The sequence below is a fragment of the Camelina sativa genome, chromosome 1 (assembly GCF_030686135.1).
Source record: "Camelina sativa cultivar CO46 ecotype springtype chromosome 1, ASM3068613v1".
NCBI classification, from domain to species: Eukaryota; Viridiplantae; Streptophyta; class Magnoliopsida; order Brassicales; family Brassicaceae; genus Camelina; species Camelina sativa.
The window spans coordinates 8657716-9156322 of NC_141880.1; the positions used below are offsets into that span (position 1 = coordinate 8657716).

A 498607-nucleotide genomic window follows, 5' to 3' on the forward strand; every position below is an offset into this window, starting at 1 on the left:
CAGCTTTTATGTTTTCTAACTTATCTATTACTACACGTAGTCGTAAGTTTGTGCAACCTGTGATTTCCACATCGCTTCGTCCTTCTCAAATGCGCATTTCAATGCGGACAAGCAACTAACTGTGAATTCTAAAGGCTCACTTAATCAAATGCTATGTATATGTTAATTATATACGACAAAGTACTCTTCATGTAAAGTGATTAATTATGTATAGAGGTAAACTTGTATAATTGCATGAAATCTTTTATATTTGAATATTATTATCACATTTGACACTTTTATAACTCACAAGATATTTGCGTATATGGAGTATGTCATTAGGTTTAAACACGTGTATTTTTTTACTTCGATTATTTGATGAAGATCTGTATCTATTAACAAGAGGCACGTACGTAGAGATAGTTTTCAAAAAAAAATCACATAAACTGACTGTATTAGATGTTAAAACAAAAGTAAGATTGCCCAAAAACTAAATCCAAAGTAACCTATATACCCAAGTAACGTGCGCATCTTCTTCCACAAAACGTCTGACTAGAAAACCCTAATTTCAATAGTTTTGCTATTGGTAGCTTTTCTTCTATATATTCAGCGACTCCACCGTCAAGATCAAGATGTTCCTTGACAGGTGCGCAAGGAAGCGTCTCTAGGTTAAGAAACAACTCTCTTGCTAAAAAAATGGTGTAGTTGAATCAACTAAGTTGATACTTGATAGGTTTTTTGGGACCGACGTACTATTTCCCCCTCGGAACTATCATATTGTGTCAGTTTCCCATCGATCTTTGCATTCTTACTAGTTCTCCTTCGGACTTATATCCTCCGCCTATTTCCCCCCGAATCTATACTTCTCCGCCTATTTCCCCATCGAACTTAAACTTCTCATTAAATTTCCCATCGTTTTGGTTATAACGGTTTACTGTTTTGATTAACCAACCACAAACTTTATTAACCAAATTAAACCCTATTAAACCGGATTACTAACCGATTACAACCCGATTACATAAGTGAACCTAACTTTAACCTAAAAATCAAAAAATCCCCAAATCAATTTTTCCCCTGTTCTCTCTCGACGAACCCTAAGATTTTTTTTGTGATTTCTTCTTCTCGATTCTTCTCTCTTGGCGCTTGCGATGGCGTTAATTCCCATTACTACTCCGCCTATTGGAGTAGATTTCGACGAAGAAGCTGCGGATCGAGATGAATTTCATATGGACAAGTTGGCAACAGATTTTACGGAGACGGAGGAATCGATTCGCCATAACGTGTACCCAAAAAGCGACGATGAGGCTGAGGAACGTGTTCGTAGTGATGCTGCGAGAAGGGGGTGTGGAATCGTTCGTGGTGATGGTTCGATGTACAAAGGGCAAAGCTTCTACAATGGAATCGCTTTTAAAGAGTGTGTTCTCGACTATGCACTGGCAAGCGGATGTAACCTGAAGCAATACAAGTACGATAGGGATAGAATCGGTTTTAAGTGTGTTGGTGCTAAGGGGAAATGCATGTGGAAAGTGTATGCCGCATCTCTTCACAATGACTCGATGTGGAGGATTACACTCTACACGAACAAGCATATTTGTGTACATGGGATATGACAAACACAGAGTCTGTTTGAATGAAAGAACTTGTACCTGCATGAAGTTTCAGATATGTGGAATCCCCTGCGAGCATGCTTATGGACTGATAATGAAGAAGACATTGGAAGCTGAAGACTACGTGTGTCAATGGTTCCGAACTTTCAAGTGGAGGGAGAATTACACGGATGGGGTTGTTCCACAAAGAGGTCCACGCTATTGGCCTTGCACTGGAGGAGAAACTGTCTACCCACCACCAAGGTCGGATGATGAAAAGGTAGACAAGAAGAGGAAGAAGGGTGCTCATGAGTCACCTACCAAGAAGCAACCAAAACAAAAGAAAAGAATCATGCATTGTGGGATATGTGGTGCAGCTGACCATAACTGTAGGTACCACCAGAAGAAGAAAAAGAAGAATACTACACATGTTAGTCTTCATTCATTAAAGTGATTCTAATGTGATGGCTGGTTCTTTGTTTCATTAAATTGATTCTAATATTTGTTCAAATTTGTAGGATGGAACTTAAGTGGAATCTTCTCAAGGTTGTATGACTCATGAGAAGTAATGTGGGATGGAGGAAGTAATGTGGGATGGAGAAGCTTGGATTAGCACAAGTAGGACTTTTTTTTTTTTTGGTATTGTGACCTGTTTCGGAACATATATTGTTCTGTCTTAGTGTGGTCTATGTCTCTTTTGAACCATTTTAACTCGGTTTCAGTTGTATGGTTTCGGATCTACTCCTTTGAACATGAATGTATGGTCTCTTTTCAACCATTTTAACATCTCTTTTTAAAAAAAAAACATTATGTCTCATAAAATCCAACATAGAAAACAACTTACAATGTCATCATATTAGCTTAACTAGACCACAGATGATCAAACAACTAACTACTAAAACAATTATCATCCTATTCATCCTGGTTTTGAATTCAGCTTTTACATCTTCAATCCTCTCAAATATCTCTTTCTCAAGCTCCATTTCCATCTTCTTCTCAAGCTCCATTTGCATCTTCTTCTCAACCTTCATTGTCTCTGATAAGAACTCTTTCATTGTCTCCACCTCATCCAACAAAGCCTCATCGATCCACTTGAAAAGGTGATTGTCATTCATAAGCTAGACCATATATAATTGATTTGGTTATCATTTACAACCTTTTCAAAGATTAATAACCAAATAATAATTTTAACTTCATATTACCTTGTTTCCAGCTGCATACACACAATGAAAGTACCGTCGATTTGGGTTATGGTCGGATTTGGAAGTTTTGGCCACAACTGCTTCTCCACACCAACATCTCTTAGTTACACCAACAACTCTACCTCTTTCGCGGACATTTGTCGAACAGCTAGAAGATCCAGAGACATTGCTCATGATTTTGAGAGAGGGATTTCCTTTTCAATTTTGATTTTTAGGGTTCATTGTAGCAAATTTGGGGGTTATCGAGTTTAAAATAGAAGAAGAAGAAGTCGGGTCGGGTTGAATCTATTACCCGGGTTCTAAATTGATTTTATACCGGTTTGACATGGATTTCTATCGGGTTTAGACCCAAAACCGTGTAAACCCAATTCGATGGGGAAATAGGCGGAAAAATATGGATTCGGGGGGAAATAGGCGGAGGATGCAAGTCCGAAGGAGAACTAATAAAAAGACAAAGATCGATGGGAAACTGGCACGATATGATAGTTTTGGGGGGGGAAATAGTACGTCGGTCCGGTTTTTTGCTTACTAGTAAGAATTTTAATAACCCGGCTGGATGAAGAAGTATTATTTTGGGGAAAACCAGACGGGTCTCCATAGTTATTTTGAGACCCCAATTAAATAAAATTTTGGGTTGTTGTAACACGTTTGTAAAATATTAGTAATTGGCTATATGTTTTTTTTTTGGATAAACATATGCTTCATTCCATTAACATAGAACACCACATACAATGTCGTGCTCACACTTATGGAGGCTTACACCAATTTTTTTGTTGACTTTTGTATATTTATTAATAAATTATTTTAATATTAAATAAAAACAAAATGTTAATAACAAAACCAATAATATGAAAATAAAAATTAAAATCATTTTTTTAAACTCACAATGTTCTATAGTATCCACATGTACTACGTTTAGTTATTCTTTGTTTAAATACTTTTTTTTTACTTATGTTGTTATATATTAGTAAGGAATTTATTTTCAAGATAATAAAATCTCAATAAAACTTAAAAGTATTTTTTTTAAATATACAATTTCTAATGAAAAGTTTCCATTATTAAAAACACATTATATTAAGTTAACTAAATATAATAAGCTTACTTTTTATATAAAATGTGACCTAAAATTTTAGTATTTTTTTTAGTGGCTTGGGGCATTTGCCCTTTTTGCCCAAGGGTAAGCATGGCTCTCACCACATACAACATAATGCTCATTTTTTAACCAAAAAAAAAACATAAGGCTCATTGTTTAAAATACAGCAAATAAAAGCAGTGATGAAAACCAGTACAACAAAGAGATAGAGGTAGATAAAGGTATCGAGATTGTAGATTTGAGATGAGCCAATTCCTTGCAAGAGATTTGGAACTTGTGAGGTCAATAAATAACGATACTTCTTCCATAAATACTTCAATGGAGGAAGAGATGACCACTATCTTGGATCGAAGACCAAGCGGCGTTAAGTAAAACTGAGGGCATCTTCACAAAGAAGATGTCTACCCAAGGAGGGCTTTGCCAAAGGTTTGAGTTGGGTTTAAAGTGCTCTGATTAAGGATAGGTAAAGGATTGGTAGCGGTTTTAGATTCAGGGGTGAAAAGCTTGAAGGTGTTGTGGTAACCTCCACTACAATGAATTGGGATCATAATGTAATTGGCTATATGTATTCTTCCCTTTTTTCCCCTTTTTGTATAGCTTTGGAATTGTTGAGTTGGCATAATAATTAACAGGAAAATTACGCTAATTCTTTTTCTTTTGTTTTCGTCCAAATTTTGTTGATTTGGCATAATTTTGTTGAACGTATTTGAAGAGTACTAACTACTAACGAGAAGGTGAATGCGAGTCACTATTGTCTTTTTGTACTTGTTGTTGAACTAACTAGAAATTATGATCCCATGTTCCATAGATTTGTCCCTTAATTATTGTCAAAAAAAAAAAAAAAAGAATTTGTACCTTAATTAGTGCGATATGAAAGTGTGAATAACCATGGTTTTAACAAATTTGCATGTCCTAAGATTTTTGCTACTCATATTTTCATTGTGTGTTTCATTTTTATAGTTTTAAAATTTATGGGACAATCATAATGAAAAAACAACATTGTTTGTCCTACATCGACTAAATCCGCCAAAGGAAGGGGACAGATAATTTAAGGTTTGGGGTATATCATTGATACCTACAATAACGATTCTCTAATTCCGAAGTTATTAATGATCTTAATCTTATATGTGAGGAAGAAGACGCTTTGACGTTCCAAGTTTCAATGTAATAGTGGCCATGCCCAATTGGTCGACAATGATAGATTCTCTTTTGTTCGGCGTCTTGACTCGGACATGAAATCTAAACATCGATCAAGATGGGACACGACGAAACGTAGAAAGTGGCAAACAAAGCTGATAATATCTAAAAGGAGATACATCTGATAAACAATCCCTTGCAATGTGTTTTTTATAATTTAAGTCCTTTTGGCCTTTTCATCATATGAAATTATGAATTCAACTTTATGTTTATTTTAATATTTTAAGGGGTGAGTGTGAGAAACTGAAAAATGGGTTTAGGATTTACACATAGTAGAAACTTTGCAATCACGATTTTCCACACCGCTGCTTTTTTAAGTGGCATTATAATGTGGTCGACATAAAAAAAACTTGATTTCGGAAGGCATACTTAATCACATGGCCGCAACATGCATATTTTCATATGCGAAAAAGCGACAATCCGTCGAGTTCAGTGTACTATGTGGATTATTTGTTCATAGGTTCATTTCTAGAAACAAAACTTGCGGTACTTACTAAAATACTCAGTAATACTAATAGTTTTTTTTTTTTTTTTTTTTGGACAAACAAGTAAACGAGCAAAGTTGGAAGTTGGAACATACTTATTTGGTAACCATTTTTTTGGTAACCATTTTTTTTAATACCAATACAATTCATTTAAAATCTAAATAAACATATTTTTATAGATTATATTTGTTAAGATCTCTCCAATATATTTACATAAATTGTGATAAAATCTCTCATATTAAAAATATTATTTTTTTAATAATCATGAATCATGGTGCTTTGTATCGACCACGTGAGGTTATTTTCCTATCGTTGTTTGCACTCGTCATGATGGTGGTCGCTTTCGTGGCCGGAGAAAGTTTAACGGTTGATTCTTTGGTAAAGACTAAAGTAATTTACAGCAACGGGAGATTTAAAAAAAGAAGTTAACTTCAAGTGGATTATGGTTTTGAAACAAACAAAATACATGATACTTTGAGTATATGATTTATCGCTGTCAATAATTCTAATCAATTAACCGTGCAAAGATAAACATCACAAGACATTTTGGCAGGTTGATCGGCACTTATTCTGTGCTCGTTTCGTCTCAGTGGCCGCTATTAATTAACTACGAGTATTGTGTTTGTTTGGTGGTGAATGGTGATGTCGTACGGGCAAACTATTACACTCACTCAAAATTTAAAACACTAATATATATATTTTTTTCTATCAATTTTTTGTCGTCTATAATCTATGAAATATGATAGGAATAGTTTGCTTAACTACTAGCGTTTTGGCATTCGCTAATGATATGAACATGACGATAATCAAATTGAATCAACAATATCTGATATGTATTTACTAATATTTCCCATCACATAGCTCTCTTAAGTGTGTGTGTGTGTGTGACCTTCGAAAGGATGTTTTGTAGTACCTTTTATTTTAAAACGAATCTAAAATTAAAATATTCCCATTTTGTTAATTAATATATGGTTGACTTAATTATAGAAAATGATCTTATAATTTATTTATTTGGCAGACCAATACGTTTTTTTTTTCTCTCAAAGAAAACATATGGACCGATTCTAATCTCTTACTTCTTGCACATTAATTAGCTTCTTGATATTTTCGATGGCTGAGATAGCAGCAACTTGTTAATGTTACAGTTGGAATTATTATCGATTTTAAATTTTCTCAACGAGAGAATCATCAATTCTATGTGTTATAAATGATAATATATGAAAATCTGATATTAATATTCATTCATGATATTATCTGCAAAAGAATAGTACACACTCGTTGACAAAAAAAAAAGAAAAGAAAAGAAAGAATAGTACACATTTTTCTATATATCGAAAACTAAACTCTAACAAAATTCGAAGTTAATTTTTTTTTGATCATGTTAATCAAAATTCCAAGTTAATCATTTGCAAATTACACAAATAAAAATGGAAAAAGATCCTAGCTAGTATAGATAAGTTACATAAACTACTTTTACTCAACACTCTCCCCAAGAGGCCAACTCCAAGACATATATTTGTAAGGATTTCAAAAAAAAAATGAAATTTAAATTCGAATTAAGAACATTAAAAGAGGAAAATATCAGCATTAAAATCTATGATCATATAATTTGAAAACTCAAAACTTAAAAAAAAAAAAAAAAAGAAAGAAACAAGAAGATCGGTTTAAGAAATAAATACACCAAAAACGAGGGTATAATTGTCAATTCAAAGCACGTGAGGTGCTGAAAATTCATCGTTTTCAAAATTCAGTTGGTGGCAAAAAAACGCAAAGACATTCAAAATTGTCGGATAATTTTATAATCTTTTTTTTTTTTTCTTTCTTTTCTAAAAAATAAAGAACTGTTTAAATTCTTCTGAAAGAGAAAAATAAAGGAAATTAAAAAAAAAATTTAGAAAACAGCGGTTTCCTTTTCTTTTTTTTTTTTTCTTCTTCTTGTGAAGCAGAGAAAAAGCTGCACTTTTAAAGATATTCTCTCCAAAATTTCTCAGTGAAATTGAAATCTCTCAAGCAGTCTCTCCACTGTTTTACTTTGGGGAAATTTTATACTCTTTCTTTTTGTATCTTCACTTCTTCTACCGCATTTGTATTATACTCTGTTGTTCTTTACCCATTTTGTTCTTTCATTTCCGGAGTGAGTCTGAAGTTTGTTCTGTGTGGTGGGTTTTCTCTGTCTGAGATCTATCTCCCAGAAAAACCAATTCTTTTAGAGAATCTGAAGTTTTTCTCCTCAAGGTGTTCCCGATTGGCTTTACATCTTTTCGCTGAGCAGAGCTCTGATTAAGGGTTTTTGGAGTTGTAATAACGGGTCTTTAAATCGCAAAAATTTGAGAAATTTCTGCTTTTGTTATGTTTCTATTTTTATGAATTCTAATTAAAAAAAAAAATGAGAAATTTCGTGTCGTCTTCTGTTTGGTTTGCGTGTAGTGAACATAGGAGGATAAGGAAGTTTTCTTTTGTATCTCAAGATTTGAGCTAAATTTGTTAGCTTTTTTTTTTGTCAATCTGTTCAATTTTTCGATTTGTTGAAAATTTCAGCAAAGAGATGTGTTAAAATGTCAACCAGGCAAAGCCATTTAGATATTTTAATCTCTTTTTTTTTTTTTTTTTTTTTTAAATCTCCTTCTCAAGATTTCGTCAACCTCTTCAATCAATGTCGTCGTTTCATGAGATCTTTTTTTATTGTTTACTCCATCAAGTTTATTCAGAGATTGGCCTAACATTTCCCATTCTGATAGAGAAACTTGAAAACACTGACTGAAGACTAAGGAAAAAAAGCATTTCAGTCTATGTCCTTAAAAGTATGGTCCCCGCCATTAGAAGCTAGATAGGTCTTTTGGAGTGGGGTTCTTCTTCAAAAGCTTTATGGAAACCAAATATAGATTGTCATCTATGACTAGATTCTTTACTTTTTTTGTTTCTTGAACACTTCCATTTAAGCTGATAAGTTTCTTTTCTTTCTTGCAGTACAATGTCCCAAAAGGTTACTCCATCTATGCAGTCGCTTAAATCTTTGCCGGCAGACTATAGATTCGATGGTTCACCGGTCTCTGATCGACTTGAAAAATCTTCTGGCGGGAGTGTTTCCTCGACCAATTCGAGTATTCCAAGAAAAGTTGGCTTAAGGAATGGTGTTAGTCGAACTGCTACTGCTGCTGGGGATACTGAGGATTCACCTTATAGCGGGAACGGTGTTTTTGTTGAAGAGCAGTCTTTGATCAATGGTGTGGATCCTGGTACTACTGCAATGCCCTTGCCTCAGAGTGATGGTGATGAACGCAGGTGGAGCGACACTAGTGCATATGCTCGAAAGAAGGTATTTCCTTAGATTTACATCTTCTGATTCTCGAGGCTTGAGGGTTCTGTGGCACAGTCACAGATTTCATGGATTTCTAGCTAAACTGAGAACAAACTTATTGCTTCTGAAGTTATAAGAGCTGGGATGAAATTTTGACAGTTTTTAACTTTAGATACTGCAATCTTGGATTCAACTTCCAAATGGTAACTGGGAGCTTGGGAAGATATTGTCAACTTCAGGAGACGAGTCTGTTATTTCTTTGCCCGAGGGAAAAGTAAGTGAATTTTTATATCCCAAAGTAGGCATGAGTTAATAGTTCAAGTGGATGATCAGCTATCACTTCTGCACTTGATTAAACAGGTTATAAAAGTTATATCAGAGACTCTAGTACCTGCAAATCCTGATATTCTTGATGGAGTAGACGATCTAATGCAACTAAGTTACTTAAACGAGCCATCAGTTTTGTACAACCTCAACTATCGATACAACCAAGACATGATATATGTAAGTTTTTTGTTCTGATAGTTTTTGTTCATCAGGTTTATAGTCTTTCCCCTGAATCTGTTGTCGTAGATGTTCAAGCATTTACTATTTTGCTTTTCTAACCTTTTCCTTTTATGGCACTAGACAAAAGCAGGGCCAGTTTTGGTGGCTGTGAATCCTTTCAAGGAGGTTCCTTTATACGGGAATCGCTACATCGAAGCATACAGGAAGCGATCAAATGAGAGTCCTCATGTGTATGCAATTGCAGATACAGCAATTCGCGAAATGATACGCGGTGAGATCATGCTTTATTGTTTGTTAATTATTGAAAGTTAACTTTGCAATTCTCATGAGTTACAAAACAATTCAGTTCTCACACCGTTTTATCTTTTCCAATCCAGATGAAGTTAACCAATCTATCATTATCAGGTTAGTAGAAATGTCCTCTTTTATGCTTAGTTTTTGTGAATTTTCACGCCTATTGGATTTCATATGGCAGTAGCATGAGTGTAAGTTTTTGGCTATACATTAGTCTTCATGACATGTAAAGATGCATTAGTTACCACACACTAGGACTAGTAAATTTGTTGGATGAAGAGGTGCTTCCAGTTTGTGTATTGTGGTGGAGTATTCTTATAACATGATTCTATTTCTCATCCAGCGGCGAGAGTGGAGCAGGGAAAACAGAGACAGCTAAGATAGCTATGCAATACTTGGCTGCCCTTGGAGGTGGAAGCGGAATCGAATATGAGATACTTAAGACTAATCCCATTTTGGAAGCATTTGGAAATGCAAAAACATTGAGGAATGATAATTCTAGTCGTTTTGTAAGCCCTTTCATCATAGTGCATATTATTGTTCCCTTATATGCTATGTTGTTGAATGTTTTGGGTCTTCGTATGTCTCACAATGTTGTTTTGATATTAAAATTCACAGGGGAAGCTAATAGAGATTCATTTTAGTGAAAGTGGAAAGATATCTGGTGCTCAAGTTCAAACATGTAAGTGCAAACCTTATTATTTTGCAACTTCATTTTGTTTAGTTATTTCTACAAAGCTAACTTAGCTTCTTTCTTTTTTTGGCATGTTCTTCAAATTTTGCAGTTTTACTTGAAAAGGTAGCTTCGTTAGATGATTTTCCCTGCTTAATTTCTTTCCTTTTTGAAGATGATTCATTAACATTGACATATTTTTCTTTGTACGTTGACCCATTTTAACAGTCTAGAGTGGTCCAATGTGCTGAAGGGGAAAGATCATATCATATATTTTATCAGCTTTGTGCTGGGGCGTCACCTGCACTTAGAGGTATGTTTAGAAAAAATGAATCCTAAAAGGTTTCTTATAAAGGTGACTTTAAACCTTCTGGCCTAATTGTTGGTGGCCGTTATCAAGTCTGTAAATTGTTTACTGTAGGTTTTCGGATTAACTTTGTGTGCTTAACATATTTTCGGTTGTATCTAATCTCAAATGAAGATAAATTATGTCAACCATCAGTCTTTGAGTCAATGTTGTGATTGTTAGGTGTACACATTTAGTAAATGGTGGAAAGTTATTTATGTGTGTTCTGTTTCCCCCCCATTCATTTTTAAATGCAGAGAAGCTAAATCTGACAAGCGCACATGAGTATAAATATTTGGGACAGAGTAATTGTTATTCAATCAATGGAGTTGATGATGCTGAACGTTTTCACACTGTTAAGGTAATTCCCTCTTTCAGAAGATACTTTCTTCTTCCTCCGCATTTCAGAACTTTATTTTTCTATCTATTGATTAATCCTTCGCTGTTGCAGGAAGCTCTAGACATTGTGCACGTTAGTAAAGAAGATCAAGAAAGTGTATTTGCAATGCTTGCTGCAGTATTATGGCTGGGGAATGTTTCCTTCACCGTTATTGACAATGAAAACCATGTTGAACCTGTAGCAGATGAAAGTAAGCCACTTTAGTCCCTAACTAGTGATGTTTCTCTTTGATTATAAATGTTTCTCTTTTGCGTCCATGCGTTATAACTGCATGCCCGCTACGCTTTTCTATGATGTTGCTTACTATATTCCAAACATTTCTGTCATCTCGGGTCTTGGAGTTGGAAACAAGAATTTTTTTGCTTCATGTGTTGCTTCATCTGGCAGATAGATTACCTATGTGATGTACTTGTTTTTTCCTTTTTCAGGTTTGTCAACTGTCGCTAAACTGATCGGGTGCAACATCAATGATCTTACGCTAACTTTATCGAAACGTAACATGAGAGTTAGGAATGATACCATTGTTCAGAAGCTAACATTACCGCAGGTATATGCCTTTTACAAGATTTGCTTACATTTTATATGTGTATTATTAGACTTGAAGACTTGAAGTAGAGTTTTGTAGAGTCAATATGGAGTAGCAATCTGGTAAAATGAGCAATAGGAATTTTTCTGCTCTGGTTGATGTCTACCTTCTTGCACTTGCATATTGTTCTTTGCATCCATGATTCCATGCTTCACATTTATATGAAATTAATGCGTTCAATTTCGTTTGGCATCAAGTCTCACAGTAGACATTTTATCCCTCCGAAGATTATGACAATATTTTCTATTCTTTGCTCATTTTTAATATCGTAATCATTCTTGTCCTTCTTTTACTTAACATTTTCCCTTTTGCTGATTTTTTTTCATTCTTTCTTTCAGGCCATTGATGCAAGAGATGCTTTAGCAAAATCAATCTACTCGTGCCTGTTTGACTGGCTAGTTGAACAAATCAACAAATCTCTTGCAGTGGGAAAGAGGCGGACTGGTAGATCTATCAGTATTCTTGATATCTACGGCTTCGAATCATTTGATGTATGTTTCTGCTCTGTCTCTCTGTGTTTTCTCCTGAACAAAATCACGATTGCTAGCAGCTATTATTTAGACCTTCAGTTGGCAATGGCATCCCTAAATAGTGACAAATACTAGAACTCTTTCGCCAATGAATTGTTGAAATAGCTATTAGGATCTAAGAGGACATATCTTAACACAAAAAGAGGCCTTTCAAGTTCATTTATGTATTTTATAGATTTGCTAAACAACTTTCATTCATCTGCAGAAAAATAGCTTTGAGCAGTTCTGTATAAATTATGCAAATGAGAGATTGCAGCAACACTTTAATCGTCATCTGTTCAAGCTGGAGCAAGAGGTAAAAAGTTGTCCCATTCTGTACGAACTATACCGGCTCATTCGGTCCTGCATTCACATAGAGCTACAATCTAAAAGCTCAACTTTCTCTGATCGAAGTTAGTAATGTTTCTTTCTACTTTTTTCAGGAATATATCCAGGATGGCATTGACTGGACTAGGGTTGATTTTGAGGACAACCAAGATTGTCTTAGTCTCTTTGAAAAGGTAGATAATAAGAAGACAGTAGACTAGGAAGCGAGATGGACACCCTAATAAGAAGATAATAGATTTCAACTTATACACACTATAAAACCGTAGTTTATTTGGTGAAATGCTTACTTTCAGTCTGAGACATATTTTTTATGGTAATTACGTCTGTTGTCTATGCAGAAACCGTTGGGGCTGCTCTCTCTTTTGGATGAGGAATCTACATTTCCGAATGGCACAGATGTGACACTTGCAAACAAGCTAAAAGAGCATCTACACTCTAATTCATGTTTCAGAGGAGATAAAGGGAAACTTTTCACAGTTGTGCATTATGCAGGAGAGGTAATAGCTTCTGAAACCTCAATGACACCAATATACATAGCATTCCAGAAAATACAAAAGGCATATTATAATGGGATCTATGAGCTCTTTCACAGTTGTTCATTATTCGAAAGAAAACAGGAACCTAGTCTCGAACATGGAATACTTCTTGACAGCTTGCTTTCTTAATTGCTTTTCCGAACCAGGTTACATATGAGACGACTGGATTTCTAGAGAAGAACAGAGACTTGTTGCATTTGGATTCTATTCATCTTTTGTCCTCTTGTTCTTGCCTCCTTCCTCAAGCATTTGCTTCTAGCATGCTGATCCAATCTGAAAAACCTGTTGCCGGCCCTTTATACAAAGCAGGTGGTGCTGATTCCCAGCGTTTGAGCGTAGCTACTAAATTTAAGGTAGGGTATTTTGACTGATGTTACTCCGTTTTGGCTACATGCTTTACTTTTAAACTCATTATCTGCATAGATGTGGTGACAACAATACCGCGTATAAATCTTTAAAACTTGTTGTGATTACCAATTTTTGCCTCTCTCACTACAATTATTTTATACCCCTTTCTTATTCTAAAGGCTTCTTCTTAGACTGTAGGAAGAGCAAGCATCTCATATTCGATGATATTTTGTTATTAATGATCTTGCCTGGATTTTTCAAGGGTCAACTCTTCCAATTGATGCAACGTTTAGGGAACACTACTCCACATTTCATTCGCTGCATCAAGCCAAATAATGTTCAGTCTCCTGGGTTGTATGAGCAAGGGCTTGTCTTACAGCAGCTAAGATGTTGCGGGGTCCTAGAAGTGGTTCGAATTTCACGGTCTGGATTTCCTACAAGAATGTCTCATCAGAAATTTTCCCGAAGGTGACAACGCCATTCATCATTTTTAGTAGTTATGCAAGGGACATTGTAGGAGTTTCTTCTTAAGTTGTAACCATATTGGTTTTTAAACGATCATACTGCAGGTATGGTTTCCTTCTGGTGGAGAACATTGCCGATGAAGATCCTTTAAGTGTTTCAGTTGCGATTCTCCATCAGTTTAATATCTTGCCGGAGATGTATCAAGTTGGCTACACAAAGTTGTTTTTCAGGACCGGCCAGGTATAATATCTACTCGCCTGATGTCAAAGACTTTCTTTTAAAAGTGCAGGGATAAGATTATCATGTGCATTGCAGATTGGGGTTCTTGAGGATACGAGGAACCGTACGCTCCATGGCATTTTACGTGTTCAAAGCTCTTTTAGAGGATACCAAGCACGCTGTCACCTGAAGGAGCTTAAAATGGGAATTTCTATTCTCCAGTCATGTATGACTCTTTTGTCTCGATTTAATTACCTTGGTTTTGCATCTTTGTCTCGATCATGATGGAGACATTTTGAGCTAACTGAGATATTGCTTCTTCCCACCTTTTTTTTCCTAGTTATTCGTGGAGAGAAGATAAGAAAAGAGTTTGCCGAGTTACTAAGGAGGCATAGGGCTGCTGCTACAATACAAAGCCAAGTTAAAAGCAAGATTGCTAGGCAGCAGTATAAGGGAATCACCGATGCATCGGTTTCGTTACAATCAGGTATAAGGGTTTATTGTATTTCTTAGATGTTACAGATCATATCATCTGGACTAGCTGATTTTCATTGTGGATACTTAATTATTGTAACTTTTTCGCAGCAATTCGTGGTTGGTTGGTTAGAAGATGCTCAGGGGATATTGGATGGTTAAAATCTGGAGGCACTAAGGTAAAGGGGTTATTATATTTCCACTCCTGTCTTCTCGCAGTATCTTTATGTTTTCTTTCATCTTACTGATGTGATCTATTTTTGACCAACTGCTTAGACAAATGAGTCAGGTGAGGTGCTAGTAAAGGCGTCAGTACTTTCTGAGCTTCAACGCAGGGTACTTAAAGCGGAAGCTGCCCTGCGTGAGAAGGAAGAGGAGAATGACATTCTCCAGCAGAGGCTTCAACAGTATGAGAACCGGTGGTCAGAATACGAGACAAAGATGAAATCAATGGAAGAGATCTGGCAAAAGCAAATGAGGTCATTGCAGTCCAGTCTTTCCATAGCAAAGAAAAGCCTAGCGGTTGAGGACTCGGCGAGAAACTCGGATGCATCGGTCAATGCAAGCGATGCAACGGATTGGGATTCAAGCAGTAATCAGTTCAGGAGCCAAACAAGCAACGGAGGAGGGTCAAGACTACAGCCTATGAGCGCGGGTCTAAGTGTGATTGGGCGGTTAGCAGAAGAGTTCGAACAGAGAGCTCAAGTGTTTGGTGATGACGTAAAGTTCTTGGTGGAAGTGAAATCTGGTCAGGTGGAAGCAAACTTGAATCCAGACAGAGAGCTGAGGAGGCTAAAACAGATGTTTGAGACATGGAAAAAGGATTATGGAGGGAGATTAAGGGAAACGAAACTGATACTGAGCAAGCTGGGGAGTGAAGAGAGCAGTGGTTCGATGGAGAAAGTGAAGAGGAAGTGGTGGGGAAGGAGAAGTAGCACTAGGTACTGATATTGATATTGATGGAGAGGAGGAGATTGTTCTTAGAGGCAAACTTTGGTCGTTTGCTAATTAAGATTTGGCGGGTTTTAATCTGGTAAAGTAGTTGATGATGTTCTTGAGACAACCTCGTTTTGCCTCTCATTGTGAAGGAAGGTTCTGTGATTATACAAAACAAAAACAAAAAAAACAAAAAAAACAAAAATCTTAATTTAAGTTTGTAAATTTCTTTTTCTTCTCCATCTTTTTAATATAACAAGTGTTGCGATTTGGGGAGTTATAATTCTGCAATGCTTACATATTTTAATCCAACATTTATATGATTAAAATAGGCAAAGGTATGTTTGTACTCTTTTTGCTTATTAAGTAAATGGGTAAAAGAGTTGCTTCCACGCTTCAAGTGTACATAGCAAAACATGAAGTGTACCTTTAAAGACCACAACTAATGATTATTACGGTATTTGTATACATATTTGTTTGAAGATGAAAAAAGAATAATAATAATTAGGTAGTTTGTCCTCGATGGAAAAATAGAATAGTAACTACAGAATTAGATTCTTTTTGTGTAAAATCAGCAATCTAGTGGGCTATTCGATGATACGAATTTTACTAGTTCAATAATCTACGTGATACCGCGTGCTATAGCACGGGATTATATATTTTATTAGTTAGTTTTTTTTGTAATTTGCATTTTTGTAATGTAGTTTTTTATTTTAACTTATTTTATTTATTTATATAGTGTTTATTAGTATATTTGGGATTATACAATAAATTGAAAATCCTAATAGAGTAAGTAGTTTGTAGAATGTAGTTTATAGAATGTACCTTTACACGAAAACAAACACACCACAATATTGGATAGTAGTTTTGTAAAAGGATAGACACACCGCAATATCGGATAGTAGTTTTGTAAGAGAATGAGTTTTTCTTTATTTTGGTTTGTCGTCAAAACAGGAGAAGTTGCTTGTTAAATTTTAGTCTGAGATATTTCAATGGTTAAGAAACCATTGTATTTATAGTGAGATTATGTATATTTAGGTTATTATTTAGAAGTTAATATTTGATATATCAAATCTCAGCAAAATTATAAAAAACTCAATTTAATTTATAGTTTGATAAAAATACCTGTTTCAACGGGTTTAACTCGAACTTTTTATATATCTTAAAATTTTTAAGAGTAAAAATATTAATATTACTTAAATATTTTATAGACTTTCAATATCTTATAATATTTAAAACTTTCGATGGAGTTCAAATATTTATAATAATTTAAACATTCTATAAAAATTTAAATATTTATAAATATCTTAAACTTTTTTAAAAAACGTAAATATATTATTTTATGTTTACTTTTAAAAGTTTAAATATGCTCAAATCTAGAACCAAATTAAACTGTTAAATTTGGATACCTGATAAATCAAGCTTCCTGCTCATTTGTACTCAAAACATATTAGTCATATATTTATAGTGATTATCAACCATATTCCAAAATATTTAGTCGATGTGGGATATACAATACACATTTTCTGTAAATTAATTTACAACTTTACATATATATAATTTCTGCGTTTTTTATTATTTCCATCTATACTAATCATAATTAATTACTATAATTTCGTTAAGGAAATATGAAAATCTAAACTAAATGATGATTTGTTTTTATTTAATTGTATTAAGTTGATTTGTTGTTTCCGTAAATATCTCACAATATAAAAGCAAATCAAATTAGTTTACATATATATACAATTTCGTATTTAATCTATTGATTATTTTGGAAGCAACAAAGTCACAATTGATAAGTATTAAAGATTTTTCATTATTATTAATATTCGTAATAATTATAGGGATTAAGTATGGTAGTAGTTAATATTTGATATTACTGAAGCCATTAAATACTCTGATACCAGTTTCCTTATTTATAGGGATTATACTTTTGTTTGGTTGTGTGTTTAACTATTCTTGAATCAAATAATATACATAATCCGAAAATTATTAATCTGGAGAACAAACAGATCCGCAAATTTTTTTTTTCTATTTTCGGGTCAGAGAGGATCCGCGTCCCGACCCGGTTAGTTTTTAGTGATCGACCCAAGGGTATACTGGTCATTTAGATAAATCAAAACTAATTTAATTAAATTAAGTGATTCTCTAATCATTTTTAATGAAAAACATATCAAAACAAAGTCATGGTCCAATTTGAGTCTTGTGAGTACTTCAGCTTTAATAGAATATATTCAAGAATCAAGAAAAGAAATGTCTTTATCGACCAAAATGTTTTACTTTGGAATCAATTAGACGTCATATATAATTCAAAGAAAAAAAGTTAACTAAGCTACAAAGAGGATTAAGACGAATCCAAACACTTTTTTTTTTGGCAATCCTCCGATTAAGAATAAATCATTTTTTAAAAAAAGATTTCCAAAAGTCATGGAGAAATGCATAAAAAGGGAAGTGGTGGTGGGGACAATATGGCTTAATGTAAAACCAAGATTCCTGCATACATTCATATTGGGAATACTAATCGAATTTTCTTTTTATTTTAATTGGATATCCAAATCGAATATTCTTCCATTATCAAAAGCTCCTTTGCACCACCCGTCCAGGCATGTGTTTTCTCTCAGCCACAAGATACATACATAACTCTCTCGTTCATAAAACCCCTCCTTTTCTTTTGGCGTCATTGAAATGTCGTATGTTCCCAGTTCCCACATCCAAGTCCCCAAGTGGTCTTGTAATTGTAATACTAATTTAGCGTTTTTTTTCTTGTTAAATTATCTTGAGACGTTTGATTCAAATGTACTCTCTTTAGCTACTTTAGCTTTTGGTAGGAATTAGTCAAATTCTGAATTTTATAATATAAATAATTCAGACACATCTTTTTGTTCGTGTCAGTTTTTATACTAATATTTAGATTTTTGATATAATCTTATAATAAATATATATATGTATATATTTTTAACAAATCCTTAAATCTAAAAACAAAAAACAAAAACTATTTCATAACGAACAGTCATTTTGTTGTTGTTGTAATAGTTACATCTATAAACAAACAAATTTACCTACAACACACACTAAAGATTGCCAATAAGTCTTCCATGCATAATCTGAAAAAAATGACATTGCCTAGAAATAGATTCTATTTTTATAAAAATAATATTAAACAATTTATTAACCTTCGGATCAACAAAGTTCTATATAAAAATATATTTAATATAAATAAAAGAACAAAATATCAAGACTGAATATATATTATAAATGGTCTTTTTTAAAAAAAAAAAAAAAACAGTTAATAAAAACATGTTCGGTTCTTTTATACGAAGACAGTACTGTACATATTTATTTAAGGGAACCCTTTATTTAATTCTAAGATTGAGTTTATTTACCTTCGTCTTCTTCTTCTTCTTCCTTCCCTTTGCCCTAAAAAAAAAACAAAACAAACACAAAATTTAATCTCTCTCTCTTTTTCCCTCTTTCTCGTCTCTCTGTGGTGAGTTTTTTTTTTTTCTTTTTTCTTGCTCCGATTCACAACATTTACTCTTTTCTTGTCTCCGCCCCATCTTTTCTGTTTTTGTTCTAAGTTTCTTCAATTTGCTCTTCTGGAATTCGATTTGATTTATTTTTGCGTACCCAATTCGTTAGCGGGTTTCGAAATCTTTTGGTTTTCCGTCTGGTTTAATCATTGTCTTTATTCGATGCCTCTCCTCCCATATAACGGGAAGATCGCCATTGTCACGTCGAGAGAGATCTATCTGCGAGATTGATCAAGCTCTTCTTTTCTTTTTTTTTTCGTTTTGGGTTTTCTATTTTCTCAAACTGTTTTCAATTTATGGTAAAATTCTCGTGGTGTTGTGTCTTTTGCAAAATTGGGGATTCAACCTCTCCACCATCTCAATTGGGTTGTTTATTTTGGGGGAATAAAAAGTTTTAAATTGTTCATCATCGTTTTTTTTCTCATCAGTTCTGGGGTAGGGGAAGACATAATCATCCAATTGAAAAATACTTTTTTTTTTGGTTAGAGGTGGGGATCATCATGATTTTAGAGAAGAACAAATAGTAGAGAAGATTAAAGTTATTTTTTTTTTTTTAATTTTCCCCTTTGTGTCAACATCATAAGCTTAAAAACTGTTTAAACTAAAATAGATAATTTTGACTTACAACATTTTCTTGCAGGGAAGTGTTATTGGGTGGGAGAGAAAGATTGATTTGACTTCTGACAATTCATCAGTCCATTAGAGGTCGGGCTGTCAAGTTTTGACAGCCCGAGTTTGAAGAAGAACCTTCCAGGTAATTTAACACCATGTCCCTACAATCTTGGAGTCTTACACGCGTTTTAAACATGTGTCTGTCTCCGTGTGTGTGTCTCTCGATACTTATTACAAATCTATCTCTTCTTATATATAACAGGGACTTGTTTTTCTATTATTGAGACTGGTCTGCTGCTAGATTTTTGGCCAATCATGGGTTCTTTGTCTGGGATCATCCAACGGCCACTTGTTGCTGCTGCTGCTGTTATTGCCGCTTCTGTCTCTGCTGATGTCTCTGAGAGGTTCTCATCTCTTAGATCACTAGTTCGAGGTTCTGATTCAGAGCAGATTGCTACTGCTTCAGTGTCTGGTTATGTTCAGGACGAAAGCTCCTTGTGGGTTTCTCAACTCTCAGCATCCAAGCTCGCGGATTTATCCTTTTTGTCGAGAATTCGTGTTCATGTACCAAATGTTGATCTCCTAGCACCTTATCCGTGCTGTGATCTCGCTCCTTCTCTTACTTCTCTGTCCGCTCTTCGTAATGTTTATCAGTCTGCAGAATTGGCTAAGGCATCGAAACCATCAGCATTCACAATCGGGGCTTCTCTGGTGGTTCCTGATGTTTCCTATAGATGGCATTTGCCTGAGACTAGTGCGGTCGATGTGTCTGGTTCCTCGAGCTGTGCGTTGGAGAAGAATAGAACTGTTGTGGTTTTGCTTGGATGGCTTGGATCAAAGCAGAAGCATCTTAAAAAATATGCGGAATGGTATACTTCAAGGGGTTACCATGTCATCACATTTACTCTTCCCATGAATGAGATTATGAGTTATCAAGTTGGAGGAAAAGCAGAGAAGAACATTGAGTCGCTGGTTAATCATTTGGCTGATTGGTTAGATGAAGAGCAGAAGAAAAATCTCGTCTTTCACACCTTCAGCAACACCGGGTGGTTAACGTGAGTTCTATCTATATCTCCGGGTTTCTTTCATGTGTTTACATTGCTGTTTCACATTTCACTGAGCGAATTTCCCATCAATTATTGCATATATGCAGATATGGAGCCATTTTGGAAAAGTTTCAGAAGCAAGATTCATCATTGATGGGAAAGGTTAAAGGCTGCATAGTGGATTCAGCTCCTGTTGCTGCTGCAGATCCTACGGTAAGCAATGGTTCTTGCATGCATAGCTATGTCTACACGGTTTTAGCCATCATTACGGAACTTGATTAATTCTTTTTATAGATTCCGATTTCTGGACACTAATTTGGCTTGTAAAAAACAGGTATGGGCGTCGGGTTTCTCAGCTGCGTTCTTGAAGAAGAACAGTGTAGCCACTAAAGGATCTGCAAGCTCATCATATGAGTCAAACGTAGGAACACAAACTAACGGTATAAACTTCACCCAGCCTAAACCTGCCGCGACAGAAACTGCTTTGCTTTTGGTCCTTGAAAAGTTCTTTGCGGTGATTCTAAATCTTCCTAAAGTAAACAGGTAGCAAACTCTAGCTTTTCATCAACACATTCTTTCATCCAGTTCCTATGATTTCACACTAACAAAGTCACGCAATCATATTATTCACAGGAGACTCGCGGATGTTCTAGACACTTTATCATCAGCACAACCAAGATGTCCACAGTTATACATTTACAGCTCTGCAGATAGAGTTATACCTGCTGAACAAGTTGAATCATTCATTGTAGAGCAGAGGAAAGCAGGACACGAGGTCCGAGCTTGCAACTTCATATCTTCACCTCATGTAGACCATTACCGGAGTAACCCAGAACTGTATACTGCTGAGCTCAACCATTTCATGGACAACTTTGTCCTTTCTTGCTGCCACCATTCTTCATAGCAACTTCCATAAGTGTTGTTGTTGCTAATTTTTTTTTGTTGTTCTTTTCAACTCTATACACACACAAAAAAAAGTTACTAATTGATGATTCTTTTGGTTTGGATTGGTATATAGATTTCACATCCATTCCTTTGTAAATTGTTGGATTATGTACATTTAGGAGATTGAAGATTCAACAAAGTGATGTCCTTTGTATCGGAATTTTTGTTAATTTGTTTCATGGAGGGTTTGTTGAGACGCAGATCATAAAGTTTTTGACACTTTTCTGTAATTTTCAAAATTAAGAGGGATCAACAATCGTAATTTTTACAATGAAACGCTGGTGCGTCAACGATTGCGTTTGATCGAAAAAAATACAAACGCAAAAGTGTGATTTGTGCGTTTGAAGCGGCGGAGATCGATCTGGGATTTGGGTCGAGATCTTTTTTCTTTTCTTTTTGCCGTATTGTGTCATTTTGTGGAACTCGAACCTCTCATTCTCTCATTTTTTTTTTTTTTTTTCATCTCTTCCTCTTACGTGAAAACCCTAACGAAGTCGAAGATTCTCTGGTAGATCTATCTTGATTCGATTCGATTCGATTCGATTCTTCCTTTTTCCCGTCGCTATTGAAATCGAAAGAAAGAGGTGAAGTTCTTACTAAGTCAAGAGGTATATAATAGAGAGAGGGAGCTATGGATTTGGATCAATGGATTTCCAAAGTTAAAGATGGTCAGCATCTTTCCGAGGACGAGCTTCAGCTTCTTTGCGAATACGTAAGTCATCTTCTCTTTGCTTGCTTTTCTCTTCTGAATGGATTAATGTATCTGCTGAGTCGATTGAGGAGGCTTAGAGCTTTCTTCGTTTGCTGCTGTTCTCTACTTTGATGGAACGTGAATTCGAATCCGGTCTTTAATTACCCTCTGTGTAGTGATTTTAGGGTTTTTCTTCTTTCTATTCAAGTATTCAACCATGGATGTATTCAGATATAATTTTTAAGTCCTTCTTTCTCAGCGATTGATTGTAGATTAGCAAGATTACATAACCAGAAGGTGATGTTTGTAATGTTACAGGTGAAAGAAATACTCATCGAGGAGTCAAACGTACAGCCTGTAAACAGTCCTGTCACCGTCTGTGGTGATATCCATGGTCAGTTTCATGATCTCATGAAGCTTTTTCAGACTGGAGGTCATGTTCCAGAGACAAATTACATATTTATGGTACAGAGTTTTATTATTGTTGTCTTCCTTATTGACATTATGTGATATGAATGCAATCGTGATTTGCTGTGGGAAATTCGTAGGGGGACTTTGTGGATAGAGGTTACAACAGCCTTGAAGTCTTCACTATTCTTTTACTTCTTAAAGCTAGGTAAGTTTTTGGGACTCATGTTATCATAGAATCTTGCCTTTGATATACCCTTGTTTGTGCTTTTCATTGTGCTTAATACGAAGTTATAGTGTAATAAGCAATTAATCTTGACAATTTTTTTATCTCTCCTTGAAAGAGATATGCCCATTGACTTATTGCATTCTAATAGTCCATACGAGAACGGTCATTGCTTCTCAAGCATCTCATGTCATGTCTGTTTCTACATTTTCGAAAGATACGTAAGATTTGAATGCTCTTTCACTATATACATGTTCTCTGGAGAATTCTATTTTAGGTGTAAAATCCATTGTTTTTCCTTGGAAGACTTTGCGGAATTTATATTTCTAGCTTTCTTTGCTGTGGGCATGGAGTTGCTTTTTAATTCCTTTGTATTTTAATATGTAGACATCCAGCCAATATTACACTTTTGCGTGGAAATCATGAAAGTAGACAGCTAACGCAGGTATGTGTTATTCTGTTCCTTTACTATCTATTCTTGTGCTTTTAAAGCAGTAATAGGAGGTAAGTAATTTTGATTATCTTCTGGTTGTATAGCAGGGTTTGAAAGTTCTGATTTTGTACATGTGGCAATGCCATGTCAAGTTAGCTAAGATACATTTTATGTGAATCGAGTATTGGAAAGCTAATTTCAAAAGGTGCTTCATATAGTGCCAGACTTTTTCTTTGCATGTGTGTTCTCCTTATAGCTATTGATGTAACTTCATCCTGGAACTGTTGAATCTCTTAAGTGATACATAGGCTGTTAAAGCAAAAAATTTAGTCATAATTTTTATTTTAACGCACTCCTGTAGAACCTTTACAAAGATTAGTTGTGCAATTTTACCTCTTAATGCAATTCGAATACGTCTTCCTTGAATCTGCGGATAAGATGATCAAAATATTTTTACATGGATTGTCGACATTGTATATTCCGTTGTAACACATAACTATTTATGCTATCTAGGTGTATGGATTCTATGATGAATGCCAAAGGAAGTATGGTAACGCTAACGCGTGGCGGTATTGCACAGATGTTTTTGACTATCTTACCCTGTCAGCTATTATAGATGGCACAGTGAGTTATTTTGTTCTGCAGCTTGGCATTATCGTTGATAACGCATAAGTAAGCTTTATACTATACTAATATAAAGTTTGCGTCGTCTAGGTTCTATGTGTTCATGGTGGCCTTTCCCCGGATGTTCGGACAATTGATCAGGTTAAACTCCAATTTTAATGTTTTTGGCTTTCACCTGTCAAGTATGCCTCTAGCTGCTCAGCAAGTTATTAAGGTCATCCACTCACTCTTCATCCTATTGTGGTCTCTAGATAAGACTGATCGAGCGAAATTGCGAAATTCCTCATGAAGGGCCCTTTTGCGATCTTATGTGGAGCGATCCTGAAGATATTGAAACATGGGCGGTTAGTCCACGTGGAGCTGGTTGGCTTTTTGGATCCAGGGTTACCACTGAGGTATGTTTTTTCCTCTCAAAATAGTAAATTGCTACTGTAACTAATAAATCAATTTCATATCTCTGATATTTGGGTTTGGCTTTTTGTGCAGTTTAACCATATCAACAAGCTTGATCTAGTATGCCGCGCCCACCAGCTTGTACAAGAAGGTCTCAAGTACATGTTCCAAGATAAAGGCCTTGTAACTGTGAGTGTCCTGCTTCTAATTAACTGACATCTTTTATACTGGGCGTTTTGAAACTCTGCCTAGTGACGTTCATTTTTGGTTATTTTGTGAAGGTGTGGTCTGCACCTAATTACTGTTACCGCTGTGGCAATGTCGCGTCTATATTGAGTTTCAATGACAACATGGTGAGCCAACTCTTTAATCTTATCTGATTGAATACTCTTATCATCTCTTTTCATGCCATGCCAGCATCTCTTTGTAAGTAGAGGGTATTTTAATGCTTCAGTTATAATAAACATGATGTACACACACTTGTTCATCTGCTATAAACTTCTTCAAGCAACGGTTTTAGGAGGATTATAGAAAGAAATATAGATCAAAGTATGTGCGCATAGTATTCGAATAGCTGCTTTTGTCATGGATCGTAGGTTTCTGCATTGTCAATGGGTAAAAATGATTAAATTTATTGAGATATTTTGTGTAAACCAGGAAAGGGAAGTGAAGTTCTTCACAGAGACAGAGGAGAACAACCAAATGAGGGGGCCAAGAAGTGGAGTTCCGTATTTCCTATGAAGAATCAACACACTATTATATTTGCTAATGATAAAGATGATGATGAAGCCATTGCTACCATTGGCAATATGTTCAGTGTTGAAAAGGTTAATATATAATTATATATATTATCTACTGATGGGTTTCACTTACTTCGATTATTTTTGTCCTCCTCTAGTTTACATTTTCCATGTGAAATTTATAAGTCCAACACTTTGGTAATACTAGTTTTTAGTCGTTTTGAGTCTTTTGCTCATGTTTCCCCAAATCTTTCTTCTGTATGTTTTTCTATTTGTTCTCATTTTTCACTTACACTGTTTCCTTACGTTGTTGTTGTTGTGAAGATGACATTAATTCTTAAAATAATTAAACATCGTTACAAACGGGACACTGTCGTAATATAAATCAATACCTGTTGGGCTCTACTCTAGCTATTTTATTCATTCCTTCCCTTTTGTTGTGATACGGCTTTCAGATCTCTTTAATCAAGGTTTGGTAAGCAATGTAGAGAATAGTAATAAATATTGACGTGTCCTCAGTTCTTCTTCCTTTTATTGTCCTTGTCGTGTTGGAGGATCACCGGAGCTGCCGGTATGCAACCACTCTCTCAACGGTTCTGTGCTACCTCTCCGTGTCCGCGAGTATCTTGTGAACAGCTCAGCAAACACCACCGAAAGCAAGTAGCGTCCCGAAACAAAAGCAAGAACTAAGTATGCGTCTTGAATGTTTGCACACGTATAACGCCGGAGACTGAACTGGAGAAGGTTTTCGTAACTCATTGCATTTGTCAAACTGAAAGCCGAACTATTAACTCTGAGCGAAAATAAATTCTACCATCTTTTTGTTTTTGTTATTTTTTTTTTTTGGTTTGTTTGTCAACTACTTCTTAGAAATTCCACCATCTTATTATTATTCTTTTTATGTTTGACATATTTTTTTTTTTTATTCAAATATGTCAACTGATAAATTGTATTAGCATTACAAACAGGATAATCATTACAAAATAAATTGTATTAGCATTTCAAAATGTAAGGTATTTAACTTCTAAATAAAAATAAATAAGGTATTTTAAAGCTTTTTTCAAATTAATATTGTCGTAATTTATTTTGATAGCTAGCATTTTTGTGGATCATTAGGTTCTCTCACATGTAGTATTCAATTTTGCGGAAAATCACATTTTAAACCTTCATAGTATCATTGAGTAGCAATTTAAACCTTAAGATATATTCAATAACACCAAAAACCTTTAAAATGATTTCACTAACACTTTAAACCTTAAAACTAACTATTCTCTTTGTACCGCCATGAAAGATGACTGAACAGTAATATATGTCAACGTAAAATAGTTAAACTATGCTGGTTTGATTTAAATACTTGTTTAATTAATTTTAATTTAATTTAATTATTTATGACAATTGATAAAGAAAATATTAAAAATACATCAAGGCAAAAAAATGAAGAATCAGAGGTAAGGATAAAACATTTGACAAATGTAAAATTGAAGACGACAATATATTTAGAAAATTTATTGGTTTCCAATGAGAAGTCAACTGATTTGAATCAAAATTCGGTGGAGATGCATTTATTAAAAGGATTAATAATGTGAAGAGTAACTTCGCAAAAGTTTTGTCTAAAATGAAAATGAACACAAATTTATTTTTAAATATTTTTATTTATTTTTAAAAACTGAAACTAATTAAAATTTAAATTAAACCAACATAGTTTAACTATTTCGTGTTGACGAATATTATTATTCCGTTATTTTTTATGGCGGTACAAAAATGAAAGTTACTTTTAAGGTTTCAAGTGTTAGTAAAATCATTTTAAAGGTTCAAAGTGTTAGTAAAATCATTTTAAAGGTTTATAGTGTTAGTGAAATTCTCTCGAGATTTAAAGTGTTACCCAATTACACTTTAAAGGTTTAAAACATGATTTTCCCTTCAATTTTGAGAACTTTTGTATTCAATGATTGACAAAATTTGCCATTCATGAAGGATGGCCATTTATTACAATATGATATTATTAAAATTTATTGATCATTTGTAATTAAGCAATACTCTTAAGTCTAAGCGAAAATAGATTCCACCATCTAATTATTACTATTATTTATTTATATTCAAATAGTCAACTGATAAATTGTATTAGTATTACAAATAGGATTATTCATTCTATGCATGAACAACTTTTGTACCAAATAAAAAGTCACATGTTTGTAAATATTTAGTTTTTACACATATCAAAACTTGTCGATTCACTAACAAATAAAATTTTATGAAAAAAGAAAAATAAACAATCTCTAAGAGATAATCTTACTCTTTTCAAGCAGAGAAAAATCAATCAGGGTGTGGCCGAATGTCTTAAGTAAAGAAATCTCATTCACGATGTTATCAATGTTGATCTTAAGAGCAGCGACAGTATCAAGAGAGATCGTGAAGAGATATTGAAAAGAAGAAGATGTGCATTTATATGCTCAGAGTTTTCTGGAAACCTAATTTAGAATGGGCTTGGTGCCGATCTATTAAATCATGGGCCAGTGTACTATACATAGTGGAAGGAAAATAAAAATATGTATATATCTACAAATAAATTTAGATTAATTTTAATTTGCTAATTTTTGGTTACATTCACAAATTTTGTATTATATAATGCTTTGAGTAAAGATTTGTATACATATTATTAGAAATTTTATTTTACCACAGCCAATTGCATCAAAATTTAAATACACATGATTATAAAAACTATTATGACATTATAATGGAAACTACAATAATGTTTCATAAAAATACTACTATAAAATTATGTTATTATTTTTTCCCACTGGAAATACAAGCCATACTGCAAATATAGAAGAAAATATTGAACTATTTGAAATAATGCAGAAAATTTTAAAATAAAATTCTTATATGTCAAATAAATTAAATAATACAGACCAATCATATGTTATAATTTAGAGTTAAATATATTTACCTAGTGTTTTAACATTTAGCATGTAAGTAAACTAAATATACTATTTAAAATTTTGAAATTATAAAAAATACATAAACCAAAACATTTTATGCATTCGAAATATACATAAAAAATTACAACATGTGTCATTCGGTGCTGTACAACACACTGGGTATTACCTAGTTAGTTTTTGTAACCAGTTTCATTGCATTTATTAAATTTTTTTAACTAACTTCTTTTAAATTAATTGATTGGACGATAGCTTTAGTGGTTGGAATTAAATTAAATCAGGTGGCGAGACCGGCGAAATCGAGCGGTTCTCAACACGGTTAATACCAAACCGGAGAAAACCAGAACTGGTATAATTACGAAACCCTTGCAAGACTCGCCTCCAAACTGAAGAAACCCCTTATACTTCTCTCTTCTTCTTCCTTTTTTTTTTTAATCAAGGTTTTGGTAAGCAATGGAGATATTTGTAATAATAGTACGAAGATGTTAATTTAGAAAAAAAAAAAAAAGATGTTAATTTTATGGAACCATGATGTGGTGAAAAGAATCTCAAATCCTTTGTAACTTTGTAACATTTGTATCGTCATTTAGTTTTAATTTGTACCAGTTAAATTAATCTTCACCTTTAAAAACTACTGCAATTAGTTACGACGAATAAAATGATAAAGTTGCATATGCTTGTATCAATCAATTTATCTTTCTACTACAAAACACTGTTGACTGAGAAGTGGGAAAGGTGTCGTTGATGAACAAATCAACGGCTCAGAATCAATGGTATTAGGTAATTGAATAAATCATAAAAATATTAACCTGGTCAATGTTTTAATAATCAGACAAACTTTGAGAGGTAATTTTTTTTTTTTTTTGACAATGAAGAAGCGATCATCAACAGAAGAGACGAGAGAGTGTGTGAGATAGAGACGAAATGGGTTCATCACCAAACGACGCCGTTCTAGAATCAGCCCGTCCCTTTCTCCGAGGAGAGCTAGAGAAGATCGATCCGAAACTCCCGTCTTTGATCGCCGTCCTCAAAAGCGTCGGTGCCGGCGAGTGTTGGCACAAACACGGAAGCTTCTTAGATCACCTGATCGACATCTACAAGATCCTCAAGCTTTGGAAAGCTCCTGAATCCGTCTGCCTCTGCGGTCTATTCCACTCTGCTTACTCCAATTCCTATGTCAATCTAGCCATTTTCGATCCTTCAACTGGCCGTGACGTAGTCCGTGACCATGTCGGCGAAGCTGCCGAGTCTTTGATCCATCTCTTCTGCGTTGTTCCGAGACAGACTATGATTCACGACGATCTTTTGTTTAAGTACTCTGATCGTGAGCTCGTTGAGCATCTTGGTTGTTCCGAGGTTTCGTTGAGGAACGCGAAGGAGAAAGGGGTTTTTGATGGGGATGAAGAGTGGAGGAAGAAGGTGAACGGTTTGGTTCCTGAGAACGGTGTTGCTGTGAAGCATATCAAGACAGGTGAAGAAATCGTTGTTTCGAGGAGGGTCGTTGGTGTTTTCTTGCTGATGACCATGGCGGATTTTAGTGGTCAGCTTTTTGGGTTTCAAGATGAGCTCTTCTGTAACCGTGATGGGAGGCTTGAGTTTAGAGGTAATAACGTGACTGCGTTATGGCCTGGGAATGGGAAGCCTGGGCTCTGGATGAATTCGAATTCCAGGATGGGAGCTATTTATAGTTTGATTGTGAGAGAAGAGGAGATTTTGATGGAGGAGAGGAGAAGGGCTTCAGGTTCTGGACTTGTGTTGAGAAAGGAGAGAGATGAGGATATTGAGCTCGTGGTGCCTCCAGTTTTCAGCTTCTGTACCAAGGTATGATCCAGATACTATTAGTGGTGTGTTCTTTATCTACTTTTCATGTCATGATCATCATGTTGCTGTGTCTAGGACTGTACCTTCTTTAATTTAGTAGCTTTCAGTGAAAGCCTTTCACAATTCATAAAGAAAGATGAAAGAGGACATAGACTGAGAGAGTTTTAGTTACTATCAGGATTTTAACTGAACCGAACCTTGAGTTGTATCTAGTTAGCTGATTGGTTTCATGTCTAGATCATTGTGTTGTCTTGGATTGCGTCTCCTATGGTTTAGGTGCTTTCATGATATGAATGTAGAAAAAGTGATTCTTGGTAGGAAACTTCATTACTAAAAAACAATGACTCAAGATTTTCAGTTATTATCAAGGGTATAAGTTAAGCTTGTTGTTGATAGCCACATACATGTAATGGACCTGCAGGTATTGGATGCAAAAGAGCAGATAGAAGCAAGGGAGATGTACTGGGAAGTTGTGAGCAGTGACACAAGCAAAGAAGGGTACTTGGAGAGAGCAGAGGAGATATTGTTGGGTTGTATTGAGAAGAACCCATTTGTGGGAGAGCCACATGTGTTGTTGAGTCAAGTGTATTTGGGAAAGAAGAGATTCAAAGAAGCAGAGAGAGAATCAGAGAAAGGGCTTCTTCTGCTCTTGCAATGGGGAAGTCCTTGGGACAAGAGGATGTCATGGGAAGGTTGGATTGCTTGGGTTAGAGTTCTTCTCATGAAGTCACAGGATCAATCTTGGCCTGATGTTTCTTGGGGTATCTTGAACTTGGGTCTTGTGCGCTAATAAGATTATTGGTTCACAACTTCCACACTCTTAATAATCAATCACGGATATAATAATGTTTAATAAGAAATGGGTAATAAAGGAATCGATGTATCATGTATGTAGATCAAGTCTTCTTGGCATTGGTATATGTGCAATACCATTAAACCTCTCGGTCACGTTTAAGAGTATCGTTTCATCCACAAAGTCATCAGCATCCCTTATTCATCGCAGCAAAGATTAATAATATTTCCTTTGGGATCAAGAAACTATCTAATGTGAGGAAGACATTTTGTCAAGGGTTCTTGGGTCTCTAGTGTCATCTCTCTTTATTTGCATTAATCGCAGCCTCTGAAACCAATCTGTACACCTGTGGAAGACTCAAGACTATCTTCTTAGTACACATAATTCAGTTCATATTACCAAGTCTCTTGTTAGAAGAATTTGTTTGCTAATTCAAGGCCACAAATAAAAAGCTTATTTTCACTTTTGTTGTGAGAGAAGATAAGCTTTTGTTGTGAGACAGACATAAAAGTGCGATAACCGAGAAAAAGATTACTTCACATTGGAAATGAACATAAGAGGAAACAAACATGAAGACTGTTTGTTCACTGGAAATGGGCATAAGAGGAAACAAAAATGAAGAATTTAATGTTATATATCCAGTATGAAAATATTTATTATTTTGTCACACATTACATCATCATACATTTAGTTATGATGACATGTTGCAGTAGACACAAGTCACGATGAATAGTTACTATATTTGTAACATACATAACTACGACAAATAATTCTACTTATCTACGTTATAGTCTCCCATTACTTTGTATTTTATTTTAAGAAATTGTATTTTTTTCTTAAGTCAAATAAGCATTAGACATTCCACAAACTATATTCTAAACCAAGTATTAATTTTTGTAACCAGTTTCATTGCATTTATTAATTTTTGTTAACTAACTTCTTTTAAATTAATTGATTGGATGATAGACGACGCTTATCCGCTTTAGAGGTTGGAAATTAAATTAAATCAGGTGGCGAGACCGGCTAACGAGTGGTTCTCGATACGGTTAATAACAAACCGGAGAAAACCAGAACTGGTATAATTACAAAACCCTTGCCAAAACTCGCCTCCAAACTGAAGAAAACCCTTATACTTCTCTCTTCTTCTTCCTTTCCTTATTTTTTTCTTCTTCCCATTTTGTTCTACTGTCGCCGTAAAGGATATTTCAAAGGCGGTAGCGGCGGCGATGGCGGATCTTCTACCACCTCTCACGGCGGCACAAGTCGATGATAAGACTAAAGTCGATGAGAAAGTTGATTACTCCAACCTCCCTTCCCCTGTTCCCTATGAGGAACTCCACCGTGAAGCTTTCAGTTCAGTACATCCTATATCCCATTTCCGATCTAGATTTTTTTCAGTCTTATTTCTTTTCTTTTGGTTCCGTTAGAACTTAATTTTGCATTTCTCGGATATCTCAATTCGTGGGTTTCTTTGATCTGTGAGATCAAATGAGTGTGGCTTTTGAGTGCATTGTATTGTTCTGTTAGAGATTTAGCTCTCTTCTTGTTTGTATTGGATAAAGTCGACCACTTTAGGGTATTATCTCGTTTCTAATGAATCATTTCAAGGTCTTTGGAGATTTATATACAGTAGAAACCGATATAATGTGTTTAAGACTTGCTCAATTGATCCGGATTAGAATCTGTTCACCGTGTTTACCTGCCTCGGAGTTGGTCCAAATCCATTTCTCAGATAGAACTAACTGACAACGGCTTATAGTCACATCAAGTTTGTGAATTCTTATTAGCTGCTTCTAATCTCTTTCAAACCATAGATTTGTGATCCATACTGCGTTCTTTTGATGTTTTTGTCATATGGAAATCTTGAGTGTCTCTCCTAATGGTTGCTTACTGTTTTGATGTCAGGTTTTAGCATTTTGATTTTGCTTTTCTTTGTTTTTTAACTGGTTTGATTTTGCTTTGCAGTGTCTTTAAAGGCGGACAATTTTGAGGGTTTACGCTTTGACTTTACCAAGGCGTTGAATCAAAAGTTTTCTCTCAGTCACAGGTAATAAGATTATGTTTATAGCTATTGGTAAGGACATGGTTCTATTTGTGTTCTTTCACTAAGCATGTATATTGATGTTTAAACAGTGTAATGATGGGGCCAACAGAAGTTCCTTCTCAGTCCGCTGAAACAATCAAAATTCCAACTGCCCATTATGAGTTTGGTGCCAATTATTTTGAGCCAAAGGTAATTTGTTTGGTAATCAGCTGTTTTAATATTCTTATTGTCATGAAAGAGATGAAAATGACAAAGTTAATATGCAGTTGATGCTTATTGGAAGGGTTATGACTGATGGTAGACTAAATGCGAGATTGAAAGCGGATTTAACTGATAAGTTAATTGTGAAGGCGAATGCTCAGGTGAATACCGCAACTTTAGACAATTTGTTTAATCTGTGGTGTAGCTGGATATTACATACATACTAATGTATATTGTGTTTGTCATCTTTGTTTACTTTCTTTGCCAGATAACAAATGAGCCACATCTGTCACATGCAATGTTCAACTTTGATTACATGGTAAGAAAAATCTCTATATTACATAACTTCCTATCCTTTTGATACACCTTGGTTATAGTATTTGGTTCATCGAATGTCTAAACTCTTTTATTTTTCTCACATTTATGTAGGGATCAGACTACAGAGCCCAGCTTCAGCTTGGAAACAGTGCTCTAATTGGAGCAACTTATATACAGGTAAGTTGGACTTGTCCCGTGCTATAGCTGAAACTTCGTAGATTCCTCAGTGTGTAGTCAAATAGATAGGGTGTACCCATCGCTGAATGTTTAACTTCGTACTGTTTTCCTTGAGTCATCTAGCTGTGACATAGATGATAGAAGAACCTCGAGTCGTTCTTTTGTCATGCTTAGGGTCTGTGGTTATAGTAAAATTTATCATTTAACCGTGGGCAGTCGTTGGTTTGATCAGTAAAATAGTAAAGCTTTTTAGTATGGTACATGTAAGCATATTTCTTATTACCTGTGTATTGGTTCTTTCTATTCACTACACTCTCATAATTTTTTGTACAGAGTGTTACAAACCGTCTATCCTTGGGTGGTGAAGTTTTCTGGGCTGGTGTGCCTCGAAAGTCGGGAATAGGCTATGCTGCTAGATACGAGTCAGATAAAATGGTAGTGCTTCTTCTCAGTTGATTTATAAGATAGCTCACTGTTTATCACTTCTCTTTTTATTTCAAGCTATTTATAAATTGAGAGGTTCAAAAACTCAGTTTGTAGAATGTAGATAAGATTTTTTATTGGTGAACACTCTCAGTTTATATACCCATCACATTAAGAACTTTTCTTTTACAGGTTGCCACTGCACAAGTTGCTAGCACCGGTGCTGTTGTTATGAACTATGTTCAGAAGATTTCAGAGAAGGTGATGTACCGTTGTCATTTGATTGCCATCATAAAACCTTGTAGAGTAGAGAGATAAATTATGACATATTCATTTCTTTTTTTCATGAATGATGACACATTATCTATCAGGTTTCACTTGCCACTGATTTCATGTTCAACTACTTTTCAAGAGATGTTACAGCTAGTGTTGGGTATGACTACATTCTTAGACAGGTAAGTAATGTTGCCATATTATTCTGGACTGTAAGTTAACAAGCAACAAAAGAACATTCAAAATCCGCGTAGTTATAATAATCTGGCTTTGTTTTAGGCCCGTGTGCGGGGAAAAATCGATTCCAACGGAGTTGCATCCGCACTCGTTGAAGAAAGATTGAGTATGGGACTCAATTTTCTTCTGTCTGCAGAGGTACACAATGATCAATACCATCTATTCTTGTATTAGCAGTAAGTAAATGGATTCGCCTTTAAAACTCTGGTTTCGTTTTGTTTTGTTTGTATCAGTTGGATCACAAGAAGAAGGACTATAAGTTTGGTTTCGGATTAACAGTTGGTTAAAGGACCGGATATAAAAAACCGCAGACAAATAAGCCTGGCGCACAAAGCAGACTGCAGCAGTAGTGGGTTTGAAGCTGCAGGATTTCGCTTAAATTAAATTCTATTTCCATCAGTTTAGGCTTTTTTGGCAAAGTTGAACAAAACCAGAGGGGTTAATGTTGTGTTGTTTATTCCGAGGTTTTAGAATCCGTTTCCAAGAACATTTTTATAAAAGAAAAAAAGAAGCAAATGAGGTTTTTGTTTTTACTTCCTTGCTTTATTAAGATCTCTTGTGAACTTCCGAGAGGTGTATCATTTTCCTTTCCACTAAACAAACAAAACAAAGAATTCTTTTTTTCCTCCTTGTTCACTATCTGAGTATTTTTTTTGGTTTTCCTGCTTATTTGCTGTAACATTGGCGTTATAAGATTTGTTGTTGAATCGAAGAAGTAGCAACAATTGAAGTGTTGGTGCAACTAAAATAGCAGTGAAGATTGGTCGAGAGATTGGAAGGAATCAAGCAGTGGACTTGGAAATATAATAAGATTTTGTCGAGAGATTTGTTGACGTGAAAATAGAAGATGGGCCGAGAGAGACGTCATGGTGGGCCGAGCAAAATGTGACTTTTTTTTTTTTTTTTTTTTTTTTTTTAACTTGAGAAAATTGAAAGTGTACACTGTACGATAGGGGTTAACTCATCAAGTCGAACCATCATCATCTTTCTTCGTCGCAAACCGCAACATTTGGGAAGAAGACAGATTCTGAGAGCAAACCAAAAAAAAGCCCTAAATGAACAGTGGCGTCTTTCATTTCTAACTCGCTTCTTCCTTGGTACTGTTTTCTTCCCTCCATTTTTTTGCCGATTTCGAGCTCTGTTTCTTCTTCTTCCTTTACTTTTTGTTTTTTGGTTTTTTTTTTTTTTTTTTTTACTTTTCTTACTTTTTACTTCATCGTGTAGGGTTTTACATATCCAAATCCCGCCATTGATTTTTAATATCCCGCCCATTGCTTGATTCCTTCCATCTATGGCTTTCTGGGTTGCTAAAATAGTTTCCGATTACACTGAATAGGGTTTTTGTTTCATGCGATTGTTTTCGTTTCGAGATTAGTGCCGCCAAGTCAGCAACCTTACACTGTTTCGAAAATCGAACTTGATTTTTTTTTACTTTTTGATTAGGATGATGCTTTGTTTTCGAATGCTAGTTCAAATGGTGGGTGTATTATATAGCTCCGGAGTAGTCTTATTTGATTCTACATAATGGCTTTGTAGTGGTTGGTTTGATTTGGAGAATTAACACCATTTCATTTGCTTCGCAGGCTGATTCGGTTTCTTAAGAGACCTAGTGCTGATCTTATGATGGATACTGCTATTGAAATTAGTTCAGGTAGTGATAGTGATGACGAGGTTATTAGGCCAGTTAGGTCACCGCCTCAAACCAGGGCAAGTCCCCCATGGCTAGCTGGTACAATTTTTTTTCGACATATCCTTTGTCAGTTTCTGTCGTTCTTTTTGAGATTGGTTTTGGTAGCTTTATGGAGTAAATCGACAAATGATGCTGTGTTCTTTTCCTTGCAGGCAGGAGAACGTTTACTCGGATGATTTTACCTACAGGGGATAGTCATCCTAGGGCTGAAATTACAAATCAGGCTTCTCGCAGTGGTGCCTCAAGTGATACCCCTCGGCTTGAAGTCTCTAAGCCTTTAACACTAACAGGGAATAGTCATGCTATAGCTGAAATTACAAGTCAGACTCCTCGCAATGGTGCCTCAAGTGATACCTCTCGGCCTGAAGTCTCTAAGCCTTTAAGACTAACAGGGAATAGTCATGCTATGGCTGAACATACAAATCAGGCTCCTCGCAATGAAGCCTTGAGTGAAACTTCTCGGCCTGGAGTCTCTAAGCCTTTAACACTAACAGGGAATAGTCATGCTTTGGCTGAACATACAAATCAGGCTTCTCGCAATGGTGCCTCAAGTGATACCTCTCGGCCTGAAGTCTCTAAGCCTTTAACACTAACAGGGAATATCCATGCTAACGCTGAACATACAAATCAGGCTTCTCGCAATGGTGCCTTGAGTGAAACTTCTCAGCCTGGAGTCTCTAAGCCTTTTTCAGGGAATGGGAACACTGCTAACTCGAGAATTTCGAATGCATCTGGTGCTGACTATGAGAGACTGCCGTCTCAGCAAGCTCTTAAAAGAACCCTTCCACCCTCTTTTAATCCTCCTCCCATTCCTTCCAGAAGCGGAAGTCGCTTTAGCTCGGATTATAGTCGTCCAGCTGTGTCACCTGTACGCAATAAGAGTACCTTTGGTGATCATTATAGTGGAGGCCATGGTGAGATAGGAATTCATCGTGGCACCAATGGGGTTAGGATCCTGCCTCCATCTCTGAATCATGGAACGTCTGCTTCTGTTTCTCATCTTGCTGGTTCAAGTGATCCAGTGCACAGGTTTGGCATTGATGAAGATAGGAATGCTGACAACGATGAGAGGCTGGTCTATCAGGCTGCACTACAGGTATTCATTTTCAACCCAACCTTTCTTATAAATGGACTTCAACATTTAGCTGTTCTTTTGTGCTTGCATGTCTAGTTATTGTTTCCCTGTGTACCAGCTTTACAGTTTGCTAGGTCTTTTGAATCTCTTGATATGATTGTAATAGTGAATACGGAGCAATACTGGACTCTAAATCTGGCTCATATCTTTTTGGTTAAATATTTGTCAGAGATTCGGGGTGCAAGTTATATAAGCGTCTGTATGTCTAATTGATGCTTGAGTCATACTACGATGCTGAATCTACTCAATTTATACTCAGTATCTTAAATTAATAATGCGATGAGCTGCATTCTTTTTCTCAATTTTGAGGAATAATGATAATTTGGATCATTGACTTTTCTATGTAGCATTTATATTTCGGTTTTAAGCTGGTGCATTATAAATGTGTTGAAAGCTCAGTTTTGTTCCATTATCAACCTGATATTAATTGGCGTGTTAATTGCACTTCTGATAATCAAGTACTTTAATCATGCAGGGTTTGAATCAACCCATGACCGAAATCGATCTACATCCTGGTACTCTTACAGTTCCTCTTATGAGGCACCAGGTATTAGCATGTTTAAAATTTCCATTTACTGGCCGTTGGTATTGGTTTATTTACTAATTACTACCGGTATCCAGAAAATTGCGTTAGCATGGATGTTTCAGAAGGAAACGAGAAGTTTGCATTGTTCAGGAGGGATACTAGCAGATGATCAGGTCACATTTGATCAAATTATCTTGACCAGTAAATATTTGTGATACTGTTAGTCTGCTACTTGGATATTTACCTCAAACTATGTAACGTCTATTCTGCAGGGACTTGGTAAGACGGTCTCCACGATTGCTCTTATTCTAAAGCAAAAGCTTGAGTCACAATTGAAGTCCAAAAAGTCAAGCAATCAAGAAATTGAGGCATTGGTCCTGGATCCTGATGATGAGTCAGACAATGCAAAGCATGAAAGTGGTACTCTTGTAAAACCAAAGTTCAAGGTTTCGAACAATTGTGAGATCAAGGTTCTGACAGCTGGTGGTGATGATGAGAATGGCGCTTTAGATATGGAGAAAGTCAAAGATGAAGAAGAGAATTCTTTAACGCGGGCATTTAAGTGGAAGAGACCAGCTGCTGGTACATTAATTGTTTGTCCAGCGAGTGTTGTAAGGCAGTGGGCAAGAGAACTTGAGGAGAAGGTTTCTGAAGAATCCAAACTTTCTGTGTTAGTCTACCATGGTGGAAATAGAACCAAAGATCCTAATGAATTAGCAGAATATGATGTGGTTGTGACAACTTACGCTATTGTTACTAATGAAGCTCCCGAAAAACCTTTGGTCGATGAGGATGAGAACGATGAGAAAAATATTGAAAATTATAGTATTTCCTTCTCCAAGTATAAGAAACGGAAAGCCACGGCGATTGCCAATAAGAAGAGTAAAAAAAGAGGTAGAAAAAACACTGACAGTTCTTCTTCTGAGCCTGATTGCGGGGCTCTAGCAAAAGTTGGGTGGTTCAGAATAGTACTGGATGAAGCTCAGACAATAAAGAATCATAGAACACAAGTGGCAAAAGCCTGTTGCACTCTTCGAGCCAAAATGAGGTGGTGTCTGTCTGGAACACCAATACAAAATACGATTGATGATTTGTTTAGCTATTTCAGGTTTCTTAGATATGATCCATATGCGGCGTACAAGTCATTTTATAATACAATCAAGGTTCCAATTTCCAGAAATTCTCCCCACGGTTACAAGAAGCTTCAAGCTGTTCTAAAGACTATAATGCTGCGCCGCACCAAAGGTACTCTGATCATAACTTTATTTTCTGTGATGGTTGGTTGAGCTGTTTATGATGGCCAGGACTTCACAGTCTGATTACTGTTATTATTATAATTATTCAATGTTATCTCGAGACTTGCTGATTTTATCAGCTCTATAATTTACTCTTTAACGAGAGTACCTGTTAGTTTATTGAAGCTGTCACCTGAGTTAGTCCACTGGTCAAGTGATTAATGAGACAGCAATTCGGTCATCGCATCTGTGTATTTTTTCTTGTTCATGTGTATTATGATATTTTTCTGTTCGATGGTAGATTTTTACTTTGCTCCTTTTATGTTCTTACGTAGTTGTGCTGTAGTTAATGGTTTCTGCTAAATATTTACTGTTCTGCTGTCTATAGGAACATTGTTTGATGGAAAACCAATAATTAATCTACCTCCAAAGAAAGTTAATTTGAGCAAGGTAGAGTTTTCAGTGGAGGAGCGGTCTTTCTACAGAAAGCTTGAAGCGGATTCTCGTTCACAATTCAAGGTTCTCCTTTTCTTCCTCCACAAAGTATCTGCTCATACTTGGTTTACAGTTGATGTGCACTTTTCGGAAAAGAAGATGCCAGCAACGTGTTTCATAAATGTGACCTTATTATGCAGCAGTTGTATTGGAGTTGATGCACATGTTTCTGAGTTTTTTTTTCTTGTCAATTATAGGTTTCTGCAAGAGAGCAGAAACTAGTGGTTGTACCCGATAAGATGATAATTCGTTTTCTCTGCAGGCCTATGCTGCTGCGGGAACTTTGAGTCAAAACTATGCAAATATTCTTCTGATGCTTTTGCGACTACGCCAAGCCTGCGACCACCCACAACTTGTTAAAGGATATAACTCGGAACCTGTTGGTAAAGTATCAGAAGAAGCAGCTAGAAGACTCCCTAGGGAGACTCGAATGAGACTGATCAATCGCTTATTAGAGTCATCATCTGCCATCTGCTATGTCTGCGATGTAAGTGCAGAGTAATTGAGATATAACATGTCCCAGGCTCACTATTCTCTAGTTCTTAGGTCTTGTCCTGACTATCTTGACTTATATTTTTCTGTTTCCTCTTTATTCGCAGGATCCACCCGAAAACCCTGTTGTTACGCTATGTGGCCATGTATTTTGCTATCAATGTGTTTTAGATTATATGAATGGCGATGAGGACATGTGCCCTGTTCCGAGATGCAGACAACAGCTTGGGCATGATGTTGTTTTCTCTGAATCTTCTCTTAGAAATTGCATTACTGAAGATTTAGGCTGTAGTTCTTCACATGATAAAGGTGTCGATAGATCAGTTTTTCTAAAAAGCGAGTTCAGTTCATCAAAAATCAAAGCTGTCCTCGATATCCTGCAGTCGCTTTCCAAACAAGACAGTCCAAACTCAGCACCGCGTGGTCAAATGCCTTCTTCCTCACAGCTACAGCCATATGATGACGACGATGTTACCATTGTAGAGCCAATGAGTCTTCACTCATCTTTACCTAGCCAGGGGGCTGTAAAGACGATAATATTTTCTCAGTGGACAAGTATGCTTGACTTGGTTGAGGTGTGTTTTCTTGAAAATGGTATAGTATTCAGAAGATTAGATGGCACAATGAGTCTAGCAGCAAGAGACACGGCCGTTAAAGAATTCAGCAAGAATCCAGATGTAAGTGATGTGAATATTTTAGATTATGTTTTCTCAAACAATTTACTAGTCGTTTCTCTGAAACATGGGATGTTCGTGGAGTATTGATATTGAAGCTCTCTAAAAGCGTGAAGTTTACTAACAGGTAAAGGTGATGCTGATGTCTCTAAAGGCTGGAAACCTTGGGTTGAATATGATAGCTGCATGTCATGTTATTCTCTTGGATCTTTGGTGGAATCCTACAACCGAAGATCAGGCTATTGATCGTGCACATCGTATTGGACAAACTCGGCCAGTTACTGTAACTCGAATTACTGTAAAAGATACCGTTGAGGATAGAATTTTGTCTCTTCAGGTAATCTCGAAACTCTATCAGCTCGTTGTGGCTGGGTTTTCGGTTCCCTTAGATTCCTTTTTGTATCTTTATGCTAGTTTTCAAGCTAAATATTTAATGGAGTTTTTATGTTGGAATATGAAGGCTTATGAATTTTGACAGAACGAGCATATCATGGTTGTATCTTTTTTATCAGGAAGAGAAAAGGAAAATGGTTGCATCTGCCTTTGGTGAAGATAATGGTGGAAGCTCTGCAACACGTCTAACAGTAGATGATCTCAAATATCTGTTTATGGTATAGACTACTCGTTGTATGCTTCACGCGTAGACTTCTTACCGCCGTTTTAACTAGTTTGCTTAGTACAATATATGGGAGATGAAGGCCAGAAGTTTGATCAGGAAGAAACCTCGAGCTGCACTTGTTATTGATTTGGCTCTCCTACTTAGTGTTATTGGTTTTGCGAGGGTTTGAACCCAGTCTAGGCATTTTTGTGTTTCCAAGTTGCATCGATTGGAAACAGGCCATATGTAAATAACTAAAATCTTTTCATGGTATATATCGCGTAGGAGTTTGACCTTAAATCTAAAGGATCTATTGCTGGATAATTTCAACCATTGGTACCCTTTTTGTTTCGTTTAGCACGAGAGTCTGTTGTGTATTTCGTGGCTCTCATGTACAATCTGGAAACATTAGTTTGTGAGGCCAGCCATATACCATGAAACGACTGATTGTATGTACATGGCTTGTTTCTTCCATGTTGCATGGTTTAAAGCTGATGATTGGAGAAATGCCTTTACGGTTTAGGAGAGATACACCTAGCTGCTATAGAGGAAGGTATATAAAATGAGAAATGCAGAAGATACACAATTACACACTCAAAGAACGATTTAGAACAAATGAAGGAGAAACTAAAGACGCATTGTAGGTGGAAGATTAGATTGGAACCAAAAGTGTGAGATGACTGATTAGTGAAAACCAAGGTTATAGGTATATATAGAGACAGTAGATACAGTGATACACAAATAAGAGAACATGAGTGGAAACTGCAAAGAAAGGGAAAGTTTGGTTGTGTGTAAGAAACAGAGCCAGCTTTGGGATTCAAGATGATGAATCATTATTAGTGTTAACACAGTGGTTGAACCTTTTTGTTGATTAAATGCCCTGTGAAGGGGACAACATAGAAGATAATGGGACCCTTTTTTTTTGTGTATGACTTTCTTCTTCCCTTTCTCTTTTGCCCTTTAGTCATTTCTTTCTTTTTTTCCATTTTTCACCATTGGGTTTTTTTTATTGTGTTAAAAATTTTCACTAGAGGTTGATAATGATTTATTGGTATCCAAATGCACGTGCTTCTCGTCGGTTAGTGCTCTGCTAATTTTGATCTCTTGTGTTTTTTTTTCCAAGTTACAGTGTGAACAGAATTGACTGTGTTTGTTTAAGTTTTCAAGGTATATACAACGGCTAAGTAAATATCATAGAAATAGTCAGATATTTTGTAGAAAGAGATAAAAAAATTCTGACAATGTTAGAGGTACAATTCTGGGCTTTTTCATCCATGAATCAACTAGATTGTGTCCTCAGTTTTGAAGTCTACTGTGGTTATCATGAAACCCACTTCAGGATATTTTGACACAAATAAAAGTTAAATTTGGGGGGGGGGGGGGACTTGGAAAAAAATAGGACAGGAAAAAGTATCACGGGGAAGTAATGAATTGAAGAGGTGCAGCAGCAGCAGCTTCAAGTGATTCACGATTGTGACTAGAGATTATTAAGTTGCTTTAAATGATTCATTCACATCACTTTTTTAAAAAAAAATTAGAAAATTTTCCAGCTTTTGTGGGTCTCTCTCGCTCAGGTACTCATATGCATAAAAAAGCTAAAGAGTAAGACTGGCACGAGATAATGTGCCCATAAGGCAGGCCTGCTTCTTCCATCCATATCACACACATTTTTTGTAAAACATAATAATCAGTTCATGTAAAAAATTTGAAAGCCGTATGGAACTTTTCCTATCAATTTAGGTGCGGAATTTTGTACTTGTAAATCTCCATTACCAATAAAAGCAATTCATAACTTCAGTCAAATGGCCGTGACTAACCTTGGAGCATGTGATGCTAATTGCTTAGTAAAACTTAATTACAGTTAATGTGAACAATTGGTTAAATAGAGAAAAGGTTCACTCCCCAATGTCCTCACGCTTCACCACAAAGATTTTACTAATTTTTAACCCTTTTTCTGTGTAATTTGCTTTTTGACTTGGTGGTGCTCTAAAAGTTGTTTCACTCCATTCATATCAAACAGTAACCCAAACATAATAGAGATTCCAAACCAATCACAAATCAAAAGACAAATTTGGTCAAAACATATACATTTTTTTTTGGTAATCTCTATACTAATCAGATTTATTACTAAAACTCAAACCAAACTAATAAGAAGAAAAAAAAAAAAGAAAGACAACAAATACATATATAGTTTTGTGACAAAAGCTTTTTAGTTTTTTACTTTACTAGCAAACAAAAATAGTAATTTCTTCTAATTTAACCGCTAGCAAACGTTGGGGCCAAAACCAACAAAGCCATTGGCTCCGTCGAAAGATACTTGAATCCCTTCTTGTTGTATGTTCCCTATTATCGACAAACCCGTCGGAGACGCCGCAAACGCAAAACAGTATGTCCCCGTATCGTCCACCGGCATCAGAAAATTCCTAGCCGGTAACGTCAAAACCGGACCTTCCGTAAAATAAAACGACACCGTCGGGACTCGTACCGAGACAAACCCGGACAAGTCATAACACGTGTCGAATATCGATACGCCCGAAGCCCGCGGCAAATTGGCGGTCTGAGACTTGAACCCATCTCGGAACGCAGCGTAAGCCACCGTGGGAAGCCTTGTGACGGCAGTTCCCGTGTCCATAACCACACCACCGTCACCTGTTTCAGTCAGGTCGAAAACACCATCCGGTAGAGGAACCCGTATGCCTCCGACCCCGAGGCCCTTGAGCCCAACGTAGTAGAAACTCGGAGCCTGCGGGTTACGGATCAGCGGTACCCACGAGGCTCCAACGGGTAAAGCTTCTCGCCCGAATACTAATGAACCGGTCGAGTCGGTGCCTCGGCTCACTAAACAATAACCGAACGCACCACCGGTTTGACCGGTTAATTGACCCACGAACGACATTGAACCGCCTCCAATACCCAATAGCCCAGCAGCTCCGATAAACATTCCTCTGTTCCGGTGGCCACATCCCATGGCAACGTTTCTAACCACCGTTTTAGCAAACGTCAGCGTTTCGAGAGCCAATGTCCCCTTCGTGTAAGAACCGTCCCCGTACATGACCTCGTAACGGCACCCGTCGGAGTGGCAGCCGGAGTTTCCGACGCGGTCACAGACGGAAGAGCCGCAAGAGACTCCTGTGTAAGACCCGGATTTAGCCGGGTCAAAAACCGGGTCGGATTGTTTGTAACAGAGCTTGCAAGGCTGACACTGAACCCAAACCATATCACTACCGGAATCAATGACCATGTACTGATCTCTCGGCGGGCTTCCGACGCCGATTCTGACGAAATACTCGCCGCTCCCTTGATCCATACCGGAAACCACATCGGACCCGAAATCGTCGACCTCGTACCTAGCATCGGAGGAGGAAGAGACGGCTTTGCCACAAATGCGGCGGAGAAGGGCGGCGACTCTGTCAGTGTCTCTTCGCATACGGGCGTGGAGACGGTGGTGGTGGCTACGGTAAGTGACGGAAGGGAATCTGTCGCGGTGGAGGAGGCGAAGGGTGTGTTTGGAGGTGGAGTCGTCGGAGAAATGGGTGTCGTTGAGAAGAGTTCCGGTGACGGAGAGAGGAGGTTGTAAAACGTCGATGATTTGAAAATCAGGGAAAGAGATTGAAGAAGAAGAAGAAAGATGGAGATGGGAGAGGAGGAAGAAGAAGAAGAAGAAGAGAGGGAGAAGCATTGTTTACAACGCCAAAGCCAAACCCGTGTGAGCAAGCGTGAAGAAGAAGAGCTCTCTCTCTCTCTCTCTCACACACACACTCTTCTTTTTGGATTTTGGGTTTTTAATGTCAGACTTTGAGTTTTTGGTTTTTTGGTGTCTTGTCTTCTTCTTCTTCTTCTCTCAAAATTTGGGATTTTTTAAGATTTATTTTAAGGGAATTGGAGAGAGTAGAGAGAGACCACTTGAGAGTTGAGAGTAGAGAGACTTGTGAAAATGGGGCAAGGGATGGGTCGATGATCTTCTTCTTATTGCTATGGTTTTTTTTTGCATACGTGGACTTTTGTGGGCACGTCGACATCCTTTGTTTTTTATTTTCTTCAGACACTACTACAGTACTCAGTACTCTCTCACTCACTAGTCTTGTTTGGTTGGTTGAGAGTTACATATAAGATTTTTCTTAATATCTTGTCTATTTCTCACGACTATACAACATACTAGGTTTTCTTTTATTTATCCACTTAACAAATAAACAAATATCAATCTTATGGTTAGTTATAATTTTGTGTTTTTTTTTCCTTTAATTTCATAATTATTAATTTATTGTCTTATGTTGGGAGCCTTAAAATAAACCTATCAACATATCTAAAACCCAAAACTATGTATCTATTAAGTTCTTAACTTGATAGTAGAAGTTTAGATATTTGGAAAAAGCAACCCCACTAATGTGTACTAATTATTTATACATGTTAGAAACCCAAAATAATTTCCTACTATGTTATTTTGTTTTCTTTCTAATTCTAATCACATATAGTATATTTTTAAAAAAAACCATCCAACCAATCTAGGGATACGTTGTCACCAGGGATCACAACCCGAGACGCCAACGAACCATCAATTCTCCAAAACAAATCTAGAATACGACCGGCAGGGCTCTCGATTTATAGCTAGCATCATATTCCTAAAACTTCACAAGATAGCTGAACTTCTACTCGAATGCCAAGAACCACGATTTTCAGACGGTCACACCCACTATATGCTTATTCATCACCTCCAACGCACAACAAAGTAAGACCGTCGTTAGATAATGCCAAACCACTTTCTAAAATTTACTAATATTTAATATGTTCGATTCACTAGAAAAAAAGACCCTCATTCCGGTTTCCGATTAACTTGTTCGACGGATTAATAAAATGCGTCCCAAATAGTAAGTATCATAAGTAATCCAAACAAATATGGATATTAAATGCAATTTCAATAAACATAATAAATGTATACTAGATTAGTTAAAATTAGGTTAATTATTAATTTAGATGATAAATTTAAAAGATATTATACTTACAAAATAACCAAAAAAAAGTGTTCTTATGAAATTGTCTAACATTTTTTTTTTTTTTGCGGTGTTGCCTTTTGAAAGTGAATATGTTGCAAGTCATGGGGGAAGCACTTGTATAGACCTTTCGGTGAAAATCATCATATTCGTTAATCTACAAGAAACTCGTATCGATGATCTTGTAAGTGCCAATGTTCTAACATGCTTGTGATTTTGGGAAAATCAATCAACGGTGCAGAGAATTAGACATAAATATCTCGTATGTTATTGTCTAAAAAGAAATATCAAACAATTTTTTTTTTTTTTTTTGTAATTTAGCTACAAAATTGTGTCTTTGGAATTGTATATCAAATAATCAATAGTGCCCGTAGATATGACAAACACCCGCATTATTTTACCAACGGGTATCTTACAATTAAACACATATACGACGTAGGAAAATATAAACCTACCGGAACAGACAATGTTTACGCATATATAAACCCCAAACCCTATGTATATCAAATTACCAAAAAGTATTGATTCCTTGCTATACAAAACACAAAGATGATGATCGATACTGGCTTCGTGGAAATATAGACGAAAGGTTACTAGTTCTGTGTTTTAAGTTCTGTTTTTAAGCTCAAACTATTTCCAATATAAGGTTGCAAAATTGTAATGGACAACGTTTTTTTTGGTAGAATAAATTTAACATTCATTCAAAAAAAAAATATATATATATATATATATAGACGAAAGGTGCATTCCATCTCCATTTGTAACATCAAAATTCTATATAGTGAATATAAGAACTACAGTTGTATTTCAAGAATGGCTACTCGTATACGATGAAAGCCACTACATATTTCATAATCAAGGACAAAGTTCGTCGTATGAGCCAAAAACATGATTTAATTGAAAATCTTATCTTTGATTTTCTTAGAATTAACGCCAATTAAAACATATTTAGATTGGACCTAGTGGAGGAGTAGGTTGAAAGCAAATGTTGGTTGCAACTATTGATTATATGGTTTCTTAGCTCATCAGTTTTGGCATATTTGTATCATCATCCAATCTTCTGCAACTATACCAAAACAATATCTTGCTCATACTTGGATTTGATTCACTTGATATATGACAGTATATTGAATAAAGAAGTACTTTTAGCCATCGTGGTTACATTGAAATATCGTATGACTTTACTTTGATTCCGCCAAAAAAAAAACCGACTTGGCATATAAACTGATATACACTCGTATCTATTTGACTCACAATGTAATCTAATATACAATCTAATTCAATAATAATATATATAGATCGTGGAAAGAAAAATAATTTACGAAAAGAAATGGTGCTATGTGATTCATACATTTGTGGGTGTGCCCAAAAGTTTTAAAGATGTGGAGAATATAGAATTATATAAATATTTTTCGATGGCTACTGTTGTTGCATGTAATACAAGTACGACAACACCAACTACAAATAATTTGGCATAAAAGAGAGAATATAACATATCTTATGCATCACACGGTCGAACGGATAATAATTTTTAATAAAAATGGACATGCATTCTAATGAAAAACAAAACAGAGTTGGGTATTACATAAGACATGCACCACTTATCAATAATTGAGCAATTATTACACCTAAAAGTTGCTCACAATTTTCTAATCCAACGATATGTATAATTCAATTACGCGTAGTAATCCATACACCGTGAATGGGGAAAGAGTTTCTAGAATATAATCATCCGATCCGGTTATGTACATACCATATACAGTATACAGTATACTGTATAGTGATATACATAACATAAGAAACTGGTTCAGCTCCTGTGTCATATCTTATAATAATGCATGAAAATGTGTATAATTTGTTTTTTATCAAATAGGAAAATGTGTATGAATTACAAGAACAAACCCTTAGAATTTTCGAAATTAATAACCGTTTTACTTTATATTGTTATTTGAGAGAGAGAATGTCCCAAATGATTAGTCAAATTCTAAATATACTACAAAATCTAGCTTCCTAAAAGTTTATGAAGAGCCCTAAATAATTTATTAGTAGCCTTTTTTAAGCTTTTTAATTCCTTCATAAATCCATATACTGTGGTAACTTTTCTAAATTAAATATATTTCCAACTTGGTTATAGTTAAGGTATTCCTCATAATTTCTCAAATCATAATAACACAAATAATATATCTTTATAAATTTATAACACAAAGATTTATAGAGGTTTTTTATTAAATTTATAACACAAATAATTATAGAGGTTTTTTAATTTATTTAATATATTTAATTTAGAAAAGTTACCACAGTATAGTTAAGGTATTCCTCATAATTTCATAAATAATAATAACACTTGCGAAGATATATTTTAAACTTCATATATAATCAAATAGCGAAACATATATTAAACACTAAATTGATCTTAATGTATTAGGTTATACAAATCTCCAATAAAATATGAATATGCATGACAAATTTAAGTATTTAAAGATAAGTGTCGTCTGCTGAGCGGTTGGCTAGTAACAGGCTAAAAATGGCCCCAAACAATGTCCTAAAATTGCTTCCATCATATCTAAAACCTAAATACTCTTACAAGAAATGGTGTTGCGCAGACTAATAATACAAGAACTGGTGTTTCACAGACTAAAAATAGCTTGTCTTTGTCAATGTCTTCAAGTGTTGGTTCTGCAATTTCTGGACTAATCAATGCTTTAGCAGAAGCGACTACAGCTTACAGGGCTTCTAAGGTAAGGAGAGATTGTCAAAGAATCGCCTCCTTAACGCATTACCGACTCTTTTACAAAGGAACGGCCAGCCGAGCTGCAAAAACCGCAAAATAAGCACTGGTGGAAATTAAGTAAGTTGAAAAGGGTGAAAGAGTGCGTTGGCTACTAACGAATATTCGAGATGGATGTTCATGAATCTCCGGTTCTCTTTGCTTTGAGAAAGTGTCACGGAACCTTCAATGACTTGGTCTTGCTCTACGTCTATAGGGTCATAGAAATATACAATCGTCTGTCCAAAAAAAGTGGTTCAACAACAAATTGTCAGAAAGTGTAAGCTACTTTCTCAGTAACATAAGTAGAGCCAGAATTCGAGGTTTTATTCATAATTATCATTGATCTTCTCAACAATACAACTCCCTCTGATCTTTATCAATTAATTAGATGATTCACTGATATAAAGTTGAAGAAATTGGGATGTATATGGTCTTACTTGCTGCCAATGCGTTGGAGGAGCTTCGGGAGAGGTGGACAACAAGAGTGAATCACTCCGATTAGTCCGCTTCTTCTGATTTCCTTCTCCAGAAGGACTTATCAATGAAGAAACACTAGCAGCACTACTTTCACTAGTATTCTTGGCAGGCGAAGAGGCCGGTGCGTTGAATTCAACATCAAACCAAAATGCAAAACCATGCATAGGGGCTACAACAAGATAAGGAAAAGCCTCAACACAGAAAGGAAACAAGGCTAACTTCTCTCTAAGATGCACACAATACACGAATAGTTGATAAAGAGAGTGATATACCTCTCATTATTGACTTGAATCTATATTTTGCAGTAACGGAGTCTAGCTCTTGGATTTGTATTGTTTGACAGTCTATACGTTTAACCTGCACTTCAAATGCTCTTACATAAATATTTACTTAGGGAAAAAAAAGATGAATCAGTATGCACATTTAACATAGCTGAGACTTCAAAGAGATTGGAGGAAATAAGTACTCAGAGAACGAGGTAATACCACTCCTGGCCATGTTAGAACATTCTCGCCTGATATGGACTCCACGCTGGGTTCTTCAAACGCACACTGTTTAGCTAATTGCATCATCGCAGACACTGCAGACAACATCAAATATCATTACTGAAACTTCTTGCCAGGGGATTATTTTTCACTTTATAAAAACTTGAATAATTATTGGATTCTTGAGTAAAAGATCCCCAACGTGAAGGTAACTGAGAAACGGACATTTCAATAGATCCTTATGACTAAGTAATGCCACATGTTTACTCCCTAAGTCAAGGACCAGGACTATCAAGGCAGTAAAAGCTCATTAACCTACTTTTGCTTATCTGATCTGTCTAGGAGATGACCAAACTCCCCACCTATCATTATGTGGGATATGGCAATCTAATATCTTGAAATTTTTAACAGCTTATTAGACACATCAAATCCACATAAAATTGCAGAAATCATAACTCAGTTTCAGTTCTACCAGTATACCAATCATATTTAATATAATCATTGTCCCAAATATCAAGTCGATATAATACTTACTATCGATTCCATAAACATTGCGCCAAAAATCAATGCTGTGGCTATATCTGTCAGAGTGTGAAACAGGTGCCATGTATAACTGTCAACAGAAGGTAAACAGCAACATATCAAATTTTGCCTTCCTCCCAAAGTCATTAGAGCATACTGTGATATTATATTTGAAGGGATCATAATCGTACTGTTGCATGTGATGGGAGAATTAAACCTCCAGGCTTCAACCAGCGATCTCTAGCTGTAATAACACTTCCCAACATACTCTACATCACATCAATAACAACACGGGAATGAGAGAACAGGGAGGATTAAGAAAATTAATTATTTGGAAGGTTATCATTTAGACATCAACATAAGATTATATGTATACAAGATAAGGCAATAACCTCATACAAGAGCATGTAACCCATCCACTCTGAAATTATAACATCAACCTCCTCGTCGATTTCAACATCCTGAAGAACATTACAAGAAAAGAAAAATTACTACAGAAGATGAGGGCTTGCATACGATGTTTCACACAACCAATCTATCTCAATAGCGGTACAGAAGTAAAGACTATCCGAGTTCTCCATTACATTCATGTTATATATATCGCACCTTTCTGCATAACGACACCAATTTATCTTTTTGCAAATGATATAAATATTAACTTCAACTATATATATAGGATATAATATGAAGGACCAACTTGGCATTTATCATAGACAACATAATACCTCCACTCTCCCATGCAAAACAATGACCTTGTCGGATAAACCGTTGGCTTTCACAACTTCCTTTGCCTGGTGGTGAATTAGGAAAAAAAAAAGGGTGAGTAGGATCCCTTGCCCAAACTAAGATTCACTAAACCACCCTAATTCTGAATTTCTGATAGGTAAAAAAACCAAATGAAAACCACATGCAGAGCTAAAGCACCAGATTCGTAAATTCTCTCTTAGTTGGATCAGCTTCACAGGACAATATCAGAAACATGTGCAAGAATTTCTTCCTTGATCCAAATGAAGGGTGATCAAACCATGAAGCAATGCAGAGACTTAGATTTTAGATTAAAACTAAAATATATAAACGACGCCTGGGTCAACTTAACTGAGAACATATCAAGCGTAGGGCCTCACGTCAAACAATAATACAAACAGTCATCATACCCTAAACATACTTCCACCGTAGGGAACATGCAACACATTATTGAACTCCATCTCTATTCCAAGTTTTAATTTTAACCAATGAAAACATGTGTTGGTGAAATTATAAAAACCCCCACGCCATTTAGATTATATGATTAAGAAAATGGCCAGTCTCATCAGTTCACGAAAATGCAGAAAATATAAGCTACGGGCAAGAAGATCAAGAGCAATCTTAATCTTCAAATTACTGGATTAACAAAAAAAAAACAACTGGAATAATACCTGGACAGCTATATCACTAGCATCAACAGCATATACCTGCAAGCATAATGAAGTTTTGTAAGAAACCATTTACAGTGTTGGTTTACCCCCGCGGTCTTTGGAATATATAGACAACAGACACAGAGAAAAAATCTTAATATCTATCGTACACAGGCTACATTCTTCACACTTTTTTCATATCTTTTGTAAACAAGAAATGTTGATTATTGCAAATCAAAATCAAATATTAACGTTGCGTCTAACACATAACTAACTCATACCCGTTTTGCACCTGCTTGAGCACAGAAGATCGAAAGGATGCCTGTTCCACAGCCAACGTCCACCACAACCTGTTAAAAGCAATCAATTTAGCGATAGGTCTTCAAACCAAATATTAAACTACCACCACGTCACAAACACAAGCTAAGCAAAGAGTCAAAAATGGTCCCAATCTGAATCTTCTTCGCTATCATTGTTTTGTAGCTTAACCTCAGAAATTACAGCAACGAGAGACTATACTTACCTTGCCTTGAATGAAGCTCTGATGATGCGTTATGGCGTCCCTATAAGCATCCGTCCTTGCTCGATCCTATATCAAACAATAACATTCCGCAAAAGAAGTGAGAAATCCCAGGAAACAGCAGAAAAACATCCTAAAACGGATATATCTGAACAAATATTTTGCCAAATTCTGCAGACATTGACGTTTTCTTATTGAGAAACAGAGAAATTTCGATCTGGAAACCCCAATTTAGTACCAGAAGAAGCAATTATAAACATCAAATTAACATACCCAGTAATGGTTTTTTCAAAAACAACACTTGTAGCAAGTTCGAAAAATGGACTAGACAATCCAAATAACTCCCCAAACCAAAGAGAAATATTCAACCCAAGATTTTCAATTGAAGCTCTCATACAAGAAAATAAGGGTTAAGCACAAAAGGGGAAGCGAAAGAGAGAACCTTGATCATCTCTTCGTGAATCCCAACATGAGCATAGGAATGGAAATAGGCAACGTCGAAGTCAGTACAAGGAGAAGGAGAAGATTCCGAAGTCTCCAGTGATTTCTTCTGCTCGTCAAGCTGGTCAGAAACCCTAGGCACATTGGCTCCGCCGTCACTAAGGTCACGAGGTCCGCCGCGAATACTACGTCTCTTGGCTCGGCCAAAAGAAGAGCTGAGACCACCACCAACGAGTTGCTTCTCTTCCCATCCAAGCTCACGGTGATGGTCGCCGTGGAAGCCGTTGCTGAAATCGCCGCCAGATTGCATATTTATTATTCAGTTATTATTAAACCCAAAGAGGAGAGAGAGAGAGAGAGAGAGCCTTTTTCTCTTCTCTCTGACGCTTTGACGACGACTGTTGAAAGTAGAAGAAACCAAACTATAGTGTTCCCAACTAAAGGAGCCTCCTTTTTATTTTCCCAACTTTTATTCAAATCCCTAATTTTTTTTTTTTTTTTTTTTGTTATTATTGGCATTTATTTTGGTTTTATAATTTTTTTTTTTCCTTCTTCTTGTAAGTTTGGTGATGAATGCAAATCATCACGGTGCCTTTAATACTTCTATAGAAAACAAAACGGAAACAATGTCAATTACTACTTCAAGTTCTCTTGACTAGCCATTTAAAACATTTGACCAAATAGAAATATACATGTCCTTAAAAGCCATGGAATGTAAAATATATTTAGAATACACAATTTGATGTGATGTAATGTTATTTTTAGAATTTTTTTAGAAATTAACTTTGTAAATAAGTATAAATAAAAAATGTATAATCTAAAATGTACTTTAAAAATGTATATATAGATGAAGATTTTCTACGCAGCACAACGGTTTAAGTGAGCAAGTATTAGTAAAGACATATTGCAAACATTGAAAATAAGTTGAAATTTTAAGCGTACAACTAGATTATAACCCGCGGTATACCGTAGGACAAGTTTTTACATAATTTTTTGTTAATGTACTATTTTAATACTAATTTTGCTAATGTACTATTTTGTTAATTTTAGTGATTTAGTATGTAATCAGCAGAATACCGCACAACCATTCTTATTTAATACAATCTTAATTAAATCACTTTGATTTGATATATTTTATATTATTATTGTTAAAATAGTAAAATGTGGATTTAACTTCTATTAAAGTATAGTATTATCAATTCAATCATATCATGTCATATAACTCGTCATGTAATATAACTCGTTTGTGTTATTTTGAAAATTTTATATGTTTAAATATTCATAATTTTAAACTTTTATTAAGTTTAGATCTATCCATTATAAATTATAAACTTCTTCAAATTTTATAATTTATTATATACATTAAATTTACTATATTTATTGAGTAATATATGTTTTTTAAAAAATCAAATCACAATATATGCAGAAAATATACACTTTTATTAACTTTATGTATTATTTGATGATTCACTACATTTAAAATTTAAAATCAAAAGGAGATGAAAGGAGACTTAAAAATTTAACATGGAATAAATCTTCTAAATATCTATATTAATTGTAGAACATTATTATATATGGATATTTATAATATTTTGATTTTGTTTGGTTATAAGGATAGTAGAGATTTAACTAAACCTTTTTGGATATGAATATAATCATTTAATGACATTCAATAATAAATGTTTCCAAAAACATAGTTTTGAGCAAAAAGTGCTGCAATTATATTATTGTAGATATTATTAACCAAGAAAAATCAGAAAGCTTAAAATAAAGGTTAGAAGTTTTAGGTGTTTTTCTCCCTTAATAGTATAGTGTAGATTTATTAATCACTAGATTAGGTCTGTGTATTTACGCGGTCACGCGGATATAAAAGAAATATGTAAAATTTGAAGTAGTATATTAAATGTTCATTTTAAATTTTATTTGATTTTTCATATAAAAAACAAATTGGATTTTAAAAACTAAGCTTTATATAATAAGATGTATTATTATATCAATACAATTTGTAAATGAAATTAAGAAAGATGATATGAGAATCATAATTTAAAATCTTAAAAAATTTCTGAATATAATTATTAAAAACAACTCATATGGTAAAAAAATCAAGTCTTAGTTTCTTAAGTTTGATTAGTTAACAATTTTTTAAAAAATTAATTACTAATCTTTGTTCAGATAAAGTGAATTGATCTAGTAAAAGTAGAGAAAGCTGAAACCATTTTTTTTTTTTGAAAACTAATAATTATTTAAAACAATTCTGTGTTAATTTAAGACTTAATTTATGTTTTTTAATCTTAAATGAGAAAAATTTAAAAATGGTCTTAAGACCAATGAAATTTGATAGAAATATTTAAAGGAAGTGTAAAATTATATGGATACTTTTCCCTTAATAAAATAGATACATACAATATTTATTTTATTAGTGGAACAAATAATAAAAATTAATTAAGTAGATTTATATAGAAAATGGAAAGAGCATTTATCTTTTCTTTTTTTTTTCTTTTTCTCATTCTGAAGCTTATAAAAAGATCGGGCCAAGCAAAGTTAGAGAACCATAGCCAATTTCTCTCATCTCGAAACAATGACGACGATGATCTCTGATCTCCCAAAGGATTTGGTAGAAGATATACTCTCTAGGGTTCCCATAACTTATCTCGGAGCAATGAGATCCACTTGCAAACGATGGAACACTTTAACTAAAGAAAGAATTCTATGGAAACCAGAAGGAAGACATCCATTTATGGGGTTCATGATGATGCAGTATAAGCTTTGTTCACTAAGGTTCGATCTCCATGGAACTTTCAACAAAATAGAACTCGTGGATACATTTATAAAGGAGATAGGTAATAGTCTAATTAATCAAGTCAAGATATCTAAATTTTTTCATTGCGACGGGTTATTGTTATGTGTGACCAAAGAGGACAACGCTAGGCTCGCGGTTTGGAACCCTTATTTGGGTCGAACCAGGTGGATCCAACCCTTGAACGCTTACCACAGAGCAGACAGCTATGCTATCGGATACGACAATAACCGTAAACACAAAATCTTGAGGTTTTTGAATTATTACGACCGTTCTGTTGGGAAACTAATTCTTGAGTACGAAATCTATGATTTGAGCTCTAATTCATGGAGGGTTCTTGATATCACTACTCCCACCTTGGAGATAGAGTTTTATCAAGGCTGCCCATCTTTGAAAGGAAACACTTACTTTTTTGCCAAGGAAAAAATAGTATACGATGAGGCTGGTGATAAGTACAATCCAGAGCCGCATGACTGTTTACTATGTTTTGACTTTAAATCGGAGAGCTTTGGACAGCTTCTTCCACTGCCGTTTGTGCACTATCTTTACGATGTTGGAGCTCTCTCTTCTGTTGGAGACGAAAAACTAGCGGCGTTATCTCAGCCTGAGAAAAGTTCAAAGGTGGAGATTTGGGTTACAACTATGATTGATCCCAATGCTGTGTCGTGGAACCCTTTCTTAAAACTTGATTTGGGTTTATTTCCTCACTTTAACTATCTCGGTGGCAGTTTCTTCATTGACGAGGAGAAGAAAGTCGCTGTGGTTATTGATTTTCACACATATGGAGCAAGGACCTGCTACGAGGGCGCAGCTTGCATTATTGGAGAGAATATGAAATACGTACGTAGAAAGAGGCTAGGCCTTGGAGAAGCTAAGAGTCACATACAAGGAGCTGTCAATTTCAGCGAGTTTGCTTGTTGTAGCTCTTATGTTCCAAGTTTGGCACAGATCAACTAAATTATGCACCATTTACAAAGGAAATTAAGAGAAGAAGAGAAAGCGAACCAACAACAAGCACAAAAAGACCAACTCATCTATTGATTAATTAATAGCTTATTTTATAATTAATGATAATGATTACCTATTTTCTTTCTTGCATCTCTTTTTCATTCGTTTCTATGATGTTTTTGTTTTGCAATATCCTATGGACAAGACCAATCCATTATATATGATTCTTGTTTCTATTTATTTACACTGTTTAAGCGGCTCAGAAAAGATACAAAATATATTCATCCTTCGCCCGACTCTACCAAATTCCATCTGACATTTGTAGTCATTCATCTCTCTCAAGTGTATAGACATATATATAGATACTGATATGGGGAGGGTTTCGGTGACGTTGAGGGCAGCAGCAGCGGTGGTGGCTTGTTTTGGTGAGGAGCATGAAATAGAGGAGGAAGTGGAGTAAGGTGTGAGATGCCATAGCAATGGAGATTGCAATTAGGTCACTTTCGTTGATGATCTAATTCCCAATGGGGTACGGTAAGATTTTTACATATCCCAATGTTTTGTTCATTAGGGGGTTTAAAGTATCTCCCTTTTAGTTAATTTGTGTAGGATTTGGTGACATGATGAGATACCAGCTGGATTTATTTAGTTCTGTTTGCTCGTTGGTTTCGTAAGGGATTTTTTTGTTGCTCGATTGTGTCACAAACTCACAAGTCACAATAATGTAAGAATGTTGCTGTAATATACGAACTGTTTTATATATTTAAGGAGTGAGTGAGAGGAACTTATTATTCGAGGCTATTAATTACTTTAAGATGATAAGGGGTTCATCTTGGCGGCCAAAGATCTCTCTTCAAGCTGACCACTTTAATTAGTACTAGCAAATAACACCCGCAGCATTATTCTATCAAAAGCCATGGGAAGAGTCCATGTCTTTTGATTTGTCTGAAGTTTTATCCATCAACTACATTTTCCAAGTGACTATCTCTAGCTCAAACGTTATTAAATCTCTAAGATAAGAGTCTTGCCAAAAAAAAATCTCTAAGACAAGAGTCAAGCTTTTTAATGCATATTTTCACAAGTTTACCTTTTCTTTTATGATAGAAAAGGGGAAAAAAATAAAATATTTTTCAAAAGTTTAGAAATAGGTATATATAAAAAGAAAAATTAGGCCAAGCAAAGTTAGAGAACCCTAGCCGATTAATTTACAATGACTACGATCTCTAATCTTCCAAAGGATTTGGTAGAGAGGAGATACTCTGCTAGAGTTCCGATAACTTGTCTCGGAGCACTGAGATCCACTTGCAAAAGAAAGTATTCCGTGTAAAGCAGAAGCAAAGCATCAGTTTATGGGGTTCATGGTGAAGAGGTATAAGCTTTGTTCACTGAGGTTCGATCTCTTTTACAACAAAGACGGAGAATTCGTGGATCCATCTCTAAAGGAGATAAGTGATAATCGACTTAATCAAGTTAAGATATCTAAAGTTTTTCACTGCCACCGGTTATTATTGATATGCGTGACCAAAAAGGACAACACTAGGCTCGTGGTTTGGAACCCTTATTTGGGTCAAACCAGGTGGATCCAACCCAAAAACAGGTACCAAATATTTGACAGGCTATCGGATACGACAATAAGTCAATAACCGTAAACACAAAGTCTTGAGGTTTTTGGATTATAACGAAATTTCTGTTGAGAAACGATATCTTGAGTACGAAATCTATGATTTGAGCTCTAATTCATGGAGGGTTTTTGATATCACTCCCACCTGGGAGATACAGTTCTTTTATCAACGCTACGCCTCTTTGAAAGGAAACACTTACTTTATTGCCAATGGAAAAGTAGTATACGAAGAGGATGGTGAGTATTCATATGAGCCAGACTGTTTACTATGTTTTGATTTTACAACGGAGAGATTTGGAAAGTGTCTTCCTCTGCCGTTTGTGAACTATCTTTTCGATGTTGGAGCTCTCTCTTCTCTTAGAGACGAGAAACTCGCGGCATTATCTCAGACTCAAGATAGTACAGTGGTGGAGATTTGGGTTACAACTATGATTGAGCCCAATGCAGTGTCGTGGAGATTTTTCTTAGTAGTTGATATGAAGCCATACTGTGGTTTTGATTTTCGCTTTTGCTACGACGGTGGCAGTTTCTTCATTGACGAGGAGAAGAAAGTCGCTGTGGTTATTGATTTTGACACATCTGAAAGGACAAACTACGAGGGCGCAGCTTACATCATTGGAGAGAAAGGGTACGTCAAAAAAGTGCGCCTTGGAGAAGATGTGCCTTACATAAAAGGATCTCACAGATACTATGGTTATTGTTGTCCACTTGTGTGTTGGAGCTCTTATGTTCCAAGTTTAGCACAGATCAACTAAATTATGCAGGATTTATTAAGGAAATTAAGAGAAGAAGAGAAAGCGAACCAACAACAAGCACAAATAACAAAGAAGAAGACCAACTGTATTACTTAATTAATATTTAGCTTATTTATTTTCAGATAAATATTATGATAGCCTATTTTCTTTCTTGAATCTCTTTTCATTCGTTTCTGTTTTGCAGTGTCCTATGTAACAAGACCCACCAATCAATTATTATTTTTCTTGTTCTTATTTAGTTACACATTTTTTTAGCTGATCATAAAAGATACAAAATGTATTCAGCCTTCTTCTGACTCTGTCAAATTCCATCTGACATATCATTTATCTCTCTAATTAAGTGTATAGACAATATGTGTAGATATCGGGATGGGGAGGGTAAGAGTTTTGGTGACGCTGACAGCAACCGGGAGGGTGCATGGTCTTATTCCGAGGCAACGATGCTGGTAAGAAAGAGGATGAAGGTGTGAAATGGTGGATACCATAGCACTGGAGGTATTGCGAGCAGGTTTGATCTCTGAAAGATTATCCAAACCTAAAATGCTGCTCACTTTCGTTGATGATCCCAATAGGTGAGAATTTTACATACCTCAATGCTTGTTGATTAGGTTTATACAAATTTATTCCTTTAGTTTAATTTGTATGGGATTTGGTGGTGACATGATGGAGCAATGCTTGGAACGTGGAAGATAAAAAAAAAAAGGCATACCAGGATTTATTTTGTTATTGCATTATAATTCTTGATTGTTCTGTTGCTTGATTGTCTCACAGACTCGCATTGTAATTAATCATGCATTATCTTGGAGCCTGTTACTTTTAAAGTAGATAATAAGGATTCATCTTGGTGGCTAAAATCGTTTCTTTAAAAAAACACATCTTGGTGGTTAAAATAATGTTGGACTTCAATGGGTGGTTACGAAATTGCATGTTTTTATCATTTTCTCGTGATTATTACCTAATTTGTTTCTAATACGTGTTTAATATGGACCAAAATGGATTAATAAAAGTTGGAGAAATGAAAAGTTGACCTTTTTATTTTTTTGGTGCTACAAAACTTTACGTTTAGTATAGAGATTTATGTCAAATTCAGAATTTTTTTTGAAAGAAAAGACGAGTATTATCTTTGTAAATACTAAATAGTATTAATTCTTAACATATTTTTAACTTTATTGATTGTATATTGAATTATTGGTCATCACATGTATAATCTGATTAGATTAAAAAAATATATTTATAATGTAATAAATGACAAGAATGATTATATGTAAAACTAATTTATTATATATTATTTATAAATTATAAATAATAAATTCATTGCATAATCATCCATGCACCTTATATACCTCCCATAAATAGTGATATATCGTCTAGCTAGCGCCTTATCTTATTTTATAAAATACTGCATATAACATTTATAAAGATATTAAAATATTTTGGAAGTCATAGTATTCGTTTTATTATTTTGTTAACAAATATTTAATTCTCTCTGAAATAAAATTGGGATATCACAGTTTTAGAGAATGTTTTTAAAACCGGACCAGTAACTGAACCGGGAAAGCTTCTGGGTCATGAGTCAATACGGTTTGATCGGGGTCAACCGGGTTCAATTGATTTTGATTATATTTTTATAAATAATAAGGAAGGATATGTTTTCTATTTTTTTTTCAATGATTACAACTATGATATAATTGGTTACACCAAATAAAATATTTCAATAATCATAATTTTTTTTAAATAATAAACTTAAAGTGTAACAAACTAACCATTGCCAATAAAATATTTTAGTAATCATTCTCTTCTATTACGTACACTAGAGAAAAAATGAACACCAAATTGATTACCAAAACATGCACTGATCAAACATCTTTTATTATAAAAATAATTGGTTTCAATAAAATTACCTTAATTTTTAAGATTTGTGGTGTGAGTTGCAGAGAACTCAAACTAAAAGAAAAAAAACTAATACGAAAAATAAAAAGTTCAATTACAGGAATTTTTATTTTAAGAAACCCTACTACTGCTAAATATAAAACTAGAAAGGTAATTAATTGCACTCATTTTTACAAAAAAAAGTTAGAACCCGGTTTTATCCGGTTCAATGGTTCACCGGTTTTTGGGTTTTTGGCGGGTTGATATGGTTTTTTTACCGGTTCAATTTTCTTTGGGTTTTGATATTAATCCAACCCGGGTATGCTGCCGGTTCGCGGGTTAACGTGGTTCGACCGCCGGTCCGGTCCGGTTTTGAAAACATTGGTTTTAGATTAAAAGAAAGAATTATGTAAGAGTGAATATATGGAATATAAGTGGTTGATTCAAATGATCTACTCGATTTAAAGTTTTGATAAAAGAATCATGTAAGAGTGACATCCATATTTCTATATTCAAATTAAGATTCCAAATCCGTTTCTATTTCTTTGGTGATAGTGATACATATGGTTTGGTTTTTAATCTAGCTTTATGTGTTGGTTTGGTAGATTCAACGTTTCTCTTTCTTTAATATATACGGCATGGTTTTTTAATTCGGAATTAATTAAATCTTGATTAAAATTTTCATTTTAGAATATAGATTTTTTAAAATTGTACAATTTTTGTTGGTTTAATTTTACATGAAAAATTATGGATCCCTTCATCGTGGCTTCTAGGCATATGTGACTTACAACTGAGAATGTTAGTCTGATACTAGCTTATTATTTTTCGCTAGCGATCTTCTATTCATTTGGAGAAATATGCAATGATTATACCTATATGACACATAATGGTAGTATGTACAAACTTGTCATTTTTAATTAACATGTTCAAATTCATGATTTTTTATGCCAACTTGGAGTCTCATGAACCATAAGGAGCCATAAGGGATATTGGCTGGACATGACTGAGTTGGTTGAACAGCCACTATATTATATCAGGTTTTAGTGACCCACATCTATTTACTTCATGGGAACTAAGTGGTCACTTCCTAGTACATTACCTGGCTCATCTGTAGAAATTCGAGAGCGCATCCACCTGGAATTGGCTGAGCCACACCATTGAAGTTGAAATTCACGTTCATCTCATCAACAAGTCAGATTGTGATTAGTCAAAAACAGTTGCCGGTGAATCTGAGTCGCATGAACAGTATTGTCGATGTTTTCCTCGTTTAGTTTATTAGTAGATTTTATCTGATAATGGGTCAATCGCTAGTCATGAGCCTTTCAAATCATACTATGAATTTGTTATTTCTCATTCCTTAGTTTTTAACAAATTAAGTAACCCACCTAAAAAATGGTAAAAAAAAAAGGAGACTCACCCATATCTCCAACCAATTTTTTTTTTTTTTTTTGTCGACCATATCTCCAACCAAATTATTATATAAGAAAATCATTAGCCAGCCAACTCAATTTTTTAAAAAAATGTATAAAGCTGAAATACAAGTCGCTTTTGACGCAGCTAATTGTGATTTTTATTTACTCAAAACAAGTAAACGGTGAGCATGCAGAATGAGTTAGTCGATTCATTGGTGCATAGCCAATTTCAGGTTAAGTTCAATTTACACAAGTAAAATAAATGAGCTGTCGTTTCTATCTCGATCGTGTATAGGCCTGGTTGGTTCAGCTGCAAGAAAAATAGAAAATGAAGAATAAATGGGTTTAAATGTTGTATTTACATCAAAAAAAAGTTATCGCTTTTGGCTGTAAAAGTTGGAATAGTTTGACATCTAAAATGCCAATGACATTTTAGTAAAAGTTGGAATAGAATTAAAGTTGGAATAGTTTGAATTTGTTAAATAATATAGGATGTATCCAAATGTTTAAATTGGTTATCAACTTCTTATAACTACGCCTATCAATATAGGCTATATAGCACTAGCTGAGTTCTCAAAGTGATTTATAGTTTTGTTACATGTCAAGCTCTATTGATATTCAAATTTTATATAAATAAATAAATTATTTCTTTTTAACACATAATTTAAATAGAATTAAAGTTAAGACTACAATATAATATATTAAGATGTTTTTATTAATATAACATGGTGAAACTTTTACTTCTTTTCTTGAATAGATTTAAAAATAATAATAATAATAATAATAATAATATTATTATTATTATTATTATTATTATTATTATTATTGTTATTGTTATTATTATTATTATTATTATTATTATTATTTTCTTTTTTTATAGGGTTATGAAGTATGAACTTTTGTTTTATATATTAACAAATTTAGACTTTACATATTTATTTTTTTAGTTAGTACAGTATATGAACATTTATTTCCAATTTTCCATATTATAATGACGTCTCTATAACCCTATAAAACTACTAACACTCTATACTTAGTATAGATTGTTGAACAAAAAAAAGAAAATACTTAGTATAGATTATGCATAAACTATGGTTTGATATTATATTTTGACATATGACCGCTTATACATTTTGGTTCAATCTTGCATTGATTCATTCTATGGTTTGCAGAATTTTGCGTGAGGTTTTTGTAGTTTATTTGATGGTTTATTGGACGGTCTGATAATCTAATTATCGTAATTGTTGATATTGTTGATGGTTGCATTTACATATACTAAATCATTAGTAGCCTGAATTTTACTCTTGTGTTATTAGTGTGTAAGGTTAAGGCTATACGTTTGTATAGCCGTTATACTGACATTTATTTTTGTTGATGATTAAGATATTTCTGAAAATAGTTTTAGTTTAATGAGCTTCTTGTAAGTTATTTATATACGTAAAAATAATCATAACGATTTCTTAGTTAGTAGTGATTTATAAAAAGACAACAAGTAGTTACGTTGTATCATCCACCAAGTAGAACTACGTACGTAATTATATGTATTGAATATACTTACTTTTCTTTATCAAAATATATATATATATATATATATATATATATATATATGTATTGAATAATGCGATGAGAAGATTTTTTTTTTTCTGCAAAAAAAGTCATGAACTTGAAAATGTATCGGATCATATAAGATAGCATGTGATAGATTTTATGGTATAACAATGGTTTGTTTTGTACATCATGACTCCATATGATGTGAGCAAAATAGAGTGGATGTTTATTGTAGAAAAAAAAAACATGTCTTTTATTTATATAATTAAGATCAGATGATGAAACAACCGGTTCTTTCAGCTAGTTGAATATTTTTGTTATCATTATTATACTCTGCCAGATTAGTCTGTCAAATCATCTTCGGCTCACAAAACGTCATTGCTCCTCGTATGCGTTCTTAATAAAAACGACCACAAGTGTTAGCTAGAGAAGCCTAATAATAGTGACAGGATTATTGATGTAAATACATAGTAGTATTGTCTTTAAACATTTAACGTCAATTTTAATAATAAAAATAACTACCACGAACCCATTAATTAATAAAGGGCGAGTCAAACCCAAAAAAACAAATGAAAAATGAGCGAATCGAAACCGTCCATATTCGTAAAGTACACGAGGGTACAACTGTCATTTAAATAACATTCATGTATTCATTCATTCATTCATTGAATCGTTTTCGCCTTTCCAGCGTTCCTTCTTCTTCTTTCTGACTCTCTTACCAAAATTTTATCAATCTCTCTCTGTCTCGCTGCGTCTTTTCGCCGGAAAAAGGTCATAACTTTCGCTTGAATTCGTCGGAACCTACGAGCGCGCTAGGCTGTTTGATCTGAAGAAATCACGGAGGAACGAAAAAAAAAAAAAGGGAGCTTTTTTGCTGAGGCGGTTTGATTTTGTATCTGTAGTTATAGAAAGGAACCGTTTGCGTTGAAATGGAGCCTTATAGGGTTATTCTGATCGGTGGTTGATGCTTTTTCATTCGCATTTTCGTGCCAATCTGATTGTAAATTGCTTTCTCGTCGGAAAGGCGCTTGCTTTTTGTTAGTAATTTTATCTCGATTTCTCTTAAAGAGACACAGAGAGAGGGAGAAGAGGTTGTGTATAGATATTTGGAATGGGTAGGTTTTTGGTGACGTTGGCAGCAGCTACGGCTGTGGTGGCTTGTTCGGTGGCCACAATGGTGGTGAGAAGGAGGATGAAAGGGAGGAGGAAGTGGAGGAAGGTGGTGGGGATACTTAAGGATTTGGAGGAAGCGTGTGAGACTCCCTTGGGAAGGTTGAGGCAGATGGTGGACGCTATAGCTGTGGAGATGCAAGCTGGTTTGGTTTCTGAAGGAGGGTCCAAGCTTAAAATGTTGCTCACTTTTGTTGATGATCTTCCCAATGGGTGAGATTTTTTACATATCCCCAATGCTTGTTGATTAGGGCTTTTAGAAGAGTTTCCTATTAGTTTTTATAGGATTTGGTGACATGATGGTGCAAATGTCTGTAAATTTGCTTGTTAGTTGTGTGAAATTGGATGTTCTTGGTTGTGTGATTGTCATAATGTAAGCCTCTTGTTGTAATGTACGAACCCTTTTATTGCAGGTGCGAGAGGGGAACTTATTATGCACTTCATCTTGGAGGCTCTTACTTTAGGATAATAAGGGTTCATCTGGGTGGCCAAAGATCTACTCTTGAAGTTCAAGATATTGAACGACATTCCATACCAACAACGTTGATGAATAGCACCAGCGAGGTGTTCTTCAACATTCTTCTAATCCAAACTCGGTTGCTATAATCCGACTGATTAAAACGCTCACATGGTTATTTCTTACTTGATTTGCAGGTTCTCTTCGACTTTCTCGCATCATCTTTGCAGATGTTTATTGAAAAAGAAGGAAACATGTTCAATTTAGCACAACCTGTGAAAAGGGAACTTGCATTTACTTTTTCTTTCCCAGTCAAGCAAACATCTCTCTCTTCAGGAGTTCTAATTAAGTGGACCAAAGGTTTTGCAATTAGTGAAATGGTTAGTTTAGTTTCTCTGCAACCTTTTTACCTGTCTGCCTGAGTTTTAGATTACATCTAAAGCTGCATTATATAATCTTAAAACCTATGATGAAACCACTCTTTTTCTGGGTTAATAGTTGGGATCAACTCAGATGTATAATCATCAGCTTGTATATGATTATCTTACATAACAATGTGATTCATCTTCTAGCATTTGGAGCTAAGTTTGGGAAATGTAATCAACATTGCTGCATCAAGTTCATGACACGTTTATCTTACTAATGTAGGCTGGGGAAGACATTGCTGAATGTCTACAAGGAGCGTTGAACAAGAGAGGGCTAGATATTCGTGTTGCAGCTCTTGTAAGTCCTTTACAAATGCAACCGAAAATGTACTTGGGAACCTGCTGTTGCAATTCCTTTGAAGCTTTACATACCGTCACAAAATTTTGAACAGTCATAGACTATCTTTCTCTTAAAAGCCTCATGATATCATGTGTGGTGTTGATATTAGTTTCATTGTTTGAGCAGGTGAATGATACTGTTGGGGCTCTATCATTTGGACATTTTCACGACCCAGATACAATTGCCGCTGTTGTCTTTGGAACAGGTAGTAATGCTTGTTACCTTGAACGAACTGATGCCATAATCAAGTGTCAAAACCCGCGCACAACTTCTGGAAGCATGGTAATAAGAATTGCTACATATTTCATCTTGAGAAACCTACCACTAATATTTAGATTCTTGAAGATTCAATACAAAAGAGGTGTACCCTATAAAGATTCGATCTTCCCTTTGTAATGCTTTGTTCTTCTGTGCTAGGTGGTCAATATGGAGTGGGGAAACTTTTGGTCATCTCGTCTGCCAAGAACTTCATATGATATTGAGTTGGATGCAGAGAGTATGAATTCAAATGACATGGTAATATTATGCTAAATTCCCATTCTTTTGTTTTGTTTTTTCCTGTTTTCAAGGTTTATTATCAGGTAATCAATTGGTTGGTATTGTTTATAGGGATTTGAGAAGATGATAGGAGGGATGTATCTTGGCGACATTGTCCGCAGAGTAATTCTCCGCATGTCACAAGAGTCCGATATCTTTGGACCTATCTCATCCATTTTATCGACACCTTTCATTCTAAGGTACATTTCCTTTGTGTCTTATGTCTGTATACCTTTCTAGATGAGATAACAACTGCCAAATTTTTACTTCGTTTCCTATTGTAGAAATTCTAAAAAACTCCACTAAAAGTAGCTATTAGTTGTATTTTGTGTTAAATCTAATCTTACTCCATTCACAGAACAAATTCTGTCTCAGCAATGCATGAAGATGACACACCCGAGTTACTAGAAGTAGCAAGAATCTTGAAAGATTTAGGGGTAAGCAAACAAGAATATTGTGATGCAAAGTATAGTTCTGTTTCACAATCGTTCAACATAATGATGGCTGATATCTTTGATCCCATGGCGCGTTCTCTTGTTCATAACAACAGGTATCAGAGGTACCATTGAAGGTGAGGAAACTTGTAGTAAAGATATGTGATGTGGTGACACGTAGAGCGGCCAGGCTAGCAGCAGCAGGAATTGCAGGAATCTTGAAGAAGGTAGGGAGAGATGGGAGCGGAGGAGGAAGGAGAAGCGATAAGCAGATAATGAGAAGAACAGTGGTGGCAGTAGAAGGAGGTCTGTATTTGAATTACAGGATGTTCAGAGAATACATGGACGAAGCTCTGAGAGATGTATTGGGAGAAGATGTAGCTCAACACGTAGTGGTTAAGGCCATGGAAGATGGTTCCAGCATTGGCTCTGCATTGCTATTGGCTTCGTCACAAAGTGTTCAAACCATACAGTCCGTATGAATTGTTTGTGTAGATTTAGATTGTATAGTCAATTTGACTTAGATGCATGTAGATTTGTGTAAATATTTGTAGAAATTTCTATTTATCTCTGCCTATAATTGTGTAAATAAGTTACGGTATCTCACTCTAGTAAATAAGTTAAAGTTACAAGTCGTGACGGAGGAAACAAATGAAACCATACTGTTTAGGTAACAAAACTACAAAAGCCCCAATTCATTACATGAATGATCCGAAGAAAAGCAAAAATTTCTTTTTAAGTAAAACGCGAGTAAGAAACGCGAGATGGAAAAAAAAAAAAAAACTACTGTTTCAGAGGCTAAACATTGTTACAGCGCAAAAAAGAAGCTAAGGAAAAGGTGGTGAGTGATGAAATGCGAACAACAACACACTAAAGATACGGCAAGACTGACAAAGAGGAGATGAACTTTGATTTACTCTTCGCCTTGGCTCTCATCCTTCACCAGTTTGATCATGTCGTCAATTCGCAGAATTGTTATGGCTGCCTCTGTTGCGAACTGGTCACAAAAACAAAAGGTCCTTTAATACTCTAAAAAGAGATCACTTGCTTTTATAAAATATCTAGTTTATGTGAAAAGTAAGCCGAGTGCTTCACCTGGATAATTTTCACTTTGCTCATAGCCGGTTCGATAACTCCTGCTTCCAAATTGTTACGGATGGTTCCGTTTACGAGGTCAAGACCCATGCTGCATTTGCGATTTACCAACATAAAACCAATAAGAACAAACATTTTCAAACGAAACCTCAAGGGGAAGAGACACAAACTGCTCAGCAATAATATGGCTTATTGCCTTGAATAGTGCTTCTTATCAGCCTTTGTTTGTGCGGTGTGGTGGTACGCTCTTAGTTTAGCTACCAACTCAGTTGCATCCTTAGCCGCATTTACTGCAAGAACCTTTGGACAGAACAGTAATAGTTAGATAATAAGTCAAGAACAAAGGACAGATTTTTTTATTGAAGGTTGTCGGTCGCACCTTTGGAATAATCAGTAGAGCATCAGCAAATTCAGCAATTGCTAATTGTTCGCGAGAGCCCAGGGTTGTAGCAAGGTGCTCCAAATACACAGACAGTGCTGATTCAACTGCGCCTCCACCCGCAACCACCTGTTTGAGAAGAAACAGTCTTGAGTAAAACAAGAAATGTAAAATTTATTGCTAAAAGCAAGGAATATTTCTAACAGGAAGCAAAACGATGTTACCGTGTTGGACTCAAGGGTCCTCTTGACAATACATAAAGAGTCGTGCAGTGCTCTCTCCATCTCATCAAGCATGTAGTCATTTGCACCTCTTAAGATCAACGAAACCTTACAGAAAAAAAGGTTATTAAGTCATGACAAAGCTAGACTAAACTCTGTAATAATGTCTATAACTTTAAATATAATATATTTAAGAAAGATTTTGTGTGATATAGAACTGTCAACAATTAAGCAATAATTTAAAGCAGAGAGCAAATGGCATACCGCACTGCTTGTTTTGGTTCCTTTTATCAATATAACATCATCATCTGCGATTCTCTCTTCCACAACCTCGTCAGCAGATCCAAGGTGTGCTGGATCAAATGTTTCTTCTCCCTCCATGTCAGCAAAAGTGGTGACCTAAAACAAATAAAAAATATATTAGTCAAATGTTTGGCAACTTGGTTCTAATTCTAATGCTTTTAGTATTCAAAAGGCATATCTAAAAAGTACCAGGGTTGCTCCTGTAGCCTTCGCAACATGGCGCATGTCTTCTTTGCGCACACGCCTAACAGCAATAGCTCCTGCCTCTACAAAATACTGAAATAAAAGCAGAAGAAATAGGAATCCATGTAAATAATTTCTAAGAATCAGACACAAAGGCATGTTATACTTGAAAACTGAGTTATGTGCAAGGTGAAAGAGAAAATTTGGACTTCAAACTCACTTTAAGTGCCATGTCGTCTATACCCTTCGTGGTCAGAATTACATTTGCTCCAGCTTTAAGAAGTTTCTCTATTCGCTCTTTCGTCATGTCAGCTTCTCTGTTAAAACAAATATTCAGCAACATGTTTAAAAAACTCTGTATGGAACATGGATCAAATCAGCAGTAGAAATTTACAATAGAGCCAATATATTAAGCTTTCTCTATCCCGTACACCCTGTTATCTGAGGAAATGGAAATACTTCTTCACGTAAGCACCAAGATATCAAACTACCTTTGACGGATTTTTTCAAGCTCTCGTGGGTCGTTAACAACAACTTGGACACCTAACTGCATTTTCGTCTTCTGAAGATTGAAGTCAAGGCAAGCAATCTTTGCTGGGGACACCCGTAATGGCATCCCTTGGGCAGCACGACCAGTATTGAGTGCATATCCATTCAACAAATAGCTGTCTCTTGCACTTTGTCCATGAGCTTTCAGAATATTAATTCCCTGAAACGTGGTAAGCAGAAGTGTCTGAGCATACAAGCACCATCTTCACCAAAGATATTATGTTTGAAATTTTTACAGAGGAGCAGATACAGACCTTGATAGGGTATTTTATCTCTCCCCGTTGATTTGTCATCTTTACTGACAGAACGGCTTCCACAACCTTAAGAAAAGTCATCATAACAGTTCAGCCACATGCAATGATCAGAGTAATATTTCAAGAAAATATCAAAAGACTCCAGACCTTAAAAGGATATCCTAGAACGGACTTAAGTAGAAAAAGTGTCCCCAGACGAAACAGAGACTGGACACATAAGAATAAATAACCAGCAAGGAGAACTAGAGGCATACCAAATTAGCAAAGAAGTCGCTGTCTCCAGAGATCAATTTGGAGGACATGCTGGTCTTAGCACAGTTTATCAATGGAACTTTTCCAAGCTTTTCAACCTATAGTAAAGCAGAAAATAAAAAATTAACTGAAGGAGGAGAGAGAGCCACATCAGAGAGAACTTAAATATGCCAACGAAAAAAAATGTATGAAGAGGGACCTTATAGATTTGAACACAAATTAAAGTTTCTTCAAATGCTATATACTCATTCAAAGACAAGATGCATGAGGAAAGAGGCCAAAATGTAGACCATCATAACAGGACTAACCTTCGTTACTAGCTTCTCTTCTATGTATTTGCAAGATTCTCTCATCGCTAGCTGTCAACAGTAACAGAGAATAAGAACACACAGGAAACAATTCTGAAATGCAGGTCACAACATAAGAAATACAGCATACCCTGTATCCACTGATAATTGATGTTGGATGTATTTTGTTCCTGACCAAATCATTTGCCCTCTGCAGATAAATGCATATGACCATTAATCATCAAGTGGAAAATCTTCAACACTCTAGGAAGACAAACAACATAACGAAAGAAAACAGTAATCAAACAAACCTTGAGCAACTCAGCAGCTACAATAACAACGGATGTAGTCCCATCACCAACTTCTCTGTCCTGGAGTTCAGCTAACTCAACAAGAACCTGTCACAACAAAAGAAGACAGCGTCGGAGTAACTAATAATTCACAATAACTCTTTTAAACACACACATAAATGCGGAACCGATGATATGAATATGCGCATAACCATCAAAAAATGCATCAATTACCTTAGCAGCAGGGTGTTCGACCTCTAACATCCTAAGAATAGTAGCACCATCATTTGTAATGGTCACATCACCAATATCATCCACCAACATCTGAAAAAAAACAAGATGAAACACGATTGAACAAACTAGGAAAGTAAAACAAACAAAGGCTAGCAGAGTACATATAACACAGATGCAAATCAGAAACCAATAAATTCAACAAAGAGTCACAAAGTAGTCGAATAGGGGAATGAGAGTACAAACCTTGTCGAGTCCGACGGGACCAAGTGAGGTCTTAACTATATTCGAAACAGCTTGACAAGCCATCACTGCAAATAGAGTCATCAAATCCGAGTTAAACACCACTCACAAAAAAAAAAAAAAAACATCCAAAATAAGAGATTCAAAACAAACCCTAGCTTAGAGATCGAACACGAACAAAAACAGAACAGATCAGGTGCGGGGAAATGAGAAATAGACGAAAGAGGGAGCGATAGAGAGAAAGCAGTACCGTTCTGAGTACGAACATCTTGGCCGGATTGTCTATCGCCGGAAATATCCGGATTTTGAGCGGAGATCGACATTATTAGGTTAGAAGATGAAAACTAGAGGAGACGCAAAAGGCCTCCAGATCGGAGATCTAAGCTCTAAAGGGAAGTGCAGTGAGAGATTTATTCGTCTTTACAAAACACTGAAGCAATGAAAAATGCTTCTCAAAAGTTAGATAGAGTGGGACTCTCCGGCGGGTTTTTAACCCTCAAGGTTTCTGGGATGTACTGCCAGGGCATGAATGAAACGTCGACGTTTTCAGAACTATAGTTGGGCCGGAAAGAAGATATTTTCTAAGGCCCATGTTATGATATTCCGTCAATCACGAATTATGGGCTTTATGATTTGAACAAGAGGAAGGTCATCGTCATCGTCTCCGCTCCCTCCTCATCCGCATGATTCAACTTCTCCGGACCCAACAATTTCATGATTTTAACGCGATTTATCTAACAGCTTTGTTTTGTTTGGTTGGTTGGTATTGTCGCGATATATCATCATGTTCCTATCTCTTGGGAACTTCGGTTTCTCGGTTTTCTTATAAAGTTGAGATGCTTATTTTTTTAATGAAAATTTCTGATACTTTTACAATATTTTCAGAGCTACTACAAACTTCTCAAATCTAAGTTACTTTAACTTCATTAAATAATAGAGTTTTTTTTTATCTGCTCTGAAAGGTTGATACTGGTGGTGATTGTGTAACTGTGTGATAAGAGGGTTTTGATTGCTAATCTTGGCTCACACTGAGAATATAAAAAGTTGAGAATGACATGATCCAGGACTGTTGTGATTTAAAACAGTTACAGAGTCTTTTTGAGAATTATGCGTTTAAAGGCTTGTAGAGCTTCTCCACCATCTTCCTATACCCTGTTACATTAGCATACAACCAAAAAGAAGAAAAAAAAAAAAAGACATAAGGAGAAGAACACCTTCATTGAATCAAAATGGTAAAACCAGAGATGCTGTAATCTGAATGCAAAGTTACCTTCTTGATTGCTCCAAAGCTGAGCTGCTTGACTGTTCAACGGTGAGCTGATGTTCGGTTCTGATCAAATTCCATTTCCAACAAAAAGACACGAAAACCAAGTATTGGATATCAAACCAACAGATAGATTCATAAGAAACCATAGACAGTTATAATATCAGCTATAGAGTTTATAGTTTACCTCCAAGAAGGCTCTGAATTGAGAGTAATATCGTCCTCACATCATAAGCAGAAGACCATTTATCCTGCAAACAAATTGAAACAGATACTGTTAAAGTACTGCTTCTCTGATGTGTTGTTATAGCTTTAGATCCATGCGATTAACAGTAACACAGAAATGGACAGGAGCGAATGATTGTTATGTACCTGAAGAATGTCCAAGCAAATATTGCCATAGAGATCCACATTGGGGTGGAAGCAACACGTCTCAAACTTCACTTTGGGAGCTTTAAAAGGATAATCGTTTGAGAAAGAGAGCGAAAGTCTGTACTCAGTTCCTTCAAACACAGTGTCTTTACTCCCTGTGATGGTTCCTTTCCAGCAGAATATGTTGTCTTCCTCTGGAAAAGCCGATATCCCAGGATCACCTCCCATCTGCAAAACATAAAACCCAAAAGCCATATATAAGCATCTAAACTATATCCACAGACAGGTTCAGTTCTGATTCTTTACATAGACGAAAGGAAAGGAGTGATAGCTTACCATCAAACCCATTAGTTCAGACTGCAGCCTGCATTTAAAGACGAACAAAGGATTAGTAAATCATTGAATTTGATTTGAGCGAGAAGAGATCTGAATCAGAACCAAAGAAGAGGAAAACCATAGTGAAATGTGATCAGCAGTACATATAAATCCCGATGCATCAAACTCTAAGAGGAATTATAGCAAACAGTTGGTGGGCAATAAAAGAACCCATATATTTCACAAGAGAACAAAGAGAAGTCACAATCAGTTTTTTTTTTTTTTGGATCCATCGTTTTGTCTAAAAATGATCTAGCAACATGTAGACCACAAGAAATAGATATGGGTAGAGTCAAATCCTAATCTAATCTAACTAATGAAATCAACAAAACAATCTAAGAAGCGATTCCAATCGTAAAGAGGCTATAAAGACTATTACAAATTCCACGATGCGAATAATTCCAAGATCGGGGGAACAAAGAAGTAGAAAAGAAAGAACCTTTTGAGAACGGATTGGCTATCGACGGTCTTAGTCGGAGGAGCAGGTTGCTTTGATCCGGTGGCTACCGGCGTAGTCGCCGCCGGAGTATTTCCTGTGTACCCATTTACCGTCGCCATCCTTTTTTTCGCCTCTGCTTGTTGAAAACCCAACAATCGAAGTCGAAATTTCTGAAATTAAAATGCTGTCGCTCGAGAAGGTACAGATTCACGAAGTATCTAAATTGAAGAAGAAGGAGAAGAGAGATAGAGAGATAGAGATAGAGTTCTTCTTCTCTTCTTTAACAGAGAGAGAGAGAGAGAGACGTGGGTCTGGGTTATAAAACGTGTACGACACAAGAAACGACGTCGTTGTTAAAAGCAATAAAAGGAAATTATCTTTCCGAACGTTGTAACTTGGATATAGCGAGCGGCTCTTTTGGTGCATTTGAATTGAAAAGTTCACCTAACTTATGTAACGGCTACTTCTTCTTTCTTTCCATTCATCAACTTTGTTATACGAAAACAAGTAAATAGGGTTTTGTTTGTTTCGATAAAGGACACTTTACCATGGCATTTTCCTTGGGATAAGAAAATTAGTTGATGTAATCATGTTTTGTAAGATCGATCATCCATCATAATTCACACATCACAAAAGTAATGAAGGTGATGTTGAGATAAAAGGCTCCACTTGTGTGGGTCTAGAAACCAATTGTGATGATGCCTCTATATATATGCCTAATTATTAATGTGTTTAAGTCATGTAAAATGCACAATAGATTCAGAGATTCATGAGATATACAAGAAAGAGGGTTTGTTGAGAGCAAAAGAAAAATCAAGATCTTGTCACAATTGGATTCATTAAAAGGGAACAGTATCTCTGAAATCAATCCCAAAGTTAACGAGAGACACATTTCTATAGATACATGATAACTTCCCTAACTTTTCAACTATTGAGAAACATCACACTACAAAGCCATCAGAGATGACTTACACAAGATAAGGGAGGGAGACGTACATACGGTACCGATCATTAATAGAGCTTAATCACTTTAGAGACTCTTTCAAAGAACACAGGACACATACTTGTGCTGAACATTATAACCTCTCTCATCCATTCTGGTACCACTCTTTGGAGTGTTCCGAGCGATGCAACCTTGTAAAGCCACTCAGGTTCTTCAGCAGATGAGATCTTCACAAAAGTTAGGCTGAAGGATAAACCTGTTATGGTCAAAAAATCAGGGAGAACAAAAATCAGCATCGGTGCTTTTACGGTGGTTGATGATCTCAAATAAGTTGGATGGTCCATCTTTTGAATCAAAGGTAAATAGGTCTTGCATGAAAACAACCCGGAGAAAGATACAGTGGATATAACTTTACGCAACAGATAAATTACCGGTTGTTGGGTGCAACAGATGAATTACGTCTTCGCCTCCATTATTACTAGTTGATAATTCCATTCCTAGCAAATGTTCACCAAGAGCTTGAAATATACAACGAGCAGAATTACTTGATCCATCATGGGTTGTTCTGCAGCATTGTGGCTGAGGAACCAAGAGAGATTCCTTGTAACAAAAACAAGAATAAATATTTAATACAGATAAACTTTATGATCCACGGGGTTAGTGAAACAAGATGTGCAACATTGAGCTCAGAACTGAAAAGATAAGAGGCGATTTGTTTTACCTTTGGTTTATGATGTTTGCTACTGTGAGGTGATATCATGTCCGTTTCCTCCACCACATCTTCTGACAGTCTGCTACGTTTTCTCATGCTTCTTGTTGTAACTCGAGCAGTTTCAGGTGTTACTGTCTCTTGTTTTTTTCCACTTTGATCTTCGAAGTTGCGAGGATGCCCCTCTTGAATCTGCTCTTTTAGCTTGACAACTTCTTCAGTAAGTGCTTTATCTGTAAAAAAAAAAAAAAAAAACTCGACTCTTTTTAAGTACAAGTTCAAAAATTACTCAACACCGAAAGAACAACAAAGATTATATCGTAGATGGTGTTATAAACAAATCTAAGCACTTCACATTATTCTCAGCCAAAATCCTTTAAAAAAAACTTCATATATCATGTCCTATGAAAATGCTACATTCAACTTAACATTGCTTCGTCTTACTCTTTTGTTCTTCTCTCTTGAGATTACGATTAAGATTTTGATTCTCCAGACACTTGTCGTCCCTGTCAGATCTGTGAAACAAGATTGCTATAATTACATTTGCAAGGCATCCTCCAACTTCTCTAAAGATAAAACCACATCAACTTAGGATAAAAATGAACACGGTAATATAATAATGATGTAGTACATGCCTGATTGAATCCAATTCAGTCCTCATGTTCTCAACTCTCTCCAGCAAATCCTTTTTTTCACTTTTCAAATGCTCCATCAAATCCTCCGAAGCTGCACACAAAAGGACAGAGACACTAAGAATTCAAGAAACCCCAATTATTGTAAATTCGAAATTGCGAATTCCGAAAATCTAACCTAACAAAGAGAGAAATGCTCAAATCTCAAAAATGAAAACAATTAGAGGAATTAAAATAAAATTAAAAGTAGAGACGAAAGTTGAGGAACTTCTCTTCAATTTCCTTATTAACTGCTTCGAATTCGGAAATTTCCTTCTTCTGAAAAAAAAAAAAAAAAAAAAAAAAGAGATTGGAATCAAAATTCGAACCCAGAAACGCAAAATTACATTGAAAATCGAAAGGAGAATAGTGATTGAAAAAAAAAACCTTGAGTTTGGTGTATTTGTCGTAGAGCTTGGCGTAGAGAGCTTCCATTGTTCTGCAACTGAAGAGTGAGTGATGAAGAACCTCTAATTAAAATTGATAATACGCGACGGTCCCGAAAAAAAAGAAGCAAAAAATCGAAGAGATTACAATTTCGATTCGAGAGAGGAGAGAGCAACGCAACACAATACGTTTTCGTTTCCAGATTTGAGTGAGGAAAACTGAATTCAAATACAAAAATCCCAAAACTGACTTGACGCCTATGAAACACTTTAGTGATAAAAAGAAAATTAAGAAAAAACCAATAATGCCTTCACGTCGTTCACGAGGATAAAAAAAAAACAAACGAACAAGGAAAAAAAAGGAAACAAAAGAAGCGCGGCGGATCCTGGGTGACCCGATTCAATCATATTCGGATCCTAATAGAGCCAATCAAAACCAGTTGTCCTGCAAAAAAAAGAGATTAAACCAAAAAAAAAACGCAATCTACATTAAATACGATATGTTGTCGCCTACAAAGACACCAGTCAACAAAATTACTAACCATATTTGAAATCTTATTAATTAGGAGGATCAATCATTTAAATGAAAATTTCAAATCTTAAAATCCCGAAATTATCTCCATAGAACATCTTAAATCTCAATAATAACCATATCTAAAAACATATTAAATCTCACACATTCAAAAGAGACGACCCGAAACTACTAGCTCCATCATATTGTCGCAAATCTCTCTCATTTCCATAACAAAAAGCATCGTCGAATGATAGGAAAAAAATAACTTTTATTTTTTGTCCGAAAAAAATAACTTTTCTTTTTTGTCCAAAAAAAAAAGGAAAAAATAACTTTTTTGTGCAACAGGAAAAAAATAACTAAAAGAAGAAGATAAGCTACATGAGGGACGTGTCTAACGATAAAATTAATCACATCAAACATTACCCTTTATTAAACAAAAAACATCATAAATTTAGAAAATACAAGGGAAATGACAGTCCAAACAATAGTGAAATTACTTTTATACTCGATTAACATATACTACATACTAATATTAATACTACAATATAACTAATTAAAAAACAAATAAATTAGGTTTAAATTTTTTTTTAGGACAGGCACCAACATAGGTCTTTCTACAAAAAAGTCTTAGAGAATGTTAAAAAAAAAAATTAACGCTTGCAACAATATATATGTAAGTTGTAACAATATTTCAATTTATCTAGCAGAAAAATGTTCGAAATAAAAATAAAATACAGAAAAGTATGTTCTATAAGAGTTAACAAAATAAAATAAAAAACATAATCCAATATAGCTGAACCAAACATAAAATAATTAAAATAAAGAAATTAGTAAACATGGATCCCAATGCAAGATGATTCCGAGCTTCTTAAACACGGATCCCAATACAATCTTCTTTCCCAAGGAAAGAGATTTGGTAGCCAAAGCCCTGAGTCTCTCTGCCTCACCGTTCTCCTCTGAACAACTTCTCCCCATGATCATCTTGCAAATGATGTTATTAAGAGTATCATTAGTGGTAAGTTCTCTATGGATTACTCATGAAATTGGGCCCCAAATTCTTTATAAAAAACTCATTAATAGTTCAAATAAGTTTGTAATTAGCCTCGAGTGGTTGTTATTTGGTAGGGATTCAGATTAATCTGATTGATTGTTAGAATGGTTAATTGTTTGTGTTGATTTGACTTATTAGATGTAGATTACGAGATTAGTTTGATGTTTGTGTCGATTTCCATAATATTGGAAAGTTGTTTACATGTTCTGGTTCTAATTCAAGAATATAATTATGCAACTGAGTTTTGCCCTCTTTTTTTACTGCTATGAAGGTACTAGGAGATTGATAGCATTTTTTACATGTAAATTTGTCTTTCTTATCGTAGATTCAAAAGCAAGCTTGTGACAAATTCGACCCTTCCTTCTATCCCCGTTTCAAGAAGTGGTGTGATGACTGCTTTTACATAAAGGTGTGTGTTGTGTTTTGTGTGACATCTTAAGCTTAAAATCCTAAGCTCTGAAGTTGTGTTTAGGGATGTTATTAAAAATTGGAAAGGGTAGGAACAGCTCAGGGATTGTGATAAGCCCCTATTCTTTTTGTGAGGCCTTTGAAAGATGTTATAGAACTCTTTGATCTTTGTTTGTCGCACCGTGATGAGAGACCAAGACTTGGAGGGATATTTTTTGATGATCTTAATGACTATGGTCAGGAAATGCTCCTGAAACACTCACTCACACAAAGAAGTAGTCGATAGGAGTTGTAGTTGCAGGTTTTAAATGTAGTTGCAGGTTTTAACTGTGGGAGTTGCAGGTTTTAACTATGGGAGTTGCAGGTTTTAAGTGTAGTTGCAGGTTTTAATTATGAGAGTTGCAGGTTTGTGTAGTTGCATGTTTTAAGGGTGGGAGTTGCAGGTTTTAAGTGTGGGAGTTGCAAGTTTTAAGTATGAGAGTTGTAGTTGCAGGTTTTAAGCAGCAAGACAATTAGATGTATTTTTTATTTTGGATTCAAATGACATTGTAACTTGTTACCTTGCAGTTAACTTGTTACCTTGTTCTGTAACCTTCTATCACAAAAAAAAAAAAAAAAAAATGGTATAAAACTGAAACTTTTACCAAAAAAAAAAGAGAGAATCCTCGATGGGAGCCGGACCACGAGAGGAGATGTTCTCGTCCTGAGTCTTAAATATCTCGTGAGCCATGGAGGCAGAGGAGATGAGGACAATGGGGATGTTGAAGATGCGGAGATGGAGGAGAGGTCCATACTTGGATGAGAGTTTCTGAAGAGACTTGTGGGTAAGAGTAGAGAGGAGAAGGTGAAGATGACCAATTATTGGGAGAGAAGGAGGGCTTGGGGGTAGATCAAAGCCACGTCTTGAGCCGTTTGGTTTCTTGAAGAAAAAATAGTAACAAAGGACTGTCAAGAGGCAGAGGAAGATGAAGGTGGAGCAGTTTTGAAAGCCAAGGATAATCATTGCTGCCATTCTTGCTCAAAGTCAGAAAGCAAATGACAAGTACTAGAATTATACAAGTACTAGTGCCTTGTATATATAGTACATGAAAATGTAATGATTCTTGAAAACCTGAGGTGACGTCGTCTGAGGTGCCATTTGGTTGTATGATCTTTCGTACATATTTGAAAATTTTCTTTAAAAAGTAGCATACAAAATCACCAAGTACTAGTGTTATTCATTTGCGTGTTCAAGCATCTAACCAAAGTTTTAAAGAGCAAAAACAATATATATGTACCTAATGTGAATGTGCGGTGACATAATTCATTATTTTTTCGGACGAACAAGGCCGACATATGTTTTGTTCATTATTCGTATTAATTCATTCATAGATATAAGTATTAGAACAAGTTATAATTCTCTTTTTATCCACACTCCCAATTACGCGTTGTGTTGCACATTGAAGAAAAGTCTTCCAAATTTGCTCAAGTGATAGAGACAAAAAGAAAAATGTTGTTTGTTGATTTTTTGCATATACAGTATATGTACCTAATGTAAATGTGAGGTGAAAATAAGTTGGACTATGAAAACGAAAGAGATAGAGAGGATCAAATAAAATCACAACAAGGGAAAAAAGGAAAGAAAGCTCTCTATATGTTGGTTGCCAAAACATTAATTCGATTCTTCTTAGTTTGTCCAAAAAAAAAGATAGTATATATTTTTCCAATACCTTTTTTAATTAGAAATTTTGAGATGACTCATGTCGGCTGTCGCTCTCGAGTTGTCAATTATATAATAAAATAATAATTAGAATGTGAATCTTATAATATCACAATTTTCTTAATCTATACTAGTATTTTTGCAGCAGTTTTTGCTCAAAAATACTTTTTAAATTTTTTTTGCATCTAATGCATTAATTTTAATATTAGTTACCAAAAATTTCAAATTAATTATAAGTAAGATTCAAAAAAAATAAAAAAATCTTTCTACCTCGTTCAAACATAAATATATGATTCTTTTTCATTTTTATTTGAATTTATATTTAAATTATCTTGAATTATTCTATAATAAATTTAGCTAATAAAAATTGTGATTTTTTTCCTGCATATGATGTAATGCAAATTTTTAAAAACGGACATATATTACTCAATTTACGGATACAATATCCCACATCGCTTAAATAAGTTGGGCAGAATCATACTATAAAAGATATCAAAATGATTCATAATACAAAAATCTTGATTTATCAGGCATTCAAACTTTAAAAAAAAACTTTTATTTGGTTTATTCCGGTTATTTATTAAAGATTTTTAAAAATTTAAAAATTATATATATTTATATTTTATAAAAAGTAGAATTATTATAAATATTTATATTTTTTAGAAAGTTAAACTTTATAAAATGTTAAAAATATTAATAATATTTAAACGTTCATGAAGTTTCAAATTTATAAAGTTTAAATATTATAAATATTTCAACTTTTTAAAAAGTTAAAAGACCTTTAAAATATCAATAATATATTTAAACTTTTTACGGAACTTCAAATATGAGAAATACTCAACCGTTTTAAGAATCCTAAATATTATAAATATTTAAACTTTATAAGAAGCGTCAATCTTATAAAATGTAAATGATTACAATCTTAATAAATAACATAGCAACTCGGGACAACAATACGTGACAATAAATATAAAAAATTAAGATGATATAGTGCGAGTTAAAATATCTCGGGACAGAGTTATATAGCGGGACGGGTTTGTCGATGTTTCTATAAATTTAAAATATCATTAATTTGGTGTTACATGGGCAAAACATCATTTTATTATTTTGTTAACACTATATGTATCAAATAATAGACATATCTAATTAAATTGATTAAATAAATATTACGTAAAAACAAATTATATTGCGGTATTATATGGTTTAAACTTTAAATCATTAAATTTAAAGGTATTATATAATTATAATATATTTAACGAACAAATAAAATTTATAATTTAAATGTTTTAGTTATAAATAATTTGTATCGCGGTGTACTGTGGGTCATAATCTAGTCTATACTTTATAACTGTACGTTAAAGTTTTTCTATTTCTCCTTGCAGTTAGCGGGTGAAGGAGAATGAGTGGAATAAAGAAGGGACAAGCAAATGTCACTCCCATAAACTGGTGAATACAATCATGTAGTTTCGTAAGTTTGGAGCTTAACATTAAAACCAAAAAAAAATTTGGACCTTAATGATTATTTTCCACGTCCTCTCTAAAAGATAAAGACAAAAGAAACAGTGTGGAATAAGAAAAATATGCAGTCTTTGCACAGAAACAAAAAAAAAAAAAAAAAAAAAAAAAAAAAAAAAAAAAAAAAAAAAAAACAGAAAAATATGCAGTCTACGGTTGAAAGAGTCTCCAGCGTGAACATTGGATTCATCTATCAAGTTTTGTATGTTTGCTCTTAAAACCATGCTAAACTACTTGAACACGCAAGTAAAATAACTCTATGATTAGCTTACTGTTAGTAAATATATTCATGTTTTGTAAAATATTAATTGGACGAAAACTAGTGGGCTTATGTAGAGAAAATGCAAATATATATTTTGGTAATTTTCTATGATATTTTAATTATAAAGAACAAAATATGATCTGAAAACCAAAGATATTTACAATCTAATTATAGTGGTTTAATAAACATATCAACTTACCAATTACAGAAGTAATCTTATAATTATTGTGGTCCTCAATATTACAAAAATTACCAAATTGCGTAAGGCAATTGCTATTTTGGTAACTACGGAGGCACGGCTCCTCAAGTTTCCATGAAATTTACATTTTCATGTGCTATAAATAGTATTCATTGATTCTTGATAAGATAAGAGTATTCTCATTGTCATCATTTGCTTTCTCACTTTGAGCAATAATGATCATCCTTGACTTCCAATGCTGCTTCATCTTTATCTCCCTCTGCTCTATCTTCTCATTCCTCTGTTACAGTCTCTTCTTCAAGAAACCAAGCGGCTCAATACGTGGCTGTGATTTGCCTCCGAGCCTTCCTTCTCTTCCTATCATCGGTCATCTTCACCTTCTACTCTCTACTCTTCCCCACAAGTCTCTTCAGAAACTCTCCTTCAAGTACGGATCTCTCATCAGTCTCCGCATCTTCAACATCCCCGTAGTCCTCGTCTCATCAGCCTCGGTAGCTTATGAGATCTTCAGGACGCACGATGTGAATATCTCGTTTCGTGGTTCACCTCCCATCGACGATTCTCTCTTTGTCGGATCTTGGAGCTTCATCTTCTCTCCTTATGGAGATCACTGGAAGTTCATGAAGAAGCTCATGGTCACAAAGCTTCTCGGATCACAAGCGCTCGAACGGTCAAGAGTCGTCCGTGCAGATGAGTTACATCGGTTTTATGTGAGCTTGCTTGATAAAGCGGGAAAGAAGGAGACTATTGACATTGTAAAGGAAACGATGAGGCTAAGTAACAACATCATCTGCAAGATGATTGTGGGGAGGAGTTGTTCAGAGGAGAACGGTGAGGCAGAGAAAGCTAGAAGTTTGGCTAGCGAATCGATTGCCTTGGTGAACAAGATTGTATTGGGAAGCATGTTGCGCCCACCGTTTAAGAAGCTTCTAACCTCATTGTTTAGAAAAGAAGTGATGGTTCTTTCCAGCAGATTCGACGAGCTGCTCGAAAGGATTCTTAGGGAATATGAGGAGAAGCTAGACGGGCATCAAGGCACGGAACTGATGGACGCGTTGTTGGAAGCTTATCAAGATGAAAACGCCGAGTATAAGATCACTAGGAACCATATCAAGTCTTTTGTTGCGGTAAATATATTGTTCCACTCATTATTGAATAAGGTTGAATCCAAAACTGTTGACGTACTAATTAAGAAACGTTTTTGCAACTGCAGGATCTTCTATTTGCAGGTACGGACACTACAGCACAGACAACACAGTGGACAATGGCGGAGATCATTAACAATCCTAACATTCTTGAGAGACTGAGAGAAGAAATCGATACGGTGGTAGGGAAAACAAGATTGATTCAAGAAAGGGATCTACCAAAACTGCCTTATTTGCAAGCGGTGGTTAAAGAAGTACTAAGACTGCACCCACCAGGTTCTTTCTTTGCAAGGGTACCCCAAGAAGGTTGTAGGATCGGAGAGTTTTACGTACCGGAGGAGACATCACTTATTGTTAATGTTTATGCTGTGATGAGAGATCCAGATTTCTGGGAAGATCCTAATGAGTTTAAGCCAGAGAGGTTTCTAACTTCTTCTAGGTCAGGGAAAGAAGATGAGAGAAGAGAGAAAGCACTAAAGTACATTCCTTTCGGCGGGGGACGGAGAGGTTGTCCCGGAGAAAATCTAGCTTATATCATTCTAGGAAGTGTTGTTGGGATGATGGTTCAAGGTTTTGAGTGGAGAATCAAAGGAGATAAAGTTGACTTGGAAGAATCAATCAAAGGATTGACCTTGACCATGGCTCATCCTCCTAAGTTCACTCCGATTGCTCGAACCCTGAACCCTTTAACTTCGAATCTGCCGAACCACAATTTGTGAATTTTCACGTACGAGTCTGTAGAATCGTTAATAAAGAAAGCTTGGACTTTTATGTTTCTGTGTCTAAGTTTTCCGGTTAAGTCGTTATTTTGGTTTTAAGTTTGGTCTATTATTATGGAAGGGATTTACAAAGTGGTTTTTGGTGGGAAAAAAGGTGGAGATTTTGGCTTTGAAGTTTGGTCAATAAAGTTCTAAGTGTCACCTAATCACTCTTGTAATGATCCCCATATAGTACTATTGTAATTAAAGATCATGTCTAATAAATTATTAAGCATTTAATCATATACCAAGTGTCATTTGTTAGTGAAGAAAGTTGATAAAGTTTAACTCTAATACATCAAAATCCGTATATGTTCTTGATCAAGTTTAACTTTTACATTAGGCCATCTCTATAAGTTATTTTATCGCAAGTGTCTTAAAAAAAATTAATTTTTAATTTTAATGTTGTTTTGTGATGAATGTCTTTAAACTATGTAAAACTGTCTTTAAATCATAAAATAACATTACAATTAATAATTAAAAAATCTTAATACATAAAAAAAAAAAAAAAGAGAGGAATATGGAGATGCTCTTATCAATTCCCATTATTACATTACTTTATAAAATCGAAAGAAAAGAAGAGATTTTCTTGATTTATAGTAAACAAATCATGGCCTCATATTAGTTTCCTGGATTCTTGATAAGAACATTTCTCTGTGTAATTTGCCTCTTCTCTACTTTGAGAAATACTGGCAGCAATGATCACCCCTAGAATTTCAAAATTGCTTCATCTTCATCCTCTTATTATGTCTCTTCCCACTTCTCTGTTACTATATCTTCTTCAAGAAGCCAAGCGGCTTTAATCTGCCTCCGAGTCCTCCTTCTCTTCCTATCATCGGTCATCTTCACCTTCTTCTCTCTGCTGTACTCCACAGATCTTTATTGAAACTCTCCTCCAAGTACGGACCTATTCTCTATCTCCACGTCTTCAGTTTCCATGTAGTCCTCGTCTCCTCATCTTCAGTTGCTTATGAGATCTTCAGAACGCACGACGTGAACAACTCGTATCGCGGCTTCACTCCTACCGATGATTCCCTTTTTGCCGGATTATTCAGCTTCATCTCTGCTCCCTATGGAGATTACTGGAAATTCATGAAAAAGGTCCTGGTAACAAACTTGCTTGGACCCCAAGCACACGAGCGGTCACGAGGTATCCGAGCAGATGAGCTAGAACGGTTTTATACGAACCTGTTTGAAAAGGCCATGAATAAGGAGAGCGTGGAGATCAGTAAGGAAACGTTGACGCTCACTAACTACAGCATCAACAAGATGATCATGGGGAGGAGTTGTCCAGAAGAGAGATTCAAGGCTTTGGCTACCGAGTTAGATGTTTTGACAAAGAAGCTTTTCTTTGCAAACATGTTACGTGCAGGGTTTAAGATGCTTGTTAGCTAGGGGTGGGCGTTCGGTTTTTCAGTTTGGTTTCGTTTCGGTTTTTTCGGTTTATGGTTTTTTTGGTTTTATAAAAATGGAACCATAAAGAAACCATATGTAATTCAGTTTGGTTATGATTCTGTTTTTTCGGTTTATGGGTTTTTCGGTTTCATCAGAAATGAAACCATATAAAAACCATATGTATCACAGTTTGGTTCGGTTTCGGTTCGGTTTCGGTTTTAACGGTTATTTCATGCTTTAAAAAAATAAATAGTTGATACATAACTTAAAATAAGCATAAAAGTAATTATGAATATATATATGTTAGGAATAGAGACTTAGGTTAAGGTTTTGTAATTGGATAGATTAATAGGAGATCAATAATTAAAGCCCAATAAAGAAAAAAATTATTGATATTTTTATACAATATAAATTTATAAGATTGAGAAACTAATTAGTAATTCTATCTAATTATCCTAAATTCTTATAAAAAACCAAAAAAACCATTCGGTTTTACGGTTTTTAACCAAACCAAACCTAAACCAAATGGTTAATTTAAATGAAAACCAAACGGATTTTTAGATTTAACCATAACCAAACCAAACCATTTATTTCGGTTTGGTTCGGTTCGGTTTTTCAGATTTCTGTTTTTTTGCCCACCCCTACTTGTTACCTCACTGTTTAGAAAAGAAACGATATGGTTGTTTCCGACAGATTCAATGAGCTTCTTGAAAAGATTCTTGTGGAACACGAAAAGAAACTAGTCGAGCATCATCAAGGTACAGATTTAATGGACGCGTTGCTGGTAGCTCACCGAAATAAAAATGCAGAGTATAAGATCACAAGGAACCATATCAAGTCTGTTATCGCGGTTAATTGTTCATCCCTTCCAAATAGTTTCATTGACAAATCAAAACTGTTCTGCCTATACGATTAACGTTTTGCAATACTGCAGGATCTTTTATTTGCAGGCACTGATAACTCGGTGAACACAACACATTGGGCAATGGGGGAGATCATTAACAACCCTAACGTTCTTGAGAGACTGAGAGGAGAAATAGATTGCGTGGTAGGGAAAACAAGGTTGATTCAAGAAACGGATCTACCAAACCTCCCTTATTTGCAAGCAGTGGTTAAGGAAACGATAAGACTACACCCGGCCCGCCGGGTCCTTTCTTTGTAAGGTTCCCAAAAGAAGGGTGTAATATCAGAGGGTTTTACGTACCGGAGGAGACATCACTTGTTGTTAACACTTATGCTGTGATGAGAGATCCTGAAACTTGGGAAGATCCACTTGTGTATAAGCCAGAGAGGTTTTTAGCTTCAAGAACAGAACAAGAGGAGGAGAGAAGAGAGATAGCAATTAAGTACATTCCTTTTGGAAGCGGAAGAAGAAGCTGTCCTGGAGAAAATCTAGCTTATGTCATTGTGGGAACTGCAATTGGAGTAATGGTGCAAGGGTTTGAGTGGAGAATCGAAGAAGAGAAGAAGATTAACATGGAAGAGGCTGTTGTAGGACTGAGCTTGACCATGGCTCATCCTCTTAAGATCACTCTTGTTTCTCGAACCTCTAAACCCTTTAACTTTGAATCTGTTTTTAAAAGTTGTTCCTGAGTAGACAAGGAAGCTCTGCTTTGTGTGCCCAAGCTTCCCGGTTTAATTGTTAATTGTTTGGTTTATTGTGAAACCGTAAATAATTATGTACAGTTCTTCGGTTTAAGTCACATATCGGTTCATTTTCACCGACTTCAATTTCAATCAACCTTCTGAATTTGTTCTTTCTTCGATTCAAAAACCGTATCAGGCGATAGATTTGAGAAAGCTTTTGCGTTATCTTCTTCAACAAATCATATGTGAGAGAGTCTGTGACGTTGATTGTGCCCAGAAAGGAATAAATATTCATATGTGAAATGGTTTTGTAATTTGGATGAAAGGGTTTTTTTTTCTTTAAGGAGAATTTTGGGTGAGTGTAGTGTTCTCTAGAACAGATCGTTACTGATTGTGATAGTTTATGTGTTTGTGCTTGTTGATTTTGTGAGATAGGAGATTGCAAAATTCTGGGCTTATTATTATTAATAAGCATAAGCATTGTGTACTGATTGTTCATAAATTTCCTTTCTTCTGAATATAAAGCAGAATATTGAGTAACTTTTTTGTTTGTCTCTCGGCTGAATCGTGTGAGCACTGACCATAAAGTGTTGTTCTTTGGTGATTTCTGATAGCATTTGAGATAGAGAGAGACAATGGTGATTCGGAAGATGGATTGGGATTTGTCTATCAAGAAGATGGATTGGGATTTAGACCACTTGAAACGCTGGTTCATAAAGCCGGGTAATGCTGATTAGCCTTGTGAACTTCTGTGTGCGGTAACATTTGCTTCTGCGGTGAGATTGGAGATGGTCAAGCTACCCTATATTGGTATGTCTTGCGATTACTCCATTATACTTGTTGGTTCCAATGTTTTTGGCTTCTTTCTCTCTTATGAACTTGTTGTGGCTGCTTTGGAGTCGACCACTATTCAAGTAATGCATGATTAGTTTTTTGGTTGGATCAAATCCAGTAACAATTTTCTATCTTAGTAGATAGTAAATACTGTATAAAAAAACAATGACTAAAGAAAATGCCTATTGACAGAATAGTGAACCATCTTGGTCCCACACTAGTAAACACTAAACACTAACCACGATGGATTTTATAGGATGGTTGATTAGCAAAAATACTCTTTCTCATCTTCCTCTTTCACTTTGGCAGAAATGATCATAGTTGACTTCCAAAACTGCTTCATTTTCATCCTCGTATGCTTCTTCTCACTACTCTGTTACTCTCTAATCTTCAGGAAGCCAAAGTACCCTCGACTTGACTTTGATTTACCTCCGAGCCCTCCGTCTCTTCCGGTCATCGGTCATCTTCACCTTCTTCTCTCTGTTCTAATCCACAGATCTTTACAGAAACTCTCCACCAAGTACGGATCTATTCTCTATCTCCGGGTCTTCAGTTTTCCTGTAGTCCTCGTCTCCTCAGCCTCCATTGCTTATGAGATCTTCAGGGCACACGACGTGAACATCTCGTCTCGTGGCTTCCCTCCGACAGATGATTCCTTTTTTGCCGGATCTTTCAGCTTCATCTCTGCTCCCTATGGAGATTACTGGAAGTTCATGAAGAAGCTCCTGGTCAAGCACTTGCTTGGACCCCATGCACTCGACCGGTCACGAGGAGTCCGTGCAGAGGAGCTAGATCGGTTTTACAAGAACCTGTTTGATAAGGCCATGAATAAGGAGAGCGTGGATATCTGTGCGGAAGCGTTGAAGCTCAGTAACAATAGCACCTGCAAGATGATTATGGGGAGGAGCTGTTCAGAGGAGAATGGTGAAGCTGAGAGCGTCAGGGCTTTGGCTACCGAGATAGATGCTTTGACAAAGAAGATTTTGTTGGCAAACATGTTGCGCTCGGGGTTTAGAAAGCTTGTTTTAACACTGTTAAGAAGGGAAATGATGGATGTTTCCTGCAGATTTGATGAGCTGCTCGAAAGGATCCTTGTGGAACACGAAGAGAAACTAGACATGCATCAACAAGGTACGGACTTGATGGACGTGTTATTGGCAGCTTATCGGGATGAAAATGCAGAGCATAAGATCTCTAAGAACCATATCAAGTCGTTTTTCGCGGTAAATGTTCCTCTCATCAGGTGGTTTCAGTGAGAATACATAACTTTTCTGCTTAAGAAAAAACATTTTGCAACTGCAGGATCTCTTATTTGCAAGCACTGACACCTTGGTGCAAACAACACAGTGGGCAATGGCGGAGCTCATTAACAATCCTAATGTTCTTGAGAGATTGAGAGGAGAAATTGATTCTGTGGTTGGAAAAATAAGGTTGGTTCAAGAAACTGATTTACCAAACCTCCCTTATTTGCAAGCGGTGGTCAAGGAAGTGCTAAGACTACACCCGCCGGGGCCTGTCTTTGGAAGATTCTCCCAAGAAGGGTGTAGAGTCGGAGGGTTCTATGTACCGGAGAAAACAACCTTTATGGTTAATGCTTATGCTGTGATGAGAGATCCTGATTCTTGGGAAGATCCTGATGAGTTTAAACCAGAGAGGTTTCTAGCTTCTCCAAGATCAGATCAGGAGAAGGAGAGAAGAGAGCAAGCAATTAAGTACATTTCTTTCGGAAGTGGAAGGAGAAGCTGTCCTGGAGAAAATCTAGCTTATTTCTTTATTGGAACTGCAATTGGAGTGATGGTGCAGGGATTTGAGTGGAAAATCAAAGAAGAGAAAGTTAACATGGATGAGGCTGTAGTAGGACTGAGCTTGACCATGGCTCATCCTCTTAAGATCACCCCTGTTTCTCGAACCCTAAGATCATTAACATAGAATCTACTGAATAGGAGTTAATGGAATATTTGCTAAGTAATAAGGTAACTCTGCTTTTTCATGTTTCAACACGGTGTCCGACTTTTTTTTGGTTTAGTTTGCCTTATGTGTGGAACCTTAAACAATTGTGTGTTGTTCTTCGGTTTATTCGTGAATTATTTCGTATTTGTGGGTTTTATCTTATCGAACTGCAATCAGTGTGTACTGTTTATCACTGAACTCAGTCGAGGCTGCAACTGGCAAGGACCCCTTAATAAGGTTTTTATTTATTTAAGCTTAGTAGCTTTGGTTAAAGGTTTTCTTAACTTATTAGCTAGTTGCAGCTAGTTTATTTGGTTTCTAGCTAGTATCCAAAGAAACATTTTGGATTCCCTTCATTTTAACGTTACATGTATGTCCGTATATACATAAAACAATAACTTAAGAAGATCATACCTTATATTCTTGAGATGATAAATTTTCCTGTTTCATCTACCTCTCTCACACTTTGAGCAAAAAAGTTGCAGCAGTGATGACCGTTGACTTTCAAAACTGCTTCAGTTTTGATACTAAGATTTTTTATGTCTCCTAGCAGGTTCAATTAACCTTAAGTGTTGTAGTATTTAAGGTGTCAATCCAAATGGGATGTTGCTAGCAATCAAGATGCAATCAAGGAATCACAAGTTAAGCCAATTCAAAGAGTGTTTTTATCTAAGAGTCCTAGAATGATCAAAATGCGAAATGGAAATGAGTCACAGAACAAGAAACAAGAATGCATGACAAGAAGCGAAAGTGAATAAAAACGCAAACGATTCTAAGCATGAACAAACGAAACAGTTCCAGGAATGTAATAAAAATCAGAAAGAAAGAAGTCCTAAGGATGGGGTAATTGATGTCGGTGGAGTATTCTAGTCTAAGGAGTGTTTAACATACCATAAGCAAAGTATCCCTAAACAATGAACATCACAACTTAGCTAATCCAATCTCTTGGCAAAAGCTACTCAGACGCAACCACTTCCATACCTAGCTCTCGCTAGAGAAACGTGGTCGAGCAGGCATGACAGACAAGTTCATTCGTGTCAACAAACATCCTAGACAACTAATCTCTTAGGCTAGGAACGTAAGTCTCTGGCACTAGTTGGTCAGACATTTCATCAAACACCTTTTGGGTGCGGAAATGTCTCGAACCTAGTTCCAATTGATCAGAGAGAAACAAGTAATTCTAACTCTAGTCCAGAAGGGAATCATACAATCAAAGCTTAAACACTCCACATCCTAAGATCCTCCACCTAATCTATCCCATCCTCAGGAACTAACACACTACTCAGATCCGAAAATCATAGTCAAGGATGCAAACACCGAAATCATTGAATCAAGCATAATAAGATAGATAAAAATAAGATTAACAACTTTGTAGAAGGAATCAAATGCAAAATCTCAATAAATCTCAACGATATCGGAATACAAGTCTGAGAACGTGTTTTGGATGCTAGGTTAAAAACCTTCTGGGAACGAAAACGAGATTAAAAGATAAGATGTCTCTGCAAAGACTTAACAAAATGTATATATAGTAGTCCAACATGGAAAGCCCTAAAACTTAAAACGACAAGGTAAAGCGTCGGTTCGGTAATCTCCTGAAGCGTGTGAAACCAAACGTCTTTCTTCCCCACATGTGCGATCGAGTCCGTGTGCATCAAATGGAATGCAATGTCATCATGGCTCGGACGGATGCTGGGGAGCATGGCTCGATCAAACAAGCTGGAATGCGTGGTTGAGGAGCATGGCTCGAGTGTGGTGTATACGCATCCACTAAAACGATGATAACTCTTGAATCCCACCTCCGATTGACTTGAAATAAACGTCGTTGGAAAGATAATTCAATTCCCTACAACTTTGATGAAGACGTCGAAAGCTAAATCCCACTCGAGTGGGACGGCTCGAACGGATGGCTCGGACGGAACGCAGATGGTGACAATGGCTCGGATGAAACGGAGATGGTGACAATGGCTCGGACAAAATGGAGATGGTGACCATGGCTCGGACGAAACGGAGATGGTGACCATGGCTCGGACGAAACGCAGATGGTGACCATGGCTCGGACGAAATGCAGATGGTGACCATGGCTCGGACAAAACGCAGATGGTGACCATGGCTCGGACGAAACGCAGATGGTGACCATGGCTCGGACGAAACGAAGATGGTGACCATGGCTCGGACGAGAATGGCTTCCAATGTTTCCTAAATACCTGAAATACTCCAAGATGCACAATGTATGCAAGGATGATGCAAGAGCTACCTAGACGTGCAAAGTGTATAGAAAGAACTAAAAAATGATGCAAACCAATGAGTTATCCTAGCTAAATGCATGATAAAAATAGGCTAAGGAGAGACAAAGTATAGACATATCAACTCCCCCAAACTTACTCTTTGCTTGCCCTCAAGCAAACAATCAAGAATAGAGTATGGAGAAGAGGTGTGAAGATGGGGTCTCAGAACCTAAAACATGCTAAATAAAATAGTTAGAATCAATGTCCTTGTTTTTAGTTCTATGATGCATGGTGAAGGAACTCTATATTTTTTCTACACATGCAATCCTATCAATCATTCCCTTTAACATTCATTGACAGAGAACCGTGAATCAAGCTAAGCAATGTCGTTGAACTCATTTGGCTAGGGTGAAGGGTTGGAGATTTAGATGGTCTCCTTCTCGAGCGGTTTCATCAATACATGACAAGGTTCTCTCACAAAAATGAGTTGAGCTTAAGAGAAGGCTAAAGGTTGAAACCAACTGATACATACAAGAGCAGCGTCCTGTCTACCCAAAGAACATTCCAAACGGAAGTTGGTCCTATCTCTACCCTTCATCAGAAACATCATCTCAAACCCATTCTTTCACTCTTTATACTTGGTCTTAGGAGAAGTTCACTTATTATCATTCTAGCAGATTGGGAGATCTTTATTATCACTATGGTTCTTTTTCTTTTCTTCTAAGGACTCTAGACATCATAAGCATTTTTACTTTCTTTTCTTTGTCTAATCTTTTCGTTTTATGCCCAGAACCAATAACTCATTGTTTTGCTCAACCCAAATCCTTTACTAGACTTGTAAACCTTGAAAACACATCCCCCTCCTAAAGACTTTCTCCCTTTTACTTTCTTTTTACACTTCACTCTTCTGCACAAATCTATACCCAATACCCAAAATCGAGTTCTCACCTAGTCCTACTAGTCCGGATAACGCGAACTAGAACTACACAGGATCCTACTCTTGTCGGTTAGAACCTAACACTTTCTAACAAGCTCAACTCGGAAAAAGACCTGACACTCAAAAATACAATTGGCTTGGAAGAACGGTTGGTTAAGGGTGCGGGGAACTGTTCCAAAGATGGGAATCAGCTACTTGGATTGACAAGGGTGGTAAAAATGTGAAAGACAATCCAAGTATGTATATGGTATCCATGAGTTCAACTTCAATGCATAACAGGATAATTGCAAGTCAGGATTAGGTTCAAGTAGATAGGGAATGATATCAATTCAAAACATGCTTCAATCTTAACTTTTCAGGTTCAATCAACAAGCATCAAAGAACTAAGAACAAGGGCCTTGATCCTATCCTATTGAATCCAGCATGCTAACAAGGTTACAATCATCATAAACCCCTATGCTAAATGCAACAACCCTATATGAATAAACATAGACTCAATCCTAGTATGCAAGTGCAAAACTACATGAACACTCTGTTTTTGTGGAAATTTTCATTTTTTTTTCTTTTTTTTTTTTAATGCAATAGATGGATGCAAACTCAAATATGATATGATGCAAAAATTAAAATAAGAATCACAGAACACAACATTAAATACATCATCTCAAACCCTCCCTCAAACTTAAATTACACAGTCTCCTGTGTAAGAAAAATTTGGAGGAGGATTTAAGAATCACAACAGAAACAATGCAGGAATGAAATGGTATGTACAAAGGGAAGGTCGAAGTACCTCAGTAGTAGAAAAAGGAGTCTGAACTCGCCCAAGGAGGAGCGTTATATTGACTTTGTCCTTCACCTTGTTCTGGATCCGCAGGGGTGTCCTCAGTGGTTTGGTCGACGTGCTGCTCAACCGCTTGCGTGTTCTGATACATGTTCGGCTGCTCGTCACACTGCATGTCGTCGACTCTGGACTCGCCATGATCTGATACTAGCACAACCACCTCTGCAGGCTGATAATCCCCTTGATGTTTGATCTGCTGCTCAACTCCGTGCATGCCCAGATGTGGGCTCGAGCGGGTGTCGTGAGTGGCTCGAGAGAGGAAGTCGGAATGTGGCTCGATTGAGGCTGTTGGGAATGTCGGCTCAATTTGTCGGTTCGGAACAGCGAGAACAGCAGCTCGAGTGAGGCAGTCGGGAAGGTCGAGTCGCGAGCGTGATGTGCCGGTGTCGGTCGAGTCGAGTTTTGTAGACCCCTCTAGAATGTCTTGTCTAACCATATACTCTTTAGCATTCTGCCCAGGTTCAAGAAGAAAAGATCTTCTCTTCTTCATTATCCCCAACCTCTGTCTTGCTTTTCTTGGAGAAGAGATTTTAACTTTATCTTGGAGCTGCATGATTTGCCCTCTCATCTCCTCCAACGTGGCTGTTAACTCCGCCACTGTATCCCTTAAAATCTTGGTTGTTTGGGGTTCAGATAAACTGTCAAGCGCGGGAGGACTTGTCTCTTTCGGTTGGTGATTAGGAAGTATGTCTCGACGCGTAGGGAGGGTAACGACTGCACTCGAGTTGGAGAATGTTCGAGTGACACTTTGAGTTTTCTCTTTGGTTACCAAAACCTCTGCTTCTGCCTCATTCACATCCTCAAAGATGCCAAACCCAGATTTCTGATCTTTCTCTTCAATCACGAAGGTCTGTCCATCAATAGTTGGTTTCTTCTTAGAATCCTTGATATCAAACTTCATCTTGAAGCTGTTACCCAGATTGAGATCAATCATCCCCTTCTTTACATCAATGACTGCTCCAGCTGTAGCTAAGAAAGGCCTTCCCAGGATTAGTGGATCTTTAGGCTCTTCATCCATTTCCAGCACAACAAAGTCAGTAGGAATCTCAGCTTGTCCAATTTTGATGGACAGGTTCTCTAATAGACCATGAGGCAATCTAGTAGTCCTATCAGCCAATATTAAGTGGAGGTTGCATGACTTGTATTCGTTGAATCCTAGCCTCTGAGCTACAGAGAGTGGCATGAGGCTTACTGAAGCACCAAGGTCACATAGGCACTTTTTGAAGGTCAATGGACCTAGAGAACAACGCAAGGTGAAAGAACCAGGGTCCTCTAGCTTCTTTGGGATAATCATCTTCTGAACGACAGCCTTGCATTCATGAATAACCCCACCTATGTCATGCCCTACCCTCTCATCTTCCAGAGCCTTAGCTTGAGCTCCTTTAGCTATCTCCTCCTTCTCTTTGGTCTTTTCGGTTACCAAGTCAGTTAAAAACTGTTGATATTGAGGCACAAGTGCAAATGCATCAAGCAAAGGCATCCTAAGTTCAATCTCCTTGACTTGGTTTTCGAACAGAGCTTTGTACTTCTCAGTAAGCTGCTTCTTAAACCTCACTGGAAATGGTAGAGGTGGCTTGTATGGTGGAGGAATGAATCTCACAGGTTTATCCTTGGGAGTAGTGGGTTCTTTAGTAGCTTCAGGATCAGATTGTTTGGCTGACTCAATTGGATCCTTGAGCACCTCGACAGGATCCTTTATCTCAACTTCATATTGAAGAAAATCCTCCCCATCTAAACTCTCAGTGTCCTCAGTGAGCCGTACATCTACAGCTTGGGTGGTGATGGCATGCATAGTAGCATAGTCCTTGGGGTTTTGAACTGCTTTTCCAGGTAGTTGGCCAGTTGTTGGGGTAGAAGTAGAAACAGTCTTGCCTTCCATATACTTCATCTTGGAGTTAAGAGCTTCAAACTTGACATTCAGATCATTGTAAGAGAATTCCATCCGCTGACTGAGTTCAGCAAACTTCTTAGCAGTATCCAGAGAACCACTAGCTTGACCTTGAAGAAGTTGTTGCAGCATGTGCTTCATTTCTTGATCTGGAGCTTGAGTAGGTTGAACTTGTTGTGGTGAAAATCCAGGTGGTGGTCCGGGAGGAGCGTGAGAACTTTGCTGGAACTGTTGCTTAGGCATGAATCCTTGATTGTAAGGAACAAAAGGCTTTTGCATACCTTGTTGTTGCTGCTGAGGAGGGTACACCTGATCTTGTGGATTTGCAACATTGGTGCTCCGGTAAGACAAATTGGGGTTCATCTTGTAGGGGTTATAACCCTTGTTGTATCCACCTTGATTCTGTACGTAGTTGATTGCTTCAGACTGCTCACCCTTCCCATCCTGAACTTGAAAAGGGTCATCCTCAGATACAAAATGGACAGTCTGCTGCTGACTTAGCAAGAGGCGGTCAAGCTTGTCATTGACATTCTTAAGGTCCCTCTTGTACTTCTCCTCAGACCCAGCGTCACCGCGAACTGTGCGGTCATAATCCTCATTGTAGTTGCCGTCAGACTGAGCGAGATTCTCAACCAGTTGCCATCCTTCCTCAACGTCTTTGTTCAAGAAATTACCGTTAGAAGCAGTGTCAAGCAGCATGCGGATTTTTGGAAGTACACCACGGTATAGAGTGCTCAGCAGTGACTCGTTGCTGAAACCATGGTGTGGACACTGGCTGTGGTAACCCTTGAAACGCTCCCAGGCTTCACAGAATGATTCTGAGCTCTTCTGAGTGAAGCTGGAAATCTCATTCCTGAGACGTGCTGTTCTGGAGTTAGAGAAAAACTTGGCCAAGAATGCCTTCTTGCAGCCATCCCAGGTGGTGATTGATCCCTTGGGAAGGTTTTTCTCCCATTGATGAGCCTTGTCTCCCAGGGAGAAAGGGAAGAGGCGCAACTTGTAACCATCCTCACTCACGCCGTTGATCTTGGTGAGACCACAAAGACGGTCGAACTCGTCCAAGTGGTCGAGTGGATCCTCCATAGGCAACCCGTGAAACTTGTTTCCTTGGATCATGGTAATCAGACCACTTTTGATCTCGAAGTTGTTGTTCGGCACGGCGGGAGGGACGATTCCAGCACGTTGAGTGTGAGTGTTCGGTGCATTCCCAGCACCAATGTTTCGTGGTCCCTGATGTGGTTCATGCTGTTGTTCCATAGGGACTGGTACGGGATGATCGGTGGAAATACGAGCTTGTCGTGGGCGTTGCAACCGATTGATTTCGTCGATAACAGGAAGGAGATTCTGATGCCCTCTTGATCTGGTGTGCATGCAAGGTTGCAATCAACAGGTACCTGAGGTGCAAGACAAACAAGCAAAAAACCAAAGCAAGTCAGTACTCAGAATGATAAGTGTAACAGAACTTAATCTTGCAAAACTTGAAATCTTAAATGTAGCAAAACGATTCCCAAATGGCAACGGCGCCAAATTGATACTAAGATTTTTTATGTCTCCTAGCAGGTTCAATTAACCTTAAGTGTTGTAGTATTTAAGGTGTCAATCCAAATGGGATGTTGCTAGCAATCAAGATGCAATCAAGGAATCACAAGTTAAGCCAATTCAAAGAGTGTTTTTATCTAAGAGTCCTAGAATGATCAAAATGCGAAATGGAAATGAGTCACAGAACAAGAAACAAGAATGCATGACAAGAAGCGAAAGTGAATAAAAACGCAAACGATTCTAAGCATGAACAAACGAAACAGTTCCAGGAATGTAATAAAAATCAGAAAGAAAGAAGTCCTAAGGATGGGGTAATTGATGTCGGTGGAGTATTCTAGTCTAAGGAGTGTTTAACATACCATAAGCAAAGTATCCCTAAACAATGAACATCACAACTTAGCTAATCCAATCTCTTGGCAAAAGCTACTCAGACGCAACCACTTCCATACCTAGCTCTCGCTAGAGAAACGTGGTCGAGCAGGCATGACAGACAAGTTCATTCGTGTCAACAAACATCCTAGACAACTAATCTCTTAGGCTAGGAACGTAAGTCTCTGGCACTAGTTGGTCAGACATTTCATCAAACACCTTTTGGGTGCGGAAATGTCTCGAACCTAGTTCCAATTGATCAGAGAGAAACAAGTAATTCTAACTCTAGTCCAGAAGGGAATCATACAATCAAAGCTTAAACACTCCACATCCTAAGATCCTCCACCTAATCTATCCCATCCTCAGGAACTAACACACTACTCAGATCCGAAAATCATAGTCAAGGATGCAAACACCGAAATCATTGAATCAAGCATAATAAGATAGATAAAAATAAGATTAACAACTTTGTAGAAGGAATCAAATGCAAAATCTCAATAAATCTCAACGATATCGGAATACAAGTCTGAGAACGTGTTTTGGATGCTAGGTTAAAAACCTTCTGGGAACGAAAACGAGATTAAAAGATAAGATGTCTCTGCAAAGACTTAACAAAATGTATATATAGTAGTCCAACATGGAAAGCCCTAAAACTTAAAACGACAAGGTAAAGCGTCGGTTCGGTAATCTCCTGAAGCGTGTGAAACCAAACGTCTTTCTTCCCCACATGTGCGATCGAGTCCGTGTGCATCAAATGGAATGCAATGTCATCATGGCTCGGACGGATGCTGGGGAGCATGGCTCGATCAAACAAGCTGGAATGCGTGGTTGAGGAGCATGGCTCGAGTGTGGTGTATACGCATCCACTAAAACGATGATAACTCTTGAATCCCACCTCCGATTGACTTGAAATAAACGTCGTTGGAAAGATAATTCAATTCCCTACAACTTTGATGAAGACGTCGAAAGCTAAATCCCACTCGAGTGGGACGGCTCGAACGGATGGCTCGGACGGAACGCAGATGGTGACAATGGCTCGGATGAAACGGAGATGGTGACAATGGCTCGGACAAAATGGAGATGGTGACCATGGCTCGGACGAAACGGAGATGGTGACCATGGCTCGGACGAAACGCAGATGGTGACCATGGCTCGGACGAAATGCAGATGGTGACCATGGCTCGGACAAAACGCAGATGGTGACCATGGCTCGGACGAAACGCAGATGGTGACCATGGCTCGGACGAAACGAAGATGGTGACCATGGCTCGGACGAGAATGGCTTCCAATGTTTCCTAAATACCTGAAATACTCCAAGATGCACAATGTATGCAAGGATGATGCAAGAGCTACCTAGACGTGCAAAGTGTATAGAAAGAACTAAAAAATGATGCAAACCAATGAGTTATCCTAGCTAAATGCATGATAAAAATAGGCTAAGGAGAGACAAAGTATAGACATATCAAGTTTCATACTCCTCCTCTGCTTCTTCTCCCTTCTCTGTCACTCTCTCTTTTCCAAGAAACTAAAGGATCAAAAGGTTGGCTATGCTTTGCCTCCGAGCCCGCCATCTCTTCCCATCATAGGCCATCTTCACCATCTCCTCTCTTCCCTAGCACACAAATCTTTACAGAAGCTCTCATCTAAGTATGGACCTCTCCTATATCTCCGCATCTTCAACTTCCCTCTAGTCCTCGTATCCTCGGCCTCTGCGGCTTACGAGATCTTCAAGGCCCATGACTTGAACATCTCATCTCGCGACAACCCTCCAATCGACGAGCCTCTCTTAATCGGGTCTTCAGTCTTTGTGGGTGCTCCTTATGGAGATTATTGGAAGTTCATGAAGAAGCTCTTGGTTACAAAGCTGCTGGGGCCACAGGCACTGGAGCGGTCAAGAGGCGTCCGTGCGGATGAGCTAGAGCGGTTTTACACAAGCCTGCTCGATAAGGCGATGAAGAAGCAGAGCGTTGAGATTTGTAAGGAAGCAACGAAGCTTATTATCAACAGCATCTGCCAGATGAGCATGGGAAGGAGTTTCTCAGAGGAGAGTGGTGAGGCTGAGAGAGTTAGAGGTTTGGTCACCGAGTTAGATGGCTTGACGAAGAAGGTTTTGTTGGTAAACATATTGCGTTGGCCGCTAGAGAAGCTTGGAATCTCACTGTTCAAAAAGGAGATAATGTATGTTTCCGACAACTTTGATGAAATACTTGAGAGAGTTCTTGTGGAACATGAAGAGAAACTAGACAAGCAAAAAGGTAACGACCTGATGGATGCGTTGTTGGAAGCTTATGCAGACGAAAACTCAGAGCATAAGATCACTAGGAACCACATCAAGTCGATGTTCGTGGTAATCAAATGTTCTTCTCATTAGTTGCGGATTCATTAAAACTCGAAAAAAAAAAACATTTCTGACTAACAAACGTTTGAAACTTGCAGGAGCTTTTCCTTGGAGGCACTGATACCTCAGCGCAAACTATACAATGGACAATGGCTGAAATCACTAACAACCCTAACATTCTTAAGAGATTGAGAGAAGAAATCGATTCCGTTGTAGGGAAGACAAGGTTGATTCAAGAAACGGATCTACCGAAGCTGCCTTATTTGGAATATGTAGTCAAAGAAGGACTAAGATTGCACCCGCCATTGCCTCTCGTGGTAAGGACGTTCCAAAGAAGTTGTGAGATCAAAGGGTTCTACGTACCAGAGAAGACAACACTTGTAGTAAATACTTATGCTGTGATGAGAGATCCTATTTCTTGGGAAGATCCTGAAGAGTTTAAGCCAGAGAGGTTTCTTTTAGGGAAAGAGGATGAGAGAAGAGCCCTGAAGCACATTGCTTTCGGAAGCGGAAGGAGAGGCTGTCCTGGATCAAATCTAGCTTCTATTTTCATAGGTACCGTAATTGGAACGATGGTGCAGTGCTTTGACTGGAGAATCAAAGGAGACAAGGTCGAAATGGATGAGGCTGGAGGACTTAACTTGACCATGGTTCATCCCCTGAAGTTGACTCCTATTCCTCGAACCAAACCTTTAATTTTCTAACCTGCAGTTTCCAAATTCATAACTTTACATGAAGCTGTTGGAAGAATCACACTATTCTCTGCATCGTATAAACAAACGTTTCCCGGTTCAAATCGGTTTATCTTTGGTTTGTTTTTATTTCAACGGTTTACAATATCGAAACCGCAAATATTGTCCTGTAATCAGAATCATTCATTGTGTCTTGTTGTCATCTCTTTGGGTCTCTTACAGTACTTTCCCTGAATCTTGTGAAGTTGTGAGAGATGAAATTGTATCGGAGAGTCTCGTTTGATTTTTTTTCTCTGGCACAGTGGTTATCGCTGGTGAATTTTAGGTGGTTGTCGTTGGCCATCTTGAAATTGGTGAGTATTAGGTCGATTTTGTTTTTTACTTTGTTGGGTTCAATTCCGTGTTTCAATTCTTATGTCTGCTTCAGGGTGGTTGTTATTTGTTAATGGGTTATCAGAAATTGAGAATCTTTATATATATATTTGGACATAGGAGTTTGTTAATAAGGGGCTTAGCTTTTGAAAGGTTATGATGTCTTGGGAAGCCGATTACTTATGGTTACTATCCCAAAATTCAATTTTTTTGTTTTGTTTTGTCCATTGCAATTGAAAAGTTTGATATATTCAGTAAAACTTGGTTTGATTTTGAGTAGTTTGGCTGCTGCAAAATGTTTTCATGAGGCAATCATTACTGGCTTTATCTCAGTGTCTCTACTCCTTTGTTTGACTGTGCCCTCTGAAAGAGAACGTGAAACATTTTCTTACCTATGTAAGGAGTTAATTTCGCATTGCATTCCCTAGTGCTTGCTCTCTGGTTCATGGACCCTAATGGTGTCAACTCAGTTATAGACTTCATCAATGGTTGGTTTTTGCAGTGAAATAATACTCTTAAATAACTCGTGAGTATCTTCTTTGAGTGAACTTTCAGTCGTGATATTTGCAGCTTTTTAGTTCTCTGCTAGATTATATTGTACAAGCTTCTAATCTTGATTTTCTTTCCTCTGTCATTGCTTTGAGGCAGCTTTGGATTCTGGTCAAGAATCTAGATATGACCACAACTTGTGGTCCACAAGTATCCAAAAGCATTCTGATATCAATCTATATTACTTAAAAGACTCAAGATTCCTTCATATCAGATACTTCCAAAAACTATGGTATATTTTAAGTAATGAGCATAAACACTATTATAGATCATACATATCTTCGTAGATTTCTTTGGGACAATAATACTCTGGTTTCATTTACCTTCTCACTTTGAGCAACAATGGCAGCACTCATCGTTGACTTTCAAAACTGCTTCTTCATAATCCTCTTATGCCTCTTCTCACTCCTCTGCTACTTTTTCATCTTCAAGAAACCTAAGTACTCACGTCTTGTCGCCTATGGCTGTGATTTGCCTCCAAGCCCTCCATCACTTCCGATCATAGGCCATTCTCACCTTCTCCTCTCTTCCCTAGCTCACAAATCTTTACAGAAACTCTCATCCAAGTATGGACCTCTCCTCCATCTCCGCGTCTTCAACTTCCCTGTAGTCCTTGTCTCCTCGTCCTCCATGGCCTACGAGATCTTTAAGGCTCATGACTTGAACATCTCGTCTCGCGACAACCCCTCAGTCGACGATTCCATCTTGATTGGAACTTCTGTCTTTGGTAGTGCTCCTTATGGAGATTATTTTAAGTACATGAAGAAGCTCCTGGTTACTAAGCTGCTCGGACCACAGGCACTTGAGCGGTCACGAGGCATCCGTGCGAGAGAGCTAGAGCGGTTTCATTCAAACCTTCTTGATAAGGCGATGAAGAAGGAGAGTGTTGAGATTGGTAAGGAAGCAACAAAGCTCATTAACAACAGCCTCTGGAGGATGAGCATGGGGAGAATTTTTTCAGAGGAGAATGATGAGGCTGAGAGAATCAGGGTATTGGTTACTGAGTTAGATGGCTTGACAAAAAAGGTTTTGTTTGCAACTTTGCTGCGCAAGCCCCTTGAGAAGCTTGGAATCTCTTTGTTTAAAAAGGAGATCCTGTATGTTTCCAACAGCTTTGACGAGGTACTGGAGAGGGTTCTTGCGGAACATGAACAGAAACTAGATGAGCATCAAGATAGGGACATGGTGGACGTGTTGTTGGCAGCTTATGGAGATGAGAACGCAGAGCATAAGATTTCCAGGAACCACATCAAGGCGTTTTTCGTGGTAAATGTTCATCTCATTAAGCTGATTTCATTTGAGGATATATCAAAATTGTTCTTACTCAGAAACGTTTTGTAACTGCAGGAGCTTTTATTTGCAGGTACTGACACCTCAGCACAATCAATTCAGTGGACAATGGCAGAGATCATTAACAACCCCAACATTCTTGGGAGATTGAGAGAAGAAATCGATTATGTGGTAGGGAAGACAAGGTTGATTCAAGAAATTGATCTACCAAAGCTCCCCTATTTGCAAGCGGTGGTTAAGGAAGGATTGAGATTGCACCCGCCATTGCCTCTCTTTGTAAGGACGTTCCAAGAAGGATGTAAGATTGGAGGTTTCTACGTACCAGAAAAGACAACACTTGTTGGTAATGCGTATGTTATGATGAGAGATCCGAATGTTTGGGAAGACCCTGAGGAGTGTAAACCAGGGAGGTTTCTACCTTCTTCAAGATTAGGGCAAGAAGATGAAAGACGAGAGCAAGCGCTTAAGTACATTCCTTTCGGTAGTGGAAGGAGAGGCTGTCCTGGCTCAAATCTGGGTTATATCTTTATTGAAACCGCAGTTGGATTGATGGTGCAATGCTTTGACTGGAGGATCAAAGGAGACAAGGTTAACATGGATGAGGCTGGAGGACTAAACTTGTCCATGGCTCATCCTCTGAAGTGCACTCCTGTTCCTCGAAACTAGCCTTTACTTGGTAAGCTGCAGATGTCAAGTTCGTAATTTAATCAGATGTCTCTGAACTCGCAGACTAATAAGGGCATGAGTTTTGGTAAGGAAAAGTTGCTCTAAGCTGTTATTGTTTCAGTTTAGTATCGGTTTGTTTAATTTCCTGTTTTATTTGATAATCATGCTTTAGTATATGGAACTATGAATTGTATGTACATGATTTTGTTTCCATTTTCTGAATATAAATCAATTTGAAACGTGTCTATTTTTGCCTCTTGTTCTTAAGAGTTTCTTGAATCCCTTGGACATAGAAATTTTTGCCTTCGGTTTGTATCGTTGATTGGTTCATATACTCTGGACTTTATCTTCCAACTTTTTTACCTTCTCGAATTCAATTGCGTTACATAGAGCACTTTGATTCTTCTATCTGCTTGAATTATGTGGTTTTATGTCTCGATCAGTTCAATCATCTGTTTCCTCTCACTCTTGAATTCATCTTAAGATCGGTGAGTTCTAGGTAGATGCTTCTTTTTTCTGTTTCGATTTGGTTTCATAGAGTAGTTCAATTGTATAATCTTCGTGATGCAGGTTGTTCTTCGTCTAGATTGGTAGAAATTTTCCAAATTCCAACGCAATTCTTATGCCTCAGGGATCTGTTTGATTAGCTTTTAAAATTTTAATTGAACCTGATTTTATTACTGTGTTACAAGGCATACTTGGTTGATCCCTAGGGAGATTAAATTATATAACCTCTGAATGGTTTTGTGACTTTTATTGGGTTTGCTAGACTACAAAAGAAGATAATTTCACTTGTGTAAGGTTCTGTTTGGGGTTTTAGATAAGAACGAGATTTACAAAAGGCAGTTTTTTACTAACTGGTAAAGTGACAAACTGCAATTTCAAAAATTGTGAGCTTTTATGTTTTGTTTTGATTCTTAATTGGTAGCAGTTGAGCTACTTATGAGTGTTACGGCACAGTGACAGTCTAATTCTATCTTGAGAATCTGGAATTGGCTTGTTCTAATAGCTAGTTCGTTGGTGTAAAGTAGTGTTCGTTCTCATGAGGTAGATTTTGCTGATGAAAGGGGAAAATAGAGATGTTAGTTAAGTGTAAATTAGCTATAAGTAATCCAAGACTTGAGTGCAATTTCCAATAGATACTTGTCTTGCTAATTGAGTGTTTCTTATGTCAGAGACTTGAAAAAAGTAACATATTTATTGCCATAAAATTTGCGTATTTCTTTATATACAAGACTGATAAGATACACGTATAACCTTATGTGTCAGTACGTGGGGTTTCTGAAAATTCCCTTTTCACTTATTTAATGATCATTATGGTCACGAGTGTCAAGGAACTTCTGATCCGAAACGTTTCTTGTTTTGAAAATAGATACTTTCATCTTTCCATTGTAGACATTCTTCAAGAATGAAACAGCATCATTCATAGATTATTGATAAGAGGATACTCTGTTTCATCTGCCTCATCGTTTTGAGAAACAATGGCAGCAGTATTTATTGTCGACTTTGAAAAGTGCTTCATCTTTATGTTCCTCTGCATCCTTTTTTTACTCATATGTTACCCTCTCTTCTTCAATAAACTAAAGAGCTCACAGGCTGGCTTTGATTTGCCTCCAAGCCCTCCTTCTCTGCCAATCATTGGTCATCTTCACTTGCTCCTCTCTACTCTAACCCACAAGTCCTTACAGAAACTCTCCTCCAAGTATGGACCTCTCCTCCATCTCTGCATCTTCAATGTCCCTGTAATATTTGTTTCCTCGGCTTCTGTGGCGTACGAGATCTTCAGGGCACATGATGTGAACATATCTTTTCGGGGAAACCCCCCAATCGGGGAGTCCCTCTTGGTTGGATCTTCTGGATTTTTCACCGCTCCTTATGGAGACTACTGGAAGTTCATGAAGAAGCTAATGGTCACGAAACTACTCGGACCTCAGGCACTAGAGCGGTCACAACGCATCCGTGCAGATGAGCTAGAACGGTTTTACTTGAGTCTGTTTGATAAGGCAATGAAGAACGAGAGCGTTGAGATTAGTAAGGAAGCAATGAAGCTCATTAACAATAGCATCTGCAAGATGATTATGGGGAGGAGTTGTTCTGAGGAGAATGGTGAGGCGGAGAGAGTTAGAGGCTTGGTGACGGAGTCAACTGCTTTGACAAAGAAGATTTTCATGGCAAACATGTTGCACAGGCCCCTTAAGAAGCTTGGAATCTCACTGTTCAAAAAGGAGATAATGAGTGTTTCCTGCAGATTCAGTGAAGTGCTGGATAGGATTCTTGAGGAACATGGAGAGAAACTTGACGAAGATCAAGAAATGGACATGATGGGCTTGTTGTTGGCAGCTTACCGGGACAAAAATGCAGAGTGTAAGATCACGAGGAACCAAATTAAGTCGTTGTTCGTGGTAAAAGGCAGATTCATCTATAATCCAATATAACACTTCTTGATTGTCTTTGTACCTAAGAAATCTTTTCAACTGCAGGATCTTGTTGTTGCAGGCACTGACACCTCGAGACATGCAACACAGTGGACAATGGCAGAGATTATAAACAACCCTAAGGTTCTTGAGATCTTAAGACAAGAGATCGATTCCGTTGTAGGGAGAACAAGGTTGGTTCAAGAAACAGACCTACCAAACCTCCCTTATTTGCAAGCGATTGTGAAGGAAGGACTGAGACTGCACCCACCAGGGCCTCTATTTGCAAGGACAGCCCGTGAAAGGTGTATGATCGGAGGGTTTCATGTACAGGAGAACACACCACTAGTTATTAATGCTTATGCTGTGATGAGAGATCCTGATTTTTGGGAAGAGCCTAATGAGTTTAAGCCAGAGAGGTTTCTAGGAACAGGAAAAGAAGACAAGAGAGAACAAGCACTCAAGTACATTCCTTTTGGTAGCGGAAGGAGAGGCTGCCCTGGAGTAAATCTAGCTTACATTCTTGTTGGAACAGCGATTGGGGTGATGGTGCAATGCTTTGACTGGAAAATCAAAGGAGGAGATAAGGTTAATATGGAAGAGTCTCGTGGAGCATTGGTCTTGACTATGGCTAACCCTCTTAACTGCATTCCTATTGTTCGAACCCCGAACCTGCAGATTCCCTGTTCCTCCTGACTGGGAAATATCACAAAACTGAATGCATCTACTTTAGATAGAGCCATTTGGTCTTTTATAAGTTTTATTCATGTAATAAACAAACATTGGAGATGAATGAATAACAAAGAGGAAATGAAAGTGAGGGTTCTTTTTTTCAAGTTTTAAACTCTTTACAAACCGCCAAACCAGTTGTCGTAAATACTGAGATTTTATTTTCTTCATCAGTTACTCTTGAGTAATTTAAAAAGGGGGCACAATGTGAATCTTAATCATAGGACCTAGTCCCATATGTCGAATGAGAGAAGTAGAGACATGTGTCGTGAAAGAGAGAAAGAAGCATGACTACTACTCTACTAGTCCCTCTTTAATCATGTCAATGCTCTGTCTATTTCGTCTATGCTTCTTGTTGATTAAATCGCCGAAGACAGTAAGAACCGAACCGTAGCTGGCTAGCTAGTCAGTCACTTGGCTAATGTAACACTCGTATTGTACTTTGGATATATCACATATTAACAAAAGCATGAATGAATGAATACATGAAATTTTATAGAAATTAATGTCGCGGCCATTCAAAATCTTTGTAACTGCAACAACTATTATCTCTCACCTAATAACCAATCATTTGTTTTTCTCTCTTTTTTTTTAAAAAAAAAAAATGATAAGAAAAGAAGAGAAAAAGAAGAATCCTCCTACAACGGTCGAGTAAAGTAGATCCGAGAATGAATAGATTAATATCAAAGTTTGAATCTTTAATTATCATTTACTCTCTTTTTTTCATTTCCCTCTCCTTCAAATTTTGAATCATTCAGTCGTCTCTCTCTCTCTCTCTCCCATTCTGTTTATCTCACGATCGCTGGATCTCGCAAGCTGTGTCAATGGCAGACAATCGCTTCACCGGAGGAGCCTTACCCACTTCTTCTAAATGGAGTTTCCTTCCCAAATCCGTATCAGCCCATTTGAAACCGAACTCAAACCCTAGATCCGACATCGAAAACTTCCCTCCTCACGACCCAAACATCCACACTCCGCGAAATCGATCCGTCTCTAAATCACTCAATCGCCGAGGTGAAGTTTCATCGTCTCGGGTAAGTGAAAGATCCTTTCTCATTCGATCGAATTGTGTGATTCTTTTCTATTGTTTCCCCTAATGGGTTTGGTGGAGATCTGAATACTAATATCAGAGAAAGGGAGTGTCGGCTGTGAAACTTCGGAATGAAGTGGAAGAAGAAGAAGAAGAAGCCTTGAATCCACATGTAAAGGTTGGTTCTTTCTATTTTTGGAGAATCCTTTTGCTCGGATTTTTAAGAGCCTTTTTGCTTTTCTTTCCTTATAAAAAATTGGGGGTTCTAACTCAATTTTGTTGTATATCAAAAGGTTGTGGTGAGGATTAAACCTACAAAGGAGTATTGCTGGAAAGTTAAAAAAGTTTCCAATGATTCCTATTCTGTTCAGGATCGCCAGTTTACATTTGATTCTGTTCTCGACTCTATTCTAAATCAGGTTCCACTCTCTTTCTCTCTCACATACACAAAATCAGCAGCTATGTTTTCTTGTATTGTGTTTGTGTGTAACTTGTTTATTATACTTGTTGATGATGCCAGGATGATGTATTTCAACAAGTAGGTGTTCCTTTGGTTCGGGATGCATTATCAGGTTACAACACTAGTGTGTTATCATATGGACAGGTATTGAAATGATTTTGGTTTTTTTTTAGTGCTACTGAAACCAATTGATCACTATACGAAGTTGAAAATATATTATTCTTTTGTTGGATCCTTTTAGAATGGAAGTGGGAAGACCTATACAATGTGGGGTCCTGCAGGTTCAATGCTTGAGGATCCATCTCCTAAAGGCGAGCAAGGACTCGCACCTCGAGTCTTTCAGATGCTGTTTTCTGAAATTCAGAGAGTAAGTTATGCTTTCTTACTATTTGCTATAAGGTTTTGTTTGATTATGAGAGCTAGGATTGGTTGGTTCATTAATGAGCGTCATCCTTTTGCCAATTATGCAGGAGAAGATGAAGTCCGCAGGAAAAGAAGTGAACTTTCAGTGCCGTTGTTCCTTTCTTGAGGTATTTTCCAAACCCATATGAAGGATTCTTTCTTTTGAATTTCCTGACTTAGATTCCTCAATCTTTTCATGCAGATATACAATGGACAAATCAGTGATTTGATTGATCAAACCCAGAGAAACCTTAAGGCTAGCTTCACTAGTATACAGTTTTCTTCCCAGTGTTAATCTTTGTTGAGCGTAAATTTTCTGATTATTTATTGTCTCATACGGCAGATAAAGGATGATACAAAGAATGGTATTCATGTCGAGAAGTTGACCGAGGAATATGTAGATAGCTACGAGGATGTTGCTCAAATACTGATGAAGGTATCATGCCAGCTTCATCTATTAAGTATTCTAAGTTATGAATATATTATGTATAGCGTTTCACTATATCTTGGAAACCGCTATTTGCTTCTGTTGATGAAGTAATCATTTCTCCACTGATTCCAACTCTATATCCCATGTTCCGGTGTGCACTTTACAGGGACTTTCAAGCAGAAAAGTTGGAGCAACTAGCACAAGTTTTCAAAGTTCTCGATCACACGTCATATTTTCTTTCATTGTCGAGTCTTGGAATAAGGTATACTCATATTTTGACTATCTTTGCCTATTCCAATCTGATGAGCGAATGATCAAATACTATCTGCGCACAGGGAGCCTCATCAAGATGTTTCAATACTACCAGAACAAGCAGGATCAACCTTGTTGATCTTGCTGGAGTGGGAACAAACGTACGTGACGCTACTAAGCATTGTGTGGAGGAAGAAAAGTTCTTGAAGAAGTCTCTGTCTGAGCTCGGGTATAACTTTATGAACTCCCTGTGTTAGCATCCAGAATAGGGAACATAAGATCAACAACTTCATTAGTGTTCTATTAAAATTTTCATTCTTAACTATTGGTGCAGCCATGTTGTAAACGCTCTGGCGAGAAACGTTCACCCTGGAATATCCGATCGCAGTCTTCATAAAACCTCATGCTTGACGCATTTATTGCAAGAATCTCTTGGTGGAAATTCAAAACTCACTATCCTGTGCAACATTTTTCCGAGCGACAAGTATTTTTCTTCACCTTGCTATTACTAATTAGTTAAATATAAGCATAATAGCCTGATGGTACCAAGTATTAAGATTCAGTCAATACAATGATCTTGTTAACATTCAAATTAATGCTAAATATGCTGAAAGAATAAAGCTCAAAACACTTAAGCATCTTAATGACAGGATGCACACTAGATGTACTAATAGAGCTCGTTTGTGTAACACAGAGACACAAAAAGAACAATGAGCACCCTTAGATTTGGTGAGCGGGCTAAAGCCATGGGAAACAAGCCAATGATTAATGAGATCTCGGAAGAAGATGTGAATGATTTGAGTGACCAGATTCGTCTGCTAAAGGTAATACCCTCTTCCACCAACACCATTCCCTTTTTTATCTTTCGGTTTTCAAAGTTGGATGTCATTCAAATATCATTTACAACCATTTTTGCAGGAAGAACTGACAAGAGCCAAAGCCGATATTTGTCATTCTGTTGGGAGTAAAAACGATTATTTTGGAGCTAAGAGTCCACGTGAAAGCTTGAATCAACTAAGAGTCAGTCTTAACCGCTCTTTGATGCTGCCAAAAATTGATAATGACGAGGAAGAGATAACGGTTGATGAAGATGATGTAAAGGAACTGCATCAGCAGATCAAGTCCTTGCGTGGTTCATTCAACCAGAAACTAAAGAAGCTCCCTGTCAGCAGAGAGTCAGTCAGCTCTTCGTTTGTAACAGCATTCGACGAATCAGAGCTTATGGACGATGATATGGACGATGATGTGATTTGTTCAGAAGCTGAAGATAAATATTTTGGTGAATCTTTGAAAGAACATGAAGAAGACAGTGCAGATGCAGTAAATAAATCAAGGACAAAGGAATTTGCATTGGAAAACAGCATATCAGTCATTCCCTGGCGTCAATCCTTAATCTTGCAAGAACCAATCCTGTCAGAGTCACCTAAAATCAGAGACTCTTTAAGGAAGAGCATAGCTCTCTCTTCATCATGTCTCAGGAATCAGAATAGCCTGGCGCAGAGCATAAAGTCCACCTGTTTTGCAGAGAGCCAACATATCAGATCATCTTTACGTGGAAGCACGATATTCGCAGGTTCTACAGAGTCTCTAGCTGCAAGTCTGCGGAGAGGCTTGGATATTATTGACAATCCGCAAAACCCTGCATTAAACCGATGCTCAGTTTCTTTGTCTTCTGATAACTTGACCATGCAACCTTCCACAGAGATACTACAAGATGATAAACCTTTAACAGATGATCGACTACCTCTGTCGCCATTCTGTTCTTCCTGCAGACTTTGCAGCTCCAAGTTATCAAGTGTAGTTGAGGGAGTAAGTATATCAAGTGATATAGCAGAGAAAGTATGTTTTATAGTTTTTAATTAAAATGACAGTTATCCTGAAGCTAACATTGTTGGATTCATTGTGAATCAGGATGGAAATCATGTGGAAGGGGTTATTGAGAAGCAGCAAAAGCTTGAAAAGTTGTGCATAGAGCAAGCAGCCAAGATTGAACAGCTAACGCGCCTGGTAACCCAACTTTTGTGTCTTATGTCTATTGAAAACTTGAATCACACATATGGTTTAGCAGTCTGGTTACTAAATTATATCTTCTTCAGGTAGAGCAACACAAGCTTCAAACTGAGGATGAAACAGAAGAACTTGTGGGAGCAAGTAAAGGAGAACGACTTCCTTCTGCAAATGAAAACCAGGTTGGTACTTACTTCAGCTTACTCTGACCATATCTATAGTGGAAAAATATGAGAAATTGTAACATATATCCCAATTAAATGGTTCTGCAGTATCTCAGCTGTACTGATGTTGTTGAGAGTGGCCAAGCAGAAGTCATAACTGAAAAATATGACGTAAAACAAATCCGGGATGACGACTCCAAAAAGACAGACTTTGATATTGGCGAGAAGGAGGCATTACTCAAAGAAATTGAAGATCTGAAAGCCAAGTTGCAGACGCCTGTAACCATGTCCACTGACGAACTGAGGTCATCTCTGTTGGCTCGTTCATTTCAACTCCGTAACAAGACTTCTGAAAAAGATATAGAAGAAGAAAGACTCAAGTGCACAGAAATGGAAAGCGAGTGGATATCATTGACCGATGAACTCAGAGTTGAGATTGAAACTCAACGTACGCGTGCAGAGAAAGCTGAAGCACAGCTTAAACAAGAGAAACTATCTTCTGAGGAGTTAGAGGATGCACTTCGAAGATCTGTTCTAGGTCATGCCAGGTTTGTTGAACACTACACAGAGCTACAAGAGAAGTACAACGAATTAGGATCAAAGCATAAAGCAACAGTGGAATGGATAACAGAGTTGAAGAAGGCAGTAGCAAAGGCTGGAAAAAAGGGTTGCGGTTCTCGTTTCGCTAAGTCACTTGCTACTGAGCTCTCAGCTCTTAGAGTAGAAAGAGAACGAGAAAGGGATTTGTTGAAGAGAGAAAACGTAAGCCTTAAGATTCAACTAAGGAATACTGCTGAAGCTGTTCATACTGCTGGAGAAGTTCTTGTTAGACTCAGAGAAGCCGAACAATCAGCATCAGCTGCTGAGGTAACAAAACAAAGTTGTCATATTCTAATTGATGAAAATCATGGTTTGTGAGTGTGACATTATTGTTTTCTGAGTTTTGGCCTCCCACTATGAACATATTTGGTTGCAGGAAAAGCTCAATGAAGCAGAAGAAGAAAACGAGAAGCTAAAGAAGAAAATGGAAAAGTTGAAGAGGAGACACAAGTTGGAAGTGGCAACAATCAAAAAGAATCTAAAGCAAAACACGCTACCAGAATCTGCATTGCAGCCACTAAATCAGAAGAACTCAGCTATCGAGGAAGAAGGAATGTAGAAACATATACCACAGCGCATAACTTGAAGACCCTTCTTGGATCTGATTGGTATATACACACACACCTTTGTTCTGCTTATTTTTCCCCTTGGTGCTAATAATAATATTCTGATGTCCTTTTTCCACAAGGCATTTTGGTTTTGGCTTTTTCCCCGTTGAATTATTTGTTCCACTGTATTTGATTTGAATAATCTTGGTTGTGGCGTGCAGACTTGGTAATTCATTTTTTTATTTGTTCATCTTGATTTTATGAATCTTATGAGAAAATCTTATGAGATATAATAAGACTTTGATTGATGAGAATCCTCTTTTGCCAAATCGACGGTGGCTTACTTTTTGTTAAAATAAAATCCGCTTGGCTCACCAAAAAAAAGAAAACTCACATTCTATGATATATGAGTGCCGTAGTGGTAAAGAAATTGGAAAGTTTTTGTGTATATGGAATATTTCTAGTTATGATTTTATATACGATTGCTAAGCTAAAAGCTAAAAGGCAATAAATCTCTACATTATGGAAACAAAAATATACGGACACATAAAAGAGGAAACTAGAAGCATAGAAGCTAATCAAGCTCATCTAATCTAAGTTGTTCCAATTATCATCTAAGAATTACACAGCTCTAGAAGAAACTCAGAACGATGCAGGCTACTCCATTGGTAAGTTATTCTCTGTTTTACTACATCTTTTTCCAATAAATAATCTATACTTTTCTTGATTCTCCTCTAATATTTCCAGCGTAACTTTATGAACAGACATGTGTTTTTGGTGTGAATATTGGACTCAAAGGTTACGAAAAGATGTTAAATAAAATCTACCAGGGCATTGGAGGTAATTAAAGAACTTTGAGTCTTGAAGATTTTCTTGTCAATTACCCAAGACTAATTAAAACTGTGTTGTCATCCTCTGAAACATTTAAAGGTTTAAAGCTCGATGTGTCAAACTGGTTGGTATATCTACGGGGAGAAGTTGATCCTATAGTATTCATTAAGAAATTGTATGTAGCGAGAAGGTACGTTGAGCTTTTCCGAATTGATTATGGATATGAAGAGAATCCACAAGGAACCCGGAGACCAAATTCCCACTTCATGGTTTGTTTATATTTCTCACAACTTCTTTCCTTTTTCACTACTTCCCGTACTTATCAATGGTTTTGAATTTAACATTGTGTGTTTTTGGCTTCTGTAGAGATGTTGCTTCGAGCTAAACACATTAGAAATAAGTTGGTATAAGAAAATCATAGGAGCTTTGAAGACCATCCAAGGTTCAGTATTTTTCTCTAGCTAGATCATCAATTTTTGGACAAAAATGTTTTAGGTTTTTGTTTAGTTTTGATTCATGTGGGTTTGGTTTCAGGTGTATCATTTACCTTAGACGCACAACCAGCTATGGGATATCCGATGGCATACTTATGTGGGAACATTGAAATTGGAGTGCTCATGAAGATGCTCGTGAAGACAGGGATTGAACTGTCGGCAATGGAATATGGTGTCGAGTATAAAGATGCAAACTTAAACCCACCTCCCAAGAAACTTGAGGCTCCTCCTGCAAATGGAACTGAGACACAGCCCACAAAAGACACGGTGCCTCCTACACCTAAGGTTGTTAGTACATCATTAACGGAGCACAAACAAGTCATATACAAGAAGCCTCGCGGTTTTAGACGGTTATTTTGTAAATAAAATCATGTCGTCATTAGAACCATAGCATCATTGTTTTGGAGACCAAAGAAAGGATCATTAAATAACACGTTTGAATGCAATTATTTTTTATTTGTAGATGACGTTTAAATACGTAAGAAGATAAATAATGTTTAATACGAAAGAAGAAATATATATAGAACAAAACGTTATCGTGCAAGCAGCCAGCTTTCTTAAGGGCTCCCCAACGTGACTCGACGCTGATATATATATAACATATTAACATATTCACTTTTTGCTCGGTTGGCAATGAAATGGGTTTGTTATTACTTATTAGTACTTTTTTTAGTGCCTCGTTTGAGTGCAATTGTATTCTTAATTATGTTTGTTGATAATCTTTGGTTCGAAAGAAAGAAATATAATGTTTTCATACATAACGATCACATGTTAAGTATGTTAAGTAGTAATGCATTTGTTTAGATTAGTTCTCAATTTCAGTCAGTCACATGGGAGTAATAAATGATAATTTTGATTATTTTTCTCATTGTGATTATAATAGTGCAATTATGATGTTTGAGATTTGACCAAAAGTGTATGTAGAACACATGTTATCGTGCAAGCAGCCAGCTTTCCGAAGGTGACTCGACGCTATTATAGATGAACTCATATTAATTACAACTTAAAACGACAGATAAGCATATATATATATATGGTCTCGCGTTGTAACATTTAACCCTAAGGAAATCAATACATACGCGTACGATTAATTTATTAATTAAACCCCAAACTCATTCACCATATAAATATGGTATCAGTATTCCAAGTTTTTTTCTAAAAATCAAACCAATATAGCCAATATGGATACTCTTGAAGCTCTTGTTTACGCTCTCATCTCCTTCTTCCTCTCTCTCCAACTCTTGTTCTGGAGATTCCGGCCACGTTACACTGAAGTTACGTCTACGTTGAGGCTGAACCGCCACCTTAACATCCGCGGCGGCCGTCTGACTTCCCGCAAGAGCTATAAGTTTGAGTTCATGTCTTATATGTCCAATAAAGCCAAGTCCGTCAATAAAGCACTAGAAGAGGCCGTTCCTCTCCGCCAGCCAGTTCTCAAGATCCATGAGGCTATGAGGTATACGCTTCTCTCGGATGGCAAACGTGTAAGACCAATGCTTTGCTTAGCTGCATGCGAGCTCGTGGGCGGACATGAGTCAACCGCAATGGCCGCTGCGTGTGGGGTTGAGATGCTCCACGCGTCGTCTCTCATTCTAGACGACCTCCCTTGCATGGACGACGACAGCCTCCGCCGTGGGAAACCCACTAACCATATAGTCTTTGGAGAAGGTATAGCCATATTAGCTTCTGATGCGCTCATAGCTTTGGCTGTTCAAAAGGCCGCCACATCAACTTTATCGGACGTTCCTTCAGAGAGGGTTCTCAGGAGCGTTCAGGAGATGGTGAAAGCAGTGGGGACGGAGGGGCTTGTTGCAGGTCAAGCGGCGGATTTGGCTGGAGAAGGTATGAGCTTTGATAATAACGAAGTGGGATTAGAGCATCTTGAGTTTACACATATTCATAAAACGGCTGCGTTGCTTGAAGCGGCAGCTGTCACGGGAGCTATAATGGGAGGTGGGTCGGATGAAGAAATAGAGAAGCTTAGGAGTTACGCAAGATGCATTGGTTTGATGTTTCAGGTGGTGGATGATGTGCTTGATGTGACGAAGTCATCGGAGGAGTTGGGGAAGACTGCAGGTAAAGATTTGATCGTCGGAAAGCTAACGTATCCGAGACTGATGGGAGTGGAGAAATCGAGGGAATATGCAGAGAGATTGAACAGAGAAGCTCGGGAACATCTTCAAGGGTTTAATTTAGACAAGGTGGCTCCTTTGTTGTCTCTCGCTGATTACATTCTCAACAGACAAAACTGACACTATTGCTCATCAAAAGCTTAACAACAAAAATTTGTGTCCAATGAAAAGTTTGATAACAAGAATTCAAAATTTGGATACGTAAAAAGAAAGCAATAAAACACACGAGACCCATATACAAACTTAGGCCTCATTCTACTTAATTGTTAACGGTCTTCACTTGTCCCTTTGGATGCAATCACTAAAGCAGGATAAATTGGGGTGTCCATCAATTTGTACTATATATTTCGCATACAATAATTCTGAAAGTTCTATATGCACATGCTAATTAACTAGTTGAAACTATATATAAACTAAAAATAAAGAGATAAATAATACAAATTAAAGATTTTTCTTATTCTTGATTGAGTTGTTGATGCTACTTTTTTTGTCAATGAACTTTCCAGTTTCGGAGATTGTTAACGAGAGATCTTGAGGGAACAACTTATTACAAACTAATTCTATATTGATTAGTACTTTATTATTTATTTTTTTGTCAACTATTGATTAGTACTTTAGTAGTAACACTAACAATTAATGGATTATGATTGGCTTAATTTTTTACTTAAATTCATGTTTGAATTATACTCCTTTATTGTTTTCCTCAATTATTCTATTAAAACGTAAATATCAAACGGAATTAAAAATATTTTTCTTTTGCGTTTTGCATACACTAATTGCTTTCGCAATTTCTGTATATATGATGTATTAATGTTTAAGAAACAGAGAGAAAATTAGTATTTTTTTTATTAAAGCTAGCTCACATGTTAAGTAGTAAATGCAACGGTAATTATATGCATTTGCATACTTGTAAAATATCCGACGTCGGAAAGGTATAAGGGATTTAAGTAATATATAAAGGGTTATGGTCTCTCAACTCATTGCCAATTAGTTTTGAGTTGAAAGCCCACGGTAAAGCCCGAATTTATATGGTATCAGAGCAGGTTGTTTCTTGGGCCACTCCATGGATGTTGTTCCCACATATGCTCACGTTTCAGATAGTCATGCCTGAGCCTGAGGAGGGGGGTTAGGACCTCTCCACTTATTGCTAATTGGTTTTGAGTTGGAAGCACACAGTAAAACCCGAATTTAATATTACGAATGAAACATGAGAGTAGTTAATGACAATTTTGTTTTTCCTTTATAATAAGGTTAGCGTGCAAGCCAACAGTTTTTGTAAACGCTCCCAACGTGCCCCGGCGCTATGAATCCATATACGATCCACATGATAATATTTCAACTTACAACGAGAGTAAGCTGTTTTTCATTGTGTGTTACGTAATTCAATTGCTTCAAAAATCAACAACTGTGATTTATTGACTAATTTAGTAAACTCGTCCACTATAAATATGGTATCAAGTATCAACAATGCGATTAAAAACGAACAAACCAAAGCCAAAGATGGAAAATCAAGAAGCTCTTGTTTACACTTTCATCTCCATCTTCATCTCTCTTCAGTTCTTGTTTTGGAGATTTCTAAGGCCGCGTTTCAATGCCCGCCAGACCCGCCACCTTGATCCGCCCAGCCACACCATGACTGCTGAAAGCTATGAATCAGAGTTCTTGTCTTATATGATCCGCAAATCTAAGCTTGTCAATAAGGCACTCGACGAGGCTGTTCCAGTATGCCAGACGCCAGTACTGAAGATCCGTGAGGCCATGAGGTACACGCTTCTCTTGGGCGGGAAACGAATACGGCCAATGCTTTGTCTGGCTGCATGCAACCTTGTGGGTGGGAAAGAGTCAACCGCAATGCCTGCCGCATGTGCGATTGAGATGATCCATGCGTCGTCACTCATTCAAGACGATCTACCTTGTATGGACGACGACAGCCTCCGACGCGGAAAACCCACAAATCATAAAGTCTTTGGCGAAAATATAGCCATCTTGGCAGTTGATGGGCTCATAGCTTTGGCCATCAAGCACATCGTGGAATCCACCTCATTGGACGTTCCTCCACCGAGAGTTCTCCGTGCCGTTCTAGAGATATCGAAAGCCGTGGGAACGGAAGGGCTAGTTGCGGGTCAAGCGGCGGATTTGGCTGGAGAAGGAATGAACTTTGATAATAATGAAGTGGGTTTAGAGCATCTTGAGTTTATACATATTCATAAAACGGCGGCGTTGCTTGAAGCGGCAGCTGTTATGGGAGGTATAGTGGGAGGTGGGTCAGATGAAGAAATAGAAAGTCTTAGAAGTTACGCGAGATGCGTTGGGTTGATGTTTCAGGTGGTGGATGATGTGACCAAGTCCTCGGAAGAGCTCGGTAAAACAGCCCGTAAAGATTTGATCTCGGAAAAGCTAACGTATCCCAAGTTGATGGGAGTGGAGAAGTCGGGAGTATATGCTGACAAGTTGAACAGAGAAGCTCGGGAACATCTTAAAACGTTTGATTCAGACAAGGCAGCTCCGTTGCTGTTTCTTGCTGATTACGTTGTCAACAGACAAAACTGACGTGTGTCTTAAAACTCCTTTATTTATTGTAACCTAATAAACCGAGTAAACCAAAAAAATCCAATTTTAGTTCATGTAATCCATTCAAATTTAACTTGGTTTAGTTTTTGCTTAATCCGGGTAACCGAAGTAAGTCGTCTTCTTCGTATGCAGTAGTAGTGTCAAACACTGACGTGGCAGATTTCAATCTTTTGCTCTGTTCTTGCTTGTAGATGTGAATCTCAATCTCTCCATTATCATGCTCTCTTGATATTCTTAGGTTTCTCGTAATCTCCAGAAATGGGTTCTTCTTCAGAAACGGAAAGCGAAAGCAGAGGTTTTCAAAACCCAGATTGGGAAACAGAGTTTAATCGATTCGAGGATTCGATTTCATCTGGTTCGGCTTCAATTCGAGTAAGATCTATTATAAAGTTATCAGATTTAGCGACTCGAGTACCCGAGAGTTATATACTCCGTGCAATTCCGATCCTCGCCGGTCTTCTTCGTGTCTCCGATGATCCCAATCGTTCCGTTCAAGCTGCCGCCGCGCATTGCTTAAAACGTATCGCCTGTCACGGCGGTGAAGATGGCGGGTTTGCGGTTACGATGGGGAGGTGTGGTGCGATTGCTAGCTTGCTAGGGTTGTTACTTGAGGCGAATACTAATAATAATGGTGATGTGTTCCGGGGGATTTGGGTGAAGTGTTTGTGGAGTTTAGTTACTTTTGGATCTTCGATTCGAGTTGGTTTGGCTAGGTTAGGTGGTTTAGAGATTGTGATTCGTGAGTTGAATAATTGGGAAGATGATGGGAGTAGATGGTATTTGTTAGAGATCCTTAGTGCTTTGACAACGATACGTGAGAGCAGACGTGTTCTTGTTCATTCAGGAGGGCTTAAGTTTCTTGTTGAAGCTGCTAAAGTTGGGAACTTGGCGTCCAGAGAGAGATCTTGTCATGCAATCGGATTGATAGGTGTTACTAGACGAGCTAGGCGAATGTTGGTTGAAGCAGGAGTGATTACAGCACTTGTGGATCTATATCGAGATGGGGATAATAAGGCAAAGCTTTTAGCTGGTAATGCCTTAGGGATCATATCTGCTCAGACCGAGTACATTAGGCCTGTTACTGAAGCTGGTTCCATTCCTTTGTACGTTGAGCTTCTCTCAGGACAAGATCCATTGGGGAAAGATATTGCAGAGGATGTGTTCTGTATATTAGCTGTAGCTGAGGGTAATGCTGTTTTGATAGCGGAACAACTTGTGAGGATCTTGAGAGAAGGTGATAACGAAGCCAAGTTGGCGGCTTCTGATGTGCTATGGGATCTTGCGGGTTATAGGCATTCTGTATCTGTTATTAGAGAGTCTGGCGCTATTCCTTTGCTGATCGAGCTTTTGAGAGATGGATCCCTTGAGTTTAGAGAGAGGATTTCTGGAGCTATCTCTCAGTTGAGTTATAATGAGAATGACCGTGAGGCCTTTTCTGATTCCGGTATGATACCAATTCTGATTGAATGGTTGGCTGATGAGTCGGAAGAGCTCAGGGATAACGCAGCTGAGGCACTTATTAATTTCTCTGAAGACCAAGAGCATTATGCTAGAGTGCATGAGGCAATAAGCCATCCTGTGTTTCAGAGTATGCAGAGCAGACTTGCTAGAATCAGAGCTTCCCATGAACTAATGGTACGGTCAATTAGAAGGGTCACACTCGAACATCTTGTCCGGGATCCAGATCGTCTCTGATCCAGCTTTCCATCTGTTTTGATGGATGTTTATAATCTGACTTGGAAAGAAGGACTCAAATGTTGTTGTTTGATTTGCAATTTTGTTTTTGATACGTTTGTATACACATGTACTAATAAAAGTCTAAAAGATATCAAATTTTGAATGGATTTGGAATCTTCATCTTCAGTCTTCTTTTATATGATTCTGCATCCAGTGGTTGGACCGTAAGAGTCGTACACAATTTTATAAATCTCAGGCCTAGGCTGCTCGTTGTGAACCACAGGACATTGAGCGATGCAGCAATTGTGTAACGGACTTTCCATCAACTTGTGGCTTCTTCTCCGGCTTTACTTCTTCAAGAGTCTCTAAAGTTGCGAAACATGCTTTCTTCCTCAACTCAATTACCAAATAGGCTGCATCAACATCTTCTCCAATCACCACAAGCTCATCCTGAAATTCCCCTTCCACAGCCACTGAGGTTACACCTGCGATTCCAAGATACAATTGTATAAAAGTTTCAACTTTTTAACCATTAGAAAACCAACCATTCTCGGTTTAAAACTTTGAATCTGTTAGACACTTACCATTTGCAACTACAGCTGCTTGCATTGCTTTCTTCCTGCATTTGTCACTGTTCAGCGACAATTTGATACGCATCTTTTGCTGCAGAAATGCTCCAACATAACCACAAAAACCCATGAGTCAAGAGAAGAGACAGATCAAGAACCATAACGTCCTTGATTATCGAAATAAAATGAAGAGACTTTAAGGAACAACAAAAAGTTAGCACCTTCATTGTCCTGACGAAGCTTTGTATCTCTCTAAAGGGATTGTTTTTAAAGAATCGAAGCCAAACTTCCTCAGATAGGAGTTAAAGAGTCCCAAACCCTAGGCACAATGGGTCTCCTTTTGCACGGATTCAAAAGCTAAAAAGCGTCTACACACTGAGTTTCAAGGACAGAGAGAGAGAGAGAGAGTAGACGTTAACGAATTCTACACACTGAGTTTTGAAGACAAAATCGCATGAGAGAGAGAGAGAGAGTACTACGCTTACGAAGCTTCTGGACCGAATCAGACACCAACTCTTCGAATTTGCTTCACAGAGATTCCAATTTCTCGTCTGTGTTGTACGATCCTTTGATTCAATCCAACAAGAAGAAGAAACAAATGGGAAGAGAAGAATAAAAATAGAAACAGGTAAGTAGTTCTCTCTTTTGTTCTCTGAATGAGTTGGGGAAAAAAACAACAACACTGATACATACATGCTTTTTAACTTGATCCACAAGGTCGCCATATCCCCTGACAGATTTACCAATGGTTCAGTGTTTAATTACCACAGTGCCATTGGGGTTTTGACTTCTTTGAAAATATGTCCCAATGCTGTCGCCTGTACAAGACTACTCTCAACCAATTACATAACACACGTTACGTCAATATCACTAGTAAAGTAGTAATAGTTGAATTTAGCTATATATATATTTTGTAATAGAATTATCTTAATACATATATATTTAGGATTATCATCATCTCAAGTATCATCATCATATAAAGTACCAATATTTAATGAAAAGAAATTGGAAGCAAATGAAATGACAAAGCACAACAACAACAACAAGGATAGTATAACTAAAAACAAAACAAAAAACGAATGGTCTCCCTAAGATCTCTCTAAAAATCTAAATAATCTTTAGACAACACACATAGGCAAACAAAATCAAGTCTTGCAAAATTGACAAACTTGGGTTTTGTCTATTCTTGGTGGGTTTTGTTCCCTCTCTTCTGTTCATACGTTTTTTCTTTTCTCTTGTTTGCAAGACAGGAGAGAGAGAGAAGGAAAAGTTCTTTTGGATCAACAAAAAAAAAAAAAAAAGAGTAGAATTCTTCTGAAGAATCGATCTATATAGCGTGTGTTGGCTGCAATGCTAACTTGGGAGAACCCGGTTAGGCTTGCAAGCAACACCGCCTCAACGAAAAAGCTAGCCTTCATTACCTTCCTCTTCATTTTGTTATGTCCGGTCACAATGGTCATGTCTCAGCAACAGGCGAAGGCTGTTCCTCTGCCAGGTTCAGACGCAGATTGCCTCTTGAGATTCAAAGACACTTTAGTAAATGCTTCGGTCATTAGCAGTTGGGATCCTTCTGCCGCCCCGTGTAAGCGAAACTCGGCGAATTGGTTCGGCGTTCTTTGTTTAGCCGGTACTGTTTGGGGCATACAACTCGAAGGAATGGGGTTAACCGGGAAGCTTTACCTTGAACCATTATCTCCTATCAAGAATCTACGAACCTTAAGCTTCATGAACAACGATTTCAACGGTACAATGCCATCTGTCAAGAAGTTTGGTGCGTTGAAGTCATTGTACTTGTCCAACAACCGGTTTACAGGGGAGATACCTGCGGATGCGTTTGATGGTATGCATCATTTGAAGAAGGTTATATTGGCAAACAACGCGTTTCGAGGGAAGATCCCTTCTTCTTTAGCTTCTTTGCCGGTGCTTTTAGAGGTGAGGCTAAATGGGAATCAGTTTCAAGGGCAAGTACCTGATTTTAAACAGAAGGACCTTAAGTTGGTTAGCTTCGAAAACAATGACCTCGAGGGACCTATACCCGAAAGCCTTCGCAGCATGGATCGTGGATCCTTTGCAGGTAACCAAACCAACAGTTCAATATATGTAAATAATGTTTGGTAAATATCAAAGTTCTTATACGTAAAAAACATATATAATCTTTCTTGCTTTGTTGAAAATTGCAGGGAACAAAAACTTGTGTGGTCCTCCACTAAGCTCATGCTCGGGGACTTCTCCGAATCTACCTTTTATTCCCACGGAGAAGAACAAATACCAATCTTTCTTCACGGCTGCAATTGTTTTGATTGTCATTGGGATAATACTAATGATCATTTCGCTTGTGGTCTGTGTCCTTCATACCAGAAGACGCAAGTGTTTGTCGGCTTATCCATCCGCAGGGCAGGACAGGACAGAGAAATACAATTACGATCAATTCGCGGACAAGGAGAATGCCGTGGAGTCTGTATCGAGTTACACTAGTAGGAGAGGAGCGGTACCGGATCAGAGCAAACTCTTGTTTCTGCAAGATGACATTAAAAGATTTGACCTTCAAGATCTTCTTAGAGCCTCTGCTGAAGTTCTTGGGAGCGGTAGCTTTGGTGCTTCTTATAAAACTGGGATACATAGCGGACAGACGATGGTCGTGAAGAGGTATAAGCATATGAACAATGTCGGAAAAGATGAGTTTCATGAGCATTTGAGACGGTTAGGGAGATTGAACCATCCAAATCTGTTGCCTATTGTGGCTTACTATTACCGTAGAGAAGAGAAGCTCTTGATAGCTGAGTTCATGCCAAATCGTAGCTTGGCAAGCCATCTTCACGGTATGTAACACTCAAAATTATTGTTGTCGATAAAAATTAGAACTTTATCAGCAGTTTTGACAGCGAAAAATGCTCTGTTTCAGCGAATCGTTCTTTGGATCAACCTGGATTGGATTGGCCAACAAGGAAAAAGATTGTACAAGGAGTGGCTAAGGGTTTAGGTTACTTGTTCAATGAGCTACCAACCCTAACAATCCCTCACGGTCATCTCAAGTCATCGAACGTTGTATTGGACGGATCATTTGAGCCTCGTTTAACAGATTACGCGCTAAGACCAGTGATGAACTCAGAGCAGTCTCACAATCTAATGATCGCTTATAAATCGCCAGAGTATACCATAAAAGGACATTTAACAAAGAAGACAGATGTTTGGTGCCTCGGGGTTTTGATCTTGGAGCTTTTAACAGGTAAGTTTCCAGAGAATTACCTAAGCCAAGGGTACGATGCGAACATGAGCCTGGTGACTTGGGTGAGTAACATGGTTAAGGAGAAGAAAACGTGTGACGTGTTTGACAAGGAAATGTTTGGGAAGAAGAACTGCAAAGCAGAGATGCTAAACCTTTTGAAGATAGGGTTGAGCTGTTGCGAAGAAGATGAAGAAAGGAGGATAGAGATGATGGATGCAGTGGAGAAGATAGAGAAGTTAAAGGAAGGAGGAGAGTTTGATAATGATTTCGCATCCAATAACGTCTTTGCTTCTCGGTTAGTAGACGACGATGACTTTGCTTTCGCCACGAATCGATGATGAGTTGATTGAAAAGTTAAAAACAATTTGTTGTAATCTTGATGCAAAAGAAAAGGACTGATTAATTTTTTTTTTTTTTTTTGTTCATTGTTATGTAACTTCTCCAGCTTTCTAAAGTCTGTGTAATTTGTAAATCCTTTTTGCTGAGTTTTGAAAGTTTACTCCTTTCCAATCGCAAAAGGTGGTAAACACATTCGTAATAGCCATCTCTTGAGATCGAACCTTATTTGTGTGAGAATTAAAAAAATTTGCAAACGCAACTTTTTTCTCGGGATTTTAGATTTAGGGCTAAAAAGATTGGATTTCCTATTTGAAATTATCTTACCTATTTCAACATTTCCTATTTGAAATTGAAAATATTACCTATTTCAACATTTCCTATTTGAAATTATCTTACCTATTTCAACATTTCCTATTTGAAATTGAAAATATTTGCAATGCTTCCGTTGCAGGAGGAACTGAGTGCATGCTCGGGTAGCTCTGATACACATTCAAGCACTTTATCTGACATATAGAAGAACTCAGGTGCATTAGAGAATCCTAAACTTCCCACAAAGGATTAGTTTTTAATCATCGATTGTATGTACATATTGTGGAACTCGTCAGTAGTAAAGAATTAAACAATAGAGGAAAAAAGATGAGTAGGTTTGGTTCTAATATCTCGCAAACTCATTTTGAAAATTATGGTAGACGAAGTCTGGACCGCATAATTCCCCCCACTATTGGTCATATTGGTGACCAAGTTTATAAGAGAAAAACTTATCAGCGGTTGTAACAGAAATCGGTTAAAAATAACAGATAAAAAAGATAGAATGGTAAAAGAAAGCGGTTGAATATTTAATTTGATTGATATGATTATAGGGGATTAGTACGAATTATCCCTAAATTATGAAAAATTAAAATTAATTTAATTAAATAATAAAATTATGGAAGATAAAATATTTTATAACATGAAAAAGTAATAAACCAATAAATTATAATGAAACCTGAAAAATATAGTTACTAAACGAAACTCATAGATATAAGTTTTAAGTGTAAATTATGAACGCATAGCATGCTAAGATTTGTTATATAACATATGATTAAATTAAAATGTATTATTGTAAAATAAGGAAAAACGATTTGTATCCCTCCAGAAACTTTCATATAGCACCACATCCACTCAGTTTTTAAACGTCGATCTCTGTCCCCCCAATTTGTAAGTTTCAGTCCAGTATCCCCCCAAATTTACAGTTCGAAACTTCTATCCACACATTATGCTAAAATCGTGGTTTATCATTGGTTTACGCGGTTTATGACACAAAACCAATGCGAAACCAAAAACCGAATACAGTAAACCGAATTGAGACCCGATTTCACAACCCGAAATATATACCCAGTGTGAAGAATCCCTAAATTAAAAAATTTAGAACCCTAGTTTTAATTTTGCTCTCTTCATCGATACTTTAGATTTCTATTTTCAAGAACTGAGCTTGGATATGAGCAATTCATCTGGAGCTACGAGTACAACATCCAATGTCCAACAGAGAAGAAGAGTTGTGGGTGTACCGAAGACGTGTTGGTGTGGAGCTAGTATCTTGGCTTTGATTTCAAAATCCGCTGCCAATCCATACCGCCGTTACTATCGGTGTGGTTATGCTGCATCACATAAGGTAATGTGTTTGATTTTTGGATTGTTTTGGACAAATTTCACTATAATTCTCTGTGTTGTGTAGCTCATTGATGATAACCACAATTTCAAGTGGGTTGACAAAGCATTGTTGGATGAGATTAAGAGATTGGCTGTCAGAACGGCTGTACTTGAACAAACAGTGTCCCAGATTACAACAGAGACTATGGATCACCAGAAGATTGTTTTTGAGAAGATGCAAATGAAGCTAGAGAAAGAGATTTTTGAGAGGGTAGAAGAAGAACTGTTGGAAACCAAATCAAGTCTGAAGAAAATAATGATTGTTGTAATTGTAGGTTGTATGATCATGATTGGTTTGAGCAAACTGATAGTTTGATTGGCTTGTGGTTGTTGGTTTTGTTATGTATTGGCTTGTAGTTGTTGGGTTTGTTATGTATTGTGTTGTTGTTGTTAGTGTTATGTTGTTCTTGTTGTGTCCTCTTTGTTGTCTAATGAGAAAGGAGATACCAAAATAACAAAAAACAGAGACATTGGCACAAATGGTTCAAAACCAATACATAAGCCGAATTAAACATCCTAAAAATGCATCCATGGTTCAAAACCAATACATAAGCCGAGTTAAACATCCTAAAACAGAAACCATTACATTAATTATCCTAATCAGATGGGAAAACAAAAACCCGACCATCTAACACTTCCTAATCCTTCATCCTTGCTAGATCATCCTTGAGACATCACAACTCCTTGAGACGGTTCCACTTGAGTGCCTTGAGCAAGTTCAAATGTCTAAGACACAAGATGAAGCAAAATAAAGGTCAATTTCACATACTATTTAACACAAGGTAGATTGAAAACTTCACTCACTAACCTGTTTAGAAGACTTCTTCCTCGAGTGAAACCTAGAATTGTGACCAGCTTCACCACACATACCACAATGCATTATCCTTTTCAACTTTTTAGGTGCTTTTTTCGAAGGAGACTCATTTGGTCCTTTTTCCTTTTTTTGTCCTTCTTACTCTCCTTTCCTTTCTTCCTCCCAGACTGCGGTGGTGATGGTGGTCTATGCACATTAGGGAGGTTAGTAGATGGCCAATAAGCAGGTCTTCTTTGTGGAACAAGACCTTCTGTGTAGTTCCTCCTCCACATAGGTGTCCGAAACCAGAAACACACATAGTCTTCAACCTCAAACTTCCTATCAATAATGACTCCATAAGCATGCTCACAAGGAATGCCACATATTTGACATTTTTGACAAGTGCAAGTCCTCTCAGTCAAGTTTACCCGATGAGAAATTCCACTAAGTGTAGCTTCGTAACTGTCGTTTGTGCTCCTTCTTATCTGACATTCGGAAGCTTTTTCAAATTCTTTGGCAAGGAACTTAGACACATATGGCGTGCATCTCCCATTGTGATCATGAGACTCGGCAGATCTCTTGGCAATCCTGACCATCGCAAGTCTCTTTATGGTCTCAAGTATTGGCACAAATGCTTTGTCCCTGGTTTTCAAAATGGAGTTGTTGAATGACTCGACTGAGTTATTCTCAACATCTTCACAGAAGTTTTCTTGCTTGTAGAACGCCATGCACCAAGTTCTTGGTTTCGACTTTACAACATCACGCCAGACAATCTCACTGTAGTTTTTAAGCTTGATCATGTTTGCTTCAAAATCCTTCTTATTGTAGCTCCATGCAATATCCCAGACATACTTCTTCATCTCTTTATCTTTCCCATGGTTTCTCTTCAAGTTGCCATAAATGTGTTGGACACACATTCTATGCTCAACTTTTGGTAGCTCTAACTCAACAGCTTGGATAAGTCCCTGAAAAAAAAGCAAGAGATTAATAACTGAATAAATACAACACATTACCAATGAACCCAAAATCAGAATGTTTATTACCTTTTGGCGATCAGAGACTATGATATAACCATCACCATCCATTAGTCCCAAATCAGCCTTAATCTTCCTCACAAAGCACAACCAATTTACTATGTTTTCTACTTGTACACACCCCCATGCTATTGGGTAGATAGCATTATCTGAATCTCTACCTAAAGCAACCAGCAACTGACCTTTAACTTTACTTTTTATAAAGGTTCCATCTAAACCTATTAGTGGCCTACAAGAATCTTTTCATGTTTTCTTGAGCACATCAAAGCAGACATAGAAACTGTTGAATACCTCTTCTCCTGCATCGTTAGTCACAATGTCAACTTCAACTATTCAAGTACCTATTGAAATAACAACAATTACAAGTATTTATCTATATTAAAAAAATTAATAGTTAAATATATTGTAATGCATATTTATATTTAAATTTTGTACACAAATTGAATATTTACTATTATAATAATCAAAAGATAAAGAATTAAATAATACAAAAGAGGTTACTGTACATCCACCCAAAACAAACATACTATGTAGAGGGGAGTTTGCAATCACTCTTCCAATGGGATCACCTGAAAGAGGCGAAACACAAAAGAAATTGTTTGATGTAATGAATCATAGGAAACAAATACATCATAGCATCATAGAGATTCTGCGACTCTCGCTTAAACAAACCAATGTCTTAAATCTCTTAACTTCCACAAGAACAACATGACAACCTCTTGTAGACGATTGGGATTGCTTCAAGACTTTGGTAACACAAACTACATTCCAAAATCTTGTTACTTGTGTTCTACACAACAACCATTACATCATTTATTAAACCAGTGTACATCGAATGAAAAATTGCAGGTTAATAGCTTCAAGACTCACTGCAGAGCAACAGTTGATTACGGACTGAAGTATACATGAGCTCTTGCCAATATCTGGAATGGCTTCATGAACACCGCTCATACCACCAAGAACCATTTGTATAAAAAACTCGGGGAATTCTGTTGCTCCAATATTCAAAGTTTTATTACTCGTTGGAGTAGAAGAATAAGGAGGTGTTTTAGATGAATATGACATCATCGATCTAAAATATGGATCATATTTTGGAACAGCTGATGTTATGAAAATTTTTGGTGAATAACCATAGTTTGGTAGATTTTGGAGTTGATTAGAAGATTGATTTTAAAATTGATAATTGTTGGGATCTATTCCCTAAAACGATTTAAAAAAAAAAGCGAAAAGCAAGAGTAAGTAGTTTTTTTCGATATCCAAATCAAATGAAACAAATGTTAAAAAAAAACTAGTTTATTTTAAAAGGTTTAAAGGTTATAGAATATGAAAAATGATGAATTTTATTGTTAATATATTATATATATATATATATATAATTTATGAGATAATTGATGATACATAATTGAGAAAAAACAAATCCAAAATTTGAACATCCAACAGTCATGAGCCATGACATTTTGACCAGAGAGTCCTTTACTGTAAGTTATTGGGGCGGGGGAGGAGAAACAACATCACTTGAAGCGAGGAGATGATAGAGTGAAGACTTTATTTGCGGACCCGAAGCTGTCGGAGAAGATGATGAATGGGTGGTCGAAAGTATCAATTTTTTTTTGTTGTTGTTGTTGTTCTTCACTTCACCACTGAATCGAAATTTTCTATTTTGGGAGAAGAGGAATTTTCAAAATCCCTAATTTTAGGAACACCGTAGATTTCTTTTGAATTGAGAATGAGATCCTCCAGGAAGATTTTAGTGAATCGAGAGATAGAGATTTCGTTGGAAACACTAGGGGGGTTCTCAATCGATGAAGGCTCAAAAGGGAAACAACTCGAAGAAGAAAAGTTCGAATTCTGGGTTAGTTGCAGTAGCAGTTGATAATAATAAAGGAAGCCAACATGCTCTCAAATGGGCTGCTGATCATCTTGTCTCCAAAGGACAAACCATTATCCTCCTCCATGTCATCCTCAGATCATCATCATCTGATTCAGGTCTGACTGAGCTTTGTCTTGATGTTATTTATGCTCTTTGTATTACAAAAACCCCCATCTTGGTCTTGTTGTTCAGGTTGTTGCAGATTTAAAGTTTTTGTTTTTTTTGGTGGGTTTTTGCAGGTGAGGTTTCTGCAGAGAAACATATGCAAGCCGAGAGTCTTTTTGTGACGTTCCATTGCTACTGCAGTCGAAAAGAGGTAAATAAAAACCCCATCTCTGTTCCGCGCTTACAAAGCTTTGTTTCTAATGCGAACCCATGAAATTGATATAGCAAAGCCTCTGGTAGTTAATAACTGTTTCCCCCTTTAGATACAATGCCTTGACGTGACGCTTGAGGATGACAACATAGTCAAGTCCCTTACGGAATATGTTTCCTCTGGCGTCATTGAGAATTTGGTTCTTGGTGCCCCATCGAGGCATGGATTCATGAGGTGATTTCATATAAAAATTCTCTTCCTTCCTATATCAAATTGAGATCTTCTTCTTTTCTATTTGTCTCCTTTTTTAAGTGTTTATTTTCTATCCAATCATACAGAAAATTTAAGATTTCTGATACACCGAGCAACGTAGCGAAAGCAGCACCTGATTTCTGTACAGTTTATGTCATTTCCAAGGGGAAGATATCATCAGTCCGCTATGCCTCACGAGATGCTCCATATCGCTCTCCTCTTATGGGTCAAATTGAAAACCACTCTGAAATCTGTAACTACGAAAAGTTCAGGAACACCATGAGCTTTAAAGGTACTATTATTAGTTTTAAATAGTTTTTTTTCGGGGCTTAACCATCCATGTGGAACTGCCACTCATCTTGATATTGTTCCTTCGTTGCTACAAACAGATAGGACTCCGGCAAGGTCTTCGACTGCTAGCTCCATTGAAGATTATGGAAAGTAATGTTTCATGATTATCTCTTTTCTCTTTGCCAAGAAACACTGATCCTACTTTTTAAGACGACAAAAAAACTTATCTTTCGTTCTTTCTTTTGCATTAATATCATCGACAGGTCACCTATGGCGAGAACATCAAATTACCCAAACTCATTCTATGATTTGATAGACTCGGAGAACGACATATCATTTGTTTTCTCAGGCAGGCCAAGTACTGCAAGCTCAGGCCGGCGAAGTACCACAAGCTCAGGCAGGCCAAGTACCACAAGCTCAGGCAGGCCAAGTACAAGTACTGGGAGGTCTGACATATCTTTCGTGAGCTCAGGCAGGCCGAGTTTAAGCACTACTGGAAGCCCTTCCTTCATCTATGACTTTCCTGATTCTGGTTTAACTCCAAGAATGTCAACAGGCTCTGGACACTCTATGCGTCTAGGAATCAGGTTTAATGACACTAATATCCAACATGATTTCTCCTTCGTCTCACAAGATAGCGGTCGGTCATCTTGTTCTTGTTCACCACAAAACTTGGTAAGTTGCGTTTGATGGGTTATATAGACAGCAGCCATTACATGTTTTCGTACGTGAATGGTTTACTATATATATGTTTTTTCCTGAAATGTACAGGAAGAAGTCGAAGCTGAGATGAGGAGATTAAAGCAGGAACTGAAACACACAATTGACATGTATGGATCAGCTTGCAGAGAAGCCCTAGCAGCAAAGCAAGAGGTAAAATAATATATTAAAGTAAACCCGTCCCTGTGACTGTGAATATGATAATATATAGCAGTGTTGACTGTTAATTTTGGATCAAAGGCAAAGGAGCTCCAACGTCAGAAATTGGAAGACGAAGGATGGGTGCAAGAAGGACAGATATCGGAGAAATCTATAAAGTCAATAGTGGAAAAAGAGAGAGCAAACAAAGCTGCCATGGATGCCTCTGAAACAGCAAGCAAGATAGCAGATCTCGAAACACAAAGACGAGCCATAGAAGCTGCAGGATCTTTCTCGGATTCCAATTTGAGATATCGGAGGTATGTTATCGGTGAGATTGAAGAAGCCACCAACTCATTTGACAAAGCTAATAAGATAGGCGAAGGCGGGTATGGTCCTGTTTATAAGGGTTATCTTGATCATACCCCTGTTGCTATTAAAGTTTTGAGACCAGATGCAGCTCAAGGAAGATCTCAATTTCAAAGAGAGGTACAGCTAACCTAAAATCATAAAATACTCTCAAAATCGATTAGATGTTTGTTCACCGACTATTGAGAATTGTTGCAGGTGGAAGTTCTTAGCTGCATAAGACATCCGCATATGGTGCTACTTATTGGAGCATGTCCAGAATATGGAGTGCTTGTTTATGAGTATATGGCCAAAGGCAGTTTATCTGATAGGCTCTATAAATATGAAAACACGCCACCACTCTCATGGGAGCTCAGGTTTCGAATTGCAGCCGAAGTTGCGACGGGTCTGCTCTTCCTTCACCAGACGAAACCAGAGCCTATAGTGCACCGTGATCTGAAACCTGGAAACATTTTGATTGACCAGAACTACGTAAGCAAAATCGGGGATGTTGGATTAGCTAAACTAGTGCCTGCAGTTGCTGAAAACGTAACGCAGTGCCACGTCACATCAACTGCTGGGACTTTCTGTTACATTGATCCGGAGTACCAACAAACTGGAATGCTCGGTGTGAAATCTGATGTCTACTCCTTTGGTATCTTGCTTCTCGAACTGCTCACTGCCAAAAGACCAACGGGTTTGTCTTATACCGTTGAGCAAGCGATGGAGCAAGGCACATTCAAGGACATGTTAGACCCAGTAGTGCCTAATTGGCCTGTGGAAGAAGCTACTTCTTTGGCAAAGATTGCACTTAAATGTGCACAGCTGAGAAGGAAAGACCGGCCAGACCTCGGTAAAGAGGTTTTACCAGAGCTCAACAGACTGAGAGCTCGTGCAGATGCGAATATGGAATGGATGATGTTCAACTTAAGCAGAGGCCTAACACCTAATCATAGCCAAGTCTCCTTGCCACCAGTTGTGAGTTTTGAAAATGATCTTAGTAATTTCCAACAATTTCTATCGAATCCTCATCTTAAATTGAAAATCTTTGAAATGCTTCCGTTGCAGGATGAACTGAGCGTATGCTCGGATAGCTCTAATACACATTCAAGCACTTTATCTGACACAGAGAAGAACTCAGGTACATTAGAGAATCCTAAACTTCCCACCACAAATGATTAGTTTCACTCATCTCCTGTAACATTAACATATGTTTGGTCCATCAAATCTCACATTTTCCATTTTTTATTTATATATCTCAGACCAAAACGACATGGAGTGAGGCCATTCTTGTCTTTGTAGTTTGTATAAAAGTGTGCCGTGTAATTATAAAAGCTGTATGTAAACAATGTATCAAGTCGTAAAGAATAAAACAACAGAGAGAAAAAGATGAGTAGGTTAGTTATAATATCTCTGCAAGACGCAACTCGTTTTATGTCTAGACCGCACAATTCCCCGCTACTAAGACCATGTCCACTCCAGCAACTCTCTTAAATTGCTCAAATATAAACAAATCATATTATTTATTCTAAACTAATTAAAGCAACACATTTAGAACTTAAACAAAACTATGCTTCCACTAGAGTAACTCAAATAGGTTGCTGAATCATTACAATAATAATTTTTAAACAATTATTTCTTAATTAACAAATTTTAATATTCTAAAATGACAAAACAATGATTTCAATTACTTATATTACATTAAAAAGAAAAAAAAATATTTTACATAATTTGGAAATGTTAAACATATATTACATAAACAAAAAAAAAACGCTTGAGAGGTGTGGCAATCAGCGTAACCGTTTCCAATCTGACCAGGGTGGTTCATGATGATAATTTGGTTACCTTGTTACAACAGCAGATCATCTGCTTGACACCAAGGTGAAAGCAAGGAGAGCGTGCTCACGGGTCTGACCATCCTTGGAGATACCAGCCTCAAAACCACCAGTGGTGGAGTCAATGACAAGGACAGCACAATCAGCCTGGGAAGTACCGGTAATCATGTTCTTGATGAAATCACGGTGACCAGGAGCATCAATGACTGTGCAATAGTACTTGGTGGTCTCGAACTTCCAAAGGGCAATGTCGATGGTGATACCACGCTCTCTTTCAGCATAACCTGCAACAAACCTGCAACAATACTTTAAACTCTATGTGTTGGTTCTTTCCCATAGAGCTTACCTTGTCCTGTTTCTGCCATTTTCTTGAGAAAAGCCTGCAACAAAAATAGGAAGAAAAAGAACACAATCGAAACACAAGCTATAAGTACCAAACCAATCTCAAATCCAGATTAAACATTCTTCTTCTTCATTCCGACACAGAACTCATGCTTGATTATTTATGAACTCAATCAATTCTTATATAAAAATGCACCAACAATCGATCAATGTCTCTGCTGGTAGGATCCTTTACAAACCTAAACCAACAAAACAGAAACCACAATCGTAGGATCCTTTACAACCTAAACCAACAAAACAGAAACCACACTTATACATATACTAACCAACTATGTATTGCTACATTATCCAAAGATCACTATCGAAGAACTCTCCTATGCAATTGATATGGAGCCAAATGGTTCTAGTTTTCAAAACTGGAGTCTTACAAACTTATGAGTGAAAGGAGAAGGCATCAAGATGATTACCTCCATAGCAAGAGCACTGAACAGAAGCAAAGTTGCCAAAAGCTGCAGAGAAATCAGGACACTATCATTCCAGTTGACTTTCTATACCCATTGTGATATAATAAGGACATCTGCAAAATACAAATATAACAAGCCAACAACGTCAGGTACTATCTGAAAAACAAGAAACAAATATGTTGAAAGAGCAAAGCAAAATGGTGATAAGGAAGCTACAAACAGAATGAAGTCTGACCAGATTAGTGCACAACGGTTTCGTTGTTATGTCTAAATAGTAATAATCATAAGGAAGAAAAAAAAACACAGACATTCAAATCCTAAACAATTCCATATAAAACAAGTTGAATGAATATGTAACAATAACAACACAACAAACACAATTAGCTTTTGTTACCTTTTAAATTTTGATCATTATCTCAGGAGAAGAGAGCCCTTACGTACACCTTCAAGAAGCACGATTGAAGTTAACAAGAGTTAGTACCCGTTCACCTTTTTCCAGGCTCCATACGTACACCTTCAAGAAGCTCCTGCGAAATACTTTAATCATTCGCAACAAAACAGCAAACAAACCTGTTGGATCGACATCTTTGGCGAGCTTAATTGCATCCGATGTGGCTATTATGTCTTGGTTAGCAGGGGATATAGCTAATATGATACAATTGGGCTGGAAACAAACAGAACTAAACAATTTAGAACCAGAAGATGCATCCAACGATTATAAACAGAAAGCATAATATAGCTGCAGAAACAATACATCTCCTTAAAACCAAAGCTCCTTGCTCAAAAATAAAGCTTCTTCCTCAAAACCAAAGCTTTTATTAACAAACACATAAGAAGAGAAGGTTTTAAAAATTCACAAACCAGATCCTCTAGGAAGAAAATCTCACACAACAAGAACCAACTTTAATTCAAAACCACCACTCGCTATGTTCCAAGCTCTAACCATGATTGAATCATGAAATTTCAGTGGTAAAAAAATCTGATCAGATCAAGCAAACACATTCTATTTCCTCCTTAATAAGATGCAAAAATCACGAAATCAGCATCATTCCAAGAGCATGGGAACGCAAAGCACGGAGTGATAGACTTGGATTGAACAAAACGCAGAAAGGATTGATCGAATTCGTCAGATTGAGAAGTTAATCAGAGAGAGAGTGAGGAAAAAAACCTTGAGGGACGAAGAGGAGTCATGCGAAAGGAGTAGTCGCCTGAGAATGCATGAAACCGCCGCCGGCAAACTCGCCTCCGTCGTCCATCGATTCGCCGTTTCGTCGAGAGAGATTCTGCAAAAGAAGAAAAGGAGAGAAAAAAAATACTGTCTTTTATATTTTATAAAATCCAATTAGAAATTGACACCTACCGTGTCTTCACAGTTCCTTCCGCTACTCCGCAGAGCAACGGTTCTACTAATTTGTGGGCCAGTTTTTTTAATTTTTATTTTCTTTTGGACTTAAAAATGGTCTGAGTACCCAAAAAAAACTCCACTGGACATGCTCTAAGTCTAGTAACTGATGTCAGTACCTGACGCTAAATTTCACGATCATTGGTTTATTCACTCAACAAAAAGTTAGTATTTTCTCTATTTCGGTGAAGTTCTCAATTCAAACGCATCTTCTTACTTTTGGATTTATACTAGAATGAAAAATTTCCGCAATGCTTAAACTTTCTCTACTTACTCATTATAATCACTAATTTGTATGCATTACTTAATTTAGCAGAGGTTGGTCACAAGAAAATGTAAGTAACTTGAAATTTCTTTTTTATTTTAGTTACATTAATCCGAAGAAAATATAAATAGAATATTAGAAATTTTAGGAAAAGCAAAATAGAAACTAATAACAAAATGGTAAGTTTTAATAGTTTGAACGTTATTGTCTTGGCTCATATATATCTTCTAAATGTGAATTTTTGTTACTGTATTATTTTGATATTATTGCTAATTATTTTTCAAAAATTTCCACAATCTGAAAAGATTGTTAACTTAAACCTTTATACTTTATATTAAATATATTACTTTATATATTTATGTAATATCTTCAAAAATCTGAAATGAAAAAAAAAACCCCCATTTAATATCAATTTGTATCAACTGGATTTTATATCCAAATGTGTGATAGTGTTTATGTGACTAGTAATATTAAGGAAAGAGTGAAATCCATGTACAATTTATTTATAGATTTTCTATATTGATTAATCACTAAATAATATGTATTAATTGAATTAGATTGGCCACAAGAAAATTAATAATAATGAGAATAAGATAACGGAAAAATGAGGAGCTAGCTAACAAAAACAAGTAAACATTTGAAGGCCGTTTAGTTCATCATCATGCAAGGGCTCATGTGTCATGTGTGACAACGTAATGCGTTACTTTTTAAGTCAACACTTCGAGGAGTGTTATTGGAAATTTATAAAGAATTTTAATCACTTCAATAAATTATTAAAAAAATGAATAAGTGAAAGATTTTGGAGAATTGCTTAATAGTTTTTTATAATTTTGTTGTTTAGTTTTTTTTTACAATCTTGTAAAGTCTCTCAAACAATCTATTTATTTTAATGTGCTTACCATAACTTTATTTTGTAAAGAAAAAGTGTATAAAGTCATAAATCAATAACATAATAATTGAATTTATTAACAATCCAAAATTTTATTTTGACCAATTTATTAATAGTTGATTCTTTTGAATAACATAAAAAATTTTTATTGACTTTCTACAACACAAACCAAGAACATTAAATTTTAAAGAGTTTAACAAAATCTTGATTGAATAACAACATATTTTATATAATAATTTAAAGTCACTAAAACTCTATTTAAATCACAAACTAATAACACCACATTCAACTGAAATGCAAACTTGTACTTTTGGTAAAAAGGTTTTGGCTATATAAACGAGCAATATTCTTATGTTATCATCATCATCTCAATCATCATCACAAAAAAAACAAACTTTTTCAGAAATAATGTCTCGTCTTGGTCAGTTTCAGATTCTTGTTTTCATCAATGTTTTGCTTATGTTATCAGCTGAATCCCGCAAAATCCAATTGGTGAACGATGATGATCTTGAATCTAGCAACGAGGGTGAAATTAAAGGCAAACAGTGGGCTGTTTTAGTTGCTGGATCAAATGATTACTCTAACTACAGGCATCAGGTATACAAATGTTTAGATTTTGTGTGAACATGTAACATCAAAATTTCCATATGGTCCAAGAGAGATTTTGTGTGTACTAAATCGATTCGATGTTTTATTTCACAGGCTGATATATGTCATGCATATCAGATACTCCGAAAAGGCGGTCTAAAAGACGAAAACATCATTGTGTTTATGTATGATGATATCGCGTTTTCCCCGGAGAATCCTAGACCTGGAGTTATCATTAATAAACCCTATGGAGAGGATGTTTATAATGGAGTTCCTAAGGTTCTTATTATAATTATTTGTTACTTCTTTTATGTCACAAATGGTTCCATATAATATATTTAGTTTTTGTTGGTTTTAATTGGTTAATATAGGACTACACTAAAGAAGCTGTTAATGCTACGAATTTCTATAGTGTGCTACTTGGAAATGAAAGTGGTGTCGCAGGAGGAAGTGGCAAAGTTTTGAAAAGTGGTCCTCTTGATACTATCTTCATCTACTATGCTGACCATGGATCTCCTGGATTACTAGGTTTTTTAAGCCAAACAAAAAAATTAATTAACTAATCCATATATATCTCTAATCAAGATGTATCCCTCTTGATCCATACTAATCGAAAGTTTGTTGATGTTTATTATCAGCGATGCCTAGGGGTGAGAATGTCCTTGCAAAAGATTTCAATGAAGTCTTGGAGAAGATGCATAAGCTAAAAAGCTATAACAAGATGGTAAATAACTCAACCCATTCGTTATTATATCTCTATCCTTTATATACATGTTCTGTTTTTTGAGGTGTGTTTTTTTGGATGTTAGGTGATCTATATTGAAGCATGTGAAGCTGGAAGCATGTTTGAAGGGATTTTAAAAGACAATCTCAACATATATGCACTGACTGCTTCTAATTCGCAAGAGAGCAGCTATGGAACTTACTGTCCTGATACATATCCTCCTTCTACTTCTGAATATGACACTTGTCTCGGCGATGTATTCAGCATCTCTTGGCTTGAGGACAGGTACTGCCAAACAAAAAATGATTCAATCTTTATGGACTACTATTTCGAATATTTATATTTGTTCTTGAAAACTTTGTGTTTGAGAATAACTTTTTTCTCTGTTTTGTGAATGCTTTTGGGGACAGTGAACTTCATGACATGAGCAAAGAGACATTGAAGCAGCAATACCAAGTTGTAAAGAGAAGAACAGGATCTGATGTAGAACAGACTTCTCATGTATGCCAATTCGGATCAGAGGAGATACTTAAAGATTATCTTGTCTCTTACATTGGAACCAATCCTGAAAACGGAAACTTCACTTTCACTGAATCCCCTTCCTCAACACCGATCTCTAGAGCTGGCTTGGTCAGTCCTCGCGATATCCCTCTGTTATATCTCCAGAGAAAAGTGAGTTTTTTTGCTTTCTTCTTCTGGTTTTCGATCATTTTAAAAGAAAGAGTGATTCATGTTTTAAGGTTCATTCATTTCTCAGATTCAAAAAGCTCCAATGGGATCACCTGAAAGAGGCGAAGCTCAGAAGAAATTATTTGATGTAATGAGTCATAGGAAACAAATCGATCAGAGCATCATAGAGATTCTGCGACTCTCGCTTAAACAAACCAATGTCTTAAATCTCTTAACTTCCACAAGAACAACAGGACAGCCTCTTGTAGACGATTGGGATTGCTTCAAGACTCTGGTAACACAAACCACATCCCAAAATCTTGTTGTTACTTGTGTTCTACGCAACAACCATTGCATCATTTATTAAAACAGTATACATCAAATGTAATATTGCAGGTTAATAGCTTCAAGACTCACTGCGGAGCAACGATTGATTACGGACTGAAGTATACAGGAGCTCTTGCCAATATCTGCAATGTGGGAGTGGATGTGAAGCAAACTGTTTCAGCCATTGAACAAGCTTGTACAATTAAATGATTTGCAAAATTATGTGACCGACTTTAAAAACTATCAAAGTTTGTTCAATAAAACTCGATGTAAGCAAATTGGCTGATGCCTATTTTTACATGGAAAGCTTTTTTAATCGATGGTAACGCGAAAGTAGTGGTCTTAACTTGCGAATTGGATTCACAGAACTGTAACCTCGTACCAACTGTACGGTACGGACAGCTGTACTTACCTAATAATAGTCTTCTTCCGTAACGTGTTGACCAAGAAAACAAAAGACATAAAAAGCAGACAGATCAATTGAATCGAATTACACAAGAAAAAAAAATAAGAAACAAGAACAACTGGGTTTCGCTAACCTAGCTTGTTTTTTATTTTTTCACTTTCTATGAAGATAACAGCTTTCATGATAAGATCTTTATCGTTATCTATGATCTACCAAGTGTAAAGGTCCTTTGACGTTGATAGATATATAAATGATTCCTTTAGAATTTTAACTTCTCAAGACACCATATTTCGTTTGATTATTGCTATCTTTCTTTTTTTGATTCAACAAAATGATTTCGCTAAGTTTCATCATACGTTTAGCAAACCAAGAGATCAGACGAAACAAAAGGTACGAAACTAACATAAAGGATCGTCTTATCTCGGGTGAATTATCAGACGGTAGCAGACGAGCCAGAGATCAAAACGATGTCCCGAGAGGACATCTTGCGGTCTACATGGGCGAAGAGATGCAAAGGTTTGTGATACCAACCAAGTATCTTCAATATCCTGAATTTAGGACTTTGATGGATGAAGTAGCAGATGAGTTTGGGTATGAACATGAAGGAGGGATTCATATTCCTTGTGAAGAAAGTGTTTTTGAAGAGATTTTGATTAGATACATGTCTTGTGACAAGAAGAAACAAGTGTACAGATAAATGTAATTATATAAACCATACTAACTTATTTTCCTCTTTTTCATATTCTTCCTCTAGTGATCAAACCTGTGTTCTTGAACCATTCACTACCAAAGAGATCAGGTTTCTCGTCTTTGCTGCATATGCATCAAAAACAAAACACAGACCTGCTACTAAGTCATCATCATCTATTAAAAGAGATAATCAAGGAACAAAAATAATGCCATGTTCCTTAATCGTATCGATCACAATCCCTAGCTTTCCTTCGATTCTTTCTCCCTTTCTTGGCTCATAAGAAACTGCGTAGACGTCAGCTTCCATTGAACGCTCAGCTATGAGCTTACCGATGAGTCTGCAGGCTTCGTTGTCCACAAGAGACGGTATATTAGTCCTTATATCTCTAGCATTTGTGGTAGCAACCGAAATGACTTTGCTTGTTGGCCTATGCATCACTTTGGCGTGTATGAACTTCCTGGAGAAGAACACATTGAGCAGGAAAGGCCTCATGTACATGTCTGTTCTCTGCTTCCATGACTTCTTGTTGGGTCTTTTCGCCGCTTCACCACGTGATCTTCGAGTCCAAGCAGCTTGCACAAACGAGTCCTAAAACAATCCATTAAACAAAACATTATAAGAACAATTTCAATAGCAAATCATAACTGCAAAGCTAAGACAAGAGGGTATTCTGAATCATTAGGTACCATTATAAGAAGAAAAAATTGAATCTTTTGAACACCCAAAAGATAAAGGTTTAAGCTTTGGAACCTAGATTCTTATTCACATTAAAGGGCCTCTAGTTCATGTTCATTACGATTCACTAGAACCCTAGATTTCTACTTCAAATCCACAAATTACAATTGACTAAATTGAACAATGAGTTCCAACACACAAGAGCAGAGACAAAGTTACAAAAATCAGAGAAGGAGCAAAAACTATACACTACCAAGAACAATTACGAAACTATCTCAGAGATTGTGCAGAGACAACGCGATTACAGAAAGGCTTCTTTACCTTTTTGACAATGGGAGATGAGATAACAGAGCCGATTCCGATAGAGAGTTTGGGAAAAGAAGACTGCCACGAAACTGAAGAGCCCAGTTTACTAGAACGACTTGACCGAGTCAGATTCGAGTCGCAGGGGAGGAGTGAGCAAGTTGAGGAGACCACGCAAGACATCGTCGTCGAGCTTGAGAGTGGGAGAAAGCGGTTGGAGAAGAGTGAGAAAAGGTAAAGACTGATCGGATAGGGCTCGGCGGCTAAACCCCTGACCGGGCTGGTTTGTCCGGTCAAAATCGGTTATCATGAGATAATAATGAAATTGGTGAACCGGATCGAATCATCAACCCCAAAACAGAGAAAGATATTTTTGAGAAAATAAAGGGATAAAAATGAGCGTTTTGATTCTACAAGTGGGGGTTGTACATAAAATGCTAAAAAAAATTAAAAATTAAAAAACATTGGGAGAAGCACATAAACCCTAAAAAAGCTTAAATCTTCATCTTCCCATAAATTACTAATAATATAGTATACACTTCTCTAACTAGGTCTGTTGTCACACAATCTAATAGAAAGTTTGTTTTTTTTTATTTTCTTCTTCTGATTATGTTTAATTGAATATTCTCTGTTGCCCTTTCTGTGAATCTCCTGTTCTCTGTCTCTGATAAAAATCTTTGATAGAAGAACAAAACTGAGACAGAGAGACCGGAAATGGCAATGGTTGTTCCAAAACAAGGGCTTGTGGTGGTTATGGAGAAGGACTCTGTTTCTTCAGCTTCATCTGATTCTCATCTTCGTCTCCAACCTCAGTTTCCTGACTTTACTATTCCTGTTAAAGTGAGTTCCTTTTGTTCCTTCTTCTTTCTGGTCCCAGTCTCTATGCTTCGTGTTTATGAGAGAATATTTGAATTTGTGTTGCCCTGAGTAGTTTTGATTATCTGTATTATGTTGTGGTAATTGGTTTTATGTGGTTTGGATTTGCAAATCTCTGTTTTGAACCATGATTGGATGATTTTATGGAACCATACCATTGTGTGTGTGTATTTTGTTGATTCAGGATTTCTTCAAGTCTAGGGAAGCCCGTGAGTTTCTTAGTGGGGCTTTAGCTGGAGCTATGACAAAAGCTGTTCTTGCTCCACTTGAGACTATAAGGTCTGTATAGTCCCTTCCCTTGTTATAATCTCCTTTAATGTTGTTATCAACTTTTTTATCTGACTGCACTTTTGTGCTGTGTGAAATCTGGCAGGACAAGAATGATTGTTGGTGTCGGATCAAGAAGCATTCCAGGCAGTTTTATTGAAGTCGTACAGAAGCAAGGGTGGCAAGGTCTTTGGGCTGGCAACGAAATTAATATGATACGAATCATTCCAACTCAAGCTATTGAGTTGGGGACGTTTGAGTGGGTAAAACGTGCAATGACATCAGCACAAGTGAAGCTGAAGAAGATTGAGGAAGCAAAGATTGAAATCGGTGATTTTAGTTGGAGTCCTTCCATATCGTGGATCTCTCCTGTTGCTGTGGCTGGTGCATCTGCTGGTATTGCCAGTACACTTGTTTGCCATCCTCTCGAAGTCCTCAAGGTAATTTTACTAGTCGATCACATTCTGTTGTATAACGCAGAATTGAAAGCCTTTTCTTTGTTGTTGTAGTCGAATGATACTGATTTTTCTCTGATCCTTACCAGGATAGATTGACTGTGAGCCCTGATATTTATCCAAGCCTAACCCTTGCAATTCCGAGGATCTTTAGAGACGATGGAATCCGTGGATTTTACGCTGGCTTAGGACCAACACTGGTCGGGATGCTTCCATACAGCACATGTTATTACTTCATGTATGACACAATGAAGACTTCTTACTGCAAATCCAAGAACAAAAAGGCTTTGAACCGTCCTGAGATGCTTCTTCTTGGAGCTTTAGCTGGTAACTAAATAATCAAAAACTTCTTTTTACAGTATCTTCTGTCACAAATCATGTTTTAAGACTCATCGAGTTGTGAATGGGGTCAGGTTTAACGGCGAGCACTTTAAGCTTCCCGTTGGAAGTGGCGCGGAAGCGGTTGATGGTGGGAGCGCTGAAGGGGGAATGTCCACCGAACATGGTCGCAGCAATTGCAGAAGTAGTGAAGAACGAAGGAGTGAGGGGACTCTACAGAGGATGGGGAGCAAGTTGTTTAAAAGTCATGCCGTCTTCAGGCATCACTTGGGTCTTCTATGAAGCCTGGAAAGACATTTTGCTTGCTGCCAACACCAAACCACTACTATAATGACGAAATTGGAACTTAAATTACCATTGTTACTTAAAGCTAAGCCTCTCATCGCATTTCAAAGTTATGATTTAGGGAATGTGGTGACTTGGCTTTTACCCCATGAGATGTTTTTTTTTGGCAGTTGAGAGTGTTTTAACTCCCATGAGAAGTAAGAAGCTGAGTTTTTTGTTGTTGTTGTTGAGGCCTTTTCTGTGTGTTCTACTCGGTCAAAAGAAAAGAATGAAGAAGAGAGCAAATCAATTTTAACCACAAATCATGTTCACATCATATACATAATTGTTATACCATCACACTTTCATTCATAGATACAAGCATATCCGTCTAAAGTTGAACATTGTCCAAATCGGCAACCCAAAAGAAAATCTCCTGCCTAACCTTCTGTTCCTTCTTCTGAGACTTCACTCTCTGTAACAAACATATCAGAAAGTTCAAAACTCTCTACCACATACTCCATAGTGACTGCTCAAGTTTTAGTTTTAGAGAAAGATACCTTCACCAAACAGTTGTTCGAAACGGGCTACTATGTGTTTCCCGTATGTGTATTTCCGCAAACTCTGGAGATGAATTTTCATTCTCTGCACCAAAATCTCCCTTTGCTGATCTTTACTGATCTCTAAGACTTTCTGGACCACGTAATTTGCAAACTGATCCTTCATCATCGCCTGCAGAAGACAAAAAGAGTGTAAAATAAGTTCAATGTATGGTTTCAGAGAGCTTTCTTTAGGATTGTGTTCTTACCAGCAAGTGATTGTCTTCCTCGGATTTGCCCATTATCTCTTCAATGAGTAACTCTCTCTCGTTACTATCAGCGTGTTCCAGACACTTCTCCACAACGTTAGATGCGTATTTGTGCTGACTCATCTGAACAACATTCCCTGTCAACTTCTCAATGATTTGGCTCCTTTCATCGGGCTTACCTCTCTCCAGGACATGCTACAAGCAAAAACATAAGCCAAAGCACAAGATAAGGACCAAACGAATTCAAGAAAATGCCAGGAGAGACATAGGATCTGAAATTAACCAACCAAACCTGAGTGACATAATTCCCATACTGATCATGAGCAAGAGCAAACGTAGATTCCAGTATTTCATCGATTATACAATGAGTCTCCTCATCATCTGAGCAATGCTCCAAGATTCTCTATAATAAAGCAGACAGAAAAAAAAGAAAAGAATATGAATATTTCAATTTCAAGTTCAAACCACAAGAGGAGACAAGGCTCGCCCTTTTTCATTTACCTGGATAACTCGGCATCCATAAGGATGAGTAGAAAGAGTAGCGACTTGACCACGGAAAGCAGCAATTACGAATCCAATCCTACCCGCAGGCATACTCTCAATACACTTTTGGATAACATGATTTCCGTTTTGATCTCTAACACACTTCATCACATTCCCATCGAGCTCACGAATTAGTTCTGTCTTTTGGTCAACATCTATCACTTCAAGGGCCTATATATATCACAAGGGGCAAACAAGCACTTAGAAAGTTACTACCATTTACTTTAATATACTGACATTGATATAAGGACACTAATATTAATAAAATTACCTTTTGTATCACACGACATCCATACATTTGCAAGCTTAGAGAAACCATCTGACCAGCAAGTTGCTTCACAAGTTCTTCTCTCTGTGCCGGAGTTCCATGTTCTATGAACTGATCCAAAAATTACTACTTAACAACAAACTTATGGACAAAAAAATCTTCTCAACTTGGAAAAAAGAAGAAGAAAAAGTTACTCACTTTTTGGATAACATAATTTCCAAAAACATCAGTCATCAATTTTGAAGCTTGTGGCAGAAGCTCACTATAAACAGATGCCTTTTCCTCATCGGAGCAGTGCTCCAGCTTCTGTTGAATAAAACGGCTGCCATGCTGATCGACGCTGAAGTAAACAAATGAGTAATAGTATAAGATTACGAAGACATATCTTGATGCTTTCAAAACACTGATTCATAATTAAAGAAAATGATAGATATCGGAGCAGAAACACTGCCTGAATTCAACAACACGCCCTGCAATATCAGACAGCTCGAGTTTTCGAGCATTTGGAGACTTGAGTTCATCAAGAAAAGAATGTCTTTTGTGATCATCAACGATGCTGTTGGCTCCTCCTCCTCTGTTCCCTTGCCATCCACCAGGGTAGATCCCAGTGTTTCTACTTGGCCCTTGTTGATGATACCTTGTTTCACTTCGTCTTCCAAAGTGGCTCATCATTCCACCAACTGGCGAGGACGGCATCACTGGACTAGCAAGAGGTGATCCTGGATACTGCGGCATGACTCTTACACCAGGCGGCACTGCAAAATAGTTTCCCATGTGCCGCGGACTTTGCAACCCATAACTCGGACTCAAAGGACTGTTGAGAGGTTCATGATTTGCCATATAACCAGCAGCTTGTAGGTCTTTCTGCCCAAAAGAATCATTGCTGGTCTGAAATGAAGGAGCATACGCATCCACTGGAGCCTGTTGAAAATATTGCAATTGATAAGGGTCCACGAGAGAGGGAACGTTTTGTCCAGTCGATGATACTCCAGGTAGAAGCCGAGCGTTGTTGTAGCCCGAAGAAGCCGATGAGATATCATATGGCATAGGAACTGTTGCTTCATGAGATGCGTATCCACTCATATACTGAGGGACAACACCAGAACCAGGAGGGTAACCGTTATAAATATATTGCGGGAGGTACATACCCGAGGACTGAAAGTTTTGATGGTAAAATGGGTTCAGAGATGTCATATATGCTGCTGTAGATGAATACATAGCAGGCGGTGCTAAACCATGAGGAGATTGGAAAGTTGAATGTACCTCGCCAGTTGCAATCTTCGGTAAGCTCTGCATCATGTCCTGTGTACCGCCCATCCTTGGATAGGTCATTTGTTGTGGCGAACTAGGTTGAACCTGGTACGAGGACTGTATGTATTGCAAAGGCATTCCCCTTCCCTGAGGTTGTTGATTGTCTTGAATCCTCATCATCATTCTAGAAGCAGCGGAGGATGGAGGAGAAGCACCAAAAACAGATGCATTTAATCTCTCTTTCTGTGCATTAGCAGAAGAACTCTGTGAGCCCAAATCAGCAGAAAAGGGATCTTCACTAGTGATAGCATCCATGGAGAGAGAATCTGTCTCCCTCAGCAGATTAACAGAACTTATATCAGACTCCAGTAATCTTCTTGTGGTTTCTGAAGATGTATCAGAGGAAATGGCGTGGATGTCTTGTGCAATTGGACGATTACCTGCCGAATGAGGCCGCTTGAACACAGAAGAAAGTGTAAGTGGGAAATCTTCCTTCATGTAAAATGGACTTAAGCACAGAGAAAAGATCAAAATGCTAATATTTTACTAGTAAGTGATAGAATAAAGAACCATGTACCTGAATCATATCAGCTAAGCTCTTACGATGACCAGCCAGAGAAGCATAAGCTTGTTGTTCAGCCGATGATGCCTCATCCTCAGGCTCCTCTCTATGGGTTGAAAGAGCAGTTCTAGAAGAATGCAAGGAGGATCTTAACCCCATATTATCCCAGGAGGTTGTTGGACTCTGACTATTATCACCAACCCCACCCAAATGACGCAACAAGTGCTGATTCTCCCGTGAGATCAACGGAGGAGGGAGTCTTGGATTCAAGTTGACGTTGGACAAATAGTAAGCTACATATGCAGGGTCGCTACGTATCTCTTCTTCTGAGTCATAATTCTCAATAGCCCTACTTAAAACTTCAGAGCTACTAGCTTCCTGTTGTTTCAAGAGATGCCTAAGAGCTGCAAAGGAACCTTCCATGCTAGGCGGCGCACTTCCGCTCCTATTAGGGAATTTCCCGGTATTATTATCACCACTATCCAACCTATTTCTTTTCATAAGGAATCCTAAATCTTCAACCGCCATATCAAGTGAACCAAAGATCCTACTATCCCTAGAAGCCTGCCAATTTTTCACATGATCACCCTCAACCATTCTCATAGCGCTCTGAGTCGTCATACTTGTCTATATAATCAAGTTACCATACATATATCATACAAGATAGTTTCACAACACCTGACACAAAGAAACCATAAAACAAAGAAGTAAGCCAACACTTCAAAAGTAAATTAAACAAAACCATAGTCCAAAAGAGAACAAAAGCTAAGAACTTTAACACATGGTCCCCAATTTCATTAATTACAACAACATCACAAACAAGTAATCAGTCACATATGAATGAAATCTACACATCAACGATCGATATTTCGGACAAGATTTTCCCATTTCCTGAACTAAAAAAAAATCAGTCAACCCACTCAATCAGTAAAACCAACAACAGAATCATCAAAAGATTCCATCTTTTTATAAAAAAAAAAACACACACGAAACCGTTGAACTCACTTATCAACCTCGTTACAAACAAAAAATCATATCCAGAAGCTAGAATCAGGGATCAAAATTAAACAAAAGACTTTAACTTTATCTCTTTTTTTTTTCTTTTTAATATTCATAAAACTAGTTCCTTGCATGACTTGTCGAAGAAAAAAAAGGTAGATACAGAGAAGAATAGGTGAAAGGAGGAAGAGTTAAGTACCTGATGGTGATATTCAAGCTTCCATGAAAGTGTTTTTTCTGGATCCGTTTTTCCTCAAAGAGCTCGAAATAAGAGAGAAGAGACCCAGAGAAAAAGAGAGATAGAGAGATTAAAAACTAAACCCTTTGAAAAGTTTGCTTCTCAAGGGGCTTCGTCGAGTCACCAAGTCAAGAAGACTAATCTACAAATGTCTTTTCTTTTTTTTTGTTTCTCGGCAATTATTGGGATGTTTTTAGTTTTTAATTTAATACCCAAAGTTTGATTTTTTTACGATATCGCCATATTTAACAAACAAAACATTACAATATTCAGAAATCACGAAGAGGTCGTCGTCTCTGTGCAAATGACTAAAATACACTTGGCTGCGGTGGTTGTGAAGGAAGCCCTATTTGGTCTATTTGGGTTTTGCGCTCCAAATTGGTGACTAGGTTTGCCACGTGTTGATACTTCTAGTTGAAAGAGATACGTTCACGTGGCTCTCTGTCTCTGTTGCCTGTTTTACTACCACCACCAAAAAAAACACACTTTTACACTTGAGATCTTTTTTTTTTGTTTTTAGTTTCTTCTTCTTTTTGGATGCGCTTACGCACACCTGCACAAATTATTTTGAAGATCATGTTAGATTGTATATTAGAAGATACAATTGTTTGTTTAAAACACCCAAAACACTATTCATCAGTTAATTTACATATATTAGTTCTTAGAATTTTTGATATATATGAAGTGTGGGAAAGAAAGAAAGAAAAAGTCCTTTAAATGACAAATCAAAGACTTTGTCCAAAAACAATGAAAGTGATTTGTGAAAGAATAAGACTTTTCCATCACCATCATCCTCTCATCATGGAATTAGCTTCCCATCACCAAGACAACATTGGATTCTTTCATATGTGCTAAATCCAAACTACAACAATGAAAATGGTCCCTTAATAGTGAATCTATTACTAAACCTAGTGTGTTCTTCTTAGATTGGACCCTTATTTGCAAATATAATGACGCAAATGTAACTAACACACAATTTTTTCTTTGATATTTTACTGCAATTAAAAAAAAAAAGAGAAAACCCCTTGAACCGGATCGTACTGATTGGATAAAAAGGGAACAGTTGAATTTGAAATCATTGTGTGTTCATCATTTATTATCAATAAGGGAAAAGAATTGGAGATGGGTGTCTTTGAAGCTTCCCAGCTGAAAAGTTGAGCTTCTTCATCTTTTCTTCACACCATAGAAGATGCTCTTTACTGATCTTCGACATCCTTAAAACCCGTGCTGCGAGTTTGATGTCAATGGCTGCAAACAAGAGTTGAACACCTTCCCATGTTTGAGGCCATGATTTCTTTTTCAACCCTTTTGTCTTCTTTGTAAGCTCCTTCGCTTTCACCCTCTTCTGCAAAAGTTTTTTTTCTTCTCTTATCAGACACCAAAGAAGCATTGCATAGTTTTCTTCTACATATACACATTTATGTATAGAGAAACTGTACCTTATCGATGGATGACTGAACCAGTTGTAATGGGGTTGTCGAATTCATATTGTTACCAAACAAGTGAATACCACCATTTGGTTTCTTCTTATCCATTTTCAAGAAAACGTTGAAAGTAAGGATCGAGCTCTCGATGATTTGGATGAGATCATCAGCAAGGACCATGAAGCCTGTATCTTTCTCCATCTCCTTTTTATCTGACCCTGAGATGTTTTGAACATAACCAACTTAAAGTGTTACTACTACTTCACATAAGGTTTTAAGACGCAATGTGGGAGCTGAGGAAGTCTCACCTTGAATCTTAGGAGCTTGAAGTAGCTTAGGCATTGCATTTCTGGCACGCGCATAAAGCTCAGATCTTGATCCTTGTTCAAATGGTTCATTCTCTATATACCTCTGCAACAAGACCAGGAATTGCTGAAACTGTTGAGCAGTATGGTTGTAGCAAGTCGGGGGCTCGGGTTGGCATGAGATTAAGTGGCTCAGCTGCGTGTATTGACAGTGAAGTGCCTCCCATGTGAGGCAGAGTTGAGCAACATAGGCCGTCTCTAGATCTTGGTAAGGGTCAATCTCTGTCTGCTGCAAATACTCGGTATCTTCCTCTGGCACATCCAACTTTTTGAGAGAAAGACATCGAAAAGGTGAAGACAGCTTCTTAGATGCAGATCTTGGCGATGGAGTTGAAGGACTTGGAGCAATTCCAATGCCTGAGGAGTAAGGAGAGTAAAGAAAGAGTAACCAACAAATCCATGGAGAGCAAAAAGCTATTAACTTCACAAAGTTATTCCACAATCCTTGCTTATATATCCACAAGATGATTCAAGTGTTAAGAGATCAGTCCAATCTTAGCTCAACCACAGAGATTTCACAGGAATGCAACCATTGACAAAGTCAGTAAAAAAAAACAGATCAAAGGCAAGAAGCTTTTACCAGTTTCCTTAAGCTGCTGAGAGCTAACACGATCAAAGAAGAGCATACGCTCACAATACTTATCATAGACAGCATCAAAACCTCCCCACCATTGAAGTCCTTCAGCGACCACATCTCTCCACTCACTTGAACACTTGTCTTCTCCCACATCATCTTCGTCTAGGTACGATTCCTCTTCTTCTTCTTCTTCCTCTTCAGGTATCAACACCATAAAACTGTTCCTCCTTAACTCCTTGATCCTTCTCTTAACCTCATTGGTAATGAAATCATCGTCGTCGTCTTCGATCTCATCAGCTTTAGCCGAATCTGTCACACCAGCAGCGTCAGTGTTGTCACTCCTTGCCTGCTCTTGCTGAGCCAAAATCTTCTCTTCTTTCTCCTTTTCAAGGTTTGGTTTCCGAGACTTTCGAAATTTTCGAACTTTCAAGAAATCCATCTCTTCAAACACACTAGGAGAGAGTGAGCGTCTCTTGCTAAAATCTTTAGATCTAACTTGAGATTTCTTTGTGCATGAAAAAAATGCGTTTCTCTAAGGCCAAAACGGACTCAATCAGAGAATCAACCAACCCACAAAATGAGGAAAATGCATGAATCTTTATTAGTAAGATCTCAGAGTATCATCATGACCAAACAAACCCTAGAGAGAAGCAAGAAGATGAACAATGCATAAAGAATCACACTTGAAATTCACACAAAGATCAGAGTAGTAGCACAAGCAACAAAAGTCTGAAACTTGAGATTCGATTTATCTCTCTAGCTAAGAACTAAAAACACTAGCAAGCATTCCCATTCCCATTCGCTGTTAATTAAAAAAATCAACACTCCACTGAACCACACTACACTGAGAAGAAGAAACCAAAACAAGATTCAAAATTGAAGTAAAGAAAGAGAGAGAAAAAAACCCAAAAAGCAAAAAAAAAAAAAATCGAAAGGTGAGAAATGAAAACGAAAGACAAAGACAGGTGGGAGATTAAAGAAAGAATGAGAGAAATGTTTGTAAGTGTAACCACCACTTGCAAGAAGAGAGATAGATGGAGAAAGCTATAATGTCTTTTACTACTCTACTCACGATATAAAGGCAGGACAGAGAGAGAGAGAGCACAATATAAATGTGAGAGGTACTAATTGATATCTCTCTCCCTAAACACAGATCTCATTAATAAATCCAATAATTTAAACTTGTGATTTCAAATTCCAAAAAAGAACTAGAAAAATTTCTTCCTTTGTTTTTAATTTAAAGAAAAAAAAAACACCTTTTTCCTCAAAATTTTCGTTTTCTAATTCCAGTCAAAACCCTCACAAAGGGGTTTAGAGTCAATTGACTTATTTGTTTCCGCTATAGGGTCGTCGAAACTGTCTTTTGCTTTTTGGGTTTTTTTTTACTTTACTTTATATATTACTGAACTGATTAGGGTGGAAAAAGGAAACAAAGACTTTGGTGTACTAGTAGATATGAGACTTGATATGAGAAGGAGGAGCTAGGTGAGGGAGAGAGAGAGATCTATGAAGAAGCAAAAACAAGAGAAAAAAAAAAAAAAAAGTCAGCAGTGGGAGGAAATGCATCGTACAGAGAATATTGTCAGAAAAGCCGCGCAATCTGTTCTCCTTCCATTTGCTCTTTTCCTAATTTACTTCTTTGTCCTCTTTCATTTCTTCTATTTACTACGATTCTTATCTTATTGGGCTTCTCTTAAACTGGGCTTTTCTTTTATTAATTTATGTATCCACTCAGACTCAGTCAGTGCTATATATAAAACGACGTCGCTGTTTGACTTTGGTTACATTGGTTTGGGTTTTCAAAATCTACTTTGGGTACAGAATTTGGTTTGAGTAGGATTAGATTAAACCGAATTAGAGAGTGGTCATATTTGGATGAATCTTATTATAGTAAGATATCAGAGAATCATCGTTACCAAACCCAAATTTTGGATTACTCAGATCTGAGCGTGTCTTTATCCTCTTTTGGTTCTTAATGGAAATTAAAAAAGAAAAAGATAATAATAACAATGAAAAAAAAAAGATAATAATAATAATTAAAAAAAATTGGTACATTTCCATAAAAAGAAAAATAAATTACAGTATATTTACGGTTTTACGAGATCTATTGTGTTTTTCTTTAGGATCAAAACTGATGTTTATGAAAGGTCCTTTGGCGCGGCTGTTTTATAATATCAGTCTGACGACCAGACCAAAAGAAAGAAGATTTGTCTGTAATATAGTTTTGTCCGGATCAATCTTCACAAAAAACAACACATGATCAATCCGCTAATCAAAGTGAAGATCTGGTTGTTGGATTGTAACGCTCCACCAAAACAATAAGAGGAGGAAGAAGACGAAGGAGTCTGGATCACGCTCGTTGCCAGACGCGCCGGATCAATCCTCACGAGAACACATAATCAACAATCAGGTAACCCATCAATCAATCAATGAAAGGAAGATCATGTTGTAGTGAATTGGAATCGACGATGATGTCCGATTGCAACCCTCTACCTAACAACAATAAGAGGAGGAGGAGGAAGACGAAGGAGTCTGGATTACAGTTGTTGCCAGACGCGGTGACTTTGAGCTGCCTGGCTCTGGTGTCAAGACTGGACCACGCTGCCTTATCTCTCGTCTCCAAGAGATACCGCTCTCTCGTGGCTTCCCCTGAGCTCTGCCGCACGAGATGGCTGACTGGTTGCACCGAGGCGTCTTTCTACGTCTGCTTACGCATTCTTCCTGACCCAAGCCCACGCTGGTTCATCCTCACTCCTAACCGTCGGCTCAGTCCGATCCCCTCAAACCCCTATTAGGCTCCCCATTCATCCTCTTTCGTGGTGGTGGATTCGGGGATCTATGTAATTGGTGGGATCATAAACGGCAAACGCACTCGGGATGTCTCTTTCCTTGATTGTTTCTCTCACACATGGCGTCGCGTCCCTGCCATGAAGATGGCTCGTGCTTCCGCATCGGCAAGCCTGGTACACGGGAAGATATATGTGTTTGGTGGGTACGACGATTACAGTAATAATAATTCAACTTGGGCAGAGGTATTTGATCCAAATACCCAAACTTGGGGTCCCGTAACTTGGGACCACCAAAAGAAATTAACAGTCTACCAAAAGTGTAGTGATACATGGGAAGAGGATTTACGCATTAGATGAGAATAATCAAAGCTTCACCCTTTTGCCAAGTGGATGTTCATTCTCCACGAGTCTGGGAAATATAGATAATAACAAGGTAGGATATAGAAAAGATTGGTGTGTCATTGGAAAACTGTTATTCTCTTGTGCTACTTACAGAATCATAGTGTGGTGTGAGCCAGATAGCGACTTTAATTGGAAGAAGGTGAAGGGTTTGGAAGAGCTGCACAATCTCCTCTTTTGTTCCAGACACATCATCGGTACAACCACCAAATTCCGGTTTAGATATGAAATCATCAAACTCTGTACTAACTCCGCTGGTAACATTGTCATCTTCTGGATCGCGCTGCTTGAAGATCCTGAGAGTTTGGAGCTTTGGTCTGCCGAGATTTGCCTGGAGACACGACACGATAGTCAACTTGAAGTTTGGGGGAAGATTGTGTGGTCTGGTGTTATCTTCAAACTTGATCCTCTCTCACACTCATATGGGTTTAACCTCTTATTTTCTGGCTCTGTCCTTGTGTAGAACTATCTATATTAATTATTACTTTTGAAGTATATTTTCTAAACAAAAATCTCGTATGTGTAAAATTATATATTATTTATCATTTTTGAATTATCTCTTCTTATTTCGTCGCCTCTGTTAAGTTGTTTATCCTCTGCGAATCTCTTTCACGACGATGTCACATCTCACTGATAAGTTTGCTTCACCGATTTCCCTCTTCTTTGAATCGTCATGCATCGAGTTTATTCTTCTTTCTTGATTTCTTTGTACGTGACGTTCTTCATCTCCCTCTGTTTCGATTCTCCTCAATCGAACTCTGCCTCTTCTCTCATTGTGAAGTCTTTGTCTCTTTTCTCTCTCTTGGTGTTTTTCTTCTTTATCACACAAAAGGTAATAACTTGTCTCTTCATATCGATGGTTGTCATTTCTCCTCTTAGTATGACTGCCACATAGGCTCAATTTCTTGGTTTCTCAGCTCATCTCCACAGACAAAACCACCATCAGATGTCTTAACTAATCTTAACCGCTGTAAGTTTGTAGCACATAGCATGTCTTTGTTAAATAGATATACAATATTCATTTTTTTGGTCACCTTAGGAAACTACAGCTTGACTTATATGTATGTATGTATATATATATATATATATACTAAGTTAACAATTGGAAGTTGCATTAAATTTACGTGTACCAACAATAAGTTAGCTTCTAGTAAAAAAAAAAAAAGAAGTTATCTTCTAGTATTTGTATATACACATACTTAAACGCACTCGGGATGTCTCTTTCCTCGATTGTTTCTCTCACACATAGCATCGTGTCCCTACCATGAAGATGTCTATTGCTTCTGCATCGGCAAGCCTGGTACACGACGATTACACTAATAATAATTCAACTTGGGCAGAGGTATTTGATCCTGTAACTTGGGGCCACCAAAATAAATTAACAGTCTACCAAAGTGTAGTGATAGATGGAAAGAAGATTTTCGCACTAGATGAGAATAATCAAAGCTTCACCCTTTTGCCAAGTGGATGTTCATTCTCCACGGGTCTCTGAAATATAGATAAAAGAAGGTATGATATAGAAGAGATTGGTGTGTCAGTGGAAAATTGTTATTCTCTTGTGCTACGTACAGAACAGAAGAATAGTGTGGTGTGAGCCAGATAGCGACTTTAATTGGAAGATGGTGAAGGGTTTGGAAGAGCTGCACCCTGTCCTCTTTTGTTCGAGACACATTTAGTTTGAAGTATATTTTGAAGTATATTTAGTTTCGCAAGCTGGCTCTGTCCTTGTGTAAAACATTTAGTTTGTAGATATTACAAAGAATGTCCATTATTATAAATTAAAGAGAAGCCCAATTTAATGCTACGTATATATATAAAAAAATATTAGAAAGACGTCCCTGTTTGACTTTGATTGTACACTGGTTTGGTTTTCAAAATCTACTTTGGTTACGGTTTTGGTTGGAGTGGGATTGGATTAAACCGAATTAGAGAGCATATGTGGTCGTGGGATCATTTGGAGGCATTGTTGTCTCTTCTTCTCTCACACACCAGTTTCTTCTCTCTCAGGTGACTCCTGTTGTACTTCTTCCTGTAAGTTCATTAGATTCTTTTTCTGCTTGATTTCTGCGTCAGCTGGTGAAACTGATAGTCTTTTTTATTCTTTACTCAGCTTTTTTTACCAAGTTATCATATTTAGCCGTATCGTTTTCCACTCTTACTTACATATGAGACAAGTTTGACTTTTACAAGAGATTATGTTTGGTTCGTTTGAGTTCCAAATCCAATCAATCAGATTACTATGATCCTTTGGATATCTTTGTCTTTTATGGGGGTTTTTGTGACATAGGGACATGTGATGTTGAGTTTAAGCCTATATAATTAAAGGGCTTTTGATCAATTTTAATCAAAGTTGATTGCTTTTTGCTTAGAACGTCAATACTATTAATGGGAAAGTTGGTTTCTTTGCCTTAGTCATTTGCTTTTTATGCAACTGACTTTTTCAGTTTGGTTGTTTCCAGATTGTGAACATCTCTGTGCCCTTGTATCATTTACGTTTATGTGAAAGAAGTTTCTGGAAATTGAGAATCTAAGAGTAACATGTTTTCGTCTAATACGCTATACGCTTATATATATATATATATATATACTAGGGTTATCCCGTGGGTTTTTTTTATGTATTCCTTCGATTAATATTATGAAATAATCACTCTATTACAAGTATTACTTTGTTTTATTGGCAATGATATTTCTGGGGAATAAATACAAACATTGACAATGTATGATCCATTTTTTCTAATGTTAATTGGGGGTTTCTTTTTAGTGAAAAACATAATGTTCTTAAAATATATAGTCAATTACCTATATAAGAAGTACAACCACCATTTACAAAGAATTTTGTTCCGAATTTGTTTTATCGAATTTATGAACTTAAAATTTAAAATCAATCTTACTTTAAGCGTTTGTTAATGGAGAAAAACATCAGTTACTCTGGTTGTCACATAGGCATCAATTATCCTTCTAGTGTTTATTACCACAAACTTACTTGCTTGCTTACTCTGATTTTAATCTTGATTCGTCCATCTACGTTCCTTACTCATCCATGACTAATTATTTAATATGAAAATGATTGATTTCTTGATCATTTGATTCTTCATCTTATATGTTACTTTTGTATATTTTTTGTTTACACTGTTTACTTTTACATTACATCTATGATCCTTCTGGTCCGACCAACTCTTCGGTCTCGTTTTATCCATTTTGGCAACCTCGTGCTCATATGGCAACAACACAACCTTACAATGCGGGTAACTGGATTATGGACAGTGGTGCGACACACCATCTTACGTCCGATTTGAACAACCTCGCATTGCACCAACCCTGTACAGGTGGTGAAGAGGTCACCATCGCCAATGGTACAAGTTTGAAGATCACGAACACTGGTTCTGGTTTACTCCCCACTCCATCTCGTTCTCTTTTTTTGAAAGATGTGTTATGTGTTCCTGATGTTCGCAAAAACCTGATCTCTGTTTATCGGTCGTGTAATAATAATGGTGTGACCGTTACTTTCTGTCCTGCCTCATTTCAGGTGAGGGATCTCAGCACGGGGGTCCGGTTGCTGCAAGGCAAGACTAGGAATGAGATGTATGAGTGGCCGGTCAAATTGCCATTTGCGACGTCTCTATTTGCTTCACCTTCTCCAAAAACGGACATCTCCTCTTGGCACTTGAGACTTGGCCATCCTTCTTTTTCTATTTTACAAACACTTATTCAGAAATTTTCATTACCTGTTTCCCAATCTTTACACAAACATTTGTCTTGTTCTGGCTGTTCCATTAATAAAAATCACAAACTTCCATTTTATTCAAACACAATCACCTCCCATCATCCTCTTGAGTATTTATACACAAATGTTTGGACCTCTCCTATTGTTTCTGTTGATAACTATAAGTATTACTTATTTATCGTTGACCACTATACTCGATACACCTGGTTATATCCTCTCAAACTCAAGTTTAAGGTCCGTGAGGTGTTTGTTGCGTTCACGGAATTGGTGGAAAACAAATTTAAATGCAAAATTGGCACCCTATATTCTGACAACGGTGGAGAGTTCATTACGCTCCGATCGTTTCTCACTACACGTGGTATTACTCACCTCACCACGCCGCCTCACACTCCGGAGCACAACGGTATCTCTGAACGGAAACACCGCCATGTCGTTGAGACTGGTCTCATCCTGCTAACCATTGCGTCTATGCCCTTAAGCTACTGGACTTATGCATTCGCGGCTGCGGTCTATCTTATCAATCGCATGGTGACACCAGTTTTGTCCAATGCGTCTCCGTATGTGACGTTGTTTGGCCAGCATTCGAAAATTATCACAAGCTCCGTGTCTTTGGTTATTTGTGTTACCCATGGGTACGTCCATACACAGCTCATAAACTTGATGCACGTTCATAGGCCTGTACAGTAAAACCTCTATAAATTAATACTCTATAAATTAATAAACACTATAAATTAATAAATTTTGTTGGTCCCAAGTTGGGCCAGTGTAAAAATTAACAATATTCGATAAGATAATAAGATAATAATTTTTTCGAAATCTCCTTATAAAATATGGTCCCAATAATATCATAAATTAATAATTATGTAAATTTATATATATATATATATATATATATATATATATATATACTGATATAATAGTGTATGTTTCTCCTAAATCTCAATTCTATAGAACAATTGTAATGTTGTATTTTCAACCTATAATGATATCTCTAAAATATTTTATTACATGTCATACAAATAATTAAATTTAAAGTTTTAATTTTTAGATATGCATCATTTACAATTTGATAATTTGACAGATTATTAAAATAGGAGAATTGATATTATTATTCATATATTTGAATTTATGTGTCTCATGTGTATAAGTCAATTTGTCTATAATATTTGTAATTTATTGTAAATAGTGCTTTCTAAATATTACAAGTTCAATTCCTAAACCATAAAATTTATAACATCCGAAAGTTTAATCTTATTTTGCTATAGTTGTTCCAATTCATAATTTTTTAAAAAATAAATAATTAAAAATATATCTATAAATTAATAATTATTAATTTACACTATAAAATAATAATTATTAATTTATAGGTAAATTAATATCACTATAAATTAATAAAATGTCTTAGTCCTAATATTATTAATTTATAGAGGTTTTACTGTAGTTAACTAATCAGGTCCAAACTACAAATGAATTTAGTTAATTAGGTCCAAACTAAAAAAATACAGGTATCAGAAATATAGTAAGCCAAGTGTCATCTCCTTAGCAAAAGTTGAAAAAAATCTTCTCCTATATTATATAAGATATGCTTCTCAGGTAGGGTTGTGTTTGACAGTTTGTTACTCTTGTAGACATACTTGGGCGTTATCAATAATGCTATGTTTGATTTCGACATCTTGCATGTTAGTGTCTTCTTTTTGTTTTGGTCTTTTATTTGCTCAAAAAAAAAAAAAAAGTTTAGCTCTCCCTAGTTTTCTGTATTCTTGAAGACTTATATGTAAACATATGCTGCAGGATAAGTATGAACCGGAACAAAATGACACTGAGCCGACAATTAAAGATGAGAGTCCATTCGGGAAGCTTTCAGATGATCTCTTGATAGAGATATTTATCAGAGTTCCAATAACAAAGTGGGATCAAATATCTTGTGTTAGAAAACAGTGGGCGAATTTACTCCGCGGAGAATGCTTATGGCAGGCTGCTCTTAATCGTGTGTATCCTCTTGCTAGCAAAACTAAGAGATGGACTGGACCAATCCCTCAAGGATTAAGCAAACACTGATTTCATGACCTATGAAAGAGCTAGCTGAATATTTTTTTTTATATATTACATTTTAAACGGTAAATGATTTATATATTACATTTTAAACGGTAATATTTTTAAATTAATTTTAAAAAAATGATGTGCTAAATGATTTATCTTCACCTTATCTACTGTATATATAAGGGTATTTATACGTTATATATATATCTCACATCTCTAAAAAAACTCTAATCTTTGAACCAATAAATCCAAAAATTCTCCAAAAAATCAGGAATTAATAAAATTCTTCGAGAAATCAGGAACTAACAAAATTCTCTCACTTCCTGACGTTTCAATTTTGGATATGGACGCATAAAAGTTGGAATGTGTAAATTACGCAAGATCTCATGCGAAACTTGCGGAAGACGTCAAAAGATAAATACGATGATGATCATGTTTCAGAGTCATTTAATTTTTGCAGTCAAATTTTAGGTTTCCGTTTTTTTTTTTTAAGATGGTATCTTTCATATTCTCTTACCTGAACAGAAAGAAATCCTCCAACTAAGCCATGAAGTCATACCAGATTATGAGCAGATTTGGAATGATTATAATGATCATATAGAAGGCTACATGTTAAATGTAATGTGTTACATGATGGAATGAATTATGATATTCAAACGATGTATTAAATATAGAATATCAAAATTATATGATGAGATGGTTAAAACTAATATAAGATATCAAAATTTTATAATATAAATTATTTAAATTTTCAATTTGATATGTGCTAAGTTTCATAAACAACACAACACTAAAACTTGTCATCCGAAAGCTGCTCATCTTTGTGGAGGTATTTAGGTATTTTCGTGAGGATTGGTGCAAGCGTTAATAAATTAAACATGTTAAAAAATATAAGGTAACGAGTTTAAAGAACAAACCTCGTGCACACATGCAACCGTTCTTGGAAGCAGATCCATCCTCTCATCAGCCTTGCTACTGCATTGATGCTATTGTTCTTCTCTGATTTGTCAACAGATCACTCCTTCAAATACTTATCTCTTATTGCCACTTTTGCAGAAAATTTCTAATTTTGTTTTATTCCACCTAATTAGGATTTACCAATTTTTTTATTTAATATATAATTTTTATGATTTTGTATATTAAATGTTTATTGAGTTTCTTTGTTTTTAATATATATTTTACAGTTTTTTTTTTTTGGTATATTTGCAATATTGAATTAATATGGGTTAAAATTAAAAGTACTATATCAGTATGTGTATTTTTAAAAATAAAATGTACTACTATGATTTAACTCATTTAAAAAAAAATGTCTTGACTTTGCTTACATTACATTGGTTTGGTTTTTCAAAATCTACTTTGGTTAAAGGTTCGGTTTGACTGGGATTGGATTAAACCGAATTAGAGAGCATATGTGGTCATGGGATCATTTGGCCGATTGGATCTTCTTTCACCCATCTTGTACCTGTGTTATCATCATCTTTAGGCCGTTTTATTTTCTACATGTGAGAGACAAGTTTGACTTCTCTAGTTCTACAAGAGAGGTATCTTTTTTCTTTTATGGGTTTTCTTGACAGAGGGACCTTTGTTGTTGAGTTTCTTTTATGACTTCAAATCAAAATTAATTGCTTTTTGCTTAGAACTGAACTAAAGGTTTTTATTTGGGTTGTTTTGCCTTTGTCCTTTGCTTTTTAATCAATAATGTTCTGTTTGATTTCGATGGAATATTTGGTGACACTGATGATGTTTTTATGGGTTAGTGTCTCCTTTTCAATTTTTTTTTTGTTTTGGTGTTTTATTTTCTCAAAAAAACGTACCCCTATATGTAGTAAACATATGTTGCAGGATAGTATGAACGGTAACAAAGATGACACTGAGCCGACAATTAAAGATGAGAGTCCATTCGGAAAGCTTTCAGAGGATCTCTTGATAGAGATATTTATACGAGTTCCAATAACAAAGTGGGATCAAATATCATGTGTTAGAAAACAGTGGGCGAATTTATTCCGCGGAGAATGCTTATGGCAGGCTGCTCTTAATCGTTTGTATCCTCTTGCTAGCAAAACTAAGAGATGGACTGGACCAATCCGGCAAGGATTAAGCAAACGGTGACTTCATACCCTATGAAAATGCTAGCTGAATATTTATAGAATATCTATAGTTAGATTCAAGAAACTTAATAGCCTTGTTTTGAGCTGCAGGAGATATGTGGCTTTATACATCAGTAGAAACATATTAGGTGTGGAGACAGACATAGATGAGATGCTTGGACATATTTACTTGTTCTTGAAAGACCAGCTTCAACTTTCCACTACTCCTGCTTCAGGCATCTTGCACGGAACCCTCATCGGTAATATGAGCTGCTTGTTTGGTTATACAACCGACTCTGCTTAATAAATCTCATATGTTCATTTGTTAATGACATTTTTGGTAGCGCAGACCAATTGATTGTCTCTGGAAAATCGAAAGAAGAAGCTGATGAGCTTACGACAAAGATCTGGCTGGCTCTTCTCGACAATTTAGAGGACACGAAACATACATTCATCGTGCTAAAATCAATCGCACAAGAATATGATGTAAGGGCAGGGCTACCTTCAAAGTCTTAACATAAATCCATTTTTATTTGTAGAATACTAACATCTCTAATAAAAATGCACAGGGCTTTCTTCCATATCCATATTCAAGACCGATCAAGATGCAGTGGAAGGTGTTTGAGAAACTGTTTGTGGACTTCCGCGACTTGCTTGATCATCCAGAGTACTGCGACCTTATAGGAATTGCCAAGAAGAAGTTTCAAACCGTACCTTATATTTGGTTTGGCTATTAACAAACTTAGCAACTCTGTAAAGTGTTCCACTACTTGTATGTACATAAGACAAGACATTCAAAGTCTGCATCTTTGTAAGAAAGAAAGACGTCTAAAATTCAGATTCTTGGACATGTAACATTCGTTGTTATTAGTCTTCTAAAACCAAAAGTCAAACCCTTTGTTGACTATTTTAACTTCTTCGTTACTTTGCTAAGTTCAGTTATCCACTCTTCTTCTTCTTCGAAATGGTTCTCACGAAAGTGTTGCTGATACTCGTTCTCTGCATCTCAGTGTCATCGACCTTGACGCAATCCAACGATGGAGGACACATCTCAATACTCGTCTCAAAAACGGGTCTTGAATTTGCGAAAGATTTTCTCATAAACAGAGTGATCTCTACGACGGTTCCGCTTCAGCTACCAGATATCGAGAAGAAGGTTAGAATCCCTCTGATCGGGAAAGTACGAATGGGTCTATCGAATATTCAGATTGATTCAGTTGATGTCCATTCTTCCAAGATCGAGACTGGCAAAGATGGAATCTTTTTGAGTGTTTCAGGCGCGACAGCAAATTTGAGTATGGACTGGTCTTATACTTATAGAGCTTCCTTCTTTGAGATTTCTGATCATGGAGATGCTTTTGTTAAGGTAAAGATTCTTGGAAAGAAGAAAAAGTCATGTGCTTTTGGTTTATGTTCTGAAAATTATCGAAACCCCAAATTGGGTCTTGTTGGTTGTGTTCATCTCATTAACATGTGAATGATTGTGATGATAAAGGTTAAAGGAATAGATGTGAAAACCACTGTCACTCTGCTTGATGATAATGGAGGTCTAAAGGTTGCCTCTCGGGAAAGTGATTGTACAGTGGAAAACATTGATATTCATATCAACGGTGGTGCTTCTTGGCTGTATCAAGGGTATTGTTAAGTGGAATCTCACTTTCAGTTTTTTTCTTGTTTCTTTGTAATCAAGATTTTGTAAAGATAAATGATGAATTTTTACTTTTGCAGGGTGGTTGATGCATTTGAAAAGACGATCATATCTACTGTTGAGAACACTGTCTCTAAGAAAATATTGGAGAAGATGAAGGAGCTTGATTCTTTCTTACAATCACTTCCAAAGGAGAGAAAGATTGATGACTCTGCTGCAGTCAATCTCACTTTTACAGGAAACCCTGTATTAGGAAATTCGTCGGTTGAAGTTGCTATTAGTGGTTTATTCATGCCAAAGGGTGATGGTGTCAAAGTTTCAGGATCTCCTTCTTCTTCCTTCTTTCGTGAGGTTAACAAAATGGTGACAATTTCAATAGAAGAAGAAGTTTTCAATTCCGCAACACTTGTCTACTTCAATGTAAGTTCTCAAATCTTGATAGGTCTATGGATTGATATTGATGATGAGCATGATGGAACAAAAAAACTTTGTAAGTTGGTTTTGATGCAGGCTAAGGTGATGCATTTAGTTATTGGGGAAACAAAGAACGGGTCGATTCTAAGCACGTCTGACTGGAAACTCATCCTTCCAGAGCTGTACAAACATTATCCAGATGAGAAAATGATGCTTAACATGTCAGTAACATCTCCTCCTGCTGTTAATATCACAGAGAATGGAATTGATGCGACGATTCAGCTAGACATAGCGATTGATGTTCAAGACTCTGGAAAAGTCCTATCCGTAGCACGCATATCATCGGTATGCTTAATACTATTAGTCCCCTACACTGAACAATTCAACTTAAGTTGTGATCCCTAATCATTGATTCTTGTTTTGCAGGTTATGAATGTTGCGTGTTCTGCAGAAATAGTCAATGAAAACCTAACCGGTAGCCTCAGATTAAATGATTTCAATGCAACAATGACGTGGAGTAAAATTGGAGAGTTTCAGTCAAACTATGTTCAGGTTAGTTTTAGTTATTATTTAGAGATAGAAAGATTTGACTTGATTAGTATCAAAGTGGATATGTGCTTTTTTTAGGCTGCTACGTCGAGGGTTCTTGAAGCCTTGTTCTTGCCGTACGTAAACACACGCCTCAAGAGAGGATTCCCCTTGCCGATTCCAAGCGAATTCACGGTAAAAGACATAGAGATCGCTTATGCTAATAGTGCCATTTTGGTCGGTACCAATATCGGAACTAGCACTAGCACAAACCACTACTAGTGACTCTTTTGTATCACTTCTTATATTGTATGTATGAATGTATAGTATGCAGACTCAAAGATACACCCCCAAGCCTAAAGAAAAGTAACGACATCTTTCTGAGAGGTTAAGTAATGATATCTTTCTGACATCTTTAGTTCTTTGGCGACTTGAAGCATTTTTGGAACTTCCCCTCTAAGACCGATGCATCTTTCTGAGAGGTTAAGGAAAAATTCCATTCGGTAACGCTCTTCTTCTGAAACTTTATCCACTAGCATCTTTGGATCGACGATCTCATCCATGCATCCCTCGCTCATGGATTCAGACAACATTTTTGGCACTTTGTTTTTGCCTCACCAGTTCTTCCAACCACAAAGCTCTTCAAATATTTCTTCTCCTGCCAGAAGCTTTTGCATGAAAATTCCAAAGCCGTAGACATCGGTTTTTTCCGAAACTACCCGATTGAACAAATGATCATCGTCCATGTAAATCGTAATCTCTTCCTACCCAAGTAAGCTTAGTAAATGTTTCTCCTTTTGGGATAGAGACACAGTAAGACAGATCAATCAGGAGACTGCTTCAGGGCAGAGAAACAATCCTTGGAAACACGACAAATCTAGCAGACATAAAAACAGATAAGAATCAAAAATCAGATTTATCAAGTGCAAACAAATCAAGCGCCAAATGCATATTCCCAACTCTTACAGTTTAGTGTTACGTCTGGATAAGTGATCAGCGCGGGGTTTTCTTGATCTCTATAAACTACAACTGAAACTGAACCATGACAAGTTTTTGACATGATGCTCCTGCAAAAGACAAGAAAGTAAGCAAGAATGAGTCGGTCTATATCTAAGTTCAGAAAAAAATAAACCATGTGACAGGTTTGATGATTCTCTAATGCACACCATTAGCCTTCATCGAATTTCAGCTCAACATTTAGAAACCAGAGTTTATATTTTATTTTAACTTTGTTCTCTGAATCATATACAACTAAGAAAAAGGAACATTCTAACTTTGTTCCAGACAACAAAAAAAAAGTTAAGGTCCTGAAGAGATTATCCCATGTGCAAGACTATGTTGTTTTAGGAACAACTGAAAATATGCAAGCATATAAAACCAACCTTTCCCTAAGACTGATCAGTTTCACGACGGGCCATAAGAGCAGCTGCAGCGTTTCCGGGATTTTCCTCCTCAATAAAACTGATCACAAGAAGAGAGTACCTTATCTGAGCTTGCATTCGGATCAAATTGTAAGTTAACCTGTAATTGAAATACTTATCAGAAACAGAGAAACATATCAAATTCAAACAAAACCTTATCAAACACTTTTTCAAAAATCCGGATTCTTATTCTACAGCAAAAACAAGGTTAGGAACGTCAAACAAAGTATTCAACGCAAAGTATACAAACAAACATGTTTGTACTGGAGATTGCACAACACTAAGTAAATAAAGATTTTCGGGGAAAGAGTGAAACTGGTTCTTTTATTAACGATAAAAACGTGAGGTCGTCACTAACACGAGTCAAGATTGAGCTCGTCAATTCACATGAGAACTAACAAGCTAATAATGACGAGCTCGGAAGCTGAAAGGGATTATACAAAAGACAATAACGGTTTTACACGCAAAGTATTGCTCTCTGGGTATTCTCTGGGGTCTGAATCCCCCTCTCAATAAATGTATGATGTTATTTATAGGCGAGTGTAGAACTAAGGTTCCCTAGGGTTCCCAACGCGAAATGCCGAGATTACCCTCTGTGGAATGTTAATGACCTGCTCCCAATTTTGTCGGGCCGAAATCACAATTAATGAGTCTTGTTGGGGCGAGTGGCATATTGGGCGCAGCCCATGTCCAACAATAGTCCCCCCCTTAGTCCGGAGAGCGACAGTTCTTCTGCGATCAACGGACGTACTTAAATTGTCTGTTAATATGCATGCTCGGCACAGATCGTCTTGGGTTGCTTCTAGTTTCCCGAAATTGCTACAGTGACTCCTGTAAATGTCGGGCTCGTCTTTCGAGAGACACCCTTCAAATGTTCAGCGGTCTTTACTTTGAGTGCGGTGATAGGTCGGCAAGCGGAGGTAGCTGGAGAGCGGTGGACTGAGCTTGGCACGAGGGATTTCGGACGCCGGCGTGACTTTGGTGAGGTCAGCGGTTCCGATGATAGGGATTGGTCAATCGAAATCGGTTTTGAGAGCGGCGGAGTGGATGAGTCCGGAGGTCGGCAAGTCAAGCTTGAGGTCAGTCCTGCGAGCGAGGCGGAGGTCGGCAGTCGGCAAGATCTGGATATAGTCGATCCTTGTGAGGATGGCGTGGCCAAGGGAGATGGATTTGCCGACCGTCGGGTCGAGGCTGCTGCGTGTATGGGCGGCAAATCTCTTGTTGAGGCCGAGCCTTTGAGTGGAGGACAAGATTTGAGCAGCGATAACGAGCTCGACGATAACGAGCTCAGCAATGACAAGCTCGGCGATAACGAGCTCGGCGATAACGTGCTTGGTGGTGATGGGCTCAGCGATTACGAGCTCGACGGTGATGGGCTCGGCGGGCAGCTCGACCGAGAGTTTGTTGAATAAAATTGGTTATCGCGGGATCGAGCTTGCGAGCGAGGGGAATCGGCGCGAGGATGCGGCCGAGGTCGGCGTTAACTGTCATGCCGATCTAGCAGGTGTAGATCGATTCGGCAAGTTGAGATCTCTTCGGCTTGTAGTTCGGAGTCCTCATGTTCACGAGGTTGTTGACGATGTCGATCTCGATGGTCAGCAAAATGGAGATCGGCAAGTGGAGATTAGCAAGTGGAGATCGGCAATATGAGCCAAAAAGGTGATCAGCGATATGAGCAAGAGAGGAGGTCGGCGAGTTGAGGTCAGCGAGATTGAGATTGAGGTCGGCGAGTGAGATTGAGGTCGCCACCGAGTGAGACTGAGGTCGGCGAGAGTGAGACTGAGGTCGGCGAGAGTGAGATCGTCGTCGTCGAGCGGGGTCGAGAGGTGAAGAGAGGTCGGCCCTTAAGGATTGATGAGTGCTGAGGTTTGTTCTCGCGAGGAAGGCGAAGCTGAGGTCGGCGAAACGCTGCGCGATGCCCCGGAGGACAGAAAATCCTCATTCCAGGTCGGCGCTTGTCCTACCATCGGAGCGAGCTCCGAGGTCAGCTCCTAATATTGGTGTTTTTGTTGTGCGCTCGCATCCCACGTCCTCTCATGGGAGCGACAAGAAGAGGTTTGATCGTCAATTTGAGTTCGGCACTTGTGATAGTGCGGGAGAAGGTTGTGAGGTCAGCGCCAAGCTGGAGAGTGGAGATCGACACCAAACTTGAGAATGCAGGTCGGCACCAGGTAGTAAAGTGGATGTTGCCATCGAGAGTAGAGGTCTCCACCGAGAATAAGAGAGTAGGTCTCCACTGAAAGCAAGAGTAGAGGTCGCCACCATGAATGAGAGTGGCAAACGCAAGGGAGGCAAGCGCAAGAGCGTCGAACGTGAGTGCGATGAGCACGAGGGAGTTGAGCGTGAGGGTGTCGAGCGTGAGGGTAGCTAGCGCGAGAGCGTGAGTGAGCGGCGAGCGTGAGAGCGTCAAGTGTGAGAGCATCGAGCGTGAGGTAGGCGAGCGCGAGGGTGTCGAACGCGAGGGCGTTGAGCGCGAGGGCTTCGAACGTTAGGGCATTAAGCGCGAGAGTATTGAGTGTGAGAGCGTCGTCGAGCGTGAGCATTGAGCGAAGGCATTGAACGCAAGGGAGTTGAGTGTGAGGGCGTCGAACGCGAGGGCGTTGAGCGAGAGAGCGTCGTCGAGCGAGAGAGCGTCGTCGAGCATGAGAGCGTCGTCGAGCATGAGAACGTCGCCTAGCGTGAGCGTTGAGCGAAGGTGTTGAACGCGAGTGCGTTAAGCGAGAGCGTTAAGCGCGAGGACGTTGCCGTGAGGGAGCGAGCTTATGTTTCATATGCAACTCGGTTTTGTGCTTTACCAAAGTAAAGTGGTAGGTGAGACAGACTCGCCATACCTTTAGGTGCGGCTTTTATGTCCGGCTTATCCTGTGGGTGTTTAGGGTTGGCAAGAACTTACAAGCCGGAGCTTGGCTTATTAGTCCAGGCGCCCTCAAGCTAGTGCGAGACTTGCTCGGCTCTTTGCTTGGTTTCGAGATGTATTTTACGGGGCGAAACGTCTCTCGGCTTACCCTGTTACGTGTTTCGAATACCAAGTTTTAGGTTGGTAGTTGAGATGAGCTCGTCGTACCTTTTAGGTGCGGCCCTGGTGTCCGGCTTACCCTGTGGGTGCCCCGAGGTCGGCAAGAGTGTGCAAGTAAGAACTTGGCTTATTCAAACTTGACCGCCTGCTAGCTGAATGCAAGACTGGGCTCTGCTTTTTAGTGCGGATTATTTCACCGCTGCATCCATGTGGAACGCGTTTTAAATCGTACACCTGGCCAGGGCGACAATTTAGAAGTTGGACACTCGTTAAGACGGACTCGTTCAAGAGAGCTTGTTTGTGATTAAATGTACTCTTGCGAGTGTAAATTTATTGTTAGTGGTCTTCTTGTGAAGTATTGACGAGCTCGATATGTCGAGCGTTCTTTTTTTTTTTTTTTTTTTTTTTAACTCGGCACGCTTCTTTGTGTTGAGGGTGAATATAAGGGTCGGGAAATATTCGAGTGAGATTGTTTGTTGTGAGCATGTTTGAATAGTCCTGATGAGAGTCTGTTGAGGATTTTGTTTACGCTCGGTAGCCTTTTTCTGTCGAAAATGTTAAGTTGGTCAGCTCTCGGCGTGGAGGTTCTTACGTGTGTTTTACGATGAGAAACCAATATGTTTATTGGGATCGGATGAGAAAGTAAAGAGCTTGAAGGTATAAGAACTGTGCATGAGAGCGGCACTCGGTAAATGCAAAATGTTGATGAACTAGTTGGCGCTAGATTCGTTGATGCGGAGATCGAGTGTTGATGAGCTAGTCGGCATGCGCGGGATCGGCGTGAGATATTGTTTTGAGGTCGGCCCACTTCTTAGCTCTCTAGAGCTCACACCTTGCGTGTTTGGAGCTCAGCCAGTTGTGGTGGAGCCTCTCGAGATTGATACTCATGTGGTTGGCGCTAGAATGGAGCTGCTTGAGGTTGGCGGCTATGACGTCGATGAGATTGGTTTTTGCAAGGCTGGTGTAGCTTTCTCTCGACATAACGGTTGTGGAGTTGTCGTCGATAGTGAGAGCAGAGGTTGCACGGTTTGGTACTGTTGCGAACAACATCTTTTTATTGGAGAGGTAAGAGTCTTACCAACATTAAACGTGATTTTAGCAAAGAATCTCGATCTTGCTTCAGAATGCTCGACAGGTCTGTATGTTGGCTAATCAGCTACGGAGACGAGCTCGACAAGTCCACAGCGGAGAAGAGTCTAGCAGGTCGCCAGGAGAAACGAGCTCGCGAGATCGGTTGCTCACCAGGTCAGCATGTCTCCGCGAGGTATTCGAGAATTTCAAAAGACTAGCTCTCGCGACATCGGCGAGTTCGTCATGAATTTTTAGGGTTAGTTCTAGGAGGGCTAGGGAGGTATCCTCGAGCCAAACTATTGGAGAGTTCAACCAGGTTATGAGCATGGCGTCGTTCGGCTATCTGTTTGTCCTGGTTTTCGAGATGTTCGATGATGGTGACCTGCAGTTGCATTTTCGTTAGGATAAGTACGTAGACGATGTCGCCACTCGTTGTCGGCAATAGCTGGAGCTAGGGTTTGACGATGCTCGTCACGTGCGGAAGCAAAAGGTTGGATTGGCACGTCCGGCGTTTGAGCAATGGTAATATTGTTTTCTGGTGCCTTCGGTCGTTGTTGCATGGTCGGCGCGCCGAGCGCTGGTAGTATGGTGGTAGCAGTTTCTTCTTCACTTGCTTCCTCATCATAAAAGGTAAACTTTCTCCCTCTATTTTTTTTTTATTTTTGTGTCTATGCTTTCTCTTTCTTCTCTCTTTTGCTTGGTCTCCCTCTAAACCCTAAGCCGCCGCCGTCCATCATCCTTTGTGTGAGATCGCCCATGGTCGGTCGACATGATCGTGTTAGTTCGATGGTTGATTATAGCGACCTTGAGATAGGTGAGGATGAGGTCGGAATTGTCAGAATCGGAGGTCGACATTTTGAGCCGAGATTGATCGTGGGCGGCAATCACACGGAATCTGAGATCTGCGGTCGCAGGTTCCGACGAGGGTACTCAAGAGATCAAAGCCACTTTTCTTGGGTCGACCTCAATCGAGGTAGATGCTGAGCTCGGCGGCGAGCGTAGGTCAGCGCAAACCACTAGCAGGTTTGACGAGAGCGGTGTCGGAACACGGCATGATGGAGATTTCGATAAGCGGAGGTCGGTGCTGCTCTCTGGTTCTACCAATCGCGAGGTCGGCAATTATGGATTGGAGATGGTTAGTCGCTACAATACGGATCGAGGGAGCGATCTGGATTTGCTCGGCAAATCTGGTAGTTTTCGTTGTATTGAGAGAGATCAGAGAGATGCGAAAGAGGTCAGCATTTCCTCCATTGTCGGCACTTCCCTCGAGGTCGGCGACGCTGGAGCCGGAGGTCGGCACAATCGGGGACTTGCGTGTTCAACAACTTCTGGCGAGGTCGCCATTTCTCGCGAGGCCGCTTCTTCTCGCGACATGAGCAACGCGCGAGCCGAAGGTCGGCACGATCATGGATTTGTAGGTCCGGACATTCCTCGTGAGGTCGCCACTTCTCGCGAGGTGGGTAACGCTGGAGGTCGGCACGATCAGGGACTTACGGAAATTTCTTGTCTTCGTCCCCATCGTTGCTCCGTTGGCTGTTCGGAAGTGTTGTTGAGATTTTCGCTGGAATTCGTCATGAGTCTTGAATCTTCATGGTAATGTGGACCGTCGGCTGATTCGTCAAAAAGAAGCGCTCTACTCTTGCCCCATGGTGAGCGCCAATTGTTTGTACTGGGGATTGCACAACACTAAGTAAATAAAGATTTTCGGGGAAAGAGTGAAGCTGGTTCTTTTATTAACGATAAAAACGTGAGGTCGTCACTAACACGAGTCAAGATTGAGCTCGTCAATTCACAGGAGAACTAACAAGCTAATAATGACGAGCTCGGAAGCTGAAAGGGATTATACAAAAGACAATAACGGTTTTACACGCAAAGTATTGCTCTCTGGGTATTCTCTGGGGTCTGAATCCCCCTCTCAATAAATGTATGATGTTATTTATAGGCGAGTGTAGAACTAAGGTTCCCTAGGGTTCCCAACGCGAAATGCCGAGATTACCCTCTGTGGAATGTTAATGACCTGCTCCCAATTTTGTCGGGCCGAAATCACAATTAATGAGTCTTGTTGGGGCGAGTGGCATATTGGGCGCAGTCCATGTCCAACAAAACAGATCAATTAGCAATTCCCAATCAGTTAACAAAATAGAACCCTAAAACTTTGCTAACATCATCAATTCCCAATTCGTTGAATCCTAATTTCTTATGACACATCAAATAACCTAAAATTCATCATGATCTACAAATGAAATCAGAGAGATTCTTACCAACACAAACAGATTGATGCATCATTTAACCAGGGATTTTTGATGATAACGTCGAATTTGATCAACATAAGGATTTGATGATAACGATGGCTTTGATCAACCCTAAAACCACAGAGCTGATGATAGCGACGGATTTGATGAACCGATGCTGCCGGTGGAATGAATTTAATTGTTCCGCTTTCTTCCATCGACACTCGCCAAAAGAGAGAGAGGGAGAGAGACGAAGAGAAAGTCGGGAAAATAGAAAGAGAGTGAGAGTGATACAGATGAATTCTTGAGCCAAAATCGAGTGAAATAGAACTTTGAATCAACAAAATCGATTAAGAAACGAGAGAGTTGGCGGGGTGATGGATTGAAATCGCAAAAGAGAAGAAACAAGAAGGAACGAAGAAGAAATCGAGAGGAAGGTCGATTGAAGTCTACTGAAGTCTTGGGTTCAATTCTAGTTAACCAAAGTCAAAACATTGACTTATAAGAGTAGGTAGACCATTGACAATTTGGACCAACTTTGCATATAGTTAACAATCTCTTTTATTGTTAAGCAATTTTGCCAAAACCTTCTAAATACCATCAATGGAGAATGGTCTTTAAGTTAACCAGTTTAGATTTAGATGTGACATATATACACTGCAACCTAATGTGTGCGGATTTTAAACAATTTTTCAAAAAATATTCGATAAATGTATTTTTAAACGCTCAAATAAAAATAATGTATTTTTATATTATATTTTCAGCGGTAATATTTTTAAATTGATTGTAAAAAAAATGATGTGCTAAATGATTTATCTTCACCTTGTCTATTATATATATAAGGGTATATATATGAGAATATAGCCGAAACTGCTATGAACAGTAATATTATTTATCATCAATGTCATTTTCCCCTTTGTCTTTTCCCGCCTGCCACAAAGAGAATGTATCCTTATGCCTTTTTCCCATCAACGTCCAAAGAAGCACTTTTAATTAAAAAATAAAATAAAAAATAAGTGCAGTTGATCTCTTTCCTCATAAATCTTCATTCTTCTTCTCTATCGTCTTATCATCTTCTTCAATAGAAAATCGCCGCTACTCCAATTGACATCAACCCATATCCAAGGTTATTGTCTACCTCCAACTTCTGCAGTTCTGCCCACGATTGATCAAATTCATTGTTATGTGAGTGGTTCGGTCTCAAATGCAGATCTGATGACGACGCATGGACTAGGAATGTTCTGCTTCCGTTGGACCAGTTTCAACAGTTAAGGTATGTCGAATGTAATTTTGTCACTTGTTCGTTTTAGTGGACCAGATTCAACAGACACAGTTGACATGTTTGTCCCTAATACAGGTCTGATGACGATGCAAGCGCATGACCTATCATACATCAGGTGGACCAGTTACAACAGCCAAGATATGTCCACCCCTGTAGTTTCTTTCTGTCTTTTTGAGTGGACCAATCTAAACAAGCATGGTACATGTCCATCAAAACCATGTCCACCACTATCTTATATGTCCTCCATTCACATGTTCATATTTGTTTGGTCATCCATTCTTTATTGTGACAATTGTTATTCAAAAACTGTATTTCTATCCCTTAACCAACAACTGAATATCTCGTCATTGCAGTAATGTTGATGGGGTCCTCACTGACAATAATGTGGCCCAGGTGCACCAGATCAGACAGCAAAGATAGATGTCCACTCTTTGATGGACTACTTTTAACAACACAATATACATTAGTCTGTTATTGTACAAAAACACTAAATGTTTTACTAACATGGTTGTTGTCTGTCGAACAATTAGACAAGAACCTTAGCAAAAGCTAGACAGAATTTGGAGCATAGACTTAGCAATGGCTAGAAGTGGGAAGAGCAGAGCGGAAATACCACCATGGTCTGCCGGAGAGGAGTATATCTAGGATTGAGGGAGAACTTTTGAAATCTTGGGAGTTGAGCCCGAGAGCTTTTTCTCTCTCATGTTTTCACTACTTTTCGGTAGACATGTATTTCTGTTGTTTTTGTCTATCTTCATTATGGACGTACAACCAATGCAGTATTTTTTGGTATACCTTATTGTCATCTCTCTATTACAATATGCCGATAGACAATTTAATGAAACTTGCCCATAGAAAATCAAATGCTGATAGACATTCTAATGCCGATAGAGAATATAAGTATAGTGTTGTCTACCCCATCTTACTATTGTCTATTTTCTAAATAATGCTGATAGCAATTGTGTCTCATGGGTGCCAATAAGGTGGACATTGTATTTTCTGATGTTTTGTCTACCTTTTCGCGTATGTCTATCCCACGCGGTGGACATGTATTTTGTTGTTTTTGTCTATCTTCATTATGGATGTACAACCAATGCAATATTTTTTAGTCTACCATGTTGTCATCTCTCTATTACAATATGCCGATAGACAATTCAATGAAACTTGTCCATAGACAATCTAATGTCGATAGACATTCTAATGCCGATAGACAATAGAAGTATAGTGTTGTCTACCTTATCTTACTATTGTCTACATTCTAAACAATGCCGATAGCAATTGTGTCTCATGGGTGCCAAAAGCTTAATCTATGTTGCTTTCCTCTTGTTTGACACCCAACAACTCTCTTATCTTGGCCTTCACCCCTACAAACATTGTCTTTCTGTCGATAGACAAAAAAAATCTTGCCATTTGCCCATGACGGACAAAAAACTTCCACACCCCAATATATGAACATGTCCATCACCCACTAGAACATACACGCTGTCTTCCATCTGCAGAAACATCGAAAACATGTTTCAACACATGATGTCTTCCATCTACAGGTTCCAAGATTAAATGCGAGGACATGCTTCTTTGGCCAACGACAATATTTAATGCGAATACATACCTCCGATTGTCCGAAAACCATCAACTCCACCTCCTCTTCACCAATTCACTTCTTCAGATATGTTTAGGTTTAGTCCTAAACAATGGCATCATTGCCATGACCATTAACTCCTCTTTAACACAATAAAACATTAAATTGACAGCCTGTCTATGCCATTAATGAACGTTCCATCATTATTAATGTTGTTCTTTTGAATTTGTCTGCGTCTTCTCTTCACCTCTTTTAACGAAAGGATAATTTCGTCATTTTCCCATCCCTAAACAAGCGAAACTGGCATTTTGCACAAGGAAATAAGCAAACTAGCATTTCTAAGAATTTTTTTTTAAAAAATGGCATTCTTAGCCAAATTCCCTATATATATATCTCTCTCACATCTCTAAAAAAACCTTCATCTTGAACCAACAAATCCAAAAATTATCCAAAAAATCAGGAATTAACAAAATTCTCCGAGAAATCAGGAACTAACAAAATTCTCTCTTCCCGACGTTTCAATTTTAGATATGGACGCGAATAAGGTGGAATATGCAAATACGCAAAAGTGTGGAAAAAAAACATCACTTTTATTTTCTAACTATTTATTACCTAGTATTCTATTTTTAATCATTTGATAAACATAATTTTACATTCCAATGATTTATATAATTTGAATTAAAACAAGATCGATCTGCATATTATGATCTTAGTATCTATATTAACATTTGTTAAGTACATTTTGTGTTTAAACCTTTTATTTGTAAGTTGTTCATAATTAATCATTTGTCATTTGAATAAATATTAAAATTCGGATTAATTATTTGTAATAAAACTCAATAATGTTAACCATAATATCTTACCTTCCTTAATTATGATTTTTTATGGAAATATTTATATAAAATCATAATTCAATAATACACCTTTTTATTACCAATACACTAATCTTATTATATAAACCTTAGTTCTCAAAGTTAGTAACTCATCAGATCGTGACACGTGTTAGTTTTAACAATTAGAGATCAAAGTTAAAAAAAACTCATCAGATCCTGACACGTGTTAATTTTGAACAATCAGAAATCACAGTTTTCAAGCAAAGCATAAGATAATTATGATTTTATTATATTTTAAAAGAAAACAATAAGATAAATATATTTCGTGCCATCCATATCAAAGATTTGGATTTGTGAAGGCACATGCAAAGAAAACGAAGCATGAAGAACTGATTGGCAGGAAAAAAGATTGAATTGAAGTTTGAACTAATTTTTTTATTATATTAAAAAAATTATATATTTTAATTAGCCATTAACATGTCATGACATGTGTCAAGTACACTGATGAGATTTCGACACATGTCAACAAATTATTATTTTTCAAAACAGCTAATTAAGAAAATAACATTAAATCTAAATAAAATAAAATAACATTAAACATAATAAGACAGCTAATTAAGAAAATAACATTATATCTGCATAACATTACATGTTTATATCAAAAGCTTTGATCTTTAATTGTTTTTTTGATATAATTTTGCCTATCTATTGTGTGGGTGGGTATTTGATTAGTGCGGGTTTTTCAATGAAATCTATCAGAAGCAATAAAATGAAATCGAAGTATATAATGCCCGTTAATTTAATCGAGGATGGAACACTGATGGAGGTTCCAAAAGTGATTATACAGTTAGTAGCATTATAAGTTTGGAAGATAAGTCGGTGGTTGATGCAACTGGTCAAAATTTAGAGTTGTCTTTTCTGAATAATGTTGATGATTCCGGTGAAACAAGAGCTGCTTGATCGAGTAATTGAGAAGCGGTTTCAAATTTGGGAAGTTGGAACGGTAGACCATTTTAAAATTGGTTTCAAACCGGATTTATGATTTTTATTATATTATATTTACTTTCTTTCAATTTCTCAATTTTTATTGGGTTAGTCATAAAATCATTGTAATCGAGTAGATAATGTTCACCAGTTGTTCATCCAAAATATCTTTGGAGTAAAAAAACCTTCATAGTTAATAAAATTAAAAATTATGTCACAAAACAATTTTAGTAATTAAAAGAACTATAAGTATGCTAAAATGAAAGTAATGCAACATAAAATTTGTTTAATTTTTTTAGAAGACATTTTATATGTGGTGATAAAGAGCATACTTTAACAATAAAACAATTTTTGGTATAAGAACATATTTTTAATGGTAAAACATATAGTAAAATTATATGTGGTTACTTATTAGATGTTGCTTTGATGAATTTGTTGCATGTAAAATATGTTGTGAATAAGTTGTGAAACATTTTTGAAATTGAACAATAATAATATTTGTAATGATGAGTATTTGGCAAAAGTTTTAGTGGGATATAATTTAGCTTTAGATTATTGTAATAATTGTTATAATAATTTAAAAATATATAAATATAAATAAATATACAAAGGTAAATACAAATATTCTCTAACTTAAATTATTTATATATTTACTTTAGGAAATAAAATTTCTTTATATATTTTCAAAAAATTGTTTAAGGTTTATGATTTATTTTCTTAAACAATTTTTAAACCCGCATGATGTGCGGACCCTTGTCTAGTATATATATATATAACACTAACATCATCTATATTAAAAATCAAAGAAACTTAATCAACTATAATATAGATCATAAAAAATTATATAAGAATAAAAGAAAAAGCTATCCCTCTCTTTAGAGTCAAAGCGGTAGTTATCATCAGTTTATCAATGATTTTGCACTAAAATACACATACACTCATATTTATTTATAGACTTGACACAAATGTTTTCCATCTAGTCTACATTTTACCAAATGTTTTTATGGAAAAATGTCACAAAAATTCTGAACTTAAATAGCTTGATTTCACAATTAAATCGTTAACTTAGTCAACTGATGAAATAATTAAGTCAATGTTCACAGATTGCAAAATGATGTCGTTTTGTATTTTTTTTTCTTAATAATCAAAATGGAGATTCGAACCGTCCACCCAGGGAGAGAACCATATTTTGTTTAACCACTGGACTGAAAATATTTTGTTGATTTTTTTGTTTGGGACGTGAACTAAGAGAGACGCCAGTGAAGAGTTGTTTTGGGTTTTTGTTTGGATAACTCAGGCCTCTTAAATATTGGCCCAACTTCACATCAGAAGAAGAATTAAAAAAAAAAGTGTTTTTATATTATATATCTCTCTACTCTCTCTCTAAAGCTTGGGAAAAAAAGTCAAAAAGATCTTCGTCTCTCTCATCAATCTCTCTCTATCTTTCCTTCGTCTTCAGCTTCGTGTAACTTTGGGTTCGTTATAAATCAAAGTTTTGATTTTTAATTCATTTTTTTTTTCCTTTTCAAAAATTTGAAACAATGGAGATCTCCCTCCTTCCCTTCTTCTTCTAGGGTTTCTCTCCTCTCTCAGGTTTTCTCACCGTGGATGTATGTAGCGGCTAGTTAGTGTGTAAATCTTTTCCGATGGGGGATCTTGAATCTGTCTTACCGACTCCGATGATCGAAGAAAACGAATTGGAACCGCCTGCGAAAAGGCAACGTTTTTCTCAGGATATGAACAGAGTCGCCGAGATTGTTTTGGTTTTGTCGGCGTTAGGGAGTATGCGAGTTGGGGATTCTCCGACGGATTTGGAACTCGAGCTTATGGATGAAGCTAGGTCGAAATTAGCTGGATTGTGTCAGGAGTTTACCCCTGACGATATCCTCTGTAAGGATGATGTTAAAGCTGTTATTGAAGATTTGGGTTTGAATGCTAAGCTTCAAGACCAGAGATTAGGGTTCCGAGCACCTAAGCTGACTATCTCCGAGAAGCTATCCCTTGGTAAAAGAAAGGTAATGCCTTTATCTCTTTGAAATTGCTCATTTCAATTGGGTTTAGTTTTGTTTAGAGATGCAATATTCTTTGTGGTGATTTTGTCCAGATGGAAGAAGTAAAAAGGTATCCTTCCTCTACTGTATCTACTGGAGCTGCATTGTCACAGGCAAACGGTAGTGTTGCGTCTCCAGGTCTTGGTACGGCTAATCATACTCTCTGCATTTTTTTTACAAACCATCTAACCTCTGTCTACAGGCGTTGTGACTGTTTCTTTACCCTTTGTTGTTTCTGCAGCGAGTAAAGCTTCTGTGGCACATCAGTGGCCTAATAGTAATGTTAATACAAGTGGAAGCCACTTGAAAATGGAGAGACCTCAGATGACAATTAACGGTGCTTCTCAAGGGACTCGTAAGTCCCTCATATCCCCCTTTGATTTTTGTCTAGATGTAGTTGTAGTGATAAGATACTTTGAACCTTTGATTTGGAAAATATAACTCTTTTCTTGCGGCTAGGGTATTCTAGTTGGGTTGCTACTGCTTTATACAATAGGACTTATAAACTTGGTAAAGGTTGTCAGCCAAATACAGACATTGAACAATCACTAGGTTTTTAGGCTTGCAGCTGAGTTACAAGCTAGAAATAATTATGCTTTTTGTGAATGCTGTCATTTTCTTGCTTAAATTTTGCAAAGATTACTGGTCGTGAGAGATGATAAATTTTAGCCTTTTTTTATCAGCATTTTCTTTTTCGATTTTGAGTTTGTTTCATATACCACTTGTTTATCTCTGTTTCAGCAATTTCTTCCACAAACTATTATGCGGCACCCTGGTCTGCCCAATCTCAATCCACCATATCTTTCAGCACTGGAGCTCCAGATAAGAAGGTTCCTATTCAAAATTCTGTCAGGGTATCAGATCCGAGCTTTAGGCCATTCATGTCTCAAACTCCGCACGGTACATTCCCAGGAACAAATCTGCAGAAGATGCATTATGGTCAGACTTCTTCGTCTGGAAACAACCATATTGAAATCGCCAAGGTTATCCAAAAAGTTCTACAACCACGGATTAAACAGTATTCTCTGTGGAATCCACCTTCAAGAGAGTATATGAGCAGGGCAATGCCATGCCAGATGCGTGATGTTACCATCAAAGAAATGGACACTCTACTGATTTGTGATGCCTGTGAAAAAGCATACCACTTGAAATGTCTGCCAGGAAACAATATCAAAGGGGTACCAAAATCTGAATGGCATTGCTCAAGATGTGTGCAAGCATTCAATGGGAAGCCATTTCCTCCTACATATGGTCGTACAATTCGTGCCGTAACTACTACTGCAGCAAAAGTGCCCTCTAGTACAGCCGGAGTTCAATCATCCTTGGCAAAGAAAATTGGATCGATGGATATAAAGGTTAATCAACAGAAACCAATTGTAACTACGACTCCCAGAGTACAAAATTCCCCTGGCTTTGTTTCTGGAGCAGCAACTACATCGCATTTTGGGACTGCTACTGTAAATGCAAATACAACTGCAAGCGCAGCAAAGATTACTAACATTGGATCACAAAGGTGTAGGGAAAGTGTTATCTCTGGAGCCGATTCTCCAGCACTGGTATCACGTACTGAGACTCCAAAGCTTACAGCAAGTGCATGTTCAAGTTCTGTGATAAACAATGGTCCCATATCAAAACCTTTGACATCAGTTGGCACTATGAGCAGCACTTCTTCATTGCGTGTCTGTAAACAAGTTCCTGTGAATGCAACCTCAAGTGCTAGCCCGAGTGCACCAATAACTTCTAGCTTTGTCGCCCGAGCCCCGACCGTTACCAAAAATGGTGACAGCAGCTCAGCCGCATCTGAGACTGCTGACCATTCTGTATCGAAAGCTGACCTTACCACCCAAGTTCATACATTGACTGTTACTTCCAGCAGCAATTCTCAACCGGCATTGTCACATTGTGAGGATGCAAAAGCAACTGACGATGCAGCTCTTATGAGAAATGTTGTATATGAACCACAAGCTCCTCTGGAAAATGTTGCTGAGTGTGAGAAACCATCAGAGTCTACATCTCATATAGACACTCTGAATGCTAGGGAGAAATTTGCTTCTGAAACTTGCGAGAACCACACAACAGAATCTTTAGAGGCAATTTTGTCAGATCAGGATTCAAAGATCACCGCTGAACCATCCATGCCACAAGCGCATGCAGCTTACCTGTCGGAGACAACAGCATCTCAGCCGCCTTCGGTGTCATCTAACTATCATTCACAAATCGAGAAAAGAACAACAAATGTCCAAGATTCTCTACAGAATGTTTCAGGAGATTCACTGGATGGCAAAGGGTTAAATGATTTAGATAATAGACATCAGGAACAGCCTTCAGAGCCCGAGTTTGTTAAGTTAGATTCGGCAAAGGAGGCAAATGCTACCTAGAATTCTTTAGCTTTATCTGGGATTACTTTACCAGCAACTATCGTCTTCTCTCTTCTTTGTTTCTCTGATCTACATATCTTATTTTTAAGTGAAACCGGGAACATTCAGAACTCGGAAGCTGTGGACGAACTTGGTTGGGAAAGCAATTGTAAGAAAGTGATGACGATGATGGTTTTAATATAACATTGGTTTGTAGCATCTTTGTTCTATACGGTGCCAAACCATTGTATGATCAACTTCAAGATTTTGGCAGCCTTAAAAAGATACGAACTGTATAGTATCATGAATTCATGATTCAGGTTAAGCTTTGACTTGTGAAAATAAAATGATTTTTCTTATTCAAGTTTAAACTGATTGGGGTCCTGCAATATGATGTATTAATTTCATTCGTTTCATTGGAGTTGAGCATCCTTGGACAAATTTATTACTACAAGAGTACACCATAAACCAAAAAAACAAGATATTTTATAATGCAAAATATCGATCGATAGTCAATACTCTCACTCAATACTTTTAGTTTTGGAGATATATATAAGCCAATCATCACGTCAGCACTCTTTATGTGTTTTAAGAATACACATGTGCATCAATGCTCACAGGGGCAGTTTTAAGATGTGAAAGTAAGTAAACTTTGGACTATAACCACAGAGCTAAGAAGGGATGAAAGAATTAATCATAAGGGTTTCTAAAACTTTTCAAAAGCTCTGGAATGTCATACCCCAACATATCATCAACAGTCTGCAACATTTTTGGCTTAAGCTTCTCAAACTTGTCGATGTTGTAACCACTTAGCACCTCCCTGAAATGCTCCACATTCGGGAAATCTCCTTTTGGTAAGTGATGCTCTCTTTGTACCTGTTTTCATGTCATGTCACAGCACAAAGTCGAAACACACATTAGTATGAAAGATTCCCAAAATCACAAACGGCTTGAAAAGATCCAGAGTCAAACCAACCTTTCCAAAGACGTCTTCTAAGTTATCTATCAGTTTTTGTTGAGCTTTGGCTTTCCCCATTATGGCTGGCATCTCCTTCTTCAAATGGCTGATGATGTATGCATGTATCTTTGCTGCTCTTGCCCGTTTCACAAACTCATTTATCTATTAGACAAGGAAACACCTACAGTTAGATCCAATCAGAGCAGAGGGAGTGAACGAAGAAAGGTGTGCACACTCACTCTACGATCACAAGCTTTCTTTGGGATGTCTTTCAAATCAGCGAGAAGGTCATCTTGCTCCTTTTCAAACAATTCTCTCCCAATTGGACCAGTTGCAGCTTCATTTATGGGTTTATCACTGAACGAACTGTTCGAAGCAAGCAAACAATGACATCAAAACATAAATTTTAGTTTCAAACAGTTTTTTACGTTAGCAAAACACTGCCAACAAGTTGAAGAAAGAGGTATGCTTACCCAATATAGACACGGGAAACCTCAGGAGTATTAAGAACTTTCCCAAGTGACCACATGAGAGCTCCATATACCCTCATTAGCTATACAAGATACGGAGACAGACATGTAAATATATTAGAATGTAAATATATTAGAACATGAAAATCAAAGAAGTGTGTGGAAAAGGGAGATAAGACTCGATAACAGATCGAGGTTTCAACCTGCTGAGTGTCCACTTGGTCAGCCTTATTCAGAACAACGCGGATCTTGTCATCATGACCGCGTAAAGATGAAATTACACGTTTGAATTCATCACTTACATCCAACTTGTGTGGGTCAAATAGGAGGAGGATGAGATCGCACTTAGAGGCAAACCATGATGTAACACCAGTAAATTCATATGCTCGCTGTGTCCTTTGCTTTTCCCCTGATAAAACTCCTGGGGTGTCGACAAATGTAACGTGCTCTAGCAGCTTAAACAAACATGAATGGATAAACAATTATCAGCAAATCGATACCAGCAAAAGCAATGAACAATCTTTCAGAAGTATGAGGTTAAACATACAGGGTGAGGCATCTGAGAGCATTCAAACTTTGACAAAAAGGCAGTCCCAAAAGTCGTAAGACCACTGAATGGCATATCTGCTTGAACCGCTACTGTGTTCCCCGGAATGCTTCTTTCATCAGGTCCAGACTGTGAAACAAAATAAACAGGTAGAAGTAACCCTTTATGAGAGGTTGAAATGAAGTAACCTAGCAACCAATATCAAACACAAAATCGAAACTTATAATGTGTATTATCCAAAATAAAAACCAAATATTTAGCAGAAGATGATGGGTCAATGTTTTGAAGGACACAAATACATTATCCCACAAATGGAAGCCTTGGATAATTACAAATTAACATACCATGACAACAACAAATCTGTCGGTAGTCGGTTCTGGTCCAATATGAGCTCCTGAAATATATGGTAATTGAAGTTATAAGAAGCTGTTTTATGGGTAATCAGTGACCTGTTTGCATCTCCATTTTAGACATCGAAACTAGTTAGGTCCCAGAAGGAAAGGAAGAAAGGATAAGATGGATAACTTGCCAGGATAACTAGCTTTAAGCAAATGCTTAATGAATGTTGTTTTTCCTGTGGAGTATTGACCTAGAAGCATTACCATAGGTTTCGCATCGAAATCACTATTGGTCTAAAAAGAACACAAGTAACTAGTTCAACGGTCATAGCTTAGAAATCAATAGTATTCGAACACAAATAACACTTATCCAGAATTATCGTTATAAGAGTACCAATAACATAATGCCCAACTCACCAACAATGGGGATACAAAATCGTTAAACCGATATGCTACTTCAAGTGGTTTTAGCTTCTGAATGTACAACCTTTTCAGGCCATCCACTATAGATGTTACGGAGGACAAAGAAATCTGAGAACAAGAACGTCAGTTTTCAGAAACGATAGATTTTAATTATCTATATCTTAGCAGCTGAAAAAAATTAAACTTGATAGAAACTCTACCAGTGATCTCTTTTGAAAGATAAAGGTAAGAGCGATCAAAAGGAATTTTTGCTAAATATGGCAATAAATGGTTGGTGGTTAAATAGACTGTTTGGGGAAAAACAAACCTTTTTCGAAGATTTTGAAGAGAACCACTGAGCTGTAAGTGAAGTGTCTGCGGCAGGGCTACCTGAATAATTGAATCAAATGAGATACAAAAGTAAACCGCTGGCTCTAGAGTATGAAGAAATTCTTTGTACCATTGATACTAAGATCACTCGACTTTGATGAATGCTTCTTCTTCTGTGTTAAATGAACAGTTGTAAGTAATATTTATTTAAATTCCAAAGATTCAAATTGAAATCTATAGTCCCAAAACTAACCGCCATTAATACACCCAGACCTTCCATGGTAGGAGGATTAATATTTTGGAAATCAACTGCAGTTAGCCAAAAATGTTTCAGAAACAAGAACAATGTACATGTAACTATACAAAGAGCATACTGACATGAAGACAGTACTTCAGCATGAGTTTGGTAAACAAAACAAAAAAGATGGGTTCACGCTTCAGGGACCATACCGTCGCTATTAAGAACTTCATGTGATATTTCATGTCCAGTTTGAGCCAAAGAAACAAGCTATTGAATTAAGAAAACAACAATAGATTAGATTCACAACCAAGACATGGACATGCAAATGAGAGATTTGAAAATGAATCTCAACCTGCATGGCAACAATAAACTCTTTGAAACTAAGATACCCTTGTCTCTTTGCATCCGCAATCGCCCAGACCTATATCAACAAAATCAGAAGAGAAGAACCATAAGCTCCACAGTTAAGCAACTTCCAGACAATTGAAATGAATCAACAAAAGGCTTACATGGTTTGCCAAGTGACCAATTAAATACAGTGATATCCTAAACCCTAAAGTATCTACAAGACTACCACCACAAAACTCTGTGTAGAGTATGATCACAAAGGAATATCACTTGTAAAATCCATTAAAAAAAAAAGCTAGCAAGCATCTTCCCTTCAAAACTCAAACCCCAATCAAGCAATCACACATGAGTTACCACTCAATATTGATTTATAAAAAACAAAGCTAAGCATCATCATCATCATCATCATCATAGCATCTTCTGAATCCTAAAAAGTGAACTTGTTCAATCATAAGATAAAACGTAAAACTTACCTGCTTCAACTCCGGACGAGGCAAATTAGACATAGAGAAGAACTTGATCGCATCGTTACCAGTAATGCGTCCATCTCCGTCTGCTCATCACATCACACCAAACAGAGAGAAGCTCTTTAGCGCAAAAATCGAATCAGAGGATAGTTCTACTGAAGCAGAAACATAAGCAAAGAAAATGAGACCTGAATCGGCGAATTCGAACCATTCCTTGTAGATTATTTGATTCTCTTTGGAACAAGAACCAGCTGCGACGGCTTCGATCTCCATCTCCGATTGCAACAATCTAAAGATGTGCGGATCAACAAACTTGTCAGGTGTGGATCCAGATTTGCAGAAACTGAAGATATTATAGGGAGATTACGGCTTTGCCGTAAGCAAAAACAAAGGCAAAAAAAAAAAAAAAAAAGTTTGGGTTTGTCAAAAGCGTGAGATTACGGTTTACAGAGAAAGCGGGTTCTTCGTCTCGACGGCATGGGATTGGGACTTGGGAGGGGAGATAGAATTCAACAATACAAGAAACTGCCCTTTATTTTCAAATTATTTCACATATGCCACAGTACTATTTATTTATCGATTAAACCCTCACCTACTAAGAAATCTATGTGATAGATTTTGTAGTGTTGTTGGTTGTCTCAATTATTGCTCGAGGATTTTGGATAGCTCTCTGCTTTTCCAGGAGATATATTGTTTTCTTTTTTTTTGTCAACATAGTAAATACTTTTAGATTTTAATGAAAGTAAAGATGATTTATATTGAAATGAAATTTGTTGGCTAAAAATAATGTTATCCAATTTTAGAGGATGACTTATTTCCACCTTTTGCAATAATAATTTATATATATATAGTAATTAACTTAATCTCTTGTTTATCTAAAATTATCTGATGTGTTTTCATATCCTACTATATTAATTGGAAAGTACAAATATAAAACTAACTTTAAAATATATAAAAAATTATATTCAATTGCCATAAGAAAAACTTAATTAAGATTAATTAATTAATTTTAAATAAATATAATTAATTAAAAAAGAAAATTCGGAATACATAAAATAAAATAAATTGTAGAAAAGGAAAAAATATCTATTAAAATTAAAATTAACTCATACTCAAAAAAAATTAACAGCTAATATTTTAAAAATCTAATGGAATAAAATCTATATAACTACAAATTTAATCAAAAAACTTTTCCAGAACAGGTTTAAATTTTTATCACAATTTAAATCCAATAAAATATATAACAGTATTTTTTATCTATTAACAGGTTATAGATATAGTATTTTATCTATTTAAAAAGGTTATATTTTTCTTTTAGTTACCGTTCATTACATGCAAATGTTTTATTAACAGGTTTTCAAAAAACATTTTTAAAATACAAAAAATTTAGTATAAGCAAACCAAATTTTGAATCACAAACCTTTATAAATAACATAATAACAAAATAAATTATTAAAAATTTTCATTAAAAAAAAGTTCAGCCTGCGGTTTTCCGTGGGTTAGTACATAGTTGTCCTTTAAATGAGTTGTCAGGTTTAAATTTATGTATTTGAGATTCCACAACCAAATACATTAAAATCTCTATAAATTAATAGATTTTGCTAGTTTCAAATCAGGTCAGTATAAAAAATATCAAAAATTAATAAGATAATAAAATAATATTTTTTAAAAATCGCCATGTAAAATATATCGTCCAAAAAATATCATAAATCAATAATCATGTATATTATATATGTATATATTATATATACTGATATAATAATAAAATATATACAAACCTTGACTTTCGAGGATTTAGTTACGCGATTTATGTCCTCTTCCGATTTTGTGTTGATTTTGAGAGCTCTTATGTTGACTCTAATGTTGTAATTTGTGTCTAACGCATTTCACCCTTATATTTCACCATGTGTTATATAATGAAAATCTTTCAGTGAAAAAAAAATGGTTATTGAGTTTTTTAGTTTTTAATATAAAAATCTATATAATGATATTGTATTATTAAATGGTTATTGAATTTCTTAGTTTTTAATATAGATTTTACAATTTTTGCTTCTTTTTTTGGTATATCTGCAATACTTAATAGTATTTGTTATTGAATTTATCTCTTATATAATAAAACGGAAGTAAACAACCTTTTGTGTAGACTATATAATATGGTTATAAGATTAATTATTTGATAGGTTGTATGTTATATGGGTTGTAACCATTAGTTAAATCTCGATTTGAGATCCTCTTATAAGGGATATTCCAACAAAAAAAAAACTCCACTGAATATTTAAGTAACTATATATATATAGGCAACAAAATCTCAAAAATTAATATTATTCACAACAATTTTTAAAAACAATCACTTTTAACCCGGGTCCTAAATTTTAACCGGGTTCTTAACTTTTATTCACAACTTTTTTTAAAAACAATCACATAAATTATATTTATATAAAAACTACAATATAAATAAAAGAAATTTCAACATGTACTCTAGCGCGGGTCCTAATCTAGTATGGGTTGAATTTGAAAGTACTATATCAGTATGTGTATTTTTAAAAATAAAATGTACTTCGTATATTAGTTTATACATGAAGGAATTTTCAATTCATAAAAAATCTTATCAGAATTATATGTTAAGAAGATTTATCAAAATTTACTAAAATATAATATCATTTACCCAATAACATAGAAACTGAAATATTTTCTTCCACATGATAAACAACACGTAACTTTCATTTTTATTACTCTTGGTAACTTGTTATAACATCATGAAAACGTTTACAGATGTGATTTAGAAAGCCATCTCACAAAGTTAAAATACAAATTTCAAAAGCACAAAACAGAGAGACACAAGAGTGGGAACTACATGAACAAATAGGAACTTAGGCCAATCTAATTTACTGTAAGATCACTCGTTGAACACATGAAATCTATTACAAAATCGACGTGTTAAAAGAACAAATCAGATGATTTACAGTAATAACAAAAAAAAATTGAGAAAATGTTATTTTACATCAGAGCCTCTGTGTACACAAAGAAACATCATCCAACAAGGGAGCCAAAACTTTGAGAGCTTATTTTATGACCCTTCCAAAAGAATGATTCAAGAAATTCCAATGGTCTTACCAAGTAACCAGAGAACAAGCGACATTTCGATTCCGAAGATTGTATGAAGAGTACTTCTATCAAGTGTAAACCCAAACACCGTGATTCCTGCTTTATTGTTCTCAAAGTAATTCACTACAAAATCCAAAAAAAATGTGTTAAGACGGGTATAGTATAACTAAAGATGTGAAGATTTGAGATTTGGTGTGGATACAGAAGCATATGTACATACCTAGAGCTTGCCGTTTTTGGAACGATATTGTGCTATAGGCATAAGCAGGAATCAGATTGTTGTTATCGAAATCATCTTCTTCGTCTCCATAATCTTCACTGTCTGATCCTCCAATATCACCATCTGTTTGATAGTATCCGGGTCCGCTTGCTCTATCAACTAACCTTGGAGTCTCTCCATCCACTGTCTCAAAGGATTCTATTGTCGCGCAGACATGCCACTTAGCAGCAAGACAAGTCACCGCCTGAGCCTTGTGTGTGATCTTTGAAGCACTTCGAAGTAGAATGAGCAGTGCGGTGACCAGCGTCATTGAACATAGCTGAGATAACCACAATAAAAACATATGGTTAAAGAAGCACAATTTTTCATCAAAGAACCAATAGACAAAGTAAAACAGAACTTACTGCAAGTTCTCCAGCTCTGTAGATATTCAAATCAGCATAGGCCTTAGTGGTAATAAGCAGAGAGTAAAACTGACTGCCAGTTACAAGAATCAAAGACAACAATATGAAGGTTCGGTATCGGTGGCTGATGATTCTCAGGTGACGTCTGATGCGGAGATGTTCAGACAAGATGGAACCAACATCCGAATCCATCTGGAAAACCTGAGCAAAGTCTTGAAGCCTAAGGATCTGGAGATGGCAGATGAGACGGAAGAGGACACAAACCAGGAAGATCACTGTGGTACGGTACAGCCACGAGCAGAGTTCCATCAGACAAGCAACTGTATCACTCAAGATAACATTACCAAGGAAAGGAATCTGAGAAGCCCCTGAAGCATACCACCATATCTTGTATGAACTCATCGCTAAGAAACAAGGAGTAACGAAGTAGGAGAGAATCTTAAGCGATCTCTGCATAACACAAATAGTAATGATTTTCAGTAACACAGTTAAAAAACATGACTCTATGCTAATTCATAAAACATTGTAATGCTTGTGAAGCAAGTAAAAATGAGAATTCCCAAAGATTCAAAGACCTTCTTTGTTAACACCACCATGGAAGATTTATGGGATTCTTGATTAAGAATTTGAGATGCAATGGGGTTTTAAAACCCTAGGGTTTCAGATTGTTGATTTGATCTACTCAATAGTGCGACAAGATCTGGAAAGTTCCAAAATTTCTAAAGAAAACGACAGAACCGACATTTTCAGATCAACGTGTAAGAAGAAACCAAAACCATATCAATCTTAATCCCAGAATCTCCAGAAATCTAGAACCACAAATTCAAATTGGAAACAACGAAAAACGAAGGCAAGAACACAACCAAATCTAAGGAAAGATGCGAAATTGAAAACGGAATCGTAAAAATGAAAACTTTTTTTTAACTGACATTGAGCTGATTGGTGTATCCACGGCGAACGGTCTCGCTCTCATCCCAAAGCTTATCGAAGAAAAGAAACCTTCGGAGACCATACTTGCTAACGAATCTGGAGAGACAAAGAAACGAAAGAGCAGCGAAACTGCTAAGAGAAAGCTGGACAACGGAATCGTGCGGCCTCGAGTGATGGCTGTCGCAGTCAGCGCAAGCGAGCATGAAGTGTGACGTGGCGGGAACGACGATTGTGAAAACCACGAACATAGACCAAGAGAGAAGAGCGGTCCAAGGGCTAGACTGATCCACACACATCCATCGCAGATATTTACGGAAGCTCTGTAGCTCGTCTTGCGCGTGTGATACGCTGCGTGTGAACTTTGTTTCTCTGTTGATTAGCCGTTCTCGTGCTCCTCCTCGTCCGTCGTTTGCTCTTGTTGCTGCGGTTCCGATGTCGATGTCCGCCATGGACACGATCGCTCGAGAAATTTTAGAGGAGATGCTCTGTTTTGTTTTTTTGTTGTTGGTTTGGTTTGCCAAATATAAATTTTGATGACGCGGTTGGAAGATGGAGGCAGAGAGGATCAGGGGAATAGCTAAAATTGTCTAAAGGGTTATTTATAAGGAATAAAGATCGATGTTAACGTGGCCTTTCACAACCATATATATTATATGACCACTATTTGTCAGAATTTGCATACCTAAACAAAATTGATATTTTTCGTCAACATTAATCGAAGATTTTAGTACTGATTATATGTAATTAAATAGTAATATGTTCTTCCTACATAAGTGAATTACAAGTGATCTCTTGAAGTTTCTCTACTCTAATACTTATTCATATGGGATGTCTGAACAAAGCAATTTAGGTTTTTGGGGTTAATAAGTGGAAACGAAATTGTGCACTTCCTAGTTCCTACCATTGTAAGAACAAGATTTTTGATTGACGATACAAAAAAAAAGAAAATAAGGAAAGTAGATTTTGTGTTCATGGGACGATCGTGAGTTCACAATCACGGGGTCTTATCTACTTACTGACAAAAGTATTTTCATCATTTATTTTTTTTTAGATTTTTATTTCTCTATTTGTAAAATTGTAAACCTTGATAACGCTTGTATGCTGCTAATGTGTGGCTCATGGTCATGGATCATCTGTTTAAAAAGCTTTTGGTATATTACAGATTATATCAATCTTTATTTTCTATAATTGGGTACAAAGTCAAAGAATTATATAATTAATGTATGAATATATTCAACTTATATTTCCTTTTATTATGATTCATCACATAATTGTTGTGATAACGTTTTCATTATTTCGGCGGAAATAAGGTTACGTGGCAATGAGAAAATATTACAAAAAATAAAAAATAAATAAAAATATAAAAGACATAGAAAGAGATGCTGGTGGTGAAGTGAACACAGGCTGTAAGAATGGGTCCCACGTTGACATGTGATGTAGAAATCTAGGCCGTAGATTACGCTTATCACCGTACTTACGGCGCCACGTATCTGTTGTTAAGCCTGATTCTTTAAAAAAATTACGAAAAAGACACAAACACATAGTACAAGATAATTTAGATCAAGCTCCACTAGTAAACTCTTCAATTTGTCCGTCTTAATTTTTTAATTAGAGGATTACTTAAACGAAGTTTAGATCCCTCGGCGGCATGTCTTGATTTTATTGGATATAAGTTTAAAGGGTTTGAAGATTATTCATAATTTACGAATAGATTATAGTATATATGTAATAAGATGTCAATTATTCGAATAAAATTATGGGTGTGATTTTATTACTTGGGACCTTATGAGTGGCTGGTTGTGCATTCGTCTTTGCTCACGACTTTGAAGACTTCTATATTCCGCTTACTATACGATAAATGTAGTTGCATCTCTCAATCAAAGATTTGAGGCATTTTTATTATTTAGAATTTTATCTTTTGTTTGCTGAAGAATCGAAACCGCATACCTTGAGCCATTGGTGAAAAATAATTTACGTACGTTGTATGTTATGTATTTTAATCTATAGGAAATTATGTTTTTAAACCTTCCTTCTTGTTAGTTGTTATTTAATACTGTTTGTGTTCTTGTTGTTTTTCTTTTTTTCGTTGAAAATTTTCAATTCTATTTACAATACAATACGTGAAAATATGCATTTGGTTATTCGTAGTAGAAACGAAAATGTCACAATGATTGACTTCTTTGGCTAAAAAGTATGTCATGAACAATAGAACTCAGAACATTAAACTACCATGTCAAGATCAATTTTTTTTTTTTTTTTTTTTTTTTTTTAGTATGTGTATGTATATTGTAGCTGTTAATGATTTCGTATTCTGGGATTGATAGTTGAGTAATAATTGGTTTGCAACATTTGATTGCTTTTTCTGGTTTTTAAATGTTGTTATTTGTCCTAAATCGAAGAGAGTTTAATAATACTATATAAACAGGTAAATCACGTCTTTACACGTTTGAGTATTAGCCTTTAGCAACGTGTATTAACCCAGTTTGTTCTTATGTCTTTTGTTTATTCTCTCTAATAACTTGTGAAATTTCAAGATTGATCATTCTTTGTTAGCCCCCCACTAAATAAAGAGTTTTAAGAACTATCGAAGCACAGCTTTCCTGATTTGGTCAAACCTCAAAATATAATTCTTTCGTTGTCTTTCTTTTTCCTAACTTTTATTTTAATTCAAATATATGTATTGCAACGTAAGTTTTATTTAAACTCACTCGGCAAAACGGTAAGTCCACAAATCCCCTAATTTCTTAAACCGTAAGTAGAGACACAAGTTTTATGACTTCCTCAGTAAAGAAAGAAACAAAATGCAAAGTGAGGGGCTTAATCCAAAGTGGTACTCTTGTGAATTGTGAATACCTAGTAGTAGATAGGTCACTTGGTCGAGAAGTTGTCTTCCAAAGGAGGTTGTCTTCTCTGAATCTGGATTCAACTCTTTGCTTACAAAGAATTTAAAGAAAAGTCTCGAATGAAATTGTATATGAGTTTTGGTAAATAACATCTCGAAATATTATCTAACATTTTAAGCTGTTTAGGAGAGTGAAAACAGCCCGGAAAGGTTAGAAATCTGTTATGTTTTGAAGATAATCAACAATTAATTTAGTTGAAGATAGTATATTGTTATAAATTTGTTGGTTTAATTGATTATTTGTTGTTCCTTCTTCTTGTTTTTAGATTTTCAGTTATTTTCTCCGCTACTGAAAAAAAGAAAATGGTATAAACTTAAACTTAACATTGTTACCACACAAAGATTTTTTTGTTACGATAGTGTTATAGTGTATAAGTTTTTGTTTTAATTTCTGTTAGCATCATATTGGATCTATAAAATTTCCCCGTAAAAGATAAGAGTTACATATATTAGAAAATACCTAATTAAATTTTACTTTGTATGTTTGGAAAAAAATAGAACAAGACTTGCTAACTAGTGAACTTTTTTCTTCCGTAGATTGTAAATGTCACCACGCACTCCTGTTTACACTAGTGATAGCCAGGTGTTAGATATTTTAGAATACTCTCTAATCTTTATCCATTTGTCCAGTTAACCTGTAGCCATTTTGCCTTAATGATATCTAATTTATAACCATTTGCCTTGCTAATTCTAGATAATTATTTTTCTCCTCATTCAAAAATAACAATATCATCTAAGCCACATCCATTGTTTAGTTAATAAATCCATTTGTAATTTTGTATTAACAATTTTACATTCTTCATTTTCTCCTTAATTCTAGAATTATCTTCAATCCTGGGATTTTATTTTTGACTAGAATTAATAACGCATTTTGGGTTAATGGAAAGAAAATATCCAATAATAAATGACTATATAATAGATTAGAGTAATCTGTCCCATTATATCTAGTCTACTCCGCGGAGAGCATAATAATTTTGCAGGTTTGGTCCACTAGAAAATACGGTCTTATAAATTTCAACCAAGAATTCTTAAAACATCATTTTCATCTGTTTAGTGCTGAAACACTAGAAATTTAAATTTACACTTGCATAAAATTAGAAGATAAAATCTCAAACTGGAATTCGAACCGAAAAGGCAAAGCTACTTGAGATCAGTTTGGTCATAAAATATTTACAGTAAAGAACAAGACATTGCTTTTGACTTTCCACTTCACCTTCAAAGCCTACCTCAAAACGGTAAAAAAAGCTCGGTTTTGCTTCAGACACAAAGATTCACTGTCTGAATCCGTGGCAGAGAAGCAAAGTAGATACCAAATTTGGGACAACTCTCTCTACCAAAACAAAAAAATACAAATCAAAATGGTCAAACACACAACGAATTCTTCCACCCAACCAACAGCTCTTAAAGATCAAAACAATCATCTCAGCCACCGAACTTTAACCTAAAGTTTTGATATTTGGTCATTGAGCTTTATCGATCACCCAAATCACTCACCGCCCATTGTATCAACAAAATCCAAATATCGATTGGCTTACACGAAAGGGAGAGCCTCTATAAACAGATGAACGAAAACTCCAGTGTTAACAATGACAATCAAGTATTCCAACTTCCTTCTTCGAATCACCCAACTAGACAGCAAAGTAGCTCCACGCTCTTACTTGCTTCCATGTCAGAGCCAAACTCGGCAGTCACAAGAAGCAGCAATAAAAAGCTCTACTTGTTGAACAAAAGAAACCCTGAATTTACCAAAGATCAAACCAAAGAGACAAAAGACAAACAAATATTTTGTGCCGTCTGTGTGGTCCTGTCACATATAATTGTCTAAAATGCAGCTTCCTCCTACTCACACAGATCTCTATGAAGAAGTAGAAATCTAAAAAAATTGAAATCAGCTTCAGAATGTTGTTACATGTAACAAAAGGGTTGGATCTTTTTTATAAGAAACAGATAACAATGAAACCCCAGATCTTGTTCTTACAGTAAACAGATCTTATCACAATCAATCTCTCTCTTTTTTTCAATAATCATCATCATCCTCGTTGATGATAAAAATCATCACGCTCAATCTTTTTTTTTTTTTTTTTTTTTTCAATTATTTTCCCTTCTTCTTTTTATTTTCTTTCAATACGAGATCAAAGGAAAATGAAAAAAGGAAAAAAAAAAACAGAGCATAATTTGTTTTTTTTTGTTTTCGGTTGTATGTAAGTAAATCAACGGATCTTGTTGTTTTTTGTATTTGTGTTACCGATAATAATAAAAATCAAAGACGTAGATCGGTACAGTGAAGATCATCCGTGGCGCCAGCGAATAAGTCAACGCCATCCAACGGCGGGAAATTAAGATCAAACTGAAACGGTGGTTTCCGGCGGGAAGACGAAGATGCGATATCGTCTCCGTCGTCGATAACAGACGAAGACGAATCGCAGTCGCTGTGACAATCCTCCGGAGCCACCGGTGGAGTCCTCGGATACCTCTTCTTAATCGCGTGCAACGGTTTCGCCACCGACGAAGAAGCCGCCGCCTCCGCCATCGGTCTCGGTCCGCTACAAGATTTGACGGTGCTGCTCATGCTGCTACTCGCCGGCCGGCTGATCATCTGCTGCTGCTGCTGCTGGTCCTGGAAATTACCTCCGCCGTATAACCGATGGTCCATAAACGGATCGATCTGGTTCTGATTCGCCGCGGCGGCAGCAGCAGAGCATAGATTCTGATTCCGATTCTGATTCTGGTTCTGGTGGTGGTAGTTAATAGGTTGGAGAGGAGAAGAAGGAGAGCAGTCGATCGGGAAATTGGTTTTGGCCTTTGGACCACGGAGGTTGCGAGCGGCGGCATCGTAAGCGCGTGCGGCTTCCTCGGCGGAATCGAAAGTACCGAGCCAGACACGAGATTTTTTTAATGGATCACGGATCTCGGCGGCGAATCTACCCCAAGGTCTCTTCCTAACGCCTCTATACCTCGGCTCCTTGACAGATCCAACAGGAAGAAGGGCGGGTCCAACGACGGAAGAGCCTCTCCCTTTCCTCATGGAGAAGATTGAAGAAAATATATGTAAGGAAAACACCAGAAGTAATGTGATGGTGAAGAGATCTGTGTCTGTGTGTGAAGAAGAAAATGTTAGAAAATATGAGGAAAGATGAGGAAGAAGAAGATGAAAGGAACCAAAGGAGTAGCGATTGGAATACTCAAATTATTAAAAAAAAAAAAAAAAAAAAAAAAAAAAAAAAAAAAAACACTCTTTTCAAAAAAATATTTTACTCAAAGAATTTTATTGTAATAATAATCAATAGTTTATGGTTGGAAAAGCTTTTTCTCTCCTTTTTTATTTTATTTTCGATTTTTTTCTCTACTACTACCTTCACGCCCCGTCCCACACAAGACCGACCAATTCGTTTCTTTAAAAAATTTATTATTTTTCGTAGTGCATTTTTCTTAACTTGGATTCTTTTTTTTTCTTTTTGCTTTAAACTTTTTATTCGATATACTGTTGTGTGGAAAATTCAGGAAAACAAAACTGAAAAAATCTAAAAGAGAGTTCACAAGAGAGAGAGAGAGAGAGAGAGATGATGTCTCGAAATGCGAAGAAAGTAAAAGAGGGTAAGCACTTGCACTCTCTGTCCTGACCCCTGACCACAATCTATTTTTATAATAAAATCTTATCGAGTCTCTCACTTATTTCTTTATTATTATTTTTCTAAAATCACCAAACTAGTCCCAACTTGTAATGACCAAAAACACCCTCCAATATTTTTATTTTTTTAATTTCATTTCGTTTAATAATACTCCATCCATGTCGAAATAATGTAAGGGGGTGAGGTGAGGTTTCTTCTCCTCTGCCTTTGAGAGAGAGACCCTACACGAAAACGAGACGCGCTTATCGTCATCGACGTCCGTCTCCGTGTTAAAAGTAAATGCTGTTGAGGAAACGCAGTAATTGGGAGAGGAGATAAAAGAAACACTCATCTCGTTTGTATAAAAACTGAATTTGTGTCTCTCCATTAATAAAAAATAAACCCAATTCAAAACCAAAACAATCAATAATAATACCTCTAAAAAGAACCAAGAACAAACACATTTTGCTAAAATCTCTTGAGTTGGTTTCTCTCCATGATCATCATAATAGCCTGCTGAGGGATTTTATGAGTAGCTTTAGGTTTTTTCTCGTTGCTTCATCCCCCGTGAACCCCAGAATATCTGAGCTTATGCTCTACAATCAAGAATCAAGAAACCATAAGTCTTTTGTTAACATTTTAGTCTGTTAACTCGTCAAAGCTTTAGTGTTTGTATGATATAATGAATAAAGTTTACCTCGACATTCTTCAAAGTGTAAACCAGAGTGTAGATTGACTTCTGAATGAGTTCTGTATTCTCTGGTGTCATAATCGACGCATTCACCTTTCTGCAATGTATAACAAAACAAAAATAAGAAATTAAAATTTTGTTCTATCTACCGTAAGAACATTATAATCACATAGCTTATCTCAGTTAACCATATGTATGTATGTAAACGAGCTTTTACATAGATGTGGTCCAGGAACATACATTTAAGTGATACAAACAGCAGACTCTGTCTCAGAAGATAAATCATAGAGGCAGACAAGATGATCGATTATTGAAACTTTAAAACAATGGAGGAAGACAAGACTCATTTATGCATAGAATATGTGTGTGTTTTAAAAACAATCAGCTCTTGTTCAGAAACTAGTCCAAGTATTGAAGCCACATAAATAAATGGAAGTTAGAGTGTTACTATCATATGGTCTGTTTCCAACATGAGGCAGAAATAGTTTAGCATTTGCACTATGGAATTCAAAATACTCATAACGATATGCCAAGATTGTTACACTCAGAGCTAGTAGTACCTCAAATCGTTAGAAGCTTGGGTAAGACTTCGAGTAAGACACTCAACTTCCTTAAGCAAGCCGCTATCACGAAACTCAGAGAGCAAAGGTTGAGCATCTTCAGCCATGGCTTGAATCTGTGACATCACTACATCAAAACCCAACGCTTAAGCATGAGAATACATTTTTTTTTCCAATCTAGAAATTCACCTATCAACTCTTTTTCAAGAATACTGCAAACAAGATCTAACAAAGGCCACCAAAATTACTCATATCACCTTTTTGAGCAATGGTTTTGCTTCCTCAATAACTGAAGCTGCTCTCTCAGCAAGCGAATATGTATTGGCAACACCAATGGCCTCTACTTCGCGTCCAATACGAGTGAAAATACCAACTAATTCATCTAAACTTACTCCTTGCTCTCCTTTAATCTTCTGCCTATCACAAACGATCAGACCTTCTACACCACATTCAGGATGCAGAGGTCCTACAGAAGGTTCTGGTATCGGATTCCTAGGCATAATGTCGATCATGGTTTCCATTAGAAGACCAGACTGATTCACCTCAACCAGTGAATTCTTTGGGATAATAATCTTATCATCTTCAATCTACAAAAAGATGATGACAAGAGAGCCTAACTCAAAAAACCAATAAAACAACAAAAAAGAAACTGTCAAAACCAGATCAAAGCACCAAAAATCATCATACCTCAGCAACAGCTTCAATGTTCTTCAAGGAAGGATTAACACGGATCACCGTACCAACAGTAACCCCGCGGATTCTAACAGGTGTTCCAGTACAAATGCCAGAGGCATGACTAAGCTCAAACACAGTCTGATATTTCCTAAACTTGGACCGCATTTGAAACCCTCGCAACCAAGCCCAGCTAAGAGCAAGAAGTGTAGCTCCAGAGACAATAAACAAACCAACCCCACCTTCCCAAACACTTCTTTTACCAAACCCAAAATCACTCAAAGGCTTTAAAGTCTGTTTCCATATACTCCTGGGCACATCCAAAACAACCGTGAGCGGACTCTTCCTCCCTTCACCAGACGATGGTTGACCTTGACCATGAGCAGCGTCGGAATTGGATGCAGCTCTTACCACTAAATGCCTACTAGCTCTAGGTTTCTTCGGTGGGAGATAAGGAAGCCCATTGGGTGATGCTCGAGGGCAAACAATCATGGACGATGATGGCATTAGTGATGATGGAACTTGAATTACCGGATTCCCAATCATCTTCCCAAAATTGAATTCAATTAAAAAAAACTAAAACTTTATGTTGCAAGTTCCAATTTTTTTTCTTTTCCCCCGAGCTGTGTAGTTAGAAAAGAGAAAGAACCATGTGAATTGCGTGAAGCTTCTACTTAACCGATCGAAATTAGGGTTTTTGGGGGAAATAGAGAATAATATACCTGGGCTCTCGAAGCTTACGAAAGAACTGGTGTCCTTGAATCTGAGAATAGCTTCGAGAAAGGCTTTGGTTGTTGCTGGGATTTAGAAAAAAGACGGAAAAATCAAATTCCCATTTGTATTTTATTAATCATAATTTTCATTAATTAACCACCTAATTTCTCATTCTCAAGCCAATTTGAAAGGAAGTAAGGGCATTTTCGTCATAATCAGGCAAAATAATATTACAGTGAAAGTGAATGTCTCTCTCTTCTTCCCTGTATGCTTTTGGCCCTTTGGAGAAGTGGTAGGCCATCTTGTTGTGTTTGACCGCAGAATGTGAAAAATATTTAGCTCAAAATCAAATTATTCATAAAGTTTCAACAACTCTTCCTCTTCAAATCAGTCTTTTTTGACCAAACAAACCAACAGCTTTTTTTACTATTCTTTTCAGTAACATCAAGAACACACACACAAAGATCACTGTGTTTCGGAATTTTATTATTGCGAGCTGATGCCACTGTCTCTCCTCTGTCACAGGCTTGAGATTTTAGATGGTTAATGGATTTCTACCTCTTCGATGACCATCTATCACCAGCCAATAAGCAGTAGCTTCAGAAGAGCCATTCTAATGAACAAACCGTTCTTTGCTTGTCTGAAATAGGCAGCTCTTGGATCAGCGTCAACATCTGCAGTGATCTACACATGGAAAACAAAGAGTGAGGATTGTTTCACAGTCCAAGGTCACGGTACATAGATGAAAAGGAGAGGTTTTACTAACTTACTTCATCCAATCTCGGTAAGGGATGCATGATAATTGCTTTTTTCTGCATCACTCCTAAGAGATCCTTGTCTACTATATACTTCCCACGAGCTGCTTCGTAAAGGTCAAGCCTTTCTCCAAACCGCTCTCTTTGGATTCGGGTTTGGTAAACTACATCACACTTGGATGCTACTTCCATTAAGTTTGAACTTTCTTCCCATTCGACCCCGTTTGATGTCAAGTATTCTTTTATATCATCCTACCATTATAAATCAAACATTTTTTGAAGAGGATAAGTAACAAACGCAATGATGTTCTAGAGTAAATTAAGTCAACTTCTTCAGGTTCTCACAAAGAGGGTGAAAAGTTTAGTAATACTAACCTTCATCTTAACAATTTCAGGGGAAACAAAGTAGATCTTCACGTCTTTAAACTTGGCAAGCAAGTATGCAAGCGACCGGACTGTCCTTCCATTGGCAAGATCTCCAACTAAGGCTACACAGATGCCATCTAGTTTTCCAATTTCACTTTGAATGGTATAGACGTCCAAGAGAGCCTTAACAACAGCGACAATACCAGACATAAGAAACAAGGATGTGCAGTAGTGATTGTTTAAGACAACTACAACGTAAAGGTTAAGAACACAGCACACCTGAGTAGGATGCTCTCCAGGACCATCACCTGCATTAATGACAGGTATATTGGCAGTAGCTGCAGCTTTTCTAGCAGCACCGCTTTCAAAATGCCGCATCACGATTATATCAGTATAACCCTCCACTGTTCTTATAGTGTCTGAAAAATGCTCAACAAAGTGTTCGTAAATAATCTAACACAATCAACATGTCACAGCAACAACAACAACAACAACAAGATATTGCTGACAAAGTGTATACCTTCAAGTGTTTCCCCTTTAGCTGCAGAAGAAAACTCTCTGGCATTCTCAGTAGTTAAGACTTCACCTCCAAGGCGTTTCATGGCAGATTCAAAAGAGAGCCTGGTACGGGTAGAAGGCTCATAAAAGAGGGTAGCCATTAGGTAACCCTTGAGTATTTCACTTTGAGTAGAGCTTTTTTCAATCTTTTCCATTTCGCGAGCAACATCAAATATAGCACTTAGCATCTCCCTATCAAACTGCTGCCCTTCAATCACATCACTAAGTTGAAATTTCTTCCCAGCCGTAAAACATTCCCTTGTCTCAACTTGCATAGCATGACACCTAATTCCTTGGATTGGAGCAACATTTCGGGTAAGATTCCAGGTAGCATTTTTCTTAGAGGCAGGAAATGAAGTCAAACAAATCTTTGAGCTTTCAAAAGGAATAGAGAGATTGCTTGGGAAGTCAGAGCTGCAGGCTAATGCTGCTTTAGGAAAAACTGAGGCACCGCAAAGTGTTGCTGAAGTAAGTGATGTTGGGATAGCCATTCTGGGAGGTACTGAGTCACAACTTCCAGAATCTGCTAAAATCACATACAAACACGATATACAATGCAGTTAGTTTAAGAAGAATCGAAAACTTCAGAAGCTAACTTTTCCATAGAAAAGAAAAAAAACTCAAATTACAAAAAGAACAAACTTTGGTTTGATAGAGGGCGAATCAAAACCATGACGATTCTATTGAAATTAGCCTTAATCTCAATCACACAAGCAAAAAGAATGAATGAATTTTGAGAAAGAATGTGACGTCTCGTATTCCCTTGTAATCTAATTATCATAAACCCGAAACGATAACAAGGCTAAATTCCAATCAATCGTATATCTCAATAGAAGAAAAAAAAAAGCACTCACACAAACAAAAGTGATGCGATGAGTTTCAAAGCCTGCACAGACCTTAAAGAGCAATTGAATGGAGTAGAGCAGTCAAATGATGGAGAGTCTGGCTGGTCGAGATGTAACGCTGGTTGAAAGACTGACAGCGAAATAGAAGAAACTTAGCCTTAATCAGCTCCTAACAACGGGGAATTATCAACGGGAACGGCCGCGGCGGCCGGAGTAACGTAGGGTTTTAGAAAGGAAACTATAAATGATGAAATCAAAGACGACGTTTTGGAATAATTAACGGAGGGAAATAGAAGAAAAAAAAACGCTTTGGGAAAAAAAAAAAGATAATAAAAAAAATCATTAGTTAAATACACTTTTTGATAAAGTAAATAAATGAAATGGGGTTATTGATTCGAGATTTAAATAGATTTTTAAAAACTTTTGATATTAAGTAGAATATGTTGTTATTAAATCAAAATTTTATTAAATTTTTCTAAAGTTTAGTGTTATTAATTTGTTATTTGTAAAAAGTCATTTAAAATCTTAACAAATTTGGTTTATTGGATTCAAACTTTTATAAAGTCATTAAAAGTTTTGTGTTATTCAATTAAAACAAAAGAATTTATTATTGTTAATGAATTCAACTATTATGTTATTGGTTCATGATTTTATATATACATTTACTTCACAAAATAAAATCATGAAAAGTATCACAAAAATCAGAAATTGTTTACAGTATTTTTACAAGATTTTAAAATAATAAGCAACAAAACTATAGAAAACTCTCTAGCAATCTTTATAAATCTTTCACTAATTCAGTTTTAATGATTTTATTGAAATCTTCCAAACTTTTTTATAAATTAGAATCCAATAACATTCCTAGCTCACAATTTGAGCTTAGAAGACCCATAATAAATTAACTCATTCATTGTTCTGTTTCTAAATCAAACCATACTCTGTTTCTTGATCACTCTGTCTCACTTGATTCACTCTCATGCCATACCATTTGCTGGATCTTGAATTCTCTTCGTATTTTCTACCTTTTCTCGGTTAATAATTGCAGGTGGCTTTTGTCGAGAGGTTTCGATTCATGAGAATTTTTAAGCGATCAAGTAGTAGTCCACTAGTCCTGGATCCTGGTATAAACAACAAGCTTCTGATTCTTATTCACAATCTAACAACTAACAAGCAAAAAAGAAAAGTGTTATGAGTACCCCAAAAAAAAAACAACCAAACTTTACATCAAAGTCCTAACCTAATAATAACACATAACCTCAAATCAAGAAACTGACGAAAACACCTAAGAATATACAACGTCTGAAACATGATCTCAATTAATTAGCTTCGGGTATGCTCTGGAGAACTGGTTTCCATATCCCTTGCTGATTGCCTTCTTCGTCGTAACCACCACGATCGATCATCTGGCTCGGACACGAGAAGTCATGGACGTTGACTTTATTCAGTAAATCTTGAAGTTGCTTCTTGGTGAGCCTGATCTTGACCATCTCATGATCAGATAGATCAGAGGATTTACAGTCTCGTGTAACAATCACTTTTTGATGAGCATCTCTAGAGGTATTTTTAGAGCTATGATGATGATGATGATGATCTTCTGGGATGAATTCATCCCAGTCTTCACCAGCCCAGTGCATTTCTGATTCGTGCCTTAAACAATTCCCCATTAATTCTTTTTTTTGTTTTCTTGTCTGTCTTCAAGACGTAGTTGTAAAGCATGTTTATATATATGCGTAGGTAGAAGCTGGTGAGATATTGAAATCATAAGAGGGAGATAAGAACATATACAATATGCCACGTCGGATTTCAGAGCACCTTTATCCTACGTGGACATGTGTTTGTTGAACTCACCGTCACCAGCTTTTGTCCTTCTTCATTTTGGCGCTTCATCCACCGATCCACGTGTCCTTATTGGCTCGTCAGCTCGGCTTAGATATTTTTTGCTGATTATTATTTTATGTATACCGGTGAAAATGCAAATATCGTCATGAGATACACAAAGAAAGAAAAACTATAATATTAGTATATCGTGACGTCAAACAAAAACAGAAAGGAAATAAACACGAAAGTTACAAACATGTAAAGCATGAGAGAATCAGAAGTTGTTTTGTTCGAACCTAACTCTTGTAATGTATCCTGAATGTATCTAAAACTATGGTAACTACTTGTGTAAAAGTTTTCGATCGACCGTCAAAGATCTAAAAAGCAAAACAAAAATGTATTAATATGTAATTTTACAAACAATCATCCCCATATAAAAATATCAATCTAACATAACACTTCAAATCTAAAATTATTTGTTAAAAATTAGTCACAACAAAACATTTTCTTAGCTTATTTTAGTCAACCACTATGTGTTTGATTATATAAATTTGGGACGAAGCCGAGTTAGGAGGAAGCAGCCGAGGGAAGAGTGAAGTGTGAACACGGAAATTGGAGAGGTATCTTCAAAGTGTGAACACAACCAAAGGGAACAGAATCTCTGATCATAAAGATGCCCCCACCCCCAGTTTTTTATTACTCGATTAGACCATATCATGTTGATCACACTCACGTCTCCCACCTTTCCATACAAATTTTAATTGCCATCACCTTCTTATGTTTTCTTGGTCTTTTTCTTTAAAAAAGTTTTTAAATAGTTAGAAAGTTTTGAGAATACATGTCTTATTTATTTTATCACTTCAGACTCTTCACTTATATAAGTTAAATAGTTTGCATTTGTTAGTGGGATAGTTTGTTTGTTCTACTATCATCATCCGATCTTAACATCAATTACCCAATTTACTACCCCTACAAATACCTTTATCTATATTCAAATGTAACTCAACAACTAATATATACCATTATTATTCATAAAGTCAAAACCCTGAGGTTGGTGGTTACATCAGATTATCCCACTACTACTAGCATTTTTATCTAGTATCGATCACTTGGCCCATAGACACGATTTATAAATGAAACTGATCTGTATTGCATTGGTTGATCGATCAATCTCTCTCACCTCTTGTTCTCTCGAAACGATCCGTAAAATAAGTGATAGAATCTTGGTGTTCATACTTCTGTAGAGGCGACCAAACTAATCATCTCAACTTTATTCTATCTGTTAATTTATTCATTTTTTCTTATTTCAAAATTTTAAATTACACTATGTATCAGTACAATGGTCAATGGGTCGATCAATACAATGTGTTTGATTTTCATTTTGTATGTGTTACACTTGCACGTTACACAAACATATAGTATTAATATTTTCGGCTGCTATGTGATATATATATACACGTTACACTTACATACTTCCACCATATATACTGTGTACTGTTGTACAATCATTATATTCGAACAAACATATTAAAGTGAGATTCTTTGTTTTAAAATGATTTCTATTGATTATGTGACTAAGTACCATCCGAAGACTTATTTCTTTAGTTGCGTTTAGAATTTAACATTAAAATAAGATAAGAACAGTACTTCCTGCTGCAACTAAACTAGAGACGTAAATATATTAATATTACGTATACAACTATATGTACGACGTGTACACGAGACTTGTAGCTCTCTCATTTTTGTCGCCAAATTTATAAGGAATCGAGGGGATCGATAAGTTATAAACTTCTATCATAAAAGCTCTATGACATGTACGTAGTCTATATACTGTATGTAATGAGCAATATAATAGCCAAGCTAGCATATATATGATAGATAACTAATTATTAGTCATCATCAATTTTACTGAATGCAAACGAGCTCACGGAGAGCTAGCTAAGTAACTTCAAAGGTGAATTTTTAATAGAGTTTCTGTTTTGTTTATAGAAGAATTTATAGAAAGCTCTAACTCAAAGTTCATATACTTCTAAATATATTTTTATAACACACCTAATCCATGCAGCCCCGGCTCTAGACATGTGTCGGGGGTGCAAATGCACAGAATCTAGTCATTTTTTGTCTTTTTTGGGAAGAAAATAGGGTCCAACAAAATGGGATCCCATAAGCTTGGATACAAGGATGGTGTACACCAAATCTATAGCAATGCAAAGCAGATTAATCAAAAAGTGAATGCTGTTTCATTGGCTTCTTCTTTTGAGTTGAAACTCGAGGAAGCTCGTGCTTGCATTGAGAATCCTGAGAGTGAGAAGCGTTCTCAGAAAAAGAAGCTTCAGCAGCTCCTCAGGAAAGTTAGCGAGGAGAGGGCAGCTTGGCGCAGCAGCGAGCATGAGAAGGTCCGAGCAATCATTGAAGACAGCTGAGATGGCCCGGGAAAAGAAAAATAGTCATAGATTAGAAATCATCAATCTGAAACTAGTCAGTGAGCTTGTAGATTCAAAGTTAGCCGTAAAGCGTTACATGCATATATATGATTACCAACAAGAAAGGAAAGCAAGAAAGTTAATTGATGAAGTTTGTGAAGAACTTGCAAAGCAAATAGAAGAAGATAAAGCTGAGATTGAAGCATTGAAGAGTAAATCCATGAATCTCAGAGAGGAAGTAGATGATTAAAGAAAAATGCTGCTGATGATTACGGTTTGGCATGAGGAACGTGTCCAGATGATGAAGCTTATTGACGCCAAAGTAACACTTGAGGACAAGTATTCATAAATGAACAAGCTCGTAGGAGATTTGGAAGCATTCTTCAAATCAAGAAATGCTATTGCATGTGTGAAAGAGGTGAGAGACGCAAAACTGTTAAGAGAAACTGACACATCAGTTAATAATATCCAAGAAATCAAGGAATTTACATATGAACCCGCAAACTCGGACGATATCAATTGAAAGCCAAAAGGTCTGAAACATGTCCTTGAGCATAAGATCTAGGCCACTACATACTCCGAAACTACCCGTCTTACCCTAGGTCAAACTAGTCTTTATGACTGAGCAGCATAAGCGTAATTTGAGCTCGTCTGTCTGCTATATTGCCTTTGTCCCGTGATCTACCCAATAGAGCAAGTTGTAGTGGTATATTGTCTTGCTAAAAGCAAAATGATCTTTGTGATTGATTACTGTCATATGTTGGCTTGTCTAGCTTCAGCCAGTTACCAAACTTTTGTTGGTTACCAGGAACAAAGACCCAGTGGTGTTTTGCTTTAATGAATTTTGTTCTTCTTTATAATCCAACTTGATGTTCGGTCAATAATATCTTATTTTATTACATTGTGTAAATATATACTTCGAAACTGTAGGATGCATTTTTCTTATTTTTTACTTTATTATTTGTAATGAAACGTATGAAATGAATATAACACATATCTTTCAATCATTCTTCATATGTGAGGCTAAAATGTGATCCTAGAAGTGCTAAAGTAGTAATATGTCAAAAAAAAGAAGTAAACTATGGACATCTTGACATCTTGTGATTATATATTAACCCAGAAAGAATGGTCTTTGGTATTTTATTATTATTCATATCATTAAGTAATTATTTTTTATAGCATAAGATAAGTTAGGCTTAAATAAAGCAATAAAGATGAGATAACACATAAACATATCCCTCATTATAGCTGCCATGATTTATGCTTCTTTACAATCTAACTGGGAAGGTACTTGGTTGAAGAAATTGCCTCCATTGCGACTTGAACAACCAACATATCTCTCACAAGAAAACCCTTTGATGAATCTCTTAGATCCGAAAGAGGCATGAAGTCAGCATATCCCCACCCGATTGTCTGTGGACTGAACCAGTTATCAACTGCCATAAAAATGAATATTAGCCATATGAATGTTTCACAATTAAATAACAGAAACATAATATGAGATTATATAAAATTATATACAAATATGAGTCACGTCACTCATTACAAAACCATGAATATCACTTACTTGGCCTTTCCAAAACGGTATTGGATTGGGCTCCGAATTGGTTAGGAACACGAAGCTTGGCTCGTACGTAAACCTTGTCATAAGGCTTTGCGTTAAGTACTTCTTGGGGGCCAAGGTTAAGGTAAAGCGACAAATTTTTGCCTTCGAAAGCGCCAAAACCATTTTTAAAGATTCGTAAATTCCTAATCAGCATTTGAAAAAAAATTGTTAATAAATTACTACCCAACAAACTTGCACTACTGACACTTGGTTTTACTACACCTAACCTTGTGATTTGTGAAACTCACCAGCTCTTTCCTCCAATAGTGAACTCCTCTGATAGGTGATCGTTAGGCAGTGTGGAGAGTCCCTTAATAAACCAGGTAAACCTCGGGTTTGGAAAACTCTCGGTGATAGAAAAAAGTTCCGACTTTTCATAGAATGGTGGAATGATGACGTCAACGCCAAACTCGCAATGGTCGACATCATAAAGGTATCAATTTTTCAGGTTGTTAAACGTAGTCAGAGGAAGAACCTTAGAAAATCCCCACATGGTTTTGATTGCGCTGAATCGCCATACATCAGTATCTACACGTACCGTAACACACCACATTTATAGACATATAAATAGATAATATAGATATATCTTACTAGAACTAGAGAGAAAAATGACATATTTAATTAAATTATCTAGTGAAATTACTTATATTAACCTTGGAACGTAAAGTACTTCTTCTGTTTCTTGTTGAAGATGTAAAATCTGAGATCTGCATGAACCTCTTCACGTGGAGAAGTGAGAGTTGAGTTGTCTAAGACGACGTATAGCGAAATGTAACCTGTACCCTTATCATTCTTATTCCCCTTTGGGTACACGACAAGCGTCCTGTTTCAGTTTGGTTTTTAGATTATCGATCGATCAGAATGATTCAGTAACAAACAATATACATAATAGAGTGGCATGAACAAAAGATGGTAACACCAAGGTCCTACGTTTTGTGGACTAGTCACAATTTTTTTTTATTAATTTTAAATTCTGGATCTATAAAGAAAATGAAACTTTAAGAAAAAGAAATAAAAAATTGGTACATATAGGTAACCAAAAAAAAAAAGTTTGCCCAAAAAAAAAAATATATAGGTAACCAAAAAAAGTAAAAAAAAACAAATGGTGCGTACCAATTGTATCTACCGACCCTAAAAGGACGAGATTGATAACTGTCGGTGTAAATAGACTTCATGAGTGTGTTGAAAGACTCAAACTTGAGAGAATAAGACGATGGAGGACGTTCTCTCAGACCCTTCACCGTGCTCAATAATGAGACCTTACTATCACGTGATGAAATCTGAGTGGGGATAAGTTTCTGAGAATCATTCTCCAACTGGTTTGGGACTGGCGGTCCTGCAAAAGAAGAGGTGATGAAAAGACAAGAGAAGAGAGAAACAACACATAAGGTTTCTTTGTAGTAACTCTTCATGATCATGTCAAAGATGTGTGTGAATGAAGTTTAGAGAGACAGTGTGAGACTTAATCATGATAATGGTACATGTGTACATGTATATATAGGAGGGGAGATGGTTAATTAGATGCTTTAGGGAAAGGAAAAAATTAGTGAGATTGCATGATAATGATATTTTTTCCGTCTAGTGTACAAGTTGGTAAATTAATATCTACAGATTTGGTTTGATCATGCGTTTACTTATTATCATAATTGACTTTTTGAGTCTATATCGAAAATTTAGTTTGTACTCATTTGAATGTTTGCTGGAATAATGGATACAAATTAAAGTATATACTAGATCAAATTTCTTACTAAATTACCAATTCTTGGACTATAAGTCTACAATCTCATTAGATCCACTTTTAATAGCTTTATGGCGAATTCATTAAGAAATAATCTTGCATAATCAGCATCGAACTCAATTTCGAAACTTGTAGCAGTGAAGCAATACTTCTATAACTAGTTTAGTTAGCTGCTTTTAAACTTGCGAAATCATATTCTCTACAGAAAAATGGTATCTCAGTAAGTCATAGATCCATCATCCATAGAGTCATAGTCTCATAGATATTTATGAAAACTAAAAGATAAGTATCCTAAATATGGTATCCCTGTAACTCAGTTCAATTATAGAAAAATCAGTTTCATTATATATAAGATGCCGCAAAAAAATGTCAAAGAAAATTATTTAATTTAGTTCCACTGCCAGATCTAGTTAAACTCACGTGTTCCCTCTCTTCTCTCTCCGCATCTAAAGTTGATATTTGAGAAAAGTCGTTGCCATTGTAATCACGATCGTGCCTAAAATAAATAGAGCCTTGGTTATCTCATTCCCGGCCTAAAGGACTTTTGCATCTAATGTGTGTTGGGTTGTCAATGCCAAAACCTCATGCTCATGAGCAGCCAAACCACTTTCACGATAGTCGATATGGTGGCAAATTTAAAAGTGGCACTGGTTTAGCAAACATGAGCATCCAGGTTTTAGATTTAAGAGTATACTAGTGGTAACAAGTAATTAATAACGCTGATCAGGAATATACAAGTGAATCCAAGTGGTCATGCCTCGGGAGAAGGAAAAGCTTTGTCGATTTATCTTAACCTTAATGCAAATGAGAAATTCAGACCCTATGAGAAGATATATGTTCGAGGCTTCGAGTTCTTAACCAACGTAATCTTAATAACGTCGAGAGACAACGTAAGCAAAGGATATACGTTCCTTGATGTGTACACACATATACAATCTCATTGAGATGCTAATGTGATGTTTTTGTCTTTTTGGCAGTGGACAATTGGTTGGGGTTATACCATGAGTTTATCTTCTTATCTGATCTCAGAGATCATCAAAGGGTTTCGTTGTGAAAGATGTGTTGATGGTTCAAGTCGAAATGGAAGCCATTTCCTCAACCAAGTAATTCCCTAATTAGATTTTCTCCTAGACAAACTTTGAACCTCCCATGTTTTTGTTTTGTTATCCATCCTGATCCACCCAATCATAAAGAATCTATGTTTTCGTTTCAAATCATATTGTGTTTACATCAATTATCATCTCTTCTTGAAAGCACCAAGGACTAATCCGAAGTTTGGTTACAATTCTTTTTCTCAAAAACTTCAAGATCAGTTAGCACAGATACTCACAGTTTAAGTTAATAGCCTGATCCATGCAAAGATTCTAATTTAATTGATAATAAAACGACTCACTTTGCTGTAACCTAAACTGGAAAGTACGTGAAATCATCATAGTTTTTACTTACTACCTTAGATGAAGAGTGCCCCAAAATGTGTGTGTGATATGGCCACACCCACTATGTAATTATGCCTACCTTAAAATTGAATTTCAGTGCTATATGGCATCCACCCATCTCACACCTTTGTCCACTTCCTCCTCTGTTTCATCCTCCGATCCTTCTCACCGAACAAGAAAAGCCACCACCGCCACCAAAACCCTCCCCATCCCAATATATATACAAATTAATGTCCATAAAATTAGGAGAGAGAGATAAAATTGACAACACATGTAGGATGGAATTTGGCAAAGTTGGAATATGATACGTATGAGGCAAGACATCCGCCAATCCTGTTTCAATATCGCAGAAGGCTCAAGGCCCAAGAAGGATCCAACAAAGAAGGAAGGATCTAGATGGTGTGAGGTGTCTTGTTGTCTAGGAGGATCGGATTAAGAGTGTCACCAGGGTTAAGAATAAAGTAACTCTAGTTAAGGAGTGAGTCACTAAGCTAGCTGGCATGACCACTGTATCAAGTTGTAACGGCTACTAGGGCTAATAAGACAAAGTAGTATAAAGGAGAGGGGAAGAGAGAGGAGAGGATTATCTAGATTCTGGATCTTGTTGTAAGGGGGAGGGAGAGAATCCATAAGTTCTCTCAAATCTTGTATTCCAATATCTCTATAATAAAGAAGTCTTTTCATTACAATTTGTTCTTACAAGTTTGAGGCACTAATCCTTATCAAATTGGTATCAGAGCCGTCAATCTTGGGAGACCATTCACAACATGACGAAGAAAATGGAGGAACTTGAGAAAGCTGTCGAGCACCTGCAACATGATGTTAAAAAAATAGCGGACTTGGAAACTGAGGTTAAGGAGATGAGGAAGCAGATGGAGAAGTTAGATGTCGTGGAGAAACAGTTGGGAAAGCTGGACGCGTTGGAGATGATACAAAAGCGTTTGTTTGGAGAAGAACGACGTTCGTGGGTAACCGAAGGAGATACGCAACCATCTGACTTTCCTGCTGCCACCACAGACGTGGCTCACCGTCTGTTCACACCCACACCCGACTTGCAAGAGGCCAAGAGCGATGTGCCAGAAAAGAACGATCCTTTGACACGGAAGATTGAGATTCCTCTGTTTGATGGAGAACATGCGGAGGTATGGGTGCAGCGAGTCGAACAGTATTTTGAAATGGAGGAGTTCTCTGAAGCCGAGAAACTCAGAGCAGTACGGATGTGCTTCGATGGGGAAGCACTAACCTGGTATCGTTGGGAGCGTGATCGGAGTCCCTTTGCAAGCTGGGACCAGATGAAAGAAAGGGTTATGGAAAACTTTTTCCTAACCCACGATCTCATGGCAGGAGAGAGGTTATTATTGCTGAGACAGAACGAGTCCACCGGACAATACTGTAAGGACTTCATCGCGTTAGCCTCTAACGCACCGGAGGTAACGGAGAAGGTGCTAGAACTGGCGTTTATGGTGGGTCTCAAACCCAAAATCAGAGCAGGAGTAAAGATGTTCGAGCCAAGGAGTTTGAAGAAGATGATGAGTCTCTCCAGAAAGGTAGAAGACTGGTTGGGGGAGTCACCAGAGGGCTCAATGAACGGCGGCGAAGGGATTCTGGTTAGGTCGGGTGGTGACAAAGTATCCACGCGTGGCAGTCAACACTCGAATGGGAGTTAACAGTTTGGAGGAGGGGTAATTTCGTCCAATCAGAAACCCACTAATCCTCCTGAAAAAACAAACGTTGTCGTCTCGCCAAGGGGAAAACTCAAAACCTAGTCAACCCAAAATCAGCGAAGGTCAACGATTTCCCTACCGACGGCTGACGGATTCAGAGGCCAACGAAAGGAGAGCCAAGGGACTCTGTTTCCGATGTGACGAACGCTTACGCAGGTCACCGGTGTAGAATGAAGGAGCTTCAAGTAATGGTGGTGAGCGAAGAGGTTTGAGATGGAGAATTCTTCTACGATGTAGAGGAAGAGGCATTCGACGCGGTGACCGGTGAAGCGGCTGAATGCGCATTGCTATCGTTACGTTCAGCTGTCGGCATCTCGTCGCCCAGAACCATGAAGTTACGGGGGCTAATCCAGAGAAAAAGGGTAACAGTCCTCATCGACAGCGGAGCTACCCATAACTTCGTGTCGAGCCGTGTGGTCCACCGCTTGGGAATCAGACCACAGGGCACTCAAGAATATGGCGTGAAGATGGGAACAGGCATCGTAGTCCATGGCACCGGGGTCTATCAAAAAATTAAACTGGAAGTTCCGGGCTACAACCTAGTCACAAGCTTTTTGCCACTGGAGTTAGGAGGTGTCAATGTGATTTAGGGATGCAGTGGTTGATAACACTGGGAGATACATGGATCAATTGGAGGGAGCAGGTGATGACATTTTGGGTAAGAGGAAGACCAGTGACTTTACGAGGAGATCCTACCTTATCCAACTCGGCCATATCTATCAAAGCACTATGGAGGATACTCAAACAAGAAGGAGAAGGATTGATGGTAGAGTACAACGGTATACAAAAAGAAGACAGAGAGGAACTTGTGAAATGTTCCAGTGAGTTCAGTGATATCCTAAAGGAGTTTGGTGCAGTGTTCGAAGAATTCCAAGGATTGCCACCGTCGAGAGGCAAAGAACATTCCATCAAACTGAAACCAGACGCTGAACCCGTGAACGTGCGACCATTTAGATATCCGCATGCTCAGAAAGAGGAGATTGAGAAACAGATCTCTAACATGCTTACTGCAGGGATCATCAGGGAAAGTGAGAGTCCATTCTCTAGTCCTATGCTGCTAGTGAAGAAGAAAGATGGGAGTTGGAGGTTCTGCGTGGATTCTAGGGCACTCAACATGGCTACAATACTAGATAGCTACCCTATATCCATGATTGATCAACTGCTAGATGATCTACAAGGGGCTCTTATCTTCTCCAAGTTAGATTTGACGTCAGGGTACCATCAAATACTGGTCAAAGCAGAGGATGTGCACAAGACATCCTTTCGTTCTCATGATGGGCACTATGAGTTTCTCGTCATGCCATTTGGACTGACAAATGCTCCTGCCACAATCCAATCCTTGATGAACAACGTATTCAGACCCTTCCTACGTAAGTTTGTGTTAGTTTTCTTTGACGACATACTTATCTATAGCAAGTCAGTTCAGGAACACAAAGAGCACCTCACAACAACATTGCAGGGCTTGCAACAACACAAACTCTTTGCCAACAGGAAGAAGTGCCAATTTGGTAGCCCTCAGATTGAGTACTTAGGACACATCATATCAGCAGAGGGAGTAGCAGCTGATCCCAAAAAAATCAGGGCAATGACAGAATGGGAGGAACCGAGTAACATCAAGGCTTTAAGAGGCTTCCTAGGGCTAACAGGCTATTACCACAAGTTTGTGCTAGGTTATAGAGACATCGCCAGACCCTTGACAGAGATGCTTAAAAAAGACAAGTTCGCTTGGTCAGATAACGCGAAAGATGCATTCTACAAACTCAAGGCGGCAATGGTCATGGTTCCAGTATTGGTGTTACACGACTTTGGAGAAGTGTTCATGGTAGAATAAGACGCCTCAGGAGTAGGACTGGGGGCAATGTTAATGCAGAAGGATAGGCCGTTGGCATACTATAGCCACTCCCTAACTGATAGACAACGCCTCAAGTCCGTATATGAGAGGGAGCTAATGGCAATAGTCTTTGCAATCCAAAAAATTGAGGCATTATCTACTTGGTAGGAATTTTGTGGTGCGGACGGATCAGAAAAGCCTCAAGTTCTTGTTGGAGCAGAGAGAAATCAACATGGACTATCAAAGGTGGCTTACTAAGCTGTTGGGATTCGATTTAGACATTCAGTACAAACCAGGGCTGGAAAACAAGGCAGCTGACGCCTTGTCTTGCAAGGAGATAGTCCCGACACTCTTTGCCCTCTCGATCCCGGCAGCAATTCAGTTGGAGGAGATTTGCTCGGAAGTAGACAAGGATGCGGAACTACAAGTGATTATTCGAGACCTTGCTAGGTATGCTAAGTCTCATCCAGATTTTTCAGTGGTAAATGGAAGATTGATCCGACAAGGTAGACTAGTCATTCCCAATACGTCTACAGTCATTGGAGTGATTCTAAAGGAATTTCACGATGGTAAGTTGGGGGGACATGGTGGAGTACTAAAGACGCAGAAGCGAATTGGGGACCTGTTCTTTTGGCAGGGAATGATGCAGGACATCAGGCAGTATGTGGCGGCTTGCTTGGTTTGTCAAAGGTACAAATATTCTACTTTGGCCCCGGGAGGGTTGCTCCAACCGCTTCCTATACCAGAAAAGATATGGGAGGACTTATCGATGGATTTTGTGGAAGGACTACCAAAGTCAGGAGGCAATAACGCCATTTTGGTGGTGGTGGATCGCCTGTCTAAGTATGCTCATTTCTTAAGGCTGAAACACCTTTTCACAGCAGCAGACGTGGCAAATCTGTTTGTCCAGGAGATCATCAAACTGCACGGTTTCCCTCGGTCTATTGTCTCTGATAGAGATAAAATATTTACTAGCGAGTTCTGGAAGGAGCTGTTTAAACTGGCAGGTACCAATCTCTGTTTTAGCACAGCATACCATCCCCAGTCAAATGGGCAAACAGAGGTGACAAACCGGAGCCTAGAGACCTACCTGAGATGTTTTGCAGGAGATCAGCCGCGCACATGGTCCAAATACTTAGCCTGGGCGGAGTATTGCTACAATACCTCCTTCCACTCGACTATCGGCACCACTCCCTTTCACGCAGTATATGGCAGGGAGCCTCCTCCAGTGATTAAGTACGAGAGTGGTTCTACAGCTAATGCTGACTTGGAGAAACAGATGCAGGAAAGAGGTGCTGTGATCGCAGCAATTAAGGTTCAATTACACAAGGCTCAGCAACGAATGAAGAAGAGGGCTGATGAGCACATGAAGGAGGTAGAATTTGAGGTAGGAGATCAAGTCTACTTGAAGATGAGACCCTACAGACGTCGTTTGTTAGCCAGGAAAGTCAACGAAAAATTGGCTGCTCGCTACTACGGTCCCTATCTAGTTGAGGCAAGGGTTGGTAAGGTGGCTTATCAGCTTAAGCTACCCGACGAAGCAAAAATACATCCCACTTTTCATGTGTCCCAGCTGAAGCGTGCAATAGGAGAGTCACCAGCCTCAACCTCAATTCCTGTTCAGTTGACTGAGGAGGGATTCCTTCATGCGGAACCCGAAGCAGTTGTAGGTACCAGAAAAAGAATCTGATCACTGGACAAGCAGAGGTACTCATCAAATGGAAGGGACTACCAGAATTTGAAAGTTTATGGGAATGGGTCTCTACCATGAAATGGAAGTTTCCGAAGTTCAACCTTGAGGACAAGGTTGATATTGAAGGAGAGGGTAATGATACGTATGATGCAAGACATCTGCCAATCCTGTTTCAATATCGCAGAAGGCTCAAGGCCCAAGAAGGATCCAACAAAGAAGGAAGGATCTAGATGGTGTGAGGTGTCCTGTTGTCTAGGAGGATCAGATTAAGAGTGTCACCAGGGTTAAGAATAAAGTAACTCTAGTTAAGGAGTGAGTCACTAAACTAGCTGGCATGACCACTGTATCAGGTTGTAATGGCTACTAGGGCTAATAAGACAAAGTAGTATAAAGGAGAGGGGAAGAGAGAGGAGAAGATTATCTAGATTCTGGATCTTGTTGTAAGGGGGAGGGAGAGAATCCATAAGTTCTCTCAAATCTTGTATTTCGATATCTCTATAATAAAGAAGTCTTTTCGTTACAATTTGTTCTTACAAGTTTGAGGCACTAATCCTTATCAGAATAAAAAAGGATCAATACATTTTTATATTTTCTGATCAGCTAATACTGTGTAACTAAAATCGAAACCAAAATAATGGTAACTGACTGGTCTTGTTCACAGGACATTGCAAACGAAAAACAAAAGTAAACGAATGAAAAGAAGATGCAAGAAAGAAAATAAGCTATTATTGATTAATCAATAGAGGGAGTCTTCTTCTTTTTGTTTGTTGGTTGGCCTCCGCATCTTCTTCTCTTTCTTTTTTTGAATCCTGCAATTTGGTTGATTTGCACTAAACTTGGAACATAAGAGCTACAACACACAAGTAGGCAATCCGCAACGTTGAGAGGTCCTCCTTGTATGTGAGGCATAGCTTCTCCAAGATGCACTTTTTTAACGTTGCCACTCTCTCCAATGATGTAAGCTGCGTCCTCGTAGCGGGTCATATAAGATTTGTCATAGCGAATAACCACGGCGACTTTCTTCTCCTCGTCAATGAAGAAACTGCCAAGGTCATAGGGAAAATTAAAATCATAACCACAGTGTGGTTCCGTATCAACTTTTAAGAAAGAGTTCCATGACACTGCATTGGGCTCAATCATAGTTGTAACCCAAATCTCCACCTCTGTACTATCATGGCACTGATGTAACGCCGCTAGTTTCTCGTCTCTAAGAGAAGAGAGAGCTCCAACATCGTGAAGATAGTGCTCAAACGGCAGAGGAAGAAACTTTCCAAAGCTCTCCGTCGTAAAATCAAAACATAGTAAACAGTCTTGCTGATGATCTTGATACTCACCACCCTCTTCGTATATTTTCTTGGCAAAAAAGTAAGTGTCTCCTTTCAAAGATACGCAGCATCGATAAAACTCTATCTCCCAAATGGGAGTGATATCAAGAACCCTCCATGAATTAGAGCTCAAATCATAGATTTCGTACTCAAGAATTAGTTGGTCGACAGAACTGTCGTAACAATCTAAAAACCTCAAGATTTTGTGTTTACGGTTATTGTCGTATCCGATAGCATAGCTGTCTGCTCTGTGGTAAGCGTTCAAGGGTTGGATCCACCTGGTTTGACCCAAATAAGGGTTCCAAACCACGAGCCTAGCGTTGTCCTCTTTGGTCACGCATAACAATAACCCGTCGCAATGAAAAACTTTAGATACCTTGACTTGATTAAGTAGATTATTACCTATCTCCTTTATAGATGTATCCACGAGTTCTATTTTGTTGAAAGTTCCATGGAGATCAAACCTTAGTGAACAAAGCTTAAAATTCTTCATCATGAACCCCATGCACAAACTGATGTTTTGCTTCCGCTTTACATAGAATTCTTTCTTTGGATAAAGCGTTCCATCCTTTGCAAGTTGATCTCACTGCTCGGAGACATGTTATCGGAATCTTAAAGAGTATCTCCTCTACCAAATCCTTCGGAAGATTAGAGATCGTCGTCATTGTAAGAAATCGGCTAGTGTTTTCTAAGCTTCAGAAATTGGCCTAATCTTTTTATATATTTCTAAGCTTCAGAAAAGGAAACTTTTTTTTTTTCCCTTTTCTATCATAATTCTGGTTAATTTAAATTATTTGTTCACTACTAAATAAATATGTGGTTTTTTTTTTTTAGTTATTTCCATTTATTTTATCCTTTTTAAATGGAAAATCATTGCTACTAAATTAGTTGAAATACTCCAGAGAAAAAAAAACACAATCGACAAGTTGAGATGCTCTTCTCACAATCCCCTATATATTAAAAGAGAAGTATTTTTGAAGAAAAGCTGACGTGTCGTCGCCAGAACGTTTTGTACCCAATTTATTATTTGCCCTTAATATTCTATAAGATTACATAAAACTGCCATTGCTATTCAATTTATTTATATACACAATATTTTGTTCCTATAAATTCTAAAATTGGTAAATATTATTCAAATATTAATAAATATTATCCCCTACATGTTTCGAAATTATTTTAAAAACTATGTATTATAATATAATAAATATTATAACATGAGATGTAAAAAATATATATTTAAATCATTTTCAAAAAAATAAATAATATTATTTCTTATTGTTTACAATTTGTTGACCAAAAAAAAATTTGAAACTAATTTTGAATTATAGATATTGGAAAATCTTTAAAAAACAATATGACGGCATCTTAAATTTATTTTAAACTATAAAATATTTAAACTTTTGCAAATCCTAATTTTCAGTTTTCCATATAGAAAATTTCTGATATATAATACAAACATATATTAAATATTCTTTAATTTCAAAACTAACATATTAAAAAATATATAAAATCTTATATATATTTTAATATTATTACTTAAATATTTCGAGAGACGAGTTTTTATAGATAAAAAATATTATACCCCTTTTGGAGTATGCCTATCAGGACGGGTTTGATCCGCTTAAGAATTTAGGTCATTCATTTCGAGAAGTTTTAATTTTTTTGTTAGTTTTTATCCGTTTCAAAATTTACAAGTTTTATACAATTCTGATTAATCACTAATTCGGTAAACATTAGATTCGGGTATGTTGTTTTGTGAGTCTTAATTTTATGCTGAAACATTTATTATTTCAAAAATCAAAAACTGAATAAAACCAAACTAATATAAGTTTGAACTGTAAATGATTTAACAAATAATAATATCTATAAATGTAACTCTAAGTGTACATAATATATTATAAACTTTATACTAAACATAGTTTTTGAAATCAGTCATGCAGGTACGTGCGGGTCCGTACCTAGTAACGTAGTATTACTTATGACTATGTCGTCCATATGTCAGGCTATGGAATTATGGATTTGTACCATAGAATTGTTAAGAACTTTCCATGCAGATGGAGACTGACTCTTCCCTTTCCATTATGTTCATTCTTCTAACTTTGCCTAAGAAAAGAAAAAAAATATATTTGAACCCTCTCTATCATTCTAGTTAATTTCAATTATTCATTCACTACTATGTAAATAATAATCCATCCTCTAGTTTGTAAAAATTCATTTCAAAATTTATTGAAAAACAATTCTTGAGCATTTAAGCTCTACTCGTCTTTTCCGATATGGAGTTCTCACTAAATTAAATATTATCATTGTTCCTCAACGCATAAAGGGTTTCTAACTCAATGAATATCAAGTCAACAGCTCATCATGAAGGTCCAACCAAAACAAAAACAACACTAAACCACTTATTCTTGATTAGGGGCTTTTAGGTGTTGCAACCAGCCCAATGGTTGATAATAGATAATTCGCAACATTTTATTTGTAGTGCAGGAAAATGAGAAAATAGGTGAAAAATGGGTTTTTGTTAAGATAAGCCTCTAAGCCATTGCGTCTCTTATTTGTTGTTGACATCTTCTGAACCAAATAAACCCTTCATTGAGATTTGATGGTGTTTCTAGAGTGTTGCAATACATTCGATCTCAATCTTGGCGTTTAGAGGCAAAGCTGCCACTTGATATGTCGATCGTGCAGGAGAAGGAGCTGGGAAGTCTGCAACAGGGATAAAAACGTTCAAAAATGACTCCACAAGTAGTTATGCATCTCAAACGAAGTAGGAACAATAAACAAACTTGTTAAAGAACTCACATTTGGCATATATCTCATTTACTTTCTTGAAGTCACCCAAATCAGCCAGCCTGTGAGAGAAAATCAAAAGAGTTACCGTTTTTGGTTTTTAATTATGTTCAGAATTCATATGGGATAGTCGGGAAAAAAAACAAGATCCCTTACATGATTGTTGTCTTCACCACCGAGGAATAATTAGCACCACCAGCTTTCAGTATCTCTCCCATGTTTTTGAGTAGCTTTGATATTCCATACAATAATAGAAGCAAGCAGACATAATCAGGAAGGACAAACAGAGAGACTCAATCAGGAAGATAATTTGAAGACTTAACACCAAATCAAGAAGTCCAAAAGTAAAACTCAATAGTTTTAAAGACTTTTATTCATGTGTCCTGAAAGTAGATATTCCAATCAACTCAGTTTGCATAAGGCAGAATAATTGTTATCCAACATAGCATTCAAGATATCCTAAAAATCTCCTTGACACCAAAACAGAGATACAAGTAACCAAAAACAACCAATCTTGCAAAAAAGACCATAATAATGACAAGTTTGAGAGAGCTATTTTCACCTGCTCAGTCTGATCTTCAACGCTGTCTGAAACAAACTTTCCAGTCTATACACACAGACAAAACAAAAGAGAAAAATCTTGCAACCTTAGAACACAGAGAAGCTGAGAAGGAATAAACAAAACACGGTGATTTGTGACATTGTACTATCTTATAACTGACCTCAGGTACGAGTCCAAGAACACCAGAAACGAAAACAAGATTATTGGCTTTAATAGCCTGAGAGTATGGTCCTAAAGCAGCTGGTGCTTTATCTGTAGTCACAACTTCCTTCTTAGCTGCACACACACACACAACATCATCGCATTTCTTTAGTTAAACAATTCAATTCAATACCGAAGATGAAAAGAACTAAGACCCCAAGACTAGCAAACAGATGCATTGAGGATAACCAAAATCAAACTCAACTTTTTTTGAACCGGACATTGATAAAAATCAAAACTTTAGGAAAAAGCCAAAATTTAGGGAAAAGAATCAAAATCGGAGAGAGGGTTACCAGAAGAAGCAGAGACACTGAGGGAAGCGAAAGGAGGAGACTTGGAAGACATTCTGAAGAGAGAAACACCAGCGAATGTTGCGCAGCCAACACCAGCAGCGACCAATGGGGTACGAGTGGAGCGAAGTGCGGTGGAGAGGTCGAGTGATGGTGAGTTTATGGATTTGAAGACTGCCCAAGTCATCTCACTCTCTCCAGCGCCGGCAACAAGTAAAAAAGCAAAATTACCACGAGGGTTACAGAGAGAGAGAGAGAGAATGGTAGGTGAAGAAGATGATGAAGAGTGAACTCGATGCGATTGGATTTTTTTTAATAAGCTAAATCAAATGGACCACGAGGATTTTTTAAAGCAGATGATTCTCGTGTGTTTCTTTCTTCTCTTCGAAACGTTTTTTGTATTTTCCGACTTTACCCTTAGTTAGGTACATTGAGTTTTTGGACACATTGGGTCACGAGAGATCGATCGGTGACCACATCTCTCTAGCTTTCTTCCTACTTCTCCTTCTTCCCAATCCTATGCATCCAATTATAAATAATGGAGGTTAGAAAATATGATGATGAAGTACAATCACATTTTCGTAACTAGATTAATTAATTACTAGATGGTTTCGTTATTGTATTATACTTTAATTACCTGTAAGCAAATAGGACAACTTGATTTTGTTTGATGATTTGAATGGTTGTAAAACATCGGGATATTCTGAATGGAGCTCTTTGATAATCCCTTTCTTTCTTGATCGAAATCGTAGAAGTCCGAACTTTCCATGTAACCTGTGTCAAATGCTATTATCTGCGAGAAGAAAAAAAAAATGTTTGTTCATTAATATTACCAGAATTAAATTTCCGACATTGGATTTCTTAAAGGTGGTTTGCTAGGAGTCCTGGCTGGATTTATCATAACATCATATTATATCCAGATAATTAGTTAGAATACTACCATCATCCTTAGTTTTGTTTTTTTTTATCACATGACCACTCCCATTTTTTAGCTATTTACATATATATAGATAGAGTCACAATCACCTTGGCCAAAGGTTGATCACTATGTAGCAGCGGTCCAAAGAGTTGGACGGCGGTGATAAATCCAGCCAGGACTCCTAGCAAACCACCTTTAAGAAATCCAATGTCGGTGGTGTGACCTTCAATGGCTCCTACAATGGAGGCTACCACAACACTAGCTACATCCAAAGTTAATGACATTTAGTGATCCTATAAGATTGTTATACAGAAGAATTTGGATGAAAATAAAGCAATGTGATATGTTAAATACTGCATAACAAAAACAAAGCATCTTTTTGTAGGAATTTGGTTGAACTACGTATTGTTGAAAAAAAAAACAATACAGTATTTGTGAAAGAATTAGAATTTAAGGGTAGAGTAGAGAATCAATAAATGACATAAGTTATTGAATTCAGTTAAGGTAGGCATAATTACGTAGTGGGTGTGGCCATATCACACACATTATAGACCCCACCATCTTACATGCATATGTATAAACTTTCACACATTATTTTTTTTATTAAACTCGAATTTTATTGAATCAAATGTCAAATAGGTCGTCTCCTCTACCTAGACAACAAGTCATTCAGGTAAAAGAAAAAGCTAACATGATGGAACAGAAGATCCCCACATCTGATTCTTATGGTAAGTAAAAGTTGTTTGACATAACGCTCTAGACTTCTTGAGAAGACGAATATTCAAGAATTTTCTCTTAGTTTAACTATCTTCAATTCTTTTTATCACACACTCATATATAGGGTGAATACATATAAAAGAGATGGGTACATCTCAATGGCGAATATATATACAACACCTATAAAATGATGTCTCAGGTTTCTTCTTAAAAATACGTTAGATTTGCAAGCATTTATGGAATTAAAAAAGGAACAAATAGCATCAAATCAAGATAATTTGTAAATTTACCCGAAGCAAGAATGAAGATGAATGAACCCAACAAAACTCGCTTTATCGTTCTTGACAATATGAAGATCACGCCAAGAATCCAAAAAGAAACACCGTATGTGAATTTCAGAAGAATCATCTTAGCAATGCCCATGGAGAACTTTGAAATTTTTATTGATTTTATATTTATGGGATATTTTGTATTAGTGTTTTTATGGGGTGAGAGTTGAACTGGAGAGTGGTGTGTAGTTTGACAAAAAACAGGAATTTATATAAAAGAAAATACTAAGAGAGAAAGAAGGAGTTGCATTTATGAAGCTGAACTACCCACACCCCTAATCTACATTGCATTGAGCGACTCTATTGGCGCAATGCATGAACTTGCGCCCACAGAAGAATATCTAAATGTTTTATAAAATATATTTAAAGAAACAAGAAAATTAAATGGAGAAATTAATGCAGCTTTGAAATATGAATGGGGAAGGCATGGGATAAGCTTGAGATATACTGAAATGAATCCCATTTAAATTCCACTATGATCGGAATGAGTTGTTTATTGCCATTTGCCACTACTATAGTAGTTTAGTCATTAGTGGTAGCAGTCCTAGTTTTTACAAACTTTCAATCTTGGATTCTTTAATGTGTGAGACTACAATGTATAAAAAAAATGCAAGTTTCGTAATTACCCAATATGTTTTTAAAAATTGTCAGTGTTATCAATGAGTTTGGATAGACTAATTTTTACTGCATCTCCTAGATTTATGTTTCATACCTTTTATTTTTTTTTTTATTTTTTTTTTAAAAATTCGATTTTGTTTATGTTTTTGGGGCAAACAATTGTTATATATGTGCGTGCATCTCAAGCCAGAGGCCGAAGAAAGAGATATGTAGTGAACTTCACGGAGGAAAAGGAGAGTTTTTTATAAGGTTACATCGATCCTCGTTGAACGAGAAATATGTTCAAACTTCCAAAGGATTTGTCGGATCTTCCAAGGGATTTGGCGGAGGAGGTGCTCTCTAAGGTGGTTCCGGTGACATCTCTGAGAAGAGTCCGATCTACTTGCAAAAAGTGGAACACTTTGACCAGACGTAGGAGCTTTAAAAAGAAGCACCTCGGTGGTCAAGCCAAACTAGCAGCAAATAAAAGAGAGTTTATGGTGGTCGTGATGATGGATTTTAGGGTTTATTTGAATGATGCATAGAACGTCAAGGTACACTTATTTGCCACGACGCTTCAGGTCAAAACGTCAAGGTACGTCAAGTCTTTCACTGCGACGGTTTACTTTATGCATCCTGAAAGACAACCCTAGGCTCGTGGTTTTTAACCCGTATTGTGGGCAACCCCGATGGATCGAAGCCACATATAGTTATCACAGATTGGATAGATATTCGTATGCTTTCAGATACAATAGCAGCACCAAATCCCACAAAATCTTGAGTTTTGTTATGGTTGATGATGACGGACCCGAAGTTGTTGAGTTCAAAATCTACGACTTTAACTCTTGTGATTCTTCATGGAGGGTTCTTGATGTCACTCGACGAGACTTGGTCTCTCCTAGACTTATGTTTCATATAGGCTGACCCACTAAAAAGATAGGCTTGTGTGGTATGAATTATAGGAAGACAAGCTAAATAAGTTTCTCGTTAGGCTTAGATCTTCTTCTATTTTGACTATATGAGCACTTCTAGAGATGGACTAGTTTATTCACTGGATTTTTTTTCAGCACAGAAAGAAAAATGTAAATAGCAAAAATGATCATCAGTGACAGCCATCAAATATCCATTACGTACGCCGAAAAATCAATCTTACCACTATGTTATTTAAGCAGCAGCCACTATATTACAAATTTATAATTATGCTAATAACACTAAAACAATAATAAAAGACAAAAAAAAAAAAAAATCTCTGAACATAAACGTCTAAAAACTAGTACTGTATTGAATATTGAAAATTTCTCAAAGAAAAAGAATATATACATGCTAAATAGTGTTCAACTGCTTATTATTGTTAACTGTCGTATAGCTTGTGTGTACTTATCATGTCGACGACAAGTCAAAGATGTCACACACACGGCATAATAACCAGCAAACAGCTTCAAATCCCGAACTACAGTATACGCAAAAGTGCCAAATCAAGGCAAACCATCAATTCTGTTTTTTTTTCTTGTAGCTGCTCAAGCTCAACATGTTTCAAGTATCATGAAAATTTGGTTACAAATATATATATATATATATATATATATATATATATTTTTGGGTCATTGTTCGTATAAAAAGAGTCTAATGGACGTATGAGTTTGACTGGGTGTTTTTTTTGGATAATAAAGTCGTACTTTTCAACATCGTCTACTCAGATAAAGCCGTCCTCTTATATATAGGAGGAACCCACCACCACTAGTTGTTGTTCATCGATCATCTACTAATTAATTTCATAATCATTTCATGCTTCTCATGTTACATTCTTCTTCAACTCTTTTGAATATTATTATGTTAATGATCATTTGTTTGTTTTCAAACACATCTGGCGAACATTACTTCGCTTGATGCAATTAAGGTATATTATCTGATTGAGGTGATGCTTCCACGTCTTTATATTATAATAATGGTCTCCTCCAATTTTTATTTTAAAAATCCTAACTTTCAATTTCTTGAATCATCTCCAAAATTTGGGTTCTTATTACAAAAGTTGCGATCTTTCCTCTCTGGGTCGTCTCAGTTGGAGCTAGTTTAGCTAAAGTTCCGATCTTTCTTCTCCGGGTCGTCGGAATTTGAGCTTTTAAAAGTCATGGGCAATTGTTTTGCCAAGAACAATGGATTGATGAAGCCGCAGCAAAATGTGCATACCAATAGATCAGTTGACGTAGGAGTGACCAACCAAGATCCGCCGTCGTATACTCCACAGGCGAGAACCACCACTCAGCAGCCGGAGAAACCTGGTTCCGGGAATAGTCAACCACCACCGTGGAGAACGGCGGCTGCAGCACCGGGACCAAGTCCCAAGACCACAAAGAGCAATTCTATTCTAGAGAACGCTTTCGAAGATGTGAAGCTGTTCTACACATTGGGTAAAGAGCTAGGTCGAGGGCAGTTTGGGGTAACGTATCTTTGCACTGAGAACTCGACGGGGAAGAAGTACGCTTGCAAATCGATCTCGAAGAAGAAGCTTGTGACGAAAGCTGATAAGGATGATATGAGGAGAGAGATTCAGATAATGCAGCATTTGAGTGGCCAGCCTAATATTGTGGAGTTTAAAGGAGCTTATGAGGATGAGAAAGCTGTGAATCTGGTTATGGAGCTTTGTGCAGGTGGTGAATTGTTTGATAGAATCATAGCTAAGGGACATTACAGTGAGAGAGCTGCTGCTTCTGTCTGTAGACAGATTGTGAATGTCGTCAAGATTTGTCATTTCATGGGTGTGTTGCATAGAGACTTGAAGCCTGAGAATTTCTTGCTTTCTAGCAAAGATGAGAAGGCTTTGATCAAGGCTACTGATTTCGGCCTGTCTGTCTTCATTGAAGAGGGTAAAATAATCAAACCTTTCTTTCCTGAGTTTTGGTTTAGTGGTTGAGTTGAATTATCATCATCATCATCATATGGGGCTTTAGTACATTTTGATGAAGTTGTGTGTGTCTAGAACATAGATGAGTCATGCATTAAAGGTTTTTGTTATATTACTTGTGTGTCTTGGTTCTGTGAATTGCATAAAGATTAGCCAACAGTTGTTTCATTTGTTGAGATAACTCTTTGGTAGAATTTGATGTTTCTTACTGTTTATCATTTGGTTGTTTCTACTTCTTCTTTACAGGAAAAGTATATAGAGATATTGTTGGCAGTGCATACTATGTTGCTCCTGAAGTCTTACGTCGTAGATACGGGAAAGAAGTTGATATCTGGAGTGCTGGAATCATATTATACATTCTACTCAGTGGTGTGCCCCCATTTTGGGCTGGTAATGCCATATTCTCCCTCTTTCTCTTTCTTGCTCTGCCTTTTTGATTTATATGTTGCTGACACTGTGACACATAAACATGGTTGATATGCAGAAACCGAGAAAGGTATATTTGATGCTATATTGGAAGGCCATATCGACTTTGAGAGCCAACCATGGCCGTCAATCTCCAACAGTGCCAAGGATTTGGTGCGTAGAATGTTGACTGCGGATCCAAAACGGCGGATTTCTGCCGCTGATGTTCTTCGTAAGTAACTCACATAACCTTTTGAAGACATTTTACAGAGCCGAAAACACAATGCGGGATTCAGGAAGTTTCCATTATTGGTTCCTTTTTGATCCCGAGACTTGCTCTACTGTTTTGTGCAGAGCATCCATGGCTTAGAGAAGGTGGGGAAGCATCAGACAAGCCAATTGACAGTGCTGTTCTCTCAAGGATGAAACAATTTAGAGCAATGAATAAGCTAAAGAAACTTGCTTTAAAGGTGAAGTCAAGATTTTTCAAATATACAAATGTGCAATGTGTTTCTGTGGTACAATTTGGTGGCCCTTTTTTGTTATGCTCATGATGAGATTTTATAGGTCATAGCGGAGAATATTAACACGGAAGAAATCCAAGGATTGAAGGCAATGTTTGCTAACATAGACACAGACAACAGTGGCACAATCACATATGAAGAACTGAAAGAAGGACTAGCCAAACTGGGATCAAAACTCACAGAGGCAGAAGTGAAGCAGCTCATGGATGCTGTAAGTTGGTCAAAAAGATTTTTTCACCCATTTTGTTCCTGTACTTTAAGAACTCAGATTCCCGGAATTTGTGCTTAGGCTGATGTTGATGGGAATGGATCAATCGACTACATCGAGTTTATCACTGCAACTATGCATAGACACAGGCTTGAAAGTAATGAGAATCTCTACAAAGCCTTCCAGCATTTTGACAAAGACAGCAGCGGGTAAGCAACTCTGTTTCTTCTTGTTTTTTGTTGTTCTTCACCAATATATAAGCAAGATGGTGAGCCTTTTTTTGGGATCATAATGTGCACACAGATACATTACAATCGATGAACTGGAAGCCGCATTGAAGGAATATGGAATGGGGGATGATGCAACAATCAAAGAGGTTCTCTCAGATGTTGACTCGGATAATGTAAGTTGAAATAATAATCTCCTCTTTATCTTCTTCGTCTTTCAAGGAAACTAGACTTTGACCATAATGTGTTGCTCCTATTGCAGGATGGTAGAATCAACTATGAAGAGTTTTGCGCCATGATGAGAAGTGGAAATCCACAACAACAACAACCGCGGCTGTTCTAGTGGATTTTGCTCCTGGAAGTCTTTTTGTTTGTATCTAATCCAGAAAGTCAGGAGCTGAACTAATGTTTTGTTCAGACAAAAACCACATAAAGAGGAAGATACTCAAAACTCTGATTGCTTGTGTTTTGTATTTTTTTTTCCACTTCTGTTTTGTCCTTTGTGTTATGTGCTAAGGCTGTTGTGATATGAGAGAAAGAGAGGTGTCATTTTTAATGTTACGATTTTGATTCTTCCTGTGTTAACAATTTACCTCAGATCCTCTACGCTGTACATTCCATCAATGTCAAAAAGACTATATTGCACGTAAAGCAGAGCAGTATTTATCTCCCTACATTAACACATTACAGAGGTACAAGTATCTTTGGGCAAATGGCTTAGCTCGACTCCAAATTTCCCCTTTATGGGATAAAGATAGACTAGTGAACCCAAACCTGTAGGTTCAAATCAAAAGTGATTAACCGTGTAGACCTTTGCATCATAAGATTTAAGTTATTCAGTTGGATAGTATTAGCTACCAATAGCATTATTCAGAGAAAAAACAAAAGCCAAACCAGCAAGAAAAACCAAACCAAAACACAATATATATATAATCATATGCCTGAAACAAGACATAGCCTCTTGTCCTAAATTGTCACCATATAAGAAGATTAAAAAATCTTGTTTGAATGAACCAGCGGTGGTTAGAGAGTATTTTGGTTCAAGGTAAATGTGCTATATAATTTTACAAATGATACAACACCATTAGACAAGAAGCTATGTGGTAATGCATTAGAGATAATGTGATTTTCTCAAGGCTGTAATCATGTGGTAAGCGGCGGAGCTTTCTGCTTTCTTGATCTTCGATTGTTCATCTCCCTTCATGTATAATGTATTTTCTTCTGTTGGGATCTTAATCTTAGCTGAGCAAACAAATCTCTTTCCTTTTACCGAGCTTCTCTCTTCCTCAACGCTGAAAAGAGTTAAAAACACAGTAACAAAATGTTTTAAAACTATGGATTACCAAATGTGTTCTTCTTCCTGAGATTATTAAAGACTATAAACTACTCAAAGCTCAAATCAATTTGGTTTTGGAACATGGTCGTTGTTAAGCAAGCAAGTCTTACTACAAATGTAAGTGAGTGTAATCTTCCATAATATAGGAGTAAGATTAATACCTGTAGATCGGTTTAGGCCACTTTTTCTTTAAGCAAATCTCATTCAACTTTGTTTTCGCATGTTTAAACTCAATTTGTACACTATCCTCATCAATAACCATCTCAACGGGAAGTACTTCTGACAACTGGCGTAACGCTTCCTTACCAGCGATCAGCCTTGCGATATCTTTATTCTCAGCTCTCCCAGAAGCCAAAAATTTATCATCAAGATATATATCAGCAATACTGTTATTGCCATCTTTCGAGTTCTTAATGTCGATTCGCTTCTTATGTTTGTGACATAACATAAAAAGCATAGACACAGGTTGAGGTTGCTTCTGCAAATCGTCAAGTGTTACTATTGGTTCCAAAAGACCCCTAAAGATCTGCAAATAGACAATATGCAACCTTTTAAACTTTAAGAAACGAAGACAAGACACAAGAAGAAGGAGACACAGACCACCCAGAGCCTTTGTAGATCAAAATTGATATCAACATAAACAGCTCCAGCTAGAGACTCCAAAAGGTCAGCAAGAACTTTTGGGGCCTTGACTAACCCACCATGTGCCACTGAAAAGTCATCTTCTTTCCCCACCGCATCTGAGAACTCTTTAACCTATCAAACGACACCAAAAACGCACACAACTTGGTGAGAATATCACAAGAACATGTTCTCTCAATCTCAAGATAGTCTAAATTGTTTTAGTACAAGGATCACTCTGTTCCAACCCTAAGGCTCTCAAAGTCAAAGGGTTCTTTTATAAGGGTTACCTTTTCATCTAAGGAAGGAGCATTGCGTCGGAGAAATCGATAGAGACCATGATTAAGAGCGACACGAGCGAGTTTCTCAGTACTAACATTAGCTGCTCTCAACAGAGACAACTCGTGTGGCTCAAGGCTAGGGTACGTTAAGTATAAGTAATTCGAGATAGCTAGACCAATAGCACTATCGCCTACGAACTCAAGCCGCTCGTAAGAAGGATGGTCCGTACAAGAGGTGTGAGTAAGCGCTTCCTTGAGAAGACTCTTGTTCCTGAATTTATAGTTGAGAATCTTCTCCACTGCTTCCATAGACTCCATCTCCGGCGAAACAGGAACGCTTGGTGGTGGTACGGATGGGGAAAGAGCATTATTGTAGAAACGGTGGGTATCGAGTGAAGGTGGCGTAGACGATGATGATGGTGGAAGTGGATTAGATAAGTTACAGGGAGTGATCGCCGGGAAATTGTACTCCGGTGAGAAAAAGTGATCCATGGGAGAGGAGAGAATCTAAAAGCGACACAACACAACAGTGATGATGATGGGATGATGAGTCTTCTTCTCTGTTTTTTTTATTATTCTTTTTTTTTTCATTGACTAAAATATAGTCTTCAGGTTCAGGACAAATTAGGAAAAGAATAAAAATCGTTTTTTTTCTTTCTTGGGTACAAAATATTTAAAGGGGCAATTTTTATTTGGCTTAAACCCTAGAAACTGAGTTCTTTTTTTTGCTTTTCTCAGTATTGGGTCGATGAAGAGGTGTGTGCTTTGTTCATAAATCTCGAGTGTAGTAGGTGATCGAAGACCGAAGGGGAGTTCCAAAGGTTTGTTTTTTACTCTGTTTATTTTCGCGATTTTGGGTTTTGTATTGCGATTTGTATGACAGATTCGGGTGTTTTGGATGTTGGAGAGGGATAAGCGTTGTTTATTATAAATGGGTTCGGAGTTTTTATTGAATGGATTAGGATTTTTCGGTGTGTGTGTTGTTCTGATATTTGGTTGAAATGTAGGTTTTTGATCATGGAGGGAGAAGAGAGTCTGTTGGATGCTATCAATGAAGAAGATGGATTTGAAAACGTGGAGGATGTTGATATGGTTGATGTGGAAGAAGGGGAGATTCTTGTGGAGCATGATTTAGATTCTGGGGAGAGACCAAATGGTGATGGAGACAAAGATATAGGAGGGCTTTTGGGTAAGAAGGATGGACAGGATCAGCCAAACAAGAAGAAGAAGAAGAAGAAGAAGAAAAAGAGAAAAGGCCCTGCGATTGACAAACCCATGAGTGTAGACTGGTAACTGATTCTTTTTCTTCTATATGTCTATGTTGTTTCGTAAACTCTTGGTGGAGCTGCCTGATGGCTGATATTGGCTATGGTTGAAACTTTGCTCACAGTATGATGATTTTGTTTTTGCAGGTTTGTTAGAGATACCTGTAGACGCCTGAAGGAGAAGAAGTCTTACATGATGTACACAGCTGTTGGGTGTCTTGGAATGGCTGCCTTAAGTGATCTTGTCAATGAGGTATTAATTGTATACAAGACTACTACAAGATGTTTTCTATGTTTTTGCAGTCGAAAGACTGTTTAATCTGTGTGCGCCAGCATGAGTGGCAATCTTGTTTAGTTATATTGTTTCCACCTGCAGTTCAAGATTGAGCGTTCTTTGCTGCTTCAAATACTGTGCCTTGTGCTGAGATATAGCTGGTGAAAACTTCATATGTTATAGGTTGTGATATTTTCTTCTTCCCGTGTGCTCATCAGTGTTTTCTCTGTTTTTATTGATGTAGACAATGTGGACTACACCATGTGTGGATAGATGATTTTTTTTATGACTACTACAGTGTCATTCATCTATAAGTGAGACCAACCGTGTCAACTATATTACATTAATCAAGAGATGACTGTCTATCTTACCAATGCTTTATGATTGCTCTCTCTGGTTGCTTGAACTTGGTTAGGATTATATCTATTCTGTTCTGCAAGAGTCATGCGAAAGGACATATAATTAATGATGGTAAGAAATATGTTTTTGTCCTAGGTGGAAGCAATTGAGACCTGCGGAGGTCAAGTGACTGTTGATGGCAGTAGGAAACGGACAGGTGGTGGTGTATTGTGGAACATCATCAAAGCGAGACAGCCCGCAGCTCATAGAGAGATAATGAAAAAGACCAAGGAGTTTGAGGTTTGTTCTTGCCAATTGTCTTATTACAACATGCTAGACCATTTTTTCTTTCCTATACCTCTGTGTCTTATACTATACAAACTTTGCAGAAACAATTTAGGTACCCAAACACGAGGCCGAAAAGAGATCAGGGAAGCTCCTCCGAAGGACTTGCCTCTGCAGATGAAGCTCTTGTCAATGAGATGTGTGATACGCCGGTAGCTGAGCAGACTGAATCCAAACCGCAAGTTGAAAGGAAGCCTGTTCATGAGAGGATCAGAGTACCTGTTTCATATGATGACCTTTTCTCTCCTTCGGATGCTTCACAAGCACAACATTCTTCTGCTTGAGCTCATTTATTACCTGTTTGCCTTAAGATTTTTTTTTGACTAGGTAAACAATATATCTAAGCAGCTGGATTGCTTCTTGTCTTGTTGAAAGCAATGATTTTGTTGAGGAATGCATTAACCAATTTATATATACCAATTTTTTCGTTTTTAACTATATATACCAAATTACTAACTACGAAAGTATATTACACAAACTTGAGCATCTACCTAGAAAGTCACTACATAACATCAACCAAAGCTTTGCATAAAGATGTTCGTTTGTTAAATTTCTCATCATGACGCAGCTTGATCTACACCACAATATGAAATAGTCGTCCTGGGGTTCTCTTTATGATTTTCCTGTTTGTCCATCTTCTGTGAATATCTTCTCAACTGCCATCATTGCTTGGACGAGTCATGTCTGTATAACATCACCTCTCGTACTGACCTTGGGTTCAGAGCTAGCCTCTCGTACAAACTTGGTGTTCGTATGCAGCTTACACATAGAGGATCATATTCGGAGAATCCGGGTCAACTTGTAAACCTGTAATTACAGTTTGAATCAATATATGACCTGATATGAATTCCCATGGCAGTGAATAACATAAAGAGAGAGATAGAAAGAAAGCAAAAGAGATAGAGAACTGACTTGGGCAGTCCTGCTTGGCAAAAACACCTCTAAGCAATTTCGTTGACCATCAATCCTGCACAAATGTGGATTTGGTTCAAATGATAAACAGACAACGTCCTTATTTCGTTGACAACTAGGATCTTACAACAATCAACTATGTGACAATTACAAACCTCTTGCTAATTGACCGTTGGAGATACTGGTCCTCCGATACAAGTCCTTGACCCCCATATTTTACTTCATCAGAGTTCAATATCATCTGCAGAATCCAGACAATATTCTTAGCCTCTTATTAGGTGAAACGCATAAATAACCCTTCTAGTAATGATAGTTTTCTATCCACGAGTAGACGAATGCAGAAAACAGCAGCAACTATATTTAATGGAATGAAACAACTGTTTCAACTGACAGACTCTGATTAACAAAATGACAGGTAAAGGGTGGAATCTATACAGAGAATGAAAAACTTACGGTATATTCACCAGCTTCCTCTATGCCAACATCATACTTTTCATATGAATTTAATGGGTGGAAGTTAAAGATAAATAGGAAAGGACCCCTCGAGAATGAGATCACCTGTAGATGATGAAAAGTTGACTTGTAAGCAGGCTTATTGTCCAAATCCTTCCATAATTGATGCATACTTTGGCAGTCTCACTTTGCTAAGGCATACACTGTTACTATCTGGCTTCACAATTCTATAAATGTGTTTGGAGAAACCCCATTACAATGCATGAAAGCAATTCGTTCTATTCCTTTTCTGCACTAGCTGGAAAAATATATGTATTTAAAGGCATATGCTAACACTAGCACACCAGTGACTTTCAGGAACTTAAAGAAGCCAATTCAGTGAGTACTTTGACGATTAATTTTATGGTTCATACCCTAAACCCAAACAATTTTAAGTGGAAAGAAGAAGCAAAAGGATTCAAATACCATATTTGCATCATTCACATGGTGGATGCTGGGCAGACCTCTTGAAATGATACCCTTGCTTTTATCCAAGTCCATTAGCTCCTACAAATAAGAAATGAGATCAGCAAAGCATTTCTTTTGATGCAAGAGGACATATGCTTGGAATATTTTCCATTCCAATATAATTCTAATAAGGATGGGTATAGTTATTATTTAATAAGGAATCAGGATATTCAACAAGTTGCTTCTGATATAAGATGAGCATTATCAGCAGTAAATCTGTTTTAGTTCAAGTTTTCGAGACTTTCTCAGCTTGATAACATTCATTCGCCTCCTTTAAAGCCAATACAGTATTGAATTGCTATAAAAGTTAAAGAAGAATTTTTTTCAGAGATGCTAACAAAATCATGGCTATGGAAGCTGGAAGCTGTACTTTTAGGAGTTAATACTGATACCTTGTCAAAGGAAAATAAGTGATGATGCACTCCACTTTCCAGAAGGTCCCAGCGGCGGTTAGCAAGTGAAAACGAGAAGTTATTGCTCTGCGTTGGAAACTCAACCCTCTGAAAAAGGTGAAAAGGATTAAACGTCAGAAACATGAAGATGATTTTCATTGGAACAATGAGAATTAGGAGAGTTACCTCAGGATGTCCAAATTCATTTCCCATAAAATTGAGGTAAGCACGGCCACCAATTGTAAAAGTAATAAGTCTAATCATCTGGTTCAAGCAATGACAAGAAACGAAGCTTTCAGAAAATAAGTGAGACAAAAGCATGAATTAGCACCTCACGGAGAGGAACAAATACAAAATGAAGCTTGATGCAGCTCGTCATAGGATGTAGAAATAAGAAAATCATCTTCTCATCAGCTAAACATTTTAGACAACAAGACTGGATTTACAAATGCATAAATGACAAATAGAGGGATGTACTTGCACTATTTGATTCACCACCTAGTATTCTCAAATATAAAAGACACATTTGATGGGATCAAAGCAACAGCTAGCTACAGAGAATTAAGAGTGAAATATTCAAAGTTGAGAGGCGTACTCTACATTTTGTACATAAGTGAACTTAGCTGTAGTTCAACAGTAAAATATATAATAAAACCAAAGAAGTTAGGAAACAAAGGGAAGGGAGGTAGAGGGCCTAGAGAAAACGGTATAGTTTAATGAAAACAGAGGGCAATTATTCGACAATCTTCCGGACTTCATCTTTTAACTTTTGAATGCACAATTCAGAATAACATTCAATCTCATTCTACAGTTGTGTTCTCATCATGATGAAGGTATGCTAAGTTATGGAAGGAGTATTTACAGGAGTAACAAAGGGGTACCTTATGTAGTGAAACTCCCCTGTCCAATTGTCTTCCTTCGGGAGAACCATTATCGACTCCACCAAACAAGATTTCAGCAAATGAACGCCCTCCTGATATGGACTGGTGGAAAAGTAGAATAAACAGCAATATCAATGCAGCCTAAAAGTATAGTTGTGTAGTAGATATGAAAAAGCTTTAGACGTCTAAAGTTACAAAGTAAATACTTGGTTGTGGCTTTCGGCATAGCTGAGCATCTTGTCGGCATACTCTTTGTTAGCTACCAATGTACTGACAATCTGCAGAACTGGCTAGAAATCAGAGAATAGGACAAAAAGTATTGTTCTGGATATATAACAATGGATACTTAAAAAGCTATAACCTTGCTCATGCTCCATTCATTATCCGGTACATTGTCAAGGAGAGAAACCCACATTTCTGACGCAGAAAGATTCACATAATAATCAAATCCAAGTCCACCTTGAGAAACTGGCTCACACAACCCAGGGTAATATGTTGCCTAAAAGCAAAAGGAAACTATATCAATTATCAAGTTCCATAAGTGGGTAGATAGTGAAACCCAAAGATGCAGATTATCAACAGAAAATTTGAAAAAAAATTGAGAAAGTTTAGAAGAATCTTCACCGTTCTACCCACAGATACATCTGGCATTCATAAAAGATAATTCATTGAAAGCTTTTTTTTCCTGCCTATGATCAATTTAATTTGGCTTACACAAGCTAGTCGACATTATGGTTAATGTCATGTGCTGTACATGAGAAGTCACATATATACATGTTACATGTTACTTTCTCACACCCCTTTTTATCTATATACATCATATTTAAAAAAAGCATGATTTTTTTTTCACTAACTGGTAGTACAGTATTAATTCTACTAACGACTTGCAAAACCAAAAACTAGAGATAATTTATTTTGTCCATAAAGATAGTTCAGACACTTAGTGACGTTCACTGATGAAAGTCGTGTTAGTAGCTAGCAGTCTAGCACCACCAATACTACCAATTAAGACAAAGCAATTCAATAAGGATAAAAAAATATTCAATAGCTTTACCCAAAAGGATGACAGCAGAAAAAAAAAGAAAAAGGAATGTGTGTAGCTTACATCCTCAGCAATTGTTATTATATTTGGATGTAGATCGTGCAGAATTTCATTGGCCAAAATGAGGTACATCAAAGCGTCTCGGTCAACATACTGATTGCAATAGCTGCATAGGACATACATCAACTATTTCACCCACTGTCACCAAAATCCAAATTACACAAAAGCGTAGCATCTCAAGAATGTAGATGTCTTACTCGTCCAAATCGTTGTTAAAAGAAGCAAAACCATTGTGCGTGTAAATCATTGAGGCAAGCGAGTGAAATTGGTAACCATCGACTTGATACTCTGTAATCCACCTACAAAAGCCAATTGCAACAGCATCAGATTCCTAAACCAAAAAAGTGCAAGATACTTTCCTTCTAGACCAAAAGGGTGAGTACAACTAATACAGTTTGAATAAACCACATAACAATGTAGATGTCTTTACCAGTTCAAATTTGATATGAGAAAATGAAGAACATCCAAATCACCATATTTGAACATACGGGTGCCCCAGTGTTTGTGATGCCCTCTTTTACCTATGTGCACGATGAAGAATGGAACACTATGTTTTTAGAAACGCTCATATTCAACTATGTCGGGCATGTTTCAAGTAAATTACTATTACGGAGGATTACCATAATGAAAGTAGCAATCATTTGAACCATCAAAGAGCGAAAGCCCAACCATCTGATCAGCTGCTGCATAAGAATGCACGATGTCCAAAAAGACAAGAAGTCCTAAGCCTGTAAAATAGATTAGATTATGATTACCATGTGCTTCATCAGCAACATTTTTGAATCAAAGGTTATACAACATCAGAAAGAGAAGAGAGACAAGAAATTCTTACCATGCGCTTCATCAATTAAACGTTTGAAATCATCTGGCGTGCCATATCGGCTGCTGACAGCAAAGAAATTAGTAACCTGAAATGGTAATAGATACCAATTATGGCGAGTGAGGAGAAAGGTATATACTTTACATAATTTTATTCATTCAGTTCAAAGATATTAGAGAAGCAACTAGTAGTTTTCTTAATAGTTTGTAAAAAAAATTCATCGAGAAATCTAATGTACTCGGAGTTCTGGTTATAATTCTAAATGAGATACACATTTCCCCCTAAGCAACAATTGTTTCTTTCCACCTCATTTCTATCAGGTTGTTCTCTTCTTTTCCCATATTTTTAATCGTTTCTCTCTATTCTATCAGCATTGTCCATTTTTTACCACTCATTAGGTAACGACCTTCAAAAACTTTTATGCACAGTGAACAACGAAGCCAAAGATGGTATAAGCATAAGAAGCAAGAGGTGGATAACTATGTATAACAAGGACAGAATCAGATTGATAAATTAAAGTTAAAGTGTGAGAAGCTTAGCTTACTGACCCTATAACCAACAGTAAAATAATCTTTGTGCTCTGGGATACCAATCAACTGAATTGCATTGTATCCAGCTCTTTTCACATGAGGAAGGACCTGATGTTTGATAAACCACACAAGTTAAGATGTGTGCATAATAAGATTGCAAGTAAGAATACACTGAATGCATAAGGAGGTACCTTCTTAGTAAATTCTTCGAAAGATGAAATTTTCGGCTCAGACCCACTAATCCCAACATGACATTCGTATATGCGCAAGGACTTTGGAACCTCTGGCTTGGAGTTCTTCCACTTGTATGCAGATTCAGGAGGAGGTTCCCAATGAATTGCGTAAGCTTGCTTTCCTTCATCCTCTATTTTAGAAAAGTGTAATATATTGAAGAAGAAAAACATGAACCAAATAAAAAATACATTTTCATGGAGATACAAACGTAATACATAAAAAGAAACGCTTTTTAAGAAGAATTGCTGCATATAAACATCACGCATACTAGAAAAGCTTCACAACTTCTCTGAAGATTGTTGTTCTGTAAGACTGTTAACCTAGTTCTTACAAAGTATCTAGTAAAATTAAAAAGGACTCCTTCCATTTTGTTCCTTTCATGCAAATATTTTTAAGCATGTGACATCAGATAAAAGGAAAACTGAATGCTTGCTTCCTTGTGTCTATGACTGCTACGCAACTTGTTATATTTATAATACTACTCCTAACCATAGATATACCAGACGCTATCATACCTGGTTGCACATATGTAGCCCAAGCAGGGACCCTTTCAAGCGGTCCATCAGGAGTATTGAAATACAATCTATACTTGCTTCCATGCGGAACAGCTGGAATGTATTTTTTCAACCATGCCTTTCTTCCTTTACGTGTCTCTAACCAATATGGAATAGGAGGTTCTTTCTCATAAAATTTCTTTGTCCATTCTGGAGATGTCACGACATTAAAGATATCATATGGTTTTCCTTGACCTTTATCAATGATGTCGCATGGAGGCAGATTACTTGGTGGATCATTTTTATGCTCCTCTTGATACTGTTTATATCTCGTTTCTGCATCTGGTATATCTCCTAGCTCTTCTAATGTTTGTGGACCGTTCGGACCAAACAGCTGCTCGTATAGTTTGGCAGGAACTTCATAGCGGTTTTTAATATACCGGTCCTCACCAGGTTCCCAATACTCATCATTAGCTTTCTGGAAGATTTCTTCAGCTGATACACTACTATCACCCTTATCATAGTCATCAACATAGTTATACTGCTGAAAGTATAGTTCGTCTTGTTCTTCACCCTCTCTTAACTTATCTTCAAGAATAATGAACCAATACCCAAAATCATCATGGCCAAATAAGCCCTCTCTGGCGGAATTTTCTGTTGGGGACCATCCGTTGAAATCTCCGATTAAAGCACCATAACGAGCACCTGGATTTACGGTTAGTTAGTATCCTCATGCACAATCACTGGCGGGAAAAAAAGCTTCCCAACAGGCGCAAGTTATTAACGCAAGTTTCAGTACATCATTCTTTCTGTTGATCAGTTCTGACTCCTAACGAAGCATTTTCAAATGGAAGTAAAGAAACAGACTAATGAAATTCTAAGATTTGAGAATGAGACAGAACCTGGACCCCACTCCATAAAGTCAACCCGGTGTTCCATATGTCGATGCATCCCCAGTAACTCAAATCTACAGGGACAAGAAGGCAATTCATTAGACAAAGCATTTTGCATACACATCAGTCACTCCTCTAATAGAAAACTTATTTTTCTGACACGCACAGCATAAACAATGAAGCTTCAGAGACTTGCTAGTCAATAAGAAGTGTTAAATTAAATCCAGGATTGAAACATCGTCTGGTGAAAGGAACTGGGACAAAGAGGATACATACCCTGAAGCAAGATCTCTGAAATCAAAGTGGCGTTTGAGAATCTCATCTTTAAGGTCTTTCAAAGCTTTATGTCTACAGATTTAACAAACGAACACACGCTTATATACACAACTATAATCAAAATTGAGTCTTTTTGGTTTGTTCCCCAAAAGCAAATGCACAACTTAAAACTTTAATCTACCTTTCTCGGAGAAATTGAGCAAAGATTCTGTCAGCAATTCCGAGTTTAGTGAGAAACCCAACTGGGTCAAATCCAGCATCGGCGTCGCTAGTGCTTTGGCTCTTCTTTTTCTGCTTCTGCTGGCGTGGTCTCTCGGCGGCGAAGCAAGTGATTTTCACCTTTATTTTCCTGGGGAAATTGACCCCTGAGATTCCCAGCCGCCTTGTGTCGGAAACGAAGAGATTGTTTGGGTGGAAACAAAACCTGGTTTGATTAGAGAGGGACACCATTTTTGTTGGTGCCACAGAGAGAAACGAAGAAGATTTGTTCACACAGACTCACTCACTCTCACACTCAGCAGGGTTTTAAGATAAGAGAGGTTTTTGAGTCGACGAACGAGTTCACTCAGTCTTCGTGGTATTTTTCTCAATTTGAAATTGAACCAAACCGAGTGTAATTAAACCGGGTTCAATCTCGAACCGATTGATTTAGAAAGTATGTGGTACACATGGATTTGTGATCTTGACGACCACTTTTATTTTTTTAAATAAAGTAACACGAGTGTGACTTTTTTAATTAATATTCACATATTTACAGATTTTTAGATGCTAAATTTGGCTTTTTAATTAAGCACCAGTTTTGCTCTTCGTCTTAACAGCAATCTCCAAGTTTCTTCTTGTGATTTGAAGCTCTCTTGTGTAATAATGCATTCTGTCTATAACCATTGCCAAGAACAAGATAGTCCCTTTTTCACAAACATACAAAAGAAGAAAAAAAAATCAAGAATCGTTAGATATCAATCACACAAGAAAATGGAATGACATATGGTGTTTTTATGTTAATATTTGTAACGGTTATGACATATGGTGTTATCTTTTTGGACAGAACATATGGTGTTTTTATGTTAATATTTTTTACCCATGAGGAAAGCTTCGAGGAGGCGATTTGCAAACATGACTTGATCGGTCGAGTTTGATACACCACCAGATTCGGAGACCCTTGTGTTGATTTGAATCGTGCTGTACATAACCGAGCCAAACAACACAAGCATAGTGGCTGCGACCGTTTTCGCGACCAGTGGTCCTCGACCTTGCTTTGATATGTCTAGCAATTTCACTACCACTCTTCTCGCTGGTGTCCCGAACCCGAGTGTTAAAATCAGGACGGCTTCGATTGACACGATCGTGAATAGAAGCTGAAACATCTCGACGAACATGTTTTGTTAGTACATGGAGAAGTTTAGAATGGATCAAATACAAAATTAATGGGTTTAAGTTGTTATAAAAAAAACGTGTTGATGTGTGGGAAGAATAACAAGTTGCTTGATGCAAATGGTAACTGATTATGTAGAACTAAGTATTTGGAATGGAATACTCATATGCTTTGTGTGCTCTCAGGATTCAAGGAACGGATGGTTTTGCTCTCTCTCTCTCTCTCTCTCTCTCTCTCTCTCTCTCTCTCTCTCTCTCTCTCTCTTTTATCATTATGATCACTAGTTCGTTTTCTTAAAGGAACAAAAAAAAAAATTAATTTGTGACATTTTATAACAGGATAACAACCGAAACAAAATATGTGAAACTCTACAGTTCTTGAATTTAGTATATGTGACACACACAAAAAAAATGAGACTCTTGAAATTTTAGAAGGGTTTATAGGTTTGTGTATCTTAAAATCATATTATTATATCAATTAATTTAAATTATGTGTCAAAATGTGTGTTATTCATATACTATTTTATAGATATTATTTAAAAATCGTTTTTTATTCATTATTTGATTCATCATATTGTCAAAAGACTAAAAAGATAAACTTTATAAAATCTATGGACAAGTTTGATTTTGAAGTTTGAAATGGACAAGTTTGATCTTGAAGTCAATGGATTCTACACTGTAGATTTTCAAAACTTTAAACCTTTTGTACTTTTTTTTTCTCCATACTACAAACTTATAATAACATAAAAAAATTCTTAATTAAGTGGATCACTAAATTAACTGTGTGGAAAGTTTCTGACATTCCCATTCGACGATCATATATATATCGAATGTGACTTGATCAAAAAGTTACAAAACTTTATTAATGCCAATGATTTATTATTATTTTTTTTATGCCAATGATTTATGTAGTCTCATAGAAAATTATATTTGAACATTCAAACATCGGCTGTCTATAGATTCCGTTGATAGATACATATATGACATTCACATTTTATCTGTCAAGCTATGACATGTTGATCAGGTCATCCTTATGCTGTTCAGCAGGGACCTTGATATTTATATGTGCATCAACAACTGATATAATAATCATATACATATACTACAAATAATAAAATTGTGAACCCTTCAAATACTCAATTACTGTAACTAAAAGATTGGAAAAGAAAGAAAAAAAAACTCTATTGATTGTGAACTTGTGGATTAGAGCTTTATTTTGTGCTTAGACTAATATCTATACCCAGAAAGAAAGAAAAAAACAATACTTTTATCAAAAATCAGGCACTATGAATATCGGGTAAGATCAGTCCATCTAAATTTTTATGATCTCTAGAACTTTGTAGAAGATATCGAAGATATTATGTAAAAGGAACGTGTTACGTGTATCATCAACTTCATCAATTATATACCTCAAATTGCAAAATATATATTAGCTGAAAAATAATAGATTCTATTTTAATTTATATGCGAAAACGTAATGATTAGCATGATTTAATTTCCACAATGAAAATGAACTTTAGCCATTATCAGTCGTGTCTCCCAAATTGTCTTTCTTTGGCACAATGCATATCACTTTCCCATTAATCCTACGCAAAAGTTTGTCTTGAGAGTCCGAATTCTAACCAAATCTCTTTGTTTTGTTAAAGCAACTAAACAATAGAACGTAACACGTTATTCATGTTGGTTCATTTTATTTACTTTATAATTCTTCAGTGTGGGATCCGAGGTTATTCTTGTTGCATTCATGTTGGTTCATTTTATTATGTGAAATAATGAAATTGCATTCAGCAAAAGTCGACCATTGGTCAATACTCAACCATAAAAATAACCACTAGATGTTGACAGCAAAAAGTTAACCACTAGCATTAACTTCGCTGGATTCTATTGTTACTACCTACGTACGTAACACCTTACATTATTTCTGTACTTAGTACGATTACGATATTATGTGAACTCTAAAGATAAGTCGTACGACATACATTATATGAAGCTATTTTCATGGATGATCTAAGAAGCCGGGGAACAAATAGTTTGATGATGATACTCAAGTTTGAGTGTTTGACTAAAGTGACTACTAGCGGTAAATATACTTCGAACAACAAATATATTTCAAAATTTAAAATAAACTGTGCCCAAATAAAAAAAATACTGATAGCAGATAAATAAACAAAATAAATAGAATTAGTCTTCTATTTTGTTTTCCCTGTTGTATATAGACAAATTTTAAACAAATATATTAATTTTGTAACAGTAATATATGCATACGCGCATTCTAAAACCTGACAAATTGGCTATAGAAAATACCATATATAAGAATGGTTCTAAGAAAGGGAAAAAAAAACTATTTTTGTTGAGACTTGCACGTCATACTATCTGGTTTTTCAATTTTTATTTCCACATATAATGGACTAAGCCCAAGGAAACTCAGTCTCTCTCTCATCGTAATCCTTCATTAATCTCTTTGTTGCTCTCTCTCTCACACACACTAATCATAACCATGGGAGACAAACCACTTCTTCAGAAAGTTAGTATTCAAAAAGACATTGAATCATCAGATAAAGGGGTTCGTGTAAACGACGGTGATGGACCCGTCACTTTAATTCTACTCTTCACAACCTTCACTGCTCTTTGCGGCACCTTCTCCTATGGCACTGCCGTAAGTCCCTTCATACTCACTTCTTCTTCTTCTTTTTTTGTGCCTTTTCTATATTTTTCTGTTAAACTGAACACATAATTAAAGCCCATCAATTAGTTATCATAAGTTTGAAACGAAAAAATAAGTTATAACTTAATTGTTTTAAATGTTCGAAATAAATTTATGATGGCTATCGCTCAGTGTTTCGTTGGTTCCCAATTGATTTCTTTTAATAATGTTTGAAAGAGGAACGTTTTTGTTTCTCTTAAAATGTCTAAATCTTATGTACTATATGTAAAAATCAAATCAAATCAGAGAGAAGGATGTATCAATTAGTTATAACTTATAAGGAGTACGCTGTCGCGAAAAGCAACATTTTTTTTTTATGATTAATGACCACATGAGTATTTTAGGTTTATTTATTTTATTAATCTGGCAGGCCGGCTTTACATCACCAGCTCAAACCGGGATTATGGCAGGACTGAATCTTTCTTTGGCTGAGGTCAGTGCTGAGTTGTTGATCTTATTTCCCTGTTTGCTGATATAATTTTATTTAATTAGTTAATCGTCCTCTTACCAAAAAATAAATTTATAATAGGTGGATTGTGTCACAAATATATATAGTACGTAAATAAGATAGAAGTTAAAGTGTTGAATACGAGGTAGAGTGGTAAAGAAAATATACAAATAGTGACTTTTTGAAGACTAGATTTACTTTTTAGATAAATGATTATCCGCCAAGTAAACGTATAAATTGCCATAGCCAGTATAAATTACCTATTATTTTTGTACTTAATCTGGGGTCCAAGCCGGTTGTTTCATTTGGGTATACCTTCATAGCCTGCCCTTGATCCGTTTTTGTGTTATTTAGAGTTTAGATTTTTTTTTTTTGGTAATTACGTAAGAGTATATATGATAGTGTCATTGTAATACAGTTTGCTAGAATTGTTCATTTTTCAAATAAATATTAACTATAACCATTTTAACATAAATTATAAAAGTTAATTAAGTTGTTCCGTACATGGATGTAGTTCTCATTCTTTGGATCTGTCTTAACAATTGGTGGACTTGTGGGAGCAGCGATGTCGGGAAAACTTGCTGATATACTTGGTCGAAGAGGCGTAAGTTTTCTTTTATATTTATCCATTTTTAAAACTAATTTATCATCGTTACTAAAATTACAATTAATTCCATTACGTATATAGTTTCTTTAGAAATATTAACTCCCAGAATAAAAAAACAGCGTTTTGATGAATGATAATGCGCAGGCTTTGTGGGTTTCAAACTCGTTTTGCATGGCCGGCTGGCTTATGATCGCCTTCTCTCAGGTTTCTTATAACTTCTAACCATCATTTTAATTTCTCAAATTTTTAAATAGCCTTTGTTTGCCACGTACGACATTAGTTTAGTCGTTTGAATGTTTCATGTTCCACGACTATTATTTATTGTTAGCTACAAAGATCTTTCAAATCAAAAGTTCAGACGAATTAATTATTTGCTGTTTCCTAATAAATGGTTTATATTATTGAAGGAGACTTGGTCCCTTGATATCGGAAGACTTTTTCTCGGGGTCGCAGCTGGCCTAGCTTCTTACGTGGTACGTAATTTAATAATTCGCCTGATAACTACTAGGGTTTAATTAGTTTTCACTACAAGCAACCAATAAATTAATTGTTTAGCTCCAAATTTAATCTTAGGTACCAGTCTACATTGTAGAAATCGCGCCCAAAAAAGTTCGAGGCGCGTTCTCTGCGATCAACTCGGTAATACATTGCAAAAAGAAAAAATTGTTTTTTACTAGTTTATATATATAAAAAGTTGAATAGTTTTGTTTTTATATATAACAGCTTGTGATGTGTGGTAGCGTTGCCGTCACATTCCTCGTTGGATCAGTCATTTCATGGCAAAAATTAGCTCTCATAAGTAAATCTTCGACTCTCCCTATTGAAAGGAACATATAAATAAATTTTAAAGTTGTATTTTTATGATATTTAACTAGTATAATTTTAAATTTACAATCAAGTTCATAAAATAATCGCTTTGTGTCGTTTGGAGTTGTGCAGGCACGGTTCCTTGTGTTTTGGAATTCGTCGGTTTATTCTTCATACCGGAGTCTCCTAGGTGGCTGGTAATTATTTAATATTGTTCCTATCAATTAACGCACCGTATCAGATACATATACATACAACATACTTTTGAGAATCGTTACAAGTAAATTGAACAATTTTTTAACAATCTTTGCAATTTAATTATAGTCTAGAAATGGTCGGGTAAAAGAATCGGAAGTTGCACTCCAACGCCTACGAGGAAACAATACTGATATCACCAAAGAGGCGGCAGAAATCAAAGTAAAAAAAAAAAAAAAAAAAAAAAAAACTTTTTAACAAATAGACACTATTAAAATTAAATTCGATAAATATAATATTTAAAAGAATACATTATATATTTTGATCGTTCTTTTTACAGATATATATGGAAAATCTTCAAGAATTCAAAGAAGATGGATTTTTCGAGCTCTTCAACCCACGATACTCTCGTGTCATTACTGTAAGGATCTTTTAATTAATTGAAAATTAATGTGTTTGAGGCTTTACTAATTGCCGTAATTAATATTTGTAGGTGGGAATTGGATTGCTAGTACTACAACAACTTGGAGGTCTTAGTGGCTATACATTTTACCTAAGCTCGATTTTCAAAAGATCAGGTAATACTTTAAATATAATCTCTTAGTGAGAAAAGAATTATTTTGTTAAAAACAAATCAGATAATGTGATCAATAACGAAATTAATAATATAGTATAATTTAATTGTTTGGCAGGGTTCCCTAACAACGTAGGAGTAATGGTTGCAAGCGTGGTGCAGTCTGTGTCAAGCGTTATAGGAATTATAATCGTGGATAAATTTAGGAGGCGATCTCTTTTAACGGTTATATAGCTTATTATAATTTCTTTTAGTTAGTGAACTATATAGTGTATACAATGATATAGTGGATAAATCAGAAGTTAACGTCGTTGACGTACTTATTTGCAGGTTGCGACGGTCATGATGTGTTTGGGGTCATTAATCACAGGACTAGCGTTTTTGTTTCAGGTTTTTTTATAAAAAAAAAATAAAACTTTTTAAAGATATAGTAATAAAAAAAACAGTTTTGTGATTTATGTCTGTTTTTCTAAGAACAAAAAGGGTTTTATTACTTTAAAACAATATGTTTTCAATCTAACTGATTAAGTAATCAAAACTAATTTGCAGAGCTATGATTTACTTGAAAGTTACACCCCGATTTCAACATTAATGGGCGTGTTGGTACGTAATAGTACTACATATAATAATTTCGTTCTCCTTCTTACATGAACATTATTTATAACTTTTCTTAAGGTACACTTACCGACTTTTGTTGTAGGTTTTTCAAATTTCGATCACAATCGGAATAGGAGGTATTCCATGGGTTATGGTCTCCGAGGTAATCATTTATCTTCCGTAGTATGATGACCGTAACGAGATGAATAGTTCAAAACTATATATATATATATATAGCTATGTTTTAAATTTAATATATGGACGATATCGTACGTACGTAGTCAAACTCAAAAGCACAAATGCCTATAGGTTGTACATTAACACACAAAAAAATGCCTATAGATTATGACTACGCTAGATGATAAGTGTTTTGTATGCACATATATAATTAATATAGTTATTATATCTGAGAATATTATAAGTTGCTAGCAATTAATTTATAATTCAATATGTAATCTAGATAAACCTATTTCTAATTAGCGCTATTCTATTTCGTTGGATGAGTATAGATGACACCGATAAATATAAAGGGCTCAGCAGGGACGCTATGCAATCTAACTAGCTGGTCCAGCAATTGGTTCGTCGCTTACACTTTCAACTTCCTCTTCCAGTGGAGCTCTTCCGGTAATTTACTTCATTTTTACAAATATATAAATAAGATCCAGTAAGTTTTGATCAATTTAATCATTTGTTGATATTTAAAAATTGTAGGTGTGTTTTTCATATACACGATAATATCGGGTGTGGGCATCCTATTTGTGACGAAAATGGTACCAGAGACTCGAGGCCGTTCGCTCGAAGAAATTCAAGCTTCTATTACCCGATGATAAAATTATTTATATTTCTTTTCTTTTTATTTGATGTCAAGTTCATATAATTTTAAACATGGCCTCACTTATCAATTAATTCAGAGTTGTTTGGCCAAAGATAAATATGCATAATTTGCATATCAATCAGTGATTAAATCACCATATATATGATTGGTTCATTTTTTAAGGTTAGTTGGATCATGGTTTGCGATACATATACAAAACAAATTTGAATTTTGAATAAACATGTATTATTACTTGAGTTTAAATTTGGATGGTAACGTATCAATATCGCTAACAAAAATTAGTAAGTATAAATAAAGTTCGACCATATATTGGGCCATAGGAGTTATTGCTATCCAACCATGGTTTGTTAACTAGTTAAAAATATAGTCTAAATATATGTACAGTACTATTCTATGTTAGAATTAAAGGAAAAAAAATTGTTTACCTCAGTCAAATAATCGTCGTTATTCGGTTTTGGTCACGGTCCAAGAAAATTAAACAGATCTAAAATCCTCAAAAATCGTTTACGTCAGTCAAATAATATGCGTGTTAAAAGTTCTCTCATTTACATGCACTCATGCAGTACTCTTGTATTGTTCTTTTTGGTTCATATCTGGATTGTACGATATATGTATCTAATTGAGTAAATTGCATTTAGAGTCTGACTCCGGTGTAGACGATACGTTTCAGATTCATCTATGAAACCACATAGATGGTTATTTCAAAAGTATATCAAATATAACTAGGAGTATGTGGGATGCTGCTAGCTTAGATATATTAGCTCACAGCTCTTTTCTTTTATTTCGGCACATTTTTGGGAAAAATGGCTTTAATTACGTCTTGTCGTGCATCGTCGTTAATGTTTACATCGAATATTTTTAGGGTTAAAACTTAAACGTTAAATTGTGTTCTTCATTTGCGTTGACTAATAGTCAAATTGAATTATAAGGTCAAAAAAACATTGAAGAAGGTATAGGCGTATAGACTAGTCACCATTCACCAAGTATATATAGCTCGATTAATTTGTAACTAATTCATTTATTTCTGATCAGAACCCGATAATAACACAAAATCATGGAACGAATAACTTTAGATGAATAATATATTAATGTTTTTCATATTACTTTGGTAAACTAGAACCATTGCCATGCATTCCATGCGTTAACGTCAATATATTGTAGGCTTGTAGCTCTCATCAATGACGTCCACCGCCGAAACCACCTCCAGCACCGGCTCCACCACCAAATCCACCACCGGCACCACCTCCAGCTCCTCCTCCAAATCCACCGCCACCGCCAGCTCCACCTCCAGCTCCTCCTCCGAGTCCACCCCCAGCACCAGCTCCACCTCCAAACCCTCCACCTGCACCACCGCCAGCACCACCACCAAATCCTCCACCGGCACCACCGCCTCCACCAAGACCACCACCGCCTCCAGCACCACCTCCAGCTCCTCCACCAAATCCACCTCCAGCTCCACCACCAGCTCCTCCACCTAAACCACCACCACCTCCAGCTCCTCCTCCTAAACCGCCACCGCCTCCAGCTCCTCCGCCTAAACCACCTCCAGATCCTCCGCCTAAACCACCTCCAGCTCCTCCCACAAGGCCTCCGCCTCCTCCACCAAGGCCGCCACCTCCACCAAGACCACCGCCTCCACCGAGGCCACCTCGATCGTGGAAAAACGTCTTTTGATCTTCGAGACCACTCTTAAGCTTCCTGTTAGCGACGCTAGCAAATGAAGTGAAAGCAAAAGAGCCGACAAGTAAGGCAACAAGAAAGAGTGACTTGGAAGCCATGTTGATCTTTGTGTTTTGTGTATGTGATGATGAGGAACTCTGTCAGCCAATAAGGTGTTTATATAGCATGTAGTTGAAAGAATGGAAGAATTGAATAAAAAGAGAAAGTAAATATTTAGAGTGAGTAATTATCATTAATTCATCTGCCCATCTAATTCATGTTGGCAAATTTAATGCAATCCCTAACTACCAGTGTTGACAAACATGTTACTCATCCACATGTAGTAGACCCCTTCTTTTATTCTTAGACTGTTTAGTACTTAATAGTACTAATTTTCTTGCCTTTCACATTTAAATGTGGGTGTAGGGTTTATATTTTTCCTATGTCCTGAGTTATTTAATGTATTTGTTTATATGTTTATTGCATTGTGTAGTGTCTACCATTATAAGAAAAAACAAAGATATATGTATTATTATGTTTACAGTACATAAACATTATACATAACATATGAAATCCAAAATGTTCACTAACTTTTTTTCTGTTAATTATCTTTGGAAGAGGTTTAGATTCGGCATCTGCCTCGCACTGGCACATCGTATAATCCAATCTTGTTGTTTCATTTTTATTGGAGTAAAAATATTCATCTTTCATTTTAATTTATAGGAAAGAGAATAATACTTATTTTTTTTTGGGCAAAGAAAAGAGAATAATACTTTGACGCCAAAAAAAACAAGACAAAAAATGAGAATAATATGCAACATGTATGTTTTCAAGACTTGGTTCACTTCTTGGATTCAATGCTTTCTTCTTAATGACGTTCTTATCCCTAATATGAGCATCTAATGATAGTTGTCAAAGTTATGTGGTCCTAATTAATCTATATTAACATTTTTGAAGTACATTTTGGTTTATGCTCTTTAATTTTTAATTATTTTTTTTTTACAACATTAACCCCTAAAACAATTCCATAAATAACATTGTAGAGAAACTCAAATACTAAACTTTCTTAAATTGACCAACATTTGTTACATTTATTGCCATAAAATCTTAACAACATCTATACATTCCGATTTTTCCAAAAACAACTATATCCATTAAAGTTTTAACCCATTAAATCTCCAAAACTATTTTTATAGATGTTAGAATCTCTTAAATTTAAATGATATACAACAGATTTTCCATAACAAAAGTTTACAATATCCATAATTATATAAACATTAATAAATTTCCTAAACCAAAAATCCAATTATAAAATGTCACATTAAATATGTTGAAAACCCCCATATAATTTGGTTTATTTTTTATTTTTTGAGGAATTACCAAAAAAATTAAAATTCTATTAATTATCATAAACTATATATATTGACATGGAAAATTATAAACTATATAAGTATGCTAATTTGGTAAAACAATTAACATAATTAAAACTTGATAAAAAAATTATATAGATTTTTTTTTGCGCAAAACTTTATTTCAATTTTGGTGAGACGGGTTGGCATTAATCCTATATAGGGAGTTAAGTGGAATTGTTTTTTTTAAACACTTTTAGATGTGTACCAGGAGATAAATGTATTACTAGACTATACATATACCACACGGGTTAAAACCTTGAAAACAATATAAAAATCCTACTTTGAATACTTATATCAAATACCTGTAAAATTTTATGTTTTTTAAATTAATAAAACAATAATAAAATAACAAATAAATACAATATAATTTAAAATTTTTAAAATTAAAAATATTGTCCCGCGGTGTACCGCGGATTAAATCTTAGTAGTAATTAAATATTTATGAAAATAACTTAAAACCAACTTGAGTCCAAATTTGATCTCAAGACTACACGGTTGATATTAGTCTGAAAGAGGTTTGATATCAAAACAAATAGAAAGTCTAAATGTGGTAATACACGAAAACATGATACTTGGTACAATTACAATGACCTTGGATCTTTTTTTTTTTTTTTTTTTTTTTTTTTTTAACAAAGACCTTGGATCTTCTATGTTTCATAGTTTTCTATATAAAGCAAAATTATGGAGATCATGTTTTTCACTAATATCTTGCCTTTCACGCATTTAAATTTGGGTGCAGGGTTGATGCATCTGAGTTTTTAGATTATTCTTATGTCCGGAGTTATTTAATTTTTTTGTTAATATGTTTATTAATGTTTTTGTTAATATGTTTATTACATTTTGTAGTGTTTACCATTATAGAAAAAAATGAAGGTACATATATTATTGTGTTTAGGATACATAAACTTTACACATTTACATATGTAATCAAAAATGTTAATTTTCTTCGGAAGGTTGAAATTCGGAATCTACCTAGCTCGCATAGGCACATTGTATAATTCAATATCGTTGTTTAACTTTTACGCCAGTAAACTATTCATCTTTTGTTTTATAAGAAAGAGACATGTTGACGGCCAAAAAACAAAAAAAGGGAGAATAATATGCAACATGTCGATGATTCAAAAGAAGCTTGGTTCTCTTCTTGGATTGAATGCTTTCTTCTTAATTACGTTCTCATCCATAAAATTTGAACATCTAATATAATATATTGTCAAAGTTATGTGGTCCAAATAGTAATTAAATATATATGAAAATAACTTAAAACCAACTTTAGTCAAATTTGATCTCAAGACTATAAATTACGATTTATATTAGTCTGGAAAACGTTTGATATATCAAAAACAAATAAAAAGGTCTGAAAAGTTATCATATTAATGTGGTTATACACGAAAACGACATGATACATGCATCCATTACAGTGATCTTGGATCTGTATATGTTCCATATATAGTTTCTCTTTATAAAGAAAATTTATGGATCTGTATATGTTCCATAGTCATCAAGGCGATATATATATCGTGTGTTTCACTAATATCATGCTTCTTACACAAACCAATTAACCAGCTATCTAGAAATACATTTGAGTTTTTCAATAGAACTAAAAACATCATTGAATCCAACATTCTTTGGACGAATTTAAAGCATTCGCAGACTTTATATAAATACAATGATACAATTGTATTTTAACGTAAACAACTAACTAGATTATGACCGTGTTAGAGTACGGATTGAAATTCATTTGATTTATATTGCATTTTTTACATAAAATATAATTTATGTAATTGTTTAAAAATGTTTTTGGACAATATGTGGTTGTCCGTAACTGTACCCATGCTTGTACACGGTTAAAATCTAGTGATTAAAATCAACCTGTGCTTTAGCACTTTGGTGACTGAAAATTTCTCAATGATTTTCCAATCTCCTTTTGTAAGAACTTTCTTAAATTTCGTAACATCCTCATTCTTCACCTCTGTTTGGATTTTGTTACCCTGTAAAAAGAACGCGGAAGAGTGATTAAGTTTTGAGATTTTGTTACTTATATATGGTTAATTAAATATTTTTTGGAGATATGATGATATGAGGATCTTAAATCGATATTTAACTAATGGTTACAACCCATATAACCTATAACCTATCAAATATCAAATAATTAATTTTATAACCCGTATTATATAGTCTACAAAAAAAAATTGTGTACTTCCGTTTTATTATATAGGGGATTGCGATGAAACAATATGTCACAATTTCTTTAAGTTTTTTCGTTGTGTACATTTGGTATCAAATGATTTATTTTACATTATTGAACGAAAATTAATCCATTTTTTAATGAATGATTTCCTAAACATACATATATCAATAGTGGTAATTTATGATACATTTTCCCATTCTTCAAAAGCTTATATCAATCACATATATATATATATACATATATATGTATATATATATATTTATATTTACAGTTTCATTCTAGATATGCATGATTTATTTTTAATTATGATAGACTTTGTTTCATTTCACATGTAATTTTAATATTTTTATTTTCCTTTCTCAAAACGCTGATATCTAATTGGACGCCCATGGTAGAAAAAATGGTAAAACTGCAAAAAAATAATATAAGTTATTTCTATTAGGCTCAAAAGCTTTTTATATTCCGTTTGTTTAACCCAAATGATTTTTTATGTGTGTTTCTAGGCCCGTAATAGGAACTTCTCCCTTTTACGGGTAAGTCTTATGCTTTTATCCTACTGTGAAGTGTAAAGACTTGTTTTTTTGTTGCTCACTTTTTTGCACCTTGTGGTTGTTGATTCATGAATTTTTTATTTTATTTGACACCATTTTGAAAAGAAAAGAAAATGAATCTATGATTTTTTTTGTTGTTATTGTTGTTGAATTGCTTTAGTGAAAATGATTGTTCTTACTTTTTTTAGTGAAATTGAATCGCATAGAAACAAATCTTACCTTTTTTTTTGTTTGTTCTTTCCACGATATGACTTTTGCTTAGTTTGCGAAGAAGAAAAATAATGTCCTTAACCACAAATCACAATGAGAAGGATGTCTACTTACTTTGAAGATGTAATGTGGATTTTAAAATCTAAAAACAAATCACTAAACGAATAACATAGGATTTTCAACTTGGTGGTTGTTTCTCCTGAAAGGTTAGGGTCATGGAAAGACATAGAGTGCGGACTACGCTTGGCCTCCCTTATGGTTTAGTCTAACACTTACCCTAATGTTAAAACATTTGCAAGGAGCCACATTCTCACTCCAAAACTATTGATGCACGGTAGTCTCAACCGCCTTCACTGCTAAAGGCCATGACTTTGAGGTTCTTGACAATGGCTGTTTGTGGCGGTCATGTTTCAATATATTGGAATTTTGACGTGTTGTGCGTGTCGGCATTGATCCTTGGAGCAGATAGCAATGTCGTCCACTCTTATGCGGTAGACTGCATCAGAGAGATTTTCTTGAGTGGGCTTAAAGATTGTGATTGGACTCAATATCTGCAGACTGGGATGATTAATTTATTTGAAGCCCTCAAGTTTCCAGGTTCCGAGAATAACCAGTATATAATGAGATCTATATATGTGGTCCTTGTTGCTGCTGATAATGTCAATCACAACGTTGATCAATTTTACCTCCTAGAGTTGATGATACTTCTTAGCGAGAGCTGCCAAAATCCCACAGAATTCAACAAGACTGTCTTCCAATTGTTTAACCCAATTGATTTTTTTCTTGTGTGTTTTTAAGCTCGTAATGGGAACTTCTCCCTTTCACTAGTAAGTCTTATGCTTTTATCCTAGTGTGAATTGTAAAAATTTGTTTTTTTGTTGCTATCTTAATTGCACTTGTGGTCGTGGATTCATGAATTTCTTATTTTACTTGACAGCAGTTTGAAAAGAAAAGAAAGAAAATCTATGAATTTTTTTTGTTGTTGTTGATTTGCTTTAGTGAAAATGATTATTCTTACTTTTTTTAGTGAAAATGTATCACATAGAAACATATCTTACTTTTTTGTTGTTGTTCTTTCTACAATATGACTTTTGTTTAGTTTGGGAAGAAAAAAAAAATGTCCTTAATCACAAATCACAATCAGAAGGATGTCTACTTATTTTTCACCCTCTGAATATATAATGTGGATTTTGAAATATAAAAATAAATCACTAAACGAATAACAAAGAATTTTAACTAATATTTCTAAATCATAGAACCAATAACACATTATGATTATTATTTTAAAATCAATGATTGATTAACACTTTATTTTTGTTTACATTTCAAAATCTATTAACCTCCGTGAACCAATAACCCCCCTCCCCCTAAATGGATTTGAATGGTATTGAAAATGAAAAAATAGAAGGATTCAAATCCCATAGTAAAACATGTTATTTTGATTTTCGTAATCAATAAAGATTTTTAAATTCTATATGGATTTACAAATCAATAAACAAATAACACCTCCTTAGAAATACTCATGGATTTGTTACTTCATTTTCACTTTGAAGTGAACCCTTTTCAAAAAGAAAAAAAAAATATGTGAACAAAAACTACACACTTACATGGCAATCTATCTAATCATTTTTGAAGTACATTTTTGTGTCATCTTTACGAATCGAATCAAAATTGAAATATATAACCCGATTCAATGATTTGGATTCTCAAAATTATAATAATTTTTATATATATGGTCATTCATCAATATCCTAATATTTTTAATTTCTATCATTAACAATAAATATGGTAATTAATAAAAATCCTAATATTCATCGAGATTCTAATCATTTAATCTGAAATTATAACTTAAGACCAAAATTAGTTAAAATCAAAATCCAATAGTATATATATGAAAATTTTATTAAATTACCTATTCAATAATTCTTAGTAAAATATACATACTTACTATAATTCTTTCAAATTCAATACCTATTTATTTAATAACTGATATTTTAAATGTTTGCAAATACAATAAAATAAATATAAAAGTTATAATATTTTATTAAAAAACAACACATATCAATTACTTAACAATTACATGAAAAATATTATCCTATGATTTACCACGAGGTCAATCATAGTTATATATGTAATATGGGTGCAAAACTAATGAAGTGTCATTTGGAGTGACATTTTTAGAAATGAAGGTGGGAAATATGAATTAGCTTCACATAAATACATAAATTAGTCAAATGTGAAGATCTTGTTTTTTGTTTTTTTCTTTAATTTTTTACCAAAATTATTTTATTATAGGTAATTTTCTTCGTGATACTTTTACATTTCATACTAAAACAAAAACAAAGACACGCAAATATAAGAATGTGAGTATCAATAGAACTAAAAACATCATCAAACTAAAATCAACCTTCTTCCGACTCATTAAAAGTATTCTCAGACTTTATATACAATTGTATTAATATTTATACTTGCAATGAGACAGTATATTATATTATATGTCAAAAAAATTTTAAGTTTTTGCTGTATATATTTAATATCAAATTATTTTTTTTTACATTATTGAACAAAAATTAATCCATTTTTAAAATGATTGATTTCCTAAACATATATATATATATAAATATTATATCAACGATAGTGATAATTTATGATATATTTTCCCATTCTTCAAAGCTTCTATCAATCAATTTTTCTTTTTTACAATTTATATTATTATAAATTTTTAATTATGATATACTTTGTTATTTCACAAGTGTTTTTTTTTGTTTTTTTTCCTAGAAGGCAGATATTTAATTGGATGCCGACTGTAGAAAAAAATGATAAAACGCGGATTTTATTTTACATTTTATTAAATAAATCGCATCGAGACTTGGGTGCTCTGTTTCGCGCCCTTCTCATTTCATCTTCCCCAACGTATCTGCTCTTTCTTCACTCTCCCTCTCTCGTTTTAGTCTGCCCCAATGGAGGAAATCGACGACACAGAAATCGAATCACAGGTATCTTCGATTACGTTTTCTCCCACAAATTCGCGACCGGTCTCTTCTGATTTTGCTATTCGTCACTTGAGAAATCGGAGGGTTTTGTAAAAGTTTGATATCTACTTTCCGTGATTTAGGGACTCGACAATTCAAAACCTCGGATCTATTGTGGAATCGATGTGTATCGATCTCGATTGTATAGATATTGATAAACCCTAGTTTTCCCCGATTTTGATCTTAGATTGGTTTAATCGGAAGTAATTGGATCTAGTTATTATGTCGATTTGATCGCATGAACACTTCTTTCTGATACCCTGTGATTTCACACAGTTTGTTACTTACAAATTTGTTTTCAATGTAATGCAGGTTTATATGGCTTGCATTCAGCATGGTCGACGGTTAGTATATGACTTCAAATTCTTGTTTTGAATGCATTTCTTTATGTAGTTGGTGGTTATCAGATGAACAAGCTCATATCCTTTATGTAGTGTTACTAAGGATCAGTATCTAACTTAAAACATTTCTTTTCCCAGAGTTGGAGTTTCTTATTACGACTGCAGTGAACGCAAGCTTCATGTGCTAGAATTTTGGGAGGAAGATTGCTCAGACTTTACTTTGATTAATATGGGTATAAATTCTTATTATGAAACATAATGGAATCTTTACATGTAGGTTTCCTTATATTGATGTACCATAGTTCTAACTAAGCTTGGCAAAGCCAGTTCTTGGTTTACAACTACTTTGCAGCACTTTTGTTCTGCTACACTGTGCTTACCACATTAGTTTTTGGATCGCTTCATATGTCTTGGTTATATATCTTCAGTAAAATATCAAGCGAAGCCATCAATCATTTACACAAGCACCAAAAGTGAAGAGTCCTTTGTAGCTGCTCTGCAGCAGTGTGGTATGGCACTCTCTATTTCTGTTGAATTATTAGCCCTTAAGTCTATGGCCTTTGCGTATTTTCATTGTTTCTGCAGATGGAACTGACGAGAATACCGTGGTGCGGCTGGTAAAGAGCTCAACATTCAGCTACGAGCAAGCGTGGCACAGGTACAGAAAGTGTAATTAACTCCACGAATACCTTATTTATGTGACTCTTGTTAGTCATATTACTTGTTACAAGATGAATTCCCCATTTATAAAATGGTCTGGTAGGAAACTGGTTCCTGCGGTTCCAGTTTTTTTTACTCAAATATGATAGCTTACTTGACTCATGATATTTTTATTATACCTGCTGTTTTACACTGACTGTTATCCCAATATTGTGTAGATTGGTGTATCTTCGAGTAACAGGAATGGATGATGGGTTGAACATCAAAGAAAGGATTTGTTATGTAAGTTACAGCGGGGGAAATGTTAATCCCTCTTTACTAGGATTTTGATCGCTTGGTCTTACCGTAATCTGCAGTTGGAATCTCAATCATAATGTAGAATTTATCTATATTTTCGATGTCACAATGAATTAATTTGACATTGTAGCTAACTAATTCTGTGGTTATTAACACATTTTCAGTAAGTGGTAAAATAAGTTATCTATAATTGTATGAAGCTTCTTCATTTTGCTTGTTTATTGCAGCTGAGTTCGATGATGGATGTGGGCAGTGAAGTCCAAGTTCGTGTTAGTGGGGGCCTTCTTGCTATATTAGAAGGTGAACGAATTGTTGAAACTCTAGAACAAAACGAATCTGGGACTGCGTCAATCGCAATTGATTCAGTCATGGAAGTACCACTGTATCCTCCACTTTGTCTGTTATGTTCTTTTGTCTTGATAAAAATTACTTTCCTGAATTTTTGGGATGATAATGTGCCTGCAAATCCTTTACAAAAATTTATAACAGGAACAAGTTTCTTAAACTTGATGCGGCTGCGCACGAGGCTCTGCAGATATTTCAAACCGATAAACATCCAAGCCATATGGGCATTGGCCGGGCCAAAGAAGGGTAATATGACTAATTGCCTTAGTTCATCTGTTGAATGTTATATCTATTTTTCCTGCTTTGACTTATTGATAATCTTCATTGAATCTTTGATATGAAGGTTCTCGGTGTTTGGAATGATGAATAAGGTTTGCTTTCCTTGCATTCGTTCATTCTGGTTGACAATTCTTGGATTTATGATTTAACTTATCAGGCCTATTTCAGTGTGCCACCCCAATGGGCAGACGCCTTTTAAGGTAATAAATGGGAATGATATATATATACAAACTGTTCTGAAGCTGATGTAATCATACGGCATTGTTTTCCTTTTCTCTCTATTTCAGAAGCTGGTTTATGAGACCAATTTTAGATCTTGAAGTGTTAGATCGCCGTCTCAATGCTGTATCCTTTTACTTTCTTGATCTCTTGTGAAGGACTTTGCTTTATGCCAAGCAGACTAGGAGTTAACAATCAACATGAAAGAAGAGAAACCAATAGATTAAACTATATCTCTGCTTTCTGCAGCCTTGTCAGCATAATTTTAACCAATCTTCATTTGTTATGAACGGAAGAAAAATACTTCGACCATTAATTGACAGGGGTGCCTTTCAGGCTTTCACTGATGTTCTGAGATCTTTCTTTTGACTGTATTAGATTTCCTTTTTCATTTCTTCAGTAGAGCTGATGGCATCATTGCGGGAGACACTGAAATCAGTGAAGGACATTTCGCATCTGCTCAAGGTATGTATGTACCATTATTCTATATATAGTATAGTTTTAGCATGCCTACCCCCTTTAGCCATAAGAGCCTGTGAAGAAAAATTAGGATTAGAAATTAATCGCACAGAGAAAAGTTTCCATACAGTTTTGTAGTGTATATGTTAATTGTAGAAATAGTGTTATGTGAGCAATTCTGCCCAGACAGAGAATGTGGATACATTGCATGCCATTTATCTTCTTGTATGCCTGGTCTGTAGATTCCATTTTTGTTTTGATAACACTTTTGTTTATTCTGGATATGGATGTTTTATGTTAAAAAAAAGAAATTCAACTCTCCGACGTCCCTTTGTACCAGTAACGACTGGACAGCTTTTTTGAAGGTAAGTTCATTCTTTCTGACTATCATCTTTCATTTGGTCTATAAAACTAGTCTCCCAAGCCCCAATGTTATGCTATCTTATTGTGTGCATTAGAGTATAAGTGCGCTCTTGCACGTTAATAAGATATTTGAAGTTGGAGTTTCAGAAAGTCTCAGAGAGCATATGAGACGCTTCAACTTGGACATTATTGAGAAGGTTACTAATGTTTATCATCAGCTTATGAACCTTCAATTGCTATTCTCAGACTCTTTGATCCACTTTCCTGGTTGTTGCTAAGTTCTCTTTTCCTGTTGCAGGCCGGCTTATGTATCAGCACAGAGCTAGATTATGTCTATGAGCTGGTCAGTTAATTTTACATTCCGTTTCTTTAGTTCCGTTATAATCTGTACTTTCCTCTATAAAAGAACAGATCTTGATTCTTTCAAAATTGAGGTCTTAACATCTCTCTTTTGCTTTCCTTAGAAATTTAAAACCTTAATGGAGTGATATATTGTTTAAAACGGGGTATGGGGCCATTCATTTGCAACACTTTTGAGTGGCTAAAAGAAGATCAGCTAAGATTTATTCTGTAGAGTCACAATTTACTGGGTTATTCAGGCGTTGGATACCCCAACATTTGAGAAACTGGGTTAAACAAATTCAGCTCGCCTTTGAGTGAAAGATGTTGTAGGATATGTAAAATAATTATGACTACAGTTAGTAACAGTTAACTCCACAGGTCATTGGAGTCATTGATGTAACTAGAAGCAAAGAGAGGGGTTATCAAACATTGGTGAAAGAAGGATTCTGTGCTGAGGTTATCATAGAACTTCTTTTTATTCGGGTTCTCATACCGCTAATCCTTTTTGCAAGTAACTCATTTCTTATTTTACCAGTTGGATGAGCTGAGGCAAATATACGAGGAGTTGCCAGAGTTTCTGCAGGAGGTTGTTTCTATGTGATAAGTTCCCTTAGTTGATATATAAGGATGAATCGGCATCTCTCTTGGCTGATTTTAATTACTGACAGGTTTCAGCGATGGAGTTAGAACACTTTCCTCATCTGCATAACGAAAAGCTCCCCCCTTGTATCGTCTATATTCAACAAATTGGTGGGTCTGCAGTTTCACGTTGTAGTTTTCGGATAGGTTCTTTACTAGATCTTTAAAGGTTTAGATGATGATTTTTAGACATAGTTGCCTTTTAGAACTTAACCTCATTATTAAGAAAGGTGAAATTCAGTTGCACGAATTCATGTTTTGGAACCACCATGTCCTCGAATTATCAGCTCAACTATGGTGTCTATGCTTCTTGGTTGCTGAATATCCTTTCATTTTATGATACGTCTTTAACAAATTACTATGGTGTATTTGTTCACACTTTGCTCGTTTCTGTATATGAATATACACTTTCTCTTATGATTTATCTGTTCTGCAGGGTACCTAATGTGTATCTTTGGAGAAAAGCTTGATGAAACTGCACTTGACAGGCTTATTGAATTTGAATTTGCGGTACATTGTTTTGTGTTAAAAATCTTAACCCTTTGAAGGCTATATCACTATGAAGCAGAAATTTAATCTACAGTTCTCTCTTGTGATTAGTTTTCGGATATGGATGGAGAGACTCAGCGATTCTTTTATCATACACCGAAGACACGAGAGTTAGACAACCTTCTTGGAGATATCTACCACAAATTTTAGGTATGTCTGAATACTGGTTTATATTTTTCATGGCGTATCCTTCTTGAGTATGATGATGTAGTATCTTGTTTTACAAATTTTCGCTGACAGATATGGAGAGGGCAATTATTAGGGACTTGCTATCGCACACACTTTTGTTCTCGGCTCACCTGCTGAAGGCAGTTAACTTTGTTGCAGAACTTGATTGGTAATTTATATTCCAAAAACTACGGATATCTAATTCCATTCTAGTCCTCTTAAAGAAAAGCAGCACTTTTCACGTACCTATTAACTAATTAGCTACTTATGAGTAATGGGTAATAACTTATTCATTCTTCTTGGCTTCTCTAGCATTCTATCGTTGGCTTGTGTTGCACATCAGAATAACTACGTCAGGCCTGTTCTGACTACAGAATCATTGCTTGATATTCGAAATGGAAGGTGAAACTGACTCTATGAGCTGCACTTATGTCTTCTTGTTGCATTAATATATAAACTCACAAAAAATTGTATCCGTAAATATCTATACTGGTGGGCAGACATGTTTTGCAGGAAATGGCTGTGGATACATTTATCCCGAACGACACTGAAATCAATTATAGTGGTGAGCTTTTGACTCTATAGGGATAGGCGTGCATTAAAGCTTAAATTGTAAACTAGTCTTTGTTCATCACCTGATTGTAACTTTGTCTGTCGCAGGCCGAATTCATATAATTACCGGTCCTAATTACTCAGGAAAGAGCATATATGTAAAGCAGGTCGGCTTTACTATTCTAAGTCTTGTTTCTCTTCGTCCGACCAAAGTGTACTTCATCATCATGAATTTACAACTCAAGTCGAGCATTCCTTCTGGCTTGTTATTTGCAGGTGGCTTTAATTGTTTTTCTGTCTCATATTGGAAGCTTTGTACCAGCAGATGCAGCAACTATTGGTTTAACTGACAGGTCAAACGTCCTGCATTCTTTGATCCTTCTACAATCACATTTTTATGTATATTTTTTATTACTAAGATTAGTCTTACAACAACAGGATCTTTTGTGCAATGGGAAGCAAGTTCATGACCGCGGAACAATCTACATTCATGATAGATTTGCATCAAGTAGGAATGATGCTCAGGTATTCCAAACGCTTCTATTCTAACTTGATTTCAGCTCCACTATTGATAGGTTCTTGTGAGCCGGTCTCAATCGCTTCGGTCAGTTAGTGACTTCTTGTTCACGAGCTACATTATTTAAGTTCATGGTGACCCAAGATAGCACATATCAATCAAAATTCAACTGTGGAAGAAACCAATTTGTAGTTTGTTCATGACTTATGATCTTGTTCCTAATAATTGTGATTTAAATTTTCCAGGCAGGCAACTTCAAGATCTCTGTGTCTATTAGACGAGTTTGGTAAAGGCACTCTTACAGAAGGTAAGGATTTCTCCACCCTCTGCATTGGATAAAAGGCATGTGTTTGTGAAAACTTCTGCCTTACCCACACTCTTATTTTAAGTACAGATGGTATTGGCCTGCTTGGTGGGACAATAAGTCACTTTGCTACATGTACAGAGCCACCAAGGGTATAGCATTCTCTTGTCTGTCTTTAAGCTTGTATGTTCTTTTATAAACCATAACATGGCGTTGCCTATTGATGCATGCTTTCAGGTTCTAGTATGTACGCACTTGACTGAACTACTTAACGAGAGCTGCTTACTTGTTGTATGTACTCCGATCCAATCCCAGATAACTCAGCAGATTTTGAAGTAGTTCCTCGCTTCACAGTGAGAGTCTCATCATCTTTCTTCTTTTTCACTTCAGTCTGAGAAGATTAAATTCTATACAATGAGCGTTCTTAGGCCAGACACAGAATCCGCAAAAATGGAAGATATTGTTTTTCTTTATCGGTATGGAGTCTCAGCGACTAGCATTCTACTTAAACTGCCTACATTCTTAAGACTTCCATGTTTTAAGCAATGGTTTTGTTTGCAGGTTAATTCCAGGACAGACTTTGCTGAGCTATGGTGAGCATTATTTATGTTGCTTGCGTTATTGTCTACATGATGAGCTTCTTGTGTATACACCGAACTTCATCAAACCTATTTATGTAATGCAGGTCTTCATTGCGCACTACTCGCTGGTACATATAGGAATATTACAAAATATTAACTCTAATAAAATTGATGACAATGTTTACTAATGTGGATTTATAGAGTAACAGAAGGAAGTTTTCACTATTGTTGATGGAAGGTGTTCCGGAGGAAGTCGTGAAGAGAGCAGCCATCGTGTTGGACGCCTTTGAAAGCAACAACAGCGTCGATAAACTAAGCCTTGACAAAATATCATCTCAAGATGAAGCATTCAAGGTCTTTTTGCTCTCTCCTACTTTCACAATTCTGTCCTCATGGCCTTACCAAACGTGTACTGAAACCAAATGAAATTTGCAGGATGCTGTTGACAAGTTTATGGAGTTTGACATCAGTAAAGGTGACGTCCGTGCCTTCTTTCAAGATATCTTCACTTCCTAATAAACCCTTACTCAAAAAGTGAAGACCCTTACACAAAATGTAACCAACAACAGTAGATTTTTAAAACGGAAAAGTTTTTATTAAAATAGAAGAATACATAAATATTGTATTGGTTGGTAATTTAGTTTGACTTAATTTCTTCTCTTAAAAAAGGTAAATAAATAACAAAAAAATGTCACACTAACTCTCTGTTAGTTAGACCAAACTGAACCTTTTCTTAAAAAAAACTTCCAAAACGATGGCTATACTCTTGTAAAGAAAAACTAGTTACAAACATATAACAATGCTGTATCGCGCATAGAAACAGATCTTGGTGAGATTAGCGATTATTCAGACTTGCAATTTGGGATAGAGAGGTGTGAAAGAGAGAGCTTAGATGCGTCTGATCTCCGTGGAAACTTGAACTTCAGAGGATGAGTTTAATGGGTTGCATTCTCGCCTTTCTTCCACAGCTCTAATGTCTTGTCTGCTTCACAATGTTACCAGCCTTGAACTCATCAAATCAAAACACACTGCATGTATACCGGGTGCACTGTCCAGTGAACCTGACGATGTCGATAACAAAAAAGACCCGATTACTACTTGCAATTCCAGAGAGCACAGTTCTATTTACACAGCTTGAAACAAGAGAGAGATACAGTTGCATTAAATAAATACCAAAGTTTGAATCGTTAATTGCATTTGTAAGGATTGACAAAACACACATACATCACCTTTTAAGGTAGTCTAAAAATAATTTTGTGTGTTCCTACTACTCATTTTTAATTAATTTATTTCCTGAATATTTTTAAGTTTAATTTCTTTCCTCTCTCTTATAGTATTGGTTTTTGTTCTTGTTCGATAATTAGCGAAACAATATATGTACATACTTAGTATTATTATTACAGCATTACTCTAGAGAGAGAAGAGAGTATTATTACTACTACTATTTTACTCTATCGTTTTCCACCCCAATCATATAGTAGCAAACACCAATTCACTATTATGGACGATCCCAAGACTCTTCCCTAAAACAATAAAGCTAAAAGTAAAACACAACTAATTCACAACAAACCCAAGACTATAGAGTAATTAAAATTCACAACTTGATACCTTATTCATTGTAATTAAAATAGTATCAAAAACAATATATCATCTCTATTTTAATCATCAAGCAAAAAACCAATTCACAAACAATCCCTCACTACTGACACCTTTTCGTTTTTTTACCACACCACAAATTTTTTTTGAATGTTTTCTTTTTATCTCTTCTCTATATATATAGAGCCAAAAGGATAAAGTTAGCAATTCAGCGCTCGGAGAGAATCGCTAGCCCAAACTGTGAATTTTCCAACCAAACTGGAACCACTAGCCCACCACCTCGTGATTAACATAGTCCCTTTTTTTGTGATAAATTCTTATAATTGCATGATCCTCACATTTGACCGTTAATGTGAAGGTATAATCTGATATGTTTTAAAAACTTGATTTAAGGATTCTTTTTATTTAATTTGGTGGTGGTTTTAGCGTAAATATATTCATGTCTTTAATGACTTACTAATAATTGTTTTTTTTTCAGTCTTCTTACTAACACCACGGCTTCACCTGTTTGTTCTTCGATACGCTTTTCAGTCTGCTATTCATAGCCTCTGGCGGGAACGACATGGAGAAGCTCCAACTACATCATCCAACCTCTTAAGCTTCATCTCCAAGAATGTCAGCAATCGACTGCTTACACTGACAACCACTTCCGGATATGAGAGTGGTCTTCAGTATTGGTTTCAGACACATCCAAATTAATATTTTTAGTCTCAGTTCTATATTCAAAGAATTTCTCTGAGTTGTAAACTTTTTTGGACCACAGTCTTTTTTTGGTGAATATAATTTAACATTCATACAAAAAAAAATAATTGTTTTATTTTTGTTTTTACAATCCCTTAGAAAGTATAGTAAGAGTAGAAAGTTTGGAACAGAGTCACGTTCCTTTGTTGCTCTGTAAACCTACCAGCTACAAGCCGAAATTGAGGAGAGAAAATATAATCCCAACGATGAGATTCTCTTTATACCCATAATATACTGCATATTAATTTTATGACCAAATATGTAACATATATTTGTCAAAATCATCTTGATCGAGAAAGCCTCTACCAAACAACATTATTCCAAACTTTAACTTTAATCTAAGAAATCATATTTTTAAAAATTTCAACCCATGCTCAGCAAGAAACCATATTTCTTGAAGTTTTTTCATTCTATAGTGACATATTATTGACCCGTGCTATAACAAATCAAATTAGAGTGTTTATAATTCTAAATATTTAATCTATCATATATTTATGATATTCTTAAAAATATCAAATTAAAATATTTATAAATACTTCAAATTAAAAATTTTTTAAAAGTTTATTATAGTATATAAAATTATACAATTCAACAAAAGAAATATATGAAATTGAATTTATATATTTGAAGTTTTACTCGTTATTCAGTCAAAATTTTAGTTGAATAGATATTTTATAAAAGAATAATATTATGAAAGCTTGAATATTTTATAGATTGAACAATTTATATTGGTTTTAATAGTAAGACTTTGAAGTATGACATTATAGTATGATTTCAGTGCTTGATAAATCAAAGTTCATGCCCATTCGTATGCAGAATCATTTATATTTATTTAAATTGTTATAGAATATATTTAGTTAATAAAATTATCAATTTATATGCAGAAAAACTAATAAATTTTATTAACTAATTATATTCTATGATAATTTAAAATAATTTAAATTTAAAACAAATAAAAGTGAAAGAAAAATCACATATGTTTGTTTTAATTAGGTTGAAAGATTTCCTTATCTTTTAAATGTTACCTATAATTGATTGTATATGTTACCATAATTAACTAAATGCATATTATCCTTAATTACCAAAAATCAAACTAACATGTATATTATGATACACCTAAATCATGAATGCCATAAGTCTATAACCAAAAAATCATATATATATATATATATATTTATTATATAGTCTACAAAAAAAAGTCATGTACTTCCAAAATATTAAGTAGGGGATAGCTTTATAGATGTTATTGAGTGGGTTTAGAACTAATTAGGCTTCGGTCCGATAGTTTTAATGTTTTTTTTTTTTTAAGGTCTTGCAAAGCCCAATCAGAGGGCCGGTCCTCGGATCAACCAGAGCGGCGGATGTTGATTCCCAGCGACGTCTAAGCGCAATCAGAGGGCTCACTCTCTTTCCGCCGGTCGCTCCCCAGAGTCGTCGTCGGATGTTAACCTGGTTGGTTCAATGGATTGGACGGAAGTAGAATGTGGAGTTCAACTTGCTGCAACTATGGTACGGTCTCCTACTGTGATGCTCCTCGATGCCAAACATTTTGCTATGATGCGGATCATACCTCTGTTGCATATGGAAGATTCTCCGATGGTGGTGAAGGCCTCGACATTGAGGTTTTTAGCCGATGCTGCCCATCAAGGCCGTGTCTCTACAGCTTGGAGAGAAAATGTCATAGTAGTATCGTTTAGAATGCTGAATGAGGAATCTGACGGATTCCAATCATACGCAGCCATATGTCTGGAAGTTTTGTTCAAGGATAAGGATAACATCAACGGTCATGGTGAAGCTTCGGTCAATTTGTATGTGGCTTTTTGAAAATCCCAGTATAATCCATATATACTGGGATGCATCTACCAGATTATGTTGGTTTGTGAAATCAGCGATGAAGAGAGATTGATTCATCTTCTGGATATGTTTAAAGATCTGGTTTCATGTCCCATCACAGAGGAGCACAACTTCCATGTGCTCAGTGAGGTTATACAGAAACTGGACTACGACGTGATTGCACCTTACATGGGAAACATTTGGATTGCTCTTTTTACCGCCTACGAAGACCAAACTCCAGTCGACTTTGAGAAAGCTACAGTGATCTAAATGTCTATTTTCTTGGTCTTCCATGGAACAGATCAACTTGTGGACTATGTCGATTCCGTTACTCTGGTTGCCTTCATTGCTTTTCTGACGGACTGCTGGGCTCCTAGTCTGAAGCTGATCACTGAGACCAACGAGATCATACTAACCACAGCTGCTTCCACGAGTCTGATTTTTAAATCTCAAGCTCTTCTGGATCGATCAACAGATAAGCTCTGTGGCGAGATGCTGGATGTTATATTCCAACTTGTTTCAAACAATGAACAGCTACTCTCACAGAGTTTCGCTGCTGCCATGACAGGAAAGGATCCTCTCACAGACATTAAAGATCTGTTGCACTCCTTGTGTAATTCTTTGTCGATGGTTTCTCCTCAATACACTACCAGGTACAAAGAGATTATTGACAAGTACCTCTGTCAAGACAAACGCGCATACTTGAGCAAGCTGTGTGCTCGGTACAACTGTGAATTTTTCAAAGTAAGTTGTGTCTCTACTACTTTCATATTTTGCCATACTCCTCATGATTTTTTTTTATTCAGGAACAAGATTATGAGAACTGGCAATTTTTGTTGGCAGGAGGAAGGGGTCAATGGAGATGGAGAGACAACAGAGCAACTCTCATATTTCTCACATTCATATTAAAAAATGTCACTCCAAATGACATCTCATTAGTTTTGCATCCATATTACATATATAATTGCCATGAGAGTGTAATTTTTGTTCACATACTTTTTTTTCTTCTTTTTAAAAAGGGTTCACTTTTAATTGAAAATGAAGCAACAAATCCATGCGTATCTTATTTACTTTAAACCAGTTTGAAAAAGGGAAAAAACCACGACTTCTTAAGTTTTGGTTCAATAGACTAGAAATCTTGATTTTTATTCAATAGATTATTATGATACGCTTGAGAGATGTTGTTTGGTTTACTGCTAGCTTGAATATCGGAGAATGAAAAAGCTAAGATATGTTGATAGGTTCACTTCTTAATGCAGCTTTATTATAACAATTAAATACACACCGCCAAATCATCCACCAATAAAAATTTAATCAAACTAACATTATTTACTTATTTTGTTTCTCTCATTTTTCTTCACTTTGTGAAGTAGTTTATTATTACAATTAAATACACACTACCAAATCATCTACCAAATTTTTTTTAATCAAACTAACACACAACTGATGTGGTCAAAATTTGGGAAAAGGAAAAACTGAGATTAATGTCTGAGCTGGAAAAAATTCCTAGTATGACATGTCTGACTTCTGATTGTTGGACTACTGCTTATGGAGATGAATATATAGTTATGACTGCACACTATGTTGATGCAAAATGGATATTACATAGCAAAATTTTATCGTTTTGTGATATACTTCATCCTCACATTGGTGATGCTTTAGCTAGTAGGATTCATAAATGATTAAAAAGTGGGGGATAGAGAAAAAGGTGTTTAGTTTGATTCTGAATAATGCTACAGCTAATGAAATATTACAAGACATATTAAAGGATACACTTAATTTAGATAATAATTTGTTACGTAAAGGGGAATTTTTTCATGTGAAATGTTGTGCACACGTCTTAAATCTTATTGTCCAAGATGGTTTATTTGTTATTAGTGGTGCATTGACTAAGATTAGAGAAAGTATTAAGTATTCAAAAGGCTCAAAGTCTAGACGTATAACATTTGGAGAATGCGTAGAGGGTGATGGTGAAGTTCTTTTGTCTTTGGATGTTCTACATAGATGGAATTCAACTTACATATTGCTAGAGAAGGTTTTAAAGTATGAGTGCTTTAAATATGTTTAAAATGGTTGACAAACACTACAAACATTGTCCCTCTACTCAAGATTGGAAAAGAGCAAAGTTGATTTGAGATTTTGATGTCCTTCTATATTATTACTACTTTGATGTCTGGAGAAGTTATTCTACATCTAACTTCTACTTTGGGCATGTATGGAAGATTCAATGTTTGTTGGAAGTGAATAGGAATCACAATGACAATGTGATTAGAAAGATAGTTTATAAGATGATGCTGAAATATGATAAATACTGGGAGCAATACAATGTTATTCTTGCGTTGAGAGCTGTTCTAGATCCTCGAATAAAATTCAAACTTTTGAAGCATTGCTATGATGAGCTTGTTCCATTTACTTCACAAGCAAATATAAATCACCTCGAGAGTGAGCTTTATAAACTCTTTGAAGAATATCGAAAAGAGTTTCCTTTGACTCCAATTGTAAGTTCTACAAGAGCAGACTCTACTGCTCCTAGACGAGGTCGAGGTAAATTGGACGTACAAGATGTAAGTTTCTAACTTTATATACTTGTAAGTTTAAGTACTCTGACTTGAAGCAATCTAACATGTTTGATTTGGATGATGAGACATGATTTGTTTGATTTGGATGATGTCCCTGATAATATGGAAGAAGGGAAGTCTGCTTTGTGTATGTATTTAGAGGAACCAAAGTTAGAGATGAAAAGTCATCCTCATCTTAATGTTTTGCATTATTGGTGAGAGTACAGACACCGTTTCGGTGCATTAACATACATGGCCATGAATATTCTTAGCATTCCGATAACCACTGTAGCTGTTGAGTCTTCCTTCAGTATTAGTTTATATTACTGATATATTCCGTCTTCTTCCGAGTAACGTGCAAGCTTTGTTATGCACTCGTTCTTGGATACATGGTTAAAAGGTGGATGGAGAAGGTAAACAATACTATACTTTATCATCTCGCTATACTTGGATTAGTTTATATTACTGATATATTCTCTTACAATTTGTAGATGAAAATGGCGAGATAATTAGTATTCGATCGGATCCAAATTCTGTGGGAGAACATTTTGTTGATACTTCCTTCCCTACAGGACTGAGACTTAAAACCACCACCATTCAAAGGTTCTTTGTCTTTATTTTGTTTGAGTTTAGAATGTTGTTTTCTTGTCTTTCTCTTGTCATTATGTTGACTTAGAACGTTTGAGTTTTGTTTCACGTGTAGAGTTTGATTTCAGATGGAGATGGTGAGAAAACATTGAGGGAAACAATGGTGTCAAAGACAGCTTCGAAGAAGATTAAAGAAGACATCTTAGAAGAAGATTTTAGAAGACAACTAAAACCAATGATGTTATTTTCTGGATTATTATTGTTTAAAATTTCTGGTTTTCAAAATCTAAATAGAGACATATATCTTGTTTATCATAAACAGTTTATGTATAAAACTTACACAAGCTTTGATGATTTTGTAAGATTATAAATAGTAGATGATACAAAGTGGTCAGCTCATTTAACCCATTAATCCATTAAGCTAAATAGGTTGTGGTTTGATCCAAACTCATTTCATCCATTAATCCATTAACTCATTCACCCATTAAACACTAAAACTCAATTGGTTTAGGTTGGTTTGGTTTGGTTTAACCAATTTGACACCCCTAGATGGAAGCTTTGAAGTTCTACACGAAAAAGAACTTCTTGTTTGACCAGATGCATCTGCATTTTAGGGGGCAAGTGGTACATGAAGATGCCACAGAAAGGAAAATGTAGTCAACTTAATCTCAATGTCTGAGTAGAGACCCAAATTATCTGGCTGAAAGCTCCAAACACATGGAGCTACCAAATGCAACCAAGCTTTTAGTATCTAATAAGAGTAGCTCAGAACACGGACTGTTTTAATAATCGTAAGCTCAGTTCTCGAATCAAAGCTCAAAATGTAAATTATCCGCAGGAAAATCATATATCGGAGACGGAGTTGTCCACCCCTAAGATGAATCATTAACCGGGACTTTAGTTTATAGTTTCCACGCTTTTCCATCGTGTTGGACATCTTTGAAAGTAACACCGTCGACAAACTAAACCTTAACAACATACCGTTTTAAGATCAAGCATACAAGGTCTTTTTGCCTTAAGATAAACCTTGAATCTAATTAGAAACACAAAACTTAGCAGCTACTCTCGTAAATGTAGATTTAAAGCTATCCTCATCAGTTCCTCTAAATTGAGTTATTTGCAACTCAGAGCATAGAACCAAGACTGTGTACGAGTCCAGACATTTGAGGATGTCCGGGTCTCTATCATAATCCTAATTCCCCAAAAAGAAAATAAAAATAGAGTTAGATTCATGCCTCTGGACTTGAACTTAATAATGAATGCAAGTAACAACAAGAGACAGAAACTTGTCTTCACCTTTTCAGTTACCACAATGACAGGCTTGGAATTAGATTTTCGCTCTAGTCCCTTTGCTCTCCTCTTCATAGTTTCGACATCCTGCATTTTTCATTACGATAAATCATCAAAGCTGATTTGATTTAAGTAAAAAGAATCTGTATATATTCACGTATATGGCACTAAAATAAATAGAGAATAACGCATAAAATAGCTTTGAAATTAGTAGCATTGTACCTGTGCTTCAAATAAATGATGATCACTAGTCTATCAACATAACCTGCTCCTGTCTGTAAAAGGTATAACCCACTAGTTAGAAACCTAGCATTGCAAAATCTGAATCTTTGTAACAAGTTCCAGTGAGCATGAAACTACATAATAGCACAAAACAACTTACCATCTCGATGCTCTTGACAAATGCGTCAGACGATCCAATTGCGGAAACACATAGCACAGAGGCAAAGCGCAACGCTTCTAAAGCTAGATGTGACTTAGCATTTTTAACATCGAACAGGTATTTGGGCACCATGTTGGAGTAAAAAATCGGTATCGACTTTTTAAATCCTTGTATAATGTTCTCAATATCTCTGAGGCTTTGTTTAGTCATCTGAATGATCAAAAACAACAAACCTCAATAATCATCATCACCAAAAAAAAAGGTGAAATAAACAAAAACGGAAACAGAGAGTTGTCAGCGCACCAAGTCCACGTGGTGTACTACTACAACATCTGCCCGCTCAAGCGCCACAAGAGGTTCACGTAAGGGACCAAGGGGAACCAAATGACCATTTCCCCACGGATTCATCCCGTTAAGCATCACAATCTCAAGATCACGAGACAAACTCCAATGCTATCTACCAAACAAGAGAGCAAGTCTTGAAATGTGCAGTAAACAGCCACAAACAAGGTGACAAAAAAAATCTCAGATTCCTTTTGGTTAATAATATACCTGCATCCCATCATCTAGAACAACTACTCCAATTTTCTGCGAAATGTTCATAGCTTCTGCTCTTTCATAGAGATCAAAGAATGTCCTTATACTAGAAGGATCTACACAGCCATACTTTTCGAAAAACAAAGCAGCAGTAGCTGCTCGGTTTGCACCAATCCCAATCTTTACCGGTCCACCTCGAAGGTGTCTTTCAAGCATTTTGGCTTCATCTCCACCACCATAACCCTGCCAGTGAAGTATTTTTGTGAATTTCACAAGTTAATCGCAATAAAACAACTCTAAAATTCAAAAGTAATATAACAATTAGAAGAAGAATGGGAGGGGATTTACACGAGTGAGGATAAGAGGTGAAAGTCCAGAATCAACGAGGAATTGAGAAATGTATTCCACCATTGGCGTCTTCCCATTACCACCCCAGCTCAGATTCCCAACGCTGATCACCGGAACCGGTAATCTTCAGCATCAAATTTACATTTTTAATTCCAGATACGTTATTATTTCAAATCGATTAAAAAAAAACACAACCTAATTCAAATTGATCGAGTGAGAGAAGAACTCACCGGTGTTTCTGTACTAATGAGAGGCGGTAGAGAGAGCGGCGGATTTGGAGAGCGACTCCATATAGAGAAGAAGCGAGTGTAAGGATGGGAACGAGAGAGCGGTGAAGTGCAGGGGATTTACTATGGTCTCGCGTGTATGCAATTTCGTTCACCACCTTCCGCACCTTCTCCATTGACTTGTTGATTTACTACTCTACTCTGCAGGGCAAACAGAAGCTGTTCGTTTAACCAAGACGGATATTATAAAGTCCGGTTGAAATCCAGTCTTTCGGTTTACAAAAATTGGTACATGAAAAACTATAATAACCGGCACTCATCGGTGTTGGAATTTATGATTAGGAGGATCTCAAGGATCAAATTCAAATTTTTAGTCAACAAATTTCATGAATCATGATGATTTCTGACCAAATTGTATAACATATAAAATTAAATCTGTGCTAACCCGTGAATCTCTTTCAGTTTGCATCTTTACAAATTGGAAAATACAAAAAATATCGATTACATAGCTTCAAGAACTAAAAGTAAATGTATTAACCCTTTTCAAGCTTCGGGGTCTTGGATCTTCGTAGAACACAAACACCACCGTCACAGATGTAGTCCCTAGATCCAGAGGATTCCTTTGCGAAACAGCTGAAAATATTTGAGAAGAAACCCATCAGTCTCTGAATTTAGAGAAACTTTCTGATCACAGACACATCGGCTTTCCAGGTTCTTTGCATCTGTTGTATACATTGTTTGATATATAGAGAGCTTACAAAACTCCAAGATTCATATATCAGAGGTGGAAATTTAAAGATAGGAAGGAGGAGTCAATGGAGGTGTGCTACACAAATAAAATACTGAAAATGAAATGAAACACGTTGCTAATATCATCATGGACCACTAAAGTCTTCCTAACGAACACACCTTTGCTGATGAAGTTGTTGGTTCCAATAATGTTAAACTAATACAACGTATACATATGTGTCAAAGAGAGTTTGTGTTCGCAGTATCCTACCTGAGTTCTTAGAAGGAAACAATGGCTTCCTTCCCTTTAACTCTTCGCCTTCTTCTTTGGCTGTCGTTTCTTTCTGGACTTCTTAAACCCGCCTCCTGTCTCCTGCGGACAACAATAATACAGTTCAATGAATTAGTTCACAGAGAAGGTTAACATTATCAGATGGTATATCAACCAGCTTCAGTAGATGCTGACCTTTTTGTAACATCTATATGCACTTTGACCTGCGAACTCTTGTCCGGTTTTAGAGATATAAACCTACAAGGGCAAGAAAAATCAGAGACTACAAAGTTTCAGACGTCCCTTGCGTCTGCGTGTGTGTTTTACATTTGTTCCAGTTACATAGATTTCTATGTAGTTTTTCTTAATTGTGGAAACAGAAACCTACCTTCCTTCCTTCTGCGGATGTGAACCAGTGACCTGCAGAGCCACTCTTAGCTGATACACGCCTTTTCCCAGCATCCGTTGGAGCTGCAGAACTCGTTTTAGGATTCAACCAGCCTCCAGAAGTGTGTGCGCTCTCTTGGCCCTTTGAAACCTTTGACTTTGTTTGCCCTCTTCTGGAGCTTTTGCTGCTAGAGGCTCCAGTTTTCGAGCTCCCTTTGCTGCCAAATTGATTCCTGAAATGGCATTCGAAAGATATGTCAATCCCCAGAAAGCAGAAGATTTTAAGTATCAAAATAAGAAAGGCATTAGGAGTAACCTACATATAATCAACAAGGAACACCTCTCGCTGGCTCTCCCTATCATTGACAATTCCCAGGGGCAAGAAGTTTGGTAACCGCTGTCGAGCTAGATTCTGGATCCTTGGATCACTATGCAAGAAGAAACGATGAGATGGAGGAGAAGGGTGGGACAAATCCAAAAATTGCCCAGTTTGCTGAAAGCCAGTCTCGTTATGATATCCACTATTGCTACTACTTGCCACAGCGCTGCTTTGTTTCTGAGATGCGCTAGTCGTCTTGATAGAGCTAAAATAGTCCTGACAAACATCATCCAAAGCTGGTGTTTGAATCTTGGAACTTGCCGGGCAAAAATCTTTCCACAGATCTTTAATACAGGGGATAGATCCAGGTTCCTTTCTCTTTGGTTTACTTGGAACAGATAGGTTATCCTTTGAGGATGAATTAGTTGTTGTAGTTACTCCGCTTAAATCTCTGCTGGCGGATGGACGGTCATCTTCTGAATCTGAATCTGAATCTAGAAGCTGGAACCTTCGCAGAGGACTACGAGTTGACCTCTGAAACAAGGATGCAACAGAACTAATCCCAGAGCCAGCAGATGCTGGAACATCCGACTGCTTTCTTTTACCCCGGGAGATAGAAGGCTGATTAGACAAGACCCCAGTACCATGAAGTGGTACCCTTGAGCTGCAACTAGAAAAATGACTCCTTGTTGATGCAGGTGCATCTGCATGTAGCAATACAAGAGGGTATATATCAAGATGAAACCAACAAAAGATGGAAGAGTAAATACATCACAAGCAGCCGAGAGAATTTTTGTTAAGCATCTATCCACTTGAGTGGAATGAAACTTAATCAAGTTAAATTAATGTCCATGCAAACACCAAATTCTCAGCCTGAAGACTCCACCAAACCCACTCTACCTACTAGTGTCAACAACTGCAATCAAGTTTTCATCTTTGAACCACATCAAACTGATCCAGATAACTAAAATAGAAGAGGGTTTGCATCAACTTCCTAAATTACTCAATAAACTAGGGATGGTCTTTCAATATCAATGTATCTCCGATCCAAGAAGCCTAAGTTTCCCAGTTTCCCAATGTAATTCGAACATAGACCCAAAGAGTGAAAAGGCTAATTAGCTCATAAAAAGTTTAATAAGAAATCTAACAATGTTCGATTCAATTACATCAGTTAAAGTAAGACCCATATTTCGGAAAGAGGAAACAAAAGCTCAGAATGTAAAATTTACCCGTGTGAGACGAATCCTCTGGAGAAGAAAACTCCTCGATGTCATCATCATCCCGATCCTCCCTGCAACCTAGCAACTCACTAGCCACGCCTCTATCATCTTCCGCAGGACACTTGTTGGGATTAATCCCTCGTCGCAGCCGCTTGAGAACAGGGCTCGCAAAATCTGGTTCAAGCTCCTGATCGGAATCTGGAACCGTGAGTCCCGGCTCTGGCTCTGGCTCAGGCTCGTCCCCAATTAAATGCTCGCCGGAAAAGCTAGGGTTTTGATGGGAATCAGATTGGGGATCCAATGCAGCATCAAGATCAAACCCTAGCGAAAACGATGGCGGCTCAATTGAATCCATGAGAATGAATTAGGGATTGGAGAGGGAGAGGGAGAGGGAGAGGAAGAGTCTTCAAAAGACATGGGAATTGGGCGCGTTGGTGTGCCAAAGAAGCTTGAGATTTCGTGAAATTTGCCCGCCTCAGCGCACAAATCATCATTTTTAAAATATTTTAAGTGATAGTCTCTCATTCATGCGGTCGGTGATAACTTTTTTCCACTCTAAAAAACAGAACGATATAATAAATGGGCCGTCAAAAACTGAGCCCATAATGAAATTTGGTTGAGCGGTTTCCTAACAACGTCCATCTACTCTAATATCAAGCGTTAGGCATTTTATTTCCAAAACTATATAATTTAGTTCAATTTTAAAAAGTTATTTACACTTTTTACATATTTGTTGCTCGAATTTTCTTACATATTATATCATCCAAGGAGATAAGTGGACCATATTTGTTTTACATAAAAAAAGAAGTGAAATGAATGTGTTTCAAAGGTATATTTATTTATAATTAAAACAAAAGGAACCAAAAAAGAACCGTACCCATTATCATTTTTGTAGGTTTTTCAATCCTAAATGTGTTAGGTTATCCCAACGCAGGATTCTAACACAGGTTTTAGTGGAGAAGAAAAAAAAATTAGATTAAACAAAAAAATGTAAAAGAGACTCTAATATTGCATACTCGATTATGGTTTAAGAGCTTGTACATGTCGAATGTTCGTTGGCTGGACAAAAAAATAGAAGAACCAAAAAAACTTTTGTTTCTCCGACCAAAAAAAAAACATTTCTCTCTCTCGATCTCTTTCTCTCTCAATCTCTCTCTTGGTGTTTCTCTCTCCAAGTACAAGGATTATAGAAAGACAGAAAAAAATCTCTTTGATCCGTCGTCTAGGATTTAAATTTGTATTAGAGGCTTTGAATTGATCGATCAGTAATCAGGCTTTTTGATTGATCCTTGTCGTCAAGCTTTTGATGAATAAGGGTTTATTAATTGATCTGTACTTATGTGTGCGTGTGTGTTTTTCAGGAGGAATTGAAGGAATGGGATCTGTAGTGTCTCTTGCTGCTTGGTGATGCTAATGTAAAGATGACCGAGAGATTACTGTAAGTTTTTTTTTCCAATGTTATATATTACTATAGGGTAGTATTATTGTCTACGACTTTAGAAACTGATCCTGCGGTATTTTGATATATGTGATTGCTGATTTGTGTTGTTTCAATCATAGGATCAAGTCATTGTTTATCAGTAATGACGTTTGATTGATTTGTAATTGTATATATGTATCAGTTGGTCCGACATCAGTATCCGACAGATGAGAAGCCTTGAAGCCATGCCTACCAAGCGATTTCGACAATCTGTAATCGGCTTCAGCTCCCTATGCTGCTGATTTGATGTCTTTCTTCTTGTTGTGTTGTGAGAATTTTAGGTGTTGTGTTGTGTTGTGATGTCTTTAATCATGTGTTGTGTTGTGAGAATTTTAACTTGAAGTCTTGCTTTGTTGTTGTCGTTGATAGTTTCGTTTGTGATACTTAAACACAAATGCTTGGTAGGTTGTTGTAATAGTTAAACACTTAAACTCAGATTTCCAGTTGAGTCAAGATGGTTCTTAAAATGGTTTTGTTCTTATAACATGGTTCTGTTCTTATAAAATGGTTATGTTCTTATAACATAGTTATGTTCTGTTAAAATGGTTTTGTTCTTATAACATGGTTCGTTCTGTTAAAATGGTTCTGTGAGACTTTTCTTATAACAAGGGGGACTTTTCGGGTGATGTCTCATGGTTCTGTTCTTATAAATTGTTTTTGTTCTTATAACATAGTTTTGTTTTGTTAAAATGGTTTTGTTCTTATAACATGGTTATGTTCTGTTGAAATGGTTATGTTCTTATAACATGGTTCTGTTCTTATAAAATGGTTCTGTTCTTATAACATGGTTCTGTTCTTATAAAATGGTTCTGTTCTTATAACATGGTTTTGTTCTGTTTTTAATTCTTATCTCATGTGTTGTTTGCTTATCCTCGGCAGGTTTATGTTCTGCTCTTCTCATGAACCTTGTGATCTCATGTCGGCACAAGAGAACGAAACTGGTATGTGGTTCTGCACAAGAGAATGAAACATAAGTCTTTGTGTTTTTCCTTCCCGTGTACACATTTTGTGTTTTTCCTTCCCATGAACACATTTTGTGTTTTTCTTTCCACAATTATTGTTCAATAAACTTGTATATATAGCAAACTAGAATCAGCTACTCTTGATTGTAAGCACTCTTATATTCAATCTGCTTCATTTTCAAGTTTCAAATATTTTCTCATCCCAACTCACTCTCAAATACAATAATAATTTTATATCTTAAATACAATAATTTTATAAACATATATCTCAAATGCAATAATTTCATATTCTAATTTAAATTTTTTATTTTCAAAAAAAAAATTAAATTAAAAGACTCAAAATAAGAACCCACCATTAGAAGGAAAACTTTTAATTAACAATCACAAAGTTCTTAATCTACTCAAAACACAAAATCTATTAATAAATAATCTTAAGAGACCCTAAAATATATCCCCATTGGAGTTGCCTTTATATCATTATTGTTGGTCGACATGAACTTTTGGCATTTATTTTTGTTCTATCTTCTTTGCGTGTAAGCTAAGGATCTTTTCTCCCCTTTGTCTTTTTTGGTCACCACCCCAATTTACTGTTTTAAGCTTTTTCTCTAACTTTTCATTTGCCTTTCTTTTTTCTTTAATTTTGGTTAGTTTTACTTTCACGATTTTTCAAATATTGAATTTATATTGCTACCATTCAAAAAGAAAAAAAGAGCAGATTATCCGCAAATCCAGAACACAACTATAATAAAATAAAGGTTTTTGGGGACAAGACAACAAAAATAATTTAATTACATATTGGAATTGGACAAGACAACAGACCGAAGTACTGTTTTAATCCAATCTGAAATAAAAAATCAACGCATTCACACGAGATATAAGCAGGGGCAATTTGGTCATCGACGTGGCATCCCCGCTTAGCTATAAGATTTCCTTTTTCCCACTGAATCTGAAAGAAAGAAAAGATCCTCTCCTCTTCTTAGATATGGAAAAGTGGGCAAGGTCGCTGCTCCTCCTTACATTGTCTCTGTTAATAATCTTCGCTTCTGTGGCGGCAGATGATTACGTCCGGCCTAAACCTCGTGAAGCCTTGCAATTTCCATGGGAACAAAAGTCCTCTTCTCAACCCGAGCAGGTACTAATTTAGAGACTCCCTTGTGCTCCTCTGTTCTTGATTTGATCCGTTTCCGAAAAAAATCATGTTTTGTATGGTCTGATCTCTGTCTATTCTTATACTGCATGTGGGTCTCATTTCTGTTTTACATGAAAAATCCGATTTTTTTGGGGTTGATTAATACATACTCTAGAGAATCCCATTTGCTCATGTCCTGAAGTCGTTTTCAAATGGATAAATCTGATTATTCTGTATTGTTTGCTCCTACAATTAGTACACAATTTGCTTAAAATATATAACAATGGAGATTAATTTTTATATATGTTACTGATGTTTAAATGAAGTTATTGCTATGTAGTGCATGATTCAGTTGATATTGAACATCATCCATCATAGGTTCTCTTTTCATATCGATTTGGTCATGTTTCTACTTGCAGGTGCATATCTCATTGGCTGGAGATAAACATATGCGAGTGACTTGGGTTACGAGTGACAAATCATCTCCTTCCTTTGTTGAATATGGAACATCTCCCGGGAAATACTCGTATCTTGGGCAAGGAGAAAGCACCTCCTACAGCTATATAATGTACAGGTCAGGGAAGATACATCATACAGTCATCGGGCCATTGGAAGCGGACACTCTTTATTACTACCGTTGTGGCGGAGAAGGACCTGAATTCCATCTGAAAACACCACCAGCTCATTTCCCGATTACTTTTGCTGTGGCTGGGGATCTTGGACAAACCGGTTGGACCAAGTCGACTCTAGATCATATCGATCAATGCAAATACGCTGTGCAACTACTTCCCGGGGATCTTTCTTACGCTGACTATATGCAGCACAAGTGGGACACGTTTGGGGAGCTGGTTCAGCCTCTGGCAAGTGTGAGGCCGTGGATGGTGACACAAGGAAACCATGAGAAAGAGAATATTCCTTTTATAGTTGATGAGTTTGTATCTTTCAACTCGAGGTGGAAGATGCCGTATGAGGAAAGTGGATCGAATTCAAATCTTTATTATTCTTTTGAGGTTGCGGGTGTACATGCCATCATGCTTGGCTCATACACTGATTACGATCGCTACTCAGATCAATACCGTTGGTTAAAGGTGACAATTCTTACTTATCATCCTTTTGCTATGTCTATATACCTTTTGTTGCTACATGTGCAGGTCTAACTCTACGCAGTTAGTAACCATAGCACTGTGTTGTTCTATGACATGGTAGATTCTAGATTCAGCTGTCACTGCTTCCTATCAGCAGATGCTGTTTTAGTTCGTGGACTTTATTTTGGTGTTATCTATGATATGTGTAGGCTGATCTAGCAAAGGTGGACCGAGAAAGAACTCCGTGGCTAATAGTACTCTTCCATGTACCATGGTATAACAGTAACGATGCCCATCAGCATGAAGGTGATGACATGATGGCAGAAATGGAGCCTTTGCTTTATGCGAGCGGTGTTGATATCGTATTTACTGGTCATGTCCATGCTTATGAACGCACGGTATGCTTAAAATTGTGTTAGTTTCTTTTATGCGTCATCAGAAAAATCATGTCAGCTATGGTATTAATTGGTTAATTGTGCTGTTCAACAGAAACGTGTCAACAATGGTAAATCAGATCCATGTGGTCCCATACACATAACCATAGGTGATGGAGGAAACAGAGAAGGGTTGGCTCGCAAGTAATTCCTCAAACTGGTTACTTAATGCTTTATCAAATTTCATTTTTTCTATGTTATAAGTAAAAACTATGAACAAGAATCCTCTGATGTGTCCATAATCATCTTAGTGTCTGAGATTCTTGAGATGAAACTAATCACACTTTGGATGCCGTAGTTTTATGATGAAAGTAGTTGATAAATTTATATTAAAAGGGGATCATGGTTGTTAACTTTCAGGTACAAAGATCCATCGCCAGAGTGGTCAGTATTCAGGGAAGCGAGCTTTGGACATGGGGAGCTACAGATGGTGAATTCAAGCCACGCGCTATGGACCTGGCATAGGAACGACGATGACGAGCCAACAAGGTCTGATGAAGTTTGGTTAAACTCTCTTGTGAACTCGGGATGTGTGAAGAAAAGGCATGAAGAAGAACTCAGGAAAATGCTCTTGGAACCATAAAGTGAGATTTGTAGTGAAATAGTATGTCATTAAGTAAGTATATATAGAAACCTTATAAAGCTTGTCATCAAACTCCATAGACAATCATAGTTCCAACTTTCATAATTTTGTAAACTTGAACTCTCTGTTTTGTGTTGTTTTCCCATATTTATAATCAAAAGGTCTCTAGAAGCACACACAAGTCGCAACCTTTACGGGTTCAACGAATGTATCATACAAAAACAAACAATGTTGAAAAATTCTCTTCACTTGTATTAGGTACAACAACTGTCATTATCTTTAAATACCAAAACATTCGATCATCACATTAATCTATAATAAATTAAAGTAATGAGATAACAAATAGGCCATTAAATTAAAAATGATGGACCGTAAGTGGGGGATTAGTTGTCTAAATACCGTTGACGAAAGAACAACAAAGGCGGACCTTTTCCACGCGCTCACCACACTACTCTCTCTCTCTCTTTTTTTTTTTTTTTTTTTTTTTTTTGTTTTATATATATCATCAATCAAAAAATTCATAGATCGTCGTCTCTTTCAGATTACGATCGCTTCTTTAACAGGTTTCTTCATTCACCCGAGAATCTTATAGTCCAAAAACCCAAGTTTCCAGAAGAAAAAAAATGCATGATTTTTGCTTTACTATCCCGTACGGGATGATTCTAATCGGCGGAGGATTAATCGGGTATATGAAAAAAGGAAGTATTACGTCATTCGCCGGAGGTGCAGGCACTGGGTTGTTACTCATTCTCGCTGGCTATATTAGTCTCAAAGCTTTTGAGAAGAAGAAGAATTCGTATATCGCTATTGTTCTCCAGACAGGTTCAAAGATTTATCTATTTCTTTTCCTTTTCAGCGATCTGGGTTTTTTATTTATTTAATTGACTTATTTAAGGAGTGGTTTGATTTTGTTATTTAAGGTTTAGAATCTTGTTAGAAGACTAATGATCTAGAGATCTGAATTAAGTAGTCTGGTTATATGAATATGATGATGATGATCTGGTTTGCGTGTTGATGATGCTAGATTTGCTAATCAAAGATGAAAAGCCAACATTTTTTTTGTTTTGGTTGTGTTTGGGTCTTCAATTGTAGCAGCATTTAATAGTAGTGTCTCTCGTTTATTGCAAATGAAACAATTTAGAATGCATTGGTTACAACAACAAGGTTAAAGGGTGGTGTGTCTTGTTTGAGTTGTAAGATGTTGTAGTTGAGTCGATTCCTGCTTTTTTTAATTAGTGTTCTTGCCATTGATTGACACAGCATCATCAACCTTAGACAAAATTAGCTCACAAAATCGATTTTGCGTTTTATTATTTGAAGAATTCTTCAGTGACTGAAACTGGTTGAATGTTTCTTTTTTTTTTTGATACAGTAATCGCAGCTGCTCTCACACTAGTCATGGGACAACGTTACTTGCTGACTGGAAAGATTATGCCGGCTGGTTTGGTTGCTGGGATCAGGTTACTAATCTTCCTCTTTTCTCCTGTCACAGATATTTTTGTTTGCATCCAAGATTTGGTAGTTTTAGTTTCTTACTCCATTGACTTAACCTTAGAACCGTATCTGTATTGCAGTGCTCTCATGACTTCTTTCTACGTATACAAGATTGCGACTGGTGGAAATAAATTCCCATCAAAAGCTGAATGATGGTTATGCAGGCAGCTCTGGTTTTTTCTTGGATGCAGATGATACTCACTGTTGTTGAATTTGTCGATTAGAAATCTCTACGGTGTTGTTGACAATGCTGCTGTCATAACACCTTAATAGCTTGTATTAGTCAAAGAAATGCATATGGTCTTATGTGTTTCTGAGATTAGTTTTCTTGTCATGTGTTTTTGTTAACCACAAACTTTGTTGAGCCATATTATATACCAAGATATCTGACGTTTTGATAAAAACTGGAAAATGATCCATATGGAAGTTGATCCTCTAAACTTCTTTGTACCTTGTGCCATTACAACAACAAATCTTGAACTGTGTTTGAAAGTATACATTGATTCATGACTGCAGTCATAAGTTAACTTTTGCAAGAATATTGAAGCCGGAGCCAAGCTATGCGATCATTCTTTTGCAGAAGTTGGAGAAAAGGATGTGCCCTGATGAAAAGGGAAACTTAAGCTAAAGGTCCTATCAGTGGAGGTGACACATAGGTAATTGTAACTAATTTATGTATATTTAGAATGCATAAAATGTTTTGGTTTATGTGTTTTTTATAGTTTCGAAATTTTAAATAGTGTTGAGTAGTAGATTTAGTTTACTTACATTGTAAATGTTAAAACATATTTAGATAAGTATATTTTAAACATTGTTAATCCTTTGCACGGTAACAGATATACAATGATTGTTTTGCAGTTTTTTTAAAACGATAGTGGTATGCTTAAAGGTGTTAAATCCAAATATCAGATTTTAATTTGGTTTTAGTTTGAACTATTGCACGTATATAACCTACACGTAACTATTTTAGAATGGCAAAGACATATCGTCCCATCCTGTCTTGTTTCATCTCGTCCCTATCCGTAAAAAAAATTATGTCCCAGAACTGTTTTCTTTTAAATAATTAACTATTAGACAATTTTTATCGTCCAAAAATATTGGGTAAGAACATAACTAAATTTTATGCTTTTCTCACATTTTTTTTACAGATAATTTATTTCCTTCTACAATATTAGATTGTTAATAGTAAATAAATTAAAAATCTACTTATTAATATTCAATTATGCATAAATATCTAGTAATACAATATACTCAACCAATTGTAACTATTGAATTTTAGAGTTTTAAATACTTATTTTAGGGTAATTACTTTGCTTCTTTAGAAATACAAATATAAATTAAAAAAATTTTGCTTCTTTTTTCAAAAAAAAAAGAATTTTTATACTTTTTCTTAAACAACAAATGTAATCCATGAAATAGTTTATTTTCATAAATATAGATTATTTTTATTATGATTACAAAATATATTAGTTACATAAGATCTTTTTAAAGATATTTCTTGCATATCTTGTGTTTTAGAGAGTACTTACAAATAAGTTGATTTTAAAATATCTTATATATCCATTAAAATATATTTGAATTGATTTTTATTAATTTAACATATATTCTTATATATTAATTAACTTTATATTATTAAGGCTATAATGAATGTTTTACTATTTTATAATACCTTTTAAATTAATTTAATTTATATTTTAAATTGTTTTTAAAAATTAAACTGGATTTGTTTATTTGTTCCTAAAACTGTGAAGAAAAATATGCACAAATATTAACTGTAAATTTCTTTTTCTTGTTTTTTCGTTTTTTCCTAAAATATTTTTAAAGAATCAGAAATTTAGATTTGATTTATTATTTAAACGTTTTTCTTATTTAATTTTGATTTATATGCTTTCCTTAATTAAATATTCTAACCGATTAAGATTTAGGCAAGATTATAGTTGATTAATAGATAATAAATATATTTGAAGAGATAATTGGGTCAACTAATCGTGTGTTAAATGACCCGCGTGGGATCTGACTTAATTTGAATGGTTAAAGAATTTTAATTCCATGATGTACTAATGTATTAATAATTATTGATTACTAACCAATTTATTTAAAAATTACCAAAACAAAGTCAGGTCCATGAGTATTCGTGCTTTAATAGTATAAATATTAGTTTTCAAAATTAGTAGTTCATATAATCGCGACATGTGTCAAGTATATCAATAATATTTTGACATATGTGAAAAGAAATTTATTTAATAATTATAAAAAACTAATAAAATCGTAAAAATAAAAGGATTACAATTAATATTTTTGAACGTACATAAAACCAAAAGTAATCTATTATATCATTAATTCTAACAAGAAAGTTATTTATTAAATTACTAATTTCAATAGGAAAATATGTGCAATTATTAAGGAAAATATTTGCAATTTAATTGCAGTTATTATTTATTATAATCATATAATAAAAAGAAATTTATATTAAAGTATAAAAAGGTTGAATGTGTTAAAATTCAGTTCCCTGCAACCACTGCAAGATACATAAGTAAACTTAATAACACTCATAGCATCTTCTCTCTATTGCTTCTTTAACTTTCCTTGCGCCAATCTGAGATAATATTTGATTGCAGAGAACAAGTGTTACAGCAACCTGTGTACGGTTCCGACAGGTGATCTCAGATCTTTAGGAAATCAAAAGCTTTTGACTCCGGATGAAGCTCCGTATCCATTACTAGTTGACTCAAATGTCACGGAGCCACCATTGCCTGAAGTAAGAAGTCAGCCTCCTGCTTCTAAGCCTACGCCATCAACGTCAGAGGAAAAAACAATAGAAGTTCCCTTTGCATTAATAGCCATGGCAATTCTTGTGAGCTTCTTTATTTCAGTTTAGTTTTTAAGTGCTTGTAACTTTGACTTCAAACTGCAATATCTGCAAGTAAAATCTATGAATAACAAAAACGTTTTAGTATATATCATTCTCTCTAAAATGTCAAATTTAGAAGAGGATATTAATAGGAATATAGAAATGGATAAACATGTTTTGAAATCCAACAAAACTAAATTTAGCTTATTTGATCTTTAACTCTCTTCCAATGGATTCTTCACCCAAATTTAACCATCTCTCTCTCTCTCTCTTTTCAAAGAAAAAAAGAAAACAAAATCAACAGTGAAACATGTTTTGAAATCCAACAAAACTAAATTTAGCTTATTTGATCTTTAACTCTCTTCCAATGGATTCTTCACCCAAATTTAACCATCTCTCTCTCTCTCTCTTTTCAAAGAAAAAAAGAAAACAAAATCAACAGTGAAACATAAGGGAAGGATTCTTAGTAGCAAAAATTAATTCTCATTTTTGTTTGTTCCTTCTTCTTTTGAGGCCAAAAGAGACCAGATTCATTTTTGGTTTCTTCAAAGGCCAAACCTGTTTTCTTATTTTCTCAGCAAACCCTTGTGCCATCTTACACAAAAAAAAAAAAAAAGAAAAGAAAGAATCTGTTCGTCTGAGAATTATCTCGATCCCTTTTGGATCCGAGGTTTCAAAAACATTCATGAACTTGGAGTAATCAATCATCTTCTTGTAGTAATAATCCAGGAAGATACAGATACAGAATGAAAATAAATTGCTTGTTCTGTTGTATGTCTGAGAAACGGTTCACCAGACGATCATCATCACGACAAAGCATCAAAGACTGCATTGATGCAAAGAACAATATAACTACATTTGAAAACATCTCTTTTAAAACAGGTCCGTCCCAGTTTTTTTTTTACCTTTTTTTCATTATGTAGATAGATTCTCAAATTCATTAAATATCTAAACGAAGCTGAGACGTATTTGCACATACCTGCAGATAGCAGTAGGCGAAAATACATAGCCGAGGAGATAGCAAAACTCGGGAAAGGGAACATCAGTGCTCATATCTTTACATTCAGAGAGCTCTGCGTCGCCACCAAGAACTTCAACCCGGATAATCAGCTCGGTGAAGGCGGATTTGGAAGGGTTTACAAAGGGCACATAGAGACCCCGGAGAAAGTACTTCTACTACCAACATTCACCTTACCTCTCTCCTTCATATTCTCTTCAGCGGTTTGATTCTGATTCTTTCATGTTTAGGTTGTTGCAGTCAAGCAGCTAGACAGGAACGGTTACCAAGGGAACAGAGAGTTTCTTGTGGAAGTCATGATGTTGAGTCTCTTACATCATCAAAACCTTGTCAATTTGGTTGGATACTGCGCAGACGGGGATCAACGGATTCTTGTCTATGAATACATGCAAAATGGCTCTTTAGAGGATCATCTTCTAGGTAACATAACAATCTAAACACCATAACTACATGTACTTTCACATACATCCACACATTTCGAAAGATTACATATATACTTCAGAATTGGTGCGGAACAAGAAGAAGCCGTTGGATTGGGACACAAGAATGAAAGTTGCAGCAGGAGCAGCGAGAGGGCTTGAGTATCTACACGAAACAGCTGATCCTCCTGTGATCTACAGAGATTTCAAGGCCTCAAACATATTGCTTGACGAAGAATTCAACCCAAAGCTTTCAGATTTCGGTTTAGCTAAAGTTGGTCCAACAGGTGGGGAGACTCATGTGTCAACGAGAGTGATGGGAACATACGGGTATTGTGCGCCTGAGTATGCTCTCACAGGACAGCTCACTGTGAAATCCGATGTATACAGCTTCGGGGTCGTGTTCTTGGAGATGATCACAGGAAGAAGAGTCATTGACACCACAAAACCAACTGAAGAACAGAACTTAGTCACTTGGGTATAATAATAATAATGCAATAACTTTTCTCAATCTGACAAAAAAAAAAAAACCCTTGATTTGTTTTTCTTAATTGGGGTTTTGCATTATACAATGCGCAGGCGAGTCCATTGTTCAAAGATAGGAGAAAGTTCACGTTAATGGTGGATCCATTGCTAGAAGGAAAGTATCCAATAAAAGGATTGTATCAAGCGCTTGCAGTAGCAGCAATGTGTCTTCAAGAAGAAGCAGCAACGAGACCAATGATGAGCGATGTAGTCACTGCGCTTGAGTACTTAGCCATGACCAAAACCGAAGAAGATGGACAAACTGTAGAAGAAGAAGAAGAACAAGAAGAAGAAGACGAAAGATCCAAACTTTGAGCAAATTTTTTTTTGGTTTGTTTGTTTTGTAATTTTAAATAATCGGTTTTTAGGAGATTTGAGGACTTTCGAATTCACCAAAGAATATTAAATGAGAGTTTTCGAGTCCCCCTCAGAAAATTTTAAAGAATTTTACTGAGAATTTTGTTCTATTAATCGATGATGATCTCTGGATTTGAGCGAAAGTTTCAGACTTTACTCATCGTTCGTTGTTAAGAATTAAAAAAAAAATCCCAACTTTTTTTGGAAAAATGTCTTTTTTTTTTAATTTTATTTGTGTTAATTAATTTAGGAAGATAAAAAAGGGGTAAAGGGGTTTAAGGGTTTGTCATAGAGAGAGAGAGAGTAATGGCTACCAGCTCAGCTTTGTGAAAAAAACGACAAAATCGACAAACGATAAACCCTACTCTCTGGAAGAAGACCCAATTCCTCCTTCAAGCTGGGGAGATTAGCTTCGCTTACGGCTATGGGGGTTTCTCTTCGTCACCTCTCTCCTTCCTCTTTCTGGGTTTCGCGTCGTCCTCGTGTTTCTTCTTCAATTCTTTCTTTTCTTGTGCCTCGCCGTAGAATCATTTCCAGGTTTACGCCCTTTTTTTTTGTTATCTATTCTTTTTCTCTCATTTTTGAAGTTTAGTTGAAGGGTTCGTCGAGAATTTAGCTTACTTATTCGTCAATTGCTCTGTTTCGTAAGTCTTTTGTTTGGTTATATAGTGACGATTCAAGTTTTGGGGTAGTTGAAAAAGCAGGTAAGGTGCTATTCAGTTTCTCACTTAGGAGGCTAAGTTGTTCTTGTGAAGGTTTCATACTCGAGTGTCAAAAAAAAGTTATTTAGGATTCGGCTGTTGTTTAAGTTAGAGGGGGTTTGGTTATTATTCTGAGCTTGAAGGTTGTTTCTCTTTGTGTTGATACCATTTTTGGTGCTTATGATTTGCAGGAAAATAGCTATTAGCAATGGAAATTCCGGATATTCCACTGCTGCTACTGATTGTGGGGGTTCCCATGGGTATCAGCATTCGGGTCGTCAACGGTCGTCCTCTGTTGAGTTTAGTGGAGAGTGGAAACTTAATTTGGGTTCGAAGACGGCAAGAATGGTTCCGCCAACTGTGAAACAAGCTGGAGCTGTGAGTGCTTGGAGGGATGAAGTCAATAACTTCAGAGGAAGAAATGGCGAACATGCTAACAACAACCAAGATGATGCTTTTGGTAACGGCAGTTATTATTTCAAAGGCTTTGTCCCTAAAATAGATGATGTCCAATCTTATGGAAACGGCCAGAACTTTGATTACAAGCTGAAGCAAGGAAGTGATATTACCACACTTGATAGAGAACTGAATGGATTTATGCAAACTAATAGTATAAGAAGACCGGTCATTGCATTACCAAGCAAGGATATTGAGGCTGAGGGGAAAACAGACATGACTCTGAGAGGAGATAAGGATACACATGGAAAACAAAGACCTCTTAACAGTGACTCGTCTCTTGACAATGCAAGCTATAAGAAATCAGCAACCGTTTCCCAAGTGGAAAAATGTACCAACCTGTCCAAAGTCCGAGCAAACCTCAAGAAAATATATGAGAGAGTTTTTGTTGTTGATGATGTGTATACTGCAAAGAAAACCATGGCTAAGCTCATGAATGAATATAGGAATCTTGTCCATGCTTGCGATACAGAGGTATGTGGTCATGTGTTTGCTAATACTGTACATTGTTGTTCACATGGCTTAGAAATGCTAATGCTCTAGACGCTTCTTTTAATACTGCTTGTACTCTGGTAATCAATTCTGTAGGTGTCCAGGATTGATGTGAAGACTGAAACACCTGTGGACCATGGGGAGATGATATGTTTCAGTTTATATTGTGGATCAGAAGCCGATTTTGGAGATGGAAAATCATGTATCTGGGTAGATTTGCTTGGCGAAAGTGGAAGGGATATCTTGGCTGAGTTTAAGCCATTTTTCGAAGACTCATCAATAAAAAAAGTGAGCTAAAACGAGAAACAACTTGCTGTGTTTCTATTTATTTAGTGAATTCTGGATAATTTGGTGTTTCAAATTCTTATTTTAGCTTTCTCTCTTGTTGTGTGTTTTCTTGAAAAAACGATTGGCTATTTCTTCACCTTGCCTCTCCTTTGTATAGTTGAAGGCACTACTGACTTCTGAATCATGTTTTGTTTTAATTGTGTAAATCATTTTTAACCTTGACCTTTTCTTGTACTTATAGGTATGGCATAACTACAGCTTTGATCACCACATTATCAGAAATTATGGAATCAAGCTTTCTGGTTTCCATGGTGATACGATGCACATGGCACGATTGTGGGATTCATCAAGACGGATATCTGGTGGATATTCGCTCGAAGCACTTACAAGTGACCCAAGAGTTCTTGGGGGAACTGAGACAAAGGAGGAAGCAGAATTATTTGGTAAAATATCAATGAAGAAGATTTTCGGCAAGGGGAAACTGAAAAAAGATGGATCAGAGGGGAAATTGGTGATCGTTCCTCCTGTTGAAGAGCTACAAAAAGACGATCGAGAAGCATGGATTTCCTACTCGGCGTTGGATTCGATAAGCACACTAAAGCTTTATGAGAGCATGAAGAAACAACTGCAAGTGAAGCAATGGTTTCTTGATGGACATCTAATATCAAAAAAGAACATGTTTGATTTCTACCAAGAATATTGGCAACCTTTTGCTGAACTTCTTGCCAAAATGGAAGAGGAAGGAATTCTTGTAGATAGGGATTATCTGGCGCAGATTGAGATTGTAGCCAAAGCAGAAAAAGATATTGCTGTTTCGAGGTTCCGAAATTGGGCTTCAAAACATTGTCCAGATGCGAAGCATATGAATGTTGGCAGTGACACGCAATTGCGACAACTCTTTTTTGGTGGCATTACTAACAGGTATGCTTCTTGCAAGTCTTGGTTTGGACTGCCTTATGTTTCCATGTATGTGTCAAATAGATGTTATCTTTGCAAAGAAAACTAAGTGCATGACACTCTTGTCTCAGAATTTGGTGAAGATTGTAATCTTTTTCTTTGCTAAAATCAAGAAACATACATGCAGCTCTCAGATTGAGTTTGTGAACTAGATTTTCTACCCATTATGATGCCAAACAAGAATTCATAATTACGTTTCTTAGTGCTTATTTCTGATACTAAGTTTTGTTAATTTCTGTTACAGTTGTAATGGTGAGGATCTTCCATATGAAAAACTTTTCAAAGTTCCCAATGTTGATAAGGTGATTGAAGAAGGAAAAAAGACAGCCACAAAGTTCCGGAATATCAAATTGCATAGGATTAGCGACAATCCTCTACCCACTGAAAAGTTCACTGCCTCAGGCTGGCCTTCTGTTAGTGGAGACACCTTGAAAGCCTTAGCTGGGAAAGTCTCTGCAGAATATGACTATGCGGATGGCGTTTTAGATACTTCTCTAGAGGAAAACACTGGAGATGATGATTTTATTTCGCTACCAGATGAAATTTTAGAAACACAACACTCCAATACCTCTGATGAATCAAACACATCTGCTTATGGAACAGCATTTGATGCGTTTGGAGGGGGTGAAAGTGGAAAGGAGGCTTGCCATGCTATTGCCGCACTATGCGAAGTTTGCTCCATTGATTCCTTAATATCAAATTTTATTCTTCCTTTGCAGGTATGTTTTTTCTTTTAAAACAATGTTCCCTGGATTTTGAGCTACTGAATTATTTTCCAATAGCGTATCCTTTCAGGTTATTTTTTTATGGAATTGGTTTTCTAAATGACAGGGAAGTAATGTGTCAGGAAAAGATGGTCGTGTCCACTGCTCCCTGAATATTAACACTGAAACTGGTCGCTTATCTGCTAGAAGGCCAAATTTGCAGGTACATGGCTTGAACTTAGTTTAAGAGTTAGCTTGGATGGAGATGCAATCAAGTAACTAAGCTTCTCTAGTTTCTCTACTGATGAACCCTTTGTAGAAAATTAAAATGTTGTGGTATGATGAGCTAGTACATCTTTGGAATTTAAATGCGCAATGTCTATTTTTACTTGGAAGCATAGTACATCTCGAATTTGTGTGTTGAGTTTAATCGTTTTCTGTCTAGAACCAACCGGCATTGGAGAAAGATCGGTACAAGATCCGTCAGGCCTTCATAGCATCACCTGGAAATTCATTGATTGTTGCTGATTATGGACAGGTGAAATTATAGTTATATCTACTTTTTTTTTATGACTAGTGAGCTAATACACTTGTTGACTGTGAGACGGGTTTTTTTAATCTTCAGCTGGAACTTAGGATTCTAGCACATCTTACTGGTTGCAAAAGCATGATGGAAGCTTTCATAGCTGGTGGAGACTTCCACTCGAGAACAGCCATGAATATGTATCCACATATTCGTGAAGCTGTTGAAAATGGTGAAGTGCTCCTTGAATGGCATCCACAACCTGGACAAGAGAAGCCGCCAGTGCCGTTATTGAAGGTGAATCCTTGTTTTATGTTTTAACAGTGATTTTGGGGAAAACCTTAGAAAGCTTGGTTTCTAAGTCTTTTATTCATTTTTGCTTATATAGCTTAAAAAGAACAATTCTATTAGTGCAACGAGGGAAGGTAGACTTTGTTCCTGAATTCTTCTAAAAGCTGGCAAATTATTTTCTTACTTATTCAGGATGCCTTTGCTTCTGAGAGAAGAAAAGCAAAGATGCTTAACTTCTCGATTGCGTATGGGAAGACCGCTGTTGGACTTTCTAGAGATTGGAAGGTATATTAAGAAAGCCGTTACAATTGATATGAACATGCTTGATATATTGTAATAAGCTTACAGAAGCATATTTTCCACCTTTTAGGTTTCAAGAGAAGAAGCTCAAGAAACAGTTGATCTCTGGTATAATGACAGACAAGAAGTCCGCAAATGGCAAGAATTACGCAAGAAAGAAGCTATAAAAAATGGGTATGTAGTCACTTTGTTGGGAAGGGCTCGTAAATTCCCTGTATACCGTTCACGTGCCCAAAAGAACCATATCGAACGAGCAGCAATCAACACTCCTGTTCAGGTTTGTATGCGCTGACATCAGATCTTAAACATCTTGAACTCTCATCGACTCTAAACCTCAATCACCACTATTAATACAGGGAAGCGCAGCTGATGTTGCTATGTGCGCTATGCTGGAGATATCAACAAATCAACGTCTAAAAGAGCTTGGTTGGAAATTGCTTCTACAAGTAAATACTTCTCAGTTCTCACTGATTCTTTACATAACGAAAAGCTTAGATGATTATTTATCTAAATGATTCCTTTTGGGCTACACACAGATTCATGATGAAGTCATTTTGGAAGGACCTAGTGAGTCAGCGGACAATGCTAAAAACATAGTAGTGAAGTGCATGAGTGAACCCTTCAACGGCAAGAATATTCTCTCAGTGGACTTATCTGTTGATGCTAAGTGTGCTCAGAACTGGTATGCTGGCAAATAAGAGGAAAATAGTAAAAAACCTAACAATGAGGCAGAGCTTTGAGGATTTTTGTTTGTCTCATTGGCCCTGTGAAAATCTGTTCATATATCTGTGAAAAAGGGTCATTTTCTTTATCCTAATGAATGCTAATTGTCTCCATTTTTCTTTTTTTATGTTAAAACACATTGCTGTGTAAGTAGTAGGTTTGTGACAGTGCTTGAAGAGTAGTAAGTGATTTTAACTTTGAAATTTTGCCTGGCAATAACATTACTGTTACATAGAAAGGGAGCCTCTGCGCCAAATAGAGTATTCTCCAAGATATCTAACAATCCAATGGTGGAAGACTAACCAATGAGAAAACAAGTCATCTTATGAAAAAAAAAAACGAAAACGAGTGGATGTAATCAATTAAAGTCCAGGACGAAGCTTGGAGGCAGCCATGGCTTCCATTCCATGCAGAGCTCCTTCTGCGAGCTTATTCTTCTCTACAACCAACACTACTTCTTTTTCTTCCTCACTTAAGCTCCCCTCTCGTTTTCTTGGAACTCGGGTTGTCAAGCCCCGGCTCCGACTTGGACCCTCCAATGGGTCGAGAGCCACTTGCTGGTTCAAGTTTGGAAAGAATGGCGTCGATGCTGAGAATGCTGGAATCTATGGCAGCCAGTCACGTGACGATTTTGACAGAGACGACGTTGAACAGGTTTGTTTTCACTTCTAAGTTCTTGAATCGCAGAAAGTAGTTGAAGATAGCGTTGTGAAACGCAGACGCAATTGTCAATTAAAACAGCGGAAATGTTTTAGATATAACTTTATTGTCGTTTCTTGGTGATTTGCAGTATTTCAACTACATGGGGATGCTTGCGGTGGAAGGTACCTACGATAAGATGGAGGCTCTTCTCAACCAGAATATTCACCCTGTCGACATCCTTTTAATGCTAGCAGCCTCGGAAGGAGACAAGCCTAAGATTGAAGAGCTTCTCAGAGCTGGTGCTGACTACACGGTTAAGGACGCTGATGGCAGAACCGCTCTTGACCGAGCCAGCAGCGAGGAGATCCGTGACTTAATCCTTGGATCCCTCACTCAAAAGGCTTGACAAATATGTTTTCTTTGTCAGAGTTGGCTCTTTCTTACAAAGAAAGAGATGTCTGTTTTTGTATACCTCTAGTCTAAATCTCAGTTGTCTTACATTAAGTTTGGTCCAAAGCCTCAGGGAGCTGCAACTTTAAAGTAGAGAGATTGATCTTATACCAAAAGTTAACCTTTTTCTCCTACCAATCGTTCATCATCAATTGTTATAGAACAAGTACGCAAAAGCTTTCTAAATGGTTATTAACATAATGTCTGAGATTGTCACCAGTACAGAAGAAAGCAGACATGAAGCTGCTCAAACATCTCTAAAATCCCTGAGAAACGCAAGTATCTAATCTTGTGATATCAGTTGCTGCTTGACTCTGAATTCATTCACTCAGCAGAATTCTCGTGCAACAGTACGTACTCTCGGCTGCACCAAAAGAAAACAAACATGGCAAGAACAGGAGAATTCAGATGTTAACCCAAATAAGGTGCACAACAAGCACATATAATTACAAAGAGAAAAGGTATACGATAATGATTTATAATGGAAAACCAGGACTGAAAGTGTTTCCATTAGTATACCTGCTGTTGCCAAACTTTATGGTGTCTTTCTCAAAAAGCTCATAATATCTTTGTGGCTCAATAGGATTTTCCTGAAAAAGGTAAAAGAAGTTCTGATTACAAACATTCGAATCTACCATGATAAAGAAGCAAGCAAGAAGGAATACAATCGGGCACTTACATTGATATATGTTTTGTTGGTACTGCCAAGATCCATTATGTAAGGCCTGCAAGGTGAGATATTATGGGAAATTAAAATTTAGCCTAAAGCCCGAAGAAGAGCAAATTTAAAGCAAAATGAAAGAGTAAACAGGTTTTTACTTCACTTGCTTCCCCATCATTCCATCCGGTTTCTCCTTTTCCACTTCCCTGCGAAAAGCACATTCACAGTGAGATATATGTGTTAACCTTAAAACCCTTATTCTCATTAGATCTATTATCATCAATTTTACTATTCAAAAGGATAACTACACGTCAGGAACCTACCGGTACTGAATAACAGCATGTTGTTTGCTACATGATGGATGATCAGTGGGAACATCAGCAATCCTTCTCTCACGTCCAAAGAGATAGCAGCTTTGGCGATGTAGGTAGAGAGGCTCTGTTAATCCAACACATTTCACAAGCACAAAAATCACACACATCAAGAAAACTGATTCAGGGATTTACGAGTTAGAAGCAAATAGAAATGAGAAACAAAATACTAAATCTGAATATACATAGTCACTAAACTACAAATACAATACAATGTTCAAGGATTCAAACCGAGAATGACACGGCAAACCAGTCACAAACGTATAGATCAAAGAAGCTATTGTTCCTATTAGAGCCATGAACATTGCATAATAATATTCATTGTAGTTAAATTGACAAGTATCAAGCAATAATGTGTTTTAGTAACCATGCTAATATCTGGATGCACAACCGTCAAGACAACAGTTAGGTTTACAAGGCTATACTCTATCAAACGTTCTCGAGCATCAATTTCATTACATGTTTTACTGCATATTTTGTGGACAAATAATTGAAGTTCACCACAGAAGATAGTTTAAGTGAAATACAAAGAAGAGAAATGAACCACTACTTCGACAGATGGAGAGAGGATTAAAAGACTCACCATTCAGTGGTTCACCATCCTTAAAGACATACAGTCTCCATCTTTCGCTGGGCTTTCTAGCCTCCGGAGGCTCACTGAAGAGGAGTGTGATACCTGCAAAGGATTCAATCAATCACGGAAGCATGCCTATTGTGAAATTTAATGCGATAAACCTCCATCTCCATTCTTGGGAGCAAAAACGGAATTGGCAGTCAAAAGAATAGCTGCTAATGCAGATGCTTATATATTGCAGCTCCTAGTCTCATTAGCTATTAACTATTGACCAATGAAAACTTTCACGCAATGACAGACACAAATGCATACAAAATAAAGAAAATATGACCTGATAACAAAGGAAGATGTTTCACAGTTGAAACAGGCAATGAAGATACTATGGCATAAGTTTATACCACAGGGTAATGGTAACAGTTGATATTCTTTAATCAAATGCCTGGATCAGAAATATCACCTCTGTATCTGTTGGTATCTTCAGCAAGTTTCCCTGATAGCTCAAATGATGGTTCTTCCTGCAAGATATATCAAAATTGGTTTTGAAGTGTAAATGCATGGATAAGCCAAGAAACCTCAAAATGACATTGGAAATTGAAATTCAATAGATGCTTGATATGATACCTTTTTCTTCGCTGCCAGAGCCTCTTCAACTGCTCTCATCCTCGCGACTGAATCTTCCTCGGCATTTCTGGTGTAGAAAACCCATAACATGGTTAAGAGAAAAAAAATGATAAAGAAGTGTAAAGGCTAATCTAATAAGAAGAAAACTCACAGCTCCTCGCCGCCCCTTCTTTCAATAGAACCCTGAAAAGAAAACAAGGTAATCAAAATGACTGAAGAAAAATCTGTGGCTCGCAGAAAATAATAAATCTGCAAAAGCTTTTACTAAAAGAAAAGAAACATGAGAAGTGACGTTACTGGATATGCTGAAGGGAATGAAAGACACTATCTATAGTCATTTAGCAGCACAAAAATAGCTGGCTGCAGGTTCTAGTTATAGACTCAGGCGAAAAGCTAAATCACAGGATTCAAACAAACTATTAAGTGAACCAAGCAGTAGAGGCTAACCTTTACTAGCATACACCAAAGCTAAACAATTTCAACCACATTATCTTTTGAAGCAGAATATGGATACTCCCAGGTAAAAAAAAAAAGTAAAAACATTCTGAGATTACTAACATCTCCAAGCTAAAGAAAGACGCAGAAATACCTCATCATGCCTTGAGGCAATAGATCTCTCTTGTGAACGCCTGCTACTACTCCTGTGACTCCTATCTAACGGTGAAGTAGACCTCTCATGCCTTCCTCTAGAGTGTCTCTCATCATCCCTTTTCCTTTCACCACTGTCCTCTCTCCCTGAGCGTCTTCTCTTATCCCCAATCTCCCTATCTGTGTCTCCTTGTCTTTTCCTCTCTCTGTCCCTGTCTCTTCCCATTTCTCCATCCCTGCTGTCTCTCTTCTCCCTTCCTCTACCGTCATGCCTCTCGTCTTCTCTCTCTCTACTTCTCCCACCTTCCTTCTCGCCTTGAGCTCTTCTCAGTCTCTTCGTCCGTGGTGAAGGAGACCTAGAACTTGGAGCCATTACTTGAGACAGGTCGTTCCCTCTCTTCTTTGCCTTCCGAAAGATCAAAAAATTGAGACCAGGTTCAGAGCAAGAAAAAGGAATGTTAAGCTCTACAGAACACTAAACCCTAGTTCCGAAACGCATTACAAGAACTAGAGGAGGCGCAAAGCCCTAAAATCTACAGATTTCGAATACTAGTTTCAGAAGTTTTCGGCATAATTAAGGGTTGCGAGTATCACGACGGCTTAAGAGAATGATGGTGAAGCTAATTTACCTGGTGGCAGGAACTGTGACTACTTCGGCGCAGAGAAGAGGAGAGACCAGTGAATAAATAATCGAGTAAACATCTCCAAACTCCCTCTTGGACTAAAACAAATCTCTTATCTCCCTCTCTATTTTTCATACCCTCACCTTTTCTAATAAGAGGTGGTGAGACCATTTTAGCCTTACAATTTAACTGATTTAGATTAAATTTTTTTGAAAAAAAAACGAACCCATCTCTCTTTCAACCCGAGAGAAACCCGACGTGTAAGTTCCTCTCATCCCAGCCGTCGGCGATTCTTCCGACGTCGGAGCTCCTACTACTGTCGTTATTAACCAACTCGAGTTGAATCAAGTTGTTCATCGGAGCTCTCTTTCAACCCGAGAAACCCGACCTGGTTACTCACCTCTCAACCCAGCCGCCAGCTATTCTTCCGTCGTCGGAGCTCCTACTGCTGTCGTTCTTCACCAACTCGACTTGAATCAAGTTGTTCTTCAAAATGCAGGTGCGTTACTTCTCATTAGAGTAGCTTTTTGTTGAAATTGTTTTTGATTTGTAAATTCAGAAATTCAATTGGATTTAGATCGAAGAAAGCTTAGCACATTGGGTGTTTTACAAAGGTTTATTGGTCGATTGAGCTATCTATTAGATAAGAAATGGATTTGGCTTTCGATTAGAACTCGTTTACCATTCGAGTCGATTTTGATAGGAGAGAGAGAATGTGGTGAAACTGGTAATACTGGTATATTTAGTAAAACTAGTAGTAGTACTAATTATGATTTTTTTATATTGGTTGGTTTGGCAGGATACAATATGCGAGAACGTCAGCCTACATTTTAAATTTGAAGGACGCATGTATAGTATAATGTTCAAGAGGAATATAACATTGTTGATGTTAAAAGCAAGGATACAAAGGAAGATTGGGTTTGTTGAAAGTAACGTTCAGTTGCAGCTGAGCTACAAGCCACTACTGGTAGAAATAGTTGAGCATTGTGAGCTTAATGATGATGAGGATGTTAATGTTTATCTAGACTCTGTTAATTATGAGAAGCGAAGATGTATGTTGTTTGTGAATGTCATCCCTTCTGAGCCTCAGCCTGAGCAAGTTCCCATAGCGCCCACAATGCCCACAATGCCCATAGTGGACCAAAGTTCTGTCGGTATGAACTTTGAAAACCAACATGCGAAGGATGGTGAAATCGGACCTAACGCCATTGTTGTCTACGTAGGCAAAGAAAAGGTTGTAGAGGGTGAAGCTGAATCACGTGATGAAGGTGATGAATATACTGAGCCACGCCCTGTTGTAGAACCGGGTAAGTATATTGAACCATGGGATGACGGTTTGGATCTGACTAAACTTCAAGAATTTCCAAACAAGAAGGCATTGCAAGATGTGGTGGATAGAGCTTCATTCGCTAACTGTTTTAGTTTTGAAATAGTAAAGTCGGACAAGGTGCGTTATGTGGTCAAATGTCCTAAAGAAGGATGTAACTGGGGTTTACGAGGTGGTAGGATTCGAGATACAGATATTTTCTCGATTAGAAGGCACAACAAGATGCATACATGCTCTCGGGCTAGTCAAAGTTCAAGCAACAGTAAGAGACAAGGCACTCCAAAATTAGTTGCTTCTCTTTTACATGGTGATTATCCAGGGCAAATGGAAACTCCACCTCCGAAAATTATCATGGATCTTGTCAAGACAAAATTAGGTGTTGATATATCATATTCCACGGCGTTGAGAGGGAAAAATCAAGCTGTTACTGATTTGAAAGGTAGCCCAGAAGAAAGCTACAAGATGCTGCGATGTTATCTGCACATGTTAGAGAAGGTTAATCATGGTACAAGATCATATGTGCATTGCAATGAGAATAATAAATTCATGAACTTGTTCATAGCTTTGGGAGCTAGCAATGAAAGATTTAAAGTCATGAGGAAAGTTATAACTATGGATGCAACTTTTCTAAAGAACGGATATAAGGGTGTTCTTGTTTTTGCGTCGGCTCAAGATCCTAACCGTCACCATTATCCCTTGGCGTTTGGTGTTCTTGATGGTGAGAATGATGCAAGTTGGAATTGGTTTTTGGAGATGTTGAAAACCGTTGTTGGGGATTCTTCTGAAATAGTATTTATGACTGACAGAAATACAAGTCTCATTACTGCCATAGCTAATGTGTATCCTCTAGCTCATCATGGTTTTTGTATATGGCATTTATCCCAAAATGTGAAAGGTTATGCTCGTAACGTCAACAAAGACGTTGTTGCATGGAGATTCATGGAGTGTAGTAGGTTTTACACAGTGGCTGAGTTCAACATTGCTTACGCTTCTTTTACGACAAGATATCCTTCTGCTGCCAAGTATCTTGAAGAATCTACCCAGAAAGAAAGATGGGCAAGATGTGTTTTTCCAGGAGATAGATACAACCTAGACACAAGCAACTGTGTTGAATCGTTGAACAGCGTATTTAAAGATGCAAGGAGGTACTCCTTGATACCCATGCTTGATGCAATACTTAAAAAATTCTCTGAATGGTTTAATGAACATCGGAAAGATGTTGTGTCTGGATCAGTCGCAAATAAATTGGTGCCTTTAGTGGAGAACTACTTACATGATTTATGGGCAACTGCTGAGAAACTAAAGGTGATAGAGCTAAATGGTTTCGAACTTGAATACAATGTCATTGACAGTGACGGAAAGCCTTATTTGGTGAAGTTGCGATTGAGAAGTTGCAGTTGCAGGTTTTTCGATATACAAAAGTATCCTTGTGTGCATGCATTGGCGTCTTTCATTACATTCCAAAAATATGGAGGTAAGGATATCGAGTTACATGAGTTGTGTTCTAAGTATTATTGGACGGAGCTGTGGGCAATTGCATATTGCAGGACAATTTATTTAGTACCTGATAAGTCTCGATGGGATGTCCTGGATGAAGTCCAAGATATGCAGATCATGCCTCCGAATCGGAAAATAAAAGGGGGAAGAAAGAAAACAAAAAGGTATGCATCTGCTGGAGAAAAACGACCAAAGACTCGACCTAGGACGCAGAATAAAAGGCGCCGGAGACAAGGACTCCAATGGTTGTTATTTGGAGAAAATGTTCATGTTTGATTCACCTCTTCATGTATCAATTGTGTTTTGTTTGAAACTTAATGTAAAAATTGGTTTGAAACTTAATTTGAAGTCTATTAATGTTTTCTTCTTTCAACATGTGTATATAATAGAGTATAACTGGCACAACTAAGATAAAACTGGTAAAAATAATAAAATTGGTACTACCTAAAACCAATACATATTGTATAATACATGTGTATAAATGTTCTACATAGGTTTCTACTATAGGTGAATAATTTTCGAAAATCTACTAATTTTAAATTATTTATGAAAGAATCTCAACAAATGTTTCCTTACACTTTTAATGTTACTTTGTAAATAATTACCACAAAAGCATGAAAAAGTTATAGAATTATAACTTTTAACTTATGAAGTTGCAAAAAGCTTGTAATTGTATGTTAGTTAAGTTTAATCAACTGTAAAACTAAAAAAACTAATGCTAAGGTTTAGTATAACTAATGGTGATTTGGGCATGCCTCGAATTTGCCCATGTGGCGAACGAATCGTCAATGAGATCTCTCCAACAGAAACAGAGAAAAAGAGATGGTTTACTTGCGTTAAGTATAAGGTAAATTAAATTAAATCAAATACAATTGAGAGACATGGGTATGATGTCTGTTCGTTGATATATTTTGCAGGATGATGGATTGCACAGGCGGAAAAATTGGGCTGATGCAATTGAAGAAGAAACCCAAACCTTAAGGAAGGATGTTGATAACCATTGGGAGAGATTGAAGGAATTTGAACCCCATCATACTCAGATCTATAATTTGCAGATGCAGCTTAAGGAGAAGAGTGATGAGATTGCCAAACTAAGGGAGGAGGTGGCGTTGCTTACCACTCGAGTCGATCTCCTGGATAGGTTGTGTTTCGATTGATATTATATGAGTTGATCTCATTCTACGTTGGTTTAAAACTTGTTTAATCAGTTTCTGTTTCTTATCTTTTCCTTGAATTCTCTTGTTGAATCATGATGTTCTATCTCTCTTTTATGTGACTTCTAGGATTATGCCTCCTTCTTGAATTGAATCATGTTCTATATTTTTCTTATATGAATTCTCTAGTTTTGTTTAATTTTACGTAGTTTTACCAAAAATACGAATGGCAAATCCAAGAAAATAATGTAGTTTTACATAGTTTTACTAGTAATACCAGTACCAATCACAAAACCAAGAAAATAATTAAGTTTTACATAGAAAATAACATAGTTTTACTACTTCTTAGACCTTTTTCTCTTCGTCCCTCTCCCTCCTTCTTGTGAAGTACTCGGTTGCTCATCATCTACATGCGACTGACATGAAACCAAATTTTGTTAACACCTTTGATTTCGAAGTATTACCAAGTATTACTATAGTATTACGAAGTATTACCTTTGATTTCTCTTGCTCTTTCACATATACTTCCAACGGTTCGATCCTTTTTTCAAGACCTTCAATCTTCACCGAAATGTTATCGAACTGAGTTTTCATATCCTGCTTCATGGTCCTTAGAAGATCCACCAACTCAATAGTATCTTCTCTCGGTTGTTCATTGGCGTCTATTTCCTCATTCGCATCATTTTGTCCTGAACGAGTAGCCACATCGGCTGTGTACATCTCCTCCAAAAGTACAGGTAGTCCTCTACGAAGGCGCCACATCCAACTGGCAACTACGACATCATGGGTATCGTCTTCCTCAGCTTCTTCCATGATTAAATCGAGAAGAGGAATTTCTTCATCAATATGAGGGATCACACTAGCAATTGCCTGTGTAAACGACCTACTTTAGATACATTACAAACCAATTTATTCAAATGATTAATAATTTCAATGGTTAGGATGACTAACCTTTGTTGTACCAAGTGTATCACCTATATTCTTTAGAGGAAAACCTTTCTGACCGGTACTCTTAAATTTCTTTCTGCACATCCTAGGACTACTTGCATCCGCCTCAGAAATTTGGTCAATGTAAGTGTTTGCCAAAATTGGAACTGCCTCAAATAGTAAAAACTACACAACACAAAAAAAAAAAAAAAAAAAAACCAGCTTCACTTATAAGAAATATCAACAATGAGAAAAATTCAAATTTTAAACTAACTAACCTCCAATGGAATACAGAAACCTGGAACAGGCCATATCACATTCTCTTTATGCACGACCCCATCAAAATGCCTCATTGTATGGGAAATCTCTTCTAGCATTTTCTCGAATGATAATCTCCCCCACGGAAAAGACACACAAAAACCTAGATCATTCACTGCTCTTACAACAAAATCATCGATACCCGCAGCATCTTTCCCCGAGTCTTTTGTATGGCCTACAATGATGCTTCCTAAAAAGTAGAGAACCGCCATCTTCAACCTATCACGAGTACGATCTGGTTGCATTACCATTAGCTTTCCCCTCACATCTTGAAGTGTAATCTTTTTTTTTCGTAAAAAATACTTCCTTCGAAACTCGATACCGCCGGCTTCCTTGTAATCAAGTGGATAGCACCGACAATCTAATCCAGACATCAACGCATGTTCTCTCAGACCATACCGGATTGGAACACCATTCACAACAAACCATGCTTCCTTCTTTTTTTCGATTTTAGCCGTTCGAAGTAAGAGCAACCACATTCCCATAAACTTGTGGTTTGGTTCCCTTGGCATGTGGAAAATGTGCTTGAATTGTGGATGTTTCTCAAACCAATCCCTCTCAGAACTAGTCAATGGATGCTCTAATTTATCCAGCGTTTCCACAGTTTCAAAAATATGACACCTTGTCGATAGCTTGATTTTCTTGTTGTACTGACTAGGCTCAAAGTGCATACCTAAAGGTTGCATCGCTTCTATTTCCTCCTCTGATTCCTGCTACAATATCAGTTTTACATGAGTTATACCAGTTATACAACAACTAGTTGTACCAGTTCTACTAGTTCTACACCACCTAGTTGTACCAGTTCTACTAGTTCTACACCCATTAGTTGCACCAGTTCTACCAGTTCTACTATATCGATTTCAAATTCCAATTCAATTCTGAAAGAATGAAACAGACTTGTTGTACTTACACTTGCATCGTTGTGCTCCTCGTGCTCCCTCTCACTTTCGCTTGTACTCCTTCTCGAGTTACCTGCCGAGTTCGAACTTCCCTCCTTATCTTCTTCTTCTTCTCCTTCATCGTCTTTTTCTTCTGATTTTTCTCCTTCATCATTTTCTTCTTCCCCTTCATCGTCTTTTTCTTCCCCATCTTTACCTTCTTCTCCTTCATCGTTTTCTTCTTCCACTTCCTCGTTTTCTTCTTCCCCTTCATCGTTTCCTTCTTCTCTTTCATCGTCTTTTTCTTCCGATTCTTCTCCTTCATCGTTTTCTTCTTCCCCTTCATCGTCTTTTTCTTCCCCTTCTTCACCTTCTTCTCCTTCATCGTTTTCTTCTTCCACTTCATCGTTTTCTTCTTCTTCTCCATCTCTTGATTCCACAGAAGTAGATCTCTCGTTATCTCCTCCTTCTTCATCATCTTCTTCTTGATTACTTGATTCCGGAGTACCGGATTTTGCTTTCTCTCCTTCGTTCGTATTTTCTCTTTCGACCACCGGATTGGGTTCCTCCGAAACTCGACTTTCACTTTCTTCTGCCACCGTACTCAAAGCTCTCTCTCCTCCTACTGTCGCGGGACTCAAACCCGACACACCTACTTCCGGCGAATCGAATTTTGCTTTCGAACCACCATCTCCTTGTGAGATCTTCTTCTCTTTCAAACGCTCACTCCTCCTCACACGACCCCCCCTTGTTTTCACCATCTTCTTACTCGATTTTTGGTTGATTGAAAGAAAACGAGAAAACCCTAGTTCTACAGTTTCACCCAAATCGATTCGAGTTTCCTGAAGAAAGACGAGAGAGAGCGGTTTTAAACATAAATTTTACAGTTTTTTTTTAAAAGATACCGATTCAGTTTTTCGGGTATTAGATCCGATTTCTTTTGGTTAGACCCAGGTATTCTTTGTAATTATCTTAGTTTTCTTTGGACAATAATGTAAAACACTGATTTCTTGATTTAAAAAAAAAAATAAAAAAATAGACAAAAAAAGAGAGGGATTTTTGAGATTGTCAGTAATGTTTTAGGGAATTCTGAAACGAAAACTCTAAATAATCTCAGAAATAAGAAGAATCAGAGCAAAACGAAAAGACTCAATTAAAAGTGGTGTCTTTTGTAAATAAAAGGAAAATTGAGGGGTTTAATATTAGAAAAATCATAGACGGTGCGTCAACTTAACTAACGGAGTTAGAGTTCCATTAGGTCTTCGTTAGTAGACATGTATATATAACTAGTAACCCTTGTTCGAGTGATTTTGTTTATTCATTGATCATTGATCATTGATCATTGATCATCATCACAGACAAATCGGCGAAAAGGAAATATTTGGGAATTAGTCAATTAGGGTTTTGGATTCGGTAGATCTCTTCTTGTTGTCTTGTGTTTTTGTTATCAAAGAATGCAGAAGCTTGACCTAGTTAGGGGGAATCTATACTTAGGCGATATATGCGTAGCTCTGAGATTTCACATGTTCTCACGTTTTGCACCGCCCTCCCATATCTGTCTTCGAGGAATGGCGTAACGTGAAACTAGAATCAAAAGAAATCAAGGAAGTGTGCGTTGGTGGTGGTGATGGTCAAGACTCACTACAAGGCAAAGAGTTTGCGAGAGAGAGCGCGTTACCATCAGGTAATCTTTTATATTCTCTTGAGCGTACTGGGAAAGATCTCGAGTTTACACGAATGGTTGTGTTTGCTTATGATGAAGAATGCGAGAATCTGCTTGATTTTTTCGATCTTTGTTTGGATTTTATCGATGCTGGCCGCAAAGAGAAAGGTGTGTTAGCACATTGCTTTGCTGGACAATCTCGGAGTGCTTCTATGGTTATTGCGTATCTGATGAGGATGGAAAAGCTCTCCGGGAAAGAAGCTTTAGCATCATTGAGACAATGCGCTCAGGCTCGTCCCAATCCTGGCTTCTTAAAACAGTTAGATTTGTTTGAGAGAATGAACTTCAAAGTCGACCGTTCCAGCCCTATTTACAAGCACTTCCGTCTAAAAGATTTAGGTTACTTATATAGTACGGATAAGAAATTTCATAGATTAAAGTTGAGAGCTGATCCGGAAACAGTGTCGAATGAGAGTAGTGGTAGTACGTACCACTGCAAGAAGTGCAAGAGAATTTTGTTGTTTCAAGAGCAAGTTATTGATCATACTCCAGGTGAGGCTGATTCAGAGTTCGATGACATGTTCAAAAACATGATAGGAGAGGTTCGTAACAAGAACCCCGGTGATCCGAACCAATGTACTTCCATGTTCGTAGAGCCTATCGAATGGATGAACACAATGGAAGATTATGTGTCTGAAGGGAAGTTATTGTGTCCTAAGTGTAGCGCTAAGGTTGGAAGCTTTGACTGGTCGGGGAGTTATTGTAGCTGTGGAAGCAAGATTGTTCCGGCGTTTCAACTTCAGATGAGCCGCGTCGATGTTATCACTGTGAAAGATTGCGTGAAGAAGAAAAAGAACAACAAGCATGATAAGAGAAGAGTCTAAGCTTTGGATTTTTCTGAAGACTTCATAAATTTTGTGCAGCTTAATGAGATATATAATTATTATTGATTTTTCTTTTTTTTGCTGCATCGAATCATATCTATAATTAAAATGATTTTCTTGGAATTAAGAAAAACTAAACATTGTTTTTGATTTTCAATGTAATTTTTGACATATAATAAATAATACAAAAATAAGTAATGCATAGATATAGTGTGTTATACAAATACATGAATGATGTAGTCATGTAGAGGAAACTAAACATTCATCACACTTATTTTATAGGGTAATTTACGTATATTAGCCACATAGCGAGTTTTTTAACCACCTTTGGTCAAAGTCAAATACATTTTTCATACATTAGCCACTTAAAAAATTTGGACAAAAAATTTATTGTATGAAACTATACTTATATGTATGTTTAGTTAGAATTTGGTTCGAATGTAAACATATCAGTTAGCTGTCACGTACAAGAATTTTGTCACTACAACTAAAATAAAAATAAATAATTATAATTATAATTAAAATAATAATTTTATTATTTTTCACCACAAAAATTTTTCTCATTTATCTCTTTTCACATTTATTATTATTTTTTTATTTTTATCAGTTTGAGTTAGAATTTTTTTTCTATTTTTTTAAGATCCATTTTGATATATTTATTTTAAATTTTAAATTTTAAATTATTACTCATTTTTATTATGAATTGTGATGTTAAAGACAATTTTAGATATTAAAATTATCATGTACGTACATACTAATAATTTGTATTATTATGTGTACGTGCACAATTATAATTTGTATTACTATATGTACGTACACAATAAAATTTGTATTACTATATGTAGGTATACATAGTAATACAAATTTTATTGTGTACGTACACAATAATAATTTGCCAAAAAGAAAAACAATTAGTTCATCTATATATGGAGATTTGGAAACAGTTTAAATCTATACTTTCGGTTACTAGTTAGTAGTTAATGATATGATATACAAAATTATATAATATACATATTTTAAACATAAGATATTAGATAGTATAGATATATTATGGCAATTTACTTACAAATTTTAATTAAAAAATTTTTGACTCAGAACTTGTTTATTAGTATAATCATTCACATATATGGTTTATAGTTTGCAATTTCAGTTTACGAAGTCCTACTAAAATTTATTTTAACGTTTCATACTAAAACATGTAGTTTGACAAATTAAACTTGCAACATAATAACTAATCCAATTCAAAAAGTAGAATGACAAGGGCATAAAATAAAGCTAGGAAAGAGAAATTAGCTCAAATGCCCAATACCACGAGGAAAAAGCATCGATGAATTTGGAGAATGGTGACATTCAACCATCTAATGGTATACATATATACAACTCATATACGTACACAACTAACTATATGAGACCCACCAATTAAGTTTGTAATGTACACAACTAACATACGTACACAACAACATAATAAATGTTTGGTACACAGACAAAAATCAAACTAAGAAAAAAGCCTTGGATTTACACAAATTCAACCTAGACTACAATCTATATGTTGTGCCAAACTATGTCAAATCCAAAAAAAAACATATCTAATGTACAATGTCTCTTTACGTACACTACAAAGGAATATATTTTTGGTACACAAAACAAATCGATTTGGAGTGAAGTTACATTATATTCTCTATTTGCCGGACACCACCGACTGAAATTATTCTCGCTAAAGTGTTCTCGCTAGAGTAAAACACACATAATTATAACTACTTTTAATTATAACTATTTTTCTAACTTTTAAGATCTATTTCATTATATATTTTTTTCTTTAGTTTCTTTTGAATCATGTTATTAAAAATGTTAAGATATTAGTATTATCATTACCATGTACGTACAAAGTAATAATTTGTTTGTTCATGTGTACGTAAACATTAAAATAATCTATATTTGTTTGTTCATGTGTACACATTAAATATTACGTATACAAACTTCACAATAGTAGATAATCTAACGTACATATATACATTTTCACATAATTAATATTATATACACCGTAAACTGCATACACGTTCACGGAATAAATTCTATGAAGGGCAAAATTGTAAATTTGCAATCATCTTCAACCTGAGTATCCTCTTTTGCAACCCTAGTTTTGGAGCAGTAATTCACAGTTTTTTCATAATTCTATGGTTTCTTTATTTTAATATTTTTTAGACATAAATCTTGTAAATCTAGCATATATTAGCATATTTAAATTCAAAAACGAGATTTTGGGATGCCACCTCTCCTCTTCTAGTTTTCTTTGGATTACTCTTCACCCAATTTTTCCTGGAATTTAGTCGTTTGTTGCTACTAATTATCTCTTGAACAATCAATTATTAGCTTTCCTATTAGATGGTTTGAGAAAATAAAATACACAAAGATTTCTCACTAATTTCCAGAATTTTTGTTGGTGAAGAAGACAGTTTTTTGAACATCCATTTACTCTTGTTCTTTTTTTTTTTCTTATCTCATAAATATATATATTTTTTTATAAATTGAAACATTGCAACAGTTGGTTTGTTCCCATATAATTAATTATTTTAATCAAACTAGATTTCAGTACATCAGTTGGGTAACGAAACTAAAGTCTAATTGCTACAGGGTATAATTGTCTTATTTTTACTAGGTGGCTAAAATCTGGAAAGCTTTTTTGAGTTTGCCTTCTTGTGAGAGAAAATGTTGACTTTGAGTGGTCAGTGAAAATTATTTTATTTTATATTGTTCATCAAATACACAACATAATCACCTTGGATTAACTGATCACACTTGTTGCGGAGAATATATTTTATACGGTTAGCTTAAGCTATGAGAAATGTCTTTCTCGATTCTACGTACATGTCAACATGATAGGGTGAAGATTCGAAAAGCATATAGCATATGTTGTTTCAATATCGGCAACACGCCAACGCAGGTATATGATTTTTCTCCTACTACGATCGAATCTTCCAGGTGGTCAGATGTTAAACAAAATTCCACTCCTAGTTTATTTCTTTTTATTACTTAATTTTGGGCGTATATGAAGTAAAAGAAATGATTTGATGTTTCATAGTATATATATTTTAAGTGGTTTATACCAACTATAATAAATAAGGCTTTATTGTTGTGTGGTGCGAACAGAAGCCAACAAGATTGACGAAACACGTCGAAACCTTAATGTATGCTTTTTGCACTTCGCCGCAAGATCTAGTTGGAGCTGGTCTGGATGGTTTGTTCAATAGAAATTGTAAAATGGTGTTCTTGCCTTTATTTCATACACATATATAAATCCGCTAGAAAAAAGAAGCACTTGTCCTTCATAGGAGCCCACAAGTGAAAACACTATGCTATAAGTATAAACTATAATATCCAATTTCCTTCTTAAAATATTGCATGAGGAACTTTGAACCAAAAAAAATACTTTGAACAAAAATAAAATATTGTATGAGCTGAGGAACTTGTTGGATGAGACTGTATTTTTTGAAGCTCACAGCTTTGGTCTTTTGCCCACATGCTCTTCTTGTCTTTTGTCTATTCTCAAGTGAGATTATCCCATATGTAAATTTAGTTTTTTCTTTTTTTTGGCTGCTCGCTATAGAGAAAACTTTCGTTTGTCGGGTGAGAACTCATTGTATCCCAAATCATGTCTCCTGGTTTACTTAATTTGATGTACATATTTATATATTTCTACATATCTTGTAGAACAATTAATTTGACAACGAAAAAACCAAGTTCTAGAAGAAAAGATATTGGGCGAGCACACAAGGGTCACAAAATCGAAATTATTAATTTTAAGTTGTTTGACCCATTTTAAAAAATGTAATCTGTTTGACAACAAAGATTGTCAATTCAATGTCGTCGATGGTTATACTATATAGCATCATGTTCATCATGATTCTTTTTTTTTTTGGTTTAATGTTAACATAAAACATCATGATTCTTGATAATACGTAACATAATCCTAATGATTAATTACCAATTAAAAAAATAGCTTTAATGAAAATATATATATTTAGATTTCATAAACTAGTTTAGATTTTGGTTCAAAGTAATAGGTAATGTTTTTGTATTCTTCATGGAAATCATTATACTTCTGGTTCAAAAATATATATTTTTATATATCTGAAATAATTAATTTCTCACAGCATGCACAAACAAATGTAGTGTAATCTACCATCCGTTTTGTTTCTGATTTAAATGTTGGTTATGCATCATGCACGTCATTATTATCTTATGATTTGCAAAATCCTAGCTAGACTGTCACATATATCAGCCAGCATTGGTCATCATCACCTTCTTCGTTATTGTCATACAGTTTCACTGTGACAAAGTCCAAACTATGTTATGTCAAAACGTAAGCTAACGTAGCTCCATGCGTCATAGATTGCAGAACAAAGATGCAATTACTGTAATATCTATCAAAGATTCGGTACTAACTTTACAAATTTACACAATGAATTCGTACCTCACCACTAAAAGTGCAATATAATGTACTTGATTTGTCGTCAGCTAAACAATTATAAAACAATTGTCATGCCGGACTATAAAGGTTCGAGAACGTGGACCGACTACATTTAGAAATATATATATGCATTTATCATTTCGTTTTTAGCGTAATGTGTAATGTTGCCTTCATCACGTTTTCTGGTTTTTTTTGTTTTGAGTTTTTTTTTTCCAAATAGATCAAGACTATCATCTGCTTGTCACGTTATAAACCATATATATTATCGTTTGACACTTAGTACCAGTTCCCCACGAATTACATGTCTCCACATCATTGACTAAACTATATTTTCAATTTGTTTGCAAGAAGTTTCCCTATATCAATAAATTGTTGTACTTTTTTACATTTCTGTATACTTATATAAATGATACACCCAAACTCGCAAGGCAAATTCAATAGTATTGTTTCCGGTATATCAAGATAAATTTATTATGCATATAGCATACGGAAAATATAAGCTAGAATGAAATTAGTATATGTATCTCGTTCAAATGAGTTATAGGAAATAACACGTTTTATTGAAAACTATTAAAATACGTTTCGGTTCATCCATTAACAATTCTTTATATATTTTTTTTATCTTATATCATTGTGAGTAACTAATAGGATTAAAAATTTAGCAAACTCAAGTTGATGTGTACTGTTATAAAAAAGGTTGTTGTGTACATTTTATTCTCCACTACCCAACAAGAAGGTGATCCACTCCCCTCATGTATCTTTCTTTTGTTCTTGCACATAAAGATATCAATCTGTTCAACTGCCATATAGAATACTAAACCCACGAATAATAGTATTATATGTGGGGATGTGAATAGTTAAACAAATAATAAGAACAAAGGGACAGAATCGTGCCAAACCTACAACATTCTTGACCTCTGCCTCCCTCCTTTATTAATTACTATATAGAGGGCACATTTGAGAGAATCAATTAGGCAAATAAAAGTCTAGATAGCGTTTTTAGCTTCTCACATCTTTCTTTCTACAATATCAAACTACTATTCATCGGCCTCTTATCTAGCAAAGTGATCTCAATGGAAAACTCAGCACTAAGCAACTGCGTGAGGCGAACAGTATTCTCTAATCAACAGAGAACAATACAAGAGGGTCTAGAAGAGAGTAGTTGGACAATGTACATTGAAACCCAAGATGGATTAGGCCATAACGATGATTCTTCGATGATGTCAGATGCTGCGTCTCCTATGGGATCTGTCGAAGAAGACACGGCTTCATCTCCTTCTAACAGAACCAAGGTTAGTCGTCCACGAAGATGACAATCTTAATTAATATATGTTCGTAGTACATACATTAATAGTTTAATACACACATTACACTTATGCATAGCTATATGTATGTATGATATTTCATATGGTTTTATCTAATTAATCTCTTTGATGTGCTTGTTTCTTCAGGGTTACAGTGAAATGGAAGACAATACGATAAAAGTAAAAACCGTGATGAACATTACTAAAACTGAGGTAAGAAACTTTCAAACGACCTTCACATAGTAATATATATTTTCAAAAAATTAAATTGTTCTAACAACATTCTTACGGGTTTTTGTAGGAGAAAGGACTGAGTAAAAATGGGATAATATATGAAGAATATTGCGCAGAATTGAAGAAGAGAGGACTTTGTTTAGTCCCTTTGTCGATGTTGTCTAACTATATTGGTTGACAAAAAACTTCGATTGTGTTTTTGAATATCATATCTTTTCTCTTTTTTTTTTTTGTGATTATTTATCTTTTCTGATTCTTTTCTATAAATTAAATCTATATATTGAATGGACGACTAAGTAAATGTAGTGAAAATGAAGAGTGGATTATATGTATTATTATTTGTAATTGTATGTATAAAATGCACCAAGGCAAAAAAGTGCGAGGTAGATTCAATTGACAGTAATGAAGACTTGTAAATCATTTTCTGAAACATGTGCAATAAAGAGTTAACATGTCTCCATGAGTGTCACAATGTTTATGGATTTTTGGTACGGTATACACACAATCACATTACTTATCTGTAAATATATATTTGGAACGTCTTGTAATCCAATGATTGAATTATCTCCCGATTTAGAAAAAAAAACCATCCAAAATTATATTGCCAACAACCTTTAGCCTAGTAGATGTATGATGTATCTGTGTCACACTCCTGGTGGTGGTGGGTCACCTATATTGGATATATGCAACAAATAACTTTGTGCTAAAACATTCTTTGGTTCAGTTTTAGTGTAAATAAATAATTAATTTAATCGTAGCTAATTAAAAATACCATTTTATTAAGATTATGATTTAATTAAAAAAAAAATCTCAAGATACCATTATATCAAAATAAAAAAATTGATTAGTAGTAGTAATTAAAAGGGTGCAGATTTGAAACGCAAATGGTTTCCTAAAACGAGGAATCACGAAATCACGACCGCATCATTCATCTTCTTTACAGAGAGAAGAAAGAGAGAGAGCTCTTCTTCTTCTTCTTCTTCTTCTTCTTCTGCTCACTAGATCTGCTCTCTCTCTCTGTATCAGTCTTCTTCTTCACGATTGCTCCTGTTTTATTCTTCATCGTGGGGACAGACATGGTTTCCTCAACCAAACTCAAATCCGTTGATTTCTACAGGTCCGAGATCCTCTCCCTTTTCACATTCATTTTTCCGATAACGGCTCTGATGCAAAGCTATGTTTCTATATTTTCTTTTTATCTTTCTGAATTTCGCTACCATTAATGATGGATGATCTGATTTTGTCTGTTCAGGAAAATTCCAAGAGATTTGACAGAGGCATCTCTATCAGGAGCTGGGTTATCCATTGTTGCTGCTCTCTTCATGGTGTTTTTGTTTGGAATGGTTAAAATTTCTCTTCTTTATTTTCCCAATTGTCTCTTGGATCCTTTCTTTGTATATAGTCTGACAAAATACAAAAAAATATCATTTTTTTTTTTTTATGGGTTTTTCAGGAGCTGAGTAGTTATTTGGAAGTCAACACTACGACATCTGTTATAGTTGATAAGAGCACTGATGGGGACTTCTTACGCATTGATTTCAACATCAGGTTTGTAGGACTTTTTTCTTTTGCGCCAAATTACATAGTCTGATGCTCGATTCTTCATCATATAAAAAGGGGGAAATGGTGATTGGTTTTTTTTCTTTATAAGCTGACTCTTTGTTTTTGTTTCCCCTACCCTTTTTTTTTTTGTAGTTTCCCTGCTCTTTCGTGTGAATTTGCATCCGTTGATGTGAGTGACGTGTTGGGAACTGTAAGTCTTCTACCTCACAACTCTTACTCTTTCTATTCCGATGATCTCTCATTCCCACTGATTGAGAATGCGTTTCGTGATAAAGGAAAAGCTTAAATCTTGACACTTTCTTCAGTTTTTGAGAATGTATCTTTAGTTATATGATATGCTACCTATATTAGCATTTTTGAGCTGGTTTGTACAATGTTGGTATGAGTTTAATCCAATGTTTATTGATTCCATTCGATTAGTAATTATCTTCATCAAAGTTAGGGAAGACTTAATAATACTGTCTTACTGCAAAGAAACAAGAAGAAAATTATCTGCAAAGGTTTTATCATGTAGTTGAAACTTCAACCTTATCGCCTAATCCCTGAGTCCCTTTTTCAGTTGTGCAGAACTTCTTATGTATTATACCAAAAGCAGGACTAACTGCCTTTTATCGAGCTTTGACATATATATATATATATATATATACCTTGCATATTGTTTAGAGTTAGTACATCCTTAATCTTTATCTACTTATGGTGTTCGATATTTCAGAATAGGTTGAATATAACAAAGACAATTCGCAAGTTTCCAATTGATCCGCATTTAAGGTCCACTGGCGCAGAGTTCCACTCCGGCCTTACATTACATCACATCAACCATGGAGAAGAAACTAAGGAAGAGTTCCCTGATGGTGCTATACCATTAACCAGTGGTAGTTTTGAATCATTTACACATCAGTGAGTAGGCAGCTTCTTTTCTATTTTGCATGAATTAAGTGTCCTGTCTGAGGGTATTGATTAACATAAAATTGAATTCTTATGCAGCTTTCCAATATTGGTGGTTAAATTTAATGCACCATGGTGCTACTGGAGTAATCGCCTGGTAATTCTCTTTGTAATTTCTTATCCTTCTTATAAACTTTCCAATTTTCTGAATTTTTCATGGTCTTTTTCTTCTGGTATGAAATAACTAATGGTCCAGTTCTGGATGTACTCATCATAACTTGTTTTACCTGCTTGATGAGTGAGAAATAATCTGCCTTAATTCGTTATTGACTGGTATTTGTTAATATATTTAATCGCGGTATGTGTAAATCCATTGACAATCTGTTGTTATTTTGTGTTAGGAATTCTACATGAAAAACTCCTTTTGTTGGTCCAAAAATCTTGTATCTTTTATGGGCGTTATGTATTTCTGCTACCTGTTGGACATTGAAAAAGTTGGTCATGTTAAATCTTGATGAGTTTCTTTTGTATTTTGTCTTATGCGCTGCAGAAACCTTCATGGGAGAAAGCAGCTAATATAATCAAACAAAAGTACGTGATAGACTCTTCGGCATTTGTCGAATTCTTAAATCTCAATAGCTGATAACTTTCTGAATAGCTTCATGTTTATTCTGCTGCAGATATGATCCTGAAACTGATGGCCGTGTTCTTCTAGCAAACGTTGATTGCACGGAAGAACCTGCGCTATGTAAGAGGTACTATAAAGTTGATGTTTTTTTATAATTTACTTGTTGTTTTGGCTGATATGAAACTTGAGGACTTGTTCTGAACTTGCTCAGGAAAGCTAGCTCGTTTCTTACTTGATTTATGAGTTGTTTCCAAGAAGAGCAGTATTTGTCTTCGCTCACCTTTTTTATGCCTGCTGTTTAAGGATGCTTGGGGAGCAGTGACTGTCATTTTAATTAATTTCTCGTTTGACTTCACATTAATTTTGGATTCTAATTTCAGGAATCACATACAAGGCTATCCATCTATTCGTATTTTCCGCAAAGGCAGTGACCTTAGGTGAGAAATCATCTGATATGATGTTTAAACTGCCAGTAGCTTAGTTATAATTCTTCATGTCTTCTCTTAACCCTATGTATCAATGTGTCGAAAAATTCGAGTATATGTCTCCTTATTGTGTTCCGAGTACAGTCAAATGTTGACACATGTGCAATCATCACGTAAATTAGTTCAGAACTTAAAATGCTTTTCTTTTCGTCTTTTCCTCTTAAACTATCTTTAGGTTTATGAACCACATATCTGTTAGTGTATATGTTCTTATGAAAATGTTCCTGCTTTGTTGTTTTCAGGGAGGACCACGGTCACCACGAACATGAATCTTACTATGGAGACCGGGACACAGAGAGTATAGTGAAGGTAGAGAAATGAACATTTCTTTCCAGTATCAGGAATAAATGAGTCAATATTCAAATCTATGTGTCTGTGTGTATTTGTCACTTTGTCTAGTTATATAAAATTGTGTAGTTGTCTATAGTAAGCATGTTCTAAAAGTTTTACAAGAATTTTCTTTCTTTTAGATGGTGGATGGACTGGTCGCACCCATCCACCCGGAGACTCACAAGGTAGCTTTGGAAGGTATATCCAATGATACCTTAAAAAATCTTAAAAAGGCACCAGTTACAGGAGGTTGTAGAGTTGAAGGTTATGTACGTGTAAAGAAGGTAACTCAGACTGAAATAAGTGAAAACTTAATGGCATGTTTGATATTTTTGTTAGCTTTCTGTACTGGAATTTTGTCTTTGGTATGTCTTAGGTTCCAGGAAACCTCGTTATCTCAGCTCATTCAGGAGCTCATTCATTCGATTCTTCTCAAATGAATATGTCGCATGTTGTTTCCCACCTTTCATTTGGGAGGATGATTTCTCCGAGGTTGCTGACTGATATGAAGCGGTTGTTGCCATATCTTGGCCAAAGCCATGACAGGCTGGATGGAAAGGCATTTATAAATCAACATGAGTTTGGTGCCAATGTTACTGTAAGTCGCAAAACCCATCATATGAATTTGGTGTCTTGAACCTTCGTCAAATTTTCTTTTACTGGCCCTTATCAAACTATTTTCTCAACGCTGTATACAGATCGAACACTACCTTCAAATAGTCAAAACAGAGGTCACTACAAGAAGATCCGGTCAAGAACATTCAATAATAGAGGAATATGAATACACCGCTCACAGCAGCGTGGCTCAGACTTACTACTTACCTGTGGCCAAGTTTCACTTTGAGCTCTCTCCCATGCAGGTTCAGTTCTCATTTACATCAAGAGAAAATATCTCTTGCAAATGTCTCAATGCACTTGCCTCTTTATAATTACTCCTTGGATGCTCTGTTTTTGCAGATCTTGATAACCGAAGACCCGAAGTCCTTTTCGCACTTCATCACAAATCTGTGTGCCATTATTGGTGGTGTTTTCACGGTTAGTAATTTTCTCGGTCTACCTTGTTTCTTCATACTCTCATGGATTCCAATTTCGAATTTTGCCTGTGGATTTTTTTTTCAGGTTGCGGGAATACTAGATTCGATTTTCCACAATACATTAAGACTAATAAAAAAGGTCGAACTCGGGAAAAACATTTGATTGGGGGACTGGAGGTTAGAAATTTTCATTAATCTATAAAATCATAGAAGAACCTCAGACTGTTTACTTCATATAGCTGTTCTACAGAGAAAAACTTAGAAAACAGAGAATTTTTGTTTGACACTATCTTAATTTCATTATAGTTCTAGGTAATTTAATACCCGCCTTGTTTTTTTTCTCCTTCCATTTTTTTTGTATTAAGATGACATAGCAGTAAAAACAAACACAAGTAGAACTTTTATTCATTTACAAGAGAAACAAATGGGTAAAAATCAAACAACAAACACCAATTGACACGAACTTGGATGAAGAGGGTAAGGGGAAAGACTCCGAACATAATAAAAAGGGAAGACAAAAGAGAAACTTCTTATTGTAGGAATAGAGTGGAAGCTAGAGCAGCCCCAAGAAAAGCAGCGGCAAAGGAAGAAGAAGTAGCTGCATTGTTTGGAGTTTCTTGAGACGTAGTAGGCATAGGTGCTGGGCTCATCTCAACGGTTCCCGAGACAGGGGGAGAAGGAGCAGAATCTCCTGAGGGAGCCGGGGCTGGAGAGGGTAGTGATGATGATGTGGTGTTGTTGTTACCGCTTCTATCAGCCATGACGATGACCACGAGCTTCTCGTTTTTCTTGCAGTTGTCTTTGTTTCCACTGATGAAATAGTATGGCCCAGAATGGTTTAGCGTGAATGAAGTTTTGCCATCAGCGAATTTAGCGGTCGGTGAGTCCGTGTTGCAGCTGTCGTAAGCGTCTCTTGTGACTTGGAGCACTGAATCTTGGTTTGGTTGGTAGACGAACACTGCAATTGTAAAAAATTTTGTGCCATATGTGAGAGAAACTGTGGATGCTGTTATCGAATGGAATAGTATTAGTACAGTTTGAAAACTTACACAGAGAGTCACCGATTTGGAATCTGCTCTGTTCTGCCCATTGACCATACACTTGAGAACCAGAAGGTACGGTCCAACCCTTCCCTCCACCGACTGTGAACTCTCTAGCGTAGGCTATGTTAACGATCATTAGCAAACACACGAGACAGAACCCACGATACGTCATGTTCTTTAGGTTTAGGGCCATTCGTAAGCTAAAAAGAAGAGAAGAAAAACCAACGTGTAAAGAAAACCAGAGATTTTAAGAAGATGTAGGTTATATCTAGTGTGGTATAATGTTTGATATGAGATGATGAAAGGCAAATGGGTTTATTATATAAAGGTGAAACTTTTGAGGAAATGTTGCAGAGAAGCTTTTTGTTGTCTTTTTCAAATTTTAAGCAAAGCATAAATGCCAAGAAGTGTTTCAGTTTTGGAATCTCATGTGACTTGCTTCTGTCAATGGCTTTTGTTCTTTGCTTCCGAATCTTTGATTTATATATTTTTTAGTATTATTTTTCCGACAGAGATCTTCAAGAACGAAGAAATATTTCACAACATTGCCAAATCAAAAGACTAATAAAAAGATCTGTTTCATGTCAAAAAAAAAGGCGAACTCTATTCTGAGATTTCGGGATTACCAAAGAACAGCATACACTTTAATACTTTTATAGACCAAACAAAAGTATTAATACAACATTGTGAATATTTTTTCCATATTAGATCAAATCATATAACAAAGATATCTCCACATCTGCTCCTTTTGATCCTTCCTCTGTTCAGCAATATCATCAAAACACCAATCTTTAGAAGTTGAAGATCAAAAAAACTGATCAAGACCGCTAAGTTTAGTTATCTCTTCAGTCCATCATTAGTGCAAAAGCCGCGACAATTGCAAAAACAAGGGACATGAAGACGCTGATACCGCGTCTATGTCCTGAACTCTTCTTCGGGAAATGTTTTGGAAGCGCACATTCTTCTCCATTGAAGAAAAGCCTAGTTGGGAAACCGTCGCCTCCTGGAATATTCAGTCCTTTGATGTTCTTCTTGGAGAAGGAGATAACAGATTGTTGCTTTCCGGGCACGGGAGGGTCTCTTAATGGATTTGTTCCGTTAACTTGACCGACAAGATAGTTCATATCACGCAAGCCTTGGAAGATAACAGTTCGATTGTTTGGTGGAACACGTGTTCCATTAAAGGAGTAAACGTTTTCATATCCTGGACTCGCTTTTCCCATATCCATCGCCACAAACCAATCCTCGAAAGCGAAATTTCTCCAATTGAAAACGGTTAACCTCGCGGTCCAACCGTTTTTGTAATCCGTGCTAACGTGCCAGTTAATGCTGACTCCGCAGTTATCCGGACAAGGAAGTTTCTTTGGTACTGGCATGTGGTTTTGTTTAGCCCAAGCTCTAGCTTTTAGGGTTCGGTTGTCGAACGGAACAAGTAGGGCGTCTGGTGGAAGGAGGAGAGGGTTACGGTGAGCATCGCAAGTATCAGTATCAATGTCGTTGCATCCGCAAGCACAAGTGTTGCAAGGAACTGCAGAGTTGTTGTAAAAGGCAGAGAAAGATACACAACATCTTGAGGCTTGTGCTTTGGGTTTGGTTATGTTGCAGACCACTTGCCAGCTGGCGATTGCGTAGGTTATAGCCAGTAGACCGCTAGGATCTGGGAACTGAGATGGATCGACCCGAACCGGTGGCCCGCATTTGTACTGCGGATTGAGAATACCGTCGATTTTCCAGTTCTGAGGTGGGTGAAGAGCTGTTCTGTTTAGGTCAGGAGGCAACTTGAAAACCTAACAAATTGAGAGAAAACAAAAACTTGAAGACCCTATAAATTCTGCGGAATTGTAACATATTTCAACAAAATAGAATACTAAACCTGCAACTGAAACATCGATCGAGCTTTCGAAGGATCCATTAAAGGTGGTAAGAGAGTTCCGTTTTTGCAACAGAAAGGTAGCTTTCCCACTACTTCATCGTCCTTCTTGTCAGGAGGCAAATCAGAAATGGCTGGTTTCTTCTGACAATTCATGACCTTAGAGAAATCTAAGTCACCGTAATACTGTCCGGCTTTACTGTAAAGGCATTCAGATGGATCTTTCTTGTGAGTGTAAGCTCCTCGCATAGTGTTTATAAACTCTCCTCGCATCCATTCAAATGTTAGGTTCCAACGGTCTAATCGTCCGAGCGGATTATCGTTGTCGATGGTCACTTGGGCTAAGTAGTTGCTGTCGAACGATTGCAGAACATCGTAGACTATGCTCAGATCACCGTTCCTTCTCGGTGCAAACTTTGTCTTTGGTCCAGTCTTGTTCTTGACCTTAGGGTTTCTCTTGCAACAAACGTGCATACTACCTCCTGCGCAAGACAACAAAACTCACCGTTTTATAATCACATTAACCGTTTTAAAAAATCAAATAGTAATATTTAAAGATTTTGATTCACAAATTGCATATGCATTTAAAACGAATTGAGTATTGTGATATAACCTTTTCTTGTAGCGGCAGGGCATTCCCAACCATCGTTGGTGAGCTTAATAGTTCTTGGCATGGGTGTGGCCCCTTTTGCAACCCCGAAAAGAGTTCCGGTGATCTCGATATTGGTAGATATCTGAGTGAAATCACCGGCGGTTTCAATGGAGGTTTTCAAATCCGTGTTTGGCGAGCCAATGAACGTGGTTCCATTGCTGGCGTCCAGAGGATAATCGCCGTCCATAGGAGATACACCGGTCGCAGAAACGATCAGCTCTTTGTGACGGAACCCTATGAACATTTGCCAGCCTTTGAGCTCTTCCTTACCGGCGTTTACAATCATCGCATTCGCTTTAAACGCCCACGATTGCGCGGTCACGTTCTTGACGTGCGGATACTCTCTTTCGCGGCTACCGAAGTTGTAGCTCATGAAAATACCGTTGCAACGCGCCATTTCAGGCGTAGGCTCAGCTCCTCCTGCTCCGTCCTCGCCCGGGGTTCCATAATCTTGGCCGTTGCAAAGAACAAGAATTGATGATAACAAAACCAATAGACTTAGAGAATAGCGTATATCCCAAGGTATCTTCATCCCTGTTTTAACTTCGATAACCCTCATCGTTTTCAATTTTTTTTTCTTCTTCCTTCTTCCCCACCGCCTTGTGATTACTCGAACCGCAAGGCAGCGAGAAAAAGAAAAAAAAAAAAAAAAAAAACAAGGAATCAACTAAGCCTTTTAACAAAGACGAAGATTGATCAACAATTAAGGGTTAGCTAGTGTAAAGAACCTGTATAAAGATCAAAAACTCAAAGAAACGAAGATGGTTGGAAAAGAAGATGTCTTAATATGGGCCTCTGGTTTTATTTGGTGGTCACGCGGAGAGACATGTAAGAATGTGTGTTAAGGCAATTGCTAATTTTGGAACAAAAGAGAGAGTTTTCATATTTGTTTCTTAACTAAAAAAACCGCTTCGATTATTTTCGAAAGGTAACAAACTATTTACTTGGTCGATTCCAGCACAATATGGATTCTAGTTCAGCTTCATTTCATAAATTTTGACTTTTCAAGAATAAAGCGAAATATGGATTAGTATTAGTATAAGATCAGTCTAATAGATTTTAAGAAATTTAAATCATGTATATATATATATATATTCATATGTTTGTTAATTTTTTGGTTCAGTTTTTATTCGATAATAGTTTTTGAATTATATTATTATCAATTTTCGATGTACCTAGCTAGAAATTTCTAGCTTGAATTTACCAAACAAAGTTTACATATAGTGTGGATTGCTCATTGCCATTGGTTGTGGGTGTATATCTCAAGAACTAGTGTGGGTGATGAGATAAAATTTCGTTAGAAAATGTAGCATTTACAAAACTATTTTAAAATAAGTTATGCTAATCAGGTTCAAGGCATGAGAGCCCATCCAATTCGACCCGACTCCTAGATATATAGTATACAGTTTAGTCAAAGAGTTTTGGGCCAGGTCATTTTGAGTCGGAATTATTTTCATTTTTCCCCCACCAAATGCAACCATATAATAAATATCTTTATAAGATGGTCAGTAGTATGAGACGATAAATTGTCCACTAGGCCACACTGACAACACGAACAACAAAAAACAAAGAACACTAGCTAGTCTCACCATTTTTATTAGATCTTTTTTTATTCAAAAAAAAAAATTAGAGTTTCTTACACTTTCTTGGTGTTAAGGTTCATTTCAGTCTTGACAAAAAAAAAAAAAGGTTCATTTCAGTAATGCTTTTCTTTTTCTCAAAAGAAAACAGAAATAGAAATGGAGGAAAGATACGGTTTTCTGTTATTTAACATCCCTATTTATTTCTAGTTTTGGCCCCTTTTATATAATCCAAATTTTTATGGTTTATTTATTTATCCCATTTATATTCCTACGTTCATTAATTTATTTTGCTTCTCTTTTTTGGCTAAACGCGTGTGTGTGTGTCCTACCGGGTCGTCTCTTTTGAGTCAACTTGTAATATCATCCAATCAACAAAATCAAAGAATCTATATAACATCTTCGTCATCTTTCAAACAGCAAAACAAAAACAAAATCTTGAAAACAACAAAAAAATGGATCAAGATCATGACACAGAACGTGGAAGAAGCTGTTGTGGCTGCTGCTTGAGCTTCATCTTCACAGCTGGTCTCACCTCTCTCTTCTTATGGCTCAGCCTCCGTGCCGACAAACCCAAATGCTCAATCCAAAACTTTTACGTTCCTGCCCTCAACAAAACCCTGAATTCACGAGTCAATACCACTCTCAACTTCATGGTTCGTTGTGACAATCCAAACAGAGACCAAGGAGTCTACTACGACGATGTACGCCTTACCTTATCCATGGCCAACACGACCAAGACCAATTCCTCTGCTCCTCCTGTCTTTGTTGGTAACTACACAGTGCCTAAGTTCTATCAAGGACACAAGAAGAAGGCCAAGAAGTGGGGTCAAGTTTCGCCGTTGAACAACCAGACGGTTTTACGAGCGGTTTTTCCTAATGGGTCGGCGGTTTTCAGGTTGGATCTGAAGACTCAGGTGAGATTCAAGATTATGTTTTGGAAAACCAAGAGGCATGGGATTGATGTTGGTGCTGATGTTGAAGTCAACGGTGATGGAGTTAAAGCTCATAAGAAAGGGATTAAAATGAGGAAGTCTGATTCTTCTTTTCCATTATCAAGAAACTCTTTCCCAATTTGTGTTTTGATGAATTTGCTAGTCTTCTTCGCCATTCGTTGATTGAAGGTCTCTTGAATTTTATTTTGATTTTCATATTGCTGATTTTTAATTATTGACTCTTTCTATCATGAGTTTTTTTTGTTGTGTGTTAGTTCCAGTTTCTTCATATTAATTCGACCAATGAATCTTTTATTCCATTTGTTGTTTTTTGTTTGTTTCAACTATGTATTAGTTCCCATCAACCAAATTCTATTTGAAATCCAATTATCCATTTTTAAATGTACAAGATTCAGTTATATATATGTTGAAGTTCATAGGGTTATGTTGAGGCTTCAAATCAATAATAAGAACGTACGACCAAAAGAATGTACATAATAGAAATATAACAGTGAATATATATAACCGTTCATATATGGAAAGGGAACACTGCACTAACGAAAATTTTATGTAGTTATTTCAAATAAAATATTTACTATAGATCATTTGATACTTTTATTGTCATAACAATAAACCATTTATGTATATTTTTTTCTTACAAAATTGATCGACCAAAGGTCAATAGAAATCACGTTGCTTCATAGAAGAAAAGGGGATATTTGGATAATACAATATTTTGGGGGTTGTTGTTATCTTACCTCTTCTTCTTTGTCAGTACGGCAATAACTTAAATTACAAGTTAAAATATTAAACCAATCGCATCGTAGAATAAACAAGTGTGCTAAATATATATTTAGTATGACTTCTGCTTTGGGAATAGTCCCTAGTCTTTGTTAAATATCAATTTTGTTTGTGCCATGAAAAGTTAAAATCTACTATATATCTTTCTCACTGTATTATAGTGACCATTACTTTGTCGAGATTTGAGTTTCAACAAGAATCTACATAACATCTTCTTCATCTTTCACCAAAACAAAAAAAGTATCAAAATCCTGAAAACAAAAAATGGTGGATCGAGAAGAAGAACTTGGAAAAGAAATTTGTAGCTGCTTCTTGAAGTTCATCTTCACAGTTGGTCTCTCTTGTCTCGCCATATGGCTCTATCTCCGTGCCGGCAAACCCAAATGCTCAGTCCAAAACTTTTACGTTCCCGCCCTCAACAAAACTCTGAACTCACGTGACAATACCACTCTCAGCTTCATGGTTCGTTGTGACAATCCAAACAAAGTCCTAGGAATCTACTACGACGATGTCCACCTTACATTCTTCACCACCAACACGACAACCAAGTCCAACTCCTCTGCTCTTGTCTTTGTCGGTAACTACACAGTGCCTAAGTTCTACCAAGGGCACAAGAAGAAGGCCAAGAAGTGGGGTCAAGTATTGCCTTTGAACAACCAGACGGTTCTACGAGCGGTTTTGCCTAATGGGTCGGCGGTTTTCAGGTTAGATCTGAAGACTCGAGTGAGATTCAGGAGTGTGTTTTGGAAAACGAAGAGCCGTGGGATTAATGTGGGTGCTGATGTCGAAGTCAACGGTGATGGAGTTATAGCTCAAAAGAAAGGGGTTCAAATGAAGAAATCTATTTTGACAAAGTACAATATGACTGACGAATGGATTGTTGTTGGTGCTGATGATCTTGGTGGTGGATCCGAAGATCGTAAGAAAGGGACTAAAATGATGAAATCTGATTCTTCTTTTCCATTATCAAGAATCTCTTCCCCGATTTGTGTTTTGATGAATTTACTAGTCTTCGTTACCATTCATTAAATGGTTCATTGATGGTCTTTAATTTGTAGTTTTGTTTTTGTTTTGATTTTCAAATTGTTGTTTTGATTAGTGTTTTTTTTGTCGTGTGTTAGTTAAATTTTCTTCATATTAATTAGACCAATGAATCATTTATTCCATTTTTTGTTTTTGTTTTAACTATGTACTAGTTTTCCCATCAACCAATTCTATTTGAAATTCCATTATCTAATTTTAAATGTACAAGACACAATTATATGTTGGGCTTAATCAGTGAACAATGAGAACATGCCACCCAAAAAAGTGCATAAACAATATAACCGGTTCAAGTATGGAAAACGAACATCGCGTTTACGCTTTTTTATGTAGTTATTCCAAAAATAATTTACTAGAATTTGATATTTTTACTGCCTATAACGAATAAATTTATTTACATCTCTATTTACTGCTTAATCATTGATGTGCTTTTATAAAATTGATCGACAACACAAGTCAACAAAAATGAAATGCTTCGTAGAAGATATATGTAATGTAATGTAAGTGGATATTGGATGTTGGATAATGTAAGTGCTAGAGCACGGGTTGAAAATCAATTTATTTTTATTGTAATTTTTATATAAATGTAATTTATGTGATTGTTTTTTAAAAAAAATTTGGATAAACCATTATGCAATAAAATCATATGATAAATATGATAGCTTGAAAAAACACACTTATGTTGTAAGTTTTAACACACCTATAAGTGTCTCTAACAACAAAATAGGTGCTTTAGCACGGGTTCTAATCTTAGCTCTAATACACCATGAATTTTTGTAGGGTTTGAAACGGTTTAGCATTGTAAACTGAGAAACCATTGTCATTTTTATATTTTTGTGAATATGTATTCTGGTGAAAGGAGATTTGCATGTTTTATATTGAAAGTTTAGAAGATTGTCGTTAAGATTTGATTTTTAATTTCAGAATAAGATCTTGGAGATGTGATCATCTTGCGTAGATTTTATTCCTTTTTTATGCTTCAGAGTATATTTTTATTCTCTTTTAAAAATATATTAACAATGTTGTATAGCAATCAAATCTGCCGAAAATTAAATTTGTAATATTGTGTTTTTAGATGTTTGGAAAGAATGTGTTGTAGCTTACAAATCTTCCGAAAATAAAGTTTGTACGGGATGATACAAATTCATTTAACAGTTTGGAATATATTCTCTAGCATGATTTTCGGAAACAATTAAGGTTGCAACCAGTTATTATTTTGTCACCAATTAATATATCATTTAATCTATAACCTATTTATAATCAACTTATAAAAATAATAAAATCTACAAAATAATGTTGATTGTTGATTTGCCTCTTCTTGTCACTGCGACAATAACTCCTACAAGTTCAAATATTAAACCAATAGCATATTTCTGAATAAACAAGTGTGCTATATATAAATTTTAGTATGACTTCTTCTTTGCGAATAGTCGTCGGTTAGTCTGTTAAAAATATCATTTTCATGAAAACTATACTTACTATATATCTTCTTCACAAAACACTAGATTTGATTTATATTTCTCAAAGATGCGCTATAGTCTTTTTCAAATATTTTGTTTCGATTATTGTGAAAATTGTCATTTGATTACTATAAAAGTTGTCATTCTCAAAGTTGACATTGATTACTATAAATGTTTACAAGCAATGACCCTATTTATCTACTACATCATTTTCCTATCTACATCATTGTATATATATATATATATGCCTAACCCCTGAAACTGCCGACATTCGTAAAAAATTGCATTCTTCAAACGTAAACCAACTCGGTTTAATATGATATAATTTGATGTAGTGAGAAAAAAAAAATGGTATAATAGCAGAAAATGGCACTGATTAGGTTGTTTTGAGCCGAAAGGAGAACTCAAAATCAGCACACTAACATATCAAAAACCAACAACAGGTGAGCCATACCATATATAGCAAATAAAACTTTGTTTAGAGACAGCACCCACGGCTTATCATTAGTATCAATGAAGCTTTAAGTAAGGAACTGTATAAAACCAAGTTTAAAGAAAAGGAAGAGGAAAAAAAGAGACAAACAAAAAAGTATTAAACCCCAAACCAATATGACAGCTCCTGAGAGAGAAACACATAGCCTTCCAATTCAACAATCTCTGCATCAGATACTCTTGCTGTTTCCTTCTACTTGTCCTACACCACCATTACCTGATTCACCAAACAACAGACCAAAGCGGATTACATGGCAAACAAAGGAAGAAACACAATATCATTCATACAAAACTCAACTTACATGGAAGAATGCTTTCGGTGAATGGGAAAACAGCAGGATTCACAAATCCAGTACGAGGGCCCCTTCTCTTCCTCCAGATTTTAGTCTCCACATCATATATACGCCAGTGTGTCTCAGTCACACATATGATCTTGTTCTTTAATGAAGTTACAGATAAAACCAGTTCTTCATCTCTGATTGGAGTATCAATCGTCAGTACAAGGTCCCAGCTATATTTCTCACCTTCGTCTTTCCAAACCCAAATATCCATCTCGCCTAGATGTAGTACAAGCAATGCGAGAGATCCTTGAAAAATGAGCAGATGGGTTGCCTCTGTGATCTTGTCTTCACCCTTTAGACCATCTGAATGCTCAGGCAAGTTTATAACCTCAAATCTCCCTTCCAAATCCACTGAGAGGATTTCACCTGGCTCATCTAAAGATACCAGCCAGTATATTGTACCTCCAACAAAAATATGACCAGTTATGTATGGCCTAAGACCAGAACGCATAGGAACACAAGGCACATAGCCGATGTTTTTCCAAGAACCATTGCTGGACGAATACACCTCACATTCATATGCTAAAGCGTAAACAACTTGACCTTCTCGAAAATAATATCCCTTTGCAGTTACCTTTTCTTTAGGAATTTCCTTTCTAACGCAGTATATACGGAAAATTCTATAGTCACTAATGTCGGAGCCATAAGCCACTCCAACACTTGGCTCAATCCCAAATGAGGGTCTCCCTTGGGAAAGAAGGAGAGTTTCCCTCGTACAAGGGTTGCATATCCATATCTGCAGATCACAAAACTTGTTTTCTACGTCTTCATCACAAATCGTATTCACGCAGCAAATGATTCCGTTATAGGTTGAGATCATGTACATGGACTCGTCATGGCTTCTTTGAGATGGATCAACAGTGTTGAGGAGGGAATGTCTAAAACTCCTTGCATCCATCGAATACAACTTCATTGTTGTCTCCATAGTATGACATACTATGAATGATGGATTCTTTCTTGATTCAGCTAACTGCAGCTCTGCAAGGTACTTGCTAATTTTCTTACAATACCGGATAGATTTGACAGAGACCCGAGACCGCACGTCAATTGCATCTACGGCACTCATCCGCTTGATCCGCTGAGAACGAGTTTTGACCATTTTCTGTTTGCTTTGTTGCTAGTGCTCTGCATCAACAAAAAGAGAAATGATTAAACACATAAAAGAGACTCAAGCACAGATATTTCTGCAACATGAATGCGTATATTTGTGACTGTATATAGCTCTGAATAAAAATTTGACTAGCCGGCATGCCCGCAAATATATTCAATCACAGCCAACAAAGGATACATATTAACAGTTGATAGTAATGAACTAATGATTTACTAGGAAATTGTTTTACCAGCAGAGTAACTAACTAATACATGCACTGACTATTGAACCCTCTCTGCAAAGAACATAAAGTGCATTGATATGATCTGAGCATTCATATTCATATAAACCCCACAATTTAGAGCATGAATTTCTAGAAACTTGCTTACATATATACGCATTCAGGTGACAATATTAAAGAACAGAGAAACGGCAAACAAAGCAACCTTTGGGAGAGAAAATGAGCTTCTTGATTGTGCCATTTCCCAAATTGCACAAGGATCGGGAAATGCAGATTCTATGTAGTGGAACAATCAATGACTAGCAAAATGCGCATCTCAAATGCAAAAATGGCGAACAATCTCAAAGAAATGAAAGCATCGGAAACAAACTGTTCCAAGAATAGATGGCTAATCATAGTCTATTCACACCTGACGAAAGTTCCATAGGCAACAATAACATATACAGCAAAGAGAGAAAGGTCCATAAAACAAAAGGAGAGGAAGAAAAAAAGAGCTTTTCCTGGAAACCAAACCTGTGACAAAGCAGCTGATGATGATTCTTCCAACTCTTGAGACTCATAATCTTGCAGAGAAAAAAGTCACAAAAATGATCCATGAAACTAGTAGCATTTAGCATGCATGACCTGTTTTTTTCATAAAAAGTGAGTTTTTTTTTTAGTTCTTTTCATAAATGGAACAACAAATACAAACATCAAATCATAAGAGATAAAAAAATATCAATTCTATTCTGATTCCCGTTTATGTGCACCATCAATCACTAAAAATCTTGTAACGCTTCGAACATGGTTCAGTTACCTCCCCCTCATAAGTAGAAGATAACGGCAAGAGATTCCGATGGCAGGCAATTAAAACCCCAAATTAGGTAATATATTTGCCGGTTTCATCACTCACTCTTTTTTATTTTGCGGGTTTTTTTTTTTATTTTTTTTTTTTGGAAATCGAGGAAATATGAAGAACACGTGTTTTGAGACGAAGATGATTTCATCTCTTCATATAATTCGGTGTCAACTACAGTAAAACTTCTAAAAATTAATAATATTACTACCAAAAAAATATATTAATTTATAAAAATTTTAATTTCTCGATAAATTAATAATTATGAATTTATAAAGAAATTTTCCTAATTTGATAAAAAAATATTAAAAATAAGTTTTAATGGTTATAACTAATATTTTTATAAAATCAATTACAATGAAAATAACAATTATCATGTTTTGACGATATCACTCAAAGATTTTTATACAGTAAAAATATCAAAAATGAACTCTAATAAAAATTAATGTGTCGATATATGCATATATTTGGATAATTCTATATAATTATTAATTTATATTATTGATGGGACTATATATTTACAAAAGATTTTCAAAAAAATTATTATTTTATTATATTATCAAATAGTATCCAGAATTACACTAGTTCAAACTTAGAACCAAAAAAAATTATTAATTTATAGAGATTATTAATTTACTAAGTATTAATTTATAAATGTTCTAATTTTATTAAATATTTTAATAACCATATTAACAAATAGTTTTATCGAGAACCAAGGTTATTTAAGTTTCGGTACGATTCTCACAAATTTAACCGGGAAGAAAAAAAACAAAATTTGCTTCTTCATCTGTTGAAAATGGGCTTAAGATAATTTCGGCCTTAATGAGAGTGACCTTGGAGATGGGCAAGAGTTTGGATGCAACTAAATCCGTTAAACGTCACCGTTTTGTGATGCTTGCTTCATTTGGTCACATTAGCTCTCGAGGATGAGATATGAGAATATGAGATATCTATCATCAACAAACAAGTCTGCTCTATTCTCTTTTAATTTTGTCGACTGCTTTGAGATTAAAAACATAAGAAGATCACTACTGATTCTCATTTTATAACATGGAAAGTTTAGCATATACATCTTGTTCTTATATATAATCAGTAATGTCTTTTACAAAGTTGAAAAATCAAAAGATTATAACACAAACCATAATATCTTAATAGACCTGAAAGGAAATGAAATGTTAAATTATCTTCGGATAACATACACATATATCCATGTCACCCCGATTGTAGAACAATCAATATTGATAGAGATCTTCAAAGAATAACCAGATAGGTAATATCTGTTATTTGGTCTTCATCTTCTTAGATGATATAGATATTGAAACAACTTCATAACTACGAACATTTTTTTCAAATCCACGGAAAATATCATTTTTCAGGGATCTCTCGCATTGTTTGTTCTACATCCATGTTACATGGATATATGGGTTCGGAAGGAAGACGACAAGAAATGGAATTCTTTATTCGTCACTTCATCAGAGACAAAAGATATCATGTACGTGCAAGTCTGAGATGCACATGTCACATGTTGCAGAAGAAAAAGAAAAAAAAAAACTGTTTTCCCAAGTTTAGGATTCATGGAATGATTTTGATAAAAGACTATCTTTCTTGAGAAAAATGATTTCATATATATATGAAAATAGAAAGTTTCTTTTCATAAGAATGTACAATATGTATAGAATATATTCTTGGCTTGGAGGCTACTCCTATTGTATCATATATAAAGTTTACGTGATGAATACAATTGACCAAGGAGATTTTCCCTGAAACCAATTTATTTTAAAATATCACTTCATGCACCTATTTATATTAGAAATTGTATCTTGGTGAAATTATTCAAACATATATTCAATAGAGTAAAGGCCATGTATTCAAAAGTATTAAATTTAAATAATTGACATGAACGAATTTTTAAAAGGACATGTAATTACCAAAAAAACAAAAAAAAAAAACAAATTATGCACCTATGTAAAATTAAACTGCGTCCGTGCATTTTGACTAAACTCTTCATACACATATTAAATTTAGTCAAAGAATTATGAACTTGGTAGTATATTTTTCAAAAAAAAAAAAAAAAAAAGTTACATGCACCTAGTTAAATTAAAACTATTGAGTTCATGCAAATTGATGATATTTTCCAAACATAGCTGATATAATTTAATATATTATAGATATTAGATACATACTTATCAAAATTCATTTTTCTCCCCTATACATTTATTTTTTCAAAATATGAATTAATCTAGTTTGTATAAGACTAAAGGCACGCATGCAAGCTACAACAATTAACTATACTGATTTTAATAAGCTATGTTTGAAAAACTCAAAATAAAGAATGATTTTTTTCTTTTAAGTTTTTAAAACGGGTCTTCAAATTTGTGAAGAATTTCCACAGATTCTTGGTGAACCAAATTTACTAATCCACAAGTAAGATTTTGGAACCGAATCATCCATCACCCATGGGATGGGGACACCTCAATCCACATCTTAAAAAAGAAAAACCCTATCGACCTTAAAAAGTTCTATAAAAAGAAAAAAGGATTAGTTTTTTGTTTTGTCTTTGAGACTAGCTCCATAGAATTAATCAGCCGTCGATCCGCTGGAAGAAGTAGACGTAACCCATGTCTTTAGGTGGATCAGTGGAGTTACCAACTTTGCTGTCATTGAAAATCACCCAACGACCTTCTTTCAATATGTGAGCCACGTAATGCCCACAGTGAACTGATGTTCCCATGTGACTTACTATTCCAAACAGCTTGTATTCTGCAGTTAAAGATCATATCCTTAGAGTTAGAATTATTCTCGTGGAAAAAAAACACTAAGATTTGTTTTGCAAAATGAGATTGAAAGACTCAAAAAGGAGGGTTTAAGAAACTAACTCCCTCCTCCATCTGGTAATGCACTTTGAGCCGGAGTCTGCGCTGAATTGCTAGAGGAAACATCCATGTCTGAAACAGATGCATTAGGGTTGTTGAATATCCAGTCTGTTGCTTTCTCAATATCTCCTCCCTGATTAAGAAAACCAAAAAAAAAGAAGAAGACAATTTCAGTGACCAGAGTAAAGAAAAAAAGAGCCACGCAGAAATGCAACTAATTTGCTCAAAAGTGTTATACCGAGGCTTTAAGTGCCCTTCGAGCAACATCTTCAGCAAAACCAAAGGAGAGTAAGGTATCAACGCTCGATTGATCAACGTCAGATGTTTGATGTGAGATCGGTGCATCCATGTCTACGATACATAATGCCTCATCATATTAGAAATTGGTCTCCAAACGTAACATAATATAGTTTTATGAGTGAAGTTGAGCCTCAACTACAAGACTGGTGGAACTATTTTCAATTACCTGGATCATCCATGTGAGAAAGTAACCAGTTCATTGCCTCTTCAACCCCAGCATTGGAAGTATTTATGGCAGCTTTCTGGCAATGAAGCTGGTTAAATCCCATTGAGACAAGCTGTGCAACTATCTCCTCATTTGCCACAGGCTTCGCTGATTCCATCACTTCTTCGGGAACTGTATGAAAAAAAAATCCAACATCCAACAAAATTAGAGGGAGAATTACAAGTTTTGTTTATCTGAAAATATAATAAATGAATGGAGAGTGGACAAGGAAATAAAGAATAGAACACAAAGACTCTAAAACAACTATGACATGCAAAAGAAGAAAAAAACGTAATCAAATTACTGAAAAACAACCCAAATAAGTAGCTAGTGAATGCAGTCTAAGAGAAGCAAAACTCCTGTGTGAATTAAAAAAAACGCAGCAGACATGTAGTTTGGCTGTTAAAATTCCAGCAAAATGTATCTGCTTGGAAATGTATTTTAAGTGATTTGACGAGTAAGGATGATTCATTACAGCCATGGTGTACAGGATGCAACAATACACAGACTTCCCTTCTTAGAAAGTAACGGCCATGATAAAGAAACCGTTTAAGGTATGCTGGTACTTTTAAATGATTAATAAACTGAGTGCTAATCCAAGATAAGTTCAAAAGGCTAATAGTCATGACATTCGAAAAAGTAGCACTGAGATCGAAACAATCAATAAATTAAGTCAATCATTATTTATGTGAATTATGAAACACAATTCTTGTAATAAATTTAACGACGTACCGCCATCTGGCAACAGTTCCTCCCCAGGTTGGAGTCCTTTGCTACGCATGTGGCTGATATCAATAACATCCGGAACATCAATGTACACATCTGCCTCAGCAAATCAAGAAAAAGATAATAAGTATTTATATACAGGACCAGTAGGGGAACATTATAAGGAACTGTGTATCAGAAAGAGACCAAGTTTCTTTGGCACCCAGCCTTCCTCCATAACAAACTTCCGCATGTGCAAAACCAAATAATCTGGGAAAGATGTCAAACCAGTAGTCCTGCATGAAATGGAAACCAAAAATACACCCTTACAAACTTACTTTCATTTTATTCTTGGTGCACTTGAATTCACTCAGCAAAAAAAAAAATATATCATACTTGATAGCTGTTGTCCTTCCCTTCAGAGCAGAGCTATAATAATCCTCAATCTGCTCTGATGATACAAAATTTGCTAAACAAGCTTCTAAAGGAACTCGTGGTCGTACGATTTCATCACTTGCCCTGCTGAAAATAAATATCTTAGATAAGCAGAGATACTACGAACATATTAAACTTGAGTCAATTAACTCACATATCATTTTCTTCCAATCCTTTTCCTGCTTTCTGCTTGTTTAAGGCTTCTAATTCATCTTGATCACCAAACATTCAGCAAAACAAAAACAACAAAATTAAGAAACACACCAAATCATATAGGAAGGGGAACAGAGACAGACAAACAGGTTTTACCTTTATTAGTTGCCTCATGCAACGGAATGTTCAAAGAAAGAATACAGTCATCCCTCTTATTATATGAAACCTTTCCAGATGAACAAAGGATCTTTTCTTCTATCCCAAACTTGAAGCTCCTCGAGGGGTCTAAATCTGGTGTCGTGCTGTTGGCACGCTCAACCTTGCCTACCATATAGAGGAAAAAATCAAGAGCATCCTACGATACAGAATGGTGCTAGTTAGTGTGGAAACATAGAAAATTTCGTTGACAGATGCCGAAAAGAAGCATCATACAAATACAAGTACGAAAATAAACAAAACTCTGAACATTTAAGAAGACATGGTTTTCACCTGCTGTCTCATAGAAGAGAATTCTGCGTGGCTCGCAGCAATTACGTTTTTGAACATGCGAGGAGGTATTCCCTCTTGGCTCTATTATCGATTGAAAACAAAGTGAAGTCATCAGAAATCAACACAAGGGTGATATGCAAAAGAAATTGTGGCCATTCACATACATATATTTATTCAAAAGTCAAACAAAGGACTTCAAGCATTTGTTGCTAGATGTGCTGGACTGTGTTTATTTACCACACAAGGCACAAGTCATACCAAAAATGAAAGCCTCTAAGAGTGGAAAATGACTAAAGATGAGGAACTACCATAAAACCCCGGAAAAAAAATCACTAGAATAAATAGATTGATATGCTTATAAAGCTCTTGATCAAGCAACGGTTTCTATTGAAAGATCAATAACGAATCTAATCATCATATAGAATAAGAATCTTACAGCATCTCCAGTTGCAGCATCCTTCTGCAATCAGAAAAATGGCAAAATAAATGTACTGAGGCCCCAGGAGGTGGTTTAGATAATATTTATGTATGCAAGCAAAAAAAGTTTCCTGATATAGTCATACCTGTGTTGCAGGAATAGAGTACTTCCCAGATAGTAAACCATGTCCAAGCTTTGTTCTGCAGCCAACAGTGTAAGGAGTAGGAAACAAATATGCAAATTGCCATGCAATTGTCCTCATGGAAGCCAGATTAGAAACAGGAGTGCAGAGAAAAAAAAAAAACAGAAACTAAGGCATGTATCATGCAGATACAGGGTATGCACAAATATAATCTTAAAACCCTTTCATCAATACAGTGTCAAAAGTTCAACCACATGATTTCAGAAAGTCCAGAGCATAAACGTAGTAACAATTGTTATAAAAATAACTCACAATTGCATATTGAGGTCCAAAGTTGGATCAGCAGGAGCCATCTCAAAAGCCATCTTTAAGCTCTGATGTGAAAAGTATCTGCAACAATCTCAGAACCAAAAGTTACTATAGTGGATATAAGGAGCAAACAACCTCTAAGTTATACCAGTAAAAAAACAAGAAAATATGGGCAATGGCATCTACCTTGAAATAAATGAATGGGTAGAGAAAACAACTTGCATCGTAGCTGCCAAGTAGCAACTGGCAAAGGAAATGAAATGGGCATAAGACATCAAAAAGGAAACGAAATCCCTGAAAAAAAAAATCATTACAAAGAGTACCTGTTCCCAAGATTGACAAGTCCGGTATATCCAGGTCCAAAAACTGGTACCAATTCTTTTCCATTCTCTTGTATACGGTTCCAATCAAAATTTGTATTTTGATCAAGTTCTCTTTCAGCAGTTGTCATTTCAGTCTGTGAACATAGTAGCAAACATCCCAAGAAACTTAATATTGTTCTGATGAAAGCTGTTCTATCAGTATAGGATATCTTTTAGCAAAGAAGATGATCAGTCAGTATAAACTAGAAAACAAAGACAGGTGAACTATAAAACCTATGTTTTGGGAAATGAAAGCTCATGCAGCAAGGAATAGTGAGAGAAAAAAAAACGTTTAGTAAATGTTAAGACGTTCATGACGCAACACATACAAGTTATTAGACTGCACGCGTGAATGGGAATATTGTCTCAAAACAACCTAAAATTACGTTCTCCAAGTGCACTATGCAATAACACCGATGCGAGTCTACTTGCTCTTGGTAAAGAAACATTTAGCCACATACATATTCCACATAAGTACAGTTGTTTAGTGGAAATTGATACTGAAGGAAGAAATGAACACAAGACATAAGCATTTTATTTCACCCAGCGCTTGATCAATGCGGCACAGGAAGGTATCTTACAAACCATAGCGCTCAAGAAAATAAATGAATGCGTGACATAAGCTTTCTAGTACAATCATCACATGCCAATGCGACCCAAGAAGGATATCTACACAAACCATAGCACTATGGGAATACCTAAGCTTGAGTCTCTGATAAAGATGCCGTATACAAAATTCATAACTACAGACAACAACAATATAAAGTGCCAGACAAGATGCAGTCTTGACTTTTATACTTTAACAGAACCATGATTCATCATTACTAAGTACTAACCTTTTGCATCGACGAGAAGTCTATTCCAAAATGGGCCAGATGCTCAGCCAGGAGCGGGTCCAAAACACTGTCATCTTCCGGATATGAATATACATCTGAGTTGCCAAAATATTAGCAATCATTAGTGCTGAAGAAATCAAAACCCATCCAAAGAACATAATAAACCACATGTATCAACAACAAAAAAAAAAAACCAAAGTGATGCATGAAGTCCCCCTCTCCGGCCCAAAGAGAGAACTATCTACTGATATTAGCCATACACAACAGGGAAGTCCGGTGACTAATCTGGTTCTATGAGTAAGGGATTCAACATCTTTTTTTCAAAGGCACAGTGTAGAAAATATACAACATCAAAGCTCTGAAAGCTCCAGCCACATGCAATGAATCATGACATACTAAAAAAGGTATCACCTACATGATGGCTTTGCCTTAAGGGCAGATATCAGTATTTTTGAACACATATGTAAAGCGGCTAAAGAGTACCAAGAAACTTTTCAAAAAGGCCAAATCTAATATCACAAGTCTTTACATTACTCAGAGGTAAAAAATAAAGACATCCACAACAGAGTGAACTAAAACTAGATATAGGAAACAAGATAGCTTTACCTGCTGCTTCCAAGTCAGCTGTGATTGTTCCAAGCTTTACAGCAAGAGGGTAGGCTGTCTCTTTGTAGTGCTCAACTGCATGGTTGTTTCCACCAGTTCCATCCCAGTTTTTTCTTCCACAGAGAATCATTCCATCGGTAAGATTAAGCCAGAGATTCTCTGTCTTATCACACTTGGCGCATTTCCAACCAGAAGGAGAAATGACAATGCCACTCTTGATTTGCTGCAGTGTCAATGCATGTTGACTAACTTGCTTTTTCTCAGCTGTCCAAGCTGCAACTTGCTCTTTCCGCTCAGCACCAACAGCATTCACTACAGTATCGACTGCAATTCTCACCTGCAAATACAAAATACCAAAAAGAAAGCTAAAGACATGCCATAGTGTTTGCTATAAACCCTCTCTGATAACACACCTAAAATCAAAAACACATTGCAAACACCTTCTCTGGTAGTTCAACAGAAGGAAACGGAAGTGAAACAAAATCCGGAAGTATGGATATACTGTAAGACTCCTCGTACTCAGGCTCATTGTTGTCAAATCCTCCATCAACTCCTGCGAATTGATTAACAGTTCAAAATTCAATCTCCCAGATAAGGTCAAGATTTCAGTATAGATACGGCATTGGAATCATTGTTGAATACCAATAGCGAGCAGAGTAGGTTTCTTAAGAGGACGATCCTCGGGAACAGACTTCGGCGTCTGCTTGATATGAAGATAAACAGGGTTCCCAGTCTTCTCATAATTCCAAGAAACGTAATCCTTTCCGAAAGCAAGAAAACTATTCATATCTACGAACAATCCTCCTTCGGATCTCTGTAAAAACCATCATCGCGGAATCATCAAAACCACAAGAAATGACAAAAAGAACAGCAGTCGAGTACTCGGAACTTGAAGAAGAAAACGAACTGAGAGAGAAGAGTTATTGAAGAGGCTTACCGGAGTATCGAAGGAGATGCAACACTCATGCTTGTAGATGCGGTGGGTAGGTTCGGGGATCTGAACCCTAGACAAGTTCGATCGAAGGAGCTCCATAGGGTTTTTGCGAAATCGGCGAAACTATCGACGGAGAGAAGAGAAGAGAAACGAGTTTGTTGAGTAGTGATGAAATCGCAACACGTCGTCTCCGTTTCAAGCTTAAGAAGAAGGGACGGATGAGAACGTCGTCGTCGTCGTCCTTCTATATTCCTTTCTTTCGTTAACCGGGTTCTTTTGTTGGGTAAATTTTAAAAATATTCCAAATTACGGATTCACAAAATAATATTGTTCGGCCCATTAGAATTTGTATATATTACCCAATAGCAACCCAATATTATTCATTGACCCACATATCCCATGCAAATTGGTCTTGATTCTTGAAGCTACTAAAGTAATCTAGTTAAATCATAAGTGTAAGCTAAAGACGAAGATGGAGATGATTTCCGAAATAAATATAGCACACAACTTATTACTATACAACTTGACATCAAATCCAAATAATAACACGATTCGCATCATGATCAGTTTGATGAGAAGGAACTACACAAAACGGGTATGTCGGCAATGAGAGGGTGTTCGAACTTCGAAGGATACAGCATACATGTATATATAATATATGAATGCTTTTAAAGAAGGAACAATGGTGAAGTGATTTTATTGAGATATATTTGTATCATTGTATATATTTGTAGTTATTGGGGTTTCCATTTTTGTTGTGACATGGTCACATAGGTAACTTTTTTTTTTTTTGAAAAGGATCACATAGGTAACTTGATCTAGGTTTAATAGCTAAGTGCCTAAGTGATCCCTTGTATAAATACAGGCTCAGCGGCATCACTGTTTAATAACACAAGATTCACATATGGATTTTGTCAGAGGTTTTGTTTTACGTTTGTATCTAGTGTCAGTTTTTGGACCGGTTGGTACGGATCAAAACTAAAATGACCTTTTTTGTTCTTGAACAAACGCAAAACTAAAATGATTTGGTTCAATGGTTCTTCACTCAAATGTGTAAAATATACTATAATATGTTTGTGGACTAGTTAACTAATTAGACTGAACTTCTGTTTCATTTTTATTCTCATATTTTTCAAGAGAGAACCAATGTTTTTAAAAGAAGTACAAACCAAAAAAACAGTTTTGAAAATATTTTTCTGTCACTAAATTTAAAACTATATAATAGTATTATAGAAAAGTACAATTGTATCAATGTGAAGTGTTTGCACCCAAAAAAAAGTATCAATGTGAAGTATGGATGACAACATGAGCAAGTGGGTGATTTTGGGTGAATAATATTGACAATGATAATCGCGATAGTAATACTAAAAAAAGTATTCACCTTTTTTGATGATCTCATTTTTCAGAAATTGTCCAAATAGACATTTTTGTTAGGGATAAATAAAAGAAACCGAACTGGAATTGATAGGTCAGTGATCTAACATCATGTTACTAGATCTCACTGTGTTGGGTTCAAAATTCTATATAAGAGGTAAAAAAGTGCTCTAAATCCACTAGAGTTGTTGACAACAAAATAGCAGAGCCGAATTTTCCATCCAATTTTCTCCATATAGAAAACTATTATTCTCTTTTCAAAAAAAAAAAAAAAAAAATACTAGTATATATATATCCCTTTAAACATTAATAAATTCATTGTAATAAAAATTGCTTTTCTTCTTTTTTTTTCCTTTAACAAATGTTCAATAGAGAAAGTTTGTAAAAAATTTAAAAATAAAAATAAAAAAACGCTGCGGGCCATAAGCTTACTTCCACTAACAATATTCCAAAGTTATAAAAATATATTTGTCCGAAGATTTTTTTTTTTCCTCTTGTCCAATCAAAATATGCATATCAACACATTACTCTCTCTTATTCGTGGAATCTAATTATTCCCTTTCAAAAAATAGAATAGCTAAAAAAAGGAAGAAACAAAAGCTCCTTTTCATCTTAATTAATTCTTCTTTCTCCCTCTCTGCATCAATGAAGACAATACTTACATTATAGATCCCTACATTCTTTTCCAAACCAATAACTTTACATCTAACTTTTATATCTATCTATTATAACCCCCACACACAGAAAAAAGACTCCTTTAGATATATGTTTGGGATAGATCGCGTGAAAAAAATACATGTTAAAAATCTCAATAGCTCGTATATATCTCTATTCATGGTTCTTCAGTTACACATTGTTTTGAAGTAGTTCTATGTATATATAGGAAAATATAAATGGACAAAACGTTTCACTTGTCCATTAAAAATGCGCTGATTGTTATATGCAATCAGCGTATATATATTAAGTTAAAAGATACGTCAACCAACATCTAATATACGAATTTTTTCGTCTATATATCTATCTAAAAGTCCCACCAAATGTAGGAGTCCAGAAATCTACTGTAGTATCGTGTGTCACTGGAAACGTGCTTGAAACTGGCACTAAGCATAAACCTCGACTTCTAAGATCTGGTTCTTCTGATACTTCTAGTTCCTTGGGATGATCACTCTGCATCATTACAAAAACAAAAAACAAAGAAATTAAATAAATAAGTTTCTAATGATTTTTCTTTAATTTGTTGCAAAAGGGGTCTCGTTACATGGTTTCTTGAAATAATGTTTTGTCCAATCTTGAAGATGAAGCAACCATTAAATACATGTAATAAAGAATGTGAACGAGAGCCGTGTACGTACGTGGAATCAATTGTATAATAATAAGAGTATAATGGTTTAATAATGTACCTAAAATTATATAATCAAAGAAATACCTGTTGATGCTGTAAAGAAGCTCCACTTTTCATGTATGGGCTGCTCAGAGCCTGAATTATAATCATTTGCAGAGTTTGTACATCAGTAGAAAAATACAATATAACTAACTCAAACAGTAGCAGAAAAATGTTATATACTAAAAATATCAAAAGGATGGGCTAACTTACTGAAACTTGTTGGTGTAAGAACTTAATGTATTCAATGGCTTCAGAGAGCACTGAGGCTGCATCAGTCTGACACAAAACCACATGAGATTCAGTAAAACAAAATCTAAGAGTTATCTCCAAAATCTAAGAGTTATCTCATTCATTCATTCATTCATCCCCAACATAAATATCTATAGAAATAGACTTTACATATTCTATATAACAATAAAGATATAATAATAGTATGATAAGTAATAATGACAGTATACAAATATACTAATACACACTCAACATCTTTCTGAAAGCTAAAGCAAATTTTTGCAGACAATGAGAGAGAGATAGTACCTTTCCGAAAGGTGAAACCAATTGTTGGAGCGCAGCGATTCTGTCCCCCATTTTCTCTTTCCTCACCTAATTCAGCAAAATTTAATTCTTAATATCCTTGTTATACAAAAAAAAAACTGAAAAAAATCCAAGTCTTAAAAACTAAAGAGATCTAGTGCAAACAATTATGCAAAAAAATTGGGTAGAATGTTTGTTTTCTTGAATGTTACAAGAATACAACTTCGCAATAAAAGAGTCTTTTCGTAAACTCTCAATATCGGTTCATAATCAATACTTTGGTGGTAATGATAAACCTAATTTTATTAGTTTAAATTAGGGTTTCGTTTTGTTTAATAAAAAGATTCGGTTTATTTTGGCAAAACCATGGAAAGCTAGTTTTATTTCAATGTCGTTAAAGATGCTTTTATTTTTCTACCAAAAAAGAAGCTTTTCTTGTTTTTTTTTAAAAAGAAAAATCATAAAAAAGCAAAATACCTTGAAAGCTGGTGACGGAGACGCTGCTTCGCTCTTAGCTCTTTTCGCCGCCGGCTGATCTCCTCTGCCTCTCTTTACTTCCTTGTTACTTGAATCTCGAATCTCCGATATATTCTGCCACAAGAAACAGTACATATATAAGCATACATATATCATATATGTAGATAAATAACTCGTGCTAGCTATATAAATAAAAATACCTTTGGTTGTTCGTCAAAGCTCGGCGCGTGAATTTGCGGCGGCTGTAACGCCGGAAAAAAGTTCGAAGACGCGTCATGAGGAGGAGGACCCGCGTTCCCCGCGGCCGCAGGGTTCCAAAACGTTGCGTTGTTAGAAAATCTCAAAGGACTGTGTGGTTTTGGCGGCGAAGCTCTTAAAAACCAAGTCGAATTAGATAACGCCGACGCCATTTGATCATAGTTTCCAGTGGATGATCCGTACTGAGAGTACCCTAGTGTTGACTGCTGATGGTTCCTCGACGGTTGTTGATCGGAAGAGCCAAAACTAGCTGTCTTATGTTGATGAAACATACCGGAAGATGAATTAGGAGTTGTAGTTGCTGCTGCTGCGTACAAGGTGTTGTTGGACGAGTTGTCAACAGAGAAACCTTGACATGTCACTGTGCTACTGTCGGTACTTGAACTCCCGTGAGGACTGAACTGATGATCTAAGAAAAACCCGCGATTGTTGTTCGTCATGATTTGCGGTTTGAAATCGTTTTGTGGATCTCTCCACAAAGCTTGGTGGTGAGAGGAATCAGATTCTTGTAGCTGGTAAGATGATGTGGATGACGTTGTGTTAGCGTTTGCGTTTGAAGCCGCATCTAAATTAAGATTCTCTTGAAGCATCACTCCAAAGCTTGTCTCCGCTTTACTATCTCCACGTCTTTTGTTCCCCGCAAAGAAAAAAAAACACACACACACACAATCTTTACGCATAAAACTTATGATTAAAACCAAAAAAAAAAAAAAAAAAAGAGGAAACAAAATTTGAGACTTACAAGAGAGATTGATTCCATTGATCAACAGGTGATTGTGAAGAAAGCCCTAGACCAATCATCTGAAGATGATGATCAGTAGTACCTAACGAATGATCATGATGATGATGATGAAGCTTTTCGTGGAAAATAGCAGAACCACCAGATTCAATTGAGCTTGCTCTCATGGAAGAAGAAGAAGATGGTGAAGAAGAAGAAGATACTTTCCACCAGCTTCCTGAGTTGATGAAATCATGATGATCTCCCATAGCTTTCTCACGACTATATATATGTGTGTATGGATACTGGATCTTAATTTTTGCTGTGTCTTCTCAGATTGTGGTTACATGAAATGATGAGGATCCACACGAGAGAGATACTTATAGTTATAAATATTTATCAATTTATATTTGGATATATATATATATATATAATTTTATTTTTTCTGGTAGGGTTTTCGTTTAACTATTTATGAAAACATCCATCCGATTAATGTTTGGTTGACATTTTTTCAGGTGGCTCTCGCTGACTCTCTTGCCCACGTCATTCCCAACTTCTTTATTTTGTTAAATTAACTAAAAGAATTGTTTATTTTTCCATTTGTTAACACTTCAAAAGAATAATTATAATAGTAGAACGTATTTCATTTCTCATACTTTCCTTTATTTTTTTGGTAAAGTTTCCTTTTATATACATTTTCTACGCGTATATCACTCACAAATTTGTATTTTCAGTTTGAACATAAATTATGACAAAACAACAATAATACATACCGTTAAATTTGGACAACCCTTCTAGCTTTTTTTTTTTTTTTTTTTTGAAAGACATACACGGTGATGTTTTGTATTAACATCCGTCAATTTTCAGTTCATTCACTAATAATGATAAATATGTTGTTAGGAGAAAAAAAAAAAAAAAAAAGAGAGTTTAAAGAATTTTCACATTGAGGAGTAACAAATTGACTTTGTTATAGATAGATAGATTTTGAAAAGTTTTAGAAACATAAAACTATAAAAGAGGTTGAGAAATGGATTTGACTTATTTTAAGCAAAGAAAGATAGAGACCGAGGATGGACTAGAAGGAGCGGGTCACAGTCACGGTCACAGTCAGAGTCACAGACCACTGAGATATTTTTTTATGAATGATTTATATGAACTTCAGCGTTTTTTTTTTGTTCCAGTCACACCAAGTCAACGAGTGGGCTCCACGTGGCGTGCGCGCGTGCTTTCAAACTTAGACCCCACTTGTTCCGTCTCAGAGTCAGAGCCCTGAATATGACGCTTCTCTCTTTTTCTTTTCTCTTAATGCTAAATTAAAATTGTAATTTGTCTGTATTAATAAGTCCTTATTTTGTTCATTTGGTGGTCGTCTCCCTAATCATTTTATTTATCGAACAGTTGTCTCTCTATATGAAGTCGTATAGATATTGAATTTTGCTGTTTTTTTTTTTTTTTTTGCATCAGTGTTTGGATTTTAGTCAAACAGAGTGCATAATATTACATATATACCTTCTCTTACAGCCGCTAATATTCAGTAGCATAGTTTGCATGATCCTATTCATTTCTGAAAAATTCTACATTTTTGATGATTTTAAAACTCACCAAGGAAGTTCTTAGCTGACACTCGAATAGTTTTTAGTTACTGGCTCAATCGGACCTGGTTTATCCTGTTATCCATTACATTAATTAGTTAATGATATATTAGCAACATGAAAACAAAACAAAAATCGAAAAGGTGAGCTTCGTGAAAGCTAGCTAGATATACGTATACATAGCACCAATTAGTTTATTTATTTACCTTTTAAATGGGGGGGGGGGGGGGGTGTTAATTGTTCATTTCTCTAAGATAGATTATAAGCCAAGTACAAATTATTACTTACTTATTACAATATGATTGCCATTGGAGAAGAAAAAAAAAAGCTCCACGGTTGTATCCATTTTGTTGGTGATCTTTTACTTTGAAGAAGAAGAATATCGCAACTTTTAACTTGCAACATTTACGGGAAATTGAAAGGGTTCAGTGGCATATTTCACCTCTAGCCATAATTAATTTGCGGATTTTCAAGTGGGTTTGGACATTCACTTAGTTTTTAATCGTCTATTTATTTCCATAATTAATTATTCACCAATTATCAAATGATCCATTCCATTTTATGTATAACTAGTTTTCAATAGTGTTTGGGTTTTATGTTTATTAATTGATTTTAATTACCACGTTTCCCTGGCATCCAACTCTTTGCAAATGTAGATAGATGTTTTACATAAAATACTAATTTCTTAGCAAAAACTGTCGTGGATATATAAAATACAGTATATATCATGATATTTATATATATATATATATAGGCCTAGCTAGTGACAAAATGATATATGAAAGTTTTAGCAGCCATGTAACTTGAACTCCTGACCGTTTGATTTGCTCCAAATCAAAACATTCATAATCCAACTGCATTGCTTACAACATATATTGCTCTGACTACTGCACTACAAAAACTAGTGTTACTGCTTAAGAAGAAAAAGCGATAGACGACAATGGAATAAACTTGTTTCCATATTGTCTTTTATATTGGCTACGTCTCCATCAATTAGAATTAACTGTATACCAGATTGTGTCATACGGCATGCATCTTCATCAACTGCTAGTTTTCGCCGTCCAAAAACCATTGGTATACGTTGGATCCATCTTCCCCAGTTCCCTATGTTTTTGAAATGAAAGCCTTTTAGAATTGGTTTGATTTTCACATTATAGGAAAGGAACTAGATTGAGGTAGAGCAATGCCGTCATAATGACGTAAGCATGTGGTGTAATGGAAAAAGGACAAAACATAGAGAAGAAGATGAACATGTAAACTGTACAGTGAAGAAAATTTATAGAAAGAAAAGAAAAAAAAGCTGAGAGGATTAGAGACTGTCGCGGAGACAAACCCACACGGCCTCTCTCATGCCCTTTCATCATCACATCATCAACTATATATCTCTGTCATTATTATTTTATGTTAGAAAGGGAAAAAAACAACAACTGATTTTTGATAAATTCCTTTACTTAAGAGTAATACTACACTCGAAAACGTAATATATACCACACTCGAAAATAATTGTTGTCTTTTCTCCAAATTGATTTAGCCAACAACGTGTAACGTACACAAATATCATGCATTATGATTCGAAATGATATATATAGTAATTTCTTTCATTTATTTTGTTATATAATGCATTTTTATGAATTTGTGTTCCATACCATGTTTGTGCATAAACTAACATTTTATGCAAATATTTTGTATATAAATTTCATGCAAATAATGTTCCATAGCATACACCATGTATATACATTTTGTGCAAATGTTTCGTATTAAGGTATAGTCGGTAATTTCATAAACGTAAAAAAATGATACGACAAAAGTAAAATATAGTCCAAAACGATCATCATCATTGCTCCGTCGATCAAACGATATAATTGATTAGATCTCGACCGTCATAATTTTTTTTTCGGATTGTAAAATATTTGTGTACACACACACTCTCTCTTATGTGCTCTCAACTATTCTTGTCGCCTCAGTTTGACGTTTATCTCACAATTCTTCTGTCTAAGTCAACCTCTGAGTGATTTAATCGTTTACACGTTCTGTGTTTTGCTTTATTATTTTAGTCTTTTGACTTCAGTTATACTTTAGTTATGTCATAGTTCTAGTTGCGCTAAAAACAAGTTATATATTTTTATAAACGGCTCATTTTTTTTTTCTTTCTTTCTTCAAGGGCTTTTTATAAACGGTTCATGCACCAATCAGAAATAATGGTGTCTCAAGGATTTACCAATAATAGATAATACTAATTATTTCAATGAGATGCTAATATATATACTAGTCAGTACTCAGTACTGTGATCTATTATTCCAACTATAATAAACATATATATTTCACTATTATCCATTATTTCTACATAAATATATATATATATATATATATATAATTAACTGTATTATGTATATACTGTATGTATATAATATATATGTATGCGCACGGTATATAGACAAAAAGATATTATATATAGTCAATAAAATGGATTTTTAATTTTCTTAATCAAACTGAAATGACATAGTAAAACCGTATAGCTTGGAGGTAAATATTTGACACGAAGAAGCAAAGTCGTACCATTCATATTGCCGTCAAATGCTGAATGCTTAAGTTAATGATTAGATCATAGAAAAGGTTACATCTTTGCTATCACCAATTTCAGTTTCTCCTCTCTCCATGATTTCACCATATATTGTAAGTAGGGACATATATATATATATATGCATATACATAATTAACACCTAGGCAGTAGCCATATAGCTATATGATTAAACAACACATTAATTTCAAATTTTGTAGCAAATCATAAATTAACGCAAAATCTAACAATAAGATAATATCCTCTTGTAGTCTTGTATATATATATATATATATTCTTTTAAGTCATTTGTTGGTATATGTTATAATTTGTAATTAAATTTGTCGCTATTCAAAACATATCTTAGTAAGTGCATGTACGAGGGAATAGTTCATTTATGCTGATGTATAAATGCATGTGTTAAAGCATATTTGAATATACAAGCATGTATGCAATAATATTATTTGGATAGTAAATTAGTAATATAAGCCGCCCATAAGCACTGAGACGAAAGAAGAAGAAGAAGAAGAAACAAAAACTGAAGGAAATAGAAACAGCTAAGACTTCCACTTGGGCATTGATCAAATGGAATAGTTGTCTGTCTCGATATGTCTTATATAAGTCATAACGTGACAAAACTCCTTTTTGTAATATCATATCAAATATCTTAATTTTTTCAACTACCTTAAGATATGAAATAGATGAATTAATTAATTACAATATTAATTTGCGCACTTAATTGTTGGATATGGGTTTTACCCCTTCTTAACAGGCCTCCAATCCGACCATTCACGAAATAGTCAACTTAGTCTTTGGAGGTATTGATTGACCAAGTCATTCCTACAAGACCGACTAAGCTTCTAGAAGGCCCAATAAAGACGGATAGCCTATTTAACGATAGCCTACAAAGAAGTCGGTCACCGCCTTTGCTCCAAGATAATACCACATCGATCCCGAGGCATAAGGATGAAACGTCCCATCAACTATAAATACCAAGGGAGCAACGTGCAAAAGGGCATCAAGTAACAGAAGGCAGGAGTCTAGAATCCATCCGATTTTAGTTTTAAACGTTATTAGTATCCGTCCGATTTTAGTTTTAAACGTTATTAGTCAAATTGAGAATACATAACTCTGTAATAGGCCGGTCAGCTTTTAAACAGACAACTTGCAATTCGACGATATTTGACAATCTTTGATCCACTATCACTCGTTCAACATTAATTCGTCGATTGCTTCATTATTTTGTTTGTTTTGTTTTTTCTTTGTTTCAATCATATCCCCCCCGTACTTGCTTATTCTAGTAGCATATCTTGCCCCACACAAAATGTTATACTAATTAATTGTTTATTGTGTTATAAATTTGCGTACAAAATTAATAACATGTAAAAATTATATACATTTAGGTCAGCTAGTGGTAGAGTTCATATCTAGATTGATGACTTATACCTTTGGATAATTCCATATTATAGTTCCGATATGTTGTTAGAACTATCATAAACGTGTTTCCTCTTGGAGTAATCAGGATTTATGTTCTTTAGTTTAGAGGAAAACGTAACAATCAAATATCGTTCTGATATAAACATAATTTGTTTTTTTCAAAAACATAATTACTAATTAAAGAAAACAAACCCCACTACCTCATTCTTCTATTTTACTTATATCCTTAACTAAGTCCTGGCTAAATCACAAATGAGGTGACTCGGCTTTGCCATGTTTACTTGTGGTTTTAATTTGTTCTAATAGAATTCCAAGAATATTGAAATCTTATATCTTTATGGTTTTTAAAAAAATCAAATTATTATGTAAGATTATTTATTATACCTGTAATTAATATTATTTGCGCAAAACGTACTCTGATCAGAAGTAAGATTTTGTAAGACTATGTTACTCGTTTAGTTAAACAACATCTTAATTAAATATGCCATGAAAGTATTAAGTGAAAAGATTAATAATCGAGCTGATAATTTCTAAATAAACCATAATGTATTCATCGTCACCAACTTTCCCACCCGGCCTAACCCCACAGATGTAGACCAAATCATAGTTCTTCTTTCTAGAGCTAATTAATCGACTTCTGTTTTTAATTAGTATATCAATAGGGGTTGACATATCTAGAAAAACTTGCTTATCCTCTCGTGAGTAATATATTATTTGACAATGACTTTGATACGGGTGAATACGGGTTGACTCATTCCAAATTGGTTGTGTTCCGATGGTTCATAAATAATTATGCTAACTAAAATAAGTTTGGATTCATTTTTAAATAACACATTTGAAAATACGAAATTGAACTTTCATGAATTGGGTTGAGTTTCTTCTTCGAAAGTTTGGGTAAATGTGTTAATTGTATGATTATCTATTTATCTTCGTGGAAAGATGAAAGAGATTTTTTTTTAAAAAAATATGGGTCGTTTCTAAAAAATCACAGTATGACAGGTTACAACTTTTAGTCAACAAAGAGATAAATATGTAATATAACATAATACATATCCTTTTTAGGAGTTGACATATCATTTTATAAAACTAGTGCTTCCAACAAAATTATCTTTTAAACATTCATCTTATCAATATCAACAACAATATAAAATTGACACTTCTAGTTCTGAACCCAAAAAAAATGACAAATAAAAAAATATATCATAGAAGTGATATGGACAACTCTACCGGACACCTCTGTCCGAACATTCTCTCGACCTTTACTATATCTATATGGGCTCACTTCTTCTTATTCAAATCGTTATAATTAAAAGGGAGTTAGGTGACAGTCTCGAATCAATTGTTCAAAACTACATTTACAAAAATTATGTTACTTGTATTAGTTTTGATGTCTAATATAATTAGTACACATATGAAATAATTATAAACGAAGGTAGATAGATCTTTCGATTTGTAGCTATATATACATCTAGTAAATTTTTTTTAATAATGATATACAACTCTTATCAGTCGGACGATAAGCTAACTTCTAACATCTAAACGTAGAGGATTATTTATTGATGATATACATAAATGGTGTTTTTGTACTTCTAATTCTTCATAATCAAAAGTACGAGGAGAATCGTCAATATGTGAACAAATGGTTTAGTAAAGCATTAGATCGAAGTTGTTGTGACCGCATGATAGCAATACCTCATTCTTGCATCATCAAAAATATATATAGATAATTTAAAATAAATTATTTTGATTGACCAAGAAAAAATTAATTATTTTACTCTAGTTAAGGAACAAAGGAAAAAAGAATTGATGATAACAAGAGGAAGAGAGCAAATAATGGAAGCGACTTTTTTTTTCTACTTTTCTCGAACTGCTATGATTGATTATATTCTTCAGACTAAGCTTACTTAATTGAATAGTTGTATCATCTTAAAGAGAAAGTAACGTCTTTAATTAACATTAATTATTGGACTTTGTGCGTTTGATTATCACATAATGATTAACCTATAAATTAGTATTTTTTTCTGTAAAAAGGTATTTTGTTTGCCTACTCTAGAGATATTTATAGCTTTTCGTACCAAACAGAATTATATGTTTGTTACTCTCTCTTTCAAAATATAAGATGTTTTACTCAAAACATGCATAATAAAAAATGTTTACTTTTAAAAAGTTTAACCAATCAGAAACAAAATTGTATAAAATAAATAATAATAAATATAAAAGTAGTCTAAAAGTTACCTCAAAAATTGAAAATATCTTATATTATGAAACAAGCAAAAACCTCTAAAACATCCTATAGTATGAAACAGAGGGAGTATTATACTTCCAATGCTTGCACAACATGATAAACGATGTTGTTAGTGAGAAGACCGATACAAGCCAAATGATGTTGTCGGTGTTAAATAATTGGTGCAAATACTGAAACATGTAGTATTAATTAGTTAAGTGTATTATTATTTGTCGGAATGGGTCATATTTATAATTTTACATTGCTCAATAGTTTTCAGATCTTGAAAGAAATATGTAAAATTGTGACCTTAAATATGCACATTAATCTAACTAAACCTTCTAGTATTGTTACTCTCATTAAGCATGACGTGGTCTTGGTATCAATTAGTCTACATATATAAAGTAATTCATTTCTTATACTACCAAATAACGTTAGTCTACATGTGTTTGGATCCGTTAGGTTATTTAGGTTAACCTCTATTCTTCGAACCGACAAAAGTCTTCGTGTATTTAAGAAACCATTTGTGATGTTCTTCAGCTTTTAACTGATTTTAAAAAAGAAAAAAAATCTGCAATTCATAATATGAGAATGGTTCGAAACTTCAAAATTGGAACGGAAGGTCTTAGAAATATTTGAAAAGAAAGAACACACTAAACCAACCAGAGGGGTTCGATTGTTTCAATCAAAAGCGAAGAGACTGAGCAAAGCAGAAAGTTCCAACAGCAAAAAAAAAGAGAACCAAACAGACTCACATGTTCGAATGTGTTTCTGATCTGGAAGTACCACTCGACAGTCGAGATCTTTGTATGGAAAGAACATGCATTGAGATTAAGAGAAAATAAAGACAACAAGTCGTGATTAAGTTTTGTTTGTTCTCTGAGTTGTTTAAGCTATATTAGAAACTTTTTTGTCCTTGTTCTATGTAAGAGTTTGGTAAGGACAACCAGATAACGCGTAAATCTTGCCTCTTATTATTTTCTTGTTTAAGTTTTAACCACACGGGAGTCAAAGTGAGATCGAAAGCAACAGAATAACATAACAAAAGCTTGATTCTTTCTCAAGTTCACAGTGGATATAATCTCAAAATATAGTAATACAAGTAAAAAAGCCATCGACCTTTGTAAACAAAAGTACGCTGCAAATACATCATAATACAAATCATGAATAATGCCATGATGGTTATCATGTTCATCATCCTGATGGTATACTAAAAGCCTACACACTTGAAAACACAAGTGTTCAACAACTATTCGTATTATTAGGCTTCTTGTCATCTTCTTTCTTTGTGAAGGAGCATATTTTTCTTATGTAAACCAATCTCTCAATTCAAATGGCCTTAGAGCATAAGAGAACAAAGTGAGACCAAAACAGAGACTTGAGACACTGGTCTGTAATGGAACAGTCTTTCACACTTCAGTTATCGATATATAAAACATCGTCTTTCGATAAGTTCATTTTCCCATTCTTCCTCCGCCCACTCCTTCGAGCTCCATCTGATTCTCCCCTCTGTGAAACCCCACCATTTATAAAACATAACCGATGGAAATAGAAATTGGGAAAACTGAAAGATGTCAAAAGAAGACAAACCTTCCTCAAGACAAAGGAGAGGTATAGATATGCAGCTTCCCATTCATCAGCTGATAATGTGCCTGAAAAAAAAAGATGTGTCGAGTTAGTTATGTTTTTATGGCATTTGATTTGAATCAAACGGATGATATGAAGCAATAAACAAAGACTTACTCTGATCATTGTTACCATCACCCAAAGCACCAAGCCTTCTCATGAGTTCCACAAACTCTGGCTTTTTCATATACTCATGGACAAACTCGTGGGAGTTCTTCACAAATACCAACTCTAAATCATACTATCCAAAAAATCATAGGACAATGTCACTCTCATAAATCTAAACCAGTGATTTTGGCAATCTAGTTAACACGGGATCAAGCAATTACCTCTTCTGCTAAAGACTTGAAGACGTTAAAGGGTACAATCCACTCAGGGCAATCAACAGCATCCTACATTACAAATTCCTATGTTACATTTACTTTAATACAGCAAAAAATAACAAGGAAGATTTTGGTAAACCTCCATCGAATAGCTCCTTGTGTTGTACAAATTAATATACACCTCTACAGCTTTTTAAAAAATGCTCAAGTTTCTGAGGTGGACTAAAGTGAATAACTCCAGAAAATTGTAGATAAATTATGTACCTCAAGATGAAACACGTATTCGATACCAAAGGGGCTGCTAGATTTGAACTTCTGAACCATGTATAACAAATATCAACATCAGAACCGGAACTGAGATAACTTTCAGCTAAAGGTTAAAAAGATAAAGCTATGGACAAATAATGATCACCTTTTGGGAATACTCTTCACCAAAACGAATCCAGTATACACTATTACCAATCTCCAAACCTTCAGCTACATATTCAGTATACAACAAAGAACAGATTAATTTACCAAAATCCACAGATCAAATTCTAAGCAACGAAGCAAAAGAAAAAGAACCTTCTCTGAGTTTTTTAATTATAACATTGGCATCTGGCATTGTTCCGATAAAGACACCTCCAGGACGAAGTAAAGCTGAAACATTTGCCAAAGCTCGTCGTGCACGTGCCTCAGTAGTCCATGAGTAATGCATAGCAAACTACAATTAAGCAAGGAATTTATAATTTTAGAATCTATAACTACACCATTAACCTTATTTCACCAAACGCTCTACTTCAGAATACCAGTGGGAATAAGTAATTTGAAAACAAAAAGGAGACTGAAATATATGAGACCTGACAACTGCATATATCAAAAGGGGCATCCTCTTCAAGAATCTTGTCTAGCTCTACCTGTAATCATTGAAATGCAATTCCACTATTAGGACTTACAAATCGTCAAGCAAATGAACTTTTGAGTTTGCTGTTGCATATGTCAATATATAATCGAGATCCCTGAACTACTAGAAGGGTGGTGTTCTCATTATACCTCAAAACAATCCCCACATAGTAAACGGGACGGAAAACTGAACTTTTTACGCCGTTGATGATGGTCTGCATCACCATTATAACGCGTGCGGCAATCTTCAATCTGATATCAAGTGTAACATATAAGCAATTCTCAGATATAGAGATATGAAAGATATGCAAAAAAAGATACAGCTATTATTAAGCTAGTCAACTTACCGACCCTTCAGCAATATCGATTCCAACATAGTACCCAATCCTCGCTTTGTCCCACTTGATCAAATCACCACCCTAGTAGATTTAAAAGCACAATATATTGAAAAAAGCTTTGAGAAACAGCAATTGACATGAACAATAAGATTGTTTTTAAGAAGAGAGTAACCTTTCCACAGGCAAGATCGAGGACAGCATCGTCAGGACGAGCATAAAGCTGGATCAACACACTTTTAATCTGTTTAAAAGAATAAGAAAGAAGAAGAAGAAGAGCAAATTAATACATGTTGAAGTTTCCCGTAGAGAAGAAGGTGTTGTTAAATGAGTAAACCAACCCAGTTGTTAAGTTTCTTCAAATGAATGATCGGACTAGCTTCTCGCTCTTCCAATGTTTGGTTTGTTCTCCGACTGTAATGATCAGCAACTTTCCTGGCAAAATTCTTAGTGGTCTCATCTTCCAGAAACTGAGAATCACCTGAAAAGAATATAACTTTTAAGCTTTACAATCATAGTCATTTTGATAAAAATCTATAAGAATCCAAGTGAAAAGCTTAGACTCAAACTCGAACAAGACAAGCAGAACAACACAGTTAACACTACAGGAGATAGAAACTATAAAGGACGAGACTTTTTCCAACGGGCTAGCAAAACCAACTCTAAAGTCCAAAGAAGAAACTAGCAAGGAATCAAAAAACCACTGTATAACTTCAATCCAATCAAACACGAAGAACCCGGATTATATAGAGAAGAGGAGGAGGAGGAGGAGGAGGAGGAGGAGGGGAGGGAAACGAAACCTTCGGGATTAGATTTGAATCTGGAAGAAGAGGGAGGACCAGAGCTTGAAGGAGAATCAGAGAATCCTCGTTTCATAACAAATAAAAGCCGGTGGTTTTGTTTACGAATGTCTTAACCTGCTGCAGCCCCTTCGATGTTCTTCAACCCCAATTAAACAAAAACGAGAAAGTTTTGGAGTTGGGATTTTCTTTAAATCGTCGATTCAACCCTTTTTGTCTTTCTTCTTCGGCAAAGCAAAAAAACAACGCAAAATTTGGGTTTAATATATGAATCTATTGGTTCATAGAAAAAGCCCCAATTTTTCTGTTTTGCGGCTTCGGCCTTGTGTCATACCGCTGCGACAAAATATTATTTTGGTCGGAAAAACAAAAAAGTAAAATACTATTCCACTGGGGATCGAACCCAGAATCTCTGGTTTCGTAGACCAGCGCCTTATCCATTGGGCCATGGAACCAGATGTTAGCTCTCTGGTAAGCTAATCTATATAACGTTTTATGAACTTTATTCTTTTATTATCCCTGCACTGGCCCATTTACTTGTAACCCAACCCAATTTAGTTTGTGAACGATGTTTGTTTTTTTTTTCCTTAACCTACTTTGACAGTCTTAACTTCTTTCTCCTTAATCATTTCTTCATCGCTTGAATCCTAAATTCTCTGATCTGATCTGATCTGATCTCCGAAGATGGAAGCTGTTTTTCGCTTTAATGGACCCGTTGTACCTGCGTTCAAAGTTGACGTTCAGGCTGATGGTTTCACAGTAACGGTTCCGGCTGGGTTTACCATTACCCTTAACCCTGTTGATGGAACCAATGTACAAATTCATATTCCTACGCTTGGAGGTGGAGCCGCTCCTGTTGCTGAAGATGTCAAGCCTCCTGGTGTTGTAGGGTGACTCTGATACATCCATCGTGTCATTACATATTATTAGTTGTTTTGTTTACGAATGTTTGAGTTTGGCATCGATCCATTATTTTATTTATTTCTTTTTCTTTGGCAAACAGGATCTGTCACATCTATGTTATTGTCTTTGCTCGGTTCATAGAAAAGTGTTGACCATTTGTCATTTTTTTCCCACTAATCAAAACCATGAACGTGTTCACTAAAATCAATGTTAACATTTTTATCAACGCGTTCACCATTTTCAAAACCGAAAATCTTAACTCAAAATCACAACGTACAAGACATTTTAAAACACCTATCCCTAGATCTTTATTTGTGTCTTCATGTCCAAGTGTTGTAGATTCTGTTTCTTTTAACACACTACTACTTCTTCTCTGCCGCCTCTGTTACTCTCAGCTTCGTGCATCCCAAACATTGTATCATACAAGGGCTTGTTTAGCGTCTCCGGCAAGTAAAACGCAAGCCCACCTCCCACTAACCCGCAAACAGCAAACACCCCAAACGGCAACTCATCCCCTAAAACCACCACAAAAGGCGCCAGGATCGCTCCCATTTGAGACGCCTGAGTCGCGCAGCCCAATGCCGCGTTCCTCACCACCGTAGGAAACAGCTCAGCTATATATATGAACAGAAGATTGTACGTTCCGGCCATCCCAAATATCCCTAAAACCCCTGCAACCATTCTAACCGATTTCCATGTACCAGCTCCCCATATTGCGAATCCGGCTAGGCAGAAGACGCAGCTGAACCACTGCGTCCCTACGGAGAGCGGTTTCCTCCCGTACTTGTCTAGCAAACCCGCTGTTATAGCAAATGCCGGCATCTCCGCCACGGCGTTGACAAAGACGTTGAGGTAGAGATTGGTCTTGAGGTTGACTACGTTTAGGCTTAGTCCGTAGTACACAATCGAGACCGTGAAACTTATGGCGACTGTAATGAGAAGTCTGATCCGGGTGAGAGGCGACCGTATAACATCTTTGAGGGAACCCTCAACAGCAGTATTACTCCTCTCTCCGTTTTTATCTTCCACGTCGTCGTCTACAGCAAGCGTGACTCCGTCGGGAATGTGACGCCCGTTCGTTTTAGCGATACAGTGCATCAGCTTCATCGCCTCGTCTACTTTGCCTCTCACGAGATACCACCTAGGGGACTCGGAGATGAATGGGATAACAATGAGTAGGAACAAGAGAGACGGTAACGAAGACACTATGAAAAGCTCCCTCCATGATCTGAAAACGTAAGCAATGCCGGATAGAATTGCAATGCCGGCAGAGAAGAAGTAGAAAGTTGACATTCCGGCTACACCGCGTTTGCTCGGTCCTATGGGTTCATTGGCTAGGACAAACGCGGTTAGGCCTACACCACCGGTGCTGAAACCTGTCAAGAACCGGAGAACCACATAGGTCCAGTAGTTTGGGGAGAAAGCTGTCGCGATTCCGAAGATTGAATTACTAATGCAAACGACTGTTAGTGAGCCTTTTCTTCCTAGCTTCGAGTCTGATAAATGTCCGAATACTCCTGCACCTGCACATAATTAAGTCAACACACCTATAATTAATTAAGCCATATTTGTAACCAGTAACCAATAAATGTAGGGTAACAAAAAGTTACACAAGAGTAAAAAACAGTTGAAAACTTTGGGTAAAGACTTATCAAACGATTTGACAAGTTCATAGGGGACCATAAGGAATGTATGGTCGAAAAAAGCGAAGTACTTTTTGAGATATGTTGGACCAATGTTTCACAATCATCTTTCTGCTATTTGTATGAAAACGATATCTTCAACTTTCATGGAATATATTTAAAATAAATTGACTAGTATGCAACTCTAATTGGATATTCCTTGGTATATCCTATTCATTATGTGATATGTATCAAATGCAGAGATTGGATCATCTAGAGCCAAACTGTCCCTTTTTAATAAACTAATCTAAACATAAGCCAAAATAAGGTATATATACAACTTTTGGTTTTTCTATTATCATTATATGAGCCAATCTTAGTAACGAGGTCATATTGTAATGATTATTTTGTTTGTTTATGCAAGTAGCTAGACATGTAGTAGAACTAGATGTGTCTTTGGCTACACGTTGGTTTCAAATCTGAACGTGATGTTGTCATATTCATAAATAGCATCCTAATGTAAATTGTGTCTTAATCAAGATCATATATAACATGCTCTACAAAAAAAATATATATATGAAAAGTCGAACATATTTCAAAGATTAATTAACAAATTAACATTGATAGAAATTTCTTAAGAAAACTACTTATTTTTCTACTAAAAGTATACTCATGTAGTCAGTCATGTGAGATAAAATCTAGCTATTTCAAGAAAACAAAAGAGGTGGGATGTACGTGTGAAATGATGTTAGGTGAATCATGATTTTAAAGCCGAAGCCGTGGTATAACCCAGACAGGCGCACGCCATGCCAAGAGACATATTTCTGTGTGTTTTCAACTTTACAGATCAATTCAACGAATATTAAAGAAGGAAATTATGACTTTTTATTCTCAAAAAGCCAACAAGATAATATAGAATGTGATCAACGTAACTCCTTTAGTCAGTCACACCTCACACGGATATCATATAGTATGATTTTACATTCTTGTCATTTTAGTTGTTTTGTTTTTTAGCACCAAGCATACGAATCAAAGTCTATCTTTTCTTTTATCGCCAATCACTTCTTCTTTTTTTGTGTGCGTGAATTTGAACCGCCTAATAATGTTATGGGTAAAAGCATTATCATCCAAAATTTTCTAGTATTAAAAAATGAGAGGTATATCGGAAAAAAAGTGAGTTACATATCCTTTATTCTATAGTGTTATTTTTCTAAAAACTGGATAAATCATAAAAAATTCATGCGATCATGGCACGTGGTATAAGCCAACGTGGCCGTCGATTTCGAACTATCGAAGTGCTCTTAACTAATTTTATTTGTTGGATCCAATATACTTACGAAACACACAACTAAACCAAAAAAACCAATCCAATGTTTTGTTATTCTATATATTTTATTAATTATGGGATAATCTCGAAAATAGATAAATCCACTTAAAAAATACAGTTTAAGAGTTTAGACTTTAGAGGGTGTGTATTTTATGATTTTTCTTAAGAAAAGAATCAAAGTTTCTTTAGTTAAAAGTTTAAATTTAAAAAAACATCTAACATATTAGTTTCATTTTTTTTACTATTGCTATATTTTTCAAAAAAAATAAATTCGACGTGAAATACATTTTCAGGAAACAGCTGTTATTTTCTGGTTAAAATCAAAAACAAAACTTAGAAGAGATAAAAAAAAACTTACCGATCATGCATCCGGCGAAGAAGAGAGCTTGAACGAGACCAACCTTATACTTCTCGCCGCAAATCAAACCCCACTCCGACACGGTGGAGCTTCCTTTACCAGCCGTCCATTCCCAAGAACTCGGATCCATACCACAAGTCGAAGACCCGACCCGACAATCCGACCCGACACATCTCCACTCGGGCTCTTGATCGGCGAATATCATTACCATCGTGTGAAACGCCTCTAAAGCCCAAGCAAGACACGTCAAAACGAAGTGTTTCATCTGCCACCTCCCGAACTCGCCGCAATATCTTTGTAACATCTCGTCTATGCATAATCTCTCCTCTCCTTCCGCTTCTTTCTTTGCCGGAATTTTATCTAGCAACGGTTGTCGGACGTCGTTGCCGCTCCTCTCCACCGGAGACTCCATAATTTTTTTATATTATTTTAGAGGCGTTCTTGATTTGGGTTGACGCGAAAGAAGAGGTGGCTGGCTTCTTTGTCGTATATATATCTCTTTGCCGGTTTGTTTTAATATTTTAGTAACTATTTTTTTTATTGTTGATGATATTGATTGACTACATAAGTGAAAAGAGTTGTGTTAATATCTCTGCTTATATAATATCTAAAATTATGGTAAATGTTAATAACGTGTATGAGTGTTGTCACTTTGAAAATTAGTATGCCACGTCATACTGATTCAACAAATACATGAATACATATATTATAAGTTCCATTTTCAAAGTCAAAAAACAATTGATTCTATATATGGTTTAATTACCTAACCTGTAAATCGTTTATTAGCATGTATGATACAATATTTCACCTGATGCTTAAAAAAATTTCCACTAATACAGTATAACATTATTATTAATAGTGTATTCCCATGTTTTAACTACTCTATTCTAGTAATGTATTTTTTATTTTTTAGACTTAATAAGTCTCTTATTAATAAATAATGTGATTAGGCTTAAAAATATTTATTTTATATTTTATCTTAAAATTAGAAGATATCTAATTAATCTAATTAAGATCATATCAAATAAAATTTTAAATATATTTAATTTTATTAATTAGTTATATTTATTTATAAGAATAAATCATTTTAAATATATTTAATTTTATTAATTAGTCATATTTATTTATAAGAATAAATCATTATATTATATAGTATTAATAATAAAATATATTCATTTGTTTCTTATGTTCTAAGATATATTTTTTTTTCTCAAACATTGATTTTGTAGATAAAAATATTAAAATGATTTTTTTCCTTTATGTTTTTTTTCCAAATGACATTTATCTACTGGTTTATATTTTTTCTGTCTACTAAAAATAATTATAAAATAATTTCAAATTAAAATTTAACTTTTTTTTTAATATGTGTGATAATACTAAAATATTAATCTTTTAGGGAGTATATAGGATTTGTTAGATTTCAAAATTTATTGCACATCCTAAATTGCTGCATTTTTCAGATAAGGGTATTTGCGTCAACGCAACGTTTTAACGTGGATCCACCTGTGTAGTTCAAAGAAAAAAAGAAGAAGAAGAAAGGTAAATCCAGAACTCTCGATTATGAACCGTCGATCATAAAATTTGATCCAACGGCAATCAAATCGATCCGAGTGATTGTTTTCTATTGGACAAGCATCAACTCAACCGTCTCTCTCTACTCACTATACCCCTATATATATATATATATATACCCAAGAGCCTTTGTCTTCACTGTATAGTTTTCGTATATTGTTCTCCCTCGCTTTGAATTTTTCGTATTTTTTTTTTTTTATTGCTATCTATCTCTCTCGAAACCACAAATGGCTGGTCGTGGCAAAACCCTTGGATCTGGCGTTGCTAAGAAGGCGACTTCGAGAAGCAGCAAAGCCGGTCTCCAGTTCCCGGTTGGTCGAATCGCTCGTTTTCTCAAGAACGGCAAGTACGCCGAACGTGTTGGTGCCGGTGCTCCGGTTTACTTAGCCGCCGTTCTCGAATACCTCGCCGCCGAGGTAATTATCATATTTGGATCTTCAATTTCTTTTTTTATAAAAAAAAAATTGATTTTTAACCGGTTTGTGATTGTTTGGGAAATTGGATCTGTGTGTAGGTATTGGAATTGGCTGGGAACGCAGCGAGGGATAACAAGAAGACTAGGATTGTGCCACGTCACATTCAGCTAGCGGTGAGGAACGATGAGGAGCTGAGCAAGTTGCTTGGTGATGTGACCATTGCAAATGGAGGTGTGATGCCTAACATTCACAACCTTCTTCTTCCAAAGAAGACTGGTGCTTCCAAGCCTTCAGTTGATGAAGACTAGATTAGTTATTGTGTTGTTGTGGTTTGCTAGCTAGTGCCTAATTAATGTGTAGCTGAGGTTCAGAATAGATCTGGTTTAGTTTAATTTGGTTTTTCATTAGCCTGTGGTGGTGTAGAGTCCACACTATGTTTGAAAAGAAATGTTGGAATCTTATGATATGATATTATTATTCGTTATGCCTATATTTGTGTCATTTGTTTCGAATCCGCAAGTGAATTTGCAGAGTCATACCCATTAATTAATCCAAATTAAAGAGGTTATGAATAGAGAAATTGAGGCGGTGACGGGCGAAATGACAACTAATCCCTCAGGCTTGTCTTTACATTCTTAACTTTTTCAAATTTGGCATTAGCACATTACATTTAAGTGAAATGTGGCTCATATTGGATCCGGAAGACTTCTTAGGACTTCGGGCAGACAAAGCCTGCGGTTCTAGTTTATGAAATTCGCATGTCAAATCAGTTACATGGCAAATCGCATAAGTTGAAGTACATGACTTCAAGTCTTCAAAAAGTAAGCCTCCCAACAGGATTACACATTCAATTCAACAACAATGAGAAGAACAGATGTGTAGTGACAAACAAAAACTGAAAGCATTCAATGCTCAAAGCCTCAAACCTCACCCTGCAACACTTGCTCAATGCCCAAGCTCTTGGATGAGACTGATGTATTAGATTGAACTCGTAAGGTTTCTCTATGCAAATATTGATTCTTTACAGGAAACTCTCTTAATTCAAGAAAACCTGAACAAGACATACTAAAACTTTGGACTCCTAAACCCAAATTACTTCTTCCCAGTGATGTTGGAAACCAAATCCTTGAGAAACTTAGCTGATTTGGTGATAGGCGAATTCATAGCCATCAAGTTATAGAGAACAAGCTCGACTTCATCCATTGATGGCCTAGCTTTGAACTGTGAAACCACTTTCAAAGTTCCATTACCTTCTTCTTCTTCAACAAGAACGTTCCATCTCTCTCCACTCACAACACCATCTCTCACACACTTAAAGATCACTCCTTTCCTCTTACTCAACACTCCTCTCACTTCTAAACCTGTGAACGCATAAATCACTTCGAAGGAACCTATAAAGCCGTTGAACTCATCACCAAAGCTTTTCTCTTCCTCGAACAACCATCTCGGATTGATCATCACCACAGGTTTTGAAGAAAAAGCTTCACTCGCCGTCCTAACATCCTCCATCTGCGTTCTCTCCGGGGCCATGAAAACCGCCACGTCAGCAGATCTCAGAGCTTTCGTAACAGAGTCTGAAACAGGGGACACAGCAACGTGGCTGATAGAGTCTGACCGGAAAGCTTTGACGGCGGAATCGAGGAAAGAAGTGTCAGGCCAGAGGAAGAGAAGTTTGACATTGGGAGAGCCTCTTCTCGAGATGGGTAAGTCATGAAAGATCGAAAAGGCGAGCTGAGAGAGAGACGAAGGAGCATCATCGTCAAGGATTGGGATCTCAAGACGGAATCTTGGTTGTTTGAGCTTCTTGAGTTTTGGGGAAGCGAGTTTTGGGTTGTTTAAAGGTTTGATGAGACAAGAAGAGAGACAAGTCTTGGCTTGAAGAATGGATTCTTCTTTGGAGTTGGGAGGAGAAGAAGGTGAAGGAAGAGAGAAACAGAGAGGAGCGAAGAAACGAGTAGTTGTGGTGGGTTTGTGGTTGAGCTTTGAATGCTGTTGGGAGAGTGATTTGGAGAAATGAAGATGGAAGATTCTGGATTTTGGAGGACATAACGAAGGGGAAGATGGGTTTAGAGCTTTGAATGTCTGTGTATTGAGTTTGAAGAGAGCCGAAGAAGCCATGGCTGACTCCTGGATGATGCGGAAAAGAAGAGACCGAGGATAAAAGGTCGTTCAGATAAGAAATTCGCACACGTATTAATTTTAGCCTCGCACAAGTGTTACAAAACCGATCGAATAATAAAAAAAAAAATTTAAATTTAGGTTTAGGTCGGTTTATATACTCGTCAACCTATAGTTGTCTCTCTGTTTTGTAAGAAATTCAATTCGATAACTTGTCACCCTTTTGTTGTTGTCTCCCTAGAGAGAATCTCCTCTACCAAATCATCTGAAAGACTGATCTTGTGGATTGTGCCTAACCAGATCAATTTTTTTTATTGTTGTCTTTGTATACACACCTGCTGGTTCTCTTGTGGATCGTGCCTAACCAGATCAAATTAATCACCACTTGAAATTGACTTAAATAAATTATTCGGTATGATCATCCCGACAGACTGATCTTTGTACGGTTTAGGTGTAAAGTATATGTTTAAATATATACATTGTAAAAGAAGAGGGAAAAAATAAAAAGTCAATGACAACGTTTTAGAGCAGAGGTCTTTACTTTCTCTCAGCAAAGTCAGGCACTCACAGTTATAGAATAAGACACACCAAAATCTACAACGCATGACTCACTCAATTGTCCAACACAAAATACTTCCCATCAGCTTTATGTTGGACGTCTTTTGCTGATCCAAATCTATTCAATATAGGCCGAAGTACTTGGGATGCATCCGGAAAGTCATGCTGAGTGTGTGCACCTGAATTATGCAGGGAATATCAGATTACACAAGTTTCATTCATAACCACAATTAGGAGGGAAAAGAAAGGAGCCAAACTGTACCAACATCCGGATGAACATTGTCTATCCTGTACCATTTCCCCCGAGCAATAGAACAATTTGAGACTCAACAACTTCTCCTATACACATGAAACTTAAATCTTCCATGGGTCTTACTCATTGCCGGTATCTGTAAGACTTTGCTTTCCCATGAATCTCCTTTGCAGTCTCACAGATATTTTAAAAGAAAATAGAGATAATTTGTAGTGTATCACTTAAATAGTATGAGAAAAACAAGTGATATTGATTTAAATTATTTATTGATAAATGATACAAAACATGTGGTTTAACATGATTCAAATAAGATGATACAAATTTATATTAGTTTGCATCATTTTAAAAATATTGATTCAAAACCTATCTCATCAATTAATTAAGTGATGTTTTTTTAATTTTATTTAAATCATTTAAAATATGGTACAAAATTAACATCACTTTAAAAATTATACATTTATGTTTGTTTGCATCACATCAAAAAATTGATACAAAGATATTATGTATATACTAACTTTATTCACATCACTTACAATATGATTACAAAATTAACATTAATTAACTAAATGCAATATTTTTATTAATATATTCTATTTTAATTACTTAAATGAATATGAATAATTTACAAACTATTTAATTGTAATTAAAAAAAATTCAGATTGTCAACGACTAAAACCAATTTTGTGAATAGTTTTTTTAAAATATTATTAAATATTCATGCCGTAAATAAATCTGCAATATGAAAGCCCACAAATATTTTAAAATATAAATAATTAATTTATATATAAAAAAATCGTCTCCATGTAAAAAAAAATCTTAACAATAAATAATTATATTTAGTTTTATATTTAAGAAAACTGTTTCCACAACTCAATCTACTCCTTAATTAACAAGGTTTTTCTTTTAGTATAAAAAGTTTAGTGATCAACAAGATCATAAAACTATTTTTGTACAACCCAAAAAATTAACAATTTTCGGTGAATCAAGTTATCTCCAACACATAGTAAGATCGCTCACCTAGTTTTCTATTACCTTTCAAGCCAAGTATTTTTCTTTACTTCTATAATTTCTATTTTATATTGTTGATTTTATCAGATATATCTTTTATTTTCTTCTGTTTTTGGTTATTATACTCTAGAAAATTTGAAGATGAAAGAACAAATACCACCAAGACGATAGAAAGGAAAAAAAAAATCAAAATCAAAATGTGCTTCGTAGAAAATACTTCAACATGAAGAAATCATCAGTCATGATCTAAGTTCATATCAATTGTTTTTTTTTCTGTAAATTAGCTGATATCATGGTAGCGATGAGTTTTTTTTTTTTTTTAGAATGATAGCATGAGTTTGCATTAATTGTGTTGTATTTCTCTTTGTTTAATTTTTCTTTTTGTAAATGACATTTTCTTGTTATCATTATTAGTGAAAACAGATCTTACAAAGATTTTCATAGATAATATTGAAAAAACAAAATTTTCTATAAAAAAAACAATTACGGGAAATATTCCAATTATTAATTTGAAAATTGTAAATTTTTGTATAATCTTTTATAAACTGAAGTCATCACCAAAAAATAAAATACTAATACCACTTAAATAAATTGATGCAAATGTTAACATCAAAATTTTAGATGATATATATTAACATCCATTACATTAATCAATGTAAATATTTTGGATATTAACATCAGTTTGAAATAAACCGATACAAATTGTTTGCATTAACAAATAGTAAATCATTTATTAAAATGATACAAAATAATGTAAATGTATAAAATAAATGATGTAAAACAACATTTACATTGTCCAACAATGATGTAAAACAACATTTTTTTTTGTTGTAGTGATACCAACGCCTGACACTTCATTCCTCGATTCCGCCGTTAAAGCTTTCCCGTCATGACACTGCATTGCCATGATCGAAAATCTATTACGGAAACAAAAGAGATTGTGTACCATCAGAGAAGTCAAGCAAAGTTCCAGTCCCGCGAAAAAAGAGGAAGAGAAGCTTGACATTGGGGGAGCCTCTTCTCGAGATGGGTACGTCATGGAAGATGGAAAAAGCGAGCTGAGAGAGAGAGAGAGGAAGGAGAATCATCATCAAGGGTTGGGATCTCAAGACGGAATCTTGGTTGTTTAAGCTTCTTGAGTTTAGGGTTTGGCTGAATCATCGTCACCCTGTTGTTGTTGGTCTCTCGTTTTGTAAGAACTTTGATCGATAACTTAATATCTTCATGATACAATTGCATAGAAGAAATGAGAAACAAAATAATCATAAAAGAAGATGAAAGCAAGAAGACCAAATTCATAGATCTGGTTTACTTGATTTGCACAGAACTTGGAACATAAGAGCATGCCAATGCACAATTTAGTGGGTGTGGTAATTCACCGATATCTACTATATAGCCATTCTCTCCAACGATGTAAGCTTGGCCACAACATGATTTCGTCATCTTTTCCCAATCTTTATAAAAAAGCAATGCCACTTTCTTTTCTTCGTCGATCAAGAAATTCCCAGTCCGATAAATATGTGGTGGTCGCTTATCAATTTTTCCATAACACTGCATTGGGCTCAATCTTATTCGTAACGCAAATCTCATACTCAAATGTATCCGTTCGCTGTAATAACATCGCAAGCTTCTCATCTCTAACCACATATAGAGACTCAAAAACTTCTCTAATGAAGGGCAGAGGCAAAGGCAAAGGCAGACGCGGTCCAAATCTCTCTCTTGTAAAATCAAAACAAAGTAAGTAAGAACTGATTGATGTCTTGTCTTTTGCACACCAGTAAGTATTTCCCTTTAAAGACACGCATGATTGCATGTACACCATATCCCGTTCAAGAATGACAGTACTAGGAACCATCCATGAATCAGAGCTCAAATGGTAAATTCCGTAGTCACTTAGTTTATTACTTAAAAGCCTCAATATTTTGTGGCTACTGCAGGATTTGTCGTATCCGAGAGCAAACCTGTCGACTGTCGTGTAATTAGATCTAAGTTTGATCCACTTTGGTTTCCCACAATACGGGTTCCAAATCACAAGCCTAGGATCGCCGTTTCTTACTAGTGATAAGCATAGCAATAAACCGTTGCAGTGAGAGACGGTGAACACGTTATCTAAGTTGTCCAGGCTAATAAGTTTACCTTTACACTTTATAGATAGATCAACATTGTTGTTTTTAATATCATGGAGATTGACGCCAATCAAATAAGCCTTAAAATTCATGATTATCAGAAACTCTCGTTCTCCTGCTGCGGCTACAACATTCATGCGGATGTGCTTATCTGTAAAGCTTTGATCTTTGGTTAAAACGTTCCACTTTTTGCAAGTAGACCTCATTGCTCTCGTAGATGTCAACGGAACCCTAGAGAGAATCTCCTCTACCAAATCATCTGGAAGGTTGGACATCATCATTGTCGCCGTTTCAAACAAGCATGATCGGTGTAGAACAGATAAAAGTTAGGTCAGTTTTCAAAAACTCTTTTCTTTTTCCTCTGTGGCTGCTAATTTCTCCTTGGAGAGAGGTTATCGATAGATTGTTACTGAAGACAAAGAAACCCTAAATTTTAATTAGCGTCTGAACTACTCCAATAACGATCCTTGTCTATTGGGTTCGTATTTTTTCAAGCACATTAGACGTATACTATCCATTTGAGTTATTTAACAAATTTTTGATTTCGGTTTGGGTCGGTTTATATACTTATCCCTCATGTTATCAAAGAAGTACCAAAGATCAATCCTTCTTTACCTTCATTTGGTTGTGATGTCCAATTAGTGAGTGAAGCAATTATGAGGAGCTGATTTGTTATGGCGTTGGTAATGATGGCACTTGTGTTTAGGTGCAAAGTCAAGATCATCGTGTGTTCGCTTCTCCGATTCACTCACAGTACTCTTTCTTATGTTATGTTGATCACAACATGAAGATCATGACTAGATATGTCTAAACAGATTAACACTTGCAATTTTACTATAATGTAGAAAATTAGAAGCTGTTTGTTATGTATAATCAGTATATATGTACACATCACTCATGCGCCATGGGAAGAAAAATCTTAAGTTTTTTCCATTTATTATTAAGAAATGAGTACAGCTCATAAAGAGATGGACACATCACACATTTACACGAAATCTTGAGCCTTTGTATATAAGTTTCAGAAATCAGAACAAACAAACATGAGTCTGGCTCTTTTTTTTCATTCGTTAATAGAGAGAGACAGAGTTTGGATAATCTTACTGCTAGAGAACACAAAGGATATCATTGCTTGGCTCAACTCTCTTTCTAAGCATTTGTTATAGTCTAAGCAATGGGTTAACAAAAGTAAAAAACCACGTTGAGAATTTGATTGCAACCCGAAAACTGATAGCTCTTGCTCGTCCAATGTTGTCCCTCTAAGTAGTAAAAAACCAATATAACTTAAAATTATTACCATAATGCATAGAAGAGATGGGAAACAAATGAATTCATACTGACTAATCTTGTTCAAAGAAGATCAAAGAAAAAAGAAAAATGTAAAAGGGACTAATTAATTCATAAATCTGGTTTACTTGATTTGCACACAACTAGGAACATAAGAACACACAAGACGGCAAAGTGTTGTGTTTGGAGATTCACGGAGATCCACTCTTGTGTAATAATCATCCTCTCCAATGACATAAGCTATGTTGTAAATGGTTTTAAACCCCTTTTCCTTGTCGTTATCAAAAACAACTGCGAATTTATTTTCCTTGTCAATCAAGAAGTTGCAAGACCGAACACAAGGTTTCATTCCAACTCTTAAGAAGTTTCTCCAGGACACCGCATCGGGCTCAATCTTATTCGTAACCCAAATCTCCATCTCAGATTTATCCGGCAGCTGTAATAACACCGCAAGCTGATCTTCTTTAAACGCAGATAGAGACACATAAGCTCCGTTGACGGGCAGAGGCAGACGCGGTCCAACCCTCTCGTTTGTAAAATCAAAACAGAACAGATAATGATCTTTTGATCCCTTCTCTCTAGCACACCAGTATGTATTTCCCTTGGAAGACACGCCAGGTTGCATATAGTCTATATCCCATTCAAGAGTGGCATTAGGAACCATCCATGACTTAGAGCTCAAATTGTAGATTTCGAGTTTATTATCCAAACCGAAAAGCCTCAAGATTTTGTAGCTACCGCAAGATTTGTCGTATCCGAGAGCAAATTTGTCTGATCTCCCGTAACTAAATCTGGGAGTGATCCGTTCTGAATACCCCAAATACGGGTTACACACCACAAGCCTAGTATCATCATTGGGTTTTGCTGATACGCATAACAATAAACCGTTGCAGTGAAAGACTTGAGATACATAGAATGATTCCTGAGCTGTTTTATCTCGGCAAACAAGTTTACGATTATTCTTTAGGTCAAGATCAGTGTTGTTGTGACTTCCATGGAGATTGACGCCAATCAAATAAACTCTATGATTCATTATCATCAAAAACATTTTCCCCCGCTTGTTTGCAAAGCTCTGCTCTTTGGTTAAGGCGTTCCAGTTTTTGCAGGTAGATCGCATTGCTTTCAGTGATGTCAAGGGAACCCTAGAGAGAATCTCCTCCAACAAGTCACGTGGAAGATTGGACATCATCATCGTACGCCGCCGTTTCATGTTTCAAGCAAGGATCGACGATGATGTAGCAGCCAAAGTTTTGTTCAACTTTTAAAATCTCTTTTTCTTTTTCCTCTGTTGTTGCTGATTTCTTCTGGAGAGGCTGTTCATAGATTGTTACCGAAGAGGACACAAATCCCATCTTTTTTAATGAACTTATGAAATACTTATACGCAAAAAGCTTTTTAACCTTGCAAAACCCCTAATTAATTTTCTAAATGCTAGTTGCTCTAGCTAGTTCAATAAACAAAACCCTAATGATGTATCCCAACTCCCAAGTATGCCATATATATATATACGGGCTTTTGAAACATTATGTCATACTATAAGAGCTACTAATTTTCTAAAGTACATTTGTCAATCTACCCGGTTATACTTAATTACATATTGTAATAAGATCTTTGGAAAAAAGTATTTTTTTTATCTAATTTCCGTTAATCTTTCTACCTAATTCAAATATAAATATATGATTCTTCGTTCACTTATATTTGAGCTTATATTTAAATTATTTGGAATTATTCTATAATATATTAACTTTTTAATAAATTTTGTAATTTTTTTTCTGCATATGTGATTTAAAAATTTTAAATCGGACATATATTAGATGAATATAAAATGTTTGTACAATGTTCCATATTGCTTGGAAAAATAGGACAATAGCTCAGACTCTAAAAGAAACCAAAATGATTCCGAATATAAATGACCAATAAGCTTGATTTATCAGAAATTCAAAGATGGTTTACTCCAGATCTTTATTTAAAAAAATTTAAACTTTTAAAAAGTTAAAATATCATTAACTCGATGTTACACGAGTAAAACGTCATTTCATTATTTTATTAACACTATCACTAATAGACAAAGCTAATTAAGTTGGTTAAATTAATATTAGATACACTACAAAAAAAAGAGTATTAATAGCACTAAAAAATAGCGTTTTTTTGTTTTCCACAATAAAAGAGATACACGCTACTTTTATATAAAAAGTCAAGTTGTTTTATAATATATTGCAGGTTAAATCATAAAATTAACAATCAAAATAAAATTATACACTTTTAAAACCTAATGAAAACAAACAAAATTTATAAACAAATACAACTTAAAACTTAAATATTTTAGTTACAAATAATTTAACCGGTTAAAATCCAATTAAGAATGTATAGTATATGTAACGCTAGAAACTAATATCTAGTGTGTTGTGTATATATATGTCAAGACTTTTGACTTATGAGCCATGGTAAGAAACGTTTCAAGCTTTTCCCATTTGTCACTACGATATCATCAATACATCTCATAAAGAGATAGACACAGCGTGTGTACGAAATCTTGAGCCTTTATAGAAGTTTCGGAACAAAAAAAAATAAGTCTGGGGCTCTTTTTTCCATTCGTGAAGAGAAAGAGAGAGAGAGAGAGAGAGAGAGAGAGAGAGAGAGAGAGAGAGAGAGAGAGAGAGAGAGAGAGTTAAGAAGACAAAAAAGGATCTCAACGTAAGAAAACAAGGGATGTCATTGCTTGGATTAACTTTGTTTCCTCCGTGTGACATCAGCAATAACTTTGTTTCCAAGCATCTGGTTACTAAGCAATATGTTAACTAGTCTCTTTTATGTCCAATCCATATTTGGTCTTCATAGTTGATGAAATATTGCATGTCGAGTCAGTTAAATTCGCATGACTTTCAAAGTGCAAGCCTCCAACATCTCTTCTTCTTCTTCTTCTTCAACAAGTCACTTTTAAAGTTCCATTACCTTCTTCTTCTTCAACAAGAACGTTCCATCTCTCACACACTTAAAGATCACTCCTTGCATAGGTTCGCGGGTCGGTTTATTTATGTACTCGTCACCATGTTGTTGTCTCTCTGTTTTGTATACTAAAATCAATAAGTTAAATCATCATCATAACTGCGTAGCGTAGAAGAAATGAGAAACATATTAATCATAAAAGATGATGAAAGCAAGGAGACTAATTCACAATCCTGGTTTACTTGATTAGCACAGAACTTGGAACATAAGAGAGCATACCCATGGGACAATGATAGTGAGTTTGGTGGTAATTAACCGAGATCCACTCTTCTTAGATAGCCATTCTCTCTAATGATGTAAGCTACGGTACAAAGCGATTCCGTCTTCTTTTCTCAAACTCTATAAAAAAGCAATGCCACTTTTTTATCCTCGTCAATCAAGAAATTACCAGCCATAAAAATACTTGGTTGCCCACCAAATTTTAAGAACTTGCTCCATGACACGGAATCGGGATCAATCTTATTCGTAATCCAAATCTCGTCTTCTAACGTATCATCTCGATGTAGTAGCATCGCAAGCTTCTCTTCTCTAACCACAGATAGAAGCACACAACTTTCTGTAATACAGGGAAGAGGCAAAGGGAGACGCGGTCCAAACCTCTCTCTTGTAAAATCAAAAGAGAGCAAGTAAGAATAGTCTTCTGATTCTTTATCTTTAGCATACCAGTACGTATTTCCCTTTAAAGACACGCAGGATTGCATGTACTCCATATCCCATTCAAGAGTGACACTAGGAACCATCCATGAACCAGAGTTCACATGGTAGATTTCGTAGTTATTTATTCGTTCATCCCCAAAAAGTCTCAATATTTTGTGGCTACCGTAGGAATTGTCGTATCCGAGAGCGAACCTGTTGATGAGTGCTGTCCTGTAATTAATTCTACGTTTGATGCACTTTGGTTTCCCACAATACGGGTTCCAAATCACAAGCCTACAATCCATGTTTCTTGGTGATCATGAGCATAGCAATAAACCGTTGCAGTGAGAGGCGGTTGATACTTCATATGAACGGTCCAGGCTAGTAAGTTTACCTTTAAGCTTTATAGATAGATGATCAAAACTGTTGTTTTCAAGATTGACGCTAATCAAATAAGCCTTATAATATATGATCATCATAAACTCTCGTTCTCCTGATGCGGCTACATTCATGCGGATGATGTGCTTATTCGCAAAACCCCGATCTTTGGATAAAGCGTTCCATTTTTTGCAAGTGGATCGCACTGCTCTTATAGATGTCAACGGAACCCTAGAGAGAATCTCCTCTACCAAATCATCTGGAAGATTGGAGATCATCGTTGTCGTCGTTTCGAACTAGGATGATCGGTGTAGAACAGATAAAAATGTTAGGTCAGTTTCAATAACTCTTTTCATTTCCTCTGCGGCTGCTAATTTCTTTTCCCAGAGGTTACTGAAGACAAAGAAGCCCTAAATAATTAGCGTCCAAAAATCTTCTTGTTTATTTGGTTAGTCTTTTATTTGGCACAAAACCGGTCGAGTTGCAAAACAAAATTTTTGGTTTTGGTTTGGATCGGTTTATAGATTTATCCCTCCTGTTTTCAAAGAAGTTTTTCTAAGATCAAATCTTCTTACCTTTCGTTTGGTTTTGTCGAATTAATTGATGTTTCGTGAGTGAAGCAATGACGAGGAGCTGATTTGGTAATGATGGCATGGCACTTGTATTAGCTGCAAAGTCAAGATCCATTGTGTGTTCGCTTCTCTTATTCAAACACTTGCTTTAGTTGCTTATGTGTTCTGTTGATCATCAACATATGAGGAACAGTACAACGTTTAACAGAATAACACTAGTAAATGTTATAATAACGTTAAAATTAAGTTATGTATGTTGTTTATATATGTCAAGACTCATGAGCCATGACAAGAAAGGTTCCAAGCTCCATTAAGAAATTAATACATCTGAATCTGATAAAGGGATGGACAAGAGTGTACACAAAACATGAGTCTTCTTAATATAAGTTTCAGAACAAAAACATGAGTACTCACTATAGCGTTTTTTCTAAATATAATTTGTGAATAGAGAGAGACTTAAGACAAAAAGTAATAGGGTAAATTATATGCAGTAGCCATGAGGTGAGTTTTTTATTCACTTTAGGTCAAAGTGAAAAGTGGTTTTCATGTGTTAGTCACTTCCATAATTTTGGACAACTAAACCATTGAAACAAACAAACAATGAAGTGTTTAGTTAAGTCAGTTAGGATTGTTCCCCTTTTTGTGACTAAATGGAATAAAATCCTTTTGCTACAGTAAAAAAAGTAAAATATAAAATAAATAAAATTAGTTGCATAGTACTATGTTTCAACGGACCAATGTACGATGTGTTTTGTTAGTACTGTGTTTTGCTAGTATTGTGTTTTGATGTACGGTTCTTTGCAACTGTGTACGTACACAAGTCATTAATGTTGTGTACGTACATATATAATGTTATTGGAAACGTTATTATACTGTTGATTATAAATAACATTCAGAATTATAATTATTCAGAAATAGTACAAACATTATGAACATTGAGAATTATAAATAAACATTCAAAAAAACATATATGATCTTTTAGGGCTCCATTTTTTATTTTTGAGTTCCTAAGCTCTCCCCTTCATGCTCCATTACATGGTTTATATGGAAACGTCCAGCAAATTCAGAAGGGGAGTGGTGATGATGTGGCGTGGAGGAGGAGGGGAAGCTCTGCTGGTGGTGAGGTGTTGCTCCTTCCTCAGATTTTGTCCTTAATCCAAGATAAGTGGTTGATGCTAGGCTTATCTAGGGTTTTGGGATGATTGGGGTGGATTTGTCATGGGTAAGATGGATTGTGAAGAATCCATGGGTTGTTTTTATGGTTGTTGTCATTGTGAATACGTAGGGTATGTGCTTAATCGTTGGAGAAAGAGTATTGGCCGTGGAGTTAGGTTTTGGTGGCCGAGAGGTGCTTGAAATCAAGTACGGTCGTGTTTCAGGTGTTGTGTCGACCGAAACCACTACCAACATACGAACAATGTAAATTGGTCCAGGATGGCTACTTCGAGGCTGGGCTGAAATTTAGTGGGGAGCTTCGTGGTGCTACAATCTCCATATCCAACGGTGAGTTTTTGAAAGGAACAGTTGGTTTTTGATTTCATCAAATGTTTGTATTGTGGTATGGCATAGACGATTTTGTGGTAAGTTTGGGTGTCGAGCGACACCAAGGTGGTGTCGGTTGACACTAGCATGTTGTTATGTGTTTGGGTCCTAGGAGGACATCTAGAATAAGGTTTGGATGAGGAGAGATCGACGGAAGTGATGTCGTGGGCGTTGGTGTCAACCGACACTAGGAGAGTGTCGTTCGACACCATGTGTGTTGGTTCACAAGTGATATGATGGATGACGTTCGACACTAGGTGGAGGTGCTGATATGTCTATATTTTGTCTCTCCTCAGCATATATTAATCATGCATTTAGCTAGGATAACTGATTGTTTTACATCATTTTCTAAGTCTTTTCTATACACTTTGCATGTCTAGGTAGTTCTTGCATCATCCTTGCATACATTGTGCATTTCGGAGTATTTTAGGTATTGAGGAGACGTTGGAAGCGCATCCGCCCGAGCCATGCTCCCCAGCATCCGTCCGAGCCATGCTCCCCAGCGTCCGTCCGAGCCATGCTCCCCAGCGTCCGTCCGAGCTATTCTCCTCAGCGTCCGACCGAGCCACTCTCACTCGCCACGCACCCCAGCAGTCCGACCGAGCCACTCTCACTCGCCACGCTCTCCAGAGGTTTGACCGAGCCACTCTCAGGACACCAGTTGAGCTGCACCAATCGAGCCATTCTCACAACACTCTCGGAACCCTCTCTCGAGCCTATCTCACAACATTCTCGGCACCCTCTCTCGAGCCAATCTCACAACACTCCTGGAACCGTCTCTCGAGCCAGTCTTATCCGCTCGGTCGAGCCACTACGTTCGATCCGTTCCACTCGAGTGGGATTTAGCTTTCGACGTCTTCACCAAAGTTGTAGAGAATTGAATCATCTTTCCAATGCCGTTTATTTCAAGCCAATATAAGGTGTAGTTCAATAGTTATCATCGTTTTAGTGAATGTGTATACACCAAGCTCGAGCCACTTTCACCGACCACGCTCGAGCCACTTTCACCGACCACGCTCGAGCCGCTTTCACCGACCACGCTCGAGCCAATTTCACTCACGCCATTCAAGCCACTTTCATATACCAATCGAGGACTGAACGCACACCGACTCGTTCACACATGTCAGGAACACGTTCCGTCTTACACGCTTCAAGAGATTCCCAAAACCGACTCCCTACCTTGTCGTTTTAAGTTCTAGGGTTTTCCATGTTGGACTACTATAAATACTTTTTGTTAAACCTTGGCTGGACATCTTATCTTTTATCTCGTATTGTTTTCTTTTCCTTAAGGTTAACCTAGCCACCAAAATACGTTCTAAGACTTTGTATTCCGGTATCTTTGAGATTATTCAGTTGTTGCATTGGATTCCTTCTACAAAGTTGTTCATCTTATTTTTATCTACCTAATAATGCTTGTTTCAATGTTTTCTGTGTTTGCATCCTTGATAATGATTTTCGGATCTGAGTAGTGTAGTAGTTCTTGAGGATGGGATAGATTAGGTGGAGGATCTTAGGTTGTAGAGTGTTTAGGATTTGATTTGTATGATTCTCTTCTGGACTAGGGTTAGAAATAATTCTCTCTCTGATCAATTGGAACTAGGTTTTAGACATTTTCACACCCAAAAGGTGTTCGATGAAATGTCTGACCAACTAGTGCCAGAGACTTACGTTCCTAGCCTAAGAGATTAGTTGTCTAGGATGTTTGTTGACGTGAATGAACTTGTTTGTCATGCCTGCTCGACCATGTTTCTCTAGCGAGAGCTAGGTATGGAAGTGGTTGAGTCAGAGTAGCTTTTGCCAAGGGATTGGATTGGCTAAGTCGTGATGTTCATTGTCTAGGGATAGTTTTCTTGTGGCATGTTAAACACTCTGTAGAATAGGAGACTTCACCGACATCAATTACTCTCATCCTTAGGACCTCTTTCTTTCTGATTTTTATTACATTCCTGAGACTGTTTCATTTCTTGCCTTTTAGTTCATGCTTATACTCGTTTATGTTTTTATTCATTTTTGCATCTTGTCAAGCATTTTCGTTTCTAGTCCTAGAACACAGCTCCGTTTTGCATTCTGATCATTCTAGGACTGTTAGACAAACACTCTTTTTGAATTGGCTTGACTTGTGATTTCTTGATTGCATCTTAATTGTTAGTGAAGTTTCCCAACTGGATTGACACCTTAAGTATTACAACTGCATAAGGTTAATTGAACCTGCTAGGAGACACAAAAATCTTAGTATCAGGTGCCTTTTGACACTAAAGGAGTTGATAGTGAATTGGAGTATTCGTGGGGAAGTGTTGTCCATGGCTGGATGGAATCAAATATTCCAGCCCACCTCTATTGTTGCTCGGTCGCTAGGGGTGATTGGTTGTGCGACTCAGTAACTAGATGAGGTGGAGTTTGGTGTATTTGTGAGAGTTTATGGAAGGAGCGATATCTACGCCGGTTTTCTCGTCTGAATCATGGAGTTGCGATGAGACCGTTTCTCGTGGATAAGGATTGGGAATCCGGGTGCGGTCATTTCAATCGTTAATATGGTTTTTAAGCAATGTCAATGTACGTACACGAGTACTTTATACAATCCAGAAAGCTTGTAAATCGTTAATACAGTTTTTAACCAACAAAAATGAATTAAAAATCATGATTATGTTTAGCAAGAATTTGGATAATTTTTCATAGTGTACCTTTTTTTATTAGATTCTTAGAAATACATTAAATTAAAAGAACATAAAACTAACAGAAATATTTTTTTTTTTTTACTTTTTACCTTCTCTTTATAAAATTTTATGATTAGCTTTTTTTATTGTGCATTATAATTATTATTTTTAATTATACTATATTTTACACTTTAATTTAATATATTTTTTAATTTTGAATCATGTTCTTAAAAATAGTTTCATATTAACATAACCATGTATGTACATGTACGTACACAATATTAATTTATTAGTGTACGTCTATACTCAGTAATGTTATTTTGTTTAATGTACGTAATATTTTGGTATACGTCCATTATGTTCTTTTGTTTAATTTGTACGTCCATAAGTATGTTTTAATCAGAGGATAAAATTGTATTTTTGCACTCTTCTTCAGCATTGATATCTTCTGCAACCCTAATATTGCAGTCATTGTTCACAGCTCCTCTTGAACCTTGTTTTTTCTTTACAGATTAATGTACTTTACACCTAAACCTTGTAGATCTAACATATAGTAGCATATTTTAAATTCAAAAAACAAAAATTTTGAGTTTTTGAAGTGTTTGGAAAAACCAATGAGGCAAATCAAAATCATTTCTTCTTTTCTTCTACTCGCCAGACTTCTACACAGTAAATCAAAATATTTCTCCTCCTCTTCTTTTTTTTTTCTGCTGAAGTGCTAAACACAATTTTGTTTCATCGGAATTTATTACTCTCAGTTTCCAATTGTTTTATGTGAAGGAAGAAGAACCAAATACTTAAAATTACTTTCAAATATATTTTTATTTTTTAATTAACCAAACATGACACGTTTGAGTAATGACACCAAACTATAATTGTCTAGTTATAGGGTATTTTTGTCCCTTTTTTAGGGTGGCTATTCTGTGAAAAGTGAGATTGACTTTGTCAACTCATGAGAGAAAATATTTTTTTGGTGTAATTTGTGAAAATTTCTTTTCGTTATATAGTCTGTAAAGTTTATTAAGCAATGGGTTGAGAATTCGATTGCAACCCGAAAACTGATAGCTTTTGCTCGTCCATTGTTGTCGATCTAAATAGTAAATAGCTTAAATCATTAAGAATGAAGCTTGTTACATGTTTTTGTTATAAATAGACAGAGGTAGTAACTTGCTCGACCAATGCCACCATGTCGTTTGTTTTGTAAAATGTAAAATTAAATGAATTCTCTCACCCATATTGCATAAGACGAAGAAATGAGAAACAAATTCATATATATATATATATATATATATATATCTACTGATAAATCTTGTTCAAAGAAGACACTGTATATGCAATCAAAATGAAAATGTAAAAAGACTGAATTTTATGAACCTGTTACATGATTTTCATAGAACTTGGAACATAAGAGCATGTACGGCCAAACTCTAGTGTGTTTGGAGATTTACGGAGATCCATACTTTTGATATAACCATTCTTTCCATTGATGTGAGCTCTCTTGTAAATGGTTCCAACCCACGGTGACCTGTCTTTCTCAAAAACAACTGCCACTTTCTTTTCCTGGTCAATGAAGAAATCCCCATACCCATAGGTATTATTGTAATAATGTATAATTGGTTTCATATCAATTTTTAAGAAGATGATCCACGACACTGCATCAGGTGTTGGAATACAATCCAAGTCCCACATCTGAAGTTTGATAAAACTATCATTAATATATAAAGAGTTATGGTCAATCTACTAATTGCCAATTGGTTTTTAGTTAGAAGTCCAAGATAAACCCAAATTTAACGGTTCAAGTTCTGGTGGACCTAGAAAAGTGGATACGGACATGCCTCTTGTTAGGGCGAGTAATGGGGGCCCAAGAAGGGGTTTATTATCGGTTCAAGTGGGATCGGTTCGAGATGGAGTTATCATTTCGAGGAGGCGTGTTAAAATCCCATATGTGGTCCTTGGTTTGAAGGGGAGATTGTTGGAATACAATCCAAGTCCCACATCTGAAGTTTGATAAAACTATCATTAATATATAAAGGGTTAGGGCCAATCTACTAATTGCCAATTGATTTTTAGTTAGAATCCCAAGATAAATCCAAATTTAACATCAGACTCAATATTGTTCGTTACCCAAATAACCATTTTATCCCACAGCTGCAATAACACCGCAAGCTTCTCTTCTTTAACTGCAGATAGAGTCGCATAATCCTCATTGAAGGGCAGAGGCAGACGCGGTCCAAACATCTCGCTTGTAAAATCAAAACATAACAAACAATATTTTCTGATTCTTTATCTCTACCATACCAGTAAGTATCTCCTTTCAAAGACACACAATCTTTCATATCCTTCATATCCCATTCAAGAGAGCCGTCAGGAAGCTTCCATGACTTGGAGCTCAAGTCGTAGATTTCGAGGCAGTTTACGCTAATACCAAAAAGCCTCAAGATCTTGTGGCTACCGCTGGATTTGTCGTATCCGAGGGCATACTTGTCTAATCTCTCGTAAGGAGCTCTTGGTAAGATCCATTTTGTTTGTCCCCAATACGGGTTCAAAACAACAAACATGTGTCCCCATACACATAAGAATACACCGTTGCACTGAATTGAATAACTTGAGATTTATGGAATACTTCAGCTGTCTTGCCTCGGCTAATAAGTTTAGCTTTACGCTTTATAGATAGATCCACGTCGTTGTTTTGACTTACTGTGTGGAGATTGACGCCGACCAAACAAACATCAAATTCCGTGACCATCAGAAACTCTCTTTCCCCTGACACGGCTGCTTTGTGGATGTGCTTGTTTACAAAGCTCCTAGTTTTGGATATATCGTTCCACATTTTGCAAGTAGATCTCACTGTTCTTAGGTGTATAAACGGAACCCTATAGAGAATCTCCTCCACCAAATCCTTTGGAAGATTTGACATCATCATCATCATCGTTGAAACAAGGGTCGATCGATGTAGAACAGAGAAATCTAGTTTAAATTTTTTAAAACTCTGTTTCTTTTCATTGTGGTTGCTGGTTTCTTCCAATTCCAAAAAAGGCATTCGATAGATTTTGCCATTTTGGTGTAGAAGACACAATAACCCTAAAAAGTAAGACGGTGGCGCATCTTATACGTTTCCTATTTAATGGGCTGATTATACGCATGCTAAGGCGTGTGAGACGCATTACAGATAAGGCCCAAAATTTAAAACATATGTGGCAAAAACATTTCACCTTATCCCTTCTTCCGCTCAAATCAGTTCTCATGATCTCATCATTCTATTTCTATCAAACAAACTCATCTAACACATCTGGTTAAGACAGAGAGAACTATATAGTGACACAAATCCATCTCATTGTCATAAGATGTGACTAATTTTACTGAGGCGTTGATGGTTAGCTTCAATGCGGTAAATTTATTTTACTTTGGTCCATAACATATTTCCCAAAATACAGTACTGAGATGTTTGAAAACAAAACAGTCTCTCTACTTCATCCGTTACTGGCTGAACATGATGAGGACTGAGTAGAGAAGATGAGACTTCTTGAATGAAAATCACACAAATCCCAAACTTCCTGACGTTTGAAACCAAATCCTTGAGATATATTTCATCCATCATCCATTAATAAATGGCCGACATGATGAGGATAGTTAATACTACACTACTCTTTCAAGGTCTCTCTCGCTACTTCAATAATTTTTAACTAGTCGGTCATCTCTTCTTCTTCACACGTGCGAACAGAACAGTCTCGCACGTGCCAGTCTTCCATAACAACAATAATTAATTTTTGTTCTGTCATCTTCTCTTCTCCCATGAGAACACACACACACACACACACACACACACACACACACACACACACACACACACACATTTGATAAGTTACAGTCCTTTTTTTAAAAAAATTTTTTTTTGTCTGAATTTATTATTTAGAGAAACAAAAGAATCTGTAAATGTCCTAAAGACTCAACAATTCTCGATTCCACGTCTTTTGCTTTTCTACTGAAGAAACCCAATTTCTCGGATCTGGGATCGTCGTATAAGCTGGAGCTGCTGCTGTTGATTCCATCATTTTGGTGTTTGTGATTTTGGAATCACAGGATCGATCGATCAGCAAAAATGGAGTCGATACTGGCACGAGCCTTGGAGTATACACTCAAGTATTGGCTCAAATCATTCACCAGAGATCAGTTCAAGCTTCAAGGCCGTACCGCTCAGCTTTCTAACTTAGGTCCCCTTTCTTCTCCGACTCCGACTTCTTCATCTTCATTTGGGAATAAAAATGTCTTCTTTCTGATTTAGATTTTTTTGTGTGTTATGCAGACATTAATGGTGAGGCTATACACGCCAGTATGGGTTTGCCACCCGCACTTAGTGTGACCACTGCCAAAGTTGGAAAATTGGAAATCATGGTTTGTGTTTCAACTCCTTCCGCATTGTTATCTGCAATTAATTGTTTTCAAATGGGGAATTGAGTATAAATTCATGTGAAATTTGGGTTTAGTAGCAGATTCTTGTATACATCTTTAAGTCTTTTTTTTTGTTTTTCTTGATTTTGAGATGGTTCGTTGAAAAATTAGGCCATAATCCATGAGTGCATATCTCTAGTTTCCACCTTTTTCTACCAGATATATTTTAGGATTGCTAAGAACATGGATTTGATTTGATGGAATTAGCTACTAAACTGAAAAAGTTATCCTGGTTCTGTAAACGTGTGTGATCTATCTTAATATTTTACAAGCATTGAATTTTGTTTTCTTTCTCTCATTTTCCTCTTCATATAGCTTCCGTATGTCAGTAATGTACAAACTGAACCAGTAGTTGTGCAAATCGATAAACTCGATCTTGTTCTTGAAGAAAATCCTGATGCTGATGTGACAAAGGGTCCAAGCAGGTGCTGAGTCCCTACTTCATCTCTTCTCCTTTCTGCCCATTTTTAACTGAGGCTTTGTTTAATATCCCAGAATAATATTGTGTCTTTCATTTTTTTTTTTCCTTCAGTGTTCAGTCTCCTACCGCCTCTGGAAAAAGTAATGGTTATGGATTCGCTGACAAGGTGTGGTATCTCTACTACTTGGTCAATATTTCCAAATTTATCCCATAAAGCACAGAGGCGTTACTAGTTTTTATGGTGGTTCAAATGTTCTAGCCTCCTCTAATTATTATTTTGAGATTTTTGCAAACAAAACTGATAACTACCATGTGCCATATTCTCCTTATATAGAAGAATATAATTCCATCTCACCTTGAGATTATATTTCCTAGGAAATGCTGATAATGTTTTGTCCAATATATGTTTTGTATTTTAAATCTCAGTATAGTAGGTAGCTAAAATTGCAAGAAAGAGGAAATAGGCTGTATGGTTTCGATCACTCTGTAGTTAGGTAGGTGATTTTGAGCTTTGTTCTTTATTGGTCTTTCTTGCACATTTGGTTGAAGACTAGCTATGCATATAATCCTTATGTTTTGTCGTAGCAATGATGTCAATTTGCCTGAGTGATATCTTTCTTTGGGTTTATAGTTATATTCATTTCCGAGATATATGTATCAGATTGCAGATGGAATGACTTTACAAGTTAAGGTGGTCAATCTTCTTCTTGAAACTGGAGGTGGTGCTCACCGTGAAGGAGGGGCAGCCTGGTAAGTTGCTTTTTCTGCACCCATTTTCTATCAATTTGAGATTTAGCTTCATGTCTGTGGGCTGAGTGTTGGAATCTCGTTACTTTGGGTTCTTTGATCCACAGTTCTGGTTGTTTTATAATTTATGCCTTTCACACTCCTACCTGACTAAATTTTCATTTTCGTTTTCATCTACTTGGGAATTAAACTAAGTGCCCTGAGTTGTTGCTTATGTATGTCTAAGCTCTTATACTCTATATCTAGGGCTGCTCCGCTGGCATCTATTACAATACGTAACCTTGTTCTGTATACCACTAATGAGAGTTGGAAGGTGAGATTTGCGAGCATGATCTAAGAAAATTCTTTCCTGGAAGAAGAGTAGTTCTGAATGATTTTTCATTTACAGGTTGTAAATCTGAAAGAAGCAAGGGACTTCTCTACTAACACAGGATTTATTTATTTGTTTAAGGTATTGATGCCACTCGTTAGCTAGTTTTCCTTGATATTATATTCTTGATGGCTCAAGATTGAGCATTCCGTTTTAACGAAAACAGTGCCTAAATATCCTACCTGTTAATTTTCTTTGAAGATAATACTCCTGATGTGATTTGTTTCTCTACCTGTGATGCATATCCTTTCGTTATCAGAAACTTGAATGGGAAGCTTTATCAATTGATCTTCTACCACATCCTGATATGTTCACTGATGCTAATTTAGCCCGCTCTGAAGAAGCAAATCTCAGAGATGATGATGGTGCAAAACGAGTTTTCTTTGGAGGAGAACGCTTTTTAGAAGGAATTTCTGGCGAAGCATATGTAAATATTTGTATTCGATTCTCTTGTACTTGTATATATGATATCAAAGAAAAGTGCTTGAATGCATTAGATGTTTTGGTGCCTGATTCATTAGCCCTGATGGTGGCCTTTTTTTCAGATCACAGTTCAGAGAACAGCACTAAACAGTCCTCTTGGGCTTGAAGTCCAGTTGCACATTCCAGAAGCTGTTTGTCCAGCCTTAAGTGAACCAGGTTTGAAAACATATTTCTTAGTTTTCTCATAACAGGTTGATGTAGATGAATAACTAAGTCTACTCATTATTCTTCTAAACAGGGTTGCGAGCTCTTCTCCGCTTTCTAACTGGAATGTACTTATGCCTAAACCGAGGAGATGTGGATCCTAAATCTCAGCAGGTCTTAAATTTCAAACTTCCTATTGATCTTAACAAAGGAAACGATTTACTTGAATGATTTGTTCTCACTCTTTAATGGTATGCCTCCACCAGTCTGCTGAAGCAGCAGGACGCTCTCTTGTCTCCGTTCTTGTGGACCATGTATTTCTTTGCATTAAAGATGCTGGTTAGTTGATTTGACTCACCTCATGCTAGCTAAGAAGAGTGCGGTCTTGCATGAAATCATTACTCTCGTTTCTTGGGTTTAACATTTACCATCTTTCTACGTTTCAGAATTCCAACTGGAACTACTAATGCAGTCACTCCTTTTTTCTCGAGTACGTTCTCACTTCTCAGTGATTCTTAGAATGTGATCTAGTAACTAGCATGATTTTGTTTCCTGCATTCACATTATGCACTATGGAACTTTCTTAGTTCTGGGAAATCGTAAACCAAATTTCAGGAACTCTTGTTCTTATGATTTTATTGTAAGTGTGGGTATGAGTTGGAATAAGACACAAATTATTTATAATGAAATCGTATCTCGGGCAATGTTTCATAAAGAAATTAGGGATTGGACCAGATTTGCCCCCTCATGAAAGTAGTTTCATGGTTAATGCATATTATGGTTTTGACCACTAACTTGGTTGTCTCAAGCTCTATATATCTCTTTCCTGTCATGTTATGTTCACTAGAAAGTTTATTGCCCTCACATGATTAATGCACTTCAGTACGCTAAGCATCTTAATGAATTATATCTTGTTATGTGGTGCTGAAATCTGATATCACTTGGCATATATACTTGCAGGCCTGTGTTTCGGACGGAGAATCAGCTAACTATTTGACCAAGATTTTGATTGGTGGGCTATTTTTAAGGTGAAAATGCATATGTCGGGATAATTAGTTAAATTTGATTGATTAGAGTAATCTGTTTATAGCCTTCTTTAAAGTTCTAACTATGCTCCCGATCATCATATCAATAGTTTTCTTTGCAATTTTACTAAAATGAACTCGGAGCACTTTGTAATTTCTGTTGATCTTCAGAGCATTATGTTTGTCGTAGTTGCGATTTGCATAGTCAGGATCTTCGTTTCTGTTGGCGCTTTTGAAACCTTTATCCGATTACCTTGTGTTTAATGGTTGCAGAAGCCAAAATTTTACTTGATAGTGTATGTCATACGATATAAACAGAAAAGAGTTGTGGAAACTTCAAATAATCTACTTAAGCTCTTTGCCTTTTTTCATATCATTTTTTCGCATGTATTTGCTGGTTATCTTTATTTATAACTTTTATATCACTTTCTTGTGCCTGTGTTGGTTCACAAATTTGAATTTAGAGTTCTTGCATAATTATTCATGGTTTCAATTCAGGGATGCTTTTTCGCGTTTACCTTGTGCTCTAGTCCAACCATCCATGAAAGCTACTGCTGAAGACCTTGCAGTTCCTGACTTTGGTATTAACAATTCTGGCTGTATATTACAAAGATTCTTCTATTGTGATCCTCTCAGTTGCTAAAACATTTCATGCTGATTAAATTTCCTTCCATATTTTTGGGACAGCCAAGAATTTTTGTCCTCTCATATATCCATTGGACAACGGCCCGTGGCAAATAGTTCAGGATGTACCCTTGATCTCCCTACATTCTCTTCAGGTCAAGCCATCCCCAAAACCCCCACACTTTTTCTCAAAGACAGTTATCCAGTGCCAACCACTCATGGTATGTGTATGTAACGTAAAGATCAAAATTTTTACTCATTTTAACAAATTCTTTACTATTTTCTTCTTCTATCCTGTCTCAGGTTCATCTTCAGGAAGAAGCTTGTTTAAGAATTTCTTCTTTTCTAGCTGATGGCATTGTTGTGAATCCTGGTGATGTTTTGCCCGATAACTCTGTTAACTCTCTTCTTTTCACCCTGAAGGAGTTAGATGTGTCTGTTCCATTAGACATGAGTAATTTAGAAGATTCAGCAATCAAAGAAAACCTTTCCGTAAAAAATTCCTTCGTTGGGGCAAGGCTTCATATTGAAAACTTATCTTTTGCGGAGTCACCTACCCTAAAAGTTCGGCTACTAAACCTGGAGAAGGATCCTGCTTGCTTCTGTCTTTGGCCAGGACAGCCTATTGACGCCAGCCAAAAGAAATGGACAGCTGGAGCCTCACATTTTAGTTTGGCTTTGGAAACATCTCCCAACTCAACTGAACTTCAGAGCTCTCGTGGTCCGGAAATGGGTTTGTGGAATTGTGTTGAAGGAAAAGATATGTGTATAGAAGTTGCTATGGTATCTGCTGATGGAATGCCACTGATAACAATTCCTCCTCCTGGTGGTATTGTTCGCATAGGAGTTGCTTGTGAGCAGTATATTTCGCGTGCTTCAGTGGAGCAGTTATTTTTTGTTCTGGACCTCTATTCTTACTTTGGTAAGGTCAGTGAAAAGATTTCAATTGTTAAAGAAAGCAAACGCCAGAGTTCTGTTTCTTTGACTGGAGGGTTGTTGGAAAAGGTTCCTAGTGATACTGCTGTTAAATTGGTTTTGAAGGATCTGCAGCTTAAGTTTCTTGAGTCTTCCTTTACTAGTACTCAGGACATGCCACTCGTTCAGTTTCTTGGCAAAGATCTTTCTGTGAAGGTAACTCATAGAACCCTTGGTGGCGCTATTGCAGTATCCTCCAATATATACTGGGAAAACATTGAGGTAGATTGTGTAGATACCGACATACAACATGAACATGAGAATAGCTGGAATGGTCACTTAGTTAGCTGTAATGGGTCTACCCCACTGAGGCGTGTCTTTTGGGTTGTCAACGGAAGCCATGATGGGCAAAGTGACAGCACTCTTGCGACACCTTTTCTGGACATAAGCATAACACATGTGATTCCCCTCAGTGAAAAGGATATGGAGTGCCACAGTGTAAGCATCGTGGCTTGTATTTCAGGTGTACGCCTAGGAGGAGGAATGAGCTATGCTGAAGCTCTATTACACAGATTCGGAATTTTGAATCATGATGGTGGGCCAGGAGAGGGTCTGTCTAGAGGATTAGAGCATTTATCTTCTGGGCCTTTGTCAAAACTTTTCAAAGCATCTATAGTTGATGACAGGAAAAAGGGTACTGAAAAAAACCATCTTAATTGTGTCCATTTCATATAGCTCATGTGACAGTATCCTCTATACATATTGTTCTTATATACAGCTTCAAGTTTCACTAACCACTGTTGCTAATATATTCATCTAGAAGGAACTCCAGGAAACTGGAATGGCGATGGTTTCCAACATTTGGGAAGGCCAGATGACATTGATGTCTCTGTTGAGTTAAGAGACTGGTTGTTTGCTTTGGAGGGCAGAGAAGGTGTTGGCAGACAAATTCTGAATAATGAAGATATTGGAAGAGAAGAGAGGTGTTGGCACACAAATTTCCGTACTTTCCGAGTAATAGCCAAGAGTACACCGAAGAATGTGAATCCAAATGGGACAGAAAATAAGTATGATGCTCACAAGTATCCTGTGGACTCAATAATTGTAAGTATATGTACTCCCTATGTCTCCACAGCTCAATTTCTTACCCTAAACTTTCTGAGGTTAAGATAACCTTCACTTTGAAGGAGAGAGAGTTTTGTGGTGTCTTAGAATAACCATATGTAACTCTCAAAGCATCCTTTATCTTTCTGGTGTATTACAAGATTACATTCTTGAATGCGTAAGCGTTGTGGACCTTAATGTGTTACTAAGCCCGTTAAATTTTATTTGGGAAATGCATTATAGGTCAGTGTCGAAGGTCTACAGACAGTGAAGCCTCAGATGCAGAAAGGGACTGATTCTTGTAATGGTTTGCTTACAAATGGAGTTTACGAAAATGGTCACGTGCATGGAGGTGTAAACATTGAAGCTAATATTGTGGCATCGGATGACAAATCTGTTCATGATGACTCATTAAACTGGGTGGCAGAAAGTCTGAAATTCTCTGTTAAGCAACCTGTAAGTGAAGCTGATCTCGTTTCTCTTTGCTTATTTTTTTTTGTAAAGTAGTTTTTGTTTTAGAGGTTTTTTGTCCTTTGTGCTGCAAGGTTGAGGCAGTTGTTACAAAAGCTGAGTTGCAACATTTGTCATTCTTGTGCAAATCTGAAGTTGATGCAATGGGAAGGATAGTCGCAGGGGTTTTACGTGTGCTGAAGCTTGAAGACTCTATTGGCCAGGCAACTCTAAATCAACTAAGCAACCTTGGTATATACTTATCTCAAACTCTGCATCTATTTAAGATAAATAGTTTCAACTTTTTTCAGGTTCTTGGATTTGCCTTTTTGGCTTATAACTCTTACGTCTCTTTTGTTGCAGGAACTGAAGGTTTTGACAAGATGTTCTCTCCAAAAGCGAGCAGAGCAGGAAGTCCCAAAATCTCACCTTTTGCTGCATCATCAGACTCTTTGAAAGAAATCTCGTCACGTACAAACCTAGAATCTACCATTACTTCCATTGAAGAAGCGTCGATGGAATTAGAGGCCAAGTGTTCAGCTCTAGTTTCTGATCTCAGCGATTCGGAATCGTCGGCAAATCACGCCAACGAGCTCAAACAGAAACTCGAGAGTTTGCAGAGCTTAATGGCTAAATTACGAACCCAAATCTGAAATTTTTACACTCACAAGACGAAGTGAAGAAGGCAAACCAATTCTTTAATGTAAATAGGCCCCCCATATATATAGAGATGTGAGAATCACTACTTGAAGCGCGGGAAAATTTTGTATCTTTTATTATACGGTGGAAACGAAACTTGTGTATGCATAACAAAAAAAGGAACTGTCTTTTTGGATTGAAAAGTTTTGAGAAATTTTTGCAGAAAAAAAAAAAAAAAGCTTTGGTTTTTACGTTCTTCGTGATTGATTTTGAGTCCATTAAATCAAAAGGGATCACTTTATATTCTCTCTACAGTTGTTGGATATTGGATAATGCTGGCTGCTTATGGGGAGAGTTTGGTTGTTTCGAAACCTTACTTGTTAAGCCCATCTTTGTACCTCAAAGCTCTTAAACTATGCAGCTACCAAATCGTCAAGAAACAACTTCTGTTGATCCATGGGGATTCGGTTACAAATGGGTTCGGCTGGAATCTCCAGTTGAACAACACGTTGATAGATTTGTACTCGAAACAGGGAGATGTGAAACACGCACGTAAACTGTTTGATAAAATTCCTAAGAGAGATGTGGTTTCTTGGACAGTTATGATCTCGGGGTTTTCTCGATGTGGATATCACAGGAATGCGTTGCTGTTGTTCAAACAGATGCACCGGGAAGACGTTAGGGCCAATAGGCACACTTACGGGAGTGTTTTGAAGTCGTGCAAAGATTTGGGACGTATTAAAGAAGGGATGCAGGTACAAGGTTGTGTGGAGAAAGGGAGATTTGCAGGGAACTTAGTTGTGAAGAGTGTATTGCTTTCTCTTTATGCCAGGTTTGGAAAGATGGAGGAAGTTCGCCTTCTGTTTGATTCAATGAACAAGAGGGATTTGGTTTCTTGGAATGCAATGATTGATGGATACACCGCCAATGCTTGTGCAGATACTTCGTTTAGTCTGTTTCAGTTAATGCTCTCGGAAGGTGAACTACTTGTTTCTATTCTTCCCACATATTTCAAAACCTTTTTGACTCAGTTTGGTTAAGTGGCTTCTTGTGTTGTTCTGTGTTAGGGAAGAAGCCAGACTGCTTCACCTTTGGAAGCCTCTTGAGAGCTTCTATAGTTGTTAAGTGTCTTGATATAGTCGGTGAATTACATGGATTAGCGATCAAGCTGGGTTTTGGAAGATCAAGTGCACTGATTAGGTCTCTGATTGATGCATATGTGAAGTGTGGTAGCATTGCTAATGCTTGGAAGCTATACGAGGGCACGACAAAAAGAGACTTAATCTCTTGCACTGCTCTAATTACAGGTTTCACACAGCAGACCAAATGCAGAAGTGATGATGCCTTTGATATCTTCAAAGAGATGATACTGATGAAAACAAAGATGGACGAAGTTGTTGTATCCTCGATGCTTAAAATATGCACCACCATCGCATCTGTAACCATTGGAAGACAAATCCATGGTTTCGCCTTAAAATCCTCCGAAGTCAGATTTGATGTTGCTTTGGGTAACTCGCTAATAGATATGTATGCAAAGTCTGGCGAACTTGAGGATGCAGTCCTTGCTTTTGAAGAGATAAAAGAGAAAGATGTGAGATCATGGACCTCTCTGATTGCAGGATATGGAAGACATGGAACTATTCAGAAAGCAATTGATCTTTATAACAGAATGGAGCATGAAGGGATCAAACCGAATGACGTTACATTTCTTTCTCTCCTCTCTACTTGTAGCCATACAGGACAAACCGAACTAGGCTGGAAGATTTTTAACACAATGATCAACAAGCACGGTATCGAAGCTCGAGAAGAGCACTTATCTTGCATCATAGATATGCTTGCACGTGGTGGCTACCTGGAAGAAGCCTATGAACTGATAAGAAGTAAAGAGGGTATTATAAATCTTAGCTCATCAACATGGGGATCTTTTTTTGATGCGTGCAAGCGCCATGGGAACGTGCAGCTCGGTAAAGTAGCAGCCACACAGCTTCTGAGTATGGAACCGAAGAAACCAGTCAATTATATAAATTTGGCCAGCGTATATGCAGCTAATGGAGCATGGGACAATGCTTTGAAGACTAGAAAGCTAATGAAGGAAAGTGGCTCCTGCAATAAAGCTCCAGGATACAGCCTTGTGCATTGAACAGACGAGAACAAGTGAAAATCTTATAGAGGGTTTACAAAGTGGTTCAAATGTTGACGTTTACAAGGCTATAGGGAGCATCTCAAGGTTTCAGGGCGTAGAGACAAACTATTGCAAATAAAACCATATAAGAGTTACAACAAAAGAATGGAGATCTCATTTCTCAGCACTCCTAATTCATCAATTCCTACAAGAATCAGACCGCTACTTGTTAATCATGTCCCAGCGCCATATAGTCCCGTCCTCGCAGCAAGCAAGAATTGTGCTACAATCCCATGGAAGAAACAGAGTATGTCGGAATCCAATGTTTGGTTTCATTTACAGTAATTATAGAGTCATAAATAAAATTATGAAGTTTTCAGTGCACTTGGTGAGAGAGAAGATGGATGATACCTTCCATCGACAGACATGGCGGTTTGCCTGATTACAGACTTTGATTGATTGTGTGATAACCTATATGGAAACAAAGAATTACGTCAAGACTACAAACAAAGACACCAAAACGAAGCTTGATCATTTATCTAAATCTGAATCCGAAATTAACGTACTTTGTCATCAAAACAGGAGGACAAGTTTTTAAATCCCAGACATAAATCTTTCCTTCCTGATTACCTGATACCAAACCAACGAGGGATTTGTCACAAAATGAATAAGAAATGTTTAATAAGTATATACCGCAAATTTGTATCTAGTGAGCTCTCTGATCACCTATTGCGACAGAATTGAAATGGAGGTCATAAGAAAACTTGATAAACCAAATATCGCACATCGGAATCGGGTATCTTAGTATAACATCAGCAGTACCCTGCAAAGCACAGAAACCTCAATCTGTAAAATATGTGATGAAATGAATGAATCTGTTCTGTTTGACGCAGAAAAAAGATCTTACCTCTCCAGGGGAATTCTCTTTCAGTTGTGGTTCCCACAACACGATCTCGTTGTCCACACTCTAAAATCAGATAGAACACACAAGAGTAAGTGTCTTAATATTGCACCTATCCGCTTTTGACTTATTCCACCAAATGAAATGATCTTAACCATCATTGACTGACTAACCTTTGAAAGAATAAAGTCACCAAACCAACGGTTACAATCAACATAATTCGTATGAACTGAAGCTGTAAATACCTATCATAGAAGTAATGTTATCAACAAAGGCCATCAATAACTGTATACCACTTGTTGTTATACAAGACAAGGGAAAACAAAATACTCACAGGGAATTGGACAAACTTCGTGGGAAATTTTGAAGGATCATCAGTCCATGTGAATGACTTCTCGACATATGTCCAAAACTCTAAAGACAGCCAAAGAATAAGATGATCATACAAACGAACCACAAGCCATTTTTCTCAAAAGGGTTCCTTACAAATGTGCTTGATCGTACCTTTCATTGACCATATTTTAATAGTGGTATCCATACCACAACTAGCAAAACGGTAAATATCAGAAGGGTGAAAATCCTACAATTTTCGACTGAGTCAGATTGCAGTTATCTTTATTATCCATTCTATTTAAGGGAAAATAAAAACCATGTTGTCTTACCACACTTAGAACTTCGTAGCGATGACCTCCAGCTCCAGCAAATATCAGAATACATATCCCAGTTTCAATGTTCCACAAACGAACAGATTCATCCTGATCCAGTTAATCATAAGAGCTCTTAATCATCAGCAAATAAATAAATCTCAGGATATTTCAGAAAGAAAAGCAAGCCAAGAGGTATGAATACCTTGCTCGCAGTAATCACAAGTTGAGGCTTCAAAGGTTGTGTTCTGATTTCGTTTACTGAATCTCCATGGCCCACAAGGCTCTGCACATATGTGAGCACAGATTATACAAGAAAGAAATAGAATAATTTCCTAAGATACATAAACATCCATAAATTCTCCATGTCATTCAAAAGCTTATGAATTGCAATAATACCTTATGAATCCTTTCATTGTTGACGTCAATGACTCGGATTATGCCTTTTACTCCTCCAGCAGCAACATATGGGTTCCCATTAACGCCACACGCCCAACTTACAGTGTAAAATGACTCTTCCTTCTGATCTCCAGAACACATAGACATACACTCAAATGGCCTCAATGACACATAACTTCTTTTAATTCATGGGAGATATATTAAATCTATAATATGTATACTTCCTTACATCCTCATCAGTATAAGATTGCAATGCAGATATGGCTCCATCTTCAAGACAATTGTACAGAGTAATCTACATAATTAGAGAACCATGTTAGAGCTTCTATGGGGAACTCAAGAATACTGTTAACTAGTATCGCACACCATAAAATCACTCAATTGAAATTATACAGAAACTAGGACAAATGAAATTTTTTACAATTAGTTAAAAAACTACATTCACTTTAAGCTACCAAACAACCTTCCTACAGAAACAAAAAAACTGTTAGAACCACTGCATTAAAAAGAGAATGGGACCTAACCAAGCAAATAAGATTACAAATTAACTCCACGAATTTCAGATTGGTTTTCAAAAATGGAACCGGAGAACTTTCGAATGGTATAACTGCTGATGAGACCAAATATCTCTCACCAAAAGCATCATTCAACTTTAAATTCAGTTGGAACTGAGAGAGAAGGAAACATTTGCAATTAGTTAAGAAACAAAAGTCACATTGAGCAACTGAACAACCTTACTGCAGAAAAGAATATACTATTAGGAATACCACACTAAAAAGAGGATGAAACCTAATCAAGTGTAGAAGGTTACGAATTAACTCCACCCATTTCCGATTGGTTTGTAAACGTAAGCCGGGAGCTTTCACACGACATAAAAACCCACTAAGCCTAAACTATCCGATACTTTCGACCGAAGAGAAGTGAGCCCAAGGAGCCATTATCAGCTAAACTAGGAACCGTCATTGAAAACAAGATAGAGCAATCAAGTGTATAAGGTAAATCATTGATGAGCAAAGTATTATCAGCTATATTAGGAACTCTCATTGGAAACAAGGTAATGCAATCAAGTATAAAAAGGTAACCAATTCAGTCACTCCAACTAGTTTCAAAATAAAAAAGACATAACTTTCACAAAATCTCCAATACCATATAGCTTAAAAACTAGACACTTCATAACTCATTGATGGCCGTTTCAAAAGGAACACTTAGATAAGCACACCTAAGCATGAAGCAAAAGTTTCAATTTTTAAATCTCAAACAAGGCTAGAAATCCAGAATCAGACACAAAAGGAAAGTACCTATTATTGCAAATCAATCGCAGTCAAAAAAAAAAAAAACCTAAAAATCTAAACCTTTTGATTCCGAATTGAAAAGTTGAAACCTTTACCCGATTACCACCAGCGGTGACGAAGACACTGAAGAATCGAGAATCAAGGAAGTTAAAAACAACAGCATACAAAGGCTTCTTCCCTTCTTGGATCCTGTTCGTCACTTTGTACGTATTCTTATTCGATGGATTCAAAGACCCAACAAGTGACTCGTTCCCTAATACTATCTTCGACATTCAAAATTCTCTCTCTCTCTCTCTCTCTCTCTCTCTCTCTCTCTCTCTCGCTGGCACAGCTAATCTAAAAGCTAGCTCATGCAACAAACCACAACGGGTCTTTTGAAAATTTCGATTATACACACAAATTTGCGTGTTATTGTTACTGTAACCGAAGCTTTTGTGACCTGACGACAAAATTTTATTTTGGACCTGACACAAAACTTCTACCTGTTATAAAAAGAAAAAAGAGAAAAAAATAATAAGATAATATTATGCAGTGAAAACTTCTACCTGTTATAAAAAGAAAAAAGTGAAAAAAATTGGTAAATATCAACGTTATGCTCACAATTAACGTTATGCTGGAAAAAAAATATATATATTATAGATTCTTAGATTGATATCATCGAAATTTACCTATTTGTTTTCTTAAATAAATAAAAAAACTCTTGAAGGTATGAATGGAATTTTATAAGTGCAATGATAAGTAAAAACCTCTAGAAATTTAATAATATCCAGCTCATATTTTATTGATTTATAAAGCTATTATTTATAGAGAAATTTCATAATTTTATAAAATTAATACCTAATGAAAATTAGTTTTTTCTGCTAAAATTTATAATTTCCTATTTTCTTTTTTTTTTGAGTTTTTGGATGTAAATATTTTTTGATGAAATAAGAAATATTCTATATATGAGTTCAAATAAGAATGCCAATTTAAATATATCAAACAACACTATGGTCATATTTACTTAAATTGTCTTTAGGTATATCTAAATAAATTTATATAATTAATAATTTATGATAATAATAATAGGATCACATGTTTACATAGGATTTCAATAATAAATACTCTCATTTTCCCACTTTATAAGATCTTTTAGGTGAAAACCCAAATTTTAAGAAACCATAAATAGCTTGTTATTTTTACGAAAAAAAATTACTTAACATAAATTTTTAAAATTTTAACCAATAGAAAAAACATGCATAATACTAATGTCATAACACACTGCGAAACATCCCCATAAATTATGCATAGATATATGAGAAAATTTAATAATATAGAACACACAAAAAAAAACTAAAACATCAGATAAATGAACAAGAGTATTTTCTTATTATTTTATCAAAATTGGTTAAATTTATTAATTTATAATAATTATTAATTTACAGTTAGTATTAATTTGTAGATGTTTTCTGTATTTTGTATTTGATATCACTAAAATTAACCTCTATGTAATTATTTACCTAAAAATTCTAACTAAAATAGTTTGATGTAATCATGATGATAATATATTGAACATCCCTCAAACAAGTGAATCAAGGTTCGTCATTGACAAGATTGATGGTAGAATTCATATCTATAAGAAGTTGGACAGTCATTCAAAAATTGAAAGGTTAATTTATATATATCTTGATTTAGTGTAAAATAAATGAAATTATAGTGCGTTTCGTAATTTAAATCAAAGCAGTTTACAACTGTACGTTGACAAAAAAAAAAGTTGACAATTGTACAAATGAAATTGCAAAATTTCAAAATAATAATAACATAAAGCAATTATGGATGATTTTTAGGTCGCTAACCAAATTACAATACATCGATTGAAATATTTTTAGAGGATATTAACGTGTCTGACATCTCATAAAAACTAGTATGGATGATTTATAAGTTGTTAACTAAATTACGACGCGTGGACACAATGCATCGATTGGAATCTTTTTAGAGGATGCTAACGATCAATCTGACCTCTCCTAAAATAACTAGTATGTGATGAATCCAACACGGACAGTTTCCATCATTTATAAATTGACAATAGGATCTGGATCACTCCGCAAATAAGAAATCGGGTTAAGTTCGCTATACAATGATTGAATTGGGTATTGTACTCACTAAAAATTTAGAAGTGACCATATGGTCTCATAAATAATCGTTTAAAAAAATCCGATAAATACTAAATATTTATAATGAACAACATTTTACAATAGCTTGTACTTTGTAATTTTTTCAATTGTTGTACAATTCTTATTCAAAATTAAGTAATTTTTTTTGCAATATTTTAAATAATAATAATAATAAGCGACGACTAATAATAAATCTAAGTCTACATAAAATAGTATAACTGATTTTCAATTATTTGAAAGATAAAAATGTTTTGGATGAGATATGGATGGAATTACTGAATAATTTCGTATAGGTAAACCCTACCACAACTATAAATCACTCCACTTCATATCATCATATTCACTACAAAGTTTTCACTCAAGAAAAAAATATATATTTAAGGAAAAAGAGTCTCTAGCTGTAAGTTCTGATCTCCCTTTCAGTCTTCTCATGTTATTTCCATGGTTTGGTCCTAAAGAGATTTTACCGTTTCTTCAATATTTAATGTATTCTTTTTCAAAATTAAGCTAGATTTGTCATGTAGCAATCATGATTTCACGATAATCACATTTCTCATGCCTTGTTGTTGCTCTCTAAATACGTGTGTACATATACATGTAAACGTTAATATATTTATCAATGTGTATAAATATTGGCACCAAAGCAACACACGATCTCTACAAGATAAGTGGATCGATTAGTTTCAGATCTGAAAGAAAAAAGAAAAAAGAAAAAAACTTAAATTTGTTGATCGATTTGCTTAATCCTTTGCAGTAAGTGTTTAAACACATATAGTGTATTATGCCCTATTTCATATCTTATGCTTTCTGTTTATATATTTATCCTCAGAAAATTCATAGAAATATTGTCAAAAATTTATACTGTTTTTGTTTTATTTATTTTTCTTCGAGTTTTATAGAGTGAAAATGGAGAACGAGTTGGACTTAACACTGAAGTTGGGTTTGCCGAATTCGACTGTTGTTGAGACACATCTGAGCTTAAACACTTCCACCACCACTTCAACCATCACTGATCAGGTCTTATTTCATTCATTTATTCATTGTTATATTATTTTTTTCACTATAATTGATTGATGTGGGCATGAATAAATATGAAAAAAAAATCTTCAATCGTAGAGATCTCGATTGATACCATTTTCTTCTTCTTTAATTCATTTGCTTTTGAAGAAAATGAACTAGTTTCATGCTTATCATACACATGTTTTTTAAAAAAAAAATCATTGAACTTTCATTAAATTCATTAATTAGAAAGACCAAAAAAACGCTAACAGTTCTGTCTTAAGCTCTTAATGGTAAAAACACTAATTGGAGGAAAAAAAACATAAAAACCTTATCACATAGATATGCATTAATTTGCTGATACATTGAAATATTAAATTAATTAATTACGTAACAAACAAAAAAATAGGGAACCACCAACACCAACGTCGGGGACGGTGGCCGTGAAGATCACAACAACAACAACGAAGGCAGCCGCGGAGGCAGCAGCAACGACGGCGGTGAGGTTTTCAACCTACGTCGGGCTGTTTGGGGAGATCATGAAGTGATCAACGACCAAGGTGCAAGAAGCAACATGGACATGAATATAAGAGTCTACAATTACATCTTTCAACAGTTCGTCGGTGTCCCTAACACCTTGAACGTCGCCGTCCCTAACACCTTGAACGTCGGTCCTTATCCGATGACTCCGTCTCCGAGATCGACACCGGCTCTGGCCGTGACTCCTGAGTTTGTTCTGATCGACGTTCCCTCTAGGAGAGCTAGTCGTAACAACACTGAGTTGATGGCCAATGCTTGGAACGAGACCCCGAGTGCTCACGCGAAGCGGCTTCGCGGTTCCGGTGGCTACTACAGCGGCGGAAGGGGTGAAGGGACGTTGAGGAAGTGTACGAACGTGAATTGTAACGCACTTACCACTCCTATGTGGCGAAGGGGTCCTCTTGGTCCTAAGGTGATTAATTAGTCTTTAATTTTTTAAAGTAAGTAAATTATTCAGGTTTGAATTATTTAAGTCATTGAATTGGTAAATGTGTGTTTTCAGAGTTTGTGCAATGCTTGTGGGATCAAGTTCAGGAAGGAGGAAGAGAGGAAATCGAAAAGGAACCGAGAGTGATTGTAGTTGGATAATTGATTTTATCATTATAAATTTATAATTAAGCAGTTGTAATTTTAAGGTCGCTCATTTGCAAAGTTTATAATATTCATGAATTTGTGGTTTTTTTCATTTATTTATTTATAATATTCATACTGCATGCAGTGAACTGTTACATATCAAAAGTATATTATTCTCACACAATTGTACACATGCACAAATATTGTTTGGTTCATACTTTTTGGCAGATTTCAATATTAGAATATATAAAAACTTGGAGAAATGGATACATTTTTTTTCATTCATTCAAATAATTGTATATTTGATATCGAAAGAAATATAGTTTTTTTTTTCTCCAAATAAATATGCTAGTGCAAAAATGTTATATTTTATTTTCCTTTTCTTATTAATTTTTTTTTAAGTCTGTGTAAAAATCATAGACATCTACCAGAATATATTTAGTAGTCTAAAATAAATTCGATAGAATAATATTTTTATTAAAAAAAATCAATAGAATAATATCTTCCTCGTTTGTGTTAGGAGTAAATACTACTAAATAAATTCCAAAATCTAGTGACGATGTTACAACTGTAAAGCAAAGACAAGTAAGTTTGTGTACGTTGTTTTTTTTTGTTTTTTTGCTAAGAATAAAGGCTATATTTCTCTAAAAGCGATGTAAATGGTTTTCCTCGTTTGTGTTCGATATGTTGCATGTGAGACAAGTCGAACAAGACAGTATCGATCTTTTATATAAATGCAAAACCAACCCATAGTATTATCAGAGAAAAGTGTTACATTAAAAAAAGGATTACTTTTACATATTGCCAAGCTTTCGGTAATTACAAGGAGCCTACTACATTATGGGAAAAATTATGTAAATATGTAATGTTTTGAGGATATTCGTGCAAAATTTTGGGATTAGCCATTAATTATGAGAATAAATAAAATCGTCGGGGTTTAGAGACTAGATGACTTGCACCATGGAAAGAACCATTTATGGTCGTAGGAATTAAGCATTGGGATGGTGGTACTTCCCCAACACACTCACTAATGATCGGGATTTAACCACTGGAGAGTCGATGACATGCACTATAGAAAGAACCGTCATGGTCTCTAATCTTCATTGTAACCGCCATGGTCTAATCTTCTTGGAGATCTGACCCAGAAGATCAGAAGTGAAATTTACTAAAACTAAAAAGAACAATAATAATTAAAGCCACGAGTTAAGGAGGAAGATGGTCCAAAGTATCAAGTATGTTCTCATCAAAACACCTCTTAAAACTTCTGTGTTAAACTAAGTAGAAAAGCAAAGGCCCTCTCCCTAATTAACTTCCTAAACCTAACATCAATCAAAATAACAATCCTAATCAGAAACAATCCATTAAGATATTTGCTAACCACATAAATGATGCCCTACCAAATCGAAACCGTACAGGTTAAAAGTTGCTATGTACCCTAGTGGATTAGTTAAAACTTAAAAGACTTGTCAATGATCACGAACCATCTTCACAAGTGAGTCTTCCTAAGCTTGCATTCCCGGCGATTTTCACTATCTTCGTTGTCGCCTTCAATGTCAGTAGAATCTTCCACAGCTGTTTCCTCTTGACTCATCAAACCTTGCTTCCTCGACAGGTTTCTTATTGGCTTTGTATGAGAATCTTGTGAGAGCTTCGATGGCAAGTCACATGTAGATGAAACGACTTTTGTTTCCCTGTGTGGCATCAGCTCCTCTCCCACTGCCACCATTTTTCTCATTGGCTATGCAACAACAACAGTCACCAAATCCCAAACTCATTAGAGCTAAATTAATTAATACACCACTAAGAGAATTATTGACATAAAACTAATTAAATCTGCACCTCCCAATCTTTGTAATCAAATCTAAGTACATAATGGTTGTGAACGACCTCCCCTGACATCACCAGGTTCGCAGCAGGAGCATTCCTCGGCTCTAAGGACAAAACAGGAAAGCAAGATAACTGTATATAAACCTTTTTTTTTTACAAATCAAATACCAAAACAAGACAAGAAAAGGTCAATCTTACCAACAAAATGAGAACCATTTTGATCAACATTGATCTCAACTCGTCCATCTTTCACCAAGAATGATAGTGCAAACACATTCTCTACTGTCTGAGCAAATGATTTCCTATTGAGCACCAAATTTTCAATCTTGACACGTTTATTTTTCCGCAAGATGTTAAACATTATTGCCATGTTTTTGTCTGTATCAGTTTTCTTCTCAGTATTATCAACCTGAAAGGATATGAATAGTAGCCAAATCAGCACTCACTGATACATGAATCATCAAATCAATCACAAACTAATAAGTAATATAGAAACAGAGATTTTAATACATCATGCATGAAATTACAGGCAGCTTAGTATGCAGAGTAAATCAAAAGATGCATAAACTTGGAAACCACACAGTCAACTTTGCTCCAGAGACTAAAGATTACTGAAACTTTCAGAACATTACTCACCTCCTCTGGCCTAACCCCTGAACCAGGCTTTGTACGTTTTCTGTTGCCCACTGACCTTTTCCTTTGTTTCAATTTAGTATCCATAGGACCTATCCTAAAAGAGATACAAAATAAAACAAAAAGAACAATAATTAAAACCAATTAGTTCAGATCCCTAACATTAAGCGCTTGTAATGAGAGAGAGAGAGAGAGAGAACTCACATTGTTGAACAACCACATGATACCAAAACCGTAGTGCAGACAGCAAACCCAAGGTCCTTCCAATTCATCGACATTTTCCTATTTTCTTCATCAGCATCGATTCTTAAAGAAGTCTTCCCAACCCCATTGATCAAGGCATTAACAAACTCAGCTGGAGAAACACCACCATGAGCAGATTGAGATTTCACCGATGAAACCACGCTATCAACTAAATCCAAAAGCGCCTCCGCGTCAGCAACTTGCTCTCTAGGCTTCTGAACTGCAAAAATATATAGAACAATTGTAACACCACCAAATAAAAGAGTTATAATCAATACAAAAATAAACTATCTTTGCTAGCTACAAGCCTACAACTATATAGTATACACAAAATAAGAAACATCTCCTCTAATTTGAAGACCAAGAGGCATATAAAGAACAAAATACAATTACCTTTTTGGTGCAAATTCTCAACCTCATTAATGATATGGTTGAACTTGTCAGAATCAACTTTTGTCAAATCATCTTTAGCATCTATTCACACCAAACCAAACACAGTTATATGTCAGAAAGAAAGATAAAAAAAACACAAACACACAAAAGTAGAAAGAAGCGAGAGACAGTAAGTACCTTTTATCTCGTGGGTAAGAGCTAGGTATTGAGATCTTATAGCTCTACGATCATCAATTCCTTGTTCTTCCCCCTCCTGAATCGGCGGCTCTTGAGACCGTGGTACTGAAGAAGTTACGCTTTTATTCTGCTTCTCCTTTTTCACGATCTTAGGTCTCTCCGCCGACGACGACGGCTCATCGGCTTCTCTTCTTCTGCTGCGATCTCCGGTCGATTCCGCTTCCCGCTTCACCGAGTTTCTCATGATGATCGTTTCAAGAAAAAGAAAAAAAAAGAAACTGAGAAAAACAAAACGTGGAAGAGGTTATTAAAGAAGAATATAAATAAAACCCTAACGGCGGCGAGAAGATGAAGAGACGTCGATGATTTTTCCACACATGTGCTTATTGGTCACTTAGCAATGCAATTTTAACAAAAAAATCTTTATATTAAAACACAAATTTAAAAACAATTAATCTTCCCATTTAACTCATATAATATAAAACTGAAATTATATAAATTTCTTCTATAAATTATGTATTTAACTTTATTTATCCACTACATTGTATTAATCAATTGTATTAAAACAAAACAATAAATTAGAATTGTAACTCTCATTTTTTAATTTTTCATCATTCCAAATATGATTGTAAAAGTTTAGTTTTAGAGTTTGTATGATATGCATATCTTATATATATTTTTTAATCTTTTAAAAGGTTTATCTCCATTGTCTATTTTATATTAACTTCTTATAAGTCATTATTTTCATACTTTCTTACAATATTCACCACACAATAAGATCATGAAGTTGAAATGATTCATATCTAATTATCTATTATGTCTTTGGTTATCTCACATATTCATGTATCATTTTTAATAATTTATAAAGATCAATATAATTTTCCATTTATAAATTCTATTTTGTTTTGTCAAGTCTATCAACTCTATTTATAAAGACTATTTTGTTTTGTGATCCAATTGATAAATCTGCAAAGATCAATATAATATATAATTTTTTTATGATTTGAGGTTTTTGAAAACAAAAAGAACATAATTAAACAATTGGTTTTTGTGTGTTTAATCAAAATAAAAAATGATCCAAAAAAGAAATCATATTCAACTGGAACTGAAGTATAAAAATAAAATATAATTTTAAAAGTACCATTTAACTAGATTCTCTAAAGATGAAACCATTAGTATGAAATCTAACACTATAAATTAAATTGATGAGTGAAAAAAAATATATATAAGTTATCCTTGGGGTTTTAAAAATTATTGAGATTGAAATTTCATATAATTTTATAAGAAAACTAATTTAGTTTGTCACTTCAAAAGTAATATTTTTTTATTTTGAAATATTATGTGTAAGTGTTGAGTTTATATCAACAAACAACCAAATCATGTGAATTTTGATTGAGCCACTTGGTATTCCTTTTATTTTCAATAATTGTACATTAATTCATTCCTCATACTAACTTATTTATCTTTCAAGAAAAAATGTTTTTGGTTAAATTTTGATATTTTTAAATTATTTTGGTTGGCTAAACTTATATTCATATTTTGGTTGGCTAAATTAATATATTTCTCATGTAAAATTATTGTTTATAATATATTTCTCATTTCAAAGTTTAAAGCAATATATCATATATATATATAAAAGTAGGGTTTTGGTCTCTCCTTATTAGTTGATTTTCATTTAATGTTTTCTAATTTTTTTATTTTTTATTTGCTTTCTAATTGCTTTAATCAATATATAAGACCCAATAAACACAATACATTTAACTCACACATTAAATAAACACAATACATTTAACTCACACATTAAAATAAAATTATAACTGAAAATAAAATAAATTATGCATTAATCATATTCCACCACTCAATTATATTCAAAAACAATAAATTACTATTTTAACTCTCTAATTCTAAATGTAACTTCCATCATTTCTTATCATATAAATAAGCATTCTCTCAATCTCTCATTCTCTCATATTGGAATTCTTTTACTATCTCATTTTCACATTCTCTCATTCTCTTCTACAATACCTCAAATCATTTTTCGTTTATTTATTTATTTTTGATTTCTTATTTTTTGTTGTATGGGTTGTAAAAAAAAATGAAATATCACTGTAAATTTTTAATGCTAAATTTTAGTTTTAGGGACTACATGATATATATTTTACATTGTTCTTATTTTAAAAGATTCATCTCCATTATCTAATTTGGATTATTATCTTATAAGTAATCATTCTCTCCTCCTCTCCTACCATTATCAAATGTTGTTATATCTCATATGTGTTGTAAGAGTTTGATTTTATATTTTAATTTAGAAAGTATTATATATATATATATATATTACATTGTTCTATTTTTTAAAGATTCATCTCCATTATCTAATTTGGGTTATCATCTTATAGTAATCATTCTCTCCTCCTCTCTCACCAACATCAAATGTTGTTATATCTCATATGTGTTGTAACTTGTAAGAGTTTGATTCTATATTTTAATTTAGAAAGTATTATATATATTTAACATTGTTTTCAATTTTTATTTTATTTATATAAAAAGAAAATATTTCTTTTATATTTCTTGCCTTTCTAATCTATTCATATTTATTTTTTAAATCAACTTTATTTGAGAATTAGATGTTCCTATTCATTTCTAAACGATCAATGTGTAACATAATATATATAAGCATTTTGTCTTGCAATCACAAGTTCCATTTCCATTGCTTAACTCCATGGTTAAACTATAATATATGTTGTCCTATTTGTAGGAACAACAACATACTTATTTAATATATTTAAAAGAGCAGATGATTAATCGAAATAAACATTTTTCCAAATTTTATAATTCAATCAGTGCGAGTGTACTTATTACTTTGACAAACCTTTACATTGAAGTTCATAAAATCATATAAGAAAACTAAAATACTATGTCACTTCAAATTTGGAAGGAAACACTTGATATTCCTTTTTTAAAAAGTCAAGACACATATAAAAATTTCTTAATAGTTAACTCACTTTAAAGACATGAAAGGTCATTTAACTCAAAAATAACTTCTATCTAATAATTCCATACATTCCTCACACAAATATATATATATATATATATGTTCAAGATTATATTTAAATATTACAGAATTTTTTAGTTAGCTAAACTTGTAGTCACATATATACAATATATATACATAAGAATTTATATTACTTATTAACACCATAATTCGACCCATTATTTGCTTAACTTAAAATTGGTTTGAAAGCCAACTAAAGAAAAACAGAAACGATCTTATTGATATTAGACCAAAACATAGGCATACAAACATAATCACTTACACGGAAGATAATTATTTTTTAAAAATAATTTATTATTGCAACATCAAAGTATGAAGGGTTTACATAAGCAGTTAATTAGAAAATCGAAAATACAATAAATGTATTGGGAACCATATCAGTCAATGATAAGATTGGATCCTCAAAAGCAAAAAACAACATCCTCATAATTCATAAAAATAAACGCCACAATTGTACACATCTAAACGAAATGGTATAAACATATAATGTATAAATATAAATGACTGTGAAGCCCGTATATGCCTAACTATAACGAAATAATACAAAAGAGAAAACGAAAAAGATAAAAAAAAAATAAGAAAGTGCGAACTATACCACAACCCACGCGTTGCGCGGGGAAGCACGTAGTAAAGATAAAAAGGAAATTGGTATTTTTATAGAGTTGTCTCGTGCCCTCGAAGTCTTTTGACCATATTATTTTGTTGACTTCCCAAAGTACATAAAAAAAAATATAATAAGCAAAACTATGTAATTTGTTCAAAATTAAAAAAAAAAAAAAAAAAAAAAAAAAAAAAAAAAAATAGTAAAACTATGTTGGTATCAAAAAATGTTTAAAAGTAAATGTTAACTACTCTTATAGGAAAAAAAAAACCCTAATCCAAGACGATCATGATATCTAACACCGTCGCTTCCAACACCAGATAATGAGAGTAGTGACGTTATCTCTCCAAGGCAAATAATCATTCTACTGTACGTGATCTTATCATTGGTTCACGCTCACTGAGAATCGTTTGATCGAAATCCCGTTTCCGTTTTCAGCGTGAGCCATGCTCTCATGGTTGATACCGATCGAGATAACTTCGTTGGTGGGTACAACAGTCAACATGTGGATCCTTGATTCACGGTCTGGAAAGTTGCGTCAGGGTCCAAGTAGGCGAGTGGCTTGCTATTTCATAGGTGTAGGGGACTAGTTGATGGGAAGATTTACGTGTTTAGAGGATGTTAGGAGTTAGGACCAAGTGATTAGTTTATGGTACATGTGACAAGGTTGAGACACCATGTGAGCACTATTGCAATAAATGTGTGTACGTGTGTGATACATATGCTTTGAATGGTTGTATAGTATGCTCTACACCAGACAAAAATTGGACTAATCCACACTTAATTTAGCATTCACCATTTGCATACCATTATGCATTGTTGCATACTAAAAATCTCTATACTATTATGCATTTGAACGTACAATTCCATATCATTGTAAATTTACTATTAGTTTGCATTTTTCATTTCACTCCTTAAAAGCTTCATACTATTATAAACAATGCGTACTAGTAATTTATTTGCATTTGAATATTTGGTCCATACACTACATACTAAACAATGCGTACTAGGCTGTGAATGGTTGTCTAGTCTGCTCCGTACCGGACTAAAGTCCGACAAATCCGCAGTAAATTCACCATTCACAATTCCAGACCAGTATGCACTACTCCATACTATAAAACTCCATACTAGTCTGCAATTGAAAAAGAAACTGCGTACTATGGAAATTGTACTATTTTTTTCTGTTTACTTCTTAAAACCTCCATACCAACTCCATACCAAAAGTGAAAGTTGGATTATGATTCTTAACTAGTTGGATCCAAGTTCTTTGTTCTCATTGGTTAAATTTGTGTTTCTTTGTACTTTTGAAAAATGTTTATACATATGATCATTCATAAGTATTAAAAATCCACAAAATAAAATTCCCAAAAAAAAACTGGAGCCCAATTCAATTTTAGAAATTTAATTTTGTTTTGAATAAACCATTTATCTCAATAATCGAAATAATATTATTATGGGATAATCAAAATAATAGCTTTTGACTTATAATTCTAATCTTAGAAAGCTATTTTTTTTGTTGAATTCTATGTTATGGGATAATCGAAATAATAAATTTTGATTTATAATTCTAAATACATCTTGTAATAATTAATATTAATTATTATAAAATCTTATTAAAATAACTTTAATCCTTTGTACACACCACTCCATACTATGCTCTGATTTTTACCATTCATAATAGTATGGTGTTATGCATACTATTGTACGGTGTTGTGCATACCAATGTTTACTCCATACTACAGTCCATTCCACTCTGATCCATACTAAAATGTTAGTACGCACTATCTAGTATGGAGTGTATAGAGCAACCATTCTAAGCCCTAGTAATTTGGTATGTTCAGTTCCATACTAGAGTATGAAGCATTTTTAAAACTGACCTGAAAAATATGGATAGATAGTAATATTTTAGTATGGAGTTACTGTTCACTCCATACTAACATGTATTTTATTGGTCTGCACTTGGTCCGACATTGGTATGGAGTTTATCAAACAAGTGTGAATGGTAGAAAAATAGTGGACTGGTCCGACTTTAGTCCGGTCTGGAGTGTACCAACCAACCATTCAAGGTCAACTCCTTACTAGTCTACTCCACACTATAGTCCAATGTTTTGCAATATTTTGGTATGCATAGTCCGATCTACACCATACCATACAACCATTCAAAGCCATAATGTGATACTATATTTATATCTCTCCTCTTGTGATTGGAGAGTTGTTAATAGTTTGAAACTTGACAAGTATTGTGCTATATATATCAAAGTCGCAATGCGTGATTATATATAATGGAAAGGTTGGTGATTTTTAGGCAACGTTCTTGGGAAGTAAAGAAGAAAAGGGACATTTTGTTGTGGAATAATCATAGAAGTGGAGCAGAGATTTTAGTAATATAAGTATATTTATATGGTTTGTCCTCTATTGAGGGGCAGCTGAATACTATTGTTTTATACATTGACGTTGATAAAGTAGATGAGATCATAAGACCATATTTTCAGTGTTATACTGTTATTTATTTCCAATTTTTTGCCATTAGAGTTGCAAAAGCATAATCGTGTTCTTTGATCTTTGTTTTGAGCTAATATATAATGCCTCGTTTTGATTTTTTTTCATCTTCTTTTCTGCTACATTTAAACCTCCTTTTTTAACAAAACTGTCACGTTGTGACCAACGACATACGTTATGTAGTTTTGTAGCTTAATAGTAATTTTTTGAAATTTAAGTTCTGAGTTTAGTAGGTTACTTTGTCGATCAGTAACAGATACATTTAAACACGACTTTTGTTAAACTAAAGGGGAAAAAAAAGGTATTTAAGAAAACCTCACATCAAAGATCGTCGTCCTTTTTTCTTTCTTTTTGTTTTGGTTTGGTAAGTGTGCTCGATCGCTTGAGCTCGTAGCCACAAGCACTGACCCATGCTTGAATGCTAACAACGAGCCACTAGCGACAAGCACGTCTACCTTCAAATACAATTTCTATTATCCTCTCTTCTTGTGATAATTAATCAATTAATGAAAACTAAACGTAGAGAGATAGCTAGCGTAAACCACATCAAAACTTTTCAATTGTAGAGTCAACTCATCAAAACATAAACACATAACAAGTTTCCAATTGTAAAGCCAACTCATCAAAACATAAAGAAGAGAAAGAGAAATTCCAAATATATATTATATATGGTCTGAAAACTTACATTTAGTGTTCGTTCATCCCCAAGTCGGGTGTGTAACTAAAAGAAACAGATGGTGAGAGAGATTCACCAGCCGAGACAAAGACACACAGTAACAGAGAGTTTTAGAGACTCTTACAAACACCATAACAAGTGACAGAGAGACAGAGATACCCAGAAAAATATTACATGGTTGAGTGAATGTAAGAAGACAGAAGATAAAAATAAGAGAAGATGAAATCTACTACCAAGACTTAGAACCATATAGATACGTCCTGCTGCTTCTGCTGCATACCATCCATCGTTCCTACTACTCCTGGCATTGCCATATCATCTCTGTAATCGAATGAGGCCATATCGAACGGTGTAGAATCAAACACAAGCTGGAACCTGTTACTGCTACTGTTGTTGTTGTTGGTGTTATGCGCAGCTTCAAAGTTGTTGTGCTGTGCGGTGTCGAACTTAAACCCATTGTTGTTGTTGTTTCCTTGGAAAAAAGTTTGATTGCCGCTGTTATTGTTGTTTGCTCTGTTTGGGATGTTCAAGTCTTCAAAGAAACTTCCTTCCACCATGTTTCCTGGGAACTGAAGATGTTCTTGATGATTCTGGATTGTTGGCTGAAGTAGTGGCACGCTTTGACTCTCCATGACCATAGAAGTTTGGTTGCTCTGAACGTTTCTGTCGTACATAGACATGAGCTCTGAGATCATCTTCTGTCCATCTTCAGGCACTCCAATACCTGTTAAGTCAATTGGTTGGGCCACCGAGTTCACTGGCCTTGGCTGAGAAAATCCAACAACAGGCTTGACTTCATTGACATGGAACCTGGAAGCTGCTGCTCCATAGGGTAAGCAACTGTCTCGATGTGGACAGCCCATTTGATGGTTGTCTCTTGAGTTCCTATCCAGGAATCCCCGGCTGATTTCGCTGTGCGCACACCCAAGATTCTCGCAGGTGAAAACGGTTCTGTCCATTATAGTGTTCAGATCTCTGTTAGGCTTCCTCTTCCTCATGAATTCCGAGTTTCCTGTTGGGACCTCTTCTTTGACAGGAAAGTCATGGATTTTAGCAGCCATACAAAAGTTTGAAGAACCCATTACTTTTTCTGGCTTGAGCTCTTCCACTTCATAGTGAGGCTCCTTCTCGAAACCTTCAACATCATATTGACTGCAATCATTCATCAGAAGCGAGCAACTTCCGCCAGACAAAGCAACAGGTGGACAAGACTCAGGATAAAGCTCACGAGCCAAAGACTCTTCCTGGTTAATAATGGCAAGCCAAGTAGCACTCTCTTTAGCAGTCATCTTATCCTGCAAGCACTTAGATTGCCTCACGAGCTTACGGATCTTAGCAATATCGGGAAACATATGCTTGATAACCGCAGTCAAAACGCCGACTTTCCACGCCTTCTTCAAATCATGAGGCTTCTTGTAAGGTGCAGGACCTTGATCCTTAGGCAAACCGAGTTGAGGCCACCAGTCCTCTTTCCCGTTAGGCCACCACGGAGGAGGCACTCCTTTCTCCAAAGGAAACCTTCTCTGAGGAGGATCACAGTGTTGCATCAAAGCCGACAAAAGCGATCCAAGAGTCGTGTCTTGAAGCTCTTGCAAGGTGTGAGGAGTCGGTCCAATAGGACTGTTACCTTCATGAATCCCAGGGATATTGTTCTCCGCCTGGTATTTGGTAATAGCCGCAGGACCATTACGATCAAACCTGACCTTATCTTTCCACCACTCCCTAAGATTATCAGAAGCACCAGTGACAGGTTTCCCATTCTCGGGGATAATCCCGTAAACAAAGCCTTGAGCTTTACAAACTTCCATCATCTTCAACATATACTTCAAGATCCCATCTTGAGCTCTAGACATCTTCTTCCTCCTAGCTTGCTCTTGAGACTGCCTCTGTTTAGCAGCATCAACACCTTCTTTGCTCTTGTCCTGCTCCTTGAGACGTTTAAGCCTCATTTTGTCCCTCCACATCCTCCTCTCCAATTCATCAACATCGATCTCATCATCAGTGTAGTCGTCTTCAACAACAGAATCGGGTTCAGCTTGTGGTGGAACAGGACAGAAATCAACTTCACCAAGAGATCCAGTAGAGAAGAAATCCATGTTTCCACACATTCCCATCTCGTTAAACATCATCCTGTCGTCACTCTTCTTCACAATAAAAGTACCAAAGCCAATAATTTAACCTGTAATAAAAAAAAAAAAAAAAAAAAAAAAAATCAAACACACAAAAAAAAACCAATCAATACGGTTTCTAATATCAAACAAGTTAAAGTTACTAAAAATCAAACCCTAAACCCAGAATTTTTCTTTTCTTTTCGAATTCAATCATCGTTATAACTCAAAAAAAAAACACATCATCAGATCTTAGTTTTTTTTTTTAAAACTTGATCAAGATCGAATCATCAGTCGGAGGAAAAATTAAAAAAAATAAAAACTAATTCACAGATTCGATTATTCCAAAAGAGGGATGAGATCTTCAACAAAGGGGAAAAAAGAAATAAACGGAAGAATGGGAAAAATCGAGGAAACTCCAAAAATAGAAATGATCATGAAACATAATAATAATAAGAAAGATAAAAAAAAAAAAAAAAAAAAATTTGAATATAATTTCAAATAGATCAACGATATATAACAACACCAACATCAAGTAATCTAATTAGATCAAGTAAAAACCATCGATCTACTAAACCCCCATGGATAAAAAATAATCATCGGTAGTATAAAACAACAACTCTAATAGATTGAAGAAGCGTGTAGTAGTAAGTACCTGGGATAGAAATGAACAGCCGAAGAATTAAATACGAAGAAGAAGAAAAAGGTCTCTGCCTTTTTTTTTTTTGTTTTTCTATGGTGATGGGAAGAAGAAAGAGAAGATAGTAAACCCTAAATTCATCACCCAAACAAAAAAAAAAAAAAAAAGGTGAAGAGAGACGAAGATGAGGAAGAAGGAAGAAGAAGAAAAGTCGACGAAAGATCACGTGGGTAGAAAGCGACTTTTGTTTAATCGCGTTTCTTTGCGTTTCCTTTGTTTTTTTTTTTTTTTTGTGGAGTCTCTCTGTAGATCAGGAAGACGATAGTACTACACTTATATATATATTTTTAATTTTTACATAAATTTAAGAGATATCATTTATTATTTTATTTTCTTAATTAAATAAAATAATAACAAAGCGCCTTTTGGCACTACTCTCACTACTCTTCGTTTTATTTTATTTTACGCGGTATGTATTTAATTGTTTCTTACACGTATATTCTTTATTGCCCGCGATACTCTTACTTTTTTTTTTTTTTTTTTTACGTTATTTCTTTGGCGGCTTTTTTTCTTTTATTTTTATTTTTCACTTGGAATAATAAAACAAATTAGGTCCATTATCCATCCATACCTCCTCATTAAAACGGGGGTTGAAGAAATGAGCTTTTTTTTACATCATGTTATTACAAGTAGAGAAAAAGTTTTCGTCATCATCGACAACTATTATCGATTACGACAAATCTTGTATTCTCAAGAGTCTAAAAAAATACTATAAGAAATTACAATATTTTAAAAGTTTTCGTGCTTCTTCGTTTTTTTTTTTTTTTTATCACGTTCTTCCGACATATTTGTTGAAACTAACCAAACCAAAGAGTGTTAAATTTTTTGTCTTTTTTTTTGCATTTTTTAAGTGTTCTTACAATATTAAATTCCAAATACAAAAAATTGACTAAAACTCGCTGAAGTGTAATGATATTGCAAATGTTTTCCTTTTACAAGATGAGCCTGAAGACGAAAGTTGGACTATGAAGATCAATGAAGTTGGTCTTGTTGGTATCCAAGTGTTGGAGATATATGTTTTCTCTCGGTTCTTCACTTACTCCACTTTGTGTTGCATACTCTAATGCCATCTCGTAGTCCACCTGCAAACCCCCCACCACAAATATTCAGCAACATAAACAAAAAAATGATGCACTAGGACCTTAAGATGAGGGTGTGACTGGTGCAAAAACAAAAACCTGTTCTACATGCTCAGCAAGCTTCTCTGTCAATATTTCTTTTGTGATTATATCTTTAGACACTTTTTCAATTATAACTTTGTCTTCCTCTCCGTAACTCTTTTTTTTTTTCTTATGTTCTTCTGTCATTTGCTTTAAAACCTCGTACACTGCCCCTGTTGCATCCGGGATGTATCTGCAACCATTTCCGGTTTTCAGGTTTGTAACAAATAGTCTTGTGTTTTTCAGGTAACTGAATTTCTTGTGTTTTTTTTTTTTACCTGCTCAAACTGCGTTTCCGCTCTTGCTGTTCACGGGCTTGTAGTCTCTTTACTATTTTGGATTTCAGTTGGACGCAGCATTGTTGTATTGCAGACTTCATAGAAAAATATAAGCCAAACGTTAGATTTAATAAGATGTTTGTACAATGTCGAAAAGTCGTTCTTGATGTTACCTTGACTGCAGTTGCTATCTCACTGATGTCATCTCCTATGTACTCTTTCCCTGTCCCTTTGAAAGGAATTTTTGTACTCACTATGCTCACAAATACTCCTATTTTGTCTTGCGTCTGGTTGATCTTATAACTATTCCAACTGCAAAGTTTTCCAATACCTATTAATAAAAATAGGTTGGAAAACGATACCAACTACAATGATATACCTAGTTATATAGCAAGCTAACAAGAAATCTCACTTGATTCTCTTTAAGGCCGTCCTGGTGACAACATCACCTCCTTGTTCAAAGAGGAGTGGAATACGGTTTGCAAAACGAAATATGTTGATCCCCTATCATTTCAGTTCCAGCGAATTCCCAAAGGAATTTATTATTAGATAGTAGAAGGGTGAGATCAAGAGATAATAACAGAATCATGTCAAGAAGATCACTCGTATTCATAGCTTAAGATAAAGACCAGCAGATATGATCCATGCTCAAATTTTAGCTCACTTATGTGGCAACATGTTAGAACGAACTTAAAGTTAGGGGAACTCTCTTTTGACTGTGTTTGCAAGGTTTGCTGAATAAAATTAAAAACAAAAGGAGGATAGTGACTTGCCTGTTTCACATCTCGTCCACCCACACTAACACCAGCTTCAACAATGAAAGGATGACCTTCAAAGACCTGAGCACTGAACAGAGTTTCCAGGAAGAAGTCAACACTTAAAAAAACAAAGCTCAGATTAAATGACAAAGAATGTAAAGCTTGCCAGATGAGATTACTACATAACTAGTATAGCACTCCATATATAAATCAGATGTATTTGCAGAAAAGAGGGTAGCAGTGACGTTCAACCTGCCTGAATACGTTGCCACCATGTCTGGATGCAGCTCCTTGATAATCCCTAGGCGAAGATTGTATTCTCCTGCCGGACTAAGACACTAAAGGAGAAAACCGCAGTGTAATTAGAGCTAATTTTTGCTATAATCCAGATGCTCTAACAAAATTAAACTTTTATACAAGCCTCAAAAGAGATATAGGTAAGCAGTTCCACATGAACAGTAAAAAAAGCAGCTGCTTACATTACCACTAGGGTCGTCGAACTTAGCTTGGCGGAATAGCTGATGTATGCGTACCATTTGCTGAGATGTTACAGATTTGACAGCCATGCTAGGGCTGAAATCAGGTCCCATTTCCCCTGTAAGAAAGAAAACAAGAATAATCATGACTAAAGGGTTAATTTTCTTAAAATGAAAACCAACAAACTAGAGCAGAAATTGCCATTCAAAATCAACAAACATTACATCTAAATCCGTCTAATTTATCAGGACATGTGATACAGAATTTCTTAAAATGAACTGCAACAGGAATATCAATCAACTTCAGACATGTATAACTAATGAGATCGAAGTCAGAATTACCAATTAATCGTGTTGCAAGGGTTTTATTAATATTCACAAATTCATTCTGAAGAAACTGCAGAAGGGTCTTTTTGGCTGTGTCTGTAATAAGGCGCTTGATAAGCAGCAAGTCAACTGAAGAAGGATGGTGCTTTGTCTCGATAGGAATAGGAGGCATCACATCAGTTCTTCGAGTAAATTTAATAATGACATTTTTCCTACATTAAAAGAAAATTAAATAACTTGTTAATGCTGCACATAAACAGAAAGAGCTAAGTGACAGAGCAGTAAAAAAATGAGATAAAGATCATACTCTGGTGTCTCTGATATAAATCTAAACAGAAACTGTGCATAAGGAGTAATAACAGCCATTTGGCGCATATAGTGCAAGATCTTTGACTGGAAAAACAAATAGATAAAATGTGTTAGACAACTGTGCATGCAAATATCTTAAGAACGCTTAAGAAATAAGACACAGAAAAAGAATGATCTAAACCCCGTACTCTGTATGTTGTCCAGTTTCCTTCTATTACCACCTGTATTTCGGCACCATGCCACTTCTCTTTGTTTCCCTTCTTTTCGTGCAGATGAATATGAGGAATGTTCCTGAAAAATTCAACCATATCAAGACCATTATTTGACGCCGAGCTAAATGAGAAATTTTGCACGAGGTTTAATAAATTTATGCCATTCATGGCTTTTATCATGAAAAGACTTGGAAAGACCAAAGGATTCATGGCTATTATTCAAATGCAGAAACATAAAAAGTTAAATTGATATTCGCTCTGGAGAAGCTGTTCATGTATTCAATTGGGTACCTGTGAATATCAATATCCAGTCTGCAGAAAGTAACATAGTTTTGGCTTTTCATAGATGAAGAGATCTCTATGGGGAGGCCTGTACTCATTTTGGACCAAATTAAGGCCTGCACCACGAAAATTTAGAGAAATTAAGAGTTAAACAGGTTCTCTGGGAAACATATAGATACGAACATATGTTATGAGAACAATAACAAAAGACCAGTTGACAATCAACGACAACAGTTCAGATCCTCCTAAAGATCCATGCACGACATTTCAATAAGATATAAATTCCACTTGTAAGCCTAGGAACGAGCCATCTTCCTATTTTGGTCATAGAATGCTGAATGCTACAAATTTGAAATTGATAAACCACTTCAGCATTTTACGCAGTTTTACAGGCTTATCTCAGATATGAAACATGCCATATAAAAGTCAAAATACGAAAAACAAAAGAATAAGAGCCTGAAATTTAGACTTGATAAGAGAGCTACCATCTTTGCGCCCAGACCAAACTTCCCACGTGTTTGCTTCAGTCCATACTTCGTCCCGGATAAAACTGTCATCAGGACAATTTGTAAATTTAGCCTCTAGATAAAAGCCAGATTATAAGGTTGATACACCAGGCTAAATCAATAGAGGAATTAGGTTGATACCTCTCCCAAACATATTTGGAATGTCATCATGTGGCATCCCCTTACCATTATCCTACATTACGATCAACCCAAGTCATGACTCAAAAAATGCTTAAGAACGTAATTAAGGATCTGCAGCTATTTATACATATACTTCACATTGCACAGGAAAAATTCAGTAGAATCAAACAAATAGTATTCAAACCCTCACCTTACATGTCACCTTGTAATATGATGCTTCCCCACGGGCCTTTAAAACCTTTGAGACTCCAGGCTCTTTGTTTTTCTTTCCCGATGCCAAATTTTTGGCTTGTATCTCACTGACACGAGCTTCTTTTGCTAACCTTTTCTACATAGGAGGAAACAACTACAAGAATCAGAAACAAATCCATGAACATGAGAGCAGTAAAACTTCCTTGAACATTAAAACAAAGCTGCTTAAAAGCACAATGATTTATCCAGAAAGAAGATGAGAGCAATAAAACAGATTCATGTACCTCACGGGCCTTCTCTGTCTCATAGTCATCATAGAGCTGTGTGTCAACACGTTCCCGATCAATAAGACCAATCATGGAATTAAACTTAGATTTTACAATCTCTTCGCTTCAAAAAACAAAAGAAAACAAGGACAGTCAAGTCAGTGAATCTACACTTTCTCCTACCACAACCAACATATCGGATTAGCAAGAAGTATTATAGTGTTTAGGCCCAAAGTAAGGAAACGTACATAGTTACTTCAACCTCAGGGAGCTCTGAAATAGACTCTGCAGAATCAAGAGCATTTTCAACAAGCTCTCTAACTGTAGTATAAAGCGACTTCCCTGGCTGAAAAAAAAAACCACAATTCAACACCCACTTATCAGATACTTCAAACTTTGCTGAGATTGAATTAGAGACTAGTAACTAGAATTGAAACCACAATTCAACACCCATTCATATTTTTTTTTCCGAAACACTAGCATAAGAAGATCCATCGTTTGAATTGAAACCAAACAAATCGAGAACTCACATTATCAAATCCAGCAATATTCTTGTTCTCCGCGAAAAACTCAGCTGGAGATTCTGCAAATTCACGAATTAAACCAAAAGAAATATTTATTCAGCTCAATTACACCATCGGGAACACTCAATTAAACTTGAAATAGTGAAGAAGATACAAAGATCATCATCATTACTTTGCTTGAGTTTGCTTTCGTTGCTGCTGTTCTTAGTGTTCTTCGAGTTTCCCTTCTTCGTTTCAGCTACATCATCCCCCGCCATGACAAAGTATTGAAACAACAACAATAATACTGAAAAATTCGAGAAAGATCAACCTAATCTATTCAAACTCAACACTAACTCCAAAAATAAATCAAAGCAGGATCTACTAGGGCTTTATGAAGAAGGTTGGGATTGGGAAGTTAAGAGAACTCGATCGATATGAGAGGGAGATTGGTTGCTGGGGGCATATCGGTCTTTTTCATCCAGCGTTTGCGATTGAACAAGGCTAGCGGTTGAGTCAAGATCGCGATTGGATTAAGCGTTTTATGAGTTGTTTGTTGTGTGACAAGAAAGAAGCAGTAACAGTTTCAGTTTGGATCCAATAAAAAAAAAAAAAAAAAAAAAAAAACAAAGGACCCTTAAACGAGAAAGCAAAAAATGGTGAATCCTTGTCCTGGAATTGCTATTCTCGGAGCTGGGATCTTCGTCAAAACGCAATACATTCCACGTTTGGCTGAGATCTCCGATCTCCTCGTCCTGAAAGCGATTTGGAGCCGTACTGAGGTACCATTTTTTTAATCCTTTTGCTGCCATTTGTTAAAAAGAGTGTACTTTTATGGTGGTTCGATCGATGGGCTTGATTTGGTGGTGAAGGAATCTGCGAAAGGAGCTGTGGAGATAGCAAGAAAGCATTTTCCTGATGTGAAGTGCAAATGGGGAGATGAGGGTCTGAATGAGATTATTGAAGATAGTTCAATTGTTGGTGTTGCTGTTGTTGTAGCTGCAGAAACCATGGTATCATCTTTATTCCTAGTGTCTTCACTGATAGGTTTAAGAATCTAGTTGTAACAATGCATAGGATTTTGTTGAACTTAAAATTATCATGCTTTAGGTTGAAATGTCACTGAAGATGCTCAAGGCAGGAAAGCATGTCCTTCAAGGTGAGTCTCCAACTTCATTAATCCTAAAAGACTGCAATTTTAGCTGCCATGAACAATCTATAACTATCCGCCTTTTGTTACTATTGTTTAAAATGTGAATTAAATTTTGGAACTTTTTGCTATTATGGATGTCTTCGCCTTACCATTGCTAAACGAAACCATGTTATGACCGTCTTATTTCCTCAATAACAATGTTGTTGCTTCTTGGAAATAAATTCTAAGTTTAAAACACTGAAGTTATTTCCTCTTTTTTGATCTGTATGTTGCTGTCCTGGATCGGTCTGCAGAGAAGCCAGCTGCTGCTTGTAAGTTGATCACTCCTCTTGTTTAAACTAGCTTGGCATGTTTTTTAAGTTCCATCTCTTATTAAACGTGATACGTGTAGGATTACTCTGGCCTAGGGTCATTTTTTCCTGTTGAGCATGACCTATTTAACATAAAACTATGATCTTCCTGATTATGCCACTCTACAGTGGAGATGAATTGATTTAAGTTCCATTTAATGGAAAACTATAATCTTCCTGATTATGCCATTCTAAAGTTCAGATGAAACGATTTTTTCCTATTGGTTTAAACCTTTTTTGTTGCAGCAATCAGTGAGATAGAAACTGCAATGTCAAGCTACAGAGAGATTTCAGCTGATTCCCCATGCCGTCCTATCTGGGCTGTGGCTGAAAATTATCGTTTTGAGCCAGCTTTTGTTGAGGTAAATGTTACTTATTATCTTCTTGGCACTTATGGTTCAGCAAGTAATATCGTGCTTGAAAATTGAAATATCTCATGGTTACTTTGGGCAGTTAAAGAAACTGATGGTAGAAATTGGGGATATGATGAACGTCCAACTTATTATTGAGGGATCAATGAACAGTTCTAATCCTTATTTCTCAAGCTCGTGGAGGCGAAATTTGAGTGTACGTAATACATCCTATTTCGTTACATATATCTCTATCACCCATTTATATCTCCAAGAAACTAAGTTATCTGTCAATATTTACTGTAAGCTCTACTTTTGCAGGGTGGTTTCATCTTGGATATGGGTGTGCATTTCATTGCAGGGTTAAGAATGGTACCGTATAAATCCATTAACTAATATTCTTTTCCGATATCTTGCAAGTGTGATGTTGTTATTTGTTTGTCATGAACAGCTTGTCGGATGTGAGGTAACATCAGTCTCAGCCGCCACTTCCCATGTGGATAAGACTTTACCTGGACCAGACAATATAACATCAAACTTGTAAGTGTAGCTACACTAAGCCCTGTCTCTTAGCACACTGAATACTCTAAACCAGGACAATTCTTTGCTCCATAGTCAGCTCGAGAATGGATGCTCTGGGGTTTTTGTTATGGTTGTGTCTTCAAGATCTCCAAAGGCATGTAGTAAGAATTGGATGTTCTGCTTTCGACAGCGCTAATAACCATAGTTTTTTCTCACATAACTTATACTTTTTAGATATTATGGAGAGTCGTAGGACTAAAGGGTACTGTTCAACTAGAGCGTGGAGTCGAAGGTGGCCGACATGGTTACATGGTTTGTCTACTTTAACATGTTGCCAACTGAAATATTCAGATTTTGCTTGAAACTACTCAACTCAAATGGCTATGATCTTCTGAGCTTTCCAGGCCACGATTTACGGAGAAGGAGGGACATCAAGGACCATTTTTTACCCGTTTAGCGGAGTGACCGAAGAACTAAAAGCATTCTTCAATGATATTTCAGAGACTTCAAAGGTAATCCTAGAATCTTAGCCTTGAATGCAGGAACTCAAAACATGAATATTTTGAAACCTAAAATCTCCAATGGATTTGTTGCAGGAGCAAGAGCCTCGTCTATCATACGTCGAAGGTGCTCGTGACGTTGCAGTTCTTGAAGCAATGCTCGAGTCTGGTGAAAAAAATGGAGCCGTAGTCACTGTCACCAAATTCTAGCCTTGAACCTTTTTTTGTTTATGAACCATTAATAAGTACGATGTAGACAACAAGAGGCCGCTAAAGCTTTGTTGGAATAAAAAATGTTACCTTTCAACATAAAAATGCAAACTCTATCATATTCATTTTATAACCAATCCTTTATTATCCCCAGACTTATGCATTCTCGGGGTTTTGTTCTAAAGCTTTTAATAATTACAATAAGAATTGCAAACAGATTAAAAGCCTATATAACCCATCATCTAAGTCAAGGCATCAAACGCACATGAATAACTTATAAACTAAAACAGAAGAAACACTCCATGGACGGGCTGAGATGGATTCAGTTCAAAGCATGTGCTCAAATCCTCCTCCACCTTGATGTGTTGGGACTCGACCAACTCCAACATTGTGAACCAACTGTTGCAGCCACCTCCTTGCGATTTGATCCTCCTGAAACGACATATACCCAAGTTTTCAACTAAATCATCTCTTACACCAACAATCTCTTACACCAACAAGCTCAAAACTCTTAAAGAGTCAAAAAAATGAAACTTACGCGAAGACAATTGCTAAAGGTTCCATCTCGTAGAGAGTCAGGGAGACAACTTCCGAGGGCAGCACAAGCCCTAAGTAAAACACAAACTCGAGTATTAAGAAGCCAAGCACATGAAAATATATGAAAACTCATCTCTGATCGAGATAAACCAACCTTGGGTTGTCTGATAAACGAAGATAGCAACGAATGATATGCTTCAAAAGGCGGGGTGAAGGCTGCTCCACAAGTGACTGAACCATATTGCCCAAAACTCGACCAACTGCAAAAAACCTCTCTGCTGTTGTGCAAATGTAATCCATCCCCACATCATCCAACAAGATCTTTTGAACTATGAACGTTGCAACCTGTCAATAATATATCATGTAAATTAGTAAACTAGACATTGCACAATTCCACTGTAGACACAATCTAACTTGTAAGAACTAGATTCATGAATTTATTTAATCCAAGCCTAGAAAATATAAGTAATACGTTGTTCAGAATTTTGGCTACAGTATTCATACAGTTTAGAAAAACAGTGACACGAAGAATTGAGACGGTTTCGGTAGAGACTGTCAAAGGTTAAGATTTGAGTTATTAATATGAACAATTTTAAAACGCCAAAAGTTGAACACATTATAACCGCAGACATAATAAATACATCTCAGAAGAATATATAACTGACCAAAATATTAAATTAAGTTAAAAGGCTCACAGTTTTTGACAGCTCACTCCCCATCTCCATGGTGCGGAGGCACAGAGGGATAATTTCAGTTGAAAGAAGGAAGCTAATGACCTCTGTATCATCAACCTGGTTCAAAAAGTGAAATAAGGATCTCAATGACTTTTAGTATTTCATACACTACTAACTAGCAAAAAAAAGGAATATAAATTATCCACAGTATCATTTAATTAGAAACCAAGACCATTTACACATCTTTCAGCAAAACCTCAGAACAGAAGGGAAACAAGCGACAGCAAAGGGGCCAGATGGTTTACCTTCACAAGTGCACCAATGACACCTAAGCTAGTAAGCCGCAAGTACTCAAAAGGTCTTGACTTACTCGTTGTGTTAAGGAATGGATAAAGGTACAATGGGATGTGGGCTGTGTATAGGAACGAAAACGGCATAACAATTAATACATCAGTTGTAAGTACTTCATGAAATAAATTGAAACCATAAAAGGTATATACAATAAAAGGATAACCACCACTCAGTAGCATAAAACAGACAAGATGATATGATAGACATCCTCAATCGCACATAGCATTATATTATAGGCAAGCTAGCCTGATGGAAAGAACAAGAACATTACCCTTGAGAAACAACATTCTGGTGTCAGGATGAGATGCTACGCACTGCAGAGTACAACAGCCAGAAACAGAAGAGTATCAGGAACTTGATGGATTCAGCAAAAATATGAACATGCAATCAAACATCCTAAATAAGAAGTAGAAATTTCCATGCAAACCTGAAGAAGGGCAAGTGAGTTGCAAACACGGTTGGACTGAGCAGGAGTCAGATTTGGAGGTGCAAGCACAGAGTAGATTGATACTATCTCCTGCAAGCAAAATAGAAGAGACCAGTCAAATCATACCGACACTAACAAGAAATAAATAGCATCTGGATATAAATGAATCATTTGCAATCAATAGACTCATCAATTTTCAACAAGAAAGAAAAAAAACATTTAAATAACTGGATATAACCGAAACAGATGCATTCAAGTCATACCTGCAACAAGGCAGCAATGGTACCAAAGGAGTTCCACAAGAGAGGAGCCAGATCCTGAAACAATTCTCGCTTCTACAAGAGAAACAGCAACAACAAGTCAGATATACACAAAATCGTCGACAGCAAAAAAGATTCGACCTTTTTCAGGTTTCATGCATAACCAAGTTCCCAAACTCACATACGAAAAGCAAAACAAAAACACTCAATTCATTTTTTCATAAGAAAAGTTCCCAACTTGGAAATTTTTTTCACTTGTGTAACCCTAGCTCTCTCTCGTTGACGAATCGGGCAGAGAAAACGACAGCCTATAAACAAGGAAGATAACATGAGAGAGATTTAAAATTAGGAGAAACCTTGGAAAGCTCGAGAAGAGCATTCTCTCTGAGTTCAGGATTGCTTAGATCGAGTACCAACTGCTCCGCGGAAGCCAAATTCCGATCTTTGTTCGCCGGAGCACCGGTAGGATTCTGGGCAGAGGTGCTTGGACCGCCGAAAGGTGTGCCCATGGAGAGAGATGGAGGTAGATTCGCCATTGTCCAGAGTTGTTGTTGGCTCTCTCCTTCGTTTTCAAGGATTTCAAGTTTGCTCTCTTTTGTTCTCTCTTTCTGTATCTAATTATAGAGTTGGCAATTACGCCCCTTTCTTCCTTTTATGCTGTAACTCTGCCTTCTTCTTTTTTTTTTTTTTTTTTTTTTTTAATTTTTGTTTTGACACAAGTTTCAAATATTATTGTAACTTTGTGAAAACCATTTTTGTTTTTTACTCTCATGGTTTTTAAATGATTTATATTTTTTTTTGTATAACTTGTATAATGAAGAAGAATCTGAGGGTTAGAAGACCTAAAATATTATACTTGATGAGAGCTAGACCTATTTTGGGTTTAAAGTGTTTTGAACCAAATTTTCCTCAAAAAAACTGCTAAATTTTGAATAACCTCGAATTTTATTTAAATTATTAACTGAATAATAGAAACGTTAGATTAAGTTAAGTTTATTTTAAATAAAGTTCATGTTTAATAACATTATATTTGAGAGGAATATCTATAACTCGTCACTTGAATAACTTTTTCTTTTGCTAAAGATTGTCAATTAAATAACATGAGATTTCTTGAATTTTTTTTTGCTATGTCTTTAAAATTTATGATTGTCTTAAATGCCACATATGAGTATCAACTTAAAAATCAGTTCAAACGGTTCGATACTCGATACGCACAATGCAATGCATTGACTACTATTTTGATTTTTTGTAAATAATATTACTTTTAGAACGCAAACAAAATCAGTTGAAACAGTTCGAAACGCACAATGCAAAGCATTGATTACTATTTTGAATTTTTGTAAATAATATTACTTTTAGAACGTAAACAAAATTAGTTGAAACAGTTCAAAACGCACAATGCAAAGCATTGACTACTATTTTGAATTTTTGTAAATAATATTATTTTTAGAACGTAAACAAAATTAGTTGAAACGGTTTGAAATGCACAATGCAATGCATATTTTTTAGACCCTTTTCACACTAAATTTTATTCTTTTTTTTGTCCCTTTTGTTGAAGGATTTTTTCTTAATTTTGGGTTGGTCTCTTGGCTTTGCCCCTCCTGCCATCCCTATGAGCCGGGCCTGAGCATAATGCATTAACTATATTTTGAATTTTTGTAAATAATATTACTTTTAGAAAACGTAAACAATTTTTTTTTTTTTTTTTTTTAAGAAACCGAATATTCGTTTATTCCTCACACACAGATTGGAACACACCTGAATGGTGCATCAACATCACACACACACATTCAACACAAACATGACGAAATTAAAGACAACAAACCAAACTGGAAACAAAGTAAACAAGGAAACATAGACAAAAAGAGAGATAGTAAGGTAGTGAAACAATAATAATCTGCTGATTCCGAGGGGAACCGAAGCTTGCCAAAGGATCGAAGTTGCCCAAACGAGGGATAATAAAAGACACATCAAGCTTGTCTTCATCAACCTTCATGCAATCTTCATCGCTCCATTCATTACGCAATCCTCATCATCATATCATCATCACCATATAGAATTATAGATAATTGATACTGATAATAATGATGATGATCATTCAGACAACACCCACAAATAAACACAATTTCTTGATCATAATAATCTCCAAGAGATTTATACTTCTTACCTTTTGTGAGCACTCTTTGTGTTTGGGGCCATCCCCTAAAGAGAAACTTGAACCTCTCATAGCCCTTTCTTGGTGAGGTCTTCTTATCGATTCAGAAGGTTCTTCAGCTTCATTTTTTTTTTTTTTTTGAAAAAAAAAACCCTAACGGGCTGGGCCGAGGCCTTACACATTTCTCATCCAAATACAAAACGGAAAAAAAAGAAGAGTTTGCCGGATTCAGTCATGAAGCTCGGATCCTGTGTGATCTCACGGAAAGCAGAGAGATCAAACCTTAAATCCGGCGGGTTTCAAGGTCCACGGCCTAGCGACACCACCGAAAAATCGAAGATCAACGGCGGAAGAAACCCGATTCCCACCATCGACCTCTTTCCTCCGGTGGACCACTTAAGCTACAAACCTCCCAGAAAGTTAATCCCTCCGACAAATCAGATCGACGATGTCAGATCCCGACCTAGCAACCTGACATACTGACATCTAACCCTTCTATTCCAGATCCGATCTCCCCAATTTCCCCGAGCAGAAAATCTTCAATCTCGACAGGTGGAAGCTATTCGCGGCGAGACAGAAGATTGATGGCTCAGACAAAACTTCTGAACATAGAGCCCACGAACGCCATCTAAGATCAAAAGAGACCTACCGTTAACCACCTCATCACACAGCAAACCCACCATATCCTTACCGACTTCCGTCGTAACCCTAGATTCTAGGAGGACGGTTGAGCCGTGAGGAACTCTGAAGCTAACCATTCGACGTCTTCAAATCGGGGTTCGACTACAAAGCTCCTTTTCTGCCTGACCAGATCCACAGCTACATCAGCATGGATACACACCACACCACCGCTGACGGAGAAGAAAGACTACTCACCATTGAACCTTCGATGCTAACCTCGACCACTTGACATGAAGACCAAATAGCTAAACAACTAGCTTCCCCTAACCTTACCCGTCAAACGAAGCAGATCTCGAAGAAGAGAAGCACCGCACACACTGGAGGAGCAAAAGTCAAAAGATCCGGCGACCAAACCCAGATCCTGACCTCTGGAGCTAACCCAAAAAGAAAGCCCATATCCCCCTTGCTCACCAAAGCCACACCAACCACCGGAGAGTTGCCGACACACGAACAGCCGCCCACCCAAATCTGCCAGAAAAGAACTGGATTGAAGCTGTCCTCAAGCATCCGAACCAAGTTAACCCCAACAGCCACTCTCAAGCGACCCTTCGAACGACGCGCCAACACTTGCTCCGGAACCACCAACTAGAGCCCAGTTCTGACACGGAGGACAGCTTCACCGGAGGAGAAAGACTCATCGACGGGAGGAGACAAAGCAGGAAATAGTTAAGGATGAGGGAGCCCTCTCCGGCGCCAGAAGGGCTTGCCGGAGAGGCAAACGGAGTCGAAAGAAAGAAAAAACTAGAGAGAAGGAGGAGAGTTTAGAGAGAGAGAGTTTTTTAGGCTTCTTTAACTCATCTCTCTTCAGCCAACGTAAACAAAATTAGTTCAAAGGGACTGAAACACTCCATGCAATCTATTAAATACTATTTTGAATTTTTTAAAAAAAATTGTGAGCTTCGTTTTCATTTTACTTGAATACATCATTTTGTCTTTTTATTTAATACTAGGATTGTGCCCGCACTACGCCGCATGAATGTTTTTTCTACTGTTTTATCTCCTTGGTGTAGTTTTCCCATGGCGTGCATACTCTTACCTCTCATTATCTTTCTATTGCAAGAGATAACCAATTTGTTTGGTTTACCGTATCTCTTACCGGATTCAAAATACGTCTCCGAAAAAATACAAAGCAACATCGTCAATTTGGATGATTACTTTATTATCTCTGTTGAACATCCAATATTCCAATATTTCTAATGTCTCTGTTAAGGTAAATTATTTTAGAGTAGAAAATGGAAAGTGATGCGGAGGGAAAGGAACAACAAACTTCACCGTAGTTTTCACAATCCGAACCAAGTTAACCCCAACAGCCACTCTCAAGCGACCCTTCGAACGACGCGCCAACACTTGCTCCGGAACCACCAACTAGAGCCCAGTTCTGACACGGAGGACAGCTTCACCGGAGGAGAAAGACTCATCGACGGGAGGAGACAAAGCAGGAAATAGTTAAGGATGAGGGAGCCCTCTCCGGCGCCAGAAGGGCTTGCCGGAGAGGCAAACGGAGTCGAAAGAAAGAAAAAACTAGAGAGAAGGAGGAGAGTTTAGAGAGAGAGAGTTTTTTAGGCTTCTTTAACTCGTCTCTCTTCAGCCAACGTAAACAAAATTAGTTCAAAGGGACTGAAACACTCCATGCAATCTATTAAATACTATTTTGAATTTTTTAAAAAAAATTGTGAGCTTCGTTTTCATTTTACTTGAATACATCATTTTGTCTTTTTATTTAATACTAGGATTGTGCCCGCACTACGCCGCATGAATGTTTTTTCTACTGTTTTATCTCCTTGGTGTAGTTTTCCCATGGCGTGCATACTCTTACCTCTCATTATCTTTCTATTGCAAGAGATAACCAATTTGTTTGGTTTACCGTATCTCTTACCGGATTCAAAATACGTCTCCGAAAAAATACAAAGCAACATCGTCAATTTGGATGATTACTTTATTATCTCTGTTGAACATCCAATATTCCAATATTTCTAATGTCTCTGTTAAGGTAAATTATTTTAGAGTAGAAAATGGAAAGTGATGCGGAGGGAAAGGAACAACAAACTTCACCGTAGTTTTCACAATTAATCACAAGCAGAGATCGAATATTGGATGTTCTCACAATTTTTCGGTTTCCTGAGTAATTGAACGACAACCATTTCTTAATCTATTTTCTCTTTCTACGATTTGTGCTATTTACTTGGCTTTTAGTTATGAGCACAATTAGATTCCTATGTAATTGTATTTTGCTATTATATTGTTGGGCTTGAGCTATTGTTTAAATACAGCAAATTAACTTTAAAAGTGACATAGAAGGAGAGATGAATATTATTGGATATTAAAGTTGAGCTGTATTAATTTTTATAATTTGATTGACTACCTTTTTTAACTTAGGTGTCAGCTCCAGAATTGTCCAAAATGCTGAGGTGTCATCACCGCAGAGAAACGCATCCAACTTTTATTGTATTGACTGATGACTGATTAGAGCATACGTACTTATATTTTGAACTTTATCTCTTTGAAACGAATATGTGAGATTGTGACTTTGTGAGTAAACCCCTCTTTGCCATACATTTAGACAAAATGCACGATGCTCATTTAGTCTCGCATAAAGTACCAGTGTGTACTACAGATTACCGTGTCTTATATAACCTTAAAATAAAGCCTACAGAACATGGTGTATGTCTTGACTTGAATGTGTGCTGCAACTTGCACGTATGCATAGTTTTACCCCAATTGATCAACTTGTGTGTGAGCATTGAGCTTCGTTTTTAAGGTCATTTACTTAGAGCATGATTACTAGTTGTTACTCTTAACGATACTCTCACTTAAAAACTGAAAAATAATGATAAAGCAAATCAAAGAGAGAGAAACGCTTCTCCACTGAACATCTGAAGCATCAGTTCTTTAAGGTATAGCAGTTTATGATTGCCCAATTTTTTTTTACAGAATTTTTATTTAAATATATAATAATATTTAAAGAAAATAATCAAAAAATATTATTTTGAGCAATCCTCATTGTTACTCCCACTAATGATGATCTTAGTTGCTTCGTTTTTTAGGTCATTTACTTAATTTGATCATTTTGTGTCATGCCCTTTACTTTAGAACATAAATAGTTAATTTTTATATAATACTTTCTTGAGAACGGTTTGTTTTTTTAAGTATATGCAGTAGATACCACTAAATTGTAAAAGAATTAAGGGAATACCATTTGGTGTACAGGAGCTGTCCCTGAGGGGTAGAGTAATTACCTTTGTGGACTTATATAGGCTAACACCATATAGAAGACATATATTATAGGTAGGCATCATGAGTTGAAAATACATACCGACATTAATACTTAGCATGAGGTACTGTAGTCATCTCTCTTCGATGGCAATTATGTTCGTTACCATCTACATTCCTTTTTTTTTTCTTTTTAAATCCCCACCATCACCAAATACATAATCAAACGATATTGTTTTGAAGCTTGGTAAAACAAATATTTGGGCCAAAAAAACTGTTCTCTCCGTCACCCACCGTATCTGCATCATCTCCGACCAAAATCATGGTGCTAATAAATTGTTGTAACACACGCTATCCTTTTATCTTTCACGCTGTTTTTATCTAAACCGTGCTATTTTTTTAAAACCATATGATGTTCTTTTAAATGACTGTTATTTAAACCGAGTTTTTGGTAAGAGTTACCATGCAACGTATATTTACTTCAAGCAATCATACTATTTTTAATAATATTATATGCCATTTACATGATAAATTCACGTGCCTTATAGGAAATACAATGTGATGCAATGCGCCGTTTCTATCTCCGTCGCCGATACACTGCCTGTTACGGAGGCGCCTTTAGTAGATGGATCACGCAGAGTCGAGGTGAACTAAAAACATTGATGTGCATCCCTCACAAAAGAAAACATGCTTTCCAGAGAAATAGCATGGGATATTGTTATACCGTCGTAAAGCAATTCTTAAACTACAGTCGTATTATATAAAATACATCATCATCATTACCATGGTATTGTTCTCTACCTATACCACCCTGTTGTCGGCATTGCACATTTCCCACCTATTTATTAAGGGTACTCTTGTCATGTTGGCCATATAAAAAGTGATACTTACCAAAATTATCTGACATTGTGGTATTTTCTACATATTAATCCAAAATTATGGTATTGAGTAATATTATCCTTGTTTTTTCGAAAATAAAAGAAAAGAGAGTTTACCCAAATGGCCAAATATTTCTAGAGAAAAAATCATCTACGGAAATATCATAAGAGTCATACATTGCATAATCTGATAATCATATTGCTGATGACTTGACTATAAAAGCCACGTCGACTTACCTAATGAGAAAAAAAAAAAAGAGAGACATGTATTGACAATCATACGTGTCAGTTATTGCACGTCACATGCTAATTGACCAATGCGAAAGCGACAACTCATCCACTGCTCTTTTTATATTGTCAATCAAAACCGTCGAAAGTGATGATGTAGTAGTAAATTATTCCATTGGACCAACCCCATTATATTTTTCTGATTTCCACCAAAATCTTCAACATTAATTCTCTTCTGTCCCCAACTTTTCCTAAGTTTCACATTTTGGTGTATCCTTTTATAGGGCACATCATAAAATCTAACAAAGTATATTTTCCATAAATATAAAGTTGTAGTAAATTAATAATTACTCGGACATATGGTATAACTGTATTTAAATTTAGATTTCTCTGTATTTTTTAATTGATGTAACTACAAAGTTGAGTTATTTGACAAGTAATAATGAAACCAGTTTAGCAAAACAATGGCAAAGTAGAAACCAGAAACATGTCTCAGTAGCATCATTGAAGTTGATATGTTGTTGTGAAATACCACTTATGAGTATGATATAGAATAATATAATATCATTTTTAAAAAGTATAGATTGATTAAATGAGTAAAAATTGACAGAAACGCATGAATCACATAACATTAAATGAGATTCAAAATTTAAAATAGTATTCAAAAGTAACAAACACTTCAAACATCAGACAAAAACTGTTTTGAAGCGTTACAGAGAAGATTTCTAATACAAGCTACGTCAAAACTCAAAATAATATTCAATTATAACTAACACTAATTTTGAAATATCACACAATGAGTGTTTTGAAGCGTTACATAAAAAAAAATGTGAGGTGCAAAACCCAAATTAGTGTTCAAAAGTAAAGGACGCTTTTTTAAAGCATTAGTTTCACTAACGCTTTAAACTACAAGCGAGGTATCCGCTGTTGTTTACACATAACGATAGCTTCTCCGGCAATAGTTTCCTTGATTTCCAACTTACTCTTTTCTGTATTCAATTTCCAAAGAACATCTAATGAACTACGTTTCAAGTCAAATTTCACTATGTTTTTAATTTAATTTATTTTTATGGAGATTTTAATATAACCTTGTAACTCGATCATGTTCCCATATTACACCTACTATACTTATTAAATTAATGAGTGTAATTTGTAGATTTATTTTACAACTTTACATTTTATAAATTAATTTTCGCATACCATAAGCATAACATAACAAAGCAAGATCTTTATAACTTGATTGTTGCAATACATTTGAAACTATACTTATCAGTGTTCTAAAACGTTGAGAATATTATTTATAGAAAAAATGCAAAGAGTCTTTTGTATTCGGCCCATTTGAAATTTTATTGACCCAAATTCAACGGAACTTTGGACTTTTTTTTGTGTGACTTGTTAATTGAGAATTTATTATGTAATTTAGTTTAGTGCCCTCCAAATCATTGAATCGGGCATTAATAAAATTATAAATTTAAATTCATATAAATATTAAAACTTCTTACAAAACAAACTAAATGTAGATAGGTAGTATATTATAAAACCGATTCAAAGTAAGAATGCTTTTTTTTCTTTTAGACCTAATTTCAGTAAGGTACTTAATAGTAATTAGTAATACATAGGAAAAGTAATAATTTTGAAAGTTTTATTTTTAGATAAGTATTCTAAAAAAATGGTTTATCAGATACAGAATTTGCTGAATTTTTTTTTAAAAAATTTTGTAGAACTTTCCCAATTTTTATGTGTAAGATGCATTTTTTGAAAAATAATATACTACTTGTTATGTAAGAGAATAAAAAGATAGGGGTGATTGTATGAATTTTAAAATTTTGAAGGGTTCCTCTTCAATAGTCAATACTGAAAAATACCAGAGTTATAAATACAAAAATATCTGATCCTAATCATCACTCCAAAATATCTTTCTTTCCCTTTCCACTTTTTCGCTTACACTTTCCCAACTCATCATCACTTTAAAAATATCTCACACCACACAAACACTTAACCCGACCCGATTACCCGAATACCCGACCCGGTCCATCCCAATGTCAGGAACCACCACCGTTTCCTCCGGAGACTTCAACAACCTCCGTCTCCCAACCCCAGCGCTCGACGCCGAATCGCACTCCCTGCTGCAATCAATCTCAGCTCAAGGCGGTTACGCCTATGCTCGCATGGCGGCGCTAGCTGTTTCCGGCGACAAAAGCGCAGCGGAGGCGGCCCGTGATATGGCTTGGGAGCAACTTCACTCCGGTCCATGGCACTCGGTTCTCCCCGTATGGCGCGACGCTTACTCAATGGCTTGTCTCCACGTCGCTAAAATCCACTTCGCCGCCGGCGAGTTTGGTGAGGCGCTTGGTGCGCTTGATATGGGTCTTATCATGGGAGGGATGCTTCTCCGCAAGGATCTTCACGATTCTGTTTTATTGGTCTCCTCTGAAGCTCGTAAGAAGACCAAGAGCCTTGAAGAAGCTTCTGGAGATTTCAAGGGTGAGAAATTGGTCCCGGAAGTTCCCGTCGACGTCAATGAGGTCAGAACATGTTTTTTCACTAATCGAAAAAGTTACTTTGTAGAGCTCAGATCTTGAAACCTCGATAAGCTCTATATTGTCAATGGAGTTAGTACTAAGTAGAATCATTGAGTTTCGTGTTGATTTGGTTTCTGTGGTGTGAGAACATGCAGGTGCTTAAGATTCTACCTAGCAGGTCCTTAAGTTGTAGAAGAGTAGAGAAGAGTTCTGGTTTATCTTTGGAGGGGTTCCTGCGTGATTATTTTCAGTCAGGTACACCAGTTGTAATAACCAATTGTATGGCTCATTGGCCAGCCAGGACCAAGTGGAACCACTTGGACTACCTCAATGCTGTTGCTGGTTACCGAACCGTTCCCGTGGAGGTGTGACTACCCATCATTTCTTCCCTCATTATGTATATCTGTTTAGATACTTAGTTAGCTTATTTCCGAGTGTTGACTTTTTCATATAGTCGTGTGAACTGTGTGGTAAAAGGTTTATGGTCGAGCTTAGAATAAGATTTGCTTCTAGGTTAGTTTATCACATTAAATCAGAATGATATTGTTGCATTTTATGAATGATAAGAGCATAAGCTTTGTCACTTTTGCATCTTAAAGTTAGGAGTCGTACGGTACCATTGTCTTGTCTGAGCTAATAAGAAGATGGGTTTGATCAGAGTAATTTGTCCTTAGCTGAAAGCTGGTAAAGTGCTATTCAGGTGGGGAAAAACTATTTGTGTTCTGATTGGAAGCAAGAGCTTGTGACGTTTTCTCAGTTCCTTGAACGGATTCGAACCAATAAATCTTCTTCCATGGAACCTACTTATCTTGCCCAGCATCCGTTGTTTGATCAGGTATATATTTATATGTATTAGGATGTTTAGTTTTATACAGTTTGTCTGTACTCGGTGTGTGTCATACTGAACATATGGTCATTGGTTTAACACAAATGAGCAGATAAACGAACTGAAAGATGATATATGTATTCCTGATTACTGTTTTGTCGGTGGCGGGGAAATCCAATCTCTTAATGCGTGGTTTGGCCCGGCTGGGACTGTTACTCCGTTACACCATGATCCACATCACAATATACTTGCTCAGGTAAATACGATCAAATATATTTTCCTTACATGAGCTGAGAGCATGGCTTCTTCTTGCCTGTGCTTGTAGTCTTTTGTGGTATCCTATATTTATGTTCTGTAAGTGTTTAACGACCTTTTTCTTCTTTGATGTTCTTGCATACTAAAGCCTGATCATCTCGCTGGATTGAAGTTTGATGACTCTTTGACTAACCAAAAAATCGTTTGGCCTGCACATTTGGACCTTTGTGTCTCATTTGTGTCTAGTTTACAGAAACTTCTTTATTTATATGCTTTCTCCTCCTACTGAAGTTTTGATATCATCTGTTCTTCAGGTTGTTGGCAAGAAGTATATAAGGCTTTACCCATCCTCCCTGCAAGACGAACTTTACCCTTACTCTGAGACAATGCTCGGCAACTCTAGCCAGGTAAGCTTTTTCATTCCAAAGTCAAATCTGTTTTTGGATTGAACATAAAACCGGCGGCTGACTTGATTCTTCTGTTCCAAAACTGGGTGGCTTTGGTTGAAGGTTGATCTGGACAATATAGACAAGACCGAGTTCCCAAAGGCAATGGAGTTGGAGTTTATGGATTGTATCCTAGAAGAAGGTGAAATGCTGTACATCCCTCCCAAATGGTGGCACTATGTCAGGTCCTTAACAATGAGTTTCTCGGTCAGCTTCTGGTGGAGCAATGAAACAGATTCTTCTAGCTCATAACGAAGGGAGTTATTTTTAATCTCTCTCTGTTTCAGGTTCTAAGTTCACTTTGTCTTATATACACAAATAATGTAAGATCTTAAGATGGGATGAAAGAAGAAAGTAAGTGTAGAAGAAAACAATTGCTCCGAGCATGAAGATGTTTGTTTGGTTTACGTCTATGTTGTAAAAGACAATTAAGAGCTCTTGGGTACAGACATTTTTTTAGGTATTGTAATGTTTGTATTTGCTTCAAGTAAAGTTTAATCTAAATCTACTCCTTCAATTACTACTTTCCTATTAGTTGGTTTATGTCATGGTACTTGCATTGATCTTGTTGATATCATTCTTTTATATACCTGGCGACGACCTGACCAACGCTTTGGAGTTCGTTGATGCTTAATACTCATAACTAAAAGCAATAATTGTAATTTAATTTCTTGACACGTAACCCTCAATAACTCAGTTTTGTGACTTTGTCTAATGACCCGGATGAATTAACCCCCTAGCGTCTTAATTCTTTATTTAGACAAGATTCAATACGTTTTTGTAGTAGAAGTAAAAATATATGAGTGGATTTTAAATATATATAGTTAGGAACCATATTTATCCCTACAGATGAAAAGATCTAGCTAGTAGCTAGTTCAATACCTATATATACTTTATAAACTCTCTACTAGTAAAAATAACAAAAAGCGTATCAAGGTTTGGACATTACTGTATGTCTCGCACAATTGCATTTATGAAATGCCAAGGACAAAATCATATTTCACAGTAATGTCTGTGAGTTTCCTGTTGTCCGCCGTTTAAAACAAAACCGTCGGTGCTGAATCAGACGCGGACGAGGGTAAGAAATCATTAAAGGTAAAATTTGTTAAAACTTTCTGATTAAAGCCCAATCTTAACCCAAGCCATGATACTAATCTTATCTAATACATACAACTTAAGCCGAATCCAAAAGCCAATAAACTAATCGTAAAGACCAATAGAGTCAAACATTAATTACATAAACTACAATTATTTGCGTTCGAAGAAGATGTGTATCGTCGTTATCTCATAACACGATAGAAAAAATGATTAAAATGCAAGAACATGAACACGTGGCGTCATGTTGACCCTGCAAAGATGATGATAAGTACTAGTAGTATTAAGCCAAAAAAAAAAAAAAGAAGCTTATCCAACCCGGCAAGTCGCATCGGAAAATCTAATCGTAGCTTCAATAATTTGCATGGGAACTCTCCCCCACTTCCAGTTCCTGTCTCCATCTTAATTTGTCTGTGCAAAGCTTTTTCCTACTACTATTAACATCTAACCAATGTGCTCAAAACTTATAAACCATGTGTGTGTTTCTTCATATTTGTGGCCATATTATTGCTACAACCTGTATTACAATCCCATGTTATTCAATTAAACAAACCCACATGTTATAAAGTTACACCATTTTTTTATCTTTACGTTCTCGTCTTTTTCTAAAATAAAAAAAATCAAGATCTTACATGAATTGACATCTGTTGTTGACTAATTTGATGTAGAAATCGTGATTAATCAAAGATTACACGAACACAACCTTCATTATTGTATTGATGGCAAAAAAAAAAAAAAACCTTCATTATTGTACGAGGCCAAAATGTCTAATCATACCCATAACGAATTATTATTTCCTTAATAATTTTATGTAAACCAAAAAAAAAAAAAAAAAGCCAAGTATTGTCCTTTTCTTATTAATATATTTTCTTTAAAATTTCCCTCTTTCTATTTATATCCCATTAACGTTTATCTTCTTCCCTCACCCTCCCCCATCATCAAAGTCCCCAATTCCCAACACCGTCGTTAAAAAAAAAGAAAAAAAAAAAATGAAACTCAACGTCGTCGTTTCACTTCTCCTCCTTCTAATCTCAACGGCCACATGTTGTCCGCCGTCAGACCGCCGTGCACTCCTAGCTTTCAAGTCAGCTCTTCACGAGCCATACCTCGGCATTTTCAACTCATGGACAGGCCAAGACTGTTGCCACAACTGGTACGGTGTTAGCTGCGACTCCCTGACTCACCGAGTCGCCGACATAAACCTCCGCGGCGAGTCGGAAGATCCAATCTTCGAACGAGCTCACCGGACCGGTTACATGACCGGACACATCTCCGCCTCCATATGCGAACTCACACGTCTCTCCGCCATCACAATCGCCGACTGGAAAGGTATCTCCGGCGAAATCCCAAAATGCATCACTCGTCTCCCTTTCCTCCGTACGCTCGACTTAATCGGAAACCAAATCTCCGGCGGGTTACCGTACGACATCGGGAGGTTAAACCGGTTAGCTGTTTTAAACGTAGCCGATAACCGAATCACCGGTCCGATTCCGAAATCGTTAACCAATCTCGCCAGCTTAATGCATTTAGATCTACGTAACAACTTGATCTCCGGCGTAATCCCGTCGGACATCGGAAGAATGAAAATGCTCAGCCGTGCTTTGTTATCCGGTAACCGAATAACCGGTCGGATACCGGAATCGTTAACCAACATTTACCGGTTAGCTGACGTGGATCTTTCCGGTAACCAGCTCTACGGTACAATCCCACCGTCTCTAGGACGCATGTCGGTTCTAGCAACGCTTAACCTCGACGGAAACAAAATCTCCGGGGAGATACCTCAGACTCTGATGACGTCGTCGGTGATGAACCTGAACTTGAGCCGGAACTTGCTACAAGGGAAGATACCTGAAGGGTTTGGACCAAGGTCTTACTTCACAGTTCTTGATTTGTCGTATAATAATCTCAAAGGACCGATACCGAGATCTATCTCTGGTGCGTCCTTCATTGGTCATTTGGATCTTAGCCATAACCATCTCTGTGGGAGGATTCCGATGGGTTCGCCGTTTGATCATCTTGAAGCGGCGTCGTTTATGTTTAACGACTGTCTTTGTGGTAAACCCTTGAGGGCTTGTTTGAAAAATTGATTTTTATATATGTAATTTGAGTTTTTTTGTTTTAATATTAATTAGAGACATTATTATTATATTTATGGTTATGCATTTTAAAACAAGAAAGATTATAAATGTGTGCTACATTTTAGTTGAATTGTGGGATGACCAACATTATATATAAACTCCATTTTCAATCACACGGTTCATATCATTTTCAAATGTAACTTTTTTTTTCTTTTGGCATATTGTTATCAGATCTAACCATAATATAACATATACGAATATATTGATCATAAACTCTTCTAGTAGCATGACGACGATAACTACTCTTGCATCACAACACGTTTGAACGTATTACATGTTGAACAAAAGAAAACACTTTTTAGAATTAAACTCGCATTCAATTTGAAAACGTTAAAACCTTTGATAAAATACAATTTCCACGATTATTAAAAAGTAAATTAGTCAATTAGGTTTACGACAAGAGTCAATATATTGGGAATATCAGAATATGGATATACATAGAAATACCATACGATACGGATACGTTCGTATTTATTGTAGTCTGGAGTAAGTTTTTTTTTTCTTTTTTTCTTTATTCCTTACATATTTTATACTACAAGTGCATAGTATTTGAATAAAACAATAGACTAGGAATGCATTTAGTTGGGTTTGTTTTTACTTTTTAGAACATTTATTCTAGAGCTAAATACATATAAATTGGTGAAAATTTTAATGTGGAAAAATTCAAATCACATGAAGAAGAATAACGAAAGAATTGAATGAAAACATTAAAAGAAGGCGTTGTGGGGATAATAAAAGCATAATTAAAAAAGTGGGTAATTAAATGTGGCAGAGGCAGTGCATGTGAGACTCTCTGTAAGCATATTGCGGTGAGTGTCAACCTCAGGACCTGTCGCTGCCTTCACTACATGGGTCTACTCTTTTAAGTCACTACATTCATTGCTTTTGTCTTGATATTTTATTTTTTTCAATATACTATTATTACTTACTTATTTAGAAAATTATAGATTTTGATGGGCTCATTAAGCTCTAGAGTCCAAAAATAATTGGGCCTACGTTGGTCCCCTATTTGATTGTGATTTTATTTATGGCTTAGTAAGTGTCAAACACAAATCTTGTTTCCCACTTTCTGGTATGCTAAAGTTGAGGTTATTATTAGATGAGATTCAAACAAAACCATTTGTATAACTATATACATGTATGATGTATCTTATGTATTTCCTAATACAAGAAACCAACACATAAAATTTAACTGTTGACAAGACTAGGAAAAGAAGAAAGTTGTACAAGTTCTTTAACTTTCACTGCCTTTGGTTGATTATGGAATGAGGTTGGCCGAACACAACACGTGATCACCTTCGTAATGTCTAAACCTTCTTTTGTCTTTTTTTACTTGATTAGTTTGTTCCAATATTAATTATCTTGATGGGTTTTAGCATATAAAATACAGATTGTCAGTTTTCAGAAATGCCAACCTATAATTATAGGCTTTGTCCCCTTTCGTTTTTTTCATCTTTTTATTCCTCTTTTTTGTATTTGCCTTTTTGATCAGTGCCACTCAGTACATACTTTTTTCAGTACTTGTAAAAAACTTAGCATAAAATTTGTGTTTAAATGGAATATAATATATCCCCTAATATTAACAGAAACATCACAAAGAACCTAAACACATAATAGTAAACAAGAAAGCAAAGCCATCGAATGAGTGATTGACTCATTGTACAAATTAAGACTATCTTAATAACTCAATAGATAAATCACTTAGCAGCATTCAAAAAGTTTTAAGTTTGAAGGAATTAAATTTAGGTGATTAATGCTCAGAAGAAACAAAATGAAAATACATATAAAATAGATAAAGAAAATTAAATTAGAGAACTAAGATTTTGTAAAAATTGTGGAAAATAATAATTGGCAATAATTTAGGAAACACATTTTTATTTCCATTTTTAACCAGTTTTTTTTTTTCCAATTTTCCTTAATAAATATATAGTATTATTTAGTTTAAGTTATTTAATCTAGATTTATTATTATTTTGTTTTTTAATATTTTAAATTATAGAAAACTGCTATTTGATTATATAAAATCTAATCATCTCTTTCTTTTTATGAGAGAATAATAGTAATCCGAGTCGAATGCAATAGAGAAGTTGAAACTTTTAGTTTTGGGAATTGGAGAGTTATTAAGGGAATTGATTCATTAAAATATACATTCAAACTGTTTTATTAACTATGTTCTTCAAATCAAGAGTAATCAGTTAGTCAAAACTAAAAAAACCATAAGAGAAATCAAACGATGTGAGTAGGAACATGGTTGTGCAGATTCGCTCTAGTGACACGGAGGTAATGAAGTACCGTGCAAAAACCATCACCGTGTTTTGGAGAAATAAAAATTCTGAGCATTAATTATGCCATTTTGCAAAGCATCGGCTTGTATTTGTATTTGTGCTATATAAACATATACAAAAAACACTAATATAAAAAATATCGAATCTAAAATCATGTCTACCTAAAATATAGGTAATAATATAAAGTCATAATATCGAACTAATATCATATCTACCTAAAATTTAATATTTGACATTTTTATCCTTAATGACTATTATTAAAATTTATCTAAAAAATATATTTATAATGGCATATGATGTAAAAACTATATTTATAATGAAATGAAAACTAATTATTTTTACTTTTTAATGGTTATGCTAAAGATGTACTTCCCAGATATTAAAAATGTACTCTTCTTTCACATTTACATACAACTTTTTGGTAGAACATCTAAAAAAGGTTAGTTTTCATTTCCAAAGCCAAACCAAACATCTAACTTTTTAGCTTGTAGGTGTATTCTTAATATAGTTAGGCTTTGTTTTACCCGTGACTTTGCTTATTGCCCCATATCTCAATATATATGCATCTATTACTATTATAGTATTATGATATCATACCCATAGAAATAATTAAGCTAGTCTTGTATAAATTGTATAGATTGAACCACTCCTTCACATATCAACTTTTTCTCTTTGATAATCTTATGTGACACTATAAGGAACGATAGTAACTTTGATTTCTAAAGAAGAGACAGATTAATCATAACTTGTTAGAAAATATGTATCTGTCCTATACATAACACAATTAGAATCCACGTTTGAGTATTACGGATACATTTTTGACAAAGGATTGTTAGTATAATAATATCAGTAAATATTGTATTTATAAATTTAGTTTTGCGGCTAAGCAATTTCTTGCTACGCTTAAAAAACATAACACAGAATATTCGAATAAAAGATTCTCCATGGATATGTTGTGATCATGTTCGTAAGAGCGTTGGAGCATTTTGACGTGATGATATTGTGCTCGGATGACTAGATTTTTGTCAACAGAAACATTACTAATCAATAATAAAGTAATCGAAGATGTGGCATCAAAGGTGCCCAAACACTTTGATAAACATGTCTTAAGTGTGGTTGGGATTCACTTTACTTGCCGTCTTAGTTCAATATCTTTGATCTAATTAATCGCTAAAAAACCATTTACCGAATCACTAGAACTTTGATGATCCAATATTAACTAATGAAGCCAGAAGAACATATAATTAATTACTTTGAGTGCTATCAACGTATGTACTTCATGTGAACGAAGAAAAGATGTATACAAATGTGGGTTCTCAACTCTCAAGTGTAATTATGAGGTAACGTGTTTTATGGAAGGATTAAGACCGTGTAATTATGATTACACATTCTTCCCATCTCTTGTTCTTTACTTATTTTATTTATTTATTTTTGTTTCTACCACATTTTCAACACAACGTCGTGATAATTCGTCCCCAATCCAATATACCCACTAACTCCATCTTTTTTCCTTGACATTCTAAATAAACTTATGATTTCTTATCATTATCTTTTTAAAACAAACCCTGTTTTTTTTGTCTAAATCATGTTATTTAAAAATAAAAACATTTAGGATTGTGCAATCGAAATCTTCTAATACCAAATGATTATAGTTTTCAACAATTCTCACACCAGGAGAAATACATTTCCTTGTCCAGTTTCTTGGTCTAACAATGATTTGCATACAAATAATATGACAATCAGAAGAAAAAAAGAAACTGAAAATACCCAAAAATAACAAAAAAATTATATACAACTTTGTAGTTTGTACGTGTTAGATTCTCCCCCACACGTGGATCAGAAATCAATAAACGGATCGTTTTTACGACACACGTGCGACGGAGGAGCTGATGATGGCGTCGTCCTCAGCTTCTCAAAATGTTCCCTTATATCAAACCCACCTACCGTTAATTCTCCGTCATCTCTTAACGGGATAAACGGTGGTCGTGACACCTCCGTTAATAAATCCCACCTCACACCCGCGAAAAAAGCGTGCTCCTTTACCTCCGCCGCACCACGGTGGCTACCTAACCGCCTATCCGGATCCTTCACTAGCAACCGCCGTATCAGATCAGTTAGGTCGTTAGGTTTTCCCGCGAACTCGGGTTCCTTCATCAACACGTTACCAAAAGTCTCCTTCTTGCTCTTCCCTTTGAACGGAGTCTCTCCATACATCATCTCGTACGTCAAAACGCCAAGAGCCCACCAGTCGACGGCGAAGTCGTGACCGTCGCCGCGGATTACCTCCGGCGAGACGTACTCGTCGGTTCCGACAAAGGAATTAGAACGTTCGCCGGAGGAGAAACTCGTTTTCCGGCGATTGATCGGGTTAACCCGAGCGGATCTCGTTTTCTTCAACAACCGTGTTTTGTTTTTTCTCTCTGTCGCCGCCGGTGAGATCAACCGAGAAAAGCTCAGACTTTTTTTACGATCGATGCTTAATTCCGGGTCGGGTTGATAGAACTGGGGCCGGGTGGGCTTTTTGAGGCTCCGGGAAAGGTCGAAATCGGTTAAGGTGACGTGACCCGACTGCTGAATGAGAATGTTCTCAGGTTTCAAGTCTCTGTAAGCGATCCCCATGGTATGAAGATGCTCTAGCGCACAGACGATCTCAGCCACGTAGAATCTAATAACAGAGGAGCTGAAAACGCCGTCGTTTGACGGCGAAGAAGTACATTAAGATCGCCGCCGGAGCAATAAGGTACGGCCCAAGCGAAGTATTCTGGTGACTCAAAAGAAGCTAAGAGATGAGGGAGAAAAGGGTTTTGATTAGACTCAACGGAGAGACGACGGAGAACCTCGATTTCCCACCGTGCACGGCGGATAGAGGAAGCAGAGGACTTGTGTACGAGCTTGACGGCGAAGGGAGAAGATGAAGAAGAAGAAGAGGTTGAAACGACGTCGTTGTGTGCGAGGAAGACGGTTCCTGTTGCACCTTTACCAAGGATTTTGAGAGCTTTGGTTGAGTCAAGGTGGAGAATCTCCGGCGGTGATGATGGTGGGGACGATGGTGATGTTTCCATTGAGTGTGAGTGATGAGAGACGAGTGGGTCTGAATTTTGCATTGTGTCTCCTCTTACCTCTATTTATAATATTGTGCTCTTGTTATCGTTGTCTTCGAATTTGTCTCTTTTAGTTTTTTTTTTTCTTCTTTCCTTATGCGAAATAATTATTTAAAATAGCTAATTATTTTCCCCTTATTATGGCGATCAAATGTATGTCTAATAGAAAAAGGTTGCGGAAGATATATACACACGTAATATAATCTATCATTTTATTTTCTTTAATAGGATAATGACACCATGACTATATGGCATATAAACGTACCTACTATTATAAGATGATCTACTTTTTTGTTTACTGTATTATTGATTTTTAATATAAATTAGTGAAAGTTTGATATGAACTATTTAAAATGCCGTTTAGAATCAAATTTATTCGGAGACTCGAAAAAGAACCGTCCAAGATTGTAAGCTAAAATATTCTCTTAGTTCGAGATCTTAATTATGATCAAGGACATCAAAATCCCACTGCTATATATATGTTCAAGGACGTGTTCATGAACAGTGACGATGGACCGGTCGAATTCTTCTTCAAACACAAAAGACCATATATATATGATGCTAGTTCTTGAAAGAGGTATATGGCTGTTAAGGAATGTATGATCACTGTTAAATGGACCATACGATCGAGCTCATCCAAGGTGATTATGTAGTCGAATGACTACATACCATGATAGAAGAAGAACAAATGAAAATATTTATTGATTTTTAACACAACGTTATTCAGAACTGCGGAACGTCAATATCAAAACACTTGGAACAACTTTTTAGTTATTCGTTTGAACTATCATCATTCTATAATGCGAGCAAAGAATGCTGGATATTTCTCTTATAGATACAGCTCGTGTCATGAGTTGTATAATTAATAGTTTTATAAAAATTTCTATTAATGCAATGTCCAGGTTGTCGAAAATAAGACAAAAAAAAAGCTATATGTTAGTTTATAATATACTTATTTGTATAATGATAATATACATCTCCTTTTGCTTTTCTTTTTCTTTGTTCCTCCTTCACGACAAAGAAAAATACTTATAAATTTGAAGGAAAATAATGAAGGGAGTAGAAATAATAGAACACGTGCGGTAAGATAATGCAGTAGAGAGCCAATGTGTCGACAGGCCAAACTGGAGCCTCGAACCACCACATTTAAATCTAAAGCTAAATTCTTTGTTTAGTGCTAACCCTTGGCACGCCCGTACAATTATTAAACCTACTTTTCATTAGTCCAAATTACTTATTTCTTATCTATACGTCGTATACTAAGGAATGCCTAACTAAACTCACCTTCGAAGTAGCGACGTATAGTTCTTTTTATGATACATTATTGTGTATATTATTGTGTATATACAATTACATGGTGGATATAACATTGACCTGTACATGATATATATATATATATATATATATGTATAGTATATATACGTTGGAATAATTGTGTTCTTGTTTTTTAATTATTCAAACTTAGCTTGCATGCATGTAAATATTAACACAAATAATATATTTTATGTGACGTTTTTGACTTTGAAGTAACATAAAGAAGACATAATAACTATTTTTCTACTCATTTTAAACTTGAATCTCAATTTTGTCTATTTTCATTGATTTAATTAAACTCTATTACTTTTTTTTGAATCTAATATTAAATTATATTCAAAAAAAAAATAAACGTTTTACAAAATTTGGATAGAGACTGTTTTCAAACCAGAGCAAAAGAAAATTTTACATATTAGTAGAATCTTGCTTCAAACCAGAGTTGGATGCTAGAACCACCATCCCTTGTGATAATGCTTAAACTATTGCGGATGTTCTTGTCAATGAATTTGACAATCTTCAAAACTGGAGATGGTGTCTCACCATGTCGCTGTTCATTCTGTTCTCGCCATAAGGAATGGATTGCATTCTGAAAAACATAGCCCACAGTTAATCTTCGTTGCTTGTCCAATGCAGTCCCAACTAGAAGTGACAACACTTCTTGCCAGTGATTCATGAACTTATCCGAAAGAAAACTCTTCATTAAAGCCTCCCAGACCTGCGATGAGTAGGGACATTGAAAGAATAGATGCTCTCTGTCTAGAAATCAAGAACAAAGTTTAACACAATCTCAAAGATCTCTCTTTTATTAATCTTTAGGAAAAAATAACTCAAAAACCTAAAGTTCTCTCTTCTCTCAATCTCAGTTAATAGGAAGTCACATCTTGACAACTCTATTTATAAGGAACTCTCAACACACTTTTCCTAAACACTCTAGGAATATAATTTCCTTATTTCTCATAACTTCCTAAACTCTTATTTCCAAATCTCTTTAAACTTAATTGTGCTTCAAGCTTATCTCAACATTCTCCTCCTTAAGCTTGAAACACATCTTCTCTAAGTCTTGAACTCCAATGAACTCCATCATCTCTTTGAACTTCATTTTTCCCAATGCCTTAGTAAGAATATCCGCCTTCTGTTCAGTCCCCGGTACATGCTCAACTTCAACTAGTTCATTCTCCACACATTCTCTAATGAAATGAAACCGTCTCTGAATGTGTTTGCTTCTACCATGAAAAACAGGATTTTTTGTGAGAGCTATTGCAGACTTATTATCAATACGAATAATAGCTTTCTCAGCTTCGACTCCTGTAATCTCACTAAGTAAATCTTGCAACCAAATCGCATGTTTGGTTGCTTCAGTTCCAGCCATAAACTCAGCTTCGCACGATGACATAGCCACTACATCCTGTTTTTGTGAGCACCAAGAAATAGGACTATCTCCTAGATAAAAGATATGACATGTAGTACTTCTACCATCATCTGGATCAATGCTAAGACTGTTGTCACTGTATCCGACTAGCCTTGGTATTTTCGAGCTTCTTTCAAAGGTTAAACCAAGAGATGTTGTACCTTTGAGATACCTCAAGCATTGTCTCAACACAGCACCGTGTGACACTCGTGGACTATGCATGTATCTGCTCAAAACCCCTACACAATAAGAGAGGTCAGGTCTAGTGTGAATTAAGTACCTAAGACATCCGATTTTTTTTCTGAAATATGTGGCATCGATCTCCTTCTCATCCTCGGCTCTTGACAGCGTGAGTCCAAACTCCATTGGTATGTACTTAGGGTTGCAATCCACCATTCTTGTTTCTTCCAATATTTTTTTAGCATACCTCATTTGACTAAGAACAATTCCATTCTCATGTTGGATAACCTCAATCCCAAGATAGTAAGAGTACCTCCATCAAAGAATCTTAAACAAAGTTGCTTAACACATATTTTCTTATTAATTTTGATAAAAGTTAGATTAAGAACTTCTTAAGAAGCTGTGAATTTTTATTGGTCCATTGAGAGTTGCTAAAAAGTTAGATTAAGAACTTTGTCTTATTCTTCTTCTCCCTAAACCTCAGGAAAGGATACAAAGTGAAACACAAATCAGTCAAACATGTTAAATTAAACTAAAACTCATACATAAAAACATAAAAACAAAACTGAAGCACTTAAATTCATTCATAACAAAGAAACATTAACCGATTGTGATTATATATGAAACCAAACAAGTTAAACTCATTACATAAACATAAACAGAAACAACATACAAGCAGACATACAAATTCAAACATAAGTGTTTAACTGTGACAACATCCAACAATGGAATGCATGAGTCAAGAATATAAATCTGCAATTCCCAGTCATTTCATATATATATGAGAATGTACCTCAGTTTGAACGGTTTTTTTTGCAAGCACAAGGGTAAGGAAGACATGGACCATAGCAGCGTACAAATGTTTTAGAGAATGGCCACTAATAATATGATGAGTCCAGCTATATATAGGCTTATCAGCAGCTTCTTCCACCTTGGCTAAGAGGTAAAATCCTGAAATTTCAGCCAATTGAATCTAGAATAAGAACCAGAGGTAAGAAAGCTATAACTGCAAAAGCAAACTGAAGATATATATCAACATAAACCCTTAGCACTAACCTGCAACCCAAAGCCAATATGTAGAATGTGTATACATTGGAGGTAATAGAATAAACATCAAGGGAATGGCAATGCAATGAACAAACTGTACTAAAGCATATGGTTTAAGGTCATCGAAAAACCTTCCGCTAACTTGGATTGTTTGCTTAGTATCTTCCCCAATGCCATGTATGGTCTCCCATCCTCCGGCCAGTAAGCTATGCACTTAAAACCCAACAACACAAGATTAGATTCAGTAGACGTCTACTCCCTACATTAACCTCTCAAAACTATACAAAGAGTCACTGAATTAACTAGAATTGCATGATAAAGCGATGTTACCTTCTCCAATATCTTCTCAGCGTCTTTGTATCTGAAATTCCTAGCCAGAACCTTTGCTCTGTACAAAGATAAGTCCAAATTCACCATAAGTGGCTTCTCCTGAGCCCTAGCAGCAGCAGCGGCTGAAGATGAAAACGACAAGATATCACACAGTAGCCCATGGTCAGGAATGTCAATCAAGCGATGTTCCTGATCTCATCCAAGTGCTTCAACTCAGGGGATAGCCACCACCATACTGAAACAATCTCAATAGATCAGAGAACTGACCATGATTATCTCATGTTAAAACATGAAATCAAAACCATTATAGAAGTACTACTCTCACCAGAAACTCAATCCCCACACAAGCAGTAGATTCATACGCATTTTTACAAAACTAATCAAGCTCTAATTATCAAAGAAACACGAGTTTGACCAATCATCATAGTAAAAATCCCTCTAAATAATTTCAACAGCTCTAATTAGCTAATCAACATCGAAATCCGTTCTAATAATCAAACGTAATCTCAGCAAATCAAAGAACAAAATTGTAAGGACTTGTGGTTCAGAACTCTGTTTCCGATCAACATGATTTAGAATCGTCTTGATGAACGATAAAGAGAGAGAGCGACACAAACGAGAGCACGCATATAAGATATAAAGCAGAACCGAAGATGATAGAAGAATTTCTCCGATGAGAGCAGAACCGAAGATGATATAAAGCAGTTTGCGATTCGATTTCTCCGAATTCTTCTTAAAGTAAGTAAACTGCTTTATATCTTATATGCGTGAAATCAGAGAAATCGAAGATGAGAGCAGAACCGAAGATGATAGAAGAAGAATTCGGAGAAATCGAATCGCAAACTGATAGAGAGAGCGACAAAAACGAGACAAATAAAAAAAAATCATTTTTCTCCTCAACCAATCAACTGTCGACACAACCTCGATCCTTAGTGATCCTTAAACATCTAACATAAGGATCGATCACTAGATAAATTTGCTTTTTTTTATTAATGTGATTTATTTTTTAACCTAAGCAACTCTTAAGATATAGCTAATAACTTTGATGGAGATACTCTAAGTCAGCAGACCAAGATCACTCATTTCAAATTTAGCAGTCATCTCCTCCTTAAATTTGTAAATGATTGACTTGTCTGAACCTGTGACAAATAGATCATCTACATAAACTGTAATCACCAAAGTGGAGTCTCGCTCTGTCTTCCGATACACAGTTGGCTCCTTCGAACATTTTTTAAACTGCAGCTCCTCAAGAATCTGGTTTAGTTTGTTGTTCCAAGCCCTTGGAGCTTGTCGCAAACCATAAAACGCCTTATTCAACTTATAAACCTTGTCTTCACATCCTTTGATTTCAAAACCCTCAGGTTGAGTGACATAAACCATCTCCTTGAGTTCTCCGTGGAGAAAAGCTGTTTTAACATCTAAATGATGTATCTCCCACCCATTTGTTGCTGCAATACTGATGAGAAGTCTTCTAGTTTCGATGCGTGCAACATGAGCAAAGACTTCCTCGAAATCGATTCCGTATTGTTGCACATATCCCTTAGCAATAAGTTGAGCTTTGTACTTGTTGATGCTGCCATCGGAGTTTCACTTCAGTTTGAATACCCATTTGAGTCCAATTGGCTTTATACCAAGAGGTAAGTCAACCAAGTCCCAAGTATTCATTTTCTCGATTGACTTAATCTCATCGTTGCAAGCATTGAGCCACTTCTCCGATCCTCTTGCTTCAAAGAAACTCCTTGGTTCATTGTTAAGACAAAGTAGAAGTGTTTCTCCTTCTTCTTTGGTAAGTAAGACATAGTCTCTGAGATAACTCGGTGTAGTACTCTGTCTTTGACTTCTTCTTAGCACTGGTTGATTTGTCTCTACTGTATGGACTCCTTCTCTGTTTTCAGCAGTCTCGAGTTCTGTTATTTTTGGTGTGTGACCATTGTTCTCAGTTTCGTCTCTCTCATTATCACCATCAGCCTTATCACAAATCTCCGGATTATTACTCACAACCTCTTACACCGATACCACGATTCCCAAACTCACCTAGAGAAATATTGAAACTTCCATTACCATCTTGCTCTGCATTGTTTTGTTTCCAGTTCCAACCTTTACTCTCATCAAAAATCACATTCCTACTCACAATAATTTTTCTTGTCTGTGGATCATAGAGTCTATATGCTTTAGAACCTGGTTCTATCCCCAGATGAACTAACATCCTCGATCGATCATCTAATTTTTTTTAGCAAGTGTTGATCAACTTTTGCGTAACTGATGCAGCCAAAGATTCGTAGATGATCAATGCAGGGTTTCTGTTTCTTATAAACTTCATATGGGGTCTTGTCTGTTAATGCTCTTGTAGCTATCCTGTTTAGCATATATGTGGAGTGTCTCACTGCTTCTCCCCACAGATAGTTTGGAACTCTCATATGCTTCTATATACTTCTTGTCATTTCCATCATTGTTCTGTTTCTTCGTTCTACAACACCATTATGCTATGGTGTATATGGACCAGTAAGAAGTCTCTGGATCCCAGCATTCTCGCAATACTCATTGAACTCTTGTGAGACAAACTCACCTCCTCTATCTGTTCTAAACGTCTTGATTCAAGTTCCTGATTCTATCTCGACACGGTTCCTAAAGGTTTTAAACTTTTCGAATGCAAAGCTCTTTTCTTTCATCAATGTGATCCACATGTAACGTGAGTGGTCATCAATGAAAACAAAAATAAAACGATTTCCAGCAGCTGTACTCGGCGTTATAGGTCCACAAAGGTCTCCGTGGATCAGTTCTAGAGCCGATGATGCTCTATATGTAGTAGCTTGTGGAAACGTCTGTCTTGTTTGTTTTCCAAGGAGACAAGACCTGCAAATCTCTTTTTCGAATACTAAGTGTGGAAGTCCTTGGACAAGCTCTCTCTGCTTCATAGACTTGATGATTTCAAAATTTATATGTCCAAAATGAGCATGCCAATGGCTGGATTCACTAGCAGATAACAGGTTTAAGGAAGCATTGTCGTGACAGTCCATACGAATCTTGTAGAGTCTGTTTTGTGACCTTGGAGCTTTAGCAAGCAACTTCCCTTGAGCATCTCTCATTGTTAAGTATCCTCCCCTTAACCTAATATCACATCCTGCTTCAGTCACTTGGCCCAAGCTGATAATATTGCTTTTTAAATCAGGGATGTAGTAGACATCTGTCATCACACGCAACTCCCCATTCATATCAACAAGTGAGATTGATCCTTTTCCTTTTATGTCAACTCGGGAATCATCCCCAAACCTCATTTCCCTGTAACAGACTCATCCATCTTCTCAAAGTATCTTCTATCTCCAGTCATATGGTTACTGACTCCGTTGTCAAGGTACCAGATATTGTCTTCTCTCGTGTTGGTCTCGAACTTACTCGGAATGCATCGTTTTTCATTAAGAAAGTAGACTTCATGCATCATGAGTTCATCAGCCTCATGTGTATTAGCAGTGTCTAGAACTTGAGCTTCTTGGAGCTTTAATAAACGGTCAGGACAATCAAAAGCAAAGTGACCTTGTTTGTCGCATCTGAAACAGGTGATGCGAGAAGCATCTCTTTGTCCATAACCGCGTCCTCTCCCTCGTCCTCGATAGAAACGACCTCCTCGACCTCTGTTTTGATAGTCGGTTGTGTAAACTCGATTATTATGTGTCTCCGTATTTGCATACTTATGTGTCTCCATATTCGCATACATTAGTTTGGATTGATCTTCTTGTGCTTCGACTGCATCAACGGAGATCCTTTCTTCGTATGCTTTAAATCGCCCTATAATATCTCCAAACGTGGTGGTGTTTAGATTTAACACTTGTTCTAAGGAAGCCACTATGTGTATGAATTTATTGTGAGGAAGGCAGTTAAGAAATTTCTTAACCATCTTGGATTCTTCAATAGACACCCCGAGAGCTGCGGATTTTGAAGCTATCTCCGACATCTTGCCTACAAACTCATCTATTGTCTCTGTATCCTTCATCTGTAGTCGCTCAAAATCAGCCATAAGTGTTTGTAGTCGAGCTTCTTTCACACGTTCAGCTCCCACATGCCTTGACTTGATGGCGTCCCATATGTTTTTAGCCGTATCTAGGTCTCCCATCTGCAGAACAAGAGCCTTGGGGATAGACTGAAAAAGAAGAGCCATAGCCATATAATTCTTGTCTTCATCAGCTGTTTCTGTTTCAGGTTCGATAGCCTCCCAGACCTTATGAAGCTTCAACGCAATCTTCATCTTCAACGCCCACACCGTGTAGTTTGTTGAATTGAGCATAGGACATTGGATGGACGTAGATCCGGCTCCTTCTTGTGGTTTGGAGGCAACAATCGCACCTTCTGACATCGCTCCCTAGGATATCGTAACGCTCTGATACCAAATTTAGAAATCAAGAACAGAGTTTAACACAATCTCAAAGAACTCTCTTTATTAATCTTTAGGAAAAAATAACTCAAAAACCTAAAGTTCTCTCTTCTCTCAATCTCAGTTAATAGGAAATCACATCTTGACAACTCTATTTATAAGGAACTCTCAACACACTTTTCCTAAACATTCTAGGAATATAATTTCCTTATTTCTCATAACTTCCTAAACTCTTATTTCCAAATCTCTTTAAACTTACTTGTGCTTCAAGTTTATCTCAACACTCTGGATTCCATAGTTGACCTGCAAAAAATACAACCCGTGTTAACCGACTGGTTCCATCGTTGCATCCTCTCGCCAGTTGCAAGTCTGTTCTTTACGACGAGCCAAGTAATAAATGCAATTACGATACAAGATATACAAGATAGTAATCACCAAAAAAATATTTTTCTGAAAAATTACTTGTAATAATGGTGGATCTGATAACATAATGGCAATTACATGTAGTGGTTGATTGTAACAACTCAGAACTTGACAGAACTGATATATATGGTCCTACTACTACGTCCGATTTTTTTTATCGAACAGTAAAGATCTAAGACCATCTCCACTGACAAATTCTCTTACAGCCCGACACAGCTTGTTTTTATCCGTTGATGCCTAAATATAAAACAACAGTACCGAAATTCTTTAATTTGTTCTAGTAAGTTTATCGTTCTTTTCTTCTTTCTTTTTAGTGGTATTGTTCTAATTCACAAGGCCTTTGAGAGAAAATACATATTCACAATTAAGGAAAATACACGAACCTACGCCAGAATTCCACGTTTTGGTCGATGATGACGGAAATTAAGTTTTACCAAAAAAAAAAAACACATTGTTTTACTGTTAACTTTACGTCAAAAATATAACAACTGGAGTCTAGAGTAAATGAGATGTACAAATATATTTCATATTTGGAGTCATGTGTATATCACTTTATTATATTGATTGACATGATACGTAGATGTAAATCTGTGAAAGTTAAATTCCCCCGGCCCATTGTAATGTTTACTCATCGTTGAAATTATTCATGAAAATGTTCTGAGTTCTGACTAAGAAATTAGAGATATTTCAGAAGGAAGTGGGGTAAGTCACGTGGTATGCACAATCGAAAAAAGAAAATACAACAGTATACTTTTGTAATGGTTTCAGAAACGAGCGAGAGAAATTTCAGAAATGGAATTTTTAAAGAGAAAGAGTTAGAACTTTAGGGCACAGTGTGTATCTTCCACACGATTCTCTTTTGTTTTTTTTCTTAAGCTCCTATATATCCATTGCTTTGCTATGTGATAACATTAATATATTAATCTATAACGTAAACTATGTATAAACCTTTATTGTAAATAAAGTCATAAAATACGGGATATTGTGATGTCATGATTACAACTTATATATTTCTATATCCAATTGGTGAATATTTTCTACAAAAGAATTACGTATAATGTTTTTTTTTTCTACTTATATTGTCTGTGGATGTACCCTATCAGATACCAGATATTGCAGTCACGGCGATTTAAACACTGGAACAACTTGGTTTACAATTTGAAACCGAAACTTTCATAACCATTGATAAAAATATGACGCTTAGTTAGTCCTCCTATCTTTTTCCTATATCTACGAATAAAGTAATAATAGGAAAACGACAAAAACAGATAAACTAAAATGGTATTAACAAAAAGAACTACATGAATCACATTCTTCTTCTTCAGTCCATGTTGTCAAAGCTAGAAAATAATCATATTTCTATTTTATTATGTTTTGTTTGAATGGAATAGAAAGACATATTAGACTTATGATGACTCTTGTCGGCCATTATTTCTTGGCCAACGATTTTTTTCAGAAGATAACTTGAATCAAAAGTGTATTGCGCAAACGAATATATTATATTGTTCTTGGCACGATTAAAGGGAGACACAAAATCGAGTAAACCATGCATTAAGGTTGCAATTGAAAAGTAAAGGCTATATATATGTATATATGATCCACCTGCCACGTATGTTTACGCTTATAAGATTTTCCACTAGAAGTTGGACACACGTATATTTGCTTTTCATTTCAGCTGTCCAACTTCCTAAGTTTTTCCACTAGTACTATATGAAAATATTTGTACGAAAAAAATATACGATTTAGTCACTGAATGCGTAGCTCTATAGTTCTTTTTATTATTCATGTAATCACTTTCTAATATTTCTTTTGTTTTAATCAATTTCGTAGGTCTTCCACTACTAATATATGAAATATTTAATATGAAAATGATATGCGATATATTCTTCCATCACTAAATGCGTGACTCTGTAGTTTTGGGGCTGAAAAGGTTTTAACCCCTCCACTACTTGTATAGACCACTTTCTCCCACGGTCGCCTCTTCGTAGTAGATATGTACACGTACAAATAAATAAAAGTGAGATATCTTTGATTTTATTTTTCTTCAATCTGTATCAATTATCCTAAATATTTGGCTCTAATGATATCTTTTATGTTTGTGTAGTAATCATAAATATTGTCAAAAAAAACAAAAATCACAAAAGACATATGCCCATGACTTATGTATTCTTCCTTCCGTGCCGTGCCTAATGAATTTCTAATGGTTGTGAGCTTGATAATTGGGACATGATATGTATAATGTATTCCTAATTACTCAATATTTTAAAAAATCATATAATAAATAGTAAAATATTGTAGTATACCCCTAAGACCATCTCCACTAGATCAACTCATATAAGTTACTCATAATTAAACTAATAATATAATTAATATTAAACTAAACAAAGCAATTCACTAAGAACTTTAAACAAAACAACCTTCCACTAGAGAAACCCTATCAATGTTTCTTAAACTACAAAATCAAAAGAAAGAAAGAAGGAAAGAAGAAGAAAAAAGTTAAATGTTGTATAATGATCAAATAAGCTATTTTTTTTGGCAGAATCTGAATCAAAAACAAGCAAAACACATATATAGACTAGACACTGATAAAGAAAGAGATGCAGGAAAATAGGATTGAGAATGAATGAGAAAGAAGGTGTTGACTTGTTCGATGTGGTCTGACTTGCCTGAGATGTTGGTTTGATGTGGTCTGAATTGCCTGCCTTTTTCGAAACATCAATGGAGGCTTGGCGTCGACGATTGAGCTACTTCTCTCTACTAATAGACTTCAATAGTTCCTCGCAACACCATGATCACTAGTCATGTCAGAATTGGAACTAGTAGGAAGCTGATTACTGAAAAAGAAAGACAACCAATATTGTAAAAGTATTAAACAACAAGCTAAGAAGATGAGGATAGATAAAGATCAACTAGGCTCAAAGTGCGTAAGAGAGAGCATTTCTGTGATGAAGACGGCTAAGCATTTCAACTTCAGCCAAGAACTCTTGGCTACCTTGATGGTCATCTCGCTTCAATACTTTAACTGCTACTTTAGTTCCATCATCGAAAGTTATTAGTAGCTTTCACTATTTCTCTTGCTGTGAACGTTTTTGCAGAGAGAGAGTAAACAGAGCAATTGCCACCGGATTTTTCTTCTTGATTATGCAGAGACAAAACAGTTAGCCACCAGCAATAAACCAGAGCTTATCTCTCCCAATGAATCAACGCATCAACAAAAACAATCACATTGCAGAGATTATCATCGCTTCCAGATAAAATCACATTTCGTTGATCAGGGGATAGAGAAGTATCAACAACAGTCAAACGCAATCCCCATCATGCAGTAAGTAAACCGTTGCCATTCTCTTTGGATAGAACTTGGATTGGCTTCACCATTGCCACTCTTAAAAGGAGCCTCACTCACATTAGCTAAAACACAGAAGAAGATATCAATGTTAGCTAAGTTCTTAAAAGGAGCCTTACTCACCTGTTATCTGCTTTACTTCTTTATCAAAAAACGACTGAATGTATATGAGGTCGCTTCCATGGCCAAGATGGTTCTCCTAATGGGAGCGTCACTAGATGAAGTAGGAGACTTGACCGCCACAATGGATGTCAAACTCATCCTCCACTACACATCAAACCAAACACAACATCATGTGTTAAAGCTCATATATAATTTTGCACTGATGAATCTTATATTGAGATAATCTCGAAGTGTATAAATTCAAAGGAACATCATAATAGGAACATCAGAATCTGACACAACATAATAGACGTGCATAGTTCAACAAGTATATAGGAACATCAATCAGCATGATCATTTTAAACACTACTGGTAGGAGTTGAATTCTCCCAAAACCATTCGTAAGTTATAATTATCAGTAACTAATAACACTTAAAATCCTATTCACTCGTTCATAGACAGAATCAGAACCTTGATTGAACCAAAACAAGAGAGGAAAATAAAGATTCCTCTAAATCGAACTAGGATATCAGAGATAAGAAACGAACCTTGTGTGCCCAATTCGCTAGCCGATGGACCTCGCCGTCCGCTTAGGCCAGTTGGCCGTGAAGACCAAATCATCAAATGTTAGGGTTTAGCGATTGGAAGCCGATCCGACAACAGCGGTATCAAACATCAAGAACCCTAACATTTAAGCTGGCCAAATTGAGTTTAAGAAATCGATTGATTTTTCCGGATTAGAGGTGAATCGTGAAACCATCGCCGTTATCATCGAGAGAGAAGGGAGAGAGAAGGAAGGAAGAAGGAAGGAAGAAAACGGTAAAAAAAAAAAAAAAAGTTTTTTGTATTTACCTGACAACCAATCAAAATCTAACACGTACCGTTAAGGAACGGTTGCTCCAGCTCCCTCCGGAAGAAGCGATTCTCGAATTATTGAGCTATATTGTGGGTTTTTTTAATTTTTTTTTTACCATAAATAGAATAGTAACCCATAGAGCACTCCCCACTCGAGATGCTCTAAGTTGATCAAAGATAAACCTAAATTTGCTTATATAATAGGTTTCACTCAACTTCAAGTAAGATCAAACTGAAAAGATGTTCAATTTTAGTTGTTGTTGAAAAAGACGCTCAGTTTTTGCTTTTGCTTTAATCCACCATAGTAAAAGGCTAAAAGCGATGTATGGTGATGAACCTGAACATGAGATTTCATGAAAAAAAAAAAAAAAAAAAAAAAAACTCTTGTCTTTTGACCAAATTCTTTGTTTCTCCAGGGATCTTTGCTTTTTTATGACCAATCAAAGCTTGGAACTTAATGAGTTTCACTAATATGACAATGTGTGTCAACAATCTAGAGTCAAGGGTTAATTCCATTTTGCCGTACTTTAAATTAGAACCGACAATACTTTGCTTTACGGGGTTGAAATGAAAATAGGGTTTAAACAATTTTTTGTATAGTAGCATCGAAACTTATGTTACGAGATTTTAATCTTCTAAGAACTGTACTGCGAGCATATTGAACCAAATGTGGTTAATTGAATACACTCTAAACTAGATAATCTAACTCACATCATACTGAAAAACAATTAAACAAAAAAATTACTTAACCCTTTTGGTTCTAGAGTATTTTTAGGGTCCTTCACAAATTCCCTACACATCTTGCTCTCTAGTTTTCATAATTGTGTTTTAAATGTTTGTATATACTGTATACTCGTGTATTTCATATCAAGTTTAATAAAGTAAGTTTTAATCATCTCACTTGTCTATATTTTGAGTTATTCGAGTATATTTAAAGTCTTTCAACTATAATTATACAACAAGGTTATATAACTATATTTTATCCGTATATTTTATCCATTAGAAATTTACTTAACAAGTCAAATCCATTAAGGTATGTTTTAGAAGGTTGAATTATTAACTTTTGGTAAAAAAAAACTGATTACAGTTGTGATCTTATGAAGTCGAACACCAAACAACAATTGTATCAAAGCGACGGGGACAATCGTAAACAAAATACAGACAAAATACTAAACTTAAACTTATTTATTACAATGTGTGCTAAGAAGTTTTAAAGTGGGTTAAAAACATTTTTTTTCGGCCTAAACAAGATTAGCATTTAACATAGAGTGAGATCATCAATGGGCCGAATCAAATAAAGGATGAGGTTATAGATGGGCTCAACAGAAAAGGTTTAAGCAAAAGTGAATGCTCAATTCATTAAATCACATGCGTACCAGTTAGATTTAGCGCTTGGAACAACGGTCCCAACATGGCGTGTGAAGTAGTGCCTGATCCCATTCTAGTTTTTCCTAGAAAGTAAATTATAAAATTAAACACTCCTTGTAAATGTGCTCTATTTTATTCAAATCATATTATCATACTAGTAAATAAATTGCTTCAAGAGGGGGGAAAATTGGTTAAACTTATCAGTAAATACTTTTTTTTCCGATGTAGCATTATTATTAATTGGTAATTCATGTGTTTGATTATTTTATTTCTCGCGCCAATAAGTTTCTTTAACAAATGCAGTTCTATTAATCAATACAAGCCATGTATTTTAATGATTTTTCTAATAACGAACTCTTAAGATAAAGAGAGATAGTAATAGTAAGCAATCCCTAGTTTTATCGGATTTTATCTAGAGAATGAATTCTTCAAGTCGTCTTTTTATATTATCGGACTATTGGTGTATATGAAGGTAGCGTAGACTCTGCGTACCTATTGATAAATAAATAGATGTGCTTTCTACGTCGATTCTAGCTATAGAAAATAACGTATTATTTAAGACAACAAAATCTTAATAATTTTTATATAGTACTAGATGTGATTCTTTAATTACCCCAAAAAAGAAATATCTTTCATGTGATTCCTTGGTTATCTACATTCACTGATATCTATACCCTTCCTTGTCTTACTTGATTTCCATAAAATAATACAACTATGGTAATTAATTAGTGGCTACAGAAATGAAATAACATTGTTGTGTGTTTTATTCAAAGTCACGAACTACTTTATAAGCTTCAAAATAAAGATTATAATACACCTAGTCCATATTTTTTTTAGTAATTGGGTCTATAGATAGGATTTTTGCCGATCCAAGTTTTGTAATATAAGATCGAATGTAGATGACCGCTCCGTTTAAAAATTAATAGTATTATTACTTCAGTGTGTATATGACACTATTATTATATCATCGCCCTCCACCGATCTTATGCATAAAACTGTTGTTAACAAATGATACGTTGATGCAGTTATTTTAACCAATTTTTTTTTTAAAAGCACCAACCTTAGTGGTATTGGTAGTACACTAGTACTAAGTCTGGATCGAAGTAAGTTTTGTTTTGTGAAACTGTCACATGTAGTCATGTACTACTATATCGGTAATTAATCCCATTTCCCGAAAGACCATGAACCAAAAATAAATAAGTTCTACGCGTATATATATACATATATTGTTTACACTATTACACTTTACAATATTACATGAATCTGTTTCCTGTGAGTAAGAAAGTTGTCTTATATCAAACCATAAATGAACCAAGACCAATCAATTAATAAATAAAACGACCACCTATATATATTATGGTCGTTTTATTAACTATATTGAAGCCACTTAACAACAAACACAAACGCCGCGCCCATGCCTCTCTTTATACATACTATATTGAACGTAGTCATTAACCATATCGGCGTCTCTATATACATACTACATTGAACGTAGTCATTAACCATATCGGCGTCTCTATATACATACTACATTGAACGTGGTCAAAAACCTATAGGGTCCTTTCTTGGGATCATTCAATATATTAGTATACACTTATGTTTACATCAGTGAGTTACGACAACTAATTAAAGCTCCCCTGATAATACTATGCGGTCTCGTGTTTTTACAAAGACACAACCAATGTAGAACCCTACCTTTTAAAAAGAAAAAGAAAGTTTATACTATGTCTTTCTATATATAAGTATAATCTTTCTATATATAAATTAGTTATATGCCTTTGTTTTTTCTTTTTGGAAACTAGCTTTTATATTTATATCTTTCGATCTCGTGCTACTTAGTTCAAACCCCTCATTGTAAGCTAAGCACATCAAATCCCCAACAAGGATAAAATTTAATCGCACTATATAGTATTTACAAATTAAAAGAATACATAAATGGTGAAGAGGAGACTCATCTCGAGGCGACACGAGCACTTTTCCGGCTATTCCTCCCACCACACACCACACCACACCACATATACCACCATGGAAACTCTACAAAGCCTCTCTCTGGATTCCCGTGATTGTGACTTCTTTCTCTCTCTCATTCTTTGATTTTTTCACCTCCAAGAATTTGCCACCGGTTTTCGTGTTTTTAACGTCTATGCCCTACACCCACAATTTATATTTCATGTCTAATTATGTAAAACTTAATTTCAGTCCCCATACCTTCTTCACTACGCTCTAACTAATTAAATCGCAAGCTTCAAATGGTTCTTGACGAAGTTTATACGCTTATGCCACTACAAAAAAACAGGTATGTTATATCATTTATTTTGTATTTTTGCATTACTTACATGCGGTTATATAATATAAGTAGTATTGTTTGATTAAGTAGGGTTTAGTTAAGACTTAAGAGTTAAAGAACAATTTTGCTTGTTGTGGGTTAGTAGACTAAAAAATAAAACCACATCACCACCACCAAATATGTGAGATGGGGAATTTCGAGCGGCTCTCTTTTCCATTTAATCAACTATTGGTTTTGTATTTATTACGTAAACATTTGCATTTAGGATTTCGCATAAGCTTCTTAATGGTGGCTAAATGTTTTGCACAATATTTCATGCATAAAATTCAGCAAGGACATAAGGTATAATCGCCATTAATATGTTTAGAAACACTAAGTAGTGGAATATCTAGGTTTAATATACGACTATTAATCAATTATTACCCTATTTTATTGAGAAACTTCAAAGAAGAAAAAAACCATCTCCTACAAACCATGCATAACGGAAGTGAATTTATTTAAAAATTCAATAATTTGGTTATATTCGACAAAAAATAAAGTATTAATTAATTTTTAAAGTATTAATATTCGACACATTTTTCTCAAGGAAGAAGAATTTTTTTTTTGGTTTTACAGAATTAAATACCTATATTAGAAAAACTCTATCTCTAATTAGAAGAAATATGTTTGTTAGTTGTGTCCACTCTAATTAGAATTAATGTATTAATTTTCACCGATAAAGAGATACGTAACCAGGAGGAGGGATTTACATAACCGCGACACTGGTAGTGAAATATGAGTAGAGGACGGCAGCAAAAAGTTGAATCATTTGGGGGGAAAAAAAAAAGAAAAGAGAGAGAGAGGAGTATGAACCGAGGGATAGCCGGTGACTATATTATCAGTCTGCAAACTGCACATTCTCCTCACCTTTCCCAACAAAGAGACTCATGCACAGTCACAGAGTCTCTCCTTATAGATTCTTTTCTTGCCCCCCCCCCCCCCCCCCCCCCCCCCCCAATTCTTCCGATTTTCTGCAACTTCTCTTGTCTTTTTAAAAAGTAAAACATTTTCATAATTAATAAGTGAACATTTTCCTTTTCGTTTTAGACGAGACCATCATAGAGGCTTTGATCACTTGTAAGACTGAAAGTCTAACGTTATTTAGTTCTTTGTTATTTATTTGTTTTGCTTATTTGTTTCTAATTTAGTTTTGGCAATTTCATCATAATCTATCTCTCATGTGTATTTTTGTCGTTATCTTTTTGAAATTTTGAATAAGTGAGTAAATAATAGTAGTATTACTAATTTTTTAACCCGACCTGTACACTCTATTATAGAATAGTTTTGCTCAAATGGATCTCTATTTTCACCTTTATAATAGAGATTGCTATTTTTTCCCTATTTTTTAGAGAAACTCTATTTTTCCTCTATAAATAGAGGTGAACTATTTTATTTGCAAAGTAGTCCTCTTAATCTTTAACTTCTTTTATTTATGACCAAAATAAATAAAATAAATATTTTTAAGAACTAATAATACAAATTTAATAAAATAAGTATTTTTAAAAACTAATAATATAAATTTAAGTATAAATATTTAGTCTAAAATATTGAGACTACCATTTGGAAAAGATAATTTCTATAAATTATAATATTTATTTTTCATTCAATCCATAATAATTATTTTAATACAAAAAACTAATAACTTAATAATCCGGTAAATTACTTTGGGATCCACCAATATCGCTAAAATATTTTCTAAACGAACCAAATGATGTAGATGGAGGAGGAGCTTGTTGGTTTTGTTGTTGATTATTCCACTTTTGTATAATATGTGCTTGTTCAGCCTCAAAATAGCGGAAGATGATGACATTCATTTCGAGGAGTTTCTAGGTCGATTTAGAAAATAAAAGACAAACAAGCTCATTTTTCACTTCGAAATGCATTAATTGATCATTTGTGGGAAAATACATTAATGCAAATGGTTAAAAACCTATTATATTTTATAATTTTTGTACGATGTAATGCTATTTATAATAATAAATATTTAATTTAAATTAATTTTATGAAAGTGGTACAAATTTAAAGTAAAATGGGTTAGTTTTCAATTTTTATAAATAAAAGGTGTTAATTGTAAAATAAAAAAGAATCCATTTGGAATATTCGTTTTTAGAGGAAAAAATAAAGAAAACCATTGGAGCAAAACTCTCCTCTATTATAGAAAAAGAGATCCTCTATTATAGAGGAAAAAATAGGGGAAACCATTGGAGATGGTGTAAGGCAAACAAAAAGAAACCTCACCTTTTCAGTAATAATATTTTATTGCTCATAACATACTTTAAACTAGATTATGACCCGCGGTATACCGCATAGCAAGTTTTTGCATATTTTTGTTAATATACTATTTTAATACTAATTTTGTTAATGTATTCTTTTGTTAATTTTAGTGATTCATATATAATCTGCAGTATACCGCACAAAATTTTTTGTTTAATACAATCTTAATTAAATCAATTTGATGACATATTTTATATTGATGTTGTTAAAATAGTAAAATGAGGATTTAACCCTTTATTTTTTAGTATTATCAATTCAATCCTGACATGTCATATACCCGTTATGTAATATAATTTGTTTCTGTTACTTTGAAAAGTAATATGTTTAAATATTTATAAGTTTACTTTTTATTAAGTTTAGATATATCAGTTATAAATTATAAACTTCTTAAAATTTTATAATTTATTATTTACGGTAAATTTACTATATATATATATGTTAAACACACACTTTTTATATTAATTGAGTAATATATGTTTGTTTTAAAAAATTCAAATCACAATATATGTAGAAACACATTTATTTTTATTAACTTTATGCACTTTATGATTATGATGATTGATTACATTTAAATTTTAAAATCAAAAAGAAATGATAGGAGAATAAAATTTTAAATTTGGAACAAATCTTCTAAATATCTATATTAATTGTAGAATATTAAATATATATATATATATATATATTTAAACTATTTAATTGTGTTTGGTTATAAATATAGTATAGAGAGTTAACTAAACTTGTTTGGATATGAACATAAACATTTAATGGTAATTAATGGTAAATGTTTTCAAAAACATATTTTTGAGCAAAAATTGCTCCAATTATACTAGTATAGATAAGAACTATTTATTTTCAGAAGGTTTTGTATACTAATATTTGTCCATGGAAACATAACCTGATATTTCTTGGAAAAGCCTAGTCCATCTATCAGTAGAGCCAAACAAGATGTAAATTTAATAAAAATGTTAAAGTGATGGTTTTCGTAGAAAGTTTGGCTAAGGAATTAATTAAGAATCTGAATTTTTAATCAACTTATTTGTGAGGTTTAGCATTTGTAGAAGCTGATATTTTTTAGGTGTACTTAAAATTGTGTGGTACAGTCAAACTTTTTGTTTCTTAGTCAGACACTCAGACTTAACAATTTGTTCTTGTTTTTTTTTTTTTTTCTTTCTTAAGTTTATATAGGAAAAAAGGTAACCAATAATTTAGAGGGAAAAATGTCACATCAAATGTAACAGATTATTCCTGGATATTTCTTATATATCTTTCTTACTTAGAAAACTAGTTCAGTTTGTCCAAAAAAAAAAAAAAAACTAGTTCAGAATATGTCATTTGATTATTCTTCTGCGCTTAGATTCTACGTACAGCAGACTGAGACTCTGAGTGGTTCAATCTGGAAGGAAGCCATAAAAGGAAGCTTTCTTCTGAATTTTCTATTTTTCTTTCTTTCTCTCATTCGTAGAATTATTGCAGATAGGTTTTTAGTCATATTTTAATAAAATGATAAAAAGTGAGAAGGATTTAGCAAAATCTAAAAAGTGGAATAAGAACTTTCCTTGAAGCAGACCTACACCTGCTCGATATTAGTATATACTATGTAGTATTAATTATTTTAATTAATGTGTAATTGAATTGATAAATTCATTGGTTGTTTTAATATCGTATGACATGTGTTAATACTTAATACTAAAGATATATTTGTGTCAGCTTTTTTAATTTATACGAAGTAACCATAATATTTTTTATACATGTATATATTTACTATTTAGTTAAAAAATCTCTTTTAAAAGATGTATCAGTATCACTTGATCGAATTCTTTCCTAATTTGTCTTTAAAAAAAAATCAACTTAGTTCCGGTTAATTAATACTCCAGCTGTCCAGCATATATATAGTACAATGAAGTTGATCACGATGTTCAGTTTTGGTTATATTGCGACAACATAAAGCACCTATATATAGGCATGTTAATACAGATGCATAATCGAAATCGATTATACTATGATCACCATTTTGAAACATTATTTTTGGTTGGCAACTAAAACATAATGTTTAGTATACCAATGAATACTATAATTTTTTTTGTGCCATACTAAAAAAATCACATGTGAAATCAAGTTTGGTGCACATGTACTTCTATTAGTATATTCATCTAAAACACATATAATTTGATAACTATTATAAAATGAATTATGTTAATGGATGACACAAGGCATGCGATTAAAAAAGAGGGCTGGCTCCTAGCACAATACAATCTCCTAGTGTGCAAAGGACATAAGCAATAATAACTTTTAAACTTAAACATGCTGTTTAATTTAATTAACTCATAAAAACTCTTTCTTTTGACGGGTGCGAAGATCGATTAAGCGGTCAACAGATTTTTACTTGGGGAGACCAAAACAAATTCCCCTACCAATTTTACGATTTTTTTATTCTTCTTCTTGTCCATCAGAAAATTTTAAACTAACAATTAGTAAAAGAATATACTTTTCTCTTGTTAATCATTTAAGCAATTTTTTTTTTGGTATCTGTTTCCATATATGTGATCTTAATATTTAGTGAATTGTTGGCTCTTATAATATTGCATGAACGTACACATGCAGAAGAGAGAGAATTCAGGGATCTACAATAATTTATAGCTTCTAAATTTAGAGTAACCTAGTTGCTATTTTTGCTGTATTTTGTAAAATGTATGCATGTATATTGACATCCATACGTACGTAGGCGTATGCTTAAATATGCATATATGGATCGATACGCAAGTATACATGTTAAGTAAAGGAGAGAGAGCTGTAGAGAGCTGTAGATTGGAAAAGAGAGACTTTACGTAGAATGGTCAAATGGTAATTAAGGCGTAGAGGTGAGTTGCAGAGTGTGGGAATGCTGGGCTTTGTGGAGTCATGAATCGCATTAAACGAGGACGTGAGTTCCCATAATCCTAGTGGGGTTTAGAGAGAGAAGCTCAAACGAGAGAGAGACTTAAAATCTTCTTTTTTTTTTCTAAAAACATTATAAGTAATTTCAGTCGTGAGTGATAAATTAATTTACGTAAAGGGTTGGATTTTTTCGGTTGGAATCTTAGGTTTTGTCTTACTATAGACCGCCCATTTTGTCTAATCAAATTTATTCACATTTTACCGATTTATGTATATTTTGAAATAAATGAATGGAAGTAAATATATAGTTTTCCAAATGTCTTATAGTATGAGGACTTCTAAGTACAGCATAGTAAAGAAATTTGATAGAGTTTATTACGTTCTGATAACAAATTGGACATTCATATTATGATAATTTAGATAAGTTTTACAGAATGGAGGTTCTTGTTCAAAACGTATAACAAATGTTAATACTATGATTGTTTGGGATAAATATAATGTATATTCAATACTATATGTGTTGGTATTTACAAGCGTGTATACAAATATATTTATGCATTTATAAAACATTTCAAATAGTCATGTATATACAAAACTGTCATATGCCAGACCCGTTGCATATAATTACGTCAATCGTGCACCTTTACTTATTGTAGATTTTCCAAACTAGCTAGTGATATCGTCGTATATTCACCGATATTTAAATCCGACAGAATACGTTGGTAAAGTGTTAGAAAAAAAAAATCAATGCTTTGTTTTAAATGAACTCGTTCATATAATATTCTAAACAATAGTAATGTATAGTGCATAAAGTATTATTTATACAACAAATAATATTCTAAAAGGGTCTCTCAACCATAAAACTTCTCTGGTCTTCCACAAAGTTCATCTCTCACAAGTATCTTCTTCTTTGTTAAAAACCCTAAACTTCTCATAGAGTAGCTTTTGAGAGAGAGAGAGAGAGAGAAAGGAAAAGAAAGAGAGAGGTTATATAAATTTGAAGAAAGAATACTTCTACCTATATATATATATATATATATACTATTCCCCAATCTTTGAAAAGTAGTCTTGATCATTAAATTCTCTTTCCCCAATCCTTGATTATTGAATCTTCCTTTCTTCTTTGATTGGCTTAGAGCTTGGTATATTGATCATACCAAAGTGGTAGTGATTGATTGCTTACCCCGAACACAAACCAAACTTATTTGACTCGAAAAGAAGAAAATGAATTCTAACAACTGGCTTGGCTTTCCTCTTTCACCAAACAACTCTTCTTTGCCTCCTCATGAATACAACCTTGGCTTGGTCAGCGACCATATGGACAACCCTTTTCAAACACAAGGTAATACTATATATATATATATATATATTTATCTATACATACATGCTTCTCTTTTCGTGTTTAACTCTATACTAAATAACAAATTGTAATTTTGCAGAGTGGAATATGATCAATCCACACGGTGGAGGAGGTGAAGGAGGAGAGGTTCCAAAAGTGGCCGATTTTCTTGGTGTGAGCAAACCGGACGAAAACCAATCCGACCACCTAGTAGCTTACAACGACTCAGACTACTACTTCCATACCAATAGCTTGATGCCTAGCGTCCAATCAAACGACGTCGTTGTAGCAGCTTGTGACTCCAACACTCCTAACAACAATAGCTATCATGAGCTTCAAGAGAGTGCTCACAATTTACAGTCACTCACTTTGTCCATGGGGACCACCACCGCTGGTAATAACGCTGCAGCCAAAGTTTCACCGTCCGAGACCACCGGAGAAAACTCTAGCGGTGGAGCACTAGCCGTTGTTGAGACGGCCACGCCGAGACGTGCATTGGACACTTTTGGACAACGAACCTCGATCTATCGTGGTGTCACAAGGTTAGATATGTGACTCATCACTCTTTTTTATTCGATTCTTCAATGATTTTGTGATCTATATTTAAGTGTAATGATGAAATGTGCATATATAGACACCGATGGACCGGTCGATATGAGCTCATCTATGGGATAATAGTTGTAGAAGGGAAGGCCAGTCTAGGAAAGGAAGACAAGGTAAGTAATTAACTTCCACTTAATAAAGGTTTTGTTTTTAAATTTTCATTTGGCTCAGACTAACTATGTTTTGTCTTGACTCTTTGTTCTTGATGCGTAAAATCTTCGGAATTAAATAAACAACCTTCCAGTTTACTTGGGTGAGTACGTCGAATTGGATATTTTTTTTCTTTATCATCCTCGTGGTCTTATTAATTATTTTATTTCGTTTAAGGAAACTAAATTAAACCAAATTCTTGGTATAGGTGGGTATGACAAAGAAGATAAAGCAGCAAGATCATATGATCTAGCTGCACTTAAGTACTGGGGTCCCTCAACTACTACTAATTTCCCTGTATGTTGGTTCATATTTTGTTGCAATCATCTAACTAGTTGTCTATGATTCAAATCTTTGATTCATTATATAATATATATCAGATTACTAACTACGAGAAAGAAGTAGAGGAAATGAAGCACATGACGAGACAAGAGTTCGTGGCTGCTATTAGAAGGTGTTTTCTTTTGCGTTCTTCCGTAGGGCATTTTTCATATAAATCGAAAACATTCATAATCTTGTTACATCTTTATATATACGTACGTCAAATCACAGGAAAAGTAGCGGATTTTCAAGAGGTGCCTCAATGTATCGAGGAGTGACAAGGTTTATAATATATATAAGATATATATTACCATACTTTTTATAAGAAGCATATACTAAAAATATTTATTTGACGTTGACCCCCCAAATAAAACACATTCTTTACTTGTCATTTATATATAGGCATCACCAACATGGAAGATGGCAAGCAAGGATCGGCCGAGTCGCCGGAAACAAAGACCTCTACTTGGGAACTTTTAGTAAGCACTTAGTTCTTAGACTTTTGAGTACTATTTATAGGTTCAGAATAAATTTAACTCGCGGTGGAGTTAATTAAACCTTAAAAAATGGAGCGCGCTACATGTAAACCATTGTCTTACATGATTGATATGGTTAATCATATTTAGGCACTGAGGAAGAAGCAGCGGAAGCTTATGATATAGCTGCGATCAAGTTTAGAGGACTTAATGCAGTGACCAACTTTGAAATCAACCGTTATGACGTCAAAGCCATCCTAGAGAGCAGCACGCTTCCCATAGGAGGAGGTGCAGCTAAGAGGCTCAAAGAAGCTCAAGCTCTTGAATCTTCAAGGAAACGCGAGGCCGAGATGATAGCCCTTGGTTCAAGTTTCCAGTACGGTGGTGGCTCAAGCTCAGGCTCTGGCTCGAGCTCATCAAGGCTTCAGCTTCAACCTTACCCTCTAAGCATTCAACAACCATTGGAGCCTTTTCTATCTCTTCAGAACAATGACATCTCTCAATACAGCAACAACAATGCTCATGATTCCTCCTCTTTTAATCACCATAGCTATATCCAGACACAGCTTCATCTCCACCAACAGACCAATAATTACTTGCAGCAACAATCGAGCCAAAACTCCCAGCAGCTCTACAACGCGTATCTTCATAGCAATCCGGCTCTGCTTCACGGCCTTGTCTCGACCTCTATCGTTGACAACAATAATAACAATGGAGGCTCTAGTGGGAGCTACAACACTGCAGCATTTCTTGGAAACCACGGCATAGGTATTGGGTCGAGCTCGACCGTTGGATCGAATGAGGAGTTTCCAACCGTTAAAACAGATTACGATATGCCTTCCAGTGATGGAACCGGAGGGTATAGTGGTTGGACCGGTGAGTCTGTTCAGGGGTCAAATCCTGGTGGTGTTTTCTCAATGTGGAATGAGTAAACAAGGATCTCTTTCTTGTGGCACAAGGAAAGGGTCTTAGTAATAACTATTTTAATCAGTACTTTCATTTTTTTTTTTGCTGCCACTCTTGGAAGTAATAGGATCAATTTAGAAGGGACTTTTGGTAGAAGAATTTAGGTGACGCAAGAGGTTATTTAAATATTTTACGGCTAAGGTAATGATTCTCAGAATGGTTCTTGAGGGTTAGGGTTTTATGGGTACTCGATCAGTTAAGTTTAAGGGTACCCAAATTTTGTTTAAAGCTAACCCTTTTGACTAATTTCCAAACTTGTAATTCGTTTATAAAGATATTTTCTCTATTTCTTATTTTAATATTATCTATATGTATACCAAAGCGAGCCGACAAACAAAGTCAAAGATTAGTAAAATAGTTCGTTAAATTTGTTTGGAAAGCATTAACCAAATCAACCTATTATATATATCACATACACTACAACAAATATGAGTATTGATAGCAGATTACAATAACACAATTTTTGTAACTACTATTAAAAGCAAAATGAGAGTTTGTCAAATATACTTATAGCATTGTACTAATACTATGTTTAAAAATCAATAAGCGGGAACTAAAAACACCTGATTCCGCCTTAATTTTATGAACAAGCGCCAACACTTAGAAAATAAAATTACATTTTGGCGGTCTATGAACAAAACCATTACATTTCATAGCATAAGGAAAAAAAGACAAAACAAAGAAGGCAAAAAAAAAAAAAAAAAGACAAAACCTTTGAGTTCTCCGTCGACTCGTTTGTTCGTCATCTTCGCGGACTCCTTTGCTCGCCGTCTCCGGAGATTCCATTGCTCGTCATCTCCGTCGAGTTCATCTTCTCCATCTCTCGCCATCTACGTCGATTTTATCTTCTCCATCTCCGTCGATTTCATCCTCTAGATCTCTCGCCATCTCCGCCGACTCTATTGCTCGCCATCTCGATTCGATCTGTCTCATTCTCTTAATTCGCATCAGCTGTCCTCAGATCTGACTTTCAGGTGAGTTGAAAGTGAGTCCATAGTAGCAATACACAGCAGTGTGTTTCGTTGGCTGCTGTAATTACAGTAGTGTGTCTTGTTAATAGGTGTGGGTTCTCAGATATCGGGGGAAGAATACAATCACTATAGAGGTTAGACACATCTATCGATTTCTTGGCCTTTTGTATCCTTTTGTATTTGTAGTGTCTCTGTGATTGATTGTCGTAAATATGTTTAACTTGTGGTAATTGTTGCTTGTATCCTATACCGTTTGAACTGTGTCAAGGGAAAGTAGGATTTTTAAGAAAAATGTTGGACAAGGCATGGGTGCACTTAAACATGTAAGTATAATTGTTAAAAGTGTTTTGTTTATGCATTTGGACTAGTGTTGTGATACTTATTTCTTTTTCTTATACTTTTCTCTTACATGAACTCAAGGGTTGATTCTGCATATGAGAGTGGTGCTCGATGTTTTGTTGAAGCTGTTAGTGCCAAATTAGCAGTTAATGAAAAGATATTTTGTCTGTGTGCCAGATGCCGCAGTTTAGAGCGCCATACATGCAACGAGGTTGTGTCTCATTTAGTTATACATGGAATTGATGAGGCTTACAAGAGACGTACTGATTGGTTTCACCATGGAGATTCTGTTGGTTTGGTAGAAGGTCAAGATAAAGTATGGAATGCTGAGATTCTGGGTTTATACGAAGCTACTAAATGGTCTGATGAAGATTTAGCTTGTAAGGGTTCAGATTTATGTGAGGCTGTTGAGGGTGATGATAGGCAAGAAGATGAGTTTTTAGCAAAACTTGCAGAAGCTGAAATGCCATTGTATCCAATGTGTGTGAATCATAGCAAGCTATCAGCTACAGTTACACTGTTTCGGATTAAAACTCAGAATGGCTGGTCAGACAAGAGCTTCGATGATTTACTGGAAACTTTACCAAAAATGTTACCTGAAGACAATGTACTGCACACATCAACCTATGACGTCAAGAAGTTTCTGAAATCTTTTGATATGGGATATCAAAAGATTCATGCTTGTGTGAACGACTGCTGCTTATTCAGAAAGAAGCTGAAGAAGGTTGAAACTTGTCCAAAATGCAAGTCTTCAAGATGGAAGACCAACATGCACACTCAGGAAGTCAAAAAGGGTGTTCCACAGAAGGTTTTGAGGTACTTTCCAATAATCCCTCTTTTGAAAAGGATGTTCAGATCGGAGAAAGTGGCTGCGGATTTGAGATGGCATTTCAATAACAAGAGCACTGACGGGAAATTGCGCCATCAAGTAGACTCAGTAACATGGAAGTCAATGAATGACAAGTATCCTTCTTTCGCAGCTGAGCAGAGGAACTTGCGACTTGGATTCTCTACTGATGGGTTTAACCCCTTCAACATGAAGAACAGCCGATACAGTAGTTGGCATGTGTTGCTCGTTAATTATAACATGGCTCCTGACTTATGTATGAAGGAGGAAAACATCATGCTTAGTTTGTTGATTCATGGACCGCACCAACCTGGTAATAGTATATATGTTTACTTAGAACCTCTTATAGAAGATTTAAATCATTTGTGGTCTAAAGGTGAGATAACTTACGATGCATTTAGTAAAACAACTTTTACGTTGAGGGCGATGCTGCTTTGGACCATAAGTGATTTCCCAGCATATGGAAATCTTGTTGGTTGCAAAGTAAAGGGTAAAATGGGTTGTCCTATATTTGGGAAGCACACATATAGTTTGTGGTTGAGTCATAGTAGGAAGTTTGTATATATGTGCCACCGAAAAAGTTTGTCTCCGTCACATAGATTTCGAGGAAAGAAGAGTTGGTTTGATGGTAAAGAAAAGTATGGAACAAAGGGAAGGATACTCACATGTAGAAATATTTCCATACTATTGAGAAACTATAAGAATGATTTTGGTAATAGAAAAGAGACTGGGAAAAAGAGATCTAGAGCTGCTTGTGACATACCATCTGATAACGAAGATGAATACAGTGAATCTGATGATGAAGAAGAAAACTTAGTAGAAAAAGATGAAGAGGAGTTATCTAGATGGAAGAAAAAATCAGTATTCTTCACATTGCCTTATTGGGAGGTATGTAAAATACTTATAGAGTTTCCATTGTCATCACTTATAGAGTTTCCATTGTCATCACTTGTATATGACTTTCAACTGATTACTCTATTTTATGCTTTATCTTGACAATGAGCTCCCGGTAAGACATAACATAGATGTGATGCATGTGGAGAGAAATGTGGCTGCAAGCTTGATTGCCACATTGTTACATTGCGGCAATTCAAAGGATGGATTAAAAGGACACTACTTCCCGCAGGTCCTTGGTCTTTGTCAAAGTCAGAAAAAAAAATATTCTGTAAGCGGTTCTTTGATTTTAAAGGTCCGGATGGCTATTGCTCTAACATATCTATTTGTGTATCATTGGAAGAGTGTAAAGTGATGGGACTTAAATCTCATAATTACCACGTCTTGGTGCAACAACTGCTACCAGTTGCTGTTAGAGGTTTACTTCCTAAGGGTCCTAGAATAGCCATTTTCCGCCTATGCGCATTCTTCAACGTATTGTGCCAAAGAGTGATTGATATAGAACAACTCCAAATAATGGAAACAGAAATTGTGGAGACTCTATGCATGTTTGAAAGATTTTAGCCACCTAGTTTCTTTGACAGCATGATACACTTGTGTGTGCATCTAGAAAGAGAAGCCCGACTAGCTGGTCCTGTCCATTTCCGATGGATGTATCCATTTGAGAGGTAGTGTCCTTTTTTATTTTAGTATCATCTTCAAGACTAACATACTGAATCTAATTGGACTTATTGTTGTTCATTACAAACAGGTACATGAAAGTATTGAAAGACTACGTTAGAAACCCAGCAAGACCAGAGGGGTGTATAGCTGAGTCATATATTGCAGAAGAATGCATGAAGTTCTGCTCTGATTTCTTGAAGACGACAACAAATGTAGAAGAAAAGAGGAGAGGAACACTGAGTATGAGAATCACTCCATCCTCGAAGGTCGTCCTATATCAGCTGGAACCTCATTCACTCTCACTGATATGGATAGAAAAATATTCCTGTTTTAAGAGAACATGTTCTTGTTGTGATAAATGATTGGAGGAAAATTGGTGAAGAGTTGAAGACAGTTCTATGGAAATCTGTTCAGGTATTTTAATTTCAGTCACAATCACAATTTATTTGCTATAATTAAATACTCTTATCTTACCTGTATTCTTTTTTACTTTATTGTAGATACGGTTTAAACTAGATGGAGAATATGAGAAAACGACTGTTTTGAAGCAGATGGGATGTTTATGGAGGGCCTCTAAGTCACGGTTGGTTAATCAGATTAGGAAAGCTCTGAACAATGTAAAAAGAATGAAGCTGCGACCAAACAATATTCCTACAGCAGAGTGGAAGAAATTTGTCAAAGAGAAGATTAGTCCAAAATTTAAGGTACTAACTTGTACTTAATTTATTTTCCACAGTTAATGTGCTAATACTTTTATATAGGCTGTTAGTGATTCATACAAGGAAAGAAGACGTAAGCAGATTCCTCACACATGTAGCCGTAAAGGAATGGTTAGATTGGTCAAAGATTTGGTAAGTGTCACTCACTGACTATCAATATATTTTGAACACCAGTTCTGACAATGGTTTGTTAATGCATCTGAATGTGTGTTATAATAACTACACAGAGAAGAGATAGCACATATGAAGTGACTAGACCGAATGTGTGGGTCAAGTCACGAACTAAAAAGGATGGGACAGTAGTGAACACGGATGCTGCTGCAAAGATTGTAAGTCATTCTTTTATGATCCTCTCTTCTACGTTTTTCAATATAATTTACCTCTATGAACATAAGTCCGACATTTAATAGGAAATGGCAAATGAGTTCGTTCTGTCTGATGCTCTATCATCATCATTATCAAACCCAAAAGAAGACACTCTTGCTCAGATATTGGGACCTGAAAATCCTGGACGCCTGAGAGCAATGGGTAGAGGAATGAGTATGACCAAACTTGCTTGTTTCCAGATGAAAAGCAAGTATGTGACTCAAATGCAACAGAACCAAATTCAGTTGCAGCAGCAGGTCAATGAATTACAAGATGCTCTTGTGAAACTGAATAGTCCTGTAAGTCTGTAAGTTTGTCTCATTAGATTAATGGTATAATAAAATGGTAACTAATTATATTCCTTCTCATTTTACAGCGTCAATTTTCAGAAGTTGGTGAACATTCAGCACCAAGAGTAAGTGTTAATATATAATGAGATTTGCTGAGATTATTCATTGAATGGTTAACAGATTCTAACTATTATTTACCTTTGTAGAGTGTAAACCAAAAACCGCAGCCTAAGTGCATTTTGTATGATTGGTCTGGCTATAAAGTTAAAGTAGTCGAGGGTTGTATTCTGTCTTTTGATCACATGGACTTCGTCAACAATGTAGCGTTGGGCCCTAATTCAGTGAAGGTGTTGGTTGAGACTGCTTTTCAAGAAGATGCATTCCTTTGGAGACATGCAGTTAATATGTTTAGTATTGGTCAAGCTGTAGGAGAAACTATTGCGTGGTCTCAGGATTGTGTTGATGCTATTGAGAAGGAGTTAGGACCGCAAGACATTCCGCCTAAGGTAATTTTTTCTTAATCTGATTGATTGTACTTAGGATTTGATCTCTAGGTTTTAGTGTTCTTAAATCTAGTAATATTTTTCTATATTGGAATTATTTTGTTTAACAGAGCCTAAATACAACTTTCATATACAAGTGCAAACTTCTACATTGGCTATCAAATGATGATAAACTTGTTGCTGAAGGCCGTTGGCAGACTCGTGATCCTAAAGCTTTGGTGAATGGCATTCCTCTTGGACCAAATGCCATTAAAGTTTTTGTGGATGCGGTTAATGAACCTGAGACATTTCTTTAGCGGCCAACATAAGAACTCTCAAATCTTCATGACTCTTTGAAGTCGTTTGTAGCATGGCCAGTCAACAGAGTTATAATCGAAGATCTAGGTACAGAGGCACCAGGTACAACATCTCCTCGCACGCAGTCACAAGTACCCACACCAGCAGCTCCTGTGAAGAGTTCAAAACCACTTTCACAATCTCCTTCAAGTTCATCTCAGAAGGTAAATTTCAATGTTTTGTTACTTATAAAATATTTTATGATCGTTAGCACTGATGCCTTTGGTAAACTCTGCATATTATTTATACGATGCAGCATACTTCTCTGAAACAGATTGTAAAGGAGGATCAGAAGTGCAAACTGCTGGACATTATTGGTCAGAATATGGTTGTTGCATAAGGACGTTGGTCTTCAAACAACCCAGATCAGTTAGTGCATTTTGTTCCCTTGGGTCATAATGCAGTTCGTGTGTGGATTGATGTAGTCAAGGTGCCTGATGCAAAGGTTTGGAGGTCTAATTCTGCTATTGAGTGTATGGAGGATGCTATTGGTACCACTATAGCATGGCCTGAAGAAAATGTTGTCATCATTTGATGTCGAGTAAGAACCGTATGATTTTCTACTTTCGTTGTTGTGACAAATGAGACTTGTGTTCTTTGTTTGTGATTTCTGGAATTGGATAGTATGCTCTTTGTGTATCATAACAATGTTTGATATTTTCTATTCTGGAATACAATTTCAGCTTTATCACATGTTTCTATACTTTCAAATTGTAATTTCATTTGAATATTCTGTATAGAGAACAATTAATATTAACAAGAAGACAAACCTAATTGATAGTTATAGCAGGCAGATGAAGTCATTGTACACTTACTTAGTAGCACATAATAAAAGCTACAACTCATATACAAATAGCTCAACACCGATGCTAAGATAAATAATCAACTGGCATTAACATAGAGCTACTAAAAATTAAATCATAGCAAGAATAGATAGCTACGATTATCGTACATATAGCAGGCAAACAATATTATTATATATTTAAATATAACACAATATATGTGTTATTAAACATTATAATATATCAATTAATATATGCTATAAAATGATATATAGCCCCTCTATTATATTGTTTGTTTTAATAGCATTCATGAAAACGCTATAATAACCATATCATAGTATTAATCGTCTGCTATTAATACCCATGTTTGTTGTAGTGATAATATAAAATTAAACTTGTATAAAACCCAAAAGAATAAACCTTTCTCTTGATATTTTAATACCACTTCTTAAGAAAGCTCACTATCATCTAAAGGGGAGACGTCAACTAGCTTGGCAAAGAAGAGGCATTTAAAATGCAAATAAAAACAGCAAAAGGCCGCTCAACATATACTTAAGAACTACATTAGAATAAAACGTTAAAAGTTAGTGGGAATCCTCTAATTAACTCTCTAATCAAAAGAGCTTCCAATGGAATAATTACATATATAAACATATATAGTTATGTCTAGGAACTTAACATTGTCATTGAGTACAAAGAACAAAACCATTAAAGATGGTGTCCCAAGGTCTTCCCTTCACCATAGTTTTTCTCTTGGCCACTCTAATCACACTTGGTGAAGCCAATAACAACCGTAAGCTCCTACAAACATACACTAACTACCAACCGGAACATTCCCCTCTTCCATCTCCGGTCTATTCTCCTCCGGCTGATCTTCCTCCTCCTCCTACGCCAGTCTATTCTCCTCCGGCTGATCTTCCCCCTCCTCCTACTCCAGTTTATTCTCCTCCAGCGGATCTTCCTCCTCCTCCATCTCCGATCTATCCTCCTCCAGCTGATCTTCCTCCTCCTCCTACTTCGGTTTATTTTCCATCTGTGGATCTTCCTCTTCCTCCTACTCCGATCTACCCTTCTCCGATTGATCTTCCTCCTCCTCAAGCTTACCAAGCCTACTATTACAGGAAATCTCCACCACCACCACCCTCAAGATACGGAAAAGTGTATCCACCTCCGCCCGCCAGACCATGGTGGTGGTTGATATGAAGCGTTAAAGACATAGTGCATTAGTGATGTGATGTCTTTGATGTCTCTAAATTAACCCGATGTTTCTTCTATATATATTTCAATCACGAATGTTGTTTTTGCTCTTTCGTAATTAATGTGAGTTAAGTTATGCAATAACGGTTTGTTTAACGTGACCTTTTGTTGTATTGCATTGTTTCTTTTCATGTTGTGATAATTGCAAATTTTGATATCGACTAAATATAGTTACGCATGTAGATCTAAGAAACATAAATTTTAACTTATATTATATATTAACGAGTAAATTATATAACCAGTATTATTTATATATTCTATGTTGTTTCATCGTAACTTTTGGTTTGAGATATTATAACATTTTGTGGAAGATGATAAATACATTGATCGTATTGCTTTACACAAACTAGCCCCTCAACTGAGTAACTCAGTAATCTCAAAATCGCACTAGCAAGTCAATAGTCAGTCTGTTTAGGTTTAGCAAAAAATGTGGTTTTAATTAGCTGATATATTTGTGGTCGAAATTGTGTGTGAGGATATGTATGTTTTGAATATGATATTTTTCTTCTACTCCTATATGATTTAACAAAAAAAAAAACTGAAAAATAGTTTTATTACATTTAGAAATTTTGAGCTCATAATTTAAATTCGTTTGAAAATTTCAAAAGTACAACTAATTCTTTCAACAAATAAAAAGAAATAAAAATACAAATAAGGGCAATTGTCATAAATACCACTAAAATAGGTTTTTATTCCAAAAATACCATAATTTAGGTTTTTTCTCAAAAATACCATTAAAATGTACTTTTTCCAAAAATAACACATAATTGAACTAAAGTTCTAATACTAAAAACTAATTCCTAAATTCTAAATACTAAACCCTACCCCTAAAAACTATATCCTAAAATTGAATGTGTCAACCCAAACCTAAAAAAGAAATTCGACATCCTTAAAAATTAATTTTTTTTGTGTTTATGGTAATTTTGGAAAAAAAAACTTTTGTGGTATTTTTGAAAAAAAACTAAAATATGTTATTTTTGGAAAAAAAACTAAAATATGATATTTTTAGAAAAAAAATTAAAATATGATATTTTTGAGAAAAAAAAACTTTTTAGTGGTATTTAAAGAAATTTCTCTACCAATAATAAAAAACCCGAAAGAGGTATTTACTAGATTTGACTTTTAAAAAATTGGAACCGTGTTGGGCTTTGCCTTAAAGTAACGCTTGTGGAAAATTAAATAAAAATTTGGGCCATTAATCGCACGCACACACGTCCTATAGCCGACTAATAGCAGAAACGGTGTGACCAGGGGAGTTATTTATGTCACATAGAAAAGCCTAAAACTAAAAGCCTATTTGTTAAACAAATGTATAACTTTCATTACTCGCAATAAGCAGGTTGATTTGACTGGATTCTGATGACCATATCTATACAATATTTTATTATTTGGTTGTTCTAACTTCTAACCAAAAGAGTTACGATATGGTCCAACCATCAGAGTAAAGGATATGGTCCAACCAAAACACTAATAAGAGAAGATCTTGAGACTGTATAGATATTCTTTGGTTGGTAAAACGATTATCTAACAAAAGTCACGAAATTCACATTGGGGTCAAATAAACTACACTCAAGAGAATTAAATTTGATAAATTCTTATTCCCTTAACGACCCAAGTGATAAGATAATAAAACAAAAACATCAACTCAGAGAATGTTTTTTTTGTTAAAAAGTGTAAAAGTGAGAAAGAGACTTGTCAACAACAATAAAAAGAAGGGACTAAATGTAATGATAACAACAAACATGTCAACAACAACAGTCTGAAACCTCAAGCAAAATTTGCTTTGGTACCTGTCAATTGAACATTTCGTCTTCCTCTATTTTATTTTCCTTTCATTTAAATAACTTTCCCTCTCTGCTGACCAAAAAAAATAAAAATAAAATAAAATAATTTATCTTCACATTTTCTCTCTGGTCCTTTTCTTTGCTTCATCTTCAAATCTTCCCTCCTCATCTTGTTCAAAAGAAGAAATTACGAAACTTTCTTCTTCACGATATTTCAAAATCAAGATTTGGTTTAAGGGTCCCAGTTTTCTTTTGTTTTTGTTCTTCTTGCCTGATTCTTTAATTCTTGATTCTCTCATTAATGCTCATGTGTTTTATATGAATACCCTGAAACTTAGAGGCTCCATTGAACAGTTACAACTTGTGAAAGTTTGATCCTTTTAAACCGACAGAAGGAAGATCTCTTATGGCAAACAAGATAAGTGAGACAGTTTCCAAGATGGATGATTATGAAGTCGTTGAACAGATCGGAAGAGGCGCTTTCGGTTCTGCTTTTCTTGTCATTCACAAGTCCGAGAGACGAAAGTGAGTTTTAAAAGAACTCAGTTTTGTAGTTTGTATGTAAATATGCTGTTCGGATCTTGTTTGAGATTAAAAAAAATATCTATGGTTTTTTTGTAGGTATGTGGTGAAGAAGATTCGTTTGGCTAGACAAACAGAGAGATGCAAGCTTGCTGCGATCCAAGAGGTTAATATATTACCAAGCTTTTTTTATTTGTGATCTTGATTATATCCAACGATGATTCTTGAATATCAATTTTTTTTTTTTTTTTTTGTTATGATGCAGATGAGTTTGATATCAAAGCTTAAGAGTCCTTATATTGTGGAGTACAAAGATTCATGGGTTGAAAAGGTGATATTTTCTTCTTGTTCAAAGCTTGTAATCTAAGCGCAAATTTCGTATAAAATTCTGAACTGTTTAGGGATTTTTGGATTGGTTTATGCAGGATTGTGTATGCATTGTAACTAGTTATTGCGAGGGTGGAGACATGTAAGGCAAATTATTTACATAATGTCAAATGATGGTTTATTCTTTGGTGATGGTTTATTTAGCTGACTTTGGTAAATGCAGGACTCAAATGATAAAGAAGTCAAGAGGAGTATTTGCATCCGAAGAAGTTAGCAAACTCATTAAAGAATCTATTTGGTCTAAAACAAATGATGAGTTGGCATTGAAACTAACTAAGAATGATCTTTGTTCTTCTCTGTAGAAACTCTGTAGATGGATGGTGCAGCTATTATTGGCTATAGATTACCTCCATAACAATCGAGTTCTTCACCGAGACCTTAAGGTAACTCAACTTCTATTACTCTCTATGCTTCTTTTGTACAGAGCATCCATTAACACAACAATTCAAAATTTTCCAGTGCTCCAACATATTCCTCACTAAAGACAATGAGGTTCGATTAGGTGACTTTGGCTTAGCAAAACTTCTTGGCAAAGACGATCTTGCTTCCTCGGTAATAATGCTCATATTCCATTGGGATTTATAGTTTTTTGGCCGAAGTATTGCTGAACCATTTTCTTGTTTTTGTAGATGGTGGGAACACCAAACTACATGTGCCCTGAACTTCTTGCAGATATACCTTATGGCTACAAATCTGATATTTGGTCTTTAGGTTTAATACACAATCCTAACTTGTAGTTTCTTTAAAATTTCTTGTTCTTGGTTTCTCATAAAGATTTTGGCTTTACAGGTTGTTGTATGTTTGAAGTAGCTGCACATCAACCGGCTTTCAAGGCTCCTGTAAGAATCTTTCCCCCGTTTTTGACGTGTTAAATCTGCAGTTCCTTTCAAGTTTCTAAAAAATGTGATCTCTCTTTTGCTAACAGGACATGGCAGGACTCATCAACAAGATTAACCGATCTTCGCTTTCTCCTCTCCCGGTCATGTATTCCTCTTCATTGTAAGTACACAAATACAATATAGTTTACTACTGAAAACAAGCTTTTGAGTGTTGATGTTATGAATTTCTAATATGGTTTTCAGAAAACGATTGATCAAAAGTATGTTGCGCAAGAGCCCTGAACATAGACCAACTGTGAGTTACTGAGTTCCATTAGTTTTATTCTTCTCTTTGAAACTTTACTTCCATGGTTCCTTCTAACTTTCTTAAATGAAAAATGTCTGTATATATAGGCTGCTGAATTGTTAAGACATCCTCACTTACAGCCATATCTTGCACAATGCCAAAATCTGTCTCCAGTTTTCAAACCAGTTGTATCCAAATCAGAACACAACACCTACGAAAACAGAACAGGTCTCCCTCCCAAGACCAAATCATTAAAAACACCCATTAAACATAATCAAGAAGCAGAGGAAAGAGAGAAGAGAAACAAGGATACAAGTTCTTCTTCAAATGAAAAGGAGAGACCAGCAAAGAGCCAAGAGATGTCATTGATTAGCACATTAACGCTGCTACGCGAGTTTCAGAGGAAAAGTCCGAAAAGCGAGGAGAGGGCAGAAGCATTGGAATCTTTGTTGGAGCTTTGTGCAGGTTTACTTAGGCAAGAGAAGTTTGATGAGCTTGAAGGAGTCTTGAAACCTTTTGGAGATGAAACAGTTTCATCAAGAGAAACCGCGATCTGGCTTACAAAGAGTCTCATGAATGTAAAGAGAAAGCAAAACGATGATGAAACCAATCAAAACTAACCACATGCAACTTTCATGTAACCACCACTTCGTGTATTAAAGACATTAATCCAAAAAGCAATGAAGTTTTTGATCAGATTCATAAAATTTGATAGAAATAGTGTTATTAATCATCATATACTCATAAATATTCGTGTAATAAGTTACACAATGAGATTATACATCAAAATGGGTTATTTGTCATAGATTCAAGGAACAAAATCAGAACAAAAAATGAATTTTGTTATATATCTCCTTCTCATCGATCAAGGACTCTTGTCTTCCTTTTTACTGCAAGAGAAGAGCCAAGAAGGCGGAGAGTGATGCAGCAACGATGGAGCCAACAACTGGGAAAGCTACGTCGGCACCGGAGGAACCACCTGGTGATGGTGCTGGAGACTCCATTGTAGCCGCGGTGACTGAGCTCACTAACACGGCCGAGATAAATAGGGCCACAAACATGTTGTTGACGTTCTTCATCTCCATGATTTCTTGTTTTTTTTTTTTTTGGTTTTGTTCCTTTTTTATTCTTGTTTATGTTTTTTTTTTTTTTTTTTTTTGTGTTTTTTTTTTGATGTGATGCCTTGAAGGTGAAGGTGGTGAAGGTATTTATATTATAATAAACTATGGAAGGAGAAGGTAAGAGATCTTCAAGGTCTGCCATTAATTAGCAAGACAAGAGAACTCGAAGAAATTTTCTAATTTTTGTTGCTAAATTTAGGAATGACCACATTGGCAAAAATAAACTAAAGCTATAAATTTCTTGAATACTTTGAATTGGTCTCGGATTAAAAAGAACCTCTATATTTCTTATGTTTTGCAGAAGCATTTTTGGTCCACGGATGATAGCATGGATTTTAGAAGAAAAGAAGATTAGATCGTAATGAGAAAAAAAAAATTATACAATGACTAATTTCTGTGTGGTAATACCAAGATTATTACTTAAACATATTAGAGACTTAAGCGTGACATTCGCATAAATTGAAAGAGCTAGAAAGGTTGAATTATGTGAACACTGTAAAAAGTAGATGTTATAAAAGATTATTATTCCTTTGACTTAAAAATGAATACTCAATTGTTTACAGATTTCAGTCTTTACAGATACAAACGACACTACTTCACTCCAGAGACTGTTTTATCTCTTTTGGGGAGGCAATTATTGCATATGACATCTTTAACCTTACAAGCTCATTGTCTCAGGCAAGCTCAGCTCCAGAAAGTAAAGACTACAGATATATAAACACATCATCATCATAAACTATACTACATATTAGATACATCACACACAATTCACTAGCACAATTTTCTCATCATTAACCCTAATCCTATAAGATGCAAGCTCTATTTCAAGATCTCAATTATGTTTTACAGCAAGTAAACTTATGAATATCAGGTGTTAAGTTTCTGGAAATACTAACCTCGCCGACATACATGCCATGCCAAAAAACACAGCCTTCACAGCTTGTTTTTGTCCCGCATAATCAAATGCCAAAGGAAGCATTTCGTGCAACGTTAGGAAAGCCATGATTCCACCAACTGCATCATACAAACAACAGTTTTGCATTGATAAGCTTTATACGTCCAATGATTATAATGTAAAGTATCGATTTGCTGCAGGATTTCAACTTACCTGCTCCCAACAAACCTTCAAGGATTTCTGGACTTAAGCTTCTAGGGAAAAGATAGGCTGCATCATAAGGAAGATATATCAAACCAGAATATATGATACTCTCTCAAACAGAGAAGCAACATGAGCAAAGAGACCGATGCAACTCACCCACGATAATTACACCTAGAGGCTCAGCTAAACCAGAGAGTGTTGCCAACTTGAATGCCTGCCATTTGCTGTTACATGCATAACATCAATTTGGGATGAATAAAACCACAGGGGTACAACATAACATCAATTTGGGATGAATAAAACCACAGGGGTATGTAGTGAACTGCATACATCCTATCCTAATAACAAGCCATGATGTTACCTCTCTGTTGCAAAGTAAATAGGAAGTGCAACTGCAACACCCTGAAAACATCACACCATAGCAGCAAAAGAAGCATGTTAAATCAGAGAAATGAATAATTTAGTTGTTTACCGTCTTTAAGATTAGTTTAGAGCAAAACAGACTGTCAAACAGGAAACACAGCAAGAAAAGTGAGACTTTTTCTTTCTAGGTTTCTTCTAATAAGAAGAAATTGGTAAGTCAGTAATAAGCCTTCAAAAATTTACAATGGTTACAGAATGTGTACCTCAGGAATGTTGTGTAGAGCGATTGCCAAAGCCAGATTAACACCAACTCGCATGCCCTGTGAAGTAGAGAATACAACAAGCAAAGATAGATATCAATACGTTGATGATGCAAGTAGTCAGAGAGTATAGATATAACTAGTAATGCATGCTCCCTGAAATTTTCTGTTCATCTTGTTCCTCAACCCTCACCTTAATTGATCCGAGAAATACAGCCATCCCTTCTGGGAAATTGTGCAAGCTTATGCCTATAGTTCAAAGCGAAAAATATGAGAAATAGATGAACGGTTAAAGTAAAAACATCTAAAACATGAGCATTTATAGAAGTCCAACAAATGTGATACTTCATGATTGAACAATCACTCATATCACTAGGTATGTCACATTCATATATTTACTAGCTTGCTAAACATAAGACGAGTTCACTGTTGCACGTCCACTCTAGATGTTTTGTGCATAGAATAAAGTTCAATTAATTTGATGCAATGATTTTGAGGAGTCACTGTAGAAATATCTAGCCAACAGATTGCATATATTAAACTAGACAAACTAGGACAACAAATGCTTTAACAAATTAAAGAGATGGTAGCGAAAGTTAGTATACCAATAGCCGTAATAATTCCACTAAACATGACTTGCTTGCGCTTCTTCTTCATCATGTCCTTACCTCCGTCGTCTCCATTTTTCTGTTATCAACAAATAAGCCAAAATTTCATGAAACTATAGAACCAGAAAGCCTTTGAAGAACAATTCGTATAAATAAATTTTTAAAAAACAGTCTTGCCTTTCTTCGTTTCGAGTCAGTAGAAGGGCCAACAGTTGGTTCAGGTATGAATTTGGCAATACACGCAAAGAATATCACACCACCAAAAAACTGCATCACTAGAAAACTATATTACTTTCAGTGTGAAAACAAAAAACAAAAAGGACATTATTAGAATAAAGAAAAAACCACTGAAGTAGCCAGATGGAGAGAAGTACTAACCCAGAGATTGGCTTTTAAGAAGCCAATAGAGTTAATAGCATTATGAGCCAAATCCAGGAACGATATGCTCAACATCAGACCTGCAGCAAAACCCTGTAGAAAGGACTTGAAATCATCAGATAAGCAACATTCAATATGGACTCAAGTGAAAAGCATTGTACAAAAGAATGTTGGTACAGGAACACAACTCTAGTCACTAGCACCCTATAAAACTTGACAACAAGAGAATACAGCAGTGATGCAATATTAAATTTGAGCATGTAGCAGTTAATGAAACTCCACCAATGGCTCACTAAAATAACGAGAACCCTGCTTTACCAGAAACTGAATGCCTCCCGTATGATATTTGGGAGGATAGGGAATACATATTGGGACTGAAAGAATGCAAATTAGATGTAGTGTAGCGTCTTCACCTGTAGAAGTCCAAGCATCTTCATATTGGGAGTCTCACTAAGAACTACGAAAAGAGCACCTACCAAAGTAACATACATAAAACTTGATTAAATCAAAGAAACTTGAAATTTTCACATTGAAAAGGATCCACACAATTCCTAATGTTCAGTTACGACGCCAAAACATCCTCAAATCAATGAACTAGCAATGTATTCGAAAACAAGATTAGTATCGCATTTGGTAGCAGCATCACTGCACATATTATAAAACAACATCCCAGAACAAAATTTGATCCTACACTAAAAAAACAAAGGCAAACCACTACACGTAATCCTGATTCTTCTATAAGACCAAAAAAAACACTAATCTGAAACAATCAGCAATTCAAACAGAAGAAAAAAAAATCGCAATTCCAGGGAAGTGGGAAGAAGAAAAGAATTTGACGAACACACAAACCTAAAGAAGTACTTAATCCACCAACGAGGGATAGACCAAGCGCAACGAGCATCTGAGAATCCATCGGTGTTTTATCCACAACCAAAAGGTAAAATTTCTAAAGTGGACTTTGAGAAAACGGTGGGTGTGTTAGTTATATAGCAGACGGGGGGGGGGGGGGGGGGAGACGGAGGAGGAGAAGAATATCTAAAACCGAAGGAAGAGATAAATAAATAGCTTTAATAATTCGAATTTTGAAACCCTAGTCCATAGCCTTTGCTGCTCTGTTCAAAATTCTTAGCCTAGTGAAGCAAACATATTAAGATTATTTTATCCCTGACCTGACCTTTGCTTCTCATTTTCTACCTACCAATTACCATCTTCCTTCTACCTCCATGTTCCCCCAATCCTCCCCCTCCTAATGGTCTGTCTTGACCCGGATTTTTCTCGGGTCGGTTTAACCCGGTGCACCATCTTACAATTTTTTATTTGCAAAAAATTACAAAACCTTCCTCAAATTTTAGGTGAAATTATAAATAGGATCGAAAATTTAATTTAGTGACATTATGTCCATTATCTTAATTCACCTGTTATATATATATTTGAATCACTTTTTAAAGTATTGATAAAGAGGATTTATACGAAAAAACTTAGATTAATTAAATAAGATACGTCCTAAAAACTTTAACAATGACCTCAAAATACAGTAAAGCTTAATAATTAATACTTACTAGCTAATCCCAAAAAAAAAAAAAAAAGCGAAGAAGATACAAAAGCAAATAGCATGCAATTAGTTAATGCACGAGACAACACAACACGATATCATTCTTGCTGCTCGACATCAGAAGCAGCCTCTTCATCCTCATGATCAATTCCACAACAAGGTACATGACCATTCCCAAAGGCCTTTACATGGTCTTTAAGAGACCTCTTGTGCTTGAAATCCGACCCACATGAGCAATACCATAGCTTCCCACAGTTCTTCTCGTGCGTCCTCCAATCTCCTTTGACCGCAAAAGACTTCCCACATCTACGACAAGCAAAGGGCCTCACGCCGTGCTTCCTCTTGTAATGTGTCTGAAGCGTACGGAAGTCCTTGAGCGGCCTTGCCCTTGGGTGGTCTATGTTGTTTTTGCACCCCGGTGCACAGCAGTAGCAAGGCAGCTTCAGCATCGCCGTTGGTTGTGTCCCTCTCAGCGACTCCGGTCCTTTTCTGTATTGTGAGCCATGTCCCCACATGTGCATCTAATAAACATCTCATCATATATAATATTAGAACATATGTTTGTTTGCGTTTAATCATTTATATTTGATTTTATGATCAAAAGGACATTTCAGGTTAGCATCCAAACTAATCTTGAAACAGGCTGTTCTTAGACGGTAATTAAATTCTTCTTTTTTTCAAAACTAATGATCTTTATAATAAAAAATAATGAAAATGTTCCAGGCGTTAAAAGAAAGGAAAGATCTAAAACTGTACATGTGATTAGGGTCAATAGGAATAAAATATCATATCGATGATATAAGCTAGTGTGAAGATTTAAAGAGGTATAGAACAATCTGCAAGACATTTATGATCCTCTTTTTCTTTTACTTTTTAGGGTAATGAGTGTTGTGTAGTAGAACTGCGCGAAAATCAAGAGAGGCAATATATAGTTTAGGGTTTGAAAGAGTCAGTATGAAAAAAGACTGTTGGTTAAAGAAGATTTTAAACCTATTGATTGATTTTAGTTGATCTTTTCATAGCCATCAATCCATCGTACATCTGATGACTTGTACCATCAAATAAAAAGTTATTCTCAAGTTCTATAGTAATAATTATTTTGAAAAAGTCGTAGTGTGTACTATATAAGGATTTTCTCATGATGAAGATTTAATATAAAAAAAAAAAGAACACAACGAGAATTATTATTTAGAAGAAAAAATAAGAAAAGTGTATGAATTAAGATCCATTAATTTTCAAGAACAAGAAAAAAAGTCAAAAGTTGAAAATCATTCTAGGGCAAGTAGCAACTAAATAAAGTTAGGTTTATTGGATGAATTAATATATCCTTACTTGCATGTTGTTGTATCTGTTGAAGGTCTTGAAGCATAGAGGACAAGTGAACTGTGTAGGACCCATCAGAATCTGAGAAGGAGTAGGGATCCAAAAGTGATGAAGATGATTACCCCTTTGTAAGCCACCATGACCATCATCATGATCAGAAGCAAGAGTAAATTCTACTCCTTGATCTTGATGATGCTCGTGGTCGTCGGTGTAATCAAGGACCACATCGCTGCTGCTGCTTCCACCATCACCGAGGTTTGGTAACCCTAAATGAAGATCCACGGTTACATCATGATGATGGGTTTCTTGGCGTTGATCGAGATCATGATCAAGAAAGTTTGAATTAGAAGATGTTTCTGTCGTCTCCATGAAATAGTACTCACGATGGTGATCAACAATAGGTTCTTGATGCTTATGGATGGGGCTTAAGCTAAGGAGAGGGAGAGCTTCTCTAAGTGGAGGAGAGTCAGGTGAAGTAGGGTTATGATGATTTGTGTTGATGTTTGGGTTTGTGGTATGGTGAGGGTAGTAGAAGTTGCCATGAGAGTTGTCGATGCGTGAGAGAGAAGTGGAATAGTTAAAGCTATAGTCATAGTAGTCGACGTATCCATTGTTGAAAATGCAAGCTGGATCAGACATTAAAGACAGAGAGAGGGAGAAGGCGAGATATCTCTAGATGATGGGGTTTATGTTAAGAAACCAGTGAAAGCTAGATATGCATATATATGTGGGTGTGTGTATGAGTGAGTATATACAGGCATGTGTATTATATAGATGAGTGTTGTGATGTGACAAAGCGGTGGAAAATAGCATATGATAATTGATAGAAAAGGGTACGGAGAAGATAGTAGGTAGAAAAGAAACAAGGAGAACGTTTGAAGAAGGGAAAAGAAAACTTACTATCTTGGGACTCGAAGTGCGTATTTATTAAAATAAAGTCAATTATTAAATCTTTATGAAACAAAATAACCATATAAGCAAGGGAGTATTACTTTTGTCACAAACTATATAAGATCGGGGCTAAAAACCGGACGTGTGTAAATATGGTGTACCACAATATATTCTGAAGGGAGTGTGCCTTAAAGTTCGGGGTATAGATTTCGCTGTTGTTAAATAATACATGTTTTGCTCCATGACTCCATAGCTTAAAGGGGTAGCCAAAGGCCAAAAACCTCTGGGTAGTCCAAAAAAAGGGGGGAGAAACCATCTTATATATTAGAATGATTACTAGATTTAATCAGTTGTCCAAAAAAAAAGAATAGATCTAATCATCATATGAAATTAACCTATATATGTATAAAAAATTGATTAAAATAGATATAAGCATGCGTCTTTTAAATCTACTGATTAAGATCACTAATCAAATTAAATTTATACGAATCATCTTTAGGTTAAATGTTGTATATATAGTTCATATGTCTTGTAACTCTTGTTGTTGGTTTGATTAGTTTGAGTTTTGATACCAATACCTGCCGATAACAGCTTTTTAACTGAGCAAATGAAACAGTACAATAGACAAAACATAGTATGGAAAGGATAAAAAAATGGACAAGATCGACAATCAAGGATAAAAGTTTGTCTCCTTTAATGTCTAAAATTGAAATATAATATGTATGTAGAGAAAGATAGAGAGAGATGAGGCGTAGAATCCAGATGGTAAACATTTTGGTTTTGTGGGGAGTTTGATCGCGTTGGAAAAAGAGATGGTCGTGATCCAGGACAGCACTTGCGTTGGTGGCCTAATCTATATGTCGGCTCAGCTTCAGAAACATATTACTTGGAAACCCCAAATCTTTATTTAATTAATTAACATAACGTATAGTTAGTTAATGAATATCGTCGACTTTAAAAAAAAAAGTTAATAAATGAATTTTTACAAACAAAAAAAAAAAAAAAGCTGACGAAGTTATATGTTCCGATGTTGGTGGATGTTTAAACCCTTTAATTTTTATGTTCAGGTAATTTTAGAAGCTAAGCTTACTTCATGAATCCATAGCTAGCATCAAACCCTATATTCTCATTATGGCCTAATTTTAGAAGCTAGTTCTCATTATTACTATTTTCAACTATCCAAAAAACTATGTATGTGTAGTCTTCAAAATTATGGCATTCGTTTGTTTTAAACAATATTTTTTGGATGTAAAATACTAGGGTATGTGACCTTTTTTAATCTCAAAATTTGAAGATATTTTGAAAATAATACTCTGAACCTAGTATTTTATATTTAAAACATGCCTTTTATATATAAAAATTATGAGCTATATAACCTTATTCACTAATTAAATTAGATATAGCTTGTTGCAAATTTGAAATTCCCCTATCTTTTTAGATGTTAATTATATACCTTGAGTAGTAAGAAAACCCGCAACTACAAGTCTATAACCACTGATAAGATGGCCTAATTTGTTGAGGTCTATAGGCTCTATACAGTACTTTGCGGGTATATCATATGCACACCAGTACACGTGAATGGCCAATGTTCTACAAAATGGTGAAAATAGTAGTATATTTAGTCATAGAGTTTAGTGTGTCTACAGGCTATTTTAGTACTATAAGATATTTCTATGTAATAACATTACGTTAACCTAGCTAGTGGCTTTGTTTTATTGGTCGAAACCATGATCGGGTGCATATAATGGTTTATGATCTTCTTTAATATATGGGCGGCGGATTCTAAATTTTATTTTTGGATTTGATCAAGAAGATTTGGTTATATAGAAATGTAGTTCTACGACCAAGCAAGTAACTTTTTCTTTCCTATTCGATATGATTTTCTTTTGTTCCTGTTAAAGGGTATTCTTGATTTAATTGTTGTTTCTTATGACATATTGGTAGTTTCTCATGCATAGAAAATTAGAAACTGATCTTAACAATACCAAAATGTTGTCGTAGTAAGATGCGACATTGTAAGACGAATGGGTCAAAATTAGTGGGTTTGAAAAGAAATTGCATTGGTGGCAATGTATGAACTTGGAAAGATTGGGCCAGAAAGTCAAAATAATGTATAGAACATGTTGATTTGCTATTAATTGGTTCGAATCGGATTAGATTAAAATAAATCAGTACATGTTCCCGAGCAAGAACGAGTGTGTATGTGTGTGTGTGGATTTTTGTATATGAACCTTTTTTGTGTAAGTGCGTTTCTTTAATCTCTCTAGTGTGTCTTATATGTATGCTTTGTTCTCTCTTCTCAGACATTTTTATCTATATACGCACCTCGTGTTAATTTCACTTTTAAAAATGTTATTATATTTTATAATGTAAAAAGTCTTTGTATGTGTGTGTGTATACAAATGCATGTATGTATGTGTATAGTATTTTTGTTCTTCCAAACTATTTGCTTTTGGAATTGGCCATGATGTTATTTTTCTATTTAAAAACTTGTTTTATAATTTTTTTATAGTTAATTGAATGAATTAGTCTACACACGCTACAGTGTAACTATTTCACAATTTTCCCCAAAAAGATATTGATCATGGGACAACTCCTCCTTTAGATGTAAACTTGGGTGAATACATTCTTCGATGATCAATATATACTTTTTCTACCACATTTGTGAATCACGAATACATTCTTTGATGGTTTCACATTGGTCCGTGATAGCCATATAAATATTTTTTTTTTGTGTGTTAAAGATAGCCATATAAATATTTAAAATTAATATTAGGTCTTTGTTACACTAAAATAATTTGTTTTCACTACTCTGATCATCTTGACCATTTATACTCTCTCTAACCCCAAAAAAAAAAAAGCTTAACGTTTTAGCCATATGTTGTAGCCACTATACCATAACCAATCCATATTTATAAAAGTTGTAACTCGCAGGATTTAAAGAAACCCGCCTCAAACATTTTCTAGCACCGGCACTACTGTACGTGTATAAAAAAAAACCAAAACATGTTTTATCAAAAAATGAAAAGAACTTTTGGTCCAAAAAGATATCGTCGCCTGAGAGATTCGAACTCTCGCGGGGAAACCCCATGTACTTAGCAGGCACACGCCTTAACCACTCGGCCAAAGCGACTTTTTTGATTTAGGTACTAATTTAAGGTTTATATAGACTTATAGAGCACGTTAACATTTACAAACAACAAAATTCGCACGAAGGCTGATCCAGCAAGATTATCTTGATTGTATTAAAAGCCCAAGCCTTTTATAAGCCCAATATCCTTTATTTTCCTTCTAATTTGTTTCCTTGTAATTGTAACGCTTTTTTTTAATCAAGAAAGATTTCGAAGGGCACGGTGTCGAATTCGAAGGCTCAGAGAAGACGAAGAAGAAGAAGAAGAAGCTCCTCGAAAATTCCAATCGATTTGATCATCCAGAAACAGGCGACACAGCGTAGGGAAAGATTATGTTCTACAGAGGGTAAGCCCTATAATTATCTCTGATTTGTTCGCCAATGATTTTTGATTTCATTAGTTCCCCCCGCAATTAGGGTTTATTTGTATTCGTTTCAATTCAATCCTGAATCACTTCAGTTTCATCTTCTGTTAATGTTACTTGTTCTGTTCTTTAGGAAACTTATTTGACCTGTGATCTCTCTCTGAATGGTGTAGTGTAAAAAGTCTTGCTTTAGTTTTATATAAGAAGTTGTTTGTTCAAGAAAGTTTTGAACTTTAGTTGTGATATGTTGTGTGGTGAATGTAGATATGGAGATGGTCCTGATGGGCGTGAGATGGGACCTAAGCGTCAAAGAATGATTGATCAAGGTCCTCCTGGACCATTCTATGGACCTCATCCTGGTTCTGGCTTTATGTATAATAACCCTTATGGTTTTGTTCCTCCTCCTCCACCTCCTCCTTTTCCTGTGGTTCGACTCCGTGGTTTACCCTTTGACTGCGCTGAGCTTGATGTAGTAGAGTTTTTTCACGGTTTAGATGTGGTCGATGTCTTGTTTATTCACAAGAACAATAAGCTCACTGGAGAAGCCTTTTGCGTTCTTGGTTATCCCCTCCAGGTTGATTTTGCTCTTCATAAGAACAGGCAGAACATGGGAAGGAGATATGTCGAAGTTTTTAGGAGTACTAAACAAGAGTACTATAAGGCTATTGCTAATGAGGTTGCGGAATCTCGTGTCCATGGTATGGCTAGTGGTGGCAGTGGAGGTGGCAATGGCGGTGGGGGTGGAGGTGGAAATGGCGGTGGTGGAGGCGGAGTTAGTGGTGCAAGTCCAACTCGCAGCAGACATGTGCAGAGGGCTAGGTCTAGTGATGATGGGAAAGAGAACATTGAGCATACGGGTATCTTGAGATTGAGAGGATTACCGTTCTCAGCGGGAAAGGAAGACATACTTGACTTCTTCAAAGATTTTGATCTGTCTGAAGACTCTGTTCATGTTACTGTTAATGGTGAAGGGAGACCCACTGGGGAAGCGTTTGTGGAGTTTAGGAATGCGGAAGAGTCACGGGCTGCAATGGTTAAGGATAGGAAGACGCTTGGGAGCCGTTACATAGAATTGTTTCCTTCATCGATTGAGGAGTTAGAGGAGGCACTATCAAGAGGAAGGTGATACAACATCTCTCTCTCTCTCTCTCATGGTACTTACAATCATACCTCTTCTAAATGGTTATCCTAAGATCACAATTCCGATGCATTGATGGTTCCGGTTTTCATGTACTATCTGGTCAAGAATACTAGCGGGTTTTATCCATTCTTTAGATTTTGTTGTGCTGTATTGGTCAAGATTTTTCATGCACCTGGAATCAATTAGAAGTAAGTTTTGAATCAAATGGGTGCTTAATGATCTTTTGATCCACTCGTGTTGTTTATCGTAAGAACCCTTGTTGGATTGTAACATTATTATGCTTTACTAAAGTTGTTGAAAGAGAAATCTTGATTGATACTCTTGTCTCAGAGACATGTTGTTATACCGTCACCGTCTCAAGGTCGTCAGGAACCTTGAAAAGATGAATCGTTTTTGGAATCTTTGTAGTAATTTGTAAAACAGACTAGTAAAAGCAATTTGTCTTCATTGATATTATAGTTTCGTGAGAAAACAAAAACAGTATGGAGCATTACTCTGTATATATGTTCTTTGTTACTGTTAGTTATTGTTTTTGGTATGAATGGATTCTCTTAACAATGCTTCAGACATTATTTTATATGTAGGGACAAAACCATTGGACGTATATGTATCAATAGACAGTATAATACAAATGGTAGAATAGTTGTTACTTGTTAGGTATTGTTTCTTGCCCTTTTTCACTTCGACTATCACATCTTAAACTGACCAGGTGATAATATCAGAAAAAATGAACGGCTAGATCAAACTACTTGTTAGCACGATTCTGGAAATATCATTATGCAAGCAGAAGAAACTTTGGGGTTTTCCAATTTTAAACTGCATCTCATGTCTTTATCATTCTGCCATCTTTGTACACATCTTAGAGGGAGTCTGAATTTTGTAATTGATTTGTTTAAGACGTTGAACAATAACATAGAAGTAATTGTAAATTATTCTACTGTGAGTGAATACGATTAGAATGATTTTACATTGCAAACTTCATCCAAATCCCTACTGTACATCGAAACTTGTATTCTCGAACGAGAAATTACGATCACAGATATGTTACGTTTACATTTCAAGCATATAGAATCCCAAAATATATTTCAGTAAAAATGCAGCAAGCTTAAGTTCACTACATTTCATATTACTAAGCTTAATATCCAAAAGAATCACTCTTAACTCCAATGACGATGATAACAGAAACACCCATTTCGGAACCTTTTGCCAATTAGTAACGAATGACACAACGGATTGAAGCTCACTTACATCTTTGTAGCCTTTTGTCTTTGGACGTTGGAGATCGAAAGATGGACTTTGGAGATGTATATCATCACCAACTTTAGAGACTATAAAAATACAAATTGTTAGAAAAGTATTTAAAGATGGTTCTCTCAAGTATGCTTTGTGACGGGACATCCATTAGAAATTCACGGTTCTTGACCTACTTTCACGTTATCACACTATATATTAGTGTGATTATACCAAACGTTTGCACCCTGGTGTACGCTTAACATTGAAGGGGAATCTGTTTTTTATTTATTTTCTCTTTAATTGAAATGTTTAAGAGTTGAACAATACCTAAATTCATTGTAAATTCTTATTAGTAGCCACTAATTTGAAATAATTGTTATAATAATATATTTTCAAATAGCTGCGAAAAGCTAATCACTAATTAAATTTTGAAAAGTCTACAAACAAAAAGAACTAATCATTTTTGATGTGTGAATGAATATGCTATAATGGAAGAGTTAGCTATGTGGGTGGCCGAAGGACGAAGGTGAGTTATACAATATCTCCAAGAACCAATGGTAATGATGCTTAAACTGAAACAAAAAGAGTTATGACATGTAATCTCCCAATATTCTATGCCCTCTCTAAAAGAGTTTCGATAGCTATTTTGTGTAACACATTTAATTAGTTTGATATGAAACTTTTATATGAATATTCTATTTGCTAAGAACTTTTTGTAATTCGTTTATCAAGTGTGAAACCAAAGACTTATCGGAATGCCACTTGCATTGTGAATCCTATGTTTAGGATCCCATGACAATAACCAATCGCGCAACAATATGTTCGTACTTTTTTTTTTGTGTTTATAAAAAGGGATCTAAAGTTTTTAATTCATCTTTTAAAAAATTCAAGATTTCAAACAACGGAAAAAGTATTGCATAAATGATACTCTTATAGTAAAATTCGTACAACAACCTCAACTAAAATCAGAAAATAGTTAGTTGGCGGGCGTACATACATGGAACCGTATAAATAGTTTATCCTTGTATTACATTGAATTTGCATGTCAGCCCACGTGATTTTCTTCTTACATCAAAGTTTGTGTTAACTTTTATCTTATTATTTTCCCTCTATTCCATTTTTTATTTTTATATAAACTGTACTCCTTTTCTTATGCAGTGTAATGTTGTAATATACTCCATGTTTTGTTTTTTAGTCTTCAAAGATTTTAAAAAATAGATGTTCTTGATTTGGTTTACCGTCAGATAGAAAATAAGGTTATGAAAGTTTTATGTGACTAGTAATTTGCCGTTTTAGTCTCAAAACTATTTGGACGGCAGAAAGTGAGAGAAAACGTAGTTAATAGTAACCTCATCTACTCAAAAAGTGAAAACAATTAATAAAGAGAAATGGGCAAAAAAGGTCAATTTTCTCGGTTTTTTGTTGTCGGGTCATATGTGCATCCAAATCCAAATAATATTTAACCAATTTGGGGGCCTTTCAGCTCAGTGTGAGAAGACTCTCTCTCTCTCTCTCGCCCGACACCAATTATATATGTATTAAACTGGAATTTTTTTTACTAGTTATTTCCAAAAGTTACAGTCACCATGTGAATTGTGAAAGGGTTCAAGTATGTGCACCAGCCAGCACCACCACTGTTAATCTGAAGTAATGACATCATGTATGTTACCATATACAGAGATATCCTTGTTTTATCTGTGCACCACCGGCACTACTGTTAACTTGACTTTTTGTCGTCATGTATGTTACCTTACAAAAAATATCCATGTTTTATTGTTCTACTGGTATTAGGATCCTATATCTGAAATCCTAAAATAATAATTATACTATGTAAATGATATGGATAAATATACTTATCGTCAATTAATTTTGTATTAAAAACTCATAGTTTTCATTATATCATTGGCACATATCTTTCTTTGATATTACCACTTGGGGCAACCTCTATTCTTGTTAATGCTTATGCTCATAGTCTTTAAAATTGCAAATAAAACTATATTTAGTACCCATTATTATGTGGTCAGACTTACATAGTTATTACACGCATTTATCTTGATCCTTAAAGAGAATACTCTTTTCACCTTTTTAAAGATCAATCCATCACTTTTTTTTCTTTTCTTTTTTCTGTTCGACTCAGTGAAAACTTTTGATAGTCAAAATTTAGAAACTTTAAAGTGACACTCCCACTAAGTTTTTGACTCGTATTTTCATACTATATATGCTACGTAGGCAAGTAAGCAACGACTCTCGTCTCCTCTTCTCTCTCTCTCTCTCTCTATGTCTCTCACCTAACCTTGCAAAGAAAAAGAAAAAAAAGAACCATCTTACTATTTCTTTTCTTTTTTGAGAAAACCCTCTTGGTTAAGGTCTAAAGATGGCATCAAAAAAAGCAAGAAAACCAAATCGAACTGATAAGATACTAACAAGAAGCCATTTCAAGAAACAACTTCCACAACACAACAACACCAACACAAGTACAACTCTTGATCAAACATCTGCATCTAGTGTTGTGTCTACATGTTCTTCTTCAACGACTTCGTTTTCTCCTCCCTCTCCTTCCCCGGCGGTGCTAGCTTCTTCACCAGGCGGCGGTTGTTGTACCCCGAAAGCTCAGAAGTCTAGGATACCGGAGATGCTGACGTGTCCACCGGCGCCTAAGAAGCAAAGAGTCACACCGAACTGCGTGTTACGACGGAGGCAGATCGTTTTCTTTGCTCCTCCGGAGATAGAGCTCTTCTTCGTCAACGCACACGATCGATGAACAACTTTTTAAGTTATTAATTAGTTTTTTTTTTGTTGGTTAGGATTTGATAGAGAAAGTAGTATAAGAAGCTGATCAAAAATTCATCTCTTTGATTTTGTTAATACAATAACGAAGAGTATCCTATAATATTTTGTGTGATGTTTTTTGTTATCTTCATTTTGGTAAATTCATGAGATGTTTTTTCCTATTTTGGTTTGTTTGGTTATCGTTTTTTTTTCATTATTTTGGCGCTCTTTTTTTTTGGGATGATTTGAATGAAGTCGGTTTGAGTTTTTGTGGTAGGGTATATCAGAAATCAACTACTATGATTTAAACTATAATTGATACCATTACCACCCCTTTAATTATTTAATACTTTTCTTGCTTCACTTTTTTCTAAGTGCTATGTGTTAGGTTCCTACTCAGTACTGACTTTAATTTCTGGCCTATTATTATTAGCTTTGTCAGTTTTTGTAATTTTGATGTGGATTGAGTTTTTCTTTTGGTTTCACCTAATGTGTTGTTCTTCCTCGCTAGTTCGTTCATTTTTTGCTTTGATCGATCGTTTGTACATGATCCTAGTTCACTTGACAGTAAAAGTTCGGTTAAAGTGAAGTACTACTTCTTAGTTAGTCGTTTTTAATCAGGAAGTTCTTGATCTTAGACATATATATATGCAGATATTTATACAAAAAATTATTTGATTGAGAAACAATCACTTTCTACATGGAACTTCGCACTGAGTTTAGGTCCAATAACATTAACACCGCATAGAAAGGAGCATAAATTAATTTTACCAAGTCAATCTTCAGCAACTATATAATATAAAAGTAAAATTTTATATGCATATCTGTGTGTGCACACACTTCTAATTCTAAATAAACTATTACCTTCTCTCTATCAATTAAAAAGAGTATATAGAGTCATTCTGAGATGAAATTTCAATTAAAAACGGAGAAGAAATCCCACCATCAATCGTTTTCTAAAATCTAATTCCAAATATATAATATTTCAAAGTTTAGTGTCCATATAAACTTTTATTGAATGCATCTTTTTGTTCCACTTCTTTTAACTCCAAACATGAAAACTAATGTTCACTAATTAGAAAATATAAGATATGTTATAATATTAGTGAAAGCAAAGAGACGAGGAATATGTGAAGAGTTAGTGGGGATGGCCACAGTGTCGAGGCCAGAGAGGATAACATCCGCCAAGGGAATCCAATGAAGCGACTCGTGCGGCTTTTCTCATTATTATTTTTTCTCTCTTTTTTTCTTTTCATCTATAGGTTTTTTTTCATAAAAAAAGTTAAACAACACATCTTTATCACATCATCGATAATACAGAAATGATAATTCTTTTTAGAAAAACAGAAAAGATTATTCTTGACCATTTTACGTTTTACTTGGAATGTACAAATCCATATACAAGGGTCAAAGTAATCAAAAGTGTCCTTGAATTAGTTCAAATTAAAATAGAAATGTGCAAAACGAAACTCCATAAAGTAAACAAGGAATTTCTAAGCCAATAGGCCCAAAAATCTATCTAAAAAAAAA

The 498607-nt window shown here is 36.0% G+C and overlaps 87 protein-coding genes, 7 long non-coding RNA genes, 3 other non-coding genes and 23 pseudogenes across 165 annotated transcripts; 64 read left to right on the forward strand and 56 right to left on the reverse strand.

Annotated features, from left to right (window-relative positions):
* The first annotated feature begins 7346 nt into the window (after window positions 1-7346).
* LOC104784867 (myosin-1) lies at window positions 7347-15749 on the forward strand. Of its 4 annotated transcripts, XM_010509964.3 has the most exons (24): window positions 7347-7777; window positions 8510-8858; window positions 9013-9114; window positions 9201-9344; window positions 9468-9618; window positions 9725-9752; window positions 9985-10150; window positions 10260-10323; window positions 10427-10440; window positions 10543-10627; window positions 10918-11021; window positions 11112-11250; window positions 11489-11607; window positions 11985-12137; window positions 12382-12471; window positions 12599-12676; window positions 12842-13000; window positions 13186-13392; window positions 13650-13855; window positions 13957-14092; window positions 14168-14297; window positions 14412-14558; window positions 14657-14724; window positions 14822-15749. In XM_010509964.3, the coding sequence occupies exons 2-24, from the start codon at window positions 8514-8516 to the stop codon at window positions 15491-15493; spliced, it is 3507 nt and encodes a 1168-aa protein (XP_010508266.2). In that variant the 5' UTR covers window positions 7347-7777; window positions 8510-8513; the 3' UTR covers window positions 15494-15749. The 4 variants fall into 4 exon arrangements, with proteins under 4 accessions (XP_010508266.2, XP_087311044.1, XP_087311066.1 ...); XM_087454918.1 differs by having other exon boundaries at window positions 10918-11250; XM_087454940.1 differs by having other exon boundaries at window positions 7453-7701; window positions 10918-11250.
* Window positions 15750-18800: 3051 nt separating this feature from the next.
* On the forward strand, window positions 18801-21814 carry LOC104784904 (uncharacterized). The gene is made up of 6 exons (XM_010510009.2): window positions 18801-18968; window positions 19652-19765; window positions 19886-20678; window positions 20777-20882; window positions 21004-21212; window positions 21303-21814. Exons 3-6 carry the CDS (start codon window positions 19939-19941, stop codon window positions 21571-21573), a joined length of 1326 nt encoding a protein of 441 aa, XP_010508311.1. The 5' UTR covers window positions 18801-18968; window positions 19652-19765; window positions 19886-19938; the 3' UTR covers window positions 21574-21814.
* Window positions 21629-25492, forward strand: LOC104705776 (phytochrome-associated serine/threonine-protein phosphatase 1-like). The gene is made up of 10 exons (XM_087454965.1): window positions 21629-22326; window positions 22624-22770; window positions 22854-22921; window positions 23327-23384; window positions 23886-23996; window positions 24087-24137; window positions 24248-24391; window positions 24483-24578; window positions 24671-24742; window positions 25047-25492. Exons 1-10 carry the CDS (start codon window positions 22246-22248, stop codon window positions 25128-25130), a joined length of 912 nt encoding a protein of 303 aa, XP_087311091.1. The 5' UTR covers window positions 21629-22245; the 3' UTR covers window positions 25131-25492.
* Window positions 25493-28763: 3271 nt separating this feature from the next.
* On the forward strand, window positions 28764-30862 carry LOC104784913 (uncharacterized). 2 transcript variants are annotated; one of them, XM_087454970.1, is made up of 3 exons: window positions 28764-28845; window positions 28941-29886; window positions 30308-30862. In XM_087454970.1, the coding sequence occupies exons 2-3, from the start codon at window positions 28990-28992 to the stop codon at window positions 30674-30676; spliced, it is 1266 nt and encodes a 421-aa protein (XP_087311096.1). In that variant the 5' UTR covers window positions 28764-28845; window positions 28941-28989; the 3' UTR covers window positions 30677-30862. The 2 variants fall into 2 exon arrangements, with proteins under 2 accessions (XP_087311096.1, XP_010508323.1); XM_010510021.3 differs by lacking the exon at window positions 28764-28845 and having other exon boundaries at window positions 28858-29886.
* A 930-nt stretch (window positions 30863-31792) lies between these two features.
* LOC104784923 (mitochondrial import receptor subunit TOM40-1) lies at window positions 31793-34885 on the forward strand. The gene is made up of 11 exons (XM_010510032.3): window positions 31793-32032; window positions 32645-32726; window positions 32813-32912; window positions 32990-33085; window positions 33193-33243; window positions 33354-33419; window positions 33753-33854; window positions 34035-34103; window positions 34214-34297; window positions 34395-34490; window positions 34586-34885. Exons 1-11 carry the CDS (start codon window positions 31906-31908, stop codon window positions 34637-34639), a joined length of 927 nt encoding a protein of 308 aa, XP_010508334.2. The 5' UTR covers window positions 31793-31905; the 3' UTR covers window positions 34640-34885.
* Window positions 34886-35242: 357 nt separating this feature from the next.
* LOC104784931 (helicase-like transcription factor CHR27) lies at window positions 35243-41521 on the forward strand. 2 transcript variants are annotated; one of them, XM_087454972.1, is made up of 11 exons: window positions 35243-35449; window positions 35936-36081; window positions 36195-37138; window positions 37653-37724; window positions 37799-37876; window positions 37976-38948; window positions 39327-39457; window positions 39696-39920; window positions 40033-40602; window positions 40727-40936; window positions 41112-41521. In XM_087454972.1, the coding sequence occupies exons 2-11, from the start codon at window positions 35973-35975 to the stop codon at window positions 41214-41216; spliced, it is 3417 nt and encodes a 1138-aa protein (XP_087311098.1). In that variant the 5' UTR covers window positions 35243-35449; window positions 35936-35972; the 3' UTR covers window positions 41217-41521. The 2 variants fall into 2 exon arrangements, with proteins under 2 accessions (XP_087311098.1, XP_087311101.1); XM_087454975.1 differs by having other exon boundaries at window positions 35364-35829.
* Window positions 41522-43179: 1658 nt separating this feature from the next.
* LOC104784940 (protein ASPARTIC PROTEASE IN GUARD CELL 2) lies at window positions 43180-45314 on the reverse strand. The gene has a single exon (XM_010510053.3). The coding sequence runs from the start codon at window positions 44874-44876 to the stop codon at window positions 43461-43463; it is 1416 nt and encodes a 471-aa protein (XP_010508355.2). The 5' UTR covers window positions 44877-45314; the 3' UTR covers window positions 43180-43460.
* A 3244-nt stretch (window positions 45315-48558) lies between these two features.
* Window positions 48559-53233, reverse strand: LOC104784949 (putative protein arginine N-methyltransferase 6). Its single transcript, XM_010510064.3, has 13 exons — window positions 52796-53233; window positions 52357-52422; window positions 52115-52183; window positions 51855-51890; window positions 51165-51230; window positions 50832-50900; window positions 50631-50708; window positions 50452-50530; window positions 49918-50012; window positions 49705-49789; window positions 49393-49601; window positions 49073-49191; window positions 48559-48996 (listed from the first exon to the last, which is right to left on the reverse strand). The coding sequence occupies exons 1-13, from the start codon at window positions 53102-53104 to the stop codon at window positions 48954-48956; spliced, it is 1323 nt and encodes a 440-aa protein (XP_010508366.2). The 5' UTR covers window positions 53105-53233; the 3' UTR covers window positions 48559-48953.
* A 2102-nt stretch (window positions 53234-55335) lies between these two features.
* Window positions 55336-56779, forward strand: LOC104784958 (putative F-box protein At3g20030 pseudogene; annotated as a pseudogene). The gene has a single exon (XR_015559995.1). The product of XR_015559995.1 is annotated as a putative F-box protein At3g20030 pseudogene (transcript).
* A 970-nt stretch (window positions 56780-57749) lies between these two features.
* LOC109133492 (putative F-box protein At3g20030) lies at window positions 57750-58915 on the forward strand (annotated as a pseudogene).
* Window positions 58916-64404: 5489 nt separating this feature from the next.
* LOC104784979 (hexokinase-4-like) lies at window positions 64405-67759 on the forward strand. 2 transcript variants are annotated; one of them, XM_010510095.3, is made up of 9 exons: window positions 64405-65127; window positions 65328-65478; window positions 65569-65751; window positions 66020-66094; window positions 66263-66418; window positions 66554-66652; window positions 66746-66873; window positions 67032-67110; window positions 67224-67759. In XM_010510095.3, exons 1-9 carry the CDS (start codon window positions 64856-64858, stop codon window positions 67587-67589), a joined length of 1509 nt encoding a protein of 502 aa, XP_010508397.1. In that variant the 5' UTR covers window positions 64405-64855; the 3' UTR covers window positions 67590-67759. The 2 variants fall into 2 exon arrangements, with proteins under 2 accessions (XP_010508397.1, XP_087311158.1); XM_087455032.1 differs by lacking the exon at window positions 64405-65127 and having other exon boundaries at window positions 65349-65480.
* LOC104784968 (T-complex protein 1 subunit alpha) lies at window positions 67752-72186 on the reverse strand. Its single transcript, XM_010510083.3, has 17 exons — window positions 71645-72186; window positions 71398-71462; window positions 71155-71244; window positions 70942-71028; window positions 70782-70841; window positions 70652-70702; window positions 70346-70441; window positions 70092-70157; window positions 69780-69997; window positions 69509-69605; window positions 69295-69381; window positions 69067-69201; window positions 68806-68910; window positions 68582-68710; window positions 68399-68502; window positions 68203-68293; window positions 67752-68104 (listed from the first exon to the last, which is right to left on the reverse strand). Exons 1-17 carry the CDS (start codon window positions 71715-71717, stop codon window positions 68021-68023), a joined length of 1638 nt encoding a protein of 545 aa, XP_010508385.1. The 5' UTR covers window positions 71718-72186; the 3' UTR covers window positions 67752-68020.
* A 211-nt stretch (window positions 72187-72397) lies between these two features.
* On the reverse strand, window positions 72398-74327 carry LOC104784989 (ubiquitin-conjugating enzyme E2 19). 2 transcript variants are annotated; one of them, XM_010510105.2, is made up of 6 exons: window positions 73845-74327; window positions 73367-73394; window positions 73031-73258; window positions 72846-72909; window positions 72665-72724; window positions 72398-72546 (listed from the first exon to the last, which is right to left on the reverse strand). In XM_010510105.2, the coding sequence occupies exons 1-6, from the start codon at window positions 73961-73963 to the stop codon at window positions 72500-72502; spliced, it is 546 nt and encodes a 181-aa protein (XP_010508407.1). In that variant the 5' UTR covers window positions 73964-74327; the 3' UTR covers window positions 72398-72499. The 2 variants fall into 2 exon arrangements, with proteins under 2 accessions (XP_010508407.1, XP_010508412.1); XM_010510110.2 differs by lacking the exon at window positions 73845-74327 and adding an exon at window positions 73485-73559.
* A 328-nt stretch (window positions 74328-74655) lies between these two features.
* Window positions 74656-76876, reverse strand: LOC104785025 (uncharacterized). 2 transcript variants are annotated; one of them, XM_087455036.1, is made up of 8 exons: window positions 76702-76876; window positions 76555-76606; window positions 76383-76446; window positions 76132-76222; window positions 75941-76011; window positions 75509-75729; window positions 75219-75387; window positions 74656-75043 (listed from the first exon to the last, which is right to left on the reverse strand). In XM_087455036.1, exons 2-8 carry the CDS (start codon window positions 76600-76602, stop codon window positions 74856-74858), a joined length of 852 nt encoding a protein of 283 aa, XP_087311162.1. In that variant the 5' UTR covers window positions 76603-76606; window positions 76702-76876; the 3' UTR covers window positions 74656-74855. The 2 variants fall into 2 exon arrangements, with proteins under 2 accessions (XP_087311162.1, XP_087311161.1); XM_087455035.1 differs by having other exon boundaries at window positions 76555-76612; window positions 76702-76875.
* A 5460-nt stretch (window positions 76877-82336) lies between these two features.
* LOC104785040 (cytochrome P450 705A22) lies at window positions 82337-84347 on the forward strand. Its single transcript, XM_010510167.3, has 2 exons — window positions 82337-83328; window positions 83415-84347. The coding sequence occupies exons 1-2, from the start codon at window positions 82417-82419 to the stop codon at window positions 84063-84065; spliced, it is 1563 nt and encodes a 520-aa protein (XP_010508469.1). The 5' UTR covers window positions 82337-82416; the 3' UTR covers window positions 84066-84347.
* A 452-nt stretch (window positions 84348-84799) lies between these two features.
* LOC104705784 (cytochrome P450 705A22 pseudogene) lies at window positions 84800-87092 on the forward strand (annotated as a pseudogene).
* A 136-nt stretch (window positions 87093-87228) lies between these two features.
* LOC104785078 (cytochrome P450 705A22) lies at window positions 87229-90014 on the forward strand. Of its 2 annotated transcripts, XM_019227052.2 has the most exons (4): window positions 87229-87441; window positions 87701-87896; window positions 88315-89143; window positions 89223-90014. In XM_019227052.2, exons 3-4 carry the CDS (start codon window positions 88634-88636, stop codon window positions 89847-89849), a joined length of 1137 nt encoding a protein of 378 aa, XP_019082597.2. In that variant the 5' UTR covers window positions 87229-87441; window positions 87701-87896; window positions 88315-88633; the 3' UTR covers window positions 89850-90014. The 2 variants fall into 2 exon arrangements, with proteins under 2 accessions (XP_019082597.2, XP_010508519.2); XM_010510217.3 differs by lacking the exons at window positions 87229-87441; window positions 87701-87896 and having other exon boundaries at window positions 88172-89143.
* LOC104785069 (cytochrome P450 705A20 pseudogene) lies at window positions 89870-100961 on the forward strand (annotated as a pseudogene). The gene is made up of 3 exons (XR_015596610.1): window positions 89870-89893; window positions 99102-100013; window positions 100103-100961. The product of XR_015596610.1 is annotated as a cytochrome P450 705A20 pseudogene (transcript).
* On the forward strand, window positions 96513-96619 carry LOC147949683 (small nucleolar RNA R71). The gene has a single exon (XR_015565226.1). It is a non-coding gene; the product is annotated as a small nucleolar RNA R71 (small nucleolar RNA).
* LOC104785051 (cytochrome P450 705A20) lies at window positions 100854-103820 on the forward strand. Of its 5 annotated transcripts, XM_087455096.1 has the most exons (4): window positions 100885-101049; window positions 101349-101594; window positions 101717-102883; window positions 102965-103820. In XM_087455096.1, the coding sequence occupies exons 3-4, from the start codon at window positions 101960-101962 to the stop codon at window positions 103571-103573; spliced, it is 1533 nt and encodes a 510-aa protein (XP_087311222.1). In that variant the 5' UTR covers window positions 100885-101049; window positions 101349-101594; window positions 101717-101959; the 3' UTR covers window positions 103574-103820. The 5 variants fall into 5 exon arrangements, with proteins under 5 accessions (XP_010508494.2, XP_087311201.1, XP_087311233.1 ...); XM_010510192.3 differs by lacking the exon at window positions 101349-101594 and having other exon boundaries at window positions 100854-101049; XM_087455118.1 differs by having other exon boundaries at window positions 101045-101594; window positions 102981-103820.
* On the forward strand, window positions 100911-106823 carry LOC104785086 (cytochrome P450 705A5-like; annotated as a pseudogene). Its single transcript, XR_015560044.1, has 3 exons — window positions 100911-101049; window positions 105160-105975; window positions 106054-106823. The product of XR_015560044.1 is annotated as a cytochrome P450 705A5-like (transcript).
* A 397-nt stretch (window positions 106824-107220) lies between these two features.
* LOC104785105 (kinesin-like protein KIN-12F) lies at window positions 107221-112923 on the forward strand. Its single transcript, XM_010510251.3, has 17 exons — window positions 107221-107750; window positions 107847-107924; window positions 108040-108165; window positions 108267-108350; window positions 108448-108573; window positions 108677-108736; window positions 108811-108864; window positions 108952-109044; window positions 109205-109300; window positions 109374-109519; window positions 109625-109774; window positions 109985-110114; window positions 110209-111099; window positions 111202-111297; window positions 111387-111479; window positions 111570-112328; window positions 112438-112923. Exons 1-17 carry the CDS (start codon window positions 107541-107543, stop codon window positions 112618-112620), a joined length of 3375 nt encoding a protein of 1124 aa, XP_010508553.2. The 5' UTR covers window positions 107221-107540; the 3' UTR covers window positions 112621-112923.
* A 336-nt stretch (window positions 112924-113259) lies between these two features.
* Window positions 113260-114335, forward strand: LOC104705803 (uncharacterized). The gene is made up of 5 exons (XM_087510020.1): window positions 113260-113277; window positions 113374-113449; window positions 113540-113709; window positions 113807-113882; window positions 113975-114335. Exons 1-5 carry the CDS (start codon window positions 113260-113262, stop codon window positions 114298-114300), a joined length of 666 nt encoding a protein of 221 aa, XP_087366146.1. The 3' UTR covers window positions 114301-114335.
* A 776-nt stretch (window positions 114336-115111) lies between these two features.
* On the forward strand, window positions 115112-116278 carry LOC104785116 (geranylgeranyl pyrophosphate synthase 10, mitochondrial-like). The gene is made up of 2 exons (XM_019241152.2): window positions 115112-115776; window positions 115864-116278. Exons 1-2 carry the CDS (start codon window positions 115116-115118, stop codon window positions 116184-116186), a joined length of 984 nt encoding a protein of 327 aa, XP_019096697.1. The 5' UTR covers window positions 115112-115115; the 3' UTR covers window positions 116187-116278.
* Window positions 116279-117559: 1281 nt separating this feature from the next.
* LOC104785125 (geranylgeranyl pyrophosphate synthase 10, mitochondrial pseudogene) lies at window positions 117560-118753 on the forward strand (annotated as a pseudogene).
* Window positions 118754-118895: 142 nt separating this feature from the next.
* LOC104785143 (uncharacterized) lies at window positions 118896-120500 on the forward strand. The gene has a single exon (XM_010510294.3). It carries the CDS (start codon window positions 118896-118898, stop codon window positions 120330-120332), a length of 1437 nt encoding a protein of 478 aa, XP_010508596.1. The 3' UTR covers window positions 120333-120500.
* On the reverse strand, window positions 119493-121546 carry LOC104785133 (heavy metal-associated isoprenylated plant protein 47-like; annotated as a pseudogene). The gene is made up of 4 exons (XR_015560054.1): window positions 121363-121546; window positions 121105-121258; window positions 120899-120977; window positions 119493-120799 (listed from the first exon to the last, which is right to left on the reverse strand). The product of XR_015560054.1 is annotated as a heavy metal-associated isoprenylated plant protein 47-like (transcript).
* A 474-nt stretch (window positions 121547-122020) lies between these two features.
* LOC104746426 (pollen receptor-like kinase 4) lies at window positions 122021-124647 on the forward strand. The gene is made up of 3 exons (XM_087455128.1): window positions 122021-122957; window positions 123064-123702; window positions 123786-124647. The coding sequence occupies exons 1-3, from the start codon at window positions 122234-122236 to the stop codon at window positions 124445-124447; spliced, it is 2025 nt and encodes a 674-aa protein (XP_087311254.1). The 5' UTR covers window positions 122021-122233; the 3' UTR covers window positions 124448-124647.
* A 1278-nt stretch (window positions 124648-125925) lies between these two features.
* On the forward strand, window positions 125926-126453 carry LOC109133496 (uncharacterized protein At4g04775-like). Its single transcript, XM_019246882.2, has 2 exons — window positions 125926-126099; window positions 126163-126453. Exons 1-2 carry the CDS (start codon window positions 125926-125928, stop codon window positions 126451-126453), a joined length of 465 nt encoding a protein of 154 aa, XP_019102427.2.
* A 344-nt stretch (window positions 126454-126797) lies between these two features.
* LOC147949684 (uncharacterized) lies at window positions 126798-129029 on the reverse strand (annotated as a pseudogene).
* Window positions 129030-129338: 309 nt separating this feature from the next.
* LOC104785159 (U-box domain-containing protein 35) lies at window positions 129339-133287 on the forward strand. 2 transcript variants are annotated; one of them, XM_010510319.2, is made up of 11 exons: window positions 129339-129950; window positions 130074-130150; window positions 130263-130384; window positions 130489-130694; window positions 130792-130843; window positions 130957-131368; window positions 131465-131566; window positions 131654-132040; window positions 132119-132877; window positions 132968-133040; window positions 133162-133287. In XM_010510319.2, the coding sequence occupies exons 1-11, from the start codon at window positions 129767-129769 to the stop codon at window positions 133179-133181; spliced, it is 2394 nt and encodes a 797-aa protein (XP_010508621.1). In that variant the 5' UTR covers window positions 129339-129766; the 3' UTR covers window positions 133182-133287. The 2 variants fall into 2 exon arrangements, with proteins under 2 accessions (XP_010508621.1, XP_010508613.1); XM_010510311.3 differs by having other exon boundaries at window positions 132968-133287.
* A 233-nt stretch (window positions 133288-133520) lies between these two features.
* LOC104705830 (uncharacterized) lies at window positions 133521-135880 on the reverse strand. 2 transcript variants are annotated; one of them, XR_015560058.1, is made up of 5 exons: window positions 135709-135880; window positions 135111-135204; window positions 134935-134983; window positions 134544-134653; window positions 133521-134114 (listed from the first exon to the last, which is right to left on the reverse strand). It is a non-coding gene; the product is annotated as an uncharacterized LOC104705830 (long non-coding RNA). The 2 variants fall into 2 exon arrangements; XR_015560059.1 differs by lacking the exon at window positions 135111-135204 and having other exon boundaries at window positions 134935-135067; window positions 135709-135821.
* Window positions 135881-137191: 1311 nt separating this feature from the next.
* Window positions 137192-139722, forward strand: LOC104785183 (vacuolar-processing enzyme delta-isozyme). The gene is made up of 8 exons (XM_010510344.3): window positions 137192-137693; window positions 137799-137963; window positions 138056-138212; window positions 138323-138408; window positions 138494-138693; window positions 138819-139080; window positions 139166-139372; window positions 139474-139722. Exons 1-8 carry the CDS (start codon window positions 137448-137450, stop codon window positions 139612-139614), a joined length of 1464 nt encoding a protein of 487 aa, XP_010508646.1. The 5' UTR covers window positions 137192-137447; the 3' UTR covers window positions 139615-139722.
* A 283-nt stretch (window positions 139723-140005) lies between these two features.
* On the forward strand, window positions 140006-140552 carry LOC109125450 (auxin-induced protein X15-like). The gene has a single exon (XM_019227078.2). It carries the CDS (start codon window positions 140142-140144, stop codon window positions 140505-140507), a length of 366 nt encoding a protein of 121 aa, XP_019082623.1. The 5' UTR covers window positions 140006-140141; the 3' UTR covers window positions 140508-140552.
* Window positions 140446-141838, reverse strand: LOC104785175 (uncharacterized). The gene is made up of 2 exons (XM_010510332.3): window positions 141498-141838; window positions 140446-141089 (listed from the first exon to the last, which is right to left on the reverse strand). Exons 1-2 carry the CDS (start codon window positions 141660-141662, stop codon window positions 140691-140693), a joined length of 564 nt encoding a protein of 187 aa, XP_010508634.1. The 5' UTR covers window positions 141663-141838; the 3' UTR covers window positions 140446-140690.
* Window positions 141597-143923, forward strand: LOC104785196 (putative mitochondrial adenine nucleotide transporter BTL1). Of its 2 annotated transcripts, XM_010510372.3 has the most exons (6): window positions 141892-142030; window positions 142164-142319; window positions 142540-142634; window positions 142729-143062; window positions 143167-143404; window positions 143491-143923. In XM_010510372.3, the coding sequence occupies exons 2-6, from the start codon at window positions 142194-142196 to the stop codon at window positions 143745-143747; spliced, it is 1050 nt and encodes a 349-aa protein (XP_010508674.1). In that variant the 5' UTR covers window positions 141892-142030; window positions 142164-142193; the 3' UTR covers window positions 143748-143923. The 2 variants fall into 2 exon arrangements, with proteins under 2 accessions (XP_010508666.1, XP_010508674.1); XM_010510364.3 differs by having other exon boundaries at window positions 141597-142319.
* Window positions 143924-143970: 47 nt separating this feature from the next.
* LOC109124455 (pumilio homolog 5) lies at window positions 143971-148830 on the reverse strand. Of its 5 annotated transcripts, none has more exons than XM_087455197.1 (11): window positions 148311-148830; window positions 147128-147790; window positions 146563-147006; window positions 145748-146385; window positions 145498-145639; window positions 145303-145410; window positions 144990-145202; window positions 144781-144891; window positions 144489-144683; window positions 144241-144412; window positions 143971-144155 (listed from the first exon to the last, which is right to left on the reverse strand). In XM_087455197.1, the coding sequence occupies exons 2-11, from the start codon at window positions 147731-147733 to the stop codon at window positions 144121-144123; spliced, it is 2664 nt and encodes an 887-aa protein (XP_087311323.1). In that variant the 5' UTR covers window positions 147734-147790; window positions 148311-148830; the 3' UTR covers window positions 143971-144120. The 5 variants fall into 5 exon arrangements, with proteins under 5 accessions (XP_087311323.1, XP_010508695.1, XP_087311311.1 ...); XM_010510393.2 differs by having other exon boundaries at window positions 145751-146454; window positions 148311-148563; XM_087455185.1 differs by having other exon boundaries at window positions 145748-146454; window positions 148311-148563.
* A 485-nt stretch (window positions 148831-149315) lies between these two features.
* LOC104785224 (uncharacterized) lies at window positions 149316-152016 on the reverse strand. Its single transcript, XM_010510404.3, has 4 exons — window positions 150719-152016; window positions 150082-150495; window positions 149789-149991; window positions 149316-149694 (listed from the first exon to the last, which is right to left on the reverse strand). The coding sequence occupies exons 1-4, from the start codon at window positions 151152-151154 to the stop codon at window positions 149449-149451; spliced, it is 1299 nt and encodes a 432-aa protein (XP_010508706.1). The 5' UTR covers window positions 151155-152016; the 3' UTR covers window positions 149316-149448.
* Window positions 152017-152998: 982 nt separating this feature from the next.
* Window positions 152999-154469, forward strand: LOC147949685 (putative F-box/kelch-repeat protein At5g03000; annotated as a pseudogene). The gene has a single exon (XR_015560089.1). The product of XR_015560089.1 is annotated as a putative F-box/kelch-repeat protein At5g03000 (transcript).
* Window positions 154470-155865: 1396 nt separating this feature from the next.
* Window positions 155866-157704, forward strand: LOC104785230 (uncharacterized). Of its 3 annotated transcripts, XR_015560094.1 has the most exons (3): window positions 155866-155934; window positions 157168-157289; window positions 157430-157704. It is a non-coding gene; the product is annotated as an uncharacterized LOC104785230 (long non-coding RNA). The 3 variants fall into 3 exon arrangements; XR_767332.2 differs by lacking the exon at window positions 155866-155934 and having other exon boundaries at window positions 156471-157289; XR_767335.2 differs by lacking the exon at window positions 155866-155934 and having other exon boundaries at window positions 157147-157283.
* A 3350-nt stretch (window positions 157705-161054) lies between these two features.
* On the forward strand, window positions 161055-164756 carry LOC104785252 (putative BPI/LBP family protein At3g20270). 2 transcript variants are annotated; one of them, XM_019227083.2, is made up of 11 exons: window positions 161055-161208; window positions 161510-161772; window positions 161866-162014; window positions 162104-162240; window positions 162324-162478; window positions 162694-163120; window positions 163250-163389; window positions 163483-163822; window positions 163913-164161; window positions 164243-164368; window positions 164444-164756. In XM_019227083.2, the coding sequence occupies exons 1-11, from the start codon at window positions 161077-161079 to the stop codon at window positions 164624-164626; spliced, it is 2301 nt and encodes a 766-aa protein (XP_019082628.2). In that variant the 5' UTR covers window positions 161055-161076; the 3' UTR covers window positions 164627-164756. The 2 variants fall into 2 exon arrangements, with proteins under 2 accessions (XP_019082628.2, XP_087311459.1); XM_087455333.1 differs by lacking the exons at window positions 161055-161208; window positions 161510-161772; window positions 161866-162014; window positions 162104-162240; window positions 162324-162478 and having other exon boundaries at window positions 162556-163120; window positions 163898-164161.
* On the reverse strand, window positions 164633-172551 carry LOC104785240 (uncharacterized). The gene is made up of 4 exons (XR_767337.3): window positions 172114-172551; window positions 165727-165865; window positions 165311-165411; window positions 164633-165221 (listed from the first exon to the last, which is right to left on the reverse strand). It is a non-coding gene; the product is annotated as an uncharacterized LOC104785240 (long non-coding RNA).
* A 5543-nt stretch (window positions 172552-178094) lies between these two features.
* LOC104785262 (PHD finger protein At3g20280) lies at window positions 178095-181540 on the forward strand. Of its 2 annotated transcripts, XM_010510450.3 has the most exons (5): window positions 178147-178236; window positions 178336-178776; window positions 178866-178956; window positions 179054-179167; window positions 179554-181540. In XM_010510450.3, the coding sequence occupies exons 2-5, from the start codon at window positions 178408-178410 to the stop codon at window positions 181188-181190; spliced, it is 2211 nt and encodes a 736-aa protein (XP_010508752.2). In that variant the 5' UTR covers window positions 178147-178236; window positions 178336-178407; the 3' UTR covers window positions 181191-181540. The 2 variants fall into 2 exon arrangements, with proteins under 2 accessions (XP_010508744.2, XP_010508752.2); XM_010510442.3 differs by having other exon boundaries at window positions 178095-178776.
* A 93-nt stretch (window positions 181541-181633) lies between these two features.
* Window positions 181634-187153, reverse strand: LOC104785278 (EH domain-containing protein 1). 4 transcript variants are annotated; one of them, XM_087455376.1, is made up of 18 exons: window positions 187049-187153; window positions 185863-185967; window positions 185459-185559; window positions 185277-185356; window positions 184808-184876; window positions 184665-184722; window positions 184468-184523; window positions 184345-184387; window positions 184213-184274; window positions 183900-184013; window positions 183674-183776; window positions 183489-183538; window positions 183145-183273; window positions 182801-183052; window positions 182601-182680; window positions 182367-182493; window positions 182146-182289; window positions 181634-182045 (listed from the first exon to the last, which is right to left on the reverse strand). In XM_087455376.1, the coding sequence occupies exons 3-18, from the start codon at window positions 185541-185543 to the stop codon at window positions 181860-181862; spliced, it is 1638 nt and encodes a 545-aa protein (XP_087311502.1). In that variant the 5' UTR covers window positions 185544-185559; window positions 185863-185967; window positions 187049-187153; the 3' UTR covers window positions 181634-181859. The 4 variants fall into 4 exon arrangements, with proteins under 4 accessions (XP_087311502.1, XP_010508763.1, XP_087311514.1 ...); XM_010510461.3 differs by lacking the exon at window positions 187049-187153 and having other exon boundaries at window positions 185712-185930; XM_087455388.1 differs by lacking the exons at window positions 185863-185967; window positions 187049-187153 and adding an exon at window positions 185719-185860.
* Window positions 187154-188154: 1001 nt separating this feature from the next.
* Window positions 188155-190861, reverse strand: LOC104785287 (uncharacterized). Its single transcript, XM_010510472.2, has 4 exons — window positions 189929-190861; window positions 189000-189449; window positions 188596-188914; window positions 188155-188498 (listed from the first exon to the last, which is right to left on the reverse strand). The coding sequence occupies exons 1-4, from the start codon at window positions 190376-190378 to the stop codon at window positions 188362-188364; spliced, it is 1356 nt and encodes a 451-aa protein (XP_010508774.1). The 5' UTR covers window positions 190379-190861; the 3' UTR covers window positions 188155-188361.
* Window positions 190862-194741: 3880 nt separating this feature from the next.
* LOC104746437 (ethylene-responsive transcription factor 7 pseudogene) lies at window positions 194742-196438 on the reverse strand (annotated as a pseudogene). The gene has a single exon (XR_015560144.1). The product of XR_015560144.1 is annotated as an ethylene-responsive transcription factor 7 pseudogene (transcript).
* Window positions 196439-196775: 337 nt separating this feature from the next.
* LOC104785298 (protein TRIGALACTOSYLDIACYLGLYCEROL 2, chloroplastic) lies at window positions 196776-199332 on the reverse strand. 3 transcript variants are annotated; one of them, XR_015560143.1, is made up of 6 exons: window positions 199085-199236; window positions 198378-198985; window positions 197948-198277; window positions 197691-197817; window positions 197137-197227; window positions 196776-197035 (listed from the first exon to the last, which is right to left on the reverse strand). XR_015560143.1 is itself a non-coding variant. In XM_010510485.3 (6 exons), exons 2-6 carry the CDS (start codon window positions 198906-198908, stop codon window positions 196943-196945), a joined length of 1161 nt encoding a protein of 386 aa, XP_010508787.1. In that variant the 5' UTR covers window positions 198909-198985; window positions 199085-199332; the 3' UTR covers window positions 196776-196942. The 3 variants fall into 3 exon arrangements, 2 of the variants coding, with proteins under 2 accessions (XP_010508787.1, XP_087311547.1); XM_010510485.3 differs by having other exon boundaries at window positions 197691-197806; window positions 199085-199332; XM_087455421.1 differs by lacking the exon at window positions 199085-199236 and having other exon boundaries at window positions 197691-197806; window positions 198378-199052.
* Window positions 199333-199399: 67 nt separating this feature from the next.
* On the reverse strand, window positions 199400-201973 carry LOC104785324 (aspartate carbamoyltransferase, chloroplastic). 4 transcript variants are annotated; one of them, XM_010510529.3, is made up of 6 exons: window positions 201610-201973; window positions 200718-201278; window positions 200477-200616; window positions 200207-200380; window positions 199847-200083; window positions 199400-199760 (listed from the first exon to the last, which is right to left on the reverse strand). In XM_010510529.3, the coding sequence occupies exons 2-6, from the start codon at window positions 201244-201246 to the stop codon at window positions 199653-199655; spliced, it is 1188 nt and encodes a 395-aa protein (XP_010508831.1). In that variant the 5' UTR covers window positions 201247-201278; window positions 201610-201973; the 3' UTR covers window positions 199400-199652. The 4 variants fall into 4 exon arrangements, with proteins under 4 accessions (XP_010508831.1, XP_010508815.1, XP_010508822.1 ...); XM_010510513.3 differs by having other exon boundaries at window positions 201652-201964; XM_010510520.3 differs by having other exon boundaries at window positions 200718-201281; window positions 201610-201911.
* A 751-nt stretch (window positions 201974-202724) lies between these two features.
* On the reverse strand, window positions 202725-203335 carry LOC104785314 (protein expression protein). Its single transcript, XM_010510502.3, has one exon. The coding sequence runs from the start codon at window positions 203262-203264 to the stop codon at window positions 202917-202919; it is 348 nt and encodes a 115-aa protein (XP_010508804.1). The 5' UTR covers window positions 203265-203335; the 3' UTR covers window positions 202725-202916.
* A 1409-nt stretch (window positions 203336-204744) lies between these two features.
* LOC147949686 (uncharacterized) lies at window positions 204745-206364 on the forward strand (annotated as a pseudogene).
* Window positions 206365-206952: 588 nt separating this feature from the next.
* LOC109125086 (MATH domain and coiled-coil domain-containing protein At3g58360-like) lies at window positions 206953-208921 on the reverse strand. Of its 2 annotated transcripts, none has more exons than XM_087455249.1 (5): window positions 208561-208921; window positions 208101-208270; window positions 207696-207975; window positions 207409-207590; window positions 206953-207277 (listed from the first exon to the last, which is right to left on the reverse strand). In XM_087455249.1, the coding sequence occupies exons 1-3, from the start codon at window positions 208863-208865 to the stop codon at window positions 207884-207886; spliced, it is 567 nt and encodes a 188-aa protein (XP_087311375.1). In that variant the 5' UTR covers window positions 208866-208921; the 3' UTR covers window positions 206953-207277; window positions 207409-207590; window positions 207696-207883. The 2 variants fall into 2 exon arrangements, with proteins under 2 accessions (XP_087311375.1, XP_019102485.2); XM_019246940.2 differs by having other exon boundaries at window positions 206953-207261; window positions 208561-208911.
* LOC104705840 (MATH domain and coiled-coil domain-containing protein At3g58260-like) lies at window positions 207117-207601 on the reverse strand. The gene is made up of 2 exons (XM_087510035.1): window positions 207409-207601; window positions 207117-207277 (listed from the first exon to the last, which is right to left on the reverse strand). The coding sequence occupies exons 1-2, from the start codon at window positions 207599-207601 to the stop codon at window positions 207117-207119; spliced, it is 354 nt and encodes a 117-aa protein (XP_087366161.1).
* Window positions 208922-209756: 835 nt separating the features above from the next.
* On the forward strand, window positions 209757-214176 carry LOC147949687 (uncharacterized; annotated as a pseudogene).
* A 2425-nt stretch (window positions 214177-216601) lies between these two features.
* On the reverse strand, window positions 216602-217859 carry LOC104705864 (putative F-box protein At3g20030 pseudogene; annotated as a pseudogene).
* A 1721-nt stretch (window positions 217860-219580) lies between these two features.
* Window positions 219581-223253, reverse strand: LOC104785350 (reactive Intermediate Deaminase A, chloroplastic). 3 transcript variants are annotated; one of them, XM_010510548.2, is made up of 9 exons: window positions 222961-223253; window positions 222061-222215; window positions 221672-221827; window positions 221038-221551; window positions 220704-220819; window positions 220544-220588; window positions 220138-220211; window positions 219994-220043; window positions 219581-219897 (listed from the first exon to the last, which is right to left on the reverse strand). In XM_010510548.2, the coding sequence occupies exons 4-9, from the start codon at window positions 221219-221221 to the stop codon at window positions 219803-219805; spliced, it is 564 nt and encodes a 187-aa protein (XP_010508850.1). In that variant the 5' UTR covers window positions 221222-221551; window positions 221672-221827; window positions 222061-222215; window positions 222961-223253; the 3' UTR covers window positions 219581-219802. The 3 variants fall into 3 exon arrangements, with proteins under 3 accessions (XP_010508850.1, XP_087311411.1, XP_010508862.1); XM_087455285.1 differs by having other exon boundaries at window positions 222061-222211; window positions 222961-223184; XM_010510560.2 differs by lacking the exons at window positions 219581-219897; window positions 219994-220043; window positions 220138-220211; window positions 220544-220588; window positions 220704-220819 and having other exon boundaries at window positions 221405-221551.
* A 1985-nt stretch (window positions 223254-225238) lies between these two features.
* Window positions 225239-228513, forward strand: LOC104785368 (calcium-dependent protein kinase 9). 3 transcript variants are annotated; one of them, XM_087455301.1, is made up of 9 exons: window positions 225292-225511; window positions 225626-226460; window positions 226745-226888; window positions 226983-227135; window positions 227258-227373; window positions 227471-227638; window positions 227717-227844; window positions 227939-228038; window positions 228125-228513. In XM_087455301.1, exons 2-9 carry the CDS (start codon window positions 225725-225727, stop codon window positions 228203-228205), a joined length of 1626 nt encoding a protein of 541 aa, XP_087311427.1. In that variant the 5' UTR covers window positions 225292-225511; window positions 225626-225724; the 3' UTR covers window positions 228206-228513. The 3 variants fall into 3 exon arrangements, with proteins under 3 accessions (XP_010508871.2, XP_087311427.1, XP_087311425.1); XM_087455299.1 differs by having other exon boundaries at window positions 225327-225493; XM_010510569.3 differs by having other exon boundaries at window positions 225239-226460.
* Window positions 228514-228766: 253 nt separating this feature from the next.
* LOC104785381 (ribonuclease 3-like protein 2) lies at window positions 228767-230744 on the reverse strand. The gene is made up of 4 exons (XM_010510588.2): window positions 230110-230744; window positions 229799-229954; window positions 229360-229724; window positions 228767-229154 (listed from the first exon to the last, which is right to left on the reverse strand). Exons 1-4 carry the CDS (start codon window positions 230590-230592, stop codon window positions 228974-228976), a joined length of 1185 nt encoding a protein of 394 aa, XP_010508890.1. The 5' UTR covers window positions 230593-230744; the 3' UTR covers window positions 228767-228973.
* On the forward strand, window positions 230711-232758 carry LOC104785401 (uncharacterized). 4 transcript variants are annotated; one of them, XR_015560111.1, is made up of 6 exons: window positions 230727-230921; window positions 231108-231389; window positions 231513-231618; window positions 231742-232049; window positions 232135-232278; window positions 232368-232758. XR_015560111.1 is itself a non-coding variant. In XM_010510610.3 (5 exons), exons 2-5 carry the CDS (start codon window positions 231118-231120, stop codon window positions 232605-232607), a joined length of 762 nt encoding a protein of 253 aa, XP_010508912.1. In that variant the 5' UTR covers window positions 230711-230921; window positions 231108-231117; the 3' UTR covers window positions 232608-232758. The 4 variants fall into 4 exon arrangements, 1 of the variants encoding a protein (XP_010508912.1); XR_015560110.1 differs by having other exon boundaries at window positions 231742-231822; XR_015560112.1 differs by having other exon boundaries at window positions 231884-232049.
* LOC104785392 (1,4-alpha-glucan-branching enzyme 3, chloroplastic/amyloplastic) lies at window positions 232705-240405 on the reverse strand. Its single transcript, XM_087455303.1, has 21 exons — window positions 239999-240405; window positions 239818-239889; window positions 239551-239615; window positions 238670-239353; window positions 238112-238284; window positions 237939-238028; window positions 237403-237478; window positions 237191-237298; window positions 237001-237091; window positions 236768-236869; window positions 236574-236676; window positions 235830-235967; window positions 235675-235746; window positions 235469-235570; window positions 234774-234851; window positions 234588-234695; window positions 234154-234234; window positions 233689-233793; window positions 233391-233476; window positions 233236-233290; window positions 232705-233130 (listed from the first exon to the last, which is right to left on the reverse strand). Exons 1-21 carry the CDS (start codon window positions 240265-240267, stop codon window positions 233098-233100), a joined length of 2691 nt encoding a protein of 896 aa, XP_087311429.1. The 5' UTR covers window positions 240268-240405; the 3' UTR covers window positions 232705-233097.
* Window positions 240406-240431: 26 nt separating this feature from the next.
* LOC104785412 (uncharacterized) lies at window positions 240432-241295 on the reverse strand. The gene is made up of 2 exons (XM_010510621.3): window positions 240896-241295; window positions 240432-240722 (listed from the first exon to the last, which is right to left on the reverse strand). The coding sequence occupies exons 1-2, from the start codon at window positions 241191-241193 to the stop codon at window positions 240604-240606; spliced, it is 417 nt and encodes a 138-aa protein (XP_010508923.2). The 5' UTR covers window positions 241194-241295; the 3' UTR covers window positions 240432-240603.
* A 2305-nt stretch (window positions 241296-243600) lies between these two features.
* Window positions 243601-248119, forward strand: LOC104705873 (putative sugar transporter ERD6-like 13). Its single transcript, XM_087455442.1, has 17 exons — window positions 243601-243844; window positions 244263-244325; window positions 244855-244944; window positions 245092-245151; window positions 245355-245420; window positions 245521-245586; window positions 245671-245746; window positions 245887-245951; window positions 246079-246171; window positions 246290-246370; window positions 246443-246527; window positions 246642-246748; window positions 246854-246913; window positions 247073-247126; window positions 247224-247283; window positions 247630-247744; window positions 247832-248119. Exons 1-17 carry the CDS (start codon window positions 243686-243688, stop codon window positions 247945-247947), a joined length of 1416 nt encoding a protein of 471 aa, XP_087311568.1. The 5' UTR covers window positions 243601-243685; the 3' UTR covers window positions 247948-248119.
* Window positions 248120-248953: 834 nt separating this feature from the next.
* Window positions 248954-249798, reverse strand: LOC104785419 (uncharacterized). 3 transcript variants are annotated; one of them, XM_087455451.1, is made up of 2 exons: window positions 249403-249795; window positions 248954-249198 (listed from the first exon to the last, which is right to left on the reverse strand). In XM_087455451.1, the coding sequence occupies exons 1-2, from the start codon at window positions 249731-249733 to the stop codon at window positions 249131-249133; spliced, it is 399 nt and encodes a 132-aa protein (XP_087311577.1). In that variant the 5' UTR covers window positions 249734-249795; the 3' UTR covers window positions 248954-249130. The 3 variants fall into 3 exon arrangements, with proteins under 3 accessions (XP_087311577.1, XP_087311578.1, XP_010508937.1); XM_087455452.1 differs by having other exon boundaries at window positions 248954-249156; window positions 249403-249794; XM_010510635.3 differs by having other exon boundaries at window positions 248954-249798.
* A 7031-nt stretch (window positions 249799-256829) lies between these two features.
* Window positions 256830-264273, forward strand: LOC104785429 (DNA mismatch repair protein MSH5-like; annotated as a pseudogene). Its single transcript, XR_015560161.1, has 34 exons — window positions 256830-256971; window positions 257320-257351; window positions 257487-257581; window positions 257777-257857; window positions 257934-258006; window positions 258227-258290; window positions 258533-258687; window positions 258795-258896; window positions 258994-259021; window positions 259098-259129; window positions 259217-259274; window positions 259527-259613; window positions 259916-259972; window positions 260066-260167; window positions 260269-260313; window positions 260691-260768; window positions 260848-260898; window positions 260981-261062; window positions 261388-261461; window positions 261552-261666; window positions 261741-261837; window positions 261981-262070; window positions 262169-262233; window positions 262329-262387; window positions 262497-262573; window positions 262659-262745; window positions 262983-263044; window positions 263132-263193; window positions 263279-263332; window positions 263432-263517; window positions 263603-263634; window positions 263727-263750; window positions 263861-263976; window positions 264058-264273. The product of XR_015560161.1 is annotated as a DNA mismatch repair protein MSH5-like (transcript).
* Window positions 264274-267227: 2954 nt separating this feature from the next.
* LOC104785438 (exportin-2-like) lies at window positions 267228-268841 on the forward strand. Its single transcript, XM_010510653.3, has 2 exons — window positions 267228-268536; window positions 268636-268841. Exons 1-2 carry the CDS (start codon window positions 268063-268065, stop codon window positions 268699-268701), a joined length of 540 nt encoding a protein of 179 aa, XP_010508955.1. The 5' UTR covers window positions 267228-268062; the 3' UTR covers window positions 268702-268841.
* A 1233-nt stretch (window positions 268842-270074) lies between these two features.
* On the forward strand, window positions 270075-270747 carry LOC147949688 (zinc finger BED domain-containing protein DAYSLEEPER-like; annotated as a pseudogene).
* A 1039-nt stretch (window positions 270748-271786) lies between these two features.
* On the reverse strand, window positions 271787-274397 carry LOC104785458 (putative tetraacyldisaccharide 4'-kinase, mitochondrial; annotated as a pseudogene). The gene is made up of 9 exons (XR_015560155.1): window positions 274261-274397; window positions 273726-273923; window positions 273496-273619; window positions 273163-273390; window positions 272914-273063; window positions 272611-272820; window positions 272451-272503; window positions 272235-272315; window positions 271787-272130 (listed from the first exon to the last, which is right to left on the reverse strand). The product of XR_015560155.1 is annotated as a putative tetraacyldisaccharide 4'-kinase, mitochondrial (transcript).
* LOC104785443 (uncharacterized) lies at window positions 274123-277179 on the reverse strand. The gene is made up of 6 exons (XM_010510666.2): window positions 276658-277179; window positions 275430-276132; window positions 275111-275342; window positions 274918-274980; window positions 274723-274824; window positions 274123-274355 (listed from the first exon to the last, which is right to left on the reverse strand). Exons 1-5 carry the CDS (start codon window positions 277001-277003, stop codon window positions 274759-274761), a joined length of 1410 nt encoding a protein of 469 aa, XP_010508968.2. The 5' UTR covers window positions 277004-277179; the 3' UTR covers window positions 274123-274355; window positions 274723-274758.
* A 409-nt stretch (window positions 277180-277588) lies between these two features.
* On the forward strand, window positions 277589-279280 carry LOC104785468 (uncharacterized). 2 transcript variants are annotated; one of them, XR_015560165.1, is made up of 4 exons: window positions 277589-277885; window positions 278010-278086; window positions 278271-278340; window positions 279008-279280. It is a non-coding gene; the product is annotated as an uncharacterized LOC104785468 (long non-coding RNA). The 2 variants fall into 2 exon arrangements; XR_015560166.1 differs by having other exon boundaries at window positions 277686-277913.
* Window positions 279281-279803: 523 nt separating this feature from the next.
* LOC104785481 (purple acid phosphatase 18) lies at window positions 279804-282495 on the forward strand. 2 transcript variants are annotated; one of them, XM_010510704.3, is made up of 5 exons: window positions 279804-280222; window positions 280639-281307; window positions 281514-281702; window positions 281794-281882; window positions 282099-282495. In XM_010510704.3, the coding sequence occupies exons 1-5, from the start codon at window positions 280073-280075 to the stop codon at window positions 282319-282321; spliced, it is 1320 nt and encodes a 439-aa protein (XP_010509006.1). In that variant the 5' UTR covers window positions 279804-280072; the 3' UTR covers window positions 282322-282495. The 2 variants fall into 2 exon arrangements, with proteins under 2 accessions (XP_010509006.1, XP_087311620.1); XM_087455494.1 differs by lacking the exons at window positions 281794-281882; window positions 282099-282495 and adding an exon at window positions 281371-281421 and having other exon boundaries at window positions 280019-280222; window positions 281514-281700.
* A 140-nt stretch (window positions 282496-282635) lies between these two features.
* On the forward strand, window positions 282636-284219 carry LOC104785499 (protein FATTY ACID EXPORT 6). Its single transcript, XM_010510721.3, has 3 exons — window positions 282636-283143; window positions 283694-283781; window positions 283896-284219. Exons 1-3 carry the CDS (start codon window positions 282945-282947, stop codon window positions 283966-283968), a joined length of 360 nt encoding a protein of 119 aa, XP_010509023.1. The 5' UTR covers window positions 282636-282944; the 3' UTR covers window positions 283969-284219.
* A 2835-nt stretch (window positions 284220-287054) lies between these two features.
* On the forward strand, window positions 287055-289195 carry LOC104785509 (putative serine/threonine-protein kinase PBL23). The gene is made up of 5 exons (XM_010510731.3): window positions 287055-287548; window positions 287652-287833; window positions 287915-288104; window positions 288187-288581; window positions 288683-289195. Exons 1-5 carry the CDS (start codon window positions 287413-287415, stop codon window positions 288941-288943), a joined length of 1164 nt encoding a protein of 387 aa, XP_010509033.1. The 5' UTR covers window positions 287055-287412; the 3' UTR covers window positions 288944-289195.
* Window positions 288683-294623, forward strand: LOC109124566 (DNA polymerase I B, chloroplastic/mitochondrial). The gene is made up of 12 exons (XM_010510754.3): window positions 288683-289522; window positions 289878-290616; window positions 290731-290922; window positions 291164-291843; window positions 292124-292598; window positions 292711-292806; window positions 293029-293121; window positions 293209-293403; window positions 293590-293682; window positions 293768-293974; window positions 294054-294143; window positions 294234-294623. The coding sequence occupies exons 1-12, from the start codon at window positions 289410-289412 to the stop codon at window positions 294393-294395; spliced, it is 3135 nt and encodes a 1044-aa protein (XP_010509056.2). The 5' UTR covers window positions 288683-289409; the 3' UTR covers window positions 294396-294623.
* Window positions 294624-294682: 59 nt separating this feature from the next.
* On the forward strand, window positions 294683-295646 carry LOC104785537 (protein LHCP TRANSLOCATION DEFECT-like). The gene is made up of 2 exons (XM_010510773.2): window positions 294683-295074; window positions 295211-295646. The coding sequence occupies exons 1-2, from the start codon at window positions 294814-294816 to the stop codon at window positions 295466-295468; spliced, it is 519 nt and encodes a 172-aa protein (XP_010509075.1). The 5' UTR covers window positions 294683-294813; the 3' UTR covers window positions 295469-295646.
* On the reverse strand, window positions 295618-299291 carry LOC104785529 (uncharacterized). The gene is made up of 11 exons (XM_010510764.3): window positions 298957-299291; window positions 298329-298733; window positions 297891-297922; window positions 297740-297806; window positions 297576-297633; window positions 297128-297220; window positions 296497-296611; window positions 296332-296379; window positions 296192-296237; window positions 296032-296102; window positions 295618-295876 (listed from the first exon to the last, which is right to left on the reverse strand). The coding sequence occupies exons 1-11, from the start codon at window positions 299119-299121 to the stop codon at window positions 295837-295839; spliced, it is 1140 nt and encodes a 379-aa protein (XP_010509066.2). The 5' UTR covers window positions 299122-299291; the 3' UTR covers window positions 295618-295836.
* Window positions 299292-300004: 713 nt separating this feature from the next.
* Window positions 300005-302050, forward strand: LOC147949689 (uncharacterized). Its single transcript, XM_087510053.1, has one exon. The coding sequence runs from the start codon at window positions 300005-300007 to the stop codon at window positions 302048-302050; it is 2046 nt and encodes a 681-aa protein (XP_087366179.1).
* Window positions 302051-303324: 1274 nt separating this feature from the next.
* Window positions 303325-304859, reverse strand: LOC147949690 (uncharacterized protein At3g43530-like). Its single transcript, XM_087455508.1, has 3 exons — window positions 304134-304859; window positions 303880-304041; window positions 303325-303798 (listed from the first exon to the last, which is right to left on the reverse strand). The coding sequence occupies exons 1-3, from the start codon at window positions 304857-304859 to the stop codon at window positions 303331-303333; spliced, it is 1356 nt and encodes a 451-aa protein (XP_087311634.1). The 3' UTR covers window positions 303325-303330.
* Window positions 304860-306398: 1539 nt separating this feature from the next.
* On the forward strand, window positions 306399-307674 carry LOC104705909 (uncharacterized). The gene is given in 3 exon segments (XM_010422007.2): window positions 306399-306554; window positions 306557-306583; window positions 306586-307674. Coding segments are annotated over 3 exon segments (1089 nt in total). The 5' UTR covers window positions 306399-306505; the 3' UTR covers window positions 307599-307674.
* Window positions 307675-313044: 5370 nt separating this feature from the next.
* LOC104785547 (vascular-related unknown protein 3-like) lies at window positions 313045-313826 on the forward strand. The gene is made up of 3 exons (XM_010510785.2): window positions 313045-313358; window positions 313518-313583; window positions 313672-313826. The coding sequence occupies exons 1-3, from the start codon at window positions 313140-313142 to the stop codon at window positions 313780-313782; spliced, it is 396 nt and encodes a 131-aa protein (XP_010509087.1). The 5' UTR covers window positions 313045-313139; the 3' UTR covers window positions 313783-313826.
* A 480-nt stretch (window positions 313827-314306) lies between these two features.
* Window positions 314307-318866, forward strand: LOC104785555 (protein disulfide-isomerase 5-3). The gene is made up of 15 exons (XM_010510798.3): window positions 314307-314721; window positions 314857-314947; window positions 315058-315152; window positions 315300-315357; window positions 315880-316064; window positions 316152-316209; window positions 316603-316643; window positions 316733-316807; window positions 317061-317117; window positions 317408-317474; window positions 317636-317779; window positions 317872-318093; window positions 318194-318355; window positions 318453-318530; window positions 318615-318866. Exons 1-15 carry the CDS (start codon window positions 314681-314683, stop codon window positions 318690-318692), a joined length of 1452 nt encoding a protein of 483 aa, XP_010509100.1. The 5' UTR covers window positions 314307-314680; the 3' UTR covers window positions 318693-318866.
* A 40-nt stretch (window positions 318867-318906) lies between these two features.
* LOC104785564 (early nodulin-like protein 9) lies at window positions 318907-319879 on the reverse strand. Its single transcript, XM_010510808.2, has 2 exons — window positions 319579-319879; window positions 318907-319487 (listed from the first exon to the last, which is right to left on the reverse strand). Exons 1-2 carry the CDS (start codon window positions 319763-319765, stop codon window positions 319060-319062), a joined length of 615 nt encoding a protein of 204 aa, XP_010509110.1. The 5' UTR covers window positions 319766-319879; the 3' UTR covers window positions 318907-319059.
* A 270-nt stretch (window positions 319880-320149) lies between these two features.
* On the reverse strand, window positions 320150-322960 carry LOC104705919 (COBRA-like protein 10). The gene is made up of 3 exons (XM_087455517.1): window positions 322056-322960; window positions 321446-321924; window positions 320150-321359 (listed from the first exon to the last, which is right to left on the reverse strand). The coding sequence occupies exons 1-3, from the start codon at window positions 322651-322653 to the stop codon at window positions 320418-320420; spliced, it is 2019 nt and encodes a 672-aa protein (XP_087311643.1). The 5' UTR covers window positions 322654-322960; the 3' UTR covers window positions 320150-320417.
* Window positions 322961-324071: 1111 nt separating this feature from the next.
* LOC104785574 (protein NDR1 pseudogene) lies at window positions 324072-325011 on the forward strand (annotated as a pseudogene). The gene has a single exon (XR_015560197.1). The product of XR_015560197.1 is annotated as a protein NDR1 pseudogene (transcript).
* A 574-nt stretch (window positions 325012-325585) lies between these two features.
* Window positions 325586-326576, forward strand: LOC104705930 (protein NDR1 pseudogene; annotated as a pseudogene). The gene has a single exon (XR_015595392.1). The product of XR_015595392.1 is annotated as a protein NDR1 pseudogene (transcript).
* A 1779-nt stretch (window positions 326577-328355) lies between these two features.
* Window positions 328356-331037, reverse strand: LOC104785583 (F-box protein At5g07610-like). The gene is made up of 4 exons (XM_010510830.3): window positions 330872-331037; window positions 330589-330699; window positions 328706-329869; window positions 328356-328620 (listed from the first exon to the last, which is right to left on the reverse strand). Exons 3-4 carry the CDS (start codon window positions 329841-329843, stop codon window positions 328574-328576), a joined length of 1185 nt encoding a protein of 394 aa, XP_010509132.2. The 5' UTR covers window positions 329844-329869; window positions 330589-330699; window positions 330872-331037; the 3' UTR covers window positions 328356-328573.
* Window positions 331038-333236: 2199 nt separating this feature from the next.
* Window positions 333237-339985, reverse strand: LOC104785598 (ubiquitin carboxyl-terminal hydrolase 14). Of its 2 annotated transcripts, none has more exons than XM_087455534.1 (20): window positions 339681-339985; window positions 339386-339557; window positions 339184-339296; window positions 338744-339080; window positions 338138-338232; window positions 337263-337396; window positions 337126-337182; window positions 336943-337020; window positions 336634-336688; window positions 336507-336530; window positions 336071-336151; window positions 335738-335936; window positions 335583-335640; window positions 335390-335512; window positions 335201-335289; window positions 335021-335110; window positions 334250-334420; window positions 334022-334134; window positions 333787-333916; window positions 333237-333670 (listed from the first exon to the last, which is right to left on the reverse strand). In XM_087455534.1, exons 1-20 carry the CDS (start codon window positions 339774-339776, stop codon window positions 333492-333494), a joined length of 2394 nt encoding a protein of 797 aa, XP_087311660.1. In that variant the 5' UTR covers window positions 339777-339985; the 3' UTR covers window positions 333237-333491. The 2 variants fall into 2 exon arrangements, with proteins under 2 accessions (XP_087311660.1, XP_087311656.1); XM_087455530.1 differs by having other exon boundaries at window positions 335390-335515; window positions 339681-339972.
* A 1863-nt stretch (window positions 339986-341848) lies between these two features.
* Window positions 341849-344901, reverse strand: LOC104785611 (transcription factor bHLH123-like). Its single transcript, XM_087455535.1, has 7 exons — window positions 344444-344901; window positions 343644-344328; window positions 343444-343557; window positions 342970-343035; window positions 342646-342711; window positions 342478-342528; window positions 341849-342218 (listed from the first exon to the last, which is right to left on the reverse strand). Exons 1-7 carry the CDS (start codon window positions 344686-344688, stop codon window positions 342069-342071), a joined length of 1377 nt encoding a protein of 458 aa, XP_087311661.1. The 5' UTR covers window positions 344689-344901; the 3' UTR covers window positions 341849-342068.
* An 8362-nt stretch (window positions 344902-353263) lies between these two features.
* On the reverse strand, window positions 353264-356639 carry LOC109124609 (mRNA cap guanine-N(7) methyltransferase 1). Its single transcript, XM_010510881.3, has 13 exons — window positions 356196-356639; window positions 355737-355876; window positions 355571-355639; window positions 355408-355479; window positions 355211-355312; window positions 355018-355074; window positions 354743-354881; window positions 354591-354655; window positions 354443-354493; window positions 354185-354247; window positions 353973-354096; window positions 353820-353881; window positions 353264-353738 (listed from the first exon to the last, which is right to left on the reverse strand). Exons 1-13 carry the CDS (start codon window positions 356269-356271, stop codon window positions 353646-353648), a joined length of 1113 nt encoding a protein of 370 aa, XP_010509183.1. The 5' UTR covers window positions 356272-356639; the 3' UTR covers window positions 353264-353645.
* Window positions 356578-356650, reverse strand: TRNAR-ACG (transfer RNA arginine (anticodon ACG)). The gene has a single exon. It is a non-coding gene; the product is annotated as a tRNA-Arg (tRNA).
* A 517-nt stretch (window positions 356651-357167) lies between these two features.
* On the reverse strand, window positions 357168-360975 carry LOC104785633 (organic cation/carnitine transporter 4). Its single transcript, XM_010510891.3, has 2 exons — window positions 360406-360975; window positions 357168-358621 (listed from the first exon to the last, which is right to left on the reverse strand). Exons 1-2 carry the CDS (start codon window positions 360815-360817, stop codon window positions 357450-357452), a joined length of 1584 nt encoding a protein of 527 aa, XP_010509193.2. The 5' UTR covers window positions 360818-360975; the 3' UTR covers window positions 357168-357449.
* Window positions 360976-361844: 869 nt separating this feature from the next.
* Window positions 361845-362883, forward strand: LOC104785643 (putative histone H2A.2). The gene is made up of 2 exons (XM_010510900.2): window positions 361845-362393; window positions 362492-362883. The coding sequence occupies exons 1-2, from the start codon at window positions 362205-362207 to the stop codon at window positions 362699-362701; spliced, it is 399 nt and encodes a 132-aa protein (XP_010509202.1). The 5' UTR covers window positions 361845-362204; the 3' UTR covers window positions 362702-362883.
* Window positions 362884-363175: 292 nt separating this feature from the next.
* Window positions 363176-364599, reverse strand: LOC104785653 (uncharacterized). The gene has a single exon (XM_010510911.2). It carries the CDS (start codon window positions 364509-364511, stop codon window positions 363486-363488), a length of 1026 nt encoding a protein of 341 aa, XP_010509213.1. The 5' UTR covers window positions 364512-364599; the 3' UTR covers window positions 363176-363485.
* A 3039-nt stretch (window positions 364600-367638) lies between these two features.
* Window positions 367639-368737, reverse strand: LOC104705947 (putative F-box protein At3g20705 pseudogene; annotated as a pseudogene).
* A 1127-nt stretch (window positions 368738-369864) lies between these two features.
* On the reverse strand, window positions 369865-370932 carry LOC104705957 (putative F-box protein At3g20705 pseudogene; annotated as a pseudogene).
* Window positions 370933-373058: 2126 nt separating this feature from the next.
* LOC109125288 (putative F-box protein At3g20705 pseudogene) lies at window positions 373059-374128 on the reverse strand (annotated as a pseudogene).
* A 5777-nt stretch (window positions 374129-379905) lies between these two features.
* LOC104705966 (putative F-box/kelch-repeat protein At3g20710) lies at window positions 379906-381451 on the reverse strand (annotated as a pseudogene).
* An 811-nt stretch (window positions 381452-382262) lies between these two features.
* LOC104785686 (uncharacterized) lies at window positions 382263-390102 on the forward strand. Of its 4 annotated transcripts, none has more exons than XM_087455548.1 (21): window positions 382357-382739; window positions 382832-382920; window positions 383293-383402; window positions 383510-383564; window positions 383825-383892; window positions 384060-384148; window positions 384392-384458; window positions 384534-384596; window positions 384775-384942; window positions 385061-385154; window positions 385237-385316; window positions 385409-385481; window positions 385589-385632; window positions 386103-386170; window positions 386666-386748; window positions 386855-387012; window positions 387095-388400; window positions 388527-388810; window positions 389054-389266; window positions 389356-389512; window positions 389624-390102. In XM_087455548.1, exons 6-21 carry the CDS (start codon window positions 384072-384074, stop codon window positions 389911-389913), a joined length of 3225 nt encoding a protein of 1074 aa, XP_087311674.1. In that variant the 5' UTR covers window positions 382357-382739; window positions 382832-382920; window positions 383293-383402; window positions 383510-383564; window positions 383825-383892; window positions 384060-384071; the 3' UTR covers window positions 389914-390102. The 4 variants fall into 4 exon arrangements, with proteins under 4 accessions (XP_010509249.2, XP_019082731.2, XP_087311674.1 ...); XM_087455550.1 differs by having other exon boundaries at window positions 382373-382739; window positions 388530-388810; XM_010510947.2 differs by lacking the exon at window positions 383825-383892 and having other exon boundaries at window positions 382263-382739.
* Window positions 390014-392532, forward strand: LOC104785669 (pentatricopeptide repeat-containing protein At3g20730). The gene is made up of 2 exons (XM_010510931.3): window positions 390014-390877; window positions 390967-392532. The coding sequence occupies exons 1-2, from the start codon at window positions 390232-390234 to the stop codon at window positions 392037-392039; spliced, it is 1719 nt and encodes a 572-aa protein (XP_010509233.2). The 5' UTR covers window positions 390014-390231; the 3' UTR covers window positions 392040-392532.
* Window positions 392036-395746, reverse strand: LOC104705976 (polycomb group protein FERTILIZATION-INDEPENDENT ENDOSPERM). The gene is made up of 13 exons (XM_087455556.1): window positions 395353-395746; window positions 394195-394260; window positions 393966-394088; window positions 393772-393852; window positions 393585-393677; window positions 393427-393502; window positions 393257-393336; window positions 393096-393167; window positions 392929-392988; window positions 392748-392844; window positions 392588-392651; window positions 392433-392492; window positions 392036-392304 (listed from the first exon to the last, which is right to left on the reverse strand). The coding sequence occupies exons 1-13, from the start codon at window positions 395527-395529 to the stop codon at window positions 392244-392246; spliced, it is 1110 nt and encodes a 369-aa protein (XP_087311682.1). The 5' UTR covers window positions 395530-395746; the 3' UTR covers window positions 392036-392243.
* A 2270-nt stretch (window positions 395747-398016) lies between these two features.
* Window positions 398017-399627, forward strand: LOC104785697 (GATA transcription factor 29-like). 2 transcript variants are annotated; one of them, XM_087508725.1, is made up of 4 exons: window positions 398017-398163; window positions 398302-398427; window positions 398819-399361; window positions 399452-399627. In XM_087508725.1, the coding sequence occupies exons 2-4, from the start codon at window positions 398317-398319 to the stop codon at window positions 399521-399523; spliced, it is 726 nt and encodes a 241-aa protein (XP_087364851.1). In that variant the 5' UTR covers window positions 398017-398163; window positions 398302-398316; the 3' UTR covers window positions 399524-399627. The 2 variants fall into 2 exon arrangements, with proteins under 2 accessions (XP_087364851.1, XP_010509263.2); XM_010510961.3 differs by having other exon boundaries at window positions 398023-398163; window positions 398310-398427.
* Window positions 399628-400701: 1074 nt separating this feature from the next.
* LOC104785718 (non-structural maintenance of chromosomes element 4 homolog B-like) lies at window positions 400702-403173 on the reverse strand. Its single transcript, XM_010510990.3, has 7 exons — window positions 402796-403173; window positions 402619-402699; window positions 402187-402445; window positions 401986-402079; window positions 401548-401758; window positions 401362-401453; window positions 400702-401260 (listed from the first exon to the last, which is right to left on the reverse strand). The coding sequence occupies exons 1-7, from the start codon at window positions 403037-403039 to the stop codon at window positions 401009-401011; spliced, it is 1233 nt and encodes a 410-aa protein (XP_010509292.2). The 5' UTR covers window positions 403040-403173; the 3' UTR covers window positions 400702-401008.
* Window positions 403174-409594: 6421 nt separating this feature from the next.
* On the reverse strand, window positions 409595-412710 carry LOC104785730 (protein ETHYLENE INSENSITIVE 3). Its single transcript, XM_087455591.1, has 2 exons — window positions 412387-412710; window positions 409595-411802 (listed from the first exon to the last, which is right to left on the reverse strand). Exon 2 carries the CDS (start codon window positions 411750-411752, stop codon window positions 409863-409865), a length of 1890 nt encoding a protein of 629 aa, XP_087311717.1. The 5' UTR covers window positions 411753-411802; window positions 412387-412710; the 3' UTR covers window positions 409595-409862.
* Window positions 412711-413243: 533 nt separating this feature from the next.
* On the reverse strand, window positions 413244-418473 carry LOC104785762 (DNA topoisomerase 6 subunit B). 4 transcript variants are annotated; one of them, XR_015560207.1, is made up of 19 exons: window positions 418035-418473; window positions 417869-417921; window positions 417587-417684; window positions 417357-417462; window positions 417071-417208; window positions 416881-416932; window positions 416719-416783; window positions 416243-416349; window positions 415928-416030; window positions 415738-415823; window positions 415446-415642; window positions 415112-415222; window positions 414880-414965; window positions 414643-414715; window positions 414282-414373; window positions 414043-414181; window positions 413870-413964; window positions 413610-413784; window positions 413244-413513 (listed from the first exon to the last, which is right to left on the reverse strand). XR_015560207.1 is itself a non-coding variant. In XM_010511031.3 (19 exons), exons 1-19 carry the CDS (start codon window positions 418117-418119, stop codon window positions 413364-413366), a joined length of 2016 nt encoding a protein of 671 aa, XP_010509333.2. In that variant the 5' UTR covers window positions 418120-418411; the 3' UTR covers window positions 413244-413363. The 4 variants fall into 4 exon arrangements, 1 of the variants encoding a protein (XP_010509333.2); XR_015560206.1 differs by having other exon boundaries at window positions 414043-414200; window positions 415107-415222; window positions 418035-418411; XM_010511031.3 differs by having other exon boundaries at window positions 415107-415222; window positions 418035-418411.
* LOC104785781 (dehydrogenase FPY6) lies at window positions 418418-421031 on the forward strand. Its single transcript, XM_010511054.3, has 12 exons — window positions 418418-418623; window positions 418714-418854; window positions 418952-419000; window positions 419288-419305; window positions 419591-419706; window positions 419798-419911; window positions 420016-420066; window positions 420146-420234; window positions 420310-420370; window positions 420451-420528; window positions 420621-420728; window positions 420813-421031. Exons 1-12 carry the CDS (start codon window positions 418498-418500, stop codon window positions 420924-420926), a joined length of 1065 nt encoding a protein of 354 aa, XP_010509356.1. The 5' UTR covers window positions 418418-418497; the 3' UTR covers window positions 420927-421031.
* LOC104785772 (uncharacterized) lies at window positions 421018-423935 on the reverse strand. Its single transcript, XM_010511043.3, has 9 exons — window positions 423532-423935; window positions 423179-423250; window positions 422916-423005; window positions 422760-422802; window positions 422443-422549; window positions 422159-422254; window positions 421618-421808; window positions 421465-421534; window positions 421018-421358 (listed from the first exon to the last, which is right to left on the reverse strand). The coding sequence occupies exons 1-9, from the start codon at window positions 423709-423711 to the stop codon at window positions 421254-421256; spliced, it is 954 nt and encodes a 317-aa protein (XP_010509345.1). The 5' UTR covers window positions 423712-423935; the 3' UTR covers window positions 421018-421253.
* A 1032-nt stretch (window positions 423936-424967) lies between these two features.
* Window positions 424968-426841, reverse strand: LOC147949691 (uncharacterized). Its single transcript, XR_015560182.1, has 2 exons — window positions 425343-426841; window positions 424968-425250 (listed from the first exon to the last, which is right to left on the reverse strand). It is a non-coding gene; the product is annotated as an uncharacterized LOC147949691 (long non-coding RNA).
* A 5392-nt stretch (window positions 426842-432233) lies between these two features.
* LOC104785791 (lysine-specific demethylase JMJ30) lies at window positions 432234-434896 on the forward strand. Of its 3 annotated transcripts, none has more exons than XM_010511065.3 (6): window positions 432234-432852; window positions 433005-433214; window positions 433550-433684; window positions 433788-433931; window positions 434245-434337; window positions 434440-434896. In XM_010511065.3, the coding sequence occupies exons 1-6, from the start codon at window positions 432367-432369 to the stop codon at window positions 434626-434628; spliced, it is 1257 nt and encodes a 418-aa protein (XP_010509367.1). In that variant the 5' UTR covers window positions 432234-432366; the 3' UTR covers window positions 434629-434896. The 3 variants fall into 3 exon arrangements, 1 of the variants encoding a protein (XP_010509367.1); XR_015560190.1 differs by having other exon boundaries at window positions 432237-432852; window positions 433449-433684; XR_015560188.1 differs by having other exon boundaries at window positions 432237-432852; window positions 434079-434337.
* Window positions 434897-436183: 1287 nt separating this feature from the next.
* On the forward strand, window positions 436184-437722 carry LOC104785801 (uncharacterized). The gene has a single exon (XM_010511088.2). The coding sequence runs from the start codon at window positions 436461-436463 to the stop codon at window positions 437556-437558; it is 1098 nt and encodes a 365-aa protein (XP_010509390.1). The 5' UTR covers window positions 436184-436460; the 3' UTR covers window positions 437559-437722.
* Window positions 437723-441545: 3823 nt separating this feature from the next.
* LOC104785810 (serine/threonine-protein kinase UCNL) lies at window positions 441546-443075 on the reverse strand. The gene is given in 2 exon segments (XM_010511098.3): window positions 441546-442592; window positions 442595-443075. Coding segments are annotated over 2 exon segments (1266 nt in total). The 5' UTR covers window positions 442998-443075; the 3' UTR covers window positions 441546-441729.
* Window positions 443076-446483: 3408 nt separating this feature from the next.
* On the reverse strand, window positions 446484-448106 carry LOC104785821 (uncharacterized). Its single transcript, XR_767417.3, has 4 exons — window positions 447599-448106; window positions 447274-447508; window positions 446953-447156; window positions 446484-446847 (listed from the first exon to the last, which is right to left on the reverse strand). It is a non-coding gene; the product is annotated as an uncharacterized LOC104785821 (long non-coding RNA).
* Window positions 448107-450544: 2438 nt separating this feature from the next.
* On the reverse strand, window positions 450545-451621 carry LOC147949692 (uncharacterized). Its single transcript, XM_087510062.1, has one exon. It carries the CDS (start codon window positions 451619-451621, stop codon window positions 450545-450547), a length of 1077 nt encoding a protein of 358 aa, XP_087366188.1.
* A 2843-nt stretch (window positions 451622-454464) lies between these two features.
* LOC104785833 (uncharacterized) lies at window positions 454465-456328 on the reverse strand. Of its 2 annotated transcripts, XR_015560193.1 has the most exons (5): window positions 456056-456328; window positions 455529-455672; window positions 455288-455444; window positions 455055-455196; window positions 454465-454896 (listed from the first exon to the last, which is right to left on the reverse strand). It is a non-coding gene; the product is annotated as an uncharacterized LOC104785833 (long non-coding RNA). The 2 variants fall into 2 exon arrangements; XR_015560195.1 differs by lacking the exons at window positions 455055-455196; window positions 455288-455444.
* A 9763-nt stretch (window positions 456329-466091) lies between these two features.
* On the forward strand, window positions 466092-469345 carry LOC104785842 (AP2-like ethylene-responsive transcription factor PLT1). 2 transcript variants are annotated; one of them, XM_087455639.1, is made up of 8 exons: window positions 466092-466546; window positions 466644-467085; window positions 467178-467263; window positions 467505-467593; window positions 467677-467750; window positions 467849-467899; window positions 468020-468096; window positions 468244-469345. In XM_087455639.1, exons 1-8 carry the CDS (start codon window positions 466429-466431, stop codon window positions 469023-469025), a joined length of 1719 nt encoding a protein of 572 aa, XP_087311765.1. In that variant the 5' UTR covers window positions 466092-466428; the 3' UTR covers window positions 469026-469345. The 2 variants fall into 2 exon arrangements, with proteins under 2 accessions (XP_087311765.1, XP_087311770.1); XM_087455644.1 differs by having other exon boundaries at window positions 466098-466546; window positions 467178-467259.
* A 976-nt stretch (window positions 469346-470321) lies between these two features.
* LOC147949693 (uncharacterized) lies at window positions 470322-475522 on the forward strand (annotated as a pseudogene).
* Window positions 475523-476448: 926 nt separating this feature from the next.
* LOC104785852 (uncharacterized) lies at window positions 476449-477139 on the forward strand. The gene has a single exon (XM_019226929.2). It carries the CDS (start codon window positions 476484-476486, stop codon window positions 476970-476972), a length of 489 nt encoding a protein of 162 aa, XP_019082474.1. The 5' UTR covers window positions 476449-476483; the 3' UTR covers window positions 476973-477139.
* A 1648-nt stretch (window positions 477140-478787) lies between these two features.
* LOC104785864 (serine/threonine-protein kinase Nek6) lies at window positions 478788-481551 on the forward strand. The gene is made up of 12 exons (XM_010511152.3): window positions 478788-479335; window positions 479432-479498; window positions 479598-479663; window positions 479758-479801; window positions 479883-479928; window positions 480022-480102; window positions 480179-480271; window positions 480349-480430; window positions 480509-480558; window positions 480645-480718; window positions 480802-480853; window positions 480952-481551. Exons 1-12 carry the CDS (start codon window positions 479217-479219, stop codon window positions 481462-481464), a joined length of 1287 nt encoding a protein of 428 aa, XP_010509454.1. The 5' UTR covers window positions 478788-479216; the 3' UTR covers window positions 481465-481551.
* A 921-nt stretch (window positions 481552-482472) lies between these two features.
* Window positions 482473-485960, reverse strand: LOC104785874 (zinc transporter ZTP29). 3 transcript variants are annotated; one of them, XM_087455665.1, is made up of 12 exons: window positions 485523-485960; window positions 485087-485145; window positions 484674-484766; window positions 484473-484562; window positions 484293-484374; window positions 483881-483936; window positions 483691-483747; window positions 483426-483466; window positions 483221-483288; window positions 483074-483130; window positions 482862-482979; window positions 482473-482669 (listed from the first exon to the last, which is right to left on the reverse strand). In XM_087455665.1, exons 1-12 carry the CDS (start codon window positions 485584-485586, stop codon window positions 482624-482626), a joined length of 831 nt encoding a protein of 276 aa, XP_087311791.1. In that variant the 5' UTR covers window positions 485587-485960; the 3' UTR covers window positions 482473-482623. The 3 variants fall into 3 exon arrangements, with proteins under 3 accessions (XP_087311791.1, XP_087311793.1, XP_087311794.1); XM_087455667.1 differs by having other exon boundaries at window positions 484473-484570; window positions 485523-485950; XM_087455668.1 differs by having other exon boundaries at window positions 484473-484578; window positions 485523-485897.
* A 176-nt stretch (window positions 485961-486136) lies between these two features.
* LOC104785890 (zinc finger protein WIP4-like) lies at window positions 486137-488250 on the reverse strand. Its single transcript, XM_087455654.1, has 2 exons — window positions 487558-488250; window positions 486137-486746 (listed from the first exon to the last, which is right to left on the reverse strand). Exons 1-2 carry the CDS (start codon window positions 488185-488187, stop codon window positions 486324-486326), a joined length of 1053 nt encoding a protein of 350 aa, XP_087311780.1. The 5' UTR covers window positions 488188-488250; the 3' UTR covers window positions 486137-486323.
* Window positions 488251-491490: 3240 nt separating this feature from the next.
* Window positions 491491-491572, reverse strand: TRNAS-GCU (transfer RNA serine (anticodon GCU)). Its single transcript has one exon. It is a non-coding gene; the product is annotated as a tRNA-Ser (tRNA).
* A 136-nt stretch (window positions 491573-491708) lies between these two features.
* Window positions 491709-493393, forward strand: LOC104785900 (uncharacterized). The gene is made up of 2 exons (XM_010511190.3): window positions 491709-491916; window positions 492199-493393. Exons 1-2 carry the CDS (start codon window positions 491903-491905, stop codon window positions 493058-493060), a joined length of 876 nt encoding a protein of 291 aa, XP_010509492.1. The 5' UTR covers window positions 491709-491902; the 3' UTR covers window positions 493061-493393.
* Window positions 493394-496516: 3123 nt separating this feature from the next.
* On the forward strand, window positions 496517-497259 carry LOC104785911 (cyclin-dependent protein kinase inhibitor SMR13-like). The gene has a single exon (XM_010511200.3). It carries the CDS (start codon window positions 496683-496685, stop codon window positions 497067-497069), a length of 387 nt encoding a protein of 128 aa, XP_010509502.1. The 5' UTR covers window positions 496517-496682; the 3' UTR covers window positions 497070-497259.
* Window positions 497260-498607: the final 1348 nt, after the last annotated feature.

Bases quoted from the DNA above. Each gene is read 5' to 3' on its own strand.
- LOC104784949 (XM_010510064.3), bottom strand. From the start codon at position 53,104: ATGCAATCTGGCGGCGATTTCAGCAACGGCTTCCACGGCGACCATCAC. The intron at 52,184-52,356 runs GTAAGTATAGTC...TGCTTTTAACAG, and splicing joins AGAGCTTCATTCAAGGCAAG to GTTGTGGTGGACGTTGGCTG. The intron at 49,602-49,704 runs GTATATCACTCT...ATCTTGTTGTAG, and splicing joins ATTCAAGTCAATAATGAGAG to CCCCTATGCATGGTTTTGCA.
- LOC104785224 (XM_010510404.3), bottom strand. From the start codon at position 151,154: ATGGATTTCTTGAAAGTTCGAAAATTTCGAAAGTCTCGGAAACCAAAC. The intron at 150,496-150,718 runs GTAAAAGCTTCT...CTTACTCCTCAG, and splicing joins TCAGCAGCTTAAGGAAACTG to GCATTGGAATTGCTCCAAGT. The intron at 149,695-149,788 runs GTACAGTTTCTC...AAACTTTTGCAG, and splicing joins TTCAGTCATCCATCGATAAG to AAGAGGGTGAAAGCGAAGGA.
- LOC109125450 (XM_019227078.2), top strand. From the start codon at position 140,142: ATGATTTCGCTAAGTTTCATCATACGTTTAGCAAACCAAGAGATCAGA.
- LOC104705919 (XM_087455517.1), bottom strand. From the start codon at position 322,653: ATGAGGGTTATCGAAGTTAAAACAGGGATGAAGATACCTTGGGATATA. The intron at 321,925-322,055 runs GTTATATCACAA...TGTCTTGCGCAG, and splicing joins CCCTGCCGCTACAAGAAAAG to GAGGTAGTATGCACGTTTGT. The intron at 321,360-321,445 runs GTTTAGTATTCT...TCAATTTGTTAG, and splicing joins GATCGATGTTTCAGTTGCAG to GTTTTCAAGTTGCCTCCTGA.
- LOC104785438 (XM_010510653.3), top strand. From the start codon at position 268,063: ATGTCTATTTTCTTGGTCTTCCATGGAACAGATCAACTTGTGGACTAT. The intron at 268,537-268,635 runs GTAAGTTGTGTC...TTTTGTTGGCAG, and splicing joins ACAACTGTGAATTTTTCAAA to GAGGAAGGGGTCAATGGAGA.
- LOC104785509 (XM_010510731.3), top strand. From the start codon at position 287,413: ATGAAAATAAATTGCTTGTTCTGTTGTATGTCTGAGAAACGGTTCACC. The intron at 287,834-287,914 runs GTACTTCTACTA...TTTCATGTTTAG, and splicing joins ACATAGAGACCCCGGAGAAA to GTTGTTGCAGTCAAGCAGCT. The intron at 288,582-288,682 runs GTATAATAATAA...TACAATGCGCAG, and splicing joins AACAGAACTTAGTCACTTGG to GCGAGTCCATTGTTCAAAGA.
- LOC104785842 (XM_087455639.1), top strand. From the start codon at position 466,429: ATGAATTCTAACAACTGGCTTGGCTTTCCTCTTTCACCAAACAACTCT. The intron at 466,547-466,643 runs GTAATACTATAT...GTAATTTTGCAG, and splicing joins CAACCCTTTTCAAACACAAG to AGTGGAATATGATCAATCCA. The intron at 467,594-467,676 runs GTATGTTGGTTC...AATATATATCAG, and splicing joins CAACTACTACTAATTTCCCT to ATTACTAACTACGAGAAAGA.
- LOC104785419 (XM_010510635.3), bottom strand. From the start codon at position 249,733: ATGGCTTCCAAGTCACTCTTTCTTGTTGCCTTACTTGTCGGCTCTTTT.
- LOC104785252 (XM_019227083.2), top strand. From the start codon at position 161,077: ATGTGGTCATGGGATCATTTGGCCGATTGGATCTTCTTTCACCCATCT. The intron at 161,209-161,509 runs GTATCTTTTTTC...CATATGTTGCAG, and splicing joins TCTCTAGTTCTACAAGAGAG to GATAGTATGAACGGTAACAA. The intron at 162,479-162,693 runs GTTTGGCTATTA...TGCTAAGTTCAG, and splicing joins CAAACCGTACCTTATATTTG to TTATCCACTCTTCTTCTTCT.
- LOC109124609 (XM_010510881.3), bottom strand. From the start codon at position 356,271: ATGAAACGAGGATTCTCTGATTCTCCTTCAAGCTCTGGTCCTCCCTCT. The intron at 355,640-355,736 runs GTTGGTTTACTC...TCTTTTAAACAG, and splicing joins TGAAGAAACTTAACAACTGG to ATTAAAAGTGTGTTGATCCA. The intron at 354,494-354,590 runs GTGATCATTATT...TACATGGTTCAG, and splicing joins GTGAAGAGTATTCCCAAAAG to AAGTTCAAATCTAGCAGCCC.
- LOC104785196 (XM_010510364.3), top strand. From the start codon at position 142,194: ATGGCAATGGTTGTTCCAAAACAAGGGCTTGTGGTGGTTATGGAGAAG. The intron at 142,635-142,728 runs GTCTGTATAGTC...GAAATCTGGCAG, and splicing joins GCTCCACTTGAGACTATAAG to GACAAGAATGATTGTTGGTG. The intron at 143,063-143,166 runs GTAATTTTACTA...GATCCTTACCAG, and splicing joins ATCCTCTCGAAGTCCTCAAG to GATAGATTGACTGTGAGCCC.
- LOC104785143 (XM_010510294.3), top strand. From the start codon at position 118,896: ATGGGTTCTTCTTCAGAAACGGAAAGCGAAAGCAGAGGTTTTCAAAAC.
- LOC104785781 (XM_010511054.3), top strand. From the start codon at position 418,498: ATGGTGAATCCTTGTCCTGGAATTGCTATTCTCGGAGCTGGGATCTTC. The intron at 418,855-418,951 runs GTATCATCTTTA...ATCATGCTTTAG, and splicing joins TTGTAGCTGCAGAAACCATG to GTTGAAATGTCACTGAAGAT. The intron at 420,729-420,812 runs GTAATCCTAGAA...GATTTGTTGCAG, and splicing joins ATATTTCAGAGACTTCAAAG to GAGCAAGAGCCTCGTCTATC.
- LOC104785852 (XM_019226929.2), top strand. From the start codon at position 476,484: ATGGTGTCCCAAGGTCTTCCCTTCACCATAGTTTTTCTCTTGGCCACT.
- LOC147949690 (XM_087455508.1), bottom strand. From the start codon at position 304,859: ATGCAACCTTTAGGTATGCACTTTGAGCCTAGTCAGTACAACAAGAAA. The intron at 304,042-304,133 runs GTTAGTTAGTTT...TGTGTTGTGTAG, and splicing joins GTTTCTGTATTCCATTGGAG to TTTTTACTATTTGAGGCAGT. The intron at 303,799-303,879 runs GTTAGTCATCCT...TCGTTTACACAG, and splicing joins ATACACTTGGTACAACAAAG to GCAATTGCTAGTGTGATCCC.
- LOC104785529 (XM_010510764.3), bottom strand. From the start codon at position 299,121: ATGGTCTCACCACCTCTTATTAGAAAAGGTGAGGGTATGAAAAATAGA. The intron at 298,734-298,956 runs GTAAATTAGCTT...ATCTTTCGGAAG, and splicing joins GTCACAGTTCCTGCCACCAG to GCAAAGAAGAGAGGGAACGA. The intron at 295,877-296,031 runs GTATACTAATGG...CTTTTGGTGCAG, and splicing joins ATAAAGTTTGGCAACAGCAG to CCGAGAGTACGTACTGTTGC.
- LOC109133496 (XM_019246882.2), top strand. From the start codon at position 125,926: ATGAGCAATTCATCTGGAGCTACGAGTACAACATCCAATGTCCAACAG. The intron at 126,100-126,162 runs GTAATGTGTTTG...TGTGTTGTGTAG, and splicing joins GTTATGCTGCATCACATAAG to CTCATTGATGATAACCACAA.
- LOC104785401 (XM_010510610.3), top strand. From the start codon at position 231,118: ATGGAGGGAGAAGAGAGTCTGTTGGATGCTATCAATGAAGAAGATGGA. The intron at 231,619-232,134 runs GTATTAATTGTA...TTTTTGTCCTAG, and splicing joins TAAGTGATCTTGTCAATGAG to GTGGAAGCAATTGAGACCTG. The intron at 232,279-232,367 runs GTTTGTTCTTGC...CAAACTTTGCAG, and splicing joins AAAAGACCAAGGAGTTTGAG to AAACAATTTAGGTACCCAAA.
- LOC104785874 (XM_087455665.1), bottom strand. From the start codon at position 485,586: ATGGATTCTCAGATGCTCGTTGCGCTTGGTCTATCCCTCGTTGGTGGA. The intron at 483,748-483,880 runs GTGAGGGTTGAG...TCTACTTCACAG, and splicing joins TATTTCTCGGATCAATTAAG to GGCATGCGAGTTGGTGTTAA. The intron at 482,670-482,861 runs GTTAGTATTTCC...ATATATCTGTAG, and splicing joins ATGGCATGTATGTCGGCGAG to TCTTTACTTTCTGGAGCTGA.
- LOC104785911 (XM_010511200.3), top strand. From the start codon at position 496,683: ATGGCATCAAAAAAAGCAAGAAAACCAAATCGAACTGATAAGATACTA.
- LOC104785801 (XM_010511088.2), top strand. From the start codon at position 436,461: ATGAAACTCAACGTCGTCGTTTCACTTCTCCTCCTTCTAATCTCAACG.
- LOC104785772 (XM_010511043.3), bottom strand. From the start codon at position 423,711: ATGGCGAATCTACCTCCATCTCTCTCCATGGGCACACCTTTCGGCGGT. The intron at 422,803-422,915 runs GTTTGCATGGAA...TGTACTCTGCAG, and splicing joins ACTCACTTGCCCTTCTTCAG to TGCGTAGCATCTCATCCTGA. The intron at 421,359-421,464 runs GTAAGTTTCATT...ATGTCGTTTCAG, and splicing joins CCTTTAGCAATTGTCTTCGC to GAGGATCAAATCGCAAGGAG.
- LOC104705840 (XM_087510035.1), bottom strand. From the start codon at position 207,601: ATGCTGATTAGGAATTTACGAATCTTTAAAAATGGTTTTGGCGCTTTC. The intron at 207,278-207,408 runs GTAAGTGATATT...TTTTTATGGCAG, and splicing joins TACCGTTTTGGAAAGGCCAA to TTGATAACTGGTTCAGTCCA.
- LOC104784968 (XM_010510083.3), bottom strand. From the start codon at position 71,717: ATGTCGATCTCCGCTCAAAATCCGGATATTTCCGGCGATAGACAATCC. The intron at 71,245-71,397 runs GTTTGTACTCTC...GTTTTTTTTCAG, and splicing joins GTCCCGTCGGACTCGACAAG to ATGTTGGTGGATGATATTGG. The intron at 69,382-69,508 runs GTGAGTTTGAAG...CTTTTATTTCAG, and splicing joins TAGACGACATGGCACTTAAA to TATTTTGTAGAGGCAGGAGC.
- LOC104785718 (XM_010510990.3), bottom strand. From the start codon at position 403,039: ATGAGAAACTCGGTGAAGCGGGAAGCGGAATCGACCGGAGATCGCAGC. The intron at 402,080-402,186 runs GTGAGTTCTCTC...TATCTCTTTTAG, and splicing joins TCATGTGGTTGTTCAACAAT to GATAGGTCCTATGGATACTA. The intron at 401,454-401,547 runs GTAAGATTGACC...TTTTGTCCTTAG, and splicing joins AAATGGTTCTCATTTTGTTG to AGCCGAGGAATGCTCCTGCT.
- LOC104785368 (XM_010510569.3), top strand. From the start codon at position 225,725: ATGGGCAATTGTTTTGCCAAGAACAATGGATTGATGAAGCCGCAGCAA. The intron at 226,889-226,982 runs GTAATGCCATAT...GTTGATATGCAG, and splicing joins TGTGCCCCCATTTTGGGCTG to AAACCGAGAAAGGTATATTT. The intron at 227,639-227,716 runs GTAAGTTGGTCA...ATTTGTGCTTAG, and splicing joins TGAAGCAGCTCATGGATGCT to GCTGATGTTGATGGGAATGG.
- LOC104785175 (XM_010510332.3), bottom strand. From the start codon at position 141,662: ATGTCTTGCGTGGTCTCCTCAACTTGCTCACTCCTCCCCTGCGACTCG. The intron at 141,090-141,497 runs GTAAAGAAGCCT...GGATTGTTTTAG, and splicing joins CATCTCCCATTGTCAAAAAG to GACTCGTTTGTGCAAGCTGC.
- LOC104785298 (XM_010510485.3), bottom strand. From the start codon at position 198,908: ATGATTGGGAATCCGGTAATTCAAGTTCCATCATCACTAATGCCATCA. The intron at 197,228-197,690 runs GTACTACTAGCT...TATACATTGCAG, and splicing joins CAAGCTTCTAACGATTTGAG to AAAGGTGAATGCGTCGATTA. The intron at 197,036-197,136 runs GTAAACTTTATT...TCTTGATTGTAG, and splicing joins ACACTTTGAAGAATGTCGAG to AGCATAAGCTCAGATATTCT.
- LOC104784979 (XM_010510095.3), top strand. From the start codon at position 64,856: ATGGGTAGGTTTTTGGTGACGTTGGCAGCAGCTACGGCTGTGGTGGCT. The intron at 65,128-65,327 runs GTGAGATTTTTT...CTTTTATTGCAG, and splicing joins GTTGATGATCTTCCCAATGG to GTGCGAGAGGGGAACTTATT. The intron at 66,419-66,553 runs GTAATAAGAATT...CTTCTGTGCTAG, and splicing joins GCACAACTTCTGGAAGCATG to GTGGTCAATATGGAGTGGGG.
- LOC104746426 (XM_087455128.1), top strand. From the start codon at position 122,234: ATGCTAACTTGGGAGAACCCGGTTAGGCTTGCAAGCAACACCGCCTCA. The intron at 122,958-123,063 runs GTAACCAAACCA...TGAAAATTGCAG, and splicing joins GGATCGTGGATCCTTTGCAG to GGAACAAAAACTTGTGTGGT. The intron at 123,703-123,785 runs GTATGTAACACT...GCTCTGTTTCAG, and splicing joins CTTGGCAAGCCATCTTCACG to CGAATCGTTCTTTGGATCAA.
- LOC104785762 (XM_010511031.3), bottom strand. From the start codon at position 418,119: ATGGCGGGGGATGATGTAGCTGAAACGAAGAAGGGAAACTCGAAGAAC. The intron at 417,209-417,356 runs GTACATGAATCT...CCTCCTATGTAG, and splicing joins AGACAGAGAAGGCCCGTGAG to AAAAGGTTAGCAAAAGAAGC. The intron at 416,784-416,880 runs GTATCAACCTAA...TCCTGATGACAG, and splicing joins TCCAAATATGTTTGGGAGAG to TTTTATCCGGGACGAAGTAT.
- LOC104785611 (XM_087455535.1), bottom strand. From the start codon at position 344,688: ATGGGAGATCATCATGATTTCATCAACTCAGGAAGCTGGTGGAAAGTA. The intron at 343,558-343,643 runs GTATTTTTATTT...TTCTTGTGGCAG, and splicing joins GCTTTGACGAACAACCAAAG to AATATATCGGAGATTCGAGA. The intron at 342,219-342,477 runs GTATTTCTTTGA...GTAATGATGCAG, and splicing joins CTTCTTTACAGCATCAACAG to AGTGATCATCCCAAGGAACT.
- LOC104785105 (XM_010510251.3), top strand. From the start codon at position 107,541: ATGGCAGACAATCGCTTCACCGGAGGAGCCTTACCCACTTCTTCTAAA. The intron at 108,351-108,447 runs GTATTGAAATGA...GGATCCTTTTAG, and splicing joins GTGTGTTATCATATGGACAG to AATGGAAGTGGGAAGACCTA. The intron at 110,115-110,208 runs GTAATACCCTCT...CCATTTTTGCAG, and splicing joins ACCAGATTCGTCTGCTAAAG to GAAGAACTGACAAGAGCCAA.
- LOC104784989 (XM_010510105.2), bottom strand. From the start codon at position 73,963: ATGGCGACGGTAAATGGGTACACAGGAAATACTCCGGCGGCGACTACG. The intron at 73,259-73,366 runs GTAAGCTATCAC...TATGTTTTGCAG, and splicing joins CTGAACTAATGGGTTTGATG to ATGGGAGGTGATCCTGGGAT. The intron at 72,547-72,664 runs GTAACTTTGCAT...CTAATGTAACAG, and splicing joins GCTTTGGAGCAATCAAGAAG to GGTATAGGAAGATGGTGGAG.
- LOC104785412 (XM_010510621.3), bottom strand. From the start codon at position 241,193: ATGTTCGTCGAGATGTTTCAGCTTCTATTCACGATCGTGTCAATCGAA. The intron at 240,723-240,895 runs GTAAAAAATATT...TTTGTGAAAAAG, and splicing joins CCTCGAAGCTTTCCTCATGG to GGACTATCTTGTTCTTGGCA.
- LOC104785392 (XM_087455303.1), bottom strand. From the start codon at position 240,267: ATGGTGTCCCTCTCTAATCAAACCAGGTTTTGTTTCCACCCAAACAAT. The intron at 238,285-238,669 runs GTATGATAGCGT...TTTCTAAAATAG, and splicing joins GGCTACATATGTGCAACCAG to AGGATGAAGGAAAGCAAGCT. The intron at 237,299-237,402 runs GTAAGAATTTCT...TCTATTTTACAG, and splicing joins TTTAATTGATGAAGCGCATG to GCTTAGGACTTCTTGTCTTT.
- LOC104785583 (XM_010510830.3), bottom strand. From the start codon at position 329,843: ATGGTCAAAACTCGTTCTCAGCGGATCAAGCGGATGAGTGCCGTAGAT. The intron at 328,621-328,705 runs GTAAGTTGAGTT...TTGGTGAATCAG, and splicing joins CACCGAAAGCATTCTTCCAT to GTAATGGTGGTGTAGGACAA.
- LOC104784904 (XM_010510009.2), top strand. From the start codon at position 19,939: ATGGGTTCTTTGTCTGGGATCATCCAACGGCCACTTGTTGCTGCTGCT. The intron at 20,679-20,776 runs GTGAGTTCTATC...GCATATATGCAG, and splicing joins AGCAACACCGGGTGGTTAAC to ATATGGAGCCATTTTGGAAA. The intron at 20,883-21,003 runs GTAAGCAATGGT...TGTAAAAAACAG, and splicing joins TTGCTGCTGCAGATCCTACG to GTATGGGCGTCGGGTTTCTC.
- LOC104785116 (XM_019241152.2), top strand. From the start codon at position 115,116: ATGGATACTCTTGAAGCTCTTGTTTACGCTCTCATCTCCTTCTTCCTC. The intron at 115,777-115,863 runs GTATGAGCTTTG...TTGAAGCGGCAG, and splicing joins GGCGGATTTGGCTGGAGAAG to CTGTCACGGGAGCTATAATG.
- LOC109125086 (XM_087455249.1), bottom strand. From the start codon at position 208,865: ATGATCATGAAGAGTTACTACAAAGAAACCTTATGTGTTGTTTCTCTC. The intron at 208,271-208,560 runs GTACGCACCATT...AAACTGAAACAG, and splicing joins AGGGTCGGTAGATACAATTG to GACGCTTGTCGTGTACCCAA. The intron at 207,976-208,100 runs GTTAATATAAGT...CGGTACGTGTAG, and splicing joins GAAGTACTTTACGTTCCAAG to ATACTGATGTATGGCGATTC.
- LOC104785890 (XM_087455654.1), bottom strand. From the start codon at position 488,187: ATGTCTGATCCAGCTTGCATTTTCAACAATGGATACGTCGACTACTAT. The intron at 486,747-487,557 runs GTAAGGATATAT...GATGTTTATTAG, and splicing joins ACAGATACAACAACATGCAA to ATGCACATGTGGGGACATGG.
- LOC104784867 (XM_087454918.1), top strand. From the start codon at position 8,514: ATGTCCCAAAAGGTTACTCCATCTATGCAGTCGCTTAAATCTTTGCCG. The intron at 9,345-9,467 runs GTAAGTTTTTTG...TTATGGCACTAG, and splicing joins ACAACCAAGACATGATATAT to ACAAAAGCAGGGCCAGTTTT. The intron at 13,393-13,649 runs GTAGGGTATTTT...GGATTTTTCAAG, and splicing joins GCGTAGCTACTAAATTTAAG to GGTCAACTCTTCCAATTGAT.
- LOC104785287 (XM_010510472.2), bottom strand. From the start codon at position 190,378: ATGGCGGACATCGACATCGGAACCGCAGCAACAAGAGCAAACGACGGA. The intron at 188,915-188,999 runs GTAAGTTCTGTT...TGGTTATCTCAG, and splicing joins ACAGAGCTGGAGAACTTGCA to CTATGTTCAATGACGCTGGT. The intron at 188,499-188,595 runs GTATGTACATAT...TGGATTTTGTAG, and splicing joins CCAAAAACGGCAAGCTCTAG to TGAATTACTTTGAGAACAAT.
- LOC147949689 (XM_087510053.1), top strand. From the start codon at position 300,005: ATGTTGTTTGTGAATGTCATCCCTTCTGAGCCTCAGCCTGAGCAAGTT.
- LOC104785262 (XM_010510442.3), top strand. From the start codon at position 178,408: ATGGGGGATCTTGAATCTGTCTTACCGACTCCGATGATCGAAGAAAAC. The intron at 178,777-178,865 runs GTAATGCCTTTA...GATTTTGTCCAG, and splicing joins TATCCCTTGGTAAAAGAAAG to ATGGAAGAAGTAAAAAGGTA. The intron at 178,957-179,053 runs GTACGGCTAATC...TTGTTTCTGCAG, and splicing joins TGTTGCGTCTCCAGGTCTTG to CGAGTAAAGCTTCTGTGGCA.
- LOC104785324 (XM_010510529.3), bottom strand. From the start codon at position 201,246: ATGGCTATCCCAACATCACTTACTTCAGCAACACTTTGCGGTGCCTCA. The intron at 200,381-200,476 runs GTGTGCTGTGTT...GCTGTTGTTAAG, and splicing joins CTGGAGAGCATCCTACTCAG to GCTCTCTTGGACGTCTATAC. The intron at 200,084-200,206 runs GTTAGTATTACT...TTATAATGGTAG, and splicing joins CTGAAATTGTTAAGATGAAG to GATGATATAAAAGAATACTT.
- LOC104785598 (XM_087455530.1), bottom strand. From the start codon at position 339,776: ATGGAGCTCCTTCGATCGAACTTGTCTAGGGTTCAGATCCCCGAACCT. The intron at 335,937-336,070 runs GTGAAAACCATG...TCTGTATCGTAG, and splicing joins TCTCTTCTATGAGACAGCAG to GATGCTCTTGATTTTTTCCT. The intron at 335,111-335,200 runs GTCTCTTTCTGA...TTGCTGAGGCAG, and splicing joins CTGGGTGCCAAAGAAACTTG to ATGTGTACATTGATGTTCCG.
- LOC104705776 (XM_087454965.1), top strand. From the start codon at position 22,246: ATGGATTTGGATCAATGGATTTCCAAAGTTAAAGATGGTCAGCATCTT. The intron at 22,922-23,326 runs GTAAGTTTTTGG...TTTAATATGTAG, and splicing joins CTTTTACTTCTTAAAGCTAG to ACATCCAGCCAATATTACAC. The intron at 23,385-23,885 runs GTATGTGTTATT...TATGCTATCTAG, and splicing joins AAAGTAGACAGCTAACGCAG to GTGTATGGATTCTATGATGA.
- LOC104705803 (XM_087510020.1), top strand. The intron at 113,450-113,539 runs GTAATTAAAGAA...AAACATTTAAAG, and splicing joins AATCTACCAGGGCATTGGAG to GTTTAAAGCTCGATGTGTCA. The intron at 113,883-113,974 runs GTTCAGTATTTT...GTTTGGTTTCAG, and splicing joins AGCTTTGAAGACCATCCAAG to GTGTATCATTTACCTTAGAC.
- LOC104785314 (XM_010510502.3), bottom strand. From the start codon at position 203,264: ATGGGGAATTGTTTAAGGCACGAATCAGAAATGCACTGGGCTGGTGAA.
- LOC104785025 (XM_087455036.1), bottom strand. From the start codon at position 76,602: ATGGAAGCTCTCTACGCCAAGCTCTACGACAAATACACCAAACTCAAG. The intron at 76,447-76,554 runs GTTTTTTTTTTC...TTTTTTTTTCAG, and splicing joins ACAAATACACCAAACTCAAG to AAGAAGGAAATTTCCGAATT. The intron at 75,730-75,940 runs GTAAGACGAAGC...TTTTTTTTACAG, and splicing joins CAAGAGAGAAGAACAAAAGA to ATAAAGCACTTACTGAAGAA.
- LOC104785791 (XM_010511065.3), top strand. From the start codon at position 432,367: ATGTCAGGAACCACCACCGTTTCCTCCGGAGACTTCAACAACCTCCGT. The intron at 433,215-433,549 runs GTGTGACTACCC...AGTGCTATTCAG, and splicing joins ACCGAACCGTTCCCGTGGAG to GTGGGGAAAAACTATTTGTG. The intron at 433,932-434,244 runs GTAAATACGATC...TCTGTTCTTCAG, and splicing joins ATCACAATATACTTGCTCAG to GTTGTTGGCAAGAAGTATAT.
- LOC104784931 (XM_087454972.1), top strand. From the start codon at position 35,973: ATGATGGATACTGCTATTGAAATTAGTTCAGGTAGTGATAGTGATGAC. The intron at 37,725-37,798 runs GTATTAGCATGT...ACCGGTATCCAG, and splicing joins TTCCTCTTATGAGGCACCAG to AAAATTGCGTTAGCATGGAT. The intron at 39,921-40,032 runs GTAAGTGCAGAG...CTTTATTCGCAG, and splicing joins CCATCTGCTATGTCTGCGAT to GATCCACCCGAAAACCCTGT.
- LOC104785643 (XM_010510900.2), top strand. From the start codon at position 362,205: ATGGCTGGTCGTGGCAAAACCCTTGGATCTGGCGTTGCTAAGAAGGCG. The intron at 362,394-362,491 runs GTAATTATCATA...ATCTGTGTGTAG, and splicing joins TCGAATACCTCGCCGCCGAG to GTATTGGAATTGGCTGGGAA.
- LOC104785040 (XM_010510167.3), top strand. From the start codon at position 82,417: ATGATCATCCTTGACTTCCAATGCTGCTTCATCTTTATCTCCCTCTGC. The intron at 83,329-83,414 runs GTAAATATATTG...TTGCAACTGCAG, and splicing joins ATATCAAGTCTTTTGTTGCG to GATCTTCTATTTGCAGGTAC.
- LOC109124455 (XM_087455164.1), bottom strand. From the start codon at position 147,733: ATGACGACTCAGAGCGCTATGAGAATGGTTGAGGGTGATCATGTGAAA. The intron at 145,411-145,497 runs GTGAGTAACTTT...TTTTTGGATCAG, and splicing joins GAAATTATGTTATCCAAAAA to TTCATAGAACATGGAACTCC. The intron at 144,892-144,989 runs GTAAATGAAAAA...GCTTTATTATAG, and splicing joins ATGGATGCCGAGTTATCCAG to AGAATCTTGGAGCATTGCTC.
- LOC104785051 (XM_010510192.3), top strand. From the start codon at position 101,960: ATGGCAGCACTCATCGTTGACTTTCAAAACTGCTTCTTCATAATCCTC. The intron at 102,884-102,964 runs GTAAATGTTCAT...TTGTAACTGCAG, and splicing joins ACATCAAGGCGTTTTTCGTG to GAGCTTTTATTTGCAGGTAC.
- LOC104785350 (XM_010510548.2), bottom strand. From the start codon at position 221,221: ATGACTTGGGCAGTCTTCAAATCCATAAACTCACCATCACTCGACCTC. The intron at 220,589-220,703 runs GTCAGTTATAAG...CTGTGTGTATAG, and splicing joins TTCTTGGACTCGTACCTGAG to ACTGGAAAGTTTGTTTCAGA. The intron at 219,898-219,993 runs GTGAGTTCTTTA...TCCCTGTTGCAG, and splicing joins AAATGAGATATATGCCAAAT to ACTTCCCAGCTCCTTCTCCT.
- LOC104785159 (XM_010510311.3), top strand. From the start codon at position 129,767: ATGAAGGCTCAAAAGGGAAACAACTCGAAGAAGAAAAGTTCGAATTCT. The intron at 129,951-130,073 runs GTCTGACTGAGC...GGGTTTTTGCAG, and splicing joins ATCATCATCATCTGATTCAG to GTGAGGTTTCTGCAGAGAAA. The intron at 132,878-132,967 runs GTGAGTTTTGAA...CTTCCGTTGCAG, and splicing joins AAGTCTCCTTGCCACCAGTT to GATGAACTGAGCGTATGCTC.
- LOC104785537 (XM_010510773.2), top strand. From the start codon at position 294,814: ATGGCTTCCATTCCATGCAGAGCTCCTTCTGCGAGCTTATTCTTCTCT. The intron at 295,075-295,210 runs GTTTGTTTTCAC...GGTGATTTGCAG, and splicing joins ACAGAGACGACGTTGAACAG to TATTTCAACTACATGGGGAT.
- LOC109124566 (XM_010510754.3), top strand. From the start codon at position 289,410: ATGGGGGTTTCTCTTCGTCACCTCTCTCCTTCCTCTTTCTGGGTTTCG. The intron at 289,523-289,877 runs GTTTACGCCCTT...TATGATTTGCAG, and splicing joins CGCCGTAGAATCATTTCCAG to GAAAATAGCTATTAGCAATG. The intron at 293,404-293,589 runs GTGAATCCTTGT...TTACTTATTCAG, and splicing joins CGCCAGTGCCGTTATTGAAG to GATGCCTTTGCTTCTGAGAG.
- LOC104705976 (XM_087455556.1), bottom strand. From the start codon at position 395,529: ATGTCGAAGATAGTATTAGGGAACGAGTCACTTGTTGGGTCTTTGAAT. The intron at 394,261-395,352 runs GTAAAGGTTTCA...CTAATTATGTAG, and splicing joins TCACCGCTGGTGGTAATCGG to ATTACTCTGTACAATTGTCT. The intron at 392,305-392,432 runs GTATCATCCATC...ATGGGATTGTAG, and splicing joins GCCATGTCTGTCGATGGAAG to CACAATTCTTGCTTGCTGCG.
- LOC104785443 (XM_010510666.2), bottom strand. From the start codon at position 277,003: ATGGATTCAATTGAGCCGCCATCGTTTTCGCTAGGGTTTGATCTTGAT. The intron at 276,133-276,657 runs GTAAATTTTACA...TGCTACATGCAG, and splicing joins AGAGGATTCGTCTCACACGG to ATGCACCTGCATCAACAAGG. The intron at 274,825-274,917 runs GTCAGCATCTAC...TGTTGTCCGCAG, and splicing joins CATATAGATGTTACAAAAAG to GAGACAGGAGGCGGGTTTAA.
- LOC104785078 (XM_010510217.3), top strand. From the start codon at position 88,232: ATGATCATAGTTGACTTCCAAAACTGCTTCATTTTCATCCTCGTATGC. The intron at 89,144-89,222 runs GTAAATGTTCCT...TTGCAACTGCAG, and splicing joins ATATCAAGTCGTTTTTCGCG to GATCTCTTATTTGCAAGCAC.
- LOC104784913 (XM_087454970.1), top strand. From the start codon at position 28,990: ATGGGTTCATCACCAAACGACGCCGTTCTAGAATCAGCCCGTCCCTTT. The intron at 29,887-30,307 runs GTATGATCCAGA...ATGGACCTGCAG, and splicing joins TTTTCAGCTTCTGTACCAAG to GTATTGGATGCAAAAGAGCA.
- LOC104785481 (XM_010510704.3), top strand. From the start codon at position 280,073: ATGGAAAAGTGGGCAAGGTCGCTGCTCCTCCTTACATTGTCTCTGTTA. The intron at 281,703-281,793 runs GTATGCTTAAAA...GCTGTTCAACAG, and splicing joins TCCATGCTTATGAACGCACG to AAACGTGTCAACAATGGTAA. The intron at 281,883-282,098 runs GTAATTCCTCAA...GTTAACTTTCAG, and splicing joins AGAGAAGGGTTGGCTCGCAA to GTACAAAGATCCATCGCCAG.
- LOC104785730 (XM_087455591.1), bottom strand. From the start codon at position 411,752: ATGATGTTTAACGAGATGGGAATGTGTGGAAACATGGATTTCTTCTCT.
- LOC104785381 (XM_010510588.2), bottom strand. From the start codon at position 230,592: ATGGATCACTTTTTCTCACCGGAGTACAATTTCCCGGCGATCACTCCC. The intron at 229,955-230,109 runs GTAACCCTTATA...GTCGTTTGATAG, and splicing joins CTCCTTCCTTAGATGAAAAG to GTTAAAGAGTTCTCAGATGC. The intron at 229,725-229,798 runs GTCTGTGTCTCC...GTCTATTTGCAG, and splicing joins ATCTACAAAGGCTCTGGGTG to ATCTTTAGGGGTCTTTTGGA.
- LOC104785564 (XM_010510808.2), bottom strand. From the start codon at position 319,765: ATGGCCCTAAACCTAAAGAACATGACGTATCGTGGGTTCTGTCTCGTG. The intron at 319,488-319,578 runs GTAAGTTTTCAA...TTACAATTGCAG, and splicing joins CCAAATCGGTGACTCTCTGT to TGTTCGTCTACCAACCAAAC.
- LOC104785183 (XM_010510344.3), top strand. From the start codon at position 137,448: ATGTTATCATCATCATCTCAATCATCATCACAAAAAAAACAAACTTTT. The intron at 137,964-138,055 runs GTTCTTATTATA...TGGTTAATATAG, and splicing joins TTTATAATGGAGTTCCTAAG to GACTACACTAAAGAAGCTGT. The intron at 138,694-138,818 runs GTACTGCCAAAC...TTTTGGGGACAG, and splicing joins ATCTCTTGGCTTGAGGACAG to TGAACTTCATGACATGAGCA.
- LOC104785499 (XM_010510721.3), top strand. From the start codon at position 282,945: ATGCATGATTTTTGCTTTACTATCCCGTACGGGATGATTCTAATCGGC. The intron at 283,144-283,693 runs GTTCAAAGATTT...TTTTTGATACAG, and splicing joins CGCTATTGTTCTCCAGACAG to TAATCGCAGCTGCTCTCACA. The intron at 283,782-283,895 runs GTTACTAATCTT...TCTGTATTGCAG, and splicing joins GGTTTGGTTGCTGGGATCAG to TGCTCTCATGACTTCTTTCT.
- LOC104785547 (XM_010510785.2), top strand. From the start codon at position 313,140: ATGGAAAACTCAGCACTAAGCAACTGCGTGAGGCGAACAGTATTCTCT. The intron at 313,359-313,517 runs GTTAGTCGTCCA...TTGTTTCTTCAG, and splicing joins CTCCTTCTAACAGAACCAAG to GGTTACAGTGAAATGGAAGA. The intron at 313,584-313,671 runs GTAAGAAACTTT...GGGTTTTTGTAG, and splicing joins TGAACATTACTAAAACTGAG to GAGAAAGGACTGAGTAAAAA.
- LOC104784923 (XM_010510032.3), top strand. From the start codon at position 31,906: ATGGCGGATCTTCTACCACCTCTCACGGCGGCACAAGTCGATGATAAG. The intron at 33,420-33,752 runs GTAAGTTGGACT...TTTTTTGTACAG, and splicing joins TTGGAGCAACTTATATACAG to AGTGTTACAAACCGTCTATC. The intron at 34,491-34,585 runs GTACACAATGAT...TGTTTGTATCAG, and splicing joins ATTTTCTTCTGTCTGCAGAG to TTGGATCACAAGAAGAAGGA.
- LOC104785669 (XM_010510931.3), top strand. From the start codon at position 390,232: ATGCTGGCTGCTTATGGGGAGAGTTTGGTTGTTTCGAAACCTTACTTG. The intron at 390,878-390,966 runs GTGAACTACTTG...GTTCTGTGTTAG, and splicing joins TCAGTTAATGCTCTCGGAAG to GGAAGAAGCCAGACTGCTTC.
- LOC104784940 (XM_010510053.3), bottom strand. From the start codon at position 44,876: ATGCTTCTCCCTCTCTTCTTCTTCTTCTTCTTCCTCCTCTCCCATCTC.
- LOC147949692 (XM_087510062.1), bottom strand. From the start codon at position 451,621: ATGTCAGAAGGTGCGATTGTTGCCTCCAAACCACAAGAAGGAGCCGGA.
- LOC104785278 (XM_010510461.3), bottom strand. From the start codon at position 185,749: ATGCCGTCGAGACGAAGAACCCGCTTTCTCTGTAAACC. The intron at 184,014-184,212 runs GTTTGTTTTTCC...TCTTGTTCTCAG, and splicing joins CTTCAAAATCTTCGAAAAAG to ATTTCTTTGTCCTCCGTAAC. The intron at 183,274-183,488 runs GTATGTTAATTT...TTTGTTTCACAG, and splicing joins ACAGATTTGTTGTTGTCATG to TCTGGACCTGATGAAAGAAG.
- LOC104785555 (XM_010510798.3), top strand. From the start codon at position 314,681: ATGGTTTCCTCAACCAAACTCAAATCCGTTGATTTCTACAG. The intron at 316,644-316,732 runs GTACGTGATAGA...ATTCTGCTGCAG, and splicing joins GCTAATATAATCAAACAAAA to ATATGATCCTGAAACTGATG. The intron at 318,356-318,452 runs GTTCAGTTCTCA...CTGTTTTTGCAG, and splicing joins TTGAGCTCTCTCCCATGCAG to ATCTTGATAACCGAAGACCC.
- LOC104785697 (XM_010510961.3), top strand. From the start codon at position 398,030: ATGTGTATAAATATTGGCACCAAAGCAACACACGATCTCTACAAGATA. The intron at 398,164-398,309 runs GTAAGTGTTTAA...CGAGTTTTATAG, and splicing joins GATTTGCTTAATCCTTTGCA to AGTGAAAATGGAGAACGAGT. The intron at 399,362-399,451 runs GTGATTAATTAG...GTGTGTTTTCAG, and splicing joins GGGGTCCTCTTGGTCCTAAG to AGTTTGTGCAATGCTTGTGG.
- LOC104785686 (XM_010510947.2), top strand. From the start codon at position 382,628: ATGGAGTCGATACTGGCACGAGCCTTGGAGTATACACTCAAGTATTGG. The intron at 384,459-384,533 runs GTGAGATTTGCG...TTTCATTTACAG, and splicing joins CCACTAATGAGAGTTGGAAG to GTTGTAAATCTGAAAGAAGC. The intron at 384,943-385,060 runs GTAAATATTTGT...CCTTTTTTTCAG, and splicing joins GAATTTCTGGCGAAGCATAT to ATCACAGTTCAGAGAACAGC.
- LOC104785653 (XM_010510911.2), bottom strand. From the start codon at position 364,511: ATGGCTTCTTCGGCTCTCTTCAAACTCAATACACAGACATTCAAAGCT.
- LOC104785864 (XM_010511152.3), top strand. From the start codon at position 479,217: ATGGCAAACAAGATAAGTGAGACAGTTTCCAAGATGGATGATTATGAA. The intron at 479,929-480,021 runs GTTAGCAAACTC...TCTTCTCTGTAG, and splicing joins GAGTATTTGCATCCGAAGAA to AAACTCTGTAGATGGATGGT. The intron at 480,431-480,508 runs GTTTAATACACA...TTGGCTTTACAG, and splicing joins ATCTGATATTTGGTCTTTAG to GTTGTTGTATGTTTGAAGTA.
- LOC104785633 (XM_010510891.3), bottom strand. From the start codon at position 360,817: ATGGAGTCTCCGGTGGAGAGGAGCGGCAACGACGTCCGACAACCGTTG. The intron at 358,622-360,405 runs GTAAGTTTTTTT...AATTATGTGCAG, and splicing joins CTTCGCCGGATGCATGATCG to GTGCAGGAGTATTCGGACAT.
- LOC104705873 (XM_087455442.1), top strand. From the start codon at position 243,686: ATGGGAGACAAACCACTTCTTCAGAAAGTTAGTATTCAAAAAGACATT. The intron at 244,945-245,091 runs GTAAGTTTTCTT...GATAATGCGCAG, and splicing joins ATATACTTGGTCGAAGAGGC to GCTTTGTGGGTTTCAAACTC. The intron at 246,172-246,289 runs GTAAAAAAAAAA...TTCTTTTTACAG, and splicing joins AAGAGGCGGCAGAAATCAAA to ATATATATGGAAAATCTTCA.